Source organism: Halichoeres trimaculatus, unplaced genomic scaffold (genome assembly GCF_033239565.1).
Source record: "Halichoeres trimaculatus isolate MK-OKI-2021-1 unplaced genomic scaffold, fHalTri1.1 fHalTri1_scaffold_18, whole genome shotgun sequence".
NCBI classification, from domain to species: domain Eukaryota; kingdom Metazoa; phylum Chordata; class Actinopteri; order Labriformes; family Labridae; genus Halichoeres; species Halichoeres trimaculatus.
This window is the reverse complement of record NW_027437196.1, coordinates 19428283-19852340: the sequence shown is the minus strand read 5'-3', so window position 1 is coordinate 19852340 and position 424058 is coordinate 19428283. Positions and strand designations below refer to the sequence as shown.

At 39.8% G+C, this 424058-nt stretch overlaps 31 protein-coding genes and 1 long non-coding RNA gene across 42 annotated transcripts; 14 read left to right on the top strand and 18 right to left on the bottom strand.

Annotated features, from left to right (window-relative positions):
* Positions 1–3285: 3285 nt before the first annotated feature.
* pde1ca (phosphodiesterase 1C, calmodulin-dependent a) lies at positions 3286–18577 on the top strand. The gene is made up of 17 exons (XM_074693980.1): positions 3286–3956; positions 8036–8086; positions 8228–8387; positions 8600–8713; positions 9589–9768; positions 10081–10147; positions 10754–10870; positions 11321–11461; positions 11721–11821; positions 12132–12260; positions 12393–12494; positions 12832–12952; positions 14481–14562; positions 15596–15716; positions 16235–16398; positions 16556–16840; positions 16926–18577. Exons 1-17 carry the CDS (start codon positions 3872–3874, stop codon positions 17084–17086), a joined length of 2181 nt encoding a protein of 726 aa, XP_074550081.1. The 5' UTR covers positions 3286–3871; the 3' UTR covers positions 17087–18577.
* Positions 18578–18657: 80 nt separating this feature from the next.
* On the bottom strand, positions 18658–20621 carry ppp1r17 (protein phosphatase 1 regulatory subunit 17). The gene is made up of 4 exons (XM_074693864.1): positions 20548–20621; positions 19838–19947; positions 19561–19707; positions 18658–18807 (listed from the first exon to the last, which is right to left on the bottom strand). The coding sequence occupies exons 2-4, from the start codon at positions 19920–19922 to the stop codon at positions 18737–18739; spliced, it is 303 nt and encodes a 100-aa protein (XP_074549965.1). The 5' UTR covers positions 19923–19947; positions 20548–20621; the 3' UTR covers positions 18658–18736.
* A 961-nt stretch (positions 20622–21582) lies between these two features.
* On the bottom strand, positions 21583–39072 carry itprid1 (ITPR interacting domain containing 1). Its single transcript, XM_074693663.1, has 17 exons — positions 38960–39072; positions 38783–38890; positions 38579–38630; positions 36587–36624; positions 34169–34219; positions 33360–33408; positions 31824–31904; positions 31500–31702; positions 30579–31066; positions 30423–30483; positions 28868–28980; positions 26539–28743; positions 24840–24967; positions 24465–24576; positions 23855–24127; positions 21864–21914; positions 21583–21788 (listed from the first exon to the last, which is right to left on the bottom strand). The coding sequence occupies exons 1-16, from the start codon at positions 38961–38963 to the stop codon at positions 21867–21869; spliced, it is 4014 nt and encodes a 1337-aa protein (XP_074549764.1). The 5' UTR covers positions 38964–39072; the 3' UTR covers positions 21583–21788; positions 21864–21866.
* Positions 39073–42187: 3115 nt separating this feature from the next.
* Positions 42188–43487, top strand: LOC141807627 (myelin-associated glycoprotein-like). The gene is made up of 3 exons (XM_074693752.1): positions 42188–42260; positions 42389–42772; positions 43156–43487. The coding sequence occupies exons 1-3, from the start codon at positions 42188–42190 to the stop codon at positions 43485–43487; spliced, it is 789 nt and encodes a 262-aa protein (XP_074549853.1).
* Positions 43488–46429: 2942 nt separating this feature from the next.
* Positions 46430–65797, bottom strand: slc22a17 (solute carrier family 22 member 17). The gene is made up of 10 exons (XM_074693745.1): positions 65281–65797; positions 63338–63870; positions 57331–57434; positions 55364–55518; positions 54978–55143; positions 54124–54248; positions 52014–52119; positions 51620–51843; positions 50923–51034; positions 46430–49166 (listed from the first exon to the last, which is right to left on the bottom strand). The coding sequence occupies exons 2-10, from the start codon at positions 63812–63814 to the stop codon at positions 48890–48892; spliced, it is 1746 nt and encodes a 581-aa protein (XP_074549846.1). The 5' UTR covers positions 63815–63870; positions 65281–65797; the 3' UTR covers positions 46430–48889.
* A 4097-nt stretch (positions 65798–69894) lies between these two features.
* cebp1 (CCAAT/enhancer binding protein (C/EBP) 1) lies at positions 69895–72874 on the bottom strand. The gene is made up of 3 exons (XM_074693758.1): positions 72450–72874; positions 71394–71693; positions 69895–71312 (listed from the first exon to the last, which is right to left on the bottom strand). The coding sequence occupies exons 1-3, from the start codon at positions 72450–72452 to the stop codon at positions 71007–71009; spliced, it is 609 nt and encodes a 202-aa protein (XP_074549859.1). The 5' UTR covers positions 72453–72874; the 3' UTR covers positions 69895–71006.
* ngdn (neuroguidin, EIF4E binding protein) lies at positions 72810–76243 on the top strand. The gene is made up of 11 exons (XM_074693747.1): positions 72810–72894; positions 73008–73067; positions 73601–73672; positions 73849–73986; positions 74065–74149; positions 74247–74299; positions 74398–74515; positions 74733–74907; positions 75051–75204; positions 75375–75438; positions 75580–76243. Exons 1-11 carry the CDS (start codon positions 72874–72876, stop codon positions 75597–75599), a joined length of 960 nt encoding a protein of 319 aa, XP_074549848.1. The 5' UTR covers positions 72810–72873; the 3' UTR covers positions 75600–76243.
* An 867-nt stretch (positions 76244–77110) lies between these two features.
* Positions 77111–93020, bottom strand: pabpn1 (poly(A) binding protein, nuclear 1). Of its 3 annotated transcripts, none has more exons than XM_074693748.1 (7): positions 92550–93020; positions 88181–88289; positions 87705–87772; positions 86139–86245; positions 85921–86008; positions 83320–83471; positions 77111–77839 (listed from the first exon to the last, which is right to left on the bottom strand). In XM_074693748.1, the coding sequence occupies exons 1-7, from the start codon at positions 92682–92684 to the stop codon at positions 77644–77646; spliced, it is 855 nt and encodes a 284-aa protein (XP_074549849.1). In that variant the 5' UTR covers positions 92685–93020; the 3' UTR covers positions 77111–77643. The 3 variants fall into 3 exon arrangements, with proteins under 3 accessions (XP_074549849.1, XP_074549852.1, XP_074549850.1); XM_074693751.1 differs by lacking the exon at positions 92550–93020 and adding an exon at positions 92134–92287; XM_074693749.1 differs by lacking the exon at positions 77111–77839 and adding an exon at positions 78770–78963 and having other exon boundaries at positions 92550–93019.
* A 372-nt stretch (positions 93021–93392) lies between these two features.
* Positions 93393–106446, bottom strand: zfhx2 (zinc finger homeobox 2). 2 transcript variants are annotated; one of them, XM_074693743.1, is made up of 5 exons: positions 106319–106446; positions 103752–103907; positions 102321–102381; positions 97502–101640; positions 93393–96442 (listed from the first exon to the last, which is right to left on the bottom strand). In XM_074693743.1, exons 1-5 carry the CDS (start codon positions 106322–106324, stop codon positions 96008–96010), a joined length of 4797 nt encoding a protein of 1598 aa, XP_074549844.1. In that variant the 5' UTR covers positions 106325–106446; the 3' UTR covers positions 93393–96007. The 2 variants fall into 2 exon arrangements, with proteins under 2 accessions (XP_074549844.1, XP_074549843.1); XM_074693742.1 differs by lacking the exon at positions 106319–106446 and adding an exon at positions 105753–106194.
* thtpa (thiamine triphosphatase) lies at positions 105642–109286 on the top strand. 5 transcript variants are annotated; one of them, XM_074693756.1, is made up of 4 exons: positions 105642–105677; positions 107969–108038; positions 108223–108702; positions 108836–109286. In XM_074693756.1, the coding sequence occupies exons 2-4, from the start codon at positions 107969–107971 to the stop codon at positions 108934–108936; spliced, it is 651 nt and encodes a 216-aa protein (XP_074549857.1). In that variant the 5' UTR covers positions 105642–105677; the 3' UTR covers positions 108937–109286. The 5 variants fall into 5 exon arrangements, with proteins under 5 accessions (XP_074549857.1, XP_074549855.1, XP_074549854.1 ...); XM_074693754.1 differs by lacking the exon at positions 105642–105677 and adding an exon at positions 106957–107051; XM_074693753.1 differs by lacking the exon at positions 105642–105677 and adding an exon at positions 106957–107104.
* Positions 109287–111329: 2043 nt separating this feature from the next.
* On the top strand, positions 111330–123171 carry dcaf11 (ddb1 and cul4 associated factor 11). Its single transcript, XM_074693746.1, has 15 exons — positions 111330–111573; positions 111890–112106; positions 112772–112899; positions 113685–113803; positions 114752–114816; positions 115029–115129; positions 115412–115558; positions 117123–117177; positions 117665–117733; positions 117967–118024; positions 119621–119806; positions 120040–120193; positions 120625–120777; positions 120953–121059; positions 123038–123171. Exons 2-15 carry the CDS (start codon positions 111904–111906, stop codon positions 123155–123157), a joined length of 1665 nt encoding a protein of 554 aa, XP_074549847.1. The 5' UTR covers positions 111330–111573; positions 111890–111903; the 3' UTR covers positions 123158–123171.
* A 2287-nt stretch (positions 123172–125458) lies between these two features.
* On the top strand, positions 125459–127168 carry fitm1 (fat storage inducing transmembrane protein 1). The gene is made up of 2 exons (XM_074694073.1): positions 125459–125745; positions 126517–127168. The coding sequence occupies exons 1-2, from the start codon at positions 125459–125461 to the stop codon at positions 127166–127168; spliced, it is 939 nt and encodes a 312-aa protein (XP_074550174.1).
* Positions 127169–127418: 250 nt separating this feature from the next.
* Positions 127419–132275, bottom strand: psme1 (proteasome activator subunit 1). Its single transcript, XM_074693759.1, has 11 exons — positions 132213–132275; positions 131852–131884; positions 131693–131755; positions 131409–131522; positions 130508–130571; positions 130122–130219; positions 129743–129811; positions 129568–129635; positions 128531–128585; positions 128181–128267; positions 127419–127604 (listed from the first exon to the last, which is right to left on the bottom strand). The coding sequence occupies exons 1-11, from the start codon at positions 132249–132251 to the stop codon at positions 127524–127526; spliced, it is 771 nt and encodes a 256-aa protein (XP_074549860.1). The 5' UTR covers positions 132252–132275; the 3' UTR covers positions 127419–127523.
* Positions 132276–136856: 4581 nt separating this feature from the next.
* Positions 136857–149345, top strand: pck2 (phosphoenolpyruvate carboxykinase 2 (mitochondrial)). The gene is made up of 11 exons (XM_074693744.1): positions 136857–137380; positions 142046–142258; positions 142383–142567; positions 144742–144812; positions 145013–145148; positions 145301–145488; positions 145599–145761; positions 145859–146074; positions 147258–147395; positions 147861–147956; positions 148063–149345. Exons 1-11 carry the CDS (start codon positions 137349–137351, stop codon positions 148530–148532), a joined length of 1908 nt encoding a protein of 635 aa, XP_074549845.1. The 5' UTR covers positions 136857–137348; the 3' UTR covers positions 148533–149345.
* A 185-nt stretch (positions 149346–149530) lies between these two features.
* On the bottom strand, positions 149531–156280 carry LOC141807856 (vascular cell adhesion protein 1-like). Its single transcript, XM_074694072.1, has 8 exons — positions 156217–156280; positions 155301–155684; positions 154751–155056; positions 154402–154665; positions 150934–151239; positions 150566–150832; positions 150326–150384; positions 149531–149767 (listed from the first exon to the last, which is right to left on the bottom strand). The coding sequence occupies exons 1-8, from the start codon at positions 156278–156280 to the stop codon at positions 149531–149533; spliced, it is 1887 nt and encodes a 628-aa protein (XP_074550173.1).
* A 5916-nt stretch (positions 156281–162196) lies between these two features.
* Positions 162197–165808, top strand: LOC141807855 (B-cell receptor CD22-like). The gene is made up of 6 exons (XM_074694071.1): positions 162197–162269; positions 162514–162900; positions 164155–164460; positions 164546–164809; positions 164976–165049; positions 165566–165808. Exons 1-6 carry the CDS (start codon positions 162197–162199, stop codon positions 165806–165808), a joined length of 1347 nt encoding a protein of 448 aa, XP_074550172.1.
* A 5780-nt stretch (positions 165809–171588) lies between these two features.
* On the bottom strand, positions 171589–174466 carry LOC141807854 (B-cell receptor CD22-like). The gene is made up of 6 exons (XM_074694070.1): positions 174394–174466; positions 173503–173886; positions 172951–173256; positions 172586–172849; positions 172347–172420; positions 171589–171831 (listed from the first exon to the last, which is right to left on the bottom strand). The coding sequence occupies exons 1-6, from the start codon at positions 174464–174466 to the stop codon at positions 171589–171591; spliced, it is 1344 nt and encodes a 447-aa protein (XP_074550171.1).
* A 3209-nt stretch (positions 174467–177675) lies between these two features.
* LOC141807231 (B-cell receptor CD22-like) lies at positions 177676–180771 on the bottom strand. The gene is made up of 7 exons (XM_074693069.1): positions 180705–180771; positions 180194–180574; positions 179788–180093; positions 179437–179700; positions 179266–179353; positions 179114–179168; positions 177676–178861 (listed from the first exon to the last, which is right to left on the bottom strand). Exons 1-7 carry the CDS (start codon positions 180745–180747, stop codon positions 178640–178642), a joined length of 1359 nt encoding a protein of 452 aa, XP_074549170.1. The 5' UTR covers positions 180748–180771; the 3' UTR covers positions 177676–178639.
* A 1089-nt stretch (positions 180772–181860) lies between these two features.
* On the bottom strand, positions 181861–194608 carry LOC141807853 (vascular cell adhesion protein 1-like). Its single transcript, XM_074694069.1, has 16 exons — positions 194413–194608; positions 193780–193843; positions 193160–193540; positions 192759–193064; positions 192183–192455; positions 192015–192099; positions 191844–191880; positions 190940–190972; positions 190798–190844; positions 188302–188372; positions 187800–188183; positions 186849–187154; positions 185925–186191; positions 185601–185679; positions 183649–183682; positions 181861–183254 (listed from the first exon to the last, which is right to left on the bottom strand). Exons 1-16 carry the CDS (start codon positions 194422–194424, stop codon positions 183012–183014), a joined length of 2622 nt encoding a protein of 873 aa, XP_074550170.1. The 5' UTR covers positions 194425–194608; the 3' UTR covers positions 181861–183011.
* A 1785-nt stretch (positions 194609–196393) lies between these two features.
* Positions 196394–200876, bottom strand: fen1 (flap structure-specific endonuclease 1). Of its 2 annotated transcripts, none has more exons than XM_074693070.1 (12): positions 200729–200876; positions 200254–200360; positions 199681–199783; positions 199456–199558; positions 199205–199268; positions 198926–199035; positions 198264–198400; positions 197892–197958; positions 197489–197620; positions 197250–197401; positions 196978–197092; positions 196394–196677 (listed from the first exon to the last, which is right to left on the bottom strand). In XM_074693070.1, the coding sequence occupies exons 2-12, from the start codon at positions 200333–200335 to the stop codon at positions 196600–196602; spliced, it is 1143 nt and encodes a 380-aa protein (XP_074549171.1). In that variant the 5' UTR covers positions 200336–200360; positions 200729–200876; the 3' UTR covers positions 196394–196599. The 2 variants fall into 2 exon arrangements, with proteins under 2 accessions (XP_074549171.1, XP_074549172.1); XM_074693071.1 differs by lacking the exon at positions 200729–200876 and adding an exon at positions 200673–200706.
* A 43-nt stretch (positions 200877–200919) lies between these two features.
* On the top strand, positions 200920–208704 carry tm9sf1 (transmembrane 9 superfamily member 1). Of its 2 annotated transcripts, XM_074693068.1 has the most exons (10): positions 200920–201181; positions 201350–201463; positions 202265–202476; positions 202994–203125; positions 203584–203706; positions 203912–204270; positions 204556–204710; positions 204979–205164; positions 206609–206882; positions 206988–208704. In XM_074693068.1, exons 3-10 carry the CDS (start codon positions 202270–202272, stop codon positions 207379–207381), a joined length of 1830 nt encoding a protein of 609 aa, XP_074549169.1. In that variant the 5' UTR covers positions 200920–201181; positions 201350–201463; positions 202265–202269; the 3' UTR covers positions 207382–208704. The 2 variants fall into 2 exon arrangements, with proteins under 2 accessions (XP_074549169.1, XP_074549168.1); XM_074693067.1 differs by having other exon boundaries at positions 200920–201463.
* A 535-nt stretch (positions 208705–209239) lies between these two features.
* Positions 209240–211674, bottom strand: nanog (nanog homeobox). The gene is made up of 4 exons (XM_074693609.1): positions 211111–211674; positions 210260–210642; positions 210064–210171; positions 209240–209730 (listed from the first exon to the last, which is right to left on the bottom strand). The coding sequence occupies exons 1-4, from the start codon at positions 211511–211513 to the stop codon at positions 209398–209400; spliced, it is 1227 nt and encodes a 408-aa protein (XP_074549710.1). The 5' UTR covers positions 211514–211674; the 3' UTR covers positions 209240–209397.
* Positions 211675–213942: 2268 nt separating this feature from the next.
* Positions 213943–224818, top strand: ipo4 (importin 4). Its single transcript, XM_074693826.1, has 30 exons — positions 213943–214376; positions 214609–214695; positions 214779–214858; positions 214971–215012; positions 215168–215297; positions 215509–215688; positions 215923–215988; positions 216091–216192; positions 216326–216409; positions 217095–217250; positions 217374–217427; positions 217650–217759; positions 217917–218025; positions 218286–218415; positions 218593–218709; positions 219481–219594; positions 219732–219855; positions 220032–220143; positions 220237–220364; positions 220470–220547; positions 220692–220749; positions 221098–221203; positions 221463–221656; positions 221777–221827; positions 222728–222853; positions 223103–223329; positions 223413–223545; positions 223670–223774; positions 223936–224005; positions 224334–224818. Exons 1-30 carry the CDS (start codon positions 214311–214313, stop codon positions 224462–224464), a joined length of 3270 nt encoding a protein of 1089 aa, XP_074549927.1. The 5' UTR covers positions 213943–214310; the 3' UTR covers positions 224465–224818.
* Positions 224819–224980: 162 nt separating this feature from the next.
* On the bottom strand, positions 224981–226490 carry LOC141807676 (uncharacterized). The gene is made up of 4 exons (XM_074693828.1): positions 226233–226490; positions 226057–226156; positions 225811–225940; positions 224981–225433 (listed from the first exon to the last, which is right to left on the bottom strand). Exons 1-4 carry the CDS (start codon positions 226343–226345, stop codon positions 225342–225344), a joined length of 435 nt encoding a protein of 144 aa, XP_074549929.1. The 5' UTR covers positions 226346–226490; the 3' UTR covers positions 224981–225341.
* Positions 226491–230355: 3865 nt separating this feature from the next.
* rec8b (REC8 meiotic recombination protein b) lies at positions 230356–248021 on the bottom strand. The gene is made up of 18 exons (XM_074692985.1): positions 247885–248021; positions 247642–247710; positions 247388–247530; positions 246357–246432; positions 245724–245841; positions 243874–243949; positions 243293–243360; positions 238428–238509; positions 235296–235362; positions 234951–235117; positions 234524–234678; positions 234074–234149; positions 233203–233372; positions 232892–232931; positions 232634–232709; positions 232443–232544; positions 230951–231057; positions 230356–230647 (listed from the first exon to the last, which is right to left on the bottom strand). The coding sequence occupies exons 1-18, from the start codon at positions 247938–247940 to the stop codon at positions 230556–230558; spliced, it is 1740 nt and encodes a 579-aa protein (XP_074549086.1). The 5' UTR covers positions 247941–248021; the 3' UTR covers positions 230356–230555.
* LOC141807196 (uncharacterized) lies at positions 233222–235841 on the top strand. Its single transcript, XR_012599829.1, has 3 exons — positions 233222–233355; positions 234580–234663; positions 234969–235841. It is a non-coding gene; the product is annotated as an uncharacterized LOC141807196 (long non-coding RNA).
* Positions 248022–248855: 834 nt separating the features above from the next.
* On the top strand, positions 248856–272950 carry pdcd6 (programmed cell death 6). 2 transcript variants are annotated; one of them, XM_074693430.1, is made up of 6 exons: positions 248856–249110; positions 255148–255209; positions 268999–269043; positions 269993–270163; positions 271504–271613; positions 272095–272950. In XM_074693430.1, exons 1-6 carry the CDS (start codon positions 249028–249030, stop codon positions 272191–272193), a joined length of 570 nt encoding a protein of 189 aa, XP_074549531.1. In that variant the 5' UTR covers positions 248856–249027; the 3' UTR covers positions 272194–272950. The 2 variants fall into 2 exon arrangements, with proteins under 2 accessions (XP_074549531.1, XP_074549532.1); XM_074693431.1 differs by having other exon boundaries at positions 248862–249110; positions 269993–270151.
* Positions 272951–273096: 146 nt separating this feature from the next.
* LOC141807520 (enoyl-CoA hydratase EchA19) lies at positions 273097–293383 on the top strand. The gene is made up of 7 exons (XM_074693608.1): positions 273097–273422; positions 275495–275665; positions 280656–280753; positions 281106–281250; positions 288680–288829; positions 291597–291712; positions 291805–293383. Exons 1-7 carry the CDS (start codon positions 273284–273286, stop codon positions 291910–291912), a joined length of 927 nt encoding a protein of 308 aa, XP_074549709.1. The 5' UTR covers positions 273097–273283; the 3' UTR covers positions 291913–293383.
* Positions 293384–294535: 1152 nt separating this feature from the next.
* bmp6 (bone morphogenetic protein 6) lies at positions 294536–351107 on the top strand. The gene is made up of 7 exons (XM_074693293.1): positions 294536–295417; positions 327004–327196; positions 331596–331744; positions 331872–332069; positions 345554–345630; positions 347713–347823; positions 349542–351107. Exons 1-7 carry the CDS (start codon positions 295009–295011, stop codon positions 349689–349691), a joined length of 1287 nt encoding a protein of 428 aa, XP_074549394.1. The 5' UTR covers positions 294536–295008; the 3' UTR covers positions 349692–351107.
* Positions 351108–351109: 2 nt separating this feature from the next.
* On the bottom strand, positions 351110–358463 carry txndc5 (thioredoxin domain containing 5). Its single transcript, XM_074693295.1, has 10 exons — positions 358202–358463; positions 357012–357164; positions 356456–356561; positions 356277–356373; positions 355493–355608; positions 355119–355205; positions 354366–354518; positions 353819–353901; positions 353499–353628; positions 351110–352831 (listed from the first exon to the last, which is right to left on the bottom strand). Exons 1-10 carry the CDS (start codon positions 358384–358386, stop codon positions 352709–352711), a joined length of 1233 nt encoding a protein of 410 aa, XP_074549396.1. The 5' UTR covers positions 358387–358463; the 3' UTR covers positions 351110–352708.
* Positions 358464–377931: 19468 nt separating this feature from the next.
* Positions 377932–381632, bottom strand: bloc1s5 (biogenesis of lysosomal organelles complex-1, subunit 5, muted). The gene is made up of 5 exons (XM_074693602.1): positions 381335–381632; positions 380899–380981; positions 380295–380424; positions 379849–379907; positions 377932–379498 (listed from the first exon to the last, which is right to left on the bottom strand). The coding sequence occupies exons 1-5, from the start codon at positions 381351–381353 to the stop codon at positions 379325–379327; spliced, it is 465 nt and encodes a 154-aa protein (XP_074549703.1). The 5' UTR covers positions 381354–381632; the 3' UTR covers positions 377932–379324.
* An 18935-nt stretch (positions 381633–400567) lies between these two features.
* On the bottom strand, positions 400568–409262 carry eef1e1 (eukaryotic translation elongation factor 1 epsilon 1). Its single transcript, XM_074693939.1, has 4 exons — positions 409116–409262; positions 408186–408383; positions 405281–405376; positions 400568–403719 (listed from the first exon to the last, which is right to left on the bottom strand). Exons 1-4 carry the CDS (start codon positions 409197–409199, stop codon positions 403576–403578), a joined length of 522 nt encoding a protein of 173 aa, XP_074550040.1. The 5' UTR covers positions 409200–409262; the 3' UTR covers positions 400568–403575.
* Positions 409263–424058: the final 14796 nt, after the last annotated feature.

Here is a 424058-nt window from a genome sequence, read left to right as displayed (position 1 = left end):
ATTACAGAGCAGATAAACAGATAAACAAATAAACAGACATACAAACCATACTCTCATCAAACTCAGTCCTGTACATGCATCAAGTTTTGACAGGAGAAAGAAAATAAAAAAAAAAACTAGTAGAGAATGCAATGTCATGAAGAAGATCATCAAATCAGTCTATCCTTGTTAAACATCCAACTTCAGTCACATGAAAAATAAATGATAGGAACATATGATAGGTTCCTTATTGTCGAATCTGATTCTAACATTTTTTTTTTTTTTTTTTTGAGACAAACATATTCATAAGAATTGTGCTAAACAGTAAATATTTCATCAACATGCATGCAAAAAAAATAAAGCATACCATTCGACTTTGCACTGGGCATGAAGAGGTCCTGCACAGCAAAGCCCAAAGGTGCCAACAGCCAGGAATATTGAAAAGAGCCATGGATTCATCCTGCTCCAATCTGTCTCAACACAGTTTAGACTAACACTAACTGAGAGAAAAACTCAGTGACAAAGAGACTTAAAACAAGTACGGGGAAGAAACATCACAGGATGATCATGTGCTCGTTTGAAAAGGAAACAGCCTTAATTTAATTTAGTTGTGAGGAGGAGGCATTGAAGAGGAGCTATGACGATATCTGGTTTAGAGAGACGCCTAGAGGATGTCTGTGATAGAGAAGAAGTTCTGTTTCAGCTCAAGAAAGCACAAACATAGTGGGACATTATTCACACAACGAGCTATGTTCAATAAACTCTCAGTGAGATTTAAGATGACACAGAAAGATCTGCAACAAACAGAAGAAAGATGTTTCAAAATTAAAGAAAGACAACTCCAGTATTTTCTGAGCCAGTTCCTGTACTTCTGGAGTTTTTATTTTTAGAGCAACCCATTCAGGGGACATGGGGTATAAAATGTTGAATATTGTTGCAGAATTTCTGTGGGAATCACTTCCACTTCAAATCTACTTCCTCATCAGTCAGAGCAGTTGAATGACTCCTCTAAAAGCGCTACTGCTGTTCTTTCTCTGAGCTACAAGTGTCCCTAATTGCCACAGAATCATGTGGGCATAGTAGATGTACATTTCTCTCCTATGGCACTGTTCATTAGTTGAAAAGGGGTTTAACCTGCAAAAACTTTTTAATATTGACTTCAGTGATTATTTTAAGAAAAACATAAGAAATTATGGACAGTTGAAATGTCTTATTTTCATGTCATTTCAGCAGCAGTTTTCATCAGAAAGTCAAACAGGAAACGTAAAACTTTGGCAGAGTTGTGGCAAAATGAAACCTCCAACTGTTGGACATTAAAAGATACACACATACAGTTTATTATTCAAATAATTATTCTGTTGAGCCTTTATTCAACCCCTCTTTTCTCTCCTCTGCTCCTCATACTGACACACTCAGTGAGTTTGTAATGTAAAAGTAGACCAGCAAAACCAAAACACCCAAATGTCCTTAACACACTTCTGCCAAAGTGATTTACTGTTGTAAGTGTTAATGTTAGAAGCTGTAATAGGGATCCTCCTGGCCTGTATCCACGGTCCCTCTGTGGTTTACATCAGTTGAAACCTATCACAGAAATATAGGGATAAACATACAAGAGACTGAAAGACACAGAGGAACATAAACCATGAAGGTGATGTTTGAAGAAACAGAACAAGGCAGACTTAACTTCAATAGTTTGGTATTTTGTGAGGTTGAAGTTCTCTTCTGTCTTCTTCATTGCAGCAGATCTTGCTGCCGGTCTTTTCCCTGGCTGTGCTTGCAAATCTACTAAATAATTAAACTTTTTGCAGTCTTGATACAGTCTTCAAGTTGTCTGAGTAAATCTTTATGGTAGACTGTGATAATAAGATGTATTTGCCCTTTATTGAGCTGGCTGTTGCTTCTTCTGTGCCAGCTGGCTGGTCTTTGAAACTCAGGTAGGTAATCAGAGTTGTACAGTGTATTGATGTTTGATTGCTAACATTGTGCAAAGAAACAAGGTTTTTGGGAACCTAAAGGTCACAGGGGATAGTCTTTTATTTGAACCAAGAGCAACAAACTTGTGGGTCTTTGGCTTTCCTCCCAGCCCACAAAATGTGATATTTAATGACAAAACCTGCACTTAGTTGTGCTTGTGGATGTAAAATCCTGACCTAAAACGAGCTGTTTGGATTTTTTATTTTTTATTTTTTTGACCAATCAGGAGCAAGTCTGACCTGATTGGTCCACCGGAGCCGATTACCCTGAACCCCCGAACCCCCGAACCCCGAACCCGCTGCCGGAGAGAAATCTCTCCGGCAGCGGGGAGGAGAATGCCAAAGTTGAAAAGCCATCACTGCTCTGTTTTTGGCTGTAAACAGCCACATAGTTCCATCATGCACAAGCTTCCCATCTCGGTAGAAGACAAGACTAAGTGGCTAGAGTTCATTTATTGTGGAAATGTGCCAGTTACACTCAGTAAAACTGTGCATGTGTGTGCTAGTCACTTCATGGCCGACTGCTTTTTCAACTTTGGACAGTACAACAGAGGGCTAGCCAATAGACTGGTCCTGAATCCAGGCGCATTACCAACCATCCGCCAACAAACCTAGGACCCTGGAAATGCGAGTATTTTAAATGCTGTGTGCTGTGGAGCAGATGTAAGAGCTTTTCTTCAGTGTCCCCCCTGTCTCTGTGTTAGCTTGAGGATGCTAACTTTAGCTGCTGTTGTTTTAGCCTGTAATGTTAGAGTAAACAAGCTTCGCTGTTTTCTAAACATTGTGCACTCAGAGCTTGTGGCGCCGCTCTCAGTGACGTGGAAGAGCGGGGCGGTATCAGCAGTGGCTCATTTACATATGAAGCTCACGCCCACTAAATCAGAGCGTTCTGAACAGAGGGGCTATGAGAGCCTGGAAACAATGCAGCTGTGCTTGATTTATTGGCTTTTTGAACCAAAACATGTTACTACCATTTCATGAAGACATCAATGATCCATATTAAACTGAAGAAAAGGAGCATAATATGGGACCTTTAACTCAAAGTGCATAAATTGACTTTAGCTGCTTTAACATCAGTATATGTGTAAGGGTTTTGCAGATAAAACTATTACCTGGCCTCAATAAAAACCAAGGACAAAAAAGTTGGAAATCATCTGCAACAAAGAAGTGAAGTTTTTCCTGCTTGCCAAAAGGATTGCAATAAGAGAACCCAGTTAAAGGCATCTGAAACAGTCCTCGATATGGTCCATCATGTTCTGTAGCTATGCTGTTTTAAAAGGAGAGCATGCGCATGTGTGTGTTATGTGTGCACTTTTATGTGGCTACAGGATTTAGGCATTAACACAGGGTAATACAGAGGGATGAATGACCAGCTTAGTTATATGGTGACATCACCACATTCATATTTTTGTGAGAAATAGATAGATTTGAGGTATCCTGTGAGCAACACATTGTAAAGAGGAATTTAGGTGTACTCAGTGCAGCCCATTAGAGTCAAAAGAAGGCAGAAAGGCAGAGAGGAGGGAACAACAGAGCTAATCAGCAGGAGAATAATCTACAAGCTTCAGTGAAGAGGGGAAATGGCCAGCTGAGGAGCAGACGTATATCTTATGCTGTGATTGGAGCCAGAAGCAGAATGAGACAGAGTGAGAGAGCTGCTATTGTGAGTGCTCCTGCAGGATCACTGTGGCCTTGAGGGATGAGGAGCACAGAAGAGGAAGCCAGCTTTTTTCCTGAACACGACTGCCGAGAGCTTCACACCACCTCCAGCCTCCAGCGGGACTACAAGCACTACCAGGGCAACAGCCACTCAAGGGGAACAGCCTCTGGGTTCAGTCCTCTCCTGGGAAGCAGTGTTCTGCTCTCTACACTCATCCACTGACAAACAGAAAGCAGAGGAGTACATTTCAAGTGCTGCAATGACAGAACAGACGTCTAAAAAACAGGGATTTAAAAAGTGTCGGAGTGCCACTTTCAGTATTGATGGCTTCAGCTTCACTATTGGTAAGAGACTGTTGAACTGAGGTGTGTGTGTGCACGCGCGTGTGTGTGTGTGTGTGTGTGTGTGTGTGTGTGTGTGTGTGTGTGTGTGTGTGTGTGTGTGTGTGTGTGTGTGTGTGTGTGTGTGTGTGTGTGTGAGTGAGATGTTGCTGTGTGCTGAACAGATGGATCTCTTTACTTAAGATTTATTGTGTTTGATTTGTGCTCACTGTCATAAGACACATTTCTCTGTGAGATCTCTATCATGTGTTCTGTGCACACAGCATTTCTCTTTTCAGGCTGAAGTATTTTATCCAGTCATTCACTCTGCGCTGCTGCACCCACATGTTCAATTCTGTTTCCACTGCACTTCTGTTTTTTTCCTACAGGTGTGGGGCTAGTATAGCTGGCTAGTTGGTAGTGCTTTCTACAGTGACTAAATGCTGTAGAAACTGCATGGTGTGCAAGCCCAACAGTCATCAGGTGACTGTTGAGTTTATGTTAAAGAGATTTTCTGTTATGGTGATGATGAAACTGTGTTTGTCTCCCACTAACTCTCAGTGAAAAAGGCAGACAGTCTGCTAGTTTCCTGTCAAGGGAGTGATAAATATTGTCATAATCTAATGTTGGGGGAATATTTAAGTGTAGAGATTTTATCTCTCCCCTTAGTGAAGGCTGGAAACAGCACCATGAGAAGGCAAGCAGACAGAATGGTCCAATTCATAGCAAAAATAAATCATTTTTAATCTGTTTGAGCCTGAAAAGGGTTACTTTATTACATGAAAACTCAAATTGCTCTTGTGCCTTGTTCAAGCACAAACAAGGGTAAACCATGACCACCAAAAATTAACACTTAATTACATCTGTGTGTTACCAAGCAAGCCTGCAGCTTTCAATGTGTATTCACTGTCAATAAAGCTTAAAAATAGATATAACATTTTACTTATATGGAAGCCTGAGTTACAGGAATGACTGAATGCTAACTTAATGATCTGTCCAAATTTTACTACATCCACATGCTTCATGTGCATTTAATAACAGTAATTACTGCAGTTTCAAAAAGCATCCAAACATTCTGTGTCCTTAATTTTAAAGCATCAGAGCACCCTGAGATTTTTTTTATTGTTGAGTACAAAAAGTTGAGGACAGTTAAAATTTGTGAAGATTTGTGAAGAATCAGATTGTTTGAAAGTTGAAGAAGTTTCTCTTTGAGCTCATTCCCTGTATGCATGTATTCCACATCCAAACTAAATCAATATATGTACACAGAAGGCAAAATAAAACATAAAAATAAAACAGGCCCTCAAATATTGTGCATATGTTTCGGCCTCGTGTGATTTAATTTCATCATGATAGGCTTTGAGGAATTTCTAGGTATTTCTATAACAGCACAGATCTTCGCACATCCACTCCTCAGGCAGGTGCGTCAGATGAAGACAAAAGAGTCCAAATTTACCAGAAGAAAAACATAAGTCTGGCACACTGGCCAACTTCCAGAGAGAAAAATACTATAGTAATGCATCAGGTTTTTTTGTTTGTTTGTTTTCTTAAGTATTTCCAAACAAAGAACAACATACAAAATTTGAAGTAATTATACAAAATTAGTCAAATATATTGAGCACTTTTTAAAAAATGTTTCCAATATTTCCACTGGATGACATATCTCATCTCCTGACAGTATTTGACAAAAGGGCAGAAATCATGATTCAGTAACCCTTTAACACACATCTGTTTTTCTTGTATTAAAGTAGTAAAGAAATGTGCAAGTGGAAGGTTTGGAGCACTTGACATCTTGGTCAGACAAGCTTTATGTCGGCATTCTTAATTTCAACTATTGACACTTACAACGTCATTCTTCTCCATGCTGCATCTCACAGTTTGAAGAAAGTGACAAGGATCTAAAGCAGACAACAAACCATCACCTGGACACATTAGTGTCATTGTTCCATTGAATTCTGTGTCCAAAGGTCGCATACAGGGTGGTGTTAAAAACTGAGAATATTCTGGAGTAAAATTTAGCTGAAGAAGGTTGCATAGTAACAGAGAGAGCAGTATTTTTGTTGCATCTCTAAAAACCTAAAACAAGGCCACTCCACCTGCAAACCATCTTCCAGAGCAGGAAGCTGCAGAGTTACATTTGTAGCAGTCTGATAATGTCATTCATCAATAACAATGGGTAAAGTCTAAGCATTTAAATAAAATACTGTACACAAGGTATTGTATTTTTTAATGTATCTTTAATTGTTTGTGTTTATAATTAAGATGCCTTCTTTAAAATATTCTTGCGAAACAGGTCTGTCTGTATAAGTAGAAGAGAAGGCCATGTACTTTATGTGTGTGTGTGTGTACCTGAGTGTTTACTGACTGCTGTCTCTATGGAAACCAGAGGAGAAGGAAAATGACAATGACATCATTTGGCTGGTGCAAATAAATATGTGTATATACGTGTGTGTGTGTGTGTGTGTGTGTGTGTGTGTGTGTGTGTGTGTGTGTGTGTGTGTGTGTGTGTGTGTGTGTGTGTGTGTGTGTGTGTGTGTGTGTGTGTGTGTGTGTGTGTTATCAGTTGTTAGGGAGCTTAGCTCAGGGAGTCATTATCACTGATGAAGTGTCCTGTGTCACAGAGCGTAATCTGGCCGCACTTTATCTCATCCTTTACGTCTGATTCCAGCCACACTCTTATCCCCCAATCATCACTTTCTCACTCCACTTTATTTTTCCATTCTCTTTCTCACCCCCTATTACACACACAAACACACACATACACAAACACAGATTCCAGTTCTTCTCTCCTGGCTACCTCTGATTTAATGTTGGAGTAATAAAGTGTCACAGTTTTATAGTTTCCTAATTAATGCATTGATAGTTATGGTATCCTTTGTGTATTACAGACTACTTAACAGACTTCATTACCACATAAAGTCTTACATGATTTCCTGCAAGAAGTCATAACAAAAATAAAATACAAGAGAACTCAAGTTGAGATAAATGAGAGGATTTAATGGAAGAAAAAAAAAGAAGATAAAAAAAAAAATTCAAAGAACACAGGGAGCACCTGTGGACCACAAACCAAGATATAAAACAAAACTAAAAACAGGACAGAAACATGGACACACAGTCAAGGAATACTTGGTAACATGGATTACTTGTAAGAATGAGGAGGGATAAAGACAACAAACAGAAAACACACATGACAAAGGGGCCACACCTGATAAAGTGTTTACTTAACTACAACTCTGTTCCACTTTTTTGTATTCTTTTCTTAAGTTTTGCATGTTCTGTAACATTTAGAATAATAAGAACATGTTTCGTGCCAGAACTGACATATGAAGAAGAACCAGCTCCTCTTGCCATACGAAGATAATCCCCTGCCTGTTTGTGTAAAGGATTGATTGAGTAGAGCAATAGGACAAACATTTAGAGTGCTGTCTTAATTCTTATACCAAAAATGCCTGTCTTTAAAGATGTGACGGATTGTTTTATGTTTAGTTTGACTCAGCAGAGCATCAGTAGTTTATTTCTGGGTTTTCCTGCTTCTTCCCAAAGTCTGAAAATATGCCGTTTAACTTGTCACTCAGAGCTGTTTGTTGTTTAGAGTTTGTTAATGTGTGTTGGGCTAAATGATCGCTTGTCTCTACATGTTATCTCTGTGATAAGCTGTAGATCTGTCTTGGGTGTACCTCACTTTTTGCCCGATGGCACCTGGGATAGGCTACAGCGCTCCCTGCGACCCTGATAAAAGGACAACTGATATAGTTAATGCATGGATTGTAGCAAAAAAGACCCTCCCACTGAATTACAGTTTAAGCACGTTATAATTAATTGTGGTGAAGTGAATTGTCCCCAAACTCCAAATGAGGCTAGGTAAAAAGAAAGCACAAAAAGGCAATTTTCTCCCAGTTGTTCTGGTGTGCCTTTGATTTGTGAATTTGTAAATTCATTCACATCCGTACATTTGTTTCAGGTCATTTGCTAAGTCGTCCTCAGCACAGGTGCACTGAAGGTAAAGGTTTGGATCAGGCAAAGAATGGGAACTGAAACCATGTTAATAAATGTCTTGAACTGACGATAAAAAGCTAAGAAAATTCCAAATATTTCTTTCACAGTTGCCAACGAAACTGGAGAAAGTAAGTTCCGTCCACTGGCCCGCTTCACACGTGAGTTTATCTCTGTTCAGTTCATTTCTTTCATCTGGTCTGACAGTAGTGTGTCACTGGTTATGATCCTTAGGTGCTAAAAAATAGCTTCAATATCTGTGTCATTTGGGTAACACTGTTTTCTCTTCTAAACACTTTTAGGCTCAAGGTCTCAAAACGCATTATGCACGGCTGTCTTATCCCATGCTGGCCTCACCGAACACAAAGGGGTCCCATTGGACCCACGAAGCAGCGAGGAGATCCTAGCTGATGACCTGCCAACTCCAGATGCACCTGACGCCATGGGAAAGACTGCTATCAGGTTGGGCTTTGACACATTTATTTCTATGCATGTATGTGTGCTGTGTAGACAATTAATTTCAGTCCAATCATCAGTCTCGTTAGTGCTCGGGACTTGAGGGAAACGGTCATTTTCAAATCCCCTGTCTGAGCCAACCTGAGGGGGCACAACAATGTGGCGTAGCTTCAGTGAACTGGTGACGCTGATATTGGTGTGGTCACTTTTTGTTGCAGGTTGCGTTGTCTTGTGAAGCAGCTTGAGAGGGGGGAAGCATCTGTAGCGGACTTGAAGAAAAACCTTGAGTATGCTGCCTCAGTCCTTGAATCTCTATACGTTGAGGAAACAAGGTAAGAAACTGTCAGGGCAGTTCTGTTGTCAAACTATTTACCCAAAGTTTAAAGTAGAGGGAAAAAAGTTAAGGAAGTGCAAAGTTCAGCTCTTGCATGCTGCTCTCTTGCAATGAATGGTCATTACTACATAGCGACCTCTGGGGGTGAAAACATACAAGTAAATGCAGAGTACAGACACCCGCAGTTCTACGAGTATCCACTGGAGGCTGGCTCCAAAAGCTGAGGAAATCTCTGCATAGCCCAAACCAGAGTACGTATTGATGCAGCAGAGCTAATAGTTTTACTATGTGGGGCAAAAATAAGAAAACACATTTACGTTAATTAATTTTGACTTAGAATATAGTATTCAATGTTTAAACTGTTACCAGAATTGACATCTTTTTGGATCAGTGGAAAACAAAGTTTAACTTTTGATGAACTCTGTCCCCTTCTGCTGCCATGCTACAAAATATAGCAGTTGCTCAAAGAAGCTGTAAAACTATGTTGTACAGAGGGTAAAATTTTAATGAGCAGCAAGTGCCACTAACAGTCTTTAATCCAGAGCTTTTATGATTAGGCTGACGGTTTAATGACACAGATTTCAAAAAACTGGGGGATTGTGGTAACAGCCAAGTAGCAGGATGCTTTTTGAAAAAAATCATAGCAAGACACTCGACCCCAGTTTGCCCCGATTCCATAGACACCAGTGTGTATGTGTGTGACAGAAAGATTTTCAGTTTTGTGAGCAGCCTCTGCCATCAGAACATGAATGTTAATGTTAAAGGCTTGAACGTGACATGTGATGGAAATGTGTTTTGCAGCCCCAGTAGTTGATGAATCAGCTTCAGTCAAGCTGTGGAGAGCTGTGGAGAGCTATGTGCTTGTCTTTTCAGGCGGCTGTTGGATCCAGAGGATGAGCTGAGTGACATTCAGTCAGACTCAGTGCCATCAGAGGTCCGTGACTGGCTGGCTTCCACTTTCACCCGACAAAGACGCCTAATGCGCCGTAACGAAGACAAGCCACGATTCCGCAGCATCGTCCATGCAGTACAGGCTGGCATCTTTGTGGAAAGGTTTTGATTCATTTTACTCTGGCTTATTGTTAGTCTTCTGTTCAGTGCAGAAAAATGTGAGATTTCTCACACTTGGATAGGAAGCAGTCCTGTATGCTATATGTTTTAATGTTTACACTTTATTGTTGTACTTTTTACTTTTTTTCATAATATCATTTTTTACATGTATACTCTCATGAAATTTTGGACCCAAATAAGTTTTATTCTTCAGCATATGATAAAGTGTTATGTGTGTATGTTGGCTGAGTTGCTTTTTTTCCCTGTACTTTGTGATTATGTGTTGGTGTATATTTTTATGTTCCTGTGCTACAGGATGTACAGAAGAACTTCAAACTTGGCTGGTCTTCATTATCCCCCCAATGTCATCACTGTGCTTAAGGTGTGTCAACTGCTCATTTGTGATGAAAATATTTCCAATCAAGTCAAAAGTAGAGTGATCAAGCTTTTATTTTTTTATTCAGTGGTATATTTAATATGTTTTCCACAAAGTGCCAAGTGTCATGCCAAGTGTTTAAAAATATTTTGATCATTAATATCAATAATATTAATATAACAATGCTTCTTGGCGATATATTTCTCTTTTTAAGCTAAAATTGTGGGATGAGCAGCAGAGCCAAGTGTGTGGTTTGGGCCCTTGAAAAATCTGCCAAATCTTATCTTCCAATATCATTTTATAAAAGTTTTAAAGTATAGTTTCCTGTTATATAAACCTTAAGAGTTTCCTTAAGTGGCATTAAGAGCAATAACTAGTATGACATTTGTTGGCTAACAATACATTTTCCACAGCACTTGATTAGTGCACTATGTTTCTGTTTTTAAATGTCTTTAAAGACAATTCCCATATTTCCACTCAAGTAACATGGACTTTTCTACCATAGACTGAAATGATGAGTTCAGATAGTTAAGACTCTGTAGTAAACTAACAAACAAAGGATGGGGTTTGTCAACATGTGTGTACTCACTTGTCTGTATGTGTCTATTGCAGCACGTAGATACATGGTCCTTTAATGTGTTTGCACTGAATGAGGCAAGCGGAGACCATGCTCTGAAGTTTGTCCTCTATGAGCTGCTCACAAGATATGACTTGATCAATCGTTTTAAGGTATGCAAAAAGAGAAAAGAAAAGGAAACATATTCTTTTCAGTCACAAGTATGTTTTTATTAATGAAGTTAGTATAAGGAAGAATACTGTTCAGCTTCTCTGCCCTTTACAATGTCTGAAATTGAATCAAGCATCAGACTCAAGTCGATATGACAAATATATAAGTTAAATATTTCAAAACGTGTGTACAATTTAACATTTAATGAATGTCCTTGATATAGTCACTACTGAAGAATCAAGATTTAATTGGCAGATAACATCTTAATACTCACCATCTCAATTTTAATCAATTGTTTCTGTCGTTCATGTATATGCAAGAATTTTGTGTTTTTTTCATTAAATGAAAGTATACTCTGGCTTTAATGCATAATTTTTTAAGACTTGTTTAAACACAGTATGTCACCATTTAAAGCTTTTAAGCACATCTTTAATGTGTGACCTTAATTCCAGGTCCCTGTTTCTGCTCTCATATCTTTTGCTGACTCGTTGGAGGTGGGTTACAGCAAACACAAGAATCCATACCACAATTTGATGCATGCTGCTGACGTCACACAGACCATTCACTACCTCCTGCTGAAGACCGGCATCGTAGTAAGTTTTGGATTGTGTCGATTCAAAAACAGAGCCAAGAGAGGGTGGTCTGGGACAGTTTGTGGTTATGATACTTCATTGTTCTTTGTGAAGCCCTGTTACTAACAAAACCTCCCAAGGCACAGAGGTCTCAAGTTGAAATCCCTAGCTAGCTATTTTATCTTACAGCATTTCAGAAACAGATGAGTCATGTTTAACAAGTGATGTCTTTTTGACTGTTTGTCACATCTTGCTCTTCTTCCTGCTTTCTCTTTCACAGCATTGGCTTACTGAGCTCGAGATATTCGCAATCATTTTTGCTGCTGCCATCCATGACTATGAGCATACAGGGACCACAAATAACTTTCACATTCAGACCAGGTAGTTTAACCCAGCTTTATTTATTGTATTTAATTTAGGGCAGTTTCTAAGGACTGGAATAAGTCCAGCTGCCTGGAATAAGATGTAATGGTTAACAAAAAATTGACATGCATCAGTCAAGTCAAAACAGTTACAAAGAATAACCTTGGATGTTTTTAGAGACTTTCACAACATTGTGATAGTATTCAACGTTCTTGTTGTGATTTTTTAAATTATCACTGTAGTGAGCGATATAATCATGCCCATTTAAACAGTTTAGTTTTACAACAAGATAAGTTACCAAACTCATGTAGTTTTGTGTGATTTCCAGGTCAGACACAGCCATGTTGTACAACGACCGGGCTGTTCTGGAGAACCACCATGTCAGCGCGGCATACCGACTTCTTCAGGATGATGAAGAAATGAACATCTTCTCTAGTCTTTCTAAAGATGACTGGAGGTGAGAGGAGACAATACCCATAAAGCTCTGCGCCTCCTGTCTCCAAGTCAATTTCAGATCTTCTGTAGGTATGTCAGTTTTTTTCTGAAGCAGGGTTGTGACACTTTTCTCTCTTTTTTATCTTTTCTTCAGAGAACTGCGTAACCTGGTGGTGGAGATGGTGTTAGCGACGGACATGTCCTGCCACTTTCAGCAGATCAAAGCCATGAAAAGTCTCCTGCAGCAGCCTGAAGTGTGAGGAGTTGGTTTGACTTCTGTTTCAGTCGAACTTTTGTTGATGTTAGCAGCTCTCACTGTGCTAAATTAAGTAAAGGGGAATTGAACATGAAGGCTTTTCTTTGGCCATACCAAATACACACCACCTTTCCCTTCTTAATTTACAGTGACATAACTTTTTATGATTAAATTTGCTTTCTATTTCCTCTGAATGGTTAAAATTTCAAGTCTTTCCAATCAAAATGTTATCATTTGGTGGACTACAAAGCAGCAAAATGTTGGTACCAAAAATGTCTTACCTTAAACACGTGGACAGCAGCAGTATGTGAGACTGACAGGTGGACTGTGTTTACAGGATTGACAAACCAAAGGCCTTATCCCTGCTGCTGCACACTGCTGACATTAGCCATCCTGCCAAACGCTGGGAGCTCCATCATACCTGGACTTCATCTCTACTGGAGGAGTTTTTCAGACAGGTATTCACCAAAATGTTCCCGGAAGTTAGACCTGAGTCTTCTTTAGTATATTCTCTGAATGAAGAATTGATACAAAACATGGAAGCTACTGGAAAATCAACACAATTGACCTACGGCTAAGTCACACCCCTTCCATTCACTCAGACAAACAATGAACATTTAGTGACAGGCAATACGACAGGCAACATGGTAGGAGACCTTTCGAAGAATGGTATTGATGATTTTTGGAAATGGAAAGATCACGTCATCTAGAAGTCACCAAAAGGGTCCAAACTTAACATTGGAGGGATACATGAATGATTTGATTGTTCAGAGGGTCAATAAAAAGCTTTGGTTGCAAGGCAAAATTTACGGATCCAGGTATTAGCAAACCTGATAAACCACACCTCGTTGCCATCAACATTTCAGATGACAGGATAGAGGATTAGCATTGGTCAGAGAGAAATATAACGGCTTTTACCATCTTTACTAAGAGTGTGTCTCTGTTAGTTTGGGGCTATGGTATTTTCACTGAATCGTTCAGCACAAAGTTTGCCAAGCTGTTATCTCGGCTAGTACAGATAAGTTAATGAAGCTAAGATACAGAAGCTAACATTAGTTTAACTAGAGTCTTGGACAACAGCTAACAATGACATACAATCACCAAAGAACAAAAGCTAGAACAAAACAGGCCAATGAACTCACAAACAAAGAGACATGATGAAAAACACAGCTAGGAGCTAGCGACAGGCTAACTTTAGCTAATGCTAGAGAGAGCATCCCAAACAGTCCAGCAGTGGTGGTTTTAGCATTGAAGATAACTTTAGATTTTTTCCAGAGAGTGACATGTTGCCTCAAATATGTCAGCTTACTTTAGAACAGATGAAGACATCCTTGTTAATTTTATTCACATTAAGTTAATGTTGTGGTCTACGACACAACTCCATCCAAAGAAGACAGTTTTCTCTGTTGAGATGTGGCTTATGAAAGGGTAAAAAAACACATCCCATCTTCCAGCTTCTCAGGACACTTTGTTGGAGTTGCATATACCTCATGAACAGTTTGACCATTTTAAAATTCAAATCTCAGAAAAACCTTATAAGACAGAACGAAAACTGACCTTCTGCAATGTATTTCAATGAACGTACGGGCAGAGAATGTTGTATTGGAAGGCGATACGCACTGTGATCGGCTCCTCGCATTTGTGGGTGGGACTTAGCCATAGGTCAGTTTGCAGGTCAATTTAAACTTATTCAACAAACTATTCTTTTTGTTTATAAAAAAGAAAGTTATGTCACAAAAAGAGTCCAGTCCCACTTCCACATTTGTTTTAGTGATGTTCCTGAATGCAATAGGAGAAACTTAATACTTAATTTTAGTTTTCTCCCAGGTGGCCCTTAGAGCCATTTCTTAGTCACTCTAATCCATTTATGATTTTTTTCCCCCTCTTGTTAAATGGAAACAAAGCATTACATTTGTTTGTAGTGTGTGTGGTTAAACCTGCTTAGGTAAATCTGACAGGGTTTTAAAATCTTAAAAATCTCTACAGGGTGATAAAGAGGCAGAGCTTGGTCTGCCCTTTTCTCCTCTCTGTGACCGCAACTCCACCATGGTGGCCCAGTCCCAGATTGGTAAGACTGTAATACTGTTGGGGATGGATTTACTAAGATTTCATTTTTCTTTTTTTTCTTCTTTTATTAAACTTAATTTTTAATGTTTGACAACAATTATATAACAGACAACTTTTAGACAGACAGGGTCATAATGAGTAAGATAATTTTTTTTTTCTGGCATGATATCATATCATACTGTAAAAGAAGGAAGCAAGAGCAGTCAGATAGTAACAAAATTTGTACATATATGTATATTCATACCCATGCAGACACACATGCATTTGTACATGTTTACATACACAAACACAAACAGACATACTCATGTACACACATATGCATATGCACACACACAGATGAACACATTCACACAGCTAAAATGAGAAAAGCAAAACACATAAATAAGTACAAACAAAAAGGAGAATAGGGGGAGTTGTGCTATGCAATGGTGCAAATGTTTATTTCTTTAGTGTCCAAGAAAGATTTAAAATCCTCAAGGGTCCGATCAGTCCAGGAATTTACATGGTGGGAAGAAAGATGGTTGCTTGCTACAATGAAAAGCTTGAAAAGAAAAAAAAAACTTGTTACATACTCATATAGGTTTTCCAATTTTGCTTATCCAATTCACCTCTTCCAGTCGCTTGTTTTAGAGAGTAAGTAAGTTGTTCCATACAGTGAATTTCTTTGACAATTTCTTTCCATCCAATGAGAGTTGGGGGTTCTTTTTTCAACCACTTTCTTGTAATGGCTTTTTACTGAGATTTCCTTGAACTATATTCAGCTCTAAATAAAATCTTTGTTTATGTGTTTGCGCCTTTTGTGTTTACAATAGAAGGTTCAATTTCCAGTCAAAAGGTTTAACGTATAGAGAGATGCTTCATTATGTCTTTTTGTCAATGTTAATGAAATTTAGTTAGGGTAAATTTTGAAGTAGTGATACTCATAGATGTTCTTGGAAATGTGTGTTCTTTGTGTACTTTTTTTTTTTTTTTACATATATGCTTATGTTTGTGTTTTAAACGATTACTTTATCTCGGGTTTCCGTGTTCTGCAGGTTTCATTGACTTCATTGTGGAGCCAACATTTACAGTGTTGACAGAAATGATTGAGAAGATTGTGACACCGCTCATCGACGAGGCTTCTCGCTCTGGACTGCCTGGCTTTAGACGCCCCAGGTGACTCAGACCACCCTGACCAATGTGGCACTCTGGGCAAAGATAGACAGATTCCTTTAGAAGAAGTTATCCCCAATCAAATGTATCCCAAACATTTTTCATGATGAGCAGTTTTTATCCAAGCGTTTTGAATCCTCCATTTGATTTACTTCAGCTCTACAGTAGAGGTCAGTGTAGAGCAATGAATGAGAAGTGAAGGGGCCCATAAGTACATTTGACTTAAAACTCTTGGGTTTTTAGAAAAGTTAAGTCTTTAAGATATAAGAATTTCATTCAGACATTACATTAGTATGACTGATGTAAAACTTGAAAGTCCATGTTTTTCTTTTGAATGGACCAAAATCATGTTTGCTGATTATACAAAGATTTTTATTATTTTTGTTTTTAGCTTTCAGTCTAAAAACATTTGTTTTTGATTGATTGTTCAGTAAATGGATAAAGCTGCTGTTCATGTAAACTAAACATCATTTGAATGTGTGTTTTTATTTGTTTTTCCCCTCTTGTCTGCGCTATCCCAGTGACACCAGTATTAACAGCAATGATGGTAAGAACCCCAGTGTGAAGAGTACAGGCTCAGAGGGCTGCTGCTCGTTGGCCTCAGTGGACTTCAAGAGCTTCAAGGTGACGTGGAACCAAGAGATTCGTCAGAACAGGGACACGTGGAAAGCACAGGCGGCCCAAGGTAGCCACACTGCCCTCTTCATATCTTTCAGTTATTAAAAAGTCTGTTTGCTAGTTCACATTTTGTACAAAGTTGCTCAGTTCTTGGACATCTATGTTTGCTTGATTATGGAATGTGTTTGTTTTTTTGTTTGTTTTTATGGTGCCGGTGATGGCAGACCTTAAGGAAGATACCAAGAAGGAGGCAGAGGAGAGTGGACATGAAGACAATAAGACAGACGTTGAGAAAAAGTCAGACAGCAATGCTGAAGCTGTTAAATCGGGACAAGAGGAGAAGAAAACAGACGCTACAGGACAAGAGGAGGAACAAGACTCCACAACAAAAGAGGGAAAAGGAGGGAGTAACTCAGGAGGGGCTGAAGGCTCCGCAAAGGAGTCAGACCAAAATCACAACACCAAGAAGGACGCTGAAGGCCATGCTGAGAAACAACAGCCACAGAACGGTACGCTCCTACACCTCCACCTTTCCTCACACTGAGTGATAACTAAAGTGTTTTAATGCTGACTAAGATCTGACTGTTTCCACAGACCAGCCGTCTGACTGCCCTCTGATCCACTACTGCAAGAGACCCAGTTACTGTGCCAGCTCCTATCGGCTGGTCAGGTCAAAGGTCACTGAAATGCGGCCTATTGACGCGAGGGGGAAAGCCAGGAGGCTTCAGCGCATCTCCCTGCGGCGCAGAAAGTGACCTGGTAGTATTAAGCATTAGAGATGTCAAACCATGATAGTGAGCATTTTCCTCAGTTTAACTCTCATCCTGTCACTGAGACCATGCTGCTCCAGCTACACTCTGTTCTGTTTATGAGTTCACTTCATTTACATCTAACAGATCTTACATGTCTCTTTTTTGGTCATATTGTAAAAGTATGTTTTGATTTTAAATAGTTTCCTAAATGAATTGAAATTTTGCTTGCTTTAAAATCCACCAGTGAACATAATCAGTGCATTAAACTTTGGTATTTTTAAGGTCATACTATTTGTTTAGAAGCTTCTCCTTTGCGCTCATTGTCCACTCTCATCTATTCTCAATTGGTAAGAGTCATTCATCTAAATTTATTTTAACGTAATCCTTGTCTATCCTGCCACTGTGTTTGTTTTCCATTTTATTTTTTTTTACCTAGTTTGAATTTCCTGTACATGGGGGGAACACGCATTGTTCCCCCCATGTCCACAGCTTCCTCCCACAACTCAAAAACTGTTTTTAAAGGTTTGAATGACTCTAAATTGGCAGTGGATACAAGAGTTTTTCAGCCTATGTCAGCCTGGTGCCAGATGGGTTTGGCGTCTCAAAGGTTAAGTTACTGAACCCATGTGTGAGGAGTTTCCCAACAACACAAGTTAGCAGAGCAGCAGAGGAAACCTTGAACCAAACTATGGCTGTAGATTGGTGAGAGAATAAAAAGTAAGTGAAGCTGAGGATTGTTTACATAACACTTGTTTTGAAAAGTAATTACTGACAGTTTATTCCTTTTTTTTTTTGTATTTAACATGGATGCAAAAAGTTGAAGAACACTGTTTTCAGAAATATCACAGTGTGTTGAAACAATAATGTTTCTCTTTTTTTTAATGATATTGAATGCCTTAAATTCAGAAAACCAGAACTACACCAGAAATAAACATTATAGTAGTAAAAAGAGGTGTCAGGTACCCAGTGTCAGTCTCACTGTCTGTAAACTGAGTTTTTCCATAACTAAAGAGGATAACAAATAACAACTGAAGCAATGAATCATCTTCTCCTGAACTTTTGCCTTTTTCTAGTGATTTTGTCATTTTAAATGCATCAAAATGCAGTGACCATAAAAAATAATAATTTAAAAAATCACCAGAGGTCTTTTTAAAAGCCATTAAACAAAAGCCAATGCATTTAAAAATGCAAGTTGCTCACTTTTTTAATTTTTTTTGTTTTAGTTTAAGCCCGTTTCATGTAGGGTAAATTAATGATGCTACAACATCTTAAGAAGAATGAGCTGCTTTTCTATGTAAAAGTGAGGACGGGCCTTTGTTCAAAACTTGCTGAATAAAGAACAAGTTTAATGTTTCCAAGACCCAGTTGTCACAAAATGCCTCAAAGATATCATCTGAAGTATTTTCTTCTTTTTAGCTTTTGTCCAGTGATGGAAATGTGTGTGTGTTTGACTGCTCCGCTTGTTACTGTTAATAAAAAATAACTTTTTTAGAATTTCTTTTTTCACTGTACTCAATTTTATTCTGTTCCAGGAGGGGATAAGACAGAAAAACTTTAAAATGTTGATAAAAATAAGAGGTCTGGTTAAAGAATCTTTTAATGAAGTTTGAACATAAAATTTTATTGTCAACAAAATGAATGTGAAACAAGGCTTTAATCCTTTACATCATTCTCCTCATCTTCTAAGTGCACCATCTGTTTCCCTGCTTTCAGTACTCTGGCTCCTAAGAAAGGAAAGAAAAAAAATACAAGTGAAGCAAATTCACTGAGATGACTTTGAGAGGCAGTTTGTTGTGAAGGTAAATGCTGAAACACAAAGCTGACGACAGGAAAATAGGGTATTAAGACCTAGCAACATCAACACCAACTCATCAAATAAGGCAGTGTGATGTAGTTGGTGCAGGTGTGTGGAGCTAAATGCTAGTCCAGGATAGCAGCTCCGCACGAGGCAGTAAACGGACCGAGAGGTACTTTCCCCACGTTAGTTTTATTTTACGAAAAACTAAACATGTCGCCAGGTATCCACTGTAACAAGTAATCTCTGCAGACATGAAGACTGCACGGTCTGGTCTAACCTCCACCAACACGTCACGGCTGAAAAACTCAGTCAGTCAGGAACGCTGTCTCCGATCACACGTGTAGAACTCAACAAAACGAAAGAGAAGAGGCTCCTCCTAGTGGTCGCCCTCGGTACTGCCGCAGTGCATTCATAATACGATAGGACTGTTATAGCAGCGAGACTGGATCCAGAAAGTGGAGTCAAGGAAATTATTTGTGACACAACCACACCAAAAATCTCAAATGTCCAAATCTAAATGTGTAGTTTTCCATTGGTAAAGAAGGTTTTCAGTTGTTTAAGAATAAAAGCGTTCATTTTTGGTTAAAGCTGGAAAATTGATTAATTTGATTGCCTGTCGACATTAATATCAAAGTTCCAGATCTAAGAAGATCTGAGAAGTGTCTCTGAGAGCAGTGACCTGGTAAATGAGGAGGAGAGTTGAGGACAGGTGTGTCTTTTCTGCGGGGTTTCTTCAGAAGGTCTTCCTCCTGATCCTTTGCACAGAGAGCCTCCTCCTTATCAACATTTCCCATTCCTGACTCCACCAGGCTCTCTGGAAGCTCATCTGCCACATGGACAACACGTTAACACATGTATCAATCTCTTTTTCAGGAGAATAAATTTCATATTTCTATGTTTAAGAACAGAAGGATGAGGTTTTCTGTTTTTCTACCATGTGATAAAAAAAAAAACACCTTTTATCCTCTCACAGGGTCTGCTCTCCTGTGTCATCAGTCGATGTTCAGGCTCCAGGGTTAACCTCATACAGCCAGTCGTCATCTGTCAAACCCTCAGGGCTTTCTGTCTGAAAGATCACATAACACACACACACACACACACACACACACACACACACACACACACACACACACACACACACACACACACACACACACACACACACACACAATACGCTTGATCCTTTCGTAAGTGTCCTCCTATGAATAATGTATATGTGTGTTTTTTTTTCTTCCTAACTGATAAATGTTATTCACCTTAGGCAAAAAAAAGCTCCTCTCGTATAATCCTCACATTCAAACATTTCTTACTCTCAAACATCATCAAACATCATGATTAATCCCAGTGTGGCTCTCGTGTGCATTTCACATCTGATAGTCCAGATTCAGCTGATTAATCAAGTCAGCTTCTTCCGACCCTATCTTACTTTCTAAATAGACAAAGATAACTTATTTGATAAAAATGCTACATGAGACAGTTACTGTGAACACCAGAGGAAGACATAAAAACAGCAGTGGTCAAAACCGTACAATAAATAAAATGGGAGCACTTTAAAAAAAAATAAAGCAAGACAACAGAAAGCCTAAAAAGAAAGTTTAATGAAAATTTAAAAAATAAAGGCAAAAGCAATCAGATGTAAGACATAAGGGTTAAAGTGTGTTCTTACCTCAGTCTCAGCTGTGTCACAAAGACAGACTGGAGCTGTGTTACTCTGGGTTATGAAGCTTGAAGGCGGAGCATCCTCTCTCCTCTGAGTGTCTGATCTCCTCATACATGTTGGCTGTATGTTACGTTTTGCTTTAGTTGGCTATTGTGACGCACTTGTGACAGATAACTAAGAGGCAAAGTATGTATGTAAACATAAATTACATGTATAACTAATTAGCATACTGAAAAGAAATGGAGCCTCAGTGCAAACAGCATGATGGGTATTAGATCATGTTTTACTTTCATCTTTTGTTGATGCCTTGGTTTTGTTACGACCCAAAACATGCTGCAATGAGCTAATATAATGCCGAACAATGGGATAAGTAAGAGTTGGTAAGATCTGTTGCTAAAAACAAACACACACAAAAAAAACAGCTATAAAAAAAATGACAGATGAAGTCACAGCTGCTGTTTGTAACTTTAAAATCCATGAGCATCCTCACAGCTCTCTTTAGTGCAGTGTCTTGTATAAAAGATAGCTTAAGTGTGTAAACATAAGAAATTTAAATATTTGTTTTGTACCTTGGTATGCTACTTTTTAGAGTGTTTTGAAATCATGGGAGGAAACAAAGGATTTACAGCCAGTTTTTTTCTATATCAAGTGAGTTATATGATCACTTGATCCACCAAACAAACACCTTTGATGCCTCCATCACACCACAGCCTTTTGAAGTCTGGTGGAGGGATTATAATGGAATAATGGGAACATCCTGTTCTGAAGAGCTTCTTTGTTAATGATGTTCCAAACCCTCTCTTCAGCTCAATGTGTTTTACATAACACAAGCATTTATGAACAAACTAAATAAAAACAAAATTACTCCGGTGTTTTAATATTTATTGTGTTAACCATATTTCAAACACTCACTGAGTAGAGCTTTATATCAATCTAATATCTTAAATAACTAAATAACTTATACATACATGCTGTGTGTATATATAAAATATGACTGTGGGTCAGCCTTAGCTATTTATAGCAGATTATTCTAAGCTGTATGATTCACAATGTGCATCTTGAGCTGTAGCTTAGCGATATATGAGCACCATCAAAAAGCTTCTCTTTCAAGTCAAATGTAAACATTTAGAAGTATCTGAGGCGGTGAAAACTACAACAATAACTGTGAAAAGACAAAGCATGTCCCGAAGAAAGAGAAAGGCTTCAGAAAATCTGCAACATGCAGTCCTTTGTGTTCCTGCTGACACCTAAAAGACAAGACATCAAGTTTTTACTTGAATTAGACTTATCAAAGATTGAAATGAGGAATGAATAAAACTCACCTTTTATTCTAACGAGTCTGTGTTCACAGAGTGTCGTAACGACTCTTTTAACTGGAAAGCAAAACATAAAGACAGTATTTAACAGACAGCACAGTGCACAGAAGTCATACTGTAGTTAATCGTACAAAATACTAGATGTAAAACAGTCATCTGTATAATTCACTGTACAGTGACATGGCTAATTGGATCCATATAAACTGCACATAGACAAACTTAAATAAAGTGTATTTGTCTGCAGACACATTAAAGCTATGGTCTACGATTTGGAAGCTTTGTACATCTTACTAACACAGTTTATAGGGCTGTAATGGTCCTATGGTCCAATCTACACAATATAAAGACTAAAAAGAACAAAAAAAAATCCATTCAGTATATCCGCTGCAAAGCTGCATACTAGTTGACCAATCCAAACCACGCATGGCATGCGCGGTTCGGATTGGTCTGTGAGTCCATCCAATCCCCTGTCTCCCTCGCTTCGCACCGTCATGCCCATGGTCCCACCTTGTCCTTCCCCACTACCCCTCTCACGTCAGCTAGCTGCTCAGCTACCGAAGCGTCATGGAGCCGGAGAAGATCGAAACCAGGAAGCTGTTACTGTTACCCTCCACAGGGAAGGGAAGCAAACGAAAAAGTTTCAAGGAAAAGGCTGAGGAAAGGAAGAATTAAGGGCAAACAGGTGCCAACAGAGACTGAATGTTGGAGAAATGTACGACCGGTGGAAAAAGCTGCAGAGGGATTTGGGACTGAAGACTGACGCAGAGACAGCTGAGTTTCTGTTGAACAGGTAATGACTTTGTTTACCACAGTGGCTGAATAAGTCTGGTTAGTCTGTGCCTATACTGGCTAATGACTGAACGGGTTGGCTCTGTCAATAGATTTTAGCATAAGTTAGCCACGCATCTTTAGCATTGTAAACTGAGCTGGTGAAGACACGCCGTGAAAGGTAAAGCCTCGCCAACAGTCGACTCTGCTCTGATCAGCTGGCAGTGGCAACGCCAGATCTACTTTGCCCCGCTAATTCATGGTTTGGATCGCGCCACTCTGATTGAAAAAGCTACCACTGTGTGTTACAAGGAGGATGACTGTCTTGTTTGTTACATTTTCTGCCGGCCAGCTTTTTGCTCTGTCGGAGGGGGCGTGTTGTTAGGAGGCGAAGAAAGGCAACACGAGCTGGGGGCAGGATCTTAAAACACGGAGGGGAGGGGTGAGTGAGGCTGTGTTTTTCAAATGTGTCTCATCAGCCAAACTGGGTTTCAGATCGTAGACCATAGCTTTAAGAAATGCATTGGCATCATTATAGTGGATGGATGCATCCAGGTATACCCCATAATAGATGAATAAATAATGTACAAAAAAAACAAATTCCTTACTTTTAGTTTATATGACCTTTTTATTATGTCTTAACTATGCACTTTGATTGCGCCTAATTCTATTGTACATTTCAGAATGACAATTAACCCCTTGATGATGCCTGTTGTCGCAAAATTTGCGACATGCCCTTTCAGGTCTTGATGTAGGTGAGATGACGTTTGTATCCCACTAATGCCTATCTATTCATGTTCTACACATACCAAGAATTGTGACAAATGCACCATGTCCCGATATTTGGTCAGAGGGTGAGCTTATTGTATCTATATACATCATGCAACTTAAATATAACTATTGTATGTGCTAGATTCAAATCAACAATCTCCCCTCAATTTAGCGTCTGTAAGATACGAATAATAATAATAATAATGATAAAAAATTATATTCTAATATGATTGTAAACTAATTCAGGCAGAAAGGGGTGAAGACATTTTATCATTTTCTGTTATAACACCAAATCAAAACTTCACCCCTCCAGTCACCATCAGACTCTCGAATAATATTCTGATACATAAAGTATATTCTACTGTTTGATATCTCCAGATAGTTTGGGTGTAACTTGTGGCCGGCAGCAGTAAATGATTTCTTATTTATTCATTTATTTTCTTTTGGGATGTTCTTACCCGCTGTAGGAAGCTCAGGAAGTCCACCTTATCAGCCTTCGTATGAGAACAGCCCAGACCCTCAGTGATGCTGTCTGATCCAGGAGGTGACTGTCTGAGAGAGTCCACAGTCCAGTAGGGGACCTGGTCACTCTGCATCCAGGGCAGCAGACTGCACTGAGTGGCTACTGTCCTGTTGGAGGTGGGACACAGTGATGTCTGCACCTTTCCAGGAAGAGACACTCTGAGCTGAGTGCAGAGGAAAGACTGCTCGTCTAACAGTCGGTGCATCTTCTATTCAGAATCACAGGAATAAAAAAAAACACATCATGATTAAAAAAAACCTTGAAGGTACGTGTCTTTTACACAGCATGTGTTCATCCGCTTCTCTTATAATTTCTCTTTGTTATGTTTTTGAATTAATATTTGAGTTTTTACTGGCTATTGAAATCAAACCAAACCAAATCATTAAGCTTACTCTCAAATTTTGGTCATATTTCATAGATTCCATAAAAAACATGGATAAGATCAGCAAATTACACATGATGGCATCCAGCCTTTCTGTTCATACATACTTCAAATCTCCTAGGAGTGAGTGTTCAGTGTTAAGTGTTGGTGAGTGATGAGTTACCAGCTTTAAACTGTCGTCGTAGTGATGGGCCAGCTCATTCAGCTGCATCTCCAGCTCTGCAGCCTCTTTTTTCACGGCTCGCCTCAGCTCCTCAATGTCTCGAACCCTCTCCCTACACAACACACACATGTACACACAGGTCAGCTGATTACCCCCGAACTTGCAGAGTTTAAAGGAAACTAAGTTCAAACCAAAGAGTGGAGTCAGGTTTTAACACTGAAATGCGTCAAATTTTCTGGGGTAATGTACTGTACTACAGCTCCATCATCTGTGACAACGGTTTAAATTTTACTTTTCAGGGTCAGACATCCCCACACACTGAAACCAAACCTTCTGTGTGTGTCAGAGAGTACATGTATCATTTTAACTGTGTACCTGTCCTGTTCAGACAGAGAGCTGTACACTGCAGCCTGGTCTTCAGAGAGCTGCTCCTCCATGTTGCAAAGCACAGAACAAAACTGCTGCAGACACAGCATCATCTCCTCCAACTCATCCAATGAGTACTGCAAAAGAAAGATTTAAAAAAAAAGTTGCTGTTTATGTACGTATCAAAACAATAGCAAATCATAAAAACATAAAAAATAAAATACTTTTTAAACTTGGTCACAAAAACTCTGGAAAACAGAATTACAAAACAAAGTCAAGGCCTGAACCTAAACTATATATATATATATATATATATATATATATATATATATATATATATATATATATATATATATATATATATATAGTTCTTTTGTTATTTGCATGATCCTCCTTAGACCAGTTTTCTTAACATCCATAAGCAACAATGCACTTTCAACAACAGCTTAACAATTTTAAAGAACCTAAGTGCAAGTTATAATGTGTACGTTGAAGAAAGTAACAATCCTAGGCTGCCTATGAAAATTAAAAAATAAATAAATAAACAAATAAATAAATAGAAAATAAAAATCCATGTTTAATATCATTGTCAATACAACTGAGGAGGGGCCAACAATAACAGAGGTAAAATCAGCCTTTTATCTCATTTCTAATGTAATTCACCATAATTAAAGAGTAATAAAGAACAGAAGCAGCTGAAAATAAAGAAAGTGCTTCACAAGCTTAACATGCAAATTAGGTATTATTATGTAAATAGGGTTCTGGCTTTCAAAGGCTAACATATCAAGAACTATGGTAACCAAACTGTCTTAACAAATAATCAGTGACTCAGTGAAAGGCAGACCCACACACACACACACACACACACACACACACACACACACACACACACACACACGCGCGCGCGCACATGCATGCATACGGACTGCTTAAAATAGCAACAGGACTCTCACATCAGGGGAGGCACCCACCATCACTGTCGATCATTATACAGAACATTCAATGCCTCAACAAAGAAAATGACAAAGACCACACATTGATGCTGGAGAAATAAGATTTTAACTCAGGTTAGAATGGGACAAAATTTTACTTTAAAAACCCTGAAATCCTGCTCTCAAACTGTGTCTTTTAAGGTACGGTATGTGGAATCTTATCCAGCATTGAGAAGCTAGATTGAAAGGCCCCCATGCTCACCCTTCCTGTGGCCATCAAAGACAAGAAGTTCCTGTGCTAGATGAGTATGATCCTCAATTTTTTAAGTTTTACTTTTTTAAATATCTTTTAGTACAAATATATGTAGGAACTCTCATTCTCTTCTTGTTTTTTTTTTGTATCCATGCAGTTCATTTGGGGGCCAAAAGAAAAAGAAACGTCCTGACAATACTGGTTGAAACTTGGACATTGTTCATTTGAAACATGGTTTTTTAAACCATTAACTTCTTCTAAATGAAATTAAACTTAAAGTAGTGGATGAGGAGCTAAAGCACCAATCTCTCTCAGCCAAATGATCAATAAAGAGAAGTGAAAGGTCCATCACTTTGACCAAACACATTGAGTTTCTTTGAGGAAGAAGAAGAAGAAGAAGCAGAAGAAGAAGAAGAAGAAGAAGAAGAAGAAACTGCTCTTTCATGATAAGATGTTGGCACTTCTCAAATCCAGACTGATAACTGATTAACTGACTCTGAAGAAAGAGTGTGGTATTACTCACAGGTATGTTTTCCACAGTGTGCTGCTTGGTGTAACAGCCTGAACTCTGATGATTGCAGGAGCAGCAGCAGCTCGGGATGTTGTCTGTCTGTTTGCCCTGCCAAAGGTTCTTCTCATCTTCATCTCCACCCCTCTCCACCTCTTCCTCTTCATCAGACCACAAACCTTTATCTATGGAGACTGATGCAGAACTGTCATCTCTTTTTGGGAGATAGTCGTATGAATTCCAGTCTCTCGATAACAGAGGAAGAGACGGGGATGAAGAGTAGATCAGTGTGGGCCTTTGTATAATTTCTGAGAAATCAGTGGACACAGCTGTTTGGTTTCGGATAGCATCAAGAGCCCCGTGTGATAACATCTTTGAGAAATTGTTTTTTCTCATCTGCCATTCTGTCCATGACTGAACAGCTCGGAAAGGGGACGAGGTGTCCAAAGGAAGGTCAGCGGGTAAAGGGCTGCGTTTCAAATCAGCCACGAAGGGGACGTCCTTCCTGTGGATGATGTGAGAAGATGGGGATGAGGACATCTGAACAGAAACAGAGCGGCTTAATGGCTTTCGATGTGAAGTCGCTGGGTCAGAGTCACCTCTACCCATCAATGATACTGAATCCGAAACAATCGCTCCTTTAGACGACAGAGGCTCACCATCTGAGGCTTCAACGCTACTTGATTCTTCGAGCACAGAGCTCTGACTGGAAACATTAATGGGTTCTGCCCAGTAAACTTGCCTTTCGGTATCAAGCTGTTCAAGAAACGAATCCACATCTCCGCTTCCACCTTCTGAGCCGTCCACTGAGGTCTGAAACACCACATCTAAACTCTGTATCTCAAACAATCCTTTACGTTCGGTAATATTTCCGCTCTGTGCTCCTGGAACTTCCTCATGTAAAACTGAGGGCACTCTCCATGGTTCACTTCCTGTCTCTTCAGTATCCATTTGACAGACTTCTCTCAAACCCTCTGCTTCTGCTTCAGTTGAAAATTCACAAGGGAAACAACAGGTGGGGACGTGTGGGTCCATTTCTCTTTGGTTGCTCACTGAACCCTCTATATCTGGGAAGTAGACAACAGCCTCTGAAGTCTGGAAGGGGTCAGGATGTCTATAAACTTCCCTCTTTCCATTCCTCTCAAGATAACCTTCCAGGTCCAAGGAAAAGTGATCCATCCTAGGAAGAAAAGCTTCTTGGATAGAAAAGTCATGAATGTCCGTGTTATCATCAGTAGAGTATGGTCTGTCCCATTGGGAGATAGACCGCTCTGTCACATTTAAGACCTCTCCAGCAGTTGGACCTGTGGGGTAGTCCACACTGTACAACTCCAATGACGGACTAGACTCAGAAACTGAAATGGACGGGTCAGGAGACGGGCCTTGATCTGGGGTAAACTCCCCAATCCTCGGAGAATCCTGAACCACAGTAGAAGAAACTAAAGGTCTGTCCTGCTCCAACTCAAAGACGAGAGAAGGAGCTGCTTCTTCTGTTTGTGAGCATGTAGGTGGATCAGAGAGTCCGTCTCCCCTTGAGAACTGGACAGGTGGATCTTTTTGATTGTTTTCTGGACTCTGTGAGAAAGATGCTTCAGGTGATGCACACTGAAAATCAGACGGAGCAGAAGAAGGCAAAAAAGAGGGAAGCTGACTGTCTCCTGGACTCTTGAAGGAGGAAATTGTGGAAGAAAATGTAACATTTGGGTTGGCAGATGGGGTGGATGAGGTAGAGCATGCTGAGGGATCACAGTCACAAGAGGAGGTAGGGAGAATAGGGGACTGACGATCTATGTTCTCAGTTTTATCCTCCTCTGACCCTCCAATCACTGAGTCAGCTTCTATGAGGGAAGATCTAGAAGAGATAGATGTGACAGCAGCAGGAAGGAGGTTTGTTTGAGATTGATCATTAGTGTTCAGTAACTCAGAGGAGGAAGAACAAGGGGAAAGGTGTTCGTGTTCTGGTGGTGACTGATCCTGATCTGTTGGTGTCTCAGCCCCTGCCATTTTCAGATCTGAGAGACAGGATGAGGCAGGAGAAAGAAAAGGGCCACAGACTGATGGTTGGTCTTGTGGAGGATATGTTGAGGATTCAGAGGGACTGTCAACACTAGTAGGTGTCAGGGCTGAAGGTTGGTGGGTCTTGGTGGAAGAAGCAGAAGGGGAGCTTGGTCTCTCATTGCAGTGGCTCTCAGTGCTGCCTCCAAATAGACACGACAGAGCCTGCAACCAAAGTGATCAGAAGGACAGTCAAACAGGCAGACACATGACGCTCTTTAAGTACAGTTATTTAACACTGAAAATGTGTTAAGTCAGGGGAGAGAAGTGTGTATGCAATGGTGTGAACCTTGATGAGATCAGGTGCTGGTGACTCCTGCTGAGATGGAGGGGGGATGAATGGCTCCTCCAGGAAACCACTGCTGTCTGACTGACAGCTGCTCGTACGAACCATACATCTCACTGCTCACATAGAGAAAAATAAACACAGTTAGAAATTGCAATATTTGACACAAAGCAGCAGGACAGAATTTGATCTTCCTTTTGTTGACTTGAGAGTGTACCAGTGACTACTGCAAAGCCAAAACACAGAAACTCCAGGTCTACGGAGGGACAGAGAGAAACTACTCTCCACGTGTAAATATTGGGACATTTAAATCGTCTCACAGTCTTTGAAGTATGGTGGCCCCAAAGGGCAATGGGAATAAATATTTCAAAAGCACAAAATAAATTTCACGAGCACTAACACATTTCAAAAACCACAAATTTATTTAAAAAAAATAATAAATATATTTCAGAGAATGCAAATAAAAATCACAGATCAAAAATTAAAAGCAACCCATCACAAAACACATTTTAACGATCACAGAAAAATCTGCTGATCACAAAATAAATTTCACCGATCACTAAAAATGTCACCAATCACTAAATAAATCTCACCAATTACAAATTAAATTTCACTGATCACAAAATAAATTTCATCAAACCAGAAAGGGTAGGACCATGCTACTTGTCTCTGATTGGCTTAATCAAAGCATGTCAATCCCATCAGTCATTTATCATTTCCTGTTTACATTGGATACCAGCCTGGATACCAGGATGGAAAAGAAGCTTAATTTGATAATGCAATGAGGAAAAAACAAATACATTATTCTGTGTTCAGTGAAATTTAATTTGTAATCAGTGAGATTGACTTTATGATCGGTAAAATTTAATTTGTGATCGGTAAAATTTAATTTGTGATCAATGAAATTAAATTTTTGATTGGTGAAATTAATTTTGTGATCAGTGAAAAATATTTTGTGATCCGTGATTTTTGTTTGCATTCTGTGAAATGTATTTATGTTTTTTGAAATATGTTTTTATTCTTTGAAATGTATTTATGTTGTGTGAAATGTATTTGTCATTTTTGAAATATTTTGTGTTTTGTGAAATGTATTAGTGCATCTGACATTGATTTTTGCGCTTTTGAAACATTTATCCATATTGCCCTTCAGGGCCACCATACTAAAGGGATCCTAAAACCAACAATGTTCTGATTGAGTTTGTTTATTTTGGTGCAGAGCTCCTGATGATGCTCCTGGAAACCCTAATATCCATTATGATAAACAGAGATGTTAAAATGAAAATGATGAAGCCTCTGTTGACTTTGCATGATGGTACATTTTCCCACATGTTCCAACAGTATTCAAATGAATTGAGTTGTTTATGGTTCACAAACTGCAGATCTAAAACTAACACTCAGAGCTTTAAAAATGCTTGGGTGATTACATTAACAGAAAATAAAGTTTCCTCATTGAAATCTTCATTTTAACTTACAGGTGATTAAAGATGAGAGAACAGAGAGAGAGAGACAGAGAAAGAACAGAGATGTGAAAACTGTAACTTGACGGTTTATGACCCACCTAAGTTTTCTGCTCCTCCCATGAAGCTCCCCGTTAAACTGCCCTCATCGAAACTATGGATCTGTAATTTGATATGAAGTGAGATGATATTATGAGAGACGTGTGTCTTCTTCAATGCTGTCTTTGGTAAACATGTACAGATCAGGTCAAACTTGCCTCTTCCATTTCAAAGGACTCCCTGGCCTGGGCCGGGCTCTTCCTCCTCTGGTAAAAAGCGTTCATTTTCAGGGAGCGACTATCTCTCGGGGGGCAGGACCTGAGTTCTCCATCTTGAGTTGTCAAAGGCTCCATTTGAGGCTGGGATTCAGCATCTGAACCAGCAGCTTGCTCCTCTGCCAGAGGACCAAGAGCCTTGGTCTCCAGCAGTCCAGTTTTCACTTTTTTAAAAGGGATTCTGTTGTCACCGCGGCTGGTTGGAGGAGGATGGGACTGATGTGCAGTGGTTGGCTCAAGGGTGATTTGTTTTCGGAAATTATGGATTGTTTTTTGTGACGCTCGTCTGAACAGCATTCCCATGCGCCTTCTTCTGTCCCGGGCCTCAGGAGGAAGGTCTTCTTGGGGTGCTCCGTTAAGGGAGGGGGACCGAACCAAAGAGGAGAACGCTGTGGTCACCTGCTGCAGAACCTCAACCTGTCTAAACCGACCTGAGAAAAACAGTGGAACAGAGAAAAATTAATTTACAGTTCAAGAATTCATGAACAAACTAGAAAAGCACTCAGAGAATGCAGACCTCGACCAAGCATTTTGTGATTGTCACCAACACTTCAGTCCCACTTTAATGTCATACTCCCTTTCAGCAGATTGTCTGCTACTATTAGGTGTTAGTTGCAGGTTTGTTCGATAATTTGTTACCTGACAGTGTTTAAAATTATGATGACCCAGTACATATTTCATATCCCAGATCTTAGTATCCAGAATATCGCCAGGATCTGGATCATACTTTTACATCAGTCAGAAATTATGGTGACCTTGTCTTGTATTGTTTTGCAAAGCAATCCGACCATTTATCTTTGAGTTATATGCACATATGATGAAAACAGCCCTATCTCACAATGATAAAATCCCAGTCAGACTTACTGCTAACATCTGGATTCTCCAAGTCTAGCCGACTCTTCTGTGCCTCCAAAAAGACCTGGAGGTTTATTCCTTGTGCCTGGGATGGGTAGTTAATGAACCGAGCCGGGATTCGTCCAGAGAGGTCAGGCTCATCACAGCCAAAGCCAAGGTCCAGAAGAAGCTCTTCTGGGTCGTCATTCCACAGGTTTAGGATGTCCATCACGCTGCCAACAACAGAACCATCAAAGAGTACAGTAGTTACTCATCAACAGCTCTATCTGCAGTAGTTTTGTTCAAGTACATATGAACAGACAGTGATAGAGTGAGAAGGGGGGGGGGTCTAACCTCAGTGGTCCAGAGCGATCTTCTGAACTTCCTGAGTTGAAACTGTCCCACCCACAGACAGTTGGACTTGACCTGGTCCACCTGAACAACACAGACAGTTTATATTCCATGATTTCAGACTGCACAATAACAAAGTTCCTCTTCAAGTTAACATGTAGACTTGTAGAATTGTGGATTATCTGATAATCTGTTATTAGATTCATAACTCAGTCTGTTCACCTTTAGCTGACATAAAGGGACCATATGAAGCCAGTTTGGGTTTATTTTGCTGCATGCGCACGTAGTAATAACTTTTATTGATTAGCTCTGAGATAAAAACTGTTAATTATGAATTTAAGTACCTCTGAAGAACAAAAATGATAAACATATTAAAGGTGTTTACTCACATTTTGCTCCAGGACCTTGTTTAAGAAAATCATTCCTAACCTGCTGTCCTCTCCTGCCCTGTTCTCTGCTGATTTATATTTTCTGTACAGTTGTCAAGTGTTGAAATAACTCTCCCTTGATCCTTTTGTTTTTTATGCAAATTGTGCAGCAAACTGTGCAGGTAGAGGAGGAGAGGCTTATTTGCCAGGTAAATATGAGCTGTAATATGTTGTAAGGTTCAGAAACTATTATCATAGTTTGACTGATGGTCACAGAGACACAGCAGACGTGTCAGACGTAAAGATCAATCACAGATCCCTTTTTTTTTTTTTTTACGTCCAAGAGAACAGAAGTGAAAGTAACGGTACGGTGTGTTTTATAACCAGGTTATCAAGAATGTGTTAATGACAGCTCATTGTCTGCTTCAAGCACAAATTATATAATAACAACCCACACACGAACATACGCACACACTTACACACACAGAGCCTAACAACACAACATGCAAAGAGGTACTCAGGTAGCTCATTTTCCCTTTGAGGAGCAGGCGACTGACGACTGACAGGAACAGCTCTCTGTTTTGATGTTACTCAGATTTATGATCATCTCTGTGTGACAGTTTTTAGTCTTAAACTCTAAACGAGACAACGACCACACATGGAGCTGTCCAAAATGTACAATGACAGTGTTTCTTCTTTTTTGTGTGAAGCCAGAGATTAACTAGAGGAGGCTAGAGGAGTTTCAGGGTCTATGAAATAAACTGCTTTGAGAGAAAAAAAATCCCGGAATATTTGCTAAATTTAGGATTTGATAGAACTTAAATGAATACAGCCATAAAAAAATACTTAATGAATGGTTTAGAAAATAAACCAGAACTTAAATAAATTCTGACATGAAAGTAAAGTATTTCAAAGTATTTTCATGGAAGGCTGATCACGTTCACACTGAACCGACTTAAGCTTTGGAAGCTGAAGGCAGATTCATTTTACATCCTGATACTCGAGTCAGTACAAACAAACATTTTCCCACTGCAGTAACAAACTTTTTTTAAAAAAATTCCTTATGTATTCTTGACATTTGCAGTTTGAAAAGACAAACCACACTCTGCACATGTGGATGTGTGTGTGACACTACCTCTGACAGGAGCTAAGAGTCAGGATGTTCCCTTACCGCAGAAAGTCCTGCACCGTCCGCAATCCCTGGTTTTCATATAGAGACGCTGTAGGAGGGAAAAGTCATGTTATCTCTTCTAGGGAGCAAACAGTGGATGTAAAAAAAAGAGAGGGCAACATCAGGAAAGAAAGAATGCAGGAAAAAAATAAAAGAAAACAGAAGTTAGTACATCCTGTCCAGGTCTGGTGTCAGAGCTTCTCAAGCTATATTAGGAAAGTGTTTCTGCCTGTCTCTGACTCTCACCCCCCCTCTTTTCTTTTCCCTGCAGACGGTGTTTGGGTTATGATAGTTTCTTCTACCTCCCTCTCATACACTGTTGTCTGTCTCTTTCTTAAATGCCATCCTTGAGGCTTTTTAAACATGGAAAGAGGTCTGTAATAAGGAGTAAACAAAAGGTGACTCCCTGCAGGATCCCCTCCTAAAAATGCCTTATGAATCTAAAACATGTCTGCTGGATACCTTTGTGGACTACAGATCTGTGGTGACATCACAGGCTGTATCATGCTCATGTTTACATGAAACAAACTGAGTTATATGGTGAGCATTAAAAGCCTTCAGCCTTGTGAAGAATGAATATCCCAAAGGTTGCTGAACCTGCAGATATTTTCCACCTATCTCCGTTTAAATATGCAAGAGATGCTGAACATGGTCCGTCTCTCACTCCCTGTTTATTTTCTGAGACGTGAACTGATAGATAAATCATTGGCCTGTGTTCCCAAATCGTAGAGTCTATTTTCCAGAGTGTGCTTGTAAAGATTCCCCACACAGAACGGCACCGTAAATGTCCAGGCGAGGAGGCTGTTTACCTTCTACTCCGAGGGCCAGGTCATCGTCACAGCTGGTGCTCCTGAAAGACCCTGTAAAGGATCCAGGACACAGGATCATGGAAATGATTTAATACTATGATGACACTAAACGTGTGTCTAAGTAGCATGGGACTGTATGTGGAGGTAATAAAACCTTGTGTGTTCAGCACTGAAGGTCAGTGTCTGACAATAAGGGAGTTAAAAATTTTCAGAGGTGTGCACAAAGCTGCATGGACCTTGGGGTACTGTCAAGAATAAACCGAGCTTTACTTATAGCCCAGTGCTCAAGGACATGTCCATGAAACGTAAGTAAACCCTGGAAGAAGGGTTAGGGTCAGCTGTGTTTAGGGTAAGGGTTTGGTTTCACTGTGTTTCTTTTTAGGGTCAGGTTTTGCTGTGTTAATGGTTAGCTGTGTTTAGGGTTAGGGTTGTAGCAACTATCAATGTGTAATCCAAAAGCCTACAGATCCAAAATAATAGAAAATCCTAAAAGCAGGGTTAGGGTTCGCTGTGTTTAGAGTAAGAATAAGGTTTTGCTGTGTTTAGGATTAGGGTTAGCTGTGTTTAGGGTAAGGGTTAGGGTAAGGGTTAGCTGTGTTTAGGGTAAGGGTTAGGGTCAGGGTTAGGGTTAGCTGTGTTCAGGGTCAGGGTTAGGGTTAGCTGTGTTCAGGGTTAGGGTTAGGGTTAACTGTGTTTGGGGTTAGGGTTAGAGTTAGGGTTAACTGTGTTTGGGGTTAGGGTTAGGGTTAGGGTTAGGGTTAACTGTTGTCGGGGTTAGGGTTAGGGTTAGCTGTGTTCAGGGTTAGAGTTAGGGTTAACTGTTGTCGGGGTTAGGGTTAGGGTTAGGGTTAGCTGTGTTTGGGGTTAGGGTTAGGGTAGAGCTAACGTAACCTAACTCTTCATTTTATTGATAGACTCTCAAGTTTTAACAGACCACTGCAGAAGAACTGCTGACTGTGGGTTAGCTAAAGGCTAATTAGCCTTTAGCTCGGGCTGTATCACTCTTCCATTTAGCTCTTCTGCCCTTTTACTTTCTGACAGTTAGGCTCCTGTGTCCATCATCACTACAAAATTAACACAGAAATAGTTTCCAGCAGAGAAAAATACATGTCTCTGTGTTTCATCTCTTCTCACTGCTTAACTTCGTCAGCTGGTGTGGTGTTGTCATAGAGACCTAGAAGTGCCGTAAACCAATCCGGTCCTGGACAACCTGAACTGGAAGCTAAGAAGTTGCTATTTATAATAACCCGTAGCCTGTAATATTTGTGCTGATAATCTCATTTTAAAGTGTGGCTCATGATCAGGAATATGTCTAGAAGAAAGACTTTTTCAAGATCACTTTCAAACTCCTCACAGCCTCTTAAAATTATGGATAATAAACAGGCAAATATGTAAAAGTGAAACTGTTTCAGGATCACCTATAAACTCCTCACAGGGCCTTTAAAAGGGCAGATAGATGGTAAGACCAGATAACCACAGCTGGATTAGGATGTAGCCTAGATGTGTGGCTGAAAGAATGCCTCCTCCTAAAGTCTTTCTCTGGCTATGTCCTCAGACTGTTTTGCTTGTATCCTGCTTGCGTCACAAGCAAGGGGCTTGCCGTTGCTATTCCACACAACTGCCATAATAAGTTACTGTAAAACACAACATTTTCCCTGTGAAGTCTTTAGCTTGATTTTTTGAATTAGTAGTCTAGATGGAGACGGTCTTAAAAAAAAAAAAGCTAAGCAGGGCGACTCTATTAAGAGGCAAGAGGGCAGAGTGGATAGAGGGATAAAGAGCAATTTGCTGTTCCCATGGTTTTCTTAACCAACATTTGCATACAGTTTGAATGGGCTGACCTCAGGGCGGGGTTTATGAGGAGGCAGGTTAGATAATACAAACCCCCAACTGCAACGTGCGTAAATTCATAAAGTGTGGCCTTTGATTTCACTCTGTTTGGATATATTACAGTGAATTATTCATTAAAAAAAGGTAAAGACATAAATAGCTGAACAAAAAATAGGTGAGGGGATGACAAAATAAAGAGAAAAGGGTTCAATGAAATGAAGTAATATCAAACAGCTGTAGGACCATTAATATCAACCACAGTGTTTTGAAACTGCGTATTTCAACACATAGCAACTACAATACGTCTGCATATTCCTCTACTCACAAACAATCTGTGTGGCACAATACATGTGGCCTGAGCAGGTATTGTGAAATCCACATCAGCACACTAACTTCTCAGACAGTAATAATATGACTTTCTCATTTTACCTTCTTCAGCTACAGCTCCTCTAAAAAGTTTTCAGAATCGTCACACTCACCACAATGAACCAAATAATCACAGGAGGACAGCGTAAAGTCGACAGGAGACAGGCAACAAACACTTCTGAAGAGTTAAAACAGAAGGAGAGAGATTTCCATCGGTCATACCTGGACCTTTCCACAGAGGCTCATGCTTTGCATCTTCCCTGCAAACACAGAACATATCTTATTAGAAGGAGGGACAGAGGACACACACATACACACACTCTCAAACTTTCATATGTCTGTTCTATATCAGAAAGGGGGCAAACAATCTCTCAGAGCCTCTTCTGAAAGTTATTTATACCCTTTTCAGCATTGGAATACCACCATGTGAATGACTTAAAACACCAAACAGTAATATTTTCCACAACTGTTATTCCTTCTTGTGCACAAGCACCTCAGTGTTTTCATTTCATCATATCATCTTGCTTTGGAGTGTTTACAGTTATTTCTTTAACCCCTTACTGTCTGAAGTAACAATTATAAAAATAGATTGGTTTTACTTTTTTTTGCATTCTGACAGATGTTAGATTAAGTGGAGATTGGAAATTTGAGTTTCATACACAATATTGATAAAACTTATATAATTTAGTGCTGTCAGGCGATTAAAAAAATTTATCTAATTTATTACAGGATTTGTAATTAATTAATCTAATTAATCACATTTTAATCTCATATCTGCTTAAGGTCCCAAAACAAAGATTTTGGATTCTAGGTCATTAAAATTACATTAAAATTACATTAAAAGAGTTTTTAAAAATACAATATATACAAGACATTTTTAGGTACCATGAGGCATAAGGAACACATGAAAAAAGTGTTGTGATTCTATCTTTACAAAATCTACACATTCCTGCACCTTAGAAAAGCTGATTTGAATTTTAGGAAGGTTTTTGCTTCTGTCACATTTTTACTCACTGTGGACTCATATTTCACTGCAATATGATCTTCGATACTTGTGAGGTCAGGAGAACCAGGGCTAAAGGCTAAAAACTGTGAGGAACACTTTATTCAAGTCTTGGATCAAAGAAGAGTGAAGTATTTTCAGTTTTACATGCTCTGAACACACAAACTGTTGCTCATTGGTGCAGAGCAGCCCCAAGCTGAAACATGACACCAGGAAGATGGAGGGAAATTTTCCAAGAATTCTTTAGATTTAAATACAGGACATACATTGATCATTCAGGGCTTGTATAAAGCAGTAAAGAGTTTAGAATTATCTGTTTTTTACAGAATTGAGCTAGAGCAAACGGTTGATTTTCTGCAGAATTTCAAAAGAGGACGTGTGAATTAACGGGATGTTGACGGCAGTCACACAAAAATCACTCTCTTTAAAGCGTGTTGCTGACGTCACATGTGATACATTCAGGGACCGTCGGAAATTTAAGAATCTGACGAGAACACCACTTTTTTTTACAGCTTTTGAGTAGGACAGATGGTTTGCAAATGGCAGGCTTTTAAAAGTAGGTGCGTTTTTGAACCCTCCGTGGGTTTGGAATCCAGATTAATCTGCGTTTATTTTAATAACGCGTTAATTTGTCTCGCTGACGTCACCCGTCTATTTCTGAAACAGAAGATAAAGCACATTGGCTATAGCGTCCATAGTGGTAGTGGCAAGGGCTTCATGTACAGCTATAGGGCACCTGACGGTCATGTGACCCTGAACTGTGCCTCTGATTGGGCGAGCTCAGGATCTTAATATCCTCTGAACTGCCGGGTTAGAAAAAAATTCACCCCCTGTACAGTGGGTACCGATAGTAAAATTAGCGACTCAGACAGGAGACATTTTTTGAACCAGGCTGTAAATAGGTTAATTTCTGCTTTGAAAATGCTTTTTTTTGGCTTAGTGTGTATGTGACTTCCAGTACTTCCGGAGCCAGTCTCAAGTGGACACTCAAGAAACAGCAGGTTTTAGCACTTCCGCATTGTCTCATATTCTTAGACCTGAGGTTGCTGCTTGACCTGACAGGGTATGTCCCATATTAGCGGCAACAGGTATCGAGGGGTTAATTGCTGACTTATGGTAAGCTCTACCACTGTAAGGTTAGGGTTGGATTAAAAAAAAGAAGAAAAATAAGTCTGTTAGCACAGGAGCCATGACACTGTTCTGACACTCACCTTGTGACAGTAGTGGAGAGCCACTTCCTGACATCCGCCAAACTTGGCTTTCCTGAAGATGACATGGTGTAAAAAATTATAACAAGGCTGAAAAACACGAAACTTCTGATATCAAAAATAAGAAGTCAGTCTCTCATTGTCAGGTCAAAATAATGCTTTAATTTTTCACAGTTTTCTTAAAATCTGTTTTATTTGCTCTGATACCTGGAGAATCTTGGTCATGAGAAGACCCAGATAAGTCCATGTTTCCCCATTCGAACCTGGATGCCACAAGATTGGCCCTCTTGGCCACAATTCCCTCCATTGAACAAGCTGTGGAGAGCATTAAAAGCTTTAGAATAACATAAACACACCAGACACACCACAAAAACAGACTCTCACCCATGCAGTGACTGGTATCACATCGTCCTCAGCAGCAGGAGGTCAGTCTGAATGAGGTGAAATTCCTCCAGAGCAACGGAAAGACGGAGCAACACTGGCAGCTGTCCTTATTCAGCTCCTCTGCCACTTCTGTAAACAGGTTAGAGAAATGGTGGGGCATGCAAATGACTCGACTAAACCTCTCAGCCTTACAAGGAAATTCTGTTCTCTGGATGACATACATTGCTTCCTGCTGCACTTTTATCAGTTTGAACATGAACCCTTTTATCAGGAATTGTCCTCCATCTTCCTGTTTTTTATGTATGTACCATTCAGTAAACACTGACACGTCTCTGATACAAGTACAGAAAAATGCTATCTGTTTGAGAGCACCAAGTATTTACTTCATAAAAGGCCACAATCTCCACTCCAGAGCAGACACAAACATTAAAAGGCCGGTGATAGCTCACAGCAAGAACTTAAATGATGAACACTTAAATCTAGCTGGCCTTTAAATTTGAGAGCAGGCTTTTGCAGAAGGCTGGAGCTGATAGGCAAACTTTCAGATAAGCAAAGTGTTCCTCTTTCAGCGGCTTTACTACACAAAGTTCTTTGAGTCCTGATGAGGGGGAGGGAAAGGTACAAAATGCAAATGGAGACAAGGGAAGAAAAAGAGACGTGTAATGTGATGGTGTATGTTTCATTGTTTCCCTCAAAGTTCGGAGCAACATGAGATAATAAAACACTGCTTGTCACAGGTTTCAAGCAACCCAGTCATAAATTTCTGTTTTTATCTAGAAAACACAGCCTACCTCAGCGTGGCTGTAGGGAACTGAACAGGTAGGCGTATATGTACTGCTAATGCAAAAAAATATAAAATAAGAAGGAATGAATTAACTTTTATTTTAAGTTAAACTGTTAGTATGTGTGGATTATAAGTGATTTAAAGCCCAGTGGCAGAATTTAGAGATCTTTAGACAGATGGACCTTTACCAGCTACAAACACTCAAATGATGTGGTTGTGCCAAAATGTTATTGTTGGACACAGGACTCTGTTAATTCAGATACGAACTAGAGGCCAACCTTGATAAATGCCAGTGATATTGTCCCTGCATTAAGAAATAATTATTGGGCTTGTAAAGTGAAAGATTTCTGCCATCAGAGTAAAGAAAAGACCATCTACCATTTACTTGTGCATTTATGACTTAACCCATACCCTATACCCTGTAATACCTTATACCCCCTAAATACAAGTACTCTACCTCAGCTGCTTTTGCTAAACAAAAATAAAAAAAAATTTGGTCTTCAATGTACTGCACCTTACAATGATTTGCACTACTGTCCATGAACATTTTACGTTTTAGCTGTCATGACACTGAACTACCTGCACTGTGTATATGGGTTGTTTTCTTGTTTCTTTTCTATACTCATTTCTTATATTTTCACATTTAACAACTCACAATTTAAAAAAGTCTTTATACTCAAGTGTTTTCTAATACTTACACTTTTAATGATATTTTGTCTATACTGTCAGGTGAGAGGAACAGCAATTTGTTTTTTATGTTTACAATAAAAAAAAAAAAAAAATCTTTATATCTTAATTGTCTTGAATCTTACCACCAGAGGGCGCCAGTCATTTCTGTATGTATAAAACTGCTGAGACTACAGTAACTTACAAGTCATAAAACACCAGATGGTACTTTGAAAACAGGTTTGAGTGGAGAAATTCAAACCTGAGTTTTATGTCCTGTATCCTGTAATACCCAGCATGTGTTATTATTATTATTATTATTATTATTATTATTATTATTATTATTATTATTATTATTATTAATAATAATAATAATAATAATAATAATAATAATAATAATAATAATAATGTTATTTAGCATCTTCAAAACACAATATTTACAACAGAGTGCTTTGCCTAAGGAATGCCTCAACCTTATCCCAGATTCACTTGACTGAATGACAATCACCATCTTCTGGAAAGCCTTTGAATCAGAACTTCCATTGGTCAGTCTTGAAATCCTGCTGTGGGTCTTTTGCTCAGACTTTTTTATAAACAATCTTTATTTTTTCTGGAGTGCAGCAAAGAAACAGCACATGATGTGACATACCTCTGAAATTTAACAAAGGTATTGCTGTAACGACAACACTGCCATCTAGAGACTGCAGAACAAAAAGTCACTCTAACAGCTTTAATTAGGTCACACCCTTAATGAGGGCTTGCATCTTCATCTGAATGCAGATTGTTTTGAAGGGTTAAGTTTTATATTGTGAAGTCATCAGGTTTTTCTATAATTTGTAAACCACAGACATTTTTTTTTCTTAAAAAAAAAAGCATTAACAGGAAAACGTGCAGCCCATCCTCTCTGGCCAAATACTGCTGCAGATTTCACACCCTGTTGCAAAGAAAAGCAAGTACCCAGTCCCTGATCAGCAAACCCAAAGAAAGACCATCACTGTGTTAACTCCTTCAGCAAAGGGCTAATGACTGTACTGATTTTCATTAAGTGGAATAAACTGAAAATTGTGATCTACACCAAGTTTGCTGCACAGAGCTATCAATAAAACTTGTAGATTTTTTTAAAACATTATGTTTTTTACATTTGCAAGTCAAATATTCAGAACAGAAATACTTTAAAGTTTTGAGTCAGGTCTCCGGTCAACAGCTCTAGAAGTTGAACCAAAGGTAGATTACTCTGAAATCTTAAATAATATGACATAATGTGGTGCATTTAAACCCATTTTTGTTCATCATAACCACTGAACATTACTTGGTTTGATCAGTGAAGACAATGTAACACTCCAGAACATCAGGATGAGTGATGAGTTAATGTGTGATGCCTTGTGTTTAAAAATATTTGTATTTCAATAAATAATTGTGACACTTCCCTTTTACAGTTACTGTAACGAGTAATAAAAAGTGAATTGAAGCAAACAGGAACAGAAAGGTGTAATTGTAGGACCTCAAACACTTAATGATACTTTCTCTGTGGTGCAGGCAGGCAGGAAGCAGGATGTGCAGTGTGTGTGTGGTCTGAAGGTGTCTCTGTGTGTCTGTGTGCTGTGGTCCTGCTGATGCTCTCTGGCTCTCTTGGTAAGATCAATTGTTTTCTGTTTGTGTCTTAATTGTTTAAGTGGAAAACTGCAAAAATAGAAATAGCAATGTGTCTGTGTGTGTGTAATGCTTTATCTTTTGATGGAGATGCTTTAAAATTATTTTTTGTTTGTTTGTTAACCTAGATGTGTGTTGTTCCTGTCATTTCAGCAAATATGTTGACGGCCAATGTGTTACTGATTGTTTTCTTTTTCTCTGGTGAGTGTTCATCATTTTTACTCATGGAAGATTTACATTTTGAACTTGAAACAGACTAAACTCAGAGAGAACAGTGAATGTTGAGACTTTCTCCCTGTTTGTCTTTTTTGTTCCTGATCTGTTTCCAGGACAGTTTCCGGGCGCTTTGGCGTGCCTGGTATGGTCAAACCTTTTCCTGACAGTGCCACAGAAGATGGAAGCACTGGGGGGATCTTGTTTACAAATCCCATGTTACTTTTGGGCAAGATATAAAAACGACTTTGATGACAGTAAAACCTTTGGAGTGTGGATTAAACGTGAACGTAATTTTGATCAAAACCCCGTGGTTTTTAACAGCAGTGGGTCAGTTAACACATATCCAATGAAAATGATTGGAAACCTGAATCAGAAAAACTGCACCACTCTTTTTTCACACCTAAACACAACTTATTCGGGTCAGTATCTCTTCAGAGTGGAGAAATGGCCTTTCAAGGAAACAGCTCTTTGTGATCGTCTTCAGCTGACAGTGACAAGTAAGTTACCCTCCATTTTTTAAAGATCAGATCAAAATCTTATTTTGCTAGTTGCAATGTTTGGGCTGTTATTTATTTATTTATTATTTGTTCATTTATTTACTGTAAGTTTTGGTTTTAATTCTTTGTTTTTTGGTTTGACTCCTTTTTTTAATTTAAATACTGTGTAATTTTTATTAATTATTTTAATTTTAATTTTAATTTTATATATATATATATATATATATATATATATATATATATATATATATATATATATATATATATATATATATATATATATATATTTATTTATATATAATGTTTTTATTTTATTCTTTTTTTTTTTTTTTTTTGCCAATTTCTATTCTTTTTACAAATCCTGTGTTTGTTGTGATCCACAGATTTTCCTCCGAGCCCCAGAATAGAGATCTCAGGAGATCTGAAGGAGAACCAGTCTGTCACTGTAACCTGCTCAGCTCTCACTCCTTGTCCACGTTGGCCTCCTAAACTCACCTGGAATCTCCAGAAAGACTCTCACAACCACATGGAGCAAAACACAGATGGAAACTTCACAACTAAAATCCAGGAGAGCATCACTCTGTCAGAGCAACATGATGGATACAACATCAGCTGTTCTGCTGCATATCCTGTGAATGAAGGAGAAGAGGAGAAAACAGCAGAGGAGACAAAGACTCTCAGTGTTTCATGTCAGATAACAAGTGTTTCATGTTGATTGCTGACAGAATATGATGATTTAAGTGATTTTAGATTTTTTGAATTAATGAAGTTTGTCTTTCTTTTTCTTCAGATGCTCCTAAAAACTACTCAGTTTCCATCAGGCCATCAGTATCAGCAGGCACCAAAGTGAACCTGACCTGCTCCAGCAGAGCCAACCCTCTCATCAGCAGCTTCACCTGGTTCAAAATCAGCAACAACAGACCACCCATGACGATATTTAAAGGAGAGTTTGACAGCTTCAATGCAACGGATGGAGGAATTTATCACTGTGTGGTCACAGATGGTCTTGGCTCACAAATATCACCTGAGACGATACTGATTGAAGGTAAATAAAAAAATCATTGATCACAGTCTTGTTAGCTTTTATGTTTGAAATTTTATAGATCTCATGTTCTATTCAAAGAAATTCAGCTTGGTACAAAGTCTTTAGTGGAAAAAACAAAGTGCCAGGAACATTAAAACCAGGTCAGTGAAACCACAGGGTTTTGTGTCAGAGGTTTCATTCGAGTTTACAAACCCCCCTGCATGCATGATAACATATATGAGGTTACCACAAGAACAAAAGCTCAGGGTGTTTCACATGCACGCATCACATGCATGCATGCACAAAGCATCAGGTGACAGTGTTGTTTCTTTCAGATGATCTAAGGGTCACTATCTACATCACAGTGAAGCTCCTGGGGATAGTTATCCTCTTCAGTACATTCTTCATCTTTGAGTGGTGAGAAAAACTGCTCAATGACGTGACTGTTTACAGCTTAGCTATATATATCTCATGTTCTTTACAATGAAACATTTCATTTGGGCTCTTGTTTATTGACTATATCTCCTTTCTTTTAGTTGGTATCGGTCAAGATGCTGCAGGAAACCAGAAAATGAACGCGTGGCTGAAAGACGTGGTCAGTTGGTGAAACTGGTAGATTTCAATTGGTGTAACCAATGTTACTCATAAAAATATCTGATATTGCACAAAAAAAGTTGCTGTGCATACGATTTTAGCAGTCTACTATGCTGTAAAGAATGATATTTAAAATGATTGAAACCAACTCAAACAAAAAGCAAGAAAAAATACACTGACGTCTACAGCACGCTGACTTACTCAGTACAACAAAGTCCATATTATCAAGTTTTGAAATGAAAATTTTTAAATACTTTGAGATGATATTTCATAAAAAAACGTATTTTATCTATACTTGCATAGCATCTAGGAGGGTAAATGATTTGACACTTGTCATGCTTTTGCGGTTACACAATTTGATCATTAAACAGGACTGATTCTTTAATTGGTTAAAAACAGTAGACACGTAATAAAAATATATAAAACAATGAGACAACTATACATTGAAACAACCATCTAACATGTTGTTTTACAAAGTTTTAAGAATATTTTTGATACCAACCCTTATCTGTGAGCCAAGGACTGACCAGCACAGACAAGAGAATAGATCTTGCATTAAGAAATAGTCAAAAGATTTTCAAAATGTATCATCTTCAGCAAGAGTTAAAAAAAGAAAGATTTTCTACAAAGATATTCATGATAAAAGTTGAAGTTCTCGTTTGAAAAAAAAAGAAAGAAAGAAAAAGAAAAAGAAAAAAAACATCAACAGACAGCCAAAGGAGAGAGGATTGCAAAAAATAGAGCACTGACACAACTTTCTGTGTGTCGTTTTTGTTTTCACAGTTCACACTGGAGCTAGAAAATGTAGACAGAGCGACTGAGATTCAAGCACCACGACGAAGAGGAAGATGACGAGTCCACCGTTGATGGATTACTTCTCTTTGAGTGATGTGCCGAATGGAGTTTGTACAGGACGGATAAATGCTGTGCAGAATCGTAACCATACACCTGTGATGATCTGTAATGTAAATGTATTTATTTTTAAAAAAGGAGTGAGACTGACTGTGAACATTCAGACAGTGAAGCAACAGACTGTGGGAAGGATTTCTGATGAACTTCTTGGAGTGAAATTCAAGGGAGAGCCTAAAAGAGGATTATTTTTGTGGGATTTTCTGTTCTAAGACAGTTAAAGGAGGCTTGGACTTGTGTTGGTCAAGAGATTCTTCAAATTTTGTTTAGATCAGGCAAAGGATTTAAAATCAAGAAGCCTCACAACGTCACCTGTAAGAGCACTAGTGGATCTTTGGGTAGAAATCTTCATACTTTGTGCTGACATTGTCTCCTCCTCAACATTCAGACCTGGTCGAGTCCAGAGATCCGTCAGTAGCAGATACACTGAGTGAGAGCTAAAGCTATAAGCTGATGTAGAAAGCCAAAGCATAGAAGAATCACAGATATCAGGCATCCTCTTTCCAAATAGCGTTGTACAGTGAAGTGAAGGAGACACTTCAAGTTTCTCACCAGGTGAGGGTTCAGAGTTTTAGGCCAAGCATGCATTCAGTCTTGGAGTCACATCTGCAGATATTTCAAATGTTTTTTACTTTATGATCAAAATAAAAGAAAACCCTGAACAGGTCTGCATGAATCAAAATGATCAGCTCTTCTACATAAACATTTGCTGGAAGCAAAAAATAAAAACAAAGAAGGCTGATGTCACTGCAATGGCAACCGCTGAAGAAAAACCAAAGTTCAAATTTTCAATCCAACACTGAGAAATTACAGGGGATGAATCAAGTCAGCAGAAGATCTCTCACATGACAATGTAGGACAAAGATGACCAGCATACAGGGAGCAACAATAAGTTTAGGACTTTAAGGTTTAAGGCGTTCTGGTAGATGTAATTTCCTTCTGCCTGAAACTGATGAGTGACACAAGCTGTACTCAAATTATGTGACCTGTTTGATTCAAGGAAACCGCTAAAGAGTCACATTTTCCTCTGTGGGTGAAGCTGCAGCCCAGTGTCCTATCTTCAAACAACGTAACATGACTGTCATAGAAACTTTAAATAAAAACAGTTTCTGTATTAGCGTGTAGAAAAGCACAGATAGGTCTTGTGCACATGAACTGACCCAATGTATGTTGTTAAATGATACTTATCTTTAAATAAACCTTGTTTTGTCTCTCTTTAAGTGTGTGTTTTTGTAGACAGAGCTCATTTCCACCCAATAGACTGGACTCAAGTTTTACAAGTTTTATTTTACATTAAATCAGGCTATAGAGTTAACTGCATTACACTCATCACTTAACAGATCAGTGTTGTAAGACATAATAATACAGGAGTCAACTAAACCATACTGATAATGATCTTCAGTGTAAGTGCAAATACAGAGGAAAACAAGAACTCCTAAAGGATTCTGCCAGCTAAAGAAAGTGTCCAACTTTTTTCCAGTCTCCTCGATTCCAGAGTCCAAAATTTAAAAATCAAACTTCCCCCTCCTCTTTATATCACGCACCCATGAACATTTGAGGGAAAATTGACCCAGGCACACTGACATAAGCTGGGATTTATTTGAAGTATCAAAACCAACATGCTTTGGTAATTCTCTATCGTGATTTGACTTGTGCCAAATGCAACATGGCATCAGCGAACACATTCAAGATGAAGAAGCTGAAAGAAAAATAGATCCTCTGTGCGTGGTTGAGGAGTCGGGGCTTAGTTTGGAGCTCTGGGGCCCTCTTCAGCTCCCCCATGAACCTCATGGAGCATTGTCATCATTGGGCCCTTTTACAGCATCAGTTCACATTCAGGCAAAACAACAGACGACCTCTTTCAAACCTGCACGTTTAATACCTGACCAAAAATAAATGTGCCTAGTCCTACACGTCTACTGTAATCTGTCCGTACCCGTCTATTCTCTTACAGCTGAGTCTGGTCATCTAGAGAGGTATTGATTTACTATAAGCTTCTGAGCAAATACACAGAAAAAAGCCCTTCAGTGCTTCCAAACATGCAGATAGGAATGTTGTGTTGGATCAGAGACATCAGAAATTGAAAGTTTACCTCAATGCTGTGTATTCTCTCTATCATCAATTTAACATTATTTAGCATAATATTTAAAAATTAAAAGCCTCTGGATAATTTACTGTGCCCATTATCAATAGTAACATAAAAAACATAAATAGGACTGGCTCCAGGCCAGATTCAGCAACTGGATTTGTCTCAGAGGAAACAGGATCTGTTTAAAGAGCTCTTTTTGTTTCATCTGAAGCCTCTGGTCTCTGTACTCATAACCACTTGTTTTAACAGAACTCCCTTTTCAAGTCATATTCCCCTTTATAATTTTAAGAAATATTCAAGTCCTCTGCACCTCTTCTCAACTGCATAGTGTATTATATTGTCCAGTTTCCAGCCACAAAATCTGCTTCAGCTAAACTCAAATTCCCCAAGAAGTTAAAGAAACTAAGTCTAGAGTATGTACAAGGCAATTAACACATTTCCATCAAGTCTTTCAACAAACTGTGAGAACTGCGGTCCATTCCTATGCAGAGTGTCAGGCTGTAGAGATGGGTGGTCCGGTTTAAAAAAAACAAAAAAAACTTAAGTATCACTTCGTGGAGAGTCTGTAACATCATCTCTCCAGTAGACACACAGGAGGACTGCTGCAGCAGTGTTTGCTGTTGTGTCACATGGTGGAGAACTTGCTGTGGAGTCAGGAGGAGATGATATGGAAAGCAAAGAGTGTGTAAAATCTTCACATGTTGAAATAAAGAGTCATGACAGAAGATGAGAGCTCAACCCAACCGCCTGCGCTTGGAATGACATGAAGATGATATGTTAGGAAGCTTAGTGTGTGGTCATCGATGCTACGTCCCCGTCCCTCTGGAAGTCTTTATATTGCTCTGCATTGTTTATCTCTTTCCCTCCTAAAACATGGTTAAGGTCAATGTTTACCAACCAAGGCCCCATTTACATGACAACGTTTCATCTGAAAACACTAAAACGCAATGAAAAAAATCTACGTTTACACGGAAACGCCGAGGGACTGAAAACGCTGTATTAAGCATGCCAGGCCTGTAGTCTGCGCTATAACTGTCTTGTCCAAGAGCAGCTTTTGGGAGATCTCCACCGAAGTAGAGTTTAGCCGATCATTTGGTGTACTGGTGAATAACTAAGTGCAAAAGTGGAGCAACAGATGCACATTTTGTATAAAGACAGTGAAGCAGTTTCAGCAGATTTAGCAGCACAAGCACAACAGTGTAGTTCGACATGATCCTAACAACGGGACTGTTGTCCTGTTGTATGTGATGCTAGCGTTTCCACTGAAAACGTCGGCTCACTGTTTACACAGCAACAGTGTCAGCAGCGTTTCAGAAAAATCCCACTCTGGAGGCCGTTTTCAAAAGTTTGCGTTTAAGGTCGGCCAAAACGCTGTTTCCATGTAAACAAGAGGCTGAAACGCAACAAAACTTTAGTGTTTCACCCTGAAACTGTTGTCATGTAAACGGCCCCTAAGTAAGCATCTAGAGCACAGTCTGTCCCACTTCTTCAGGGGGGTCTCTTAAGTCTCTGGGTTGGGTGTGGCTAGAAGTGGCACATTGTCCCTCCTCCTCCTGCCCAGCGGGGGGCGTCTGTACTGCTCCCCGTCCGCTAGCGTCTGTGGCAGCGGCTTCCTCTTGCTCTCTGGCAGCAGCAGGATGGATAGCACGGCAAGCAGAGCCAGAGAGGAGTAAACTACGTGATGCAGGAAGTAACCATAATGGTTCCTGAGGTCCATGAGTGGAGAGCTCAGGCGGCCCACGCAGCCAAGAGCGAGCACTATGCCCACACCAGTCCCTCTGCGAACACACACAGCATCAAGTTAGACCTCAAACATTAGCCAGGATTTCATTTATGTCTCTGTTTAGCCTCAGAGAAAAAGACAATGTGGAGTTTGATTCATTGCATTCCTTAAAAAAAATAGTGTTATTTGTAATTATTTGTGTTTGCTTGATTATTTTTTATTGTTGTAACCATACTTCTTAGCAATAAATCTTTTACTTTTGGAAATTATAAAGTGCCAAATTGCCTTTATGTCTTTACTGTAACTTTAATAATTTAATCTACAAAAACATTAAACAATGGTCAAAGCTGTTAGGTATTGGCTGAAAAGATTTGGCAAATTTTGAAATACACTTATGTTTTGCAGAGTCTGATGAGAAAAGAAACTATTTTGTAAGTTACACTTTACAGCTTGTAAAAGGAATGATTATTTTTCTTAAAGGGACTGTGAGGAGTTTGAAAGTGATCCTGAAAAAGTCTCCCCTCTAGATATATGCCTGATTGTAATCCACACTTCAAAATGAGATTACCAGTGCCAATATTGCTGGTTACATTATTTCAAATTGCTACTTCTCAGCTTCCAGTGTGGGTCAACCAGGACCAGATTGATCCATGACAACATCATGTCAGCTGACAAAGTTTAGTAGTGAGAAAAGATAAAAGATAAAACACAGAGATCTGTTTTTCTCTTCTTCTGAAAACAATTTCCATGATCAATTTTGTAGTGATGGTGGACACTGGAGCCTAACTGTCAGACAGAAAAAGAACAGAAGAGCAGAAGAAAGCTAAACAGGAGAGTGATACAGCCTGGGCTAAAGCTAATTAGCCTTTAGCTCGGGCTGTAGGAGCTGAACTCCAAGACAAAAAAACTGAGAGAAGAGCAGAAGAAAGCTAAACAGGAGAGTAACAGTGCATGAGCCAAAGGCTAACACAGAAGCTAAACTGTTTGTTATAATGTTCATCCCAACCCACAGTCAGCAGTTATTCTGCAGTGGTCTGTTCAAACTTGAGAGTCTATCAATAAAATGAAGAGTGAGGTTACATTAGCTCTGCTTGGTAGATGACTGGCAGGACATAGCTAACCAGGATTCACTAACGTTACACATTATGAACATGTCTTAGAGCACCGGACTTCTAGCTGTTCTAAATATAGACAGCTACTAAACTACATATAAACTGACATTGTTTACTTATTGTCACTTTAAGCTACCTAGACGCCGGAGTGTTGGGCTGCCGATAGCGCTACATATAGCCGGCTATTACAACGTTTGCTTGATGTCACGTTTCAAAGCATAGCACTACATAACTGTATTGATACATACCTTCCTCAGCGCATTGTATCCAATAAAAAGTTGTCTTGAACAAAGAAAATTTGTTTCGATCTGATCACCATTTAATCCCAGAACAAACACACACCTCACTAAAAGTAATTTTGACAGTGTGCGGAGACTCTGGGCCAGAAGGTGGCGAGGGAGTGTAATTACAAAAGATCCTCCTCATAGCATCTGTAAGTATGGATAACCTGCTGTTTTCTAGCTAAAATGTAGCTCCACACAGACTCAATAAAACTCATTATTTTAATTTATATTACTTTCCTCCTTCTCAACATCATAACCTTTTCATGTTCCTCGTTAGTTTACTTTGCTTTAGCTGGCCTGATCTGAAGATAACTTATAAGCTTATTCCATGTCTTTTAAACACTTTCTTTCATACTTCAGAGGAGGAGGTTGTTTTTAATGTTCAATGAGTCTGTAGGTGGTGTATCAGTGTTACCTGATGATGGTGGGCATGATCTCTCCAGTGAAGAGGATGCAGAGGGAGGCGGTGGCCTGAGAGGAGAACAAACCCAGCACTGAGAAGACGGTGATGGCCGTCTCACTGAGATCTGAAGAAGGAGAAGGGACAGCATTAGTAGTTATGGTTACCTGCATTTTTGTGCTTCATTGTTGAGTCTATACTGACTACCTAACACACCTCAGCTATCCTTACTCATATCACCTCAAACTGTGCCTGACTTCTGTCATGAACGGTGGACAAAGAGAGCAGAGAGGAGCCTCTCAGAGGTCTGAGCTGCTGTCCCCTCTGCTTCTGATGCATGATTACAGCACAGCATCTGACACAGTGCTGACTTTGCTGCCACTGCAGTGTCCTACATAAAATAAATAATGTGTTCCTGTCCAACCACAAGGGGGAGACTGAGACTGAGGAAACTGTCTTTTTGAAGCATGCCGAGAGGAGACAAAGGTGAAGTAAGGCATGTAATTTTCCACTCAGTGCCAACCAGTTTGTACCATTCAGTTAAAAAGTGTCACATGTGATTAAACTTTGCCCTTCCATGAAGCTATGTTACTTTAACCCTTAAATAGTTGTTTATCTGAGCTCTAAGTCCACCTCACTGGCAACAGCTTTCTTCATGTGACCCTCTATTCACTCAGTGAAAACAATGTCCTGCCAACAAAAGCCTGCTTACACTCCATGAGTCCCAGAAGGATCAAAGAGGCCAGCCCTGTCATCGTCATGGAGAGGAGCAGGATGCCACGGCGACCACACCTGTCTACAGTCACCCAGAGCAACAGCCAGGCTCCGCCCCCTGCACATACAGACAGCAGGTACGTCCAATAGAAGCTTGGGGCTGTGCCTCTGACGTCACCTCTGAAAGAGCTGTAGCAGTGACTGATGCCGTGAGAGATAAACCTGATGAAGAAAGAGAGATCCATCATCGCTTAACAGGTTTAAATAAAGGGTGAGCTCTGAGCTATGGCACAACAACAACAACAGACCTCTGAATTATAAAGCCTGCCAAAACAGTCCAAACTGATCGCTAACTGAATTGTTGCTGATGTCCAGAGATCAGGAGGACTTACGAGGTGAAGCCCAGAACACAGATGTTCTTCCAGATGTTCTTGCTGTGGAAGAGCTCGGGAAAGGAGAGGCTGGGGCGTGAGGCGGGGTCCGGCTCTGAATCCAGCTCTGCAACAAGGAAACAAGACAAAACACACCTCTCTTTAATGCAATTCAACAAAACCTTGTCAGACATTTTGCTCCTTTAACTGATGTCGTCCTGTCTCTTTGATTTATCAGAGAGGTGAAATAAGCACAAAGTGCAACCAAGTACACAAGTTAAGTCAGTATCCTTACAAAACCAGATGATTGAAAATGAATTTAAATGAAAGAAGTCTGAGTCATGATACTTGTTTTTCAACACAGTTCAATGTTTTGTTACACCCACAGAAGTTTGAAACTTCATATGGTTGATTTGTCTTAGTGATGGTAAAAATAACACATCTGCAAATGACACAAAATGAAAACATTATCTGAGGTGTCTGGTAACCACTGAGACAACAATATAAAACATCTTTACCTTTTAATGGGAACAATTCAGCAGTTCACCAAATCATATGAATGTTTAACACAAATAAAAGCAAGGCAGTGGTTCTTTATTCTACTTAATTAACACACACTTCAAAGTCAGCAACAGAAGTGGTTAAGGGGATTCATAAGTGTCCCTGGCATGTTAGCCCGCCCACCAGAGGAGGCACCAGAAATACTGAACAATAAATGTTTTGGAGCAACATGCGCTGCCATCTTTTTCAGCAGAGACATTTTATATGTCAGGACAGATGCCAAACAACATATTGCACACATTACAACAGCATGGCTCTGTAGTGGAAGAGTCCAGGTGCTAAATCAATCTGCCTGTAAAGCCACATTTCCACCAAGCAGTCTGGTTCGGTTCAGTATGGTTTGGCACGGCTTGGTACAGTTAAGCTTAATCCCTTTTGCGTTTCCACAGCAAACTGTGCCCTCCCGCTAATAAATTCAACAAAGAAGAAAAACGCGACACAGTAAACAAATAGCACAGATGGAAGACATGCAGCATTTCATCCTCTTTGTGATTGGCATGCAGCTCTCTGTTACAAAGTGCAACCACGCTTTGTTTCAGAGAAGTCTGTGTGCCACTAGGAGAAATGCAGCCGCTGTCGGGTGAGTGACAGCAATGACCAATGTGTTGCTCTTTTGACCAATCGACGGTCTGCACTGTTGTTGCTCCACCTTGCAAGAGCGGATCGGTTCAGTCTGGCACCCATACGAAAGGGTCCCAAAAAGTGGGACGGCTCGTCTCGGTTATTTGGGGATCTGTCCCGGGATAAGTCAGTGGAAACGCCACAAAATGTGCGCCTTACTGAGACGAACCGAACCGGTATGCTCGGTGGAAATGCGGCTTAAAGGTACCTTGACATCCATTAAAACATCTGGAGCATCATGACACAAAAATTAACAGACATGAATGGAATAAGAATTGATTAAAAAAGCAAAAATCGGGTCTCCTTGTTTTCCAAATGTTTACAGAGTTGTTAAAAAGGTTATGCAACATCATAAACTACGTGTCCCTGTAACATCTGTTATCAGATTTGAAGTCAGAAGGTTTTTTTAGAGAACAATAAAATTATGCACATTAGCATTCATTTCCTGTGCAATATTTAAGATTAAACACAAAGATCAAAAGACTGGCAACCATCAAAATCTATTTTCGTGATCATTTCCAAAATTTTCAACTTCTAATGGAATCAAGTTTGTATGGATGTCATGGGCCGATGGAGTGAAGTATGCCAGAGTCTCCACGTAAGAATAAGGTTTAGTTAATCCCTTTGTTCGTCTAAAAGTAAGAAGACACTGTATATTTGCACATTACCTGCCTAATCGGCTCATATCTTTTAAGTGCAAGTTAGAGAGAGAACAACCTCATGCAGGAGCTGTGTATTTAATAAATCATGGGTTATAACTGAGCCTCATTACCTGCTCGTGTGTGAAAGAGTACTCATGTCGTGAAATGCATTGTAATAAGTAATCCATAAATAATGCAGGCATCAGGAAATCTAATGTCCATTTAAGCCACAGTGATGCAAAATAAAACAGGAAAACAATCTGCTCTGAAGGAGAGAACCAGAGTCCAAACCCACCCTCACCACACACCTGTGAAGCTTTCGTCGTCTCTCACATCTCTGTTGGAGTTTCTTCTGTCCCTGAAGGAGCTCATGTCTGCAGATCTCTCTGACAGAAGGAGCCAGCGAGGAGACTCTGGAAACACTCCTGGAATTCTGCAGGAGAACAAACATAAAGCACAAATCCAGCTCACTCCTGATCTGACCTTTATTTAACACAAACACTAACACTTCAGGATTAAGACTGTCAGCATGGAAACAGCCAACATGAAGTACAAAGAAGGAGAATTGTTTATTTCCTAATCCAGTTTAATCTTCTTTTCTTATAAAAACCTGCAATCCAACGCCAGTAATCATATTTTAATCTCTGTTAATTTGGTTTTAAAACTCCTTAAGTGGCTAATCTGGTAACTGAGGTCTGAGATGGAGTAGAGCACTCAAACAAAGGAGCTTTAATGCATCATGACATGAGCTAAAAGGCTCAACGTGGCATGGGATTTAAGATCAATATGATCCAACAAAGCTTTCAGCACGTCAGGTGGCATCATGACACTTTGACAAAAGACCGTGAGGGTCCTTTATCTTTTGTTTCTGCAGTTTCCCAGAGTGATGAACAGCATGCATACAACAAAGTCTAAATATGACTAACGACACATGAAAGAGTCTTTAAAACGAGTCAAAATATGAGAAACTAGAGGTAAGATTAAAAAGTTAAACAGGGAAGGGGTAGCCCAAAACAAATAAACATGCAGACCTACACACACAAACACAAACACACACACACACACACACACACACACACACACACACACACACACACACACACACACAAACACACACTCACACACACACACACACACACACACACACACACACTACCCTTACCCATAACAAAGAAACAGTGTAAGTGGGGCAGCACCAGCCCCTAAGAGCCCCCTCCAGGACTGGCAGCCGAGGGCCACGGCCAGCAGCAGCAGCTCTCCAGCAACAGTCATCAGTCCAGCCAGCATTGTGCCCACCAGCCTCAGAGACGGCTCACACAGCTCCAGACCTGATACTCAAACAAAACAAAAAGAATATCAGACACACCTCTGTTATTCACAGTTTAAATCTGCTGAACATCAGTGAATCTGCATCGTTAATGTCGACATATTAACGTGTTAGCCCAGTGTATGAGGAAAACAAAGTCACACAGAACAACTTACAGTATAGGGATGATTATATTCCAATTTAAAACAAAACATTTTGAAACACGAATGCTGAAAACTCACGGGTGATGTACAGAGTGAGATATACTCCTGCGCTTGCTGCCGCCAAACAGAAACGCATTACGATAAAGATGGAGGGATATGGGGAGACACACACCAGCACCCCAAACACCACGGACAAGGTCAGAGAGGTCATCAGAGACTTGAACCGGCCCAGTCTGCAGAGAAACAGAGAATTAAGCCCAATCAAACCAAACCAAAGCAAAAAAAAACTTCAAAAAAGAAAACTTTTCTGTCTTAAGCACTAATACATTAAAACAAAACCTGACTAAGTGTGATAATCATCTTATTTTCAGCTACTTGCAGCATTTTTGTTTCCAATCAGCAGATGAGCTTTGTCACTCCTTTGTGCGTTCCCATGAGACAGAATTAACTCTCTGATCTTAACAAACAGATGCTCTGCTCACTCACTTGTTCAGCAAATTGATGAAGGCTGTTAGCTGATTAACTTTGTGTTATCTCTCCTAAAACTATGCCCCACCCCCTGCATGACTTCAAGCTGAGAGCATAGACTGGCTCCAGTCTGGCAGTTATCTGAGGTGCTCGAGGTTGGCCCATTGCAGATTGCAGTGAAGTGTCCTTATATCATCAAATTGAGCAAAAAGGAAAAAACAAACAGGAGAAAGAAAAAATCTCAGGAGCTGATGGAAGAGGAGATAAGAGACAGGAGAAGTTCACCAATTTATGAGAGAGTGTCTGAGCAAACAGCTAAGCATAACGTTGAAAAGAATTTTGGGTTGACATTATCTATGGTGATGTATACACCTACTCAAGATGCCAAACACTAGAATCAAGTACAAACACTTAGATGTCAAATGTAAAGGGAAACCAACGAGTGGCAGATACATTCAGTCTGATTCATCGTATTCAAAATTTGAGGTACCTCCATCAGGTTGGCGCTTTAGACCATGAAAGTTTGCAAAGAACTAATTTTTCCAATGAAATGACAAAACTCTCAGAATCAAAAGTGAAGGCAAAACTTGAATTCTTAGATTTTCCAAGGATTTTTTTTTACATCTGATCATTCATTTATTGCATTGTCTTTAACTCATTCACTGCCAGCCGTTTTCAAAGCAGAGGGCTTCATACTGCCAGCTGTCAAACATAATTGACGTCTAAAGACGTCAACGTTCGACGTCGAAATGAAGTCTATATACGTCAATGGCAGCGAAAGAGTTGTTTTTTTTTAAATTTAGGAAAATTTTATTTTATTCTACTCTGGAAAAGATTCTGAGACTTTAAATCAATTTCTCAACAAAAAGAGAAAAGGGTCAAAATGGGTGGTTAAGAATTTGGGCCCTCAGGCTGTGCTGTATCAAAAAAAAAACATGACTCTGTAGTGGAAATCACTGCATGGGCTCTAGATCCACTGTCTGTCAACATATCTTATTGTTGTATCCACTAATATCTTTTGAGACCAAGTGGAAAACTGTCCTGTGGTTTGATAAATCAAAAATTGACTCTTTTTTTAACCATTGAAGCCATGTCCTCTGACCCAGTGCAGAGAGAGACAACTTTGCTTTCTGTCAGCACACACTTGAAAAGCCAGCGTCAGTGGTAATGGAGGTACGAAGTGCCCATGGTATGGTAACATACACACGAGGCTGTGACTGTGTTTTGAGGTAGTGAAACTGCAAAATCAGGACATAAGATCACTGAATGAGGAACAAACTGATTTTAATCCTGGATGTCTTCATATAAGAATGAGTTATACTGGGATATGATCAAGTTGTACGTGAGTATTTGCTGGATGAATTCGTATTTTATTGTCACATCATGACAAATCCCAAACAAACTTCTCAAGTCAACCATCGTAAAACTACTAACTACTAAAAGATCTGTTGAGCTCCGGTCACAGTTATAAACTGACACCCCACAAAACTTCCTGCAAGAGACACTTGTGAATGTTTGAGTATGTTTGTGTATGTTAATGCCAGTATGTGGGTGTGAAAATGTGTTGGTATGACTACCTGTCAGCAGCATAACCCAGACCGAGACAACCAGTCAGGACGCCCAGGATGAAGCACACCTCCTCCACTGGGACCAGCCAGTACTGAGCACACACCAGATCCCACTGGACGGACACAAGCAGGAGAAAGAAAGAGTTGTTATCAGCGCAGGTTGGTACAACAATGTAAACATGAGTAACACCTGAAACTGAAACACAGCATCACAAACATTTAGACGTCCGGATATAACCGAGTAGAATAAAGCGATCCATTGTGGTGGATTAATTACTAAAAGATGACGCACAGTCACTGAGTCCCTCTGAGTTTTCAACAAGCTGTTCAGATTTATTTTAAAGGTACATATCCAGTTAAAAGGTCTTCTCTCTATGCTTTTGAACAAGAGAAAATAAGAATGAGTGATTGAACCAACATAAGTCACATAACCCATCCTTGAATGACTCACAGAAATGTGCTGTTGGCAATTTTAATCTCCTTACTCATTCGCTGTGATTCAGTCATCTTTTGTTTTTTGATGTGAAAACACAGGTACTGAAAAAAGACCAAGCATCCAGTTCCTATTTTTGTTTAAGTGTAAAAACTTCCTCTGCATCTGTTAACTGATTAGTAATTATTTGTCCCAGAAAGAGAGCTGCAGTGTAAAGAGATCCCCTGCAGCAGATTGGGAGGCAACCGTAAAAGTAAAACTCAGTTCAGCGCAGTTCTTGGTTTAAAGTCTGGTTTCTTCTGCTTTATTGGGAACCAAAAGAACTTAACACATCGTCTGAAGTGATTATCTCCAGTTAAAGCTTTTAAACCAATTTTTTAAACACTGACATGAAAGTTTTCTTTTCTATAAATGTTAAAAAGAAATAGCACAATGCAGGATCCAAAATTGGCATTGCAAAATGTCATATGTGTGCAGATTTCCAACAGGTAAGTAGATTTCAGAACACTGTTTGCCTCAGTTGGGTCAGGCTGAGCCTCACTAGCCAGTTATCTATTGCCAATCAATTGCATCAGTAAAAATGTGTATTGTATGGCACAATGAGTCATAACCTGGGTGGGTTGTTTGTAGGGCTGGAACAATATGCTACTCTCAAGATTCGATTGTATTACGATTTTTGGGGTGCCGATACAATTTAACTTGTGATTCTTTGTTTTTACAATTTTTGCCATTTTTAGTTTGCTTTTTAACACCAGACCATGTGACAAAATTAAATAATGATAATGTGTACAGACTATATCAGGAGCCGTATTTTCCCATTAATGCACATTGCGTGCGTTGGAAAGAAACATTTCACCCTCTGCTGGAGAAAAGTGGGGGGTTTTTTTCAATACAGTTTATAAACAAAGACTGAAATGAAGAATTTGACTTAACAATTTTTCTCCTACCCCTTGTTGTTTGATAGAGGGGTACAAGCTTATGCTATTTATTTAGTTTATGAATTCTTTGGTGGTTTCTTTGTCCTATAACAGATCAATACTGAGGTACACACAAACAAAACAAATTTCCTTATCATATTCTCAAACAGCTGATCTCTATATGTAACAAACAAAAGGTATCAAAGTGTTATATTTCAGATTTTTTGTATTCCATTTCCACAGCGACTAACTTAACCCCATCATCCACTACCAATGAAAAGTCTAAGGCCTAAAAAAGAGGTACTGCAGTGTTTTTTTTAAATTATTATGTATATGGGTTGCAAGGCGCCACCCTGTTGTCTATGGCTGCCTTTTGCAGCAGCTCTCTTTGTCTGTTTCTTGTATTTTTTTCATCTCTTTTTCGTAATCTTTGTTTTTGGAGTGGATCATTACTTTGTATGGCTCATTTGTTGGTCATGGACACCAAACTTTTTGTGGCTGCAGCAATATTTTACTACTTTTTCTCCTGTGTTTATCTGGAGATCCTACATGTAACCATGGCTGCATTGTTCATATCTGAACTCAGCTATTAGCAGCCTGTAGCATGTCAATGCTAACTGGTGCAAGGCCTGGTGTCTTCCCACAAGGTGAGGAGAAGGAGGTGAGAATGACGTGCTGAGCTAAGAAGTGACGACATGGACCTGTCCTTCCATCCATCGTTATTGGGAACATAAGATCTATCTCCAATAATTTGGACGAGCTAGCTGTGCTAACCCAGCAACAGAGGGAATACCAGAGGGCAGAGTAGCATCATGCTATACAGACATGGCTAACGGAGCTAACATCAGACACCAACGCCACATTGGAAGAGCTTCACCTGCTGTGAGCAGACAGGATCCAGGAGACAGAGATGGAGCATGACTGAAGAAGCTCAGTCCTGGACCCTGTGGAGGTGGAGGCTGGCTGAACTGGAGAATGATGGACAAGCTGTCATCATTTATTTTCTTATGGACATTTTTGCACTTTGTGTGCACTTTCTTACTTCAATTTTGTTTTACTTGTTATAATGATAATAAAGTTATATTCTATTCTATTCTATTCTATTCTATCATTGCGGGTTGTGTATGTGGCAGAATGGTCATAATCAGCAGCATCCACATCAGGAGATATGTTTAAAAAAAGAAAACGTATCCACTCACAGATCTGAGCTTAATCACATTACACCAACCCACTGATTTGCGTTAACAGCTGAGCTCTGCTAATGTAGCTGTCTGCCGGCCACTGAGAGCAAAATGATTTTAATGATTTAGAGAGAAGGAGGCAGAGCAGAGGTCTGGTGATAAAAAGGCCTTGCATAATTGGAGCCCATGCACAGAAACATAAAAGCCTGTCACATAATATTAGCCATTCCTGAAGCTGAGGCGCAGAGCCACAACACTGCATACTCGCAGGGTGAAGGGCAGCTCACGGTGTTCATACGGGTGGAATGTTTTGGACAACAGGAGGACAGGAAACGCAAACAAACTGGATCGTAAACTGGACAAACTGGTCTTTGGAATGAGGCCTTTAGAAAGAACTGAAAGCTGCAGATACTTCCTCGTCATACTTTGATGTGAGATACTAACCCAGAGGACTCCACACACGGATCAAAACGTGCTGAGAGCCACTGTCTGAACGTCACACCAACATTTCTGAGGGTTGACACGTAGAGCTTTTTCATCCCTCCTCCCAAAAGTAATGAAAGAAGGAAAAAGAAGCCAGAGTAATGATGTGTGAATGAGCTCATGGATTCACAGTACAGGAGTGTGGAGTGGAGTTTTCCTCCACTGAAGGGACACAGTGGATATTGATCAGAGCTGATCAGAGGCCTGTGCTTCCTGCTCAGCAGACTGCTGGCTCAGCACGGCAGAAGTGGGAAAAGAAAAATTCCTAATAACAGCAAAATACTCAAGCTGAGCCTCACTAAAGAGCAAAAACCTGTGCATCTGCTTGTGTCTGCATGTCTGAAATGAAGTGAGTGGAGTTTCACAGTGTGTTTATTAAACTGTCCCCGCTAAATAACTCTCTTAGCAGAATTTATGTTCTCTCAGCTTGCTGCAGTGTTGTGGGTGGATTACCAGCAAACTGCCCTCAAGCCGCTGGACTGGAGGGCTGGGTGTGGTTCCCACATCAGTAGGCACAGAAATGAAAGCACATGCATGCCTCAGAGCAGCCAGAGAGGAAAACTGTGAGCACGATCATTCAATGATAGAGTTTCAGCTCTGAAAAGATAACTTTTCCCATCATACATCGTTCTCATATCAATCTGCTGAATTAATGACATTGTTGGTTACACGTCTGATATCATTTACTGCCTCTGCTCTGGAATTATCTGATTGTGAGCAGGAATTCTTCTTTTTCGCTGAGGTTTCTGAGTCTTCAAAATTTATGGCATCTCAGTAATCTTTGGAATGTCTATCATGGCTTGATAAAGTTGACAGTGGGGCAGGTAAAACTCATATTTATGAACAGCTGACTGAGTGTTATCTAACTCTTTGTTCTCAGCCTTTGTGTCCTTTTTCAAAACATGGCACCCTTAATTACCCACAATGCAGCTTGGTGTCTGGCACTTTGGTCATAGATTCTTGAGTGTTATGTGAAAGAACCATCTGGAGAGGGCTACAAAGGTCAGCAACATCACTGTACTCTGACTACAAACCTGCTGGCTCTTTTTTTTTTCATTTAGAAACTTATTGTTTTCCCCTTCACCAGGCTTAAAGCCAGGAGTTAGATTCTGGACTAACTCCTTTAAGGCAGAAAACAGCTTCATATAACTGTCATCACAATTCACAGAACACAGGTTTTTTTGAAAGTTAGGAAATTTTGTACAATGTTGACAAAAACAGGTTGATGGGCAATAATAAGTATTAAAACCTATTATATTATTGAAGTAATGTGAAAAGAAGGTATCAAGAACAAAATTGCATTATTCAATTGAAAATGTAACGTCTTTTAAATTTGATGCCAGCAACATGTTTAAAAAAAATCAAAGGAGCATAATAATCATTGTGCTGCATCACCTCCTCTTTTTACAGCACTCTGTTGCCTCCTTCAAGCAGCATACGAAGATGTGAGGCATCATTTTGCAATGAGAAATAATCCTGACATTCATTTTTAAAAACTGATTATTTACAAGTTTCTTTAATGTGTTTGATAGAAGACTTTTCCAGTTCTAACTGCCCCTAAATTTGCTGATAAGACATGTGTTAAAACCCTTATGATGGATCTGTTGATTTACTCCCCGTCCTGAGGGTGTCCCTGCAGGTTTTTTGAGGCCAGCCTTTGTGCAAAGACATCTGGCCATGTGAGAGGTTGGTAAACATGGCAGACCTTAAAGCACAAACCTCAAAGACGGACAAGATCTGGGCAAAAGCAAGGCCTCATTCAATACATCCAGCATTGTCAACAGTTTTCAAGACAGAAGAAAAATTAACGCAATAGATTTTATTTGAATTTTACTGAACTTAGCAATTAGGCTGAGGAGAGTCAAATTAAATGTACAAATCTCCTGAACCATGTGACCAAGCAGCCCGCAGAGAAATAATCTGAATAACTGTTTAATCTCAGACTGCCCACACCTGAGAAGACATTAGAGTTTGTGTAATCGTCCAGTTCTCCACATGTAAAAAAAAATGGCTTACACTGCCACAGCTCTAATATATGATAATATGTCTTCTTCAGATTTGTTGATAGTGCTGATTTACAACAAGGAACAACTAACTTGAACTCTGCTACAAGCTACTAAGACACAGACAGCTGAGTTAAGTTAGCATCCAAAGCTGTGTGCAGAGGTAAAACCTGCAGCCCAGGGTTTGTTCTGTCAATGCATTATGCATCAGTGTAAAATGATCTGCTGCTCCTTTGTATCAGAACTCAACAGAACTAACATGAAGGGCTGTAACCAGTTTAATATACAACTTAATCAGATATACTTCATGTCCATGCTTTACTGTTCTCAACGCAGTATAGTCAGTGCAATAAATAGATGGAGCAGAACATTATACACATCCGGCCAATAAACTGTGGCTTGCTTGTTTTTGTAGACGTAAAAACGAGCAAGCCACTGTATAAGACCACTATTGCAAATCTTTTATCCACCAATATTGATGTTGAAGTATGAAAATCTATCCTTGGTAAGGAAGAATGATGACAACATAACACTCAAAGGACGTTAGAGGATGATAGTATGAGAATGATTTTACCAAAATGAAACAGAACTTTATCAAGTTTTCTATGAAGTATAAGTGCATCAAACAGGAGACTTGTTTACTAAAATATGACTTTAGGCATCCCCAAAATCTGTGACTCTTTAACAAGGAAAAGTCTCAAAAGGGCAATTACACAGCTTAACGTTAAAAATCAATGAGGCCGCTCAGGAGCCACCAGAAGGACTTCTGTCCAGCTTAAAGGTGCAGGTATGAGCAGCTGTATTTAAATTAGCACCCCGTTGCGAAAAAAGGAAAAGGAAGGCTGCATATTCAGCAAGAATCAAAGAAACCCTCATTTCAGCATTTTAAGGCCTAAAACCCATGCGTAAACTAAAACAGGAAGCCATCACACTAAGGCAGAGACAAAGAAAGAGCTTTAGGACCAAACTTAGAGAGTTCAAGAGGGATGAAGATTTTACCTCTGTTACGATGTTGTTCTTCAGGCCTTCCGTAACGTTGTAGTCCCAGCCGGCCTGGCAGTCCACCACTGCAGACTGGCTGCCATTTAAGTACTGCTTACACTGAGACAAGCCCCCACTGTCCCCTGGCCTCTCTCCCTTTTCCCAGGGTAAGGAGGCATTCAGAACCTCAGGCGACGGTAAAGGCCCTGGCAGGTGACAGTGGTGGGGTGAGGACAGGGTGATGAGGGGGTCTGAGGAAAGCAAGAAGGCCAGGAAGAGGTTCGGCAGGATGGAGAGAGCGATCAGCACCCTCTGCTTCTTCCTGCCCAAAGCCAGCACCATCACTTCCCCTGTGGGTGGCAGTGAGGGTGGGGCGGGCAGGGAGGACGAGGAGGGTGCTGGGGAGGAAGGCACTGGGGAAGATGGAAGGGATGGAGGTGGAGCAGGGCATGGGGAAGGAGAGACCAGAGGGGGAGAGTCTGGGGATGTCATCATGGGGGTGGAAGAGAGCTGTGGTGATTGTGAGAACCAAGCCGGGAGGAAGAAGAGCTCTGTGGGAGAAAAGAAAAGATACCATTTCAGAAAGGCACAGTGGAATACGGAAAGTACACTGTCAGCTGCGAACTTCCAGATTTTAATGTATGTGCTGTGAGAAAGCTTCATTGGCTGAAGTGACAGTATTTCTTTTCTATTAGGCTTTCTACACTCAGTTATAGCTTTACCTGAAATTTAACAACAAATCCTGTTAGCTGTGCAAGCTCATACTGTCTGAGTTCACTTCCTGGATAAGTTATTCAGTTATTCCTAACAGGAAACAGCTATGTATTATTTGGATAGAGGAAAATGATCTGAAAGTTTTCTGTTTTGCTGGATTAAATCCAAATATTGAGCAAAATTAAGACATAAATGTGCTCATTTTAATGGTTTTTAGAACAACTCTTTAGGAATTAAAACATTTAATTAAGTTGTTTCAACAAATATCAAATAGTGGTTTTCATCCCAATAATGTGACGCTTTGCTGGAAACAGTTTTGTTGCAGCATTACAGGCGTGTACAATGAAAATAAAGTGGGAAAATAGAGCACAATAAAATAAAATACATTAGAATAGATTAAATTTTAACAAAATGCCTTTTCAATGTGTACAATTAGCATATGGAGCATACTTGTGGTCTGGGTTGTTGTCATCACATAAAATGGCATCATTGATTTCACATTGTGAACATAAATTGGTCCTTTTCACTCCTTCCTGGAGTTTTATAGACTTTACATTTGATCTACATCTAGAATTATCTTTATTTGGACCAACTATTATTTTATCAGCCTATTGGCAACATAGCAAAAGTAAACCAACGTGTTGTTCACGGCTTTGTCATATCTTTTGTTGTTACCCATTGGATTCACCATGACAGTAAGCAGAGATTCATGTTTCATGTAGCTGTCAGTGCCTCTTCGATTAAAAAAACAAACACAAAGTCTGATCAAAGCTGTGGTGAATAAAGTGAAAGGATGGTTGTTTTTCTGCCCCCTCTCTGTATCACAGGCTGCTCTCTGTGTGATCCCAGTCGAGGGCTGGAATGTGAACAGCCTGTGCTTTCCTCACAGCCTCCTCTGTCGGTGCACATGGTGCTCCCACAGCAGCCCGTGTCGCTGTGTTTTCCTCACACAGGGCCAGGAAGTCTCGCAGAAAAAGGAATCCCACAGGGTTACATAAGAGCTTCTACACGAAAAGGGAGAGGTGCGTGGAGGGAATGTAACATATGGGGTTTGGCTGGCCTCACTGGGAGCGCAAATTCACACAGACAAAAAACAACTTAACAGCAGAGTGAGGAGAATTAATGTTGGGGTATAAAGCAGCTGGGCCAAGGGCTGAAAGGGCTCACACCTGCCCCGGCAAACTGGTCAAAACACACAGCAGCAAACACAACATCTGCCATGATTCAACTCATATTAATCGACTTACCACTTTAAAATGTTTCCGAATATGATCCAGATCCCTACTGCCTGTTGTCTCCTCCAAATACCAAAAACATTGCGAGCCGAGAGGGAGACAGGGTGGAGAGTTTGACCGCAGTCACCGTATCATCTCTACGCTTTGATCCCACTCTGTTTTTTATGTTACATGTCCGTCCTGGTGAAAGGTTGTAGACTCTGATAAACACCACAGCTGCCTTTGACGCGAGCAAGGACACCGTTTCCCCGTTAAAGCCGAGCCCAGCTAACCCTCCGTCATTGGGAACGAGATGATGCTCCACTTCTCTACTACCGTCGCTGCCTTTTAACGCTGCTGTTTAGTCTGAGTTTCTGCCTGCCGACATCGCACGAAATAATTAAATAAGACATTTTATTGTCCGACATCATCTTAAAGGGAAACACGTCGTCGGTCAGCCGGTCAGGGACAAAGAGCGGGTGTGTAGCTGCAATGGGTGAAGCTTGTTTGAGGGGTGAACAGCTCCACCGGCGGCGGCACGTTTCGTTAAAAGTCGGCTGAAACCGTCAAAGCGACGTCCCCTCATCCCACTGCTACCGAAGATCGTCTATAAATGACAGCGTCTCACTTCTGACGGTGTCCCACAGACTTGCGGTTAAGCGATTTCCCTTTTCAATTGTGTTTTGATTTCAGTATAACTATTTCGGCTTAAATCTATTTTATATACATTTTCTTATTTTTGTGTATATGTTTTTCATTTTATCTTTTAATTTTTATGCTCTTGATTATTCGTTCGATCGATTTTTGTTTATATTTCTTTAATCTTCTTGTTTCACATATTATTAACCCGTCCCATTTTCAACTAATGCGCGGTCCTCTTCCACTACTTCCAAAATCCCTTTTCCCCCTTTTGTCTTTATGTTTAATATTCTACTTAGGCAATGATAGCTCATATTTTTGACTCCTGATCTTTGCCGTGTAAATTGTTTATTCCATTTCCACATTGTGAAAAATGTTTAATCCATATGAGAGGGCTTGTTCTTCCAGGATAATGTATGACAAAACATATATTCAGAATCAATCAATTTAGATAAAATAAGTAGATTCTCCCCTCTCTCGACACACGATACCATCAAACCCCTTGACAACAAGAGACATATTCACAACCAGCTCCGGAGTGAGACATCTTACTCATGGTCCTATCTCCATTAATGGTTGAAAAGCTCTTCTCTGCCGCATGGTGGAGCCTCAATCACAGACCATCAAGAAGGTTTGATACACTATTACTTCATTGTTAGGAAATGAAAGACTTGTTTTATTTATTCAATGTATTTAGCTTAAATTAAATGTCATTATTGTATGAGACTCATACAGTAGTCTTTTTCTGTGGTAGTGCTGGCTTAAACTAACACCCAACCATGTGCTTATGGAAAGGTTTAAATACACATTGTAATCTGTTACGGTATGGCCTACTCCGACGTTTAAGAAAAATCACTAATAACACTTTTTAGTGTCAAAAATAAGGTAAGAGGAACAAGTGAAGAGAATGACAGGCTGGTCTTTGGTTCAAATCTTTTCTCTGGTAATGTTTGCTAAGCAACACTTGGTGGCACTAACACTGTTTGCTCTTTGGATAGTGTAGTGGCCAAAGTGGAAGGCCTCAGTTCTGCAGGACAACATTAATCTTGTTAGTCATCAACTATAACCCTTAAGAGCCCCTAACACGGGATGAATTTGTCCTTCTATTCTGTTGCTTGCGATGACACGGCCATAACTCACCATTACACCATCTTTTTATGGTGTTGTGTCATGACTTAGAGTTTTTGTCTGCAAGCCATTGAGGCTGCCACTTCCCCTCCAAATAAAGATAATATCTATAAAATAGCCCACCAACCACAGCAAAATCAAAGCTCTATCCTCTTCAGGTCTGTGTTACAGCATTTGTTAGTTATTAATAAGACAACCAAGCATGCTTCAGAATATCTGATGATATCCAGCTGCACAGTGCAAATAAGTCACATCTTCTGCACAATATAATTTTAAACTCTCTCCACTGTGTATTAGTCTTGTAGACACATGATGAATATGAAACCTTTGGAAATTTCATTTGGCATCACAATATAATGAACCACTACAACTCTGATCAAACCCAGTTTGCCCTCTAATTTTATATACATGAACAAGAATATCAAACTGTTTCATTTATTTTGAGATAACAGACTATACATAGAGACTGACTGATGAATTGATGTTAATTAACTCCTAACAAATACAAAATAATGAGTAAATGCATGAATAAATGAATAAACAAATACGCAAAATCAAATGTTATTGCTTATCCTTACCATTCATTAAAGCTCCAGTGATGACATTTTTAACTGGTTATAACATAAACTTAAACTACTTCTTAAAAAGGCAAACCAATGCAAAATTGTCATAAACCGTACTTTTTGTGGTGCCTCAAACTACAGATTGGAGTTGGTGTCAGGACAATTTGAAACATAGCATTCTTCAGAAAAAAAAAATAAATTCATTACTTTTCATGAAAATGATGTGCAGTTAATGCATTTTACTGATCAAACAAGGAGATTACTTTTTTCATATACATCCCACACAGATGAGGAAGTGATCTGCAGAGATAAACTTGAAGTTCTTCTGTACATACATCAAGCTTGCTTTTCAATTCTAACTAAAGAACTGAGTAATTAAGTTAGATCTGTTTATGGTTCAACTAGTTGCTACCTAATAGAAAAAGATAATATTTTGATCAAGGAAACTTTTCATGAGGGTGATGAGCTTCTTTACTATAAAAGGCAAGGTTACATAATGTTTGGCTACTATTCCTTAAGCAGCATTCATATCATTTTTAGATCCCTCAAAGTTCCCTCATGCCTACTGGATGAAGGCTTTATCATAACAGAAACTACTTTTATCATGATAGAAAATGATTTAAAAAAAATAGTCATAGTAAAATCTGAATCTCTGGGGCCATCTCCACTTTTCATAAATGTCCCAAAGAATGTGTCCTTTGCACTCATCTTGTTGTACAGTGTCAATCCTCCGTAGCATTTGCTGAAATGTCCCTAATGATTGTTTTGTGGCTTGGTTTAAGTACTAAATCACTAGTTTGAAGCACTGAGAGCACTGCAAGCATTAAAATGTGTGTTGGGTAATTGCCATCAGACATGCAGAGAAATCTTACTGAACCAATCAGAAACTGTGAAAACGTCGACATGCCTTCTATTGTTGAAGGGCTCTTATCATCTTTTTACCTTCACCCACACGTTTTCTGAGTTCGATGGGAACCTGGTGCTAAGGTCAGAGCAGAGGCACTGCCTCCATGTGTGTATGTATAACTGTTAGAGCTGAAGAGCTGAAATAAAGGAAGTTAAGACTGGTATGTTTTGAACCAACTTTCTGGCTGTTTATGTGTAAGAAAAGGTGTTCTGAAGACTTAAGTCCAGTTGTTGGTAGGAGACGTTCATTAGTTGGGAACTAAAAAAAATGAGAGCTGTTCTGGGAGGCTGTGTTGGGGTTCTGATGCTGTTGAGTAACTTGGTGAGGATCGGGTGAAACACAGTCTTTCTTCACTCTGCGGAGATGTTGCAGTCCTGGGACCACAAATTGCCCCACAAGTTAGAGTCGGACATTTCAACAGACACGGTCACACAAGAAGCCATTATGCACTGCCCAGTAATACAGTATGAGCACATGATAAAACTGTCCTTGTTATTTGAGGGCTCATTATCAAAAAATTCGTTATAACATTTTAACTAGGACGAAGATGGTTTTACGTTATGAAACAATATGGATGATTCAAACTCTACAACATAGTCTTTCAACAACCTTTGTTTGCCTCTTCAGGTTTAATGCTGCTTTTTCAGTGTTCTTTAATTGTGTGTTTATGTATATATATAAAGGGATATGGGTACTGACAAAACCCCATCACACATTTTCAACTCTATAATGTGTGACTGATTGACTTACTTCAAATAATGTTTTTTTAAGGTATATAAAATCAGTTCAAGGCTGTAAAGTAAACTGGGTATGTGTGTTTTAATCTCCACTCCAACGGGATGACATGTGATTACTTTTAAGCTCTAAAGGATTAACAAACCATGTATTTTAACAGAGTGTGCAGCTTAAAAAAAGTTATTCTTTTTTCTTTTTAATTCAGGTCACATGTTTAATGATTTTTGGCCCAATATACAAGGAGCATTATCAGTTTTTACTGGTCTGATGGTGTTAGTATACATATTTGGCCTGATGTTATAACTATTGTTTTGGGAAATGACAGAAAAAGAAAAAAACCTGTCTGGCTTGATGCCCCCACCGCCTCCTGTCAGTCTCCTATCTCTTTGTCCCTTCACTACCATCACAGCCACAGGAAGGCCCTGGCAGCCCGAAACACTGATACTATCTCTGCGCTCCTCATCTCTGTCCTCTGCTATGTTGAAATCTTGCTCATCCCACAAAGGGAAACCGCTGGTGTACAACGGTCCACGGCATGACGTCCGTTTCTGTGGCTGACTTATGGTAAATAATGTGACAGGTGCACGGCATGTTGCCTGATACAAGACGCAGTGAGAAGAGTGATGCCATGTTGTAAATCAAGAGTTATATCACAACATTTTAATCTGTCTCTCAAAGATGTAGCACATTGCAAGCAAATCCTGCTGGATTTTTATTTATAAAGTCTAAATTAGGAAACCCAGAAGCTACTTCAATAACAAACAGCACACATGTAAAATAAATTACACAAAGAGTTTCTCAACTTTTGCTCTGTTTGTTTTGATCTGTTTCCAGTGTCCTGTCCTTTCTTTGGAAATCTGACACAAGCAACCTTTTCTGTTGTTTAAGGAAGCATCAGACCAGGTGGTGAGAGTATATTTCATGGAAATATAACAACAGCAAATGTTCACATTCTTAATTCAAACGGCATCAAATGACTTTGAGTAATTTATGTTCAATAACAAAAAATGCCATGCATCATACAGAGAGAGAAACTTAGATTTCATTAATCCCCCCCAAACCACAGGTTGTTGTGTAACCTTGTTGGGCAACAACACTTACTATCACAAATGACAGTGACAAGAAGTCTAAGGTGAATGGTTAAGCAACGCAGTAAGATTGAATTGTTCGTCTAATCACTTCTGAGCAAAGGAAAGAAGTGATCTTCTCTTGACGGTTGCTGGCAGGAACATCTCTGTATGTGAACATAATCTCATTAACTTGAAGTTCAGTTGGATTTTTCTTGAACTGAAGTGCATCTTTAGACTAAGTGGGCTTTTATGTGTCTGCAAACTGTTATTTTTTACTTCTTATTGCCGTACATCCACTTTAGATGAAATTGTTTTCTTAGTTTAGCCAGTCTTTTAATTTTAATGTTCATAAATTCACAACATGGTTTTGTTAACTCTCCAGTATCTGCAGACACAGTTCACATAGAGCATAAAATGAATCAAAACATCCCATTCTCTGAACCGTCTGGTGTAAAGAAAGCTCCAGTACTGAAGCCACAGTTTGAAAAACCCATGTCATGAATTTTAAGGACAAGTCCTCATCTCATCTGTCCATGAATTTCTGTCATGGTTTCATATTTTGTTGCAATTATTGAGAAAAAAAACACAAGAGCAAAACAGCATACATTTGCATGTCAGGCTGACTATTAGACCCAAACAATACATTTGATGCCACAGTCAGCTGTACAATAACAATAATAATAAGAGAATAAAGTAAAAACAAGAGGGTGAATTATTCTAAATACTAGACTCCCCAGCTGCTCCTTCCTCAGCTCCATGCAGGTGCCGCTGTGACAGGATGTGTTTAAGAGTGTCCAGCTCCTGTGTCAGCTGGCCTATCCGCATCTGCAGCTTCTGGTTCTCCTCCTGCAGCTGCAGGGCCCTCTGCTGGGTCAGCAGGATCCTCCTGCGAGCTTTATCCCGGCTCTTTCTTACAGCAATGTTGTTTCTCTCGCGTCGCAGGCGGTACTCGTTGCTGTCCTTGCTGATGCTCCTCTTGTTTATCGGAGCCCGTAGAGACGGCAGAAGGAAGGAAGAGAAGTCCTGGAGGTTAGAAACACACAAGCTTGTGTTTAGTGATGAATCTGAAATGCACAAATTGAAATCCATTTTACAGACACATACCTGTTGAGTGCTGGTGTGGCTCTGGTGGTGGTTTGTGCTCCCAGAGCTTGAGGTGTTGCTGATACAGGAAGTTGTGTATGGCAGGTAAGACAGTCCCATTATCTGCTCTGCCACTCTGTCATCACTGCCCCCTCTCACCAGCGTCTGAGACTGGCTGTACTGCATCATGTCCATCTGGGCCAGCTGACTGGTTGAGTCTGCTTGGTTTGCAGTGCTGGGATTCAGGGTTTGGTTGTGAGCCTGGCCTGGATACGAGGTTGCCCACTCCTGGATGACAGAAGACACCCTGGAATCTGACATCTGGAAGCAGAAATTTAAAAGTTAACTTTATGCTCTGATAAAAAATATTTTCTATGCCATGTTTACTTCTATTTAGGTAAAACATCTATTTTTATGTAATGAAAAAATCTTTATAATTTTTTGTCACTGTTCAAAAATTAAAGACTCTCCTGAAAAATCAAATAAATACATTTTTTTTAGGTTATCACAAGTTTACAAGTTTGGTGTTGATGCTTAGATTTCCAAGTTACTAAAGTGTTATATTTGTATCCAAAAAACAAACAAAAAAAAGAAATTATAAAACTCACAAAGGAAATTACTTGACAAGTAAAGACTATGGTAATCAGATTTCAAGCCAAAGCAACCTGACAACAGTGGCAGACATCATCTCTTCAAAAAAAATATATTTGGCCGTATGTTTTTTTTTCTTTTTCTTTATTTATTTTTATTTAAATTGCAACATTGCAAAATGGAATTCCTGGTCACACCCTCTCTATCTGTAACCTGCTTTTTCTCTGAGTCCTCTTTGATCATAAACTTGGAATAGAATTCAAGGTTTGAGCCATTTGTCAGACAATACAAGAAATGTAATTAAATAAAGTAAAAGACATGTCCATGAAAGTAAGCTAGTTAAACAAATTGCAATCAAATAGAAACAAATGGAAAGAAAATATGAGAAAAATGCTTTTACTTTTAATTCTCATTGGAGAAATTTATCAGTAGGCTATTGATTAATTAATATAAACAAGCCACAAATAAAGTTAGAATCTGACTTACCATGACTAAGCTGACCACAAACTGTCAAATCTCAGTCCTCTCACAGTTTGGCTGAAATTGGTGAAAATGGTCCTAAAGACAGAAGTTAGACAGGTGTCCCTCCTATTATCTCAGCATCACTTCCTCTCCTTCTCTCCCCTCCTTTTTGCGCTCCCCCTCAGTCTCACTCTTTCTCATTTTTTTCTCTCGCTCTCACGGTCTCTCTCTTTCTCAAATTAAAAAGAAATCAAACCAGAAAAAAAAAAAAACAGTATTTAAACAGCGCTTTTCCCTCATTGTTGGCTTTCAATTTGGACACTTGCTGCTTCAAAATAACAGAATCACAGATCATTAAGAGCTCTCATGTTGCAACACTTCGACACTGTGCGGAAATCTTTGAGACTTTTATCCCTAAGCGGCCACCGTCCTTTGCTCCAGAATCAAAATGGCTGCTCCTGTGGACAACGTGAGTTGAATATCTCTGAAAATTAAATGTTTTTTGCTTCTTTAACGTGTTTTTTTTTTTATTTAGGATAATACACGCTTTGATTGTGTAACACACGTTTGTGTTTTGAGCAGGAGTTGGTGGAGAGGGATTTACCTAAAGCGGTGAATCTGCTGAAAAGTCTCACTGAGCAGGTAAGAGCTGGGTTACTTTTATGACTGTTTTATCCTGTTTTTTTTCCCCCTGTATGTTTTTATTTTTTATCATCAATATTGTTTTATAATTTGAACTACTTCGCGTTAATCCAACATTATTTTGCTATTCTAAGTTTTGGCTTTTTTGCTATATTCATCAAAACTTTTATCCTGTTTTTTTTGTATTTACTTTATTAATGTCGTTTTTATTTTTCCCGCCAGTTCTCTTGACTTTTTTTTTTTTACTAACTTTTGGTCATCTCTGTTCCTCCTGGTCTCTGTCTATTTTGGTGGGTTTTTGTCTGCCTGGGTTCTCGTCTCTTACTGTTGGGGTTGTTTTTTACGGCTTTGCCTTACGTTTTTGGATTGCACCCCTTGATTAGGTTTTGCAGTTGCACTGTTTGTTGCTGACTTCTTCTTTATATATTTCACTTCAGGACTCTTGTTATTATTTGTAAGCTAATGTTTTAGGTGCTATATGAAGGTTTTATTATCACCACATCTGTAACATTTGTCGTATTTTTGGTCACTAGGTTGCATCGGTATCAAAGCACATCCGTGAGCTGCTTACCAAAGTCAAAGATGGGGCTTTCGAAACTTCCAAGGTGAGAAGAGTCAAGACATATGAGGAACTATCCCAACGCTCAGACCACTGGTTCCACTCCATCCCCTGGCTTTCTTTCCATATCTATGTTTTGAAAATCAAAGAACAAACCAAAAGCATAATTAAACTGTCAATTTAAAGTGCTGTTTTCACCATTTTACCTTTATCTTACCTCAGGGTTTGTCTTTCTTGGATCTACGGTATCACCTGTTGCTCTTCTACCTTCAAGATCTTACTCACCTGATCCGTCTCAAAACTGAGGGGGCAAAAATAAAAGACGATGACGCCTTGAATAGAGTGGTCACAATAAGAACGGTGAGATACTTTAAAGAAAACTCACTAATAATCCTTTGATCTTCATCCAGCTGACCTGGCAGCTTTCTTATCTTTTAGGTCCTGGAGAAGATGCGACCACTTGATCACAAACTTAAGTACCAGATAGATAAACTTGTGCGTACAGCTGTCACAGGCAGTTTGGGTAAGACTGGTTATGAATTGATGCACACCTTAGAGCTGCTAGATTTCCTGACTTCCATGTTTCACATTTCAGTCGTTTTTTGTTTTTTTTCTTTTAGCTGAAAATGACCCGTTGCAACTACGCCCCAATCCTGAGAATCTCATCAGTAAGGTATGGGTCAAATTCCTCTGAAGTTTGGTGTGGTAGCTGGATTTCAGTAACTTTTCACTAAAATTTTGACTGACTTTTTTTGTTTGCTTCCGAAACAGTTGAATGAATCCGACGAGTCTGATAGCGAAGCTGAAACTAAAACTGCCTCAGAGAAGAAAGCAGCCCACTCCAGTGGCAGGAAATATGTGCCACCAAAGATTGCTGCGGTGCATTATGGTAATGTTATATTTCTCAGCTGGCTGTGCACACTACATTGTTTGACATTGTCTTTAAACCATGTCAAAGATAATTTCTATCACTGTAAAGTTAACTATCTATCTGCCATGTGTTTTCCTGGTATAATCAGTTTAAAAAAAACATTAATTTATTCCTTTTTTCTTGCTGCATGACTATCAAGTTAACGTTAAACATCATCACATCCTGCTCTTTACAGATGGAGATATGACCGAAGCAGACAAGAAGAAGGCTCAGGCAGAACGACTGCGGCGGGCCGCTCTCAGAAGTTCTGTGATCCAGGAGCTGAGACAGCAGTACAGTGACGCTCCTGAGGAGATCAGGGAAAGGAGAGACTTCCAGAGTGAGCGGCAGAGTCGTGAGGAGCTACACAGGTAATGTCTTATTTTAGGTGTTAATTATATAGAAACATGAAGACTGACCCTTGAGGGCCTTCATTCAGTGCTAAACAGTGTTAATATTGATAAGAAGAGTTTTTAGAAATGATTTTGTCACATATTCTTTCTTTGCTTTACAGGAAACAATACGAAGAGTCTATGATGGTGCGTCTCAACATGCCAAAACATGTGAAGAACTCCAAAAAGAGAGGCATGATGTCCATGTCTGGTCAGCTGAGCGGTATAACACACTTTGGTGACATCACAGCACTGACAGGCGGTGAGGCTGGACAGGTGAGTGGTTTCTCTTTGAGTCTAGGCTGTTCACTGACCACTGTGAACATCAGAGGTGAATGACAGAAATGGCAAACAGGCTCATTGCTCATCGTAGCTTGTAGCAGAATGTTGTTAAAAAATGTCACATTCATATTTGGCTGCTTATTGTCTCTCCTTATGTGGCACAGGATGGGGAGAACCCTCGGCCCAAGAAAAAGAAGAAACTCATGAAGAAGAAAACCAAAAGAAAAGGTGAGGAAAGAAATCATCTCATTAATTATTAGAAATATAATTAAGCACATTTGATATTAAATGAAAAAATACATGCTCTCTTTTGAAGGCAAAATCAGCCCTAAGTAATCTTCATGTGACTTATCCCTGTCTTCCCTACAGCTTTTCGGAGAGGCAAATAGACCTGAAATGTGAAGTTAAGTGATGCAAGATGAAAAAGTGATAAGAAGATCGGAGGATTTCTCCAGAAGACCATCATCACATCATTTATCTCAAAGTGTTTTTTTAATTGATAAGTCAATGAAATTGCAGTAATGAATTTCAAACTTTATTTTTGACTCTCATGTTTGTATGTTGTTGTGTTTTGCTTGTGTCCATTAGAGGGCAGCGACACCAATTATCACCAGTTAGCACAGGTATAGATTTTCTCTTTCTTTGTATCATGAAAATGCTACAAAAAATTGTTGGATTAAACACTTTCAATGAACTAACTTGCAAAGAAATCAGTTTAGCTCAGTTGGCTTCCTGCAGTCTAGAATTTGCCGCAGAAGAGGACATTGTGTCGATGTGAGGTCTGACCCAGACGGGTGACGTCAGAGACACTTTGTGTTTTATTCAGTCTATGGGTCTGACCGAAGCCTGATGCAGCTGGCTGGGGCCCATGACAGACCGAAATGAATAAGTTCACATCACACTGTCAAATAAAGTGTCAGTCATGATTTAAATGTGTTCGAACTTTGTTCGTGGGGAAAAAGAAATGAACAGCTGAATTTCATAGCAATAACAGAAAATTCTTGAGGACAATTTGCAGGATGGTGAAGGAGGTGTAATGGTTACATGTATTTCCCACAGAAAATACAAATGTGTGATCAAAGCTTGTCTTTATTGATTTTTTTTAATTTATGAACCTGATAACTTACCCAATCAGCCACCCAGAGGACATTTCAGTGTATTTAACAGGTGATATACAGCTACCCAATTAATGTGCGGTTTGGTTAAACTTTATCCAGTGTTGCCTCGAGAGCAGGCGCAAACACCAAAGTTTCAACCTGTGACTCTTGAAATAGTGGTACAGAGGACCATTGACCCCATGGGGGCACTCCGAAAGGTTTATCCCTGAACAGACAAATATGGACCACCTAAAAAAGCTTTTGGATACTTTACTTAGCTGTTAAATCATAACTTTGAGGACGCTGCTCTAGAAACAGTTCAGTAGATTTGATCTAGTCTTGTGTCCTCCCTTGAATTCTGTTCATGAGGTATGAACTTTTACTAGCCCTTAAGTAGAGTTTCTGCTCTATTTTGTAGAACTGATGATGCTTCAGCTTTACAATAGTAGCCCATACATGTTTGTAGTTGTGAGGGATGTTACTGACTTAGCTTTGTTTTTGCATTGAACAGAAAATCCATATGTAGGTGTGAATGAGAATGTGATTAATATCTGTGCTGTGTAATGCTGCGTATACATTTCAAGATGAAAGCTGAGGGCCACATAGAAACAGACCCCAGGCCATAACTATAAACTAGACTGGTTTATAAGTAAACTGCTCACTTGGAAGGTTGTCAAAGTTCATCAACAAACACTTCCACCAACCTTTCACTGCCAATTGCTCAGAGCAGTAAGTTTATGTTTTTGGCTGAATACAGATACATCACTGATCAAGAATCTGTCACAAAAAATATATACACAAACTCATTTTTACACAATGTCTTTATTTTTTTTCCCTAATTACAGACTCATGGGTTAAAAATAAAAATTAAAAAAGCAAAACATTTGTTCAAACCCACTCCCCCTTTTTCAAAAAAGAAAAAAAAGGCTCCACACAAACCCCACACCTGACTTCCCCAGCCCTAAAACAACAGCTCCAGCACACTCCATTTATTAAATTAATAATCAATGCCATTAGCTTGTCTGCCTTCTTCAGACAAGCCCTGACTTCACTGCACGTTATCAGAGAATGAGGGTGCTTTAAGTTCTGCACTGTGCACCCCAAAAAACACTCGTCTCTGGTCCTGCCTCCCCACTCTCACACAAACTCGCCTGCCACTCAGCTATGCTGTCTTCAGCTCTGTATTTAAATTATGTGTTGGGTTGGCTGCCTGTTAAGTGCTGCCTGTACTGCAATGTGTTGTGAAGTATGTGTGTGTAACGGGTGTGTGTATCTGTCTGTGTGTAATTCATCCATGTGTGAGTGAGTTGAGGTGTGACAGGGACTAATAGCATCATCAGCGTTTGCTGTTGTAGTAAATGCCCCCTGCGGCAGGCCTGTGGTCACCCTGCCCCCCTCCCCCGCCCCCCCACACGGACAGGATGGGGTGAGTGTGCATAGCGGGAGCAGAGAGAGAGAGAGACGCTGCAGAGACAGTGGGGGGGGCCGGCGCCACCTGGGGAGGGGTCGTCAGCCTCCACTGGTCCTGAAACCTGAAACGACAAGAAGTGGTCTAATATACAAAGAGAGGAGAGGGGAGGGTAGAGGAGGGGGAGAGACAAAACTGGAGAGACAGGGAGCACAGAGGAGGAAAGGGGAGAAGGGTCGGGGGAATGCGGGGTGCACAAAATAAAAACATCGATGTCTGTCAAAGAAACAAGAAGGAGCCGTGACCATGTCTGAGTCGGTGGGGAAAGGTATGAACAAGCAGGGAGGAGTCGGCAGCACACAGGGAGCCCCGCCCAGAACAAAAAAAGCTTTACATGAACGATCTCACTGAACACTGAGGGTCCGTCACTGCCTCGAGAGCGGTGGACAGAAAAACACGATCCATGGTGTGATGAGCCAAAAAGGAGGGAGGAGGGAGGAGGAGGGGGAGCATGAGGTCTAAAATGCAGGAAGGGTTGGGGTGAGGGAGGGGGCAGAGAACTGCCAACATAGATGGAGTTGGATTGGGTAAGGAGGTAATGGTAGACTAGGAACTTAAAACACAACAACAAATACTCTAGCTATCAGAGGTTTCACATATCTATGGAACATTAGAAAAATGCATACAGTATCTTTTGCTTTTTGCCATTTACCCCACACATTTTTTTCTTGTTTTGGTGGTGGTGGTGGAGGGTGAGTGGGTGGGCTGTGTTGGTGATGGTGTAAAAAACAGGAGGTCACAGCCAGACCAAAGGAGACACATCTGCAGCCTGAGATACCATCATCTTCTCTGAAAGATCCCCGCTCCCACCCCTCAAAACCAGCAAAAAACAAAGAAAGAAATCTGCCACCAAGTTTCTCCGATGGCCAACATATACCTTACCAGGGTCGACCGCATCAACCTCCGCACACGCACGCTCACACACAATCGCACACTGCGGCCAGTCAGTCTCTCTGTCCAGGAGAAGTTTTTTTTTTTTTTTTCCTTTTTTGTCTTTTTTTCTCTCTTCTGGGGTTCTCTTCTTTTATTGTTGGGAGGGGAGGGCTCTTTTCATTGTGTTTTTTTCTGTGTGTTTTTTTCTTTTTTCAAATGGGAACAGATAAGGGAAAAGGGTTGATAGTAAGGGAGTGTTTGGGAGGGAGGGGTGTTTAGTAAGGGGAATACCACGATGTTGTTCGCCCTCGGCCCCTGGAAAAGAGAGAGAAAAAGAGGGTGAGTTTTTTTCTTGTTGGCTTAAGAAGACGGACACCAATTTCCTGGTGTGGTATTATATAGATGTAATGTGAAGGTGTGTGAGAGTGTGTGTGCGTGTGTTGGTTGTGAGTGTTATTGTGTGATTGTGGGTCTGCTGAAATTTCAGTCCAGGGTGTAAACTGAAGGGGAAAGAATATATGTCTATAAATATAGATATAGATATATAGAACACATTGTTGAGGACAGTTCTCTATAGACCAGCTAAGTATGGTGCCTTTGATCTTAAAGGTTGTTGCATTACAACAAATCAATCTGGAAGAATCAGCTGGAGTAGTGCAGTTTTATTGAGAGGATAGTGTCTGATTTCCAAATCTCAGAATAGTGATTGGTGTGTGGGTGTAAGGGGACAGCAAAGGCACTCTCTCTCCCTCTTTCTCTCTCTCTCTGTGTCTCTCTCAGAGAGCCGCCTCTGGGGTCACTGTGGGGAAAAACCTTGAGGACAAACAGCACCACACATAAACCCCCAGCACGACACATTACACAAACATACACACATACAAACACACAAATTGGACAATTTTTGGGTCAGAACTCAGTTGTTATACAATCAAACACTGCCTCACACATACAGAAAAGCCAAGCAACAGCAGACACGGAGCACATCCTCTCACCTTTTCACATCACACCTTGCAGTGGCAACAAATCACAATAAGATCACACTGGGACTGAAACCAGCAGTCGTTTGGCTAGATGTTGAGGTCAGGCTGCAGTAATGAACCCTCGTATCTGGGAGTGAAAGCTGCAGAGGTGAACCTGAGGTGTGCTGTGTGTGATGTGTGAGATGGTGCATGTACATGGCATGGACAAGTTGTACATGTGCACAGAAACAAACAAGCTCATCATCAGTGTGTCTTCTGACTGACTTCAGCGTGTTTCTCTGTGCTGAGCAGGGAAACCATGAGGACAGTGAGGTTAATGGGTGTGATAGAAAAGACTACACTGTGCAGCTGAGTGCCAAGTTTCTTGTGAGCATTAAACATTCTGATTCCTCTGACTGTCTGACAGGAGGCACAGACAACACTTAAATAAATCATAATGTCTGACCCCAGCTTACCAAATACTGAACATATTCAGACCAATGTTTGATTCTGGATCATGGCTCAGCTCTGTGATTGCTCACAGGCTCTTTATGTGTAAACTCACCCTGCAGGAAGCCATGAGACACCAATAGACTACAGATAAATTCCTAACAGTTCAACATGATGTGATCAAGGCCAGCTAAAGTGGAAAAGCTCTCTGCTTTTTGGCATGCTCCTCCTTCTGGGAGATTATCCCATCAACAAAGACTCGAAGATAAAGAAGGTATACAAACTGGAGTTATCAGTATTACCCTTGAAAACGTTTCAATGAATGAGTGCAGACATTACAGTCCATTTCTACTGGCAACAACTAAAACATTTCATGACCTTGGTGCTACAAGTGTCAATCTGAACTGGTGCCAGAAACACATTAACTGTTATTAGCAGTGTTTACAGGCCAACACTTTTTGATATCAATCATATTTTTTTGGTTCTTATTAAAGATTAGTCCACTTTGTATGTTCATTTACTGCAGCTCAGGCCAAATCCCAGTGAGTAAACTGGTAGAGTAAAGGTTTCTTGGTATGTGTGGGAGTGGCTGGGGTAAGTACACAGAGTGATTAGAGATTCTGTCCTTGAGGTTTAGACACTTTCTCACATGAGGGAATAAAAAGACATGTAACCCTTTGCTGTTATACTGAACTGCCTCAATATAATGTTAATTTGTAGCACAGAGACTTGGGACAAAAATCTGCAGTGGTTACAGAAGATAAACTCTACTGAAAATGATTTTAAGGGACTCTGCAACTAGATTAAACCTCTGCTAACACACTTTGGAAGTCCTAATCTAACTCCAAAAATAAATACTGCAGGAACCTTTCAAATGTTTCTTTGAGAAGGATCATGTTTTGAGACACTGCCAGATCAGGAGGTCACAGTTCAAACCAGAATCTCTCAGTTTCATGGCTTTGTGCATGTGTGGGGGGGAGTTGGCGTGTCAAATCAACATGTTTGGCACCACTAGGCCTGTCGCGATAACAAATTTTGCGAGACGATAATTTTCCACAATATTATTGCCGATAAACGATATTATTGTCAATATTATTTTGATTTTTTTTTCAATTTTTTCATTGATGTAATTATGATAAATGGGATAATAAAGTGAGTACACCGTATCAAAAGCAAGAAACTTTAACTTCTTAAGAGTATTTAACTGTCACGAAAAGGTCAGGATCTTTTAAATAAAATAAATTAAACAAAAAATAATAAATTTAACAAACAAGAAAGAGAAAAAAAATACAATGAAAATGAAATGGACTTTCTTTTAGAAAAAATACATGTCAATGAAAATGATTAATACTAATCAAAAACAATAAAACATAGACCCTGTCTCTGAATAAAAAAATGAAACTCCAAAAAAAATTAAAAAACAACAATAAAAACTAAAGCTTAAATAAAAGGGAGTTTATACAGTTCCTGAATTGTTTGTAATATGTACTTTTTCCCCAGTCAATCTGTACTGTTTGTCAAACATTTGAACATTTCTGGCTTTCAACCGTATTGAAGGGCTGCATTTCTTTGGCATTGTAGCCGTCTTTGGGCGCCCACCATTTGGCGCTTTTATTTCTATTTACTTTGCAGACCAAAAGCCTTAGTAAGAGCGGATTGTCAAAGAACAAGGCTCCGCTGTACCTCCCCTTCTTCTTCGTCGCCACTATTTTCAAACAAATGTGACATATCAGCTCCTTGGTGTTCATGAGCTCACACTTTGTTCATTCTGATAAAAAACAAAATATTCCCACACTGGGACTGTGGCAGGCAGCTTAAGAACCGCATCTTTCGTGCCATCACTCATATTAGCATGTGTTTCCTCCTTACCCCTCAGGACGCTCGCTTCAGCTCTCTCCGTGTGTACGCGCGAGCAGCCCCTTCGCAAAAGATGCCAAAGATCGCATTTTTGACAGATGCTCACTCCGCTATAAATCCTATGCACCCCGATGTTAGGAAAGATAGACGTAGTGAGCCATCTTTTCATTCAGCCTCTTTGGTCAAAAGAGAGGAGGAAAACAAACATCCACACACGTGTCAGTTTATCGAGGCTGGCAAACTTACTGAGGATGTTTTTATTTATCGTTTGGTTAATTGATTTATTGATTATCGTGACAGGCCTTGGCACCCAATTCCTGACTTAGTCTAGAAAAAAAAAGAAAAAAGCTTCCAAAGTGGAGTGAATGGTCCGGTTAACATGTTATTGTGTCAACTGAAGGTAATCAGAGACAACTCAATCTGCTCCTCTTTGTAAATCAAGCACAACTTGATCTCTGGGAATATTTTTTCATATAAAAACTGTACACCTGTAGTTGAGTTGCTGAGTATTTTAACCACATTCTTTAAACACAGGGGTTAAGGGATGTGGTGTAGACAAAGACCTGCAAGACTCCACTTCAAAAGGCCACCAGAATCCCAGCACACATGACTGCGGTGATTCCCTGCTCTAGCTGCTTTTAGAAACAGCAGCAATAAGGTGGTTCATCAGATATATCAGCCACAAAATTGCAGCATAGAAAAGCAACGCCACTGATCATCAATAATTTGGTCAAACAGCCAAAACGTGAGGCAGTCATATTACCTGAGGAAACTGCAACAACAGCATCCCAAACCTGAAGGATATAGACTGGGAGCACAAAGTGATGTGCACTGGGTCTGTTAGCCTCTTATGAAAGGTGATATTGGATGCAGCATGCGATGAGCCCCTCAGTCCCACAACTGCTGTTATTTCTGACCTAACTTCTTTGTTTATATCAGTCTCTATAACTTTATTTTCTCTGTTCTGTTATGCACTAGAGCTGAAGATTGTTTTGGCCTCAGAAAAGATCTATTCTCTGCAGACATTTTCTTTACTCCTTTTCTCCACCATCTAATTATGAATGTTTATTTTCCTGCACAGTCTATACGCTCTTCCCAGTATACCGCATCAAAAGCCTCAGATGGAACAAAGTGAGCAGTCTTAGCCCCTCACCAGGAGACCACAGCAGATACCATCTAAACCATTCTATTAAATAAACTCCTGAGCTCTGCTGGTTCTCAATTAAAACTTTATTTTAACGTTGCAAGAACTTTTGCTTTTTATGACAGCAGGTCATGGAGACTGGTTTTGTCATTGTGGGTCCCTCTGGTCTGCCTCGCTCTGTCCTTTGAACATGTGGTGCAGTGCATGCAGGAACATTGGTCTTTCTAGGTGACAGAATGGGGCACCCCGGCATCAGCTCACCTGAAGGCCCGTCCTCTGCCTCTTGGTGGTGTGTAGCCACTGTAGTAGCGTGCGCGTGATGTAAAGCTTCCCCCCCGTGACCGGAACCGAGCCCGTGGAAAGCCGCGGTCTGTGGTGCTGATGCCTGGTCTGTTTGTTCTCTTTGCGCCCACCTGAGAAGCAGGGATTGAAAGTCAAACATTACATGAACAAACAGACAGTTCTTATTTTTTCTTTTGGATTCAAAGCTTATGAAAAAAGCAACTTTCTGTTCATTTCTGGTTCAAGTGGTGTTGCAGCATATTACGATATTTCTTTCATTTAACATTGTGCAGTAGGTTGATGTGCATGTTATCTCATCTTGAATTCACAGTGCATCATTATAAGATTTGAACTTGAGAATAGAGCAGAGTATTAGGGACTTATACCGTATGCACTAGTCTACCTCACACCACTAACTGAAACCCCAAAAGACTTCAAGATTTTTTTTTTCAGCTTGGAAATAAAAGATGCATCATCTTCTACCAGCACTGTTCCCATCACTGTGAACAAATCATTTCAGCTTGCATTAAATAAGCGACCATGAACCAGCTGCACTACAAGTCTGTTCTTCATTTCACTTCTTCTGCCATTGGCCCTCATTAATCAATCCTGCGTGGGAATTGGCGCAGATTTGGGTGTAGAAACGAGCTTACGGCTACGTTCACACGTCATTTGTGAAACGTGAGTACCAGAGCCAATCACAGCGTACGCCTGATCAGGTCTTGATAAACATGGCCTAAATACTCAAGGTTCAGCTGGCTGAACCCACGAAATTTGGGACATGAAGAGATGCATCATAGAAAAAAGAAGACTTCTCAGTGCTGAAAACTTACAACACCATAGCAACCAAGGTAGAAAGAAATGACGCCATGTTGTTTGGCGCCAGAAAAGTGGCATTAAAGAGAGACAGAAAAAACTTGTCTGCAAGGAAATCACTGCATCCTTTAGATGTGACAAACTAAACTAAAGCAGAGTTTTATAGTTTTATCTACATACCCTTCGTTTGGACCTTAATTGATTAATCCATGATGTCTGACTATCAGAAGCCACATTATTATTTATTGTTTCTGTTCAGGTCAAGAAAAGTGGAGGGTTAGTTTCTAGAAATGAGTAACAGCTCTGAAAGAAGCTGCAGACTCCAGCCTGAACCTGTCTCAGACTTAGGAGGGAATGAAGGTCTTACCGGGTCTTTGTCAGTTTCATGCAGAAGTGACGGAGAGACAGACTGACCTGCACTGTGTTGGATGCAGATAGTAAAACATTTTGAATACTGCAAACTAGTTCACCTAAAAACTGATCTGATTAACTGCGTTTGTGGTTGTTTTGGTGTCTTGCCAAGAAGTGTGCCACTCGTGCACAATTACACACAGATAGACTGGAGTTTTATGATTATTTGTACCACGAGACGAGCTGATTGGTTGGGATCCCATGTAGATGAATGTCTTTTGTTATGAAATAGTCCACTTTTACACACACGGGTCACATTTCATGTATGACAATATTGTGAAGATTAAAAATTCCCCTTCACAGTAAATCCTGTAATCACAGCTTCCTCAAAAAATCCAGGCTAAAATGTGATAAAGCATCCTCTGAATGTTCTCTGCAGACTTTATTATGGACATGATAGCCAATTAAAAACTAATAACAGCTTCTCTCTTTTTGTTTCAAAGTAAATCGATAAAGGAAACACACATTTTTGTTATATAGAGAAACCAGCTGACAGCTTGCACTGCTCTTTCATAGTGATGCATTTTATAGCTTGGTAGAAGAGGAGTGAAATGTTGGAAACATTCTTGGTGTCATATCTAACTCAACGATCAAAATATCAATCTAAGAACATCCATTTTTTTCTGTATGAAAATGTTTTGCACTCATATAATCTAATACTTCTCCAATGACAGATTCTCTTCCCTACACAGTGCTGCCCACTGACATGAACCTTGTGTACACAAACCTGGACCTGGCATGGGGGTTGAGCGTACCCTATGTCCCTGTTCAGATTGATAAATGCTGATCCGTGTGTGTATGCCCATGTCCATGCGTGGATGTGGGCATACACCCATTTTTCAGTCGTTAGCACGTTTGATAATTGAGAGCCGTTGTGAAGTGAGCTGCAGCTGAGTGTGCAACGGGTTTTACACTTGACAGCTTTTACTTTCTTGTCGTCTTCTTCTGTAATTTGCATTTTTGAGGCCCAGGGGATACCACAGGGTTTGGCGTGGATTGTCTTTTTCATTATTCACTGAAGACAAAATTCATCTATCCTGCATTCTGCAGGGGTGTTAAACATGCATTATTTCTGTATAACTCTTGTTATCTGTGCTGTTCACAGGAACCCTCTGACCCACTGCAGTACAGCTTTGAAAAAAAGGGATGGCGTAACTGTAATGGATGAAAAGTAATGGCAGATTGAAGCTAGTTTTCACTGCTGTAAAATAAAACATGAATCTGAACACATTTGGTTTAGGATCTCATTAACATGCCTATAGCTAACTTATCAGAGAGCACAATGCTTATTTTAAGATTAGAATTGAAAAAAACAAACATGTTAAATAATAAAAAGGTAGCTTTTCTTTTTACCTTTATCTGCCTGCCTCTGAAAAGAGACTCGTCCAAAGCCATGGCTGTCCTGACAGACTCCTTGTCTGCAAACTCTATGTAGGCAAACCTACAAAGAACCAAAAGTAAGAGACTTAACTCAACTGTGGCTAAAAGGAAACCAACAGCTAAAAGATGAAGAGAAGATGTTAATTAAAAAATGCTTTACTACAGATTTTAGTAAGCTGATGGATAATCACCCTTTGGGATGCCCTGTGTATTTGTCACATAGAATGGTAACTCTGTTTACTGAGCCACAGCCGTGAAAATGAGCCTCCAGCTCTTCTGCCGTGGCGCCATAGTCCACCTGAAGAAAGACACCAAGAAGAGGGACAAATCAGAAAGCATCAGGAAAGAAAGAAAATCTTTTTCAAAGAGTATCATGTTTCTCATCCAAACCGAAGTCCTCTTTATTTTGATAAGGATTTAATTTAACCTCAGCTAAAGATGACTTTACTGACCTGACCTGACCATGAACACACCACAATGTAACTGTGTCACCTTGTTCTGTCAGAGTTAGTAGACTTGAAAAGAATTAGCACTAACTTTGACAACCCTGGAGACAACCCTCTTCACATCTTATTGTGTTAATATTTTCTCTATTTAAAATAAAAGGTTTGTGTCAGAAAGGAACGGGAATGAGATTATCAAGGAAGGGGCATTGAATTCAATAAAGAGCCAAACGGATTCTGGGGAGTTTCGTTTTGGGAAGTTTTCAGTCAACTCTGGGAAAGGCAGATAAATGCTCAAGAGAGTAACTGCTTCATCTTACACATACATCGCTCTTTGATCAATGTATTGATGCAACGCATGGGCCGAACACAAAACACTTAATTCTTGCAAGACTTGAGCTTAAAATGTGGGACAAACGGGCAGGTGTGCTGTCAGAAAAGGGAGTGGCTGTAAACTCAGGACAGAAATAGAAAATGCTGTTATTGGTCCAAGACAAGTCCTGTGGATAATCCACAGCCTGCAATTACTGACACGGGATAGGAATAACAGCTCTGCTCATATGAGGACGTACTCACTTACTGATCATTTGGTTTGATGCTGATTCTGTTAACTGACAACTGAAGATACCTGAAGTATCTGTTGGAGGATTTGTTCTGCTTTCGACTTTACCAATCCATGGGATCTGGGGGGGGGGGGGGTTTGCTGTTGTTTTTTTCTTTTTTGATTGATGGACTGACACCACACAACAGCAAAAAACAACAGACAAAACCAGCCACGTTGTTTCTGTACATGCTTTGGTTGCACTGGGGCAATACATCAACACACATAGAAGAAGTCCTTTTGCTTCAACTCTTACAATGGGTATAAACTTAGGAACATTGTTTATTCTATATAAAGTCCAAGAGGTGAAAGCCATGGCTATCAGACGTTTGGGATATTACTAACTCAAAACAGGTATCAGACTGACTTAAAAATAACACTGTAACACCAAAGTTTACAGAATATCTAATCCTAGTTTGCAGAAGTGTTGATGAACTCTAGACAAAGTAATTCCTTATTTTCTTTAGAAGAGAGTGTAATCTCTTGTCACCTTTTAGACATCAATCATGTTTTCGAAAGGCCTTCCTGCTTTGTTAAACACTGACCCTGTGGTAACAGTGACACAGAATCCCTCAACAAAGACATTTCTAAAGTGGGGACTTTTGCTTCTAGGGGAGAAATCCCTTCTGTCCAGAAACCTGGAATTCAGACCCTGGAGTGCAACAAAATGGGACAGAATATGGTCAAACAGAGCTAAAGTGACAGTTACTCACATTTCCAACATAAATTGACCGTCCATCTGCTTCCATCTTTTCCTCAATGGACATGATGACAGGCCCAACTGAAAAGAGGAGAAAGAACAAATGGTTTGATTGGCAAAATATTTGTTCGCAACATTAAAAGGTGTCATCATGATGGTGGATCAAGGTAGAATCCAACCCCCAACACTCTGACAGACTGATCATGTCTTGAACACTGAACCACAGCCACCCCTCAGGACAGATCTTTGTGACCTTAATACCCACAACAAAGGCAGTTACTTTACACTTTAAACCAGAGAAAATGGTCAGGAATTTGTAGGCTGTTAAATTAGTGATTTCATTTTTATAACAATTCTAAATAAAAGTGCTCAATCCACAACAATCCCTTTTGATGAGTCTGTGTTGTTGTAACCAGTTATTGGTCAAGCTAACGCCCGAAACTACTTCAGCATATTTATTAAAGAGAGATAAATAACGTGGTCAAATACCTGGCGGGGGGCTGAGATTCATCTGTTTCTCCACCTCGTTCTGTAGCTCCTTCAGCTTCTCTGCCTCTTCCTCCATCTCTCTCACCCGCGCCTTGATTGCCTCCAGCTCCTGCAACACAGACACACAACAATCCTTTAAAGCTGTGACGGCACGTCATGAGTCCCTGACACAATATCACAACGAGACATATTCAAAGTGAGATTCTCTTGAGAGTCAGGTACCTTTTAACTCTAGCAGTGAAATGTTATCATGAACATGTTTCAGCTTCACATCCCTTTGCAGCACTGATGACATCTGTCCCTTTAACAAACTGGTGTGGGAACATGGAGATACTCAAGCTTGTGTTACAAGTGATAGCACTGCTCACTCTGGAAGGTCTCAGGTGGTGTTTCTATCCAGGAGGGTTTTCCACCTACCTAGTCTGATTTCATCAGAGAAAGTCCTCTGCTGGATGAAGTGACGCTCATTAAATTGTTTTTTTTCATGAAGTATGTGCCATGGGTTCAAGCAAAGCAAAACAGTTGAAGTATCCGAGGGGACTGAAATAATCATGATCTTCATTTACAAAGACATAAGTCTGTATTTTAGTTTTTTTAAGCTCATCTGAAATTGTGCTGGAACTGTTTTCCCAACAAATACACAATTGAGAAAATTCTGTTAAATCTCATATTTGCTGACAGTTTGCTGGATGACGGTTAAGACACCCCAGAATAAAACACAGGGCAGCACATAGATGGACACCTATATGTTGAGGTGCATTGTAGGTTTGATTAGGGATGGGTACCTTTCACATTTGAAACGATACGGTACTGATGCCCAGTACCTAGCAATCGGTACTAGTACTCTACGGTACCAAGTTTCGGTACTTCTTTGTGTTTATGTGGTAAAAAATATCAATTTGTTTAATAATGAAATTTAATTTTTTCTCAATTTAACACATTTATTTTTCAGTGTATAACCTTTCAATGCTGTGTTCATTTCTAGCATGGAAAATCACCTACTTTTCCCCTCCCTCTCAGTCACAGGATACATTTAGGTACCTAAACATGGTACCTTTTGGTTTTGCGTGAATTAATACCCTGTACTTTTGACAGAATTTGGTCGGTACCTATAAAAGTACCTAATTTGGTACCCATCCCTAGGTTTAATCAAGTATATCCTTCTAAAACCTAAGCATACATTCACATTTAGGTTCTCAAACTATCAACTGATGATTTACAATTTGGGGCAGTTAATGAGACTTTTGCCAAAATCTGATTTCAAATGTTTTTTGAAAACAAGTATTCAAGTGCCAAAGTAGCCATCAGACTAGTGGTCTCATGTCTATCAAGAGGAATGAATTCAATGATTTTCTTTTCAAGCTCTTTTACGTCAGCTCTGAGTTTTCCAGCCCTGTCACATGACTGGAATAGAGGCTGCTGACTGGCCTTCTCTGGCACTTTTTTCTTCTTTCTCCTCTGTATCTTCTCTGGAGTAGGTAGGGGGCTATCACCTGCTCCAAAATCGAAATATGCTTCAGAACATCAAGAACCACAAGCCATGTGATTGGTCTGCTGGGCGGGGTCATTTTGCATGCAATTTACAACCGTCGTACCATATACCTCATCTCCTCTGACGTGCCCCTCAACTTTTCCTTGTAACAGTTTCGGTACAATTTTCTATGTTCCATATGTAACCATGTTCCATGTGGCTTATCTTTAAAGTGGTAAATTACTAACATTACCCGAAGACACTTAAAACAGTTTGATTCACTGAGTCCCTGGTATAACTTGGACTTGAATTAACGGACCAAAAAACAAGATGGGCCTCTCTGTGTGAAGTTGACATGTTCCCATGCATGTGTGGGTTCTCTCTGGGTACTCCAGCATCCTCCCAGTACAAAAACATGCTCATCAGGTTATTTGGTGTTCCTAAAGCGCCCACGTGCATGAAGGGTTGTCTGTCTCTGTGTGTCAGCCCTACGATTGACTGGCAACCAGTCCAGGGTGTACCCCGCCTCTCAGCCCTCCATGAGCCTAAGCAGGATAACTGGTAGAAGACGGATGGACTTAAGCCATACTTGTGCATCTTGCACTTCCAGTTATCATTAATTGTTCATCTACCTCTCCCTAGTTTAATAGTTTGACAGAAGTTTGGGTTTGACTGTGTTTCTCTGTATCCTTTCAAAAATCAACAGGGACATGCTGCTGCTCATGTTGACAGTGCTCACACCCTTCTGTGCAACTTTGAGAGTGTGATAACTGATATTTGGGTAAAGTAAAAACCACAATCAATCTCCCATTTGTGTGAGGCAAAAACCTGTGGAATATTATAATTATCTTTATTAAACATATAGCGATATATCTTTTCAGACATGTCTTGTGTTGACTTTGTGTGTTTGTGCCAGTGCACCAGTAACTGCCCTGTACAGAAGCCTGCCTCTGCAAAAGAGCCAAGCAGATGAACTGTGCTTTAGCATGGTACAGTAGATGTACACTGGCCAAGCAAACTGGACCTTGAGGGCGAAACAAACTTGTGCTGATTGCTGAGTGCAAATGTGTCCTGAACTGCTCATCGCACTTTACACTACATGTCAAATTCACAACACACTTATACAGTGAGAGCAGAGGCTGCGAAGTGAGAAAAATAAAGATACATGGATACATTAAAAAATGTCAAAGAGAAGGCACAAAGAAACTTCAAAAACAAGATCTTGTTTTGAGCATTTCATAAAATGCTGGCTGATGTGAAAACAAATAAATTTTTTATAATAATGTAATAATTTTGGCAGCAATAACATTCTGAATCCAAGAGCTACAAAGAAACACTGAAAATATGTTGGTGCTTAAGATGATCACGTCTGAAGTCAGGGGGAAATATTAAACAAAAAAAGGAACCAATCGAGCAGCTGATGCCACAAGCTAAATATTCTAGTTAATACAGCAATGTCCAAGTCCTCATAGAGGGAGCGGACCCTCCTGACAGTGGTGCACTGCAGTATAGTGGGAGTCATTCCAGCTCTACCCAGGGCTGATGCCTATGCTGACAGGATTTGAAATGTAAAGGCTGTTTGTGCAGCTAGGCTAGTGACATAGACAAGGAATATTGAATCCATTCAGGTCCTCTCTCACAAAATGAAAGGGAAAGTCAACTGTGTCTTAACACACAGCACAAGAGGATAACTGCATCGTTATTATTAGGCCCCTTTTTGAAGATATACAATATGTGTATTACATGAAATGTTGAAGCTGCAACTTAATACTTTGAGCTCCTCTCACAAGATTATTACAAACATCATGCGTGAGTGACACTTTACAATCTTTTGTCGCATATTCAGGGCAGCCCTCCCTTCTCTCACTCTCTCTGCCCTAGCAAAACATTGAAGGATGCGTACCCAGCCCCTCAAATACCGCAGCCCCCTGCCTGTATGCTCAGCTCTCACTGTCCGTCAAACAGTTGCCGTAGAAACATCTTCATTTCATACATGGGCATGCTAGACTTAAGAATATGCACTCATGTGAATGCATTAGGGACTGCGGTTGAACCAACAAACGCTTTCTGAGCATCCAGCAACACTGGAGCAGCCACTCGTATGCCACATCACTGATGGGCGACACCAACCGTCGTCTAAACTAATGTCAAAAGATAGCCAGCTTCGTATGCCATCTCTAGCCTGGCTATGTCGAACTGGGCTAGTCTGATAGCACTCCAGTGTTCTGTCATGGCACTAGCACAGTCACAGTTAGCATGCTAATGGTAGCCTTTAATATCATCGTAAGGTACTCCATCACGTATCTGGTGATAACAGGCGACAGGTCTGCTTATCGTTTAGGCTGCAGTCCATGATGCCGTTGCTTGGGATAAGCTAACGTTAGCCTGCTGGCGCTCGGTCATTTGCATGCTCATGCCGGTGTTCCAGACGCGACAGCCGCCTACTTAACGGTCAATGTAAAAGCAATGAAGGCATCATTACCGTAAGCGGGTCGCCTTCTTAAGCAGGTAGACTCGCGCAGCGGCGGCTAATGGCGGCGGCCTGTCCTACCCTCGCCCCTCACTGTCTCCTGCACCTCCGTCTTGCATTTTTTTTTGCCCCCACTCCCCCCACCGGCTCGTGCTGCTCCCTGGCGCAGAGAAACTGGCACTGCTGTTGCGCCAAGATGGCCGCCGACACCACGCATATCACCACCCCTTTCTACTGCACTGCGTGAACCACAATGGCGGTTATATGGAACCGAGATAGCAGTAACGCAAAAGACATGTGACCCACGATTGTATGACACAAAAACAGCAAATTGCTTGCATACCCTCATCAACGGCTTTGATTTTACCATAACATGTGTCCAAGTGTTGCTGGGGGGTATCACAACTGAAACAATAACCTTCACTTACCGGGTCTTCAATTGCGGCCTCTCCCTCTTCTAATCCCGGTTCTTCGTCACCGACACCCGGGTCTTCCAACTCGGGATGTCCGGGGTCTGAATCTAAAAGAGATTCCTCCGCCAGTCCGTTACCGAACTCCGCCATCGCCCTGTTCCAACTGTACCGACTTGCCTCGTGGCCAAACCAACGTTGCAGGCCCTTACTCACACACAAGGGGGTAGAGTGAGTGGGGCGGCGAAAAGAAAAAACGGCGGAAAACGCCGCTTAGTAAAGTTAAAATGGTGATTAAATGGTACCTACAGTTTCAGACACAACTCAAGCAAAATACCGCGACTGACAATGACTACTAAAAATTCGCTTCTTCAACGCAAGGGTCCAGAACTTCGACAGAGTACCTAGTTTATTTACTTAAATATGTGTATAAAAAGGCGAGGAGTACGCGAGAGCGCCAGCGTCCCTCGGTTCAGAAATGGAAGCTAGGGGCGGAGTCATGTAACACTGCAGGCGTAAAACTCTCAATCCTATTCGTCAACGAGTGATTCTAGACAACCCCCCTAGACATTTGCTTCGTTCCTATTGGACAATAGTGCTCGACTTTCCGGTTCTCAAAAGTGAGCTTGCCATTGATTGGATTACATCCCTGCCGCTCATCTGACCGTCGTTAGTACACGGGCAGAGCCGACTGTTCAGTAAATGAATTCCATGCACATCCCAGTGTCATGTACATTTTTCTCAAGTGTGACCTCACTCACCTTTGTTCAAAAATCCCCCCAGGTGAAACTTTTCTGAGTAGTTAAAATGTTTTAAATAGATATAATTCACACAATAAAATATATAAACACGGATACGCGTTGTTCAACTGATTTTATTTCTTTTTTTGTATATCAAAGAAAGCATAATGGAGACCAAACACAAAAGGCAAGTACAAGTCAGGAGAAAAAAAGCTTAATTAAAAGTCTAACAATTCATAACCACATTGCCACTATTATTGTTCAATTTTTAGAGGGTTACCATACTGTTTTTGAGCAAGTGGTGGCATTTAAAACCATTATGGATCAATAATAATAACAGTGATGAGTAGTAACGATAAATTGTATAAGTAGTAGTACTATAATAACAAGAGTGATAATCAAAGTGACAATGAAACATACAGGAATAAAAAGCAGATCTCCAAAAAAAACCTAGCTTGTTTGGACAGTGCAACACCATGTCTGTGTGTGTGCGTGTGTATAATCCCAGTCTTGAAGTCAGAGCACTCCAGTCCTTGCTTTACACATAAGATACAGTTTCCAACAGGAGTAAAAAATTATTACTCATGAAAGGACATTGTTTCCCTTCTTGTTTCAAAAACCCTACCAAGTGTCTCTCTAGCTGTGTAGATGGCTGTGTTCATTTGAAATGTCTGTAGCTTGTGCAAAATTGTGGACTAGTGCAAGTGTCAAGCCGTGGGTTGTCCTACAGTTTGCATTTACAAACACCTCTCCCGCTCTCTGTCGACCTCAAGATTGCTTTTTGGTTTTTGAATGACAGAAAGCAAAGGGAGGATTACTTTGGAATATCAGTTATTTTATATATTTCTTTACAAAAGTTCACGTTTTAGTTTTGCATTTAGTTAAAACTATTGTAACATTAATATACAACTTAAATTGAAGGAATACATCTTTAGTACGTAATGTGTCCTTCAACACAGCACCATCTTACTAGCTCTCAGTCAAAACATTAATGTTTCCCAATTTGCTGCCAAGATCTGAGTATTCATTAGTCTCTTAAGGATGCAAGTAATACCCAACTTTCTCCCTTGTCATGGTTTCCAAATGATATTTCTTATTTCACAGCACATACATTACTTTAATAAGTAACTCTGTATCAAAACCTAACAAAGAGGGGGAAAGTACAGAAAAAAGCCTATTTCAAGCTTTGTTCTCTTATTATTATTCCAGGAGACTTGGCGTTTGACCGAAATAAAATCATCACACCAGTTTTAATTGCTTACATTGCCATTTATATAAATACTGATGTCAATATAACTTTATTTTACTTCTGTGTTATGCACAGTATTTATGGGAAAGAAGATTATATTTATGAAATACATCTGACCCTCAGTGCAAGATGAGGATAAAATTCATTCACCAACATCACCAGGTATTTCCCAGCTTTAAATTATTGACCTGAAGGTGTTTCTTCTTAAGGCGGTCATACTGTATCTTACACACCAACAATAGGCAATAAACATCTGTTAAACCCCAACTTGTTTGAAGAGCTGCATTTCAAAATGAGATATACGCGGCATGAGGGGAAAGATAAATCCACAGGATCAAAAACATTAGTTGTGAAAACAAGATAGTTGTTATGGTCCTTGGCCAGGGAAATGGAGATAACCTTACAGGCAAGATTTTCTAAATTGTAGACAGAGTGTAACATTCAAATATTTCCCCTATTATGGATATAGAAACATTTTGGAACAGAGCTCTTCTATACTTTTATACCCAGGCCTCATTTTTGCACATTATTATGCTCACATTAAAAGCATGTCCCATTACACCAGCAAAATCAATGTATTTCAGGTGATTTATATTAAGGCATCCAACATGCATGAATGTATCTTTTCATAAAAAGACACTTGCAATAGAATGCTTAAAAACATTTCAAACAAAGTAAAATATGTCAAAGTGCAGTATGCCAAGACTCTGATTTCTTCAGCCTCTCTTTTTGCCCTGTATTTTTGGATTGTCATGAAAATTATCAACATCTAATTGGGGACAAGTTAACAGCCCTGTTCTCTCAAAAGTACCTCTATATACCCCTTATGAGTGAATACCGCACTCTTCAGATCGCACTGCTGTAGTAAAGTAAAAAAAAAAAAAGTGACAGTTCATCCTTTTCCCCATGATTCAGTCCAGTCAAACCATTTCAAAGCATTCTCTCCCTAAAAGTGAGTAGGCATGAGAAAAAAAATCCACAGGAGCAACCGGGAGTCCGTAATGCAAATATTTCACGTTATTATCCCAAAAAGTGTTTCCAGGCCTGCCTTCAAATGGCCATTTCCAGAGAGGACACACCAATGCGTAGGACAGTTCAAGCATGGCAAGTTAAATGCCTTTACAAATTATAGGAAGGTCACTGAAGTAAGGTAATATATAACCACAGGCTTAGGACCAGAACAGTTTGGTTAAAGTGTGTGGGGATTGAGGGAGACAAAAGATGTGTTCATCACTTTTCAAACTGCAGCTGGAAAAGTGTAAGCAGCATGGAAACAGTCTGCTGTTGTATCAGATTCCAGATGAGGTTTAGAGACTAACGCATTTTGAGTCAGTGAAGGTCTAACAAGGGGCAGCGGATGCAAGAGGAGCCAATTCAAAAACTAAAGAAATTAGTTTCTGAGGGTTAGTGCTCATATTTATTAAAATCAAAGGAGCCCAAATGGGTCCAAAAAAAGTCAGTGTGCAGACCAAAGCTGATCTGAGTCTCTAACTGCTGCTGGTAGCTGATGGTGGCGGTGACTCAATCACCAGCTCCCCTACAGAACCAGAACCAGTACCTGTTACTGGAGATTGAGAGACCTGTAAGCCCGGCATTACACTGCCAGATCCTCCATTACTGGTTCCATTCTTGTTGACAAGAGTCGTTGGTTGGCCAAAATTTGTCGTTCTCAAGGTTGCCAGGTGACGTGGAGAGAAGACGTGGGCCCTTGCTGCAGCTCGAGATTCAAAGGAGACATTGCAGGCATCACAGCGACCTGTCAGAGTCTCCTTCGGCTCTGTCTGGCCTGCAACTGGAGAAGCTGGAGGTTCATTAACTGTCAGTTGAACTGGTTTTGGCAGGATGGGCCGATTGGCTTTGAGAGCGTTGTACTGCAGGTAACTTCCTGAGCTCAGGTCCACTTTACCACCAGACAGAGGGGACTGAGAAAATGTAGATGAAGGAATAGAGAAGTAGAGAAAGGAATAACTTAAACACATTTCCATTGGTGACAAAGTTTGGTAACAGACTAAACCGAACTTCTACTGTTCAAGTTTTGTATGGAATTTCTGTGCATACAATTTAACCACTCCTTTTGGCTGTTATTTATTATTTCAAGACAGGAAAATTTTCTCAAAAATTAAGTATTGCTGTAAAAGGATTTTTTAATTTTGATTAATCACAGATATTCAAAATGTAACTGCTATTTAATACATATTAGTTCAATGTTGGAAAAAAATAACTTTTTAAGAATTGTTTTAAAAGGATATCACTGTTTTATGTAGGGAAATATGCAGGGGTTGACGTATAAAATATCCAATAAGGATCAATATGGACATCCATAGGTCTCAAATATTGCAAAAGCATTTGAACTTTTCAGAAATTCCATTGTGTGCCTATTTCACAGAGGCCCTTCACGGGTGAAACCACTGTAACTGTCACAGTAAGGCTAACATTTACATGCCAATTTGAGAAAGACCCTATTTGAATCCCATTTAACAGAAAGTGCATTTTACTTTTGTTGCCAAATGCACCATCTGGGAGTTTTTCCAACTAAAGTATACAATTTAAAAGCACAGCAGTGTTGTTATTTCCAATCATGGCAGCAAAAGCGAAAGAACAAAAAGCAGGCATGGAATTAAAAACATCAACATGTTACTGTCAGACCTTACTAACAACATAACTGATACATTTAGCTGTCAGACGTGGTTGCTTTTTTTCTTTTCAGTTTTTACTATTGTAAAGCAATAGTATACTTTACTCCTAGTTTGGGAATAACAGTGTTTAGAGAACACTGTTCCATTTCAATGGAGCAATATATGACATTTGAAAAATACCAGAACCCATCAGATATAAGGGCAAGGTAGTAGTATTCGCCACAAGAAAAATAAACTTCCTTATTCTCAGTAGCTATTTTGCTTTAATGTTATTAGTTTGTTTTACAAGAATAGATTTTTGGACCATCTTTACATATATTGTAAAAGAAGTCTTAACCCACTTACAATTTTTTCTTGCTGCAGCCTCCAGCGCTTTTCCTTGGCCCTGGTGTTTTGGAACCAGATCTGCACCACCCTGAGTGGCAGGCAGAGCTCAGTGCAAATTGCCTCACACTCCATGGCATTGGGATGGGCACAGGTTTCATAACAGGACTGCAGAATGGAGAGCTGTAGACAGGACAGGTGTGTTCGTGGTCTACGGCTTGCTGAATTGGGTAGAAAGCTGCTATCCGATGGGCTTGATTTAGAAACGACTGGGGTGGGGGGGATGGCCACTTTGGCAGAACATGGGGTATTTGGGCTGACTGGTGCAATGCTTGGGGTGGGCGGAGGAGGGATGGTACGGGGAGGCGTGTGGGTGGGAAGAGACAACTGTTCTCTTGAAATAGTGTTGATTTTAATGGGAACTTTGGAGGTCCAGTAGTTAAGCCCATTCTGTTTTTGTGTTACCACATTTGTTGCATTGGACCTATTGTTGATGGGTGTTGTGGGCAGTTTGGGAACCATGCGGTTAGTGGTTCCTGGTCCAGAACTAACCTCATCTGAATTGTCTTTTTCCTCATCAGTTTTCTCCTCCTCACTCTCCTCTTCTAGCTTTCTCTTCTGAACAGGTCTTGGTGCAATAGGGATTGGATCCTTCGGCGGTGCTACGAGGACAGGGGGGGTGACTTTTGGTGCAACTTTGACCATTGTGGCATTGCTGGTAGTTTCCAGTGTGGTCTTTGGCACTGCACAAGCACTGCTGGTTACTGGTGAGACTGTTGTAGAAGACACAATCTCCTTGGGCTTAATGGGAACTGGGGCGATTTTTTTCAGAACAGCAGGTTTGCCCAGCTCCTTTGCAGGCTCCCTGTCAGTCTTGATGAGTGTGCGCACAATTGGGGCAGTTGTGATGCAACCAGTATTATTTTGTGACTTGTTTGAGAAGATTGGTTTGGAAAGAGGCCAGGTGAATTTGATCAGAGGTTTTCCAACCGCTGCCAAGGTCCCGTCACTAATGAATCTAACCTCCCCTTTCCGTTCCCTTGCCCTCATGTTCTGGAACCATATCTGAACCACTTTCTTTGGAAGGTGGACCCACTCTGAAATCTGTTCAAATTCATGTTTCCCAGGATTTGGGTCTTTGAAATAGCAGCCATATAGAATGTCAAGTTGCTCTGCTTGAATGATGGTTCTTGAACGCCGCATGTCCCTATACCTTTTTCCTTTGGACTTCCTCTGCTGTTGTTCCTGCTCCTTTTCCTTTTCTCGCTCTTTTTCCGACAGGGTGGTGTTTACTTTTTCTGCTGCTCTCATGTAAATACTGGACTTTGTCAAGTTGTTGCAGTTGACCAGACTCATACTGCTGTTACAAACGGGTACAGCATTAGCAGACTCAGGCTTCACCTGGACTACCACCAGACCTTTGGATGTGGGCCTCAGGCCAAGCCCATCAAGTAACTGTCCCTTCTGTGTAGCAATTCTATCAGCCAAAGATGTGGAGGAGGAAGCATATTTTGAGTTGTTTTTCCCTATGCTGAGATCCAGAGCGGACTCGCAGTCACCACCATTAGACAGGAAGTGGGAAGTTTGGTTGTTGGAGGAGAGGGACTGTGAAAGAAGAGAACTGGAGAAGCGTGTAATAGTTGGAGGGTTTGGGAAGACCGGTACCTTGCTCCCATCCCCTACCACTGAAGGACTCAGTGAAAAGACATAGGGGCTGAGGAATTGTGTTGAAAAGGGGGCAAGCGACAAGGGAAGTGAGTGGATAGCACCGGTTGGGATTTCAGGGTGGGAGAGTGAATTTGGAGGGTCCCCTTGGGCCTCCAACTCTAGATCCACATCCGGGTCCTGTCTTTCCTTCTTAACCTCCACCTCATCATGCTCGAACTCCCCTTTCCGCTTCTTCCTCTGAGACCTCTGTTCCCCTGCTCCATCCTCATCCTCATATTCATCTTCTGCATCAGAGAGAAACACAGTTGTAGAGCGCAAGACCTTTCCTCCAGCCAGTCCCTTATCCCCATGGACCTCCCACTGTGCTTCATCTTTAACTGGGCTCCCAGGATCCTCTTTTGTTGACCCATTATGCGTCTCCTCATCAGACACAATAACAGAGGTGTATACCTCATTTTCAGAGTCTGACGTGAGGCATGAATCTGCCTGCCCCTCCCTTCCCAGATAACGCTGTCTGTATTTCCTTCTACTTGACAAGTCTATTGCCTGACTACCTGATGCTTCAGCATCATCCTCACCTTCTGCTATAACCAGTGATCTTTCTTCATCATCATAGTCATTGTCAGAACTTTGGCCATGCTTTGTAAGTCCTGCCAAGCCATGCATGTGTCCCATTTCTGTCTCTCTCTGTTTCCTCTTTGCATGTCGGGCGTGGCTTAACCACTTGCGTACCTCTACCTCTGACAGACCAACCTCTCTCCCAAGTGCCTCACAGTCTTCATGAGGAGGACTTGCAGCATCAGCCTCACTACGTGACTCAAAGAATGCCCAAAGAACTTCCATCTGGAACTCAGACATCACTGGAAGGTCTGGATACATGGATCCCTTTGTATAACAATGGGGTCGGGTTTGGTTGTTGGTTAAGGCATTCACACTCTGACTTGCTTTTGGGGTACCAAGAGAACCACAGGGACTAGAGCTAGACTGAGACTTCTGAGGAGTAGAATCAGGGCTAAGTGTAAGGTTTATATGTACAGGACTGAGGCTTGAGTTACTGGGCACTGATGCTGAAGGCGAGAGGTTCTTGTTGCGGTTCTCTGTATCCCCTGGGGAGAGACTGGGGCAAGTTGCTTTATCACCTTCCAGGTCTGACTGATTAGTCAAGCTTTCTCCATCTGTTGTGCTTTCTCTCTGTGCCTTCTCATTGTCTTCATCATTCTCAACCTTCAATTTTCTCTCTATATGAGGACACTGATCAGATTCTTTACTGCACTGTCTGTCCTTGACTTGATCTGATCCCTTCTCTTTAACTGCTTCAACATCATCCTTGTTTTCTTGTTCTTTCTCAACTTTTGATGTCTCTTTTTGCCCTTCAAGGCAGACCTGTATGTTTGTTGAGACTCCTGCTGATGGCCACTGGTTCTGTAAGCTGTTAAGTCTTTGGGCTAGGAGAGCTTGCTGGGCTGTACTGAGACCTACAAATGGCACACACTGGGTAAGGAGCTGGCCTTGCTGGTTTTCTTGATGTTGCTGGGTTTGGGCTTGTAGCCCATTCAAGATCAAGGGCATGACCATTTGAGGTTGAGGCACAAGCTGAGGCACGGTGGTACCAGGAGCAGCACCAGCCGCAAAGAGGGAAGGGAGGAGGGAGTGTGAAAGGGTACTGGGGCTAGAAGTGAGAAGGGTTAGAAAAGCTGAAACCGCCTGAGCAGAGGCCACAGGGGAGGTAAGTAGGGGCGGTATCACCTGGGAAGTAGGGATATGCTCTCCGTCTTTTGTAGCAGTCACCATCAACGTCCCAGGAACAGAACAACTACTGGTGGTGACTAGTTGACTGTTTCCACTTCCAGATGTGCTCACTACCGAGTTTGGAGCACTGGAGGTGGTAACTCCCAAACTAGTAGTAGCCATTGCACTGTTTGCAGCTTGTGCAACAATTCCAGCACTTCTGCTGCGTGACTGGTGGAGGACAGATTTCATATGGCTCTCAAGAGTGATGGCATGATTGTAAGAGACTCGACATACAGCACACTGGTAGGGTTTGTTTGATACATATGGTCGGGGCAGGACAGGAACTGAATGGGCTTGAGTCTCGTTATCATCACCTTGTTTTGAAGTGCCTGTCGTCATCCTCTGAATGTGGGCTGCAGAGTTGTAATGAACACTCAAGGCAGTTCTACTGGGAAAAGATTCCAGACAGGCATTGCATTTGAATCGAGTGTTACTGTCAGCCTGGGCACCATTTTTACCAAATGATTTTTCACTGGCGTCCAGCACTTCTGTGTTTTCAGTTGCATTTTGCTGTTTGGTTTCTTTGGGAGGATTTCCCTCCTCTTCTGGCCCTTGCTCAGCTTCACCTCCCTCCTTTTCCACTATTCTCTCTCCCTCCATTTCTGTGTCTCCAAGCCTCTGGGTAGCGTCTGAATTTTCACTAGACTGGAAGGGGTCTGAAGTGACGTCTTCAGCGAGCTTCAGGTGGGATAATCCAGCATCTGATTAAAGGAAAGCATATGTAACTTTTGTAAAAAATAAAAAATTATATATTTTTTCCGTAAATAACAAAGAAAAAACTTGTTACAATTTTTACAATACATTATACATTTTTCTTTTAACATAAATACATATTTTCTGAGCAGAGAGCTCCAATACTTTTATCAGATGTTTCTGCTATTTTCAAAGGCAAGTGGAAATCCAAGGTGATATTGGGCTATATATTAATTTAAGCACACACTTGACAGCCACTCGGCAAATATTAGCACAGTAGCTTTTAGCTACTTCTTTATTAACATTAAGTGCAAAAATCAAGGGGTCTTTTGTTATTCTAGAATCTACATTACAAAATCTAAGCCAATCTAGGTCTTTTCAATGTTCGAGGTGGTTTAACTTGTAAACAGTTTTTCTATACCAACCCTGTATGCAGGTGGGTGAGAAAAAATAAGTGTTTTGTGTTCAATGCTGTGATGTTGAAAGCGGTATCGGGTTTAACTAGAAAACCTACCATTCCCTTCATGCAGTTCAAGTATCAAGAGTAAAAAAAGAGACATTAATTACAAACTAAACAGACACATTTAAAAATAAGGATATTACATGGCAATAGCATGCTGCAAGCTTATCACAGTTTTGTAAGTATTTAAGTTGTGTAGAAAATGTTCTGAGAATTTTTCACACTCACCTGTAACTTTGTGAGCATCTTTGTTTTCTTCTCCTCCACTGGTCGCCTGTTTCAGAACAGCCTGTTTGAAGAAAATGAAAAAGAATTCAACAAAATCCCCAAAGCAAACTTAACTATGCATTGGTTACTTTGAGTCTGGCCTAATGCTTTGTTGATTTTGAGCAGCTCAACATTTGGGCGGGACAGTGGTGTGTATTTATATTACACATTGCCACCCTGACAAGCCTTTAATTTTCAAACAAGCCTCAAGGCATAAATTATGCTATCTTTAATTTATTTACACCATATATTTATACTTTGAATTCTAAATAGCAATGAACCTATTGAAATCAGTTCACTCATTTTGATAATAGTTGTTGACTCAAAAATACTTTATAACTTACACATTTTATAAATCGTCAATTCTAACAGCAAAAAACTGTTTTAAAAATATTATTTTATTGTTTTGCCATGATATCTCTCTATTATACAAATTATAATATCAAACCACATCACAGTCATAAAAAAGATCTGTACCCAATTTTTTTATGCATTACCAGGCTTTTTCACCGATCACGCTGCTATGTTCTTTATTCTGATAGTTGAAAAGCCCTTGACAACTGCTGTTTATTCTGGATAAGCAAGTCGGGATGCCCCAATTACATGTCACATAAATCAAACCAATCCATTGAAAGGAATTACAGCCCATCAGGTTTACTGTTTTCGATTTCACCACTTTTCAATAACAATATGACAAAAATGCTACTTCTTCAATATTTGTCATCTTCCAATCAAGGGTCAGGGGTTCGATCCCAGCTCCTACACACATACTGAAGAGTACTTGAGAAAGACACAATTATTTAGAGGAGTGTAAATGTGTATGAATTAGGATGTGTAGATTAATACTTATGGTCTCCTACAACAGCAGTCTTTGCAATCAGTGTGTGAATGTGATGTGAATGGCTTTATGCGACTAGCAATATAAAGCATTTTGAGAGGTCAGAAAACTCTTAAGTCACTTAATAAAAACAAGTCCAAAAAGGACATCCAAAACACAAAGCAACAAAACAGCATGCACTTTGGCAGTGTTACAATAGTAGTTAAGTGAAAGGAAAACAGACTTAAAGTTACTTTGAAGGACAACTTTTGGAGGGGCTGTTATTTTTTGCACCTGTTAAGAATGCTGATAAAAAACACTAATGTGCACTTTAATGAGTATTAACCACTCAAACTGGAGGACTTTGTTTTTGCTGTGCAAATAACTATTGTTTAATAAACTGAACTCATCTTTAGATCAGTAATTTTCTATACCAATTATTATTACTATTATATCTGCAGGCTTTATTATCAATTTAAAAATGCTAAAAGCATTTATTAATAGATAACTAAAAAAACTAGTACATGATGTTCATTATTTTTTAAGATCCACAAATGCATTATGGCCATACTCACAATGTCCAGCAGTCTGTCAACACAAGTTTGAAGTACACTGTGTTGCTCAGTGAGATGAAGAGACAAAGAGGATCTGTCACACTGTCCTTTTTGGCACAGAGGGCACAGCCACACTGCCACCCCATTGCTTTCACTACCTGTCTCTCCAGACTCCTCCTACAAAAAAAAAAAAAAAAAAATTACAGGTATTAGCAAATCTAACTTTTCCCAAACTATTAAACTTATTACAAATGCTATTCTAAGCATGTTTCAGACAAATAATGGTACATTCAACAATGAGGAGTGATTTCCTTAGACTTAATTCAAGAGGGGGCATGTACCAATCAAAGTGGCATGCATCCATCCATGTTGGTTACGCTCATAAACTGGGTAAATATCACTTAAAACCCACTGTGTTGGATAAACTTTTGTACAACAAACTAAAAGCCTGCTACAAGGGTCTAAAATAAAGTTGCATCGTATTTCCCCAAACAGCTGTCACAGTCGAAAACATTATGGCTGTATGGAAAAGTTTTTCTTTTTTTAACCTGTGAATCATTATAATCCATTGAGACATATGGATCTGTAGACTGAATCAATGCTACCTTCAAAAACAATATTTATAATCAATATAAACTTCAGGGGGACAGAAAAAATATCAGTTATTACATGCATATAAAAATGTCAACTACCCTTAATTGGGAAAGAACATCAATGCTTTACAGCCAATATTAAACCAGGTGATTATTTGATCGCATGCTTAGTATGCAGGCGCATTGGGGTTATGTGATCATCCAAACTGTCTGAAGATTAAATCCTGTGTGTCATGAATGTTTCACCGAACACGCTCAAATATTTCTTATACAAAAACAAACCATTTTAGAAATAAGTTAAACTATTCAAATCTAGATGCTAGGAAGTACAAAAGTATTTTTTTCCACTATGATCAACTTTGCACAGATGTCTGCTTGTTGACAGTAGCAGAAAAGGGAGCCTTGAATACCTTTCATGATTAAAACTCACTTTCAACAAAACAAAAACATAAAGTGCACAGAAATTACTATGAAATGCAGAATATTCTGGAGAGTATTCTTTCAGAATAGATAACACCGACTACGTGCATTGCTTGACAATTTACATCTAGCATATTATCTCTGAAGAAATTAGTATAGTCTATACAAATAATAATCATTCATAATTTTATATTTGCGCTACATGCTTTTCAAATCACTCATACCCCCGTGCAATTTTAGAATTAAAAAGATAAAACAAAAAATCAGGGCTGTAGCCTGTGCTTTTCCGCAAAGCTGCATGCATACATAACATCAAATGCAACACAGACAGCAATTCATGTCCATGAGGAGAAATACCAACACAGCTTAAGTGCCCACTTCCTCGTCATGCCAGTTAGCAAGTTAGTATGGTTCCATAACCAGATAGTATTTCGACAAGTCTGTAACTGCAATGTGGATGTCTTAAAGGGTTTCTGTCACGACTTCCACAATTATGAACCACAATAAAACTACACTGACGTGTCTATGCGTTGTTAGCCAATTAATGAGCAGTCTAATTAGCATGCGAACAGAGATAATCAATTAGCTAGCAGGCTAGTTTGAGAAGCCCCCCTGTAACGTCGCATTACAGTCGTAGTTTTGGAAATTCTTCATGTAGCTGTCACTTTATTTCAATTTAATTTGTTGTGATAACCAGTCCTTCTCAGACACGGCAGATGCTGGACAAGCGTCGGCATAATCTGAGTTGTAAGAGGACGGTGCTCAAATTAAAAACATAAAGGGGTTGAGCTAATCACAATCGTGTCACTTTGCTAGCTAGCCTGTTAGCTGGCAGAGATAATTAACGGCTCCTCAAACTGTCTCCAACTGGCTGCTCCCCACTCACCACAAACTCTGCCAGGTCCAGGTGGGAAGAGCAGCTTCAATACACCGAGTGAGTTTATCAAAGATAGAGAACACACTCACAACGCTTTGGAGTAAAATCCTCGGCCTCGAGTTATTCCCTTACCCCTCTGATTGTGGGCTGCAAATCGGGCATCTAGTGTTGCACCGCCCGCCGCCTGCTGCTCAACAGCGCAAATTGAGGCCTAGCCGGACTAAAGCCATTTAATTAATGAACGTGGGCTCCGTTTACAGATGTGTTAGAAAACACTCGCACCCCCTCCCTCCTCGCCGCCCAGCAGACCCCCTTTTGACGCGACTTAGTGCTCGAATCCATAGCTTTTGTACTTGTAGTTCAACACATTGCCATTTAAACTAACATTTAATCAGATTTAAGCCATAATTGGCGAAAGAAATAAACGCCAAACAGCTACTTGAAGCGGAGTACGTGCGCCGTGGTCGCTTCGACGATGGGGGTGGTGTAGGGAAAGCAGGCGAAGCAGACGAGAAGCAGAAAAAGTTTTGGATTTAATGTTGGATTTATAAAGAGGATCGGATTGATATGGGGCACAATCCGTCGTTTACTCGATCTTATATCAGTCGTAGGCCACTCTCCACGCTCAAATCAGCACAATTAACCGATCACGGATGACGTTTAATTAAGTTCAGAGCAATTAGCTAATGCGTTTTTACCTGCATGGTCGCCGCTCCAGCACGCACACACACACACGCTTCCTCAGTGGCTCCTCAGAAGTGAAAAGTTTTCTTGCCTGCCCTCCCTCTCTCTCTCTCCCTCTCCCTCTCTCTCTCTCTCTCTACTGTTCTCCCCCTCCCTCCCTTCTTTCGCCCTATCCCTCTCTCCTTCCCCTCTTCCCTCTAGTAAACAGACCACAGCTCCCCCCAAGGCTGATTGCTGACATTCAGAGGGGACGGACACGGCAATTAAATCCCTTATATAACTCCGCAGATATTGGTGATTATTAATACAACTGTAAGTCAACAATGACATGGCGGGTCATGATGGAGTTTAGTTTTTTTTAGTCTGTCGATGCCTAGATTGCTTGGAAAACCCTTTTACAAGAAAGCCTCCGTGGTGTTACTTTAAAGGTGAATAAAAAATGAGTCCCCATTCTGTCAACTTGATGTGTCAAAAAGTGTGCGATGAGTTAATCAAGGCTGAATAATAAAGACATGACTGAGGCTCTATTTAGCACCGCCCACACGGTTTCTGACATGTTTCAATCAAACGATAGGTGTGGCACACGTCAATAGTCGAATCTGTTGAATAAATATTTATGAGGGAATTAAAGCTGCACCATCTGTATGTGCCTCTCTGCGTTACTGGGACAGGACGTGAGGCTCTTGAACACTCGCATAGGCGTCTCTCGTTGTGCCTGTTTGAAATTAACTCGGCTTTGGTGAAGAGGCAAGTAGGAAATATCTCTCCGTAATTTGGATTACAGGATCTTAATTGTGGAGGTTTGTGACGAAGCACTTCGCTACGTAGAGTGAGGGTTTTTTTAGAACTGTGTGCTGCATACTGTAATTTTTATGACTCTTTAATTCACGAACGACCCTGCATCAGTAGCAGCAGATTGCTTCATATCTTGGCTGTATTTGTACAGGTGTGACAAGAAGAGACTGAAGTGGTAACTCTTAAAAACAGTGATAACTTCTGGTGTTATGGATACAGTGAAAATGTACTTTTACTAAACAGAATTTGATTATGGTAGCCTAATGGTGAGAGAGTTTCGCTCATGTTTAAATTGTTTAAACTGTAGAAAAAAATCCCTATTCAAACAAGTAAACTATTTACACATTGAAATTTTAAAGTAAATTCTAAAAGGATGTAAAACTATCTGTGTGTCATGAAGGAAAAGAAATGATAGGGCCTCTTATAATTTGTCAAGTTTATGACAGCAGGTGGATTATATTCATACTTTTAAAAACTTTTATCCAAGTATTTTTTTATATCTGAATTTGCACGGTAACTGGTCCATAAAAGTGATGCATAAATCTAGTGGGATAAGAATAAACATTTCCATATAAATGTAGAATAAAACCTGCACATTAGCTGGAGTGGTTGACATCATGACGGAAAAGGGTGATCCATTTTACTTTTTGAAGCTAATGTTGGAAGTGAACAGTGTTTTTTTTTTTTAAATGAAGAAGCTACAAATAACAAGTAGAGCCAATGCCTTGTTGGTTACAGGAATCAAAATTAATTTAAGTTAAACTGTCTGTTAGGCTTCTTAGTACGCTGGTTACAGTCAACCAGGTTGACATGTTGTGAGGTGATAAAAATCTGCTCCTCTTGTCACTGATCTCACATTATCTTTTCAGATGAGTGTTGAAGTGGAAAGAAAATTTCTGTGCAATGCTGACACCCTGAAAATAATCGAAGAGATTGGGGGTGAGTGTTTGAATTGTTTCTTTTGTTCACATCTAATTTTAGAACAAGAGTCTTAACAAGGATAAAAAAAGAGACTTTTATAACAGTTAATTACACTGGTTGTGATAATGCATGCCCATCCCTGTTTTAGGGATGGGCATACATCTCTACCCCTTTAAAGTAATTTCTATTCACCCCCACTCAGGAGCATGTGTTCGCCAGCACCAGTTTCAAGACCAGTACTATGACAACCCCAACTTTGACCTGACTTTGAGAGATATGTGGCTGCGTAAGCGCAAAGGATGTTGGGAACTCAAGTGCCCATCAACAGAGGAGAAAAGTGGAGGACAATCTAAAACAGCGGCCCTGTGTACCCGCTACAAGGAGATAACCAATCTATCTGACATTCAACGCAGAGTGGTCGAGATCATTAAAGATGTTTGTGAGGACACAGGGACAAACTTCTCGATGGAGAATGAGTCCTGGCTAAGTGAACTGAATTTGGTATGCTTTGCAGAGTTTACAACAGTTCGCAGGTCCTTTGTTTTGGAGGAGGAGGGGGTGCAGATAGATCTTGACCAAGCTGACTTCGGCTACCATGTGGGAGAGATAGAGGTCCTTGTTCCAGAGGATGGAGATGTACAATCTGCCTTGGAGAAGATTGAAAGAACAGCCCGAAAGCTTGGTGAGCTCAAAACTAATGAACCTGAAAATTCTTTAAGTGTGATATTTTTAATGTCATTTAAACTGAACACTAGCCTGCTATTCAGAGACCCAGTTTCTTCAAAAGTTGTACATATTTTTTATTTTTTTCACAGGTCTGAGTGGAGATCAGCGAGTTGAAGGAAAAATGAGTGTATACCTCAAGAGATACAACCCAAAACATTACGCAAAACTACTGAGTGAGCATATTTTGTAAGAGGTAAATCAACTGATGGGTTACAGAAGGGGCTGAATATTTTGAAAAACAGTGTGTTGTGGTTTATCATATATATATATATAATATATATAGTATTTATTGGAGGGATACATTATTTTTCATCAATCATCTCCACTTTTTTGTGGCATATGTTGTCCACTCACTAGCTTTGTTTTAATCAGTCTGTGGTATGAAATGTGTGAGGGGAAATGTTAGTAGTGGAAGTTTTCAAGTAAAAAGAGGGTTGATCAAACATAGACACTCCATGTTAAAGCAAGGGTAACTCAGTGTGTTACTCATTAGCACTGAATAAAGGTAGCACAACTTATAATTATTGTTGTTATCATTTGTATTTTTTATTGTCATTATTTGTATCATACAACACCAATTTCAAACAGCGGAATGTCATGTAAAATGTGATTAACAACAGAATTTTACAGTTTTCAAATCCTTTCAACCAATTTTTATTTTAAAGTTGTGCAGAAACTAAATATCAGTTATTGAAAATGAAAAATGTCATTGCTTAATGAAATTATATTTTCCCTCCAAAATGATAAAGTTGAGACAGAGGTTTGTTTACTATTGTGTTAAATCAAGTTCTAAAAACACTTTGTAGATACTGAGAAACTGAGAAAACTTGTTCCTGGAGTTTTGATAGTGAAAAAGGAAGTCCCATTCCTGGCTGATCTTACGCTGCTCAATAGTTTGGGGTCCTTTTTGTTTCATGATGTACCAAAGTTGGACTCTTCTTCTAAGGAGCTATGCTATTGTGACACATGGAGAAAGCAGTTTAGCATTCTCCTAAAGACATGTGCATGGTCTTCTCTTAAAAGACATTTAAATCTTAATATAATGTTTAGCATCAGTGTATTGTCTAATCACAGTGCAGGTTCTGACAATACATCAGTCATACAGATCAGTGTTGAATCAGGCCAACTTGTTGCTGTCCTTCAGGTCCAGGGCGTGGCCCAGGTTGGGTAATGGATTAATGTGGTGTCCCTGACATTATTCAGATAATGTTGTTTAAGCTTTAAGTCACAGGGTTGGGAGGCATTCTGACTGTGACTAAATATTCCCAGATGAGTCTGTCAGGGCCTGGACCTTTATTAGGTAAATTTGTGTCAGACTGGGAGATGTATGGTAGAGATAAAAACTACTTGTGGCCTAATGGTGAAACACCAAATTTAAGGACTATATTGGCTACATCCTCTGATGCCCCTACTTTTCATCCCAGCAATCCTGAAAAATATTGAAAGATTTTCTGAAGGTATTTTGTAAACATAGTATCCTACCTTTATCTTCATTGCTTTCCCTTTCAGGGTCACAGGGTCACAGACTATGACAAAAAAAACATGATGTCTCACTTTTATTTTTCTTTTATTGTGGGATTCTGATTTTAGTGAAGTAATATTAATTTACATGCTGTCATTAACCCTTTCATCTTCGGAATACTAGCAATATCCTGGTTGCGCAAGGCCATGTAAACACTAAAACCCTTTTGAGAAAATGTCAGCCTATCACAGGTCATGCAGAGCCAGACAACCACTCACTTACACCCACAGGTGAATCAGAGCGACCCATCAACCCGATGGGCATGTTTTTGAACTGTGGGAGGTACCCATGCATGCACAGAATGAACATGCATAATCCAAACAGAAATACACCCATTTGGGAATTCAAAGTAGGAACCTCCCTGTCAAGCGACAGCACTAACCACTGCGCCACCATGCAGCCAGAGTTTCAATCATGTTGATCTCATATATTCAGTTCTAAAAACTGATTCCATTAAAAAGTTGCAAATTGATATTGTGAATGTAGCATATTTTGTGCAGTATTTTTGAGTGAAAACAGATAACAGATAGTTTTTCAGTGAACTCATTTAAAGGGAAAGTAATTTACAAAGAAATGTCATAGGTGGTGGAAATAAAGGTTGATTAGTTAATTACTTATTTATTTTTTTATTCTTCATATGTCTCTTAATGGGCTAAACTTATTTACATTTCTAATCTGAAGACAATAAACAGAGACCGTCAGTGAAGGCCAAATTAAAACTGGGGTCAAATTGTCAAATTTAGACCTTAAAAGCATGTGAACTCAGGTAGAATCATATGAGTCAGCCTGACACATTTCGACGGCGTAATTTCCCTCCTGTACGATAATGCTACATTCACTCTATGCATTCACTCTCTTGCTCTGTCTTGTTTCAATAAGCGTGTTTCATTTTAAATGCAAATCTGAGGTAATTCTTTCTTATTCTATCATTTTGTTTTCTAGTATCAGTCGCTGTATAATGTGGTTAAAAAAAAAACTTTGGTATTAGGAGTTTGGTAATGTCTTCACAAATTATTTGATAACAAAACATGCCTGGTTGACGTATCTGAAGGATCACGTGACGACGGAAAAGCAGGGGCACGCGCAGTGTTTTTTCACACTTTTGTAAACAACATGGCGATTCACGACTGGCCTTGCTAGCCAGCTGATCTACCACTGGGCTGTCAGGTCTTTAGTTTTTTTTGTTTGAAACGTGAAACGTTTAAGCTGATGCAAGCAACATATCAGATAAATTATTAGGTCCACACACAAACGACATAGAACTGGATCTACAAGCTGTCCTGAAGACCGTTTGACAGTTAAACGGTAAACTGAGTGTGAAGTCGTTAGCATTTGTAGCTAGCTCAACAAAGTCAGTCCCTGAATCTTTATCGTAAGCTTTAGTTGCATACATACCAGTAAATCTACCTCTCAGATAAGTGGGCTACTTAATTTATAGAATAGAAAGTACAACTGTTAATGTAAATAACTTATATTGATGCGTAACTGATGTCAGCTTTTGATACCTAACTTCTGTTTTTACGTTTCCTCTCATGCATCTTTGAACATAAGCTCATGCACATTGCATCCAGTCCCCCCAGGTACAACTTTAACGTTATTTTGCATTCCTCTTCCTCCCAAGGCTCCCCTCAGTCTATGGGCTCTCAGTCCAGTTCTGGGATGTCTGGTGGAAGGGGTTCTTCCAGTGGCAACCCGGCAGAGCAGTCTGAAGCAGCAGATCAGAGCCAGGGCAGCAGCAGCCGAGTCCGCAGGCCGGCCGAGAGGCAGCAAGGAGACAGCCAGACACCATCACAGGAGGACGTTGACCTAGCTGAAGTGCTGGCTTACCTACTAAGAAGGTGAACTGAGTGTTTAAAGCACTGACATTGAAACTAACAAATCAAAAGCTTTACTTTTGACAACTGCTTGTTTCGTAAAACACTATCCATGTAGGTTATATAACTGTGCAAACATCTAAAATAAACACATTCTTAGCGCTTGCTGGAATTGCTGAGATAACAAGTTAATTTCACAAAAACATGCAAGTAAACAGAAAACACACACAGAGAGACCATAAAAATGGTGGAAAGCAGTAGTTGTTGAGCATGCTGTGTAATTTGAAAAATGCACATTTCCCTCTGTTTGGAGCAAAGATAGGATCGGGGATCATCACAGGTAAGTATTTATTAGCAATAAAGCTTCTGTTTCTCTGTTCACAGCTGCTTTTTGCTGTCAGTAACAGCAACTTGGTCATATGTCAGGGACTATAAGCGATAACACTATGGAGAAGTCAGAACTATCACAGAAGTACCAGAATCTGGCACAGTCAGTATGAATAAAAGGACAGGCTTTGTATTTATGTGAACGGTCTAAAGCAAGCCTAGGTTCAAATGCTAAATACTGTACTCTCAGTGTCAAAAAAGCCATTTGCTGGTGTGAAACATGTGAGCCACATCAATGTTTGATTGCATTTTACTATTTAGGCTGATCACTTGTTGACCAGATGTTGTGTTTGTATGTGTAGGGGCCAGGTCAGACTGGTCCATGGCAGTGGAGCCACTGAGCTGCAGCTGGTCCAGTCATACTCTGACTCTGATGAGGACAGTGATGGAGCCTGGGAAGGCCGACTGGGTGACCGCTACAATCCACCAGGTAACGTTTCACTGACCTTGTTCACTGTCCTCATAAGTAAGTAAGTAACTCTTGAGTACACATATATTTATTTATTTTTGAAAAAAAGTTTTTTATGTTCCCCTATAATTTAATAAATGATAGGGTCATCATATTAGGATCTGGAGTGGTTTATGACAAGCTGGAGTGAGGCCTGTACCTCTTACCCTGGCAGGCCTCCAGTGGGCTGGCTAATCAGAGGGAAGGGGATTTTAGAGCGTGGAGCCGTTTTAGCATTTTCAGATGAAACGTGTGAATGGAGCCTTAAAGAGCTAAACAAAGCATTTCAGACAGAGGCTGAAATAAGAGTTTTCTGAAACAGCAGTATGAAACAATTACGGATTAACTGGGGGGCACCAGAGAAACAGTAAAAAGCCTAAAGAAGACAATACCCACTCTTTAAATTTGATTAAACAGTACAAGCAGAATGAGGAAGAATTTCCCAAAAAAGTGGATGCATCAAAATACAGACTAATAACTGGAAACATGTGAAGCATAGGTGTTCTTTCTTTAGAAGACAGTTGTCATAATGATTAAGCTTTATTTAGTTGACACTTTAGCTCCTTTATCCTTCACTCCAGACGTTAATGTTGGTGTAAAGATGGTCAAATATCAGTCAAAATTATGTGTTTGTTCAAACACTTCAAAAATTTTTTGTCTTCCAGTCAGAAAGATCAACTCCACCTCTGGTATTAAACAACTTTGACAGTTTGATGTCTCAGCTTGATAATGACAAAAACTTTGTTCTCTTTGCGTTACTTACATAGTTGACAGCCAACCAGACACGCATGAGGTGGACCGAAGTGAGATTCGAACCCAGATCCTGCTGGCCACAGCCTCCTCTTCCCTGAGAGGCAGACAGAGTTTCACCCATATGTTATCAGAGGTCAGACTGCGTGGATGCTAAATGAAATCCATTAAATTGATTTCAGGGTCAGCAGTGGGTAAACTTGTAACAGTCTTGTTTTAACATGATGTGATGTTGTGGGGTTTTTTTTCTCTGCATCTTATTTGGTTTGAAAGAAAACTGTTAACGCGTAACACTGTACTGTAGAGGTAGTTTTTTTTAAGAAGAGTTTCAGTTGAGGCACTTGAAGGTGATGTACTTGTCAGTGTATCACCCACAGGGGAGGTAGGTAAACTCAGTCCCTTTGTGGAGAAACTGGCTGGGGAACAAGAACAGAAGCTATGCCATCAACTGATGCAATCAACGCCATTTTGTCGTTTAGCTAAATTTGACCCAAACATAAGAAAGGTAAAAGCATATGCTCTATTTCAGTGTGTCATAATGCTTCATTATGTTAGAAACCCCATTTAGCTTTGCAAAAATCTCAAATGTGACTATGTTTTTCCACCTGCAGTGCACCAATCAGTTTCATCACTGCCAGGGTCTGCAGACTTCAACAGAGAAAAAAAAAGTAATTTGAAGCATGAGACAATACCATGCTGTTTACAGTATACAAAAATCCAGAGCTGCATGGTGATGAAGCTGTGTAAACTGGGCCTTTGTATACAAACCTACAGATCTAATGCTGCTATGAATGGGGCTTGGAAGAAACACTAATAGAAAAAAAATTATGTCTAAGATGAAAAAAGATTAAAAAGTGGGCGTTTTTGAAAATGAGCTAAAGGACGTGGTAACAAGGCCAAGCTTCTCTTCTCTTCCTGGTTTCTCAAGCCAACCAGCATCTTCTTTGAGTATTACACTCACTGCTGACAACTCTTCTTTGGATAAAACAGAAATATTCCTGGAATGTTGATGTGATTTTTAAGAGTATTCCTAACTGTAGGCCCATTGATGTTTAATGCTTCTTTTCCTGGTAAAATCTTTCAGAGGGAACAAGGCAGATGCAGAGGCACCAGCTTCTCTCATGGGGAGTGCAGTCGTATCCGCACACAGTAAGTGTCACTTCAGTTCTGAATATTTTGGAAAACTCAATGCCAAAGGTTCACACAGGGAAAGAATAACTATCAATAAATTCTATAATCCCACATTGAATATTTTTGTGACTGGTTGAGCTATAGTTATAGGTCTTGTGAAAATTGGTAAGCGAGTTGTGATATCTCCTGCAGATGTCTCTTGAATAATGCTGACCTTTTTTTCATTGCAGTTTTCTGCCAAACTATGTATCCCACAAGGATACGTACCAGCAGAAAGCCTTCTGTGGAGTGTACAGTGAGGATGGCAACATGTTTCTATCTGCCTGCCAAGGTAAACACGATGAGATCCTTCATGAGAGTCCGGAGGAACTGAATCAGATTTGACAGTGATTATTTAATCTGTTATCATTCGCATTCCCTTTTACATTTCTTGTTTAATCATGCAACTGAATCCAACCAAAAAACTGTACATTTGATTGAATATGCAAAATTTTGTTTGACTTACTCATATCTATATGTTATATCTGACCTGATTTATGATGCACAGTCCTTTGTCGGTGGAATTTTGTTTTCCCAACCTACACTAATTTTTCTTTTCTGTTGCTTGGTGCAGATCAAAACATCCGTTTGTATGACACCACCAGGGGGCGCTTTCATTTACGACGAACAGTGAAGGCTCGTGACGTTGGCTGGAGTGTGCTGGATGTATGCTTTACACCTGACGCACAGCATGTACTCTACTCCAGCTGGTCTGACTACAGTAAGGCTCGGGACTACACAGTATATACTGTACAATCCTTCATAAAGCTCAAAGACCATGATGCTAATTAGGGAAAGAGTAGTTGACAAAGCAATGGCATAAATTGCTCAGAACTGAAGTAAACAAAGTATAATATTCCTCCTGAGAGTAGATGATTTTTCAAATAACTAAAGGGAGTGGGGGGTTAAATCATGAAAAAAACAATCAACAGGCTTAATTATTTTTTAAGTTAATGGAGGGCTTTATTACGTTTTGTACAGCTGAACATTCATCTTTGATGGAAACTAAAAAGTCATGAAACATTTACCTTCCTGCAACAGCCACACCTGCAATGAGGGAGATGACCTAACGAAGTTTCAGCAACATGGCGAAACGTCAGTCACTATCAAAATCTCGCCACATCTCTGTAAACCTCTGTAAGGGAACAAACGCACGTCTGGCCCATCAACAGCGATGAAAAGAAGACTCTTGAATGTGAATGTGTTCATTCTGTTGTGTTCATCAGTGAGGATGTGATTCACGGCAAGAGATCCAGGGTTGCTCTCTGGTTATGTATACAATGTATGTGTGTACATAGGAGCATTTGTAAATTCCATGGCTGCTGATGGTACGGGTCAGGTGCAAGTTAAGTGCCAGCAAGGATAAAATACATTCAGCAGAGGCAGGGATGTAAAAACCAGGGGAGGGGCTGTCATCCTGATCTCTACCGTAGGAAAGTTCAGTGCTCATGATGGTAAACGGTCTGATCTGTTGATCTATTTTAATCAAACAAAAGCTTTATTTACAAAAACTCAATGTGTGCTAATTTTTTGTACTGTTCTCTCTTCTTGAAATTTCTCATTGCAATACTTCTTCTGTTAAAGGTGCAAAGGTGATTTCTCTGTTGTTATTCTGCAGTGGTCTGTTCAAACTTGAGAGTCTATCAATGAAATGAAGAGTGAGGTTTCGTTAGCTCTTCTTGATGAGGTTGCAGTTAGTTAATTAGCACTGGTAGGACATAACCAGGATGCACTAACGTTACACATTATGGACACGTCAGGCTGTGATTAACACGTAAAAGATGGTCTACTCACCTTCTGGACACTTAACTACACTGCAAACCGAGTTTAGAAAGTTTGATTTTTGTCACGTTTAATAGCACCATGTAACTATAAATTGATACATTACCTCACTTTGTATCCTGCAAAAAAGGGGATTTTCTCTCCATGCCTTTGCTTCTGGAACAGATGAGCGCTTTGGTAGGAGTCACAACCTCATGACAGTGGGTGATGGAGCTCATGGGAAATGGAGTCCCCCTTTTATCCCGGAAAAACACTACTTATTCCATTCAAAGGTGTCACTGAAGCCAAACAGATAGTCCTGACAGCGCCTTTGACCACTGGGCCAGTGTCGTTTTTGTTATACAGGGGATTATTGGTGGATTTTGGCCAGGAGACGGGTCTATCAAAAAAAGTTGCAAGAAATCCTCCCAAATAACATTATCATCGTTTTTCCACCAGGTCGGACAACATATTATGCAACGTGCTGTTGTAACCATTCTCTCCCTATTGTGTCTTTCCTGCAGTTCATTTGTGCAGTATAGATGGAGACAGTGAAAACCACACCGCCTTGGACCTCAAGTTAGTGTTTCCCTCATAGTAACTTATAACATTACAGAGCAGGTAATCTATCATTCCCTACCAGCCAGCCCTCCTCGCCCTTCATTACCACCTGGATGAATGATACTGTCAGAACTCGTCACCTCAACATTCATCCTTGTGTGTGTGTGTGTGTGTGTGTGTGTGTGTGTGTGTGTGTGTGTGTGTGTGTGTGTGTGTGTGTGTGTGTGTGTGTGTGTGTGTGTGTGTGTGTGTGTGTGTGTGTGTGTGTGTGTGTGTGTGTGTGTGTGTGTGTGTGTTGCTTGGAGAGACAGATAGTTTAAACAAAGCATTCCCATTAAACTCATTGCTCACGTAACAACAGAATCATTTAAGATGTGACGTGTGCCTTCATCAAGCTTTGCTTTGGAATAATACAGTTTACAGTGTGGCTGTGTAGTTGTAATTTAAAACTGGTGCTATGTCTGTGATGTTAACCAGCTCTGGTGTGTGTGTGTGTGCTTTGTAGCCCAGAAGAGAGGAGGTTCTGTGTGTTCTCACTGGCTGCGTCCACAGATGGCAATGAAATCCTGGGAGGGTGAGTACAATTTGCTATTATGTTTCAAGGCAGCAACTGACAGTGTTGAAAAGCAGTAGTTCAGTTTCTTTTGGACATGTACATCCAAGTAGCATTTCTCCTTCTTACAGCAGTAGATTAAAGGTTGAAATTGAATAGATATGTAATTTTGAAAAAAGTCTTGATTTAAAGTTAACAGGATGTCATTCAAAGCTTACCAGAGGTTTCTCTCACTTTCTTCTTTCTCCTTTCAGGGCAAACGATGGCTGCCTTTATGTTTTTGATCTGGAGCAGAATAAACGAACGCTGAAGGTTGGTGTTTGGACTTGATGTTCTGATTGCTGATCACTTCCTATTTCTTCCTCCTCTAAGTCAAGTCAACTTTTTATGATTTTGTATGATCCCCAGTTCAAGGTTATCAGGCATTAGCTGACCTGAAGGAGTGTTAGTACATTCAGAGTTTCCAGCCCCCACCACCCCCCTCTGCGTAGAAATCAGTGACCGGCCTCTGCCATCTGCCTCATCAATGTCTCCTGTCCTCTCTCATTCTGTCCCTTTCATTACTTCTGAATCATATGTTCCTGTCTGACCTCTGACCTTTGTGCTGGAGCCAGTGTATTGTCCAGAATGATACTAATGGTGGTTGTTATTCATAATTATCTTTTGATAAGACCAGAACCAGTGATCAGTTGATTCTTCTTGCAAATGTTGCCTGTGGCAAAAAGCCTGATGCTCTCTCGTTTCTCTTTGCTGTAGAGCTTCATTGTTGAAATTGCTTTAACACACCAGAGAGCCAAGGCAGCAATAAAGGGATTTCTTATTACAATAGACATTGAATATCATCCCACATGCATTGTTCTCCTTCTTACAATTCACACCAGAGCAGAATATTTGTGAAAAATGTCCCAAACAATAGATGTATACAATTTTGTTTTAAAGAGGCAGTGTATGAAAGTTAGACTGGACACTCAAGTTGTTTCAAAATTAAAATTTATAACCTGTTTTCACCAGACCCATTAGTAGTAATAGTCAAATTATGAATGTCTAAAGGCTGCATTTTGGGTCTGTTTTCTTCAGTCTGAGCATTATTTGTTGTTATGGTAGAGGAGGTTGTCCCAGTATTTGTACTTTTGTGCAGCTAGAAGTGAATACAGAACACCTCTGTCAGAGGTAAACACAGCTTCTCAGTCCACATGTGAATTATCAGGGTCTATTCTTGCCCTGCTGTCTGTAGTTTAAAACTGATCTGAGCTTGTGCCTCAAACATTCTGTTAAATGTGCTTTTTATAAAGTACTTTCATCTCTTATCACCATTTTTTCTTACGACAACTAGCTGGGACGATATGCTATTCTCGCGATTCAATTCTATTACGATTTTTGGGGTGCTGATTGGATTTAAATTGCGATTCTTTGATATTTACGATTTTTGCGATTTTTTGTTTTTTTTAACACCAGACCATGTGAAAAAGTTCAATGATGATGATAATGTCTACACACTGTATCAGGAGCTATAATTTTCCTATCAAATGCACATCATGTGAGTCAGAGGGAAACATTTCACATCCTGCTGGAAGTGGTGGTAATGTTTTTTCAATCCAGTTTATAAACAAAGACTGAAATGGAGAATCAGAATTTGAAAAAAAAAACATTTTTGACAAAGAATCCTGGTTTTGATATTGTCAAACAAAAAAATCCCAATATATCAAATTTCATTTTTTTTCTCCCACCCCTAACCACAACTCTTACGTACACCTGGTCATGGATAAGTTATACATATAAAGAGAGTTTAGGACGAGAATGAATACTGCACACACACTCTCTCTGCTCTCTCTTGTAATCTTCCTCTGGCTCACACGCCCTCCACCACAGGCACACTGACTGTCTTTCTTTTGTTTCTCTTCTCGTCAGATTGATGCCCATGAGGACGATGTGAATGCGGTGGCGTTTGCTGACAGCTCATCCCAGCTGCTCTTCTCTGGCAGCGACGACGCACTGTGCAAGGTGTGGGACAGACGGACGCTGCGGGAGGACAGACCACAGCCTGTCGGACAGCTGGCCGGCCATCGAGACGGCATCACCTTCATCCACAGCAAGGTGGGGGGTTGAGGAGAGGAATGCTGCTTGTATTTAATCAATCTGCCACTGGAAAGTTCCTTCAGTCCTCCTGGGCAGTTGTTGTGACTGATGATAGATGGTAGATGATTAATTAAAGGTCAATATTAGCCCAGTGTTTATGTTTTATTAGTCCATTAGCTGCCTCTTGCAATTAGCTCTATTCCCTCCTTTATACAATGTGTTTTTTTCTACCTGTCTTGTGTCTACACCAGGGTGACGCCCGCTATCTGATCAGCAACTCGAAGGACCAGTCCATCAAGCTCTGGGACGTCAGGAAGTTCTCACCCAAAGAAGGACTGGCAGCTTCCCGCCTGGCTGTCACCCAACAAAACTGGGATTACCGCTGGCAGCAGGTCCCTCAGAGAGGTGAGGAAGAAGAGGTGAAGTTAAAGGAGGAGGCACTGAATGAGAAAGAGGACAGGAGAGGACGCATGGGGGAAAGATTAAGAGATGAAGACGAAATGACACTATAAAAGTGCCAATGACAGAAAGTTGAATCACAGTGTGTATATGTTGGAGGGTCAGGAGACATAGAGGTTTTAAAAGCAGAGGAAAGGAGCAGGGTGATGACCATTAAAATTCAAAGAGAAGGAAAAAGAAGAAGAGGAATGAAAACATCTGGGATGCTAAGAGAGGGAAAGGGAACAACCCAAGATTTTTCATTTTTCAAAACTCACCAGTTTCCTGAACTTAAAAGTAAACGTGTCAAAACTACTCATCTTTGATATCTCATCTCTGACATTAAGAGCTTTTTTAAGATTTTGTGAGATGAAACTTTTGCCTGTTGTTTCTTTCAGCCCTGAAGAGACACAAGCTGACTGGTGACACCTCTGTGATGACGTACCGTGGCCACGGCGTTCTGCACACCCTCATCCGCTGCCGTTTCTCCCCTGAGTTCAGCACTGGACAGAGGTTCATTTACTCTGGCTGCTCCACCGGCAAAATCATCAGTGAGTCCCTTCTTATGTCATTTGCATCATAAAGTCATATTATTTTGTGTCCGCCTTGGTGTGCTTACACTTAAAATAAATGCTTTTCTGATATGTATTAACATGATTAAAGGGATGTTATTCAAAACATGCCCACAAGAACTAAAACATTTGAATTCTTTGTGCATCGCTCTAGTTTATGACGTGCTGACAGGCGGCATCGTATCCAGACTGTCAGGCCATGATGCGTGCGTGCGGGACGTTAGTTGGCACCCATACCAGGACAACATCATCAGCAGCTCTGTAAGTTCTGTTTGTCTAATCTGTTTAACCAGGGGCAGCATGTAGAGGCTTGTAATCATTAATCTTACCTTCACTTTAGAAATGAGCGCTGGAATAGGTTTTAATGAGTTGAATTGAACCAGATTGTATTTTGTCCTGTGGTGGAATACTTCAACATGGATGAGCTTTAGATCATTTAAGGAGTTTCTGCTTCAACAGAAATCACCTGGTGATTGTCAAAAATGAATGGATTTCGGTTGGGACTGTGTTTTAACCAGTTTCTCTTTTATCCCAAGATAAAACAGGACTGTTCACTCATAGCTGGAAAGAAACAAAACCTTAAATTTCCTTTCGTTATTTTACGGAGGTATGACGTTTGCCAAAACTGAAGTTTGCAGAAAACACCTTTTTGATGTTTTCATATTTATGAGTTAAGTTAATTCACCTTATTTATGAAGTGAAATGACAGATAGTTAGGGATGCTCCGATACTGATCGGTGGTATCTGTTAGCGCTGGTATCGGTGTATCTGTGCCCCTTTGCCGATCCAGGCAAACAGCTCTCTGCCTTTTCCTTTTTTTTTTTTTTTTCTACCAGCGCTCTTTGCTCCTTTATTTGAAAAGCTGCCCCTGAAGCATTTGCTTTGCTTTTAGCTGCATTACCAATCAACAGGGTATAATAGTTAACATTTGAAAAGAACTTGTACATAATGATGAATTGTTTTAACAGTAAGCATTTAAATATTTCATAGTTTAATTAAATATTAACTTCAGTAATTCCATCTACTCATTTGTAGCCTTTTACCCAAAATATTACCAGTCTTATCCCACTGTAGGGCATGGAGGTTATTATTTAAGTCTTGTGTCGGATCAGTATCGGTATCGGCCGATACCAAAGCCCAAGTATCGGTATTGGTATCAGAACCAGAAAAGTTGGAGCCGTGCATCCCTACAGACAGTAAAATGATTTTTCATTTTGGAAAAAAAAAAAAAAGAAGAGCCACTAACCTCTGTGACGATGATGACTTACAGCCATCTCATTTCAGCATTTTCCTACATATGAAGCCAAAGATGTTGAAACTAGAGATAGACCGATCATCAACCTAGCTGATTATCAGGGCTGATATTTGGAGGCATTTTGAGGCATATCGGCATCTGCCTTTTTTTCAGTCCGATGGCTGATAAGAAACTAATTTAAAACTGCATTGTTGCAGCTCTGATGAAGCCGCTCCACTGTCTGCAGTCACTACTCAGTCCCCAGTACTGTCCCACCGACAGCCCATCTGATTGGTTACAAGCAGAGCCATGGCTTGGGAAACAGCCAATCAGCAGTGCACTTGCTACAGTTATTGCAGTTACACTGAAATTTTGGAAAACTTTATTTACAGCAGAAATCTATCGCTATTTATTATTTTAATTTTTCATTTAACTTTATAAAACATGCTGCTAAGCCTGGGAGCTGTTTAATAAACTAATGCTTAAAGGTATTTGAATGACGTTAAGTGTTGGAGGTTGTATTGTTAAAAATTTTGACTCCAATATTCACACTTTGACTGCAAATTAATACCAGCTTCAAATATCTGTGTCAGCCTCCTTGACAGCAAATAATCAGTATCGGCTCGGGAAAAACCATATCGGTCTATCTCTAGTTGAAACTCTTGAATTATTTCTCCTAGTTTATGCCAGTTTGGAAAGTTATATAAATTTCTTTAGCCTTGCAAACAAAAAAATATGAATAATGGATCTTCCTTAAGTTTTCCAGAAGCCCTGAATTTATTCAGTATTGCAAAATTTTAAGACTTAACACAGTGAGTGTGTGGGTGTGAACATGCTTTCCACTAAAATGTGTTAAATACTGCAGTTTTTATAAATTTTGCGTTGGCTGTTTTAAATAAATAGGAGTCCTAACAAGTTTTAAACAAACCAGTTTAAACTCTGGCTCAGCTACTGTGAGGTGAGGTATAGTAGCAGGAGCTGACTTTTGTCTGTGTTTCTCCACAGTGGGACGGAGCAGTGCGAATGTGGGAGCACAGACAAACCCACCCTCTGGAGGAGGAGCGAGAGGGAGAGAGACCGACAGCAGGAGGAAAGAACTTTGAGACAAGAGAAGAAAAGAAATAAGTGAAAGAATGAAATTTCAGAGGAAGTGACATGTCTTCAGAAAGGGTCAAGGCCAGCCCTTACAGAGGAAAATAATAAGCTAAGAACTGGGAGAGACTTTAATTACTTTAAATTCAATGCTGGAAATGAATAATTACAATAAAAGAGTGGTTGCTAGGTGTTCATTTGAGAGGCATTATAACCTTACACTGTTCAGGACAGACAGAGGCACTGCGGCCTACTTCTGTTTTTGTTTTTGCCTCACTGTGTCACGCAGAGTCTTCAGGCCATCGCTGTTTTCTTTGACCTGAAATATGTCACAACAGTGTGCCCAAGCTCCTATTGCTTGCACTGCACTTACTTAAAAAAAAAACTTTGAAAATTAAGAGGTAAGCTGGGTTTATGGAATCAAAGTTGGATATTGCACGGAGAAAGTGAGGATGATTCTGTATAAATGTATAGTATTTTAATGGTATGTGTGTTCGGGGAGTGTATTTAGATAGTTTTCAGTTTGCTGACTTGGACTTGTTTTGACTTAGTTGTTAGAATAACACAAGATAAGTCCTATTTGAAGGTCTGTCAAGTTAGATTCCACATTTCAATACCCCCAGATTGTAAAAGAAAAAAACCCAGCACATTTTTAAAAGCTGTTTTCAAAAAACAGACTTGAAGATGGCTGACGTGTAGCTTTCGATGTGGCTCAGCACATGGTCAGCTGTTCAAGGAAGACCTCCCTTCCCTGATGACCAGCATGCCAAGTTTTGGAAGTTTCCACCAAAATCAAGTTCACAAGAATTCCCAAATGTAAACGTGTTTAACTCACAATGATTGTATCAAAGATACTCTTTAAACCACCTCAAGTCTCAAGGCAACCACAACGCATCGAGGGCCTGAGGTCTAAAGTCTGGTCCTGGATCAGCACTCAACTTTGTAAACACAAACCCTGAGCTGACTTTAAATGATGAGAGAAGTTGTGTCAGCTGATGTAAACGTGATCTCTACAGAAGATTTGAATGTTTGTGTAAAAATGTTAATGACACGATAAAGGGACTGGGAATGTGTGCGTGAATTAAAACTAACACACCTATCTGTATATGCAATTTTCAGGGGTTTATATCAAATCAGACCATTGTTTTACAGTTCCAATAAAACCTCCCTTTAAATGTATCACTAATTGCCAAAGTTTTTGTACTTACTGTTTGTTGTTGATATTCCGCGGGTGTTTGAATGCAAAATGGGAAATTTCTCAATCAATATGAGTATTTTTGTATAGTTTCCTCAAAGTTTCATCCCATGGAACAAATATTGCAGAAAAAAGAGGGTGTAGTGTTCAATTTCCCGAAGCTGTCACTATAAGGACTTTCTTGAAAGAAATGTACACAAGGTTAACACAGGTAGAGGAAAACAATGTAAAATGTAGCTCAAACAACACAGAATACCCTTTAACTTTATGTTAACCTCAGTGTCAAACAGACACCAGCAGCATCCCTGGTAGCAGCTCTGAAGTCAGTAGAAGCAGTGGAACGGGACGTCCTAGTTGGTGAAAACAGCTCCAGCTTGTTTTGTTGAGCTGAAGTCCTACAGAAAGGCTAAATTGACTTAATTTGGCCCAGCGAGTAGAAGAGGTTTAAGAGGCTCTGGCCTGAGGAGTGGGTCTGGAAATAAAAAAGACTAAGTGCTGAGAGAAACGCAGCTGTTGGAGTTGCCAAATGCAGACTGGCAACAGTTTATAACTTAAATTAGTGTTGGCTCTAACAGCTGACTCTAAGAATGGAGTGACTTTAGAGAGCCAAACAAGGAGCTGAGTGATCTTTTTTTCACGAGAGACTGATTCCTCATGAGGAATAAGACTTTTTAATTGTTAAAACATTAAACCCGTGGGTCAAAGAAGTTGTTTCAGGCCATCCTGCACAGTATGAGGCTTATTACAAAGACAGGTTTAGTTTCTGTATCATTGCTCCCACCCAAAAGGATCAAATTTCAGTTCTTTGGAAGATGGATTAGGGAATAATGGGGTCAGTAAGAGAAGCAGCCGTTATCAGGTCCACATTCTTAGAGAGTGTGTGGTGAGGGGGAGGGCTTTAGAGGGGAAAGGGGACAGAGGGGTAGTATTTTTATAAACCATGTGCTCTCCTGCTCGCCTGACAGTGATGAAGTAGAAAGGCCTCCAGAGGGGAACTGCTTAACTTTTCACAGACAAAAGAAAAGGAGGTAGACTCAAGAAGATGCTATAATTGGATGAAAAGAGACAAGAAAACCAAAGGACTTCCAAGAAATCTAAAACTTCTGCAAGGCATCAGGAGATAAACACTGGGAATAAACATGAATGCAAAGAGTGGAAATCCCCCCAATAGCTTCAGCGCAGACGTCAACTTGGAGAAATTACACAGGGTGGCCGTGGAGCTGATACTGCCGGGAAAACTCATCCTCAGGCTCCTGACCGCTGCTCTTGAGTTACTGACAAACTTGCTCGCCAGAATTTTAGGAAGCAGTCTTGTCAGAAGACATTTCCATCTGATGCTGTCTTGTTTGATTCTGTTTGGTCCTCTATTGAGTTTTTGGGTGTCCAAGTACAGCATCTTTGCCAACAGTAACCATTTCCTGTACAGGTGAGAAATCTGGAAAAGTAACTGAAAGTTTGTGTTTGCATGGTGAAAATGATTTTAAATGAATGCATCATTTTTTTTTATTAGTAAGTCATCAGTCAGGAATGGCATGATGGTGATTTAGCAGTTTGGATTTGGATTTACACATACACAGACCGACAGGATAATAAATTGCAGGCCATCATCTACAAGGATTTTGGCCTCTGTGATTCTCTGGAGAGTGTGGTTTAACTGCAAGGTCAAGGCATCATCCCACAATCATTTTAGTTTATGCCTACATCACATCCAGAGCTCGGATGTGTATCTTCAAAATAAATTAATGAATAAAAATAACCTTTTTTCTTTGGTATTGAAATGGACCGCTGAAATTTCAAGTAATAAGGTTCATTTGGCTCAGATTCACAAAGGAAAAAATGATCTGCCAAGTTTGTATTTGTATATAAGATTATAAATAATTATCTAGAATTCTTGTATTTGATATGTATTTTGATTGTATTTTTTTCTTGTAGTTAAATTGTTTCTAACACATTTTTTTTTAGTTAAACTCATATTGATAAAGACACGTGGGGCAATTTTAAGGGTTACCTTATCCTCTTATCTTATGAATTCAAGCTTACCTGGCAGTTACAACATTCCATGTGAAAACAAATGAATTTTTAACTTTCAAATTTTTCAACTTTTCAAATGCAAATTGTGAGAGTAATGGTTTAACACAAGATATTATTACTTTTCTTATTTATTTATTTATTTATTTATTTATTTTTGTTTGAACAGGAAGTTCCTTAAGTCCACTTGGGGATGGACGAGCATCCTCTCCGGTTCCTTCATCCTTCTCCTCTCCTCCTCAGCCCGTCACCCCCCCTCTCTCATCCTGCGCCATCTCTCTCGGATAGGGTTTGCAGGGTTGCTCTGGTGGGGGTCTCAGCGTATCCTGACCCTGCTGGAGGATGCAGCAGGAACCTGTTATGAGCCCCTAAAACCTGACCAGGATACCCCGGGAGCTGCCACACCAGTACAGCCTCTGCTTCTCCTGCATGAAGACCAGACCAAAGCCTCCTGCCTCAGAGCGAGCATGCTATGGAGGGGTTATGAAGTGTCTCAGGATGTCCTTATCCTCTGCTTGTGTTGCCTGCTGCTTGTTGAAGAAATGTCGGTTTTCTGCTCTCATCTGGCTCAAGCAAAGTCTCTGCAGAGACCTCCTGGTGGGCCTTTAAGGTTTATCTTCCTCCTGTGTGTACTTCTGCTGGCTCTTTGGTTGTTTTTGCTGCTGTGTTTGCTTGCACACTTTCCCAAGTTCCCCTCCCAGCAGCTAGGAGGCGCTCTAGGCTACCTGGGATGGAGAGGCCTGTACCAGGGATGGTACAGATTGAAACCAAGTTGGGGCTGGCCATGTTTGCCAGGTGAACATTATGCTCTTACGAACTGAAAATAACTCTGAGTGAAGAAACTTCATGGGACAATGTTATTTAGGATGTGATAATACGAGGTAATGATTTTGTTTTTGTGGGTTGTGAAAGCATGTTTGTTAAAACTTCAAGATTTTCTCTTGATATGAATATATAGGTTAACTTTGTTCTTGTTCAATATAACTCTACAACAACCTTTAAATAAACATTTGGATAAAAAACAATCACATGAAGTAATGAAGTAAGAACCAAATTTTATTACATAACTGGAGCCAAAATGAACGCATTGAAGGCATTTCTATTGAAGTCGGTGTATTGTTACATAAGACTGCTGTAATACACGGGCTGTGTCTTGTTAATCTGCTGGAGCTGGTCTTAGTAGATGAGAGCCTTGCCGTCTCCTCTGGGCTTCTTAATCTTGTCGTAGTTCTTGTTAATGATGTCAAACAGCACAGCCTGAAGGGAGAAACATCGAGGGAAACAGCGTTGAAAATGTAGCAGGAGTAAGATATAAAACAGACAGACGGCGTGTGAGAGAGACAGAAAGGTTAGAGGCTGTAATAACGGACTGAGAGATCCGGATCCAGAGCTGTTATATTGTTTCACAGCTCCTTTCATCATCACCTGTACTGCCTCGTTCATTAACAGCATCAAACACAGACTGACAATGGCCAGAGGAAGGACACAAACAGTGGCTAATGGATGGAAGACGGAACACCAATCAATTTAACATAAGCACAGCAATTACTCTAATCACCCTCCTATTAGGAAGGAATGGATTCCATGTAGCTGCATCCCTTCTGCCCAGACACGGCTGGATTATTCCATACAAGTGTGCAGTTTGGTTTCGAGTACTATGAAGGATTACTGTTGATTAAAAAATCGGGCTGGCTGTCTTTAATGCAGCTAAATCAGAATGAATCATCCATGAACAGCTTTTTGTATTTCCTCTGATAAACACGTGTGTTAATTCCCAGACACATTTAAATATAGGGCACACATTTGCTTTGGAAATCCATTCAGGTGTCTTACATATGTGTTGCGGATGTCCAGCACCATAAGGCGAAGCTCCCAGTACAGAGCCAAATCCAGCTCATGAACCAGTTGTCTGTAGTCTCCCTGCAGTGAAGGGAAAACAGAACATGGAGTAAATATGCAAAAACATACAAGGCATGGCACAACCAGTATGTACCCAATTTGCGCAGAGCAGAACATTGCCATAATAGCTGTTAGGTGTCGCACTAACGGGGTATATACAGTCTACAGATGACACATATTAATCTTAATTTATTAAACCAATGAGTGTGTGATCATTAAAATTAAGAAACAGTAACATCATAAACATATCTTCCTGAGACAGAGACAAAACAGAAGATACTGACCACATGGGGTTGTTTGGCAGCTTTGGCCACAGCATCACCTCTCTCACTGTAATACCTGAAAAACAAAAGAAAGGTTTCTTCTATATCATTACAATACCTTTTTTGTAGATTGGATGTACAACAAGTTTTGTTTATGACACACTCTCAGGCTTACGTTAGTTATCAAAGACTGAAAGCAACAGTAGCACTGAGGGTAGCATTAAACTGCGAGTGCGCATGCGGTGACGTCAGCGTTTCACCCTGAGACGCTCCGCTCTGTGTTTACACGAAGCTGGATGGAGGAGCGGATTCAGATCTTTCCACTCTGGGGAGCGTTTTCAAAAGTTTGCGTTTTCACTGAAAACGCAACGTGGTCTCGTCTAAACGGAAGGCCAAAACGCAACGAAATGTTTGCGGAATCGACCGTTTTCGGCGTCGTGTAAACGGGGCCTAAGAATGCTAAGCTATCACAGTTTACAACCCAGCTTTCTTACTGATCAACCAACTGTGTTAAAATAGGATTCTTATTAGTCATAACCCTGTATTTTTATTATCAATTTCAATTTATATTCCAAATATATAATTTTATCAAATTTCAGATTAGTGATAAATGTCTGTGTGGTGAACAGAGAAGAAAAAAAAAGAAGAGGTAAAACAGCAGAGATAATAATTAAGAATGTTAAAACATGAGTCGCTGAGCCAACGTGACTTTAACCAAATCAAAGAGTCACAAAACAACCACAACCAGCAAACCTCCCCCTGACACTTGTATTTATCTTTTGTTTGCAGTAGTAAGCGAAAGAGCTACCTTATATCTTAAAGGTTACATAGTTTTACTTTAAATAGGCAGGGTTCTTGGACATCATAGACACAGCTTTGCATGTGTATACAGCTAGAAATATGGTCAGTTTTGCAAAAACTAAAAGGCTTTGCAGTCTTGATCAAAGTGAGTTTACAAATCATGACCATGTTTTATTCAATCTTTTTCCGCCATTGTATATTTTTAGTCATATCAAAAACTCTCCCACAAATGAGCTGCATCTTTGGGACCACCTTACTTTGAAATCAGAGTCTGGTATGCCTCAATCTTAGTGCGTGTGTTGGTCAGCAGCTCAAACACTTTCTCCTGTTGGACAATAATAAAAATTACACACAGATTTGGTCACATTTTACACAAGCAATAAGCAACAGAAATGACGACTGCATCTAGACATCTCATCAGCAGCTGCTAACCTGTACGGCCACTCCAAAGTTGTTGCCGTCTTCAATTTTTGGGACCTGGAGCTGCACCCACATAGACACCTGACAAGAAAGTTATCAGAAGATTTATGAAGGGTTTATACATCGTATACATAATATCATAATTTTGGGTTGTTGAATCTTCTGTTACAATTAAAAAAAACAATAACTATAAAAAGTAAGAATCACTGAAGTGCTCTGATGAAACACATCACACTTAAAGCATTCATTTATACCTAACGTTATGTGCACATAAAGAATTTTCTGTCCAAAAATTGTGAATTTTTAAACAATGAAAAGATTAAACCAATATTTTAAAACATAATACTGACTGATTATAAAGGAGGCTTGGAGAAAAAAGTAAGAGACCAACCGTGTTGAGCTTTTCCTTCAGGGTTTGGATCTCACGCTTGACCTCGTGCAGGAGACTCTCCAGTCGCTCGTTGCTGCAGACGGGACCACAAGGAGGACCTGATGGACCAAACACCACAGAAAACAAACAGAGAGTTCGGAGGGGCCACTTTTTTGTTTAGGATATGTTTAAAATTACACAAGAATATTTGTTGTAATTTATCCCCTGGTGACAAGATTTGTTAGATTCGTAAATCTGCTTATTTAATTTCAATCACCCACTTATCTTACATAACAAAACAACATTACTGTAAATTATGATGATAACCACAAAATTATGATTCTCTTTTATTTAGACATCATGTTGCTTTGTCACTTGTATTAACATTTCTTTGTCTTGACATTTACCTGAGTCTTCCTCCTCTTTATCTTTATCACCGTCTTTGTCTTTCTTCCCCTCCTTTGCCTCCTTCTGCACCACCAGGGGGAAAACAGATGAGTCAGAGAGTTCTTATTACTAAAAAATGTTTTAAATGTCTCATTTTGAAATGAAACTCAGTTCCAGCAGCCCCTGTGACTTTCACACAGAATAATTGAATGTTTTTAACAGCCTCCAGCTCTTTTCCAAAGCTCTGCTGTATAATCCATAACATCCACCCCCTACTCCCCACAATCATAAAACAGATGACACTGGCAGCTCTAAACTCCATCCTTCTCCAAATCAAAAAGGAAGAGAAAGCAAAACAAAAAAACTGCTACACAATAATGGAGTATTCTTTTAAAGTGAGTGGTTTCTCTGCTGTCGTCACCAAAGAGTTATTTTTGGCCATCCCATAATCAACTACCCTGTCAACTATTTGTCTCATGTAATGCTGCCCAAACATAATGGAATGCCAAATTGATGCTAAAATTTAGATTTATGTGAAGCTCACCAATAAAGTACAACACCCACTCACAGCCAAATTGTTTAACAGCCTTACAAAATTGCATGGGGACTGTTGTCATGGTAACACGAGACTCTGTGTTGTGTCTTGGTGTCTCATGAAGTGTTAAATATAAACTCTTGGCAAAGACTCTTATCTTGAGAGGCTTTATTCAGCACCTCACTCTATTACATATTAATTTATATAATCTGGTGCTTCAATACTAAACCTCTGAACTCTTCTTGTTACCTCTTTCAATGAATCTTCAACAAGTATTGTCAAAATGAAGCCTGAAAAATTGCTTCAAGAAATGAAACATAATGTATAAAATCTAAAAACCCTCCAGTTTTTAAGAGTCCAGGAAGACTAGACCCGGCTCAGCCCACCTCCTCTTTCTTCTTGCGTTTGGCCTCCTCTTTGGCCTCCTCTTTTGCTGGGTCTGGTATGGGGATGTCAAGTGGAGCCTTCAGACATGCCAGATCATCTAAGCTGAAAGATGTCTGACAGACAAACACAAGCCATACACATTACTTCAGACGACTTTTCTGGAAATAACACAATTATATGACAGGGCCATTCAAAGTTCATCTACACTTCTTTTTAAAGTGTCCTGACAGAAAAAAAGTTGCTTCTCTTTGATTCGGTGAAGAGATTCTCCACAGACTCTCACCTTAAGCAGCATCTGCAGCTCTTCGGTCTTCTGAGGGAAGAATTTTGACACAAGTCCTTCAGCCTGTTGATCAAGTCACATTCAGATTAAACTTTGCTCTTACTGTTGTTATTCATGGGACACTGTAAAAGATTCATAGCTATAGACTGACAAAGTTACCTCTTTTGTGAGTCTTAGGAAGAAGTCATCCACCTGTAAACAGAACACAATGAGAACAGATTGAATGTACTTTCTGTCTGCCATGCAGTTTGTCATGCCATCCTATTCAGACGTCCGCTTCCAATCCAGCACACACAGCGCTCCTCCCTGCTCTCCGTTTAGCCGTCTGAGCTAACTGCCTGGTATCTGTCTGCACCCCTCATACGACCCCTGCTGTCACTTTGGTTACCTGAACAGGACACTTTCTAAAACACCTGCTCTCCCGTCAACGTGTGTGAGCGGTATACCGAAGGTAAATGAAGCTTAATCGGTGTAATGTAGAACAGTTTCAAATCATGCTAGCCATAGTTTTGGTGTTTACCTGTTTCTTTGACTCAAAGCGAATATCAACTGAAGCCATGACGTCTCTGTCAGGGAAAAGTTGTCGACAACAAAGCTTCACGAATCGATGAGGAAGAATTTAAACTCTTTAAGTAACTCAATACCGTGCAAGACACGGAAAGCTGCTCACAGTTACTCAGCATAAAAAGCGAAAACGAAAGTAAAGCGCATAAAGACAGTTCCGTACTTTCCCAGTTTAATATCAACTTTCCTGATGCATCGTGGGGAATGTAGTTCAGAAGAAGTTTACGCACCACTTAAAAGATAAAATCTGCCTCCGTATGAGGATTAAAACTCAACTTCTTTTTTGTAGACCTACTGTTAAAGATCTAATCAGAATAATCTACAAATTCAGGAGGGATAATCCTCCTTTAACAAAAAAAATATTTAATTATGAAAAATAAGACTTTACAGACTTCATTCAGAATCACTTTTATAATAGTTTCGAAACAGAAAGTATATTGAGAACGATTATAATGTATGCATATTTTTCCATAATATATCTAGAATTATTTTTTCCTTAATACATAACAGTTTATGCCATTTGGCTTTTCTGTGTAGCACACAACTTTGGTTATTTTAGTTAAACAAATATGATTTCTCTGTTAGAATTTTTTCTCGATCCGAAAAATTGATAATAATAATAATAATAATAATAAATAAATAAATAAATAAATAAATAAAAACATGAACCCCCCAGTCAACAGCGGGTACAGCACAAAAAAAATAAAATAAAATAAAATAAAAAATAATAAAAAAAATAAAATAAAAACTAACTCCCCAGTCAACAGCAGGTACAGCACACAATGCCCTTTCTCTTTCTATAACTTTTAACTATGTCCACTAGATGCTGCTGCTGTGGCAAGATTGAGCAAATGAACTATAGTTGAAAGCAGATTTATAAGAAAAAAGCAAAACTGTGTTCCTGTAGCAGTCTTAGTTTGGCTCAATCATACACTCATGTTGATATTCAAGTGTTTATGATCCTGTTTGAGGCATACAATAAGGTTTGTTTTGTCAGCTGTAAAAGAGTATGTTTTTCCTAAGACAGTACAAAATGAAAAACACCCAATCAAAACTGATAAACAAGCAGATTTCCACATTCAGACTCATTATTGATTAGTACACACCAGAGGCCAAAGTGTGACGGCTGCTGAGACCAGGGTTCTATCTGCTGTCGTACATCTACAGTCACATGGTTTCTTTCATCAGAGGCTGTGTGGACAGAGCCAGGGCAGCTCAGTCAGGTTATGAGCTTAAACAAATACAAGATCCTGAGTGGACAAAATGTGGACGTCAGAGTCTTCCATTGTTAACTCTCAGCTGGCCATTTGCACAGTCACATGCTCTTATCATGCCACCATGCTTTGTGTTATACTATACAAAGTATCTCTCTGCTATCTCTAATTACACCTGAAGATAGAGTGCAGGATCAAACAGGGCACTATAAAATCAGGCGTGAGGTATTATTGGTAATGGATCCAAAGTTCAGAGGGTGAACTTGTTTACAGTGTCATTATTTGTTGATTTGATTGAGTTCTTTAGAAAAAATGCTGCAGTGTGCAGTGTGTGGCTTTGCTGTTGGGAAATATTGTGGACAAAGGTCATATGCCTGAACAAAGTGGGATAGTGGGAGGCAGAGAAGAAAAACACAAGTTTTTGTGGCCATGTCTGTAAATTAACTCTTTGCACTGTCTTCATGTCAAGAATATGCTTATTTGAATGAAATACTATCTTTACACTTGAAAACAACACTTTGTGAAACTTTTAAAGTGTATTTAATAAATTGATCATGAATATATGTATCTGTGTGTGAGTATGTTATCGTTTTATCCTTAGTGAACAAGGATGGAACCACTAAAAATAAAAATCCTCAGTAGACCGTGTTGGTCACAGTTAACCGCAGTCCTGCTTATCAGAAATAACAGCTTGCCGTGCACATCACAAATGACCTTCACAACTTATACTCTGTGTGACGTAATATAAAACACCCCTATGTTTTATTGCCAGCTAAGCCGCAGTCAGAACACAAGTTTCCAAAAACACCATTCTTCATCACCACATCTTGTTTAAGTGCAAATCCCCATTCTTATAGAAAAACAAGAGAATCTACGTAAGTGCCTCTTTATTGAGGCTTTAATAATCATCCATGTGCTTGATGTATGAATAGATCATTGATAAGAAAATAAGTACCATGGAATCAAGCTTTCACCATTTTGTTTGACACGTATTTTTCTTGTAAGCTAAATGTCAAGTTTAATCCTAAGATCACTTATTTAAATTGGAGAGTACTGCAAAATGATGCATATCAGAAGAACTATTTACTCAAAGGGTTTATTGATGCTTCAGCATTTACTTTCATAGAATGTCACAGTTTTAAATAAACTCTTCAGCTGCTGCAACAAGTCTGAATGATCCCTTTCATAGATATGGACTGCAGTAGCAGGATGTAGAGCATGTATGCATTCGCTTATAGTAAATGTGTGTATGTCTGTGCATACGTGCATGTTTGCATGTGTGTGTACATGGTATATGTTTGGTCTGCTGCTGACTCTGCAGGCTCTATCAGAGGACACGAGACAGGAGAGCTTAACTTTAACCAGACACATTGGACTGTTGTACCTCTCTTTATCTCCAATCTTCAGTGTATTCTTCTGTGCAGCCCCACCCCTTTACTTCACATCTTGCCTTGTGTTTGTGAAAGTGTTTGCGTATTTGTATGGTGTGTATGCTTATGATATGAATGTGTTTGTGTGTGTTAAACCCCTTTTTTGGGGTATTCAAAGAGACAGTTCAGGAAACTCAGTATTTGAAAAGCAGGCACAGACAGGGTTAACTGCCCTGTAGTCAGTTTTATTGCAGCAAACCATAGCAAAGGTTATCTCATCTGAACATATACAGTTAGAGTGTCTAGACAACACACTTTTAGGTTATAGAAAACCCATTAATGTCCTTTATGAGTAAGCACCTGAATATAACAGCAGAATAAATTGGTTATTCTGTATAGAAAATCCTGACATTAATAAGGATGTGCAGGTGGTTGACCACTGGACTCAACACAGGGAAAAAGAGGAGCAGGGCTGTCTGGAGGACAAATGGACAAACAGTCAGGAATGTATTGGAACAACATTAACAAATAACTGGCTCAGTGCACACTGGTGTGGTATCTCTGTAAAGTAGAGGGGTCATCTGCTTTCCACACAGATTCAATAGGAGGTGCTCACTAATTGAGGGCTCACTTCACAATGGTTCTCATTCACTAATAAATGTGTAGAAAGGTTCCTCCTCTGAGCATAGAATAAGTACATACCAGCCACTTTTGTCATCAAAAATTTGAAAGTGTATCATGACTTGTACTTTTTCATATTTCAATTGAAGATATGTTTTTAATTGAAGATGAAAGTGCGGAATTGTTATGAGTGTTAATACATTTTCTGGTTATCATGGTTGTTAATACATTCTATTTGTCTTTTCTTTTACTGAAAGCACTTTGAATATGTCATACATTTAGTTTAAACTGTATATGTTTACATTTTTGGTTCTTATCTTCTGTGCATACACATGATCTGAGGAAGTTATATTTTGTTCACAGTGTAAGAATAAATTCAAGTAAGAATATACTGATGAATCCCAGATATGTGCTTGTAACGCACCCATGGTTTAAGCACAAATTTGTGTGTACGCACTGTTAGGCCCGTTGAACCCACAATCTTCACATAGACCACCCAATGGCTCTTGTATAAAGGAACAAAAGGATTTTACTTACAAAACAGCTACAAAAATATTATATTAACCACTACAGCATTACCCATACTTTGCAAAAAAAAAAACCATGAATCAGCTCCATGGCTTCTGTTAATTATAAGAAAGAAGATTTAAAATATAAGTCCAAAAGAAAGTTTCAATTGTGTTTAAAAATGTAATTCATCAATTCAAATTCATCTTATTGTGGAGCTTAGAACATTTCACTTCTTTTGTTTGTAGTAAACTCTTTAGTACTCCCTCTTTGTCATTATATGACTAATGATGAAGTGGGAGTAAAAGAGATTGTTGGCACTCCCTTGCTCTAATACAACAAATGGAAAATGTCTCTTACCTCTGGTGCTGTTGTAAGGTTAAGTCAAGGTTTGAAAAAACAGAAAAAAAAAAATGTGACTGAGTCAGTGTTGTTATAGTCAGCATTGTACTTAGTACCTTAAAAGTAACACTGAATGAAAAAAGACAATATAAACAGTGTGGGATTTACATAAACATACTTGAACTGTTTCTGAAGTCGTTTCTCTCGTCAGACCTGTTGGATTGCATTTCAGATTAGTTACATTAAATAATCTATAGTAGGCCTGTAGCAAATTGTACAACTTGCAAATAAATAAATAAATAAATAAATAAATAAATAAATAATTCATTAAAATTGAGCTGTTCTGAACAGTGTTAAGTTATCATCCTGCATTTTTACTCTTGTAATTGTGTGTTTCTGGTTTTAATTTAAAGTTGTCATAAGTTTGTGTCTAAAAATAAAGTTTGTGATGGAAATCGACGTGAACACCCATCTGCAGTCAGTATCTGCATTCAGGGCCAGCTCTGTTTCCGTACACTGACTCGTATTTCCGGGTTTGGCTGTGGGTCCGGTTTGTACTAAATGTGCTGCTGCAGGAACCCTGGTAACTTGCATCATCCGGGAGGGAGGCAGAACCTCAGGGGTCCGCGGGTCCGGAGGAGAGAGAATACTACAACACGAACATGACATACGAAGACGTGAAATTAGCCTTTAACTCATTTAGTTTAGTTTAGTTTAAAGCACCTCCTCCTCGACTCAGAGCCGATAAGAAGTGTGTGAAACTGAAGTGTGTAAAGTATCGAACAGAGAGATTGAGGACTGCCTGTGGAGTTTAGCGTACAGTGGAGTCAGCAGTGGGACAGCATCCAGTGAACCGGTTACATCAAGGTGTCACTTTGTAAATGTACACGTTGAGCAAAGTGCAAGGTCTCCTCCGAGCACAGATATGAGCAGCGACAGGCTTTAGCGTACCGCTCCTCACGTTACCTCCTGAGCTCACTTTAATGTGCCTTTTAACACTAAGTATTTCTATAAGCTAGCTGTGATTTTGCACCGAAGATGTCGTGCCTCTTGCTGGGAGTCGTACGAAGGTGAGTTAATGTTACTTTTTGTACTTTTTATCAGCTTGTTAAATCCTGTCTCTGTGTCACGAATTGTGTTAAAGCAACACACTTCTGAATGAACCAAATTGCTGTTTCTTTTCCAGTTTATGCTAAAGCTGATATATTATTGATGTCTCCACTTTAGGTAAAACAAGGGAATAAATTTTATTTCAATAAGTTTGTTTATTTTTTACACTTGAAGAGTACGACTTTTTTTTATTTATCAGTTATTCTTCTTTCACTTCTTGCAATAAAACTACATTAATGTTAAAACACCTCCTCAAAGAGATGAGACCTGTAACTGTCCCACACAGAATTAACTTTTCCAGAGAAAGTCATTCATTTGCTATAACAATCAGATGCTATTTAAAACTTGTTTCCTTGGGCCAGTCTGTGAGAAACTTGTTAGACTTGATTCAAAACACAGGCCTCAGATAGGATGACATTTTTTAAGTTTCTTAAATGACTGAGACATGTCTCAGTTGCTGGTTTTTAATAAGAGGTCACCTTCCTGCTTTACTTTTCTTCAATGCTTCTGTCCCTCCAGGCTTTGTGATGACACCACATCACACAGAGACCCTGGAGTCTATGTGAGCACTTGATGACTTTGTGTGTTTGCATTACATTTTGCCTTTTTGGATGCATGTGTTTGAGTGGCTGACTGACTGACTGACACATTGCTAGGGGCATGTGAGTTAGTGCTAAGGAGGCCTATGTTCCTGTGCATCTTGTTTGTATTTCTGCTTGAGGGATTGTAGACTGCTGCAGTCAGGGCTCCTCTGTTTGCCTGAATGTCCTGGAGCATGCCCTGTGTATTCTCCCCCGTGTACTTGCTGTTCCATCTGTGTGGATAATTTACGTAGCACATGTGCATGTTAACTGTGATACTCAAGCTATTCTTTACTTTGTGTGTAGACTCTGCCCCTAGGAGGCTGTAGACCAGGATCTGTGTAAGGGGAGAGGGCAGAGGCGTGTCTAGCTGTAGTGTTAGAGGATTGGCTTCTGATTGGAGGTGTGTTTGAGGAAAAGCTGGGCACTTTAATGGTCACTATATCCTGTTAATCTGTTCCTTAATCTTTGCTTCCTTTAAACCAGTTTGATATCCTCTTTTATACGCCACAGAATTATCAGGAGCAAATGTCAGGAGATATCTGAGCTAATTTTATCAACAGGAGGCATGCTTGTCCTCATCAGGTCTGGGGGATGGGTGAGGAATTGTGAGGCAGAGACAAAGGCATGGTGGGATGCATGACTGCAGGGGGGACTGAGAGGTCAACAGAGTCCATTCCTGAGAAAGAAAAAAAGAGGATTTTTGATGAAAAGGACAAAACAGCTTTTATCTTTTCATTTCTGAGTTAACTCAGTAGATGACTTACTTCTTATACATCCTTTGAATTTCAGATCATTCATTCATTTGATGTGTAGCATCACCCAAATGGTTACAGTAATTCGCAGCGTGGTAGGATCAGTAATTAGAGAGCATAGGTTGGACTAAGTGACTTTCTCTGTGGGGAAAAAAGATCATGGCTCAACTAATAAAGTAGATTAAATGGTCAAAATGGCTTTTTTATCTGCTGTTATTTAGGTCAGAATCGTGTCCTTTCTAGTTAACGGTTCAACATCTGACCAATCTGCAGATTTGAATTAAGAGAAGCGCTCAGTTACCCGAGGTCGTGACTCAAATTCAGCATCACATGTTTGTACAAAGCGTAAAATCCTTTCCAGGATGTGTCATACTGATATAAAAATTGCATAAAGAGCAATCAGCATTAGCAGTTAGCATGAAAAGTCAGTCACCGCATCACCAGCCTCATAGAAACTCTCTTTCTCTCTTTAATAACATGTTAATGTCTGGGATAATCTGTTAAGACTTTGTAAATCTTTTGGTGTTCAATCAGATGCATTATTTTTCTGACTCTTTTTAAAATGACTGCTTTACTTTTTGAATTGACATCAGATCTGCCTCTGCTGTTTGTCTTTGTAGTGATCTTCAGTGGATCCTTGCTCACTTCCTTAACCCGGATACAAACACTATAATCATACGTGATAGACAGGCTGTACTTAAGGTTAGCTACTTCATGAGCTGACTGATGATTCATCTCTTGGTAACTGGTCAGATTGAAGATGTTTAAACGCAGAAAGGTTTTCGATTTGTGAGATATAGCTAACCTGCTTCATGCTTATTTTCAGATCCTGAATTGAGAGTTAGTTGAGGGCCAAAAAAAAGTGTGATGGCATGTTGGAAAGAAATGTTTTTCTATTTTTCCATCTGCCACCAAGCAGAAATAAGAATGACTGGATGAGCTAAGAAATTATGAGATAACACAGCACATGCTTAGTACAGTGACAGCAAGTTGTGATTATTCAAATATCTTGAGTGCTGACGTCCTGCATATCTGTGAAAACTTAAACTACATTATAAGACATGTCGTATGGAAAAGTTATTTTATCAGCTCCTAAGTTTGGCAATGTAGTAAAAACCTCCAGGGGTCTGACTCACTTTATGAGAAATACTCCTAAGTGGACAGCTGAGGAACTGCTGTTTTTGTGTTCTTACATTGGATAGTGTCTCTTTTCATAACACAGTAGTTTGAGCCCAGTGCCTTGCACCCTAATCTGAGTACAAATCACAATTTAATATAAACAATTGCTTTTGTCCTTCACTTCTACCCGTACATCATAGAAAAGAGTTGAGTAGATTGTAGGGCTGAACGATTTAGGAAAATAATATAATTTCAATTTTTTTTAACTTATATTGCGATTTAGCACGCGGTTTAGCATGCGATTATTTTGGGGTTATGTTTATCTTCTACACAAGCAATAAACCGTGTTATAGTATGACCAACACAACAAAGGATAGTGTAGCATACATACAATTTCTTCCTGTTCGCCAGGCCTACATGTCATGTTTACAAATAACATATACCTTTATTTAACTACTACAATCACAGTATAATATTGACTGATTGATTTAACTTTAGGCCTTATAGACCTGTAATAATATTATCATTAATTTCCTTAAATAAAATCAGAGAAAGGAACAAAGCACTGCAGAACAACAGGCCTATTATGAACAATAAAATAAAAAATAAATATGAATCCTCTCGTCTATGGATCGCACATAAGATACAGAGCAGAAATGTAAATAAGACCAAACATCTGGCTCAACCACTGAAATATGTCAACATTTAGAAGGCACTTTTTTATAAAATGAACCAAAGAAACACTGTGTGAACATAAATTTTAATATTAATTGTATAGAAATCTTACTGATCTCTCATTAGTAACAAAACACAAACTAAATTAAATGCACTTTAATTATTTTTTGTTTTGTTTTTTCTTTTTAAATTGCAGCCTTTACGATTTGAAAATTGCATTCTATTACATTGCGATGTTGGTTTAAATTCGATTAATTGTTCGGCCCTAGTAGATTGGACCACTGGTTTCCAAATTTTGCTACGTGCAACCCTAAAATACGCAGTGCTAGGGAACAATGATCCACTGCAATGAGAATACGTTCACTCCCCCAGTCCTAAGATACTTAATTTAACTGATGTGTGTAACATTAAACTACCAATGTGCCTATATGATTAAATAAAATAAATACAAAATGTATCTCTTTTTTGTTAATATTCAAACCAATATGTATGAAATGTGCAACTATGAGTAGTTTTACTTCTGTAAGGCATTTTGCAACCTCCCTGTCAGTGTTTCAAGACCCCCAAATTTTAGAACCTCTGACTAAGACACAGAACCCGTAAAGAAGTCTCATGGAGGAAAAACATGAAAATTTGTGTTACAGTTTGTTTTAAAAGCAGGAGTCACTGTCCGTAGACAGCGTGTAACAGCCCTCATGCTCAATCCTCTGGGTGTGTGTGTGTAATAACATACACCATGCGGTGAATTGGGAGTCTCGTGCTCGCACACTGTTGGTATCTTTGTAACTGAGTGGAAACGTGTGATTGGTATTTAGAGTCACGTTAGCCTCTGATTCTTCCCTCTACAGAGACTGTGGACCTGTTCATACTATGAACTGGTCTAAGACTGTTTTAGTTCCTCTGTACCTCCTGTTACTCCTGTTACTCCTGTTCCACACACTGAGGGGTCATCTGGGGTTGCTCATACTGTCCACAGACAGAAAAAAAACCATCACACATGCAAATTTCCTTTTCCATTATCACCCACTGTAGTCTGGAAACAATAAATGCACATGCAGGCTTTTGTCTTACCAGCAGACCTTTCATTGGCCTGTGCTGTGTGAATATCAGGCCTCTAACACACAAAAGCGTCGCCCCCCACATGCCCCTCTTTTTGCACCTGGTACATTATTACCTTTGTTACAAAAAGAGAGTTTCTCTCACACGCTCTTTCACCGCTTCATGACTCTCAGTCAGATTGGTGTGAGATTTAACTCAGAATGTATGACTGTTTGCAAATTTTCTCATATGTAAGATTAAACAGAGTTGTATTCAAGAATGAATGTTGGTGTGTAGATTCAACATTCAACTCTTTATATTTTCACAGAAACTTTGTGTTCAGTAAATAATTTTATCCATTGTCTTGTCGTAAATCATTGTGTCTCTGTATGTCAGACTTTCACCAAGCCACCTGGTGAAAACATGGTTCATCTCTCACATCCCTGCTCTCTTTCAGACATGGGGCAGTTGGAGTGAGTGTCGGGGTCCGGTCCCTGGCCTCCCTCCCGTCTCTGCCCCCAGCAGTAGCTGAGTTTGTGAAGGGAGCTGTGGATGAATGTAAGCCTTCCAATGTGCACGTGGTGACGGGAACGCCGGAGGAAACAGCCAACATCCTTGCAGGTCTGGAGAAGGAGGGGATGGTCAAGAAGCTTACCAAATATGAGAACTGGTACAGGCTTGAATTTCTTTCTTTATTACAGTGTGTGACATGCTGTAAGACTACAATTATTATTTAATTCCCCTCTCATCGTCTTCACATCTTCTCTCTGTTCTGATTTGTGCTCTCTTTTCAGTTGGTTAGCTCGCACAGACCCAAAAGATGTTGCTCGGGTTGAGAGTAAAACTGTGATTGTGACCAAGAACCAGAGAGACACTATACCCATCCCTGCTGACGGGGTCAAGAGCCAGCTTGGCAGCTGGATGAGCGAGTCTGACTGGCATAAAGCTAGAGAGGAGCGTTTCCCCGGCTGCATGGCAGGTAAATCTCTTTTCAGCAGGGGACAAAGCTATCAGCTGAAGTTAGAAGCAGTATAAGTTTAAAGATGTTAAAAGATACTTACCCACCTCACAGGATTGCTGAAAACTTAAACGTATAGAATAGGATTTTCTGTTCTCCTCAGAGCTTCTGTGACAACAAGCTGTAAAGCCGTTTTCTGTGCCCTACAGTTCATTTTGGTTCGGAAATCTCTGAAACCAAAGAAACAACCCCAAAGTATTTGAGGTTGCTGGGTGTGCTAAGAGCTGTTCAGATTCTCCAGATGTGAAGGGAGGCAGCGTCACTACTTCCTGTTTGACTTCCTATAGAATAGAATGACACCCTTCACCATCCCTTTGGAAAGTAGGCATGTGTGATTTAAAGGGATCAGTGTATCTAGGGATGGGTACCGACAAGGTACTTTTATGGGTACCGACCAAATTCTGTCAAAGTACTGGGTACCAATTCATGTAAAATCTAGAGGTTCCATGTTTAGGTACTTAAATGCATCCTTGTGACTGTAAGGGAGTGGAAGAGTAGGCAATTTTCCATGCTGGACATGAACACAGCATTACAAGGTTATATATTGAAGAATAAATATGTTAAATTGAAAAGAATTTACATTCTATTATTAAAAAAATTGATACTTTTTACCAAATAAACGCCCACAGAAGTACCGAAAATTGGGACCGTTGAGTACTGATACCGATTGCCAGGTACCAGGAATCTGTACTGTATCGTTTCAAAAGTGAAAGGCACCCATACCTAAGAGTAACAGCATTTGACTTAGAGCCAGCCTCACAAGATTAAACAATTATTTTCATTAAACCAGACTAATGATTCATGTGAATAATTATAGGAGGGAAAGAGGAAGCAGAGCAACGTTTTAACCTGACACAAATTCACTTCACCTCTGAGGACTCAGGCAATTCCTTATTTACCTCTGATCACCAATGAATCAAATCCGTTATTTATTCATAGTGAATCTGTGCCAGTATTTTGCTTTTTCAAAGATTCCTACAGCTGAAATATTTTTTTTACCCAAAATATGAGATAAGATTAATAGATATTTATTTGTGGAGTCAGTGTGAAGTATAATTAAATGTTTATTAAAGGATGAAAGTAAAAATAGAATTAAATGAAATAGCCTCAAAACTTGTGTTACAAACAGAAAATTACTAATAAATGGTTCATAAAACCATAACAGGTTTATAAAAAAAGTTGATAAAAGGGTTAGAAAAAGTTAAAAATCTTAATAATGTGTTATAATTATCCATCACCTGGTTTTCACTGTTTATGTTGCTGAAATATATCAAAATAAAAAGGGACTGTGCTTTTTGTAGTCTATTTGTGATATTTCTCATGTAATGGCCTTCTAGTCATTGGTTTGTTTAATCACTGTTTTTATCTTTTACTTACCCCTTTATCACATCTTTACTTGACCCTGCAGCAATTTATGTCAAGGCCAAGGAAAAGTTGTAAGGAAAAGATGACATATTTTTGAGCAGTGCTTATTTTTCTGAAGGCATATTTTGCCAGAAATTTTAACATATTTTAAAACATTTTGATTTTTGTATTTTATAGTTGATAAATGTTTTAACCCTCCAATGCATGTCTGTAACTTTATAAAAAAATATTTCAAAATTGAAAATTGAAAAGGTGTTTTTTCATGCCCTAGGAAGAATAATAACACCTAAGGACAATATTTTGGCACAGGCTGATATGAAGTTCTCCCATAGAAACCAATCAAAATAGCTGCACTGTATTGATCACTATGCATCAGAGGGTTAAAATTCACTTCCACAGTCCACTGATACTTAAGAGCTTTGTTGTCCTTCACCTCACCTACCACTGGAGGTCAGCAAAGACTGCATTTCAGGGGCATTACTGAGTTTTTATCAATTATGCTTTTTAACTTACTTCTAACTCTGAGGCATGACTTTGTCTCCTCTGATCTTGACTCCATCTTTAAACTCCTTGTTGGTTTAGTTTAAGGTTTTATTGACAGTAATAATAGTATTTCCCTTCAAAATCTACATCTGAAAATGTCCCACAGTCTATGGTGATTTAATGTCAGTTTTAACTGCATGTTTGCTAAGCAAAGTCAGATCAGGTCACACTAATATAAGATAGTTTTAACTTGACTTAAGTGTGTTCATTGTGTTTCTTCCTCACAGGTCGCACCATGTATGTGATTCCTTTCAGTATGGGCCCCGTTGGCTCCAATCTGTCTAAATATGGTGTCCAGGTAATCACTGTGCTGCTCTCATCACTTAATTCTTGATTGTAAGGTTAGATTTAGGGTTTGATGATTAGGGTAAAATACATTAAAGCAGCTTCTTGCTTAGTCACTGTGAAATGCTGTCATTAATCTAAGATGTTTAATGCTCAGTTCTCCTAATCTTTTTCTGTTGCACTTTTGTTAAACACGTTTGGTGCTCTTTCCAGGTGACTGACTCGCCGTATGTCGTTGCCAGTATGGGGATCATGACACGCATGGGCACACCTGTCCTGAACAAACTGGCTGAAGGAACAGAGTTTGTGCGCTGTCAGCACACTTTGGGTCGACCTTTGCCACTTAAAGGTACCAAATCCAAGACCCTGTAACAGATTGTCAAAAAGCTCTGTGTGCTGTGGAAGTCTGTCCACTACCAACACAGAGACTCTTGCCCTCTGCTTGATTTACTCCAACAGCAAATGTCCCTCTCATCCTGGTTTTGTCTGTCTTCTCTGCAGCTCCTCTGGTCAACTCATGGCCCTGTAACCCAGAAAAGGTGCTGATTTCTCACCTGCCTGACATGAGGCAGATCATGTCCTTTGGCAGTGGCTATGGAGGAAACTCTCTCCTGGGGAAAAAGTGCTTTGCTCTCCGCATCGCCTCCCGCATCGCAAAGGATGAGGGCTGGCTGGCTGAGCACATGCTGGTGAGTGTAAACATTGCTGCCCCAGGCCCTGGAAGATGCATAGCTTCAGAAAAATTTGGTTTAGTGATGAATGCAGACTTCTGAAGTCGTGTCTCATCTCCCCTCGTCAGATTCTGGGTATTACCAACCCTCAGGGGGTGAAGCGTTACGTAGCAGCAGCCTTCCCCAGTGCGTGCGGTAAAACTAACTTGGCCATGATGAAACCAGCTCTGCCAGGCTGGAAGGTTGAGTGTGTTGGTGATGACATTGCCTGGATGAAGTTTGACAGCCAAGGTTAGAGAGAAGAGAATGCTTTCACAAATAAAATGTTTCTGTTACTTTATAGACAATGTTGTAAATCTTTGTTGGTTTGACGCTTTTGTCTCCGCAGGTAAACTAAGAGCAATCAACCCAGAGAACGGATTCTTTGGCGTGGCTCCTGGCACCTCAGACAAGACTAACCCCTACGCCATGGCCACCATAGCTAAAAACACTGTGTTCACAAACGTTGGTGAGACCAGCGATGGAGGAGTGTGGTGGGAGGGCCTTGACCCCCCTGCAGCCGGGATCACACTCACAGACTGGCACGGCAAAACCTGGAAGCAGGGTAACACTTTAAACTTTGTTTTCCCAACTGGTGACGAATAATCATGAATGTTCATCAAGAAAGAAGGAAAAAGTTCGATGAACACTCACAGTGAGCTGTAAACCTTCTAGGTTCTTGCCATAGACTAATGGACATAGTCTCCCTGGTAACACCCGCCATTTTTTTTAAACAGATTTTTGAAGCAAATTAGCTACAGTGACCATATTGGTAGTGGCAAGGGCTTCGAGTACAGCTATAGAGCGCCTGTCAGTCACGTGACCTGAGCTGTGCCTCTGATTGGGCAAGTTTCAATCTTAATTTCCTCTGAACTGCTGAGTTAGAAAAAAATATCACCTCCCGTACAGTGTGCCGATAGTAAAATTAGCAACTCAGACAGGAGAAACTTTTTGAACCAGACTGTAAACATGTCAATTTCTGGTGTGAAAATGGCTTTTTTGGCTTGGTATGTATGTGACCTCTGGTACTTCAGGGGCCAGCGTTAAGCGGACACTCGAGAAACAGACGATTTTAGCACTTCCGCATTGTCTCATATTCTTCGACCAGAGATTGTCGCTTGATTCTTGCCTGAGCCAGTGGTTCTCAAACATTGTTCAGTGATGCACCACGTGAAATGTTTTTCTTCTGTTACGTACCCCCCAACAAGCACAAGTTTTGGTTGGGAAAAAAAAGACGTCCAACAGAGCGCTGTGCTATTAGTGTCTGATTTATAAAACATTCTTTTTTAACAGCAAGATTGTTTTTAACCCTGAAAATCATGACCAGATTGGCAAAAAACAGTATAACTGCATGAACTAAAAAATGAAAATAACTAAAGATGTGTTTGAAGGGAAGGATTTGTGCAGATATAAGTGATTGTCAACTTAGAGTTCCCTCTTTTGGAATCGAAATAAAGGGCTCTCCTCAAACCCAAATAATAACAAAAGATGAATATTTTTTTCACAAAAAGACATAAACTTAATTCTAATTAAAAGAATGCTAAAAAATATGATAAACAAACACACAAATAAATAAGCTGCTAAAGATGTGCTGGCTTCATGCTCCTGAAGACTAATTTGTCCCCACAGAAAAAACACAATGCCTTGGGTTGTAACTTGTGGACTTGAATCCCATTACAGATATTTTTTCCAAATACTGACTGTGATATTTGCTTATTAATGATCTTGTGTTTGTTCTCCATCAAAAGGAAGCTCAACCCCGTGTGCCCACCCCAACTCCCGCTTCTGTGCTCCAGCAGCTCAGTGTCCCATCATTGACCCTCAGTGGGAGAGTGAGGAGGGGGTTCCCATTGATGCCATCATTTTTGGCGGCAGAAGACCAGAAGGTTGGTGCTGATATCGTCCTCTGTAATATGACTGTCCAGAAAAGGAAGTCAGCTTTGTGAAGTTGAGTTTACACTGATTAGAAGCAAACTGGACTTTATTAGACTGCTTCAGGCATTGCTCATGTTATTTAAACTTACTAAGCATCGTCACGGGTTTGTCAAGGAGTTTTGACCAATCAGAATCAAGCAACCTGGAACATCAGTAAAAAAGGGTAATAAACAGTTATGACAGTCATAACTCTGGCTTGTTGTAGTGAGGTTGAAGTGAGTTTTAAAATCAAGTTTACACGACACATATGTAAATAAAAACAGCTACACCTTCTTACTTCACATAAGACACTGTGTTTTATGTTGTTTTATGACCTATTATATGTTTGGGTCATCACTCATAAAATTTATATGTAATATCCATGTCAAAGACCAGTGATCAGTCTGCAGTAAATAATTAAACACTGATGTTGTTAGGGGTCCCTCTGGTCTATGAGTCCTTCAACTGGAAACATGGAGTTTTTGTTGGAGCAGCCATGAGGTCTGAGGCAACGGCAGCTGCTGAGCATAAAGGTAAAACCAAACACACAAAGTTTTTTCTGTGGTCTTAATTCTCAAACAAACTTTTGCATCAGCGTAAAACTAACCGTAAATAAATGAGTTTCATTTTTTACTCCAGGAAAGGTGATCATGCACGACCCCTTTGCCATGCGACCATTCTTCGGTTACAACTTTGGAGACTACCTCGCCCACTGGCTGAGCATGGAGACTCGAAAAGCTCCCACTCATCTGCCCAAGATCTTCCACGTCAACTGGTTCAGAAAAAACCCTGCAACCGGAGCCTTCCTGTGGCCCGGCTTTGGCGAAAATGCCCGCGTCCTGGAGTGGATCTTCAAGAGATGCAGCAGGGAGAGGGAGGATGAAGCAGCCAAGAAGAGCATTATCGGCTGGCTGCCAGAAGATGGCGCCATCGACACTAAAGGTCTGGATGGTAAGGTGGATATGGGTGCTCTCTTTGATGTGCCGGCGCCTTTCTGGCAGAAGGAGACCAAAGAGTTGAGGGCTTACTTCACCCAGCAGGTTGGAGCTGATCTCCCAGCTCAGGTGGAGGCTGAGCTGAAGGCGCTGGAGGACAGAGTGCACAATTAAAATCCACAAACAGGGAGGTAGTTGTTGATGACACCAGATACAGATCACAAGAAGTAATCTGAGTCTCTGGATGAGTTCACACACACAAAGTGTGGGAACATTTTGGTTTTATTATTTGTTGAGAGTTAAGAGAAGCACCGTGCCCATTCTTCCTCTGTGGGTGTTAACACAGCCGGTGGTTTCAGTGAAGGTGAAGTGTGCTGCATGCCCTCATTTTGGACACTACTTGACATAAATGCTACGACACTGAAAACTGGTGCTGGGTGTTGGAGGTTTTCCTTCAGACACCAAGGTTGAATTCCTGTGAAGTAGTCCAACATGTCCTGAAGAGAAGAACATGTCTCTACCTCTTATCTCTCACTGAACCCAGCATGGTCTGAAGCACAGTTCACACAGCCCTGCAGTGATAAATGAAACATTTAGACTATTTCAAGGGACTTAAGTTTACAATCATCTAACACCAAAGATTTTATAAAACACTGACAAAAAAAGGTGAAATTTTAAATATCTCACTCACAAATATATTAAATTAATTCTAGCAACAGTTTTTTATTTCTCTCTGTCAGGATCTTATTGAACGTTCTTTGATTGATTTTATCTTTATATTCACATCAACATGAAGCAGGAGTCCTTTAACTACTCAAGAAACTGATTTCTGTGTCCAAGGGTTACTATGCAGCATTCATTTTGACAGTTTTGTAATGTTTGTGATTCACTTTCTTAATTCCAGGAGATGTTTACATGCAATCTGTGAAAATGTTGGACCAATAAATGCAAACTGAGATTATTGTTAGGAGCCAAGGTTTTTATTACAGTGCAATGAATAAATTTCTTAAAAGACTAAAACTTTTTCTTGTGTCTGTTTTTGAATTAAATACGAAATCAAAATGTGTGCCGCAAAATGAGAAGGAAAATGCTTGAAAGTTAAATGGTTATAAATAATCACAATTTAAAAATATTACAGATTAAAAACATAAAAATATGATATGGGATTGAAATCAGTTTGTCTTGACAGTAGCATAAAGAGTCTGTGGACTGTCATCAGACTGTGTCCTGCTCCTTGCTGGCTTGGACTCTTTGACCTGTGCGTACAGTGAATCCTGTCCCAGTCCACAGTCCTGCACCAAGACCGAGTGAAGCTCAGGTCTCCTCACAGAAAAGTTGATCTCTCCATAATGGATGGTTTCCTCTGATTCATCAGCTGGCTGTTGGGTCAGCTCATCATCCCTTTGACTCTGAAAAAATGGATAAGAGCATTTCACTAAGACAGGTGCTATGTTGTTTCCCTCAGTGATACCTGTTCTTGCTTTTTTTCATCGAGTTCTGAACGGCTGACAGAGTTTAAAAATATCCCACCTGAGTCTGTTGAGGAGTTTGATGTTTTGATCTAAACCACCTGAAAGACAGAGATATCATATTTATACTGTTTCAGGTTGATGAGGTAACATGCTCATTAGACTAAAAGAACCACTGTTTTATATTACATAGCTGAAAATCTCAGTATGGAAAAATCAGCACAAAGATCTAAACCCAGATGTGGTTCAGTCTTAGCTTCTTAAAGGTGCTTCAGAGAAAAAAAAACCCACTTATTCTTAAAGAAAATCAGAGTTTTGTCAAAGTTTAGTCTTAGGACAGACTGCCTGGACACCAATTACTTCAGATTTTAAGGGACTTGAAATCAACCACAGTGAAGGCAGAGGTTTGTCGTGTTGCTATAGAAACAGACAACATCACTAATAACCCAATATGAAGTTCATAGATACTAACCACAAACACACAGCAAGGCAGATCACTGTGATGACGATGATTCCCCCGATAGCTGAACCCCACAGCAGAGACAGATCAGAGTGCTCTGTTAAAATAATAATAAAAAAAAAATCAGGTAAATCAAAAAAGAAGTGAGGGGTATAAAAATGGGAAGAATCATCAAACTTTAACAAAAGATGAGTTGTTAAAAATAACGGTTGTGGTATAACTTCTCAGCAGTTAAAGAAAAAAACGAGTTAACAGCACATTTTGGAATCAGTTTTTACCTCCAATCCTCAAATGAATGCTTGATGATTTCTGATGACCAACTTCATTTCTGGCCTCACAGTAATAAACTCCATCAGTCGTCACATTAAAGCTGTAAAACTCTCCTTCAGACACGCTCATAGGTGGTCTGTTGTTGCTGATCTTGAACCAGGTGAAGCTGCTGACAGGAGGCTTGGCTCTGCTGCAGGAGCAGGTCAGGTTCACTTTGGTACCTGCTGACACCAAACCTGATGGACTGATGGACACTGAGGTGTTTTTAGGAGCATCTGAAAGAAATCAGAGATAAAACAGCTCACATCCAAAAATCTAAAACCAATTAAATCATCATATTATGTCAGGAATCAACAAAAAACACTAGTTTACTCACATGAAACTCTGAGAGTCCTTGTCTCCTCTGCTGTTTTCTCCTCCTCTCCTTCATTCACAGGATATGAGGCAGAACAGCTGATGTTGTATCCATCATGTTGCTCTGACAGAGTGATGCTCTCCTGGATTTTAGTTGTGAAGCTTCCATCTGTGTTTTGCTCCATGAGGTTGTGAGAGTCTTTCTGGAGATTCAAGGTGAGTTTAGGAGGCCAACGTGGACAAGGAGTGAGAGCTGAGCAGGTTACAGTGACAGACTGGTTCTCCTTCAGGTCTCCTGAGATCTCTATTCTGGGCCTCGGAGGAGAATCTGTGGATCACAATGAACACAGAACACAGCTTTGACATTTAGGCCCTTTTAAATGATCAACATTTAAATATGTATAAGTAACTACTGTCAGCAGAGTCATAAAATCAGTCTTTTTGTTTAACTTTTTTTTGTTAAATCTCAAATTGACCAAGTTCCTTTTTTAGAGCGGAAAATAAACCAGCATTAACCAGCATCCTGTCTTAAAAAATCATAACCTGAATTAAAGAAACAAAAATGATTTTACCTTTAACTGTTAATCCAAGAGGATCACAGACAGCTGTTGCTCTGTACGGCCAATTCATGATTCTGAAGTTGTATATTCCTGTAAATGTTGTATTCAGGTTGGAAAACAGAGTGGTGCAGTTTTTCTTCTTCAGGTTTCCAGTTATTATGATCGGATATTTGACAACTGACCCACTACTGTTGAAAACCACAGTAGGTGGTGGATTTCCTGTGATGGTTTCTTTGATCCACAGTCCAAAAGTTTCTCTTTCACTGTCAAACTCAGTTTCATCTTTGGCGCTGAAGTTACAGGAGATTTGCAAACAAGATCCACTGAGTGCTTCAATCCTCTGAGGAGCAGAGATGAAGAGATCTGACCTTTCAGGACATTCATCAGTTAAAGCTTCTGTGAACCAGAGACATGATTAATATTATTCCATGAAATAAAAATAACAAAGCCCTCCTTCTGCTTTGTTTTTACAAAAGGTTTAGAGTGTAAATAATAAACATCCTTAAAAGTAAAAACTGAATAAAGAACTGACCTGGGACAAAGAAAACCAGCAGAAACATGCTGACTGACACCAGGTTCACAGACTGGAACAACATGACCCTCATCACCTGGATCTAAAGAGACACAGCTCAGTCTTTATTCATCATTTATAAGAAATCTGTGTTAAATCATCAGATGATGAAACTCAAACATCTGACTTTATAAAATTTCCATTAGATTTATGTTTTAAAAATGGAGAAAATATAAAATTCAGTGATAAATTTGAGTTGAAGATAAACTTACCAAACAGTCATCATTGTTGGTGTAACAACAGACCAGTGTCCTCTCTGTTCAGCTCTATATCTGCTCATATCTTCAACCTTCCTGCTCTCACCCTGAGAATGAGGAAGTTTCTATTGACACATCTTGTTTATCTATCAATTTTGTGATGATTTCTGTAGATGGAGAGTCAAGGCGAAGTAGAAAAAGTGACACCCAGAAACTGAATGTGATTCACACGGACACAATTAAGATTATACAAACTCTACCAGAGGAGTAAGGGGGTGCTCCAGTTCTAGTTTTACTTCAGTTCATCAAGGTTTAAACCTCTTCTCATTGTTTCAATGTTAATGCAGGACTGAATACTTTCAAAGGCATTTATCGATAACAAACAGGTCTTCCCCCCCACGTTTAAAATGATTTCTGAAGTTTTCTTTGGTTACAGAAGAATCAGATAATGAACATCTTCCTCTTTGTGTTTGAAGTTCTCAGACTTTTTAACCAGTTTTGCAAACATCACCTCACTTTAAGCCACTTCTCTTTGTCTGACCTCAGTTCATCAGACACACAGTGACAGACATGTTTTCACACACTGCTGTTTCAACACACTGACACACATATCTTTGTATGAAAACATCACCAAGTATGGATTAGAAAGGGCAGCTCAAAGGTTGGACATCTTGTGCTTCTGCAGTGATTGTTAACTTTTTTGAGGACTTTCAGCAAACTGCTCTGCTGTGACACGTGTGATGTGTGCATCTATCTGTACATGTAGTTATTATTTTTTATAAAATATATGTTTATGAATTATTCCTTATACTCTTAACTGTCTGGAAACAACAGTGATAAAATCAAAGTTTTCACAGGAAAAGTAGAAAATCATCTGCAAACTACTTTTCTTGTTCCCAGGGCAGACATTTATTAACTTTTTAAAGGTGGACATTTAAAATACAATTTTCTATCACATGATGGAAGACAAGCTTAATAAAACCATCAGAAACACATGAAAACAGAAGCTTTTTGTGATAAAATGAATAATTAACACACACACACACACACACACACACACACACACACACACACACACACACACACACACACACACACACACACACACACACACACACACACACACACACACACACACACACACAAAAACAGATTTAAAGCAAATAAAAAGTATCAGCTGAATTTGTCAGCACAGTCCCACACAGTGAAATCACCAATCTGCACGGTGTTGTATTTGTGTTATCTGACAAAAACACAGCAAAAAATCATTTTCCTGATTACATTTAATCTTTGCTGCTTCTCATCAATCAACTGAAAACAATCAACATTTAATATTTAAGAAAAGAGGACAAGGACACGGAGGGGGGTGACTTCATCCTCTCCCTCTTCACCATGACTGAACCTCAATCACTCTGTTGACTGAATCTGGTTCAGCGTGCTGCTGGAAAGAAACACAGAGAGGTGTCAGTGCTCTGCAGTGAGTCCAATGTAGCTGAAAGAGAAACAGCAGCAGCACTTTGAGTTCATCTGTGGGAAATAAAGACAGTTTAAAGGAACATCAGGTTTCTCCTCTCTCATGTTGCTCCTTACACTCTGCTCCTCTGCCCAGAAACTATGACTGTGTCATCACACAAGCTTCATTTCTTTGTTCTCCAAACACTAATCAACCTGTCCTCATCCAGGAGCTCACCTTCACTGCTTTGTTGTGACGTCTGGATCAGATCCAACTACAAAAATAAATAAATAAAAGGAAAAAAAGAAAAGAGATGAAAAAGGAACTTCAGTTTAGGAGTTAAAGATTGATTTAACAAAAAACTTTGTCAAGGCTCAGAAACTCTTTGAGCTCTAAATCATCACGTGATAAGAAAGTCTGTCTCACCACTCAAAGATGACAGTTGTACTGATGAGGAAAACTATTCCCAGGATCTTCACTGTCACGTAGACAACAGGTCCAGACTCTGGATCCTCTGGAAGAAGAAAAAATGTTCACTTAAAGGAAAATGATTTATGGATGTAAGATATCCTGTTCTTCAATATCTAGTTTGAACTCAAATTGTTGAAAACACATTTCAATGGCAAAAAAAAAAAAAAAGATAGAAAAAAAACACTAAAAATGAATAAACCTAAGAAAAGAAAAATGGTTTAATTTATTAAGTTTTTACCCTCCGTCCTCAAAAAAAGGCTTGATGATTTCTGATGACCAACTTCATTTCTGGCCTCACAGTAATAAAATCCATCAGCCGTCACATTAAAGCTGTAAAACTCTCCTTCAGACACGTTCATAGGTGGTGTGTTGTTGCTGATCTTGAACCAGGTGAAGCTGCTGACAGGAGGCTTGGCTCTGCTGGAGCAGCTCAGGTTTACTTTGGTACCTGCTGACACCAAACCTGATGGACTGATGGACACTGAGGTGTTTTTAGGAGCATCTGAAAGAAATCAGAGATAAAACAGCTCACATCCTATGAATGATCATTTTCTGACTTGATCAAAAGAAAAGTTTTGTTTACTGACATGAAACTTTGAGAGTCCTTGTCTCCTCTGCTGTTTTCTTCTCTTCTCCTTCATTCACAGGATATGCAGCAGAACAGCTGATGTTGTATCCATCATGTTGCTCTGACAGAGTGATGCTCTCCTGGATTTTAGTTGTGAAGCTTCCATCTGTGTTTTGCTCCATGTGGTTGTGAGAGTCTTTCTGGAGATTCCAGGTGAGTTTAGGAGGCCAACGTGGACAAGGAGTGAGAGCTGAGCAGGTTACAGTGACAGACTGGTTCTCCTTCAGGTCTCCTGAGATCTCTATTCTGGGGCTCGGAGGAGAATCTGTGGATCACAACAAACACAGAACACAGCTTTGACATTTAGGCCCTTTTAAATGATCAACATTTAAATATGTATAAGTAACTACTGTCAGCAGAGTCATAAAATCAGTCTTTTTGTTTAACTTTTTTTTGTTAAATCTCAAATTGACCAAGTTCCTTTTTTAGAGCGGAAAACAAACCAGCATTAACCAGCATCCTGTCTTTAAAAATCATAACCTGAATTAAAGAAACAAAAATGATTTTACCTTTAACTGTTATTTGCAGAGGATCACAGACAGATGTTGCTCTGTACGGCCAGTTCATGATCCTGAAGTAGTATGTTCCTGTAAATATTGTATTCAGGTTGGAAAACAGAGTGGTGCAGTTTTTCTCCTTCAGGTTTCCAGTTATTATGATCGGATATTTGACAACTGACCCACTACTGTTGAAAACCACAGTAGGTTGTGGATTTCCTGTGATGGTTTCTTTGATCCACAGTCCAAAAGTTTCTCTTTCACTGTCAAACTCAGTTTCATCTTTGGCGCTGAAGTTACAGGCGATTTGCAAACAAGATCCACTGAGTGCTTCAATCCTCTGAGGAGCAGAGATGAAGAGAGCTGACCTTTCAGGACATTCATCAGTTAAAGCTTCTGTGAACCAGAGACACAATTAATATTATTCCATGAAATTAAAAAAAAAAAAAACACACAACTTAGGCTGTTTTTCAAACTGCCTACTTCATTAGCAGTGCCTACTATTTTGGCTGAAATTCATTACGTAGTAGGTAATATGCCAAAGCTGCAGTGTACTAAAAATCCCCGGATGTCCTACTGATCCAGGGAAATTTCTCAGTAGGCAAGGGACCAGTCTATCTGGCATACTGTTTCCCACAACAGACAGCACTAACGCTGTTTGTCTGTTTGTGTATGCGGGTGACGGGTTTTGGTGTATTACCGCTATCTACTGGAATGAGTTGGAATTATAAATACAACACAAACGTTGGACGGTCTGTGAGATCGACATCAGTATCAAACATTTATTTTGAAAGTTTAAGAGGAAACTTTATCTACAGCCCTCCTTCTGCTTTGTGTCTGCACAAGGTTCAAAGTGTAAATAATAAACATCTTTAAAGTGAAAACTGAAGAAAAAAAAAAACAAACAAACAAAAAAAAAACAACTGACCTGAGACAAAGAAGACCAGCAGAAACATGCTGGCTGACACCAGGTTCATAGACTGGAATGACATGACCCTCATCACCTGGATCTAAAGAGAAGCAGCTCAGTCTTTATTCATCATTTATTAGAAATCTGTGTTAAAGCATCTGATGAAGAAAAACAAACACATAATTTCACCTGAAAATAAATTATTCATCAAATAAATGCTTTTAAATTCTTCTGGATAAATAGAAAAACAAACAAACAAACAAACAAATAAATAAATAAATTTTCACGTTTTTAATTAAAAAAAAAACAAAACAACAGAAAATATAAAGTTCAATGTTATATCGAAGTTGAAGATAAACTTACCAAACAGTCATCATTGTTGGTGTAACAACAGACCAGTGTCCTCTCTGTTCAGCTTTTTATCTGCTCATATCTTTAACCTTCCTGCTCTCACCCTGAAAATGAGGAAGTGTCCTACACATCCTCTGTCTTATTTATGTATTTATCTTTTGCTTTGTTTTTCTCTTTTCTCTTTTCTGTCAAACTGTTTTCTTGAATAGAAATTTAGAAATTGAACATCTTCCTCTTTGTGCTTGACGTTCTCAGACCTTTTTTGATGTTTGCAGACATCACCTCATGTTAAACCACTTCTCTTCACCGAATTTTAGTTCATCAGTCACAGTGATAAGCATGCCACACCACTGCTGCTTCCACACACTGACAGAAACATCTTTGGTACAAAAACATCACCAAGTATGGGCAGAAACTGAACCACAGGTATCTCAGAGGCTTGCGAGCCTGTTACATGACATCACTCGTTTTGTGCATTTTTTAACAACATGCATGAGGTCTGTTTACTTCACTTGATTTTTGTGTCAGAAAAATAAAATTTACCCAAAAGTCGTAACATCTGGACAGCTTAGCAAAGTGTTTTCTCTTACTGCATGTTTTACATGGCTGGCCCTGTTGAAAGGGATTTTCTTGCTCCTTGTTGAAAACCACATCTGCTGCAATTCCACATATTTGCTCTTTGCTGTCAGCAAAGATAAGAGTATTGCAAACTTTTATCACCTCCTCCTGGGTTTTAGTGAGCTTGCCTTGAAGACTCAGGCTGGATGGAGATTTAAACTGCATCATACTGTTTCTCCTCTTCTGCCTTCATGTCTGACACCATGTTGTACTGAGGAGGCTTGATTTCCCTTGTGAGGGAAATGCAGTTTAAACCCTTCACATCTGCACTTTCCCACATGTCACACATTTCATCAACACGTACCAAAAGTTTTTGAAGCAGCACTAACAAATGAAATGTTTTTAATCATGGCCTTTCAGGGTTTCAGTACTTTTCTGTTCTGTGGCACCTGAATGTCCTGTCCTTTGGTGATGATTTTATACAAAAGATGTGCATGTCAGTGTGTTAAAGCAGCAGGGGTGTGAGCATGATGTTTATCACTGTGTGACTGATGCACAAGAGTCCGTTAAAGAAAAGTGGTTTAAAGTGAAGTGATGTTTGCAAAGGTTAAAAAAAGATCCAACGACTTCAAACACAAAAAGGAAGATGTTCATTTTCTGGATTTCCGTTTGGAACATTTTAACAGAAGAGAGGAAATGACCTGTACTGACAAAAAGAAACCCAGGGCAAAGTATAAATAAGCAGCTGAATAGGTTTTGATGTAAACTTCCTTATACAAAAACTAAGAGCAGAAATGCTGAGGATGTGTGCAGATAAACAATTCAAGAGGAGAGGTTTCTTTTCTGTTGTTTCACCAACTTTTAAAAATCATGTAATTATCAGACTGAGGTTTATCTGTTTGTGAATGCTTCTCTTTAGATCCAGGTCATAAGGGTCATGTCATTCCAGCCTGTAAATCTGGTGTCAGTCAGCATGTTTCTGCTGGTCATCTTTGTCTCAGGTCAGTTGTTAGTTCAGTTTTCATTTTGAAGATGTTTATTATTTACACTTTGAACCTTGTGTAGAAACAAAGCAGAGGGAGGGCTGTAGATAAAGTTTCCTCTTTAAATGTCCAAAATAAATGTTTGATGCTGATGTAATTGCTGGAAAGGAGCAGTTTTTGAAATAATACTTCTTAGTTTATCAGAAATACTTTCTCCGTGCTCATTTTTTTTCATACTGAATCATTATTCAGTATGTGTGTGGGACTGTGCAGACAAAATTCAGCTGATTCTTTTTATTTGCTTTAAATCTGTTTTTCTTTGCATGTTATTAATTTTATCACAAAAAGCTTCTGTTTTCACGTGTTTCTGATGGTTTTGATGAAGATTGTCTTTCATTATGTGATAGAAAATTGAATTTTAAATGTCAACCTTCAAAAAGTAAATACATGGCTTCCCTGGAAACAAGAAAAGTAGTTAGCAGATGATTTTCTACTTTTCCCTTTTATCACAGAAAGTGTTTGAAATTAAATATTTGAGATTAAAAAAAAGCAGTAAGTCTGACTGATTATTGATTTATTCCATCTAGCACACCAAAATTCATTTTTGTCCTTTTTCTTGTGTTTCTTATTTTTTCTGGTTAGCATTGTTCTCCATCAGAAAGTTACGTTTTGATTTTCAACCTTTGAAAACGTCTCCTCTGTCACCTGTTACTTCACCACATTTAAAGCTTGTGACCCCGCAGGACAAGCAAAGTAGTTTGCAGATGGTTTTCTTTTTTTCTCTGTGAAGACGTTACATTTTTATTCACAGACAGTTTAATGTGAAAGGAGTCATTCATGAATTTACACAGATGTAAAATGTGTAAAATACTATCTATGTGTAGGAGAAAGCTTGGTCGGTTGTCGCACTCATTTGATATCCCCACCAGAGGGCGCTGTCTCTCAAATTGTGGTTTAGAAACCATAGAAGTGGAAATCGTCTTCTCATGAGTAAGAGAGTTGAACTTGAGGTGAGTGGATTAGTAATTGTAAAAATTCAGCTCCTCAGTGTTTTAGGCTTGTACAGAATGGGTTTAAAACAAGACAACTGTTACCCTTCAAAACGTGTGAAATAAAAGCTATTGTTCAGATTATTAGCTAGCTAACCTGTTGTGACACGGTTATTTAGCCTTGATGCTGGCAGGAAATTCCTGTCGTCACATTGTTTTTGGGGTTGGTTGTGTCATATATATATATATATATATACTCCACTCCCACTATAGCACCCTCTTGTTCTTGGTAATTTCTCATTTTGTGTTAAGGTGCATTAAGTCGTGTATTAATCAACTTGTCAATAGGCCTATAATTGAACTCTTAAATGTAGTTTTGCCTCCTAACCTTTATTAAAAGAGTTTTCCCTTTAGAATAACGTTACTAGCATCTGTGTCTTTGAAAGCAAATTACCTCTTTGATAAAGTGAATTGGAAAATAAGAGCGATGAACATTTCAAGCCAACACCTTCAGCTTCTCTTCAATGTAGGAATGACTGTTAAAATTTTTTTGATGATGATCAAATCGCACATGGGTAAAAAGTGTGACAACCAAACCTGTTCCACCCTATTCACACATGCACACATCACACATTTCACAGCAGAGCAAATTGGTGCTAGTTCTCAAAATAACCTGACATTGATGACAGAGGTATCAGATGTCCAACCTGCAAACTGTCCTTCATCTAAACTTGTTAATTTTTTATGCAGAAGGTGTTTCCACTGATGCCTTGGGGCAGCAAAGGTGTAAAAGTTTGAGGCGTTACAATGTGTGACTGATGAACTTAAGTTCATGAAACAAAAGTGGTTAAGAGTGAGGTGTTGTTTGCAAAGATGAAAAAAATAAATGTCTGTTGTCTTCAATTGAAATGATAAGTGCAGATATGGAGCTGAACAGAGAGGACACTGGTCAGTTATTACACCAACAATGATGACAGGTGGCGCCACAAGCTCCGAGTGCACAATGTTTAAAAAACAAAAACAGCGAAGCTCGTTTACCGTAACATTACAGGCTAAAACAACAGGCTAACCGCAGATAAAGCTAGCATCCTGAAGCTAACACAGAGACAGGGGGGACACTGAGGAAAAGCTCTTACATCTGCTCCACAGCACACAGCATTTAAAATACTCACATTTCCAGGGTCCGCGGTTTGTTGGCAGATGGTTGGTAATGCTCCTTGATTCAGGACCAGTCTATTGGCTAGCCCTCTGTTGTACTGTCCAAAGTTGGAAAAGCAGTTGGCCGTGAAGTGACTAGCACACACATGTACAGTTTTACTGAGTGTAGCTGACACATTTCCCTCATAAATGAACTCTAGCCACTTAGTCTTGTCTTCTTCTGAGATGGGAAGCTTGTGCATGGAACTATGTGGCTGTTTACAGCCAAAAACAAAGCAGTGATGGCTCTTCAACTTTGGCATTCTCCTCCCCACTGCTGGAGAGATTTCTCTCGGGGCTATCATGCTCCGGTGGACAAATCAGGTCAGACTTGCTCCTGATTGGTCAAAAAAGGGAATTGCTGACGTCGGCAAATCCCAAATTCCAAGCAGCTCATTTTAGGTCAGGATTTTACATTCACAAGCACTACTAAGTACAGGTTTTGTCATTAAGTATCATATTTTGTGGGCTGGGAGGAAAGTCAAAGACCCACAAATTTCACCAAAAGACTTAATAAAGTGATTTTTGCATAATATGGGACCTTTAAACGAGAGCGCCATCCATCACTTCCTGTGCAGCACGTTGTTTCTCTCCAACTGCCAACCTCAACCTCACCTCTCACTCCAGAGGGTGTTGTCCAGGAGCACAGGGAGAGAAAAACAGGAGATGCAAAAACACAACTTCAACAGGCAAACCAAGAGACCCACTGATCTGGAAGCAGGAGAAAATAATCTGGTGCAATGGAGACCTGGCAACCGGCAGTGGCCCTGCACAAACACCAGCAACTGTGACTTATTGTGATACATAGGCCAGACGGGTAACCACAGAGAGACAGGAAATATCAATGGAAAACTTTTCTTACCACAAGAGAACAGGACACACCTACATGAACACAGACTTAGCGTTAAAAGCTTGTGACAGGAAAGAAAGATAGGTTCAGGGGGGCACACAGCTGTAGCAGAACAAAGAGACACTGGAGGATCAAACTGAAGTCCGGTCATATCCAACCAGGTCTGGTGAGACGTGAGACTACCTGTGAGATACAGACAGTAGTTTGAGTGACTGAGACAGTGAAAGTGTATTGTTATACTGGTTAAGATTTTATGGTTAGAGAGATTTAAAAACATGGTTATCTTGATGCAGACTATTTGAACAAGCAGTTTGCAGCATTTGCAGGTTAAAACTGTTGAGTATGTTTTATGTTTCTGACACAAAAATCAAGTGAAGTAAACAGACCTCATGCATGTAACAGGCTCCTGAGCCTCTGAGATACCTGTAGTTAAAGATGTGTAATATAAAGTTTAAGGCTGTATGTTAAACTAAACATTATTCAAATAAAGTTGGAAGTGTACTCAGTTATCAAGCCTCGTTAAATTCACACTTTCCATCCATAGTTGGTGTTTTTTATGCAAAAGATGTTTCTGTCAGTGTGTGGAAGCAGCAGTGGTGTGAGCGTGCTTATCACTGTGACTGATGAACCTAAGTTCAGCAAAGAGAAGTGGTTAAAAGTGAGGTGATGTTTGCAGAGATTAAAAAAGAGCTGAGAACTTCAGGGAAAAGATGGAGATGTTCATTTTCTGAGTTTACAGAAAACATTTAAACAGAAAGGAAATGAAATGACCCTCACCAAAAAAGGCAAGACAAAAATATAAGACAGAAGATGTTTTAATGTTAACTTTGTCATGCTAAAGTTGAGACCAGGGTTGAAGATATGAGCAGATATAGAGCTGAACAGAGAGGACACTGGACTGTTGTTTCACCATCGATGATGACTGTTCGTCTGGTAAGTTTATCTTCAACTTGTAATTATCAATAAACTTTTATGAAGTGATGTGTTTGATTTTCTTCATCAGATGCTTTAACACAGATTTCTAATAAATGATGAATGAAAACTGAGCTGTGTCTCTTTAGATCCAGGTGATGAAGGTCATGTTGTTCCAGTCTGTGAACCTGGTGTCAGCCAGCATGTTTCTGCTGGTCTTCTTTGTCTCAGGTCAGTTTTTAATTCAGTTTTCACTTTAAAGATGTTTATAATTTACACTTTGAACCTTGTGTAACAAAACAGAGGGAGGGCTGTAGATAAAGTTTCCTCTTAAACTTTCAAAATAAATGTCTGATGTAAAGGGCTGGAAAGGAGCAGATTTTGAAATAATACATCTTAGTTTTTCAGAAATACTTACTCCATGCTTTGTTTACTTATTTCATATAATAATATTAATCATGTCTCTGGTTTACAGGAGCTTTGGCTGATGAATGTCCTGAAAGGTCAGATCTCTTCATCTCTGCTCCTCAGAGGATTGAAGCACTCACTGGATCTTGTTTGCAAATCTCCTGTAACTTCAGCGCTAAAGATAAAAATAAAGAGTTTGACAGCAAAGGAGAAATATTTGGATTGTGGATCAAAGACTACGAAACTGTCCCCAGGCTAGAAAACACAGTTTTCAACAGTTATTGGACAGTTGTCAAATTTCCAATCAGTATAACTGGAAACCTGAAGGAGAAAAACTGCACCACTCTGTTTTCCAACCTGATCACAACATTTACAGGAATATACTACTTCAGAATCATGGACCTGCCGTACAGAGCAACAGCTTTATGTGATCCTCTTCAAATAACAGTTAGAGGTAAGGTGTTTTTTTTTTCTTTAACTTCAACTCTCATGTTGTGTTTCTGTCAAATTTGACTAAAAAATTATCAAAATTTTAATCTTTAATTTTTGTTAATTGGATCAAACTGAACTGAGCTTCCATGAATTTGTTTACAAAGGAGTTTAATACATAAAATATATTGTATTACAATTAACAAAAATATAATATATATTGTTTTTCCTTATCTGTTTTTATAATTGTGGTTGTTTATAAAGTGCCTTATAAATAAAGTTGGTATGGTATGGTATGGTATGGTATGGTATGGTATAAACGCAGCCCTTTTGTTTTTGCTCCCATTTTTCATGGGCTGAACTCAGAGATCTAAGACTTTTTGTATGTAAATAAAAGTAAATTTTCTTCACAAATTTGTCAGCGAAGTTCTCACTCACACAAACTGTTTGTGTACTCATCATGCTCAAGCATATTTAGGGTCCGGTGTGGTAGGGATGCACTAATCGTGGTATCGGATATCGGCCCCGAACCAGCCCCTCAAAGCTGGATCGGGTAGCAGTAGGAAAGGATAGGCCCAAGCTTGACACCATAATTTAGTTTATGAGGTAAAAAATTATACAACTAAACCGTAATTTCTATAAGTTCCGAAGCATTATTTTAACCAAACTGCTGTTAAACATATAAACACTTATAGTTTAGATAAATATCAACTTCAGTAATTCTATTTGTTTGCAATTTTTGCCTTTTACTCAAAACATTACCAGTCTTATCCCACAGTAGAGCATGGAGCTTATTATTTCACACTAGTTTCTGAGCAGGATCAGTGTAAGTCGATACCTAAAGCCCAGGTATCGGTATATTCGGGCCAGAAAAGTTGGATCGGTGCATTTCCAGTAAATGCAGCTTTAACAACTTGATCTCATGAGGTCACTAAGACACATAAACCCCCTGACAATCCCTCAAGGGAAAAACAGAAATAATAATGAATAAAAATAAGAAATAAGAAGAAAATATCCCTCAACAAAGCGTTAACAACCAGCAACATGTCAGTTATCTAACTGGATTGCCATCAGATAACTGTGCAGCTCAAATACATTTAAACCTATTAACAGTAACCTCAGAAAAGTCTTTTAGTCTTGTACACACAGGTCATTTGTCTGTGTTCTGCTCATGGCACTAATATCTCTCTGTGCTGTAAAGTGTTTGAAATTAAAACCGAAAATGTTTGAATTGTGACTCAATGTCAAAGCTGTGTTCTGTGTTTGTTGTGATCCACAGATTCTCCTCCGAGCCCCAGAATAGAGATCTCAGGAGATCTGAAGGAGAACCAGTCTGTCACTGTAACCTGCTCAGCTCTCACTCCTTGTCCACGTTGGCCTCCTAAACTCACCTGGAATCTCCAGAAAGACTCTCACAACCACATGGAGGAAAACACAGATGGAAGCTTCACAACTAAAATCCAGGAGAGCATCACTCTGTCAGAGCAACATGATGGATACAACATCAGCTGTTCTGCCACATATCCTGTGAATGAAGGAGAAGAGGAGAAAACAGCAGAGGAGACAAAGACTCTCAGTGTTTCATGTCAGTAAACTAAACTTTTCTTTCGATCCAGTCAGAAAATGATCATTCATGGGATGTGAGCTGTGTTATCTCTGATTTCTTTCAGATGCTCCTAAAAACACCTCAGTGTCCATCAGTCCATCAGGTTTGGTGTCAGCAGGTACCAAAGTGAACCTGAGCTGCTCCAGCAGAGCCGAGCCTCCTGTCAGCAGCTTCACCTGGTTCAAGATCAGCAACAACAGACCACCTATGATGGTGTCTGAAGGAGAGTTTTACAGCTTTAATGTGACGACTGATGGAGTTTATTACTGTGAGGCCAGAAATGAAGTTGGTCATCAGAAATCATCAAGGATTCATTTGAGGATTGGAGGTAAAAACTGATACCAAAATGTGCTATGAACTCTTTTTTTCTTTAACTGCTGAGAAGTTATGTCACAACTTCACCTTTTTTTTTTTTTTTAAGTTTGATGATTCTTCCAATTTTTTTTTTACCCCTTGCTCCCTTTTTGATTTTTGTATTATTTTATTTTCAACAGAGCACTCTGATCTGTCTGTGCTGTGGGGTTCAGCTATCGGGGGAATCATTGTCATCTCACTGATCTGCCTTGCTGTGTGTTTGTGGTTAGTATCTCATGTCTATGGTACTGGTTGACTTTAAAATAATGTCTGTTCCTATGGCAACAAGATTCTATTAGGTATCAGGCCCAAACTAATTGGTGTCCTGAGACTAAATTTTGACAAAACTCTGACTTTCTTTATGTTCAAACAAGTTTGTTTCTGAAGCACCTTTAAAAAGCTAAGACTGAACCACATCTGGGTTTAGAGAGGGTTTTCTTTGTTTTATTTCAGTTTTTCACATGGAAATATTCAGCGATGTTAATTCATAACAGTGGTTCTTGTAGTCTAATGAGCATGTTACCTCATCAACCTGAAACAGTATAAATATGATATCTCTGTCTTTCAGGTGGTTTAAATCAAAACATCAAACTCTTCAACAAACTCAGGTGGGATATTTTTCAACTCTGTCAGACATTCAGATCTCTATGAAAAAAAAGCAAGAACAGGTATCACTGAGGGTAACAACATAGCACCTGTCTTAGTGAAATGCTCTTATCCATTTTTTCAGAGTCAAAGGGATGATGAGCTGACCCAACAGCCGGCTGATGAATCAGAGGAAACCATCCATTATGGAGAGATCAACTTTTCTGTGAGGAGACCTGAGCTTCACTCGGTCTTGGTGCAGGACTGTGGACTGGGACAGGATTCACTGTACGCACAGGTCAAAGCGTCCAAGCCAGCAAGGAGCAGGACACAGCCTGATGACAGTCCACAGACTCTTTATGCTACTGTGAAGAAGAATTCATATTAATCCAATATTAGATTTCCTTCAGTTAAAAAGAAACCTGTTGTGCTTATTTGTCATCTGACAGTTTTATTCTTATCAGTTCAGCTTTGATGTTGATTAAAAATAAAATATACTCAGATGTTTATTGACAAAATGATGTGGTGGAAATAACTGTGCAATTATTTTGTTGGAATAAAGAGCCGATACGTTCAAAGGCCAAAAAACAAACAATTCACTTCTTCGTGGATATCAAATCAGAAAATGTGAACAATAGATAAATACATGAGCTAGGATATTAGGAGAGGAAGCAAGGTAGGAAGGATGGGTCCTCTTCTCTGCTTTTTCAGAAAAAGGTCTTGACATAACCTTGATTCTATCTTATTTTGTGTTCAACTTTTTGTTTCCTATTTAATTCAAAAAAAGAAATGAAACAAAGTTTTAGTCTTTGAAGAAATGTATTCATTGCACTGTAATAAAAACCTTGGCTCCTAACAATAATCTCAGTTTGCATTTATTTGTCCAATATTTTCACAGATTGCATGTAAACATCTCCTGGAATTAAGAGATAGAATCACAAACATTACAAAACTGTCAAAATGAATGCTGCATAGTAACCCTTTGACACAGAAATCAGTTTATTGAGTAGTTAAAGGACTCCTGCTTCATTTAAATTTAAAGATTAAATCAAATAAAGGACATGGGATCCTGACAGAGAGAAATTAAAAAGCTGTTGCTATAATGAACTTAAAATCTTTGTGAGTAAAATATTTTACATTTCACCTTTTCTTTGTCAGTGTTTTATAAAATCTTTGGTGTTAGATGACTGTAAACTTAAGTCCCTTGAAATAGTCTAAATGTTTCATTTATCACTGCCGGGCTGTGTGAACTGTGCTTCAGACCATGCTGGATTCAGTGAGAGAAAAGAGGTAGAGTCATGTTCTTCTCTTCAGGACATGTTGGACTACTTCACAGGAATTCAACCTTGGTGTCTGAAGGCAAAGGACTCCTGCTTCATGTTGATGTGAATACAAAGATTAAATCAAATAAAAGAGGTTCGATAAGAATCTGACTGAGAGAAATTAAAAATCTGCTTCTAGAATTAACATACATCTTTGTGAGTAAAATGTTTTAAATTATTTGTGTGTTCGTGTGTGTGTGTGTGTGTGTGTGTGTGTGTGTGTGTGTGTGTGTGTGTGTGTGTGTGTGTGTGTGTGCGTGTGTGTGTGTGTGTGTGTGTGTGTGTGTGTGTGCAAATGCATCCAAAAATATGTCAACTGATCCAAAAATTTGTAGACTGATTCGCAAATAATACATAGTCTGAAATCACTAAAAAGTTTAAGTGTTTTTTCTACAAGTCCTGAAAATACAAATGAATCATCGGTTACAACTTTTACCTTCACCAGGCAATGAATGGCCCACCCTTTTTTGCTGCATCACACAGAATTTTGGCATCTGTATGACTCTTCACACAGAGATCACCATGTAAATAATTCATAGCGTGAAATTGTGGCCACTCTTGGCATAGAAGGGGAATCGGTTTAAAGAATCTGGAAAAATCTCCGAGATATATATGTCATGTTGTAAACGAAAGCAAACTTCTTTGATTCTCGTTTAGTACTCTGGTAGACGTACGTTTGTGATACACCACCCCCTGCAGTTTGGGAATGGACACCAACAGACACTGCGTGGGGGTCAAAAACAAGCGGCAACCTCCGGTCTGAGAATATGAGACAATGCTGAAGTGCTAAAATCTGCTGTTTCTCGAGTGTTCACTTGAGGCTGGCTTCGGATGTACTAGAAGTCACATACACACCAAGCCAAAAAAAGACGTTTTCAAAGCAGAAATTATCCTATTTACAGCCTGGTTCAAAAAATGTCTCCTGTGTGAGTGGCTAATTTTACTACCGGCTCCCACTGTGCGGGGGATCAATTTTTTTCTGACAAGGCCGTTCAGATGATATTAAAATCGCGAGCTCCCCGAACAACAGGCACAGCTAAGGGTTACGTGACAGCCGGGGCCCTATGGCTGTAGGCAAAGCCCTTGCCACTACCAATATGGCCGCTATAGCCAATGTGCTTCATTTTCCGTTTCAGAAACAGATGGGTGACGTCGGTGAGACTACGTCCATGTTTTATACAGTCTATGGTCAAAAAGCATAAAAGTATGAAGGTAAATTTGGTGCAAAACTAATTCAAAGTCATAGAGAAAGATGACCATAAATTTGAGTATGTGTAACTACAAATTGCTCAGACTACAGCAAATGTTCAAATTACTTTTGCACCAAAGATCTCAGACAAACTGGAGCAAAAGTCAGAGCGCGCAGGAATTGCAATTTGAGCACTCGCAGCGGTGGATTTGTGCACTTGCAGATCATAAATCTGAAGACCTGTAACTGTTGAATTGCATTTGCAGAAAAAAATATCTTCAGGTATCCCAAAAAAAATCTTCAACTAAACAACCCCTAAAGCACTTTTATTTGTGAATGCAAATTTTTTGTTAAACATACGCAAATTTCTGGGTTTCTTTTACTGAGACTTCAGATTTGTTTTGCACTCAAAATCTCAGACAAAGGAGAGCAAAAGTGAGAGCGTGCAGAAATTGCAATTTGAACTCTTGCAGCGGTGGATTTGTGCACTTGCAAAAAATAAATCTGAAGACCTGTAACTGTTGAAATGTGTTTGCAGAAAAAAACATCTTCAGGTATCCCAAAAAAAAATCTTCAACTACACAACTCCTAAAGCACTTTTATTTGTGAATGCAAATTTGTAGTTACACATACTCAAATTTATGGTCATCTTTCTCTGTGACTTTGAATTCGTTTTGCACCAAATTTACCTTCATATAAAAGCCCCATGCGTTCTTTCGTATGGATCTTGCGCGTCTGATTTCCACGTCATGTTGGCATCTTACATACTACATTTACATGTAGTATGTAGAGGGCGATTTGGAAAACAGCCATGAACTGTAAAAAATAAACTGATGATTCTTGCTCGCTGAAAGTGAGGTCGCCACAAAACTGCTCCCTCTGGTGACTGGCTCCAGTATAGGTAAAAAAAAAATAAAAAAAATCAATTTACCCAGCCATTCCAGATGAGCTGTGGTCAAACTTTAAAAAATTGTACCACTCGTAGAAATGTTTCTCACATCTGGTTGTTGTGGTAATATGAATATGAATATGTCATGTGACTTTTCACTTTTGTTCTGGTTGCTTTGCTTCGTGGGACCATAGAGGAGCTTGGTCATATGATTTTTATATTTTTTTTTATTTTATTTTTTTGTGTTTGAGTGACTATAAATGATTGTAATGGCATTATTACTGTAATGTTTTTCATTTGATGTAGTGTGACTTTGATGGAGGTGTTGGGTGGGGGAGGTGAACAAGCAGAGCTGGTTTGTGTGTATGTTTGTGTGTGTGTGCTGTTATTTTCTTGCTTGTTGTGTTTATTTGGATTTGTTTGTCGTTATTTTTTGGGTTTTTTTTTGTTTTGTTTCGTTTTTTATTATTATAATTTTTTTATTGCTGTTTATGTTTACATATACTTTTTCATTTGTATATATAATTTTCTATCTTGTATTACGCTTTTCTGCTCTTTACGTTGTTTTGAATCTGAGGATCCCCTCGAAAACGAGATCACTTATCTCAAGGGGCTATTCCTCGTAATAAAGAAATGTCAAGTATGTTATTTGGTTGCTTTTATTCAAGTCATCTTTTTCTGAAAAGTTTCTTTTTCAGTAGTTATAAGAGGATAAAAATGGGGCTTCACGTCAGGTTTAACAATGATTGACAGCTGCCGTGTATTTTTTCCCGGGGATTGTAAAATATGTTGGAAGGGAGACCCTGGAAGAGATTAGACTCTTGAAAGAAAAAATGGCTTCACTTAGTTTCTCTTGGAGTCCCCTATTGTCTCTAATGCGCAGACTCTGGCAGCACCTCCAACGGAGATATTTTGGCTTCAAAACCATACAGTGGTAAAAGGCGGAGCCACACGGTCCACTATATATAGTATATGGGCAAGATATTCATTGGTAATTGTGAAACTTCCGAAAAATACTGAAATACAGCAGGGAGAGGGAGGATGGAGCAGCCGAGAAGAGCATTAACGGCTGGCATCCAGAAGATGGCGCCATCGACACTAAAGTTCTGGATGGTAAGGTGGATATGGGTGCTCTCTTTTCTCTCACTAAACCCAGCATGGTCTGAAGCACAGTTCACACAGCCCTGCAGTGATAAATAAAACATTTTGACTATTTAAAGGGACTTAAGTTTACAGTCATCTAACACCAAAGATTTTATAAAACACTGACAAAGAAAAGGTGAAATGTAAAATATTTTACAAAGATTTTAATTGATTCTAGCAACAGCTTTTAATTTCTCTTTGTCAGAATCTCATGTCCTTTATTTGATTTAATCTTTAAAATTAAATGAAGCAGGGGTCCTTTAACTACTCAATAAACTGATTTCTGTGTGAAAAGGGGTTACTGTGCAGCATTCGTTTTGACATTTTTGTAATGTTTGTGATTCTATCTCTTAAAGCTATGGTCTACGATTTGAAGCTAGGTAATGATTATTAACACCGTTTTGAGGCCGTTATGGTCCGATGGTCCGATCTACGCAATATAAAAACCAAAAAGAATGAAAAAAATCCATATAGTACAGCAGCTGCTTCGGCTTAATAATTGACCAATCTGAACCGCCGTTTCCCTCATTTCGGATTTGTGCGTTAGTCCAGCCAATCCCCTGTCTCCCCTGCTCCGCACAATCCTGCCCATGGTCCCACCTTGTCCTGCCCCACTACCCCTCTCACGTCAGCTAGCTGCTCAGCTACCGAAGCATCATGGAGCCAGAGAAGACCGAAACCAGGGAGCTGTTACTGTTACCCTCCACAGGGAAGGGAAGAAAACAAAAAAGTTTCAAGGAAAAGGCTGAAGCAAGGAAGAATTATGAGCGATACAGGTGCCAACAGAGACAGAATATTGGAGAAATGTACGACCGCTCTAATTGAAAAAGCTACCACTGTGTGTTACAAGGAGGATGACTGTCTTGTTTGTTACATTTTCTGCCGGCCAGCTTCTTGCTCTGTCGGAGGGGGCGTGTTGTTAGGAGGCGAAGAAGGGCGATACGAGCTGTGGGGCAGGATCTTAGAACACAGAGGGGAGGGGTGAGTGAGGCTGCGTTTTTCAAATGTGTCTCATCAGCCAAACTGGGTTTCAGATTGTAGACCATAGATTCAATTCCAAGAGATGTTTACATGCAATCTGTGAAAATGTTGGACCAATAAATGCAAACTGAGATTATTGTTAGGAGCCAAGGTTTTTATTACAGTGCAATGAATAAATTCATTCAAAGACTAAAATTTGGTCTCATTTCTTTTTCTAAACTAAACAGGAAACAAAAAGTTTGAAACATAAAATAAGAAGGAAATTGAACAATAGATAAATACCTGCACTAGGATATTAGGAGAGGAAGCAAGGTAGGAAGGATGAGTGCTCTTCTCTGCTCTTTTAGGAAAGGGTCTCGACATAACTTAGGTTCTGATTTGATGTAGAAGTGAATTGTTTGTTTTTCAGCATTTGGGTGTATCTGCTATTTAATCAAACAAAATAATTGTACTGTTATTCCCACCACATCATTTTGTCAATAAACATTCAAGTATATTTTATGTTTAGATAACATCAAAACTGAACTGATGAGAATAAACTTGTTAGATGACAAATAAGCACAATAGAATATATTTAAGCAAAAGTTAAAGGAAAGAAAAGAGGGGAAGTTTTTTTTTTTTAATGAAGGAAATCTAATGTTGGATTAACATGATTTCTTCTTCACAGTAGCATAAAGAGTCTGCGGACTGTCATCAGGCTGTGTCCTGCTCCTTGCTGGCTTAGACGCTTTGACCTGTGCGTACAGTGAATCCTGTCCCAGTCCACAGTCCTGCACCAAGACCGAGTGAAGCTCAGGTCTCCTCACAGAAAAGTTGATCTCTCCATAATGGATGGTTTCCTCTGATTCATCAGCCGGCTGTTGGGTCAGCTCATCATCCCTTTGACTCTGAAAAAATGGATAAGAGCATTTCACTAAGACAGGTGCTATGTTGTTTCCCTCAGTGATACCTGTTCTTGCTTTTTTTCATAGAGTTCTGAATGTCTGACAGAGTTGAAAAATATCCCACCTGAGGCTGTTGAAGAGTTTGATGTTTTGATTTAAACCACCTGAAAGACAGAGATATCATATTTATACTGTTTCAGGTTGATGAGGTAACATGCTCATTAGACTACAAGAACCACTGTTATGAATTAACATCGCTGAATATTTCCATGTGAAAAACTGAAATAAAACAAAGAAAACCCTCTCTAAACCCAGATGTGGTTCAGTCTTAGCTTTTTAAAGGTGCTTCAGAAACAAACTTGTTTGAACATAAAGAAAGTCAGAGTTTTGTCAAAGTTTAGTCTCAGGACACCAATTAGTTTCAGCCTGATACCTAATACAATCTTGTTGCCATAGGAACAGACATTATTTTAAAGTCAGCCAGTACCTTAGACATGAGATACTAACCACAAACACACAGCAAGACAGATCAGTGAGATGACAATGATTCCCCCGATAGCTGAACCCCACAGCAGAGACAGATCAGAGTGCTCTGTTAAAATATACAAAAATCAAAAAGGGAACAAGGGGTAAAAAAAAAAGAAGTAATAATTGGAAGAATCATAAAACTTTATTAAAAAAAGGTGAAGTTGTGACATAACTTCTCAGCAGTTAAAGAAAAAACGAGTTAACAGCACATTTTGGTATCAGTTTTTACCTCCAATCCTCAAATGAATCCTTGATGATTTCTGATGACCAACTTCATTTCTGGCCTCACAGTAATAAACTCCATCAGTCGTCACATTAAAGCTGTAAAACTCTCCTTCAGACACCATCATGGGTGGTTTGTTGTTGCTGATCTTGAACCAGGTGAAGCTGCTGACAGGAGGCTTGGCTCTGCTGGAGCAGCTCAGGTTCACTTTGGTACCTGCTGACACCAAACCTGATGGACTGATGGACACTGAGGTGTTTTTAGGAGCATCTGAAAGAAATCAGAGATAAAACAGTTTACATCCAAAAATCTAAAATCACTTAAATCATCAAATTCTATCAGGAATCAACATGAAACACTAGTTATCTGACATGAAACTCTGAGAGTCTTTGTCTCCTCTGCTGTTTTCTTCTCTTCTCCTTCATTCACAGGATATGAGGCAGAACAGCTGATGTTGTATCCATCATGTTGCTCTGACAGAGTGATGTTCTTCTGGATTTTAGTTGTGAAGCTTCCATCTGTGTTTTGCTCCATGAGGTTGTGAGAGTCTTTCTGGAGATTCCAGGTGAGTTTAGGAGGCCAACGTGGACAAGGAGTGAGAGCTGAGCAGGTTACAGTGACAGACTGGTTCTCCTTCAGATCTCCTGAGATCTCTATTCTGGGGCTCGGAGGAGAATCTGTGGATCACAACAAACACAGAACACAGCTTTTACATTCAGTCACTTTTAAATGATCAACATTTGAATATGTGAAAGCAACTATTGGCAGCAGAGTCATAAGATCAGTCTTTTTGTTTAACTTTTTTTTTACTAACTCCTTAATAGACCAAGTTCCTTTTTTAGAGCGGAAAATAAACCAGCATTAACCAGCATCCTTTCTCCATAAAATCATAACCTGAATTAAAGAAACAAAAATGATTTTACCTTTAACTGTTATTCCAAGAGGATCACAGACAGCTGTTGCTCTGTACGGCCAATTCATGATCCTGAAGTAGTATATTCCTGTAAATGTTGTTTTCAGGTTGGAAAACAGAGTGGTGCAGTTTTTCTCCTTCAGGTTTTCAGGTATACTGATCGGATATTTGACAACTGACCCACTACTGTTGAAAACCACATTTCGAGGCTGATTTTCTATTGTGGTTTCTTTGATCCACAGTCCAAAAGTTTCTCTTTTGCTGTCAAACTCAGTTTCATCTTTAGAGCTGAAGTTACAGGAGATTTGCAAACAAGATCCACTGAGTGCTTCAATCCTCTGAGGAGCAGAGATGAAGAGAGCTGACTTTCTGGGACAGTCATCAGCCAAAGCTCCTGTAAACCAGAGACACGGTTAGCATTTTTTGGTGAAATCAAAAATCAAGTATCACACATTTTTTTTGAACATCTGAAAAAGGAAACTTTATCTACAGTCCTGTTAGAACCCAAACAAAACAACCACAAAAGTAATAATACCTGAAATGTAGTAACTGATCCAAAATGGAACAAAAGTGCTGAGCCTGCAATGTCATAAGAAATGTCACAAACCCAAAATGAAATAATTTTTTGGCCAAAACATAACAAATTATTACATTTTAGGCCAGTTATCAAATGTGTTTGTTTGTTTGTTTTGATTTAATTTTGGGCTCAGCACTTCTTTTCCAGTATAATCGACCAGTTGATAAATTTTAGGTTTTATCAGCGTTTCTTTTATTACATTTTTGGTCATCGTTACGTTTCAGATTGTTACATTTCCAGCTCCTTCTGCTTTTTTTCTACATAAGGTTTAAAGTGTAAATAATAATAAACATGTTTAAAGTAAAAACTGAATTAACAACTGACCTGAGACAAAGAAGACCAGCAGAAACATGCTGGCTGACACCAGGTTCATAGACTGGAACGACATGACCTTCATCACCTGGATCTAAAGAGACACAGCTCAGTCTTTATTCATCATTTATTAGAAATCTGTGTTAAAGAAAATCAAACACATGACTTCATAAAATTTCCTTAAAAATACATTTAAAAATACAAAAAATGTAAAGTTAAATGCTAAATTAAAGTTGAAGATAAACTTACCAGACGAACAGTCATCATTGTTGGTGTAACAACAGACCAGTGTCCTCTCTGTTCAGCTCTATATCTGCTCATATCTTTAACCTCTCTGCTCTCACCGTGAGCATGACAAAGTTAACATTAAACCATCATCTGTCTCTCTTTTTTTTGTGATAGAGGTCATTTTTCTCTCTACTGGTAAAATGTTAAAAAATAGAACAGCTTCCTTTTTGTGTTTGAAGTTCTCAGGCTTTTAAACAGCTTTGAGGACATCAGCTCACTTTAAACCACTTCTCTTTGTCTAACTTTAGTTCACCAGTCACCAAGTGAAACGCCTTAAACTTTCACACCGCTGCTGCTTCAACACCCTGAGAGAAAAAATATTTTGCGTGATAACATAACCAAGTATGGATGAAAGTGGACGAGATGCGGGTTATTCAAATGATGCTCCTTACATTAGATGAGAAGTTCCTTTTAAGAGTTGCACCAAACTGCTCTCAAGTGAAATTTGTAATATGTGCATCTTAACAGAAGAAAATTCCTGCACACAGGCCGACTTCCAGAAAGAAGAACTTAATTGTGAAGTTTGGCCATAGACATTTATTTATTTATATATTGATTCTTTTTTTTTTTTTTTTTTTTGCTTAAAAAGGGTCTCTGACAAAATCAATCACTTTAAATCAACAATTACCTCAATTAATTTCATGCATATTACATTGTGATCATCTTTTTAAAATAATTAAACAAAGCAAACATTTAATCAGCAGTAGCACATAGCGAGGATGCCTGAAGAGGATGTCAACCAGCAGGTTCTCCTTTTGTAATAAACCAGAGGAAGCAGCTGTAAAAGACTGCGGTGTCACTTTCACAAGGTCAAAATGAAGTTTTTTCTTTTTATAGTCATTACATTTTCAAACAACTTGACCCTTTTTCAGTTTAGTTTATTTAAGTACCATTTCCTGTTGGCACTCAATTGAAGAGAGAAGTGGAGAAATTAGGGGCAGCTGTGGCTCAGTGACAGAGTTGGCCGTCTCTAGATCTGATGGTTAAGGGTTTGATGCTCAAGAGTTGTTGGGCACCCAACTCTGAACTCTGAACTGCCCCTGCTGGCTCCTTCATTATGTTAATAAGAGAAGTAAATACTGATGTCCCATGACACAGCAGTTTCTCCCTTTGGAATATGAATGTGTGGTCTGAGGTCCAGAGAAATAAAAATAAACAGTCCACAGTCCTACTGGGGCAATACCAATAAAGATTTACCGATTGACTGATCAGGATACTTAATTTTGTCCAGCGATATAAGCATTTGCATGAAAAAAACATCAGAGAAAAAAGAACAAAGCATCACTGCATTGATATATCAGTGGGACCTTTTGAACACACTGCAAACAAAAGACTTGTGTAAAGACCAACAGGGGCCAGAGCTGAGAACCCAGAGTCTCTGACAATGACTCATCTATATTCCGTAGAGTCACAGTCAGTTCCTTATTCATTTCACATCTCTGTAACTTCCCCAAACTCTGTCTCCCCTGTGCATCAAATTTCACCTCTGGCTCTTTTTCTATATGTCTGTCTCTACATTTGCATAGAGATTTCCTGTTCTGAGTCAGAGGATGATTTTTTTTCAGCCTGAAGAATGGATACTTTCTCCGTTTTCCTCTTTTTCTTTTTCTTTTTCTTTTTTTTTTTGTTTGTTTGTTTGTTTCAAGCTCTTCAGAAAACATCCATTTGCCTGTTTGAATTTGTTAATGAAGAAATCACAGAGGAAGAGCTGTGGGGTGAACTCTCTCCTGGATGCAACAAAATTAATGTCACCCTAGTTCTGTGAAGGTTGAGTAAAAAAGAGAAATCTATGCTGTGAAGTGTACACTTCAAGATTTGGTTGTGGCTTTGATGCCAGTTTCAGAAACTGAGCTGCTTTGGAAAAATAAGCAAACAACAACAAAACCACATATTAATGCTACAAAAAAGGTTCTGACCATAGTTTTAAAGATCCCAACTGTTGGATCAAATCTTTTTTGGTGTTTGTGCAGATTTGGCCCCGACAACAATCAAATAAAAGGCTGCATTATGTGTTCAATCTTGTAATGAGTTGTCTTTCACCTATTTTGATTTTATTGTATTTCTTTTAAGTATTTTAAAATCTTTTTTCTGAGTTGATCTTATTGAAATCTTTGCATTTTGACCTGAATAGAGTTCCCTCTTAATTTTTTCAGGAGTTTTCTTGGTTGTTTTAACTCATTGGTGTTTGTCTTTTATGAATAAGAACACAACAAAACAAGTATTGTAGGTGGCTTATTTGATCCTGAATCAGACATTCTAAACCCCCTTCTTTGTTTACAATAACAGCTAGAAATAGACCTGCTTATCTTCACTGGTCCTTCTACGTTATTTACAAATGTCAAACTGTAAATGGTTAACATTTTCTGTTTCAGTCGCTGAAAAAAAAAACACAGCTCACCAGACAGAGAAAAGGCACTCAGTTTAATGCAGGTCCCTTATCTGTGTTTTAACCCGGTCAGCTTTCAAAGCTATGCTACCTGCCTTCTTTAAACTGTACAACTGTAAGTGAGTAGTTACACTTGTACATGCTTGAGTTCATTAAAATTCTGTCAGGCTGCAGCTGTCAAACATCTCTTATTTTTCCTGTTTACACCCCGTGAAGTTAAGCTCACCATCGCATGCAAATAGTTGTCATGCTGCTGTAAGTCTGTACAGAGTTCTTCACCTTGTTTTACAGTCTAGTTAACTTAATACAAAGAGGAGCTAAGATTAGATTATTGAATGAACAGGGAGTCATAGACCTATGAGGATAGATTCAAAGCATCAAAATCACAAAATGAACTCTTAAGCTCAAGTGGAGATGGACTCAACACCAGCTCAGCCAAGTCATGATGTTTCTCTCCACACACTGCTTTATTATGGGGATATCGCTGTAAGCAAGACTCTTGACTCTAAGAGTGAGAGATATCGACGACATATGAGAGGAAAAACACCAGCTGAACAGAATTTGCAGGAAGTTGTCTGCAGAAATATTTATTTATAAATAAAACATGTGAAGGATGACAGAGAGATGTATTAGTTGTGTTGGACCCTGAACGTACCATCTATGAACTCAACAGGAACAGTAATCTTACAAACTCAGGATTAGGGATGGGAATTGATAAGATTTTGTCAATACCGATGCCCTTATCGATTCTGCTTATTGATCTGATTCTTTATTGATTCCCTTATCAATTCCTGTTGTGAATTTTCTTGGTACAAAAAGTAGATTTACAGGTTTCTGTGTCAATGACCTTCAATTGACTTTATACTGTAAGTGAATAAAATGTTATTGATCCATGAGTCTGGATATTTCTGGGCATAATTATACAGAAATAGGTAAAAATTGACGTAGATGTTCTGTGTTGTAATAAATTAATAAATTAGCCATCTAGAGCCTCAAAGTGGTTATAGCAATGGTTTAAGTTGTTTGGAAGCTTTCTGTAGTTATGAAGTCAGCCATGAGCCTTTCATTAGCCTGTTAGCTTTTGACATTTGAAATTCTCAGTATTTTTTACAAAGAGTTGATGTGATATGTTTCTGTGATGAAAGTTGAAATTCTATACTGAGGCTGAAGTTATACTGATGTCTGCTAATTGCTAGCATACCAATACAGTTTCCCATATTTGTTAGCTTCAAGCTTGAGCTATTTTGTTATTTTGGTAAATAAGGTGATTTATACCATTTCGAATGTACTGAATATGAATCTCCTGAGAGAGAGTAATGTACATTTCTTTATGAAGTCAGTTCTTCTGTAAAACTTCAAGCTGAAAATCCCGAATCAGAGTTTTCTTTGGAAACGTTATCGAACTGCTAAGCTAAGATAGCTGCAGTGGACTAGTCCACGTAAGGCCTGGCAGCAATGTAAAGAATTGATAAGGGATATCGATGGATTGACACATTTCTTATCAATTCTCAACAGGAACCGGTTTTCGATTCCCATCGCTACTCAGGATACAAACATTTCAACTCAAGCGTTCTTTTCCAGTCTTTATTTTTTCTTTACTTGCGCGTAGAGATCTTCAGGACTGTCATTCACTTGTCTGGAGCCGGCACCTCTGACCTGTGCATACAGAGTCTCTTGCTGCTGTCCACCCTCCTGCTCATGATGAGGCCTCTGCTTGGAGAAGTTTATCTCTCCATAATGGATTCCCTCTTCTTCTTCTGTTGATTTTTTTGACTCGACAGCGGCCAGCTCTTTAGCTGTTTGGTACTGTTAAAACATGACAAATTGTGAAATGTGAAGAAGGTGATATGACACCATTTGACACTATGTCCCAAAAAGACTTGAGAAAGGTAGTGTGTCACTGACGGATTGCAGATCTTGCTCAAACTGCAATGAGCTGCGAGTGTTTCCTCACAGTTTTACTCTTTCCTACAACCCGTACGCCTGCTGTCATTCACTCTATATTACAGACACACTGAAAAAATGCGATACACATGTGATGGTTTTGTATTTTCCTACCAGATTCTGTTGAGATGAATCATCTGATTTTGACCGACTCCAGAAGACGAGAGCTCTGGAAAACAATCAGTGAGAATCCAAATAACACCCGTTATGGTGAAATATGAGCTCACCAGGAAGTGACATTCGATCTGCTTCTTTGTGATACTCACAGAATTATTCCAATGATCAGAAAGAGGAATAAGATGCCTCCAATGATTCCTCCCAGAAGTGCTTCGCTTAAAGATCCACCAGCTGCTTCTGCTCAGAGTTAATTTCCACAATTAAAAAAATGTGAAAAGATGACTTTTCATACTTCTAATCCATAAAACTGCAAAATTTACCTTTAATGTTGATATGAACCTCTGATGATCTGTTATGACCCAGCTCATTTGAAGCCTGACAGTAATAGGTTCCTCTTTCTGTAGCGTTAAAGCTGTAAAACTCTCCGTCAGACACCATGGATTGGCTGTTGTTGCTGATCTTGAACCAGGTGAAGCTGCTGACAGGAGGCTTGGCTCTGCTGCAGGAGCAGGTCAGGTTCACTTTGGTACCTGCTGACACCAAACCTGATGGACTGATGGACACTGAGATGTTTTTAGGAGCATCTGAAAGAAAGTCAGAGATGTAACAGTTTACATCCTATGAATGATCATTTTTTGAGTGGATTCAAAAACAAAGTTTACTTAACTCACATGAAACACTGAGAGTCTTTGTCTCCTCTGCTGTTTTCTCCTCTTCTCCTTCATTCACAGGATATGAAGCAGAACAGCTGATGTTGTATCCATCATGTTGCTCTGACAGAGTGATGCTCTCCTGGATTTTAGTTGTGAAGCTTCCATCTTTGTTTTGCTCCGTGTGGTTGTGAGAGTCTTTCTGGAGATTCCAGGTGAGTTTAGGAGGCCAACGTGGACAAGGAGTGAGAGCTGAGCAGGTTACAGTGACAGACTGGTTCTCCTTCAGGTCTCCTGGGATGATCATGCTTGGTGTAGGAGGGGAGTCTGTTATTCAGAGTGAGAAAAAAATGAGACTCCATGATCATAAGGTCAACAAGTTTCAGTCATGAGACAAAAACATGTGGCACTAATAAAATGCTCTTACCTCTGACTGTGATTTGAAGAGAATTACAGATAGCTGTTGCTTTAAATGAAGTGCTTTCAATCCTGAAGTAGTATACGTCTTCATGTGTTAAGTTTATATTAGAAAATAAAGTGGTACATTCTTTCTGCTTGAGGTTTCCAGTGATGTTCATTGGATAGGGGTTGATCGTCCTACTGCTGTTATAAATCACATTTTCTGATCCATGTTCAAAATAACGGTGGTTTTTTATCCACACCCCAAAGACTTCTTCTTGGTCAAAGTTATGATATGCTTTTGTGCTGAAGTTACACGGGATTTGCAAACAAGATCCACTCAGTGCTTCCATCTTCTCAGGTGTTTTAAAGAAGAGGTGTGAGATATCAGGACATTGAGCCAAAGCACCTGAAAATCAGAGATAGATGTCTGTGAAAGTTACCAGAATGTGAACTCTGTAAAAAGTTTTTTTTCACTGGTCCCTGTGTGATTTATAGACTAATATCTCAGGTTATAAGAGTCTGAACAAACTGCTCACCTTTCAGAAAGAGGACACTCAACAACAAATTGGCCATCAGCATCTTCACAGGACAATGGTAATCCACATCACCTAGATTTGTACACAAAATAATAAGCGCTGAATAAGACGGTGGATAAATTTCCATGAATGTACATATTCACACCTTAAACTTGTATCATATGAAATCAGACTGTGTTTAATTAAATAAGAATATTACTGGTTTTGCTTTAAAGCTGAAAGAATTATAAAAACTCTTACCGGATAAGGCCACTGACCTGAGAGTGCAGCGATGAGATCCTCTCATGGGCGAGTTCATGAACTGGAGCTGAAGTACAACGTGCCAAAAATCCAACTTCCCTTTAGAGCTGAAGCAACATCTCACTAAGCTGACTTCCTGTGTTTCAAGAGGTGTTGCTGCCAATTTGTTAAATATTATCCAATTGAGCTATTTACATGAAACATGAGGGGAAACAGAAGTTCACACAGTAACCGCTGAATCTCCTCTGTTTGCACGGCTCACTGCGAGCCTGTTCTCTCTCTTCCTTATTTTAGAAACAGACGAAAAAAAGAAAAGACATTTTGCATTTTTATTTTAAAACATGAAGAAACAGTAACATAATAAGGGTTGTGCAGTGGTGTATATTTCTCCCAACACCGTTTTTGTTGAATGAGACAAATTTTTAGTTTTTTTTTTTTTTAAGAAATGTTTTCTTCAGTTTTCTATTTTCAAAAGCCATATTTATCCAACAGCATACTGTACAGGGGCTAATTTTCTTATAACTCAGTGGTTTAGAGGATATTAATGTTACACATTTTAAACAACTTGTGGCACAGCCTTGTTTCCTCACTCTGCCTCAACCAAAGCAAAGTTGAGTTTTCATTTCCAACCAGATGACGACAGACTTAAACCCCCTGTTTCAGAAACAGATGGTGATAGCCCAGAGACAATTTTCATGTATCAAACAGCCTTTGGTTTAAGCATTAACTCACCAGTCTCTGTGACATCAAGGGAGTTGGTGTTACTAAGCACAGCATTGGCAGCTCCTCAGTCAGAAAGCTGACTAACTCAACCCAACTTTTGTTTTAACCAGAGTAACTCTTCAGCTCAGAGGAGTCAGATTAAATGACAAAAAAAGTCTGTTCTTATCAAACATGTTTATTTCTCCTGTAAAAAAAAAAAAAAAAAAGCATCTTCACATAAAAAGTGCATTTTCTGTCATCTCTGTGTCGACAATCTGCTGCATCCCAACCACACCATGTCATTTTCCAGGTTTTCACCAAACTGGGTATTTAATGTTTGAATTAAATTATGTCAAAAACCTAAAAGCAACCATAAACTGTATATACGAGATTGTTGCAAATAATAATAATAATAATAATAATAATAATAATAATAATAATAATAATAATAATAATAATAATAATAATAATAAATTTGATTTATCACATTTTTATGACAAAATTTTAAAAAGTACTTAAGGATTTTTTTTAGGTATGTTGGGATATTTCCATCAATGTGCTGATGGGTGATCAACAACTCTGTTGTTACCTCTGCAATAGAGGTTATGTTTTTGGGAGAGTTGGTCTGTGAACAGCACAACTCAAAAACTAACAAATGGATCTTGATTAAATTTTCAGGAAATATCCAAAATGGTATAAAGAAGGAGTGATTTAATTTTGGAGGTGATCCAGATAACCGTCTGGATCCAGGATTTCTTTAAAGGATTCTTTATTATTGTGAGAAAACTCCACGGTAAATGGTCAGATTGCTTTGAAAAACAATACAAGACAAGGTCACAATAATTTCTGATAATTTCTGGGTCATCATAATTATCAACACTGTCAGGTAACAAATTATTGTAAAAAACCTACGACTAAAATCAAATTGTAGCAGACAGTCTGCTGAAAGGGAGTATAACATTAAAGTAGGACTAAATCGCTGGTGACAATCACAATATTTTCGGTGGAGGTCTGCGCTCTCTGAGTGCTTTTCTAGTTTATTCTTGCTGTGATGGGGAGTCAGTGAAGTGTGTGGAGTACTGGACCGACGTGTGTTTTCTGAATCTAAATAACAAATATGACAAACATTATCTTTAATCGTAGGCCACTTTTAGATTTAATTAAGTGAGTTTCTGAAGTTAAGTATCTGAGTAAGAATTTCATCTATATTTCTATTCCGTCTTGTTTGGCATCACCAATTCATGGGAAATACACTGATTTCAAAACTTTAAACTTTCTTCAATGATCATTCTTCCTGAGTTTAAATATAGAACCAACAGTTCTCAACAAACAGGTTTCTGTTCCTCTTCCTCTGATAAGACCTCATCAGTGAGTCTTCACTTGAGCATAGAGCTCCTCTGTACCAGCAGGAGCCTGTGAGAAACTCAGTCCTGGTTTGGACACTTTGACCTGTGCGTAAAGTGTATCCTGCTGCAGTCCCCTGTCCTGCACTGACTTTGGGGATGGTCCAGTTTTCAGCTTGGAGAAATCAATCTCTCCATAATGTATGTCCTCTTTGTCTGAAGCTCTGGGATGTACTCTCACAGCTGGCTCTTCAACTCCTGGGCTCTGTTAAAGAGGACAAGTTGATCAAATGAGAACAACGTGTAAATCTTGTAGAGTGCTCAACAAAAATAACTGAGGACACGTCAGAGGAAATGCGTCCTTAGTAAGAGATCAGACAAACTAATGAAGGGGGCTTAAATATTTGGATAATTTCATCGAGTGACTTGTGTAACCTCTGTGTTGCCTTATCTTGGGTTCTGAAGTGGCTTGTGGCTTGTTAATGCTAGTTAACAGGATGTTTCATCATATTTCCTTTACTCCACTTTACATCAACCACTGGGGAACCTGTTTTGACCTTTCAAGACCTTACAAGTGCTGCCAGTATGACAAGTTAGAAACAAACTCAAAAAAAAAAAAAAAAAGTGAAACTCATTAGAAAATTGAAACAAATTCCCACCTGTGTCTGCTGGGAATGTTTGGACTTCAACCACCTGAAAGACATGAGGGATGTCAGGGAAATTATTCTGAGCATGATAAAATCAAAGCTTTGATTCAGCCATCATTTAACCCCCATACTGCCTGAAGTAAGTAACAATTATAAAAATAGAGTGTTTTCATGTTTTTGCATTTTTACAGATTTTGAATTAAGTGCAGATTGTAAATTTTAGTGTAGTACACACAATAGTCATAACTAGGTTATATTATTTATGAGAGACATGAGAGTTCATCCCCTGACCTATTTATTATGACACAGTGGATCTGATACGATCTTTGGTATGTGTAGAATATGAATCAATAGATAATAATGAGATACAAAGGTCATTTCAGCTGCATCAAGACCTGACAGGGTATGTCGCAAATTTGGGCATCAAGGGGTTAAAACATTTTCCCCAAAACACATGAAAAGAAACACCTCAGTCATACAGTTCAGATAAATACTGAATATCATGCTGTTTAACAGTTTAGAGGGTTTACTTTTATCATTTCACTCATTGCACAAGACACATTGCACAAAAGTGATGCTCATAGACATAAAACACCTAAAATCTCTTATTTATACCAGGATTTGATAACAAATGAAACTCGGTTTGCTTTAATTTTAAAGCCCTCAGAGTCAGCTGCATAGACCTGAGCCATGGATGAGCTTTGTTATAGTTTAGACAGAGAGATCAGACAAATTAAATTAAATTTATTGAGTGACTTGTGTAACTCCATTGTTTAATTTAATTAAACTCAATTTGTTCATGGGTAAGAAAGACAGATTTTTGCTTCAGGATTTTACCTTTTTAGTTTTTACTTTTTTCTAAAAATGAGCTTAAATCTATAGTTTTTTTAGTGAGTCACAAATCTGAAAGCCTAAAATAACTGTTAATGGGCACAGAGTTAGTTTTTGGGGAGAGAATAAGGGATTATGAGTGATCCAGAGAAATCTCTACAGCAGCGGGGAGGAGAATGCCAAAGTTGAAGAGCCATCACTGCTCTGTTTTTGGCTGTAAACAGCCCCATAGTTCAATGCACAAGCTTCCCATCTCAGAAGAAGACAAGACCAAGTAGCTAGAGTTCATTTATCAAGGAAATGTGCCAGCTACACTCAGTAAAACTGTGCATGTGTGTGCTAGTCACTTCACGGCCGACTGCTTTTCCAACTTTGGACGGTACAACAGAGGGCTAGCAAATAGACTGGTCCTGAATCCAGGAGCATTACCAACCATCCACCAACAAACCTCTGACCCTGGAAATGTGAGTATTTTAAATGCTGTGTGCTGTGGAGCAGATGTAAGAGCTTTTCCTCAGTGTCCCCCCTGTCTCTGTGTTAGCTTCAGGATGCTAACTTTAGCTGCTGTTAGCCTGTTGTTTTAGCCTGTAATGTTAAGGTAAACGAGCTTCGCTGTTTTCTTAACATTGTGCACTTGGAGTCACGGTAACATGGCGCCGCTCTCGGTGACGCTGAAGAGCAGGGTGGTATCAGCGGTGGCTCATTCACATATGAAGGTCACGCCCACTAAATCAGAGCGTTCTGAACAGAGGGGCTAAGAGAGCCTGGAAACAATGCTGCTGTGCTTGATTTATTGGCTTTTTGGATCAAAACATGTTACTACCATTTCATGAAGACATCAATGATCCATATTAAACTGCAGAAAAGAAGCATAAAGAATAATAGATCTACAACTTGCACTTAGGACTTTCAGTTCCTGTCGAGTACAGCAATATGTTGAAAATACTGTTTCAAAATAAAAACTTGTCATGTCAGTTTTTCCAGGATAGAAATAGAGTCAAGTGCAATACCAAAGAGCAGAGTAAAGAAAGATCAAGTGGTGGATTAAAAAAATATTGTGGTAAGCTGGCTTATATATAATAATGTGTTTTAAATGTATTAATTGCATTGATGTATTAATTTCAGATACTTACCATATGACTACAGCCACACCACTAAGGAGAACCACAACTCCAATCATCCCTCCAACACCTGCTCCCCATAGTTGTGCTCCTACAGAAAAATAATAATAAAGATAATAAAAATACAAGGTATATAAACCCTTAACACAGAAAAGTAGGCATTACAAAACTCTTTGGACAGTTATTCAAGCTTTACTTTTATATTTCAAATACTTTTCATGACTTCTGATCAGAAGTTGTTTTCACTTTCCCATCAGTCTCTCCTTTCTTGACTAAATATCTCCTATTCAAGTAACAAATTATCCACATATTAACTTCATCTGAGCTTGTGCTTACCTTTAATATTCAGGTGAATTTCTGGGGACTTTTGTTTACCCACGTTATTTGCAGCCTCACAGTAATAAACTCCATCAGTTGTCACATTAACGCTGTAAAACTCTCCAATGAACTCAATCACGGGTGGTCTGTTGTTGCTGATCTTGAACCAGGTGAAGCTGCTGACAGGAGGCTTGGCTCTGCTGCAGGAGCAGGTCAGGTTCACTTTGGTACCTGCTGACACCAAACCTGATGGACTGATGGACACTGAGGTGTCTTTGGGAGCATCTGAAATAAATCAGAGATGACAGTTTACATGCAAACACAGACACCATCTGCAAAAAGGTCAATCTGAGACTGTTTTTCTTGAGAAAGCTAAGGGTTTTTAATGTTGATGAACTTCTTCTGAGAATGTTTTCTTTATCTTTTATTGAGTCAGTTTTGACTTTTGTGATAATCTGCTTGTTTGGGACTTCAGCTTCATAAACAAAAACAGGCTGGGAAATGTTAGAATTTGACGAGTGATAGTTGGAGCTGACTTTGATGACCTTTGACATGTTTTTCCAAGTTAGAACCATTCCAAAGGCAAAGGCCATCAGCACCCCCTGCATGCAAGGTTTTGACTTCTGCCAACAGGTTGGAGGTTCACCTATGTAAGGAGGTTGGAATATAATGAATACCTGAGGCCTCTTGTTCCAGCCGTTGGTTTTTTGTTGCCTTCTCATTTTTACTACTGACTATTGGTTATCTTATCTTACTCACACCCATCATGATGATATCCATATATTTACATCACTGTGCTGTTTTTTTTTATCCTTTTACTGACTGTGTGGACCTCTGTTGAAAAGGCAAATGCCCCTTGCCCCTTGGGGAATTAAAGATTTTCCAAATCTTATAAATGATCATCTTCTAACTGGATCAAAAAGCAAAGTTTAGTTTACTCACATAAAACACTGAGAGTCTTTGTTTCCTCTGCTGTTTTCTCCTCTTCTCCTTCATTCACAGGATATGAGGCAGAACAGCTGATGTTGTATCCATCATGTTGCTCTGACAGAGTGATGCTCTCCTGGATTTTAGTTGTGAAGCTTCCATCTGTGTTTTGCTCCATGTGGTTGTGAGAGGCTTTCTGGAGATTCCAGGTGAGTTTAGGAGGCCAACGTGGACAAGGAGTGAGAGCTGAGCAGGTTACAGTGACAGAGTCTCCCTCCTTCAGATCTCCAGAGATCTCTATGCTGGGGCTCGGAGGAGAATCTGCAGCTCAGAAACACACAAGGAATTAGTGTCATTGGCCAAATAGTACTACTATTGAAGAAAAGTGAGTTGTACTTTACAGAAGAACAGGCCCATTAACTGTGAGACACTGACAGAAACTCAGTTAGTCATATAGTTTCCGAGCTGTTTAAATTTGGGTAGATTTTATTCTTGAGTAATTTCAAGTCAGTGAAAAAAATCCCTTTATGAGGCTTCCTGTTTTTCTTGGTTTTCCTCATTTACATTTGTTCATGGACAAAAACAAGGTTGTATGCGGTTCAATATTAATTCATTTTATAATAGACATGACGCCAATTTTAATGTAAAAAATAAAAACCCCACCTGATTAGGCAATAGTTTGTAGATCTTAAATTTCATGATAGACATCAGTTTTATATAGAGTAGGATCAGGGCCACTGGAAAAAAAAAATATGTACAATTTTTCTTTTTTTAATAACTTTTTTTTTCTGAGAAAAAAGTCAAAAGTCAGACTCTAATCTCAGAATTCTGACTTTTATCACAGAAAAATTTTTTTAAAAAGTTGCACTTTGTTTTTCAGTGGCCTAATCTCTTTTGTACTTCTGGTTCTGAAAAGAAAGAAAGCTGCCCCATCATAATGAACCTTATCATCAAAAAGTCTCTTACCTTTTACTATAACTTTTACAGAATCACAGGAAGCTGTCGCAGAGAATGGGTTGCTCTCTACTCTGAAGAAATATGTGTCTGAGTAACTTGTGATTACATTAGAAAACAGAGTGGTGCAGTTTTTCTGATTCAGGTTTCCAGTGATTTCCATTGGATAGCTGTTATAGCTCCTGCTGCTGTTGAAAACCACGTTACTTGGATCGATGGCGTATCTGGAGTCCCTTCTAATCCACACTCCAGTGATCCTTCCTCTACCGTCAAACTCTTTGTCTGATTTAGCTCTGAAGTTACAGGGAATCTGCAAACAAGATCCACTCGGGGCTTGCAGAGTCTTTGGTGCTACAATTTCCAGGTCTGGTTGCTTAGAACAAGGAGTGCAAGCACCTACAAGAGAAGACAAATAAATCATCAAAGAAGATTTTGATTATAAAAGACTGACTTGGTGGTCAAGGTACAAACAGCATGATAAAAATAATGTAAATGATTTATGGGAAAAGCTCACCTGAAACAAAAAGGACACCCAGAAACAAGCTGGGAATCATCATGTTTGACTGATCAACGTCCTCCCTGGATCTGCAAACACAACAACACTGTAACTTTCTCTACTCATCAATCAAAGTAATAAAGAGAAGTGAAAATCTTTAGATTCTTCTGTAGCATTCACACTCAAAACTTACCCCAAACTAAATCACCGTTATTTATCATAATATTTCCACAGAACTCAGATAAATCCACTTACCCAGCTGAGAAAGACTTTTTGTCTAAGGATGGGATGATTTTGTCTGGTCACATGACTCCTGTTCCTGAAATAACGCAGACAGTTTTGTGTGAACTGCTCATATCCTGAAAGCAAAGGAAGTCAGAGGCAGCGAAATATCTGAGTTTTAAACAACGGCTGGATACCCAAAGATTTGCAATGTAAAAACAGCTCACTGTTAGCCTCAACATATCATTAATATAAGCTCTTTTACACCAGCAAAAGTCACATCCTCTTGTCAAAACATCACAGAAACTTATTTCTTACTGCTTGACATTTTTTCTTCCAACAAACTCTTCAACTTTGTCACATATGACAGGTACAGCTGGCACTGTGCTGCATTTGAGCACAGCTGTGGTGAATCCGGTTGCTTGCATTGAATGTGTGGTGTAATTTGAAAAAACGAAAACAAACAAACAAACAAGTTAAGATTCCTAACCACCACTCCAATAGGTTTTGGAGTAATTTATTTTCATTTTAAATTTGTGAATGATTTTTAAAAATAGGGGATACAAATGCTAATTTAACCTGTGCTCATTTTGTGCCCTCTTATTTGAGGGTTAGAAGTGTTTGTGGGCAGAAGAAAAAGGAAAAATGTACCTCATCTTGAATTCTTTTCAAATGCTTTTTTTTTTTTTTTTTTTAAATAGCTGATTAGGAAACATTTGGGCAATGAAATCAACCAACCCCAGCATGGTTGGTTGATCTGTGGAAAGGAAGTACACAGAGTCCTGAGTAATCTTCACTCGACAAGATGATTCCTTTTTATAGTTTATTAATCATCCACAAAAAAAGAAGCAACATTCGACACCAAAAGAATTGCTCACAGATAGCCGACAATTCCAAGAATCAACACATGGCTTCCTAACATGAAGATACTCCACAGTTAGAAAAACAACAAGAAAAACAACAAGAAAAACATGTTCTTTAGATCAATCATTAATATTACATGATTCAAAAGTCATCAACACAAACAGGAGAACTCATGACTTGTGCCTTTTGGATGAAAAATACAGACGGCATTAACTACTGCAGGCAAAGTGACGGAAGTCAACTCTGGGGCTGGGACAATATGCTGTTCTCTCTTTTTGATTGTATTGCTATTTTTGGGGTGCTGATCAAGCCGTTACCTCTGGTCTAAGAATATGAGACCATGTGGTAGTGCTAAAATCTGCTGTTTCTCAAGTGTTCATTTGAGGCTGACTACGGAAGTATCGTAATCACATACACACCGAGCCAAAAAAAAAAAAAGCCATTTTCAAAACAGAAATTAACCTATTTACAGCCTTGTTCAAAAAACGTCTCTTGTCCGAGTTACTAATTTTACTATTGGCAAACACTGTAAGGGGGTGAATTTTTTCTAACTCAGCGTTCGGAGGATATTAAGATCGCGAGCTCCCCCAATAAGAGGCACAGCTGAGGGTCACGTGGCGGCCGGCGCCCTATGGCTGTAGGCGAAGCCCTTGCCACTACCAATATGGCCGCTATAGCTGATGTGCTTCATTTTTCCCATTTCAGAAACAGACAGGTGACGTCAGCGAGACCATGTCCATGTTTTTTACAGTCTATGGTGCCGATCCAATTTAAATTGTGATTCTTCAATATTTATGTTTTTTGCGACTCTTAGTTTGCTTTTTCAACACCAGACCATGTGAAAAAGTTAAATGATGATAATATCTACAGACTATATCAGGAGCCATATTTTCTCACAATATGCAAATCACGATAGTCAGAGAGAAACATTTCCCCCCCCTGCTCGAGAGAAGTGGTAACTTTTTTCCAATCCAGTTTATAAACAAAGACTAAAATGAGGAATTTGCTTCGGAAAAAAAAAAAAAGTTCTTTTTCTTTTCTTTTTTTTTTTTTTTTTACATAGAATCCCGGTTTTGATATTGTCAAACAAAAAATCCCAATGTATTGTATAATGATTTTTTTCTCCCACCCCTACTGGACTCAATAGGATGCGAACATTTTTCCAGGTAAGAGTCAGACCTCGAAGCGTTCAAATCAAATGAGTTACAACTTTTATGAAACTTTATATTTCAAACAGTGTCTTACTTCCCTGGCAAGAAGGACAATACCCTTTGAGTAATCCATGACCAGGTTTTTATGGACTCTGCAGACCCCCAGTGGCCTTTTGAACATGTTGTCTGGCTTCACAGTTAACTCTAGTAATGGTCTTATCATGAGAGTCTGTCAAACAGGTTTCACAGATTCAGCTTTGTGAAGTCAGAACTTTACGATACCAACTCAGCCACTGTGTTGACGTAGTCAGCTTCAACTTTGTCCTGTAGAAATCAAACAGAAGACAAAGGGGTTTGCATTATTTTTCTGCACTGTAAATCTCCAAGATCTCTTTATAGAAATGTGCATCACATCTCACCTGTTGTCGAAATGTTTGTGGTCTTTCTACTGCCTGCATTACAGACAAACATTGGACAAGTTATCAACAATAATAACTCTGTTTGTACGGTGGCCCTGAGAGCTCAAAGTGCTATGACCTAAGAAAACACATGCAAAAAGACAAAACGCAAGCAAATTGAGAAAACATCCTTATCAATTTGACAACACGTGCGCAGCATTTAGAAAATGCACCACAACACAACACATTAGGAAAAGACGCTGCAAATACACCACAACACAATGGAAGTGTTTCCAGAGGACACTTCAAAGTGATGTACATGTCCCGACATGCTCGTTGTTGTTGCAGATTTTCAGTCAACGCTCTATTACACATAGTCTAATACAATGTTGAATAACATACTTTTTCCCTCATTTTACAACACAGCTGATGAAACAAGAACCATAATAGAGCTGTTACTGAAAATCCATGTCAACACTTCCGTTGTGTTGCAGTTGTGGTTTTGGCAGTGTGTTTTCTAAATGCTACACACATGTTGTCAAAATGATGAAGATGTTTTCTAAATTTGCTTGTGTTTTGTCCTTTTGCATGTGTTTTCCTTAAGTTGTAACACTGTGAGCTCTCAGGGCCACCGTATGCTTGTGTTATATCAGTTATCATGATTCAGCTATAGGAGTTCCTTTAAAACATAGGAGGCCAAAAAAAGCCCCAAAGCTTTTACATGTGGATTTTTTGATGGTGTTGAATCCCAGTTGTATTCTAAAACTTGGAACATCTTCATCTAAGAAGACGACTTTGCAAAGTGGAACCACTTCAGAGTGGTTCAGTTTGTAGGTGTCATATTTAGAGAGACTACAGCTCTGTCTTGCAGACTGTTAGCCAGATGATAACCATGAGCAGTACCTCTGTCTTTCTGGAAGCTTACCTTCTCTGGTTTCATCGAGCCTCTTGATCTAATCCAACTAAAGGAAAAGAGATGAAACCTTTTTAATTTTAACAAATGACAATCAGCCTCAGACATTCATCATACCATCACATTTTAATCAGACCAATCAACTGTACTATAAATCAATGTATCTCTAATGGTTAGCCTCACCACTCGAAGATGATCAGTGCACCAACTAGTAACATGATTCCCAGGATCTTCAAAACAACTTCACCGCCAACAGACAGCTGATCACCTGTAACACAGCAAGTCACATCTGTTCCCTGTAAGAGCCGATTTACACTAAATCAGCACCAGCAGACTCTGATTTGTGCTCACCTTTAAACGTCAGCTGCAGTCCCTTTGATAGTTGAATGTCTAGATCATTTCTGCACCCACAGAAGAACAATCGATCACGATCGCTACTGGTCACCTTGAGGACATACACCTGTGTGTCCACTTTGATCAGCTCCAGCCTGCCATCACTAATCATGAACCAGACAAAGTGGACAACAGGAGGGCTTCTTCTGCAAGAGCAAGTCAGGTTCACCATGCTGCCGACTGACACCGGGTCAGCAGGGGAGATGAGGACAGAAGTGTCCCTGGGAGGGTCTGGAGGATTTGACATAAAGAGAATTTTAAGTGATGAAAAATATTTCAAGGAGATAAGACAGGATGTTTCCCTATTAGTAGAACGTCTCGAAAACTAGCTAAATGCTACTCACAAAAATTCTAAAAGGCACCATAACAATTGGCACTCATTCAGAGATATCTCCCCTCTTGGGAGGTCTGAGGTCAGGTGCAGGCAAAAATGTACAATTTTTCATGCTCATAATAACTACAAGAAGCATACTATTAAAAAGTGAAGCATAAATGCTCCTTTTTTAAGACATCAACCGTAAAAGTAGGTCTCACATGAAACTATGAGAGTCTTTGTCTCCTCTGCTGTTTTCTCCTCTTCTCCTTCATTCACAGGATATGCGGCAGAACAGCTGATGTTGTATCCATCATGTTGCTCTGACAGAGTGATGCTCTCCTGGATTTTAGTTGTGAAGCTTCCATCTGTGTTTTCCTCCATGAGGTTGTGAGAGTCTTTCTGGAGATTCAAGGTGAGTTTAGGAGGCCAACGTGGACAAGGAGTGAGAGCTGAGCAGGTTACAGTGACAGAGTCTCCCTCCTTCAGATCTCCTGAGATCTCTAATCTGGGGCTCGGAGGAGAATCTGTTGAGAATAAACCTCAGATTTAGTTTTGAGCCAAAGTGACACACATTGTGCTACAGGGTAAAAGCTGAATGGCACAAATAAAATGCTCTTACCTCTGACTGTTATTTGAAGAGAATTACAGATAGCTGTTGCTTGAAATGAAGTGCTTTCAATCCTGAAGTAGTATATGCCTTCATGTGTTAAGTTTATGTTAGAAAATAAAGTGGTACATTCTTTCTGCCTGAGGTTTCCAGTGATGTTCATTGGATAGGGGTTGATCGTCCTACTGCTGTTATAAATCACATTTTCTGGTCCAGGTCCAAAATAACGGTGGTTTTTTATCCACATCCCAAAGACTTCTTCTTGGCCAAAGTTATGATATGCTTTTGTGCTGAAGGTACACGGGATTTGCAAACAAGATCCACTCAGTGCTTCCATCTTCTCAGGTGTTTTAAAGAAGAGGTTTGCAATATCAGGACATTGAGCCAAAGCACCTGAAAACCAGAGCCATGATCAACATACTGAGGATTAGATCTCTGGTGAGACATGATAGACATGGCAAAAAGTTATTGCTTTGCTAAAGCTGTCACTGTGATTTAAAGACAATTTATAGTCTATGTTATGGATAATTACAATTCAAACACTGAAAGTGCTTTCTGCAAGAGTGTTGTGAACTGGGTCTAAGCTGTTATCATAATGTCACCATAAACTAAAGATTAAACAAACAGCTTACCTCTGAGAAAGAAGACACTCAGCAGGAAGTTGGTCGTCATCATCGCAGACAGGAGATCCATCACCTGGATTTATACACACAATGATGCGTTAAAAAATGTATATTTTAAGCTATAAAAAAAAAAAAGAGTTAAAAGACTACGTAAATTAGCACCCAGTCTTTCCTTGTATATTGTTAAGGAGTAATTTCTAAATAACACCACACTTGTGAAAAAATTATTAATACAAACAAAATGAAGTCAACCAAATTTAATTCAAACAATATTTGTATTAAACTCATCTGATCAATTGTTAATTTAATCAATCATTGTTTGTTTTGAGCTAATTCATTAAAAAAATGTCTCTGGTCACCAAACAACTTTTTCATAAAAAAAAAAAAGTCTTTTAATAAACGTAAAATAAAAACAAAACTTTTTTTTCTTATTTTTCAACACAACACACTTGATATAAAGCCTCACTCCCTTTCAATGACAATTCAAAAGTTGCATATTTCTTATGTTTTCGAGCTTTCACTAAACAATATTTCCTAAAAAATCTAGTTTGACTGAACTTTGTTTTACACTGCAGCTCGTGAGTGGAGACTGTATAAAGACATTTTTCATCTTAAAAAAAAAACAGTTAGAAAAGATCTTACCATGTGAACCATGTTGTGAAGCACGTTACAAAGAGAGAGCTGTAATAAGATCCTCTATTGATGATGGGTGTATACTTAGTATACTCTGGAGTCGAACACGATATCTGACTTCCCTTATAAACCAAGCGGTCTTCCTGTGTTGCAGCTGATACAAATTTTCCATCGCAGTGGCTTACAGTTAATATCAGAGAAAAAGAAGTTAACACATTTGCTGCAGGTCATTTTTTATACATCTTATGAGTCACTGCAAGCCTAAGCACTTTGTTTTCCAAATGTAGCAGATGTGTAACAGAGTGCACATGCAGCAGAAACAACTGCATGATGTAAACCCAGCTCTCTTTTTCACAAAATAAGAAAAAAAAGTGAAGCAGCAACATGGAAAAACTCATGAAATACATTTATTTTGGCTGTTCTGTGGATAAAGTGATTTTTTTTTAAGTAAGGATAGTTTTTGTTAAAGATCATTTTGCTGGTAGAAATTTGCACAGCTTCTTCTCACTTATGCACACTAGCAAATCATCATCAGAAAAAGGGCACATAAAGATAAGCCTCCCCTTTTATCACCTATAGCACTATTTTTAGTATGTATTCTCTTCATAAAAGCCTCCATCAAACACTCTTTTTTACTTTTCAGTCTTCTATGTCAGGCTCAGACATAGAGCCAACAGCCTGCATGGAAAGGCAGGCTGTTTGCAAGCTTTCAATAAACAGAATAAAGTTCATTATCAGGTGCTACATGTCCTCATCTGACCCTTCATGGGAGTGATCACAAGGAGGTATTTAGACATGCTCCTCACAACACCAAGTTTGCACAACATTGCATACTGCACAACTTAAACCTACTTCATAGACCTTTTGTCAGACTCGAATTTCATTGTCTTCTCCTTATGACGAAAGAAATATGAAGGTCAAGCAGAGAATGAGCTTTATCGTGCCTTTTAAAGATACCGCTCCTGATGATTAGAAAAGTTCGCTTTGTAATTAAATATCATGTCAATGTGCTTAAATCACAGTAAATATTTTCATATTGGATGTTTTTAAGATATATGTTTTATTGTGGGCCAACACATTGCTTCGTCACATTTCCTGCCCCCTTATTTCCATATGCATACACTACTCCAACCAGTCAGAGACCAAGAGCCACAAAAATGACCGTGTTACTACAAAGAGCCACATTACACACAGGGTCTTACAAACACACTTCCTCTCACACTTAAACAAAATGACATAAAATGAAAATCAATACATTTCCAATTTTCAAATCAGGGTTTATTGTGTTTTTAAGTGTATTGAAATTCGTACTGGAGAAGAGAAACTGAAACTTAAGTATTAATCCCAACGTTGGCATCCATATATAGATATAGTTTAGATTGATTGGCACACCACTACTCATAACTATATATATAATTTTTATGAATTGATCGAAGAGCCACACACCAAAAAGCAAAGAGCCACATGCGGCTTGCAAGCCACAGATTGGCCACCCCTGGTCTAAGGAAATGTTTTATCCATCTTATCATCAAATACAGCTAACAGCCCTTAGAGCATCACGCAAGTGTAAAAGACAAGAGGACATCGCAATGATAGTTAGATTGCGATCCCTTTTCTTAAACATAAAAAGAGAGAATTCAGTATTTTGGCTGAAGATTTTTTCTATAGAAGCACTCATATTTGTAAGACATGGTGGAAAAACAATACACAGTTAAATCTGTGCCCTGGTTTGTGGGCTGCAGTAAAAATGGGTAATGTGTTTCTGGTGGCCAAGCCTTAGCTACCCGAGATCATTATCAAACTGTCACCTGAGACTAGGGGAAGTGAAGGCACCATATTATATAAAACCAAACAATTCAAGTAAAAAAGCAGCTGCTTCTTTGCACTGTACACTATTAATTCCAACATAATACCCCAAATAAGTAACTGAACAGAGCAAAATCATATTATTTCACAAGAGACTTTTATTTCATGACAGAAATAATACATCGTTGAAACACTCATTAAAACCTTCCTGTTTTTTGTTTGTACATAATCATAGTCGTTTGGGTGAAGACAATTATAAACCTGAATCTTCTATTGTGTTTTTTAAATAGCAGCTTCCTCTTACATTGCTGGAAGCTCCATGTTCTTTTAAGGGTAGGATTTAACAAACATCTCTTTATGAACCAAACAAGGGTCGCCCCTCACAGTGAACTACTTCCCCTTCCTGAATTTGCCTGGCGTTGCACCAGTCTTCTGCTTCTTTTTTGCTGATCCTTTAACCTCAGGTTCCTGTGTAAGGGAGGGGATGTTAGAATGAGTACAATATTCAGATGAAAATCTTTAGACAGCTGGTTAGAAAAATTCAAAGCAGCCTAATGAACTTAAACTGAACACATGCTAATAATGTGCTTATCTTAACTTAATGCTGGGTCTCTGTTAATAATATAGCATTTGTTGTGATCTGGTGCTAAATAAAGATTGGCTGTTTGATGAAAACAGGGCTACATGAGACAGGCTGTAACATTTATAACATATAGGAAATTAAACTTATAATGAATTATTTTGGCGCTGCAGTGAGTCTTAACATACCTTTCGTTTGGAGGACAGAGATCCCGTGACAGTAAAGAAAGAGTCAAGTCGCCCCTGTGTGCTGCCCTGTCTGCTCTTCATGATCTTCTTGAAGCCATTTCTGATCCTGTCCTCGCTGCAAACAGATATGAACCGTTATTTCATAATGGTTCAATGCTGTCCAACTATCTCTTAACCAAAACAAGGACTGTAGACTATTCCTGCTTGCTCAGCACTGCTCTCTGGTGAGCAAAAGCTGTACAACATGCATCATGAATCTGCTGATGGTTTACCTGAACTGTTTCTCATTACACATAAACTGGACTAGCTCCTCCTCATTTGGCTCATTCCACTTCAACTCCAGTGTGGAACAGTCGACCACCTCCGGCTCTAAAAACAAATTCCTGGCCTCTTTGTACAGCCAGTCCTCTGGAGCAGGGTGCTTCTGCATGAAGGGAATGAAGAAACACACAGTCACAACCAAGTTATTTTCACTGTGCAAAATTTGAAATTGCTGCAGCCATCAGCTTACATTAGAGTCAATGTTTTCAAGGATCTCCTCAATGCTGCCGTGCTGCTTGATCAGGTCTATTGCTCTCTTTGGCCCAATTCCTTTAATAGTGGCGCAGTAGTCACAGCCCAGCAGTATACAAAGGTCTATGAACTATAGGGAAGACAAAAAGCATTAATAGAAGGACTGAAACATTGATCACATTATCTCAGTTAAAATTAATTTCAATAGTAAACAAAATACAGTATAGTTAACAGTAGAGTATGATCACAGTTCTATCTAAAGTTGCAAAACGTGCAGATATTACAATTTTAGCTTACTGTACAATAAAAGTGGATAAAGTGGTTCCTTGATGGCATACTTGAGTTAGAAAATGACACCTTTGATTTTGAAACGTGCTGGACTTTTCTTAAAGCCTGTTTACCTGCTCATTGGTCAGGCCGATGTCTTGCAGGATGCGACTGAAGTGAAACTCTTGGATTGGAAGTTTCCTGAAAACAAATAAATTCCATAAAGTAATACAATATGCAAAAGTACTTTTGTCATGTAGTGCAGTCTTTCTTATTCGGGCCAGGTGAAACAGTACAACAAGGCTGAAAAATGAAAGTTAACAAGGGGTCTGTGATAACAAAAATGGTATACCTAAAGAAATAACATGTGTAAATTAATAACTAACTAATATTGGATTTTTATCCTGAGCTTCAGGAGTGGAAAGCATCAAGTTATTTTCGTATTGACTACTAAGCCAAAAGGCTGAAACAACAAACAGGATGTGGTAATACAGAAGCAACATTACTTTGCTTCACTGGCTGTAAGGTGTCTGAGCAGGACGTTCGTCCCAAAAGTCAGTCCGTCCATATCCTCTGTTGCTGTGGCAAAGACCTTTCCTGCTTTCACCAGCGCTGCACAGCTGGCCTCAGCCTCACATGGAGCCTAAGAAACACATACCGATTGCACAGCTCATCACACAGACTCCCAGTAATCTGTTTTTCTTGTTAGCAGGAGTACCTTAGAACAAGGGATGGAGCAAGGATTTCCCTTTTGGGTGGCCCAGACAAATTTTGCATTGACATTAATCACCGCCTGATCCCGTTCACACGAAGCTGAATGCTTCATAACTTCTTTTTTTCAATTGGCTGAAGAAATGTGGGTCATTTTACACAGATAGAGCATTTGAATGCTAACAATATGAACATGAAGTGTAAAGAAGAAATTACCATGCTCCTTTCAAACGGATTTAAATATATATATTTATACAAATTATAAGAAAAGTTTAGGGTGGGCCTGGGACCTTTGGGCCCACCCCTAACGCTGCCCCTGCTTAGAACTAAGGGTTTCACTGAGCTTTTAAGGATGAGGGAAATCCTGTTGTTTAACTAATAATACGTGTAATTCCTATGCTTTTTGCAAAATTTAAACTAAGAAATTAAGCTGTAACAGAGTGTGAGCTGTTCTTACCTCAATGTAAGGCACTCCCATCAGGGTCAGCAGCTTCTTACACTCATCATTGTGGTGCTTGGTGACTTTTACCAGACGCTTTGAGAATTTGTCAATGTTTTCTTGTTCTCCTGTAGAGAGAGAGCACAGTGTTGGAGACATTTCAAACATATGAACTGAGAGTCACTATATTTTACATTCTACTTTATTAGAGATAGATAGATAAATTGGTTGGTCAGCTAAAAGGGAAAATTAATGGCATTGAACCCAGAAGTCTCTTGCAGCAAATGTTCACTTTACCCATTTCCTGTGCTTGGGCCAGTAGCTTCTCAGCCTCTGCCCTCCTTTCCCCTCTCTTCTCCAGCTGGTGGATCACACACCATCAAAGACCCATCAAGAGAATGAAAGGAGAGAGATGATAATGTACATTACAGGTTACAGAAAAACACAACATAGCTTGTTTTAGAGGGAGATGGACATAATGAGTCAAAAACCATCATTAATGACAATAACTTCCACTTCAACAGACGAAAGGGTGACACCACACTTACCTCTGCTGACTTCAGCTGTGGGGGCTTCCCGTCAAACACATACACGGGCTTGATGCCATGTTCCAGCATGCGGATTGTTCGGTAGAACATTCCCATCAAGTGGCTGGGAAAAAAAACACAACTTGTTAGCAAATTTTAAACTCTAGGATTACTCCAAGTGCTATCAAATGACGTGATGTCTTGTATCGTCTGAATTGTGGAGTGTCTGGATTTTGGGTGTTATACCTTGTGGTCTCTCCATCTTCATTCTGTAGAACATTTCCATCCTGTCGCACAGCAATCAGGAACTGATAGATACACATGGAAGCATCTATGGCAATTTTCCTGCCTGTATGAGTTAAGAAAAGCAGGTGGCATGTTTTCAAAATAAGAATGATTATGAAAAATAATATCACCAAACATCAATAAACCTAGTTTCCCTAAATCCCACCACAAGGGTAGTGTAAACTGCCTTGGATTTCTAATTTTACTCACAAGCTTAAACCTGCATTAAGTTAAAGAAGCAGTGTGGAGCAAAAATTAAACAAATGGAAAGAGTATGCTTTCACAAGTACATATAATATGATTAAAGCTTTATTTTAAATTAAGTGTCCACGTAGAGTTTGGTCACTTAAGTTTGCTACAAGGCTTTATCAATCCTTCAGAAATATTTATAAGTGAGCTATGATGTGTGGGGATAAACTTGTCATTACATACTTTCTAAATGACTTGATACAGATTTGAAATAACATCTGATCTAAAACTGGGTTCCTTAGCAGATGTTTAATACACGTGTGAGGAAATTGACTGTCAAGTTACCAAAATAATTCTTGATGTCTTGCTCTTTGATGGCTCCTGGGGCCTGGTCCGCAATCAACTTGGCGAGTCCGTGTATTCCCATGGTTTAAACTGAAAACAGCAAACGTCTGGAAACAAAGATATAGATTTGAGATATTCAATCATCCAGCATTCCTAGCTGCCAATCTATCTCTTTCGTGGTTAAACTTTAAAATGCATAGCTATCATATGTCTTGCTTCGCATGATGCACTTGCAGTTAGAGAGTTACTATTTTGTGAAGTTTAACTTAGGATGTTCAATCCGTTACAGAGCGACGACAGAACATGGCCCGGCAAGAGCTAGTTTTTGTCATAGGTAGCTAGGATGCAGACTTTACAGCTACTTCCTGGGGAGCACGAACGTTAATATTATCATACATGTCACACTAAAAGAACAGCACCTTCATGGTATAAATTCTGAGCCTTGAATAAGGTGTAAAGGTTTCTACTAACTCACCAACGGTTTGTTTTGCTGACTTTGTGCACTAATCCAGGCGTCTCGAGCGCGAGGGAATTGCAACCCATTTCGCGGGAAATCAAATATCAGACATTACCAATCTATCTATCGACCAAATCATCGCCAAATCGCTGGAGAAGTGAGCATCAGTGGTGCAGAGATGATTGGACAGGCCTGGCACCGAACAAGGAAGTACTGCAGGGACATTTGACTGGCTGATGGAGGTAGAAGGAAATCCGGTCTTGTAGGAAAATATCAGAGTTTCTCAGGTCGGAGCTCCAGTACGTTAATGTAAGCTTTCGGATAAACACGAATGAAGCAAGTCTGCTTTAAATGGCACTCAATGGCAAAGTAGTTCCGACCACGAAGACACGGTAACGTCGGCGGTGCCTTGTTGTTTCCCCGCCCCCTCCGGAAAAGTCGAGCTAGTCGTCATTATTTTTATTTTTTAAGGTGACGTGGAGTCGGACCCCTTCTTCCACACTGTCTCATGTTTCATCAAAAGTACACTATGTACCCATATATGAATGCATTTTATTCATAATACGCTGAGGCACTGCACTGAGGATTCTCAAGATGTTGAGCTGTAAGTCTTTAATTTTACATTGAGTGTTGGTATAGACGCATACCGGGGCACAGAGGAGACTGTAAGGGCCTGGAGTCCCAGGAATTCAGCTGCCAGACAGGTTTCGTTGGATCTACAGCATCTGGACTGAAGTGACTCAAGTTGGTCTGGTAGTGTGGCTTTTTCTTACTTCTTGTCTTTATTTTATAATTTGTGGCTGTTTGCTAAAGGTAGTTTGAGTTTTATGGAGTGCAGCAGCTGGACAGGATTAAGTTTGTTTTAGATGAATTATTAAGAACTATACGAAAAGATGACATGTAAGACAAATAACACAACATGTCTGTATGGTTTTCTGGCAGCTTGGCCCTGCCCAACTTTTGACGGCAGTTTACGATTTCTTATAATGTAATCTAAAGCCATAAACCGCAGAGCTTCTTTGAATAAGTTTATCAGATGATAGTATGAATGGGTGCGACTCTAAGAAGGGCCAGACCTGCAGCGAAAATGCCTCTCTTGGGAGTGATAGGTACACTGGTCAGATGGACAAAAAGGTTTTTTGACAGGTGATAGTACCAGTGTTAAGAAAACAGCTGGATCCATACTGCCATCGGGATGTACTGGCTTGACTTTGTATAATGACAAACTAAGAACTGCCTGATACAAACTGGTGAAACTTGTTTGCTTTTATTTCAAAATGCCCATCCTGCTCTATAGGGAAATATGTCGGAGATCCGGTAGAGAAAAATGTTATACAATTCTCTCCATGTGTTATTAAGTTATCCTTTGTCATTGAAACAGCATTGAATAAATTGGAATGTGGCTCATGAATCCCTGCATATCAGGTCTAAAAGCCACAGACAAGTGTGTTCTTGACCTTAGAATTTGAGGCACACTGTGTATTTCAGGACAGATATCATTATTTAAATAATCCTCACCCTCATGTTTTGATGAACTGTCTACTTTTGCTTCAGTGGCTATGCAGTGTGGAAAAGGACACCTGGCAGGTGGCTTCCAGAGGACGATGAGCTTGCACTGCATCTTCATCCTCTGCTTGTTCTCAGGCTGGGCTGTGAGTTACAAGCAGGGGGACAACGTGACTCTCTATGTCAACAAAGTGGGCCCTTATCATAACCCCCATGAGACATATCACTACTACACCCTGCCTGTTTGCAGGCCAGAGAAGGTCAGTCTTTCTTCTCTTTCACTGTGTATTAATGGGCTGCTGTTACTCTTAGTGACACTGGATAGTTATTTGTAGTGTCAAATAAGGACACTTGCTCTTACATCAAAGTCAAAACTGTTTCTTGTAAAATTGTATTATTTAAATATATTGAAATAGTATCAACAAAAAATCCACACTGAAGTTGGCAGTTTTTGTGTTTGTGCTCCTGTCTTAAAAGAGGTAGATATGACAAAGATTTTATTCTTTAAAAGTTATGTTAGTATAATGAATGGTCAAAGAAATTTTACCCTTGTCTAATAGTTGGTTGTTGGCATAATAGATTAAAAGTAATATTGGTAAACCCACAGACAAAAGTCTGAAAAGTTTCACTGTGCAACATATCTATTAATCTAATAGTTATCTGTGTTTTCGATTTGTCAGGTTGTCAAATACTGTGTGCTCACAGAATAGATATCAGCTAATGCTGTGTGTGCCTCTTCGGTACACTACAACTCATATTGCAACACATTCCTTTCAGGTGCACCACAAGTCCTTGAGTCTGGGAGAAGTATTGGATGGTGACAGGATGGCTGAGTCCTTGTATCACATCCGATTTAGAGAAAACGTGGAGAAAAAAACTGTTTGCCAGATCACTCTTTCAGAGAAACAGGTACTTTGGTCTGGTTGTGTACTCAGGACAGGTTTATTCTAAACATCACATGCTGTTTTTTACACATCTCTTGAATATAGCTTTAAAAGTCTGTGCTGGTCTTTGATTTCTGCTTTAATGATTTATCAAGTAGTTTGGTTTTCTATTAAAAGGTGCTGGTTGCATAGACAGCCTTACAGCATAAAGGCGTGTACCAGGATCAGGATATGTTTTAATTGTTGTGTGTATTGGCACAGGAAATCTATGCCTGTGCCATCCTGGTAGGCTTCCAAGGTAAAACAAAGTTTACCACAAATATGAAGTAGATCCTCAACTGTAGATTTAAAATAAGAAAAAAACAATGTCTGGCCTTATTCCTTCTCAACTAGTTGGAATTGGAATTGGAATTCACACCCCAAACACAGGCTGTGTATTTCTAAACGCATGGACTCTGATCATGGATGTGGACTGTGTTTCAGGTGGACCAGCTCCGTGAGGCTATCGAGGAGCTGTTCTACTTTGAGTTCGTTTTAGATGATATTCCAATCTGGGGGTTTGTGGGATACATAGAGGAGAGCGGCTTCCTGCCTCACAGCCACAAGGTAAACAACTTGTGCTTCTCAGGGTTTGTTGAATGTAGAGTTGGTTGGACTGTGAACTAAGATTAAGAGAAACACAGACAGACCGTACAGTTTCCAGGTGAGCTTTAGCTGTGGCGTGCCTGTATCCGTCTTCCTTTTACATTTTGCTGTCTCATTTTTTTGGTCATATTCCTTACTCCCTGCCCTCTCCTCTCACTTCTCACAGGTGGGCTTGTGGACTCATCTGGACTTCAACATCGAGTACAACGGCGAATCAGTGATTTTTGCAAACGTCTCAGTGAAAGATGTTAAACCCGTTCCCCTGGAGGAAGGAGCAGGTGCAGCAGTGGGTGGAGTTGGAGTGGGTGGAGGCAGCCTCACTGTGACCCACACCTACAGTGTGCGCTGGTTCGAGTCCCCCCTCACTCACTCTCGGAGAGCTGAGCGTCTCAGAGACTACTCATTCTTCCCCAAAACACTTGAGATCCACTGGCTGTCTATAATAAACTCACTGGTGCTTGTGGTACTACTGCTGGGCTTCGTCATCATCATCCTCATGCGCGTTCTTAAGAATGACTTTGCCAGGTTAGTCAGTGAAGAATTTTGCCATGGTTGCCATAGTTTTTGCCATAATGTGTGGATCTTTAAGTATTTCTCTAAACATTGTTTTGATCCTCTGAAGTAGCAAAAGTAAATGACCACCGTACCATTTTAACCATTAAAAAATGATTCAGATTGACATGTTTTGAGATAGATATTATTTCTTTACTCACCTTTTACTACAGATCATCTTTTATATCAAACAAAGCTTTAAAATGGTGTGGTCTGTAATAATATCCTGGTTAAAAGCATTTTTCTCTTTCCCTTCAGGTACAATGTGGAGGAAGACGGTGGCTGTGATGATCTCGATCAGGGTGACAATGGCTGGAAGATCATTCACACTGATGTCTTCAGGTTCCCTCCTTACAAAAGCCTGCTGTGTGCTGTGCTCGGGGTGGGAGCTCAGTTTCTTACCCTTGCCACAGGTGAATCTTTAACACTGTACACAACACAGGAAACTTGTTAAAAGTAAAGCTAAATACGAACACACATACACATACTTGTGTATCAAATTCCAAAACAGTATCAAGCATCATCATTGTTCTGTTGAAAACTGAGTGGACTTATTTTCGGTGCAGCACTGACCCTCTCAGCAGAATGATTGAGCAGCTTGAAACCTGATAACTGCTGGAGGTAAAATGTAAGGTTCCCGATTGCAGACGCCTGATCATTCTTCCTCTTGTCACCCCACAGGAATCATCATCATGGCATTACTTGGAATGTTTAATGTGCACAGACATGGTGCCATCAACTCTGCAGCTATCGTCCTGTACGCTCTGACCAGCTGTGTGTCAGGTTACGTGTCATGCAGCTTCTACACACAGATCAATGGCCAGCGCTGGGTATGGAACATCATACTCACCTCGTCGCTGTTCTCTGGTGAGTCTGATCAGGGCTTGGGGTCACACTGAAGCTGTAACACAAGGGTAAGGTTCAAAGAGAGCATTTATACTTGTCTGGATAATTAATCTAAAAAAATCTGCTGGCTTCAGCAAAATGTGTGAAACCCGTTAAGTCTCAGATGGCACTCGAAAATTACTGAATTGATTAACTACATATTTCGTACTATTTCATTCCCATCAAATGTCTTCTTTAGTTTACTCAGAAGCTCCTACTTTTCCTTTCTTAGTTTTTATGTATGGGCCATCTTTAATCTATTAATGCAAAGTTAGATAATCATGTCAAATCAGGATTTTATGAAATCTCCTGATGACTTTATATCAGACGGTTAATGTTAGTGTTTCAACATGAAATTGTCAGAGGAGTTCAATTTTTTTACTCCAAAGTTTTTGTTTTGTTTTTTTTTCTAAAAAGAAAATGATTTGAAACCATTAAAGAAAAAAATGTTTAAAAAAAAAGTCCCTATAAGTGGTAAGGATTTTTCAGTTTAAATATGGTGATGAATAAAGCATTTAAAATAGATGGCATAATGTGTTTTAAAGGTAATGCAGGACTATCTGTTGCATAAAGTAGGATTGATGTTCATACCAATTAGGGTTGGGTGGTTATGGCAAAAATCAAAATCAAGATTAATTGAACCCTCTAACTTATTTTTTTTAATTACTATCCCATTAATAGTACCAATGTTAAATCTTAAGGTCAAACGTGTAGTAAAAAAACAAAAGCAATATGCATTGGGGCTGGGACAGTACGCTATTCTCACCATTCAATTACTATTTTTGGGGTGCCAATTCAATTAAAATTGCAACAATTTGATATTCACGATTTTTGCGGTTTTTACTTTGCTTTTTTAACACCAGACCATGTCAAAAAGTTAAATGATGATGATTTTGTCTACTGATTATATCAGGAGCCATATTTTCTCTCTGAAATGCACATCACGTGGGTCAGTGAGAAACACTTCGCCCCCTGCTGGAGCAAAGTGGTAACTTTTGTTCCAATCCAGTTTATAAACAAAGACTGAAATAAAGAAAATGAATTTAAATAAAAGATATGACAAAGAATCCTGATTTTGGTACTGTCAAACAAAAAATCCTGATATGTATCAATTTTCAGTATTTTCTCCCACTCCTAATATGCATGCAATGTAAAATTCCACTCAGATAAACATATTTTTTCAAGGATTCAGGGAACTTTATTGTTGTAGTTGCACACATTTAACATGGATAGCAAAAAATGTCACCCTCAAAGTCCTGGTTGTAAGCCTGATAAATATAAAACAAAATGATATGTGAAAAATAAAAAGTATAAAAGAACAATAAATAACTGCATTATCAACATGTTTCGTTTACGTAAGATTCTGCTGATTTAAAATTTCACAGATTTTTTTTTTGTCTAAAAAACCTGCTTAATACTTCCACAGCTCCTCTGTTCCTTACGTGGAGTGTGGTGAACTCTGTCCACTGGTGGAGTGGCTCCACCCAGGCTCTGCCAGCCACCACCGTGCTCCTTCTGTTGGGTGCATGGGTGCTGGTGGGCTTCCCGCTCACCGTCATTGGCGGCATTGTGGGAAAGAACAGAGCTGGCAGCTTTCAGGCACCCTGCCGCACACGCAACATCGCCCGGCAGATCCCTACACAGCCTTGGTACAAACACACAGCTGTTCACATGGCCATCGGAGGCTTTCTGCCATTCAGGTGAGCCAAACTTCATGTTAAAATAAAATTGAAAAGAAATAATTTTAGAAAGGAACTTTATATTTTTTTTTCCAACACTTATTCCTTGTTGTTTTTTGTCCTTAGTGCCATCTCAGTGGAGCTCTACTACATCTTTGCTACCGTCTGGGGTAGAGAGCACTACACACTTTATGGCATCCTGCTGTGTGTCTTTGCTATCCTCCTTTCAGTCGGAGCGTGCATCTCTGTTGCGCTCACCTACTTCCTCCTGTCAGGCGAGGACTACCGGTGGTGGTGGCGGAGTGTGCTGAGCACTGGCTCCACTGGCCTCTTCATCTTTGTTTACTCTGTGTTCTACTATCGAAACCGGTCCTCTATGAGTGGCTTGGTGCAGAGCACAGAGTTCTTCGGCTACTCCTTGCTCACAGCGATGGTTTTCACACTGATGCTGGGCAGTGTGTCATTCTGGGCCTCCCTGGCATTCATTCGCTACATCTACCGTAGCCTCAAGATGGACTAGACAGGAAATGTGAAGGCATGCATACACACCATACACTGACATATCGTTGTAGCACACAGGGACAATTTACATTCTGTCCTTTTGCTCTTAGTCATACACAGACACACACATTGGGTTAATGGGAGCAGAAATGGGGGCCTTTTTCTGGAGTAGCCAATAAAATTTACCTGTCAATAGCTGCGTTTCTATTACACTTTTTCTCAAAATAAAAGTGATATTTCCGAAGTTACGACAAAGAAAAATTTTATCTTTCTTGTGTTTCCATTACGACTAGAACTGCACACAACTTGAGTAAAGTAAAACCTAATGCCATCCTGACCTGCAGTCATGATGATGCTGTTTCATGGACACTAGTGTTTTTAATAACGGCTCAAACTGTCAGCTGTGAACAGGCCAACTTGGAACAGACATGAACAAAACACTGAATGAAACTCATCATCTGACGCTCACATACTCTCACTCGTGCACACAGACCTCCACCCCTCTCTCCTGCTGCTCTCTGACTCTGACACTCACAGCCATTCTGATGCATTCACAAGTGATGCTCCAAAACACAAACATCAGCACTGAACACATAACTCACAGCAGAGCTGTTAAAATATGAACACCAGAGTCCCTTTGTGTGGCAGTGGAGGTGTGGGAGGGGTGTTGTTATAACAATGTGACATGTTTTTTTTTAAAGGTGTTTACATTGTACGTTTGCAAGAAACTTCAATATCCAAAACTCAAGGATTTTCAAAAATGTGGTCTTTTCCCTACCAATTCCTTATTGCAATATTTATGTTTTGGGCAATCCTAGGTGAAATGGAAACGCAGCTATTGTTCATAAGGGATGTCTGGGTTAGAAAAAGACTGATAACAGTGACTTTGGGCTACTAATAATTTAAGGATTGAATGGGATGCTCGGGTAAAAAGGGATTTTTGTGTCCTAAGAAGGTTACTGGAAATACCATTGCTGTATGATGCAGTATGCTAAGGATGCTAATGAACATGGTGTTCACCCAGGGCTTGGCAAATTCTGTACACCCTGTCAATCCCACATTACTGTTCGTCCTATGAAACAACCGTCCAAGTAATTCTGATCAATAAAGCAGCAGTCAAAGGGTTAATCTCACATCTATCTCCAAACCCTTAAATAGTGGCAGCATATTCTTGTGTAGTGAAACATGGCCTGCCTGGTCTGGTCAGGCACCACACAGCCCTGTGGGTAAGACGTGGAACAATGCCTTTTGGATTAATCAGCTGTTGAAGATGTGGGTGAAGGGAGTACTGTTATTGTATTCTATGGTCATTGTTGACTGTGATTTTGGTTCTGATGTAAATATGGTCTTTTCAATAAAGAGATTTTTAATAAACCAATTTGCAGTTTTCTTTCTCCAACTCATCCATTCCAAGGTGTGTGTGCTTTGTATTGGCATTTGACCCATTGTGACATGTGTAATAGAAAACACTGTAGTTGTACTCAAGGGCTTTATTGCAAATTGCAAAAATAAAGCAAACACTGTTTTATGCAATAAGTACAGTAACCAGCTGGAACATTGTAAGTGATGCACCCACAGGTGTTTTTAAATGTGATCACATGCATACAAATACTGAAAAAAAATCTAGTCAACACACTAATGTGCCATACAATCGAGCCCTTGTTAAAAAAAACATACCACTCGAACATCAAGTTGCTTGTGAACCTGCGTTTGTACAACAAAATAATCTGAACTTAGTGCACTTGAGAGGTGTATCTTCATTTTGGCTTAAAACCATTAAAAACACACAAAGAACAGCATAATCAAGACCGACTCCAACTTGGCCACAAATTGTATCAGGTAGAACACACCGACAAACATTAAATAGTTGTATAAAAATAGAACTTCATGATAAAACATCAAACAGGAGTTTGAACATGTTCTATATACAAGCAGCCTTAAGTCTCTGCTAGTTACAAACTTCTGTCAGGAACTCAAGTTGAGGATTGTTAACATGGCTGTTATACACAGACAAACTCAACAGCAGTTACATCGACTACTGGCTGCCATTCTGCACGATCACTGGTGTGACGGTGCTGCAAATTCCAACAGGCTCTCCATTTTTGTTGTCAAAGTTAGAGTTGCCCCCAGTGTTATTCACAGAGGCTGAACCGAATGCATTGTGGTTGTATTCATAAGGAGCCACACTAGGAGGCATGGACCAGCCAGCAGCATTGGGCATGGTAGGGACCATGTGCGGTGTACTTGAGAGCCATGATGGGAAGCCAGCAGATCCAGCTGTGGAGCTCATGGAAGCCAAGTAGTAGGCCAGGTTTGGATTCTTCTTCAGTGCTGCCTGCATCATCTGGGGCCGCACATCTTCCTGGTACTAAGGAAAAAGTGATAGTTTAATTTTTCAATTCAGGAAAAGGTTGACTTTTCACCTCTGAATACACACATATTGTGTTACATCTCGCCTTTAAGGCTCCAACCAGACTATGGTTGGGCCTCCATTATGGATGTATTTTTCTATGTCCAAGCCACTGGATCTTTGTTATTGTTTAACAGGAAACCTTGGCAGGACAATTTTCACCAGCTCTTCAAACTGAGACTCCTACATGTACTCATGCTCCATATGCTTCATTTTGCAAGTTTGTTTTAAGCCATTTTTGTCAAACTATGCAAATCATTTCTGGCACATACTGTGAAAAAGGCTACTTACTGTTGGGGCATTTTGTTGCATGATTGGGGTGTAGCGCTCAAGGGCCCATCCGTTGTCTTTCTGGTGCCTCCTTAGCTTCATTCTTCGGTTCTGAAACCACGTCTTGACCTGAACAAAAATGTAAGGGAATTAGGTGAGTCACGAAAAAGTGTCATCTTTGCTTTGCTGATCCTGCTTCTTGATTTTTATCCCTCACCTGTTTGTATGTCAGGCCGGTCATTTCTGCTACATTCTTCATTTCTGCAGGGGTGAGGTATCTCTGAACACTGAAACGCTGAACAAGAGTATTCATCTGACTCTCTGAGAAGGCTGCCCGGACCTTTGTTTTAGAGTTACTTGCAGCACCAGTGCTTTTATGCTTTGGGACAGGGATTGGTGCGTGTAAAGGGGCAGTTTCATTAGTGCTGTTGTTGTCTTGGATGACGAAGGGGTTCAGCTCCTCCAAAATCGAGCTGGAAACATCCTCGCTGGGATCAGGGCTCCTGCTGCTGGTGTCATCGTCAAGTTCCTTCTTAACCCAGGTGACAGGGTCTGTCTGAGGTAAAGCTTCTTCTCTGCTCCTGCCAGAATTCCATGAATCTGAACAGGGGACGGATAAAAGTCACAATGTAGGATTGTAAACTATATCAACCGTTACCGTTACCGTACATGTCAATAAAACTTAAAAACAACACATAATTATTTCTCCATTGGTAAGTTTACCAGGCCGTCAACACATGACACTGGTTTGTGTATCTCGAACTGTCGCTAGATGTCGCCATTTCTGGACGTGCGGCATTTTTCCCATTTGCGCGCTACTCCTTCAACTTCCCTCAAACAACAAAATGGCTCAGAAATACCCCTCGTTTTCCGATGTGGTGGAGGAAATCTTGTCTACAAACAGCTCGCTCCATGTAAGATCCAACACGATGAGTTTCGGGCTATCAATAGGTTTATCATAGTAGAGACGTTTTGCTTACGAAGAGGGGGCGAACTACTTGTCCACATCGTGCTTCATATGTGCTACACTTAGGGTAGCAACACGGACTAGCTAATGCATGAACTTACCCGGAGAAATAAGCGCCTCAGAATCACTGGTTGAATCGCGGCCGGTTCGCTTTGTCTCATGTTCTCTTGAATTGTAGGCAGCCTGGTGTTGTCCGCTTAACAGGAGACGACCTGCATGTGTGTCCCCCAGGTAGACAACACCTGAACCCTGGTAGGGACTGCGGTCGGACATGGCATTGTCCTGCGGACTGCACGGCGGAGACTCTTCCGGGCCTCCGTTGGTTGGGGTGTAGTAGGCCTGTGTAACTCCAGGATTGTAACTGCTCATATCCCCCTGTTCGCCCCAGGTGGACAGATTCATGAAGCCCTTTGGCTCGGGCCGGGATTGGTACACCAGGCTGTAAGCATAAGCATGGTAGGAGGGATTGTAGTTGTAGCTTATCTGGGGCTTCCAGTCTGCCATGTTTCCTTATGAAGTTGGACGCGGGTAGCGAAGGCAGTGACCCCTAAGCAAAGGCCCCTTTACCAAAGTAAGTCAGGTCGCCGGATCGACGTTTGGTGGAATGTTACCCAGTGGCCTTCGTTGTAGCCCATGCACGTTCAAATCTGGGCGCGGTGTCACGGGGACGGTTTATACAGAGACGTGTGGGTGTGTTTGGTGGGTGTTGTAGAATCAGGCCAGCCGATTTGATTAGCCTTCTGAGAGGATCGGCCATTACATCAACCAATCGCGTTCTTCTACATATCGTTTAAACTTAAAAAACACAGATCACCAGTAACGGAAGCGTTCAAGTTGTGAAATCTCAGTGTACACTTGAACAATTAGTGTTTTAAGAAAAGTCACAATTCACTTTTCTCTATATGTTTTCTAAAGACTTGACATCTTGATAGAAACTTAATGACTTGATACATACATACATACATACATACATACATATATATATATATATATATATATATATATATATATATATATATATATATATATATATATATATATATATATATATATATATTTATATATATATATATATATATATATATATATATATATATATATATATATATATATATATAGTTTGTGTGTGTGTGTGTGTGTGTGTGTGTGTGTGTGTGTGTGTGTGTGTTTTATAAGTTGTTTTTCCTTATGATCTGGCTGATTGTCATATCTTACTGTCTTAAATTTGACATTTGAGCTCCATCCTTGAGAAATTTCATAAGCTGAGGCAGCTCTGGGCTTTAATAGTGTGAGGTCAAAATGATTTTTTGGTTTCATCATAAATGTAAATGTAAATGTTCTTTATTTATACAGCCCTTTACTACAACCCTGTCGGTGAACCAAAGTGCTTTACAAAAGTTGGAAGAAAGCAATAAATAAAACAATTAAAGACAAATAGAAGCAATAACAGCAATAAAAACAATAAAAGCAATGAAAACAGTAAACGCAATGAGAGCAATAAGATACAATAAAAAAGTAAAAACAGACTATAAGTAAAAGTAGAAGTGTCACCATACTACTGGGTATTAAAAGCCATCCTAAATAAAAATCATAAGATAAAAGTAGAATGAAATAGAAAATAACTACCCCAAAATCAATAAAAAATTATGTGGTCGGACATTGAAAATAATATTACCTGAATTGGAGAAACAAAAACAAGCATGAGGAATATTTTGTGTCCATCAGGATATATATTCCTATGAGCTCTTGGCCAAGTGTCATAAAAACTATACATATTCCTTTGAGAATAAACCATAAATGAGTAAAAAAAAAAAAAAAAATTCTCAGAGTCAAGGTAATGGTTGTGTTGTAGAATTCTTGGTACAACTTTAGATGGCTGATTGACCTTTTTAAGGGGTATTTCGAACAATGTAGTTGGCAATTTTTTTTAATTAAAACAGCTACATACATTGAATAAATGTATGTTTGTCAGTAAATGTTTATTTTCTGCATAGAAGTGTTTCGCAGTAGAGTTTTTGTTTCATAAGCTTGTTCCTCTGATTTGGTTGTACATGTTTACGCAAACCGCCCTAACCTCTATTTGCAATCCTTTTAAAAAGATGACTGCTGTGGCCTTAAAGTGGCCATCAAGTTGTTGTTTTTGTTCCCCCTCCTTGAATCTGTTGTCTTGGTAATATGTCAGTTAGTGGGGCGATGCTGCAAGAAAGCTGAGCCTAATAGGCCCATTAACATTTCCAGTGATCTGTGCAATACCTGGGTGTGTTTGTATGACCTTAAAAGACCTGTAACAACCTTGCAAAGGAATAGTTTAGGTGTGGGAGGGGGTGTGTATTTAATTTGCATTTGTATTTCCAGATGGTTCTGCTTTGATGATCATCCCAGGCTTTCGTAACTGTATTTTTGAGTCACTCTTGAAAAAAAAGATCATTATAGGTCAAGTTCTAAATCAAGCAAATAATCAAAGATATAAGCAGTTTGTAAGTATTTGCTAATGCTATCGCAAAATATAAGTGCAGCTAGAAAATACTCCTTAATTGGACTCCTCCTCCAGACAGTCTGCAGGTGATTTTTTACGCTGTGTTTAATTTTTTTTCTTGTCACATTGACCTTTAATATAAAGACAGGACAGGCAGCATAAAGATTATATTACAGGTAAATTTTACCATAAAAATAATGCATTTAACTCAGTGTATTGTTGCAGGGTCTGCCTACCACTGAGTCTTTGTTGTAAGCTGTGTAACTGAAGATAAGATAAATAAAATAATACGTAAAGATAATACATTTATAAGGCAAACTCTTAACTCAATTGAATTAAAACACGAATTTTCTGTTCTCCATTTAAATGTCCTCCATAGAAAACCAAATTGAACAGCATAAAGAAGTAGTATGATATCCTCCTCGTCTGCGGGGGTCGCTGTTTCTCTTTCTCTAGCCAGCTAAAAGTTGCATGTCCCTTTAACAGAACTCGCGTGGAACTCCGGGCCGGCTCTGACCCGCGTGCAGGCAATCGAGGCACTAACTGATCCGAACCTACATCCTGAAACCCGACAAACCGCCGTATCTAACGGAAAAATTATACACGATTTCAACTTTTCGATATTATTCACTCTTCAACTCGGGAGTCTGTATTTAGAGCTGTCCACGGAGGCCTTGTTTACATCATTGACAGGTGTAGCAAACTTGGGACACCGCTGGTTTCAACGCCACGAAAGGACAACTCCGAATAGCAGAGTTACACAGAAATAAGTTCAACCGTTAGGGTTGTAATCGTTCAACCGAAGGTAAAAGCTGAGCGCTCGAAATGACAGAAGAACTTGAGCAAATTCTGTCACAGCTGACACAGCCTGACAATGCAGTTATTCAGCAGGTAACACCCTAACTATTCTCACCTAAACATTTAACGGTTATAGTCTTACATTTTTTAAAGTCAAAATAGCCAGAAACGGTTATTTTTCAAAATATCATGGCGTCCTAACTGCCAGTTAATTAGCTAACGTTTCTGTGTTGTAATGTTTCCAAGTTAGGAAAGATTTGTAGTGAAGTTGGATGTACTCCTGGTGACCAGACAGCTCATTGAGCTCTGATGTGTCCCGTTTTAGGCCACAGCCCAGCTGAAAGAGGCTTTCAAAGACCCAGCCATCATACCAGCCCTGTGTGCAGTCATGAGTGGCTCCCAAAACCCTCAGGTATTTGTGTTCCATTGGCAGGGGTAGTGTTACTATTCAGCATTTTTTCCTGGTTGATTCTAATGGTACGTTTTGCTTCATAGATTCGCCAGATAGCTGCAGTGATGCTGAGATTAAGAGTCAAAAAACACTGGAAGAAGATCAGACCTGATGATCGGGAAAGGTATGCCCATTTCCTCATTAAACAATTTCTGGTTCTCTCGACATTAAACCTATTTGCTGCTGAGTACATCAAGTTGAAAATCTGTTCCAACTGTTTCTCTTCTCTCATAAAGCCTCAAGGCAGTGGTGTTGCAGGCTTTCATGCAGGAAACAGAGTAAGACTGTCTTTGTCTTAAATGCTTACGTCTGTGTTTTGTTCGGTAGCACTGGAAATCATACTTTAAATGTTGCCTCAAGTTACAAGATCAGACATAGCCATCAGTGTCATGAGTCTTATGCGTCGATGTGTTCATGAATATCTTAAATGCAGGCACACAGTTCAGCATTCACTCTCCCAGCTCTGTGCAATGATGGTTAAACATGAGACACCAGACCGCTGGCCTGCCCTACTTCAGCTCCTCAGTCAGTCCACTGCAAGCAGCAACCCTCATGACAAACAGGTAAAAGAGTCATTAAATCACAAAAATGGTCTTTTTGGGTTGTCTCCATTCTAAATTATATGAAACAGAATACTGGCTTTAAGTCTCTGTACTGTTTTATGTTTATGTTATAATGGCTGAAGAGTAGACACTATTAAAATAATACACATAGCCACTGTTTCATCTTCACTGAAGTCATTTAAACATCATCATTGTTTTTCTTACCCAACAGTGTGGCCTTTTGTTGCTGAATAAGGTGGTGGAGTCCAACCCGGAGCCATTTAAGCCTCATTATTGTCACCTGCTACAGATGCTCAGCACTGTACTACAGGACCACAGCAACCCAACAGCATTATACTACAGCATCCTCACCCTCACAGGAATCACTGCATACACAGGCACAGAGGAGATGGTGAGACACTGTTAATGTTCCAACTCTAACTTCTAATCAGATCAGCAGGTAAAATGTAAGTGCAAAGTTTAACTGTTAAAGACTAGACATAAGTATTTAGCATTGTGTTGTCTTTCATACATAATATTAAGTTTAAATGTGCCGTAAGTCTAAAGCACAAGTTGTGTCGTGATTGTTATTTTAAACATATAGACCCAAACTTCAATGACAGGACTGTTTTTTTCTGCCCTACAGAACCAGATGCGATCCATCATTCCAAGTCTGATTGAGGCTCTGAAACATCTGATCAAGGCAGATCAGGTTGGCTGATTTACTTCAAAACACATGTCTGTCTGTTTTTAGATAAGCACAGGTGGAAGTTTAAATCCTGCGACATTGTTTGATTTAACTCTGTCTGTTTAGGAAAAAGCCAGTGAGGCCATGGAGGTGTTTAATGAGCTAATGGAGAGTGAGGTGTCCATCATTGTCCCTCATATTCCTGCTATGGTCCACTTCTGTTTGGAGGTAAGAATGAAATATCTTAATTCTGTATTTGAAATATTTGTGTCTGATTTTACTTCCTGAACAGCAACATGATTCATATTTCTAAGAACTCCCTAAGGCATATAGAAAATAATAATGTAAATCTTTGTTTAAGATTGGCTGTGACACCAATCTGAGTGACTCCTTGCGGGTGAAGGGGCTGTCCTGTATTATCTTTCTTATCAAGCTGAAGAGCAAGGTAAGGTCTCTTGTCAGCCTCTGTAAAGAAAAAACTGTCTTTCTGTGTCATGAATTACAGAGAACACAAAAGATATCTAACCTAACAGTTTGCATAATGCAGCTTAACTCCCCATGGTCTTTTTTTTGTTTTTTAACCAAAATAAGAGAATATGTAGCTGTCTGTAATTGTCTTTTTTGTTCTCAGAAACAGGAAAACAGTTTCTGGGGGCATGTGCACTTAATGTGTTAAACCAGCAACTTCTCTCCCTTGTGGGGACATTCTTCTAAACCTTTTATTTATTTATTTTTTAGAATAACCTTTGTTATTCTTAAAGACACTGCTGAACTATACCTGTGTTTAAGGAAACCCTGAAATCTCTATCTTTGAAGTTTCTACCCCTTTTGCCAAATTTAAATTCTTCCCTCAGTTTTTTTAAGCAAACACTTTTATTCATATGATTCTCTGTTCAACTTTTAAACTATCTGGATTGAAAGTACCTTAATTTAACAATTTTAATTTAATTTTAAAACAGTTTTTATAACAGTTTGCACAGTTTCAACTCGTGCTTGGCCCTCATACCGTCTTCCTCTCAGACTTAGATTTGACATCCTTGGGTATCTGCTTTGATTTTTGCAGAATCAGCTGGCAAAAGTCACATTAATTTAACTAAAAACACAGATCCCCGTCCTTTTTCTCTTTGCAGGCAGTGCTAAAGCAGAAACTGCTGAGCCCCATCCTGCAGTCTATTTTCCCTGTGCTGGTTGCAGCTCCCCCTCCTGGTGAACAAGATCCAGATGATGAAGAGGATGACAGTGGAGACGGCACAGACAATGACAACCCCAAACACTGCGCTACTCAGGTAAAAAAAAAAATAGTGTCAATACAAAGCATGAAACTCAGTTGTTTTTATGATTAGATCACGTGGAGTAGCCTGAATAAGTTCACAGGAAACTGGCTGACTATTTTTTAATTTCATTTTCAGATTATTGACACCATGGCACTCCATATGCCTCCTGAGAAATTGTTCCAGCAACTGGTAAGTCACCTGAAAGCCATTATGAAGTTTTTTATTTAATTCCTGGGTTTTATAAATATACATACCTGCATTTGACATTGCATTACAACAAGAAAAGTGACGCATAAACCATATCGCTTTGACTCGAAAAGTGTTTAAAAAAATGCAGATTTTCAGTTTTGGATATGTGAACAGACTCAGGCCCTGCCTTTTGTTCATGCAGTTCACTGTTTTGTGTTTCAGATGCCCTTGACTCAGGCCTGCCTTGCAAGTGAAAACCCCTATCAGAAGAAAGGTGGTCTCCTGTGTCTCGCTGTGCTAGCTGAAGGATGTGCTGACCACATTCGCACCAAGTACATGAAAGCATTCCTGTTCCCTTGCTTTTAACCTTTCTTTGTTTTATTTCTTCCTTAAAAGAAGCATTTCCTCTCTAGGAATGGATGTGTTTGCTGGGGAATTAATAACAGAAAAAAATTATTTTTCTCTTTTTTGTTTTCCTGTCTGTTGAAGGATGCTGTCATCAGTGCTGCAGACAGTGTGCAACAGTCTTTCTGACAGCAGTCAGGTGGTGCGCAATGCTGGCCTTTTTGCCCTTGGGCAGTTCTCAGAGCATTTACAGGTGAGGCAGTGTGAACCACAAAACAATTCATACAAACTTGCATTTATTAATTCATCATTGTAATTTGAACTGGGGAGTAAAAGAAATGGAGTACACCCATATCTCTGAGTTTTACACTGTATTATCGGTCTAGTTTTACTAATAGAGGTGCAGCCCTAAGATGGTACGCGTTCAAAAACAGAAATCGTTTCATGTCAAGTATAAAACAAAAGGAGATTTTCTTTTTCGTTGATGACTTTGTTTTCCACACCTCTCTCCAGCCTGAAGTGAGTAAATACTGTGAACAGCTGATGCCTTTACTGCTGGGTTACCTTTCATCCCTGAACCAGACCAAGGTCGGCCATGTTACCAGGGCCTTTTATGCCTTAGAGAACTTCATGGAGAACCTAGGTAAGAAGAAGTTTCATGCACTTGTTATCAGCACACCTAACAAAAAGTTAGAAAAGTAAACCTCAATGAATGTGAAGTTTTTTTTATTTGTGTTCTGTTCATTCACATGATGCCTGCTACTAGATGCCATCAACTGCTTTTATTATGAAGATGTTTACATTGTTTTTTCTTAAACAGCAGGCACAGAAATTGAACCTTATCTCCCCACCCTGATGGAAACGATGTTGTCTGCTCTCAACAACACGGACAACCTGAAAATAAAAGAGCTTACGGTGTCAGCCATTGGTGCCATAGGTATGATGCTTCAAAAAGTTTGTCCAATGCCTTACAGAAGTAAATATAGAGTTCCTGTTTTCTGTATCACAACTATTTATCTGAATGTCCAGCTAGCTTGTATAATTCCATCAGGGTTCTGTTTTGTCAAAATTGATAAAAAAAATTAAAAACGTTGTCAAAGTCAACATTAAAGTGAAACTTTGAGCATTGATAGTATTTTCTAGACTAAAAGTTGCATCAGCCAAAAAAAGTGTCATGAAGAGGGAAACTACAGATAAGTCACAGGTCTATAAGATGCATTTATCTGGAATTAGTTGGGATGTTTACAGTATTTCCCCTCCTTGCTCAGAGTTGCACTCAGAAACTTCCTGTATCACTCTCAAGCTAAGATTTCTTGCTAGGAATTTTAAGGCAAGTTAGGAGCTCTCTGAGAAGACTCTAAGAGGCTTTGTGAATACTGGCCCAGGAGCTGTCGGGCTGCAGCCTCCGTCAGCATGCAGTGCTGTTGGGCTGTGCATATATTTCTCATGTCTGAATTTAGTGATTTTTTCCAGTAAAATAATTTAGCAACAACCCACATTTATTTGATATACAAGTCGCACCTGACTAATAAGTCGCGGGACCAGCCAAACTATGGAAGAAAGTGTGACTTATAGTCCAGAAAATACAGTATAATTAGTCTATATTTCATGAAGCTTGACTGTTGCATTTTCACTTTTACATACTTACTATAAATGTTGTCAGTGTTTGATGCCATTAAATGATACATTGTGGATCACTTTCTTTCAGCCAATGCTGCCAAAGAGCTGCTGGTTCCCTACTTTCCTCAAGTCCTTGAAAGCCTGAAATGCTTCCTAACAGCTACCACTGAGGAGATGAGGTTACTGCAGACTCAGTCCTTGGGTAGGTAAACTTCAGGGGAAAGGAAGGAACTTGTGAAATTCCAGATTATTCTTTTCTGTGTTGGCACCCATATTTGTGCATATAACCAAAAACTTAAATAGTTTATGAACCCTGATCATTTTTTGATGTTTTCTCAGATACACTGGCAGTGCTGGCCCGTACTATTGGTAAAGACGTATTCAGCCCTCTCGCTGCAGAGTGTGTTCAACTGGGCCTTAACCTGACTGACGCTATTGACGACCCTGACTTAAGGCGCTGCACGTAGGTCGCTTAGATTAAAGAACCTACACACAATTTGGTAGTTAAAGCATAAAGTACCAAACATTAACCAGTAAATATATTTCTGTTTACAGAATTGAACAAAAATTGTTTTGACATTTGCAAATCAAAAGCAGTTATAAACGATATTCTTTTGCCTTTGCTCGTCCCTTCATCAGGTACGGCCTCTACTCTGCTGTATCCACTGTCAACCCAGAGTGCTTGATTCCTCATCTCACTGCCATCACAACCATTATGCAGCTTGCCCTCAAGTCCAATGAAGGGATAACGGTACTGAGCATGAAAACAACAGGGTGAATTTACACTGTCCAAATAACAAAAATTAACATTTTTACCTTTTGACGTCTTCTCTTCTCCTTTAAGGCACACCTTGAGGAGGATAAAGCATTTGTCCTGTTGGATGAGGAAGATGATGACGATGATGACCATGAAGAAAAAGATGATCAGATTCTGGGAGATGAACCTGAGACGGAGGTTCATGATGTAGCAGGGTACAAGTCACTTTCAGACTGCAAATATAGAGGATGAATGCATATTTAATAACCCTGCTTCACGATAGTGCTTACGCTTTCTGATGCTGTTTTTTCATTTCTCAGGTTCAGTGTAGAAAATGCTTACATTGATGAGAAAGAGGATGCCTGTGAGTCTCTGGGAGACATTGCATTCAGCACTGGGTAAGAGAGAGATGTGTGTGTCTGAGATTATAACATTTCAGGTGGTGAGATTTAATTGTGTTCAGTATATACCGTGTCCAGTTTTATTCTACATGAGAAAGTAGTTGTGATGTATGTGTGTGTCATTCATTTTCCTTTTGACAGAGCTGCCTTCCAGCCCTTCCTGGAGTCCAGCTTTCAGCAGGTGTTTGAGATGAGAGATGTGAGTTGTTCTGTTATTCTTCTCTGTCTAATGTTCTGTGAAGGAAACTCGTGGGTTGTGATGTGTGCATATGTTTTGTCTCAGCAGGTTTCTGTCAACAAGTAGATTGATAATTAGAGATTTGAAACCTAATTCTTAAAAAGTAGCAAAGAAAGAATGGCAGCACTGACAGCAGGCTCAGAGGTTTACTTTGGTATAAAATCAACAACTCTTGTGCCTGGATTCTTCAGCATCAGTATCCTATTTTCTCTGTATGGGGGTTATATATTTTCTCTATTACACAAAACTTGTTCATTTTACTCAAACTTCATGCATTTTGTATTCTCTCTTAATTTCCTCCTACTCTAGTATCCCCATGAGGATGTCCGCAGGGCAGCGTTTGGAGCAATGGGCCAGTTTTGTCGAGCTCAGCACAAAGTTTGGAAGGAAAATCCTACAGAGGAAAACCACCAGGGTAAAATTTGTCCTGAGGAAGTCTATTGAACTGAAATTTCTTTGAGTAAATTGAAGAATGGGCAGTGCTGCTCTCTGTTCAAGTCAGGATTATGAATCAAAGTTATAGGTTGAAACTGTAGGGTTGCATTCTGATGCTGAGTGAAAGGTAGAGGCCAGCAAATCCAGCAAGTTTGTGTGGAGGAGGCATCAGTTCTGTAGCTTTAATGTTTTTCAGATTTATTTATCTTAATTTTCTTCACGTCATATCCCTCCTCCAGCCCTTCTGAAGCTGCTGAATGTGGTGATTCCTCTTATTGTGGAAACGGTGCGAAAAGACCATGAGCGCCAGGTTGTAATGGGTGCCCTGGAATCCATGAACAATGTCATCAAAACGTGCAAGGGAGAGGTTTTCACAAACCCTTCATGCCTTAAAGAGATCAGCTACGTCATCCGGGATGTGCTCAAGAAAAAGGTGAGAAGAATGAGAGACTTATCGGAAAGAGTCACCTTTGTCTGCTACCAAGTGCCCAGTGTCTGTTTTTTAACATTTGCCGTCTTTACACCTCTTCTCTTTTTCTCCCTGTCTGTTTAGACGGTTTGTCAGGGTGCTGGTGGTGATGATGGTGAAGATGAAGATCAACAGGTTGGCTGAACTCCTTCATGTCACATTCATAGTCACCAACACTTATAACAGTATTAAAAGTTGATGAATCAATTTTGGGAAAATTAAGGGCCTTAAAAAGTATTAAAAAGTCTTAATTGTGGTTTAATGAGGTATTAAATTTCATAGGTATTCAAGCTTTGACCCAAAAAATATCCATGAATATTTATTTTCCTCCTTGCAACTGTCCCCTGATTGGGACGTTAAACATTCGGCCGATAAAGTTGTAAAATAGAATAGAAAAGAATAGAGTCACTTTATTGATCCCAAACTGGAAAAATGTTGTGTTAACAGCAGAAATCAATGAAGTCAGTAGAAAAATACAAAAATAAAAAAGAATAAAATAAAAGAAATACATAAAGACTCTAGTTACAATAAAATACAACAATAAGGATTGTGAGCGGTATAAACACCAGCTATAAATTAACGTCATTTCTAGTTTCATAAAGAGAAATTAAATACAGCAATAAAGCAAATCACACTATCTCCGGCACATGTCCTAAATTTTAAAAATGATGAAATAATTTCTCATTTTCTTCAGCAAGTTGGCCTTGAATAACTGCTGTTTCTTGTTGTGGGAATGTTGATAAACCTTTAGTTTTATTTCTTCTTTCAAGCTTTATTCCTCCTTAGCTTACATCATTTCTGTAAAAATGTAAACTACAACTGTTAAAAAGTAGATGCCAACAACAACTGAAAGTTGGGATAAAGTCTTAAAACTTTTTCAAAGGTTTTTGAAAAAGTCTTAAAAAGGTATTGAAATCAACCTCAGGATTTTAGCATATACTCTGTATAAGGAAATAGACATTATTTAAAGTGATGTTTTGTTGAGTGTCACTTCAGTTTTCTGAATCCAGAAATTGGATTGGAAATCTTTTTCAGGCCGAGTATGATGCCATGCTCCAAGAGTTTGCAGGGGAGGGAATCCCCCTCGTGGCTTCTTCAGTACCTGCAGACAGCTTTGCTCCTTTCCTGAATGACCTGCTTCCTCTCATCATGAGCAAGGCCGTAAGTCTGAACAACTAAAGCTAATATATTAAGCTTTAATAATTGTGTGTTGCTTGAATATGAGATGCATGTATTTTTTTGTATTGCAGGAACAGCAAGTCACCTGCTTGTCTCGCATTTTAGGATTTTAAATTAACTAAAGAAGCTTGTTCTTGTTAACCAAATCCTTAGACCAAAATATTTTCAGGATGCACTCTTTAGTTGTGTTTTATTTATTGTTGTTTGCTTTCTGTTTCCCCTCAAATAAAGAAATCCTCCTGCACAGTAGCAGACCGGTCATTCTCTCAGGGTACGATTGGAGAAATCCTGATGGCTCTCGTGAATGTCCCCGGAGGTCGTGCAGTGGCAGGCAGACTGTCCAATCGTTTGCTCCCTGTGCTTGTAGCAGGCGTGAGGGACAGTGATCCTGAAGTTCGTAACAACAGTGTGTTTGGACTGGGATGTCTGGCTCAGACAGCTGGACCCATCGTTGTATCGTATCCTTTTGATTGATGAATGTTTCTCTGAGCGTTGTGAAATAACTCAACACATATGGTTGTTCCTTAGTGAAGCGTTTCAGAGACTATCCCATGATGCTGTCTGTGTTTTCTAACCTGCTGACCAAAGAGTCAGACACCAGGGTGATTGACAACCTGTGTGCTGCCCTCTGCAGGATGATCATGAGTAATGTGGAAGCCGTCCCTCTTGAGCAGGTATGCTTCTATCTTTTAGCTGTTATTTTAGATGGCATTGGTTTAATTAGCATTTATTGCCAGAGGCACATTTTCACTTGTGGAAAACTCATTATAACTCATCTAACCTGGTAATAAATAACAGGTTTTGCCTGCTCTGGTGGCTCATCTTCCCCTAAAAGAGGACATGGAGGAGAACAAGACGGTGTTCAGCTGCTTGGCTATGCTGTACACACACAGTCCTGCTTTGGTACAGTACAAACACTACTCAGTTTAGACATATTAAAAATACTAAGGATAGAGGAAATGTACTGTTTCCTTATTCTTGGTCCATTATTGTGCTTTTTGGTCCATTGACTTGGGCACAGATGTGCTTGGTTACCATGTCATCTGTCTATTGTTTTCTCCCAGGTTGTAAAGGTGATGAAGCCCATAGTTGCTGCTTCCACTCATGTCCTTAGCAACAACAAAGTTGATGATGGTGAGGATTACTTTGTCAGCACGCAGCTTTTTATGTGGCTAGTGTTGTCTGTCACCAGCTTAAACTGAACTGATCACTCAGACTCCAACATTTTTATATCTTTTTATCTGAAGTTATTAAAATACAAGAATGCACAAAGAACACTTTTCAGATTACAGTCTCAAAACTTACACTCCTCTTTCCAGTGGATTAAATCATTTCTCTCATAGAGCACTTTCTTTAGTCCCAGCACAGCTTCATCCGTATTCTGTGGCTTTGTTGTTGCTGTACTCTTCAGTCTCCTGTGCTTTTCTCTTCTCTCTAAATGTGTTGTGTCTTCCGCCCACAGAAACAAAGAGCACTTTGGCCATGCTGATAAAAGAATTTGCTCAGCAGCACCCTGCAGACTTCCAAGCAGCTGTGACCTCACTTCCAGGAGAGCAACAGGCCCTGCTGAGTGCAGCCATCTCTGCCTCGTAGCCCCCACGCAGCCTCACACTCTGGTGACAGCCAGCAATAAAAGAATTTTATACTGTAGCTCGAACATGAGGACACTTTCTGGAGACGTTCCCCCAGTTAATTTAAAAACAGCACTTCAGTCATTCTGGTGAAGTTATTACATTTGGAAGTTATGCCTCTTAGTATTTACTTTTAATTTATTTGATCAAAAGCATGCCATGTTAATGTTGTGTTATTTTAAAGAGTTACACTTCACCATCCTGTTACTGTTGTATTTGTTTCCCTGGTATTCCTGTAATGTGCTTATATGAACTGATACTCTTCCCATTTTGCCCATTTTGCCACTGTTGAGTGTGAGGCAATGATTTGATCTCCACATAAATGTTATTTTCATTCTCAACCCTGAGTTTAAGTCTGTGGATTTGAAGTATTCGATCACTGTGGGATCTCACAGAGCATGGCCTCGCAGAGGTTTCTCCAGCAGCCCGACACTGCTGCTGTGTCTTGTGTGAACTCTGGCAGAAATACTGCAGTGAAAACCCCCAGAGCTCTCTTACTAACTGAACAGACTGAGCTAATCAGCAACACTCAAAAACCAGCACTTATTTTACCCTCAGTGCACTCAGTCCTGCCAGTGACTTAGACCGTGACTGACTTTGACCAGTTCATCTCTGCTACTTCTAATCCTTAAAGTTTACAGCACATTGATCCAATGCTACAAATTTTAGCACACTGCTAGCACATTCCACATTCCTTGCAGTTAATGCCAAGCCATAAATGTGTATGAGGGAAATAGCGACACCCTGACTCCTGTAAAATCAATTCATGGTTTCATCCTGGAATCAAACTGGAGTTACAACGTGCTTTGCAGTAGAATCATGATGATGACTCTTTGTCTTCATATCTCTCGATGTCCCTGAGCGTCGGTAGAGTCCGGCTGCTGGTTTTCCAGTGCCATAGTCATCTGCACTGGAGCCAGTTCATCCTCTCCTGAAAAAGCACAGAGACAGTGCCACTTAAACAACACATACCTTAGCAACAGATAGCACACATTTGTTCAAGAAAACAACCAGTCTACCCATCACATTATTAAAAGAACCAAAGGGCAAAAATAAATCATGATTTGGAAAATGCGATGTTTGAGGTCATGTCTGGACCATGGTGTGATGTTCACAATGATCTCATTTTATCCTGTGGTTCTGGCACATTACTGTGATCTACATCAGCCTGACATTCCTCCTGTGGTAACGAAATCTGTGCACACAGTTACTCTGATAAATCCACATCAGAATAAAGAAAACATCAGCCTCAACAACTCATTCTCGGATACAAGAGTGAATGTTTGATAGGTTCAGCAGCCACCAGACCTGTTGATGTGTGTTTCCAGGGCATGATGTCCATCCCTGTGCGGCAGAAGGAGCGGTCAGTGTGTGCCTCAGTGCTGTACAGCACCTCCTGCAGCTGTTTGTCTCCGGGCTTCTGGGCTTTCACTCTCACCTGCAAGTGAAAACAATAACATTTCACTTCCCAGCCTCAGCTCCTGAAATTAAAGGCCTGTGTTAACAAAGAGAATCTAAAAATAGGTTGAAGTTTTCTCGCATCTAAAGTCATACCTCCAGGATGGTGATCTCTTTCTCCTTCAGCTTCCCTGCTTTATTCTTAACTTTCGTCTTCTTGTTGTCAACCCACACGACTCTCTCCTTCACCTCTGACCTGGAGGCATCAAAGCAGACGGCTGTGTAGGTAACGTACTAGGAATCTGATTTGAAATGCTGCTTCACACACTCACTCTTGGATGCCCAGGTCAGCTAGTGTTGTGTCGAGGAAGGGGAATGGTTGGTGCGCAGGGTCAGGCTGCACCTCGATGGGGAGTGTCACAGACATTGGGATCTCCCACTCCATCTCGACTCGCACCTTTGGCCCTGAGGACTCCCTCTCTGCTGGTGCGTCCGACCCCCTGTTGGCCTGCTCAGCCGGGGCCTCTCCTTCCTCCTGCAAGCTTTTTGTTTCGTCTGCTGCCAGCTTGGCTCTTTGATCAGGAACTCAAAAAACAAACAAACAAAGTGATGTATCTCCTTCTCTCAGTGTCTGCTCCCTCTGTTTCTAGCCGTGCTGTTGTTGCAGATACTGGCTGCCTTGCTGCTCCCTGAGGGCTGATGATTCAGAGCTCTGTGTCGTTTGATGATAAAGGTCTGTGGAAAGTGTGAGTGTCTGACTGCGTGCAGACTTGTGCACTGCTCTCCTGGCAGATATAAGCAGCCTTTGCAAATGTGTGTAATGTGTCACTCAGATGTGAGGTTATTACACTGTCAGGGTGATGGACGGCTGCTTTTGTTTGTACTGCTCGGTGTCAACTCTGCCCCAGACTGACTTAAACGAGTGCACACTGATGAGGCCTGTGTGACATCAGAATCTTCCATGAAACAATAAAGAAGTAAATGCTTTATGACCAATAGCTGATATTTGTGTTTTCTATGTAAACATTTGTTGAAATACACACAAGAGAACGTCTCAGGCTCAGTGTGCTCAGCAAATTTATGACTGTAATTACATGATCCACACCACCTTCCTCTCTCCTATTTGCCCTCCATCTCATCTCAGGAGCTTGATATACGGCCCATCAGCAGCTCAGTGTCATATTCACATTAACAGAGGGAACACAAACAATCGTGTGTGTCTGCATGCCGTGGAGCACGTGTGTTTTGACCTTTACAGCCAGGATCCTTCCAAACCAACACTGTGGACACCGTGTCTACAAGCAGCCACAAAGAATCTCGTCAGTTGAAACTACAGCTTTACGTCAGCATACAGGTTATATAAAGCCAAAGAGCCAAGGCAGGTTGAATGTCTGAACGGTTGTTTTGTGGTTGCACAACATCAGCAGTACACAGCTAAATTGTCAGTTTTTCCGACTGGCAACTGAAGCTGTGATGAGTGACACTAACACGCATGTGCCATTGTTGTCCAATGTCAGCTAGATGTGTGAATAATCAGTGCTTTATATGATGATGAGGATGTGTCAGTGTTGTGGTCATGCATTGTTCCAGCTGCTGTAAAGAAAAGTTGAAGACAGTTGAAGTCTAAAGTTTACTGGAAGTGGTGACGACCAAGGTTATAATAGTTTTGGATTTGTCATTATAGTTTAGTTTTAGTTAGTTTTGACATTTTATTTTCCATTACAGTTTAGTTTTAATTAGTTTTGGAGCAGGCATTCTAGTTTTTATTTAGTTTTGATTTTTGCAACAAGGCTTAGTTTTAGTTTAGTTTTAGCTTAGTTTTAGTTTTTTCATACCTTATTAACCAGGTGCAGGATTCAAAAAGGTCAGAGTAAATATTTTGTCATACTGTTTATTTTCAAGTCCAACATAGTGCTCACTGCTCAGTCAATGCTGATACTGAACTGTTGGCTGCTGCCTTAAACACATGAAAATAATCTAAACTTAGTATAAAAAATATAAGCATCAATTATATCAAATAATGTTGACATAAATTACATAAAAATAATATTAACATAAATTATAAAAAAAAAACAATATAATACGAGCTTCAATAAATGATAACTTGGACTTTGTAACAATTAAACTGTTACAGATGCTCTGATTCATTGCTACGTTTCGTCGCAGCACAGCACACAGCCAGTCAGTGCAGTAAACAAGCTCGTCCCTATACATCGTTATGATGGTGCTGTGTGGCACTGACAACTGCCTAAAACTGTCTAAAATTGGTTGGGAAAATGTGTCCGATTAATTTAAATCCCAAAGGTTATTAATATTGTCAAAACTATAACTAAGGGAATTTTGTCTATCATTTTAATTAGTTTCAGTTAGTTTTGTGAACACAAGATACAGTTTTAGTTTACTTATCGTTTTTGTTTTCTTTTTTAGTTTTCATCAATTTGAGTTAACTGCGATGTATTTCAATTTTTTGTTTTTAGTTTTGTTTTAGTTAACTCTTACAACCTTGGTGACGACACAAGATGCCAACAGTATTCACCAAAGTGTGTCTGTGCACAGCATCATTCTGTAAACACTGAGAGCTCAGATGTGTGTGAATGGAGTCCTGGACTGAGGACATTAAAAAAAAGATGTTTGGTTTCCATGCAGCATTTTCAAAGGAAAACATGACGTGACAGTGGAAACATTGTTTCCTGGCATGGCACCATGACTTGAATGTATCGCAAGTAGTATCGACAAAATATTCATTCTGCTGTGTTGATGTAAATGAGGATTTGCGTTCTGTGACTGCAGCACTGACCTCAGCTCTGGCCCCTCGGTCACACTCAAGTGCCACATGGATATGGTCTCACTCTCATGTACACACACACAGCTGTCCCCAGTGCATTTCACGAGCAAACACTTTAATTGCGTGGAGTTACTGAGGCGTGAGCTCAGATAGCAGTTTCCTGCCAGGAGGGCAAAATATGTTCCAAGTGTCATCCAATCAAAAAATACGAGACTCGACCTTTTTCTGCCCCTGAAGCTGGATGAAACCTGACTGTGTGAATTGAACAGTTGGAATTAAACATAAAACTTTGAGATGAGTGGTGTTGATCTGAGATTATTCTAAATGTGCCAGTAAAGAAATTTACACACAGAACTCACCGCTTTTCCATATTCATTCTGTACTTTTTGGGAAGATTTCGATACCTTGGAAACATTTTTTCAAAGCAATCTATAAAACAACAATTGATTCTTATTCTAGAATTTTTCAATTGAAGATTTTTTACAAAGTTATTGATACAAAAAAACGGCTTAATATGTTTGATATTGTAGAGTCACCATTGTGTAGATTTTGTAATGAAGAAGAGGAGGACCAGATGCATTTTTTTTCTATTGTCCTTGTGTTGTAAGTTTTTGGATTAAAATCCAAAACTGGCTGAGGACATTGGATACTTGCTTTAATTTTATACCTTTGAATATTATGTTGGGAGTTTTGGATGGAAGTTGTCCACAGATAATAAATACAATTGTTTTGTTAGGTAAAATATTTATACCAAAAGCTCAATGAAGATATAGCCTAAATATAAGTTGGTTTAAAAATATATTGCGATGCCAATTTCTTTTGGAAAAAATAATTTCAACAAATAATTGCAAAGTGGCATTACATAATATGAAATGGGAAAAAATCTCATTAATAGAAGAGTGGGATTATATATAATTATAAATACTGTTCTCTTTCATATGTTGCTCTTCCAAAAGTTATAGGGTGATGCTATGCTATTTTGTTATCTTGTGATGCTATTGTGAATTTATTTCTTGAATATTTGAAGAGATCCTATATTTTATTTTGTCTTGTCGTATAATTATTGGTATACTATTATTAGTATATTTTTGTTTTATTTTGTTTTTTTCCGTTTTTTGTTTTTTTTTCTTATTTGATGTTATGTTACTATATTGCTATGCAAGAAAGGTTGTTTAAATGCTCGCCTGTTATTAAATTAATAATAATTATTATTATAATAATAAAAAATTGCACAAATTGATTTAAGATAGTGACAACGTTACAGTCAGGTAGGCTGGACTGTGTCTCTGAACAAGTTGATGATTCATAACATAATGTGAGAGAAAATATCTTCATTTTAGGAAAAATCATGTACAATACACATTTTATCAAACTTTTTTTGGTAAATATTTCCACATCATACACCAAGTTCCAATAGTGAAAGATCATGTATTAAAAATTTTGATTTAAATAATTAAAATGAGTACAAAGTCAAATAGCTAATAAAATACACATGCATAAAACACCAAATCTGAAAAACATTACATGTTCTAGTTCATGTTAAAAAACTGAACCCATAATGTCCTCAGATCAAATCATCAGTAACTGTTAAAAACTTCTCAACTGTATAAAAACTTTAAAATAGAAAAGACGAACCAGTTAAACACAGAGTAAAGTGATAAACTCCCAACATTGATCAAAAACTCCAGTAAAAAACGTTTAAAAGCAGTTCAGTGTTCAACTCATTCAGGCAATTTAACAATTCATTCATGTAAAAAACAACATTTGAAATCAACAGTGTTAGGTCTGATGAGCTTGTGTGGTTGAAACAGGATCTGTACTCATGACTAACTGGACCTCTGGAGTGGAGTGAACATTTGTAAGTGTGTGTTCAGGCAGTGATGCTGAGCCTCGCAGGGTTTATGGTGATGGGACTGTAGGGCTCGGCCTGCCGCGCTGTCAGATGTCCCGTCGACAGAAGCTCTGAAAGGAGACAAAGTTTAAACCACCAGTGATTCTCTGAATGTTACTAGGAATGCCTTTAAAGACTGTCAGTAGGATGGAAATCAGAATTAAAGCAGCATAAGTTGCACCTTAAATGGCATTTAGAAAACTAAAGCAAAGTTTTTCCTGTACACAGCTTGATTCCATGAACCAGGGACTGTTAGTCCATGTTTAGTCCCTGTTACACTCACCAGTATTAGATTAACTAACCAGTATTTCTCATCATTAAACAGTAGCATAATCACAGTGATGTGTGCATGAGTGAGCATTAGATGTCCTCACCCAGCAGTTTGTAAAGTGTCTGAGCTGCAGTGGCACGGTCAGCCTCAGGGGGCACTAGAGAGACAAAAGTGACTTCTCCAAACCTCTGTAAGATGCTGGAGATGAGGCTGAAAAGACATAACATGACAGGCAGTGTGACCATTTCAAGATGATTTATTTTACTTGGAGGCCTGACACAAAACTATTCAGAGTGGAGCTTTCATAATCTGTTTTCATAAGTTTAAGCACACATAGGGATGGTAATTGATAAGATTTTGTCAATACCGATGCCCTTATTGATTCTGCTTATTGATCTGATTCTTTATCAATTCTCTTATCAATTCCCGTTGTGAATTTTCTTGGTACAAAAAGTAGCTTTACAGGTTTTCTGGGTCAACAACATTTAATTGAGTTTATACTGTAAGCAAACAAAATGTAATTGGTCCCTGAGTCTGGATATTTCTGGGCATAATTATATAGAAATAGGTAAAATTGCACACAGTGTGACGTTGATGTACTGCATTGTTATATATTAATAATGCAAGTAGGCCATCTAGTGTCTCAAAGTGGTTATAGCAATGGTTTAAGTTGTTTGGAAGCTTTCCATAGTCATGAAGTCAGCCATGAGCCTTTCATTAGCCTGTTAGCTTTTGACATTTGAAATTCTCAGTATTTTTTACAAAGAGTTGATGTGATATGTTTCTGTGATGAAAGTTGAAATACTATTCTGAAGCTGAAGTTATACTGATGCATGTGAACTGCTAGCATATCAATGCAGTTTCTCATATACGTTAGCATCAAGCTTGTGCTATTTTGTTATTTCGGTAAATAAGGTGATTTACACCATTTTGAATGTACTGAATATGAATCTCCTGAGAGAGAGTAATGTACGTTTCTTTATGAAGTCAGTTCTTCGGTAAAACTTCAAGCTGAAAATCCTGAATCACAGTTTACTTGGGAAACGTTATCTAACTGCTAAGCTAAGATAAGATAGCTGCAGCAGACTAGTTGACGTAAGGCCCGGCAGCTCCGGCACAATGTAAAGAATTGATAAGGGAATCATTAAGCACAAAGGCTAACGATATCGATGGATTGAAACATTTCTGATCGATTCTCAACAAGAACTGGTTTTCGATTCCCATCCCTAAGCACAGATTTAGGTTGGACTTTTGTTTTATCCTCACATTTTCCTGGTAGTTTGGTGGTGAAGAGCTCTCTGTCTAAAACTAATTAAAAAATTCCCATTTGCACAAAAAACTTCTGTGCCATCAAACTAACAGTTTCATATCTGCACACACTCTGTTAATTAGATCAAAGGGTATAACAGCTTTAAACACCTGTACACATGCTCACCATCATATATGATTATTTTTGGTGAATGTGTGTGGCTCAGTCTACTCTCTTCACTGTCTGATTTCTTTCTACTTTGAATTTCAAAGCAGATCTGAGTGTTTTTAATGCCTGTCTGTGCTCGAAGAGAGTGTGTGTGTGCTCTGAGTATTGAATAATATACCTCAGCAGATCCCTGCTGTCTGCATCATTCTGAGCCTCAGGCATCTCGATGTTCTCCTCCGCTATAGCCTCCATTTGAAGTGGAGCCTCCTCATGTGGAGACCTACACACTCACACACACAGACACACACATTGGTCTGATGATTCTGTACAATTCTGCATGTTATGTCGTTCAGCCTGTCTGGGACTCACCATCTGCTGACAGGAGTGACCACGCCGCTCACAGATCTGTCCTCTTTGGCCATTTCCAGGTTTACATCTAAAGCAGCTGTTCACACACACACACACACACACACACACACACACACACACACACACACACACACACACACACACACACACACACACACACACACACACACAATGAATGTCTGTAAATTATGGATTCGTTGTGCTGCCAAAACACAATCTGAAAAATCCAAGGTGTGAGCAAAGAGGGTGAGTTCTTACATGAGCCCTCAGCGAGTTGCAGTCCTGACTCACTGGATATCTGCAGAGTTTCATGAAATAGAAACAAGCTTTATAATCTAATTTGTCCCACCACTGAACTGAACAGAGCTGGCAGAATACAACTGCAGGCCAGCTGCCCAATGGATAACCTTTGTTCCCAAGCCACAAATAGCCTGGCAGATTCTGGCACGGCAAGGATCTTGACTGCATTTGGTCAAATATTTGTTGTAAATAAAAATTCTTTCCCAATCAAACAAAAAAGAGAAAAAAAGGAGAAAAAGTTTTTAAAATGAGCTGCCACACAGACCCACCTCCTTCATGCTTGAATACCTCCTCTTCCTCTCAGTTCTCAGAATTTCTCTGTCCTGCTCTGACTCTCTGTTCGCCTCTCCTTCGAGCTCCTCGTCTTCAAACGCACCCAGGATGGGGATCAGGGATGCACACTTTTTCCACAGCGCCTGGAGGTCAGTATGGAGGAGGGCTGTGAAAGAGGAGGAAAGGTTTCGGACATTATCTGTACTCTCCAATAGATCAGGCTACTAATAAAACTCTGAATGCTGTAAACTGATCAGTATCCTCTCAAAGGTTTTACAGACCCTAAAAGTTTGCTCTCAATCAGAAAACCTTCTTGAGGTTAAGATAAATTCATATTCAGTCTAACTTGCTTGAAAAGACACAAAAGGCTGGATTTAAGACTCATCATGCAGTGTTCACTACCTTGTCTCTTATTGTTCAAAAAGTTGTCTGTAATCTAAAACTTAAAATGAATTTGAAACATGGAATTTATTCTATCAGGACTTTTACATATTTACTTTTGGGTTCTTCACAGTCTGAAAATGCATTTCCCATTTAACTAATTCATTATTTTTCACTTTCCTGACTGTCACCTTAAAGCTACTCCTTATTTTTTTTAAATAATAATAATGATAATAATAATAATAATAATAATAACATCAAATTTTATTTGTAAAGCACTTTTCATCAAGTGGTTTCAAAGTACAACAGAGTAAAACAAGATTACAAACAAGTTAAATACTTCCAAAGAAATGATCTCATTCGTTTTTTGAACATTTGTCCCGATTCTTTCTGTGGGCTTCTTGATAGATTCTGATCTTAAATCTGACTGAAACTGTAATTTGAGATAAAGTCCAGCAATGGATCTGAGTTGCACTTGATACTAACTTCCACAGGGGGCAGCAAAGAGCTGAGCAGGAGCAGCCTGTTTGGTCAAGGAGGGCAGGTCCAACAACACCTCAGACTAACAGAGAGGGGGAAATATTAGTATGTTAGTACAGTTTTAAATCAGTGGAGCAGAGGGAAAGGAAAGGAGTACAGTAAAAGAGGATGAAGCAAAGAGAAAAAGAATAAAAGAGTGGAGGGTTCAATACATAGACAGTGTAGCAAATCAACACTTCAATAGCCACACCTAAGTTGCAGAATGGCAAGACTGAAAGTTCAGATGGTCAGTGTTTAACAACTTTAAAGCATCTTTTATAAATATTAAGTTTTTGTTTGTCGTTAAAGGAGGGGAAGAAAGCTGTGTCTAATGAGCCGGCCTGTGTGAGGGGATATTAATCCAGTAACTATTGGATCGTAAGTGAAAGATGTTGATATGGATGTGTGATGAAGTACCAGGTCGAGTGTCTCTGCCTGAGGGTTTCTGATCTGCTCCTTCATTGCTCGGTCAGATAGCTGGACCTCAGGATCGGCAAAGACCAGTTGGCGCCTGCGACCTCCTGGCTTCTTAAGAGGAGGAACAACCTGATGACACCGTGAGAAACCCACATCTGAGTTTAAATCTATAAAAGAAGTCATTCCTCCACACATACTGGAAATTATGAACCCATGTGGTGACACACCCAGACCTGATGATCTTAAAGGAAACATGCTGCTCATGAGTCACTTTGTGGAATGTAGATTAAAGTTAATGACAAGTGTCACGAGGAAAAAAAAAAAGGTCGTTGTTTATGTGTTCCATGACATAAGTCAGACAATAAGAGACATAAAGGCACAAATGAGTAAACAAACAGCATTACTTGTCTCACCTCCTCATAGGGACTTTCTCTCTCTGTCCCAGACGCCCAAGAGGCTGGAGCAGGCAGAGCAACATGCTGTGGGGTCATCTCCAGGGCAACGGCTGCCAGAGGAACCTCCACGGGGTGACCTGGGTCTTCGTCCAGCAGCCACACACTGTCCCGCTCTGCTCCCAGCACGGTCTCCTTTAGCCTAGAAACAGTAACAAAACAGACACACACACACACTCTGACTGAGTTTGTTTTGCTTTCTGTTTGATTTCAGTTCTACCTTTTAAAAAAATGTTTCCTCAAAGGTTTGTTTCAAAATGTGTGGTTAAAGGGAAAGACTAATACTCATTTCTCAGTGTATTTACTTATAACAGACTTACTGGTCAATAGAGGACATGGCTCCTTCAAGATCTCCTGTCCTCTCCTCTCTCTGCTTTGACTCCGTTTCTGTTTATCACACACACAATAACAGTGAAACAATGTGAAAGCTGTGTTAAATAAACCCACCATGCCCTAAATGATCAAACTTATAAAAAAAGGTATTTACAATCAAATAATCTGAACTTAAAAAACACAGTTTTTTTGTTTAACAAACCTCTCAAAGAACTTCATACTTTCTCATTTCTGGTTAAAGGAAACCTAAGCGCAAATATCAGTGTTACAACATCCACCTGTCACTTATTCCTTTATTTTTTTTAGTGAGACCAGGATGCTTACCAACTACATAACTTCTTTGGTCTCCTCTGCAATAGTCTCATTAAAATATTATTGCAAATATAAAATAAGAAAGCCTGTTTCTTTCTCTTAAAGATAGTGCCACATTTGTGAGGAACATGAATTTGTGGACTGTGCCATGGAAAATTTGCCAGATCTTCTCTGCCAAAGCCAAAAGCTTATTCTGCTATAGTTACTGACTCTTGTATTAAAGTGATACTCTGGGATGGAACAAGTTGGGTCCTATCACAAGATTTAGGGCAGAAATTACCCCTAAAGCAGTGTTTTTTGTGCAGCAGAAGCCCAGAGCGCTTGCACCAAAGACCCCCTCCCTGCTCTCTCCCAGTTTCCTCTGCACTCAGATGGGGCCATTTTTTACTTGACCAAAATCACAAATAAACGGACTCCCATCGAAAAAAATTGATATCGGTCTGCATTTATGCTTTATTTAGAGAATTTTCAGCACGTTACTTTCACACAATAACACAGCTAAATAAGGCTCTAGTTCTCATCTTGTTGTAAATTGGCGCTACCTCCGCTGCAGAGCCACAGCTGGCTACGAGACGCTTAGTGTATCAGTCCGCCCGCAGCGTGCCAGATACGCAGGTAGTTTGCCAGGACAAAGAGACACGATGACAACTAGAGCCTTATGTGGTGGTGTTTTTGTGTGAACTTAACGCGCTGAAAATTCTCTAAATAAAGTGTGAATGCAGACCAATATCAGATTTTTTCGGTGGGAGTCCGTTTATTTGTGTTTTTGGTCAAGTAAAATATGGCCCCTTCTAAGTGCAGAGGAAACCGGCAGAGGAGCAGGGTGGGGGTGTTTGGTGCGAGTGCTCTGGGCTTCTGCTGCACAAAAACACTGCTGTAGGGGTAATTTCTGCCCTAAACCTTGTGATAGGACCCAACTTGTTCCATCCCAGAGTATCACTTTAAGCTTCTAGTCCCCCAGATGCCGACAATCAGGTGTCTGATTTGCATCTGATTGTCAGCTTAGTGAACATGAGCCCTGCTACAGTGGTCTGTTGGTGTCAGTGACTGTAAAATAGACGTCATCTTGCTTGGCTCCAAGTGAAGTCGCCACAAAAAGTGCTCCCCCTGGTGGCTGGCTGCAGTATAGGTCAAGAAATCCATCTTCACAGCCATTCCAGATGGGCTGAACTTTAAAAAATTAATACACCTCGTTCTGGAAAGTTTTGTTTTCATTAGTAATAAGAGGTTAAAAATGAGGTTTCACACCATGTTTAACGATGATTGACAGCTGCTGTTCATGTGTATTTTTATTGGGGATTGTAAAATATGTCAGGATGGAGAGCCAAGAAGAGATCAGACTCTCAAAAGAAAAAAAAAATATTGTTTTTGTCACCTGGTTCCACTCAGATTGTCTCTACCTCTACTGTGCAAACTCTGGCTGCACAATGACTGCCAATGGCGGCGCCTGTGACGCCAGTATTTTGGTTTCAAAACTGTACAATGGTTAATGGCGAAGCCACGCTGTCCACTCTATGTAGAGCCAATGGTGGGTGTCTGCTTCAAGAATCAGCATTGGCAGAAGATTTGGCAAATTTTTCATGGGCCCAACCCACATACTCAGCTCTGCTGCTCATCCCACAATACATGTTCCTCACATTTCAGGGGGAAATAAACAGACTTTTTAACGGTGCAAGATAAACGTCGAGAAGTGTTGGTAGAAATTTGTAGAAATAAAGTACCAAACACAAAGTGCCTTTTTATGATGCTAAGTAAAGAGAATTTTTTTTTTCATCTCTGCCACAGTCTCATGAATTTTTTTCCAAGTATCAAAAATAATGTTGGAGTTAAAACTGTTTTTCTTCTATCATTGCGCTGGATCAAAGACTTTGACCTGGTTCAGAAGTGCAGACACCATGGGTCCGACGAAGTAGGCTCTCCACAGGTTGTTAAACTTAATACAAACTCTGACCATGATATCAGGCGACACAATTTTAAAGGGAATATGTGAAAGTGACACCAAGCATAAAAATGGGTACTGCAGTCCAAATTCAAAACACTGGATAAAGTTTTCTCCTGCTTGAGTCTGGCTCAAACTTTACTTATGAATTGTAAAGTGTTGAGTCCTACACCGTAAGCTGATGAGGAAGCTTATGAGTTTAAGTTTTTATGGTTTGTAAATCCCAAACCAGTTCTTGCTGTTTACTTTCAAACTGCCAATGTAAGGTTCATGTCTGACTTTAACGGTAGCTAATGTCAAACATGTTATTTCTATGTGTATATATACAAAATGCTAAAAAATAAACAGATTCTGCAAAGGGATTGCCAGCCTCACCACTATCTGGAGCAAGTGCTGTCTTTAACAGATAACATGTAATTCATAACATAAATGAACATGTTGCTTTATATGACACCAAAAAAACAGGTGTGTGATTCGCTGTTATTAGCAGGTGTTACCATGAGGAGCTTGCTGCTGCATTAACAGTCATGTGTCAAATAAAGCTACTCACTGCCTCAATATGATTCTTATTTCTACTGGGAACCAACCTGACCTGGAGCTGTTTGGAAACATGCAGGTTGGGTAGAAAACATGTGCTTGTATGTGTGTAACTGGTTTGTTTGCAAACAAAACCTGTTGGTTTGCAGAGGTAACTGGTCTCATCTGGCTGGGGGACATTCAAATACCTGCCAAGGTGTGCCTTAAAACTGTCTTCCCATTCTAATCCATGCATTGTTGTCAGAGAAGCCAATATCTAATTCAGTAGGTTTTGTATTACTTCTTTAACACAATCCTTAACAGTGCTCATCATGAGAACAGAGGCACCAACCTCCGCGAAACTGGTCTGGGTGATCCAACAACAACTCAAGCTCTCTGTCTGTCACTTCAGGAAGGTCATCTCCTTCAAAATACTGTGAAAAAGAGAGTGAGAGACTGAATGACAGAGAAAAAAGGTTAAGAAAAGAACAAAAAGGAACTGCACAGAGACTGAGAGCAGGAAGCATGAGACTTCATCTGTTTCAAGCACAAAAACTAGGATGAAACTGAAAGAAGTGCTCTTTTTTTGCATGCAGGGCATAATCTGTCTGAAGGGTGAGACGAGTGATGGTCAGGGGACGCAGATAAACTGTATGTGAGTCACACATCTCTGTAAATAAACTGAGTGCATGCTGATGTAATTAAGTCACATCCTGTTAGGTCAAACAGACTTCATCAGCGTTAAGAGGAGCATTATCAGTCCCTTAGTGACATCACAAGGAGGCTGACATGGTGTTGAAGCTGTGTGGGACCCTGACTTACTGTAGAGAAACAAAGCTGCATTTTAGGACAAGAACATCATTTATCTTTGAAAGGTGACCTCCAGGCGGTCTGTTAAGTATCAGTTATATTATTTCAGCTCTTTTTAACACAATGACCTTTGATACTGTCACAGAGAGCATCCAGACGGACCAAGATTTAGCAAAAATATATTTCTTTTTATTTTCCAAACATGATTTAAATGACAAAGCAACACTTTGAAGGAGAGCTCCTCACGGAGACACCTCCCAACTCGTCTCTCCAGTCCTAGGCTCTGGAGAGGTCTCCTCACTCTCTGCCATGCCACACCTTTTACTACCTTCCCCTCAGGTGCCACTGATTACCCCGCACTCACGAAAAGAAAACACACCGGTAACCAAACTTTCCCCCATTAACATCCTGTAACTTAAAGGAACACTATTGGAAAAAATGTAATGATGGATTAACGTTAACAACAGAAGAAAATGAATTTGATGAATAAACTAATTGGCCAATCCTTAATCCAAAATAAGTTACAGATAACCTTAACCCCTAAACTCAACATAACATAACATAACATAACATACTAAAATAACATTCCCCTGTTTATGTTTAAAGTGTGAATGTATATATGAAGGTGTAGGAGTATGTATGTGTATGTGTATGTGTGTGTATGTATGTGTATGCATGTGTGTGAATGGGTGAGTGAAAGGCTCAGACAGACAGGGCAGCAGGCCCAGCAGAACCTCCCTTCACATTTCCCACCCCGTCAGCTGAGTCGGAACCTGGGTGACGAGATAAATAATCAGCCACAACATTGGATGATCCTGACCTGTGTCTGATCACAAAACTGTAAGGCTGAAGGGCCACGTACCACCTGGTGATGCGATCATTGGAGTCTTTCATTTGCATCAACCACCGCAGAGCTCTGTGATCCGTCTCAACTACAAAATGGCGTCCCAGAAGGTAGTACTTTAAGCTCTCTAAGGCCCATTTAAGAGCCAGGCACTCCTTCTCTACCACAGAATACCTCATTTCATGGGACTTTAGCTTGCGGCTGATAAAAAGTACTGGCCTTTCCTGTCCTGCCTCTCCCTGTGCTAACACAGCCCCAAGCCCCACCTGAGAAGCATCAGTCTGAACCACAAAGTTTTTTGCAAAGTCCGGGCTTGCCAACACTGGGTGGTTGCAAATCACTTCTTTAAGTCTGTGGAATGCCACCTCACACTCCCTTGTCCACTGAAAGGCTTTCTTGTCCTTTGTTTTTGTCAGTTCAGTCAGTGGATAGGCAATGTCAGCAAAATCTGGCACAAAACGACGGTACCAGCCAATAAGGCCCAAAAAGGACCTAACTGCCTTCCGGGTACCAGGAACTGGACAGTTCTTAACTGCTGCCACCTTGTCCACTTGGGGCCGCAATCCCTCGGGGCCAATGGTGTAGCCAAGGTACTGGACCTCTTTTTGGGCCACTGCACATTTGGAACCATTAACCGTCAGTCCAGCCTGTTGAATCCGCTCCAAGACAGCGTCAAGGTGTTGCAGGTGCTGCTTCCATGAACGACTGTAGACAACCACGTCATCTAAGTACGCAGCAGCAAACTCCTCACATCCCTGCAAAACCTTGTCCATCATACGCTGGAATGTTGCTGGTGCCCCCTGCAGGCCAAATGGCATGGTTGTGAATTCAAAAAGTCCAAAGGGTGTTCTGAATGCTGTCAACGGTCTTGCCTGCTTAGCTAGCGGCACCTGCCAGTAACCTTTGCTGAGGTCCAATGTGGTCAAGAAGTGGGCAGGGCCTAGCCGGTCCAAGAGGTCATCAATGCGAGGGAGTGGGTAACAGTCAAACCGGGACACACTGTTTACTTTCCTGAAATCCACACAAGGCCGCATCTCTCCACTTTTCTTTGGCACGAGCACCAGGGGACTGCTCCAAGCACTCTCTGAGGGCACTATAACCCCCAACCGCAGCATAGCCTCCACTTCCTCCTTTAGTGTACCCATCAACCGTTCTGGAATGCGATACATGTGCTGTCGGATTGGTTTTGAGTCCTGCAGATGAATGTGATGCTCCACCACTGTGGTCAGCCCTGGTTTCTTGGTGAACAAACCTGGCTTATTCAACACCTGCTCAACCTCAGCCCTTCTCTCCTCTGGCAGATGGTTGAGGTTTGGCTTGGACTCCTCCTCTTTGTCAGAAGGAAAACATCCCTCTGCTGTTTCCTCATCCTCCACTCTACGCACCAGCCCCACAGTCTGCTTCCTCTCTCTCCATGCCTGGAGGAGGTTCACATGAAACACTTGATTGGCTCTCCCCTTCTCCTCTAGATTGACTTCATAGGTAACAGGCCCCACTTTGCGCACCACCTCAAATGGGCCCTGCCACTTAGCCAACAGCTTATGCTCTGAAGAGGGCAGCAGCAATAACACCTTCTGGCCAGGTGCGTATTCCCTCTCTCTGCTGTGGCGGTCATACCATCCTTTTTGGGCTTTTTGGGCTTCAGCCATGTTCTCTTTCACCATCACTGCATACTGGGCTAATTTATCTCTCATTTGGAGGACATTAGAGATCACATTTTTGGGCATGGCAGTCGCTGGCTCCTCCCAAGTCTCTTTCAACACATCCAGGGGCCCCCGCACTGCCTTGCCATATAACAGTTCAAAGGGGGAAAATCCTGTGGATGCTTGAGGCACTTCTCGGTAGGCAAACAGGAGGTATGGCAGCCAGGCATCCCAATCCTTTCCTGTTTCATTGACAAATCTTCTCAGCATTCGCTTGAGGGTCTGATTGAACCGCTCCACCAACCCATCTGTTTGAGGATGATATGGAGTACTGCGTATGGCCCTAATGCCCAAGAACTTGTAAATGTGTTTTAATAATGTGGACATGAAGTTGGTTCCCTGGTCTGTGATTATCTCACTAGGAATACCTACTCGTGTGATGAGCTGTCCTAGTGCTTTAGCCACCTGTTTTGCTTTTATCGATCGGAGAGGAAAAGCCTCAGGATAGCGTGTTGCATAATCACAAATGACCAATATAAACCGATTTCCCGAACTGCTGGGGAGCAACGGTCCTATTATGTCCATAGCGACCCGTGAAAAAGGCTCCTCTACCACTGGCAGCGGACACAAAGGCGCTCTATCTGACACCCTGACACCAGCAGTGACCTGGCACTGTGGACAAGAACGACAGAACTCTGCCACTTCCTGTGTTATACCTGGCCAGAATTGCTTGTTTTACGAGATCATAATCATGAACTGAGTCGATGTCCATCGCTACGTAGGCTTCCCTCGCCTTTCCGGTGAGCAAACTAACCAGACGAACTGCCCACTCCGCTCTCGGCCAGCCACAGGTTACAGCCATTCTCTCAAAAGTTGACAGATAAAGTTCAATCTCGTCTCCTTCCGTGAGCTTTGGTAGTGACAACTCAGGCCGAAACGTCACCGGTACTCTCTCCTGAGGCATCTGGTTGGTCGGGAGGGTCGAGCCCTCTTCCATCACCTGCAGTGTGAATGACGTAGGAGTCGAGCCTCCGCCGACAGCTCCTCCCACTGCATCTCGGTGATCTCCACCAGACGCAGCTGCGCTGGATTGACGTTCAATCAATGTCTTTTCCAATATTTGCAAACGGGCTTCACGTTTCTCCTCCCGTTGCTCACTTTGTTTTATTGTCCGTTTCAAAAGATCCGCCAACTCTAACATCATGAGTTGCGGGTCCTGCTGCTCCAACAACTCCGCTGCCCCGGTACCTTTTGGTTTGCCTCTCCGCGGCGTCTCCAAACCACTCCATAGCAGCTCATGTGCCGCTTCACCTTGCTCCACGGCCTGTCTCACAGCCCTCCGCGTTTTTGCTCCCGGATCCGTCATCGACAGCATCTCCTTGGGCTCCATTGTTTGTGCGTTTTTCTGTTGCGCACTGTCGTTCCCAAAACCACTGCCACCACTTGTCACAGAGAGCATCCAGACGGACCAAGATTTAGCAAAAATATATTTCTTTTTATTTTCCAAACATGATTTAAATGACAAAGCAACACTTTGAAGGAGACCTCTCCAGAGCCTAGGACTGGAGAGACGAGTTGGGAGGTGTCTCCGTGAGGAGCTCTCCTTCAAAGTGTTGCTTTGTCATTTAAATCATGTTTGGAAAATAAAAAGAAATATATTTTTGCTAAATCTTGGTCCGTCTGGATGCTCTCTGTGACAGATACATTAAACACATCACTGACAAAATTCATATTTGTTTTTTTTCACCCAAGAAGAAGAGATGATGACGTTTTAGGGGCTAATCTGTGACAAAGGCTTTAACTGAGGCTGCTGTGCCCACTTGTCCCAACTCCCAGCCCGATGAATCACCAGGACGGCTGCTGTGACTAAAAATGATGACTTAGACGTTTCCTGTCCCTGCACTGTAGCCCAGAGTTTACCTCAGCAGTCGGGACGCGCAACTGCTCCTTCTCTGTCAGGGTGATGGCAGCTGGAGGTGACCTGAAACCTAGATTGACACACAGAAGAGAAGATTAGAGGAGCAGCATATTTTAGAGAAGGGAAATATTTTTTAGAGCATCAATAGAGATTTTGGGGGACACTCTAGGGATAAGCTGTAATTCCTTAAGACAGTAATCACATTAAAAGAAACATCTGCCATTAAATTGTTACCAAAATTTTACAGTAAAATATGTCATCAAATGTGTCACATAATCGTTTGAAAGGATCTGGAAAATCTTACTGCAGAGATTTGAAAAATGTTTTGTAAAACGTTTTGCCATGTTTATGGTAAGGCTGGGAGACTGATCCTGCTTTTCCTTCTTTGGTGACGTAGACACACAAGCAGTGGAGCTGGATTTGGGGATCATAGACTTATGCAGACCCAATTACCTCAAAGGCCTCCAAAGAAACCTTTATTACCTTATAGGACACATGTGATGTTAAAATGAGGACTTAAACGGCAGCCATCCCCTGAATTAAAGCACACATAGTCTTTTAAATGTCAAATTATCAGACTCACCCTTTTCATCAGGTGTGGTATCAGGACTGGGCACCAGGGAGTGCTGTGAACCCACCTCTTCAACCATCATCACAGGCTGAAAATAAACATGATTAAACATTATTTAACAAGAAAGGAATATTAAAATACATTATTGTTATTTTCTCAAATAACAAATACGTATGAACCTAATCTGGTAAAATCAATTTTAAAAATACTGCTTTGATTGTTTGATTGATGTTAAAATACACCATTCAATCCAAACATAAAGCATTTTTAATTGGTGCTTTAAGATAAGTTCAGTACAGGAATAATTGCATAAGCTTGCTTGGTTTGAGAGAGACACAATATATCCGCAAGGAATGGCTTCAGGAAGGACAAAGTCCAGCCTGGTCAGACCTTTTTACAGCACATGAAGTGAAAGTCACCACCCAGATTTACTTTATCTCAGGATATGAGTGTAGATTACACGTATGCTGGAATAGGAGTGACCTACAATATAAAAGTGTGGACATGAATGTGGTTCGTCTTGGTGAACAAAAGGCTGGATTCTGTAGACCAGTAAATACTGGGGTGTGCTTATAAAACATAATGTGGGAACATAGGGTATATGCTAAAATCCTGAGGTTAAATTCGATACCTTTTTAAGACTTTTTAAAAAACCTTTCAAAAAGTCTTAAGACCTTACCGCAACTTTAAGCTGCTGTTAGAACCCAATCTTTGATTATTGTAGTTTTCATTTTAACATAAATTAGGTAAACTGAGAAGGAATAAAGCTTGAAAGAATAAATAAAACTAAAGGCAGGTTAATTGACATTCCCATTCCCACAACAAGTAACAATTATTTAAGGCCAACTTGCATAAAATACATACGGATGGCTACTAAACTACTGTACGAATTGAGTTTGTTGTCACATTAGCCTACGGATATGTTGGGCTGCTAGCGATACATATAGCCTGGGCCTCACAAAGTTACAACTTTGCTTGTTGTCACGTCTCAAACAACAGCGCTACGTAACAATATTGATAAATACCGTATCTCATCGCGTAGTGTTCAGTAAAAAGGTGATTTTAACAAAGAAAATTTGTTCCTAAACAACTGCGATCAGGGGAAGCTGTAGGAAGCTTTCTCTAAATCATAAGAATCCAAAATCCCAGGTCATCAAAAGTCCGAGAAATTTTCTCAGGAGGATTGAGAAACTCTTATGATCTAGAGAGAAATAATTTGAGATGCTTAAGCTTTTTCTAGATCCTCACAGTGGTATTTCATGATTGTGATGAGCAGAATGATCGTGCAATCATCAGGTGTGGTTATTTTTGAAGGTTCAGACCCTGAAAACATTTTCGAAACAGATGGACTATTTCCATGGCGGATATATGGAATTGTCTGTCGGGCGTGTCAGGTTAGTTTGTTCAGAAGCAAGGAGGAAAATAAATATTCATGGATACTTTTGGAGTCAAAGCTTGAATACCAACAAAATTTAATACCTCATAACATTACGATTAAGACTTTTTAATACTTTTTAAGGGCCTTAATTTCCCCACAATTGATTATCAACTTTTAATACTTTTTAAGACCCGGCGGACACCCTGGAACACTATCACTGAGAAAACATCGTATTGTTACCTCAGCCCTCTGTAAGTGTACAGTAAAATAAATACCAAGTGTGTCCTTTAGATACAGTAGGTGTGGCAAGTATGTGTAGGGTTAAAAAAAAACAAACTTACAGCAGCAGGATATTTATGCTAACTGCGGTCAGATGAAGCTACTTTCTAACGTTTCATTTAAATCATAATTAACCTACTTCTACTTTAGAGATCTATGTTAAAGCTTTACTAAATGATAGTGGTTATCCTGTGCAACACCATACCAGATGTATTTTGTAGGGGCTGGGCAGCTGGTTTAAATCCATGAGACCAAAGAAAGGGTCCTGAGCTCCCTCTGCCTCCTCCAACATGTTCAGGTTATCAGGCACATCCAAGGCCAGCCTGCCAGAGTAACATGTATATTACCGCCCAGGATATCACATTACACACATTGTACACAGTTGAGGCTTAATGCAACACTAAGCATCCTCACAACTAGCTTTGTTTTTTTTTTTTTGGTTTGTTTTTTAATGTATCCTTTTTTGAGGAAAGATGATGTGACGCTATCTGTAGAGGACATGATATTTAAGGGTATCATGCATTGCAGGAAACAAAGGCTCACACATCACTGCTGCTCCATAACGCAGCCTATTAAACATTTACGAAGCTATTTAAATGACAGTGGCTCAATTTGTTCATCATTCACCCAATAAACACTACGGTCTGCCTCCTTTCACAGCATTTATCCTCAAATATAATCCCTCTCATAAATTCTGCAAAAGATGCTTTGAGCTCAGACTTCCCCCAAACATGTAAAACCTCTGCAGTCTTCTGCTACAGATCATGAACGCCCCTGGTGAATCAACACTCATCCACAGTTCAGCATCAGATGCTTATGTTTGTCCTTGTGTGCCGACCTGTCAGGCTCAGTCATGTCAATAGGTATGCATCTTTTCGAGCGCAGGAGGCGCTCCATGGTCTGCTGAACCTCCTCTGGAAACAGACAGAGATGAAATATTCACACACATGCTTGGATGTACAATTTGGAGAAAAGAAGAGACATTAAATTTGAGTCCACTCTAAGTCATCTCACATTATTTGCCATGTCCAGTGTTGAATTACAAAAGAAAAAAAGATTTTACCCTGTGTACAGAACAATACTGTGTGTCAGAGAGGACACCCACCCGCCCTATTATCCACTCTAAATGGTATGTGACAGCTTTAGGAGGCTGAGTCTTATTCTACTGAGGGATTAAATGAAACACCATTGCTGCAGCAAGAGCCGCAGTAAACAACAGACAGCGACTGCTTTCTTGGGTTTTCCTCCTGCTCACAGTTTTCATCAACCATGACAACAGGATGATTGTGAATCTATCAGATGTAATATTAGTCTCAGGGTGTAATATATGCAACGATAAAAAGAGACTGCTGAGCTCGGTTTGATGTAAATGCATTCATCAGCTCTGCAGGCTTTTAGATAAGCTTTGCCAGGGTGATTTGTAAAAAATGCATTGTGCAGAGGTAGAGTTACTGTGCTTTTACACTGAAACAGCATTTTCCTAGACTTCTACATTTTGCAGGGACAACTCGTGTGCTGTGATTCGCATAATTTGAGCAAACAGCATTTTCACATTTCACCTGAGACTTTGGGGAACAAAAACGATCCTTCTTACAAGCTGAGTTTTCTGTTACTTCTTCATAAATTATCATACAGAACTCTTCCCTTGCTTAAAATCATCTCACATGTGTTTATATCTGGCATCTGGTATACACAGAGCATACTTTTTGTTGATATTTTTCTGCATAAACAACCCTTTTTTTAGCTAATGCCATTATTAAGTTGTCCGTTTCTTTTCGCTTATCTAATGGAGGGTTTAAGCTTGGGGCATGGTTTTGACTTGTGGGTTTTCTGCTCTTTGCTTGTCCCAGATTCTTTGTTTTCCTTTACCGAGCAGGAAGCCACACTGTCTGTGGTACACAACCACCACTCCATACTGCAGCTGGGAGGACAGGTAGAGGGAGAACCGAGGCCTTGGCTGGTTGGGTTGGGATGGAGGCACCTGGGCTGTCACATAGTCCACAATGTCCCCGCTGTAAAGATTTCACACAATGAGCCAGTATAATCAAATTCAACGCATTTAATTTTAGCAAAGCTTTTTTTCTGGACTTCTTGACTTAAATCAAAGTGATCCAACTTCTTACCATGTCCGCCCAACATTAACCCTGAGAAGCTCTCTCCGAGTGACCCTGATACCTCTTGTGGCTGCTAACCTAAATATAAAAAACACAAAACTCAGAAACAAACCTTAGCAGAGACTGAAGTAGACTTAACACTCACCAAGTTAAAGATTTTTTGATTCAGTCTTAGAAGTAATGGTGTGGCCTGCTACCCTTTTAGAATCAAGCTAATGACCCAACTTGGCTTTAGCTTGTTTATAAACTTACCATATTGTTGAAAAACATCCAGTGTGGCGTTGAAGGACGTTTGGGTAGTAAAACATTTTTAATGCAAATATCAATGAAAAGTAATTTGACGAAAAAGATAAAGTTTTGGGATTTAATCTCGACCGTTTCTCACTACATTTCCCGCCTCTGGTCACACGAGACCAATCAGGTTCCAGTTTTGGCACACTGAAGATGCCTTCAGGAACAGTAGAAATTATGAACACCAACATTTTAAGTAAGCACAAATAACTACATTTGATAAGTTTATACAATAATATATATACAGTCAAAGAGTCCTGATTGAAAGACAAAATGTATATTGAAGTTCTTTGTTGTGCCAAGCTTTTCCCTTCTGCTGGACAAAAGAGTAGAATTGTTGCATTGTTTAAATTGTGGGTTTCTTAGTTTTGTGTTTTTGCTATTTTTTTCTATCACTTATAATGCCACGTAACTGTACTTTGCACTCTGTATGCTTGAAATTTGTAAAAAAAAAAAAAAAAAAAAAATTAAGTTGTTAGAGGTAGAGAAATTGACTTTGTCTCACTCAGTTATTGCAGCTTACAACCTGATTAAATCAATGGCAAAGATTAGTCAGTATAATAAATAATATTTAAAATAAAAAAAAAATAACAATGATGATTCATTCTTTTTTTAAATTTCCAATGTTTGTTTTGCTTCACCATTTAAAGTATACAGTGACTGATGGATTTTTACAACTACTGCATCAAATGCAACAAAGTAGTTCATTGTTTTCAATCAACTTTACAAAATACTTCACTCAGTGTAATGTAAGTTGTGATATACAAACATTTTTATTTTGCTGTTTTTTAGACTTAAAATTCATACATATTAGTGATTTTTTAAACGGTTTTAATTCCAGTTTCAGTTTTTCCTGTAGTATTAGTGGCCTGTTTCTATTTTTACTCTTTTTAGGAGAGGAAAATATGAGGAAATGTGACGTCAGCCTGCTTATGGGAAGTGGTGAATGATTGGCCACGCCTCTGTGCGCGAGGAGGCAGGCAGCAGCGTGATCGTCGGGTGGTGGAGTCTGATTGAAGCTGCCCTGTGAAGAAACTACAGCAGGAAGAAGAGCAGTCTGCTGCTGGCCTTAATAGAACAATTTTAAAGAGCACTCCCTTTAAAATGGCGTATCACAGCCCGTACAAAGCCCCACCGCACATCAACGCTCCCCCGGACCAGGGTTTTCTGTGGAATATCTTCCAGAGGTGAGTGAGGAAAGGCGGTTTGTTTCGCGCTGCCTGCCCGTCTCTCACTCCTCTCTGCAGTGAGAACTGCTGTCGTTCATAACGCGAGAGGAATAGAGAAGGTTGGGCTGGGTAGTGGTGTCACTGTTTTCCTGACAGCTCGTCTTTATTCTTAGATACTTGAAACTATTTTTGTCGAAAAGCAGTGCTCCGCATTGGAGAGTGGTCATGTCAGATCTAAGGTTACCTCTCAGCTGTAGCGCTTCCTGAAATTACAACTGCACAGTGCAGATGTATACATATCTAATAGCTTTAACACGTCTCTTCGCTGGTCACGTTGTGATAGATTGGATTAGCTACTCCCCTCATAGAGTCATTGTAACTGAGTCGAAGCCAGCATATGGCTCAACCAGGGCACTGCTTCTTGGAAATAAGAGTTTTCAAACTAGGGTCCAAGGACCTCCAGGAGTCCTTGAAAGCTTGTGTTCGGGGTTTTCTGAGCAAAAAAACTGTTCCATTCGTTAGTTTCGTTGTGTATAAGAAATAAGGGTTTGTCCGAACTTGTTTTTATGAATGAATACGTTTACTGTCTCTGTGAGAACAAGTCAATATTGATAAATCCTCTCAAGAATGGGTTTCCTGATACAGTCTGACAGATGTGAGTCTGTATGACGCAGTGTGTGCATGCGTGGGTATGTATGAGACAGTGGCATGAATATAATGAAAAGGTCCCAAAAGTATGACAACAACAGTATGAATAGTTCTTCATCTGAGTCGAGATTATAGGATCAGTGGCAGCGTTCAACCAGTGATTGTCATCAATTTCAGCATAGCCTGAGTCAAAAGTGTGTCAGCAGCTAAGGTCACCAGAGTAGACTGAGGGGGAAACAGATGATATGCTTTGGCCCCTGGTTGTAGTAAGCTATAGAGTTATGTAATACTGCAGAGAATTCTTCCCTGCTGCTTTGCTTTCTCACATCATTGAGATGCTGCATGCATACAAGGCTTTGAGCACTCTTTACAAATTATTTATGAGTGGTGCTAAACCCCCCTTAAGAAATCATGACGGAAGTACACATAGCGTCTTTTCCCTTTTCATCGTTTCTTATCGTTTAATTGGATATTCCAACGTTTTATTCACAGCCACGCTAACAGTGCTACTTATGATATTCATACAAATATTGAGGGATCACAAATATTGTTCAAACACAGGACTTTCATGATGAGCATCTCTCACACTGCAACATCTGCTGCCTCTTGGTGAAAATCTGGCAGAGCTGTGCTGGAATTCCCTCAGTCATGTGATCAGAGTCAGTAGAGCATACTTGACGCGGGAGGCCTCCTGATCTCTGTGACACACACGCACTTTTTCAACATGACTCACCGGCCAGCAGTGTTTGGTAATCCATTCATTGAGTCACACTTTCAGTTGTCTCTGTCTAGTTGTCACAGCAGTAAATGGAGTGTTTCATTCACTCCCTCTTTGGCACAGAAAATGAAAAAAATGACACTGCAGTCACGCTTCAGTCTGCTTCCAAATTAAGATTTTGGATCCTATTTTTCATCACTTTGATGTAATCACACAGAATTTAATGCATTTGTTTTGTCTGTGTGAAGAAAATGATGATTAAACGGCGGAAGTGTTTTGAGTCTGGAGTCAAAAAGAGATTCAGGTCTTGATTTGGGTTTAGTTTAAGAATATGCAGACAGAGCATCTGCAAAATACATAGTGAAGAAAAACACCAGAAAACCAATGACATAAGATGTGAAAGAGAACAAACTGTTGAGATGGAAATTTGGTTTATCCAGAAACATGGGACATCTGCTCTGCTAATGATGTCATCACTGATGAAAATTGACTATTGAACTGCTAAAAGACCCATATGTGATGTAAAATACAGTAGGGCTGCAGCTATTGAATATTTTAGTATTCGAGTATTCTACTGAAAATACCATCGATTAATCGAGTAATCAGATAAAATACATTTTTGTTTAGTTAAAGAGCAGTTGTTTTTCAAATGAAAATTTTTCTCTGTAAGAAATGAAATTTTCTGATACAGCATGTCAATAAGAGCACTTACTTTGGTAGTTCCAAAATCTGCAAACACACTTTGACACATTTTTTGTGCATTGTACATCTCATCAAATGTTGTGGACCCAAATGGCACCTGTTTCGTAGAATGACCCATTAGTCTCCAAACTCCAGAAAAGAAGCTAGATTTGTTGCTAGTTGCTATTTTGTATAAGAGGTAGCTTGAGGGATCTGAAAACTCTCTTAATATGGCCTCAGCTCTATTTGAAATACCACTCTTTGATCTTCTTTAAAATTAAACGATTCCTCGAGGCGGAGAAAATTACTCGAGTATTTTTTATAATCGAGTACCTCAAATCATTTGAGGAATCGTTTCAGCTCTAAAATACAGCTTAGCTTTTACTGAAAAATTCCAAAAAGGAGCATATGTTTGGAAAATGCAGCTTCAGTCTTGAAGTTTTAGTGTACTGCTCATGTACCATGGTTACATAGCCTTCATTTTGGAACATTTTTGTGGAAAGTAGGCCATGCTTTGTTCAGCAGCACATATTCCAACCTAACTGCTCTGTAGGAAAAATTGAGACATGGGAAAAACTGAGAAGAGTTACTAAGTTTTATGTTGTCCTGCTTTTTTTGTACAAACTCTGTGTTTTAAAGTGTGAAGATGAGAATACCAGATGCATCACTGTGCTGCAGGCAGAAAGGTTTAATGATGTTTTCAGCTCGCTTTAGGAAAAAGTCCTCGTGAAGTAACTTCACCTGAGGCGCAGTGACTGAGTCAGTAAACGGACCATGGAAAAAAAAAGGGGTGCGCTCATTTTTACACACACTCTTCTTTGAGTTCATCAGTCAGTGTTTGGTAAAGGTTGGGTTCCTCTTCTACCTGCACCAGTCAACCCCTCAACTTCCCTGTGACAAAGCTCTCATTTATACCAGCATGGTGAGAGCAAGTCTCCATATGTTTGTTTCTTTATTTAGCTGGGGGAAGGTGAAAATGAAGAGAACATGCAGCCACACATGGCTCCACACATGAAGAAATGAGCTTACAGAAAGCGTCACAGCTGGGAGCAGAAACCCAGCCCATAATACTAACCTCTGTGTTTTTTTTTCCTCTTGGGGGTTCCCTGGCTCCTCCCCTCTGTCTTTTTCCCTGCTGGTATTCAGAGCGTGTTTGTGCAGTGTGATCTGTATGGGAAGGTTGGGTCAGGCAGGTTGCTAAGGAACAGTTGAGTCAGTGGATGTTTGACTAAGCTGTTTTCACACTGAACTTAGTGTTTGTGTCACAGCAGTTTGTTGATGTTATGTTTCTTCATCTCAGTGAAAGACTCTTGGCTTTGTCAGTGCTGAGTAACAGTCAAACACTCTGCTGGCTTTTAGAATTGACTGCTTTTTTATGGCGGGGTTTTCCCTCATGCTTGTATCTTTTTCTTCCATGACCTAAAACCTTTGGATGTTGGTCAGGATGACATATTCTTAAAGAGTTTCTCAGCTGAGTTCCACTCTAACTCTGATAAAACTTAAAGAAAAAAATCCACTTTCGGACGCACCACACAAGGTTAAAATAGTTTTGGATTTGCCATTATAGTTTAGTTTTATTTAGTCTTGGAGCGGGCATTCTAGTTTTTATTTAGTTTTAATTTTTGCAACAAGGCTTAGTTTAAGTTTAGTTTTAGTTTTTTCATACCTTATTAACCAGGTGCAGGATTCAAAAAGGTCAGAGTAAATATTTTGTAATACAGTTTATTTTCAAGTCCAACATAGTGCTCACTGCTCAGTCAATGCTGATACTGAACTGTTGGCTGCTGCCTTAAACACAAAAAATAATATAAATTTAATATAAAAATATAAACATAAATTATATAAAATTATGTTAACAAGAATTAAATAAAAATAATAAAAACATAAATTATATAAAACAATAAAATATGACCTTCAATAATTAGAAACTTGGACTCTGTAACAATAAAGTCAGACTCACATGAAATGAAACTATTACAGATGCTCTGATTCATTGCTCCACTACGTTTTATCGCAGCACAGCGCACAGCCAATCAGTGCAGTAAACAAGCACGTTCCAGTGTGTCGCTGTGATGGTGCTGTACGGCCCTGACAACTGCCGAAAACTGTCATAAAATTGGTTGGGAAAATGTGTCGGATTAATTTAAACCCTAAAGGCTATTAATATTGTCAAAAACTATAACTAAGGGAATTTTGTCTTTTATTTTGGTTAGTTGCAGTTAGTTTTGTGGACACAAGATACAGTTTTAGTTTACTCATTGTTTTTATTTTATTTTCTAGCTTTTATCAGTTTGGGTTAACTGCAATGTATTTTAAATTTTAGTTGTCGTTTTTAGTTTTGTTTTAGTTAACTATTATAACCTTGACCACAACACACAAACCCACACCAGTTAGGAGGTGATTATTCAACCCATTATGTGTTGACGCATGAGCACACACACATGGTCGACCGGATGCTTTATATTTTCTCCTGCTAACCTTAAAGTTAATTCATATCTCTCCACCTTTGGTCTCTTAAGCGTGGCTTTTTAATCCTTTCTTTTTCCGTCAGCGAGCATGCCGTCACCTCCCTGGAAAGGTATGCTCTTCAGCTTTTAGAAATCTGCGTTTAAATCCCGCCACATCATTAAAAGCAAACCTCTCACTTAAAGAAGGTGCAGCCAAGTGATTATAAGAATCAATAACCACAGGAAAACTGCAGTTATTTGCTGCTGTGAGAGGAGATTACTGACTCTTACTGAGCACAGACGTAGAAAACCTCTCGGATTCAGAGCTCTGAGTGTGGATGTTTCTGTATTTTCTGTGTTTCATTATTACAAACTGAATGAATGAAGCTTCATTTGAAAGGAAATGCAATATGATGATGACTCTAAACATCTAGATATGGTATTTTAATGTGTTCTACCTGACATGTTACAGTAGTTGTTTACTTATTGAGTAATGATTTCAGATCAAAGTGACAGCTTCGATATTAAAAATCAGTGACCCATTATTCACAATTTGGGATGAATTTCACCCTCTGGAAGTTTTTTTTTTTGTGTCTTGGAGATTATTTGGAGTCGTTCTGTCCTTATTGTCTTAATAAGTGAACAGTCAAGAATAATGAGTCCTTTTTTGTTTTGTTGTTGTCAGGCCTAAAGTAATTACCTCAACCAACTTGATGAAATTTTCAGGAAATGTTCAAAATGGGATAAGGAAGAAGTGATTAAATTTTGGAGGTGATTCAGATCACCGTGTGGACCCAGGATCTTTTTAAAGGATTCTTTATCATTGTGAGATAAGGATGTTTTCACCATATGTGTACACTCCACAATAAATGGTCAGATTGCTTTGCAAAACAATACAAGACAAGGTCACCACAATTTCTAACATGTGTAAAAGTACAATCCAGATCCTGAAAATATTCTGGATACTAAGATCCTGAATATGAAATATGTTCTGCGTCATCATAACTTTCAACACTGTCAGGAAACAAATTATCATACAAACCTGCAACTAACACCAAACTGTAGCAGACAGTCTGCTGAAAGGGAGTATAACATTAAAGTAGGACTGAAGTGTTGCGTGAAAATCTCAGTATGTTTGGCAGAGATCTGCGCTCTCTGAGTGCTTTTCTAGTTTGAACTCTGGTTTTGGTTTTACATCTCAACCCAGAAATATGTAAAAATGTCTGAAATACCTGCCAGCGGACACCATGCTGGTAGCGTGACAAGTGATGAGTACATTTGCAAACATTCAGTTTCACTTTGCCGTCTTCACATCAACACAAACACACACTCAGAGCTCGTCTGTCCAGTCTCAGGGGAGCACTGAGCATACACACCGCCTTGTGTGTCCTGATCACAGGACTCCATTCATCCCCCATAAACTGTTGAAAAACGGGCTCGTGCTCAAGCGGATAAAGTTTCTGCTGGCGAGTGGTGATGCTGCTCCTATTGTGTGTTGGAGTGTGTGGGTGTGTAAAGTTGTTAATGCAAGCAGTATCTAATCTGTGTTTTCTTTCCCCAGGGTGGACAAGGACCGGAGTGGAGTGATATCAGACTCAGAGCTGCAGCAGGCCTTATCGAATGGTACGTATCAGAGTCTGACTGCTCTGCCACTCCCGTCTTCACTCCTTTCTTTTTTCCCTTAACATCTCATAATTTCTGGCCATCTATCTCCTCTCCCTCTTATCTCCTTTTCTTTCTCACTTTTTATCACTCTCTACCTCCTTTCTTCCCTCCATCTCTCTCTCATCTAGTTGTTACACACCATTGCTCTCAGCCACTCTTTGATTTAAACAACTGCCAAGCCAAAGCAGAAAATGGATTGTGATTTTATTTTTATCCCAGGGTGGCAGGTGAACTGAGCAAAGATGAATTAATGTTGTCCCTGGACACCAGAGAGGCAGGTGAAGAGTTTACCAGCATATAGCTTCAAAGAGATTACTTCTGGCAGTCTTGGCTTCTCTGTGATGACAGCACACTGTGATGATTGACACTTTTTGTGTCATGGTTTCCTCAGTCCAAACAGAACCACTACTTGAGGATCACAGCATGAAAGATGTTTGGGGGGCAGGATCCTGAAGTTTTTCTTTATTACAGTGACTGTAAAAGGTCAAGAAACACAACACTGTCAAGCTGTTCTCGTGCTGGTCCCTGGTCTGCTCAGGTGTGTTGCTCAGCTACATGTGCTGCAGCTGCTCAGTGATGTACTTTGAATAAGGCACACAGAGTTGTTGTGTCCCCTGTGGTATAGCTCCCTCAGGTTTTCACACTGGCACACGTCGATAACATGATGATTCTGAAACTCGTGATGCATTTTTCCCCTTGCAGATTGGAACTTTACTTTCTTAGATTACTTTCATACTGCTTTTTTTCCTGCTTACCCTAACAACAACATCTGCGTTTCACTAAGTGTCACAGTAGAGTACATCCCAAGTCCCCTAAAACTCTTCCATATTTCCATTCTGTGTCCTTTGTGTAGCATATCTCTCCCACCAGGGCGACAGACAGAAAACATAGATAATGTGAAGAGAGGAGAAGACTAAATATATTTTCTAAGAGACATTTAAACATGTCCCTGCCTCTGCATTGCTCACTGAAGCAACATCCATACCTCGTTACGGACAGCTGTGAAGGCATGAAGGCTCTTGGTTCTGTGTACTGAAGCTAATAAAGGCTCAGAGTTATCACTGTCAGAGCAGCTGTTTTTTCTCTTCAACCACTTTGTTTAACCAACGTCTGTGCACAAAGAACAACATACATCCTGTATTTGTTTTGTGTGCTTAAGTTTCTATTTCTATTTCTAGCCCTGAGACTTTTTTTTTTACAACAGTGTAAAGTGACGGAGAGGACTTTCTTAGTGATCTTAAAAAAGTCTCCCAGCTGGATGTATGTATGATCGTAATCCACACTTTAAATTATCAGCACCAATAAAGGTAATTTAGAAATGCTACTTCTTAGCTCCCTGATTGGACCTGATTGATTCACAGCATGTGGAAGTCTCTATGGCAACACCACGCCAGCTGACAAAGTTTTGAGAAGAGAGATCTCTGTTTTTCTCTGCTGAAGACGATTCCTGTGATTAATTTTGTAGTATCAGAATCAGAATCAGAATTATTTATTAATGGCCACACAACAGGGTTGATGGAATTTGTCTTCGGTACAGCACTTCATGCTTGACATTCCAGTGTCAGTCACATTACAACACACACACAACACAATACAGATACAGATACACACAAATATGGTTACAGTTATTCAAGTGAGTGATTTAATGTCCGTATGGCTATGGGGAAAAAAAATGTTTTTAAACCTATCTGACTTTGCTCGCAATGACCTGTAGCGCCTCCCAGAGGGCATGAGTGTAAACAAATGATGGGCAGGGTGCGTTGAGTCTGAGGTGATTTTTATTGCTCGCTCTGTGATGCGTCTTTGATACAGTGTGTCTATGGATGGGAGTGAGTGGCCAGTGATTTTGGATGATTTATGAATTATCCGCTGTAGCTTCGTGCGTGAGTGGCTGTCCAAGTTCCCATACCGAACAATTATTGCTGAGGTCAGAATACTTTCAATTATGGCAGTGTAAAACTGAAGAAGAATGTTGTGTGTGACCCGCAACTTTTTGAGCTGTCTGAGGAAAAGAGTCTTTTGTTGGCTTTTTTGTACGTTTCATTTGCGTGTTGTTTCCATTTAAGTGTGTTATTGATGTGTGTCCCAAGGAGTTTAAAGGATTATGTATTGGAGATGTCTTCATTGTTGATAGAAATAGGTGGTATGTAGTGTAGTAGTCATTTTGTTGTGGACACTGGAGCCTAAATGTCGGACAGAAAAATGACAGGAGTGCAGAAGAAAGCTAAACGGGAGAGTGATATAGCACAAGCTAAAGGCTAAAACATGGGTTGAGCTGTTTGTTATAATGGTTATTCTAACCAACATGCAGCAGTTATTCTGCAGTGGTCTGTTCAAACTTGAGAGTCTATCAATAAAATGAAAAGTGAGGTTATATTAGCTCTTCTTGGTAGACGACTGGCAGGACATAACGAGGATTTGCTAACATTACAACATGTCGTAGAGCACCAGCTGCGCTAAATATAGCCGGCTACTAAACTATGGTGTACACTTGCAAATTTTGCTTGTTGTCACATTTCAAACAACAGCTTTACCTAACTGTTGATAAATACATCAGCTTGTTGCGTAGTATCTGGTAAAAAGTTGTCTACAGCACAGAAAAGTAGTGTTAAAAAGAAGATATGATTTCTATTCATTTCCAAAACAAACACATGCCTTGTTGAGAGTAGAGATGGGTACTGAATTAGGTACTTTTATAGGTGCCGACCGAATTCTGTCAAAAGTACCGACCAAATCACATAAAAACAAAAGGTAGTATGTTTAGATACCTAAACGCAGCCTTGTGACTGTGAGTGAGCGGTAGAGGAGGCGATTTTCCCTAGTGGACATAAGTTTTATTATGAAACAAATTTATGTTTTTACCACATTAACACAAGAAAGTATCAAAAATTGGTACCATTGAGTACTGATACCAATTGCCCAGTACCTGGCAACAGTACCGTATTGTTTCATTTGTGAAAGGTACCCATCCCTAGTTGAGAGACGTGTCTTCAAGACAGTGTACACGGGAGTCCGGGGACAAAGGTGTCACTGCAATCCAGTTTTATCAGATACAGTCCTCACAGTCCCATTAAATCAAAATTCAGTGTTAATGTAACACTTTCAGAGTTAATTAGGTATGTCCCGATATTACATTTTCACTTCCCATACGATACCAATACTGCATCATTGAGTATTGGCCGATACCGATATTCATCAGATACGATATCAGCATTAAACATGCATACTTTTATCATTTATTTTGTAGTATGTCTGTTGTGTTAGAAAAAGGCTTGATTAAGTGACATTACTCAAACAAAGAACAGTAGTCAGCAACAGTAGGTATGTGGAAAAACTGGCCCTTTTATTATTAACCAATGGGTAACAGAAACTGCTTATATTGGAGATTTTAGATGCATTCCGATACGATACCTATACTTGTTTTTTTTGCTGATATCGGACTGATATCCGATATCAATATCGGACTGGGACACCTCTACCTTTTTGTTGAGATTCCTTGTCGTGTTGATGCAGAATGTGGAATTTGCTTCACTCTAAAGAGGTTAAGTTTCAAAACATTCCTTAAGGAATAGTGACCAATCAGTAACAGATCCAATTTGGATGTGTCTGTCAGTAAAGGACTGCCAGAGCCAGGTTTCCTCAAAGATCCCCTGTCACAACTCAAGACTGTCTCCTTTCAGAGAACTGCCAAAGAGCTCGGGAAACAACTCAGTGATGGACCGCTAGATAAAAGAGTGAGGAGTGAGTTGTCATGGAAAGTCAGATAAGAGACTTTAGATGTTCATATGGTCCTCATGTTTACTGTGTTAAAACTGAGGAAAAACTGTTTCGTTACACTAAAAGAAAAACTGTCATTACAATTTAAATTCAGCTTGACAGATCCACTGATTGACTGGTTTAGCAGCAGCTAGGAACCAGATAACAGATTTGTGAATGAAATGGAGACAAGGTGGAGTTTGTTTACTGCAGAACAGGATTTCATCTGAATGGAAATAACCAAAAATCATCATGAAAAGCCCCAGAGAGAGAACATGAGGTTTACAGCTGCCTGCTAAAGAAGCTGCATCACTCCTGGTCCTTGTAGCTCAGGAGGAGGAGGAAGATTTGAACTGGATTAAGGCTCAGTTCCCATCAGGCCTTGTGAACAAAAAAAGTACACTTGTGATTCAGCGAGGCAGTGTGAGGAGCGCTGTTGAATAAATGATACAGGGTGAAGCTCTGAGTGAAGTCAGTTTTACTCTTGCTTGCACTGAGAAGAATATACTGCCTCCCTACCTGCACCCGGCGCTGCACCAGCATCCTTTTTGACCTTGCTCACAGTGAGACAGGAAGGTTGACATCCGGTGGTGATTAATGTGACGTGTATTTAGAGAACGGTTTGCCCAGAAACTCTAGCACAGGTTGATGTTTGTCCTCTCATTAAAATATAATGTGTTCCCCACTGACTTTACGGCTGAGTTGCTCAGGCAGCTTTTCAAAGACTTTAGAAACAGATTACTCTCAGAAACTCATTTTTTTCTGGGCACTTCAGAGGGTGGAGGAAAAAAAGTGTTGGAGCCAGCAGCAGTGAAAGAAGCTGTTATCAGGCTGCACAGTGGCTCTGGCTCAGCATACTGATTAGTGTGTTAGTGTGTGTTTGAGCATGCATGCATTAAATGTGTGTTTGTCTCTGTATTAATGCGTTTTGTCCACATTTGTTCTCAGAGTCGGTCCGATGCCTTTTTGTTTTCAGAGATTTCTTCTCCGTGTCACTGTTTTTGTCAGGGCTGGTTTGATCTGCATCGTGCTGTGTTGGTACTCGTATGGGCAGCATGTCTCCCAGTCCAGTCTCCGCTCACTCCCTGGGCTCAGTGTGATATGAAACAGAGCCAGTGAGGCTGAACACACACTGCAGCACATCCTGCCCGCCCCTGTGTGTCCGTCGTGTTTCTACTGACCACGCCAATGTTGCTGCTCATTCAGTCTCGCACCATCAACCAAGCTTTGTCAGCCGTGCTCCTGCTGCTCCCTTTGACCTCTATCTTTGTCATCTACCTCCTCCTCCTCTTCTTCCTCTCTCTTCCTTTAGTCTTCCTCCCCACGGCAGCAAAGTGCAGGGTGTACCAGGGCTTAGCAGGCTGGAGAGTGAAACAGGTTCCTCTGTGTGTGCTGCATGCTTTCTCCTCTTAATATCTCTTCTTTCAAGTCCTCTGGCTTCAGCGACTGTCTTTTTAACATTTCTAAAATCATCCTCCTCCCTTTGCATGCAGTTTTTTTTTCCAGATGCGATTTTAAAGGATCCCTTTATCAAATGATGGCAGGCTTTATAAAGTGGAGTGATGCCACTATTTCAGTCTAACAAACTCAATTATGAGAGTGTCATCATCTCTTCCTCCAGCAGATTATGGTTTTGCTTATGTTACTTAGAAAATAATGCAATTACACACAAGACTGACGAGACTGAAGAGACTGGGTGACTTTGAGATTGGTCTGAAGCCTTGCCTCCTCTCCTCTCCTCTCCTCTCCTCTCCTCTCCTCTCCTCTCCTCTCCTCTCCTCTCCTCTCCTCTCCTCTCCTCTCCTCTCCTCTCCTCTCCTCATGCCCCTTCTCTTCTCTTTTCCTCATGTTTCCTCTCCTCATGTCTCCTTTTCCCTCTTTTTCTCATGTTTCCTCTTCTTTTTTTTAATCATGTTTCCTGTCCTCTCTTCTCCTCATGTCTCCTTTTCTCTCTTTTCTGAATATCTTCTTTCCTTTCCTTTCCTTTCCTTTCCTTTCCTTTCCTTTCCTTTCCTTTCCTTTCCTTTCCTTTCCTTTCCTCTCATGTCCTTTCCTCTCCTCTCCTCTCCTCCCCTCTCCTCTCCTCTCCTCTCCTCTGTCCACATTCCTCAGGAGGATATGGCAGAGACTCAGCTCCTGCTGTGTCCTCTGTCTGTTTGTCCCCTCTTTGTCTCTCACTCATGCCTCCTCTCTAACTACCACTTCTTCTTTTCTACCCTCCCTCCCTCTTCCCCTCCCTCTCAGCATCTCTATATATCAGTTTTGGGTGTGACAATAAAGCCTCCCTGATGAGACACAGATTGGCACTGAGCTGCTGAAGTGTATGTCTATGTCCATGTTGTGTGTGAGAGCCGCCTGCTATAAATACGGGATTTTTTGGCTTCACTTTCACTCAGCAGTGAAAAGACATCTAACCAACATGCTGCAGCTCCCCCACTCTCCTGCACACAGATTTATACTCCTCCTTGAGTTATTTATTTGAGTGTGTAGGAGCACTTATAGGCACCAAAATTGCTGATTCGTTGCTAAAGCGCAGATTGCAGAGTCGGCTGAATGGCAGGACTCAAAAGAAAAAAACCTTCTCTTAACAACTCTCACCCTGACACTGGTACACAAGAAACCCTCGTTAAAACCGGGTTACACACATGTAGTGCTGCAAAGCAGTCAGCAGAGATTTCCAGAGACAGTCTGCATTTCTGGAATTCTCTGCCAGTGTTTGTTTTATCTGAGCACTAGATGAGATGCTTCATGCACTCACAGACGGTGTAACCGTCATTTTCAGCATGTGGTGTGTGACAACAATGCTGTGTATGAGTGATAAGATCCCTTGTGTCTACCCTGCTGGTTAATCTCTCACACATCATGACTGTTAGCGAGAATTAACAAACCCAGAATGATCTGTTTGCTCGTGAAGTGCTGCTTTTCTTTAAACCATGTGGATGGTTGTTTTCCTGTGAGTTTGTGTTTTTAAATGTATCATGCTTTGAACAGTCTTCAGCAAATCCAAGAAAATAATCTCACTTTTTTAAACATAACACAAAAAAGTAGGAGTATTTGTTTTTGGTAGATTATTTCTTTTTTGTAAAGTTGCTTCTTCATAATAAACCTTGTTTATATCTTTTTTAAATGGTGCCACATAGGGTCGGGTATTGATAACTGCTTCCTTTTAAGAACTGGATAGAAATGGTTCAACATCATTAACCTTAAAGCTTAATGATTCCCTTGTTGAGTATTTATGTTACGCCGTAGCAGACGGACCTTAAATGGACATCACTTTATGTGTGACAGAGAGATGGATACTGGGTTAGGTACCATGCCTGTAGTACAGAGTACCGACTCACATAAAATCAAAGGGTACTATGTATTGATACATTGATACTCATCCTTGTGACTGTGAGGGAGTGGAAGAGTCAGTGATTTTCCTACTGGACATGAACACAGCATTGTAGGTTTATATATTGAGAAATAAATATGTTAAGTTGAAAAACTTAGAGATTTTATAATTAAACAAACTTACATTCATAACTGCATAAAAACACACAAAAGTACCAAAAATTGGTACTGTTGGGTACTGATACCGATAGCCAGGTACCAGGCATTGGTACCCTATCAGTTCAAATGTAAAAGGTACCCATCCCTGGTGTCACATGTCAATCAGCTGCAAAAACTCAGATCAAAAACTGGGCTTCATATTACCAAAAAGGAGGCTAACAACACAAAGTTCAATTTGTGCAATGCCATAATATCATGCAAAGATGGCAACACCAACAACATGTTAAAACATTTGTCGACACATGGTGTTAAACACCAATAGCGTCATAGGATGTTTATTTACTTATAAAGTCAATAAAATGTTTTTGACCCAAAAACCTCTAAAGGAGACTGTTTGAAAATTTACAGGAGGACGTGACAAAGAATTGGATCAATAAGTGGAATCGATAATTAGGGATGGGCACCAAATGTTTACAGGTACTAAACAATTTCCATCCGTAGTACTGTGTACCGATTCACGTAAAATCAAACAGTCCCATGTTCGGGTGTGTAAACGCTTTCTTGTGACTGTGCAAGTGGAGGAGCAGGCGATTTTCTATGCTGGACATGAACACGGCATTGCAAGGTTGAAGAATAAACATGTTAAATTAAAAAAAATTTGAGAATTAATCATTAAACAAGTTTATATTTATTACCACACTAACACACAAAAGTACCGAAAACTAGTACTGATGAGTAGTACTGATTGCCAGGTACCTGGGATTGGTAACGTATCATTTCATATGTGAAAGGTACCCATCCATATTGATAAGGGCATTGTTATCAATAAAATCTTATCATACCCATTGCCACATTTGTAAGAAACATGAATTAATAGGATGAACAGCAGAGCAAAGTGATTCGCCAAATCTTCTTTTGCAATGCCAAACATCATAATCTGCCAACCATGTGGATTTATTAAGAGAAATGAAATTGCCTCTCTTTGTAGATTTTAAACTTTTGTAGATGATGGATGGTGGTGATGATATCATCTGCTCCTCCTGATCGAGTGTTTAATTATGAAGCTTTTCAAACCGTTACCTCTGGAAAACAGCATTTGACTTTTGTGTGTTAGTTTAGTTAACTGAGACGACTTTTAATGTGTAAAACAGTAAATTAATGTGTAAATATTTATGACCATGTGAACTTGAATATACCTTGTGCATATACAAAAGCCTCCCTGAGCTCCATCACACGTGTTTGTTTACGCTGCGGTCAGCTCACTCTGTTTTTCCACCAGCCTGCCTCTCTCCTCACCTCGTATATTCACCCTCTACCCTCCTCCTCCTCACTCCTCCCTCCCTCCGCCTCACCCCTGGCGGTTGAGCTCCTAGTCAGAGAGCCCAGTGTGTGGACTGGACAGAGGGTGTATTGTGCCGGATGGCCGTCAGTCTTGCTCACAGGACGCACACAAACACCTCAGCCGTACTGATCATCTCACGCTGGGCAGCCGCAGTCTGTCTGGCATTCATCGGTGACCTCACAGCGAGCTACTGGTGTGAGGGGAGAGTGTGCATCAGTGTGGCCGCAAAGGTCGAAGCTTGTTCTCTATTCTCTGCCTTTGACCATTTTTGGATGGCTCTCATGCTGGAGCAGTGTTTATCAGACACTTTGGTGAAGTTCAGCTCTCTTGTGTCACTCTGATTGGAGATAAAATATTTCACATTTTGCGTACGACTGGGACAGAACGCAATCATCCATCGGTTCAATGAGGACAAACAAGTCAAGGGGAATTTTGTATACTCATCTCCAGTGAATGATCACTTATGGAGCTGACTTTTAACACGTCCTCATGTGGTAAAATAAACTCCTTTAATTAACCAGCTAAAAAGCCTCTTTGAGATTAAATCTTTATAAGAGTGACCTGGGCCAGACGGCAGCATACAGTCAGTTACAGACTATCCACACTCTCAGTTTGCACTCACCACTAACAAATTACAATTAAATGCAATAAATCACATCAACATACAACAGAATAATAAAGACATTCTTTAAATAAGGCCACGTGTTTTCGAAATGCAGGGGTAAGACCAGAAACAACAGCCCAGGCTAATCTTTTAAAGCTGATTTAAACTCCCCTGAAGTGACCAGTTGGAGCAGTTTCAGATCTGTCTGAAGGTTGTTGAGTTAGGAGCAGCATATTTAAAACACTTTGTGCCAACATTAGATAGTGAGAGTAGTTAAAACTGTACACAACGCTTCATACTCAGACAGCTTCTTTGATTTTTGGACAACAGTTTTGAAGCCTCGGTGCTGGGTTTTTGTCTTTGAAATCTATTTTTAGAGCCAGAAGCTTTGTTTTCCATGACAGGTTGGATATTAAATACTATTAATAATAACAGGGTTTGTTTTTAGTGCCTTTCAACACACATGAGTACTGTATTTTCCGCACTATAAGGCGCTTCGGAGGCGCACCTTCAATGAATGGCCTATATGAAAACTGTTTTCATATATAGGGCGCATCGCATTATAAGGCGCATAGAATAGAAGCTACAGTAGTGGCTGGTGTTGCGTTATCCATCCACTAGATGGAGCTGCGCTAAAGGGTCAACAAAACAGTCAATAAGTCAGTCAAAGTCAGGCTACATCCACACGGAGCCGCACATTTTCCTATCCTATTTTCTGTGCCGTGCGCTGTAAAGACGAAGCCGTTTCTGCCGTCCACAAAAACAGTTTCCAGAGATCATTTGACACGCCAGACCTTTGGGGGAGCGCTGTGTTGCTCTGACAATAAACAAGAGAAGAAGCCTGGGCCAGCCTGCGAGCGAACATTAGCACTTAGCAGAATTTCTCTTTACCAGGTCTTACCGCTTCGGCGACTCCCCCTGAACATGGTAGCCATGATTAATCAATATCGATCCATATATAAGGCACATCGGATTATAAGGCGCACTGTCTGCTTTTGAGAAAATTGAAGGCTTTTAGGTGCGCCTTATACTGCAGAAAATGCGGTACTTTAAAAATGCAACAACTAAAACACACTTTTTTATCAAGGACCAAGTTACATTCTGGAATTATAGACAATTATGTACACAATACTGTTTAGAAATGATTTGAGAGAGATTTAGAGATGGGGAGGCACCCCTCAAAAACTCAAGACCCCACAGAGGTCAAGGACATGTCCACATGTAGCAGGGTATCTGAGAAACCGCATATATTTTCTAATGTTCAGACCTGTTGTCCACACCAAACTGCACTTTTACATCCCTGAAAACAATGTTTCTGAAAACGCTTAAGTGAAGATTTTTGGAAAACTCCAGTTTCATGGTTTCCTGTATACTTCAAGAAACAGAGTTTCTGGTTCTCAAATGTCTCCGCTGAATGACAGAGGTTCATCATAATTGGATCACATGAGTTTTACGTCTGAAAAAACACTGCCAAGTATGGGTGTGGCATTCTTCGAGACACACTCACCAGTCGACTTGCCTGGTTTGTGTGAACAAAATTTTTTTTAAAAACGAACAAGGGGGGATATTCGTTTTTGAAAATGCCCGGCTATATGTGTACAAGACCTAAATGAGCCTGGGGAACAATGAGGAGTGTGAAAGAAAGAGTCTGAGAGCACAGAAGTGTGTGTGTGTGGGGGGTTAATGTGGGGTCTTTAATGGAAGAAGGTGAATCTTGAAGTCTGTGGGATTTTTGACCAGCAGTCAGTGAAGCTGTGGGAGTTCAGGGGCGATGCTGTGAAATGGGTTCTGGTGTGGCCGCGTTCTGGACCAGTAGAGGTTTATGGAGAAGCTTGTGGGAAAGACCAGAGAGAAGAGAGCTACAGTAATCAAAGCTCAAGGTAACCAAGGCATTAAAGAGAATAGTGGTACTGTGGGACATCAGCCTCTTCTCTAAAAGGCAGTGAGACAATCTGGCCTCTGTCTGAAAGAACACAAGTTTTGATCCAAAGACAGACGCTCCCAAAGGCTCAAGACAGCCTCACCCATCAATAAAGCAAACCAAAGAAATGAAAAAGGGAAACTTTGCAAAGTGCAGTTCATTCCAAATTCACATTTGGTGCTCAAAAAGCTCAAAGCTTTTACAAACTTTTTGCCCTGCCTTTATTTTATTCGGACACACAGGGACTTTTTTCAAAAGCAAAACCTTCACGTAAACAAACCGACAGTCACATATAATTTCAGCTTCTGTTTTGCTTGCATCGCTTTTATTTAAATGAGCTTTTCCATTTCAAAGAGAAACTTATCTAAGCTCTTATGACTCTCAGTGCAAACCCACTTGGAAACAGCACAGTGAGAAAAAAGCTTCAACATTACGTCAAGTGGGGTGTTAAAATTCTGCAGATGCTGTTTTAGGGACTGCAGATAAAGTTGCAGGGATTGATCTGAGGTCAGCAAAAGTAGAAAGAGAGTTCAGGTCACTGCAACAAAAACCAAACTGCAAACGCTTTATACTTCTTCTCTTCTTCACTTTGTGTCTTTTCTTTGTTGTTGCCTTTCTTCCTTATCTTCCCCTTTCTTGTCTTTTATGTGCTCTCTTGTTCTTCTGTCTTGTCTCCTCCTTGCACCACCAAACCCTTACACCCACTTGTCTTTATTCCTGGTCTTGAACTGTCGTGCCTCAGTGTAATAGAGTGAGATGGTGAGTCAGCAAGGATTTAGATCCACTGATAAATCTGGCTGTCTTGAGAGTTTAGAGAGCGAGAAGGCTATAAAGTAAAAGAGACTGCTGAAGTAAAGCTCAATCCGTCTTTTCCTGACTATATATCTGACATTTATACTCACCTTTGATTCAAGACTTTGTCCTGCAGATGAAAGATATCAATTTATGTGTTCAACACAGCTACCATCAAAGCTTTAGGTGTATTTATTATTATTATTATTATTATTATTATTATTATTATTATTATTATTATTATTATTATTATTATTATTTTTATTTTTATTATTATTATTATTATTTTATTTTGACTCTGATCTCTGTAAGAAGTCTTTCTGAGGATGGATCTCATTTGCTTTGCTACCAAATTGTAAACCAGTTGATGGTGGGAAAGGCTAATGGATGAATGAAGTTGGGTTAGTTTAAGTATTAACCATAACAGTCAATAGAAGAAAGCAGATCATATTCTTCATTTCAAGGCCTAATTGAAAACTGAGATGATTTCAAAACTTCAGTTGTTCTTGTTCTCTAACATCTGATCCAGAGTCTTTTGTTGAGTGAGGCTTTGAAAACCCGGTTCTTAAAAGTAAGAAGACCAAATTTAACTTGGCGTATATCAGTAGTATTATGTTCTTTTCAAACCATCATGTGGAAAATAACTTGATGGAAAAGCTCCTTTTTTAAAGTTAGAGACATGCAAAATGTTTCCATTATGCTCTCTTTATTGTAAAAAAATAACCTTCAAAACCTTACAGAAAAAAATGTTGGATTTTTAGGATTGTTTAGTTTGAAATTAAAATAAATGAGGCTTTTTGTTCCAGGGCTTAGTAATTCATCCAGAATAAAAATTGTGTGTTAATAATGATAAGAGTAGTACTTGTAGTAGTTTAGTTTAATGGCGTTCAAACATGTAATACAGACATGACATAACAAGACAAAGATTACATCATAAAACCCACCTCAAACACTGATTTCAAAAAACAAAAGTGGTAGGAGGAGGTGTCGTCAGACCAGCTGGGAAGACATGAAAATAAATAAATAAATAAATAAATAAATGAATAAATAAGAGGCTTATTCGTTGAGAAATTTGATAGGGATGGGACGATATACTATTCCCGATTCGATTCTGCTACGATATTTTGGGGTGCTGATACGATTTAAATGGTGATTCTTTCATTTTTACTATTTTTGCAATTTCTAGTTTGCTTTTTTCAACACCCATGTGAGTCAGAGAGAAACATTTCACCCTCTGCTGGAGAAAAGTGGAAACTTTTTTCCAAACCAGTTTATAAACAAAGACTGAGATGTCTTTATTGAAAACAAATCCTTCAAAACTATACAGAAAAATACTGTAGGATTTTTAGGATTGTTTAGTTTGAAATTAAAATAAATTAGTTTTTTTGTTCCAGGGCTTAGTAATTCATCCAGAGTAAAGATTGACAGACAGACATGACATACCGAGACAATTTTTTTTTGTGCCGATACGATTGAAATGGCGATTCTTTGAGAGAAACATTTCACCCTCTGCTGAAGAAAAGTGGAAACTTTTTTCCAAACCAGTTTATAAACAAAGACTGAGATGAAGAATTTGAATTTGAAAAAAACAAAAAAACAAAAACAACAACATTTTTGACATAGAATCTTGATTTTGATATTGTCAAACAAAAAATCCTGATACATCATATTTCTTTTTTTTTTCTCCCACCCCTAAAATTTGATGGCCTGTGGAACTTCAATGACAATGGTCAAAGAACAATAGCCACTGTGGTTACCCTCTGTTAGTCATATTGATTAAGTTTAGATGCTATAATTGTTCCACCCGCTCTGTGTTTACCTGTATTCTTCTGTCTTCCAGGCACGTGGACTCCCTTTAACCCAGTGACGGTCCGCTCCATCATATGTAAGTATCTCCTGACAGTGATGTGGCTAATTCAGTGAGACACAGCCCTCTATTGTTCTCAGACTATGTGTGTTATTTATTTACCCTCCTCTCCATGACGATAGCTAAATTAGTTACATTCAGAATTGAATTGCAGAGTCAAACTCGTCTGGCTCAGAAACTGCTGCTTTAGTGGAAACCTGCAGCTGTCAATGAACGGAGGAGGAGGAGAGTGAGCATCTGGAGGAAATGGGAAAGTTTGCCTCAAAGGGCAGCTGCCAACTGCCTCAGACTCTAAATATTGATCTGTTTACACTTTCAGCTGTAATAAGAAGTAGAGGTTGAAATCTTTAAACTCTGAAATGCAGTTAAGAACTGGGGTGGCAGTTCTTTGACTGGAGGTTAGTCTGTAAAATACTGCATTTTTAGATGGATTTCCTCTAAAGATTACAGTTGTTGCTTCAAATATGGACAAAAATATGTTCCCCGTCTTTTCTCAGGGTCTCAGATTTACTGTGTCCCCGTTTTGTTGTGTAACTTGCAAAATAAATCCCCATAATTCCATTGCCTGTCCTTCCTCCTGTACCACATTCAGTAAATCCATTGTTTGATGGTCCCGCAGCAAGAAGCATATCCTGCGATAACACTTCCTTTGTTGAGAGGTAATTGGATTGCAGCAGATGGTGTGGAGTGTTTGTGAGGAGGGGATCAACCAGTTTACTTCTTGTGGTGTTCTTCAGTCTCAGGCAGGAGAAGTCAAGCGTGAGAGGCAGAGTTTATACTTCTCTGATCCCTCACAGCCTTATCAGACGACATCTCACAACATCTTTACCTTTATGTCACTGGATCGGCTCCAACTCTGTGCCAAAGTCCACATCTGACAGTCTGTGTGTGTTTGTTTACTGTGTATAAATGCTGAAGTGTATGAGACAGATATTAAACAATGCTCTCCACCCCCCCTCTTCCTCAGCAATGTTTGACAGGGAAAATAAAGGTGGAGTAAACTTCAACGAGTTTGCCGGTGTGTGGAAGTACATCACAGACTGGCAGAACATCTTCAGGACCTACGACAGAGACAACTCTGGTTTCATCGATAAGAACGAGCTCAGACAGACGCTGACTGGATTCGGTGAGCAGCAAAGTATGCATGTATATCTAAACTCGGTGAATATGGGGGAGGGCTAGTAGCTGCCTCACTGAATGGCTTCCTTTGACTTGAAAGGTTGGGTGTTTCTTACCATTACCTCTCTGTTTGTGTGGATAGACTTTTGAGTTTGTCATCTCAATATGGGCTGTTTTCCATGCACTATCATCATTTATTTTTATAAAAGATGCCATGGTTATGCTGTGGAAACAGTTGATGACAAATACAAAAATCTGTCTATTAAAATGATTTTTAGGATTGACTTTTGTAGAAAAGTGAAGTTGTTTTGTCCTCAACTGTTCACATGAACTATATATCAGAGTGAAAACATTTGGGTTTAGAGATCTGTGTAACCGCTTTTTGCCCTCTCTGATTTCCATTTGTCTTTGTGAGTCTGTGTTCAGCGCTCACACTTTAAAAAACTGCCCAAAGTAAAACCCCTGAAGCCTTTTGTTTAAATTAAGATCCAGCGGTGTAACCCATATGTATTTGTCAAAGCTACAGTCACAGTAAGTGCTTTGAATAAATGGCTGGTGTCTGGCAGCGTTTAGTAAAAACAACTTTCATTCGACCTTTACTGCTTTCAGCCTCCTCTTTTGCAGACATCCTGCATTAACTAAGCTCAAAGGACTACAGCTCAGCAGCGCTCAATTTCACTGTTTCATCCTACCCACTAAAAATTCATTTTATTACTCTAAATTACTTTTAAATCCACGCCACCTCAGGCTCTATGATTTAGAGTTTATTGATTTGTCAGTCAGCTTATTCTCATTGATGAAAAGTTTCAAAGAACACCTGGATTCACTCTAATGTTAATGCAAGTTTCCATTTTGGAGGATGAATCCCTTCATAACTTTCCAATGACCTCACAAAACACACCCTATCCACGGCTCAATAACAATCACTTATGATGACACGATGTGTGTCAGGATCATTTTTTGAATTAATGACTTGTTCAGTCGTGAGGTCAAATATCAATAAATCAGAATGGCTTCCCTGATAGTAAAGTTTCTCACCTAGTGTTCTCATGCTACAACTTTAAACAGAAAGGATGTTTATGAGAGTATTTCAGGTTGTTCAAATATACAACTGATCTCACTCATTTTAAATGCTCACCTTGAAACAGAAGTGGTTGTAAGATCACCTGCTCTCCCTCTGGAGATATTTATTATGTACACAACCTTGAGTTGGCAGCAGACAATGCTTTGACATCTATTGCTTTTGCAACACTTTAAAGAATCTTTAAGCCCAAATGTTTCAGAGCAGGGGTTTCAGGTCAGTCACAGGGTAACCTGTGTTGAGGAAAATGTTAATGTTGTCTTTGTTGTTGTCTGCAGGCTACCGTCTGTCAGATCAGTTCTACGGCACACTGATAGAGAAGTTTGATCGACAGAGGAAGGGACAAGTTGCTTTCGATGACTTCATCCAGTGCTGTATTGTACTACAGGTAAAATACTGACTGAATCATCCGGTTTTGACTCACACATGCATTCCCTGTAGATGTGCTATTAGTGTTATTTGGGTATAAAGGCCTTCCAACAGTTAAATGTTTGATCACAAGAAGGCTTCGCTTGAATTCAGGAGATTTAAGTGGTGCACACTTCAGAAACACATGACTTTCTTCCCATTTAGCTATTTCATCTCCTGTGTAAGTGCCACAGCATCCTGTTTTTATGATAATATATAAATAAATATACAAATACTTAACAGCTAGAGCTAATGAGATGGGCTATAATGATAATACCACAGCCTCCAGCTCTGCTCGGTCAGGCTCATTTTTAGACCTGTAATAAGAATATCTGTGCTCTTTTAAGTTTGCATTTCCAAACGTAAAGGGGAAATATTTCAAATACTAATACTTTTGCTGTAATTATATTTTTTCCCGTAAATCATTGATTAAATTTACCATTTTCTCCCTCCTTCCACAGAGGTTGACGGATGTCTTTAGGCGGTACGACACAGACCAAGATGGTTGGATCCAGGTTTCATATGAACAATATCTATCCATGGTCTTCAATATAGTATAATGCACACAAGTCACCACAGAAGAGCACAACTGGACACAACTGTGCCAAAGCTACAGGCACCTTCTCGATGTCTGCCATGGTGGACACTACAAGATTTTTTTAACTCCAATTTATAGCCTGGGTTGGGCTGTTTAAAACAAATTCATAGAAGAAAACTTTGTAGAAACCTCCAGTTTAAGGGGTTTCATTAGTATTTGTTAGACTTTAAACATCAGTGCTTGCTGTATTAAAAAAAAAAAAATCTTGTAGTGTTTCTTGGATGACCAAACTGAGCTATGTCTGTGTGGGTGGGGGAATATCGTGGACACATACTGTCTTTTTGTCTGTCAGTCCGTCTGTTATTGTCAACAAACTTTTTAATGTCTTAACTTTAATTGATATGATTAAAAAGAGCTCTGCTGAGAGGAAATGATGCATTGTAAATACAGTTTAAGACTGCATGCTTTTCAGGGAACTTTAACCCCACATTGAAGCATGCTTTCTCTTTCTCTTGTCTTTCCTCAGCCCTGTTTTGCTCAAAGCCATGTTTACAAAAACAGTGAAAGCAGATTCTGCTTTGAGATTCACTGACATGCCAGCTTACATGCCATATTTGTACAAACTTATTTTTAAAAACAAAATCTTCAAACGTTAGAGCATAATTTTTGGTAGAGGGTAAGCATAATGCCTTTAGTATGGCTTATTTTTTGTGCATGATGCCTTAAAAGTGTAAAAAACAACACGAAGAAGGAAAAATCTTTTATTAAAAAAATTAAAATCTGGTGTAAAGTCTGTTTTTGTACTTTTCATGTCCATACAGCCACGTTGCATTGCAGTGGATCACCAACTCAGCTCAATGTCGCCCTCTGCTGTACAGCGGTAGTTTTCACCACTGCAATGCACCATTACGAGTCCCAGAACGATGTTCAGTGGAGAAGTTTCTGTGGGGGACATTTGACTGTTGCGCCATCAAATCAGAGTTGCTAAAGTTGACCCTTAAAGGCTAATGAGTACAGACCTTTTCATATCACGTTAAAGAAAATTAAACCAAACGTTGGTTTCTTTGTGGATTATCGAGCGAGTAACCGCCTCTGAATCAAAAAATCAGGAAATGGCACTGAAACGTATCCAGAAGTTGTCATCAGTTTTAAAACTCAACCAACATCAAATATTGGGACGGTTGGAAAAATCAAGTTTGCCTGAAGTGAAATCATACAGCTCAGCAGCAGGAGGTGAAAGAAGTGGAACAGGTAGGCTGTTTTCCAATATGCAGTCACACACCACTGGCTATGAGAGGCAGCAAAGAGCTGCAAACAGGTCAACGAAAATGCACACAGTCAGTAGTGAGGGCAGTTATTTTATTTTTCTGTCAAGCTAACGTCAGTAACACGATTTGAAGAAAATAGAGAACACAAAGGCTTGCAAACAAGTCAGTAGAAAAATAATGAAGTTAGAATGATTTTTGTTGAAGGTTTATATTTTATGACTCAATTAAAGTGGACATGTCTCACTCAAATAAGATTAGTTTAATTCCTCACTCTAAACAGTCTTGCTGCAGTCTTACAAGTAGTTAATCTAACTTATATTTTACCACTATATGGTTGTGCTCATAAGTTTACTGAGGGCATGCCTCAGTTCCCACATATTTACTTTTTTTTTTTTTTTTTCTCCAAATCCTAGTTTTGTTTTTCTGACTTGAAGAGATGAAATTGAAGTTTCACCAACTGTTACATCTGCTTCAGCCGCAATCCTTTTAGATCAGTTTGCTTTATTTTTTCTTACAATGATTGTGATTGTGACAATTTCTGCTGCTGCTGATCAAAACAAAATAACACATTCATTCATTTATTCTCTGTAAAGTGCGTCCAAAAAGTCTTATGGGAGTTAATAATAGGGCTTAAACTGAAGAGAAATTTAGGAACATATGCAGGAGTGTGTCCAAATTTTTTTTGTTGCGGGGGCCATGTCCTGGCACCAACTGTAGAAGGGTGGCACACTGAAACTTAAATGTTTTAAAATGTCAAACATAGGCCCTGTTTCTACCAAGGGGTTCATTTCAGTTCATCATGCATTTTATGGTGTTTCTACGGACTAATCCTGGGACTGATCCCCAAATAACCGAGACGAACCCGGGGCACTTTTGGGGCCCCTCCAGAGGGTTGCCAGGCTAAACCAATGTGATCCTGGAAGGTGGAGCTACAACACTGCAGTCCGTTGATTGTAATGTTGTAGAGACAGGTTTGTCCTGCCAACCGTGTAGCAATGCGTTGTGGACTGTGTTACATGTGATTTTTGTGCCATAATTCTTTTAGGTTTTGGCTAAACTGTGATATAAACGAAGAGGGACATTTCTAGGGAGCGTAATTTTGCATAGAAATGTTGAATAACTCTAAATTCAGTATAATATGGATTTACATTAAAAAAACAGTCACAACCTTTATCCATAACACGGTTGACAAAATTATGCTCCAATTTTTTTTTTGTTACTTAAATATTCAAGAATTCATAGTGCTTATGCTTGCCAACCAATGAATAAAGTACATTACAGGTGTATCATTTGCAACCAAATAGAATATGAAACAAAAAAGCATGTTTTTTTCCCGCTTTTTTGTAAACCTGAAATGTACCCCCATTATTATGAATTATAGAATCACTTGTATGTAAACTTATGTGCACATCTGTATTTACTGTGTGTGTGTGCTGGCCCCTCCTTTTGTTTCCAGCACTGAAACCTGTTAAAATGAGCGCTGTGCTGGGAGAAAGGTCAACCGTGGTGGAGGCGAGGCTGAACACACCGTGCAATATAGTAATTTGTCTGAGGTGTAGCAGAGTAGAAAGGGCTGCTTGAAACAAATGATCCTTTCTTCATCCTGCCGTGCTTCACTTCACTTAGCTTTGTTTAGCAGTCCATCCTTAAAATAGCCTTTGTTATCAAGGTTAGCATCCAGTGTTGTTTATCCTTGCTCTGCTCTCTGGGATGCTGCAGCCTCAGGCTGTGGTTGACAGCTGGATTCTCTGGGGTGACCCAAACAATGTCAGGTCAACTGCCTGCTGCAACCTCAGACCACAATCCCTGCACTCACACACTCTGAGACACCAACTAAGACAAAGCAAAAGCCAGGGCCTTACCTCAGCCCTGACCATCTCTTTCAGCGTTTCACTGATTCTGTTATCAAGGCTGTCCACAAAGACCATTATCATTCCATCCTCCTCCCTCCCATTGTGGAGTCAAACCGTAATGTCTCTGAGTTGGCTTCTATCTCACAGTGTTATGGTTCATATTGGTTTCTCTCTGTGCATCTCTATCATTCTCTGTGATTAGCTGCGGGACAGACTGTGGTCACAGAGCGCAGGGGGTGCGTTGTTACCGTGGGGATAAACCGCCCCGAGGTGCGTAATGCGGTGAACCAGGAGACAGCGAGGTGTCTGCTTGAAGAGCTGGAGGCCTTCGACAGGGATCCAGACTTAAGTGTGGCTGTCCTGCATGGGAAAGGTAAGAGAGGTTGTGTTCACTTTTTAAAATCACTTTGATGATATCGACATTTCATTGTGTTCTTTTAAAGGATACCCCTCCCTACCAGGAAACTTTAAGCTTGTAGTTTTACCAAAAGGACTAACTCCTGGTATACTTGTCAGTTTCATGCAACCAACAGCTCTCACTGTTTATGCTTCTAACATATGATCAGAGATTTGTGGCAAGGAAAAAGAAGGAGCTGTGAGCTTGAGGTTAAGAAGAGACATTATTCTCTTCCCTTCTCTCTTCTCCTCTTCATATTTTTCAGTCACTGCTCCCCAGAGTCCTCAGATCCAGCCTAAAAGGCCAAGGTGACCAGACTAGTGCACAGAGAAAAACACACACACACACACACACACACACACACACACACACACACACACACACACACACACACACACACACACACACACACTCACACACACACACACACACACACACACACACACACACACACACACACACACACACACACACACACACACACACACACACACACATACACACACCTGCGAGGCCTGCACTGTGTCAATCCCCCACAGCCCGAGCCCTGCCATGATTTTAATAGCTCTAAAAATAATCACCACACACACTGAATGAACTCTGCTCCTCAGTGGAAATAATGTCTTCAACCTGGATCAACCTGTCTGCTGTAGAAGGTGCACTGTGGCCTCGGGACACAAGTATATACTTTGTTTGGTACTTGAGGAGTTGGACCTTTTCCAAATGACGCTGCTCAGTGCCACTAGTGGCAGCTGTGAGAATTAAACAGTGTGTAAGAATAGAATAGAATAGAATATGCGTTATTTATCCACAGCAGCAATCGAGAAAACAAAAGTAAGAAAGTGTATAGAAAGTGCAAAAGGGTCCATAAGAAAATAGATGATGACAGCTTTGTCCATCATTCTCCAGTTCAGCCAGCCTCCACCTCCACAGGGTCCAGGACTGAGCTTCTTCAGTCATGCTCCATCTCTGTCTCCTGGATCCTGTCTGCTCACAGCAGGTGAAGCTCTTCCAATGTGGTGTTGGTGTCTGATATTAGCTCCATTAGCCATGTCTTGCATGATGCTACTCTTCCCTCTGGTAATCCCTCTGTTGCTGGGTTAGCACAGCTAGCTCGTCCATCTTATTGGAGATAGATCTTACGTTTCCACGATGGATGGAAGGACAGGTCGATGTCGTCACTTCTTAGCTCACACCTGAGAACCAGCATGCCATCTTCACCTCCTTCTCCTCACCTTGTGGGGAAACATCAGGCCTTGCACCAGTTAGCATTGACATGCTAATAGCTGAGCTCACATGCAGACAATGCGGCCATGGATACATGTAGGATCTCCAGACAAACACAGGAGCAAAAGTAGTAAAAATATCGCTGAAGCCACAAAAAGTTTGGTGTCCATGACCAAAAAATGAACCATACAAAAGAGATGAAAAAAATTACAAGAAAGGGACAAGGAAGAGAGAGCTGCTGTAAAAGGCAGCCACAACAGGGCGGTGCCTGGCAACTAATATAAGGAGTAAATCGCCTGTTTGCAATGAGCAGCATCGTAGGTCACTCCAGCTCAAATGGCTCATCTGTGCCTTCATTAAATGACCCACCACACAGTCCTGTCAGCAGGTCTCCCAGCTGTGCTGCTCTTTTAAAACCTTAAGTGCTGATTAGCAGGTTGTCTGTGTTATAGGGTGACACTCTGGGAGTTTTAGTTTGGACGTGTTTCTAAAACATAAGGAATCCATTTTGTCTAAATTACAGCTCGATCACTCGCTCAGCTCTCATTTTTCAGTGTCAGAGTTTTATTTTTACTTGAAAAATTAAGAGTAATTGCTTTCTGCGGGTTTTTCTGGCACAAGTTTGGAGTGTTTGGGAATTGTGTTTCTGTTGGGTCTGTGGTTAGGTGTGATGAAAGTGACAGCTCAACTCATAGATACAGGGACATGTTTGCTGTCAAATGTGGCAAAACCTGCAGCTTGCTTGAGTTACAAAGAAAAAGAACAACCAGGATATATCCAACGATATATCTGCTAAGTGATATTTGTTCAATTTTAGTCGTTTAAAACCAAGAAATCCACTCAAATAGCTGATTTGCAACTCCTTTCTCTGTGTAGGTTTCCAAGATGTTTGGGGCCCGATACCACTTAAAAGTCATCAGCGAATTCTTAAGTTTTGCTTCTTTTAGGGATGAAAAAAAACTTTCCTCATACTTCATATAGTCATATACCGAACTCACCTCTTCAGAATTATCACTGCATCTGATCACACTCAGCTCAGCATGATGAGAAGGTCAGTAGGTTCACATCCCCTTGCAACAACTTCCTGCAACCTCCCAGCGCTGTCGTTCTCCAGCCGTCCACCAGATGCCCTCAGACTTTACCATTAGACTCACTCCTCAGCTGTGCCCTCTGCTTGTTACCTGTGGTCCTCCTCACTCCAGTAATGTCTCTCTATGTATTAATTTTACCATGAAACAAATAACCTGCCTTTTAGCAGATGCCAGGCTGCTTAGTTAAACGGTTATGTAGTGTAAAGATATGAATCATATGTTTTGTCTTTACTTTGCATAAAACTTTTGTTTTCCTTCTCCTGCTTGGACCAGCTCTTAATTCTGCTGCTGGGGGCTTGTTAGAGCCTAAAATGCAACACAACCCAGAATGTAAAAAAAAAGAAGTGATAAACCCTGGATAAAAAACTAAAATCTTATTAAGTGTTTTATTTCCAGTAGAAAATGTCTTTTAATAGTCACATTCACTTGACCAGTCAAATTTTTAAAAGACAGAAATGAGGCCTGAATTGCTTGTAACAAGTAAGAAAATCTGCTGATGAAACAAGAGAAAAGTTGGTTGTATAAAGACATTACTCTAGTTTTAAGCAAATTTTCAAGCAATATTTTCTTGTTCCATTGGCATTTTTTTTTTACTTTTTAGAAACCTCATTTTTGTCTTGATAAGACATTTTTCTAAACTGATACGTTGAATGTGGCTCAAATCAAGTATAACGTGACAATTTTTACTTAAAATAAGGCAAAAACACATGATAAGATTTCTGATTTTCGCAGTGCAAAAAGTAAAAACTTATTACATTCAGGGTTTTATTACTTTTTTTAGTTATTACATTTTGGGCTCAGCACTGTTGTTACATTACTGACCCTACATTTCAGGCTGTGATACATTTTTTTAAAAACCAGATTTTGTGTTGTTACATTTAGGGTTCCAACAGATGCTACACTATCGAGGAAACTGACACACTGAGCTACTGTCTTTGCCTCTCTTTGTATCTTTCCTCGTTACCAACTTTAAATCTTAATGTCACAGTGATGTTACCATCTAAAAATATTTCTGGGAGTCTCAGAGTTCTGTTTTCTTTAAGGTTCCTCTTTCTTTTCGCTGCTGGCGGTCCGTGGTCTTGCCTGACAGCTGCAAAAACCACAAATCATTCTCTCAATGATCATCACTGTTACAATGCCAATCTTGATTAGAGGACAGTTTTGTTAAAATTGGTTTACCTGATACTTTAATTGCTATCCCTTTGATTGAAATCGATATTATAAATGCTTGTATGAGATTTGTTGACTTTGAGTGATATAAATATGAAGGTCTGTCCAAAGAATTGAACTGCTGTGAATATGACTAAAGTGCTTTTCTCATGGTGGATTAGACTGAGATAAGGCCCAGTCTCAACTTGAAGATGATACTGACCCCCATCCTGTCTTGATTAGTGATATCCTGATCCAATACACTGATAGTTTTTGAAGGTTGTCTAGCATCAGATTTCGTGACCTGATCAGGATCGATCCAGTTTTTGTATGTTTTCAGCACCGTCACGCTTTATGGCTGCTGTAAACCAAACCACATTGTACACATGTCCGCTGTGTGGGACTACTTCTCTTTGAAAAGCAGTGATGGCAAAACAGCGTCTTGCAACATTTGAAAAGTGAGGAGGCGGTACCAACAGGGCTCACTTTAATACAACAAATATGGTTTGTACTTGACAATAGAATCACCCAACGGAGTGTGGGATTTATCAGAGAAAGGTATTGGTATCGGCAAAACATATCATAAAATAACGGATCGGTTTGGAAGTCAAAAGATCCGTATCGTCCCTTGTCTTGATTGGTTCTTTGTTGAAAGTTTAACACAGAGTACAGTCTAGACCTGCTCTTTTTGTAATTGTCTTGATATAAAATCATGTGTGAAGTGGCACAAACCATGTCACATCAACCTGAACATAGTCTACCTGTATGCCAGTCTTGTACCTTTTATAAGTCACAAGCTGTGGAAACTCCGCAGCTATTTTTAACCTGTTAAAACAATTCACATTTGCTCATTGCTTTGGCTCTGTTTGGCTACTTTACTCCCTTACAAACAAACTTATTAGTTCAGTATTCAACATGAAAAGGTGATGTCTTCACACTTTCAGTGTCTGCTTACAAGCACAAAGTACTTCAGGGATCTCTGTCAGGTCGCTGCTGCAATAAACAGCATGACACAGTTTTTCTCTAATTGCCCTGTGCTGACCCACAGCTGTAATCAAAGCTCTGAGCTGATGGGTGTTGCTGGCAGATGTGCTTGTTATAATCATTGTCATTACCGTTGCATTAAATAGAGAGAGGGATTTTATGAGTCCCTGCCTTAGCCTGTGACATAGTGCTGGTTGGCCTCTTGGGTAATGTTGTAATTACCACATGAATCCAACGGAAGGGGCTGTGGTTGGAGTATGTGAGTCTTCCATTAATGAGGATATTGTGTTTGTGCATACGTGTGTGTGAGCACATGTGTGAACTGTGACCGTGTATTGGATTTGGGCTCTTTAGGGAAGAGAAGCATTTGTGTGCCAGCCAGGCCAAAGCAAGCTGCTATCCAAATTGCAGACCTTGGACTCCAGCTCAACTTGTTTTTTTTTTCATCCTCATCATTTTCCCTTCCTCTCTGACTTGCCAGCTGCCATAGTTTGTAATTTTGTGGTCTCTTCCAGGAGGGAATTTCTGCGCTGGTTATGATCTGAAAGAGCTGGCCAATCACACAGCTTCCCTCAAATTGGAGCAAGATGTCACCAAGGGTCCCGGTCCACTGGTGAGTGCTGTTTGGGATTTGTGCTCGTCATTGTAATTCATATCTTTCCTGTCAATGTGAAATAAATGGATATGTCTTAAAAAATATGTAAATCCAGATGATAAAGTCAGCGGCAATATATTCAGAAGGTTCGGGAAGTAGTCTTGAAAATGTAGAGATTTTGAGTGAATCAGAGAAATAACTCAGTGTCTGTGTGTGTGTCTGCAGAAAGTCCTTGTGTCTGGTGCACTGCCATTACTTTCCTTTGTAGAAATGTGTATTCCTCACTCAAGTTTTCTAGCTTTGCAAGTGTGTGTTTGTGTGCATACATATGTGTGTGTTTTAGTTGTACTAATCCCGATGTTTCCCCCAGGGTCCGTCCCGTATGGAGCTCTCAAAGCCGCTGATAGCAGCAGTCAGCGGCTTTGCTGTGGCTGGAGGACTGGAGCTGGCTCTGCTGGCTGATCTGAGGGTGGTGGAGGAGAGTGCCGTCATGGGGGTGTTCTGTCGGAGGTTTGGTACGTCTTACACCTCATTCAATGATTTCTTTACTGCTACCACAAGTATGAGTGTGCTCTGATGATCTGTTCCTCTACTGAAGGGGTGGAAGGAAGTGTGGTTTAAAAATACTTCTTTTACAGCTGGGAACTTTTCTTCTTTCAGTTATCCAAGTGACTCTGCTAACACTGACAAAGTTACAGTCAAAGAACTGAATCACCAGTCAAGAACAGGGCTGCAAAGTCTGGGTGACAAAGTAGCTCCAATGGCCAATCAAAACTAGCCCTAAACTAGCCTAACAGCAATTACAACCAGCCTAACGCTGCAATGAGTTGTAAAAACGGAAAATAAGCGTGTAAAATGGCACCATAAAGGGTCAGCAGGCCAGGGTTAAAAGCAGTTTTATCTACTTACAAAATCACCTCAGTTACTTAAAGCTCTCTGTTTGGCAGCATTTAAATAATCCCTTTCATTCTTTGTTCTTTATTTTTCCTCTTCAATTTGTTTTCACTTCACATGCACACTGCTTTACTGTACTTTTAAACCCCATTATAAAAAGGTGCCAACGGGCTCTTCATTTACTGTTAGTTTGTAGTTAATCTTATTTCAAATGCAGGTGCTGACAGCAGAGACTGTTGCCTGTGAAGGCTTGGTTGCTTTTGTGTATTTGTGTGCATGTGTAGCCTCCCTGCTTATCTGTGTGTCAGTATGGTTGGATTTGTGCATGTACGAAAGTCTATGATAAGTTATGGGATTTTTTTAATCATTTATATTTTCAAAAAAATTTCTATTAGAGGTGCAATACTTTGACCTGTGATTAAATACCAATATTTCAACTTTTAATATCGGTATTTTTGTTAAAATAAATAATAATAATAATATAAATAATAATAATAAATAAAAACTCATATTTTAGGTGAGTTGGAAGTACTATACGTCTTCCGCACCTCCACTGAAGTAGATGGCTTTAAAGAGCTACTCTGCTGTATGTTGCCCTTAAACTGTATAATAAATATAACCTCAAAGTATATTTAAAATATTTCATTCTTAAAATTGATGATGTGGGTTTTGGTTTCTAATAGCAAAGTTTTCTCTCTAGTCTTGGGTCAGTTAGTTCAGAATCATGTTAAGTTTTAATTTTTACTGTGTAGTAGACTCATAAAATAATAATCATGGTCATGTTTTGTGCAATATTAGATTTTTTATGGGTAACATTGGTCACACCAAGTGACATTTATCAGTTTCACCAGCTGACTGCATTTTTCAGCCAGTATTTGTTTGGCAGCATTAGTTTAATGTCAGAGTAGTTAAAGTGACAAGCTTGACACACTTAATGTTTTCAAGGTAAGTGTATGTATGAAAAACTGCATCTGACTTTCATTATTTCATACAAAATAAAATAGAAAAGTTGTTAACAACATTTGTGGCAATATATATCACAATATTGTGATTTCGTGATACATATTATATTGTTAGCTCCTTGCCAATAGTCAGCCCTAGTTTCTATTAACCTGCACCCAAAGTAGCTCAATTCTGAGGTAAAACCAGCTGAACTGCAACCCCATTCAAGAAGATCCAGTCAGTTTTTATAGTTTTTCAAAAAGGTTTTGACAGATAACTAAAATAAACTCCCCAGAGGTCTCCTCCTCTGCACAGTAACCTGACTGATTATTAGGTGGGTGAAAACATGATCCATGTAAAAAAAACAAACTCTGTACCTCTTCAACACATTTTGGAGAATTAGGAGGCTGCAATACAAGGTGGCTCATTAGCTAAATCCTTTCATCTTGTCATATGACTAAAAATATCAGCACTTACATTAAAACACAGATAGTTGTTTGGTCAATATATATCGTCATCTGGCTGAAACTGATTTTTTTTTTTTTAAATCTCAAACAAAGTACATTTTCGGGTAAAAAACGACAATAGGGGTGGGTTAGCGGTCACAGTTTTGTGTGGAAATGTCAAATCTGTTTTGACAAAACTTGAAGTCACATACAGCCATAGTGTGATAAAGTACAACCTACATATTGTTTGCATGGCAGGTAACACTAACACCAGCAAATGACTTTTTAAAAAACTTTTTGAACTTGTGCTCTGGCATCAGGAGTTGTAGTGATTTAACCTCAGGTTTTACTGATGGCATTGCTTCCACTCAAGTCATCCTCTATCAGACCTCATGCTGCTGCTGTTGTGTTAAATCCTGCATTTTTTATGAACTTATCCTGTTGTAAATGAAACTGCTCTCCTGCCACCATTGTCTCTGTATCGAAACCTGTGTTTTTCTCTGAGCACACTGCCTCCGTTTCCCCCTCTGTGCTACTTCTGTCCGTCCATGAAAGTATCCTTTTGTTTATCTTTGAAGCCGAACATTCATCATCTGCCTCCTAATGCCAGGAAGTCAACGGTGTTTCTATTTTTCAACTGTGTTTCTCTGTCCCCTGTTATCACCGCAGCCTCCTCTTGTTTGTGCGCTGGGACGTAGTCATAGTATGATAACAGCAGTGACTGTGACCTTTTGGCATCACAGCCAGAGTCTGCTGGGCAGTCTTGATAAGTGAAAAGGAAACAACTGACTGCCAGGTTTCCACTGCAGAGCCAAACAGGGCTTACATATTATTTATGTCACACAATTTCCTCATAAACAACTTTTTCCTTTTTTGGCGTCTCTCAGCTTATGAACATGGTTTGCCCTCTGACTCAGCAACAGAAAGTTTCACTTTGAATCTTCTGCTGAATGTGTTGTAAACTAATCTTAATCCTAATCCCTACATGTTGCGGCTGGCTTTCCTCTGTAAAAGTGTCTCATATTGGTCTGTTACAGCATCCCTCACACAGCCGTCATTTTTGAAACCATGATGCGAGAGGGTTTTAAAATACAACCATGGTGTTTATAAATACAACTGTTGTACTATAATTTCCTGGCTGTACTAGATATAGAGTGTAAACATGTAGAGCTTATCATCTCAGGCCTGTAATTTAACAGGAGAGCGTCCTTGTCTGTCTGTCTGGTCACGAGTCTTCAGTGCCACACTCCATGTCTACTGAGCTACTTTTCAGCCAAAGAGACAAATTAAAACCATTATTCTACTTTAGATACCTCATTGTTATAGTGAAAAAACTGCTAACCTCAAAAAGTAATTACTTAGCTGTTAGAATAAAGGTTAACAACTTTCCTGGTTGTGCTTTAAAAGATGGTTTCTAGTTTAAATAAACCAGAGAAAAGTGGGTGAAAGTTTGGATTTGAAAAAAGGGGAAAATAGAGAAGATAAAATAAAACAATAACTAGAAAAGCACTCAGAGAACGCAGAGCTCGACCAAGCATATTGTGATTGTCACGTAACACTTTAGTCCTACTTTAATGTTATACTCCCTTTCAGCAGACTGTCTGCTGCAATTCGGTGTTTTAATTTGTTTACTGACAGTGTTTAAAAATATAATGACCCAGTATGTATTTCATATCCCAGATCTTAGTATCCAGAATATTGGCAGAATCTGGACCGTACTTTTAAATCTGTGAGAAATTATGGTGACCTTGTCTTGTATTGTTTTGCTATGCAATCCTAACATTTATCATGGAGTTACATACACATATGATGAAAACAGCCCTATCTCACAATGATAAAGAATCTTTTAAAAGAATCCTGGATCCAGACGGTGATCTGGATCACCTCCAAAATTTAATCACTTCTTCCTTATCCCATTTTGAACATTTCCTGAAAATTTCATCAAGATCTGTTTGTTACTTTTTGAGTTATGTTGTTCACAGACAAACTCTCCCAAAAACACAACCTCTGTGGTGGAGGTAATGAACTTTCAGTGGATCTCCTCACATTAACTGATGTACAACAGATTTGAAGATCGTTTTCTAGACCCTACATGTTTCACAGTCTTTAGTAGTACCCTTTAGTCTGTGATGGCATTAAATAATATGTCTTATATGATATTATCCTGGTTGAACTGCCATTAAACCTGCAAAGTGAGAATATTCCCTCAAGACTTAAGTAAAGAAAAAAGCAGACACTGCGGTGGAAAAAGGCAGTCGTAAAACTTAAAACCTTATTCCCCGACATTAAACAATTGAAGCCGAACTTCCCTCCCCCTATACATCAAAGTAGCGCTGCTCTGTGGGATGCACGGTTTATTTAAAGATCCTGTGTTTCTTACAGAATATTTCCTTTTAATGGTTGAATTCTGTAACCGTTTTGGGGTTGGGCACAGATGGCAGCAGCCGGAGGGAATCCCTGGTGGTTTTGGAGTTGAATAAAAATCCCTCAGAGTCTCTCTGTACTGTTCTGATGTGGGCCAGCGGCAACCATAAGGATCTGACAGCTTTCTGGCACGTGATTGGCTACCAAACCTGTGGCTTCCTGTCTGGGGCCCCTTTGCCTCATCGAGGAGGAAATGAGAAGGAGGACAGGGTTGCGTCACAGGAGTCTGGTATTAGTGTCTAATGCTCGATGAATTGTGAGAGGACTAAATTTAAAAATAAAAAACACACTATGCTAAGCTAATTCCCTGATGTTATTCTAGATACTTAAACCAGGAGAATATCACAAAAAAGTTGGCGCTAGAAAGGAAACTCATTTTTTCAGTAATAATTCATCGAGGGATATTTCTTTAACTGGTGAAGCTAAATATGGCAAGCATGGAGCTTGTTCAAGATCAACTGTAGTCCTCCTCTGATTTTCCTGTTCAAGAAATCGAGACGGCTAAATGGAGTTTCTTTAAACACACCAATAAGTCATGTCGGTGGCTCGGCCTCCTCTTTTTCTCAGCTTTAGGTCCTCGCTCATACCTGGACGAGGGACGGATGGAGACTGCCAAAGAGGAAGAAGCCACATGTTGAATCGAAAAGTCAAACCTCAGTCCAAAGCTGACATAACATCGGCCAATTCAAACACTCGCTCAGCGAGTCTTAAGCTGAGTGACATAGTCCAGTGATTACATCATTCGCCGAAGACTGACACTCCTTTTGAAACTCTGGGTTCCTTTTTCAATAACGAGTTAATGGAAGCAGCAGTTGTGTGCAGACTGATAAATTGAGAGATAGAGCCATATCTAATATTAAAATCACACTGAACAATAAGTTTTGATGACAGATAATGTCTCTGTCCAAAATTTGATTGGGCTAAAATGTTAAAGTTCATTCAGATCATTTTTTGTTGGCAGAAAGTTAAGGTTTTATTTTATAATTGTGTCATACATACTGGTGTATTAATATGCCCAGCCAGTATGAGGGTTTTAGAGTTCATGAAGTCGGGGGTTGGGTGCACGGCAGGTCTGTTCAATGTCAGGGACCAGAGGAAGAAAAATCAAACAAAGATGCACTAACTAAAGAGACTATCTTGATGTCTTCTCAAGCTTTTGCAACAAAATTAGCCCTCAGTGTTCTGGTATTATGGTGCCGTGAAGAACTGAATACTAGCTACCATATTATTTTGGTGTGTCGTATATTTTAAATGAAGTTGTGTTTTTTTTTTGCACTTCTTTCTTATTGATTATTCACATTGAAATTACGATTAAAGGTCTACTGTTTCCCCTCTGTCCGTTTAGTCTGGAGTTGTCCGGAAACGGTTAATCCACATCAGACCTAATCGCATTACCCTCATGGGAGGCCATTGTAGTGGGTTTTACTTTGATGTGGTGAGGATTCCAGCAGCACCAGTAGCAGACCAGAACACCTCAGAGCGTCATGTCTCTGACTTTGTTGTCAGGTTGGAGCAGTTGTTGGTGGAAGATTTGATATCTTGTGAGATGTGGTCCATTGCAGTTTGAGTATCTAACAAGAGCAACCACAGAAAGAAACAGTCCAGGAGAATGATAGCTGACAAGCTCTGTGCTTTTGTGCTACTTGTTAAAAGTAATGCTGGGCAACAAATAATGTATCCACTAAATTTTGGGGGGTAAGGTAAAACTATTAACATTCAGTAAGAGAGCGAAGTTCAGTTAAGTCCTGACAACAAATAGGCTTATAAACTTTAAGCAAACAGCTCATTTTTATTAGGAATATTATATTTATGCTCCTCTCTACAGAAGGTGAATGACAGTCATGTTTTAAGATCATTTACAAATGTTCTCTGACATTAAACCTGTAACAATGGATCAAAAGCTACCAAACTCCACCTCCACACTCTTCTTTTAAGCCAAGCTTGTCTTTGGAGTCACAGATACTTCAAGGAGCTGCTTCCAACCGCTCACTTCCATTCATGTGGGACAAAGCGCAGATCTGGGTAAATTCCTGCAAACAGGACACATCAGAGACGGGACTATCAGTCAGAGAGGGTGAGGGTTGAAGGTGCTGGAGACGACTTTTGTGGATAAGATGTGAGATCCTTCCGGTTCCTGATAGCAACGGTGCCAACAGCAGCACCAAAGACAGAGTGGAGGTCAACCTGGCTCTTTATGGCTCCCTACTGTTTTCCTTTTATCAGTTATTCCTTTCTTTCTCTTTCTTTCTATTTCTTTAATCAACGGTGATCTGAACCTTAGATTCCTGTAATCTGTGAAATGATTTAAAACAAAGTAAATATAGTGTTCGTACATAGAGTGACACACTCCTGCACCTAATCAGTCTTCTGTCTGTCAGAGCACCACACGTGCTCAAAGTCTGAACCTGAGTCAGACTCCTGGATTGGTCTCATGTGTATTAACACTGGTATTCCATGTATTTCAATCTGATTTATTTGAACTAAATTGAGAAAGAGAGCAGCTTGCTGGGTATGAATAGAATCACAGTTTTTCCTCAGCTCTCCACAGAATGAGAGATGGGGATAAAAAGAGAAAAAACAAAAACCTCTAAACGCTTGCATGATGATTCGGGGTTATGAAAACATGTCCGACACATGTGCTCTCAATAAGGGGTGGTCAAATAGAATCAGAGACTTGGAGGAACTGGGGAGTTGGGATTGTGGTGGGGAACTTGGGAGCACTGAACAGGAGAAAATATGCCAGTTCCAGCTGGTGCTCTTTAGAAATTAGGACAGATGCCAGAAGCTTACTATTACTTACAATGTACTTTTTCTCCTCTTGTTTCTCCCTCTCCTGTTTTTCCCCTCTTTCCTTGGTAGACTCAGTAATAATGCAAATGTGTCCAGTGAGAATGAGAGTGGGGAGGAATTTGAGTTTGAACAAACTGAAGGAAAGAAAACAGATTAGCATTTAAGGAGGAAAATAGTTTCTACACTATGAGTTCTTCACAGCAGTGACCCAGATTAATGCGACCTCTGTTCTCAGTCTTTCTAAATTTGTCTTAAGCTGTTCTCGCACTGTTTTTCTATGTTGTCACCTGTAACAAATCAGAAACAAGAGAAGATTAATCAGAGTTATCAAATACATACAACATTTAACTACAACTTAAGGCCCAGTGTGAGGTTTCTTTTAGAAAAGTGTTTGAAATATTAAGTTAAAGCTGAGATGTTTTATATCGATCATGATTTCTTCCTTCAGGAGTTCCTCTGATTGATGGAGGCACAGTTCGACTCCCGCATCTCATTGGACTTTCACGAGCCCTTGACCTGATTCTGACCGGTCGGCCAATAGGAGCACAGGAGGCTCTCGCCTACGGGCTGGCTAACAGAGTCGTCCCTGATGGCCAAGGTATTGGATTTATTCTGGATTCTTTATACCTGATCATGAATGGATTCCCCGATCAGAGGGCTGCAGTGAAATTATTTCATTATTAATTCTAATGTGGTAGAACATTTGATTACCATCGCTTTGTTTTGTGGTTTCATCCTGTGGAGTACGTACTCTACAGCATTTGTTTCAACACCACAAGAAAAGTGTGAATTTGTGTCAAAAGAAGTTCAGCACACTTTAAAGAGCAGCATTCAAAAAGGTCGATGGCGTTTTTTTTTTTTTTTTTTTTTTTTTTTTACAAAAAAGTCTTAGAAAGTGTTTATAGACATCCAACAGCAACAGGTAGAGATTAGAAGACCAGATATGGAGGAGCCCGGCAGCCCTCGCTCTGTTGGGGGAAGTAAAAATCGTTACTCATTGAAAATCAGTCATGGAGATCCCAGAGGGAGGACAGGACTGTGACCCATTTTCATTCAGGAAACACAGTTTTTAGGGAACTGTCTTGTAGGTTGTATCAGAAAAAAACATAAATGTCTTCCAGTAAATCTGTTTTATTTATTTGGCTTCAACACCACACACGTGGCTTTCACTCGGCATCTCTGCTTCACTCATACTCAAAGCATAAATGTGAGGATTAAGCTTTGCCCCGATTTCAAAATGACATCTCTTGAATTATTTTAATGCATGAACACTCCCTCCCCGTTAAATCCCAAACAGACTCCCATGTGTGAATCCCCTCACTCCTCTGACGGCTGAAGAAGATTAGCTTAATTCTATTAAGAAGTTCTTCTTCCCACAGTCAGCCTGGGCCTAATTGGTCTCTCTGAGGGCCGATCACTCAAAGCAGGTTTAACATCAGACTGAAGTAATGAAGTTGCTTACAAATTCAGGCATTAAAGTGCGGCATCATGAGGTGAAGTTCATTTTCCATAGCACTGATCTGAGTCTGGGTTTCTAACCAGAAATAACTGCTCACTGTTCAGTGTCAGGCTTAGTACCTGGTTCCTCACGAAAGAATGAATCATGTTTATACAACATATTGATAAGTTATGCTGTTACTGATTTTAAATTAGTACTCACTGGCTGAATTGAAATTAAAATGAACATTAATATTCAAAGCTAAACATTAGCCTGTCTTCTTGTTATCGACCACATCAAAACTTCATGTTTCATCATTGTAAGGTCAAAACTCGAGCATCAGGTTGCATTTTGAAAAGATGTTTAAAACGTCCCCAGCACCTGTGCTTCATTTTGTGTTTCCCATGAGTCTTCAGCCTGGTCGACATCTCTTTCAGTCAGCTTCTCGCGTCTTTTAACCCTCTGTACTTTTCACATATCTACTTTTACTTCCTCTGTTTTTCTTTACTCTGCTAGCGACTTTATTGAAAACACACACATGTTGTTTACTAATTTGGTACGACAGTGGAGCAAGGCCACATTAAGAAAGAAAACATAAAGAGTTTGTAAGAATAAAGATGTCATATTGCAGGACTACGATTGTAATAGAAAAGAGGAATACATTTATCAGAATGGATGGATTTTGGTAGTTTTGTATTTATGATAATAAACTTCTAACCCAGGGGTGGCCAACCTGTCAGAGACCAAGAGCCACAAAAATGACCATGGTACTACAGAGAGCCACATTACACACAGGGTCTTACAAACACACTTCCTCTCACACATAAACAAAATGGCATAAAATGAAAATCAATACATTTCCAACTTTCAAAGCAAGATTGATTGTGTTTGTAAGTGTGTTTAAATTTGTACTAGAGAAGAGAAACTGATACTTAAGTATCAATCTGTACACCCAAACATTGATCAACACTCATCCCAACGTTGGCATCAGTATATCAATGTTTTAGATTGGTCGGCACACCACTACTCTTAACTATATATATTTTTTATGAATGTCTCAAAGAGCAGCACGCTGAAAGGCAAAGGGCGATATGCGGCTCCCGAGCCGCAGGTTGGCCACCCCTGTTCTAACCCAGTGAAACCATCTGTCAGATTGCCTTCTTAAAAAAAAGGGGGTTCAGTGTTTGTCCTTAATCTTTTCAGACTCCTGACACATATGACATGAACTGATGCCTTAAAGGATTTAGTTGATTATAATCATTATTGTCATCATTATTGGTTTTTATTAAACCTATACTAAAATGACTTCCCCTTATTTTAATGCAGGCAGCTGACTGCTCGCTTATCTTTTCCTTCAGAATTTACAAAATATCAAAATAACATCAAGTATAGGCTGACTGAACACATAAACTTTGGTCTTGTAATTTTTTTTTACTTTAATCTTCCAAATTAAAATCTTTATCTTCATTAAGTTTATGACAATTTTTTTCTCTTACAACTTAGTACTCGTAGAAATTAGAACTTAAATTAGTCATTTCCTGTGTCTCTGGTCCAGTGTAATAACTTAATATGTGAATAGAAACCAATGTTTTTGTTTCGTGTCAACAGGTGGAATTCAAATGTGCTGAGTTTCTTTCAGGGGATTGATTTTATTTGACCGTTCAACTGAAACCCAAAAACCTCGTCATGAGGTTATTGGGTTCCAGCTAAACAGACTTAAATGTTTGATAAAGCTGGGTAATAACATTTACTAAAAGTTAATTTTTTAAAGAAATTCTAAATCAGGATTAATTGTTACTTTTTTATTGTGTTCGCATTATGAGTGGTTTGATTTTGCCCTTTTCCTCTCAGCACAGACAGCGTTTTGCATGGAGCTGTGTATGTGCTGTGCTGTATATGTCACTGTTTGAATGTTGGTCTGCCTCAGCTCTACAGGCAGCCATGAAGCTAGCAGAGGAGATCAGCTCCTTCCCTCAGCAGTGTCTGCGAGCTGATCGCTCCTCAGCCATGTACAGCTCCTACGGTGCATCATCCTTCACACAGGTACCTCTGACACAGTCATACAATCATCCTACGACAGCATATCAAGGTTAAAGCTCAACCATGACTGCTTTCATCTGCCGCTGTGTGTCCAGGCCATGCAGTATGAGATGGACCATGGTGCTCCTGTTATCCATGCAGAAAGTGTCCCTGGAGCAACCAGATTCGCAGCTGGAGAGGGAAGAAGTGGAAAATTTTCCTAGAATTCATCTTTGTGTCCGGCTGGGGAGTTGTGATTTTCAGGTGATGGGTCAAATTTTGCTGCAGCCAATTGTGTGAACATGCTTAACTGGATTAATAAATTGCACTTTCTCTTAGCAAAGCAATTAACCCAAGCAGAAAAAATATGGAGATGTTTGAAAATGAGTAATTTACACAATTACAAGGTTTTTGTTTTTAACTTTTTTGTATCTTGAATTGAAACTGAAATCCCAGAGGAAGGCAGGGACTGCAGACTTTACACTAAACAGAAATCTGATGAGGCTTCAAAAGCACAAAACCTGTGGTGACTTACCAGTGTTCGTCTGAGCAAGAGTTCAAAACACTTTATTACTGGGATTAAACGTCTGTTTGTGTGCGTGTGTTTGTTGTTTGTGTGTGTGTGTGTGTGTGTGTGTGTGTGTGTGTGTGTGTGTGTGTGTGTGTGTGTGTGTGTGTGTGTGTGTAAGTATCTATCTACTGTCATTACTGCAGAAGATTCAGCACTTCTTGTCTGATCTGTGCCAGGTGTAAGCATTCCTATGGTTTTGGAGCGCATGTCCCCTTCATTTTGCACTCTGGAGGGATGTGTATGTCTGTTTTGTCCACACACACACACACACACACACACACACACACACACACACACACACACACACACACACACACACACACAGAAACACACACGCAAGTCTCTCTGTTGGAATGTGTGTGAACTGTCATGACCTTTTAGTTCTCTTCAATAAAAATGCTTTACAGAAAATGATTAAAACCAAGATGTATGATGGTGTGCATGTGTGTTTCTGTCAGTTTGAGTGTGTGTGTATGTGTGTGTGTGTGTATGTGTGTTTTTGTGTGTGTGTGTAGAAGATAGATACAAAGACCTCATTAGGTCTAGGAGGTGTCCTGTCTAGACAGTGTGATGACAGGACACAGAGCCTCTGTTTAATGTTTCCTCCTCCTGCTTCCAATTCATCCAGCTTTGACACACGCATCACCTGATCTGCTTCCAAGAGCACACACACACACACACAGATATGCAGACACACAGCACCGTTGATGTAAAGGAAAATAATGCAAATCTAGAAATACATACAAACAATTTTTAGTTATTGTTTAAAGAATCAAAAGAAGAAGATTTCCACGTTTTCAGCTGGATTAATTGAACAAATGCCTCAGGTTATTGCTCATGAAGTGTTCAAAGCATAAATCCCCTGAGCTGATCTCTATGAAGTGATAAAAATGATCCATTTCCTCTTTGGTTTTATCTGCAAAAAGACCATTTCCCTCTCATGGTAATTAGTACTGGGGCCAGAAAAGCTTCCTCTGGAGATTAAGTCTTCGCTGGATGAAACAGAAAATGAGAACAAGGTGTCTTTTCTGGAGTTGTTTCTGGATCTCTGCTAAACCACTGAATGTGTAAAATAAATCAGGTGTGCAGTCTCATTGACATGAGCCTCAATTTGAAAAGCCTTTTATTGACATACATTTAAAGCAATGATTTGCTGTCAGCTCAGTGTGAAGCTGTCAGTCTGATCCTCATGTTTCAGAGTTTGATGAAAGAAGGAAACGTGTCTCCAAACAGAAAGCTTTTGATTTACTGACAAAGATTCCAAGAAGGATTTTTTTTTTCATCTGTTTGGGGTTTAAGTGTGATTTTTGGGTCCTGAAAGCTAAACATCAGCAACAGTGTTGGTGTTCTGGTATGCGTAGCTTTGATGCAGCTTCTCACTCTTCACATGCAGATAAGATAGGCTCTGCAGTAGCAGCAGTAGCAGAGACAGACAGATGTGGACACCTTTGGGTCTTATCACCAGGACCATCACAGTCTGGAGGGACCATGAAGACATAACACAGGTATGGGTGAAGGGAGGAAAAGGGGGAAATGAAGATTTTAAGAACTGCTTATCTGTTGGCTGAGAGGTTCAGAGGTGCTCTGCAGGGATTGGTCACTGAGAAGCGTTTTGGGAATTTGACATGAAGTTGATATTTTTCAGCTCACTGTATAAATAAATGACAATGTAAAAAAAAAAAAAAAGATCATAAAACTTCACAGTTGGTTCGCATTGGATGCTGTTTTCCACTCCATCGTCAGGGGTCGTGCCTCAACTGGTCAACCTTAATTCTGCTCTATGAAGAGACACACACCTTTTATTTTTGGGCGGTTTAAGCTGAATCCATGCTGCGTTTCTGAAAATTAAAATACGTCCTCTACATCTAAAGTGAAATTATTCAAACCGTATGAGGGAAAAGTGAAAACAAAAGCGTCTGAAAAACCTAAATCTTAAATTGTTGGTCACTCCAGTTACGTCATCGAGGTAAACAAACGTTAGAAGACACGCCTTCTCTGAGAAATCAAATGTTTGTAATATCAAAGTTTTAACAGTCGATAACGAGGCGTTTTTAATGCAGAGGGAAAGATAGAATTTGACTTTTTATAAGAGTAAAGTATGGAAGTGTGTTATTGCAGTTGCTCTTGTAGCCCAGGGAGCTCCACCTCTGGCTAAGTGTGCACGGAGTGGAGTGGGCGGTTTCTGAGCACACACACATACACAGACGGACACGCGCGCGCATTCATATTATAGACTGCAACCTGCAGATTGCTGCGAGACTCTGCCGCTGCCAGTAGGAGTAGGTCACCGTCACTGAGGCCACCTCAGCTACATTAAAGGGCGGCTCTGACAGTGCGCAACCTTCTACAATTTTTTTATTTTATTTTGTAGAGTAAACATTTCGGCCGCAGAGGAATGGCTTCTTTCAGACGACTTGTATTTCTCCCTCTGGTGACCGTCAGAGCACACGGGGTCTTCTGACAGACTTACCGGAGCGCACAGAATAAAGTTTCTCATGGTGCACTTTATCCGGGGGCAGCAAAGCGCGCTACGGGGATCAGAAATGAAAGCAGAGCCGAAACTTTTTTGCGTGTTTCTCTTTTTAAAGTCTTTCAAATGGCTTGATTCGCGAGTCCTCTCTCGTTTTTGATCAGCGGCTCCTGCAGATAACAGCGCGCTCCGACGGACTTTGGTTACTCTTACGCACATTATACGACTGGATAGTCGACTGAAGCTCCGGGACTTCGGGTAGCACAGCGGGACAGCACCATGACCAGCTGCTGGCTTGCCCTGATCGGATTGTGGTGGAGCGCTTATTACTGCATGTTCGAGGTCGCGGGGAGTAATTATTCACTGGATGGAAACAACGAAGTGCACGCGGGTTTCATCCACCGGCGGCTGCGGACGCACGAGAAGAGGGAGATGCAGAAGGAGATCCTGTCCATCCTTGGGCTGCCACACAGACCGAGACCGCATCTGTCGCATGGGAAGTACAATTCTGCTCCACTTTTCATGTTGGACCTGTACAACACCATTTCTACCGAGGAGAAAAGCCAAGTGGAAGGCATACTTGACAGATATCAGTCCATGCGCACGACCCAGAGTCCTCCTTTAGCCACGTTTCAAGAAACTGCTTTTTTAAACGACGCAGATATGGTGATGAGCTTTGTCAACCTGGGTAAGTCGACTCTTTCGATTTATTGATTTTTTTAAAGAGTGCTCTCCTGTGAGATTTTGGTTGGAGCGGTTCATTAAAGCAGAGCCAGATTGAATTGTGAGTGAACAGGTGTTTGGCACGTGCTGGAATTAAGGGGTAGCGAGGAAGAAACTGACTGAAAATGGATGATTGTCAACATCATCAAGAATAAATTTACTGTTTATCATATTTGTGCCCTTTCACATCAGACTGGCTGTGTCACCTGTTGATCGTGATGCATCTGGATTTCGCTGAACCAGACGGGCTGTTGACAAACAACACTATAACATCACACTTAGCTTTACGCATGCTTTTTTAATGAATGAATTATTGTGCGAAACTCAAAAGCCTCATAGCTCTTCTTTTTTAAGGCTGTAAAACTGTTGAGGTTTTTATTGTTTCGCAATAATTTATTGAAACATCCTCTCTGCGTAGATTGGCTCTACTCGGCTCATTTATAGGACGGAGATTTTGTGGTCGTACATTCTACACCATGATTTATGTCTTCGCGGAAAAAACAAACCTAGCATCCCAATGCAAACCATCAACCACCACCGCTGGTATTTGTATATAAAGGGCTATTCCTGCCATTGACCTCCAGCGCAGCGAGTTGCGGTTGTGCGTAAATTGCGTCGCATTGTTTGTGTTACCCAAGAAGATTAGTCTCTAATTAGCTGCAGTGAAGATAAAGAGGGAGACTTTAATCATAACGACTTTCAGACATAAAAGCACAAAGACCTTCCCTCCATTAGCAGCCCCAGTGTTTACTGGGAGACTCCAAACAGAGCGCCTGAAGATAAACAGAGGTGCTGCCAGAGTCAAACGCTGGTGGACAGAGGGGCTTAAATCCAAATGGATTATCATTCTCCTCTGGGAATGCCCTGGGAATCTTCATCATCTGTCTGTCTATGAAAGCCACGCAGCACTGCTGAAGACTGCTGTTTTGTTTTATCTAAAACTCTGAGGTATCTATACTTCACTTTTGTAAAATAATTCACTCAGCACCACACATGAAGAGAAGAACAGGAAGAAAAAAGACTGGAGACAAAATGTTTCTTTACTCATTGCTCCTCTGAGGGTTGGTGTTGCAACAAATATTGATGAAAACCAGATATTTGAGCAGCAGGAGTCTATCTTTTTGGTCTCAAATATTGAATCCTCTCAGTTGGCTCCTGTGTAGGAGTGCTGTGGTGGTTTTGTGGTGTTTGTGTATCTGTGGTTCTGGTGTTCCTGCACTTTGTCAGTGTGGGTATATTGGGTGGTGTTGTTGAACATCTGGCTCTCTGCTTTGATTAATCGTGTCTTGTACATCTTTTGACGATTCCCTCAGATTTCTGCGGTGGCCGGGGGATTAGGTAGCCATCTCCTCCAGCCGTACACAGAGTCCTAACCACCTTGGAGGAGGGACGGCTTCCTCTTTGGATGTGATTGTAATTAATGTTGGACAGGCCAAGGCTTTCCATCTGCTTTGCAAATAAGACCTTACACGACTACCGTGTGTCATCGCCATCTGATTAGATTTTAATGTGTCTCTTACTCGATTGGAGCGGTTTGAGTAGAGCAACTTAGAAATCCGTAGTAGAAAGAGGTCTGAACAACTCTTCTGGGTGGTCTTTTTGTTTCAAATCCTGCCTGAAAATCTGGAGATCATGTGTGGCCGAAGTAGAACTACAAACTGAGACTAAGATAAATGAAAGGAAGAGAGACAGAAGGCAAACAATCCGTCTGAAACCATTGGAGAAATATGGTGCAGCATGAACAGACAGGGTCTAAAACAGATGTCTTAATTGGAAGGCACCTTCCTTCCTGTGTAATCTGTGTTTGTGAAGCAGCACCACAGCACAGAAGATTGGATTTAAAACAGGCTTCAGATTTTTACATCAGCACATCCTTCCTGAATAAGACTCTCAGACCTTGTAACAAACATTAGTAAATCAAACAATCACAGTGATCTTTACTTGGGACTTAACTAATGTCTTTCACAGCCAGCTGCAGCAGAGGCACAGATAGAGAGCTCACTCTGAGGGTTTTCTCTTGGGGCTGGAACAGATTTAAGAGCCTCTACGTTACATCCAGTCTCAAGTCCCTGCCTCCCCTTAAATGATTCATGTGGACCTCTTGTTCACTCATCTGGTCTCCTCAGCTTTCATCACTAGTTCAGAATGACTGAAAAAAAACACACAGCAAGTGGAAAAGTCCAAAAGGAGTGACCAGAAGCATACTTTCCAACCTCTTTTTCATCTTCATTCCTAGAATAGCACGCTCATCACTGTTTGCCTTGCGGACGTCCTGCTTTCCACTGAGGTCCTGTGAAGTGACACTGTGTGCTGAATGACTCATGCTCTGTGACACACGGCAGCTCTGAACATGTCCCAATGTGTCCCTTTGGAGTTTTACACCTGTTGTGGTACCATGGAGCTGTTTTATGTGAGTGGATACAAGTCTTGTTTGTCTTAGCACATGCATGAGGATGCACACCCAAAGATTTGATGCAGTGCATCAGCAAGTAACAGCAAGAAGGCTGTGAGATGGTAAACATGGATGTTAGTGATCCACATTTTGGAACATCTCAAATCTCTCCACAACAGAATTTTTTTAAGCACGCAGCTGACACATTTTTTTTTAACTTGGTCAGAGAAAACACAATACAATGACCTCGCAGTGATTGTATTTTTAATAAGGTAAAACAGACAACTTTACCTTTAAAATAAACTCTAATAAAGAAAGCTGCATAAAAATAGCTGAGAGATCTGCAAAAACAAGTAAAAAATCTTCTTAAAAGGTTCAGGATTTTATTGTTAATTCATTTCTTTCCTTTTTTGTGTAAATGCTGTCTTTAGTTCTTTTCTGTAGTTTTTTTTTTAAATTATTTCTTTGGAGGGGTCTCCAGTAGAGACATTTGGTTGTCTATGGCTAGCCTACCCCATGCACATATTAACATCCAGTAGATTTTTAAAGCGGGGTATATTGTGGTGCCACGAGAAACTGATACAAAAAGTTGCGTCTCAGTAGAGACCAAACACAAAAACGTCAGCGGAGACTTTTTACTAAATAAATAATCACAGCCACCAGCGCTATAAAAACCAGCTGGGGAAATGTTTCTATTTCTTCTCCGTTTGGTTTTTGTGGTTGAGCTGTTACCTCGTGACAGTGAGTCAAGGATGCACAGAAACGGTTCTGGTTTCATGGGTCACAGAACAGGAACTCCAAATGTTGTCTCCGTGTCATCTACATTTAACTTTGATGAGTTTGCTTTGCTGCTGCAGAGACAGACAGACGGACAGGTGTGCAGGTCTGTTGAAGGTGCAGCCAAAACTCTCATTGCCTGTTTGCTCTTCTTCTTCTTCACTGTTTGTCTCTTGAGTCGTACCAGAGGGAGGGTCCCGCTATGATCCGGGAAAATCTGTTCATGGTTTTTGAGTAAATCTTGTTTTATTTTCCCTGAAGTTTTGAAAACCTCCTCATGATAAACATGTCTGTTTTTATCTGTTGATGGGCTCTCCTTGACTCTGAATCACAAGGGTCTTGTTGCTTGATAAAACCCAGATGAGTTGAAGAACACTTTGTACTTGCATGACTTTTTTTTTGTTGTTGTTGGTAAGATCACTGTGTACTGTTATGTTTGCTTCTCTCTGCTAGGTGCACATATTACATGCTGCTAAGCTGGTTTTAAGTTAATTTCAATGTATCCGAAACTTCAGTGGCTTAAATGCAATTTGACCATTTTTCACACATGCGACTGTAATTTGCTGAGCGAGAAAAAAGCTTTTTGTCTTTTAAGGTGTCTAATCAGGTCAAAGGTGATCATACTCTCCACTGTTTATCTTTACTTAGACTCACTGAGCATCCCCTGGCTGGGCATCCAGTCTGTCAGGGATTTTGATAAGATGAAATGAGAACAAAATCTGCAGGATGTCTCTTTGAAAGCGTTTCTAATTTTTTTCACCCTCAATTTATTGATTATCTCAGGGGTCAACAGGGGGTCCGCAGCTCCCAGGTAGTTGATTAGGCAATTTTTAAAAATACTTTCAAGTTATTATTTCCAAATATTTCAACTTTTCCTTATGTTATGGTCTTTAAACAGCCATCAGTGGATACATGGAAGCTAAAAATGTAATTTTTCAATCAGAAATGAACACATCAGCAACACAGCAGCTCTCTCAGGGGCCGTTTACCCGACAACAGTTATAGGGTGAATGCAAAATGATGTCGCGTTTTGGCCTTGTGTGTACACAGAAAATGCAAACTTTTGAAAACAGCCCCCAGAGTGAAAATTTTCTGAAACCCTGCCGCTGCCTGACCACCATGTTGTGCTTGTGCTGCTCAATCTGCTGGCTGTCTTTTAACAAAATGTGCATCTGTTGCTCCAATTCTGCACTTAGTATTCGCCACTACACCAGATGATCAGCTCAACTCTACTTCGGTGGAAATCTACCTAAAGTGGCTTACTACACCTTTTTCAGTCCCTCAGCGTTTCCGTATAAATGCATTTTTTTTTACTGCGTTTTAGCGTTTTCGGTTGAAACGTTGTCAAGTAAACAGGGCCTGAAACTGCACACAGGTTCACTCAGTGTTCAATTCCAGATCCTCAAGACAGAGGAAGTCCCGCCTCTATCACTGCTTTGCCAATCACATGGCCGCATGTTTTTGGTACTCTAGTGTTTTTTTTGTATATTCTTTATTTAAACTGTTTCATATTCTTTATTTATAGTGTTTATATTCTCTATTTTTATATTTTGTATATTTCCTTTTTAAATCTTTTATATGTATCTTTATATCCTTTATATCTTTTGTCTTTGACTCTGAGAGAGCCCCGCACAAGATTTCCAGTGTGTCTGGACTGTCGGTCCATCTACAAATGGCAAATAAAAAACCTTGAGTCCTTGAATCCTTGAATCCTTGCATGTTTCACACTGGCACTGTCAGGTTCCCCAAATGGCTTAATACTGACTGCACACTAGCATGGTATGTTTATACATTGAACCAGGCCTGGTTTAATATAACACACTTTTTAATAGACATATAAGGGGGTCCCTGCTCCGTCTCTCCATCAGTTAGAGGGTCTTTGCTCTGAAAAATGTTGAAGACCCCTGCATCAGCAGAGCAGCAAGTGTAGCTGTTGTATCAAAAATAGCATTTGATGACATTAGCTGTTACTTTTTTAACATTGTCTTATCAAAGTACTGCTCCTTATATTCAAAAGAAAAAACACTCACGTCCTACTCTGCCAATGTTATCAAAGTTTCTCAAGTTCCTGTGCACTTGTCTGTGTCAGGACTATCGCCCTCACCTTCTCCTGCTTTCTCTTCTGCGCCCCTGCACACCTCGTTGCATGGCTTTAGTTTAGCTGTCACTGGACCTCTTTCCTAAGTCAACAGCAGAGCTTTCTAACAGCCTACCTCCCACACATTAAAGGCAAACAAGCCAGAAGTTTTAAGAAGTGGGTTTTCAGGAGATTATCTGGGTCCAGACAGCCCTTGGCTTTTTCTGAAATGAAGTGCCCTTATTAGATGGCTGTTTTCCTTGTCTTATGATGCCTGGCTGCATTTCTCAGCGCCTAAGCCCAGGTAAGCCACTTCCTTTGCCGCAAAACGTGTCCCAAAGCCTCAGCATGATCAAATAATTAGTTGGCTTCAATCAAAGAGTCAATTGTTTGATGCAAAAGGCAGCTTTGGAAAAGTTTCACTAAACCGTCTTGAAACACTTCCTGCAAATCCTCCGATCCAGAACAAAACAGAGAAATGGAGACCACCCGTCACTTCTCCTCAGCTCCCAACAAACCCTAAACATTATTAGCAAGACGTTGAGCGAGGAATTCAAGATATGCCTTAGCTGAATAAAGGATATTTACTGAGACATAAACTTGGCAGACGAAGCTCTGCAGTGATGGTAAGAAAAATTACATCGACAAACTACAAACCTTTGTTTGTTTTCATCTGTTTACGGTATCAGATATTTCACTGCCGCTACAAGCTCACTTGAACTTGGCCTGATGTTCAAGAAAGCCCCAAGTTTTACAAATAATTCCCCTTATTGAGTTACAGTGTTTCAAAATGCTTCCTTTTTCTCATGTTTGGATTGTATTGGTTGTCAAACTCTTTGGCAAAATACACAACGGCCTGAAGAAACAAACAGCTTTGATGGAGGAAACATGTCCGCCTGTCCACATTATGTCTTTCCCAGCCCTGCTTTGTCTGTCATATTAGACCAAGTGTTACAGGACATCTCTATTGTCCATCAGAGCTTTTGAAACAGACACAGCGAACTTTTGGCTGGAGATTTTTTGCGTAAACGGACACACACACACACACACACACACACCGTTGGTTGACTCTTGGGTCAGTCATTTATACCAGAACATTCCATTTACACTTGATGTCATCTCTGTTCCACACACTGCTCCTAACACCCCACTACACAGACACATACACATCCTCACGCCCACCCACTCTGATGATATCGCTCCCTCTCACGCCATAAGTCAAAGACTTGACGAGATGGCAGCCGAGATCGGGGCTAAGTACAGAGATAACACATCTGCCTTGTTTTTGCTCTCCGTCTTCATTTCCTCTCCCCTCGTCCAGTCCCCTGTCTTCAGTGGACATTCCACTTGGAAGTGATGTGCTGTGGAATGGAGGAGTGTGACCAGATAAGGAGGTGAAGTGAGGCACGCTCACGGCTGGTAACGATCTATAGAACGGAGCCGATAACCCTGGCGGAACAACTGATTAGGGCCCGCTGCTCCCATTTATCACCTCTGGGTGCAGGCATAGAGGAATTTGCTGTTTTTTTCTGCTGTGACTCAAGGAGGATGGGGCAGACTTCCATAAAACTATCACACATCTCTTGTTTTCTTCAACCTCTCATATCTCTTTACCTCCCTGTCGTTGCTATGCATCATGTTGTTATCCAGTTTCATCTCGCTTCTCACAGCTTGACTCCTATTTACCCTGAACATCCTCTGAAAAAAAAGTCTTGAGTGAAGTTTGTGAAAGATGAAGTAGCTGATCAAAAACAGGTTGATTTGATGTCCTCCACAGGACTCATAAAAACAGACAGCACATGATAAATAAGTCTTTTGGCCCTGAGTTGGACAGAGGGATTCTTGTTTGGGTGGGTGAGCTGGCTCAAACGCAGGAACTCATTTCTGCATCCCCACTTCCCAAAAAAGGTGGGATGCTTTAAAAAAAATGTCAATAACAAAAGAGTTTGATAGTTTGCAAAGAATTTAAATCTTTAATTCAACTGGAAATAGTGCAAAGACAACACATCTTATGTTGCAAATGAAAATTGCCAGTGCTTCAAAAATACAATACAGTCCTTTTGAATTTGATGTGAGCAACACGCTTCATAAAGACTGGGAAAGGGAAAACAAAAAAATAGAAAAAAAATAATGTCATGGTGTATAAATGAAGGAAAATCTCATTTCTTATAGAATAGAAAAGAATAGAATAGAATAGACCTTTATTGTCATTGTAACAAGTACAACGAAATCAAAGTCACAGCAGCAATCATAAAAAAAACGTAAGAAAGTGTATAGAAAGTGAAAAAATGTCCATAAGAAAATAGATGATGACAGCTTGTCCATCATTCTCTAGTTCAGCCAGCCTCCACCTCCACAGGGTCCAGGACTGAGCTTCTTCAGTCATGCTCCATCTCTGTCTCCTGGATCCTGTCTGCTCACAGCAGGTGAAGCTCTTCCAACATGGTGTTGGTGTCTGATGTTAGCTCCGTTAGCCAGTTCTGTGAATAGCATGATGCTACTCTGCCCTCTGGTATTCCCTCTGTTGCTGGGTTAGCACAGCTAGCTCATTCATCTTATTGGAGATAGATCTTACGTTCCCAATAACGATGGATGGAAGGACAGGTCCATGTTGTCACTTCTTAGCTTTCACCTCAGCACCAGCATGTAGTCCTTACCTCCTTCTCCTCACCTTGTGGGAAGACATCAGGCCTTACACCAGTTAGCATTGACATGCTACAGGCTACTAACAGCTGAGTTCACATGTAAACAATGTGACCATGGTTACATGGAGGATCTCCAGACAAACACAGGAGAAAAAGTAGTAAAAATATCACTGAAGCCACAAGAAGTTTGGTAATAGTCTACCATGCAAAGAGGAACCTTGTCTGGCTTATCTGGCTTATTGTCAGTGCATTAAACTAGCATCTGTGATGATACAGGGTTGGTATGTGACAGAGACATATGTAGTTTACACACCTGGGAAGATTAAACCACTGCTGAGCAATTTATACAGGTAGTGTGTACCGCCATCCACACACTACCTTTTTTCAGGAGAGACCTTACATTTTTAGCATGACCAAACCATTTTCTACTCTTAGTACAACAGCATGGCTCCATAGTAGGAGAGTCCAGGTCCTGTAGCTCAGTGGTGCAGTGGATCCTCTCTCAATGGGAGGACTGGGGGTCCAATCCTAGGTCCCACTGTTCATGTGCCAAGCAGTCTGTTTAGTTCCTGAATGTTTGTCTTTGCACAATTTTCAATCACATAGGCTTAGCATGAATGCAAACCATAGAATATCAACATGTTAAAAAATTGTCCCAACTTTTTTTTTTTTTTTGGAATTGAGGTCAGAAGTTTTTCCAAAATACTAACTAAGCTCTTAGGAATGACTTTACCCTATGATGTTAGAAACTTGTTTAAAAGCTAATGGTAGCCTTGCATGTTTAGTGAGTGCAGTGTGTGTGTGTGTGTGTGTGTGTGTGTGTGTGTGTGTGTGTGTGTGTGTGTGTGTGTGTGTGTGTGTGTGTGTGTGTGTGTGTGTGTGTGTGTGTGTGTGTGTGTGTGTGTGTGTGTGTGTGTGTAACATTGCTCAAAAAAGACAAATAGAGACACTGTTTATGTATTTGTTATCTCCTCTGCTCTCTCCCTCTAGAAGCACCATAAAGCTGTCAGCCTTTGTCTAGTGTTAAACTAACTATGAAGAGGCCATGCAGAGGAGATCATTAACCTGGAATTAGTGTTTGTTTGTGCTGGTGTGAGGCTGTGTTTGTATATATAAGGTTTGTGTGTGTGCAGGAGGCTAACAAGGGGGAAATTAGAGAGGCAGTGATGCAAACAAATGTGCCTTCTTGGTTTTTCTCTGTGCATTTTCCAAATTTAGTTCAAATAAAACCGAGTCACAATATCCATCCAACGGTTAAAATGCCCACTGACTGAATTTTAGGTGGATGTGGTAATGCTAAGAAGGACTGGTAAAATAACAGCTTTAATGAAACTAGAGCTAAATAAGTGCAAACTGTATGAGTATCAGACAGTTATAAGGACATGAAACATCTGGCTGAACACATCTGGTAAATCCTGGACTTACATGTTCAGTTTTTAAACAAATGAGTAAGAAATAACTGTAATTAATGCAATAACAACAACAGTCACTGGTGGTGCTGGGTGCGTGGTATCAAGTCCCTGGAAAACTAAATAAGTTTCTGATACATTTGTTTGGATCTTGAGAAACTGTTGCATTTACCTTGTGTGCAAAGCTGAATAATTGTGACAGAAGAAAGTGAAGGAAAGTGCTGAGAGGGTATGACTCTTGTAAAAGGTTTGGGAACTACTTCTGTTATTCTCAAACTACCAAACAGGAAAACTTGACTCTTCTGCTAACCCATTGGCTTTTCCTGCTTCCATGTACTTTCCTGTAGTCTTTCACTCCTGACTGAATAATGAAACATTTTATGTCACATTAAACATTTAGGGCCTAGGCTTTGTACATTTAATAATGGTTGGTATGTCTTTGGAATTTCTGCTCCTTCTTCTCGTCACAAAAAAGGTTATGAACCTGTGAACCGCTGAACTCCAAACCGTGTCCTTGTGTGCCCAGTAAACTCCATCCATTATCATAATGATCCTGTCGTTTGCTCTGTTCCAGAGAGACGCTCTAGTTAGAGAGCTGACTGCTGCCGACAGGAATGAAGTAAATGTGACGGTAAACATTCCTGTTGTCACATTCTTCTGTGAAGCGACCAGGAAACCTGCAGGGTTTCATGGATCCACGTCTAGTCTATAAAAACCAAGTAAGAGGGAAAAAGGAGAGAGAGGCACACCCAGACGATCTTTGAAGGCTGATTTAAAGCTTTTGGTGACCTTGAGGGAGCAGAAAAGAAGGATGTCAGTGTTTATTCTGGAGGCTGCATATATACACTTGTACGTTCACAGATGTCATTGGGCTTATATTTGTGTAACATGAGGATATTTTATGGTCACAACAACTAAAAATACTATGGGAATTCTGTTTGTAGTTGCGCTAGCAGCGTGTTTGTTTGTCTGTTCGGCTCTTTGATTCAGGCTGAAACAACTGGACGGTTATTGTTTGGATTCATGTGATAGTTTTACAGAAATTTGTGGTTCACAGAGAATAAATCCTGTAGACTTTGTTGATAAACTGACTTTTTTTCCCATCTCCTTTACTTATTAGTTTCTTTATGGAGTGCATTGACTGTTTGATGGATTGCTGTGAAATTAAGGGCAGACCTTGATGTCACCTCAGTCTGGTTTGTAACAACTGACTCTGTTATGCGGATCAGGTTACAGCTCACTTTGTCCAACACTTAACATTACAACTTACACTTTGGTTCAGTTTAGTTAGCAAACATGCCAATTGAAGCATTTATTTCGAAGGACGTATGTTTGATATTGTAGCTTTTTAATATTGCTAGCATAGCATGGTCTGTTTTAGGATATCAGAATCAGTTATTACTGTTGCCCTTGTACAAAGTGGAGTAAGAATATTAAAAGAAAGCACAAATAGAATGTAGAGTTAAGTCTCAGTTGCTTTGTCTGCAGTCAGGCTGGAAAACGTTGCACACAGGCTTGCAGAAGGAGGATGTAAACAGCCACCAGTGGGAGCACCTTGGATTGGTAATGTGGTTGGGAGTATAGACAGTAAAAAAAAATGGACGTCATCTTGCCCGGCTCGAAATGAGATCTCCACAAAAACTGCTCCCCCTGGTGGCTGGCTGCAGTGTAGGTGAAAAAATCTGTCTTTCCAGTCATTCCAGATGGGCTGTGGCCAAACTTAAAAAAATCAACACACCTTGTCGAAATGTTTCTCACATCCGTTTGTTGTGGTGATTTGAAGATATCATTTGGCTGTCTTGTATTCAAGTCCCCTTTTTTTCTGAGAAGTCTTGTTTTCATCAGTTATATGAGGTTAAAAATGAGGTTTTAAATCACGTTTAACGATGATTGACAGCTGCCGTTCTCGTGTATTTTTTTCGGGGATTATAAAACATGACAGGAGGTAGAGTCAAGAAGAGATTAGACTCTTGAAAGAAAAAAAATAGTAATTATTTTTCTCACCCAGCTCCACCCAGATTCTCCCAGAATCCCTCACAGTCTCTACTGCGCAGACTCTGGCTGCACAACTGCTACAATGGCGACGCCTGTGACAGCGGTATTTGTTCAAAACCGTACAATGATAAATGGCAGAACCATGCTGTTTACTCTATATACAGTCTATGGTTAGAAGCCATGGAGGCAGCAGATCCCTTACCTAAGTGCAATCTTCCTAGAACTATACCCTCTGTTATTGGCGAAAAAGATCAACCTTCTAGCCCGGACCCTCTGGAAGCTGCTGATTGTGATGGTATAATCTGGAATATCCTGATGCAGCCACGTCTCCATAAGCGACAGTGGACGCCATGAGAGAAGACAGACACAGGTTACATCTCCTCTCCCAAAGTGTCCGTTGTCTTGCACCAGTTCTCGTCCTTCGTCGTTGTTTGTTTTCTCTGCGTCTTAAATATCCAGAGCTCAGCATGAATGTCTTCACACAAGAATTCTTCAAGGATAAATGCCCTTCAAAAGTTATTGAGTGTTTAACTTACCACCAAATATTACCACGTTTTCTCTATGTACCAATATCGCCATAGGTTGTAAAAGCTGACGCAACATATTGCACTTTGGTAGATAGAAAAGGAATAAAACATGACTGAGTGCATTTTTTCCAAACTGTGCACCATTATCTAAGACGGGTCATTTCTAACAGCCTTTGGCTCCGTTCTCATGTCTTTGACTTGACACCCTGTAAAAGATGAAAAGTGGGGTCTTGACCTCAGTTTTTCTTGCTATTTCAATAATCACTGACTTGGAAAACAGCAAAAACAAGAAAAATATGTCGCTATCCCTGATGGCTGTGTTGTCATGACACTGCAACTAGTAGGACTCAAGCTTGGCAAACTGTTGCTTCAGGAAATCAAACCCTTTGTCGTTTGAGAAACAAAAAACAACATGATGTTTATTCACTCGATAATATCTGTGTTTGACAGTTATAAGTGTGTTTGGCTGAAGTTCCTTACAGGTCAGGGTCAAGGGTTAGGGCATGAATGTAGTCCCTCACGTACTTGCTCAAAGCCCTTACAAGCCTATAAATACCAACAAATGGGACTTGACTTGTACTGTCTCCTCCATGATAAGTGTGTTTGAACATACTTGTTAGACATCACTAACTCTCCCCTCATTTACATGGAAGCTTCATCATACACCGGTGTCACATAGTAAGCTTCCACCCCTCGGCCCCCATGTATGTTCTCAGGCTGGTCGTCTCTCTAAAGAGGACGTGCCTGAAACAACAACCAAGGGCCCGTAGTGAGAAAAAGACCCCATGTGAGCGCAGATGCTCCTGACCCTCCCGAGCAAGTAGCCTCCCTTTCAACCGCGCTGCTGCTGACAAATTTACGAGCCCTAGGCTGACCCATGGGTTGACTTTCCAAACATGATACTGACAGGAAAACAGTCGGAGACGGGAGGGATGGAGGGAGGCAGGGAGAAAGACGAGGATGAGAAAAGGAGTGCAGAGGAAGGAGAGGAAAGATGTGTGCTCCCTATTTTTATCAGAAAATTACAAATGTGGTGGTAACAAAATGTATTTCCTGTCATTGTCGGAGGGAGCAGTGAGGTTTCCAGCCATAGGTATCATCAATAAAAAGAAAATGATCAGAAAAAGGAAAAGAGGGTAGTGGTGCAAGGAGAAATTAAAACTCTTAATACAGCCAATAAAGACAGAAGATCAGATGAGAAAGAAACAGATTTAAAAGCCAAATTTTTTTGAGCAAGAGGGTGAAACAGTAACACAAATGTGTACATTGGTTTGACTCCCATTGAGGCCACTTATGTGACAAATGTATCCACTCCCAGCGCCGTGAGGCTCTCTGGATAAAAGGATCTTATCACTAAGGATGTGCAGGGGAAACTCTGCCCAGTCTTTCCTCCTGCACTTTCCACACCTCTAAGCAGCACGTCTCCTAGATACCATTTCCGACAGTGTTAAGAAGGCAAGAAGGATCCCCCTACCAGTTAACGTGTCACAGTTTTAGCTCTCAGTACTTCTAAATATACACAGCAGTGTGTCTGTTTGACAAAATGTACAGTCAGGGTATTCACTTGTTTACAAACGCACACACATGCTGCTATGACAATCATCAGATTTACTTATATTTTATTTAGCCTTTTAAGTAGCTTCTCCTCATTATAGAACATGAAATGGTCCAGGCTTTAGAGAACGCAGATTGAGATCACATTCTGGGATAATCTTGCCCTTCTCTGTGTCATACTTTGCCAAGGATGTTGAGGTAAATGACCGTTGCCAGTGAGTCTGCTTCTTCTTGAGGTTTTGGAAGTTTTTCCTGGCTGCTGTTGCTCAAGTGTGTTGGATTAATGCTGTTTTTGTAAACAATGCTTAAGTTAAAACAGAAATGTTTTGTCACAATTTGGCTGTATACACACTTAATGTGGTTGATTATTACGACTTTTTTTTTTCTTTGGACTGCAGCCTGGTAGATAAATAGTGCCTCCTTGTAATGAAGACTATACTATAATTTTAACATTGCAATATTGTGATTGTTCCATTTGAGATGGCACTTGATGTAGTCAGAATTCTTAAACGTAGGGAACATACAGATTTATTATTAAAAAAAAAGTGAAGTTTTATGGATTAGTTTTGGATTAGTTTTTCTGAATTCCTAAATAAACTTCAGTTACAGCCTCAACTTTCATTTATACCCTCTGTGTTAACCTTCAGAGAGAATACACAGGATTACTCAGTGATACTGTGCAGTCAGATGTAGTGAAGCTATGTGGCCTTTGACAAAAAGAAGTCCCCCTGATAAATGATTAGATTCTCCATCTTTTTAACATTATGAACATCTATGTTATTTCATGTGCAACAACCACTTTGTTCTTTGTCTGCCAACCTATGCATTTCACGCAGTATTTGTATCTCTAAAAAACAAAAATATCCCTGGTCTTTGATTTGGTAGAAACACAGCAGTCTAAGATGACGATGTCAGCAAGTTAACTAAAAAAAACTTTAAAAAAATAAAAAAATGTAGTGATAACCATTGGCTGCACAAAATATAGACATAGTCTCTGTGACCTCACTCATTTGCTCCTAATACAGAGTTTTGAAGCCTCCTCACTACCAGCTTTGGGACACCTGCCTGTCAATCAGCAGAGCTGTGCCTTCTATTGGTTAAACTCATGATCTTAATATCTTCTAAACTCATCAGTTTGCTCCTGCATAAACCCCAAACAAAGTCAGACATCAGAAGAGGAGATTGCTGCGTGCACATCAGCAGCTCCCTACAGCTATGCTAGTCACACCGTTCTTAAGTTCGTTATCACTAATCAAACACATTAAAACACTCCAACTTGAAACGCTTCTCATCAGAGTCACAATATGTGATAAGTTTTTATACTTTTAACACTTTATGTGCACTTTTAGGACAAATACTGACAAAGATGCGACAGAGCAAACAGAAGACCAGCTTACCCCCAGCAAAGACATGAAAGACTGCACCGAACCATGTCATGCGCTGAAGTTACAACAGCGCCAACTTTCGCTGGGACTTTCTCAATAAAACATTACAAATACAGAAAAATAATGATTGTGTCCCAAATTTAACAGATATTTCACACAATTATTTACACTGTTACTCTTGCATGCCGTTGGTCTTTTTGAAAGCTGTGTGATGCACACAGGGAAGACTAGCAGGGCTTTATAGTTTGGACTATTTGCTTTCTAGAATTAGTTTCTGATGGCAGTAGTTGTATTCTGACCGGTTTCTCCATTGGTGTATTTACATTCTGCTTATAAAATATCTGTACACTTTACACGGCATGTCTAGTTTATTGCATTGGACATTATGGTCCAATGCAGCAGATACATTTCCACCATGGCAGACCCTGTGCTAACTAACTTGAAAGTGCATTTTTTACTCTCAGCAAAAACCTCAAACAACATGAGTAAGCCAGAGTTGTCCACACTTTCATCTCACCAATATTATGTTGACATTGTGGACAGAAGTATTATTAGAAACATTGTTTGTTTTCCTTCTGATTCCCCTCAAAGCCCACCTGCTTTTTAAATACCCAGGTATCTGGTTACCGTCGCTGTTTTTGGAGCTGCGCCTGTATGTAAAACAAGCAGTAGGTTTTACATGTAAGTCAGCCCAGGGGGGAGATTGAAGCTGGCCCAGACTGATTTATCAGAAGATCATATGCTGGGCCTCTGAGCCGCTGAAATGCATTGTGGTCACCACAGACTTTCCAATGGGAATCGCACTGAGGCTCAACTGTCTTCATGACAAAGAGGGTGAAGGGGAAGAAAGGCAGAGCAAGAGACATTGCAGGGAGATGTAGTGGTGAAAAGAGAAGGAAAAGTATGCAGAAAGGCAGAGGAGAAAAAAATAAATGGAGGTGTGAGGCAGGGAAACAGGGAATCGAACAGTATCATAGAGTGAGCTGGCCATCTACCTTCTGTCTATGGAATGTAAAGCCACCAATATTTTGACTTCTCCTTTGGAAACAGCTGCGTTTCCCTTTTTCAAAGATATTTTTTCCTTATTTATCTGATCCCTCAGGAGAGATCCATCTCCTGGCCCTGACACCGGCTTCCTCCTCTAAATCTGGGACCAGACTTGCCTAGCTCACACATGTATACACACACACACGCACGCACACACTCACACAAACACACCTGCTGCCCAAAAGCAGACGACCACAGATCGCTGTAGCAGGCTTGTCCTACTGCACTTTGATAGAAGCACATGGACACATAAAACATACAGAAATACGTGCCTGCCAAAGAGGAGGCACTTCGACGGCAGAAGCAACCACTACGGTAAACTGTCCAGAATCATACGAGTAAATCTCTGATTATGGACAAACAATTAGCCCAGAATAGCATGGGGCTCTTTGAAGCAGCAAATGGAGATGTTTCTGAGAGGGTCCAACCCTGGAGGAAAGTAGTAAGTTGTCATCATCTGTCAAATAAATCTTGGAGGAAATGTAGCTGAACATCAAGGACGGAGAATCCCACAAAAAAAGGAAGTAGATCAGAAGTTTCTTGTGCCATGGTCATTGATTTCCTCAATAAATACTGACTTTAATGGCTTCTTAGAAACATCTAATAAATGGGTCCACCTGTTATCCAACATTTGGGGATTTCATTTTGTGACCTAGGAACGGTAAAAAAAAAAAACCTTTATTGTCAAAAAACGCTGATAGATTTGCAGCAGCTTCTATTTTATTGCAGGGAATCGTCGTTCCAGATGAACCCTCCTCCGCTGGCCACCCAAATGTTTTTACCATGTTACCTATGGCAACCCAGAGACAGCAAGCCCTGACTGTACAACCAGCTCTAAACAATGCATTTGTTCACAGCAGATGAATTCATGATTAATGATTCTGGTTATGATTGTTGTTGTTAGTCACATACATTACACAATGAAGTGTTTGGTATAACTTCTTTTGTTTATGGCTTCAGTGTTTGGTTGCGTTTATTTTCTTGTTCGTGTGTAAATCAAACAGCCGGTAGTATCCCTGCCAACTCAGCCTCCAAATTCAACAAGATGTTGGAGAGGGAACAACTTGGGTTCATGCACCAACCTCTCGCAGAAATCTTTGGCTTTTATGCAGAGATCTCAACGAGCCGGAGTCCATCTGATTTTTAGATTTTTGGAAATAACATGATAAATAACATGATCTGTTAAAGTGGCAGTTTTCTCATTCAACCTCTTTTGTGGCCTGATGCTAGCTCATTGTAAATCCTAAAAGACTAATTAGATTTACCCATCTTTCATTAAACTGTATTTCAGTAGAGCTGGATTTCCACCATCTTTTGTAATGCTCATCCAAACACTGTGGATCTAAAAGGCCGTCCGACTCCTCAGTCCACGAGATCCTGTTGTGTGTGAAGATCCCTGATCTAAGTTGAAACATAGGCCATGTCTGTCTGACCAGAGGCTGTTGTGACAGCTGTTCTTCTGTAGAATTACATTTTTATGAACTTCCCATAAAGTGGAAAGGGGATATTCTGTGTTGATTATTTTCCAGCTCGTTTCTTTCCTGATTTCATGGAATTTCCTTTAAAAAGTAAAAAAGATGTTGCACCGTCTTTTGTTGACAGCTCATTGGCTGGAATTGATGTCCAATGAAAGAACACTTGTTTTTACGGGGGCTTTTGGGGAAAACTGCAACAAGCCATTAATGTCAATGAGTGTTTTTTCGGTGTCCGTTTGGAGCTGTGAGTGTTCAAACAGACACAGATGCTGTGTAAAGACTGATTGCAGAGATGGGCGTAAAGGTCAGATTTGGACACGGTTTAACAAGACTCCTCCCTATCACACACATTTGTCTCTGTAAGCATGTGACCCTTACACTCCAACGTCAGTCAGTAAAGATTTGTAAAAAGTAAGCTGTCAATGCCACGAGATAAAACATAAAATTACAGCACCATACTCAACTTAAAAATGTGAAAAATATGCAGAAAATGCAAACATACGCAACTTGAAACAGAGAGGGTTTTTGTTGCTCTGGTGCAACATGATGGAAAAAACTGTTCTTTTAGTGTACTGAATCAGTAGACTGAATAATTTCAGTACTTCTCTACAGCTTCGCCTTATTGAATCAGGATTTGATAAGCTGAAATATGACCAAATGTTAAGTTCTGCTCACTATTGTACTGAGAGCAACAGGTGGTGAATAAGAAGCCAATGAGCTGAGAATCTAGTAGGATAAAGTTACAATTTGCTGATTGTAATCTGCAAAATCATTCACAGATAAATGTTAAATAAAATATTTTCCACTTCCTTGATTTTGGAGACATGAGAGGGAGATGTAGGGGCAGGCTTGAGCAACTCAAGGATGTGAAAGGATGAGGGAGAGAGGGCTTTGCAGTCTAGAAACAGAGAGACGTGATTGGAGAGAGGAGAATGCAACGTAAACTGCGAAATGACTCACTCTTTTCAGTGATTCAGTTCAGTTTGTTTAGCCATGGTTTTTTCTTCTACAATGAATCATTCATGAACAACACATCACTACTGTGGTGATGACTTATCAGTGATAACTTCAGTATTACTGCATTAAAGGGGTGAGTATTGGCAAGAACTTCATGATACAATAAGCGTGACGATACTTGAGTCGCAATGCGATAAAATCATAATACCACAAAATTGTGATATGTTGTGATATTCTACACAGTTAACCATTTGATTGAAAACAACTGTTCTATTTTATTGTGTTTGAAATAATGAAAGTCGGATACAGTGTTTTATACGTACACTTAACTTGAAAACATAAAGTGCATCAAGTTTGCCACACAAACTATTGTGACATTAAACTGATGTTGCAAAAAAATTATTGGGTGACAGACGTGGTCAGTTGGTGAAACTGCTAAATGCCACTGAGTGTAATCAATGTTGCTCATAAAAAAATCTAATATTGCGCAAAATTGTTACTTTATCAGTCTACTACACAGAAATAATTAAACTTAAAATGATTTGTAACCAACTGACCCAAGAATAGAGAGAGAACATCGCTGTTTACAGCATCAAAATCCACTTCAAGTTGAGGAATAAAACATTTTGAATATACTTTGAGATTATATTTACTATACAGTTTATGGGCAACATACAGCGGAGTAGCTCTTCGGTGGTAGCTCTACCGCAGTGGAGGTGGAGGCAGAAGATGTTTTGTACTCCCAACTCACTTAAAGGATTAATTTTTATTTTAACATACAAATTGATGTAAAGAGTTTAATTAGATAATAAAAATAATTAATTAATAGATCTCTTATTAGGTCAAAGTATTTGAATATATTGGTAGAATAACTTATAGCGCTGTTGTTGCACCAGCTAGATTTTTCTTCTGTCTAAATTCTTGCTTGTGTTGTACGTGGCTTTGGACAAAAACGTCTGTTAAATTAAACTGTAGAACTGTATATTACTGTTTCAGTATTTTTTCACACCTTTACTACATAACTGTGAACATGAGTAAAAATCAAACCTTATCTGTTAGCTCCCACCAAACTCCTAAATTGAGTGGCATAAAACTTTTTGCAGCATTCTGACCTAAACTTTGTGATAACTTGGCTACATTATGCTGGGCTAAAACACCTACATATTGTTCTCATTATTAATTAAACTACCTTTAATTTACCAGGATTGTTACCATCAAGATGAAAATAATCTGTTTTTCAAAGGAAGCCCTCGTCAAAAGATGCAGCAACCATCTCATCTGACTTTGCTTCGTTTTGTTAGTTCATGTTGCCATGTTTTTATACACAATTTTTGAAAAATGTATCATGACATGTTTTGATTCCTGATGTTTTTCTACCAAACCTGTTTTTTTTTTTAATGGACAGATAAACTAAAATGTCATCCTGTGGCTGAGTTAGCATGTCCACATCTTAATCCTGAGTAATGGAGCTCGATGAAATGAAATAAAATCTCCTACTGACACACAGGTATGACATCTCCATCTACCTGGAGGCCAACAGGAGACTCAACAGAGAGTTGATGACTGTTACCTCTGAGCTGTCAGTCCATTGATGGGAAATACTGATACTGCACAGTCCAACAGCCATACCTCGGATATCTATCTGTTAGCAGAGCCTCAGCAGAGCAGCAATTAGAGCAAATTATCCTCCCACTCCTGGGTTGGACACTCAAACCCACACATATTGCACACTAGCTGAAATCTCAAAAAGGCAAAGGATAGACGTGTGTCCAGATTTCAGTTTATCATCTTGTATGGAATGCTGCCCGGTGCTGATGGAGCCTGAGTTGGTAAATCCAAAGTCAGCTAATCTTCCTCCATGAATGTGTACGAGGTTGCATTGTCTGTTTGCATGTATGGGAACTGTGCACCCAACATTATGTGTCATGGTTTTGGATGAAAAACCCAAATGCTTTTACAAGAATTATATGGAGGATGATGGCTGTAGAAAAATGTAATTATATGGTTCAAATGCAGCTTTTGTTCTTGGGGATGTCTGTCCAGTGAGGTCATGATGTGGTGTAACCTGTGGGAGGTAGAGGAAGAGCAGCAGGCTGACTATCCAGGTCACTGATGAATCTCAGTGTCCATGTGTGGAGGTGGAAAAATGAAGCTGGGACTGTCAGGCTTTCAGGATGTGTTGTATGAGTCTATGCTTCTAGTTTATCCAGGTGTTCTGGTAGAAGTATAAGTAAACACTAGTTTTTTTTTAAATTATATCTTCAGTTTTCCCTTAATAAGTTATGAAAGCTCCTGTATGAACGTTAGCCTTCACTTCCACACATCTTTCGTTTTAAGCCGTAAAGCAGCCTCTTGGGGTGTGGAAATTTAGCGCTGGTTATGCCCAGAAGTATAACTAGCTTAATTGCCACAGGAATAATGTCAACTCATTTCAGTGCAACCAAAACATGCATGAAATGTACCAACAACATGTTGAAGGTATCTCACAGTCAACAGTTCTTGAAGCAGGTTTCTCCAGCTTATCTTTCTTTATTCTGCTAAAGCTGCAAAGAAGTCTGCAGGAACATGCACAAGTCAACAGACTAGTCAGTCAATCATTTTTTTGGAAAACTAAACTTCTTAGAAAAATGAGCACTTGCATATAAATCAGCGTTAGAATGAACTTCAGTGACAGATACCATGTTTAGGAAAAAAAATAATTTTTGCTTTTCTTAATTTTATAGTTTGACCCATGCTCATGAAGGAGGCAGTGTTTATGACGTGCTGCAAGATTCACAGGAAGAGAATATTTATAGTCTGTCTTTATCATAGACTATATAATGAAAAGACTAAGTCTCCTTTATGTCACTCATCTGTTTCTGAAACAGTGTGAGTGTGTGTGTGTGTGTGTGTGTGTGTGTGTGTGTGTGTGTGTGTGTGTGTGTGTGACTACAAGCTTCGGACATAAACCCTCACTCTTGCCAGTGGCCCTTGGCTGGTCCTGTGGCGCTCAGTGTGTCGGCTTTGAAGCTGGTTCACAGGAGAAGATCAGAGCACAGGATGATTCTCCAAAGACACACACACACACACACACACACCCACACACACACACACACTGAAAGTAAATGATAGCTCCCGGCAGACCCTTCCTCCATACCTTGACCACAGGAACGGCCCTGCCAGCTGCCCGACCAGAAAGAGCCAAACACTCATCTTTAGGTTGAAACACATCCCCACGGTAGCTAATTATAACACCAGCACCTTGGGAAGCTCACACTACTGCTGTGTTTGTGCTTGTGTGTGTGTGCACTGACAGTCTTGATGAGCCTTTTGAATCACCAGTTTCTTTGGTGTGTTGTTGTTCCACAGTGCATCCATCTGAAAAGTAAACACTTGGATTCAGCTCAGGCCTCTTCAAAAACACAAGTATTCACTTCCTAATAAAGCAGAAAGAATACAGACAAACAAGTCCCCTTTCAAAGTCAATCTGGAGACCGAAACTTTTAATTAGATTTTGATGGTGGTATCAATAAATGGAAAACATGGACATTTCTGACCTATCCTCAGAAACCATTAAGCCTGACAGAGAGAAACCAGACAGATTATGGGCTGTAATTACATAAACACAGATGGATTCTTCTCATGCCTCAGACATCCAGAACATTCTTCATTGGTTTAACCCTCCGCAAAGTCTTTAACAACGCTGACATGTTCTTGGTGTGCACAAAATTAATTGAAGGATGAAAATGTCTTATTTTAAATTTTTCTTTTCCCACATTCACTTTCATTTTGTCTCCCTCTGAGAGGCTCTTTGTCAGAGCACTGCATTTGTGGGTCAGAGGAAATAGTAAATTATAGATTTAATTAGAAAGCAAAGATTTTTACGAGTCTTTGGGATACAGTCTTGGCATACTCCGAGCATGAATCTCCCACGAAACCTTAGTTATAGAGAAGACAGTGGAATCTTTGCTTTGCAGAAGAGGAAAGTTTGGTTTGGTTTGCAGCTACTCGAGCATCTTGTATTGCTGTTAGTCTGAGAAGGTTACTCATTCCAACTGCAATCATCTTATCGTGAAAATGTCTTCTTCAAATAACCTTTTCTCTGGATAAAGAGAACGTCGCAGAGAAAACCCTTCATTGTTGTGCATTCACAAGAAGTAGACTGAGGTTGATGTCAATGAATCAAGCTGCTTGACGACCAGTCCATTTCAGGAAAAGCTATAAAACTCTCACATTGATAACACACTAGTTGGCCAAAAGAAGTCGCCACCAGAAAAACAGTTACACACTCTAATATTTTGTTGGACCACCTTTAGCTTGTATTACAGCACAAATTTGCTGTAAGATTGTTGTGATAAGCTTCTGCAATGTCACAAGATTTGTTTCCATCCAGTGTTGAATTAGTTTTTCACAAAGATCTTGCATTGACGATGGTAGAGTCTGACCACTGTCAGTCAACAATCAGTGAGGCTAACCAGAAAAAGAGGCTTCAATTTGCTAGGGAGCATAAAGATTGGACTCTGGAGCAATGGAAGAAGGTCATGTGGTCTGATGAGTCCAGATCGACCCTGTTCCAGAGTGATGGGAGCATCAGGGTAAGAAGAGAGGCAGATGAAGTGATCACCCATCATGCCTAGTGCCTACTGTCCAAGCCAGTGGGGGCAGTGCTATGATCTGGGGTTGCTGCAGTTGGTCAGGTCTAGGTTCAGCAACAGTCTGTGCTCAAAGAATGAGGTCAGCTGACTACCTGAATATACTGAATGACCAGGTTATTCCATCAATGGATTTTTTCTTCCCTGATGGCACGGCCATATTCCAACAAGACGATGCCAGGATTCATCAGGCTCAGATTGTGAAAGAGTGGTTCAGGGAGCATGAGACATCATTCCACACATGGATTGGCCTCCACAGAGTCCAGACCTTAACCCCATTGAGAATCTTTGGGATGTGCTGGAGAAGGCTTTGTTGGTGCAAAATTAATGCAACACTGGATGGAAATAAATCTTGTGACATTGCAGTAGCTTATCAAAACAATGCCACAGCGAATGCATGCCGTAATAAAAACTAAAGGTGGTCCAACCAAATATGAGAGTGTGTGACCTTTTTTTTTCAGTAGCAGCTTTTTTTTTTTTTTGGTTTGGCAGTGTATCTTGGTACTCCAGAACCAAAGACTGTCTTTTTCTACAGGACCCTTCACCTACACACTGCGTCAAAACTTCTACCAAATGTCCAACACCATGATAACATGGTGTTAATTGGCTGTAAAGTAAATCCTTTAATTTGACAGATCTTAGGACGTATTCATATAACGTGGCATACTGTGTTTCTGATTGTCATGACTTACATAGCATGCCTGTAGCATCATTCAACATCTGTTCGCCTTCATGAAAAGGAAGCTTTCCTCAAAGTTTTGGAAAGGATGAACCAGGCATGAAGCGCACAAACGCCCTTTAGTCTGAGTACAGCCTACCAATAACCCCTTTAAAGCAACTGACCCAGGAAAATTTTAGGAAATATAGGCAGATTTAGTGTACCGCTGTGTTGTAAAAGTCACTCAAGGCTACAGTGGGTACTGCACTGAAATATTTTAATAGACTTGCCTGAAAGTCTTGTGGTACAAAACTCTATAACTGTCTCAGCATGCTAACTGTCTGTGGTGGAGGAAGGATTTGTGGGTTAACTTCAGCTACAGGCGGATAGAGAAACGGCTGTAAGGGCCTAACGTCTGTCAGCAGATGTGTTTAGTAAAGTCTTGATGACAGATCTAATGAGGGCTCCCTAAGGACCAGTCACAGGTGCTCTTTCTCTAAAACCTACATTCAGAGCATTAATACTGCAGAAAGGTCATCAGCTAAATGGGATGAATGGTTGGATAATTTATTTACTTTATGCACTCAGAGGATGCACTTTTGATGTGGATCTGTTTTTTTTCATACTGTCCACAAAATTGTGTTGTGTGCCTGGTGTGGTAGTTTTATGCCTCAACACCCTAAAAAAATAAGTTAATTTTCTCTCTTTGAAGTTAAAACTTTCTACGATCCCCTCTTTTAAATAAATGGATATCTGACAGCGTAATTGCCTTTCAGAAAACCACCCATAACAGTCCCTTTAGTTAATTTTACCAACTGAGTGTTGCTGAGGGGAGAAAAGTATTTTGGCTGGAGAAAGTGGTTGTTAGTTGTTTTGCTCTGTGGTTGTGGGACGTGTGAGAGAAAGCAGGAGGGATTTGATGCAGGCGACCGTTGGCCAGCTGTCTCTCTCAGGGATTTGCTGGACGGGGTTAGGAGTGTGAGCAAAAGCACTGACCACTGACCACAGACAAGTCGGCCGGTCTACCACCTCGGGCTCTTTCCTGCTCCTTTTTCTGCCGTGCACCAAAGAACCCTTCTATTCTGCTCCTCTACACTCTTCTTTTTTTAGTTTATTCCCTGTTTGTCCGTCTCCCTTCCTTATAAATTCATCCTTCTCTTTGCTCTCCTCTTTTTCTGGTACTTTCCATCATGGCTCTCAAATTAGTGATTGCGTCATTACTCCCTTTGTGGTTTTTAGATTCAGCTGAGTCCTTTTTGAATTCTGTTTTGTTTGTTTGTCTGCTCGGCCGTCAGGCACAGACAGCCTTCAGGCAGAGGCTTTCACTCACTCGTCTTTCTTTCAACACCTTTTTCTTCTTTCCTTCCCTTGCTTATAAAAAGCCAAACTGATGTCACACTGAACTACTTCACTGTACTTCCAGGATGTTATTTCAGTTCTCTTTAAGCTGGGTTGAAGAGGAGTGGTGGATTTTTGTTTTCCAAAAATAGTAGGTCAAATGAAATTGCAGATTCATAGAGTCTAAAACTGCTGTTGGACTGCTTTTTCTCTTTTTACAGAATCAATAGTATTAAATTGTAGCTGTCCTTTATCTGGTAAAATTATCACTGATGTTTATGCACACTAGCCTCCTCTTTACTATCCTCTGCTTTATAACAAATGTGTTTTTGAACATCAGGGCCATTATTGGGACATGGTTTAGGAGTTTTTAGGGTCAGTGCGAGTGTTTGTGTGTATATCTTCGTGTGGGCTGACATAATACCTACAGCAGCAGGGACAGGACGGCAGCACCAGATGTTGCGCAGGTGGAAACGAGAGAACAGCTCCTATCAAAGCAGCCAAGTGAATCTGCAAATCGTCCGCCTCACTCTCCCTCTGTCACTGAGTGTCTCCATTTTTTTCCTTTAATTCATCCCTCTCTGAGTCCCTTTGGTCTCTCCATCTTTCTCTCAGTGACAACTGACTTTATCTTTCCTTGTCTGGTGTTGTCATCTTACTCCTTCCTCCCACGTTCATTTGGTTTTCATGTGCTATCTCAATATACATACACCTTTTTGTTAAACTTTTGTTTGAAAAAAGTTTTCTGAAATATGACTTTGGCAATCAATGATATGCATTTCTTACAATTTGATTATATTTTTTGAGAAGTTGCTTGGTTACACATATCCCTCATTGTGTGAAGTTCTCCTTGCCTGATGTGGGAAGTAGTGGGTTGGAGGTAAGGATATCAGTCTGAGGAGGCAGGAAATCAAAAGTACACTGCAAAAACCAAAGTGGAGTGTTAGGCCTGGTTTATGCTCCTGCCTCAAACTGACGCCATAGGTCCATATAGCTTTGATCTCATGAAGAAGTTGAAGCACATTACCTCACACATTAGCCTCATCTTCTACATCAGGGGTGGCCAACCAATCAGAGACCAAGAGCCACAAAAAATGTGGTCATCCAAACGCATTTTCTCTGACACATAAACAAATTTACATAAAATGAAAATCAATACATTTCCAATTTTCAAAGTGAGATTTATTGTTTGTAAGCGTGTTTAAATTTGTACTCAGAGCCGTGTCAAAGACAAATTTCTGTTTTTACCGCAGAAGAGACAAAGTTCCATCTATCTATCTATCTATCTATCTATCTATCTATCTATCTATCTATCTATCTATCTATCTATCTATCTATCTATCTATCTATCTATCTATCTATCTATCTATCTATCTATCTATTAGGGATTAAGAGGACCGCATGTAGAGAAAAGAAACTGAAACTTAGGTATAAATCTTGTCACCCAAGTATTGATCAGTACTGATCCCAATGTTTGCAACAATATATCAGTTTTATGAGTGGATCGAAGAGCCGCACACTGAAAGGCAAAGAGCCACATGCGGCCCGCGAGCCACAGGTTGGCCACCCCTGTTCTATATCCTTCACTATGGTCAACAGCGACATTTATTAGCTCCAACTACAACAGCACCTTATAGACCCAGCTTGGACAACACTGGGGATGCAGCAACAATAAACTCTTCATTTAATTGGACACGCAGAAGGATTTCCTTTCTTCAAACATATGTTTTCATTTACCAGGTTAAGATTAACTCTTGTGGGCTGGTACTGGTCACATGATATAAGTGTCATCACCACCTGCCCACTCACTCCGTTCATTTAAATGGATTTAAATGTTTCTAAATGCTCTTCAGCATTCACCACTGTAGTAGTCATATTTCTTGCGTTTATTCTTTCTTTTTAAAATCTCTCATTCATTTTTCTCTCTCCTGCCCATTTGTTAAGTCAGGTAAAATCCCTCAGAGGGTCCAGCTGGATCATCTGAGATGACCCCCCACTGTCCAATGGCTTGGCCTGTGATCATTAAAATATAATAGACTGAAACTCTGTCTTATTTGGATTGCTCAAGATTATCTACTGTTTCTAAACTGGAGTCTTGCAATGGGTATGTGGTAAAAAATTCAACAAGTAAGGAGTGTTTTCCTCAAGATTTTGTCAAGCACTATTTGTACCAAAACACTAATGTAACCATGCTTCCCATCTTTAGAATCACTCTGAACGAATACCTCTGAATCATCCCCATCCAAATCCCTTTTCCCTTCTGTGTGTTCCAGTCTCACAGTTCACGTCACGGTAGATTAGCACAGAGTTTACGCTCCCTGTACACGCCGTGTGAACACTTTCCTTTGATTTTAGTGCAAAACCTCAGTGGATTTCAGTTGAGTTTCAGGCTGAGACGAAGGTGGGGAAGCAGCTGGAATGCTACTTAGCGGCTAACCCTGTGGCTCCCATGGCCACAGATGCAGAGAAGTTCAGTGATCGAGTGTTTGAGATGTGAGATATGAGGCTGCGGCTGACTTCATATTTCATACTTTTAATTGTTTGTCTTTTTCTGGAAGTTGTTTGGAGCAACTCCCCTCTCTACAACTGTAAATATGATTGATTTGAACTTAAACAGGCCGTCGGGTTGTTTGATGAGGCCAGATGTGCATTCAGAATTTAATCCCAATGTGAGGGAAATAAATGCTAAAGAGAAATTGAGCAGATAAATTTTCCCCACATGGAAAAGTATTTCCTTCTTGGACAGAATCTGCTTCAGTTCTCCTGTATGATTGCAGTAATTGTGTTGCATTCTTCATGGAATAAAAAGAATGAAAGCTTTATTATTGAGTTATGAGACTGAGCTTTTATTAGTTGATAATCTTTATGTTTTACTTGACTGTTTTACTGGACGACCGTGGGTATAATTTATCGATTTTTTAAGGTGAAACTGACTTTTGTTGGTTAGGGTTAAAGCAGCCAGGAATGACTCTTTCAATGCTGTTTAAGAGTCTTTAAGACATGTCCTCAATGTGTAATGTTAGTAAATACCAGTTATGGCTTCCAGTAATCCACCAAGCAAAGCTAACATAACCTCACTCTTCATTTTATTGATAGACTCTCAAGTTTGAACAGACCACTGCAGAATAATTGCTGACTGTGGGTCGGAATGAACATTATCACAAACAGTTTAGCCCCTGTGTTATAGAGTGATAAAGCCAGAGCTAAAGGCTAATTAGCCTTTAGCTAGGGGTGTATGACTCCCCTGTTTAGCTTTGTCTGCTCCTCTGTTCTTTTTCTGTTTGACAGTTTAGCTCCTGTGTCCACCATCACTGCAAAATTATTCCAAGATATGGGTTTTAGCAGAAAAAAACACAGATCTCTGTTTTTTATCTCTTCTCTCTACTAAACTTCGTCAGCCAGCATGGTGTTGTCATAGAGACCTAAAGGTGCTGTAAATCAATCTGGTCCTGGTCAACCCGACCTGGAAGCTAAGATGTAGCAATTTAAAATAACCTGTAACCTGTAATATTGATTATCTCAATTTAAAGTGTGGATTACAATCAAGCATTTATCTTGAAGGGAGACTTTTTAAAGATCACTTTCAAACTCCTCACAGCGCCCCCCCCCCCCCCCCCCCCCCCATAAATAAACACATGAATAAACAAATTCTTTAAAAAAGTTAATGAATAAGAAAATACAGTTTCACAAAACATCTTGAGTTTTTGGTCATAGCGGTGAATACATATATAAAAATGAGGATTACTATGCAATATCCCTACTTCTATTTTGTTATGCTTAGTAAAAGTAAGGGTATCATCAGCTCATATTGCATAAATGCTGATTGCAGTTTGAAACGCCCTTTCCAATAACCCACACAATGAAAAATGGATAAAGATTTACTTTGGTTCAGTGTGAAGCTCTGAGTGCCAGTAAAATCTGCCAAACACGTTTAGCCTCTCAGTACAGTCAGGTGCCTGATTTTTGTGCATTTGTTGAGAGTTCATTTCAGCAGATGTTATAAATATTTGATACATATGAAACTGTTGCTGACCTTAACACCACCTACAGGCAGTTTATCAAAGAGCTTTCGTGCCAGAAAGCCCGTTGATTCTTAAATAGGGAATATACAATTTCAAGATGTTGGTCTTTGAGCCCGGAGGGGAGCGTTGAAAAGTCATTTAGAGTACCGTGACCTCTGCTTAAGTCCTCCACATAACGACACACAAGCTTAGCTGATCTATCTACTCTTGAAGCAAAGACCAGACCTGTTATCACACAGTTTCTGCAACATCTGTGTGTGTGGGCAGCCTGTGGAATATGATGATGAAACAGAGACTGTCACATCTGATGGAAGTCACAGCGACACATATGTCAAAAACATGCAGTTTCTCTATAGGTGGTTTCTTTGGCTTGGATGGAAAGTGAAAATCTTTTCTGATTTTTCTTAGTGATGCAGTGATGCTTGGAAGACACTCCTTCTTTCCTTGCTTTTAGTCTGAGTTTTAGACTAAAGTTCAGCATCCAAATAACTCTGAAATATCTGGGGATATACAGAGATACAGAGGAAGCTCTGACCTGGATGTTGTAGTGAGGTGGGGCTGTTACCTTTGGGAGTCTGATTGATTCCACAGTTGACACAATAACACAGTTTCCTTTAGTCATGGGGAACAAAATAATAATAATAATAATAATAATAATAATAATAATAATGATAATAATAATAATAATAATAATAATAATAATAATAATAATAATAATAATAATAATAATAATAATAATTTAACAAGTCTGGAACTGGTTTAAACAGGATGAGGACAGGATCATGTTTATTACCACTTTGCACCATGTTCACTGCAGAACCCTGAGCCTATTTAATTTGAACATGTAAGTCCTCTCACCATCATCAGGACACCAAATGCAGAGATTTTCTTGGTGGTCAGTCAAGGAGGGGAAGCTCATTTTTTACCGGCCTACATCATAAATTTGTTTATTTATTTAAACGTAAATTCTACCCTCCGTGTCAGCTTGCTATAGCTGGAGCTGCTACGTGAGACTATGACAGGCTGTAAGTGTGAGTGACAGGGGAGAAGCCCCGCAGCTGGAGCTGGAGCTGCTTATTGGTGAAAAGAGAGAGAATCTTTAAACACAACGCTCGTCGTTTTTAAGAAAGGTAAACTCGCTGGGGATTGATAAAGCCTCCGGATCGGTACATAACAGAACTCAGAACTCATAACTCAGAAGATGCTCCGGTGGAGGGTTATACTTCAAGAATCGCTGATTGGCTCATTTCACTGTCAATCAAAAAGGGATTCGGCCTCAGACAGATCATCCAATCATCATGCAGAAGCCCAGCGTCCAGGCCAGCCCACTGCCTCATAGACTCCCAGAGACGCTGAGCGTCCGAGGGCGGGACAAAGCCCAGCGTTTATCCAATGACAGTCCAGTTTCCACAGTGGAACAACCCACTCTACGCATCCCCACTGAAGTCAGAAGACGCTCAGCGTCCGACTGTGTTAAAGCGCTGAGACGCTGCGGGGATGAATGAGAAGGAGGTGGAGCCAGTTACCTGTGATAGGTAGCTGATTCTGAACAAAAGATGAAGGAATTCTAGCGCATATTTTGTCAATAAAATGTACACACAGCAGAACATATCACCACTTTTTTGGGGACATTTTAGAGGAAGCTGAGCTTCCCTTGCAGTCTTAGAGCAATCACCACTGCTTGGCGTCAATAATGTCGATTCTTAAGTGAGCTCCTGAGACTTTAAGAATTAATGCCAAGTAGCTTTGAAGCCATGATGGCAGCACCTGGTGGGTCAACCTCTCACCTGAAACACTTCATGCTTTTTTATTTCTATTTGCCATTCACCTGCCAGCACACGGATGCAAAATGGAGTGTATGGTGTTGTATTGTGCATGTATGTGTATTGCTGAAGACACAGCAATTCTTAATGCGTGTTTTTAAATTTAGTTATGCTACTATAGATTTTGTGTATTTGGCAGAATGTTGCACAACTGTTAACTGTTTTCAGTTTACTGTTTTTAAAGCCCATTTTTTCTCATTTATGTCTTCCAACTCTGTGTGTGTCCATAGAAAAGCTGAGACAGGAATCGCTTTGCTGTGGGAGAAAATCCTCCAGCAGAGGCAGGAACTGAATCCCCAGAGAGCACATTATCATTACGGCCTATAATGCACATAAAAGCATAGGAGGGAGCTCATTTGTTGGTTTTTGTCATTTCTTGCTGTCAGAAGTGGTCACTGAGAGTCTATAGGCTTGCTACCACTAAAAAAATCCTGGGCTTTTGCTTCAGACTGATGATAACAGGGATTTATTTAAGGAAACTGGAAGCCACGAAACCTATTAGACCTTGGGTATAAATCCCATGTGAGCGTTTTGAAAGCTCCAATGATAGACCTCTGTACAGTGTCAGTGACACGGATATTCACTCGTCACTCACTACTGTAATTTACACCCAAACCACATTTGTAAATATGCAATTTCAATTGATTTGCAAGTGCTTTAAAAGGTATTGTGAAAGTTATAAAAAGCAGTTCCTTTTTCAGTAATGTGGATGATAGCTTTGAGCACCACTCTAATAAAACCATGACTTCCTCTGAGGAGCAGGACTCAAAAACCCATGATATCCCAGTTCTACCCTCTCTGTTTGTGTTCAATGCTGTAATTCTGTTTCCATTCCACAGTGGAGTACGACAGGGAGCTCTCACCACATCGGCGTCACCACAAGGAGTTCAAGTTCAACCTCTCACAGATCCCAGAGGGCGAGGCCATCACAGCAGCAGAGTTTCGTCTCTTCAAGGAGTGTGTGAGCAGCGCCTTCCGCAACGACACCTTCCTACTCAAAGTCTACCAGGTGGTCAAGGAGCACCCTGACAGGTAAACACATAAAATAGACCCCAGCATACTTAACATGAAGAGAATTAGTCACATTCCTCCAGAAACTAAAACCTGATTCCCCCTAAAACTTTTAGATCTGCTGCATTAATGAAATATCATTTCTGCACCCACACATATTAGCTTGCTTATGTTTAGGATGTTTGTTTACTGTTTGGTTTGTTGTTTACTGTGGGCTGTAAAGGCAATAGATGTATGGATGCATTGACTGTTTTGCTTTGATGGAGAGGTGGTTGATGGTTGACTGCACTGCACCTTGCCGTACTTCAATACGCCACACTGCTTTCCCCCACTTGACATCATATCAGTCATCCCATGTTCATATGGGTTTTTCCCTCATGTTTCCTTTTTTATCCTGCACAGTTTGATAGTTCAGCTGTAAAAAAATGCTTCTCTACCTGCAGTTTGAGGTCTACCTCATGATTATGACTGTAACTTTCTGCAAATTTGTCGACAATGCCCCCTTACAAAGGTAAAGGTTAAAAAAGTGATTAGCATAACCTGCAACCCAAAAAAAGGTTTCAGTTTCTCAGCGCTGCAGCTTTTTCAAATAAACCAGAATTTTTTAAATGCATACCTTGAAACCTATAAACTGTGCATGTTCATGACCAAGCAGTGAACTGGTGTGCCTAAAAAGAGTTGCAGTGTTGTTTTGCTGAAAATCAGTAAGTCTGCTTCAGATATGGAGATAAAGTTCTACAAACAGAAAGAATGCTGAGTTGACTTTTTCTTCACACAAAGGGTAAAGATTACAGTTGTAAGAAGGTGTGTTGCTATCTTTCTATCACTCTACCTTCGTGTTACACAGACTCCAGGCCCTTTGCTTTGTTTGTGTTCAAAATCAAGTGTAACCACGTCCTTCAGAAATAGCACAGCTTCAAAATTCTCCCGCCCCCTGAAATGAGCCCAGCTAATACATGCCAAACATTTACATTACTTCTGCTGGGGCAGATAAACATCCAGTTAGATTTCTGAATGATATTTGTGTTTTGTCAGGCCTGCCCTTTAAGAACCACCTCACACATTAAAGACTCTCTGGTATTCTCCTTATGTTGCAGAGTGTATTTTCTGCGTGTGTTATTACATATGTGCCTCTGTAGCTTTCATTTGTATATTTTTGTCTTTAAAATCAACGAGTCACAAAGCACCTGAAAGTGGAGTTTCTTGCAGCTGAGGTTCACAGAGCAGAGTCCTAAGCTACAGCTGATCCACTTTGAGGTCCATGGATTGAAAATGTGTAGGACCTGCAGCTGTAGATGTTGGCACAGTATATTTTTCTGTCTGTCAAAGGTTTCTTAAGGTATCAAGAGCTACTTATTCTCTGCATTCCTTTATCCTTACAATGGGTGGTTTGTGCTTTCCAGCCTGGTAGTAAAGCCTTGTATTTTTAGAGATATTTGAAGATTAAAGGTCCCATATATCTCCAATTTCTGTGTTATTGTAGGACAGGTTTTTACCTTGAAGAAAATTATAGTGTGCCCTCAGTTGAAGAGGACGCTGCTCATGCTGTTTGTTCTCTGTGGGAGTGTATTCAAGACACATCATTGGACAAAAAAGTCTTTACGTTACATAACAAAGAAAATGTCCTTAAGAATAACATCTAAGGCTTGATGTCGCAAAAAAGAAAAAGTATCTTCGGTTGCAGTTTCCCTCATTTTTCTTCACTCTCTTTTGTAATCACCCAATCAACTGAGAGCCTATTAACTTCTTTGTGCCCCTCCTTCCCATTAAAACCTGACTCCAGCTCTGACTCTAAGCTGTAATGACAGAGCGCTTAATTAGCCTGACACCCTTTGTGCTTCTCATTTGATTGGGGCGGTTTCGCTAACAGCAGGCGAGGAATGTGCGAGATTACAATGCCAAAAATGTGACAGGCCTGATATTGTTTGTGAAAGGACAGGTTGCTGCAAAGGTTGTACTGACCAAAGCTAGAACAGCAGCTTTTGACAGTTTGTATACTTTAAATTGACTAGTGATGTAATTCCTCTAGTACCTGAACCTGAAAATAATTCATTCTGATTCCCTTTGAAAATTTGTTGCACTTCCTTTAATAACTACAGTAATACACCCCTGTATCAAAATCTTCTGCATTCTTTCCTTTCTGACTCCTTTCCTGCATTTACAAATGTGCTTATGTTAAAGATAAAAGCTCACAGAAGAACCAGGCCGGCAGTGAGCTCCACCTCCCCTCCCTGATCCTTTTTTAACACCACCACTGACAAGCCTTATAAAGGAGATTTACTGCAGCAAAAAACACAACTTTCCCCTTTGACCCTATTATTCTACTTCATTTAACTAGTCACTCAATAATATTTTTTACTGTAGGCTCCTGCAGGAGACTCTCTTGAGGACCCCCTGCTGTTATTCGTCAGCCTCTGAGGCGGAAACACGGGTACACTGGCCCATGCTGTGACAAACGTGTGAACTCAGCAACGGGGTGGTGTGTGTGTGTGTGTGTGTGTGTGTGTGTGTGTGTGTGTGTGTGTGTGTGTGTGTGTGTGTGTGTGTGTGTGTGTGTGTGTGTGTGTGTGTGTGTGTGTGTGTGTGTGAGGGAAACAAGGCACAGAGGCTCGTACTGACGCTGTCAGAAACACTCCCATTAATGACCAATAAAGAGGGGCTGCTGATGCATGACTGCAGGGGCATTCTCTGAACACCTGGATGATTGTGGGGCTTTGATGTCAGCTCTGGAGGAGGGTCCAGCAGACCTGACGCTGTGTTATTACCGCTGTAATGGGACAGTGGGAGGACAGGCCTCCTTGTCGTTCACACTCTGTCTTTTCCTCCTCTGTGCTCTCTTCATTAATTAGTTGAACTGAGTGGGTCTTTTTTTCCTGTTTGACACATTCTTCAGTTTTGAACCCTGAATTTAATTACTCTGAATATTGTTGATGATGTTAACATTCATGTAGCCTGATACCAAAGATATCATTCCTTCCTTTCTCCAGCCCCTCAGAGAGGTGGGCTCTGTGGTCAAACCTACAGTAAAGTACTGTTCAGTGAATCCAAGGATTTACTCTCGAGTGTAGCGATCCATCTTTCCGTCAAACTGTTATGATAATCTTACCCTGATACAAACCAACTGCTTCTGTGGTTCTCTCTGTTGCTCAAAGAGGCAGGAAAGTTCTTTAGTCTCTAAAACTACTGAGAAACACTGTCAGTATCTGTCTCTAATGCTGTTTGTGTGGCTCCAAATGACCTGGTCATATGAATGTCATACGTGTATAGGGAGATTCTATGTTTTCTCAAAGACCTTTTTTTTGTTTTAAAAATCATTCATGGGAAAAAAAAAACTATGTCCATGGAGTGTGGGTTCAAAACATGAATTATTGTATAATTTTTCTGTCAGTAAAACTATAAAATGGTTCAATAATTTGACACACACAGCACACATTGCTCCACTGTTTCTCCAAATGTTTTTATAAGGTATTAGCTATTTTTTCCTCATTTTTTAAATCTATTCTTTATCTCTTTTATCACATTTTCATTTGTTTTGTTTGTGACACTTTTTTTTTCATTTTCAGTTCAATTTTCTCAAGTACTGCTCATCCCAATGGGTCTACTTCTCTTTAGTTTTTTCTCATGCTAATAAAATGGCTTAACTTAGATTTTTTTTTAAAGAACTTACTGGTTGAGTTATTGAAACATGATTTTAAAATAACTTTTAATAACTAGATTTTTTTGTGTTATGGAGTTCAACTTTGTCCTTTATGAAAATAACTAGCAAAGCACTCAGAGAGCGCAGATCTCTGGGAAGCCTATTGGGTTTCTCATGCAACACCTAAGTCTTACTTTAATGTTGTACTCCATTTCAGCAGACTGTCTGCTACAATTTGGTGTTAGTTGCAGGTTTGTACAATAATTTGTTACCTGACAGTGTCGAAAATTATGACGGTGCAGCACGTTTCATATTCCTGATCTTAGTATCCAGAATATTGCCAGAATCTGGATCGTACTTTTACATCTCCCAGAAATTATCCTGATCTTGTCTTGTATTGTTTTGCAAAGCAATCCAACCATTTATCCTGGAGTTATATACACAGATGATGAAAACGGCCCTATCTCACAATGATAAAGAATCCTTTAAATAAATCCTGGATCCAGATCACCTCCATAATGTAATCACTTCTACCTTATTCTATTTTGAACATTTCCTGAAAATTTCATCAAGATCCGTTCATTACTTTTTGAGTTATGTTGTTCACTGACAGATAAACCTCCCCAAAACATGACCTCCTTGGCGGAGATAATCAACTCCTATGATTTTACAACACATTTACCTACCAATGTTCATTCATTATGATGATATTTATTTATCACTATGTCATAATTTTATTTATTTATTTGTTTGTTTGTTCCCATATTTTCTCTCATCCTTCAGAGAGGCAGATCTCTTCTTGTTGGAGTCTCGCAGACTGTGGGCTGCTGAGGAAGGCTGGCTGGAGTTTGACATCACAGCTACAAGCAACCTGTGGGTAATGAGCCCAGTGCATAACCTGGGTCTGCAGGTCAGCGTGGAGACCAGCAGCGGTACGAGACGTTTGACAGAAACTGATTCTGCATTAGCTAGTTTCAATAACCATAACTGACCACAGAGTGTCACATGGTATAAATATGGCCTCGTGTAGGTTTTAACATTCAGTGTCTCCTTAAACAGGGCAGAGCATCAGCTACAAGGAGGCAGGGCTTGTTGGACGTGATGGCGCACAGGAGAAGCAGCCGTTCATGGTGGCGTTCTTCAAAGTCAGTGAAGTGCACATCCGCACGGCACGCTCCACAGGTGGAAAACGCCGCCAGCAGAACCGCAACAGATCCACACAACCACAGGATGGATCCAGATCCCCGGGACCAGCAGGTCAGTTTGATGTCAGCTACACAAACACTGAACCCTAACAGACCTCTTCAGACAATAAATCCATTCACAACCAGGCTCAAAACTGACCTCAGCTTTACCTCATGACGTCTGTAACTGATGTCCAACCTGTTGAGAGCCGTGGATGGCTAACACGTGTACAAGTCTGATTGCAGTTTTCCTCTTTGAGAAGTTTTATTAATTGGACTTGACGAGATCGAGATCTCTGTAATCAGCCCCAATCAGATGAAAGCTCCAGGATAAAGACGAGGATCTGAATTGTTGGAGTTTCTGAGTTTTGAGGTAGTAGGTTTTTCTGTGGCACCTTTCCATACATGTTGAGCTGCAGAGTTATTCAGACAGTTTGGCTACAGCTTTGAACAGAAAAAGCTTTGGAATAATGTGGTTTGAAAGGCCACAGGAAGTAAGAGAGAAAGGAGCTTCATGTCCCACTAGAACAAAAATGACAGAAGCACAAAGTCATGGACAGACAACATTCACTGGGTGAGGACACAGGCAATGAATCCATCGTGACAGCTGACCTCATCCCCTGAAACTTCTCATCAACTCCCCCTCACTTCTCTTCCTACTCAGCAGATGATGTAATGACCAGTTACAAGCCTGCTGTAATGAGCTACGTATGATTTTCAAATTAAACCAAGCCTCAATCCACCCACCTTTCACCTGCTGTGTAATTCTGGCCGGACTTTAAGCTAAGCTTCTCCTGTGAGGCTTCATTGTGTTAGTAGCACAGTACATAAAGCTGGCACACAGTGAACTTGCTGTTAACATCAGTCTGATCCTTGGGTAATTTGACAGCTAGAGAATCATGTATTAGTTGGAAGGGCTGTACGCAGGGGATTATTTAACGTCCGCAGCAGGCGACCACCTTTTGATATCTCAAGGGCTGGTGGTTTTAGAAAGAGTTGCTGCATCTTAAACCTGTTTTTAAACAGAAAGAAAGCTTAAGTCAGGGGTGGCCACCTTGCGGCTCGTGAGCCACATGTGGCTCTTTGCCTTTAGGTGTGCAGCTCTTCGATCCATTCATAAATAAATAAATGAATAAATAAATATATATAGTTATGAGTAGTGATGTACTGATCAATCTAAAATATTGATATACTGATGCCAACGAGATCAGTATTGATCAATGTTTGGGTGTACAGCTTGATACTTAAGTTTCAGTTTCTCTTCTCTACGTACGGATTTAAACACACTAACACAGTAGATATCGCTTTGAAAATTGGAAATGTATTGATTTTCATTTTACGTGATTTTGTTTATAGAATAGAATAGAATTATACTTTATTGTCATTGTAACAAGAACAACCAAGTTGAAGTCACAGCAGCAATCAAGAAAACAAAAGTAAGAAAGTGTACAAAAAAGGTCCATGAGAAAATAGATGCTGACAGCTTGTCCATCATTCTCCAGTTCAGCCAGACTCCACCTCCACAGGGTCCAGGACTGAGCTTCTTCAGTCATGCTCCATCTCTGTCTTCTAGATCCTGTCTGCTCACAGCAGGTGAAGCTCTTCCAATGTGGCGTTGGTGTCTGATGTTAGCTTCATTAGCCATGTCTGTGAATAGCATGATGCTACTCTGCCTTCTGGTTTTCCCTCTGTTGCTGGGTTAGCACAGCTAGCTCGTCCATCTTATTGGAGATAGATCTTACGTTCCCAATAACAATGGATGGAAGGACAGGTCCATGTCGTCCTCACCTCCTTCTCCTCACCTTATAGGAAGACATCAGGCCTTACACCAGTTAGCATTGACATGCTACAGGCTGCAACTAGCTGAGTTCACATGTAAACAATACAGCCATGGTTACATGTAGGATCTCCAGACAAACACAGGAGAAAAAGTAGTAAAAATATCACTGAAGACAAAACCAGTTTGGTGTCCATGACCAACAAATAAGCCATACAAGTGCGTTTGTAAGACCCCGTGTGTGATGTGGCTCTCCGTATAACCATGGTCATTTTTGTGGCCCTTGGTCTCTGACTGGTTGGTCACCCCCGGCTTAAGTCAAGCCATGAAGCTTGAGCATTGCCTCCATAGCACACAGTATGCTCTTTTCAATTTCTCTTACAGCTGTTTGTTCACTGAGTATCAGGCAGTCAAAGTTGTTTGGCTCAGCATCAGCTCAAACAAAGCACACCTGCTTACTGGACTCGTGTCAGGATTGTGAGAAATAACTTGTGATAGTCAGTGTTGGTATACCTCAGCTCAATTCAGGGATTAGACTGGCCCCCATCTAGCTCTTGTGTTGCTAACTGGAGCTGATTCCAAGCCCAGAGAGCCCGTGTCTGCACCCAAAAACCTTGGCAAAACCCGTGCCAGAGCCCAGCTTAGCGCACTGACATACAGCTACAAACGACTTGGCGAGCTACCTGAGAAACCATTTACCTCTGCTTTGCTTCTCCGTCTGTCCTTTTTAATGACTCCACCATCTGCGGGGTATACTGAAGTATTTTTGGGACAGGTTTGGTTTGCTTCACATCCACTCTGAGAAAACTCTCGCTGGGGTTTGTTTGCTCCGTTTCCTGTTTGTGCAGTGCATCTCCCTCACTTTCTCAGTAGGTGATAGTGTGCTGCTGTTAACACAAGAGGTTGTAAGTTGAGTTCCTGCGGGGCTTTTTCTCAGTAATTGCGTTAGATGAAAGCTTTGGCTGACATAACAGAGAACAAAGACTCGTCATTTGTTATGCTACAGGAGAGTCAGAGTGAACCACATGTTCAGTTTGGCTTCTTCTTGGTTTTTCTTCTACCCAGCTGTCCTTAGCTTCACATATCCTGAGATGTCACAAAACTTAATTTAGGGTGTCTTATGTTTGGGTGCACTGATCAAGTAGAAGGCTGAGGAACTATGTGTTCATGATACAGGTCTTAAAAATGAAATTTTAAAAGCTTCTGGACTGTCTCTTGCTTTTTTAAGCAAGTTATGCAGAAGGTGAATTTGCTGTGGTCTGCTTTTGTGTCTCTGGAGATCAAAAGGATGAGAAAACTTTCTCTGAGGTGAATCTGCTCACAAATCTGCTCAAACAAGGACAATCTGTTAAATATGTGTCCTCCAGGATTGGACTTTACATAACCCAAAACATCAAGACCTCTCCGCCTCACCACTCGGGACGACGGGGAGTGTAAATATTTAGATCCTACACAGGAAGCAGGGAGGCCCCCCTCGCGACAGCAGAGTGTCAGCGGCCAGCACAGGACTGCTGGAATCGGGACTGGATGGGAGGATCCGTGAGGAATTCAGGAGGGCATATGGTTTCAATACCGCATCACTCACTCCAGAGACAGGGAGGAGGACGGGATGGATGGGGAGAGCATCCGTCTTGTGGAGCGCTCATGGGGAGAAACAAAATGTGGATGTTGTCCCCCAGTTTGTGTCTGGCGCTGAGCTACAGTACATCAGTTCAGACCACAGCAGCCCCTACTACTTTTTTTCCCCAAAAAAAACACAAGATCTAAGGCCGGAAGGCAGCGATGTGTTTGTTTTTAATTGCTCTTGTGTGCACAAGCCTCTGCATAGAGGCTTTTTAGCTTTAAAAATGAAACATTCAACATGAACCTCTATCCGCTGTGTGTTTTCTATTAATAGTTTCCCGCCTTTGCTGCTATTACACACTCCTGACCTGTGTGGTCAGCCACAGCTCTGATGTAACTTCATCCGTTTCATCAGTTTGGTTCTAATTTATATTTGACCTCCATGTAAACAATGTTTTTCATTTTCATTTGAGTTTTACAAAATAACTTGAACTGCCCAGCTTTGTCATGAGTAAGTGAAATGCCTGCTCAGGACATAAAACAACCTCCTGACTGTGAAACTTTATTTCCCCCTCTTTATTCCCTGTGAGGCCTAGGGGCTTGTTATTTTCTCATTTTCACATTTTTAGTGAGCTGGATTTTAAAACGACATGTGATATTAAATGTCTTCCAGATGACATGAGAGGACAAATTCAGCCAAAAACATTTCTGCAGCATTAGTTTAAGATGACAGTGTAATTATACATGCAATTAATCATCTTTGTTTTTTAGTTCTGCTCACATAAGCAGTTAAAAAAAAAGTTTTCAAATATTTTTGGCTAATTTTTCATTTTGGTGAACTTTATTCCCCTGTGGTTTAAAGTTATGAGTTTGGTGCATAAATACTTTTATCAGCACGCTGACTCTGCCCCTCTTGGTGTGCTGATGTGAGTTTAGTTGAAATGCTGCCGTGTACGTTGCCAAAAGAACAATACGACACCTTTAAAGGTAATTTAGGGTTTTGTGGGCGTAGAAGGACGGGAGGTAATGGGTCTTGGGTTGGGTTTTGGCTGTGGGGGAAGTTAACAACCATCCGGGGAAGGAGTATCACGTCCCGGCACAGCACATGCGGCCTGTAATTAGGCCTAGCCAGTCATTAGCTGCACAGCTAAAGGACTGACCACGCTAACAGTATCGCTTAAAGAATTATAATAACACGGCACTTGGCCTGCAGTGTTTTTTCATCTGTCTCTCTTCTCCTCCTCACTCTCCTCACTCCCTCCTCTCCTTCGACCTCCTTTTGTTTACTGTTGGAGTAATTAGACATGGCGGAGCTCCCTCGCAGGGTTTAATAACCTCTGTGATGAAAGACAGGAAGAAAGATAAACTTCAGTAGTAGTGGCTGGTGGGAGGGAGGAGAGAGGAGAAATGTTAGGGACAGCAGTGACGTTATGCTTTCATGTCTGCGTGGCTTTTGTGACTCTCTCCTTCCTTCTTCCGGTTAAAAACTCTGATTTTATTTTAAACTTTAGTCCTGTACAACTATGTTTTTTGTCACCACCACCTCTGTGGGAGTTTTTATAATTGCTACTGTAAAAGCTGCAATCTCTCCCACTCTTGATTCAAGAAATTGCCTGAGCAGCTATAAAATTACACTTCAGTGGTTTGTGAGGTCGCAGCACGCTGGGTTGGAAATGACTTTTTAATGTGGAGTGTCACACATGCACACACACACACACAGACATGGACACACACATCCGACACCAGTCACCCTTACTACAGAACTCTGAATATCTGAATTGGCACCATTTAATTCTTGTATTTTCGGAGCAGCATGTGATAAATATGATTTATTGGCTTTTCCTCCTGACATACGTGCTCCAGTTTTTCAGGAGCCTGATGAAAGCAGGTAGTGTAGGGAAAAGTTAATATCAGGGCAGGACTCATTGAGTACAGTACATTGAAAGTCTGAGACTCACTAAGGTGCTGTGTTTCCTCTGTTTTTGAATAGAGAGGGTGGGAGGCCGGAGGCCACTGGCACACCTCACTGAACGCTATGTGAATCAGTTCTGTGGAGCGTTTAGCCTCACGTGGTCTCATTTCCAGGTTTAATACCGCTGGTTAAACTGCTATGATATGAGAGTAAAGCTGTCATTTCAATACAGGAAGTTCTGTCTCTGACTGATAGGCTCAACATTTGTTTCTTACAGCAGAAAGATGCAGCTGAAATTAGACTCCATGGTTTCATTGTTTAGGTGATGGTAGTTCTCTATGGTATTAACCCCTTGATGCCTGTTGTTGCAAATTTGAGACATACCCTGCCAGGTCTTGATGCAGCTGAGATGACCTTTGTGTCCCACTAATGCCTGTTAATTCATATTCTACACCAGGGGTGGCCAACCTGCGGCTCGTGAGCCACATGCGGCTCTTTGCCTTTCGGTGTGCAGCTTTTTGATCCTTTCAGTGTACCACTCAATCTATTGATATATTGATGTTGTGATCAGTATTGATCAGTACTTTGGTGATGAGATTGATACTTAAGTTTCAGTTTCTTTTCTCTATATCGCACATGTGCTCATTGCAATCTAGATAGATAGATGGGTGAAACTTTGTCTCTTCAGCAGTAAAAACAGAAACTTCTTTTAGACACAGCCCCAAACATGAGTTGAAACACGGTAACAAACGCAATAAATGTCACTTCAAAATTTGGAAGTGTATTGATTTTAATCTTTTGTCCTTTTGTTCATGTGTGATGTGGCTCTTTGTAGTACCACAGTAGTTTTTGTGGCTCTTGGTCTCTGACTGGTTGGCTACCTCGGTTCTACACATACCAAAGACCATATCAAATACACCATGTCCCAATTTATTGGTCAGAGGGTGAACTTATTGTATCTATACACATCATATAACTTAATTATAACTATTGTATATGCTATATTCAAATCAACAATCTCCACTCATTTGAGCATCTGTAAGATTAAAAAAAAAAAAAACCCACAAAAATAATATTTTAATACAATTGTAAACTAACTCAGGGAGCAAGAGGTTAAGATCAGAGAGATGTATTACACTTAAAAAACAAACAAACAAAAGGAAAAAAACCTTGTGGAGGTTTCAACAGAATTGTTTCTGATCATGTCTGAACACATACACAAAGATAAGTCGTGAATTTAGGAAGTTCAGAAACTTTTACTTTTAAAATCACATTTTGAATGAGCAGTTTGCTACAATGGAGGATCAGTACTACATAAAAAAAAGCACAAGTACAGAAATGTGAGGATATTTTGCAATTTCAGTTGTGTTATTATGAGGATAAACATGATATGAGTTGAGTAAAGTTGTCTTATTTGAAGTAAAGTCATAAATTACGTTTAAAAAGTTTCAGATTTTGGGCTATGATCAGCCTGTATGCTTTTTGAAAGGACAGACTGGGAGAGCAGTCTGCAGCTGCCCTAACATAAATGAGGAACAAGCATGCTGGTAAGATGATACTTAAACTTCAATGCTTTTAAAAATGTCAAAATTTTAGCTCCACTGTGTCAAAGGTATCAGGATTCTGAGTCAACTGTTCACCAAATTTAGTCATTCCCCAAAGCCTGTGATGAGACTTCATTCTTATAATATTACACCTTATTCTCCTAATATTATGATTTTAATCTGGTAATTTTACAGCTTTATTTTGAAACTCTTTTTTCTCTCATTTTTTTTCTTTTTACTGTGGCTGTCATCCTCTGTTGTTGTTTGCTTATTTTCATCGTTTCCATATTCTGCAAAGCTATGCTAATGATCCTGCTGACTGTAGCCAAATGTTAATGTTATTAAGTAACATTTCCCAAAAAGCCTTATCATGATGAATTAGCACCATGAAAAACTGCAATATTCAAACTAGATTCAAATATTTAATTCATTTTATATAAAAAGTTATTCTTCTTTAGTAAAAAAAAAGTTTTAAACATGTAGTAATGAGTTGAATTAGTATACAAATATAGCTTGTCAGATACGCAGAGTAAATTTTCTCACACTCGCCCCCTCCTGCTCTCTGTCAGAGAGAGGAAAAAGAAATGAATAGAAGCCTCATGGGAGCCGGAGTTCAGCGGTAGCTGTGTGGCATTAAATTTTTACAGGCAGGAAGGGGAGATGTGGTTTATGGGCACCACAAATCTGGGCCTTTACACTCAATGAAAGCCCACAGTAAATATCAGCTTTATTCCTCTTAAAGAGCCCCACAGACTGTTAAGGCTGATGACTTTAAAGGGCAAGAGGTGCAAAGAAAACAGCAGTGTGTATGTGTGTGTATGGGAGAGGTAGAGGAAAAGAAAATATGATGCTTCATACTACATCTTTTGTGTTTGAACCAACAGTTCATTCAACAACATGATTTTCAATCTGACCATGATAACTCATATTAGATAACTGGATTTTGCCAACAAACCTTCAACCAAACTCATGTGAAATTATATTTGGTGTAGAAATCTGGTGTCTGAGGATACATTCAGCATCCACCCTGGGCTGGGGTGCAACCCATAGCTCAATGTCATGCATCATAAACTAGACCTGGGTGAAAGCAAAGGGGGGTCCATGAGTGTGTGTTTGGTATTAGTGTGTGAACTTTAAACCAGTTTGTATGTCTGTGTTTTAGAGCGTCAAGTCGACTCAGAGAGAAAAGCTGTTATACAAAAAACAAGCTTGATGTTAGAATCCCAGTGGACCCTCCTTCAGTCCACACTCTTAAATCTCTGTATACGTTAAGTGTTTGAAAGCTCCACCGTTACATGTGAGTTTCTCATTCTATAAACATCACCTCAAGTTCAAACCAGGTCAGTGGAGTGTTTCAGCCAATCAGCTTAGCCCTCTCAGAGGCTCTTTTCCTCTATCCTTGGGATTTTCCGGTACATAAACACTCCACACACTGAATATGTTCCTTTACAATGTGAGGAAAAACATGTTTTAATATAAAAAAATATAGAAGAACTCTGTTGAATCTGCAGCTTTTAGTCTACAGCCAGCTTGTTTAGTCATTTGTGAAGACCTCTGTACAGTAAATCTGTTTAATCCTGATACTCCCTGAATGCTTTAGCAGAACATTTAGTCTACAGACAGACAGGATAAGCACTTGTGACCCTGTATATATGTGTATCATCAGCACACACACGCATCCACATGGAGTCAAATGTGAGCCTGAATACACAGAGTACACCAACACAGACACAGTATCTGTGTTTCCACATTAGCAGACACACAGCGTACGGCTCTTCCTATTAAAAAGGAAGGAGCCTTAAACTGGGGAAACACCTGACTGTATTTGATGGTTACGGATGACCATTTGACCTCACCCCACAACGCCTCCTGTGACCAGTCTGGCCTTTCTTTTCCGGCCCTGTTGCTAAATTAACTGGTCCCATCAGAAAACATATTCTTGTTCTGCTGCAGTAAAAATGAATAATCATTTATTCTGTCCAAGGAGCAGTTCATCTGCATTTAGTTTGTCTGTGTTTGGTTAAATGTGATGCCAAGACACTGAACCCCCAAACAGCCCCTCGGATTGTGCCAACAGGAGTTTATATTGATGTCACGCTGGTGTTTTAAAAGCTCTTATTTTAGTCTCTGTATGAAACACTTTGTTTTTAGGTGCTGGCTCTTCACTCTAAATCAGCTTCCCTCTGATTGGTCAACCCTCTGTTGGCCTGTCAAATGTGCCTTCAACCAGATAGGAGATCTGTGATAATCTTATCAATTTAGCAAGTCTTGGGAAGATCTAGTGCTATTATTTTAGAACTGACCTTTCTGAGCAGTTTACAGACCAATTCAAGGATTTCTACAACATATGAATACGTAGCAGTTTGAAAATCTGCACATTGAGATATGGACATTGTTATTTATGTCAACCTTTAAAACACTGGAAAGCTTCACACCCCTTTAGGTAAAGATTCTTGATTACTGAATCGAGTGGATCAGAGCACGGTCTTGTTTGTGGTTTGATATTATACAATTAACCCTACCTGCAGAAATAAAGAAAAAATGTAACGCTTGGCTGCCATTGATTTGAGGATGACTACCTATTTTGGTTGGTGTTGATGTCCACCAAGTAGCAACCGCTGGTCTAAAAATACGAGACAATGCTAAAGTGCCAAAATCTTCTGTTCCCCTAGTGTACGCTTGAGACTGGATCCGTCACATAAAGTCGCAAACACGCCAAGCCAAAAAAGCTGTTTTCACAGCAGAAATAGACATTTACAGTCTAGTACGAAAAAAGTCTCTCATCTGAATTACTAATTTCACTATCGGCACGGTGAATTTTTTTCTAACCCAGCAGTTTAGGAGGGTCCCAAGCCCACCCAATCAGAGGCACAACTCAGGTCACATGACTTACAGGTGCTCTATTGCTGTTAGTGTGGAGACTTGAAGCCCACCCATCTACTAATATGGTCGCACCACCTGATTTAATAATAATAATAATAATAATAATAATAATAATAATAATAATAATAATAATAATAATTATTATTATTATTATTATTATTATTATTATTATTATTATTATTATTATTATTACTATTATTATTATCGTTATTATTATTATCATTATTATTATTATTATTACACATTTTATTTCAAGGCGCCTTTCAAGACACCCAAGGACACCATACAAAACATAGTTTAGCAGCATTTCAACAGATTTAAAAACAAGAAAATGGATAATAGTTTAAAAAGAAAAATGATTTAAAAGATTAGATGGATGGGGGACAGTCAGGTTGAGTAGGCCAGACGGAATAGATGGGTTTTGAGGTGGGATTTGAAAACAGTCAAAGAGTCAGTATCTCGGATGTCCGGTGGGAGGGAGTTCCAGAGATGGGGAGCAGAGCTACTGAAGGCTTTGTCCCACGCTGGACAAGCGGGCTGGGGGAATGTTGAGGCTGAGGGAGGATGAAGATCTGAGAGTGTGGCTGGGTTTGTTGATGAGGAGGAGATCACTGAGGTATGGCGGGGCGAGGTTATGGAGGGCTTTGAAGGTGAGGAGCAGGATTTTATAACTGATGCTGATCCGAACTGAAATGATTTGCTTCAGAAATCTGTTTAAGTTACAGACAGGTGACGTCGGTGAGACTACATCCATTTTTTATATAGTCTATGGTGCCAACAGTGGTTTTCCATTTTCAGTCAAGAGTTTTGGAAAAGCTCAAGCCAAAGTTGCATTCATGCTCTGAAATCAGTTTTTTATATAAAGTGCGTTAGATTACACAATGCTTTTGGAACATTTGTCATTTGTAATGCAGTCGTCCTCATCGGTGCAGCACACTGACTGAAGGTGATCCCTGTGCTGTTTGGTAGATGCTCTTACACGAACTGTTCCTGCACAATAACAGTTACAAGAACAAAGCAGTGTGAGGACCAAGCTGCACTCGAGTCCTCTTTGCTTTCTTTCTCTGTTTCCTCTTATTAACGTTTAGCTGAGATGAATCCAACTCACTCTCCTTTTCTGTCTGTCATTCTCTGTCTTTCATTTGACAAACCTCCAGGTAAAACACTCATGTCCTGGCAGAGCGGTCAGTGTGTCTGGTCAAAATGAAATGAGATTTCATGATGAAATCCAAATGCAACCGATAATGATGAATCTAAATCACAGCTCTGCTCTGTAATAAGGTGCTAAGTGGGTTTGGCTGTTAAACAGATACATCAGATACATTTCTGGTAATTGATGTGTGAGTGTGTGAGTTTGTAAGCTTGTGTTTGTCTTTGTACTGCAAGTGCCTGAGGATAACAAATGATAGATGTACAAAGCTGCGATCAGGGAGCCTTAAGTAATTGAAATGTGTTCGTATGGTCTGTATTTTTCAGTGTGTGTGTGTGTGTGTGTGTGTGTGTGTGTGTGTGTGTGTGTGTGTGTGTGTGTGTGTGTGTGTGTGTGTGTGTGTGTGTGTGTGTGTTTGAGTACTTCTCTAACTCACTGACCAATCAAGGCTGCTGCTCATAATTAGTACAAAAAATGACTGGGTGGTGGCTGTAACTGAATGACTCACTCTCTTTCCCTCTGACACACACACACACACACACACACGCTTTCCTTTTTTAAAATCTGATGTGGAGAATTTGCTTCCATTGAAATAATTGAATGTGTGTATTATTTGCTTTATAAAAATATTGTAATTTTTTTACTTGCTAATTTTTGAACTGCTGTTGCCGTTCCACCCGTCTCTGCAGACAGACTGATGCTCTGTATGTGTTGCTTCGGAAAGGCAAACAACCATGTTCGCATGTCCTGACAGGATAATTAGCTTCACCGAACAGGCTGGCGATGCAATGACTGCATCTGAAAAAGTAGCAAATGACAGTTTTGGATTTGAGGCCCAGTTGCGTATGGGCTCAAAGCTGTGAAGTGATTTTTCTTGCAGCGTGTGAAGTTTTTCTAGTCTGAATATCCAAAGCACTGAGTCTAACAGGCTAAACATGGAGTCAGAAACCAGTACTGTAACCCTAATGACAAGTGTGACAAAAAGCGCAACAAAAATAGACGACCGCTAGAAGCTCTTCAGCCAAAACAGTTGGTTAACAGTTTTATAATTAACTTTGCAATGTGAGAATATGCAGACCAACAGACACCTACAATTAAATTGCACTGTGAGTAAAAGTTTAGAGTTTGTTAAGGCTTCACAGAGCCACCATGAAACCAAGCTTGGCTTGCTCATGATCACACACTGGCTCAGCAGGGAAAGTTCAGTTTCTGAAGTGGGGTTGTGTGAGGTACCTGTCCCTGATAACCATGTAAGCCACAAGGGGTGTGGCTCAGTAGCGGCCTTTTTGTTAAGAAACTAGGCAGAGAATCGATCCAGATGCAACGTTACCGACACAATTTCGCTAGTTTAAGCAGATTTTAACAAAACAATAATGTTAGTGTAGGTGTATGCTCTAATTGGAAATTTATCTCTGCTTTATTTTGCTTCAAGTGCTATTCCTTATCTTGGATTGATATGTAAACATTCTTCCACCTTACAGTCAATTGATCAGCTGTTTGGGTCAACAATAAACAAGCCAGTGACATATTTAGAATTTTGATCTTTGAATCTTCATGGTGACATAACATCATGCAAAACAGGCTGTACATTACCCAGCGGACACAATAATGGCTGGAAAGTTTTTTTCTATCATCTTTTAGCTTGGTTGTATTTTGTCTCTTTCAAAGTCAGCAGGCGTGATCAGCTGATCAATGCACACAGATTAGAGGACACGTTTTATGTGTTACCTTTACTGATGGAGCAAAACAAAGTGATTTCCAGTGGCAAAGCTAAAAGTAAAAAAAAAATACAATCAGAATGTAGAAAAGGGTCTGAAATGACATTGATCACTTGTGGCTAATGCAAATGCTATATATGAAAACTTCATACAACCCTCGCTAAAAGAAAAAACAAACCCCTGTACAATCTCTTCGAAGGAAAGCCTCTGCAACATGCGTGTTTTACAGTTTTCACGTAAGATTACTATAGCTTCCCTCTCTTTTCTTTTTGTCTTTGGGAGGATTTTGAGAAAAATACCTTTAACTACAATAAATTCAATGAAGAAGGTGGAAGTGGAAGTTAGCCAAAAGCAGAGAGAGCTCTTGAAATGTTAGTGGAAAGTTGGTGTCACTGTCCTGACTTCAACTTGGTGACTGATGCCAACAATGACCTCTTCCACTGCGAAAACCCAATCTCTACCTGGGACTGTCTGCAGACATCCACCCCACTGCTGCGCCGTGGAACAGAGATAATTAAGCTCAAACTGCAGAGCAGGAGAGTCCATAAACACACTTGTCACTGTGTCACCACTTGCACTGGAGCCAAGTAATATTTGGAGGTTGATGAATTCAATTAGGCATGTGTTCAAGTGTGTTAGACTACAGATGACTATGGAGCATGTACAGCAAAGTGACTGTTGTAATGAGCATTTGGGCCTGAGCTCTGGTCTACACCCTCACATGTGTCTCCACCCAGTGCATTACATGAGGAGGATTGTGTTTTCCCGCTGCTTTCAGATTCTGAATGTAACACGTCACTTTCAGAAGGTTTAATTGAAAAACAATCATTTAACCAAGGAGGTTTTTGCCAAATATGTTTTACAGTGGACGCTTAATCAATCATGCAGTGACACCCATTTTACTCAGTGCGGGAAACGTTATGTTTGGCACCTGAAAGTATCCTGCACAAATGAATGCCTGTACGTAACTAACCTAAGTGTGTGTTTGTCTGTCTGTGTTTGTGTTGCAGATTACAACAGCAGCGACCAGAAGACAGCGTGCCGAAGACATGAGCTCTATGTCAGCTTCAGAGAGCTTGGGTGGCAGGTCGGCATTATTTATTTTTTAACTGTCCAATCATGTAGAGTCCAAGGGATAGTTTCCTACCCTCATCATTTTATATGGACAGCTAGACACTAAAGAATAATAGTTGTAGCTTGTGAAACTGAAAGTAATTCAAAACCATGATTATAAAAAATATTGAGTAAAGATATAACCAAGCACTTTGGATCAATGTAAGCTCCAGCCTCCTGCTATATGGAGTGTGTACAAGTCTTCTGGGCAAAACTGTGTGTTGGAAATGCTTGGATGTTTTGTATGACCTCTTCACAAAATCAAGTTCATAACCATGTGACTAATCTTGGGCATACAGGCCAGAAACAGGTCTTTATTTTTGTCCACTAAAAGAATATTGTGTTGTTAGCTAATGCTCACAGAATGAGCTTCCATTCTTCATTTACATCTGTGCTGTTGCTTGGGCAACTTGGGATACTGCATGTATGTCTACATGCACCTGCAAAAAAAATAAAAAAATAAAAAATAAATAAAATAAGGGCCTGTTAATACAACATCATTTCAATAGTGCTATTAGAGGCTAAAGCAACACGAGGAACCTTCTATCTTTAGGTGCTTTTTGACAGCAGAACCCCCCCCCCTTCAAACATGGGAAACTGTGCATTTTTATGGCTGGAACCAGGTCTGAATTTAGTTCCTGGGTAGTTTATCTGCCCTTTAAGAAGTTCCTGCTCAGAGGATAGTACTTTCCAATAACCCAGGAACTTTGGTGGACAAGATCTGCAACACTAAACATGATCAGTAGAATACCTGCAGTGCTTGTATATTCACCAACAAACCACAGTAACATAACAGACATCTGTGATTCACTTGATTCAACAACTGAGCATTGTTCTTAATTTTGCTTGATAGCACAATGCTTCTCTGCTGGCTCCTGCTGACAGAAATGACCCTTAAAACTGACAACTTCAAGCTAATGTCAGGGATGCTAAGTTTACAACATCTGTTGCAACACAGAGGGAGTCTTCTGGAGTGCATCCCTGATTTATTATTATATCAGACTGCAGTGAAAATGCAAAAAAACAAAACAATGGACCACTGGAAACATTTAGTTCTTTGAAGGAAATTCCCAGGTAGTTCTGGTTGAAAAGCGCTTTTAGAGAGTACTGGGGACAGCTAACTAAGTCATGTGTGAAGTTGGTGCAGATTCACAGATAAGAACTCATTTAAAAAAAAAAAAGTCAAGTCATACGTTCAGTAACTACTGCCAGCTGGAATAAGGCTGTAACATATTGCATTCTGCTTCTTTGTGTTGAATGTCTGATGTGCAAACAGAAATCAAAGTCCAATCTTGTACGTACATGACTTCTTTTGTATGCTAAACCTCCAAGAACTCAACACTGTTTCTAGTTCCCTTCTTATATGAAACCAACACTTCCAAACAATAATGGTTTAAAGAGAAACGGTCTGCTTCAGGAGCCTTTTGGAGCCACAGTAGGTCTTTGACTGTGTGCACGAGTGTGTGTTTATGAAGACAGAGTGAGAAAGAAAGAGAAGAGCAGAGTCACGTACATCATTCAAACAAGCTGTTGAGGCTGTTAACACAGCACTGACATCTAGAGGGAGACTGCCAGCTCTCTCTGTCTTTGAAAGACGAACACACGCAAACACAAACACACAGGAAGGGAGCTAGATAGAAAAACAGGAGAGAGTCAGAGAGTGTTGGAAAAAAAAAGACAGAGGCAGAGATTATTGACACAGACATGAAGGTGAGCCAGATAAAACCACAAAAACAAGTTAGAAAGAAGTAAAACATGCATTGAGTTTGTCAGATAAAAAAAAAACAGTTACATGGAGAGTGGAAGGAAGGAAGGAGGAGAGGAGTATTGCTTCCCTGAGCGATTTCACAGACAAGAGGGTTTGAACAGAGATTTGGCCTCAGAGACAAGGTTAGCTGCAGCAGACAGGTGGGCTGGAACAGATACAACCATTACACTGTTCCACAACAGAGACAAACCGTTCTAACTTTCTTATAAACAAGTTATTCTTTTTCAAAGAAGTTTCATTAACTTTGTTTCATAAATCAGATTTTGTTTTTTCATTCCTGTCGTGCAGGATTGGATCATCGCTCCAGAGGGCTACGCAGCCAACTACTGTGATGGAGAGTGCTCCTTCCCCCTGAATGCTCACATGAACGCCACCAACCACGCCATCGTACAGACACTGGTAAGACAACTCCACTGGAGTTTGCAACACACATTGTTGTAATAAAAAAGCAGAGAAAAAGTTGTTTTAAATTTGAACCCTGTTGAAAGAACTGTTTGGTAGCTATTTCAGTTGACTTTAAGACAGCTACAGCAGCTTTTTTTTCAGTAACTTTTCTAATTGTTCAAAAAATTGCTTTGTATTCACATGGCTGAATGCACTCTTTTGGGCCATAAAACAACATTTGTTGAACTTTTAATCCACTTTTAATAATTCAAAGTGGCACTCCTGCATTTAAGAAAAAGAGATTAAATAATATATTGGGAGATATCTTGGGAATTTGGGGAAAAAATGTCAAAGATTTTTAAAATCTTTTTAAATGTAAGGGATATTAAGTCTATTTAATTTTTAACCCTTTAACAATACATCCAAGAAAAATATGTATACAATTATTTTTTTGTTGTGGGAGCAGAGATCTTTTTTTTTTTAAGTTCCTACAAGCTGTAGAGACAACCCAATCAGGTTTGACAAGGTTTAACATTTTGGATGAGATATAGTGACTCAAAAAGACGCTCTACCAAACAGTTGAGATTCCAGCTAAAGGGTTAAGATGAGGGGTTACTTTTCCTCTTATTTCATGGGAACTGATACATCAATGCATGACCTACAGTGAGAGTAAAAAGTATTTGATCCCTTGCTGATTTTGTTGGTTTGCCCACTTATAAAGACATGATCATTCTATACTTTAAATGGTAGATGTATTCTAACATGGAGAGAGAAAATATCACAAAAAAAAAATCCAGAAAATAACTTTAAAGAATATATTTTTAAAACATTTTTATATCATTGAGGGAAATAAGTATTTGATCCCACCAGTCTAAAGAACTTAATACTTGGTAGCAAAACCTTTGTTTGCAAGCACAGCAGTCTGACGTTTGTTGTAGTTAACCACAAGGTTAGCACACATACCAGGGGGAATTTTGGCCCACTCTTCTTTGCAGATCCTCTCTAAATCATTAAGGTTGGTGGGCTGTCACTTGGCAACTCGGACCTTCAGCTCCCACCATAGATTTTCGATTGGATTGAGGTCAGGAGACTGGCTGGGCCACTCCATGACCTTAATGTGATTCTTCTTGAGCCACTCCTTTGTTGCCTTTGCTGTATGCGTTGGGTCATTGTCATGTTGGAAGACCCAACCACGGCCCATTTTCAGCTTCCTGGCAGAGGGAAGGAGGTTGTCCCTCAGGACTGCACGGTACATGGCTCCATCCATCTTCCCACTGATGTGGTGAAGTAGCCCTGTGCCCTTGGCGGAGAAACACCCCCAAAACATAATATTTCCACCACCATGCTTGACGGTGGGCACAGTGTTCTTGGGGTCATGGGCAGCATTTTTCTTCCTCCACACATGACGGGTTGCGTTTGGGCCAAATAGTTCAATTTTGGTCTCGTCTGACCACAGAACCTTCTCCCAGTCACTTTGTGCATCTTTGAGGTGATCATTGGCATACTTTAGGCGGGCCTCCACATGTGCCCTCTTAAGCATCTCCCATTCAAAGTATAGAATGATCATGTCTTTATTAGTGGGCAAACCAACAAAATCAGCAAGGGATCAAATACTTTTTACTCTCACTGTATACTAAGTCTGCTGTTAGTTTGAATACTGTGGTTTGGTGTAAACATGTGATTTGTGTTATTTTTCACTCACTGATGCTTAGAGTGTTTGCTTTCCCATTCAGGTCCACCTGATGAACCCTGAGAACGTACCGAAGCCTTGCTGCGCTCCCACCAAGCTCCACGCGATATCAGTGCTCTACTTCGATGACAACTCCAACGTTATACTAAAGAAGTACAAGAACATGGTGGTACGAGCCTGCGGCTGCCACTGACACCAACAAGGAGAGCCGATGGTGTTTGACTGAATGTTGGGAAGGCAAGGGGCTTCAGCTGCAACAGTGACTCAAGGGAGATGTTGACTCAACTAGACACAAACTTCCCGCCCAAATTCTAAGCTTGCAAGAAATGTCCACCCTAAGAGATCATCGATGCAAGCTTATCCAGTAATCTAGTGAAGTCCAAAAACAACATCAAAATTTGTCTTCATTAAACTTAAGAGGAGGCCAATGAGAAAGTGACACCATCTGTGTGTCATTCCTTGGCAGATGTTCAGTCACCAGGTTATCTTTCGCCTTCTTGGGTGAATTTTGATTTCATAGATCTACAGCTGAGTGAATGACCGTGTGTGGAGAAGACAGAGTGTTTTAGTTTGTATATTATGTGTTTTTGAAAGTGTATGAGTGTGACTGACGTGCACCCTCTGCCTCACCAAGGGAGGGGGTGCAGAACTTAGCTGTTGTAGGACCAGTCTGAGCGCTGCTTTCTTTCCCTCCTCCACTCTTTCAAAGAAACTTGGTGGGTCAATTCTCTGAACAAGCTCCAGTTATTCCAGATGAGAAGATTACTGACAGCCTGTGAAAATGGTTTATCTTAAATGTAACTCAATCTAAAAGCAAATGATTGATTCATTAGACTTTGCAGTTTCACATTTCATTCCCTTTTCTTGATGTTTTTTCTTCTCAAGCCATATTTGCCTTCCTAAAATATAATACGGACAGAACCAAAGTGACCGCAGGTTATTTTAGTACTGCTCCAAATATCCCCTCCATGTCAATATTTGCTGGGCTCACGCTGAGCTGTGATTCACTGGGATGGTTCAACATGATGCATGTTGTGGCTAAACTGATGTTTTCCCCCAAAGAAGCGAAGAATACAGCCTTATCCCTCCGACATACCGCTAATGGCCGTTTCCATGTTGCTGCTCTTGCAAAGTTAACAAACGCTTCCCTCCCTGACAACCCATCAAGAGATTGAGGAAAAACATTTAAGTCAAAAACAGCCAGCTGAGCAGTTTCTGTGCCAGCTCGCTGGAATTAGCTCTTTGCTTTCTTAAGGTGGGTAAAGTTATGCTGAGATTTGTGTCCAGAGGCAATGTCTTACCAATTGAACATGTTACTGTGAGCTTTGAATGACATGGAGTGTTTGTAGAGAATATATTTTATTGAAAAACTAATACCAACAAGAATCAAAATACCTTATGTGCCTAACCAATCATAAATTACAAAATATACCTCTGGTAAGCTGCTGTTTACATTTTTGATCATGTTAAGACTGTTTTTTGTAAATACTTGTACATTCTCCGCTTATTTATTGCACCTTTTATTAAAAACCACATACCTTATTAACAGAGACAGATGCAAGAACAAAATGAACACTTATTTTTTAAATTTTTATTATGAATTCTCATGTTACAACTTGCCCTTATTCACTCTTTTTGTACAAAAAGCATGGGCAGTGCACAACCCATGTCTCACAAGGAAAAAAACAGGAATATAATACTTCTGTCACTGGAGTTCTTTCGACCGTGTGCTACTCATAAAAATTTGTACTGACAAAAAATAGTGCTGTGTCTCTTTGTGTTCCTGGGTCAGAGTATAAATGGTGCCTCACACAATTCAGTACACAAGTTTCACACATCCTGGGTCAAAGGGCATTTGCGATGTGATGGGCATCGTCTGGCAGGTGGTGAAGTTATGGCCAGACAATGAAATGAGTCCAAAAAGTAAAGACAAAACACCAAAGATGCAGCAAAGATGATTCAGTCTCAGAGGTAAAGAAGAGATCACATTTGCATTTAGTGAGCTGATATGAAGCCAGGCAGCCAATCTGACCCTAGGCTGCAATGAACATTCAGTTTTATCAGCCTTTATTTATAAAAGGATCCAGCCACAGAGTGAAGAAGTGAAACCTGTCCCTCTCTCACAGCTTCACAGAGAACAGTGTATGGGCTAATTTATTCAGCACAAGATCACAAAAACTTCATATTTCAACCTCATTCCAGCCCAAGAAGCCAAGCTGCTCCTCTGCAATCTGAAGTATTCAAAATCTTGTGGATAGGCCAGGCTTAAGAAATGTAGCACAACTGCTTAGCAATCACACTTTTCCCCCTACGTCTTAAGTTACCTTTAAGGTCTACATTTAATGAGGATTTCACATTTCTTTATCAGATGAGCTGCATCAAATAAGTGTTTGTAAAATGTAGTTTGGGCACATGGTCCAGGCCTGAGACCCCGAATACTCGGGTAAAGGAAGGGGATGGTTATCGCAGGAGTCAGAAAATGGGTAAGACACACAAAGGTGATGTTTGGTTCTTTTTATTTCAAAAGGCTGAGTCGTCTTCATTAAGAGAAATAAACATGTCCATGTGCCATTATCAGACTCCTGTGACAACAATCATCTATCGCCACTTTCAGCGTGCGAGGGCGTTTCCCTGAGAGTTAAGTCAGACAGACCATCGCTGACATGGATAAAAAGTACCCTCAACTTAACACTCACATTTGGGTGACATTATCTAAACAATCTTCTGTGTGACAGTACCACAACATTAAGGATTGAGCAACAGATCACAAGTATAAAATTTAGCATCTAAAAAAAGTGAAATGGCATCAGAAACAAATCATTTTTGTCAGGCAGAAACTGAAATATCCATCCTCTATGATCACTCCATTGATAAACAGGAGTGTGAGGAATCCTGGTTCTGATTGGTTGAGCAGCTCCACTAAAGTGGTTGTCAGACACGTCATTTCATTTGCAGATCCAACCAAAACCCCGGTCGGCCCACTGCATCAAAACATACATTCCCATCCAAATACATTGAATCACATCGTCCTTAAAGACCAGAGAGAGATCAGACTGCTGCAGTCTGTCATTGGCTCCTTTGTGAGGAGAACCAGAGTGGAGAGAAACAAAGAGAGGTTTGGCTACTGTAGGACAGAGCTGTGTCCTACTGGCCGGTAACACAGTGTTATTGAGCAGAGTGGTGGAGAGTTGAGCGTCGTGCCGACACTTTCTACAGCTCATCTCTCGCCTGCCTCATCACGAAGCTGTGCAGACTCTCCAGGTCCCGTCCTCCATGATGCTCATCACCCATCTCCCCCGCCCTGAAGATGAGCAAGGTGGGATATCCCCGGACCTGGAGAGGAAAGGAAAACAAGATACCAGTCAGTTGTCTTTAATGCTACATTTTGGTGGAGGGAAATGAAGTTTCTTGCAGTTGTATGATACAATTTATAAAATGTAAACAAAGACACAATGAGGGCATGTTTTATTAGAGTGAATCGTCACCAGATTAAAAGAATACCAAGCTGTGGATCTTGACCTCTGATGCAGCACTTCAGAGTTGTGTATGTGCTGACAAACTGGCTTAATGATTGGCTGCAGAAGTTTACTTTGGAAAGCCAAAACAAGGAGCAACTGCAGTTTCAAGCACAGAAGTTTTTAAACTACTGAAACAAACGACACTTTCCATTGCTTCATCTTTGATAAGTTGAAGGCTACTTTAAATTGAGATGAGAAGAGGTCTGTAAAGGAAACCTTTATTGTGAAAACTGTTACATAATCGCCTTAACACTCAATCAAAGCTGTGCCAACATTCCTTTGCCACTTTTTCAATCTGCCTTCACAGCCTGTGACGTCTAATTTAAATCTGTAATATTATATGGCTCTGTGATAAAACCATCATCTTTGTTTTATGGCATTCATTACTACACCCAGAGGAAATAAAACAGCTGACAGAAGGGTGTGTGAGACAAAGAGCCACAGAGTGCTGCATGTTCAGTGGATGGCATTCGTATACTCACAGAGTACTTGTTGCAGAGCGTGCGCTCAACAGTGCAGTCCACTTTGGCTATCTTGACATCAGTGAGGCCGGGGAAGTCCTTCTTAGCGAGGTCCTCCCATGTCGGAGCAAGGTTCTTACAGTGGCCACACCTACAGTTCACAGCAGGAAAACACAGTTACATCATCAAGACTGACAGGGAAATTGCTGGAAAAATATAACGTCAGTGTTTGACTATATATATCTATACGCCTGAAAAATAATAATAATAATACAGAGAGTCCTTAAACAACTACTCATGATGTGCTCCTCATGCTTCCAGTTTTGAAATGACCTTCTTACCATGGAGCGTAGAATTTGATGAATGTGAATCCTTTGGCCACGCTTTCATCAAAGTTGCTCTCTGTCAGGGTCAGTACTGCAGACTGTAGTGAGGAAACAAAACATTTAATTTAGAGTTAACTCTAGAAAATATAACCCAGGAGAAATCTTCTACCCATGGGAAGGCTGACTGTTTAGTTAATGTACCAGATAGCTATGCAGAGGAATCCTTCATCATGTCAACATTACTTCTGATTAAACCTTTTGGTAATTCAGAGCAGTTTCACAACCTTTTCCTACTTCCTCATTATTGTTGTTCTTTGTTAGGCGTGATAAAAACAATATGTACGTTTGCACTTCATAGACAGCTGATGCAGGTGCTGTACCATGAAGTGATCCTCTGCTCCACTTTCACAGTTGCTCATGTAAAGCAGATTACAATTTGAGGCATTCATAAATATAACAGCCGTAATACTTATGTAGTTTTGTAATCAGCCTTACAGATTTCTACATTGGAGATCATTACTAATATATCAAAACGTAAAAAATCCATGGAAAAAAAGATTACCTCCTCTTTGGCTGGCTCTTCAGTAGGGATTTCATTTGCTTTTGGTTCCTCGCTGGGCTCCTCCTCCTGCTCCTCAGTGGCAGCAGCCTTCAGCTGGTTGTCCACAAAGTCTTTAAAAGAGTCCAGGTCTCTTTTCCCTTTGTACTGTTCGGTCTAAGAAGATACACACACACACACCAAATACCATTTATTTTGACAGAAATTTAGAATAAAATGTAACAGAATGGGAAGAATGTAAAGCTACAACAGAAACAACTGGCACTAAGAAGATAATTTCTTTTTCCCTCTCCTTGAATAATTCTATGTTTATGTTCTTAACCATCTCTCCCTGGCTCTGCACCCACTTTCTCTGCTAATCAGTTTGATTATCAATATCAGTGCTCATCATTTTTTCAATTAGGACTCAAATATGTCCCATAAGTTTCTAATCGTATGTGTTGTTGTTCTTTCCATGTTTTAAAATCATTATTTCTTTCCTTTTAATCAATTTGATAGGTAACATATCCATACTCAGATCTTTGATGGGAATTCAAACATCAGACCGTGATTGCTGAGGTTTATATGTCAGTACTCTGACAATTTATGCATTTCATTATATCAGTTTCACACCACGTGGGTTGTTTCTCTCCCTGTGAGTTTTAAAATGAGCCACAGTCAGAAACATGGCAGCAGAGTGGAGTGGGATGACTGTGCGGGCAGAGATCATTCAAGATGTGAAGTCTAGAGCAGGACAACAACAGAAGTTCCCCTTACCTTCTGTCCATTGTAGAAGAAGAGCAGTGTGGGATACCCTCTTACACCGTTATCAGAGCACACCTCGTAGTGCTGAGTACAATCCACCTACAGCATTTACATATGAACGTGTTAATCATCCAAAAAGTAACTGCAATGCAAACATCAACCAGACAAATTTGCTTAGGAGGTTTGTTTAATAACCCTGTCTGCAAACATCCTTTTGTACCCAGCATGTAACAGGAAGACCATCCTGATACTGAACCGTAACTGTGCTTCAACACTGCACTGACAGTCACCTTTAAAACATCCCTGTATTCTCTTTGACTAAGTGTACACTGTTTATTATTCACTATGTATTAAACATAAGGGGATCATAAACTGTAGGAACTCACCTTTCCTATTTTGACATCATCAGAGTGCTCAAAGGTAGTGGCCAGCTGCTCCCAGGTTGGAGCCATGGCTTTACAGTGACCACACCATGGGGCAAAGAACTTTACAAAATGAGCTCCTGAAGCAAGAACAAAAGAGAAAATAAGAAGAAAAGCATGCACACGTCCTACTATGACCGTATAATATCAACAAAACATAAAAAGGAAAAGAAAATTAGGAAGGGGAACGCAGAAGGTCCAGTCAAAGCATGCAGTAACCGTAGAAACGTGAGAGTATAAAATTCACTTTCACAGTGAATAAAAATAAACCACAAGAAAAAAATGTAAACGTCTAAAATGTCTCAACTTTTGTCTCAAAACAAGAAATCATATATTTGTCTTCGTTGCCCACAAAAAAAATCACTTTCAGTGCCGACTAACGGCCACTATTTACACGATCAAAATCAACACAAGCACCGTTGATTTCTGTTGGAAAATCCAGAAACTTGAGGTGACAGGAGATGACTGTCTTACAGTTGTTGTGGGTTGATGAGCATTGTGGAATAAAGTTAAAGGGCTAGTGTTTATACGTCTGCTATTACACTCAAAGCAACAAGGTGTTTTTATCCTCCAACAGTGACAGTATGAAACTGAAAGTGTGACTGAACTGAAAAAGCAAAAAACAAATAATGTTCTGTTGCGAGCAGGATGCAGCTGTATTGATACAGGAGACAGAGACAAATGATTATATGTGTACTATAGACCGTGCTGGCATTCATCAACTGCACGTGTTCTCCTGCATCTTTACCTTTGGCTATGTGGGCCTTGAAGGTAGAAGCAGTGAGCTCATACATGCCCTGTTTGGGCTCTGGGGCTTTAGGAGGCTCCTGTTCACTTTCAGGTTCCTGAAGGACACAGAAAAGCACGAACCCATGAACACAACAGTCTTTGCACTCACATTTATAATTTTATGGAATAAATACTCACTGAAGGCTCTTCCTGGAGTGTCTTTAGCATCCAAGTCTCCAAGGACTGAAGATCCCTGGGCCCCTGGTATTTAATTGCCTCCTGGTCAGGTTTGAACAACTTTAACCTAAAGGCAACAAAAAAATGATTCAGACTTTGATGAATTTCTGCTCATGATGTCAGTGACCCAGGACTTAACAGGTAAACTTTAAACCAAATTATTTAACCATCATTACAAGCTTAAGGACACCATTAAGTTAACTGTTATTGTCAAAGTGCTGTCATTCATTTACATGTGACTGCTGTGTGTGCAGGTCTAAACGTAGCTGGCAGCAGCAAAGGTTTACAAGAATAACACTGAGATACTAGAGTATTTAACTTACTAAGTCAATGTGTCACTTTTCTGTCAATCAATTATGACAACGACTTTGTTGGGGGTTTTCTATTTTACCTGACTTTCTATTTGTCAGTGTATTTTTCTGATCCCAGATTTTAGATCTCACTATTTGAGACCCAATCCATGCAAACAAACCAGTACTAAGTAATGCAATAAAGACATAGTGTGACAAATACTCACGTGGGATAGCCCCTGACTCCATGGGTATTAGAGCAGAACTTTGTATCCTGGACACAGTCAACTTTTACCACATACGCTGGTGGGTCATCCATGCTGTTGTATTTGTCTGCCAGTTCATTCCACGCTGGCTGTAACCTCTGGCAGTGACCGCACCTTAATAAAATAATAGTACAAATTAACAGACAGAACTGTAAAGATAGTTTTTTACAGCTTTAACCAGTTTGGGCAGAAATGGTTGAATGCATCTGTTAAAAAACTTGTTGATCTGGGTTGAAAGCTTATTTGCACCCTGCTTTTCATAACCTTATTTCATGATGTAGAACTGCATGCACTGATGTTGATACAAAGTGTTTACAGAGGTAGAGTGGTTTCTATGAGGCATTACATTCTTGGTATTTGCAAACAATGTGAGTTAAAGACAGTGAAAATAATTTTAAAAAAATGATGAGTAGTTGTACAGCTTCCCATTGTATGACAATCTAAGTATTTGGAAAAGGTGTGATACAAATGTGCAGAAAGATTCACGTGTATGGTTGGCATGTTTTGCTTGCTCTAAAAGCAAAAACAAATACACTTCTGATCTTATCTTATCCCTCGGTTGATGCTATCTGCTTTCATATCTCAAACATGAGTGGGAAACAACTACATTGATCTAGAAACCCTCAAACGCTGGTAGCTATGCAGAGCCCCCTAAAGGAACTTTTGGGGCGCGCGAATCCTGAGTGTTCATCCTCTGACATAACAGTCAATCAGTGCGTGCCACGTAAGCACAGCTCTGATATCGCACACTCTGATTTAGTTTTATAAGCACGGACTGCATTGAGAAATTGGGTGTTACGCTATTTTTCATGTATTGTGACTCATTCGAGGTTCCTTCAAGAAGTTTTCAGCTTAATGTCACCAGCTAGTGAACTACTGTCTCAGAGGCCTTTCTCCAAAGTGTCTACCAAACTGCACTCAGCTAACTGTGTAGCAATGCTAGTTAGCAGCTACGCTAGCTACACCGTTTGAACAAAATGAAGCTGCTAACTAGCCCAATAGCTCGACTAGCAGCTAGTGGGTTGCCAACTTACCGGTAAACGTATCCCACATATAATATATGCACAGTTGTGTATTTCTACTAGGACAGATGTCAATGCGAAGTCATTTAATACACGTCTTCTATAGAAAAACGACACGTATGAACTTACCATGGAGCATAGAACATGACAAAGTGGGGTGCAGTGGGAACCGCCTCGTTAAACATCTCCGTCGTATACGTGTGCTTGGCATGTTCATCTTCATCTGCATCAGCGCTGCAAAACACACCAACAAACAGTAACGAAAAATAAACAAAACACAACATGGAGGCAGTGCAATTCAGTGCTGAAGCCATGGTGGATCTCTCTCAGTAGGTGAGCAGTGTCCCTGCTGGTGTGAAAAGACCGACTCTGGACGTGCACGCCCCTCTGGCAGACCCGGGTTAGATGGATAAACACTGTGGATGAGCTACTGCCAAATGGCGTATGTCACTGCAGATAGACAAACAAGGCAGATGATGTGTAGTTCTGTTTCAACCCAAGAGCGTTTACAACTTAATCCAACTTGACAGGCTCTAACAAGTATGGAAGCCTATGTGGTAAGAAAGAAAGAGGATTTTCCACTAAACTCTAGATTTAGAGAAAGAAAACATTGTGCACCATGTCCTCAACAACTGATTTGACGTATATCTTAATAAAAAGATGAGCATTTCATATTATGGCATTTCCAACATTTTTTATTTGGTTATGTGTTGTGAGATTAGGATCATATAGTTACACAAAGAAGGGGATCTGAGGGAGTAAAGCAACTGAAAGAAAAAAAAAGAAAAAATCTCCTTTTTAGAAACACTTTCCCTTTATATCACATACTGTCAGTTTTAACACATCAATAACGAAAACTAAACAAGGAACCCTAATAAATTATAGTCTAATTGTCAAAGCGTTCCTCTTACCTAACACTGTTCTCGAAGGAAAAAATGGTGGCTCTTATATGACCAAGTTACTTATACATCACTAAATGGTAAATAAGTGTTTTCAGTAATTAACTTATATGTAATAAGTTGAAGCAGCCAAGTAAAAACAACTTAAGTCTTGAAGTTTTTAAAGAAACTCTTAAAACACTAGTACAGGTATCACATCAGTGTTGTTGCAGATGGCAGTTTTACAGTGCTGGTCAGATATGAGTCAGAGTTGCCCCTCAGCTACGGAAATGATGCTTAAGAGTGAGGACATTTTGGACAAATATAATTAATCCTTTCTATTAGGTTAGGTAAATTTTGCCTCCCATGGGGGCTGTAGCTTTTCGTAATAGCTGACAGCAGGTATAAATTGTGTGTCTATCCACAGGATGGTGTGTACTTGTGTGTCTTTTTCCTGAGTTGCAAGTACCTGCTGGCTGCACGAATTGACAGCTCTTTGGCAAATCCCTGCCTCCTTATCCCTTTCAATAAAGTCATGATTTCATGGAACTAAAAAGAGACAGCCTTCACATGTACTCTGCTGCTTTTAAGTTATCCCTCTTTTTCCTTTCATCTAGACAACAGGAAGAGTGGGAAGAGGAGAGGAAGTGGTTACAGCATGGAAACTGATGGAGGAGGTGACCAAAGCAGCTCCGTGGTGCAGTTTAGAACACTGTTCCAGACTGTCACAGCTCTCAATAAAACCAAGACTTCTTGAATGGCTATAAACTGGAACTAGGTGAAAATGATCCTTCCATGCACAGTGTCTGCAGTAAGATGCATCACAGACTGAGGTGTTCAGACTCTCTCACAGACATGAATGAGGCCGCATTGACCTCAAGGCTAAAAGGAGGTGGCTGTCAGTAGCGGGGAGCCACAGGGGCTTTCCTCAGACACTTGCAAGAGTAAGGAAAGGTATAAGCCTTTGTTTCCTCAGGGCACCTCTCATTGCAAAAAAAACCCTCACCCCTGTAGCTTCTCCCATCAACAGTTATATTTCACTTCCTAGCATTTGCCACGCAAACAGTTTTAGCATTCAGTAAAATCTCCTTTTCTTCCCTCCTTGGATTGAAAAGATGTGACTCTAATCCTCTCGGTCTTAAATCTCCAACTTTTTTTTTTTTTTTTTGAGAAGAGAAGGGATGTCTTGTCTTCTGTATGTGACCCTTCTTGTAGATAATTTTTTAGAAAAAATGACACATCCAAAGGGTTGCCATTCTCTTCAGAGGAAGTTATACTTTTTTCCTGTGAGATGGGTCCCAACTATAAAGTTATGAAAATGGCAAACACCAACGACCGACCACTTCAGGGTCACATTACATAATCTCCAGCCATATAACCATTATTGGCATCCTTTAAACCTGTTAATTGCAATTAAACAGTGCAACATTTAGCAGTAGTAGTTGTATTTAATGTGCGACTTGCTCCAAACTGCAAATCATGTTGGCTTAGCTTGACCTTTTTAACATATTATCCACCGTGAAATTGTCAGTCTCAATCTGGGAGCAGTCTCCTCCAGGAGAACAGCTGGATGCAGCTGCTGAAGGAGAAAGTGCAGGGTTCCTTGAATGTCTGCTTGAGGCTGGCTCCAAAAGTGAGTCAGTCCTTAAAGAAAATCTTTTTAAATTGCATAACTTTATAACAGGAATAAACATGTTTATATCCCTGAAAAAAGAGAGAAAAAAGTTTTTGTCTTTTGACAATTTTGTTCTGTATATATTTTAACCCTTTGAATATTGTAAAGAACCCAGAACATTTCTCATGACACAGGGTGGCTTCTTTGACTCACAACTGAATGTTGCACAATGTGTACTTAGTTTCATCACAGTCTTGTCTGTAGTATTGGTGGAGGTTATTTGTTTTTGCAAATGTTAAATAAATGTCATGGCTTGCAGAGAAATGTATTACCAGGTATCTGTGCAATCAGAATTCAGCAGTGCAGTCTTAAATGCAACCGCATGGGGGTCTAGATTGGTATGGAATTCCCCACAGGGATGACGAGTGGCGGTTTTGATGAGATGGGTTCTTTTGCACAGGCCAGTCCCTTTCATTCGCCCATCCCATGCTGCCACACTGGAGAGTCGATTGGCAATTTATGACTTTGCTAAATTCAATAAGCTCCCTTGGCTTTCCAGTTTAGTCAACAAATGAGTTTTGTTCCAGGTCACCACAAACAGACTGTCATTTCTGCAGAGCATTTTCATTAAATAGCTACAGGAAGGCTATAGCTTACAACCAGAACACACAAGATGGGGCCTCAAAACATCCAAGAAAAATAACTGGACAAAATGTTAAGTGTTTCTTTGAAAATGGCACTCTACAACTTGATTCTTTCTCTTATGTCGTAAATAAATGTCAGAAAATTTGAAGCATAACTGAGGTTAGATAAAGACGGCACATTTAATAACACACCCGCAGATGTTGCTGGTGTTTCAGTGTAAAGTGTGACCCTGTTAACTGGTGACTCTCAGCCAGTGATCGCTGATACCTCAGGCTGAGAGTCGCCAGTTAGCATGGTTGCTTTAAACGCCAAAAAACTGGTTACTCTATAAGCGTCTAAACTTGACGGACGCTGCCTCTGTTTTATAGTATAATTTCTGACAACTGACCACAGAAAACACTGTACATTTTAATGCAGCTAACAGGTTGAATGCTTACTTGTCTGAATGTATATAGCTAAACCCTGCTCCTGCTGTCAAAATGCATGTGTATCTTTATGATGCCGCAAAGTTGTAATCACTCTATAAAATGCGGTTTAAAAAAAAAAAACTGCAATAATTTTATAGAAGTCATGAAATTTCCAAGACTTGGAAACATTTCAATCCTTTTATTGAAATTTCAAAAACTTGCAAAATTTCCAACAATTTTCAAATTACAGAAATGTGCAAAAAATCAAAAAAATTAGAAATTTCCAAAAACTTTCCCAAATTTATATATATATATATTTTTAAATTTGAAGAATTTTCAAAAAATTTCCAGCAATCTTGAATGTAAAAAAAAATGCAAATTTTCAATTTTTTTTAGAAGAATACCCGAGTTCAATAACATACATTGATAATATTGCTCAACCCAGCATTTTTTGTTGTGTGCTATTTCATTGCCATTTCTCAAGCATGTTTGTTAGGTTTGTATGTTGGCAGTTAAATGATTTCATCCACACAGAATTAAAATCTCAATTTCCTTTAAGAGTTTTCTTTTTGTAGATTTAGTTATCTTACAAGGGATGTAAAATTTGAAGTTAGCTCCAGGTGTATGGAAACTTGGTGGGCTATTGATTTTACACTTAGTGAATTAGAATGTTGGCAGGCTTTGTTGCAAGATGTGATGCATATTTAGTTCAACAGAATGTTAACACATGGTTTCATTTCATGTCAGTGTATTTAATCATCATTGCCCTTTGTAAGAAAAATAGAATATTTTCACTTTCAATAATGTTTTTTTAAGGCTGCAAAGAGCCACTGCAAAGGAGTCAAAGAGCTGAGGCTCCAGAGCTGCAAGTTGCAGACCCTAGGCAGATTCAGTTTTGTTGTATGTTTTTCTTTACTCTGTTTCTAAAGGCAAGGCAGGAAAACCTATAACCTACTTTAGGAAAGATTCTGATTTAAATCAGTTTAGTAGTATCATTTATTTTAGCTACTCCGGTACCAGAGCAGATGCATGTGTGTAAATACAGTGAAAGTGGTGATAATTCTCAAAATATCTCTTCAGTCAAAGAAGCCCACCACCATGTGTGCCGCAGAAGGAACTGTGCTGAGTGCTGCCTTTTTGAACTTATTCTGCTTCTCATCAAAAGTGTTTTTGCTTGAATTGTTATTCTTGCTATGATCATACTCCTGCTCTGATATGTCCGCTATGCTCACAAGAAGATGTCAGCAGTATGAGAGCTACCACCCACTCAAGTTTATTTGAACAATTATATCAAAATATGGCCTTGACATCCACTCATGACCCACATGTACTACACTCCCACATTCATGCCACAGCTCACTCGATGAAACACAAATGCCTTTATAGTTAATTTGAGGTGAAAAATGATCTATGAGATTATTTTCCTTGACTTTGGCTCACTTTAAATAACATTGACACACATGCCCCTCTCTCCCAGTGGAGCTCTATTGTTACCATGGTAGGCCAATAACCACACATCGCTATTTAATCTCAGCATTTCATGTAGCCGTGGTAAATATGACCAAATTACTGCTGACACACTTTACATTTTGCTCAGGGAGGTGGGGGCTGCATAGTTGTGGGTGTCTACTGGTTACCCATTGTTGATGGCCAGGCACCTTGCCAAGACAGCTCCAGCATGGTGTAATAGGAAAAAGAAAGATTAATGGACCCTGGGGACCTGAAGACATTCTGTTTATTTTCTCAATTGCCTGAAGTTAGTGGCTGTGAGTGCAAGAGTCAGCAGGTGGCAACAGATTGAAAGTCAGAGCTGAGAGAGAGTGAATAACAGAGGAGAGCAGTATGTGTGGCTTAAAATAAATCTATGCTATTGTTAGATATTGTTCAGGGCTGCTAAGTTCAGTGAGTGAGCAATAACTCAAAGCAAAGTGCCAAGGCTTTCTTCACTATGTGTCTCAGTAGACTTTTCTATCAGCTCCAGTAAGAATAAAACATCCAGTCCTTCAGGCTGAATGTGTTCAAGACTCAAATAAGACATCTCACTGTTTCTGTATCTCTATTATGTCAAACTTTTTAACAACGTAAAAATGTTTTCGACGTAAAATTCATGTTCAAATTTTTATGCAGATGATACCCAGTAATAATTCTCAAAGAAGAGAAACTAATCTGATCAGTTTACAAACAGCAGCTCTTTTACCCATTAAGTACATTTCACTCGCCGATGCCAAAATGATTGCATGCTGCTGTGGACCTGCTTGACTCCACCTGCCCAACAGTAACCATTTTACTTGAATCATCATCACTGTTGTTGAAGATGCTAATGTAGGAAATATTTGTTTCATGAATGTTGGCTTTGACACCATAAGTCTCAGTAGTAGAAAAGGACACCTGCTGTACGCCATGGAGCACCAACAAGCTCAGATCAACAAAGATCTGTCAGTATTATCGGGATAATTTTGTAAGTTCTTTGGTTTTTTGTACCTGCTTGGTGTTGGTTCGATAGGCCTGATTTTAGACTACTGAGAATAAGGATGGCAGGTAGCCAGTAGGTGACTGAACTGAGTAGCTTTCCAAACATCCAATAAGAGGGGTTAGGGATCTTTAAAGACACTTTTAATATTATACACTTATACATATTATATCCATACTATTACCCACTGGGACTCACTTTTGATGACACATATATATAATGTATGCTATCTTTAAAAATATATAAATAAGTTAGTTCTCTTGAAACCTGAGTGGCCCTACCAGGTGCCAACCAAAAATATGCCACTACAGTCAGCTGAAAGTAATTTTTTTTTTTTTATTGGTGCAGCATGGCCCAAGTTTCTTTTCTTTTCTTTTTTTTTTTTTTTTATTTCAAGGCGCCCAATGCTTGTGCTGAGTACCTTTTACGGTTACTTTGGAATTCAACCTTTCAAAGTGCTCATTTATTGTCCTCAAGGATATTTAAATGTTGCCACTGTATTGTAGAAAACTTTAGAAGTCAAAAAAACACACTGAAGATGTGGATAGTTTGAATTTAAAGAGATGGATAGAAGTCCAATCATGTTAGCTTGGGCTATTTTAAAACCAGGATCATGGATCATCTGATGAACCTGTGCGCTTGTTTTAATGCAAAACACTGCTAATTTATGAGCTTGTTGTATTGTTGATTTATTTCTGTCTACTGTCTCTGTCTTGTTACCTGTGTGAAACTTTCTTATGTTGCTGTCTTGGCCAGGACTCCCTTGTAAAAGAGATCTTGCATCTCAATAGGATTATTTCTGGTAAAATAAAGGTTAAAAAAATAAAAATAAAATAAGTGCAGACAAAAAGAGTAAATAAAGGCCTCTATAGGAGCCAAGCTGGGTCACCCTGGAGAAGAAAGTCCAACCCATGCTGTATCTTTATTTGAATGATTGATGATTATTATTGATGTTATTGATGTTATTGAAATGATTGTTAAATCATTTTTCTTACCTAACCCCACTGAAAAATATGACACATTTCCCTAAAATGATGCCTTGACAGGTTTATAAACTCTTGCAGTACTTTCACAAGTGAACATAAAAGTGTATAAAGTAATTTATGTCAGAACATCATAAATCTAAAACAAATCACAGAAGCAATATCCGCCCTCTCATGTAACAGATGTGTAGCCCACATCACTAGAAAAGTATCTTTTTCAAATTAAGGTCAGTTTCTTATGGCTGCCAATCAAAACACAGAGAAAACAGCAGCTATTTCCGACTAAATCTAATTCTGTCACTGAACTTATGGGAATTACCTTGTAGTCTTCTGAAGAAATTTTTTTCAACACTGTCTTCCCACAGCTGAGCAGATTGCAATCCAAAGTCAGACGTGTTTCCATTGGGAACTCAGAGACTCATGGCGGTATCATATCCAGGACACAGGATGTGACCAACGGAGGAGAACCAATGTCATTTGCAGACGACTTACAGCAGCCACTGCAGCAGGCACCTGTGCTGGGAAAAGACAGATGGAAAGGGCTCTCCCACATGATTGAAATAAAGTCAGAAACCTGGAAAACTTAAAACACCTTGTCCTTTCATCTAAGCAGCTAAAGGGGGGAGTATGGGAGTGTGAGAAAGAAAAAAATAGAAGCGAATGAGGAAAAAGCACTAAAGACAAAAGAAGGAAAGAGGGGTGGAAACTGCTTAATAGTATTATATACTAAGGGCAGGAAAAAAGAGGTTAGTTAAGTGAAAATGAAGGTGGAAAGGTTATTATGTTGGTGCATAACCATGACAACGCTTGCTGAATCACCTGTTTTTATGTTTTGCTGCTCTCTACTGGATCCAGCCGGATGACTAAAGCAGTGCCAAGTCCCCTGAGATATCCACTATTTGGGATTACCATCTTTTTCCACAAGGTCTCTGTACTTAAAGGGTCTGCTGCTTTTCCTGGAAAAACACACAAGCTGTAAACAGGTCAGATTTTGACAGATGCAAATAAAATTGAAGTTGTTTGAAAGGAAATACATTTCTGCAGAATTATTATTATTATTTTTATTATTATTTTCAAACATGGAATTAACTGTCATGTGTTGACTTTTTGTTTAATATAACTTTAGTGATCCTTGTGTTGTGTTTTCCCTTGGTTCTGATTTCTGCTCCCTTTGTGTGTGGTTTAGTTTTTCCTCCTACCACCCTCTCTGTCTTGATTGCTGTATTTTAAAAAACAAAACAAGCAGTGAATAAACCTATTCACAACCTGGTTCAAAAAACGTCTCCTGTCTGAATCGTTAATTTTACTATTGGCACACTCTGCACAGGGGTGGATTTTTTTCTAACTGAGCAGTTCAGAGGATATTAAGACCATGAGCTTGCCCAATCAGAGGCACAGCTCAGCTCATGTGACCGACGGGTGCCCTATGGCTGCACTCGAAGCCCTGTCACTTCCAATATGGCTGCTATCACGGAATTTGCTCCAAAAGTCTGTTTCAGAAACAGACAGAAGACGTCAGGGAGACTACGGCCATTGATTATACAGTCTACAGTGCGGCTCGAAGCATGCCAAACCCATATTTGGCCGTGTTTTTTAGATGTGAAACTGGTGCCATCCAATCAGAATAAACCTCCGTTGTTCAGCTGTGACGTTTGAGAACTACAGACGGCGTTTTCACAAAACCATGAAAACAGAGTTTCCCAAAATCTTCGCCTTGACTGGAATTTTCAGAAAACATTGTTTTTGATGATGTAAAAGATGTGGACAACAGGCCGTAACGTTTAAAAATATATGCAATTTCCCAAATACCCGGCTACATGGCTGTAGTCCCTGTGTTTTCTTCAGTTGCTGTCAGTTTGTCATCTTGTCTTCCTTGTCTGCTTGTTGTGTCTTGTGACTTTTTCCCTTTTGAATTTTGAGTTTGTACAGTTCTTGGATTTCCTGTTTTGAATTTTTGACTTTTATTAAATAAGAATATAACGCTTTTTTTTTTTTTTTTTTTTTTTTTTTAAATCATTTGAATCTGCACTTGGATCCTCTGCTTCTTGTGTTCCCTGTCATCTCCTGACACTAGCTTCACTTGCAGGATTGTCATGTATGTTATATCAATCTGCTGGTCATACTCTAAATATGTAAAAGAGATGTTTTCTTTTTAGTGCAGCTGAGAAGTTTCCAAATCAAATGTCTCAACAAGCTTTTGGAGGTCTGCATATATGTTTTGTAAACACATCGTTTTGCTTCTAAATAAGATTTGATGTTTCATGATGTTCTATTAAGTGCATCTCAATAAAATATTAAGCGAACAGGTTAAACCAAGTAGGATACGTTAAAATATATTTGCCCAGCACCTCTCCTGATCACTGTAGAGTCACTGGCAGCCTTCATATGACACTTACCGTGCGCTATCATCTGCCTTTACTTCTTATGCCTGTGTCAACAAAAGTCTCAAACATTAAAGAAGAGCCATAGTGCTATAATTTGTTGAAACAAGTTGCCTGGGGTGAGATATTAAAGGTGATGACAGGACCCTCCTGGACTTGGACTTTGCTTCTCACAGATGCTTTTTGGTCTAGAGCCTTCACTCTGAAGGCCTCACTTCCTGCTGGTAAAGCCATCAGGATATACTGGCCAAAATATGGGGGGTGGGGGAGGGTGATGTGGGGCAGAAAGGGGGAGAAGGAGGTAAAGAACACAGACCATGAGAGAAGAAGGGAAAAGGGGGATGGGACTAGAATCGGGCATCCTGGTATTTCCAGAACGCAGAGCAGCCCCCGAGGAGGAGGAATAGAGTTAAGATCTTGATGAAGAATTGATATAAATAATATTACAGGTTATAATTTGAATGTCTCTCGATTTAATCAACCATCATTGATAGATAAATTTATGAAAGAGGATTAAAATTCTTAAAAACACTATTTGAAACAGGTTTAGCGCACTATTAATCCACCCTTGTTGCCACATGCTACACATATAAATATTGGGGTGTAGATACAGAGAAAGGTCTCCTTGAAGCCCACACATTGGAAAACATCCATTCTGTTGAAGTGTCCTTGAGCAAAGGCATGAATATGCTACAAGCAGGTCTATAAGCGCCGCTTTGTAGCTAAGCCCAAACAGAAATTCCATAAAATGCAAATCGGGGCCGCCATAAAGGCCTGAAGCTACAGGAATAGTAAGTCTTTAATGTGATATTTCAGCAGACAGTATTTCTTATGAGGCGAGCCATAAATGTCAATAATAACCAACGAGGCTTCACTTAACTTGAGCAAAAGTCGTATAAAAGACCATACATGGTTTTATTCCTTTTGGACACTCTGCAAGACATATTGAAAGTGCCATGGTACCTGCCTTCATTGCGTCAAGGTTTGTTTTTATTTTTCTCCACTCTCCTGAAAAAAAGAAATTACAGATGCTGTCACCCATTTACTGGTACTTGCTCTCATGGAAAATATAAAAGGGGCCCAGCCTTGTTGAGGTCAGGCTGACATTGCCAGTGAGAGGTGGCCAAGTCACAAAAAACAGATGTTTACTGTTTTTCTAAGGATGATTAGCTCTCTGCTTCACATTGACCTGGGTCCGAACACAACCACAGTCCCTCTAAAGGAGAGCTGGATAAGAGTGGACAGAGACACAGCGTCTGAAATGGATGTTCCTGTGTCATTTAAAGAATCTTACATTTGTGGCGGTTACTTGATTGAGTTAATGATTCTCATTTTTTTAATCAATTTTTCAGATGTGCTATGAACTGATTTTGAGGATCGCACATGGAAAGGGTGTGCCTCATGGGTGTGTCATCCTCGTGAGTGAGTGTCTGTGTGTGTGTGTGTGTGTGTCAATTCAACCTGCACCCCTGAGCGTCTGTAGAGGCAGTCATGTCCAGCAAAGGTCTCTCCACAGAAGCCATTAAGCTGTGCGTCTGTTGGAATAATGTGTTTGACTTGGCTGTGGAGAGGCAGCAGGTGCTGGGAGGACCTGCCTGGAGCTGCTGCTTACCGCCTGCTTTGATGTGGAGGCCAGTGAGCACTCCTCCATCTCTTGGTCTTTCCCTCCTGTCCAATCTTTGTCTTTCCTTGTGTTTGTTCCTTACTCTCCCCCTTTCCTCTCTCTGTTCTGTTGTTGTTGCTTCTGTTGTATTCTCTGTACTTCTTGCTGTGTTGCTGTGCTAATTTATCTGCCTTCCTTTTACCTTGACATTTTCATCCCGATTTTCCTTTTTCTTTTTTTTTTTCCTACAGATGTCTTTTTTCTTGTACTCCAGCCATACATCTGCTAGACCTCAACAGCACAACTGGGTGTAGAGCAATGAGAGCAGGTTTAGATTTATGTATTCAATGGCTCATTGAAAGACAGGTAGTAGGGACTTGGAAGTTGGTTGCACATATATTTTGCTGCTTGGTTATGCAAAAAATGTCTAATGGCACAAATTTCAAGCTGTGGCCACTATTTACTGTTGAAAGTCTGTCTGTCTGTCTGTCTGGACCTAGACTTTGGTTTTGAATTTCTTTGGACATTATGTACAAAAAGGCAGACATAACTTTGCTGTGCTACCGCAGGATATTGGGATATTCACGAGCTCAAAGACTGGTTCTGACATTTTGAAAGTGGAGTGTCTTATCTAATATCCATCATTAGTCAGTGCATCACCTCTATGAAAAGCCAATCAGCTCAGCCCATACACAGGATTGTGAGAAACAAATGAAGAAACATGCACTCAACCATTGACTTAAAGCTTAGAAAAGAATCCTTTTAATTGTGTGCTGGATTCTGATTATTTATTCAGCTTTACTTTCAAGTTAAACAGCCTATTTTACACCATATCATCCTGTTTAATCATACTGACTATACTAGTAGATCAGCTATATGGGTTTCAAAAGGGCCAGGGTCAGCAAAACTTTACACAAACCTGTTATTCTCCTAGCTTCTCAGAATTTAACTTAACCAATGAGTAATTCTGTTATTGGACAGCTGAGTTTAGAGTGTTGTCAAAGTGTGTAACATGGACACAACTTCCCATCTGCAGTTAGGAACTCCCTGTTCCCAACAAACAGTGACAAATAAACTATCAAACAAGCACATTAGCTTAGTTTTTCTCTTTGGCTAGCCTCACTTTGCAAAAGATAACTGTCTGTAATCACATTCATGAAATGACTCTGTTGCCTGCATCATGCTTTTCTATCATCATTTTATTTTACTGTGTTAAAGGTCCCATATTCTGCTCCTTTTCTGCAGTTTGATATGGATCATTGATGTCTTCATGAAATGGTAGTTACATGTTTTGGTCCAAAAGGCCAATAAATCAAGCACAGCAGCATTGTTTCCAGGCTCTCATAGCCCCTCTGTTCAGAACGCTCTGATTTAGTGGGCGTGACCTTCACATGTAAATGAGCCACAGCTGATACCGCCCGCTCTTCCGCTTCACTGAGAGCGGTGCCACGAGCTCCGAGTGCACAATGTTTACAAAACAGCGAAGCTCTAACTGCAGCTAAAGTTAGCATCCTGAAGCTAACACAGAGACAGGGGGGACACTGAGGAAAAGCTCTTCCATCTGCTCCACAGCACACAGCATTTAAAACACTCACATTTCCAGGGTTCGAGATTTGTTGGCGGATGGTTGATAATGCGCCTGGATTCAGGACCAGTCTATTCTCTAGCCCTCTGTTGTACTGTCCAAAGTTGGAAAAGCAGTCGGCCATGAAGTGACTAGCACACACATGCACAGTTTTACTGAGTGTAGCTGGCACATTTCCCTCATAAATGACCTCTAGCCAGATGGGAAGCTTGTGCATGGAACTATGTGGCTGTTTACAGCCAAAAACAAAGCAGTGATGGCTGCTGGAGCAGCAGTGGGGAGGGGAGTGGGCGGGGAGGGGGTTCGGGGGTATCTGCTCCGGTGGACCAATCAGGTCAGACTTGCTCCTGATTGGTCAAAAAAGGGAATCGCTGACGTCGGCAAATCTCCAAAATCCAAACAGCTCGTTTTAGGTCAGGATTTTACATTAACGAGCACTACTAAGTACAGGTTTTGTCATTAAATGTCACATTTTTTGGGCTGGGAGGAAAGCCAAAGACCCACAAATCTCACCAAAAGACTAAATAAAGTGATTTTTGCACAATATGGGATCTTTAAGTCTCTTAATGACTCTCTGATTCTTTAAACCTTAATAGCAGTTATGGATAGCTTTACTTTAGTGTTGTTTCTGTGACTTGCCTCTTCAAAGAGGAGCAGTACTGACAGTCTGAACAGAGCACACTCACTTTGATAAGAACCTCATTCAGCTCCCCTCACAAAATCCAAACTACCCCTTTAACATGCGCATGCTGAAGGTGAGTCATAATTTTAGGTCTGGACTCCTCCCTTCCTCTGTGTCTTTCTCTCTTAGCCTCAAGGTAAAGCCATTATGCTTGAAATGGAGCAGCAGTGGTAGCAAAAGCAGCAACACACTTGGGTTCAGATAGACACGGGAGGAAAGCAATGAAAAGTAGCGCCCAGGGCCGTCCGGGGCCCTGAAGAGCGCTGTCTTTATTGAGGGAGCCCACTCCCATGCATTCTCCTGCCAAAACCCAGGCCTCCCTGGAGAAAGGCTGGGTGAGAGGCTGGCCCGTATTTAGAGGGGGGGCTCTCTGGATGGAGCTGCTACAAACTCACAAAGATGCAGAAAATCATCACAGAAAATATGCAGACACACACATTCATGCATACACCTTGTTCCCACATCCCCCACGTCTCTCATTGTTCTGTCACTCAGGATGGTTCTTAACTGTTTTCCACAGCAGGGAGTCTACACACACACACACACACACACACACACACACACACACACACACACACACACACACACACACACACACACACACACACACACACACACACACACACACACACACACACACTCTGTGATTGATTTATTGGCTTCCAGGGTCTGAGGTTGGTCGGGTATTAGATGCTCCTTGGAGAGCTCATCATGAGATCCATCAGCGGAGGCAAAGGGTCTGCTCTGAGAACAACAGGGGAGAAATTCCTGAATCTTGAGTTTGCTTTTGTTCACTTTAATTTGCTTTTATGAAATGTTCTCTTCTTGGAGAGCTTGTCTTTTCTCCCTCCATGTTGGTTTAGCTTTCCAAGAATGTTAATTCATAATCCTGCTTTGAAGAGGCCTTTCACTTATCTTTTGCTGAACCAAGACTTCTACAGTTATGCCTGTTTGCAACCAAATTTCAGTTTTTCTTTGCCCCATTTTTAAGGTATTGTACTGACTGATTATTTAACTCAACAAAGGCAGGCTAACGGTCCATAAAATCTATGGTTAAAGATACTTTAATAAAAATTATTTTGGACTATATTGGAACAATGACTGTAGTTTTGTTACTTGGTGTCAGTTTTCATAGACTGTGTGAACTACATCATGCCTTCATGATGCTGACACTTAATATATCCCTCCTAAGGAGCCCACTCATTTTGGCCTAAGTTCTCACAAAGTCTGGTCAAGGAACTCATACTGAATGATAATTTTAATGTTACTTTAATCCACAAAGCACTGAATCGCGCTTGATATTCTCTCTTTTTCAGGACTTATTTTCTTTAAACAGCACCCAGACAACAAGTAATAACTTGTCAAGTAGGAGCAGGGACTGGTTTCCTCATTTAGAAGAAGGAATAAATTAATGTTTTTTTTTTTCATCATAACATCAAACCAATGACTACTCAAGGAAAAAGACTAAACTCTAGAGTACAATGAAAAGGTAGTAAGTTCATAAACTGAGTCCTGTAAAGAGGATTAAGGGAATCTCTGGCTTGTGTTATATAAGAATGAACTTTGTGTCTCCCAAAAGTGATGTGAAAATACCTCTGAAACTGGCACTGACATCTTCTGAATTTTGAGTCTGCACAGCAAGGATCAGCTCTTGAATCTGCAGTGTTAATGTCTAAACCTTTCTGTTATCCAAAGTAGATGGTGAAGGTTCAATGTTTTTGTCTCAGTGTTATTCAGTGTGTCTCACTTTTGCACGACTAATCTAAACAGTTCCTCAGGAGCTGTTTCTTCATTGACCGAGTTAACAGTAACAGAGTAATACCTGTATTTCATCATTAGAGTAATTCTGACTGATCAAAGTGAACATCTTGAACATAAACATAAATAATCTTGATGAGTACTGATAGTAATGACAGACATCATGCTTGAAACAGCTTCTTTGACATTTTGATTCAAAGTTTGGTCGATGTGTCATCAGAAGAAAAGGTCAACATTACAGCTTACACAGCAGCCAGTCAGTCAGGAGGGGGGCTATAAATCTTTAAGCTTCTCAGCTGGGGAGCTGTGATGTCCATTTTTAAAAAAAATATATAATCTGTGTTTGTTTTACCTAAGCTATGTAGAGCTGATAATTGAAATAAGGAATGGGGAGTGGCTTGTTATGCTAATTAGAAACCCAAGAGAGACACCAAGAGCTCTTGCCATTGACACTATGATATGACTTGTGATCAGGTTGGTCCTTGCACTACTTTAGTGTATAAATGTATTCCTCTGCTTCAAGAAGCCTTCATGACTCCTGAAGCTCTGAGTTTTTGTTTCGTGCCCTTTTCTGTTACTTAACGGCATTAATTGTTCAATGAGTGTAGAAAAGTGGGAAAGGCCCATCCCATGTTCCCAGCACAGCACCACAGTTATAGCAGCTAGCTTGGGGAAACAGCAGATCATACAGCTGCTGCAGTGTCAGATATTTCCCAAAGGAAAAAATGGAGATAATCAAGAGAGAACAGAAATATGATATACAAAAATTGCTAATGTTGCAGCAACTGAAAAATGAGGACAGTTGTAACACTTGCAACTGCTCTGCTCAGGTTCAACAAGTTAGGAATCCCCTGATTTGCTCCGAATATGCAGTTTCATCTTAAGTCCACATGTGAGGAAGTAGTACCCTGTAACAGACAGATAAATTTGTGAAGAAAGACATAACTTCTAGGTCTGAAAGTCACTTTTTTTTTTTCTCAAATTATTTTTGCACAGCCTGCTTTGACGTTGAACTCATCAAACATACATCATGTTGGTTATGTGTCTGTTTTGTGTGTGTTCAGTTTGTTTGTGGTAATGTTTTAGCTGTTAGCTGTTAGCCAAGCGAGGTTGTCGCTCCCAACCTACACTCTAGGGCAGCTGTAAAAAACTTGCACTCCACAATTACCAAACACACACACAAAAAAACATTGTTCTTTCTATGATATATTTTTTGTGTCACATTTGATAAATTTGGCAGTGATGCCGACCTCAATTGTAAGCTTTTTAATAAAAATACATTCTTTCTATGCACAAAAATATATCTTAAAAAGGTGAGTGAAAATTCAGGTGTTATTCTTATCTCAATTTCTCAAAAATAATTTGTGATTTTTCAGGGGAAAAAAAGTGGGGATAATTTCATGGGAGCAGCCATTTTGAAAATAGCCAAACAACTTTATCTGTCTGGAGTGGAGTGATAACTCACTACAAGTATAATATTTTTTTTTCCAACACCATGTTGTTGAGATAGTGGTCTTTTAAACTCATGTATCAAATATTGAAGCTAGTTGGTATAGCAGTTTGAACACACTAGGTTAAAAGAGCTCAAAGTTAAGGACAGAAATGTCAAAAACTAACCGTCCTCGCTTGCTGGATGGCATACAAACAAAAAGGAAAAAGAAGGCTCAGGGAGAGTTAGAATTTGCTATCATTATAACCACAACAGAGATTACATCAGGAAAGTACCTGCCTGGTACAAAAAAGGGGGAATCAAAGCCATGGAGAAGGTATGTGCCTGGAAGTGCAGCCAGACATTCCTCTACAGCTCAGGAATCCAGACGACAACAAGCTTTGCTGCTGCTGGTTGCTGCTGATGACAGGCTGCTCTCTGCATCCTCTCTGCCTATTGTTTGCCCTGTGATTGACTGAGGAAGGTGACTGTTGTTGCTGGACTCTTATCTGTATTTCTTGGACCTGACAGGAACATTGAGCTGTTGTATTACTGAGGCTGTCTGATGAAACTGAACAGACACAAAACATCACGCACAGTCCAACTAATTACACCTTAAGCTCTGCGTTGCACGAAAGATGGCGTGTCTTCCAAAATCAGGTAATCTGACTCAGACATCTGATCGAGAAACTGAAAAATATTCACAGCTTGCTAACAAGCCTTTTATAATGGAAGGTGGGACATTTCATTTCCATCCTTTTATTTTCAATTAGTACTTTTTTATTTGCCACCCAGTGCTCATTTTCCAGCAGCAAGGTTGAGATTATCCAGCATGCCAAAAACGTCCCCTTTGAGAAATATCAAATTCTTAATTTGTTTTAAAGCAGCTTTGAGAGCATTTCTTCTCTTATTTAGTGATCCACTGGGTGAATTTTTGCTATTGCCAAAGAATTCATATTACCACCTGCATTTCAGTCCACCATGGACCCATCACCGACTCCCTGGGGTGGTTTTATGCTGGGTTATTAACTTGGAGACTCTGTGCTTTTGTTCATTGGCATTTTCATTTTGGAGCGCTCAGTAATTGAGTAACGGGGGCCCATCATGCGGCACAAAAGAAAGACAGAGAGCATGCAGAGGCTGAAAATTCCTATAAGCTGTCAGGAGAGCGGGCGTGAATGAATTCCCTTGCTTTCCATTGTTCCAACACAAAACAGAGAAATTGTGTTTCTTTTAGGCCTGCTTTTTCTCATCAGTCAACTAAAATGAAAGCTGATCGGCCCAAAGACGTCTCGTTGTGCCAAGTGAGCTATCACATTTGTACAAACTTAAGCAGACCTGTGGGGTCATGTGTGTTTTATTAGTTTCCTTGAGGAAGCTCAAGGTCTGCGGGTGTTTTACTCGTTTTATGACAGTGCAGAAGTAAACAAGAGCAAGCTCAAATACCATTAAGACTTTGGTTTGACCTGCTATGCACTCATGCAAGTGTACTTTACTTCCTATTAAAGATGCTTTAGATATGAAGCCACAGATTTGTACAGGAGTGCAATGTGGACATGATCATGAAATAGAAAATCAGACAGGATTTGATAGAAAAAGAGACAAAGCAACGTGAATGTTTATCTTACCTAGAGCAGCATCCAGCAGAGAAACTAATCTGCCTTTTTACAGAGCTTTTCTTCAGTTTCAGTTCTTTACCTGTTGAGAATAGTATGCCCACCTCACAACTCTGAAGCTCTGTTTACAAGTGGCATCAACATGAATCAGAGGGGAGCAGATCACAGTCTGAATTACTGTAGTTAAGACAGAGATGTGATCACCCAAGCTAGGTATGGGGTGCTTGTGTCCACACTGGTATGGCAGTGTGTGTGCTCATGTGTCCTGGGCCGTATTAAGGACAATAATGATCATAAAGAGTTAGAGATGACCTCCTCTGAAAAAATCACAGCTATTCTAAACCTCTGAGGACCGTAAAGTAAAGCATGTACTCCACCTTGAATTCAGTGTCCATCTGTCTGTGCACACTTTGACTGACATGATGGGAGAGTTGAGACCCACTAGGGTCATTAGAGTTGACTATAATTCATCACAGTGAGGATATAGATGTGTTATATCACAGACCACTGTGATGATCACACTGATCATTTTGTCTGTTTTCCTTTCACTCTAAACATCAGGGACTCCAGAGGTAATAGTATTTAGACCTGCAGAGGAACACCAGGCTCCTTGATCCAGCAGTTTTATCTCCTGTCATCGCTTCACTTCATGATCACTCCTCTGTTCCCACTGCTCCACAGTGAGTGCTGCTCTCTTCTTTTTTAAAATTTTTATTTAGTGTTTTCTAAAGTCCAATAATGGAAAACAGGACTTCATGTTTGTTGGTTAACAGAATGGGAAAGAAAGGTCTGACCACAAATGCTCACTGGAGACACATTTGAGATGTTTGATAAAACCAGTGTGAATGCTCCAGACCAGATCCTGTTGTTTTTACGGTAATCTTCTTCAAATTTCTTCTCTACCTCTTTGACTTTTAGTTCATTTTTTCCAGTGAAAGTGGAAAGCTCTTTTACAGACAGATCATCAGATTGCATTAACAAAAACCCCTTATCTCTGTCCCTTGCCAAATTGGGCTCCATCTGGGTGCTGTCGTTTCCTCTACCATTTTTATTGGCACGGGGAACTGGAGCTCCATGGCCCGAGAGAACTGCTACTTCTTCAAAACAGGAAGAACACACTGCTCTCTGATTTACACTGGAGACAAAAAAACATACTAGCAAGGGTCCAGAGGAATGAGGCGGCAGGCTGGGACGGATGATAACATGAAATTTTAGACGATGCTGTCCAGATTTGACCCCACTGTTGTATGTCCTGATCTGCAACGAGGGAAGATTTTTGTGCCAGCCTGTGTACAAAGAATGAATGACCAGTTGTTGTTGCAAACCCTCTTTGATTGTTATCACATATATTTTTTTAACCCTAGGTATTCAGAAAAAGAACATGAACCTTTATTGACAGGATTAATCTTGTGATGCAACTGGAAACGCTGGAGGGTCACTCTGACCTGATATTCCTCAGTTTCTCAGCTCGGTCATGATGTTGGTATTTTCTGGATATAAACAGGCAAAGAGCTAGCCAGGGAACAGAAACCAGATCAGACAGAAGTCTGTGTTGTGAATATGCACCTGTTGCAGTACATAATCCTAAAAGACTGTTTTTATATGTTCATCACTTTAAAATTGGTTCAGAAGTGTAATAAAGTTTTGTCTTGAATCTTTTCGTATCTGCTTTTAATTCAAAGTTAATGAAAATAAGAAACTTACAGGTTCCATAAGTATCAGGAAAAAGCAACTCATTAACCTTTGAGCATAAAACTCTGCTCTGGATGGCTTACACCTATGTGACTTTAGCACTGACCTTTAAGGTGCTCTGTTTTCCTCTCCTTAAAAGTAAACAAGGGCAGATGAAAAGGTGCCTTGCTGACAGAGGCGGGCCATGTTTCCGTATTGTCGCTCCTTGTTAGCTGATGATGAGCTGTCTCCACTTCAGACAGCTGCAGTCACTGAAGCAGAAAGAACGAATGCTCACAACGCAGACACATATACAGACACACATCTGCTGGCATGTATGTGCCCTCTGTGACCTCTGATGACATGCCAACTACCAAGCGGAGCTCTGACGCCAGCCATCACCCAAGCTGTCTCTGCCTCTTTCTCTCACACACAGACTTTACGCACAGGCAGGGCAGCTTGAGAGTGGTTTGCATGAGAGCAGAGGGACCAGTGGAAAAAGCTGCAGCTTTTATGAAAGTGGACACAGAGGCTCCACTCTGCGCTCTGATTTTTCTTTTAAAGAAACTTTAAACCAGCTGAAGAATCAGAAATATTTGTTTTATAACATAATCTGAAATAAAGTCCTTTGTTAACCATCCTAGGAATGTTACCCAATCTGCCCACTCATTCATTAACCTGTCCACCATTCTCTGGAGCAAGAACCAAAACACTGCATTCAAAGTGCTCTGAACCCAAACAGTGTTTTTCAAAGTACTATTGATGAAAAAAAAACCATATATGATTTTCCTTAGGTCTAGTTTTTATTACCTAAAACTCTGAAGTTGCTTCAAAAAAGCAGTAAAAGAAAAAAAAGCTTTCTGTCACATGAAAATCAGAATGTAGGTGTTGAAACAAACAAAAACTTATCCAAGCTGGCTTCAGCTCAGGTATCCCATAATGAAAGTGACTTCATCAGTCAGTCATCTTACTTGAATTATTGTCAGAGGTCAAATGTTCCAAACACATGTGAGCTGGTGAGGGATGATTTGCTCTGGAAATAGTTCTGTTTCAGCTCGTTTCTACAACACTTGACCTGTGTTTTAAACACACCTGCTAAGAAGGGCTTTGCTAACACTTAATGGTCCATGATCCTTTCAACTTGAGGCTGATTTATCATCTGCACCCTTCAGGCAGGCATCCATTATAATCCTGAAATGTTGAAAACTTCACAGCCTTGGAACAATCAAATGCTTACTTCTTAAAAAAATGACATGTTCCAGACCTGTAAGGTGCTAAAAGACAGAAAATTGTGAGTTTGATGGCCTGTGAAATGTCACATTGTAAATCCTACTTTCAGATTTATGACTTGGAAAGTGTGGAGTTTAGTGCAGCAGCAAAGCCTCTTTATGCCAACCATGAAGTACATCAATCAAAGGCAGCAGTTCTGTTTTGAATGTGCTGAAAAGAAGTACATGTCCGTAATAAAAAAACAAACATTCTCACAAAGAGAGTATGTTTGATCGCTCACACTCCTATGAACACCTTTTTTAAATTGATGGAGACTTGGTTAATTCCTTCTTCATTTCGTTGTATTGAGTGCTAAGTTGTCCTACAGCCTTGGCATGCTCCTCTTCCACCTCTTCTTTTAATCTCTGCTGCTCCTTCAGAAACTCTGCCCAGTCTTCTTTCAAATGTTCCATGTTCACCTGCAGCTGGGTGCTCTAGGGAGACACAAAAAAATCATGACACACACACACACACACAAAAAAATATCCCTAAATATCTAACAACTACCATGATTAAAACATTTTTTTTTAAATTTTCATCACTACAGTACTTGTTCTTTAAAATCCTGCTCAGGTTGATGCATTCTTATGTATTCTTTTTAATGAAGAAGATGAAAATATCTGTTGATTTAAAGGGGCTCATTGTTGTCTATAAAAAATACACACTCTTCACACACTGAATATACAAAAAGAGCACAGTTTAATAACTTTTAAGCCCCAGGTTTGACTGCTGAGTGTAGAGTCATCGACCTGTGTAGCAAATCCTTTGATTCTATGGTTTTTACCTGCTGTGCCTCTAGCTCCCTCTGCTGGACTCTCTCTGCCATATGATTAGCAGCCTCCACTACAGGACAAGAAAAAAATGAATAACTACTTTTAATTGAGACAAATGAAGCAATAAAATAAAAGAATCATGTTAATTATGTTATAAATGTAACTTTTTTTTCCATCCTGCCGACATAACATTACAGTATTGTAGTACATGAAATACAGCACGATAAGCATGCTGGTCATAGGTTTACATAACCTTCCTCTATGCAAGCACTTAATAGCTATTGTTATAAAGCTGTACAAGACCCTATCTTATCAAGAGTAGCCAGGACATGCAGTAAAACTGCTACAAACAAACAAATACAAAATATATAATTGTAACATCTGACAAGATGTCAAGTTTTAACTAACACCAGTAAAAATAGTGTCCTATAGGTTTGTGTTAAAGAAGGACACTTACACCGCTTGGTGATGTCAGACAGCTGCTGACTGATGGCCTCTAAACTTGTTGGCAACATTTGCTCATTTGTTTCGGTCACCATTTTATTAAGATTCTCCAGCAGCCTGCTCTCTCTGTGTCCACGTTTTTCCTAAACAGCAGGAGAAGAAAACTTAGTGTTGTCATTCACACTGCAAGGTACAATAAAATATATGTGTCTTAAGTCTTCTGATCCAGCAGTAAGTGGGACAATAGATAAACATGTCTGAATTCATTTTAGTTATAATTATAAAACATTTTTTTTCTCAAGAAAAGTATGAAATAAAGTGTGTTTAGAATTCATTTACTACCCCTAGTTTCATTTCAATTTTTGGGGCCAGTAAAATGAAGTGTCGTACACTTCTTGATACCCCTGCAACATCATACAAAGTGTAGATGTATACTAGTGACTACTGTTCACAGGAGACACACTGTCCATGCTTAATGAGTTTCAATTGTGGGAAGGAAGTTTTATATCATACATTTTTACACATTCTCCTACGTGTATTTTTTTCTTTCTTTTTTTAATGAAGTATAGTTCAAAGAAAGCATTACTGAAAGCCCAAAAACTCAAATCATCTCTCACCTCAAACTCTCTCACAAAGTAGCGGATCTCTGCATTGATAATTGGTCTGTGATCCAACAGTCTGGACTGAATATCACCCACATCTGCAACAACACACCAGTTAAAAAAAACAAACTTGTGACATCCTGGTAGGATTATTTGAAAAGGTTATTAAAGCACATCTCAAGTCAACAAGTATGTGGGAGCCTGCTGTCATCAAAGCTATATTTTCATTTTCATAAAACTAGTATTCACTTAGTCTGGACAACTATTTAACCCAATGTATATCTACACTAATCAAATAAACAAGAGTTTCTTGAAACAAACTGTTGTAAACGTGACCGAGAAAACATTGGACAGAAATGTAAACTGCGATCAGATGTTGTGCAAAAGTGAGATAATCATACGATCATATACTGTACACTCACAGAGACATTTATGTGAGCATTTCACTCACCTTGAGCAATCTTGTCCATGTCAAAGAATCCAGGTGAAACGTTTGTAGCAGCTTAATTCAAGTTTGACTGCTGTGGAGAAGCTAGCTTGACTAGATTTATGCATTAACACATCATGTCCGTTGATGCTAAGCTAACTGGCAGCTAATGAGAAAGCGACTATTTTTAATATTTGTTACTTGAGTAGTTGTAATCGATCGGCAGCCCCGCAATGAAATAGAAAAAAGTAAAATAGCTTCTTCTAATCACTGTCAGGTGAATGTTAGTCAGCTGACCATGTAAATATTTATTACTACTTCCGGGTACGAGGCCGTGGACTGAACCAAACGGTCAAAAGAGGGGTGTCACATTTTGCTCAGTAAGAGATCCTAATTTTTATTTACTTTTTTTTTTTTTGACTAATCCAAGAAAAACTGCAGTATCCATCTCCACGCTTACTTTCATGAAGGTAACAAAGACGGCTGGTCAAATCATCATTGTCTAACATATATAACCTTTTGTGTGGAGAGGTTTGGTGAGTTTGAGAAGTGGGAGGCGCCATGGTACAGACTCAGGCTTTGTGTTGACGAGGACAGCAGATGTCAGTCTTGCTCCGTGGAGAAAGTAAGAATATTTCAAACCTGCTTTTTAAAACTAGCTTTTATTCATCGATTCACACATTTTTAGTTACAATTGATCAGCAATTCGAGATTTAAGATATTGACCACATATCAAGCGTATCCATGAGCAGGTTATTGAACGAATCTCCTTGTGTTGGGTGAAGTACTTTAACTTATATATGCTGTATTTGTTGCTTGGAATTTCACAACCCCATTACAAATTTCATACATAAACTTTGATGCAGATCGAATAACACTTGTTGTTATTGTTATGACGTTTGTTATCAGACCCACATGCACCCAGTGAGTAATCCCCCAAATTCCATCACAGCACTGCAGGCTTTAGATTCTTACCCAACAATTTAACTTAGAGCTTACTTTATAAGAATTCCACAGATAAGTCAAAATTAATAAATATACACGTAAACCTAGAACTTATAACTTGCTTGAACAGATAGCCCTTGTCGCAGACATTGTTAACAAGCTGACAAACACAAAGTAGCACATTTAAATTTCATACAATTATCCTTTAGTAGAAAGGGATATTTTGTATTTTATGATTAGATATAAAGCTTTTTATACTGACCATACTGTCCACACTTAGTGGCTTAATGTTAAATATTTGGAATTGAACATGTATCAACCTTCGATGGTGTGCAGAGTAACATTCAATGTCAGCATGTATTGTTTATTCACTTTAATTCTACTTAACTGTCAAAACATTTTTCCTGACTACAGTTATATCAAAATATTGATACAAAAATAATTAGATAAATTACTCCTGATGAGAAATAATGAAGTACCCTCTGCTGTGGAAATCTAAATCTTAGTGTGAATGAGGTTTTTCTGGCCTCTCAGTATTAGTATCAAAAGCTACAGTTTCTCATAAAGATAATATGTTACTACCAGTATGTCACCAAGTTGAAATAAGAGGAAAGGAGAATACTTCCATTTACCATTTTAAGCTTAAACATTAAGTCCACCCTGGCCAACACAAGGTGGCACCAAATCCCTCACATTATTTTTTACCCCCAAAATAAGCGGCTAACAAATTCCCTGTGACAGAATTATCTTGGATTAGAAAAATGCTTTTAATAGACTTTATGAAATGCAAATATATTACCATGAATTTATTAATAAACGGCAAGAGCAAAGTACATGCAGATTTTCAGTAAGGGTGAGAAAAGGCAATGTTACAGGCAAACATTTCATATTAGTTGTCAAAAGTTTGTTTGTGAGCCCTGAATTCATTAGAACTGTCATCCTCACTTATGAAAAAATCATTGAGACACCACTTGAGCGGCCCACTGTCCACATTGTTTAGTTAAACACTTATTACATGCACCATTAGTTTTGATTCGGGCCTATTAAAGAGATTAAATGATTGATCAACTCCTGAGGGATAAAAACAAGCTCGTGCTTGTCACGAGATGCAACAGAGGATCTGTTAGAACAAAACATGTCAGATCCAGCAAAAGTGTCCATGACAGGAACGCGCATCCTGTTGTTTTGTTTATTTATGACTCTGCAGGGTGAAATTAAAATCATTAAGATCTGCTCTTAGACTGATACAGAGGCTGGATAACAGCAGCATTTATTACCATGTTAAGAGTAAAGCATGGGAGGAAGGGTATCAAAGCAGAGATTTACATTTATAGAAAATCTAAACTGAAATTATCAACAAAAATCAGTCACTGATTTTCTTTTTTCATGGTTAAAAAAAAAACACATTTGCAGATCATGAAGACATGTGTAGTTTTACTTTGGCAACTCAAATAATTGAAAGGATTATATATATTAAAAAAAACTGTTTCCAGATGGGATAAATCTGTTCGCAGACCACAATAACAGAAAAGCTATTTCCCCTAAGAGATCTATATAGTGTTTCTGATTCTGAATAACAAAACTAAATAAGATGTATTTTTGAAAGTTATCAATTAATACTTTTTAATTATTGACACTTCATTTGAATTTGATGTCAGTAAAAGAGTAAATGATTTTAGTTTGAACTTGTCCCAGAAAAATATGAATTGAATCCTTCGTGAGAACTGTTTGGGAATGTATTATCTATTTAAATGTGATATGCAGCCATGCACGGATTTTAAAGACAAACATTTTCAAGAATTCCACTTTTTTATATCAAGGGAGAATTCGAAGCTCGGTTACAGAATCAGGCCAAAGTTTAGATTTCAACAGTATAAAATAATTTCGGAAGGCCCGAGCCAACATCAGCATAATGAGGACATTTTTGTTCTTCTGCATCATCATTGGAAAGTGTCCTGATTTTTGGCTGCATCTTGCATGCGATGGCTTGTTGCATGAGAGCACATAGTGTGTTCCGCTGTAAATCTGTCCCACAGGTCTATTAACCAAATTCTGCTTTTCATTTGACACCCTGGCACTGAACGCAAAGCCTTTCTGGAACACTCTCCCAAATTGTCAGTAAAGGAGAGAAAGCGTACAAAGTTATAACAGAAGAAATAAACTTATTTATGATGAATGTGTCTTTGTTTTCATTCTGCATTTTATTTCTCAGTGACTGTTCTGAACGTCAGATGCAATCATTCCCATTCAATGAAACTTAAATACTCTAAATATGTTAGACAATGATATTATTTACATTACCTTATTTGGGTATCACTGGCTTTACATACATTTATAGATACATTTATAGTAGTTAGAAAAGTAGTCATATAAATGCTCTTTTTGTAAAACCTCCATAAATCAATGTGAGGGTTATATTTTCTAATTTGTGTACAGTTTAGAAAACGAGATACAAACTCAAACTAAAGGATCATTTAGATTTCATAGGATGGATGCAAAATAATTTCAGATTTCTTAACAAAGAAAAATGAATTTTGTTAGCATTTGAAATAGAAAAAAAAAGATAAAGGATATGTACCAATAAATAAATAAAACATATTTCCTGCTAAGGAGTCTCAGGTTGGAATCCAAGACTTGAGCTGCACTGAGCCACTTCACTGAAGACTGTTTACACTTTTTATCGTGCATATCTACCTGGAATATTAGCACATTTTTCTGTTTCCCTGCCTTATAAAACTCAATATTTCTTCCGCATCTTTTTATTACATGTTCACAAGTGAGCTGTACTCAGGATGCAGGACCACAGCAGCAGTGTTTCATCCCCCATGCGTTCCTGCTCGCCAGTATCCAGATGATCTCCTGCAGCGCTTCCACAGACGAAGCTTCAGCCGTGCAGTGGGAGGTCTGTGAGTGTGCTTTACCAAACATGCCCACTGGCCCTGAGAGCTCGCCCCGGTGACGCTGCTGCCTCTTTGTCTTTTTTCCTCCCCAGCCCGACCACACCGCCCCTGTAACGACGGTGCTCACATTACCCACTGGGTATAATTATTCTTCATTTTGCTGCTATCTATCCTCTCTCTTTTTCTCCCTCTCTCATGTTTTCTAATGCTCTCTCTGCCTCAGCCCGGCTGGGTCCTGACACTGAGGTCCAGGCGGAGGGCCGCAGGGCCGCTGCTTTGTGTTCACAGCACGCTGATCGCCACTCACTGCACCGTGGGTCTCTGAACAGGTGGGGGGTGGTGATGCGAAAGGTTGGGAAGGGGGGGTGTTACTCACTGGATGCCAAGGCCTCTGGGCCAGAGGGGAGATGGAGGTGGAGGAGGGGGGACGTGCTGCCCAGCAACCCACCTACCCGCTTCTGCCCTTCACTCTCTCCATTCCCAGTTTCTTTTTTCAGCGACTGTCTCACGCTCTCTGTCCCTAGGCTGCAGGCAGGTTGTTGGTCCTAGCGCCACCACTTCCTTGCCCCTTTTTCGCTCCAGGCGGATGTTTCACACCGTCCACTATGATGAAAAGGTGATGTGGGTAGAAAAAGGCAGTAAAAAAAGGAAGAGTGGTGTCATGCGTAAGGTAAGGACCCAAATAAACACACTTAAGGCCTTTATGCAGTGGCACTTTAGAAGTCACTGTGTAGCGTGACACTTTCCTGCTGTCACTCTGTCCCAAGGCCTGATGGGACAGCACAGTGGCGGTACATGGCTCACAGCCTGAAAATCAACATATGTACTCATCATCCTGCGCTTTTCAGGGAAGGGAAGGAAACATTTTTTTCTCTTTCACAGCAAAACGGAGCAAAACCTTGTCAGGCTCATGTTGCTATGACTGTGAAATTCCTCCGTCACACTCAGGCTTCCAGTGAGGAGTGGCAGTGTGTCTGTGTGGGAGACCTGTGTGCCGGCCCAGATTAGCCATTTTGGGGCCCGTCCTAAAGATTACAGGGACCCAGACTGTCATTTCTTCCATTGGGGACTGTTTCCCTTGTCCTTCCTGTCTTAGCAAAGGGAAAAGTCCTCTCCCTTCAAGAGGCAGCGCTGAAGTTGACTGAGGGCATCAGGAGGAGACGGCTCCAAACCTGTTGAGGCAGAGTGTCCCCCAAAGTGGCCACAATCAAAGTGACAGATGTTGGAGTGGAGGGTGCGCAGAATGCAGATATCTCTGTTTGCAAAATCCCTTCTTCTGGCTGTAGCGCTTCGGAAACACACACATATGCACTTAAATAACACACACACATGCATGAACACACACTACAACTTGAGCAGAGGCGTAGTTTAGACTGGGAGGTAGAGGGGAAGCGTCGACTGAGCTTAACTTGATGGTTTTTGAAGTTTTACTTCAGTTTATGTGTGTGTGAGTGTGTGTGTTCGGTGATTTTCGACGTGGGACAGAGCAGAGGAGAAAGGCAAGGAGTAGAAAAAAAAGGGGGTCTGCCCTGGGGTCACGCACACATGCACACAAACTCAAATCAAAACACACACACACAGACACACACGGAGTTCTCGGGCTGCTGTGGCATGTTTGGAGCAGTGCCTCGTCAGATTAGGGCCATGCTGGCTGTGTTTGATGGCCAACCTGGACAGACAAGGCCTGCCAGGCACAAACTGCTCAGGCACATGATGTCAGGGCGGACACACACACACACACACACACATGCACACATACACAAAAATTATCCCGCGCCAGACCAAAGAGACAGATGACACCTAGCATGAAGCTAAAGCCAAATCTGTAAGCATCCGTTGCGATCCAGCTGGCTAGCCCTAGGGTACCTGTCTCTGCGAAGTGGAATCAGCGTCACCCCCGTGAGCTGTCAAATTAGCTCACAGGGCTGGAAATGCTGAAGAGATTTGGCCCCTCGTCGTGGAAGAGCAAAAGAGGAGGGGGAAGGGAGGGTGGGATTAAAAAATGTTATCAATTCATCCTCTACTCATGTTGGGAAATGTTGAACTTTAAACATTGAATCAGAAAAGGTGGACTTGGTTTTTTAAACCGGAGGACAAGGAGACCTCGTAATACAGACACAGCACACAAACACACTGACACACACAGTTCAAACACCACAGAGCACACACGTATACGCTCAGTCGCAGAGCAGTCTGTTGTTGCATGCACACAAGCATCGCTACTTGCTCACTCATATACACACCTAGGCACCTTGTGCACTGATTTATACACACAAACACACACATACACACACACATACACATGCATGCGTGTGCAGTGCCAGGGGCAAGTTTTCAATTACTGCCAGTGCTAAGCAGTCACCTGGGAGAGATGTACCATGTTTGAGTGGAAAGGCATTTCTACCAAGGTTTTCTTTTTTTTTACTTCCTCTTGTCCCAGTTGTGAGACAGCTGTGAATGTCAGGCACATGATCAGAAATGACTTAAAACAAAACATTAAATGTTTCCTCTTTGAACGTTTACATTGCAGGAAATGCCTGTCAGAAGGTGAGGTTTGAAACAACTGTTGAATGACTGGAAAAGTGCACGACTGAAAGCACTGAGGAATAGTAACACTTGATCACATGTGTGAAAAACTGTAAACAAAGTTAACTTACCTTTTTTAAGAGGGAACACAAGGGAATACCTCAAGAATTAAATCTACTTAAAAAAAAAAAAGAATTAATATGAGTCGTATAAAATAATTAATAAATAAAATAAATAATAATAATAATAATAATAATAATAATAATAATAATAATAATAATAATAATAATAATAATAATAATAATAATAATATTAATAATTTAACACAACAGAAATAAATGATCCCTACCCAGGGTCAACTAAATGTTCTCTGCCCTCTCCTAAATTATGAGATAAATACAACTTCCATAAAGTGTTTGTGCTTTTATTTTTGAATTTGATGACTGAAAGTGGGTTTTGTATTCAAGAATTTAAATTAAAAAAATAGACAACTATCTTTTAAAAAAATTAAGTTCCCAAAAACATTCAAGTGACAAAAGTAATTAAAAAATACACATTTACCTATTTTTGAAGGCATTCTTCATTGCAAGAGTTTTTTTTAAATATCAATACTTAATTTTTTGTATTATTTAAATTCAGTCAAAAACAAACAACAACCCAAACCATATCTGTTATATATTATATAAGTATTTCAAGCTTTACTGAGATTGCGGTGATGGTTAACAAGCAAAATGAGTAACCGACAGAAAATAAGTTTGCCTTATTTTTATCGTTTCCCCACCACATCACATAGTCTGCAAACTGAGCTGCAGAACAAACAGCTCACTACTTAATATAAATAAATAAATAAATAAATAAGAACCGGCTGCCAACTTTGAGCCAAGCTAGGCTCCTTCTGGGCTGAACGTGTCTCTGCCACGCTGGCACGATAATAGCCACAGCAGGTTGTGTGTGTGAGGTGACACGGACAATAGTGAGGAGGTAGAGACTGCCAACAAGCACGCTGCTCCCTGGTGTGTGTGACAACATGTTGACCCCTTTGGAGGGCCTGCCCTACCCTGAGACAAGACCACTGTCGGATTTTGTGTGTATGTGTGTGTGTATGCGTGTGTGTGTGTGTGTGTGTGTGTGTGTGTGTGTGTGTGTGTGTGTGTGTGTGTGTGTGTGTGTGTGTGTGTGTGTGTGTGTGCTAAAGTGTAAGATGGAACCTGACAGGAGTTTAGCACTGATGACCACCACAGAGAGAGATGGCAGCCCTCCTCCTTCAGGGAGATACTGTCACTCTTGTGTGTTTGTATGAGTGTGGGTGTGTGATTGTTCTTACTTGCTGTGCTCCTTCAGGCTTTTCAAAAGTGTGTGGAAAATGACACTTTTCAGTATTAGAATAAGTTTTCAGCTTGGAAATTGAAGTGTACGTTCTATTGGCATCCTACATTGTTTTAAAAATAATAATATAAGTTTGATATGAAGACGGTTGTTCTATCTGGATACTTCAGAGAGTTTTACAATAAATATGAAAGTAACAGTAACAAAACAGTAGACTGTTGCATTACTTATCTATCATCAATTTTTTTAACGTCTAATATATTTTGAATGATACACAGATGATGTGACATGCAAAGATGGATGTATATTTATAACAGGTTAAGTACCTTCAAGTTAGCAAACTCCTATTAACCCTTTGTCTGTTTTGACAACTGATATTGTCTCTGAGACTCAACTAAAACTCAAAAATGTGCAAAACATTTTCATTATGCACTTTTTCTGAGCTGATTTGTGAAGCCTTTTCTTTTCTTTTCTTTTCTTTTCTTTTCTTTTCTTTTCTTTTCTTTTCTTTTCTTTTCTTTTCTTTTCTTTTCTTTTTTCATCATGAACATTTACTGCCCATGGACTGTAGGTTTATTCGTCAGCATTACCTTTTCCGCTACTGTTTTTCTCGACTCTACCATTAACTGACAAGAGTGAAAAGTAAAGTGATAATCTATAATCTTTTAAGGTTGAGCATAAACTTACTTGTGATAAATCCTTGTTTTTGTTGTTTTATGTCAGCCCAGGCTGTCTGACTTTATAAATTAAGATTCTTGTTTGTTTTGGACATCTGCTAAATGAAATTGTAGATTTCTTAAAGATACTTAGATTTCTTCATTAATATGATCATATCTGTGTCACTGAGCACTGCATCAACGTGCAAAAACTACTTCACAAATGTCACTGCAGATACTCTGCAGTTTTTCAACATACCAAGTGTTATTGATTGAAGCTCTAAGGCAGCTCTGCTTTGCCTTCTTCATTCTTCTTCTTCTCTCTTCTTCTCCTCCTCTTCTCTTCTCTCTGCTGATGTTTGTCCCTGGAGGTGCTCTCTTAATGTCTTTGACTAAACTTCAGCCAGTCTTGGCAGTGACGCTGCCACATAGGAACACAGTTGAGAGGGGACCAATATGATTGTAATGGAGGGTTTGCGGGCAGGGTCTTTCACACTGTGTCACCTATAAAAAGCACAAAAGGAAAGTGACGGGGTGCAGAGCACTCCTGGCTACACGGATAAAAAAAAAAAAAGTCACATAATCTATTCAACTGTTCTGTGGAGACTCTTCAGAGAGCGGGGACATTTTCATCTCTGTCTTCCTGTTGTGTCTCATTCACCAGTGAAGCAGTGAAGCCTGTGGTGTCACGCTCGCTGCAGAGGGGAGTTTTGTAAAATAAAAGCCTGGTGGAAAGGTGACATTATCTGCTGTTTAATTTTTCCTTTTTGCGGTGAATGTGCTAGTTTGGAAAGCATGCAGAGATAATTTTATTTAATGAAATCCTTTCCTCTGATGAAAGTGCTGCTTTTATTCACAGTGACTGAAACGCTGTACTCGTACATGATTGATTCTTTTCAGATTAAACTGCATCAGTTGATAGAAGCTGCATTATGGAAATTATAACAGACGAACCATTAAAAGTGGATTTTACTTTCATAGAAAAATGTACAGTTTGACTTTCACCCACCCACTGAAAAAATATTGATGAAGTTCCTGTTATAATTAGCCTGAGCACAGAGCACCTCCTTTCTAACAGTCCATATCATTAGCGTTTCAATGGCAGAACAAAGTGTGAAATGACATTAGGACGAATAACACACCGCATTAACATCATGTCAGCACTTGGCGAGTGTCTAAACTTTTTACTTGTATCCCTTCATCTGTGTATCTTATACATGTGTGTGTTTGTGTGTGTTTAAGGCATCATCACATGCTCCTGCCCCTGAGGTTACTGGATGAATGAAGGTTGTAAAGAGGAGCATGACAGCCGTGAAAGTCACAAGGGGAGTCCGCCAGCGTCGTAGAGAAGCCAAAGTTTCCCTCCCTCTGGGTATGACCTGTGAGTGAGTGTGTGTGTGACATCTCTGTGTCTGGTAAGAACTATGATAGTTAAAGTGTGTGTTGCAAGTTTGTCTGAAAGAAAAAAAAAAGAGATAATATATGTGAGCATTTGTGGGTGACTGTTTGCAGACGGAGCTGATCCTGAAGCTAAAGGCCGCACACTGCAGTCTTTTGTGAGACTATCAGCACTCTATCAGCGACCCACATCCTCTGTCCCCTCCATCATCCCCTCCGCCTCCTCAACAGCATCTTTCATGGCCGACTCACCCTCCCACCTTGGGCAGGCACTCTGTCTGTGTGTGTGTGTGTGTGTGAGCCTGTGTGTCTGTATCCACTACTTCAAAGACAAGCAGTTTTGGATGTCAACGTTTTTTAAAAGGCCAAGCCATATTTTAGACAACAAGAATGTTCATGTGTGCAGGTGTGTGTGTGTGTGTGTGAGTGTGTGTTAGAAAATAAGGGGAAACAGAGATGACTTTGTGTTTTCCTGACTAAATGTCGATTTCACACCCCTCTCATTTGTTGCTACTTTTCAAAGAGCCCAGTGATCAGCTGTGTGTCATGTGCTGTTAAATTTAGCTCGAACACGGGCTGTTTTTTGGTCATCCCTCAAGATCAAATGCTCATAACACTAAAATCAAACACGCTGTGCTCAAAAACACACAGAGAATGTCCCTCTGGGTCTGTAATTTTACGCAGGAGTTTAATGTTTTCCAGGGCAAACTTCTTACAACATTTAAACATAATCAGTTTTCCTTATTCAACTATCCTGCAATTCAGTGACTGACTTCTTCTCAGATGCAACTGTCATTTAGATTTTGAGGGTGTCAAAAAAGGCCCCTGGCCATTTAATCTGACAACAAAGCCCCCCTAGCAACTGGCTGTTCAGAGAGGCTGTAATTCATTTCATGGGATACATGCAGTAAAATATAAAAGCAGCCTGAACAAAACACACCCTGAAAATTGGGGAATTAGCTTGTCTTTAACCTTACAGCGATCTGTTTGTTTTCTGCTTCTCCATGCCTGTCACTGTTAAACACACACACACACACACACACACACACACACACACACACACACACACACACACACACACACACACACACACACACACACACACACACACACGCCTGCTCCAGAATAAACCTGAATACCTAAAACTAAAATGATGAAACCTTTGCATAAGTTATTATTCATCTGCATGCTGGAGTTCTTAATGAGCGCCTGTCTTTATCCCTGCAATGACGTGCTGAGGATTTTCTTCTACAGGAAATCATCTTCTCACATGTTATGATTTGGACTGCTTGGCACTGGTTACTTGTAGGAACATACACATAAAAACTGATGAATTGACTGCCACACACTGAAATAACTCGACTGTGACTTCACTGAGAGCAAACTTTTTACAGTTTGTTCTTTGTCCCTCAGGTTTGCCTATCTTAGAGAGGCTATGAGGAGTTTCTAAGTCATCTTGCAAAAATCTCCCTTCTAGATATATGCCTGATTGTAATCCACGCTTTAAAATTAGATTATTAGCACCAATATAAACAGGTTGCAAGTTATTTCAAATTTCTACTTCTTAGCCCCCCGATCAAGTCAGGCGAAACCGGATTAATTCACGGTATATTTTAGTCTCTATGAAAACACCACACCAGCTGATAAAGTTTAGAAGTGAGAAGAGAGATCTGTGTTCTCCCTGCTGAAAACAATGTCTGTGATTAATTTTGTAGGGATAGTGGACACTGGAGCCAAACTTCCAGACAAAAAAAAAATGAGAGAAGAGCAGAAGAAAGCTAAACGGGAGAGTGACAGTGCATGAGCTAAAGGCTAACATGGGGGCTAAACTGTTTGTGCTAATGTTAATTCCAACCCACAGTCAGCAGTTATTCTGCAGTGGTCTGTTCAAACTTGAGAGTCTATCAATAAAATGAAGAGTGAGGTGACGTTAGCTCTGCTTGGTAGATTACTGGCAGGACATGACCAGGATTCACTTGTAGATCCTGGCTACGGACATGTTTATGGAAATTACAAACATGTCTTAGAGCACTGGGCTGCCAGCTGGGCTAAATATAAATGGCTACTAAACTACTTACAAACTGACAGTGTTTACTTGTTGTCACATGAGCCTACACATATGTCGGCGCACCGGGCTGACGATAGCGCTACATATAACCGGCTCCTATAATGTTTGCTTGATGTCATGTTTCAAACCGTATTGCTACGTAAATGTACTGATAAAAACCTTACCTGCGTTGTATCTAGTAAAATTTTGATTTGAACAGAGAAAATTTGTTTCCATCTCCTTTTAATTCCAAAACAAACACACACCCCACCAAAAGTCATTACATCTGTGTGGGTAGGACTCCGGGCCACAAGGTGGCGAGGCAGTCCAGTTAAAACAGATCCCCCTCATAGAATCTTTAATCAAATGAGCATTCACATCTGTGATATGGTCACATGACAAATCATCAAAATTTTCTCATTTCAATATCACAGAATTTATATCATGTCAAAACATTATTTTTCAGCATTGTTACAAAACAATTTCAGATTTTCATGAATCAAAACACCAAAAACACTAAAATGAACCCAGAGAAACATTTATTTATCATTTCTGGGGTGCAGTTATAGTAGAGACAAGAGGGTGCTCTTCAAGAAAAAGGACAAAATAATGCAATTATGTTTGCTTTGCGTACTCATAAAACCAAAAGCATGAGGGGCACTATTTCTTTATCTGTCTGCTGGTCAATAGAATTGTGTAAATATCTCTTGTAATCCTCATCTCAACATTTGTTGTCTGTTTGTCATATTACTTCCTAAGGTCAGTTTGGAAGAGACAAACTGGCAGAATCTTACATAGTTACACAAAATGATGATGAAACTACCTCAGTTTTTTGGCTTTTAGTAACCGTTGTCAAGATGAAGTTGTTGTTAATAAAATGTCATGTTTACTTGCCTCCAAAAGACCATAAACTTACCAAACCTGACAACCTTTCCTGATTGGTCAGAAGTGAACTTATAAAAGTGGCAGCAGACCTTTTTTTTAAGGTCCAGAGACTTTGGAAAACTTGTATAAAAAGTGCTTGATAATGAATTCTATGGTGCACCGGAAAAGTATCCGTCTCTGGCTGGCTCATGTGATGTCCAGTGCTCAAAAGTCACTGATTTGTATGGTTTTAGTTTTAAATGTCAAACTGTTGCATACTGTGTGAGAGATAATAGGCTTGATCGGAAAATACCAGAAAAAGACTGTGCAGCATTAAAATTTTGCATGCATGCAGAACAGTTGGATAATATTAAGTCTTAAAGATTGCTTTTGCTTCTGATTTACTGTGATTCTGAAAAATGTTCAAAGTCAAACGGTCTGGTGTTGCAAATTAACCTTAAATAAAGGTCCATATGAAGGGAAAAATGTCACAAATATTTTGAAATTATTACTGAATTATATAAGTTGGTATTTAATTTTACTACAAAGACAACAACACCAGAAAACGCCCCTTAAAAGAGATCTTCAGTGCTGGCTCTTCCACTACCTGCATGTCTCACCCATCCCTGGTTGACTGATTCTATCTTTTTTGTTTTTTTTCCTCTTCATTTTTTTCTTCTTCTTTTTTTTATGGAAATGTGGAAATTACAGCTGTTATTGTTTTCCCCTGAAGTCTTCAACAATAAATTTGAAGGGCACACAATATGAATTGATTCAAAGATACATTTGAGTTATGGTTTTCAAGTTCTGGGACAAAGGTATTTTGCTACAGTCACTTCACTCTTTGTGATTTACAAATGGAGGTAAAAGATCCTGACAATCTTCATTCATCATTAAAAGTGAAAGAAAGCAGTAGCTCTCAACCTTTTCCAACTCAGGACCCACCTTTGAGTCTTAAAAGTTATCACAACCCACCTTTGACCCGAAAAATACGGAGGCCACATAATGTGTTCTCAAAGCCCTTTTTTTTAATTGAAGATTGAACATAAAGGACTGAACTAAATACTACAGTGGGCCTCACTGCAAAGTGGTCTGGCCAAAAACAACAAAATTTTCTATCTCTCATTTACAAGTCACATGTCTAATACTTGAGGGTAAACAAATAAAAAATAGTGCTAATGAAAAATAATATTATGTTCTTATCTGTTCTTACTTCTTTTAAATGTAATGCACAAACACACAAAAATCATACTGTTTTGGAAATACTGTGGCGGCCCACTTGTAATTTCTTAGCTGCAGCCCACAGGTTGGAAATCCCTGATACAGAGGAACCTTCCAGTGTGTTTTTGGGCATGGTTAAAACAATTCATTAACTTTTCAAAATCTAGTTTGATGCTAACATCCAGCTTGTAAAACTCCAGCTCCTGTTACTTTGACTCACACGACAAGATTAGGATGTTAAAATCAGTGCTTTTCACAAGAGGTGTGTTCCATTATCCAATATGAATACACCTCTCATCCTATAAGGTGTCGTGTGGGGCCGGAGTGAGTCCAAGATGTTTTTGGGCATCATCCATTTATTTAAATCAACATTTTCCCACAGCTCTTTCTGTGATGATGCAGCTGCTGACAGTCCCATGAAGTGAAAGAAACATTTTTTTTTCTCTTCTCAAAGACACACCCAATAATGTTGAGTTAATAAATGTTGTGATCCAAACCTTGCAGGAGATTTCTTCAAAGAGTCGATGTGAAAAGTTTTAAAGTAAATGAAGTTTAGTGGTGAGATCAATCTTTTAAACAAAAACAGAGCAGCTCTCGACACAGTGAGGAGGAACTGTGTGCAGGATTAATCCCAGCCCAGGGGGGACCGGTGATTCTTAATTCAGAGTTTACATTTACATTACTGAGACATAAGCACTTTGTTAAATTGTCTTCAGATGGACTCTTCTCTTCCTCTCTCCTTCTTTTGAAACAAAATCTCTTCTTCTGTGCTGAAAGTTTAGTGTCTGGTCATTTCTTCCTGCATCCTTGTGTCAGCCACTGCCACCAGGCATCAGTAACTCACAGGTTTTCACACAGGAATAAAATAGTGAGTGGGGTCATTAAGATAACAACTCATATTCAAAGTTAATGGTATGAAACCTTGTTTGCGTCATTAGGGAAATGAGACGTGTTAGGAAGAGAGAGCACTCTGCATTTAACTCCAGGTTTAAATAAATTAGTCAGCTCGAATTAAAAGCAAAGTGTTGTAATAAAAAGAGAGGGGGATAAAAAATTCACCATGCTGGTGACGTATGCAGATGAGTTGGAGGAATATGCAAATTAGTCGACTGTTGCTGTTTTCCCATGGAGGTCAAATTACAGTAAAGTGCTGAGGGCGGTGCTCTCTGCTCTGCCCACCCAGGAGTCTGTCTATTAGCTCCTCACCCCCCTCACCCTTCACCCCACCAAATATCCTCTCTGCTTACTTCAAATGCCAACCTCGCTGTGCGGCTCTCCCCCATTTTTTTTTCAGAGTGCACCCCCTGTCACAGGGTTTCAGCTGCAATTACTTTTAGTATCACTTCCCAGTGAGAAGTCAACTTCCCTAGAGGCTTCCTATCAGAACCTATTACAGCAGGGGGGCAGGCTGAAGTTAAGTGGCATGACCTGTGGGTTGGATGGAGCAGGAGGGGGGGTTTAAATGTATGGCTAATTTGTGGAACATTTGAATAAAGGGATGAGGATTGTGACAGGGCCGTTCACTGTGACAGCCTGGCAAATGAAAAGTCCTTGAATCATCTGAGGCCAAAGTGTTGGCATGGGATCCTTTAAGAAGCGTTAAAATAATTTGAATTTTGTAAAAACACTTTCTCAGAGAGGAGGTGTTTCACATTTTTAAGATACAGCTAAAGGCCCGTTTTCTGAACTCATTCAGCTGAACGAGTTGACTTCTTTGCTCTCTTTTTTGTGCCTTCTTTACCCTTAATTCACCTCTTACCCTCGGGCCAAAACCATATCCCAATGAACGGCTGCATGACCACACACACATGCACACACGCAGACAGAAAAATGTGAAGAAGCTGCAGCTGAGGTAAATCAGCAGAAGGGGTGAGGAGCGATTGAGGCGGCTAATTTAACAACAGTTATCTATGTGTGTGTGTGTGTGTTTAGGTGTTAAGGAGAGAGAGGGAGACTTAAGGTGCAATCTTGTGCAATCTCCTTGCCCGGGGTTACACATATGTACTTTAGCACCAACGCGCCGAATCAGCCACCCATCTCTCTGATTGATGAGCTGAGCGGCTGCATCTCGTAAAACTCTGGTCTTGCAGCACACCTGGGATCCTTATGCAATCCAAGGTGAGGCTGAGACTTGCTACGGGTGGAGAGAATAAAAACAGCATATGAACTTCTGTTGGAATTAATACATTCATGGTAAACTGGTTTATCCAGACTCACAATAGTGAGAAACCCTTTAAGCTCAAGTCTGAGGTAAGCAATCGAACAGATGCCTGATTCAGCTGTAAAAATAATGACACGCAGATAGTCAGATGGTAACTAAGGAGAACATCAGTATATAGGTCCTCCCATCAGACCATAAGAAAGACATTCACAAGTCCCCTGAACCAAAACATTAAAGACTTCCTGTTTGATTACCACCTGAGGCTTATTTTAGTGTTGACCATCTTTTTCTCCTTTTGAAACCAGCTTCATTTGAAGGAGTGTTTAAAATCAGAGAGGATACAAATACTGTGTGGTTTTTGTGATGTCACCCATCAGTTGCTGAGGAACACTCTGAGAAGCCTCTCGCCATCAGATGCCATATTGGAATTGGTGAACTCTACCAAACTCCTGTCAAGCTAGTATGAGGTTAAGAGGTGGGGTTGAGGCGGGCTTTGCGCTTCACTGCTAACAGCTAGAGTTTACCTGCCTGTCAGTCAAGTCAGCTGTGACTCTGACTGTGTGCAGTGTGGAAAAAAAAGGAAAACAGGAGGCCCTTATATATCAGTTCAGGAGCTGCAGTTTAGTCACAGGCCACAGGTCATTTCGGCAAAATTGAAGGTAAAAATTGACCAAAAGCTGCTGCAGTAACAAAAAAAAAAAAAAAAAAAAAGATTTTAATAAAGATTTAAAAAAATTGATTCATCAATAAAACAAAATTAATAATGATAAAATAATAATAATAATAATAATAATAATAATAATAAAAATAATGAAATTGATAATAATAATAATGATAATAATAATTATCATCAACATTATCATCATCAGAATAATAAAAATGATATTAATTAGATGAATCCCCAGGACTACTAAAATGTTTTCTTTCTTTACATCTGAAGACTATCCAATAAACAACACGTGTCCCCCCCTTCTTTCTGTTTACCATCCTCGCGTATGCACTTGAGTAATTGCAATAGACAATCAGATGGCGTCTTTATCAGCACATGGTACACCTGTCACTATTTGTAAAGTCATGTAAAAGCAAGTCCGGTAAATCCTGTCAAAAGAGTTTATGAAATGCTAACGCTCTCCATAACACCACACTGTGTTGATTCTTCTCTTGAATCCATCAGCCACAGACACGGAGCTTTATTCTCAGCAGATGTCTTCACCAATGTGTCCTCTTATCCTGACGCTGTTAATAAGAGTTAGAGAAGGATGGTGGCGCCTGCATGACTGTGTGCTGTCACGAGAGTGGAGTGGGGGTCCTTGATCTAATGGGGTTTGTAGACCTAAGCTGACAAAGGTGTTGGGTAATGATGAGGAGGTAGATTGGATAGAAGCTGTGTATTTGTGAAAAATGCATTAAATAAATCCTGCAGCTTTTGGCAGGGCGTAAAACCATTTTGATAGATGTTATTCTATCATAATTTAACAAAACACTCGGATTCCAAAGAAACGGTGACAAATGATTATAACTTACAATAGGGTTCCTGCTTTAATTTAAATTTGATGTTTTGGTTGAAAGGGAACTTCAAGGTTCCTGCACACTCAGGGATAACAGAAATCTTTCATGGTTATTGCATACCACAGTGTCAAGGTGTAATTAGGTGAAATCCTTTCTTTCTGCACAGGTCCTAAAATCTGTGTCAGTAGGTAAAATATCAGTTTCAAAGCATGTCAGCACAACAGTGCTTACTGTTTTATTCTAAACGTTGCCATTTTGACAAGTGTGTGCCGAAAAAAAACTAATGATATCATTAAGATTCTTGGATTTAAACTATTTAGAAGATAAAGTAAGAGTTAGGGTTTGGAAGATTTTACATACAACCTCCAGACAAGGTCAAAAAATCTTCCTATGCTCATTGTTAAACTCTAACCATCAGAAGAGCATTAATGTGGAGTAAAACTTTTTTTCTCTTCTTTTCGAAGTTATTGAGAATTTTTTTGTGTCATATTTGTTTCAATTTCACATTTTGAAGATTGTTCTTCCATCATATCACAGCTTGCTGTGTAAAGCACTCACTATGAAGTGTTCAGTTTGCAGGGCGGCTTGTAGATGAAAGCTACTTTTCTAGTTTGCACCAACAATTTTGTTTGATTTAGTTTCAATTTAAATCTTACTGCTCCAGTGACTTATGAATACCTTACTTTGAGTCAAAACTCCTCTAGCATTAATGTAATGTGTTATCTATTACCCGTAACTTGTGAACTATCATTGGACCAATTTTAGGATTATCATGCCTCTCTTGTATTTTTTAGCTTATTCTTTTTTGAGCTTTTTGCTTCTTGTGTAGATTTCAAACACTAGCTTTTGCACTAAATGCAGCTCTGTATATATATATATATATATATATATATATATATATATATATATATATATATATATATATATATATATATATATATATATATATATATTTATATATATATATATATATATATATATATATATATATATATATATATATATATATATATATATATGCACACACATAAATGCTGGGACTATTTTACATGAAATTTGATGTAATATCACCAGTGTTACAAGTCCATAAACCAGTTATAAAGACTGTATCAACCCACAAAATGACAAGTGTTCAGTTCAGCTAAAGTGGTATTACCATTTGTTAACAGAGTTAACTGATATTCCTGGGGGGGGGGGGGATTTAAATCAAAAGAGAAAAAAGCACCCAGTTCCTTAGCAACATGAGGTCACCAATAAATACTGATGAAAACCTTACCTCATTGACCTTTGACCTCTTCCTCACCAGGCAGTGAGACAATAATGCTGCCAGGGGCAGAGGCACAGTTGGTTTAGTAGGGGGTCATGAGTGTGTCAGTGTGGGTCTGACCCTGTGGAGCGTCTCTCCCCTCACCAGCAGAAGTCGGTGAGCAGGTCGTCTCTAATTGGAGCCCTGATTCTGATTACCTACGGAGGTCTCATCCTGGTGTCTGGCTGTAACTACACTCAGGTTCAATAAGGAGGAGACTGACTTTGAATGTACCGATCTGACTGCATCAGGAGAAAAAAGACAAGACATACCAGGAAAGTGTACTTTCAATTTAATAGACAAATTGATAATTCAGGATCATTTAGAAACACGAAGAACCAGATTTTTTTTAAAAAAAATACATATTTAAAGGACTATAGTTTCTCTAGTTTCTCTTGTTTAGTATCACAACTGATCGTGCAGTCACTTTCCATATTGACTGATTTAAAAAAAAATTATGCTCCAGTTATGCTGATTTGGGCTCAAATAAATGACACCTAGCATTTGCAGGGCAACACTAAGTGAATAAATTATATGACTTTTGACATCCACAAAGTGGCTCATGCTTTTGACCTTTCATAAGCGCAAAATCTTTATTCAGTTCTTGTACATTTCAAGCTTCTGTGAGAGACTTCTGATTGGTGTTGAGTTTCTGATTTTGGTGCCTCCTGTCAGAAAAGATGTCCATCTTATTGTTTGCAAATGCTACTAAATGATGAAAAAAACAAGGAGTCTTGTCTCATTTTCTACAGTCGAATGAATCATTCATTCATGATAATTCATCATAATTTTTCTGTGATGAAATGATGGAAATATGCAATTTTTCCATTTTTCTTCGGTCCTTTGCTGTGGTTTTAGGCATAAAAAAATAAAGTGGTTGCTTCTGGTCTTTTAGGCCTTTGTGGGTAAAAAAGAAGAATTAAGATTAATTTCAGTGTGTTCAAAAACGACATAAGAGTTTTCAAGTACAGACCCTTTTATCAAAGATTTGGGGCAATGTGTGAAGTTTTTATAGAAACATGATGTGGTTTTTAGATCATTCAAGCCCTGTTCTACATTTAAAACTGAGGAAAGATAGTATTGCAAATAAAAATGCTCACACTGAAAAAGTTATAACTTATTACTCTAAAAGTCTGAGTTGAAAGTATGAAATACATAAGCTCCATGAACTACAAAATATTTTGATAGAAAATGAGCTCTGTGGCATTTACCAGTAGTTTTCCAAATACATTTTAACCTGCATTCTTCTCTTACAGCACTCTGTTACACAGCAATATGTTATCAATTACCAACAGTTCATTGAGCAGAAACTTTTTGACCAAAGCTCAATTATTTACATCTCAGAAATAAGATCTGATTGGTTCTGCACACTGCATTCCATTCAAATATTAACATAACCCAGAGAACAAGGCTGTCTTTATCAGGAGACCACATCACAAACTGCTCAGAGTAGTCACAAGGCTTCTTCAAATGACTGCGAGCTGTTTTTATCCATCACATCTCCTTCATGACACTTGCCACAAACACAGTGAGCCTTCTTACAGTCTGCATCAAACACTAAATCTGTTTGTTGTCTGTTTTTATGTATAGTAAACTCTTAAGGGAAGCACACAGCAAAAGATCTGCACAAAAAACAGGGGTCATGAGCTGCGTATCCCTTTGATTTATTGACACCAGGTGAACATCGTGCTTACATCCGTAAAAGAAAACACTGAAGCCACAAATACTGATGTGTGTGTGTTTAGAAATACCAGGAGTATCAGTGCAAACACAAAATGCAGATGCAGACTTGCTAAAACTAGAGTTGAAACCCACATGAGAGCCCCTTGCATTGTGACGGGTCAGATGAGCTTGTTATTTCTTAATATTTGCCCACTCCTCTTTAAGTATCATTACCTCCATTATGTTCATTAGCAGGTTTTGCTGCCACAACTTGACTTGTTAATGGTGCTAATAGCAAACATCCAGCCAGCAGCAGAAAGGCTTTCAGACGCATGGATCATTGTTCACATGTCACAAAAAGATCCCTCGGCCTCTGGGTGCTCTTTTTCTCTCTCAGCGGCCTCCCTCCCTCCCTAAGTCCCTCTCTCTCTCTGTCTCTCTTCAGTAGGCCCCGTGGGAGCGTGAGGGTTGAAATGACACACAGTGGCTGACTGTCGCCCAGGGGCCCGGGTTCTGGCCTTGGCTGGCTGGATCTGTGTGGCAGCTGGTGAGCCCGCTGCCCTCTCTGTGGCCTGCAGCATCAACAGTGGTGGTAGTGGGACTGATTGGAGCCTCACTCTGATCTCTGACTCTGGGGCTGACGCTCAAGTGCTCACTGCTGCCCACACGGACTGGTGGAGAGGAAGTGGGACAGAGAGCAGGGATGTAATCAGGAACACACTCACACACAGAAACTACACTGTCTGGTGAAATGGCTGCACATTAAAATCCTCAGAAAAACAAACAAACAGCACAGTCATGATGGGGAAACAAGCTGAGAGAGGCCCCACTGTAGTGATCAGGGCCAAGATGGCTGAACAATGTGGACTCAGCAGTGAGTGCGGTCATTACAGGGTTATGTTGAATCAGTTATCAGATCTATTCAGACAAACTGTTGCTGGAAATGCATTGATATGTTATGAAGGAGGCTGCCTGTCCTGAAGACACAATGCACCGCCTTGTTAAGTGACATTGTCTGAAGCCTTAACTTAACCTGTGACACGTTCCATCACATGTTCAAGACTCTTTTCAAATACAAATAATGATTATCTATAAATAGTACACAACAAACACACACCCAGCATTTTGCTTCAACACACTGACAGTCTTCCCTTTGAAAATAGACATGTAAATATCCGAACGGACGCAGCAAAAAATGACAATAACCATAAAGACTAATACAACCGTCTACTACCTCCGCTTAGTAGTTGTGGATAAAACTGTCAACTTTAGGCTCATAGTGTTAGCACATTTTAAAGGCTCGATAAATCCTTTAACCCACCCCGACCCTCATTTAAGACAATAGTAGTTCTGGATTTTGGGCATGAAAACTATTAAAAACATTAAGATTTTTAAAGAATATAAACTGAACTGAACTTTTATTAGCAAGAATCTCAGTACCTCAGATATTAAAACAGTTAGATTAGGAGCTCTTTTTTGATAGTCACTGATTTTCCTGGTTAATTGTGTGTTTTTAAAACCCCCAAAACACAAGCAGAAGGAGTTTAGGTATGTGGAAAGGACAAAACATTAAGGCAGGAATTTTGATCTGTACGAAGAACAAAACACACAGGTGGAGCGAGGAGGTATCCTCAAATGTAACTAGAGTTATTATTATGTGATACTCTTGGATTATAGGTAACAATCTGTGGGGGTATCCAGGAGACAGGGAGCTTGTGAAGGCTGGTTTGGGTGGGATCAGGTCTCAGTGGTGCCTGCCGGTGTAAATTCGGTTCCTAAGAACAACTACAGGAGGAAGGTGGTGTCGGAGGCCGGGGAGGTGCTGAATGTGATCAAACCATCGGGTTACATTCATGTACTGTTCCTTCTCCTGGATGGCCAAGTCCACCTGAGCGAGAAAAGAAAGAAAAGAAGGTTAAAAAAAAAAAAATAAATAAAAAAACAACCAGGCTTAAAAAGTCTAGCATTTTTTGTCTTATTACTTAGACAGAAAAAAAAGCTTTAGCTAAGTTTCTTGTGTCTCATTTCTTTTAAGACGGTCACTTCTGATTTTTCAGGTCTTGAAAACTTTCAAATGAGATGATGAGACGTTAAAAGTCTCCACTGGTCGTAATAATTAATCGTCCTGAAATTTTGAGAGACCAAAGACAGAAACAAAGTTCATGTAAGGATGACCTACCCCCAGGTTTGTTACAGGTACTGAGGAGAGTCATCCTCCAATGATGTTAATAATAAATATAAACCAGTCACAAAACAATCACTTAGGCCTTTTCACATGGAATATATTGTAACTAGCTGGTGTCAAAATTACTCATTTTCCTGTTACAGGATTATAAAAGGTGCAAAAGAACAAGAAGTAAGGACCAGAATGCATCAGGACGTCCTTGGTGAAAAAACTCTCTTCTTAGGCATGTGCTTTTTCATCATCTAATTAACTAGACTGTGGAAATACCCACTAAGACAACAATCCAGCCTTAAACCATTCCAGCATCAGTCAGGTTTAATGTTTGTGTAATGTTGTTTTCCATGAATTGAACATCAGGACAGGCGCTGGTTAAGGGTTGGGCTAACTGACCCCTGGTCCCCGAGGTTAAAAAGCACACTGATTGCAAACCAAAGTGACGCTCCTCTGCCTGGTGGCGGGAGGCAACCTTCCATCTCCGCCACAACCACTGACATCTCTCAACATGTGATCCCTCCCTCCCTCCCTCTCATTCCGTCTTTCCCATTTCTGGAGTCACTTTTTTTCTAATCCTGGAAGGCATAACAAACTTGCTTGTTCCTGGTCCGAGGCTAAAGATATCACTTGGTGCCACATCACTTTATAAAGAGAAGTGAGAATGTGTTTATAACCCGTGTGTTTATTGCCAACTTGTTCTTAATGGCCTTTGGCCATATGACTGGTCCGATTGTGTGTTATGCACAGTGACAAATTGCTTATTAAAGTTGTGGTTTGACTGAAGTGAGCACTGATAGGGAGGGAAAAGCGAGATGGAGGGATGGATGGATGGGTGAGAAAGTCCTTGGTAAAAATACAGAGGCAAAACAAATCAATCACATTTACCCCAGAAGAGGCAATCCCCTGCTTAACTTCAGAAAACTGAGGACATATTTAAGTTTCCTCAGAGGTTACAGCTTTTATCCTTTAGGTTTGGTCATTGTTAGTTACAGAAATCTTTGAGCAATGCATTACACCAGCAGGATTTACAGTTTATCTGATCCTCTACCAGTTATGTTACAGACAGAAACAAAATGTAAATGTGTGAAATATTTTTTTTTAACCCCAACCTTTTTACATACATTTTTTATATTGATATAAAACGATATAACTTGTTGAATAAACTTCTAGTTGAAGTGATGTTCATTACTTCATTACTTATAAATCACTACTCAATCTGCATCTTGCGGTGGACTTTAATGCAGGAGTGAGGGACAAAAGAGAGACTTACTATGAGTGGATGAATTCCAAAGTACATGAAAACATCAGCTAGGGTGAACTGGTTGCCGGCGAGGAAGACCTTGTCTTGCAGGTAAAGGTTGAGATCCTGCAGGAATACATTTTCACAACATTAGCAGTTATGCAAACAGGGTCAGTAATTTATGCAGCACGGTATGCATTTCTGTGTAAACAGGATTGTCTTCACGTGAGATGAATACAGGGAGGTTACATTCATTTGAATCCTTAATGAAGCCTCGCAGAAGTGAGGAGCTGCTGTTTGTCCTATGACTTACTCTGTATAAAAACTAACACAAAGAGTATATAAATTAAAAATGCAGCTCTGCAAAGAATTTAATGCAAAATTAACATCTTTTACAGAAGTGCTGTTCTCTTGACAGACACTGCAGACATTAAAGAAGGTATGATAGCAGGTTCGTTAACCTATATATCTCTGGGTGCGTGAGCCTGGATCTGAGCTTGCGTGTGTGTCTATGTGCTGTGCTTTGTGGGTAGGAATAATGTGTAACCTGAGGGGGTATACCATGCCTCCCCATGACTGGGGACTCAGCACAGATGCTCTACAAAACAGGCTATTTGTTTACTCCACTACCAAATGAATTCAACTCTAGCTTGCAAATCTAATGAAGCCGTCCTAAACTTGGCCATAATGACGTGGGGTTTCAGCGTGTGTGTGTGTGTGTGCGCAAGTCGTGCATGGCAGTGCTGGTCCCAGGGGAAGGGACCATCTTTAGCACTTGTACATTGTGCAAAGGAAACACTCCATGCACACAGAGCATCTTGGGGGCAAATGGAGTTATTGTGCGGCAAGAGTGGGTGATGCCAAACAAGGCATGAAGACTGCAGACTTCCTCTCCTTCCACAATCAGATCCTTGCTTTTCTTAGCCTACAGCCATGGAGCTGAAGCCCAGTCGAGCATCAGAAGAGGGACAAGTCTCCAGACACACCCGGCCAACACATGGAGCTCCAACCTGGGTTCTTCTCTACCGGACCCTGCTTTAAGAGCACTCTCTATGATAGGTACACTCACATAACACACTGATGATAAAGTTTTAAGTTGCATTGAGACAAGTACAGAGTCAGGAGCTAGCTCTTTCAAAAATCAGAAGAAATGTGAAGAGCTGTGCAAAAGTTTTTGTTTGAAGGTTTTTTATTTTGCCCTTTAGGCGAGCCATGAATATGAACCGAAGAATCCACAGTTCCTTTTTACTGAATGCATGACTTTGTGCCCGCTATTTTTAGATCCACATTGACTTAGCTACAGTTTACTGTCATTATCTTCTGTTATGATACTGCAGGGACTGTTTCCCTTCATTGCTGTTTGTCTACATTGTGTAATTCAGACACAGTCAAGGTACTGAACATTCAACAGTTTTTGGATGGTGGCCCTGTGTTATGGGCGTTAATTAATATGATAACTTCAAAACACTTTAAGTTTCAAATTCTCAAAACTGTCAAATGTATTCAGGATGAGAAAAGCATAAAAAGAAATAAATTGCAAAAGCTGATCTTTTGTTTAACAGATGCTTTATTTAATCCATAAATCTGAGAACATCAATAACTCCAAAGTGAAAAGCTCATAAAGACTAGCAGGGATGTAAAGATGTTGAACAGACTCAGACACATTTGGTGTGAATTTAAATTCCAAGACCAACGGTAAGCAACTTGATCAAATAAAAGCTGCACAAAATCCCTTATAACTGGTATTGCGGTTTAAGAAAGAGAAAATTTCCTAAACTCTCAACTAACTTTTGTGCTTTTGAGTTCATAGTACTGAACCCTTTGGCATGTCCTGCTCACAAACTTACACTTTTTGTTGAAACTTCATTGAAAAAAATCAAAAAACATTTGTTTTGTTTGGCTTTTAATCAAGTATGTTCAGCTGGTCTGTTCATTGTAAACATTCTACTTTTGCTGCACCTCATTGTTGCATGTCAAATATTGCATTGATTGATTAATATCGCTTTGTGAGTCATCTTGATTCTTGTATTTTGTAATATGTTATGAAATGCTCTGTGTCACTTGTGTCCGTAAAAAGTAGTCTGTAAATAAAATCTACTTTCTTTGTTCACAGCCTGTTTGTTTATGAACAAAGTGACTCTGTGTTCTCTTTAGAAACAAATCCTGGCTTAAAAAAACTTTGAATTTCTGATCTACACCCAGGGGTGAGAAAGTTTCAAAACTCCACCAGTTGACAGTTTTTATCTCTGGATAATATAATAGAAGATGACTTGTGTGCTTGTAAGAAGAGTGTTAAGGATGGAGCTAAAGCAGCAGGACAGGACGGGGGGCTACCGGGCAACACAACTGAGCTGCTCAGGGCGACTTCTTCTGTAAGTGGCACCATTAAAATATTTAAGGGGCCTGTCCAGATAACATGCTGCCGCACAGCATGAATCCTCAGCCATGCCACAACTGCGTGTCATGCTGAGAAGTGTGCACGTACAGACACGCACATAAACACTCCATGCTGACACAACAGTGCCAAGAGGCGCCTAGCGTCCAGCAGACCAGTGGCTGGTGATCTATTTCACGCTGACTGGCGTCAGGCACATTAAAGCATTTTTCTCTGTCATGTGGGGCCATGTCACTGAAGGGCCATACATCAGTCTGTATTGCTGTCGCTTTTGCCTTAAAAACAAGCACACATACACACACATACACACACTGGCTGAGCTGATGGACGGAGGGAAGAAGTGTGTGGAAACTGAGATACTGTGGCGCCACTCAAAAGGTACAAATTTAATTGTAAAACAATTGCTTTTTAGACAATCTGAAAAAAACATGGAATCAACAGTTTAAGAATCTTGGATGACGGCGACTGGTTGGCATCATGTCTATTAACAAAAGTCAAGATAGGTCTGGCAGAAGAATCCCTAAATTTAAGCGTCAGTACCTTCAGAATTATCTTCATATCTTCCTTTGTGCAGTTGTCGAGCTTTGTGACTCTGTGCTCCAGCCATTGCTGCACCACAGCTCTGCTCTCTGCAGAGTCACCCAGCAGCTCTGGGCGCTTGGCTTCTTTCACCAGGTGACAAGCGATGGTCACCAGTCCCACCAATGGAGGGCCATTATTATTTTGTAACACAGGTATCTGTATGGACAGGTGTGAGAGCAGGGGAGAAAAAGAAAGTTAATGACCAGAAGGAGGACCATAGATTATTAATTTATCATAATTAATTAATTGTAAGGATGTATTTTTAATATCCCTGCCTTAAAGTTACTGCATTTGATTTACAGTTATTTTTTACAGCACATCACACGTCTGTTCCAAAGGCAGGAAATTCACAAAATGTCACTTTAATTCTTAATAATAATTTCCATTGCGTGTGTCAAGTGTGTTTAATAAGGTGAACACGATTATTTTCAACCATTTCCTGTAATATTTACGTTTTATCCTTCAGTTAAAAAGGCGTAAGATTCAAAACGTGACTTGTCTCCAACCCGTTCAATGACTAATGGTTGAGGTTTGATTCATTTCCTATTGGTACAGCACAGACAGTCCTTCACTTTCAGTCTTGTGGACGAGCATGCGCGAAGCAACGAGCCACTTTCATTGCGCTGAGTTGCTGAAATGAGACAACCGGCGTTAGAGTTGTCAAGCCGCCGTGACCATATGTCTTAAAAATATTATCTACGATCATCTGAGAGTAAAAGGTAAAGACACAGGAACAAATGATTATGATTCTGACACATGTGACTAGCTCCTTAGCATTATTTAGCTAGCTACTATGTGCTTAACACAATCCTTTCACACAGTTTTAAAGACTATCAACGCAAGTATGAAGTGTAACATAATTAAGAAATAGAAAACGAGTCCTAATACCTTTTTATCCCCTTGTGTGCTGTATTTATTCGGCTTTTTTAATCCTAAATATTTCTCCAACGATGATAGCTCCCGTAGCGCCATGTTTCTGAGTGTCTAAGGGGCGGTGCAGAATGCGTGTGACGCGATTGGTTGAAAGACTTAACTTCCGCCTACTTCAGTTTGACAGACAGTAGCGGCAACCAATAGCGCCTCAGCATACCAGTCTGTCAAGACATTGCATCAGTGAATTAGCCACCATCCTTTTAAAATGGTAAAACAACTGATGAGACCATGAAGATCTGTCACCATGTACAAGTGTTTTTGTCCTGTAAGTTCTGCGTAGAGAAATCATTCAGTACATTTTTTATAGTAAGAAATGGCTCGGAAATATTTTTAAACCTCAAATGTTAATGAAAGAAAAATAAAATGTGACTGTCTTTTTTATCTGGTACCAGAGAATTATTTATTCACAAAGCTGAAAAGTGTTATAATGGCTTACTGCATGTTGAGCACAAGAAGCCAAGCTTTTGAGTTAAAATTCAGAATGAACATATCCAAAATACAAAAGTTATTCAATATATTTTATTAATATATCTTAATCTACATGGAAACACTGCTACCTATCAATACATTAATTTTTTGAATACAAACCACACTGGAAAAAACTAAAACCTTATCAAGTGTTTTTGTCTTATTTTCAGTAGAAAATGTTTTTTTTAGACTTAATATGAGCCAAATTCAGTCGACTAGTCCAGAAAAAGTCTTATTTCAAGTTGTTTTAAGACAAAAATGAGGTCTGACTTGCTTAAAACAAGTTAGAAAAATCTACAAATGGAACAAGAGAAAAGTTACTCGATTTAAGACATTATTCTAGTCTCAAGCAAATTTTCTAGTAAATATTTCGTGCTCCATTGGCAGATTTTTTCTTACTTGTTTCGAGTAAATTAGTTCCAATTTTTGTCTTTAAATAACTTGAAACAAGACAGTTTGCTGGACTGGACAGGTGATTGTGGCTCATATTTAGTCTAAAAAGACATTTTTACTGACAATAAGACAAAAACACTTGATAAGATTTTACTTTTTGCAGTGCACACAGTCTATGATACAAACATATCTTGAAGTCAAGCTTTGTAATCTCCTCAGCCCCCTAGTAATGTTGTGAATTCACGGTAACATGACTTTGTTTGTCTGATTCCGCATGGGAAGCTGTGGTTAAATGGAACCAAATAGACAGTACAAGATTTGGAGTTTCAGTCTAAGGTCCTAAAGCAAAGTTGTCCTCTCCTGTCCTTCTGTCTCTATAGAGTGCCCTAGCTGTGACACTGTGTGTGTCATGTCTGTTTGGATTTACCCTTTGCCACAATTTTCCGATAATGAAATGTCAGATGTCAGTCAAAGTTGGGCTTATTAACAGTATACTGTCTATTGTGTATGTGTTTTTGTGTGACACCATAGACAGTGACAGCAAGGCCAAGACTGGCACTACAAGCTTCATTTCCTTCCCCAGCGGTCCCACTTTGTAACAACTCACCTGGATGACAAGGCTTGAGGTAATGTCTTCGGCAATACAAATCAAACTCATTAAAAAAAAAAAATATTGACCTTATTCAGGTAGAAATAAGAAACAAGAGATGTAGAGCAAGGAAGACAGTTGGTAGTGGGTCAGTGTTGAAGCTGACTGCTGCAGCTTTGTTCTGTACCATACTTTCTACAGATCTGCATTTTTTGACTAGGTAAACTGAGAAACATTTTCATTTTGAGAAATACTCATCTTAAGTGATCAATTATTTCATAAAACTGTACTGTTACACCAACTGTGGTTACTGTCCGTTGATGTTTTATTATCTTAAATGTTCATTAAAAAAAAAGTGTAAAAGTGTGAAGCGGGACAATTAGAAGTGTTCTCTATTCAAAGTCTCTCAGTTTCTTTCCCGGAGTTTGAGGGAAAACTATTGAGTGCACTAAATGAGGGAGTAACAGGGTGTGTGACAAAGTCATTTTGAAAACAAATGTGAAATCTGTTCAAGGGTGGACTAATCAGTCACTGAATTTTTGGACACAAATTCCACTGCAGCACCATATATTGTTTATTGTTTAACATTTTATTGCTTCAAAATGAGCAGGCTTTATTTCATACTAAAAAGGTTAACCTCGCACCCAAGTGTCCTAGTCAACCATGATGGCGTGACAGTCAGGAGTCGTTCACTTGATTTACCATACCTTAAATATTTCTTTTCAAATGATTTTGGTCACAGTGTGATAAGTAATAATAACAATGTGGATTTAATTCAACTTTTTAAAGCCTTTGGTTGTGAGGCTGTGGTTTTGTTCAGCTAATTTTACAAGACGGACTGAAAAGAATACAAAGAATCTCTTTATCTGGCTTGAACTAGCAAGTTTTAGATTACAAGGTAGATTTCTAATGCCGTCTTGCTAGTCATCATAAGTCCAAGTCAACTTTGGTGAGCTGATCTCAGATGACAATGAACGCATGATAAAGTCTTGCTTTGGAGCAGTGTGAAAATACTGCACTGTGCCTCTGGATGCTCATATAGGCAGCAGTTGTGCTCCATCCAGACTGCTTCCACATACCCATGTATCTACATTCCCCCCATCTCACTATGTGTGCTTAATATACTACAACAGATGATATTTTTAAATCCAATTTGTTGAGAGAAAGCTGTCCCAGAAAACAAATAATTATAAAAATGAGTCTACAGACTATCACAAATGATTAGATGCCATGGAACAAGGTAAAGATAATTCTCTGTTTTTTTTTCTCATCTAACCTTCCTTTTTGCTGTTTGTTTATAGACTGCATCACGTCATACACTTTTACCCTCGTAGGGCTTCCATAAATGCATGCCTGCAGCGTTAAAGTACGTCTCCTTTAACTAAATGCCTCCAAGCTGCCACATCCTGTCTGTACTCAGGCGGGCTGAGGACAACGATCCTCAGTGCCCAGGACTAACCGTAGCCTGTGGGAGTTTTCTCATGCCGATTGTGATACGCAATCTGGGGTCACATTAGTAAGAAAATCTACAGTGGGGGGTCACCGATAGTGCCGTGGGGCTTCTCATGGAAGGCATAGCCATAAACACAGCCTCAGTCCTGGTAGATATATCCCCCCTATGCTTAGTGTGTAGCTTACAATATGCTGTTACACTGATTTGTCTAGCCGGGATGCAGGGCCCCAGCCCCGCCTGTCTCCTCTGTTACCTTTCATGACCTGTGAGAGCTCCCTGACTGTGTCTAAACCATGCAGATGCTTTCAGAGGGGAAGGTGAGGGATTGGTTATGAGTGGTGGACATGAACGCTGTCAGCATGGATTGCTGAAATTACATATTGGTGCTAGGTTGGATCCCTGGCATGGAGTGAACACAGGGACGGGCATGAGGCGGCAGGGTGACACTTTGGGAAGAAGCTGAGAGGCAGACACAAACATATGTAAGAGGTTCTGCCTGTACCTATCTTTCCTGTTAGGTTTTGTTTCAGTGCATTCAAAAGTAAGATATTTACTTTGTGGAGAAACAACATGAAAACACATTGTGGGGTAAAATCACTTTTTCTGTGATAGTTTAAAAAAACACATTTGTTGGTGCTGTCTTTCTTTTATTCAAAATCTGCAGCAGAAACAGAGTAATCTTTCATCTGAAAATGTGCTTTGCAAAATTTTAAATAACTAAATATTCTCAGAGTACTCATAACGTAAAAACATGGGAAAGTGTTATCAGTCAGAATCACATTGCATTAAAGACTACCACTTTTATTTCATCTTATTTCCTATTTCAGATGTTTTATCACTGTAAACATGAAGAAAATCCTTTAAAAAGGAGCTAGAACCAGAATATTTCCCATTTCTATTTGATTGGGTGCTTTACAAAATGTAATCTGTAAAAAACACCTTAACTTCCATCTCCTTTTCATGTGTCTTTATCATTTGCCATCCCGGCCTGCTACAGATGACAGTAAGTCAGTCTCAGCCAGTGCAGTGTGTGACTAGTGGTAGTCCGCACAGTGTGTCTTTTGGCTCCAGAGCTGCTGGCTCTTGTAGTGAAGGGGAGTCAGAAGATGCCAGAAATGTTGCACCTTTAGGCGCGGCCTTTAGGCCTTCATGACGACAACAGTGATGGGATTATAGGAACCACCCTGCTGCTCCGTGCAGAAACAGGCACCCAAAGGCTAAAAACAACAAGCTGGTCCCCCACTCTTTTTTACACTCACACACACACACACACACACACACACACACACACACACACACACACACACACACACACACACACACACACACACATGCAAATGAGTGTATGATTGAATATGTTTACGGGGGGATGGAAGGCTTGGATGAGCCAGCGACAGGAGTGGAGTGATGACATTTTTGTGGCATTTCATGTCTTTTCCTTAACATTTGTGACACGAGATTAGCATTGGAAGGCATGCTCCTGAGTGCGTGTGCATGTATGTGAAGAAGGAGGGTGGTTGAGTCGGGCTGATTAGGAGAAACCCCCAGAGACAAATGAACAAGTGATAAAGGCACTTTCTCCATTTCCTCCTCTTCTGCTTCCATACCAACCCACGATGCTGTGGGACACGCTGGGGGACACGGTACCAGCTCACAGTAACAACAAACCCTGTCCCTGCCTCCCATCCAGCAGCAGTCACTTAGGACTATTAATTACTGCTCTGAATTTCCTCCTCCTTACCCGTAGCTATCCGTGTCCCCCTCAGACAAACAACCTCGGTGGGAGGATCTTGATTATTATAGCTTCTGAAAAGTCAGATTGTCTTTTATTGAAGTTGCCCACTGGCCATGCAGGTTTCTCTCCATCTCCCTCTCTCTGTTTCTTTCTCTCCCTCACTTTGTCTCTTGTCCATGAATCAGACTAAATCTTGGAGGAAACTGCTGTCCTGGAGCTCTTACTGTGGCTGAGAAGCCACTGAGGAAGACTTCCAGGTTGCTGGAGATTTGAAGTCACATGAGGTTGTACCTTGCACACATACATGCTAAGTGTTGGCTATAAACTCATGTAACTCACATGCTCAGGGCAGGCTGTGAGAGCTGTGTGATCTTTCAGAGGTATTTCACCCAGTACTCTCCTTCACCAGCAGGGAGCACTGTGGGTCTTTCAAAAATCCCACAGCACAGTTCCCCTTGTAGACCGGGACCCTGCCTCTGAAAAATAACTTTTTATCCAAAACGAGAAGTCAGTGTTTAAAGGAGAGGAGATCCTGTAGAGCTGGGCATCTATGTAATTAGTTTGTCATTGACATCAGACCACTTTTACTGTCTTTAGATGAAAAAAAAATATCATGACCCTACATGAAATGAAAAAGTGACTTACATTTAGGGGTGAATTCTGTGTTTTTAAAAGAAAAAGTGCCCCGCACATGACCAGGTATCTAGGCCATGTGAATGAAGCACTTTGGTAACAGCACACTACAGTTTTGGTGTGAAGCATTTTTGAGTGGCCTCTTTTCCACACGAAGAACTTCATTTTTAAAAAGTTTTTAGAAGACACTAATTTCTATAGTTTTTAAGATTTTAACGTAAAATCCTGTCATTTTAATTGCAGAGTTTAAAACATGATCCTGTGTGAGAACACTTTTAGCAAACATGTGCCTAGATCTTAACCTTCCTTCTCATTCATCATTGTGTCTTTAACCCATTAGTTTGATTCACTACCTCTGGAGTGTGAAAGTGAAAGCTCAGGCCAGCACTTGTCTCTCCTATGACTATGTCCACTATATCCCTTTCGTGTGGCGCTTTATGGCCTTCTAGAGAGGGATGGGAGGGACATGTATGTGTGCTTGTGACTGAGAGAGAAGATGGAGAGTGAGGGGTTGGGTTGGGGGTGTTGGAAAGACAGATATAGGGAGATTCAGAGGGTTATTTGTCCCTCTTCTCCTTTCTGAGAGCTAGGAATCATGGCCTGCATGACAGGTCGCCATCCCCCATCGGGGGTGATCTATATGAGACCCTCTTTATTGGCAATTTCGACCCAGGGACAGATGAGACTGCAGCCAGCCAGCCGGACAGCCAGACTATGATGAAAGCGCCCAGGACTCACCTGTGACTCTCGCACTGAAGGCAAGAGAAATAATGCATCAGAGGTTATATGTGGAGCTATGTGTGCTGTGTAGATGTACGAGCTAGGAGTGTGTTTCTGTATGTGTGTGTGCGTGTGTGGTAGAAATAATGTATGGCTGCTGTCATGCCCAGAGGTCTCTGTTTAGTATGGAGAGAATCACTGAGCTGTGTTGCAGGCAGATTTCGATTGAGATGGTTTGGATACTTTACATATTGTCAGAATGTAGGGTAAATAATTCAACTCGGAGCAACAGTCAAGGATCTGTCCCTGACTTATTGCTTTTGGCTTCCTCAGAGATACATGGCTGTTGAACATGCCTGTTCCATAACAAAGCACGTATGAGCCGTGCATATGAAGTCTATCTGTGCTCTATGAGTGGAATGATGTTCTGCCTGAGTGTTAAAAACATTAAAAAGCATTGTAAAACCAGGATGTAACACTGATTGTAATAAAACATTAAAGGCAGCATAAGCACTAAAACATCACTCTCACATTCTGACTGAACTGAAACAGAACTCCATTCTCCCACAGACTTTTCTTAACATCCTGCACTGGGTAACACTGATATCACATTCAGCCCTCCTCTCCCAAGTCTGCGAAACACATTTCCCATTTTTCAAAGTCTTGAATCGCACGAGGCAAATCACTGGGAACTAGCATGACAACATTCAAGCTCTGAGCAGACAATATATCCCCAGGCCATTCCTCCATCCAACGCACTGCTGAATGAAAGACAGAAGCTTGCAAAGCGACGAACACCATGAAATAGCCCTGTAATGAACAATTGCTCTCATATGAGGCGGCCTGTTCAGACAGGACCAGCCATTAGGCCTGCCTCTCTCTGTTCACCCCTAATCGATTAGTACAGTCTGCAAAGCATTGATCAGCGGTTCACTTTTCAGTGTCGGTGAGTCGGGGAGGTTGGGAAAAACAGAGTTAACAGACTGAATACAATGAGTAGAAATCTAACTAAAAATGCATTTTTGGTTCTAAATAAAGGAGAGGAGAGAGGTTTACAGACTTATGATTCAGGGAATAGTAAAAATCTGGTGCTTCGGTTTGAGCAGATGCACATCTGATGAACTGTTTAGAGGTTCAGACATCCCCACTCTCCTCAAACTGACCTCAAACAAACAAGTCTCTGATGTGACTAAATTCAAGAGTGATGCAAAAAGTCAGCATATATTAGACTCATTACTTCATCTTTATAACATGTTTTGGTTTCATATGATGAAGTTTACAAAGCAGCACTACTGTTCCCAAATCCCATATTTAATGTTTTGTTTTAAAACAGCTTTTAGTGCAAAGATGCAACAAAGAGGGAAACCTCTGTTGTATCATTTACATGAAAAATCATAAACATCAGAAACAAGCATTACTTTGCCTTTATGTGTAAAAAAAGAATAAGAACATTTTCTTAAAGAGCCCTTTTGGCCTCCCTATAGGATTTAAGTTAGCTCAATTAACTGAGATATTGTTTGAGGGACTACACAATCGACTTTTACATTGTAAGTCTTCATTCTATTTAGTCAAATACATAAATAATAGGTTTTAAGGTAAAAAAAAAAGAAGTGGAGCAATGGATAGATAAATAATCTCATAATGTCCCCCCCCAAAAAACAAACAAACAAACAAATAAACAAACAAACAAACAACATGTTAGTAGTTGAGTGGACTTACTTATAAATCTTATTTTATTATTTAATTTCTCAGCATATGTGGAAATTTTATGCATGTTCTGGAGTGGGTCCTTTTATTTTGTGTGTGTCCACGTGTGAGCAGTGTGTAGTTTTTATTAATTATTTACTATTTATTTTCTAATGTGCCCAGTTTTACCTTGTATCTAATCTAATCTAATCCAAACCTTATTGATAAAGGGTCACCCTGCGCATTAAATGATGATACATGTCCTCACACTGTATACTTGTAATGTTCCCTAATAGTCAGATCTTTCCTGTCATGCAGTCATTTATCACTCTTACGTATTTGTAGCTGTACAGATGACTGACATGCAGGTGCACAGATTTACAGTGTTTGATTTCATAGGAGTATATTAAGTTAATAAACTACATCATGTAACTTTTTGTGCCTATTAGTTTCTGCTACATAACATAGTGCTCAGCATATTTGTGATATTTTATAAACACACTGAAACCCTACATTCATGCACATTGTGTTATGTGTTTACATGTGGTGCTCTGTGTTCTGTGCTCTGCACTGGCTGTGCACTCCTCTGTTTGTCATTCTGTCCGTCCATCGATGTTTGTCCTCCTGTCCCTGCCTCCGTGCTCACTCAGCCTCTAATTAACTTAATAAAGTGTAGCAATTTTGACATTTAGGGGCCTAATTTGTTCCACAGTTGTGGACTGGCTGACCAGTGTTGCAGATAACGCGGACTGACAGGATCAGAGAAAAGTCTGTTTATCTGGGGAATTAAAGGGTAAAAAGAGGCCTGGCTTGGTAAAAGGTACTCTCCTGTGCAGTGCTTGTTTGGAAAAAACAGACAACTTTTTTGTGCTTACATGTGTGTGTGTGAACTTTGTGCATGTGTGTGTTGGTGCGTGTGCGTAAGTGAGAATAAGTGAGAGACAGCCCCAGTTATTACTTAAATGGCTTGTGATATAGACTGATACGGAGCGTCCGCTTGTTTAGACCTATCAGCGTTGTCCATCTATAAATTGTCCATCCAAAATATTGAACTTCTGACCTTTGCCTCGGGTTTATCTTGGCTGGCTGGTGGCGCTGCACATGCACTGTGTTCTGTCTTTGCAAATATCCCTCTTAATAAAGCTATCAGATTTTCCAGTAGACTGAGAACTACACACATACACCACACACATATACATTAGTGCTCTGTTTGCAGATACAGCCAAAGACAATCTTCCCATCTACCTGGAGGGACCTGCTCTCGCCAGCGCTCGCGGCTATACACATCCTCCATCAAAACATCACTGACAGAGAAGTCAAGTCGCTCCCTCTATCTCCCCTCCTGCCGCCTCCGACCCGTAACCCATTTATCTTGAGATAACTTTGTCAGATTGTCAACCAAACTCTCCGGTGGGAGCCAAGCCCAAAGCCTATTACGGGGGAATCAGCGCAGGCCGAAGCTGGTCACTGCTAAACGGATACTCCCCTTGAGCTCCCCCTGCCTTGACTGCATTATTGGGGCTGCTGTTCCCACATCCACTTGAGTCAGCCAGTCAGGCAGCCGCTAATCATGTTGCTGAAATCCCTCACCATTTGAAACTGTGTTGGTTTATTGATCACATAAAGAGAGAGTAGTTATCAGTGAGCAGATGTAATGCTTGTAAAAATGGGAGTATAACTGCGTTCAGTATTGCTGACCTGTGGTGTGTCTGTCTCCTTCTTACTTTACCTCTGGCTGTTAGGAGTGAAATGTGTGTGTAGGCCAACATCCTCAACAGAAAAACAAAGCACTTAATGAGGTGAAGCTGTGTCTGTGGCGGCAGTAGTATCAGATGGGTAAGAATGTGTTCGAGTGTGTGTGGGTGTGTGTGCACGTTTCTTTCAGCCCGATGCTTTGTGACATGTCACCCAGGCCACTCTGTGCTATTTCCGGCCAGGAGATCTAGGGTTCATGAATAATTTGCTACTGTTAATCTTGAGCAGACCTGATTTACTCTGGGATCCCTTTGAAGCGCCAACATGCTAAAGGCTTTATAGGGACAGCTACCAAACTACGGAGACTAACAACAGCAATAAAAAGAGGACAGCTTAGAGGAGGAGGCACAGCAGGAGGAAACAAGAGGAACCTATTCTTCTGAGAAAGTTGCTCCTTTGTTTTCAGGGCATTTTTTTAAATATATGACTCCAAGGTTTATCACAAAGTGAGAAGGTTATTTCTTTCACATAATGACCAACAGAGAAATGTCACTGATTATTGTAATCAGAAGTGCAAAGTAACTAAGTAAAAATACTGAGTTCCTTTACTTAAGTAAAAATTTGGGGTATCTATACTTTACTTGAGTAATTATCTTTTAGCCAACTTTTAACTCCTACTCCTTACATTTTCAGTTAAATATCTGTACTTTCTACTCCTCATGTTTTAAAAATAGCCTTGTCAGCTTGTCATTGTTCAAAAAGACACACACCAAAAAGTAAAAACTTATCCTAAAATCACTGAAATCACATCATCCAGAAGGACAGAATTTGATTGGGGATGGAGAAGATGTATGAATGTTATACCATTCCAACACCCTGTTGGTTTGTAGGCGATCCATCACACCTGAACATGACAGAAATTACGCCACACTTCAGCAATGACATAACAGACGTATGTAGCATGGTTTGAAGATGTCCGTGGCAGAGACTCAGAAGGGGCGATGAACTATGCGAACTATAGGCCCCTGTGGCACAGCCTAAGCTTTCGAACCTCATGGCATTTCACCCCTTTAAGTTACTTTTACTTTTATACTTTAAGTAGTTTTGAAACCAGAAGTTTTTTACTTCTACTTAAGTAAAAAGCTTGATTTGATACTTCAACTTCCACAAAAATCTTTTTAAACCCTAGTATCTATACTTCTTACTTGAGTATTTAATGTGAATACTTTTGAAATCTCTCATTGTAATAAGGTGAGGATGGTCAGATTTGGTTTGGCATTTGACTTGGAGATTAACATTTCTTTGCCGACCTGTTCAAAATGTAACCACCAGCCTCCTTCAATTTTTTTAGGTTATTTTTTTCTGGCTTTGGTGCCAGACAGCAGGAGGAAAACACAACTTTAAAAATGAAACAGTGGGAGAGTGGGGAGTGGCATTTGGAAGATACGGATTGGATCCAAACACGGGCTGCCTGCTTGAAGGCTTACCTTCAAGAGGCACGTCATACCCACAAGGTCATACCAGTGACCCATCCCCAACATTCTTCCAGATAATGCTGGTTATACCCAAAGACTGTAAAAAAAATGGACATCTGCTTGCTCGGCTCGAAGTGAGGTCTCCACAAAAACTGCTCCCCCTAGTGGCTGGCTGCAGTATAGGTTAAAAAAATCCAGCTTTCCAGTCATTCCAGATGGGCTGAGGTCAAACTTAAAAAAATTAATACTCCTCGTAGAAATGTTTCTCACGTCCGATTGTTGTGGTGATTTGAAGATATCATCTGGCTGTCTTGTATTTAAGTCCTCTTTTTTTCTGAAAAGTTTCATCTTCATTAGTTATAAGAGGTTAAAAGTGAGGTTTTTCAATGATGATTGACAGCTGTTCTTGTGTATTTTTTCAGGGATTGTAAAATATGTCGGGAGTCAAGAAGTGATTAGACTCTCGAAAGAAAGAAAATAATTATTAATTGTGTCACCACTGGGCTCCACTCAGATTCTCCCAGAATCCCTCACAGCCTCTACTGCGCAGACTCTGGCTGCAATTGCTGCCAATGGCTGCGCCTATGACGGGGGTATTTTGGCTTCAAAACCGTACAATGATAAATGGCGGAGCCACACTGTCCACTCTATATACAGTCTATGGTTATTACCAAGTTTTACCCACCGTACAGTGTGGATAGATATAGAAATTAACATTTCATTCCAGCTGTTTTAAAACAAAACAAAACAAAACAAAAAATAAACATTATGTTTTATTTAACATTTGTCATTAAAACAGCCTTTTTAGGGTGTGTATTTGGCTTTTAGGACATTTGCCGTCACCCTGAGTGGACACACAAATAGCTGCTGTAAGACGTTTTTCCATATTGGCTTGATTTCTTTAGACCAGTGGTTGCAGAGATTGTGAGACCTTTATCCTCCTGAGACCCAAGCTTTTGTCTGGTGTGCATATTTTTTCTCCTTGCTGCCTTTGTATATAAAGTTTGGTTATTTGTCTTATGAGTTTGCTATTAGTGTTATTGTACTTAAATATGCAGTTTTTTATTTTTTTTTTATTTTTTAATTTTTTTCCCTCTGAAATAGATGTAATATTACCAAAAAAAGTGTCCATAAATGTGGCTATTAGGTCAAAGTTTTACAAAATGCAGTGCCATGGGTCTGAGAGGCAGAAATGTGACTTCCATAAATGCGGGTGCTGGGTCTTTAGAGGTTATATGGGAATAGAGTGAGCGATGTAGAGAGATGTCCAACCATGTCACCTCCCCAATAGCCTTTTGTATGACACCCCAGTTTAACAGTGTAATGACCCGGAACTAACACCTTTCATTTGACTCTATCAGGGTCAATGTCAGCCACTCTGCTCTGAACTATTGGCTTCAAATACACTCACAGACAGGTGTTTTTAGACTGGCGAGTTAAGATTATCCATTTTAAGAGAATAAAATATAAAATGTTAAAAGTTATAATCTTGAAACCTTAGCTGATATACATTTAAATTCCCTTCATTTACATTCAAGCAATTATTTTCCAATCAGGGAATTTTTTTTTCCAGTTTAAATGCTGTTAAGATACAAGTTTTCTTTGAAAGATGTGTATTTCTCCCATGTTGTTTTACCTTTTTAGGAAATAGCTAAGAAATTAAACAGTGTTGAGATCAATTTGGGCAACATAAGTGTACGTTTATTTTCACCTAAAACATTAAATTGTATTAAATAATTTAGCTTTAGACTAAACAGGTGAATGAGCATCCAATAAACCTATTCTGATGGGCACCCTCTGCTGCACGACGAGTTTCAGCTGGTGGAAAATGATGAGAAACAGCCACTTTGACGAATAAAAGGACTCACTCTGGGAACACAGTCCCCCTGCATGAGTGTTTTTGTTGACCCTGGTTAGCATGGTTTGTGTGTCGTTGTTAAAAGCTGTCAGAGTGTAGAGTGCAGACCCAGGTACTCGCCTCCTTGTTTTGGGACCAAGCCCCTAAAGGCCATGATGGGGGCTGTTGTTTGGGCTCCGGGGCTGAGCACTGAGATTTATTCTGAGGTAGAATCACTACACTCGTCACTCTCAATAGGATCCTAGTGGTGTTTACCAAACACACCTGAGGCAAAACATGGCAAACTGTTTGCTGAACCAGATCCAAACACTAATGTTTTGTGCATTCATGGTTTTCAACTTTTTCTTTGTAAAGACTTTAAACACAACTTGCACGCTCGGCTATTGTGCAGACGACAGGTAGAGGCCTGGATTTAACCTGCCTGGCTGTTTTTGTTGTTTCTCAGGTTAAAACTCCTACATGCTGTCAAATTCTCTGGCAAACAAACCAAAAAAATTAAACAAGAGATTGTAAGTGTTGCCACCTCTATTATCTCTAAAACCCTGAAACTCTACAAACTATAAACTCTGGTGGTGTTCCGACATTAAAGCCTGGTAGAGCTTAGCTTATTAAAAGCCATTGTTGGCTAAATACTATAACTGTAACATGTAATGATATGTGATTAGATACGTTAACAGGGTTTTAGGGTAGATAATAACATCATTCTAATGTTAGCTATAGAAGACTGTTGCCTAGCTAGCTTAAAAGATGGTACCGAATTTTAGCCCCGATTTAGGGCTCAAATTTCTGTCCCCAGTGAGCGGTGTCATGATCTGATCTACAGTCTATCATGACTGAAAATTGTCCAAATAATCCTCAACTGTGTGGTGTCAATACAACCAACCCATGCTCCCATCTCCCAACCAAGACAGAGCCTCCTGGCCTGGGACTGTAAACACAACACGAGCCAGGACAACCCGAAGACAACGTTGGTCAACCTAAGTGTTGTCCCCTGGAGCCACATCACAACTTTTCTTTCTTTTTTTCAGATGTCTGTTAAAAATTGTCCTAATTTGTATGGTCTTCCTCGGCTTTAAGATTGGTTAAATACTCAGAACCCAAGTCAGCCAAGGTAACAGATCTCAGACTGAACACCTCTGTGTATTTTATGCCCTATATAGCTAGTTTAGCTTGTTCCCTCAGCTTGCCTTAATGCTAAGCTAATGCACCTTATTAACACAAGAAGAAGTATTAATTTATATCCTCAATCATCCTCTATCACGTTAAACCTCACTCTCATTTCATGCTGAAACTATCATGAAACAGTGGAGTTGTGTTGAAACCAGCACTGAAAATTCAACAATGATGTGTTTTGGATTGTAGCTGATTTTAAGGAGGACAGAATTTAAGATAAGTTAAGAAACAGGTTATGTAGAGTTTGGAAAACTTTAATTTTGGAATGGCATTATGTTTGGGGACTCTAACTATTTTAGTCAAGCCCTCGGGGGCACAGACAGAGTAGGAAAGCTTAAAAACACAAACACATGCTTTTAGGGTTTCTACCTCTGTTAATTTCCTATCTGCATTATTAACTTATAGGCAGGAGAGGAGCTGAGATGACTGCCACCCCAGACTTCCTGGAATCACTTTGTCAGGATGTCCTGATTATTAGTCTTGTCAACCATTCAAATTAATGTCAAATGCAGTGCAAGCTTGATGTTATTGCATGTCTCTTTAAAGGCTTTATTGCTGACTATAGTCTTGGGGAGGACCAGGTGTACTTTTCAAAATCTAACCTTTCTCTTGCTGTTCTAGCTGGTATCTACACATGCAAATAACATTTTGTGTGCAGCTTGATTAACAATACAGAAATGTGTATTTTAAAAGCATTTTTTGTTAAATAGACAACACTTTATTTTGATAAACCAATCAAATGATTTTGAATAACAGCATCAAATCACAATGAGAGTTGGTTGAAATGCTACATTCAGGAATTTATTTATTCATTTGTTCCATACATGAAAACTGACAACTAAATTCATACACAGGTGCACATTACACCCTAAACAAACACATTCATGATAGGAAAGGAGCAGCGTGAAGAGAAATGTCTCTTATATTTGTCTGCCCCTGCTTGAACAACTTTTTAAAAAAAGAACAGATGGTCTGACACCACATACAGTTGATTTTCAACAGCCTACATTAACTCGTCAT

What these genes read in the sequence shown, in the direction of transcription:
- LOC141807676 (XM_074693828.1), bottom strand. Translation starts at nt 226,345, where the DNA reads ATGGAGTGGGAGATCCCAATGTCTGTGACACTCCCCATCGAGGTGCAG. An exon ending in AAGAGATCACCATCCTGGAG is followed by an intron (nt 225,941 to 226,056) that starts GTATGACTTTAG and finishes TTTCACTTGCAG; the next exon opens with GTGAGAGTGAAAGCCCAGAA. An exon ending in CTGGAAACACACATCAACAG is followed by an intron (nt 225,434 to 225,810) that starts GTCTGGTGGCTG and finishes GTGCTTTTTCAG; the next exon opens with GAGAGGATGAACTGGCTCCA.
- LOC141807856 (XM_074694072.1), bottom strand. Translation starts at nt 156,280, where the DNA reads ATGTCATTCCAGTCTATGAACCTGGTGTCAGCCAGCATGTTTCTGCTG. An exon ending in GCTGGTCTTCTTTGTCTCAG is followed by an intron (nt 155,685 to 156,216) that starts GTCAGTTGTTTT and finishes TCTGGTTCACAG; the next exon opens with AAGCTTTAACTGATGAATGT. An exon ending in CCTTTTTTTGAGGACGGAGG is followed by an intron (nt 151,240 to 154,401) that starts GTAAAAACTTAA and finishes TGTGATCCACAG; the next exon opens with ATTCTCCTCCGAGGCCCAGA.
- pde1ca (XM_074693980.1), top strand. Translation starts at nt 3,872, where the DNA reads ATGACAGAACAGACGTCTAAAAAACAGGGATTTAAAAAGTGTCGGAGT. An exon ending in TGCTGAAGACCGGCATCGTA is followed by an intron (nt 11,462 to 11,720) that starts GTAAGTTTTGGA and finishes TCTCTTTCACAG; the next exon opens with CATTGGCTTACTGAGCTCGA. An exon ending in CCTGGCTTTAGACGCCCCAG is followed by an intron (nt 15,717 to 16,234) that starts GTGACTCAGACC and finishes GCGCTATCCCAG; the next exon opens with TGACACCAGTATTAACAGCA.
- fen1 (XM_074693070.1), bottom strand. Translation starts at nt 200,335, where the DNA reads ATGGGAATACACGGACTCGCCAAGTTGATTGCGGACCAGGCCCCAGGA. An exon ending in TGGGAGTGCCTTACATTGAG is followed by an intron (nt 198,401 to 198,925) that starts GTAAGAACAGCT and finishes TGTGTTTCTTAG; the next exon opens with GCTCCATGTGAGGCTGAGGC. An exon ending in CTCTGTCCTCCAAACGAAAG is followed by an intron (nt 196,678 to 196,977) that starts GTATGTTAAGAC and finishes TCCCTTACACAG; the next exon opens with GAACCTGAGGTTAAAGGATC.
- LOC141807231 (XM_074693069.1), bottom strand. Translation starts at nt 180,747, where the DNA reads ATGCTGATGGCCAATTTGTTGTTGAGTGTCCTCTTTCTGAAAG. An exon ending in GGTTCATATCAACATTAAAG is followed by an intron (nt 179,354 to 179,436) that starts GTAAATTTTGCA and finishes AACTCTGAGCAG; the next exon opens with AAGCAGCTGGTGGATCTTTA. An exon ending in ATTCATCTCAACAGAATCTG is followed by an intron (nt 178,862 to 179,113) that starts GTAGGAAAATAC and finishes ATGTTTTAACAG; the next exon opens with TACCAAACAGCTAAAGAGCT.
- pabpn1 (XM_074693748.1), bottom strand. Translation starts at nt 92,684, where the DNA reads ATGGCGGAGTTCGGTAACGGACTGGCGGAGGAATCTCTTTTAGATTCA. An exon ending in AGGCCGCAATTGAAGACCCG is followed by an intron (nt 88,290 to 92,549) that starts GTAAGTGAAGGT and finishes TCTGTGTTGCAG; the next exon opens with GAGCTGGAGGCAATCAAGGC. An exon ending in TACACAGGGCATCCCAAAGG is followed by an intron (nt 86,009 to 86,138) that starts GTGATTATCCAT and finishes GGTTCTTTGTAG; the next exon opens with GTTTGCCTACATAGAGTTTG.
- nanog (XM_074693609.1), bottom strand. Translation starts at nt 211,513, where the DNA reads ATGGCAGACTGGAAGCCCCAGATAAGCTACAACTACAATCCCTCCTAC. An exon ending in CCGGCCTGACATACAAACAG is followed by an intron (nt 210,172 to 210,259) that starts GTGAGGGATAAA and finishes ATTTTTGTTCAG; the next exon opens with GTCAAGACGTGGTTTCAGAA. An exon ending in TGCAACAAAATGCCCCAACA is followed by an intron (nt 209,731 to 210,063) that starts GTAAGTAGCCTT and finishes CTTTTTCCTTAG; the next exon opens with TACCAGGAAGATGTGCGGCC.
- zfhx2 (XM_074693742.1), bottom strand. Translation starts at nt 105,782, where the DNA reads ATGCCCGATTTGCAGCCCACAATCAGAGGG. An exon ending in TGCAGCCCACAATCAGAGGG is followed by an intron (nt 103,908 to 105,752) that starts GTAAGGGAATAA and finishes TTTTTTTTGTAG; the next exon opens with GAGGAGTCTGGAGAGACAGG. An exon ending in TTGACAGACTGCTGGACATT is followed by an intron (nt 102,382 to 103,751) that starts GTGAGTATGGCC and finishes TTCTTCAAACAG; the next exon opens with GCTGTTCTGAAACAGGCGAC.
- bloc1s5 (XM_074693602.1), bottom strand. An exon ending in ACTTTGTGAGAGAGTTTGAG is followed by an intron (nt 380,425 to 380,898) that starts GTGAGAGATGAT and finishes CCTGCTGTTTAG; the next exon opens with GAAAAACGTGGACACAGAGA. An exon ending in GGGAGCTAGAGGCACAGCAG is followed by an intron (nt 379,499 to 379,848) that starts GTAAAAACCATA and finishes GTGTCTCCCTAG; the next exon opens with AGCACCCAGCTGCAGGTGAA.
- pck2 (XM_074693744.1), top strand. Translation starts at nt 137,349, where the DNA reads ATGTCGTGCCTCTTGCTGGGAGTCGTACGAAG. An exon ending in TTTCCCCGGCTGCATGGCAG is followed by an intron (nt 142,568 to 144,741) that starts GTAAATCTCTTT and finishes TCTTCCTCACAG; the next exon opens with GTCGCACCATGTATGTGATT. An exon ending in TCGACCTTTGCCACTTAAAG is followed by an intron (nt 145,149 to 145,300) that starts GTACCAAATCCA and finishes TCTTCTCTGCAG; the next exon opens with CTCCTCTGGTCAACTCATGG.
- txndc5 (XM_074693295.1), bottom strand. Translation starts at nt 358,386, where the DNA reads ATGGCTTCAGCACTGAATTGCACTGCCTCCATGTTGTGTTTTGTTTAT. An exon ending in CACTCCAGGAAGAGCCTTCA is followed by an intron (nt 356,374 to 356,455) that starts GTGAGTATTTAT and finishes TGTGTCCTTCAG; the next exon opens with GAACCTGAAAGTGAACAGGA. An exon ending in ATCAAATTCTACGCTCCATG is followed by an intron (nt 353,629 to 353,818) that starts GTAAGAAGGTCA and finishes TGTGAACTGTAG; the next exon opens with GTGTGGCCACTGTAAGAACC.
- ngdn (XM_074693747.1), top strand. Translation starts at nt 72,874, where the DNA reads ATGGCTGCTCCTGTGGACAAC. An exon ending in GAGTGGTCACAATAAGAACG is followed by an intron (nt 73,987 to 74,064) that starts GTGAGATACTTT and finishes CTTATCTTTTAG; the next exon opens with GTCCTGGAGAAGATGCGACC. An exon ending in CTGAGAATCTCATCAGTAAG is followed by an intron (nt 74,300 to 74,397) that starts GTATGGGTCAAA and finishes CTTCCGAAACAG; the next exon opens with TTGAATGAATCCGACGAGTC.
- eef1e1 (XM_074693939.1), bottom strand. Translation starts at nt 409,199, where the DNA reads ATGGCGCTACGGGAGCTATCATCGTTGGAGAAATATTTAGGATTAAAA. An exon ending in GCACACAAGGGGATAAAAAG is followed by an intron (nt 408,384 to 409,115) that starts GTATTAGGACTC and finishes CTGTCCATACAG; the next exon opens with ATACCTGTGTTACAAAATAA. An exon ending in ATATGAAGATAATTCTGAAG is followed by an intron (nt 405,377 to 408,185) that starts GTACTGACGCTT and finishes GTATTCCTGCAG; the next exon opens with GATCTCAACCTTTACCTGCA.
- bmp6 (XM_074693293.1), top strand. Translation starts at nt 295,009, where the DNA reads ATGACCAGCTGCTGGCTTGCCCTGATCGGATTGTGGTGGAGCGCTTAT. An exon ending in GATGAGCTTTGTCAACCTGG is followed by an intron (nt 295,418 to 327,003) that starts GTAAGTCGACTC and finishes TCCATTCCACAG; the next exon opens with TGGAGTACGACAGGGAGCTC. An exon ending in CAGATCCCCGGGACCAGCAG is followed by an intron (nt 332,070 to 345,553) that starts GTCAGTTTGATG and finishes TTTGTGTTGCAG; the next exon opens with ATTACAACAGCAGCGACCAG.
- dcaf11 (XM_074693746.1), top strand. Translation starts at nt 111,904, where the DNA reads ATGGGCTCTCAGTCCAGTTCTGGGATGTCTGGTGGAAGGGGTTCTTCC. An exon ending in TGCAGTCGTATCCGCACACA is followed by an intron (nt 114,817 to 115,028) that starts GTAAGTGTCACT and finishes TTTTCATTGCAG; the next exon opens with TTTTCTGCCAAACTATGTAT. An exon ending in GCAGCAGGTCCCTCAGAGAG is followed by an intron (nt 120,194 to 120,624) that starts GTGAGGAAGAAG and finishes TGTTTCTTTCAG; the next exon opens with CCCTGAAGAGACACAAGCTG.
- psme1 (XM_074693759.1), bottom strand. Translation starts at nt 132,251, where the DNA reads ATGGCTTCAGTTGATATTCGCTTTGAGTCAAAGAAACAG. An exon ending in TCCTAAGACTCACAAAAGAG is followed by an intron (nt 131,756 to 131,851) that starts GTAACTTTGTCA and finishes CTTGATCAACAG; the next exon opens with GCTGAAGGACTTGTGTCAAA. An exon ending in ACTTTGGAGTGGCCGTACAG is followed by an intron (nt 129,636 to 129,742) that starts GTTAGCAGCTGC and finishes ATTGTCCAACAG; the next exon opens with GAGAAAGTGTTTGAGCTGCT.
- cebp1 (XM_074693758.1), bottom strand. An exon ending in GCCACACCAGCACTCAACAG is followed by an intron (nt 71,313 to 71,393) that starts GTATGTGTCTGT and finishes TCTAACCTCCAG; the next exon opens with GACTTCTCTTCCTTCCTTCT.
- itprid1 (XM_074693663.1), bottom strand. An exon ending in GCCTCTGTGGAAAGGTCCAG is followed by an intron (nt 34,220 to 36,586) that starts GTATGACCGATG and finishes GATCCTTTACAG; the next exon opens with GGTCTTTCAGGAGCACCAGC. An exon ending in ACGGTGCAGGACTTTCTGCG is followed by an intron (nt 31,905 to 33,359) that starts GTAAGGGAACAT and finishes TGTGTTGTTCAG; the next exon opens with GTGGACCAGGTCAAGTCCAA.
- tm9sf1 (XM_074693068.1), top strand. Translation starts at nt 202,270, where the DNA reads ATGCAGTGTGGAAAAGGACACCTGGCAGGTGGCTTCCAGAGGACGATG. An exon ending in CACCTCGTCGCTGTTCTCTG is followed by an intron (nt 205,165 to 206,608) that starts GTGAGTCTGATC and finishes ATACTTCCACAG; the next exon opens with CTCCTCTGTTCCTTACGTGG. An exon ending in GGAGGCTTTCTGCCATTCAG is followed by an intron (nt 206,883 to 206,987) that starts GTGAGCCAAACT and finishes TTTTGTCCTTAG; the next exon opens with TGCCATCTCAGTGGAGCTCT.
- LOC141807855 (XM_074694071.1), top strand. Translation starts at nt 162,197, where the DNA reads ATGAAGGTCATGTTGTTCCAGTCTGTGAACCTGGTGTCAGCCAGCATG. An exon ending in AAAGACTCTCAGTGTTTCAT is followed by an intron (nt 164,461 to 164,545) that starts GTCAGTAAACTA and finishes GATTTCTTTCAG; the next exon opens with ATGCTCCTAAAAACACCTCA. An exon ending in GATTCATTTGAGGATTGGAG is followed by an intron (nt 164,810 to 164,975) that starts GTAAAAACTGAT and finishes TATTTTCAACAG; the next exon opens with AGCACTCTGATCTGTCTGTG.
- LOC141807853 (XM_074694069.1), bottom strand. An exon ending in GCACTGATCATCTTCGAGTG is followed by an intron (nt 191,881 to 192,014) that starts GTGAGGCTAACC and finishes CTTTTCCTTTAG; the next exon opens with TTGGATTAGATCAAGAGGCT. An exon ending in GGGTGTCCTTTTTGTTTCAG is followed by an intron (nt 188,184 to 188,301) that starts GTGAGCTTTTCC and finishes CTTCTCTTGTAG; the next exon opens with GTGCTTGCACTCCTTGTTCT.
- fitm1 (XM_074694073.1), top strand. Translation starts at nt 125,459, where the DNA reads ATGAATGCAAAGAGTGGAAATCCCCCCAATAGCTTCAGCGCAGACGTC. An exon ending in AGTAACCATTTCCTGTACAG is followed by an intron (nt 125,746 to 126,516) that starts GTGAGAAATCTG and finishes TTGTTTGAACAG; the next exon opens with GAAGTTCCTTAAGTCCACTT.
- ipo4 (XM_074693826.1), top strand. Translation starts at nt 214,311, where the DNA reads ATGACAGAAGAACTTGAGCAAATTCTGTCACAGCTGACACAGCCTGAC. An exon ending in AGAAATTGTTCCAGCAACTG is followed by an intron (nt 217,428 to 217,649) that starts GTAAGTCACCTG and finishes TTTGTGTTTCAG; the next exon opens with ATGCCCTTGACTCAGGCCTG. An exon ending in AAGCCGTCCCTCTTGAGCAG is followed by an intron (nt 223,546 to 223,669) that starts GTATGCTTCTAT and finishes AATAAATAACAG; the next exon opens with GTTTTGCCTGCTCTGGTGGC.
- pdcd6 (XM_074693430.1), top strand. Translation starts at nt 249,028, where the DNA reads ATGGCGTATCACAGCCCGTACAAAGCCCCACCGCACATCAACGCTCCC. An exon ending in CTGTGGAATATCTTCCAGAG is followed by an intron (nt 249,111 to 255,147) that starts GTGAGTGAGGAA and finishes TTCTTTCCCCAG; the next exon opens with GGTGGACAAGGACCGGAGTG. An exon ending in GCAGCAGGCCTTATCGAATG is followed by an intron (nt 255,210 to 268,998) that starts GTACGTATCAGA and finishes TCTGTCTTCCAG; the next exon opens with GCACGTGGACTCCCTTTAAC.
- LOC141807627 (XM_074693752.1), top strand. Translation starts at nt 42,188, where the DNA reads ATGTGTGTTGTTCCTGTCATTTCAGCAAATATGTTGACGGCCAATGTG. An exon ending in GATTGTTTTCTTTTTCTCTG is followed by an intron (nt 42,261 to 42,388) that starts GTGAGTGTTCAT and finishes ATCTGTTTCCAG; the next exon opens with GACAGTTTCCGGGCGCTTTG. An exon ending in TCTTCAGCTGACAGTGACAA is followed by an intron (nt 42,773 to 43,155) that starts GTAAGTTACCCT and finishes TGTGATCCACAG; the next exon opens with ATTTTCCTCCGAGCCCCAGA.
- ppp1r17 (XM_074693864.1), bottom strand. Translation starts at nt 19,922, where the DNA reads ATGACGACTGGCTGTATGAGGTTAACCCTGGAGCCTGAACATCGACTG. An exon ending in ACCCTGTGAGAGGATAAAAG is followed by an intron (nt 19,708 to 19,837) that starts GTGTTTTTTTTT and finishes TCCATGTGGCAG; the next exon opens with ATGAGCTTCCAGAGAGCCTG. An exon ending in CTCTCCTCCTCATTTACCAG is followed by an intron (nt 18,808 to 19,560) that starts GTCACTGCTCTC and finishes TTCCTTTCTTAG; the next exon opens with GAGCCAGAGTACTGAAAGCA.
- thtpa (XM_074693756.1), top strand. Translation starts at nt 107,969, where the DNA reads ATGAGTGTTGAAGTGGAAAGAAAATTTCTGTGCAATGCTGACACCCTG. An exon ending in AATAATCGAAGAGATTGGGG is followed by an intron (nt 108,039 to 108,222) that starts GTGAGTGTTTGA and finishes ACCCCCACTCAG; the next exon opens with GAGCATGTGTTCGCCAGCAC. An exon ending in AAGAACAGCCCGAAAGCTTG is followed by an intron (nt 108,703 to 108,835) that starts GTGAGCTCAAAA and finishes TTTTTTTCACAG; the next exon opens with GTCTGAGTGGAGATCAGCGA.
- rec8b (XM_074692985.1), bottom strand. Translation starts at nt 247,940, where the DNA reads ATGTTTTACTACCCAAACGTCCTTCAACGCCACACTGGATGTTTTTCA. An exon ending in ACAGTGTGGCTTCCTGCTCG is followed by an intron (nt 246,433 to 247,387) that starts GTAAAGGAAAAC and finishes GTCTGTTTCCAG; the next exon opens with AGGAGGTTCAGCAGACCATG. An exon ending in CTTTGCTGCCCCCTGTGGAA is followed by an intron (nt 233,373 to 234,073) that starts GTTAGTATCAAG and finishes CCTCTTTCACAG; the next exon opens with CCCTCCTCCATACTGACCTC.
- LOC141807520 (XM_074693608.1), top strand. Translation starts at nt 273,284, where the DNA reads ATGGCACTGAAACGTATCCAGAAGTTGTCATCAGTTTTAAAACTCAAC. An exon ending in CCAAGGGTCCCGGTCCACTG is followed by an intron (nt 280,754 to 281,105) that starts GTGAGTGCTGTT and finishes TGTTTCCCCCAG; the next exon opens with GGTCCGTCCCGTATGGAGCT. An exon ending in AGTCGTCCCTGATGGCCAAG is followed by an intron (nt 288,830 to 291,596) that starts GTATTGGATTTA and finishes GGTCTGCCTCAG; the next exon opens with CTCTACAGGCAGCCATGAAG.
- slc22a17 (XM_074693745.1), bottom strand. Translation starts at nt 63,814, where the DNA reads ATGATGACATCCCCAGACTCTCCCCCTCTGGTCTCTCCTTCCCCATGC. An exon ending in AGAACAACATCGTAACAGAG is followed by an intron (nt 57,435 to 63,337) that starts GTAAAATCTTCA and finishes GTGTCCGTCCAG; the next exon opens with TGGGATCTGGTGTGTGCTCA. An exon ending in AGACGACGAAAGCTTCACAG is followed by an intron (nt 52,120 to 54,123) that starts GTGTGTGGTGAG and finishes TCCTTGTTGCAG; the next exon opens with AGCTGGATTCAGAGCCGGAC.
- LOC141807854 (XM_074694070.1), bottom strand. Translation starts at nt 174,466, where the DNA reads ATGAAGGTCATGTCGTTCCAGTCTATGAACCTGGTGTCAGCCAGCATG. An exon ending in GCTGGTCTTCTTTGTCTCAG is followed by an intron (nt 173,887 to 174,393) that starts GTCAGTTGTTAA and finishes TCTGGTTTACAG; the next exon opens with GAGCTTTGGCTGATGACTGT. An exon ending in GATTCATTTGAGGATTGGAG is followed by an intron (nt 172,421 to 172,585) that starts GTAAAAACTGAT and finishes ATATTTTAACAG; the next exon opens with AGCACTCTGATCTGTCTCTG.